Source organism: Hyla sarda, chromosome 4 (assembly GCF_029499605.1).
Source record: "Hyla sarda isolate aHylSar1 chromosome 4, aHylSar1.hap1, whole genome shotgun sequence".
Lineage (NCBI taxonomy): Eukaryota > Metazoa > Chordata > Amphibia > Anura > Hylidae > Hyla > Hyla sarda.
In genome coordinates, this window is record NC_079192.1 from 233,101,149 (window position 1) to 233,560,785 (window position 459,637).

At 43.7% G+C, this 459,637-nt stretch overlaps 4 protein-coding genes and 1 long non-coding RNA gene across 13 annotated transcripts; 2 read left to right on the forward strand and 3 right to left on the reverse strand.

Annotated features, from left to right (window-relative positions):
• The first annotated feature begins 6,821 nt into the window (after positions 1-6,821).
• On the forward strand, positions 6,822-43,263 carry SELENOO (selenoprotein O). Of its 2 annotated transcripts, none has more exons than XM_056573741.1 (9): positions 6,822-7,542; positions 13,932-14,135; positions 14,216-14,396; positions 17,291-17,421; positions 18,857-19,137; positions 31,140-31,284; positions 33,356-33,541; positions 34,559-34,715; positions 42,549-43,263. In XM_056573741.1, exons 1-9 carry the CDS (start codon positions 6,983-6,985, stop codon positions 42,744-42,746), a joined length of 2,043 nt encoding a protein of 680 aa, XP_056429716.1. In that variant the 5' UTR covers positions 6,822-6,982; the 3' UTR covers positions 42,747-43,263. The 2 variants fall into 2 exon arrangements, with proteins under 2 accessions (XP_056429716.1, XP_056429717.1); XM_056573742.1 differs by having other exon boundaries at positions 42,549-42,737.
• Positions 43,264-68,087: 24,824 nt separating this feature from the next.
• On the reverse strand, positions 68,088-121,724 carry TUBGCP6 (tubulin gamma complex associated protein 6). 3 transcript variants are annotated; one of them, XM_056573745.1, is made up of 26 exons: positions 121,595-121,724; positions 119,367-120,188; positions 118,269-118,432; positions 116,895-117,105; positions 114,824-114,997; positions 114,557-114,678; positions 114,020-114,095; positions 107,968-108,077; positions 104,403-104,494; positions 104,172-104,311; positions 103,838-103,987; positions 94,597-94,678; positions 94,397-94,485; positions 91,561-91,676; positions 89,893-90,031; positions 89,714-89,806; positions 79,636-80,755; positions 79,323-79,381; positions 78,674-78,866; positions 75,423-75,591; positions 75,025-75,166; positions 71,978-72,172; positions 71,574-71,706; positions 69,301-69,514; positions 68,451-68,650; positions 68,088-68,268 (listed from the first exon to the last, which is right to left on the reverse strand). In XM_056573745.1, the coding sequence occupies exons 2-26, from the start codon at positions 120,111-120,113 to the stop codon at positions 68,177-68,179; spliced, it is 5,022 nt and encodes a 1,673-aa protein (XP_056429720.1). In that variant the 5' UTR covers positions 120,114-120,188; positions 121,595-121,724; the 3' UTR covers positions 68,088-68,176. The 3 variants fall into 3 exon arrangements, with proteins under 3 accessions (XP_056429720.1, XP_056429718.1, XP_056429719.1); XM_056573743.1 differs by having other exon boundaries at positions 79,323-79,384; XM_056573744.1 differs by having other exon boundaries at positions 79,323-79,384; positions 121,478-121,616.
• A 4,217-nt stretch (positions 121,725-125,941) lies between these two features.
• On the reverse strand, positions 125,942-303,426 carry HDAC10 (histone deacetylase 10). Of its 6 annotated transcripts, none has more exons than XM_056573747.1 (21): positions 302,986-303,426; positions 192,492-192,558; positions 192,198-192,332; positions 189,943-190,039; positions 187,670-187,767; positions 186,047-186,151; positions 174,598-174,666; positions 174,382-174,508; positions 171,924-171,989; positions 170,833-170,892; positions 170,654-170,743; positions 153,107-153,213; positions 148,906-148,973; positions 144,216-144,450; positions 143,713-143,800; positions 136,720-136,805; positions 135,605-135,661; positions 135,077-135,161; positions 130,632-130,820; positions 129,117-129,276; positions 125,942-126,148 (listed from the first exon to the last, which is right to left on the reverse strand). In XM_056573747.1, the coding sequence occupies exons 1-21, from the start codon at positions 302,999-303,001 to the stop codon at positions 126,141-126,143; spliced, it is 2,013 nt and encodes a 670-aa protein (XP_056429722.1). In that variant the 5' UTR covers positions 303,002-303,426; the 3' UTR covers positions 125,942-126,140. The 6 variants fall into 6 exon arrangements, with proteins under 6 accessions (XP_056429722.1, XP_056429727.1, XP_056429724.1 ...); XM_056573752.1 differs by lacking the exon at positions 302,986-303,426 and adding an exon at positions 216,980-217,033; XM_056573749.1 differs by lacking the exon at positions 302,986-303,426 and adding an exon at positions 193,246-193,325.
• A 2,291-nt stretch (positions 303,427-305,717) lies between these two features.
• LOC130369052 (secreted frizzled-related protein 5-like) lies at positions 305,718-308,955 on the reverse strand. Its single transcript, XM_056573753.1, has 4 exons — positions 307,551-308,955; positions 306,802-306,971; positions 306,538-306,630; positions 305,718-306,025 (listed from the first exon to the last, which is right to left on the reverse strand). The coding sequence occupies exons 1-4, from the start codon at positions 307,832-307,834 to the stop codon at positions 305,718-305,720; spliced, it is 855 nt and encodes a 284-aa protein (XP_056429728.1). The 5' UTR covers positions 307,835-308,955.
• A 19,041-nt stretch (positions 308,956-327,996) lies between these two features.
• Positions 327,997-427,208, forward strand: LOC130369053 (uncharacterized). The gene is made up of 3 exons (XR_008892653.1): positions 327,997-328,081; positions 426,800-426,986; positions 427,084-427,208. It is a non-coding gene; the product is annotated as an uncharacterized LOC130369053 (long non-coding RNA).
• The last annotated feature ends 32,429 nt before the right edge of the window (positions 427,209-459,637 follow it).

Consider the following 459,637-nt stretch of genomic DNA (forward strand, 5'->3'; position numbering starts at 1 on the left):
TCTGGGACTTCTGGAAGGACCCAAGGGTCCAACACTGACATGGTCCTTAGGCAGGAGAACCACGCCCTCCAGGGCCAGAAGGGGGCAATCAGAATCACTCACGCCCTGTCCTCACTGATCTTCTTGATGACTCTAGGTATGAGCACAAGTGGGGGAAAAGCATAAGCCAAATCTCATACCCATTTATGGGACAAGGCATCAACTGCTAAAGGCCTATCTAACGGGGAAAGGGAAAGAACATTTTTAACTTGCCTGTTCTGTCTGGTGGCAAATAAGTCCACCTGAGTAGTGCCCCACAGATCTGACATTTTCTGAAAAACTGCTGGGTTTAACTGCCACTCTCCCTGCCGAACTTGATGCCTGCTCAAGAAGTCTGCATTGATGTTTAGCTCTCCCTTCAAATGGACAGCTGAGATGGATTTCACCGGTGAGACTCAGCCAGCGACAAGATCTAAAAAGATAATATCATTAGACTATCACTTCTAGTTGTACCCTGCCTATTAATTATGGATAGAGCAGTAATGTTATCTGAAAGTATCCTAACATCCTGGTTTTTAATAGAGGGCTCTAACGCAAGGCACAACAACTTGTAGTTAGAGGAAGTATGCCTGACTGTCATGTCCCAGGAACCCTGAAGGTCTCTATCCCCCACATGGGCCCCCCCATCCCAGGCGACTAGCATCCGTAGTAACCACCAAGGGCAAAATAATCTTCCAATCTAAACCTCTCTCTAGATTAGAATCCCCCAACCACCACCCTAGAGAAGAAACCACTGACCGGGGTAAAAGGACAACCTTCTCCAACCCCCCCCTGGGACCCGTCCCACTTATCCAAAACCTCCAAATGAAGGGACCTAGAGTGAAAATGGGCCCAGGTTACTGAAAGGATGGCGGAAGTAAACAGCCCTAACAAAGACATCCATTTCCTAATAGTAATTCTTGGAGACTCAGAAACTTCCCTAACCAAGGACTTAAGTTTAACAATTTTCTGGGTAGGTAAAAAAGATTTTTGAAGTGTGGAGTCTAACAGGATCCCCAAAAACACTTTGTTGAGTAGGAGAAGGAGACGACTTTTCCCAGTTCACCAACCAACCAAGTTTGAGAACTTTAAAAAGCGTAGTCTAGAAAACACAGTATTTTCTCCTTTGACTCGGCCACCAGAAGGAAGTCATCCAGATAAGGGACAAACACACACTCCCCCTCTCTGATGTGGGCCACCATTTCTGATATAAATCTTGGTGAAGACTCTCAGGGCCACTGCAATTCCAAAAGGGAGGGCTCGAAATTGAAAGTACATTAGATGAGAGTCTATGTAAACCGCCAGCCTCAGATACTTTTGGTAGTCCTGATGAATGGGGACATGCAGGTAAGTGTCCATCAAATCTAGCGATGCCATGTAACAGTCCTTTGAGAGAAGATTGATTGTTGACTTGTTTATAATTAGCCTGTAGGATCCGTTTGTTTTTTTTTATTAGAAAGAGGGAGGAGATTTGGACCATATGGTAGACTTGAATCTAAATAGTTTTTTTTTTTTTCTCTCTCTCTCTCTCTCTCTCTGTGTGCCAGAAGGTGGGGTGGGGGGGGGGGTATTAATAATGAGTAGGTATACTTCTTGGATGTAGACAAGTACAAGCATGGCTATATGGCCTTTTTTTTTTTTTGATTGGTGTTATGTATATCTGAATCGTATACTGTAGTTTTGTAAATTTTATATTTAAAAGAAATAAAAGATTTTGAAAAAAAAAAAAGAGGGAGGGAGGAGTAAAACCCCTGACCTAACTCTTCCTGAGGTACTGGAACTAGAGCACCCTTTTGAACAAGAGACTTTACTTCTCTTTCTAGAGAGGACTGCCCTGCAAGCCCTGACTGACAATTGGTGATGAGAAATCGAGTGGGTGGCAGGCTGGAGAACTCCAACCGAAGACCGTTCCTTATAGTATGCGGAACCCAAGAATTTCCAGCTATCTTTTCCCACTCTGGAAAAAATTCTAGCAGCTTTTGTTTTGGTACCCCCCCCCCCTAGAATGAAAGGGCCGAGGGTTTTTAGAGGTCTGAGTAAAGGGGAATCCCTTCTTCCTGTCCCCTGCCTTGTCTAGAAGATCGGACAGGACTGAACCAAACAAAAGATCCACCTCACATGGAATTTCCCAGAGCTTTGATTTACAATTACTGTCTCCCGTCCAATTTTTAATCCATAACGTCCTTCTAGCTGAATTTACTAGGGCCCCTGACCTGGCAGTCAATCTCAAAGCGTCCGAGGAGGCATCCCCTAGAAAGGCCGCAGCCTTCCTAATGGCTGGTAAGGAGGCTAATAGATCCTCTTTAGGGACATAATTTTGAATGTTGGCAGATAACTGATCTATCCACAAAATAAGGGAGCGGGCTACTGAGGCATATTAGGTTTTAGGGTAGCCCCCGCTGACTCCCAAGCTCTCTTAAGGAATCCTTCCACCTTTCTGTCCATTGGATCCTTAAGAGAACCTAAGTCCTTAAAGGGTAAGGCCCCTTTTTTGGTCACTTTAGAAATAACCACATGAATCTTGGGTACCTTATCCCAAAATGTTTAATCTGCAGGGTCAAAGGGATACTTTCTTTTAATGGCCCTTGGTATAAATGACTATCTGGGCACTCCCATTCCCTGGAAATCAGTTGAGAGAGTCTTATGAACAGGAAAAACTCTGGACAGATTTTTGTTCCTTTGTCTCTTCCATCCCCACAGATGATCTGACTGCCTTGATTAACCCCTTAATGACAAGGGACATAAATGAACGTCATGGTGCCGTGGTACTTAACGCACCATCATGTACATTTACACTCCGCCATGACCGTGAGCACCGGAGCGCGTGGCAGGTCCCGGCAGCTATCAGCAGCCAGGGACCCGCCGGTAATGGTGGACATCCGTGATCGCCAGGATGTCCGCCATTAACCCCTCAGATGCCATGATCAATACAGATCACAGCATCTGCGGCAGTGCGGTACTTTAAATGGATGATCGGATCGGCCGCAGCACTGCCGCAGGGATCTGATTATACAGCATGGCAGCCGGAGGTCCCCTCACCTGTCTCCCGGGGTCTTCTGCTCTGGTCTGAGATCCAGCAGACCAGAGCAGAAGATCACCGATAATACTGATCAGTGCTATGTCCTATGCATAGCACTGAACAGTATTAGCAATCAAATGATTGCTATAAATAGTCAGCTATGGGGACTATTAAAGTGTAAAATAAATAAAGTAAAAAAAAATAAAAAAAAAGGTGAAAAATCCCCTCCCCAATAAAAAGGTAAAATGTCAGTTTTCCCCATTTTACCCCCAAAAAAGCATAAAAAACTAAATTATACACATATTTGGTATTGCCGCGTGCGTAAAAGTCTGAAATATGAAAATATATTGTTAATCATCCCGTACGATGAACGGCATAAACGTAATTAAATAAAAAAAAAAAAAGTCCAAAATTGCTGCTTTTTTGTCACATCTTATTCCAAAAATTTTTTATAAAAAATGTATAAAAAGTAAAACCTAAGCAAAAGTGGTACTGATAAAAACTACAGATCATGGTGCAAAAAATGAGCCCTCATACCGCCCCATATACGGAAAAATGAGAAAGTTAGAGGTGGTCAAAATAGGGCAATTTCAAACATATTGTTAAATAGTTTGAGATTTTTATAAGCGGTACAATTATAGAAAAGCATATAACATGGGTATCATTTTAATCGTATTGACCTACAGAATAAAGAAAACATGTCTATTGTACCGGAAAGTGTACAGCGTGAAAACAAAATTTTCCAAAATTTGCTAAATTGCGGTTTTCTTTTCAATTTTCCCACATAAATATTATAATATTTGTTTGGTTGCGCCATACATTTTATGGTAAAATAAGTAATGTAATTACAAAGTACAATTGGTGACATAAAAAACAAGCCCTGATATGGGTCTGTGGATGGAAATATAAAAGAGTTCTGATTTTTAGAAGGCGAGGAGGAAAAAACGGAAATGCAAATATAAAATTGGTCTGGTCCTTAAGGACAAAATGGGCCTGGTACTTAAGGGGGTTAAAGGGGATTTTTTTTTTTTTTTTAAATCAACTGGTGCCAGAAAGTTAAACAGATTTGTAAATTACTTCTAAAAATCTTAATCCTGACAGTACTTATTAGCTGCTGAAAACTACAGAGGAAATTATTTTCTTTTTGGAACACAGAGCTCTCTGCTGACATCACGGGCACAGTGATGCTGACATCTCTGTCCATTTTTAGAACTGTCCAGAGTACGAGAAAATCCCCATAGAAAACATATGCTGCTCTGGACAGTTCCTAAAATGGGCAGAGATGTCAGCAGAGAGCACTGTGCTCATTATGTCAGCAGATAGCAATGTGTTCCAAAAAGAAAAGAATTCCGTCTGTAGTATACAGCAGCTAATAAGTACTGGAAGGATTAAGATTTTTTAATAGAAGTAATTTACAAATCTGTTTAATTTTTTGGCACCAGTTAATAAAAATAAAGTTTTCCACTGGAGTACCCCTTTAACTGGTTAGTGTCCTCCACCAAAAATAAGGGTTTTCCTGTGGAATCATCATCTAATGACATAGAACCATCCTCTGTAGGGATGCACAGAAAGGAAAAATCCTATCAGTATAGGGGAGACAAAGGGAAAAAAAATCAATTCAGGAAACCCCCCAAAAAATAGATAGTACCTGAACCAGAGTTCACTTCCACAATCTGACCTTTTTCCTCCTCTACTACAGACGGAGCAGAAGAAAGGACCACCGGCTGAGGGGTTGGGGTGGCCCCTGCAACAAACTCTTTAAAGAGGCTTCAATCTGACTTTTTATTATCTCTTGCATCTGCATAATAATGGATGGAGTCTCAGTAGCTAATATTATGTTAATGCAGGCTACACAGGCTAAAAATGTTGAAAATATAATAGAGACCAGGTTTAAAAAAATTAAATACCCAACATACCCATACTAAAAAGGATTATGATAGAAAAAAAAAGGTACCTGCACATAGCGCATTCCCTGTTCTTAACTTTTTTTTTTAGAAACATCATTCTAAATTAAAAAAGCCAAACTAAAAGGGCATACCACTTTAAAACATAAACAACACTCACCCATCAGCCAGGATAACTACCGTGGATGGAAGTCAGGGAAAATCCATGCGATCCCGCTTGGAATGTTCACCAGAAGAACTCATCTTCAGGGATGTACCCCCTCCTTGAAGTCCACAATACAGCTTGAACGGCTATCCAGCACGAACACAGGAGGCAGAGTGAAGCTAAAGGATTTCCTCTTAAGCTTCGCGCTCTGCAGTCACGTGACCCGGCATCTGACGTCCCCTCCAGCCCAGACTTCCTCCTCCCAGCGGACAGCAAGCCAGGCGACTGTGCCGGACCCGCCCATGCAGCCAGAAACACGGGGGGAAACGGCCAGCAAAAACGGAGCTCGTGACCCCTGCACCAGCTGCTTCCTGAGACCCCAGGTACGATAAAACTGTGCGCTATGGGCGGCCAATAAATACGCCGGCAGCCGTGGCATACTTTTTAGCAAGGACGGAGTGGGCCGGGGGCGGCGCGAGATTTGAAAAAATCTCAGCTAGGGACATGCCAGAGAGCTCCCAACCAGTAGCTTTTGGTCCCTGGGGGAGGAGTCCATCTCTCTGGTGGTGCTGTTGTGACGGGGTGGAAAGGTCCTGAAACCAGAATTTGTCGGGGGGACAGAGAGAAGATACCGGGACTGCACGGAGGAAAAAGGGATCTGACAAGGGCGGGGAAGAAGCCTGGGGTATGTTTTGGTCAGTGGTGGTGGAGGGGTTTGGGATGAAGTGCCTGAAGCAAGACTTAGAGGTCAGGAGGGGGACGGAGGAGTCTGGAGGAGGGGGTCTGAGGGGTCTGAAGAAGGACAGTGCAAGGGTGGGATTCAGCTAAACTGAGAAGAAACAGTGTGTGGCAGCATTATTATTACAGGTACAGTGTGTGACAGGGGGCACAGTTTCTGGTAGGGTTATATTCCGGGGGCATGATGTATGACAGAATTATATTCTGGTGGCACCGTTTACAGCAGGATTTTAATGATTATTGTTTTTATACAGAGGATGAGGATCTGCTAACAAATTAAGGAACCAATGATGTCCGGGTGTCAGACTCTGCAGAGAAGATGGAGCTGGAAGAAGTCCTGGTGCCTGGACCAGATGGAGAAGAGAAGAAAAGGAAAGATAACAGAGAAGACGTCACTCAGGTCACTGATATCATTGTGTACTCTACAGACTGTCCCATCAGAGCTGTAGTCACTTGTTAGTTCTGCAGTTATGAGGTGACACAAACCAAGGTAGAACGAGACACTATATGCCAGGGGTATATAGTGAGGAGTTGCAGATCCTTTCAGCTGACACTGTTCCCCAATCTGTGGCTCCTCAGGCATGATGAGAGTTGTAGCTTTACAACAGCTGGAGAGCAACTTCAACTGATGTGATTGATTGGGGTCCCAGCAGTCAGACTCCCACTGAATTAAAGAGACTGTGGTGCCGGCTGACTATTAAGAGGCTCAGGCCGATTTGGAACAGTGGGCCAGCGGTGGCATTTGTTAAAATAAAATAAAAAAAGGGCAGCAAAGTGCCGCCCCTGAAAAGTGCCGCCTGGGACCAATGGTCCTACCAGGTACCATGGTAGAGCCGGCCCTGAAGTGTATGTAAATTATTTTAGGTTTAGTTGTAGAATAACAGAAAACTATGCACATTTATTTTATAGACCTTCGTTTTGCAAAATGTAGATAAAAATAACATTAGAGTACCCCTTTAAAGACACGCCTTCCCAATGCAGCCAATCAGGACACAGCTGACCTTACAGCTGGACTCCAGGCTGGACTGTTATAGTACTCATGCCTAGGTCTCATTGCTCTCTCAGTAACTGCACCGCCGTGTGACCTCGAGGCGCGGCGGTCTCTAGGACCCTGCATGTGGCGGTGACACATGTGACCTGGGTGTTGTGGTTTCGCGGATGGCCCACAGCCTGCTACGCGGGTGTGTGTATTGGGCACGGACAGGCAGAGGGACAGCCTCCGGGATGGACGCTCTGATCGCGGGTGCAGCAGGCATGATGAAGCGCACGGTGCTCACCTCTTCCGCCGTCACCCGGGCCTCCAGCCTGCGGGCTCTGCGCTTCGATAACCGGGCTCTGCGCTGCCTGCCTGTGGAGCCCGGGGATGGGCAGGACGAGGACGCCGTTCGGTCTCGGCAGGTTCCTGGGGTCTGCTTCTCCCCTGTGCACCCCACTCCGGTACAGAACCCCCGGGTGGTGGTCCTCTCCCGGTCGGCACTAGCTCTGCTCGGCCTGCAGCTGGGGGATGACGACGAGGAAGAAGCGGCCCTGTACTTCAGCGGGAACCGCCTGCTACCAGGCTCCCAGCCCGCCGCCCACTGCTACTGCGGCCACCAGTTCGGAAACTTCGCTGGGCAGCTGGGGGACGGAGCGGCCATGTACCTGGGGGAAGTGGTTAACCCGTCCGGGGAACGATGGGAGATGCAGCTGAAGGGAGCCGGCCTCACCCCGTACTCCAGGTGAGTGGTGGTGGCTCCTGAGAGCTAGGAATGGGGCATCCCACTAATAAGAGGTGAGATTAACCCCTTAAGGACTCAGCCCATTTGGGCCATTTTGGCGGGACCCCTGCGATCAGGCATCTTATCCCCTATCCTTTGAATAGGGGCTAAAATGTTTTTGCCCTGAATACCCCTTTAAAGGGGTACAACGGCGCTAAGACATCTTATCCCCTATCCAAAGGATAGGGGATAAGATGCCTGATCGCAGGGGTCCCGCCGCTGGGGACCCCTGTGATCTTCCACGCCGCACCCCGTTAGAATCAGCCCCCAGAGCGTGCTCGCGCCGGGTCTGATTACTGGCGATCACGTGGACGGAGCATAGTGGGGCAATGCTTGCATTGAGGGGGCGGGGCGTGACGTCACACGGTGGCGGAGCCATGACGTCACTATGCTCCGTCCCTGTGATCGCCATTAATCAGACCCGGAGCAAGCACACTCCGGGGGCTGATTCTAACGGGGTGCGGCGTGGAAGATCATGGGGGTCCCCAGCTGTGGGACCCCCGCGATCAGGCATCTTATCCCCTATCCTTTGGATAAGGGATAAGATGTCTTAGCGCCGGAGTACCCCTTTAAGGACAATTTTTTTTTTTTTTTACGTTTTCGTTTTTTCCTACTCGCCTTCTAAAATTCATAACTCTCTTATATTTTCATCCACAGACTAGTATGAGGGCTTTTTTTTTGTGCGACCAGTTGTCCTTTGCAATGCCATCACTCACTTTACCATAAAATGTATGGAGCAACCCAAAAAATACTATTTATGTGGGGAAATTAATAAGAAAACCACAATTTAGCAAATTTTGGAAGGTTTCGTTTTCATGCTGTACAAGTTATGGTACAATAGACATATTTTCTTTATTCTGTGGGTCAATACGATTAAAATGATACCCATGATTACATACTTTTCTATTATACCCCTTTAAAACCCCTCTATTTTGCTGACCTATAACTTTTTTTCATTTTTCCGTATAAGCGGCAGTATGAGGGCTCACTTTTTGTGCCGTGATCTGCAATTTTTTTTATACCACATTTGCATAAATCAAACTTTTAATACATTTTTTTATCAATTTTATTTGGAATAAAATGTTTTAAAAAAAGCAGCAATTTTTTTTTTCTACGTTCACGCCGTTCACCGTACAGGATAATTAACATTATATTTTAATAGTAACGCACGCGGCAATACCAAATATTACCGTATTTATCGGCGTATAACACGCACTTTTTAGGCTAAAATTTTTTGCCTAAAGTCTATGTGCGTGTTATACGCTGATACACCCCCAGGAAAGGCAGGGGGAGAGAGGCCGTCGCTGCCCGCTTCTCTCCCCCTGCCTTTCCTGGGGTCTAGAGCCCTGCTGCCGGCCCTTCTCGCCCCCTGGCTATCGGTGCCGCTGCCCGGGGGGAGAGCCAGGGGGAGAGAAGGGGCAGCGGCACCCATTGCCAGCGCCGCTGCCCCGTTGCCTCCCCCCATCCCCGGTGGCATAATTACCTGGGTCGGGTCCGCGCTACTGCAGGCCTCCGGCGTGCATCCCCTGCGTCGTTGCTATGCACGGTGCGGCGCATAGCAACGACGAAGGGGACGGAGGCCTGCAGCAGCGCGGACCCAGGTAATTATGCCACCGGGGATGGGGGGAGGCAACGGGGCAGCGGCGCCGGCAATGGGTGCCGCTGCCCTTTCTCTCCCCCTGGCTGTCGGCGCCGCTTCTCTCCCCCTGGCTATCGGCGCCGGCAATGGGGCGCCGGTACCGATAGTCAGGGGGACAGAACGGGCAGCGGCGCCGATAGCCAGGGGGAGAGAAGGTCCGGCAGCACGGCTCTAGACCCCAGGAAAGGCAGGGGGAGAGAAGCGGGCAGCGACGGCCTCTCTCCCCCTGCCTTTCCTGGGGATGTATCGGGGTATACACGCGCACACACGCACCCTCATTTTACCTTGGATATTTGGGTAAAAAACTTTTTTTACCCAAATATCCTTGGTAAAATGAGGGTGCGTGTTATAGGCCGGTGTGTGTTATAGGCCGGTGCGTGGTATACCCCGATAAATACGGTAATTTTATTTTACACTTTTTGGGGGTAAAATGGGAAAAACTGATGATTTACATTATATTTGGGGAGGGAATTTTTCACTTTCTTTTTTCCTTCTTTTTTTTTTTTTGTTAAACATTTTTTTTTTTTTTACACTTTATTAGTCCTCATAGGAGACTAATCATTCGATTGCTAAAACTGTTCAGTGCTATCGGTCATCTTCTGCTCGAGCTCAGACCAGAGCAGGAGGCAGGTGAGGGGATGATCGGATCGCTGCGGGCGATCCAATCATCCATTTTAGTGACCGCACTGTATTGATCACGGCATCTGAGGGTTAATGGCGGACATCCGTGCGATTGCGGATGTCGGCCATTCCCGGCGGGTCCCTGGCTGCTATCAGTGTACATTTTACGTCCTGCTTCGTTAAGGGGTTAATTGGTTTAAAGGAGTATTCTTTCAGCCAATGTAGTTAACTTTTAATATATTGTTCCTTATGTAATTATAAGACATTTTGCTATTTACTTGCTGTTAAAATTCTCAACCATATGTTTTTAATGTGATTGAAAAAACAGCCACTAGGGGGCTCTGTTCTGTTCCCTGCCACAAGTCAAACTGTTAGTTTGGTCTCCTCCCTGCCTGGAAGGAGACCAAACTCAGGAAGTGCATGCGGGGCAAGGTGAGAAACAGCTCTTGCAGACTTCAGTGATGTTGCGCCTGATGGGGAACGCCCACTTTCTCCTGCCGGGAGCTCACACAACGTGAGCAAGGGGAAAGATATGATACACAGCTTTTTGACCTCTTAAGGAAGCAGGACGTACCTGTACGCCCTGTGCCCCGTAGGGATCGACCGATTATCGGTTTGGCCGATATTCGCGATTTTGGACATTATCGGTATCGGCAATTACCTTAATTTTGTTGCACAATCAGTTCTTTTTCCGTTTTGCCGTGGGAATTTTAGGTGAAAAGTTGAAAGCGTTATGATTTTTAGAAGGTGATGAAAAAATGAAGGGGTTAAAGCTCGAAAAAAAGGGAAGGAGGGGTGTTAGGAGTAGATGGGGAATATAATCTGAGTTAGAGTTTAGAAAATATGGTTTGATGACAAATACTCTTTAATCCCTTAAAGGAGTAGTCCAGTGGTGACTCAGTGGTGAACAACTTATCCCTTATCCTTATCTTAAGGACTGCTGGGACCCCCTGCGCTGCCTTCGGCAATCTCCGGCTCTGCCATTGAGATGTATTGAGGGGGCGTGTCGGCCGCCGATTCGTGCGGGGTTGACACCCGCTATCTGGCCGGAGAGCCGGGGCCCCGTACAGAGAGATCGCAGGGGGCCCCAGCGGTCGGACCCCCCGCCATCTCAAACTTATCCCCTATGCTTAGGATAGTGGATACATTTTTCACCACTGGACTACCCCTTTAATGATGCAGGACGTAAATGTACGTCCTGGTGCAGTGGTACTCAACGCATCAGGATGTACATTTACGTCCTGTACATGACCGCGAGCTTCGGACCGATGCTCAGGTCTTGCTATCAGCAGACAGGGACCCGCCGGTAACGGCGAACATCAGCGATCGCGCTAATGTGTGCCATTAACCCCTATGATGCCATGATCAATACAGATCACTGCATCTGCGGCAATGTGGTCACTAAAAATGGATGATCGGATCGCCCACAGTGCTACCACGGGGATCAATCAGGTCATCCAGCATTTTTTAGAAATAAATAAAAATAAAAAAAGCATGCAATTTAAAAGTTGTTTATAATAAGATAATAAACAACATATGAAAAATTGTTAGGTGTAGTTAGGGAACATAGTGGGAGGTAGTTTAGGATAGTTTAATGGCAGGTACTCTTTAATGTTCAGTAAAGCTGTGGTCTGTCATCATCCACAAACTACAAAAAGAAAGAGTCCCTGGCCGTGTTTTATTGATTACTGCTAGGGAGGTCATTGGGCAAGGTTAGGTGCAGGCAGTCATAACCCCATCTGACAACCTTCAATGTTATGGGGCTTGACAGGGCGCGGTTACAAATCAGAGCTGGTGTAAACAGGACAGGTACTCCTCTTGTGACTCAGCACATAGCTGTCTCCTGGTTCAGGCTCTCTGTGGGGCACAGAGCTGGGATAATGCTTTGCTTTTCTATTTGGAAGGAATTAGACATTTCCCCCTTCTCTTTTTTTTGTCATAAGCAATTATTGTCATCTGTTACAATGGCCATAGAGAACTGATGTATGCCCCATAAAATGCCATTGACCGTGCAGTTTAATTAACAATATATTTTTGTAATTTGGACATTTTCACACGCGGCGATGCCACATACAGGGATGTGGAATTTCTATCACCCGACGCCCGGGACTAGCAGTTTTGGGCGCCGGGCAGGTGAATTTGTCCGGCCCTTAGCCCGGCTTCGGGCAAGCAGGGCCGGACCTGACAAGTGCGGAGGCGATCTGCAGTTTGTATGGAGCGGGATCCCGACTCCTGCCCGCTCCATACTCTGCAGCCTGTGTCCTCGGAAGCAGAGCAGGGGAGATGAGAAGCTGTGTATGTCTTCTCTCCCCTGCTCTGCAGATGTGCGGGGGGAGATGAGGGGGCGTGGCTTCTTGCTCCCCGTGCAGACCTGCGTCCTCTGCCTTCACTCCCCCCAGCTGTAGCTTCGGAGAGCTGAGGGGAGGAGGCACGTCTGCACGGGGAGATGCATACGGCGCTCACAGGGGAGTATGGAGCGGGCTCGGGATTCCTGCCCACTCCATACTCTGCAGCCCCCGGCTGTTCACAGTAGCCGGGGGCCGCCGCTAATAGCCAGCATGCGGCGATCGCCGCGGCTGGCTATTAACCCTTTAGATCGCCGCTGTCAAAGCTGCGGCGTCTAAAGGGACAGTTGAATGCTCCCCCCCCCCCCCCCCCCCCCCCGGCAGCGCGATCGCAGGGGGGCGATCCACTATGGAGGTAGCCGGAGGACTTACCTCTGCTTCCTCCTTTCCCGGCTCTGTCATTGATAGATCCTGGCTGGACCAGGCTCTATCAATGGATCACAGAGCACACAGAGTAATAGAGTTCAATAGATCTCTATTAATCTGCCTGAGGAATCTAATGATTCCTCCTATAAGTGTAATAAAGTGTCAAAAATAAATAAATAAAATAAAAAAGTTTTAATAAAAGTTTGAAAGACACACATTAACCTAGTGGTCTTCAAACTGTGCCCCTCCAGATGTTACAAAACTACAATTCCCAGCATGCCAGGACAGCCGTTGGCTGTCCGGGCATGCTGGGAGTTCTAGTTTTGCAACATCTGGAGGGCCACAGTTTGAAGACGGCTGCATTAACCCCTTCCATGTTAAAAGTTCAAATCACCCCCTTTTCCTATATAAAAACATGCAAACATAATAAACATATTTGGTATCGCTTCATGCGTAATTGTACAACCTATGAAAATATAACATTAAGTATCCCGTACGGTAAATGTAAAAAAAAATACCAAACCACAGATTTGCAATTTTTATAATATCCCAGAAAAAAAAGTTAAAAAGCGATTAAAAAGTCAGATCAATACCAAAATGGTACAGATACAAAAAACAGATTATGGCGCAAAAAATGAGCCCTCATACAGCCTGGTATGTGGAAAAAAAATAAAGCTACAGGGGTTAAAAAATGGCAATTAAAAAAATTTGAAAAAGTCCAGTATTAGTAAAACATGACGTAAACGATACAAATCTGGTATTGCTGTAACCAGGTGCCTAAAGTATAAAACTATCATGTTACCTCAACCACAAGGTAAATGGCGCAGAAAAGAAAAATCACCAAATCTGCAAAATTATCTTTTACTATTTCAATTTCACTTCCCTTAATATATATATATATTTTTGGTTCGGAGAATATGTTATTGAAAAATTAAAAGGTATCATTATAGTAGGTAGTTATGGCTATTATAGGGCGAGGAGGAAAAAACGAGAGCGTAAAAGCGAAAATTGGCCGGACAAGTGGATCGTCATGAGGGACAAGTAGATTTTGCTCCATTTTAGTCCCGTGGACAAGTAGTTTTTTATAAAATTTCCACACCCCTGCACATATGTTTATTTTTATTTACACTGGGTTTTTTAAATGGGAAAAGGGGGGTGATTTTTATTAGGGAAGGGGTTAAATCACATTTATGGACACAGTATGATCCTTTCCTGTTTCTTGATATGATTTTATGACAATGTGATGGCAAAATAAAAATATTAAATTATTGTAATATGTTAATACACCCTAAGGGGGCACCTTTCGATACATTGATGATCTTAAAAACACAAATATTTTTGCATTGTATTTATGCCTCTAAAATCTGCAACTGTTGTAGGCAAGCAGATGGCAGAAAAGTGTTGCGTTCCAGTTTGAGAGAGTTCCTGTGCAGTGAAGCCATGTTCCACCTTGGAATCCCAACTACAAGGGCTGCTTCTTGTGTCACCTCAGACTCCACAGTGATCAGGGACATCTTCTACGATGGACATCCCAAAATGGAGAAATGCACAATTGTTTTGCGTGTTGCCCCCACATTTCTAAGGTAGTTTTTAGTGCTATTTTAACCACAACATATAAATTAAATAAATGTTATAGAAAGATGAACCTATTTTTATGTACCAGGTTTGGATCATTTGAGATTTTCAAGCCAATGGATGATCTTACCGAACGCCAGGGTCCTAGCGTTAATAGGAATGATATACGGATCCAGATGCTAGATTATGTGATCACCACCTTTTATCCAGACATACAGGAGAAGTATGCAGAAAACAAAACAGAGAGGAACGCTGCGTTCTTCAGAGAGGTACCAATTGCCATTGTCTTCTTCTTTTGCTCAGTATGTGGATTGTCATAGGAAAACTATCAGCGTTAAAAGATTAAATGTTAGATGGCCACATTTCATACGTTTAGGGAATTAGATAATGATGGAGAATGTTCCCTCTCTCCTGTAATCCTGCTTTAGTATTTATGTCCTGATTAACCCCTTGGTGGCCAGTCTATTTGGGCTCTTAAAGGAGAACTCCAGAATATAAAAATTGTCCCCCATACTGCCAGCAGTTAAATAAAGATGTACATACCTTCCTCCGCTCCCCCGGGGCCTCCGGTAACCGACTCCGGTCTCCGCCGCGATCCTCTTCCTGGTGGTCGGAGAGTCATACTGCACTCAGCCAATCACCAGCCGCAGTGAAGTCCGACTCAGCCGGCGATAGGCTGAGCGGCAGTGTTATGTTTTCGGCCCCGGCAGCAGGTGCCGGTGTAGTGAAGGATTTTGTGTCCTGAAGCGTTCTCACACTGCTGCTCAGCCTATCGCCGGCCAAGTCGGGACTTCACTGCTGGTGATTGGCTGAGCGCAGTATGACTCTCCGACCACCGGCAACCAGGAAGAGGATCACGGCGGAGACTGGAGCCGGTTACCGGAGGCCCCGGGGGAGCAGAGGAAGGTATGTACATCTTTATTTTTTTACTGCCGGCAGTATGGACGACAATTTTTATATTCTGGAGTTCTCCTTTAACCCCTTCTGCTGACACCTCTGTTCATGTCAGGAACTGTCCAGTGTACAAGCAAATCCCCATAGCAAACCTATCCTGCTCTGGACAGTTCCTGACATGGGCAGAGGTGTCAACAGAGAGCACTGTGGTCAGACAGAAAAGAAATTCAAAAAGAAAAGGAATTCCTCTGGAGCATACAGCAGCTGATAAGTACTGGAAGGATTAAGATTTTTAAAAGAAGCAATTTACAAATCTGCTTAACTTTCTGGCACCAGTTGATTTAACCCCTTAAGGACTGAGCCCTTTTTCACCTTAAGGACTGAGCCCTTTCTCGCAATTCTGACCACTGTCGCTTTACTCATTAATAATTCTAAAACGCTTTTACCGAATATTCTGATTCTGAGAGTTTTTTCGTGACATATTCTACTTTATTTTGGTGGTAAATTTTTGTCATTACTTGCATCCTTTTTTGGTGAAAAATCCGCAAATTTCATGAAATTTTTTTAAGTTTTGCATTTGTCTAATTTTGAAGCTCTCTGCTTGTAAGGAAAATGGATATTCCAAATCAATTTAAAATTTTTCTTCGCAAAAACAATATGTCCACTTTATGTTGGCATCATAAAATGGACAGATTTTTCCTTTTTGAAAAAATTAGAGGGCTTCAAAGTAGAGCAGGAATTTTCCAAAACTTCATGAAAATTGCAAATTCTGAAGGGACAGATGTTACAGAACTACAACTCCCAGCATACCTGGGCAGTCTAGGCATGCTGAGAGTTGTAGTTTGGCAACATCTGGAGGGCTACCATTTGGGCACCACTGTAACAGTGGTCTCCAAACTGTGACCCTCCAGATGTTGCAAAACTACAACTCCCAGCATGCCCAGACAGCCTTTGGCTGTCTGGGCATGCTAGGAGTTGCAGTTTGGCACCCACTAGGAAGGGCAGCAGTTGCAGTTTGGCACCCACTAGGAAGGGCAGCAGTAAATATTGCTTACTGCCCCCTTCCTTTCCTCACTGACAGCTCAGATCATCCATATTTTCCGGGTGATCGGGTCACCAGAGACCCGATCAGCCCGGAATAGCAGAAAATCGCATGTCTGAATTGACATGCGATTTTCTGCGATTGCCGACATGGGGGCAGCAGGCAGGCATCCCGGTCCGGTCCCCAACCGGCTACATCCTTAAAGAAGTACTATGGTGGTTGTGTTTTTTTTTTTTTTTTTTTTTTACTATCCCTCTGTGCCTGGGCTGCCAAATCAAACTAAACCAACTTTAACTCACCTTCCTACGTTCCCCCATTGTGCCATTATCTGTGTCCCGTTCTCCGGTCCGTCTTCTTCCACTTCCTGCGGGGCAGTAAGTCACTCTGCGCTCAGCGTATCACTGACCACATCAATTTCCCACTGCGGCTGGTGATACGCTGAGCTCAGTGTGACTCACCGTTCCGCAGAAAGCGGAAGACGGCGGACTGGAGAACGGGACACCGATATTGGCACAATGGGGGAACATAGGAAGGTGAGTTAAAGTTGGTTTAGTTTCATTTGGCAGCCCGAGCACAGAGGGATAGTGGGAAAAAAAAACAAAACACCATAGTACTCTCTTTAAGGGGTTATAGGTGCTCTACATCTCAAGCCTGGCAGGAGAAACAGAAAGTAGATCGGACAGAATAAAGGCAGGTAGGGCCCACTGGCTGTTATGTCAGCCAATCAGGACCCCGCAATCACCCTGCAGTGGTCCCAATAGACCCCCTAACCCACCGGCACCTGTAATTTACCTGCTTTAGGTCTTGCAATTGACTTTTTTGGGGGTAGAAATCGTTAATAGCCCTGCTATGGCAGGCTATTAGCTTAGGCCCCTTAGGCGTGATCGACAGAATCCTGTTTCAAAACAGTTCATGTCCCTTTTTTGTCCTTTAGGGTTTAAATTGATTTGTTGTAGTGCTCCATATCAGGCTATTATTAAGCACTTTTCAGTTCAATACACGTAAATAGGTGGACACGTGTGTTTTATGGATCATTTACCTGTTTTATGTCTTATATATATTGATAAACAAATTGATTTTCTTGATTTTTTTGCTGGGCCTTATATATGTGAACATTCTTTTCTACCATTAACTAGACCAAGATATACTAACAGAAACAGAATCTCATAGTACACAAAGTCCAATACTCCATACAATTAGTCTTCTAATAGCATGTTTTTCTTCCAGTTAACAAACAGGACTGCGAGACTGGTTGCTGAATGGCAGTGTGTTGGATTTTGCCATGGTGTGTTAAATACTGATAATATGAGTATTGTTGGAGTTACCATCGACTATGGACCTTTTGGTTTCTTGGACAGGTTAGTCATTAAGTGGTTAATGTACATGAATGCTGTGGTGGTATGTACAGCGTTATTTACTAGGACTGACTGATACAATATAATTTATTTTAATAGGATAAAAAAATGACCTTACACTTAAATGGGCACTCTCATTAAAACCAATTTTTGCTATTGCACTACTTATGGTGAATAAAAAAAAATCTTTCTAATGTACTTTGTTTAAAAAAACAACAACGTTTTGTGTTTAAAAAAGGTGCCACTAGGTGTCTCCCTACTTGTCCAGAGCACATTTCTCCCCATCTCTTGCACAGACTTTGGACTCCTGCTGGCCTGGCAGAAGTCCAAACACAGGAAATGCAGTCTTGAAGGGGGAGGGGGGTGCAGCCTTATCCAATCATAGCTCATCTCACACACTGAACTGCTCTGGGCTGTGTGTAGCAGAGTGAGGGAGGAAGTTCTCCCTGTATGGCTTCAGATGATGTCACACCTGCTGGGTAACGCCCCTTCCTAGTCTGTGAATCTGACTGAGACTGAGCAGAAAATACAGAGCAATATCAAGGTAGAAAAATAAAAGCAGGGGGTGGTTTATCATGATGGAGGCAGTGAACTGGGAGGATTATAACATTTATCAAGTTACTGAAAGGTACTCTTTAATAATAAAAACACTTTATGACAATGCAAGCAGAATATTACTAGCTGTTGCATATAACTTCCTGTTCTTACATTGGTCTGTATTAGGGCTGTTATTTATAAGAGTGTTTGCCTTTGATAGGAACAGTGAAGCTGGGTATTGTCACTAAGGGTACAATCATACATTAAAGATTTATTGCAGACATTTTTACCTCTAAAAAATAGTTCTGTTTATCTGAATGGGGTTGATTTGGCTGCAAGCACATGGATTTCTGCCGGCTCTCTTCAGATAATTGTCAGTTGTACAAAGTTCTGCAACAAATCTTTATGCGGTGGAATGTTCGCCTGAAAAATTTCATGCGCGCCAGGCACCAACTGAATCAGTCTGTGCTAGAACTTCTTGGAAATGCATAGAAACCATAGACAGCAATGTATTTCTGTCATTGGACATGGTCATTCAGAGGATAATCCTGCCTTGTTCATTGTGCAGCAGAATCTCATTGAAAACAAAGGAAGGCTGCTGCATCGGAATTTCTCTGCTCTGGAATTCCGTAGTGTGAATGCACCCCTAGATCGCTTGGAAATTCTGGTGCAGCAGAGTCCCATTGCTGGCAATGGGACTCTGCTGCACAATGCACACTGCAGACTTCCTGCCTGGAAAATCCCCTCGAAAAATTCTGCTAGAACATTGAACTTGTTCAGTGTTGTGGCGGATTTCCGCTCCACAGACATTGCTGTCTATGGAAATGGCAAAGTTTCCGCGGTCCTCTGTCCATGATTCCTCACTCCTCACCATAATAGTAACTCTGGTATTGTCTTCTAGATATGATCCTGCACACATTTGTAATGGCTCTGATAATGGTGGACGCTATGCGTACGACAAGCAGCCAAGGATCTGTAAGTGGAATTTAGGGAAGCTTGCTGAAGCATTGGTTCCAGAATTGCCTTTTGACATTAGTCAGAAAATAGTTGAAGAGGAATATTACGTGGAATTCCATAGGCATTACCTGCAAAAAATGAGGAAGAAGCTGGGTCTTATTCAGCTAGAACTGGAAGAAGACTCCAAACTAATCTCTGAATTCTTGGACTCCATGAACCATACAGGTGATAGTTATTATTACAGCTATTAACCTTCATACTGTTCAAGGCTTTTAAAGCCTAAAATAAATATGTTGTAAAATTAATAATGATTTATTGAAGGCATAGGCAGTATTTAGTGTGGCTTTTTTTGTATGTATATATGTTAATGATGTAAAGGAAAAAGTGTACATGAAGTATTTTAACCCCTTTAACAGTATATGACATAAATGTACTTCCTGCACCAGGACATACATTTTTGTCCTATACATTAAGTAAGCGCAGGAGCTGCGCACGCTTCATGCTCGGAAGGTCCTGGCTGCTATCAGCAGCCAGGGACTCGACAGTAATGGTGGACATCAGCAATCGCGCTGATGTCCGCCATTAACACCTCCGATACTGGGATTGATACTGATCACAGCATCTGCGGCAATGTGTCCAATCTAATAGATGATCGGATCGCCTACAGCACATTTGCGGTGATCCTATCATCGAAGATGGTGGAGAAGATCTCTGATAACACTGATTGGTGTTATGTATATGCATAGCACTGAACAGTTTTAGCAGTCTAAGGACTGCTATGAATTTTGAAAAAAAAAAAGTTAAAACTCCCCTCTCCTCAATAAAAATTTTAATGGCCCCCTTTTCCCCCAAAAAAAGCATAAAAAAATTTCATAAACTTATTTGGTATTGGTACTTTGCTTTATCTCGAACTATCAAAATATAATGTTAATGATTCCATACTATAAATGGCGTAAATGTAAAAAAAAAAAAAAAATCCAAAATTATTCATTCCAAAAAATTTATAAAAAGCGTTCAAAAGTTGATATATGCAAAAGTTTCTTTTTTTTTTTAACCCCTTAAGGACACAGGATGTAAATGTACGTCCTGGTGCGGTGGTACTTAACGCACCAGGACGTACATTTACGTCCTGTGCATAACCGCGGGCATCGGAGCGATGCCCATGTCATGCGCGGCTGATCCCGGCTGCTGATCGCAGCCAGGGACCCGCTGGCAATGGCCGACGCCCGCCATTAACCCCTCAGGTGCCGGGATCAATACAGATCCCGGCATCTGCGGCAGTGCGCGATTTCAATGAATGATCGGATCGCCCGCAGCGCTGCTGCGGGGATCCGATCATTCAGAACGCCGCACAGAGGTCCCCTCACCTTCCTCCGTCCGGCTCCCGGCGTCTTCTGCACTGGTCTGAGATCGAGCAGACCAGAGCAGGAGATCGCCGATAATACTGATCTGTTCTATGTCCTATACATAGAACAGATCAGTATTAGCAATCATGGTATTGCTATGAATAGTCCCCTATGGGGACTATTCAAGTGTAAAAAAAAATGTAAAAGTAAAAAAAAAGTGAAAAACCCCCTCCCCCAATAAAAAAGTAAAACGTCCGTTTTTTCCTATTTTACCCCCAAAAAGCGTAAAAAATAAATTTAATAGACATTTGGTATCGCCGTGTGCGTAAATGTCCGAACTATTTAAAATAAAATGTTAATGATCCCGTACGGTGAACGGCGTGAACGTAAAAAAAAAAAAGTCCAAAATTGCTACTTTTTTAATACATTTTATATAAAAAAAATGTATTAAAAGTTTTTTATATGCAAATGTGGTATCAGAAAAAAATGAGCCCTCCATACCGCCGCTTATACGGAAAAATAAAAAAGTTATAGGTCATCAAAATAAAGGGATTATAAACATACTAATTTGGTTAAAAATATTGTGATTTTTTTTTTTAAGCGCAACAATATAAAAGTATGTAATAATGGGTATCATTTTAATCGTATTGACCCTCAGAATAAAAAACACATATCATTTTTACCGTAAATTGTACGGCGTGAAAACGAAACCTTCCAAAATTAGCAAAATTGTGTTTTTTTTGTTTTTTTTTTTAATTCCCCCACAAAAATAGTGTTTTTTTGGTTGCGCCATACATTTTATGATCTAATGAGTTATGTCATTACAAAGGACAACTGGTCGCGCAAAAAACAAGCCCTCATACTAGTCTGTGGATGAAAATATAAAAGAGTTATGATTTTTAGAAGGCGAGGAGGAAAAAATTAAAACGTAAAAATTTAATTGTCTGAGTCCTTAAGGCCAAAATGGGTCCTTAAGGGGTTAAAGCAATACCATAGTACAAAAGCATGTAAACATGGGTATCATTTCGGTATTGACCCACATGTATTTTGTACTGTCAACTGTACAGGTTGAAAACAAAACCTTCCAAAATTAGCAAAATTACGTTTATTCTTTTAAATTTCCTAACACTTATAATATTCTTTTGGTTTTGTCATACCCCTTTAACCCCTTAGCAATTGGTCGCACAAAGAACAAGGTCTTTAGATGGAAATTTAAGAGTTATAATTTTTAGAAGGTGAGGAGGAAAAAATGAAAATTCAAAAATAAAATGGGCAGTGTCCGGTTAAACTCTTTAAAGGGGTACTCCGCTGCTCAGCGTTTGGAACAAACTGTTCCGAACACTGACGCCGGGAGCTCGCAACGTCATAGCCCCGCCCCCTCGTGACGTCATGCCCCGTCCCCTCAATGCAAGTCTATGGGAGGGGTCGTTAACGGCTGTCTTGCCCCCTCCCATAGACTTGCATTGAGGGGGCGGGACGTGACCTCATGAGGGGGCGGGCCTCTGACGTCACAAGCTCCCGACTCCAGTGTTAGGAACAGTTTGTTCCAAACGCTGAGCAGCTGAGTACCCCTTTAACCCCTTAACGACAATGGACGTAAATGTATGTCATGGTGCCGTGCGTTAAGTACCACGTCACCATGACATACATTTACGTCCATTGTGGTTAAAGGGGTACTCAACTGCTCAGCATTTGGAACAAACTGTTCCTAACACTGGAGCCGGGAGCTCGTGACATCATAGACCCGCGCCCTCAATGCAAGTCTATGAGAGGGGGCAAGACAGCCGTAACGCCCCCTCCCATAGACTTGCATTGAGGGAACGGGGCATGATACCACGAGGGGGTGGGGCTATGTCACGAGCTCCCGCCTCCAGCGTTAGGAACAGTTTGTACCCCTTTAACCCTTTAACGACAATGGACGTAAATGTACGTCATGGTGCCGTAGTACTTAACGCACCATGACGTACATTTCCGCTCTGCCATGACTGCAAGCACTGGACCGGTGTTCGCGTCATGCACGGTAGGTCCCGGCTGCTATCTGCAGCCAGGGACCCGCTGATAATGGCGGACATCCGTGATCGCGCGGATGTCCGCTATTAACCCCCTCAGATGCCGTGATCAATACAGATCACGGCATCTGCGGCAGTGCGGTACTTTAACCCCTTAAGGACCCAGCCCAAATATACCTTAAGGACCCGGCCATTTTTTGAACATCTGACCACTGTCACTTTAAACATTAATAACTCTGGGATGCTTTTACCTTTCATTCTGATTCCGAGATTGTTTTTTCGTGACATATTCTACTTTATGTTAGTGGTAAAATTTTGTCGATACTTGCATCATTTCTTGGTGAAAAATTCCAAAATTTGATGAAAAAAATGAAAATTTTGCATTTTTTTTAACTTTGAAGCTCTCTGCTTGTAAGGAAAATGGATATTCCAAATAAATTATACATTGATTCACATATACAATATGTCTACTTTATGTTTGCATCATAAAATTGACGTGTTTTTACTTTTGGAAGACATCAGAGGGCTTCAAAGTTCAGCAGCAATTTTCCAATTTTTCACAAAATTTTCAAAATCGGAATTTTTCAGGGACCAGTTCAGTTTTGAAGTGGATTTGAAGGGCCTTCATATTAGAAATACCCCACAAATGACCCCATTATAAAAACTGCACCCCTCAAAGTATTCAAAATGACATTCAGTAAGTGTGTTAACCCTTTAGGTGTTTCACAGGAATAGCAGCAAAGTGAAGGAGAAAATTCAAAATCTTCATTTTTTACACTCGCATGTTCTTGTAGACCCAGTTTTTGAATTTTTACAAGGGGTAATAGATGAAAAATCCCCCCAAAATGTGTAACCCAATTTCTCTCGAGTAAGGAAATACCTCATATGTGTATGTCAAGTGTTCGGCGGGTGCACTAGAGGGCTCAGAAGGGAAGGAGCGACAATAGGATTTTGGAGAGGGAATTTTGCTGAAATGGTTTTTGGGGGGCATGTCACATTTAGGAAGCCCCTATGGTGCCAGAACAGCAGAAAACCCCAACATGGCATACCATTTTGGAAACTAGACCCCTCAAGGCACGTAACAAGGGGTCCAGTGAGCCTTAACACCCCACAGGTGTTTGACGACTTTTCGTTAAAGTCGGATGTGTAAATGAAAAAAAATTTTTTTTCACTAAAGTGCAGTTTTTCCCCCAAATTTACCATTTTTACAAAGGGTAATGGGAGAAAATGCCCCCCCAAATTTGTAACCCCATCTCTTCTGAGTATGGAAATACCCCATGTTAGGATGTAAAATGCTTTGCGGGCAAACTACAATGCTCAGAAGAGAAGGAGTCACATTTGGCTTTTTGAAAGCAACTTTTGCTGAAATGGTTTTTTGGGGGCATGTCGCATTTAGGAAGCCCCTGTGGTGCCAGAACAGCAAAAAATACCCACATGGCATACTATTTTGGAAACTACACCCCTCAAGGAACGTAACAAGGGGTCCGCTGAGCCTTAACACCCCACAGGTTTTTGACGACTTTTCGTTAAAGTTGGATGTGTAAATGAAATTTTTTTTTTTTTTTACTAAAATGCAGTTTTTCCCCAAAATTTTACATTTTTACAAGGGGTAATAGGAGAAAATGACCCCCAAAATGTGTAACCCCATTTCTTCTGAGTATGGAAATACCCCATGTTAGGACGTAAAATGCTCTGCTGGCGAACTACAAGCTCAGAAGAGGAGGAGCGCCATTGAGCTTTTGGAAAGAGAATTAGTTTGGAATGGTAGTCAGGGGCCATGTGCGTTTACAAAGCCCCCCGTGGTGCCAGAACAGTGGAACCCCCCACATGTGACCCCATTTTGGAAACTACACCCCTCACAGAATTTAATAAGGGGTGCAGTGAGTATTTACACCCCACAGAACTTTGGAACAGTGGGCTGTGCAAATGAAAAAGTTTATTTTTCATTTTTACGGACCACTGTTCCAAAAATCTGTCAGACATCTGTGGGGCGTAAATTCTCAATGTACCCCTTATTACATTACGTGAGGGGTGTAGTTTCCAAAATGGGGTCACATGTGTCGGGGGTCCATTGTTCTGGCACTATGGGGGCTTTGTAAACACATGTGGCCTTCAATTCCGGACAAATTTTCTCTACAAAATCCCAATGGCGCTCCTTCTCTTCTGAGCATTGTAGTTCGCCCGCAGAGCACTTTAAATTTACATATGGGGTATGTTCTTACTCAGAAGAGATGGGTTTACAAATTTGGGGGGGCTTTTTTCCTATTTCAGGATGTGAAAATGAAAAATTTAGGGTAACACCAGCATTTTAGTGAAAAAATATAATTTTTTTTCATTTTCCCATCCAACTTTAATGAAAATTCGTCAAACACCTGTGGGGTGTTCAGGCTCACTATACCCCTTGTCACGTTCGGTGAGGGGTGTAGTTTCCAAAATGGGGTCACATGTGGGTATTTATTTTTTTTTGCGTTTGTCAGAACCGCTGTAAAATCAGCCACCCCTGTGCAAATCACCAATTTAGGCCTCAAATGTACATGGTGCACTCTCACTCCTCCTGAGCCTTGTTGTGTGCCCGCAGAGCATTTTACGCCCACATCTGGGGTATTTCTGTACTCAGGAGAAATTGCGTTACAAATTTTGGGGGTCTTTTTTTTCCTTTTACCGCTTGTGGAAATAAAAAGTATGGGGCAACACCAGCATGTTAGTGTAAAAAAATAAAAAAAATTTACACTTACAGGCTGGTGTAGCCCCCAACTTTTCCTTTTCACAAGCGGTAAAAGGAAAAAAAGCCCCCCAAAATTTGTAGTGTAATTTCTCCCGAGTACGGAAATACCCCATATGTGACCCTAAACTGTTGCCTTGAAATACGACAGGGCTCCGAAGTAAGAGAGCACCATGCGCATTTGAGGACTAAATTAGGGATTGCACAGGGGTGGACATAGGGGTATTCTACGCCAGTGATTCCCAAACAGGGTGCCTCCAGCTGTTGCTAAACTCCCAGCATGCCTGGACAGTCAGTGGCTGTCCAGAAATGCTGGGAGTTGTTGTTTTGCAACAGCTGGAGGCTCCGTTTTGGAAACCCTGCCGTACAAGACGTTTTAAATTGTTTATTGGGGGGGGGGGGGGGGCAGTGTAAGGGCTGTATATGTAGTGTTTTACCCTTTATTAGGTGTTAGTGTAGTGTAGTGTTTTTAGGGTACATTCACACTGGCAGGTTACGGTGAATTTCCCGCTAGGAGTTTGCACTGCGGCAAAGAATTTGCCGCAGCCCAAACTTGAAGCAGGAAATTTACTGTAAACCCGCCTATGTGAATGTACCCTGTACGTTCACAAGGGGGGGCAAACCTCCAGCTGTTTCAAAACTACAACTCCCAGCATGTACTGACAGACCGTGCATGCTGGGAGTTGTAGTTTTGCAACAGCTGGAGGCACACTGGTTGGAAAACCTTCAGTTAGGTTCTGTTACCTAACTCAATATTTTCCAACCAGTGTGCCTCCAGCTGTTGCAAAACTAAACTCCCAGCATGTACTAATCACCGAAGGGCATGCTGGGAGATGTAGTTATGCAATAGCTGGAGGTACCCAACTACAACTCCCAGCATGCCGAGACAGCTGTTTGCTTTCTGGGCATGCTGGGAATTGCAGTTTTGCAACATCTGGAGAGCTACAGTTTTTAGACCACAGCACAGTGATCTCCAAACTGTGGACCTCCAGATGTTGCAAAACTACAACTCCCAGCATGTCCAGACAACAAACAGCTATGTGGGCATGCTAGGAGTTGTAGTTTTGCAATATCTGGAGGGATATAGTTTAGAGACCACTGTATAATGGTCTCAAACTGTATCCCTCCAGCTGTTGCAAAACTACATATTCCAGCATGCCCAAACAGCTGTCTGGGCATGCTGGGAGTTGTAGTTTTGCAACATCTGGAGGGCTACAGTTAGAGACCACGGTCTCAGACTGTAGCCCTCCAGATCTACTTACCGGCTTCCGTAGGATCCCGGCAGCCGTCCTCTTCAGACGCACGTGACGTCGCCCGCCGATCAACGTCGCCGCAGCCTCCGGACGGGTAAGTGGACGTCGGCGCCCGGTCCCCTTCGGTTCCCCGTTCTGCCCCGCCTATTGTGGGAGGGCAGGACGGGGAAAACGAAAGTTAACCCCCCCGCCCCCGGTCTGCTATTGGTCTGCTATTGATCGTCAGAGGCGACGACCAATAGCAGGGATAGGAGGGGTGGCAACCCTGCCACCTCACTCCTATGCCTACAGGGGGATCGTGGGTGTCTTAGACAACCGCGATCCCCCTTCTATTCCGGGTCACAATAGACCCGTATGACCCGGAATCGGCGCAAATCGCAAGTGTGAATTCACTTGCGATTTGCGCCGATCGCCGACGGGGGGGGGTCTGATGACCCCCCTGGGCATTTGCACGGGGTGCCTGCTGATTGATATCAGCAGTCACCCCGGCCCGGTCCCCGCCCGGCGCGCGGCGGGGACCGAAATTCCCACGGGCGTATGGATACGCCCTGGGTCCTTAAGTACCAGGACGTCAAGGCGTATCCATACGCCCTAGGTCCTTAAGTGGTTAAATGGATGATTGGATCGCCCGCAGCGCGGCTGCGGGGATCCGATCATCCATAATGACCCCTCACCTGCCTCCGTCCGTCTTCCAGCGTCTTCTGCTCTGGTCTGAGATCGAGCAGACCAGAGCAGAAGATTGCAAATAATACTGATCAGTGCTATGCCCGAGGCATAGCACTGAACAGTATAATCAATCAAATGATAGCACTTATAAAAAAAAAGTTTAAAAATGTGAAAAATCCCCTCCCCCAATAAAAACGTAAATAATCAGTTTATCTCATTCTACTCCAAAAAAGCGTAAAAAAAAAACCCTAAAAAAGTATATACATATTTGGTATCGCCGCATGCGTAAAAATCTGAACTATCAAAATATATTGTTAATTATCCCGTATGGTGAACGGCGTAAACGTAAAAAAAATGAGTCCAAAATTGCCGCATTTTTGTCACATTTTATTCCAAAATAAATTAATAACAGATCACGGGGCAAAAAATTAGCCCTCATACCGCCCCGTATAAGGAAAAATTTGAGTTATAGGTGGTCAAATTAGGGCAATTTCAAACAGACTAATTTTGTTAAAATAGTTTTTTTATTTTTTTATTTTTTTTTAAACGGTACAATTATAGAAAAGCATATAACATGGGTATCATTTTAATTGTATTAACCCACAGAATAAAGAAAACATTGTAACTTTTACCATAAAGTGTACACTGTGAAAACAAAACCTGCTGACACTGATACCTGTATCGGGAACTGTCCAGAGCAGGAGAAAATCCCCATAGCAAACCTATGCTGCTCTGGGCAGTTCCTGACATGAACAGAGGTGTCAGCAGAGAGCACTGTGGACAACACAAAAAAGAAATTCAAAAAGTAAAGAATTTCTTCTGTAGCATACAGCTGCTAAAAAGTACTAAAAGGATTAAGATTTTTTTTAATAGAAGTAATTTACAAATCTGTTTAACTTTCTGGCACCAGTTCATTAAAAAAAATAATAATAAAGTTTTCCACCGGAGTACCCCTTTTAGGGCCAAAATGGGCCTGGTCCTTAAAGGGGTACTCCGCCCCTAGACATCTTATCCCCTATCCAAAGGATCGGGGATAAGATGTCAGATCGCCGGGGTCCCGCTGCTGGGATAGGGGATAAGATGCCAGGGGCGGAGTACCCCTTTAAGGGGTTAAGGCAGAGTGACATAATCAACAATCACTGTTTGCAGTGCCTGGAGGCGGTTGGGAGATTATGTGCTTCCCATAGTCACTACTGTCACTTTGAGGTTCTGTTCCCTTTTGCTACTCATTTTACCTTAAAGGGGTACTTGCCAGCGTTTGGAAGGGGTTGGCCACGCCCACGCCCCCTCAATGCAAGTCTATGGGAGAGAGCGTGACAGCTGCCACACCCCCTCCCATAGGCTTCCATTGAGGGGGCGTGGCCATGATGTCACGAGAGGCATGGCCGACCCTTGAAGCGCGAAAGCAGCATTCAGAACCTTTACTTCCAAACGCTGGCCAGTGGAGGTAAAAGGGGTTATCCAGGAATAGAAAAACATAGTTGTTTTCTTCCATAAACAGCACCACACCTGTCTTCAGGTTGTGTGTGGTATTACATCTCGACTCAGTTCACTTCAGTGGAACTGACCTGTGTAATATAAATGTGCATCCTACAGCTGATTGCAGGGAAGGGCCGTTCAAAGAAAATGCAGTGTGTAGATATAGATGTCTGATCAGAGGTGGAGGTTACATTGGTGGGATAACCTATGTTATAGAGCAGTGATGGCGAACCTGTGGCACGCCGAGCCCCCCTCTGTGGGCACACGGCCATAGTTCGCCGTCAGCCCATTCGGGACATCTCTGTGTCCTGAAAGATCTTTTCGGGACACAAGGATGCCCCGGTTACCTTTCTGCAGCCCCGTGTTAACTTTAAAAACGCAGGGGCCGCCGGGAGGTAGCGCACGCAGGGACGTCGCTGACGTGCGTGTGGCCATAGCAACAGCGGAGCAGCGAGGAGGAGGACGCGCACGCATGGTAAATTACCTGTATGTTGTACGTCATCTTCAGTGTTCCGACCACCACTCCTCCGGTCCGGAAACTACTGCTATGGCCTGTAGTCCATAGCAGTAGATTGTGACCCCGGACTGGAGGAGCAGTGGTCGGAACACTGAAGTGGGGCAGTACACAGGCATACAGCCTCCAGCCATCCATTGTATATGGCTGAAGGCTGTATGTCTGTGGGGGTGCTATACAGCACCTAATGTGGGGGAGCTGTACTGCACACCTAATGTGGGGGGAACTGTACTGCACACCTAATGTGGAGGGAACTGTACTGCACACCTAATGTGGGGGGAACTGTACTGCACACCTAATGTGGGGGGAACTGTACTGCACACCTAATGTGGAGGGAACTGTACTGCACACCTAATGTGGGGGGAACTGTACTGCACACCTAATGTGGAGGGAACTGTACTGCACACCTAATGTGGGGGAGCTGTACTGCACACCTAAAGTGGGGGGAACTGTACTGCACACTTAATGTGGGGGGAACTGTACTGCACACCTAATGTGGAGGGAACTGTACTGCACACCTTATGTGGGGGGAACTGTACTGCACACCTAATGTGGGGGGAACTGTACTGCACACCTAATGTGGAGGGAACTGTACTGCACACCTAATGTGGAGGGAACTGTACTGCACACCTAATGTGGGGGGAACTGTACTGCACACCTAATGTGGGGGGAACTGTACTGCACACCTAATGTGGAGGGAACTGTACTGCACACCTTATGTGGGGGGAACTGTACTGCACACCTAATGTGGAGGGAACTGTACTGCACACCTAATGTGGGGGGAACTGTACTGCACACCTAATGTGGGGGGAACTGTACTGCACACCTAATGTGGAGGGAACTGTACTGCACACCTAATGTGGGGGGAACTGTACTGCACACCTAATGTGGGGGGAACTGTACTGCACACCTAATGTGGGGGGAACTGTACTGCACACCTAATGTGGGGGGAACTGTACTGCACACCTAATGTGGGGGGAACTGTACTGCACACCTAATGTGGGGGGAACTATAAACTATCAATTAAAAAAAAAAGTTTGGATCATTGAACTCTGTTGTTGTGTTCTTCTTTTAAAACAAAATATGTTAATTAGTTATGGCAACTGTATGTTTTTTTTTTTTTGTTTTTTTTTTCTCTTAACTTAAACCTCAGTATTCTGATTTAATTGCTGTGCTGGAACTTTGAGGGAAGTTGGCGTGCATTACGGTTTGGGCACTCGGGCTCAAAAAGGTTCACCATCACTGTTATAGAGTTTTCTCAATTTTTATACACCATAGTTAACATTAGGGATCGACCGATATCGTTTTTTTAGGGCCGATACCGATAATCGGTGCAGGTTAGGGCCGATAGCCGATAACTTATACCGATATTCCGGTATAAGTTATCGGCTATTTAACCCCCTGCGACACCGCTGCAGATCATTGATTTAAAGCGGGCGCTTTAAATCAATGATCTGCAGTGGCTTTTGCGGGGCCATAGGCGCCGCCGCCACCCGCCTCTCTCCCCTACCTGCCAGGGTGCTCCGGGCCATCCATCCATCGTTCCTGTAGTGTCCGGGGGCGTTCCGGGTGGAGGGCGGTCCGGTCCGGGCTGTCCTTCTCCTCCGGCGGTCATCTTCTCCACTCCGAGCAGGCTCCGGCCTAGTACGCTGCATAGACGCCGCTGCGCAGTGACGCCCGTGCGCGGCGACGCACCTGACGTCACGGCGTAGCGACGTCTATGCAGCGTACTAGGCCGGAGCCTGCCCGGAGTGGAGAAGAAGACCGCCGGAGAAGAAGGACAGCCCGGACCGGACCACCCTCCACCCGGAACGCCCCCGGACACTACAGGAACCCCCGGACACTTACCCATTACGGGTAAGTTTAATTTTTTTTATTGACTCGGAGGGTGGGGGAGGGGCCCGACCGGTATAGCGGTATGGGAAAAAATCCATACCGGTATACCGCCTAGCATCACGGTGGGGGGTGCGACGCGGTGCGGTGGGTCGGGGGTGCGGTGCGGCGGGTCGAGGGGGTGGCGGTCGCGGTGCGGTGGGGGCGGTGCGGGGGGCGGGGCATTATCGGCTTATCGGCAAGATAATTGCCGATACCGATAATGCCCAAAATCGTGATTATCGGCCGATAATATCGGCCATACCGATAATCGGTCGATCCCTAGTTAACATGTCTCTTAGTAAACCGATCATTATGTATAATTTTATGCACATATTAAGACAGAATTTTGTTTTATTTTTTAAGGCTCCGATTTTACAAATACATTCCGGATCCTCAGCAAGTTTTCTGGGAAGGATGATGACATAGATGGATTCTTGGACTTAATCATTGAACAATGTGCTAGTATGGAAGAACTGAAAGTTGCTTTCAAACCAAGGATGAATCCAAGGTATAGTAAATATCGGTATTACATGCAGGAAGAGTTCAATATTACGTAATGCCAACATGTTATGCAATAGATTTCAGTATTTTTGCTATTCCCAGAATAGTAAATGTACGTCCTGGTGAGCTGGTATTAACGCACCAGGACATACATTTACGTCCTATTCATAACCGCTAGCGTCGGAGCGATGCTCGGGTCTGCTATCAGCAGCCGGGACCTGCCGGTAATGGCAGACATCCACGATCGCGCGGATGTCCGCCATTAACCCCTCTGATGCCGTGATCAATACAGATAACGGCTGTAAGCGCTGCTACCACTAAAATGGATGAACGGATCACCCACAGCGCTGCTGCAAAGATCCAATCATCCAGAACGGCAGACTGAGGTCCCCTCGCCTGCCTCCGCTGCCTTCCACGGGTCTTCTACCCTAGTCGGAGATCGAGCAGACCAGAGCAGAAGATGACAGATAACACTGATCAGTGCTATGCCCTATGCATAGCACTGAACAATATTAGCAATCAAATGATTGCTGTAAATAGTCCCCTATGGGCACTATTACAATGTAAATTTAAAAGTAAAAAACAAAAAAAGTGAAAAAAAATATGAAAAATCCCCTCCCCCAATAAAAATGTAAAATGTCCCAATTTTTCCCATTTCACCCCCAAAAAGTGTAAAAAAAAATAATAAAAATATATAAAATAAAAAATGTATAAACATAATTCGTATCGCCGCATGCGTAAATATCCAAACTATTAAAATATAATGTTAATGATACCGTACGTTGAACAGCGTAAAAGTAAAAAAAAAATTCAAAATTGCTGCTTTTTTATAACTTTTTACTCCCCCAAAAAATTGATAAAAAATGAATTACCATATATACTCGAGTATAAGCCGAGTTTTTCAGCACGATTTATGTTTGCTGAAAACACCCCCCGGCTTGCTGGGTGTTGTAGTTTAGAAACCTCTGGAGGTCCGCAGGTTGAAGACCACTGCAGCCTTTGTCATCATCCAGCCTCCCCCCCCTTTTTGTTTTGTACTCTCCTCCCCACGGGGGAGGTTAGGGTGAGCTGGTCCGGGCCATCTAATGCTGCAGGGACCGTCCGGTGAGGATGGTTAGTCGTTGAGGGCTGTCCACTTTTACCGGGGGGGCCTCTTCTCCGTGCTTCAGCCCCGGAGTAGTGACGTTGCCTTGATGACGACGCACAGGGACGTTGCGCATGAACTTCTCTGTGCGTCGTCGTCAAGGCAACCTCACTACTCTGGGGCCGAAGCGTAGAGAAGAGACCCCCCCCCCCCCCCGGTGAAAATGGACAGCCCGCAACGACCTGCAGCATACATGGCCCGGACCAGCTCACCCTAACGTCCCGCCGGCAGGTGTTGTGCTTGGCCAGAGCTTCATATTTATTTATAGCACCATATGTTGAATAATCTGACAAAGTCTGTTAAGTAGTGTGGCTTATGTGTGTTTACAAAATTGTTCTAAAATATTGATGTAAAGTAAACAACCAATAGGTGGTATGGAGTTAGACAATCTAAAGATGCAAAAAATTTATGAGCCACTGTGATAAGTTTGTCTTATCATTTAACTGCTGTTCTATAAGTTTATGCTAAGTATTAAGCCTCTTTCACATGTCAGTATTTTATTCATAATTTTGTATTAGTATTTGGAAGCTAAAATAAGAAGTGGGTCTAAAGCTCAGAGCAGCAAGTATTTCCATTATATTATTTCTGTGTTCTACCCCTGATTTTGGTTCACGAATACTGACCCAAATACTGCCATGTGAAATGGCACAGGGACGGGATCAGTAAATGTGCCTTGATATTCAAGTACATTCAAACATTCTGGTTTCCTTATGCAAGAAAAGCATTGCCTGTATACAGTGGCCACACAGGTTTGCTGGTAAAGCCATTACATTTCTTTGGCCATTGGCCACCATATGTGGCATAGCCATACAAATCTAACACGCTCATTATTTAGGTCAAATGCAGGTAAGATGGTAATGCTGTGTGTGTTGGAGGGTAATTAGTTTGTGTGTAGAGCACCCCACGATAGATAGATATATTTGATTTTTTTCAGGCAACTTTCAACAATACTGATGTTAGCACAGAGCAATCCTATGTTGTTTGCGTTGATTGAATCACAAAACAACATAAGTCAAGAGTTGGAACGTATAGAAAAATATGAGAAGCTTATGCAGGCAAGTGCTGAGGACCAAATTAAAGATTACAAGAACACCTGGAAAGAATGGCTTCAAAAATACAGGTATATATATTTGTACTTTGTGCAAACTGATCAGTTATACTATGATCAACCATTTAAAGAGAACATGTCACCCAAGAAGGATGGACCAGTCCATTCCATCCTGGTTCTCCAAGACATAAAGGATGCTTACTTACATATCCCCATTAGCCACTTTGGGTATTTCATGTGCTTTGCCATTTCTAGGTCATAGCCCTCCTCCACTATTATTTACCAAGGTGCTCTCTGTGGGGATGGCACTGCTCTCAAGGAGTCTGTTGCCCATTTATGAATAATATCTTCATCTAGGATCTTTCCTGCCCTCCAATTATGCTGGACACCTTTTGTCTCTCTGGTTGGATAATCTATCTCAAAGGAACTTTTTTCTGGGCATGAATTCTCCTTCCCAAGGAAACTAGAGTTGAGCGAGATTACAGTTAATTGGCTTGTGGCGAACCTCGTAGCGAACCTTGCAGCTTGGCGGTTGATGACTTTAGTCTGCGTTAATTAGTTCAGCTTTCTAAGGGCTCTGGTTGCCTGGAAAAGTCCGGGATGACAGCCTTAGGTCTCCTAGGTCTGTATCCACCTTTTCCAGGCAACTGGAGCCCTTAGAAAGCTGAACTAATTTATGCAGACTAAAGTAATCAACAGCCGAGCTGCGAGGTTCCCTACAAGCCAATTTACTGCAAGTTCGCTCAACTCACGCACATGTTAACACATGAGAAAAGTCACCTGAGACGACAGGCAAGGGTTAACCCTTACTATCATGCATGTATGTCAGATGTTTATTGCCATATTTTGAAACATGCCTCAGGCTTTGCTTAATTGTTGTGGTCGATTTACCATTTTTGCAGAACTATGATTAAGCTGCAGCATTTGAATACAAATTTGGTCTAAAGAATTGGATAAAACTTGTCAAATCTATTTGGATTTTATTGAGCACTTAGTTTGTAAGATGGATTGTATCTGCAGGACCATAAAAATAAACTTTTATATACTCTGTGAGAAGAAATTTTCAATGGGTTTTGTGTTTATTTTCAGTGCCCGCATAAAGAAGGAAGAAGAAAATGCCGGAGATGGTGGCAATTTTCTTGCCAAAAGGCAGAAGATCATGAATTCCAACAATCCAAAACACATTCTGAGAAATTACATTGCTCAAAATGCAATAAATGCGGCTGAAAAGGGAGATTTCACAGAGGTAACATTTACATGTAACATGAGTATGTCCCTGCTGTTAATATTTTTTAACCCAACCTTTTCCATGTGTCCCAAAAGACGTAGGCCTTTTGGGACGGTAATTTGACCATTGTTCTGGTTTAATTTCTAGGGTGTTCACTGTGCAGTAAGAAATTGAACTTTTTTTTTATTTTTCCTTCCACAGTTCAGTGTTTTTGAAATTTTTATTGGTACCATAGAGCTGTACATGGGGCTGATTGGTCGCATTTTATTAGGAGTCCTTTTATTTCACCTTTTTTTAATCTATTTATTTTTTTGGTCCCCAAATTAGGACTAATGGGATAGATTTATTAATGGGAAAACTGTCAGTAAGTTCACCTGGTTGATAGTGTGGGTGAACTGGAGTCCGAAGGGTCACTTACTTTACTGTGTGCCCTGGCCGCTCAGATTGGGTATATACTCTTGCCACTAGGAGGTGCTGACACTAGGAAAAAAAGTCTACTCCTCCCTGGCAGGATATACCCGCCCACCTGCAGTGAGGTAATCGGGTTTAGCTAGTGTCAGCAGGAGGCAAGACACAGGTCTGGGAGCTCCCCAGACCTCGTCTTTTTTTTATTTTCTAGTAAGGGCTGTTTAGTTAGGTTCTTTACTCTTTTGTTTCCTTTTTTTCAGGTGGGGGTTCAGGAGCATGGCGCTACGTGTTCCCCCATATGCGGCTAAGGGGCACAGGGCATAGAGCAAAATGCACCGTTAACCCTTTCCCGCCAACGGAGATATGTGGCTAATGGGCACGGGGCATAGAGCAAAATGCACCGTTAACCCCTTCCCACCAATGGCCAGTGCCTGGGGTCGTACCTAGGGTCCGGGTCCCCCTATTTTCCCTGCTCGTCCTGTCTGTTGCAGCATGACGCGATGCAAGTGACTTAAAAGCTGGCTGAAGACCTCTTCAGGTGAGTATATTCCCTCCCCCCTCCATTTCTTTTACAGTGGGACTCTGTCCTTTATTGGAAAATCAAGTTGGGGCTCCCTCAGGTCCCCTGAGGGAGGGGCTGTGTTTTGTGTATACTAGGTCCTGTGGAGGACAGCCGCTGGCATTTTGCAGCGGCTCCCTCCACATGAGTTCTTGTCGGCTCACCTCTGAACAGCCTCGCTGTTCTTGCTTCCGCCGGTTATGTTTTTCTCCCGGAGGGGTCTGCTCTGCCAGCGGGAGTCCAGGGCTCTGGCGGCACATCGCCACCCTTCTTTTTGCCCTGAATCAGCACTCTGGGAGGCCAGACTGCGCCTCCTCTACCTTTGTAACTGGGGACTATTGCGGCGTAGCTCCGCCCTTCTTCTTTTCCTGGTCAGCGCTGGAGCTGGTAGATCAGATAGCTCCTCCTCCCCGGCTGCCGCGCTGCTGGAGTTTCTAGCACCGCCCTCCTTCCCTATTGCCGGGGCTTGGCGCACGCAAACGCGCCTGGCGGGAGCTCGAGGTCTGGACCCATACCAGTAAGCCAGACAGTGGTCTGCATGGTTTCCTACACCACCTGTCACACATCTCATGGATGGCGTATCTGCGACTGGACTTCCGGTACCTCACTACTGTGCGAGGTGCCTACGGTATGACTCGCTGTCCACTATGGATCCATACCAGTAAGCCAGACAGCGGTCTGCATGGTTTACTACACTGCCTGTCACACATCTCGTGGCTGTTGTGTCTGCAGCTGGGGTTCCGATGCCTCACCGCTGTGCGGAGTGCCCAACGGAGTGACTCGCTGTCCACTGGGGATCCATGCCAGTAAGCCAGACAGTTGTCTGCAGGTTTTCTTCTGCCACCCTGTCACACGTCGCACAACTGATGTTTTTGCGGCTGGAGTTCCGGTACCCCACTTTTGTGCACGGTATACGTAGAACTGTCCCAGTGCGTCCCATGGACGCTATACGGGATGTCAGGGATGCATTCCACGGCTCCTTTGCCTCCCTCCCAGGGGGTGGTGTTTCTCGGCCTACCCACCCTCCCACCTATGACAAAGGGATGCAGTTATTGCCAGTCTAACTGTTATTGCCAGTCTAACAAAATTGGAGACAGGAAATAAAGTGCATGCGTGATTGACTTTCTGGAGATGAAAGAATATATATCTATATCATGAGTGACTAGGAGAAAGAAATGCAAATAATTAAAATATGAGTACAAAAAAGAAGAAATGCGCACCTGGCAAATAAGTTGCATAGGATTCGTGCAGGTTTGATGCAAAGTGCAGAGAGTGTTACTATACTGGAACCTAAAGAGAGAGTACAATAAGATCTATATTATATTTACCCAATAGAAAAAAAACACAAGACTTTACATATGGGCAAATAGACTGTTATATAGCAGCATGTACTCTATAATAACTTACTATCTGATGTATATGAGCTAATAGGAGCGCTACTCTATGTCACTGATTAAAAGGATCCTCAATAGAATTGAATATAACAAGCACAGCGATGCACGCTTGAGTGCTGTCACTGTGAGTATATCACATTCGCCAGTGTACTTGCCGATAGATGATCTGGTTTTCGGATTATAAGTTCGTCCTTTCGTTATTGTGAAATCCTATGATGCTGAAATCTTCACTCCGGTGGAGGAGCAGGATGGGTTCTGCTGGGTTTTTGCCTGAGTATGCCCCGGCTGGTGGCATCTCTACTGCAATTTCTCCAGCTTAGGAGTTTCGCCTGATGTTTCCGGCTTTGCAGTGACGTCACTACAGAGATCACTGAGGACCAAAAAGCACTCAAACGCGTTTCTGAGACAACTGTCTCCTTCGTCGGGGATATGGCACGAATCCTATGCACCTTATATGCCAGGTGCGCATTTCTTATTTTTTGTAGTCATATATTTTAATTATTTGCATTTTTCTCCTAGTCACTCATGATTTCATGATTACATATATATATATATATAATATATTTATATTTATATATATTTATATTTATATATATATATATATATGTATATGTGTATATATATATATATATATATATATTTATATTTTTTTATATATATGTATATGTGTATATATATATATTTATATTTTTTTATATATATGTATATATATGTATATGTGTATATATATATATATATATATATATATATATATATATATATATATATATATATATATTGTTTTAGCTCCAGAAAGTCAATCAGTCACGCATGCACTTTATTTCCTGTCTCCAATTTTGTCATAATCTCCAGGTACGTTTTCATACATCATAAGTCCCACCCAGCGCTTTTTGTTCACTTGTATATATAATGGTTTACAGGGTTACCTACTTGGCCAGGCCCCTCTCTACCGTATGCGGGACCCGGTGTTGCCACGGTCCTTTTGCCACATAGCCAGACTGTGTCTGCATGGTGTTCTAATCCACCTGGTCGCCTCCTCCGTTTCTGCCAATGCTGCAGTTCAGTGTCTCTCTTCCAGGTGTAGTTCCGCAGAGTGTGTACCGGTGGGTTCTTGGGACCCTTTCTACCTGTATGTCACACTGTGTCTGCATTTTTCCTGCACCATATTCATTCTTCATCTCCTGAGTCTGCGTCTGCAGCCTTGGTGTCTGGCACAATTAGGAGATGGGGTGTGGGCTTATTTTCTGCAGGTCCCAGGGACTTTCTCAGCAACAGCAGCATCACTCTGTTCTCCTTTCTTAAGTTGCACTGTTGGTCTGCTAGAGGCATGCCTCCCTTCCTGCTGGTCCCTTGGATGTCTTTCTTTCATGGTACCCCACTGCTGCCGTGGGGTACCCATGTCTGTGTTCCTACATTTGCTAAGACCACTCTGTGGGTGCAGAGCCCACCTTTCCCTTTGTTCGGTGGGGTGAGCCTCGGGGCTTCCGGTGATTTTGTTTCCGCAGTTCTGCGGCGGTTGAGCACTTCTTTTCTGTCATGGGGCCTGCTGGGCGACAGTCAGTTCAGCCCCTCCCTATGCCTCCAGGTGTTTTTTCCAGGGTTTCTGTCCGGGGTGGCTCAGGCACCTACTCGTTACGGTCTAGTATTTTTTGCCCAGCTCCAGTGTACAAAATTCCGATCCCTCCACCATAAGGTGGCTCCTCCAGACAGCGATGGTCGCCGCTGGGGCCTGGGGTCTCCATCCACCCACCCAGTATTTATCCTGTGGCTGTGGGGCAGAATTTCCCTGCTCTTACGCCGCCTGGCGCGTTTTGCCAATCCTCTTTCCACAGGGGGTATGGGGATCAGGGTGCTTGGCATGGGTCTGTACTTGAGTTTTTATCTCGACCGCCCTTGTTTTCCCTCCTCTGGAGGGACTATTTTTTTTTTTTTTTCTGCTGCCAAAATGCTGCCATCTTGCTGTTCCCACTATATAGGTGGAGTATCTGGCGGGGCCCTTGTTTCTTTGCTGAGAGCATTCAACAGAGACTTTTACTGTCTAGGCTTGTGTGCTTACTGTCCACTATTACAGCCTGGCTCTCTTTCTGTTTTTTGGTTCTCTACTTCTTCTCACGCAGACTTGGCTCTCTTTTCTGTTGGAGGAGTTTGTACAATCTCCCTGGAAGGGGGTGTTCTTCCTTCCCTTTTGTCTGTGTCAGTCGTACTGCACTAACACTCTTCTGGAGGTACCCAGACCCTTAGAGTCTCAGATGGGTTCTCATTTGTTTCTCCCTCCGTTCCCATTCTGGTGGGATGTTTCTTCAGAGTGCTCTGGTCCGCTCGGACCACTAGGGTCTATGACTGACTGATTGGTCTCCTTGATAGACATCAGGTGGTTAAGATCCAGAAAAACAGGAGGTTACCAGGCTCTTCTCCTCAAAGGAATGACAGTCCAGACCAAGCTTGATGGATTCAGGAACAGTCAAATTTATTGGGTGCGCTGATTATTATAATATTCCATAATTAAAGTACAGTGACCCCCCGACCTACGATGGCCCCGACATATGATCAAATCGACATACGATGGCCTCTCAGAGGCCATCGCATGTCGATGTCAGCATCGACATACGATGCTTTTTTATGTCGGGGCCATCGCATTAAGTGGTATCCGGCAGCGCAAAATGCTTAAGCTGCCGCCGGATAGCAGCTTAATGTTCCCTGTGTGGTGCGGTAAGTATTACTTACCCCTCCACGATGCTCCGGGTCCAACGCTGGTCTTCCGGTGCCTTCTCGGCCCTCTCCGATGACGTCAATACGCTGATGCGCACGTCATCCAATAGGAATGGCGTACGCAGCGGTGTAATGACGTCGCTACGCAGGCCCAGTAAGGCCTTGCGGAAGACAGCAGAGGACCGGAGAAGACAGCTGAGGCCCGGGGACACCATCGCGAGCGGCGGGGACAGGTGAGTATAGCTTCCTATACTATACATTGCACGAATCCCTCAACATACAATGGATTCGACAAACGATGGCTCGTTTGGAACGAATTACCATCGTATGTTGAGGGACCACTGTAGTTCGTCCTTAACACTGGTGCTGCAACCTTAATGAGCTCAGTTCCGAATGGCGTACAGCCAGAGAAACAACTGTAAATAGAAAAAGAAAACAAAGGTGCGCTCCTAGTGTAGAGGTTTTAGGTAAGCAAGTGCCCCCAATAGGTATGTGGTCTGCTTACCTGAGATTGTTGTGCTGCGGGCACAACACCGTAAACTGCATGTAGAATCGTGGTGGAAGTGGTGGTCAGCTGGCTGCGCCGTCCATCTCAAGTGGCTCTAGGACCCTTCAGTACTTGATAGACATCAGGTGGATAAGATCCAGAAAAACAGGCCATTACCAGGCGCTTCTCCTCAAAGGAATGACAGTCCTTACCAAGCTGGATGGATTCAGGAACAGTCAAATTTATTGGGTGCGCCGACTATTATAATATTCCATAATGAAAGTAGTTGGACTTTAACACTGGTGCCGCAACTTTAATGAGCTCAGCTCTGAATGGCGTACAGCCGGAGAAACAACTGTAAATATAATATATATATGCCCGCAGCACAACAATCTCTGGTAAGCAGACCACATAACCATTGGGGGTACTTGCTTACTTAAAACCTCTACAATAGGAGCGCACCTTTGTTTTCTTTTTCTATTTTTATGGTTGGTCTCCTTGGCTTGGACTCTGTCCTAGGATGCTGTGGGTTGCCTTCCTTTCAAGCGGTTCTTCCGCTTCCTTAGGCTTTGGTGATGGTTAAGGTATTGGGCATTTGTAGTGATCCGGCCAAGACTCCTCTGCGATCCCATTAGTCAGGGCGGTCTTTTCTGTTCTGCACTCCTTCACTTCTTCATAGAAGTTTGTTGCCGGAGAGTTTTTGTGGACGTCAGTTTTCCTTTCTCTTTAGGGGTTCGTTTTCCAGGTGACTCTACGTCTCCAGTTTACTTGTCGGTCTCTCCGGTATCAGATGTCCCCCTTTTTCAGGGTGTTTTTCCTTTTTGGGTCCATGTCCTCCTGGGTGGAGAGCATTCAGGCTATTTGCATTACCCCAGTACAGGCCTTCTTCCTTTGGGTCCATGTCCTCCTGGGTGGAGAGCATTCAGGCTATTTGCATTACCCCAGTACAGCTATTGTCACCTTCTGGGTGCTCATGGCGGGCCCCTGGGACAGGGGTTTTTGGGTCGGCGGCTGTGCAGGTCTTTGCTCTCATGCACAGGACCTCTCCATAGCAGCATTCCATCTTCTTTTTTTTCTTGTGGTTTCTTGTCTTTCTATATGACCCGGGTGTCTTGGGTCTATACAAAGGACGGCCTTTCCTTTGGCGTCCTAGTCCATCTCCTTGGACAGGAGATCTTCCGGGAGCTCAATTTCTGGGACACAATCTCAGGACTGATTCCTTTTCTGTTTTTCCCACCCTAGGGGACTGCTTTGGTACGTCCCATCAGTAAGATGTCCCCCAATGAAGAAAGATTTTTTTTTTGTGCGCACCGTAAAATCCTCTTTCTCGTAGCCTTCATTGGGGGACACCACACCCACCCATTTCTTCATCTTTTTTTCCGGACTATTTTTTTCCCGGACTATTTTTTTCCCGGTTCTTGGGTTGTTTATCTGGGATTCTTTTCTAGGGTCTTTCGGACATATTTCTTTGTGTGCGTCTCCTACTACTTTGTGACAAAGCTGATTACCTCACTGCAGGTGGGCGGGTATATCCTGCCAAGGAGGAGCCAACTTTTTTTTTCCTAGTGTCAGTGCCTCCTAGTGGCAAGAGCATATACCCCATCAGTAAGGTGTCCCCCAGTGAAGGCTACAAGAAAGAGGTTTTACGGTGAGCACAAAAAAATTTTTTTTTTTGTCCTCATAGGGGACTATTACACATGCAGTCTTTCGATTGCAAACACTTGGAAATGCTGTACCAGAACAGCATTGATGAGTGTTACCTGAGTCCCTTAGTACAGGCTGCCTGCAGGACTGGAGCGCCGATCAGACATATGGAAGCCAGGAAAGAGACTTCTATCTGTGCTCTCAGCTGATCGGAAGCTCCCTGAGCTAACTGGCAGAAGTTTTTAGCACTTTTAGATGGCGCTGTCCAGCATTAGCTGTCGGCCGGGCTACTGATAGCAGCTGAGACCTACCGGGTATAAATAATGCTTAGCTCCTGCGCATGCTTCAGATGCCCGAGTGGGCACAGGGCATACATTGAGGAGTTAATGTACAACATCCTACATTTTATGCAAGGGGGTGGGAAGGGTATAGCAGGAGACTGCTGCTTGTGTCTGGGGACAACATTGTATGACATGAAAACATTTCCTACACGATCCTTGTTTGCTCCAACAACAGCTGTTGACCAAGTTCAGGCTCCATGGGGATTATATTGTCATGTTATAGTAATATGCAAGGTTTGTCAATAATTAAATGCTTGTATTTGGCTCACGTTTTGAATTAATGTATTTTTTTAAAAATCTGTTCACTAGGTCAGGAGAGTGTTGACGATGTTGGAAAATCCATATGAGGAGGGAGATTCCTTCTATGAGGTTTCAGAGACTTTACCAGAAGAACCTTTGGAAGCTGCTGCAACTTCTGCCTGTAGATCCACAACAGTTTCCAACATCCCCTATAATAGCAAGCCTCCGCTTTGGGCTTCAGAACTGAGTGTCACCTGATCTTCATAAAGTCCTTGTTGTTCCTTTACTTGATGCCGAAGAACAGAACTCTTCTTTTAAATAAGGACAACAAGGATACACTATCTACTCTTAGGTTTTTAAAATGCATTTGGATGTAGAACATAATGCTCATATGCAGGAAAACCAATAGACGTCATGTTTGTGGCTATATTTTATTATCCAAATGTAATTTGCACATGACGGCAAAAATATCAATTCAGATTTCTGACCTATTTTTGCCTGAAAAAACCTAATAGTATATTCATTATATTGATTTGAAAAAAATGCTTCTTGCATTTCCTGTAGTCACGTTCAGATTGTTAACAGAAAAAGTTTGGTTTTATTGATTTATCTTTTAAGTGATTTGGGCTAAAGCAACACTTTGGACATCACTTGTAATATCTACCTGTTTGGAGGTATTCAGGTAAATATATTTGAGAAAAGTGTATGGGGGAGATTTATCAAAACCTGTCCAGAGGAAAAGTTGCTGAGTTGCCCATAGTAACCAATCAGATCGCTTCTTTAATTTTTTTTTTTTTTTATAAGGCCTTGTAAAAATGAAAGAAGCGATCTGATTGGTTGCTATAAGCAACTTAGTAACTTTTCCTCTGGACAGGTTTTGATAAATCTCCCCCTAAGTGTTGTTACCTCTATGTTTGTTTTTTTTTTTTTTTTTTGCTTGTTTTTTTTAGTTGTCTATAATGTTTGAAAATACCAAAAGGGTAATGGACACTATTGGCTTACAAGCTTGTTCAGGAAAGGAGCTGGAGGCTGCATCTCTGAGGGAGCAAGACATAGCAGCCTGCACTATATGTGAAATCACAAAGGCTGCAGAAGAGAGACAAAGCAAAATGTTAATAAAACATGCATTTTATAAACACACTATAAACAACATGTAGGTTCACACAGAGCGCATCCACAGCATATTTCACACTGCGGATGTGCTGATGGCAGTCCCAAGAGCGAGCTCCCTGCTGCGGCTGGGTATCTCTGTGTATCTGCTTGAAAATCTGCGGAGATCCCGCTGTGCATCTGCTTCGAGCAGGCACTGTGTCTACAGTGGGGAATCTGCCGCTAAGGGCGGACACACAGTGCTACCCAGCCGCAGCAGGGAGCTCACTTTTGTGACTACTATCGGCACATCTGCAGCACAAAATACCCCACCCTTAAAGTATCTGAAAGGTTTGGCTGCCTCAGTCTTGCTAATTACACTCCCATAATATTTTAGCCTGGGCACCTCAGCAAAGGTGACATTTACTGATTTATATTTTTCATTGTGAATAAGTTGAGAATGGAGAAATTGTAATAACACTTAAGTATTTAAATGAACATTTTGTCTAGGTTACAACAATTTGTGGGAATTATATATGTTTATTGTTACATTTTAGTAAATGATTTGGGAAAACCGCTAATGTGTATACGCACAAAATAGGCTACTCTTTGTATGACCTCATGATTACTATGTGCCTTTTGTATAGATCATACAATGCTACATGGAAATAAGAATGCACAGTGGAGACTGTGATAGTGTTTATTATTATTGGGCTACATCTTATTGTGAAAGTGAAGTAAAGGGGAGTGTGTTTAGAAATGTAGCATTTAAACTGGTGTATGTGACTTGCAGGTGTATTACTTGCTTTCCTTTTTGTAGTGTTGTTTTTCTATATAGGTAGCAACACTTACAGTATGTCTTTCTCTCTTTCAGGGGATTTATCAAGCTGTCTTATTATAGAAAGCCGATGGAAACCAATCAAAGCTCTGCTTTCACTTAGAAAGAGCAATATGATAAAGAGAATCTTACTGTAAGGTAGTTTGATAAATCTCTTCCGTGGGTCACATTGACAGAACAAGTTGCTTGCACGCTTACTTATGACAGAGGATTACATGTTTGACATGTCACTATGAATAAAGGGAAACTGACAGGCTGTTAACCCGTACTAAAGCCAATTCACTGGGTAATAGTGTAGCTGAACAGCATTACAACAATGGGTCACTTACACAATTCTGTCTAATGAATTCAAAGTTACCCATTCTGCTATCTTCATTGCAATAGTGCTGTTGTGTGCAATGTTGGCATGGAGTCAGCTTGCTCAGCTCCCTTGCCTCCTCTATACGCAATGCTATGCCTGCCCATCTGATGAATATTCACTCTCCACACTGGAGCAGCACCTGCTTTCTTATGCTTTAACGTCATAAGGATGCCACAAGGATGTGAGAGTGAAGAAACAATAATATTCATCATCAGATGGGTGGGCAGAGCACTGCGTATAGAAGAGGCAGGGGAACTCGTCAAGCCTATTCCCTGCCTCCATTGCGCACAGCAGCGCTATAGCAATGAGGATATCGGGAAGGATAACTTTAAATCCACTTGACAGAATTATGTAAGTGACGCATCGTTGTAATGCTGTTCACCCGCACAGCATTGGGGTTAGTGCTGGTTAACAGCCTGTCAGTTTCCCTTTTAATATTTATTTTTCACTAGAGATGGTGAAAATTTAAAGTGCTCTTATGTGTGTACATTACCTTAGCTACACTCAGGCAAATTTAAAGTAAGCTACCAGAGTATTAACTGTGACCATGACCAAACTTCTCTTACAGTGCTGAGACTAAGGTGGAGATTTATTAAAACCTGTGTAGAGGAAGAGCTGTGCAGTTGCTAACAGCAACCAATCTGATTCCAGCTTTCATTTTTGCAAAGGCCTCTAAAAAATTAAAGAAGCGATCTGATTGGTTGACATGGGCAACTTCTCCTCTTTTCCGCTGCACAGGTTTTGATAAATCTCTCCCTAAGTGCATAGGCTGCTTTAATCACATGACTTTAGCCAGCAACTTCTCCCTACAGATGTATATGCAGCATATATTAAGACATTCCAGTTATAATAACTAGCTTACACTCTGACATATCAACAGGAAGTAATTCAAATTCTTCTACCCTATACGGAAATGAATAGCGTGCAGCATACAAGTGAATGAAGCTAATAAACAGCATAAAGTACTTGTTGTCTAATTCTAGATTATAAACTATAATTTAAACATTGAGCTGCTTGTCCTAACAATTTTTGGCATACTGGAGGTACTCCGTAAACTGTCTACTGAAAGGGAAAGACCTTTTAAACCATTCAGGGTTATCTCCTGCCCCGCATCCCTATAAATTGCTGGGGCTGGTGATTGAGGCTTTAGTAGAAATGTTTAACATTTTTTGGATTACTTGAAAATTATTTAAAATTTTTCTGCAAATTATCTTTGTTATGTAATATAAATGTATAAATATATACTTTAGTTGTAAGCATCTGCTAATTTCACTTTGAAATGGATGGGAAAATGTAATAAATATATCTTGTTTTAAGAAATGTTTCCATCTTTATTCTTGGTATTAGCAATTAGGAATATTATTACTCCTATTATAGCTCATGTGTTTCCATAAATCAGTTGGCCAAGTACGATCATTTGGCCATATCACTGAAAAGGGTATTCCAGGATTTTATTTTTTATTTTTTATTTGACTATGCTACAGGGGCTGCAAAATTAGTGTATTACATAAAATAGTGTCTGTACTTGTGTTTGGTGGCTGGTCTCACAATTCTTATGTGGTCTTTGCCCTGCTGTTCATTTTTTATTACATGCAAAATGAGTGTTTCAGCTTTTCCCAGGTTACAGTGCGGTCCGAAACATTACGTGTGTCAGGTGTTGAAAGGAAGCTTGTCTAAGTTCAGTGGGTGGGAGGAAAATCGTTCTCCACAGGGCGGCAGGGAATTGTCATTTTAATCACAGCACAGCATTCAAGGCAGCTCAGCTGTGCTCCAAAGGGTGGGGTGGCTGATGTGTGGGAGGGAGAAAAGTAGTGACCTTACACGAAACAAGGGATCCTTGGACTTGTAGTAGGAGGAAAGGAAATGGTCATTACACAAAAAGAAAGCAGCAGCGTTCTAGTGGACTCACAACATAGCCATTTAGCCCAAAGATAAGCACTGATCCTTCCTAAGCATGTCCATTACTGTATGTCAAATAACCCCTTTAATTAAATGATTAACATACCCCAGTACTGAATAGGGCTTACTTGGAGACAGTGTCTCTAACAAAGTTATCGCCCAGTGTTTAGCTTAAAATTTTTTTTTTAAATTGTCAACATTATGCAATACAACAATGCTCTAAAACTTCTAAATTATACTTGTAACAGGATTATGCTGGACAAATATCACTATTGTAAATATTTGATATGCTACGTTTAGGGTACGGTCTCATGTAGCGTATATGTAGCGTGTTTTGCTGTGGATTTTCCCACCTATTTAGAACAATGGGTAGCAAAATCAGCTGCAGAAAGTACATAGCAAAATATGTATATGCTTCATGGGGCCTGTACCCTTTGGATTTATTCACATACATCAGATTTGTTGCAGACAGTTCTGTGACTATTTGATTCACCTGAATGGGACTTTCAGAATTCCATGTGCTTGTCATTGCCCAACCCTATATTTGGAACAGAATATCAGACAGAAATTTCTGCATCATAGATTCACACACTTTTCTCATTCGGCTCCATTGGGAAGACACAGGAACCGTGGGTATATCTTGCTGCCACTAGGAGGCTGACACTAGGCATTAAAAAAAAAGAAAAAAAGTTTGCTCCTCCCGGCAGGATATACCCCACCCACTGACTCTGAGCTAATCAGTTTTTAGCTTAGTGTACTAGGAGGCAGACGCAGGTCTGGAGCTCTCCAGACCTGGTCTTTTATTAGTTTTTAGTTTTAGAGTTTAGATTTTCTCTCCTTTTATTTTTTCTAGGTTTGGGTGACAGGAGCATGGCACTGCCCGATCTCTACCCCCCAACTTGCGAAGGAAGGGCATAGTCCATAGAGTATGGACCATTAACCCTTTCTCGACACCGACCAGCGCTTTAAGGATGTACCTTGGGTCCGGATCACCTATTGCCTCTGCTCGTCCCGCTTCTTGCAGCCTGGTATGATGCAGTTGGCACTTGGCCGGTTGAAGACTAAAGGGGTGAGTATATGGGATATCTTCTTAGGTAAGTATATGTCCCTAATTAGGGCTCTCCCTTTATCTATCCTGTGGTCGCTCTGCAGCTGTATGCTGCTCCTGTGGCCGCTCTTTCACCAGGGGCATAGCCTGTTGAGAAGACTTCCTTTTATCTCACAGCAGGGCAAAAGGGCTCTCTAGTCCTGTGCTGTCGTGGCAGCCTTATGGCTGTCGCATATGCGTCCGCTCAGTGCAGACCTTGTGATTAGTCTTGGCTACCGTCTTCTATCAGGAGACTGCTGCCAGGCTCTGTACTCTCCCACAAAGTGAGGCATGGGTAGCAGGAGTCACAGCCGCCCATAAATTTAGCCCGCAGCTTGGGCCTGTTCTCCGTGGGTAGCTCCACCCATTCTCCGCGCGTTACTGCGTTCCCAATCCCCTGCTAGCGTGCGCATGAGAGGTCAGTCTCAGCCTCTCCTGCTCTGGCACGTACTGCAGGGGTCATCAGTCTCCTCCCTCTGTTTCTCTTAGCTTATCGGAGGCCATTGAGATACGGCCAAGGGGGTCATGTGCTCTGCACTGAGCCCGCTGGTGCTGCTACGGTGTCTGGGCAACTCACTTCACCACAGGTCTGACCGCATGCAGTTACAGCTCGCTAGGCTAATGCTGCAAGCTGCTCATGTGAACGCAGACTGCTCATGCTGAGGCTCCTCCTGTTGCTGTCAGCTGCAGGCTGTTCCTGTTACTGCAAGCTGACCCGCTCTGCTTGAGTTCTGCTCCCTGCAAGACTACTGCGACTTCAGGACACAGGAACCTGGGTGAGGTTGTTCCATTTTCTTTTTGTCTCTGGGATAGCTGACTTATCTGTTTTGCAATGTCCGTACCCAGCTCTGAACCCTCTTAACAGACCAGCGGTCTCCGCTTTGGTCACTTTCTATGCTTGCACGGGATGTAAAGTTAAATTGCCAGGTGGTTCGGCTGAGTGCACCTGTCCTCCCTGCTCTGCCTCACGTCCCAATCCCCCCGCCCAGGATAGCTCCCTGGAGTGCGTGGTCTCTGACCATCCTCCGGTTTGGGTGTCTCCACTGTCTCGGACGATCTCTGATCTGGTGCAAGTCTCCAGAGAGGTGGCTACTGCCTTAAAGCATTCCTCCTTGCATCCTCCTTCCTGGGAGGCAAGTTCGGCATCCTCAGGCCGCAGGCAGCCCAGGGTCATTTATTCTGAATCCTCCCCTGAGCATAGGTCTCCTCGCCGCTCTCGCTCCAGGTGCCTATTTTCTAGGCAGCGTGGTCACTCCCCTAGGGGCCGTTCCCGATCCGTGTCACCTAGATCCGGAGCCTCCACTGCTCGTTCCGGGTCTCCTGGGGAACTGGTGGACTCAGACTCGGATCCGCAATCGGAATCTGAAGAGCTGTCATCCATGTCTGACATGGTGGACAGCTTGGCATCGGGTGTCAGGGACACCTTTCACCTACAGGACCCTGGAACTTCAGACCCTGCTCCATAAATTTCCTTTCGCTGCACTCACCGCTCTCCCAAGGTCTTCAATTCTCATAAGGAGTTTGATGACTTGCTGGATACTGCCTGGAAGCAACTGGAGAAGTGCCTCCAAGGGTCTAAACGACTGAAGGCTATGTTTCCATTTACCCAGGACCTGGTCTCCAAATGTACCACCCCGCCTTTAGTGGACCCTCCAGTCTCTCGCTTGTCCAAATCCACCACTCCTCCTCTGGCGGATGCGGTTTCTTTCAAGGACCCCGTGGACAAGCGGATTGAAAATTTGGCAAAATACGCCTTTGAGGCGGTTGGCTCATCCTTACTTCTGGCCTTTGCAGCAACTTGGGTATCCAAAGTCCTGTCTGCCTGGGCCTCTCAACTTTCCCAAGGTGTTTTATCCGGGGCTCCTTCTGATGATCTGGCTGACATAGCACTCCAGATCTCCAATGCTGGCGATTATTTGTTTGGCTTCCTTAGAATCTGCACACTGTGCGGCCTTTGCTTCTGGCAACTTGGTGGCTATTCGCCGCTCTATGTGGTTGAAGGTTTGGAATGCTGACGTGGCCTCCAAGAAATCTCTCACTGAGATGCCCTTTACTGGTGGCCGTCTTTTTGGAAAGAGACTGGATGAAATCATCTCTGAAGCTACGGGCGGTAAGAGCTCTCTGCTTCCCCAGAATAGGGTGCATCGCACAGATTCTCGCCGTAAGGCTTCTTCCTTTTGGTCCTGTTGTTCCCTTGGCTCAGGGCGTTAGGACAAGCCAGAATCCGTGCAGTCCAGGAAGGCTCCTACCTTCAAGCCTCGCCCCTCATGGAAGCAGGACGGCCTTTCTGTATGTTTCTCCGCCAAGTCAGGTACTCACAAGCCTACCTCAGCCTGAAGGGGCACCCCCACACGAGTCTTTCCCTCGGGATGGCCGGTAGCTTGTCCCACTTTCGGGACATTTGGTTGGCGCAGGTCCAGGTTTCCTGGGTTCGGGACGTAGTTTCCGACGGCTACTGAACAGAGTTTGGTTCTTTTCCCCGGAATCGTTTTTTTCCGGTCCTGGCCTCCCCGCTCGCCGGACCTGGCTGCGGCCTTTCAGTCTGCACTTCACACCCTTCTGGCGCAGGGAGTCCGTGCCGGTGCCGGTCCAGGAAAGTTTTTTTGGGCTTCTATTCAAACCTGTTCGTTGTTCCCCAAAAAAGGGGGGGGGGAGGGAACAGTTCATCCGATTCTCGATCTGAAGCTCCTCAATCAACATCTTTGCCTGTGGCACTACTGGATGGAATCTCTCCGTTCGGTTGTTGCATCCATGGATGGGCGAATTTCTGTCTTCGGTGGACATCCGGGATGCATACCTGCACATCCCCATTTTTCCGCCACACCAACATTTTCTGCAGTTTGCCGCTCCGGCAGATCAATATTCAGTTTGTGTCTCTGCCTTTCGGGCTGGCCACTGCCCCCAGGGTCTTTACCAAGGTCCTGGCAGTGGTAATTGCTATCCTCTGCTCCCGAGGGGTGTCAGTGCTTCCTTCTCTGGACGACCTGTTAATAAAACCCCCGTCCTTTGCCCAAAACAGAGAGAGTCTCCACATCACGCTTCAGACTCTGACCAGTTTCGGGTGGTTGATCAACAAGGAGAAATCCATATCTCTTTCCCTCCCAGTCTCTGGTTTTTCTGGGCCTTCGATTTGACACGAGAAGGCTCAGGTTCTTTTTCGACCGGACAAGTGGAGCGCTCTTCTGTCCGGGATCCGCCTCTTGCGCCGCCCACATCCGGTTCCCATCCGTTCGTGCATGGAAGTGTTGGGCAGGATGGTGGTGGCCATGGAAGTCGTTCTCTTTGCTCCGTTACGGTGCTGCCCTCTTCAATGGTCCATCCTGACTCTTTGGGTCAAGTCTCCACTGTCCCTCCACCGCCGGATCGGTCTGTCCACCACGACCCGTCGGTCACTTCTTTGGTGGCTCCGCTCTCCTTTGGGAGGGTCGCTCGTTTCTCCCACTCTTAACGACTGATGCGACTCTCCTTGACTGGGGAGGCGTTTTTCTAGACCAGAAGGTTCAGGGCCACTGGTCCCCTCAGGACGCTTGTCTGCCCATCAATGTCCTGAAGCTTCGGGCCCTCTTCCTTTGTCTCCTTCACTGGGAGACAATTCTCTGGGGCTGTCCGATTCGAATTCAAATGGACAACGCCACAGCTGTGGCTTACATCAATTGGCAAGGGGGCACTCGCAGTCTCAGTGCCATGGCCGAGGTGTCCAAGATTCTGATCTGGGCAGAACGCCACGTTCCCTCCCATATCGGCCATCCACATTCCAGGGGTGGAAAATTGGGAAGTGGACTAAGTCGCTCCTCTCCACCTGGAGGTGTTCGCGACCGTTGGGGATTCTAGACGTGGACCTCTTTGCGTTCCGCCTGAACCGGCAGGTCCAAGCCTTCGTGATGAAGTCCCACGATCCTCTGGCTCTGGCCGTGGACACGTTGGTCATTCCTTGGTCACCGTTCCCCCTTCTGCCCAGGGTGCTGAGGAAGCTCAAGGCGGAAGGCGTCTCAGCAATTCTGGTGGCGCCAGATTGGCCCATGCGCTCGTGGTTCGCCGACGTGGTTCGTCTTGTAGCAGACGTCCACTTTCAGCTTCCGGATCGTCCCGACCTTCTCTCTCAGGGTCCTCTTTGCCACCCCCAATTCACTGCCACTGCGTTTAACGGCGTGGTGGTTGAAACCGTGGTGCTAAAGGCACCATTTGCACCATGCTTAGGACGCGTAAACAGTTCTCTACTAGGATTTATCACAGGACCTGGCAGGCCTATTTTATGTGGTGCGAGGCCCGTTCTGTCTCCTGTTTGTTTTTCCTTACAGAACCTGCTTGCACTTTTAGTCGGGCTGGAAACGCGTTTGTCACTCAGTTCCCTCAAAGGGCAAGTGTCTGCGCTTTCCATTCTTTTTCAGCGCCCCCTGGCTTCTAATTCTCATATTCACACCTTTCTACAAGGGGTGGCACATGAGATTCTTCCCTACAGGTCTCCCACTCCACTTTGGGACCTGAATTTAGTTCTTGCCGCTTTGCAGATCTCTCGGTTTGAATCTCTCCGAGACATCTCTCTGATTCCTTTCTTGGAAGGTGTCCTTTCTCATTGCCGTGACTTCCATCCAGAGGGTGTCAGAACTGGCGGCTCTCTCCTGCCGACCCCCCCTTTCTGGGTCTTCACCAAGACAAGGCTGTGCTCCGGCCAGTGCCTTCCTTTCTACCGAAGGTGGTCTCATCCTTTCATCTGAATGAGGATATTGTCCTTCCCTCCTTTTGCCCAGCTCCATCTCATCCTAAGGCGCACGCTCTCCACAACCTGGACGTGGTCAGAGCTTTTACAGGTTTACCTCTCGGCCACCTCTTCTTTTAGACGTTCTGATTCGCTGTTTGTCATTCCAGAAGGCCGACACAAGGGTTTGCCTGCTTCTAAGGCGACAATCTCCCAGTGGATCAGGTCTGCCATTTCAGAGACCTATGGTTCTAAGGGGAAGACTACCCCCCCCCCCCCCCCCCCTTCCAGGTTAAGGCTCACTCCACTCGCTCTGTTGCGGCCTCTTGGGCGGTCTTCAACAACAACTGCTGACGCCAGTTTGGGGCGTAAGGTGCTGCAGCCGCCGGTGGCATTGCCATCCACCTAAATTCTGTTTAGTTTTGCTTTCCCACCCTGGGGACTGCTTTGGTACATCCCACGGTTCCTGTGTCCCCCCAATGGAGCCGAACGAGAAAAGGAGATTTTTTAGACTTACTGTAAAATCTCTTTCTCGGAGAATCCCACCCTGTTAGTCCTTAGTTTGTTGACCTGAGGGTCGGTTGACTGTCTTTAAGTTGGTCCATTTGTTTTTGGCTGGGCCTTTCTCGGACTCTTGTGGCATTTTCGGTTCCTCCTACTGCTTTGGGACTAAAACGGATTAGCTCAGTCAGTGGGTGGGGTATATCCTGCCGAGAGGATATATATGCATAGTGGCAGCAAGATATACCCACGGTTCCTGTGTCGCCCAATGGAATCGTCTGTGAAAGTGATTTTACATTAAGTATAAAAAATCTTTTTTCAACTTTTTCAAAACTATTAAAATAAAATGCCATGCGTTTTAAGCATAATTTTACATGCTTTTTTCTGCTGATTTTCAAGCCCTATAAAGAACTATGAGAATAATTGCATACTGCATTTGAATAAAAACAGCAGTGAGCCAGAAAACTTTTTTTTTCTCTATCGGCTCCATTGGGGGACGCGGACCTTGGGTATATGCTGCTGTCACTAGGAGGCTTGACTTTATAGCAACAAGAAGTCGGCCCCTCCCAGCAGGATATACCCGCCCACAGGCACCTGAGCTAATCAGTTTTAGCTTAGTGTCTGTAGGAGGCAGACGCTTGGTCTGGAGCTCCCCAGACCTGGTCACTTATTTTATTGTTTTTCAGTTTAGGGACGTTTAGTTAGATTTTTTTCTCCCTTTATTTTTCTCCTTTCAGTTGGGGTCTCAGAAACATAGCATTCACTGTTTCCCCATTTGCGAAGAAGGGGCACAGACATTGAGTCATGTACTGCTAACCCCTTCTCGCCACCGGTCAGCGCCTGGGGTTGTACCTTTGGGTCCGGGTCCCCCTACCTTCCCTGCTTGTCTCGCTGTCTCAGCCCGGCATGATGCAGGTGACTAAATGCAGACTGGAGACATCATGAGAAGTTTTCTTTCAGGTTTCTGGACTCTGAACCTCTGTAGCCCCCTGCTTTGGTGCCCACTCCTTTTTATTCCCCATAGGGATTGCCCTGCTCAGCCATTCTGATATAAGGGACGTTATGTGGTGCAGGAATAATGTTCACTTCACTTTTATTCACATGTACTTCACCAGTGCTTACTTTCTGAGCATGCGCCGGTATATACATTTTAGTTTTGCTTTGGCCGCAACGCTTTGCGATGCAACCGGAGTGACGGGGATTCCTTACCCTGTCGGCAGCGCTGTTCACGCTAGCCCAGCAGATCCCTGTCTCCTCTGTCCTCAACCACATTACGTTGCCGGCATTAGGGGGCGAATTCATTATGGCTGCGGCACACTCTGCTCACGGACCTTAGCCCCGCCCACTCTCTCCCGGTGGGGGTTCAGGCCCTATCACGCGTTAGCGTGCGCATTGTGAGCCTGATGATTACCCTATCAGCGTAGGGCTCACACTTCTGGGGGCAATTCTAACCAATGGGGGCCCACCTTCTACTAGTCCGGCCCCCTCCTTTTCATTGGTCTAGCCCTCCTGCTCCTCTCTCCCTCCTGAGCTAGCTCTCTGAGGACCAGATTTTTTTTCTAGACAGGCGCCCTCACAGGACAAGAAAGTTCCTTCCTTCAAGGCCTGTCCCTCCTGGAAATCAGAGAACCGTTCAGGCCATTTTGCGGCCAAGGCGGGCACCCATACACCTACCTCTGCCTGAAGGGACACCCCCATCCGCAGATTTTTCTCCGGTGGGAGGGCGTCTGTCACTTTTCCGGGACGTCTGGTCTGCCCACGTGCAGGACTCCTGGGTCCGATATGTAGTTTCCAACGGCTATTGGATTGAGTTTGCTTCCTTTCTGAAGGATCGTTTTTTTTCATTCGCGCCCACCTCGTTCTGTGGCAAGGGCCTTTCGGGGCGGGCTTCAGTCCCTTATCGCTCAGTGAGTGATTATACCAGTTCCTCCCAGGGAGCGTTTTTCAGGTTTTTATTCCAACCTATTTGTGGTCCCCAAAAAGGGGGGCTCCGTTTGCCCGATCTTGGACCTGAAGCGCCTCAACCGACATCTACTCCTCAGTCATTTCCGTATGGAGTCTCTTAGTTCGGTAGTGGCGTCCATGGATCAAGGGGAGTTTCTTTACTCAGTGGACATCTGAGATACCTATCTCCACATCCCCATTTTTCCAGCACATCAGCGTTCTTCGCTTCGCAGTTCCAGAGGGCCATTTTCAGCTTGTGGCCCTTCTTTCAGACTAGCCACTGCTTCGAGGGTCTTCACCAAGGTCCTGGTGGCAGGTGATTCGGGTGATTCCTTGGTCGCACTTTGCCCTGCCCTATCTCTTCCCTCCTCTTCCTCTCCTTCCCAGGGTCCTGATGAAGCTGAAGGCGGAAGGCGTCGCCGCCATTCTCGTGGCTCCGGACTGGCCCAGGAGGGTGAGGTACGCAGACGTGGTTCGGTTAGTGGATGACGCTCCACTGTGCCTCCCACTCCATCCAGACCTGCTCTCGCAGGGTCCTCTTTGCCACCCCAATTTACAGTCGCTGAATTTGACGGCGTGGCGGTTGAGACCGCGGTTTTGAGAGCCAGGGGTTTTCTAACCAAGTTGTTTGCACTATGATCAGGGCGCGCAAGCCCTCTTCTGTGAAGATTTACCACCGTACTTGGCGGTCTTTTTTTCGTTGGTGCGATTCTCACGCCGTTTCCCTCGATACTTTCTCTCTCCCACTACTTCTTTCTTTTTTACAGTTGGGGTTGGAACAACAGTTGGCTCTCAGTTCCCTTAAGGGCCAAGTTTCAGCTATTTCCATTCTTTTTCAACGTCCCCTGGTGACCGATCCTCATATCTGGACCTTTCTTCAAGGTGTGGCTCACACGGCCCCGCCTTAAAGATCGCCTAATCCCCCTTGGGATGTGAACTTGGTTCTCGGTGCCCTGCAGAGTGCTCCCTTTGAACCTGTTAGGTACGTTCCTCTAAGTCTACTTTCCTGGAAGGTGGCATTCCTTATTGCGGTCACTTCTATTCGGAGGGTTTCGGAGCTGGCCGCTCTCCCTACCTGGCCATCCACCAGGACAAGGTTGTTTTTCATCTGGTTCCACCCTTTCTACCTAAGGTTGTGTCCGATTTTCATGTCCATGAGGAGATCGTCCTCCCGTCCGACCCCATCTCATCCAAAAAGAACGTTTGCGCCATAAACTTGTGGCTGTTCGGACCTACCTCTCAGTCACTTCTTCTTTTCGTCAGAGTGACTCCTCCTTTGTAACAACTACGGAGGGTCGTCGTAAAGGACTACCTGCTTCCAAGGACACAACTTCTCGGTGGATCTGGTCTGCTATTTCGGAAGCTTATCGCTGTAAGGGGAAGACTCAACCCTTCAGGGTCTCAGCTCATTCAGGGCCTCCTGGGCTCTCCACAACAGGGCTTCGGCCTCGCAAGTTTGTAAAGTGGCTACCAGGTTATCTTTGCACACTTTTACAAAATTCTACCAGGTTCATACCTTTGCATCTGCTGATGCTAGTCTGGGTCGCAAGGTGTTGCATGCGGCTGTGGTCCAGCCTTCCACCTAGCTTGCTCCTTTTACCCACCCTGGGGACTGCTTTGGTACGTCCCAAGGTCTGTGTCCCCAATGGAGCCAATAGAGAAAAGGAGATATTTATGCTTACAGTAAAATCTCTTTCTAAGAGGATCCATTGGGGGACACAGCACCCACCCATTTTTCTGGGGTTCCTGGTTTGGTTACCTGTCCGAGGGTGTTTCAGTTCATTTTTATTCTACGGTTCCTTGGACAGTTTCTGTTTGTTTGTTTTTCTGTCGGTCCTCTCCTACTGCTCTGGGACTAAAACAGATTAGCTCAGGTGCCTGTAGGCGGGTATATCCTGCTGGGAGGGGCATACTTTTCTTGTTGCCATAGTGTCAAGTCTCGTCTCGGGTCTGTGTCCCCCAATGGATCCTCCAAGAGAGATTTAACGGTAAGCATCAAAATCTCCTTTTTATAAAAGCACCAAAAACAAAAGGCTAAAGTCCACAGAAAAAAGAGCGACTCACCCAATCCCAAGGGAGCAAATTCAAACAATGGACATCGCGGCCAAGCGACGGTGTAGCGGGAGGCGGATGATGTTACGGGGGGAATTCAGGCGTCAGGCTACAGCCGTATCGCTCTTGGTGCTTCGTCAGGCTCCTGCGACGTCATGCTCCCGCGACGTCATGCTCCCTCCGGAAGTTTTTATCTGCTGTGCCATGTGATTCAGGTAAGTAGGTGTGTACAAAGATGAACGCTTTCTGTGCTCAAAAAAAGAACAGAAAAGCATTGCGTTAAAAAACTCTGAAGAGAAAACAATATCTTACAATGCCTTTCTCCACTATACGTCATCACATCCGAGAAAAACAAAAGATAGCATCCCATATAGTCAAATGGTTCGGTTGAAACAAATTAATAGTGATCCAGAAGTATACCATCAACAGGTTGAAGATTTATCAGAACGTCTATTAGCTAGGGGTACCCTAGGGAAGTTCTAAATCAGGCAAGGAAACGCATTGATAACACCCCTAGGGAAACACTGATTTACAATGAAACAAAAAATCGAGAACAACCCTCAAGAGCTGCATTCATTTTTCGGAACACTCCGATAAATAATAATTCAATAATGCAATCTATATTCTAACTGGTATATATTACAAACGGATCCAGACATAACAGATCTTGTATCCCAGAAACCCATTATTACATATACACGGAATAAAAAATCTGCAAAGCAAAATAGAAAAAATACTGGACAAGCAAAATCTATATGGTTAACTGATACGAGACCTATAGGTAATCATGCATGTGGTACTTGTTCATATTGTCATCTGAATAATAATTATTTATATAGTGCCTACAGATTCCGCAGCGCTATATATCTGAACATAAAAAGTAAAACCATTAGACTTGGAAATTATACAGTATACGTTAAGCAACCTATTACCTGCAGCTCTGATTATGTTGTATATTCTCTGATCTGTCCATGTGGATTTTTCTACATTGCAAAAACAAAACGACCATTATTTCACAGGATACGGGAACATCTCAGATCACTTGTAACAAAAAAAGGGTCTGCCAAATTTATAGAACATATGACTAAAATCCACAGAAGTGATGGTTCTATATTAAAATTTGGTGTGCTAGAAAGAATTGAATTTTCTTTTTCCAGGTAAAGATAAACATCAAACTCTTCTATTAAAGGAATCCAGATGGATTATGCGATTAAACGCATTAGTACCATTGGGTCTGAATTACAAAAATGAGTTAGGGGCTCTAGTATGATATTACATTTCTCATTACCTGTTCACATGTAAGATATTGTTCTCTCTTCAGAGTTTTTTAACACAATGCTTTTCTGTTCTTTTTTTGAGCACACAAAGAGTTCATCTTTGTACACACCTACTTACCTGAATCACATGGCACAGCAGATAAAAACTTCCGGAGGGAACATGATGACATCACAGGGGGCTGAAGAAGCACCAAGAGGTGCGATACGGCTGTGGCCCGATGCCTGAATTCCCCCGTAACATCCTCCACCTCCCGCTGCACCGTAGCTTGGCCGCTATGTCCATTGTTTGAATTTGCTCCCTTGGGAATGGTTGAGTCGCTCCGCTATCTCTTTTTTCTGTGGACTTTGATTTTTATGTACATTTTCAGCGTAGAGCACCACCCGCAGGAGAACAGACACCTTGTATATTTTATTGCACACATAGAAGGTTCACACCGACAGGTATATAGGGCTGTGCCGGATCTTTCCCCTCTTTTGTGTTTAAAAACAAAAGACTGTTGGTATACAGATTATATACAAACAGTCTTTTAGTTTTTGGTGCTTTTCTCAAAGACGTTGACAAAAGCTTTGTTAAAAAACAAAAAATAAAAATACAGAAAACACTATGAAAAACGCAGCAAATTCTATGAGTGCAGCCATAAAACCTCTTCGTACGAAGCTGATACAAAACATACATTAGTTGTGATGGGTGAATGGCAGTTTGGAAATGTGGTCACCCTATTGGTCACAATGTGTCTTTGCAGTGTGCAGATGACTCATGACAACATTTCTTTATTATATCATAATGGCAATATTGACCTCAATCACAATGACATTTTTCCCAAATCATGCAGCCCTAGTGTACAACGTATTATTTTTCCTGTTTGGGCTTTGCACTTTTGAATTCATACAAAGGTGGGAGTCTCTGCTACTCTACAGTGGCGAGACATAAATCAAGCAGTGTTCCCAGTTACTACCTCCAAGCAGACTCACACATTTGCTGCCCCAACCCACTGAATGTAAACTGAGTAGCGAGGCATATAGGGGAAGATTTATCAAAAAACCTATGCAGAAGAAAATTCAAGCAGTTACCTATAGCAACTTTTTAATTTAATTAAGGCCTCTGAAAAATCAAAGAAGCAATTTGATTGGAAAAACTGGTCAGCTTTTCATTTGCACAGGCTTTACTACATCTTCCCCCAAAGTGTATGCTGTGCCACTTAGTTTACAGGAGCTGAGAGGCCTTTGACAGGAGTCCCTTTCCTTTAAATACATAACTATGTACAAGAGCAGGAACTCCTACCAAAGATGATAGTCCATGCTCCTGTAGGTACTCATCAGAAGCAAGGAATGCAGCTTATTTAACATTTATGGAGCTGGCCCAGCCCAATAGGCCAGACATAGTAATTGAAGTAAATGTAAAGTGTCATCTTTGTTATTGTGACCACAACATAATGGGGGAGATTTATCAAAACCTGTGCAAAGGAAAAATTGCTCAGTTGCCCATAGAAACCAATCAGATCGCTTATTTCATCAGAGGCATCTTTAAAAATGAAAGAAGCAAGCTGCACAGGTTTTGATAAATCTCCCCTAATAAGTTTGTCCCAAGTGCCCATGGCATACAGATACACCCTGCGTCATCTAAGCGAGATGTATATATTTTTTTATTAACATTTTTTCACATATAATACAATGCATAACTAATCTGCACCAACTAACCAATCACTACTCATGGCGTGTAAAATTAAATCACAGCACCCCCTTCACAAAGCAGATTTTGACATGAAAGCCGTGGCCAGGCTGACATAATAGCCTTATAATCCAGCCCTCAGCCACAGCAGAACATGCGCTTTTCCCCGTCTCGCCCCCTCAATGCAAGTCTATGGGAGGGGGCGTGACGGCCGTCGCGCCCCCTTCCCATAGACTTTCATTGAGGGGGCAGGCATGAACACGGAAGCCCGTACACAGCGTTCAGGAACTCAATGTTCCGGACGCTGGGGAGCAGAGTAACCCTTTAAAGGATACAGGCCATCCACTCACACCTGTCATCCCATTGATTGAAAAAATCTGCCTCTAATTTCACCTTCAAATTATCTGCTAATCCTAAAACTGCCTTCACATGTTGCATTACCGCTGTGTTTTTGCCATTAATGACTGAAATTGCTGAATAAATTATGGGGGGAATTTATCATTGTATTATAGTCAATTTTCAGCTGTAAAAGTGCTGACGTGCCTCAAATTTATGAAATGGCACAGCATATGATAAATTTGTCAGAGAAATACACATCTAGGGAAAATTACCTCAGCACCAGTGCTCTGGAGTCGGAGTCGAGGAGTTGGACGAAATTTTGGGTACCTGGAGTTGGAGTCGGCAAACAATGCACCGACTCTGACTAAATTTTGATCGGAATAAAAAAAAAAAAAAAGCAAGTTTAAATGTCCCAATTCACAAAAAGTTATAATTAATGACTTCTCTACTGTAAGAATAAAGGCCAATTCATGCAGTGCATCACGTAACTGCAAAACGAACATGTTAAGTGACCGTGAAGAAGCATGCTTTTCATGTGCTTCACTATATGGCACGCAACGCACAATTAGGAGCGGCAATACTTATACTTTCCATAGTGTTGTGTCCTGCTGTTACAGGGAACCCATGGGTAACCTAGCCTCTCACTGATAAGGGGTTAAGTAAATATGTTTCTCTATCGGCTCCATTGGGGGACACAGACCGTGGGTGTATCTTGCTGTCTCTAGGAGGTGTGACACTATGGTAATAAAAAAAGTCAGCTCCTCCCAGCAGGATACACCTGCCTTCAGGCCCTGAGCTAGTCAGTTTAAGCTTAGTGTCTGAAGGAGGTGGACTGGTCTGGGTTATCCAGACCAGGTCTTTTGTTTTCCTAGTATAGGGATGTGTTAGTTTTTTTATTCCTTTTTCTTTCTGTTTTCAGGTGGGGACTCAGGAACTGCGGTTCACTGTTTCCCCATTGCGAGTGAGGGGGCACAGACATTGCGTATATGCGCTGTTAACCCCCCCTTGCCAACGGTCAGCGCCTGGGTGGTACCTCATGGGTCAGGGTCCCCCTATGTCTCTGCTCGCCTCGCTCGCGCATAGCAGCCAGGCGTGATGCAGGGACCATGAGCTGACTGAAGACTTCACTGAAGACTCCATTAGGTAAGTTCTTCTGACTGAGGTAAGTACTTTTTTCCACAGGTACAGCCTCGCAACCTCTGGAGACCCCCAGTTTTGGCCCACCACTCAGTTTTTGGGGCTTGTTTAACAGGGGCTGCACTATGCTGGGGGGAGCAATTACACTAAGGGGGCATATTTTACAGGCATGTGTATAAAATTCCTTTATTGTGTGTGTGTGGTGTGTATTTTGGCCACTACTCAGCGCCTCATATGCGGCTGTCAGCCGCTGCGTTTCTTCGGCTCGAGCGCTCTCAGCGCCGACTTGTGTCTCATTCTACAGCACCTTATACACGCTGTTATGAGCCGGGCGGTTCAGCGCTTCTGGCCGCCCGCTCCGTTCCCCCGAGCACATTTACAGTTAGGCAGGTGCGTTCGGGACAAGAAGTGGGCGCCATGACACTTCTTCCTCGCCGCCTGTAGCTCCGCCCACTGAACGGGGGGAGCACTCAGAGGCGCGAAGCAGCGCCCAATCAGCGCTGTGGGCGCGATTTTATGTGTATAGGGGTCAGTTACTTCGTGCCTTGCTTCAGGCACGGCCCACGGCCTCTTGAGTCAAGCTGGCTGCACAGAGCAGTTCTCCTCACTGCAGCTGACAGGGGACACAGATCTGGGTGAGAAAGTGCCTGTCTTCTCTTTTTTACCCCATTATGTCCGTACCCAGGGCTGTTCATCCCTCTAAACAGAAACCTGGGAATTTAGTGACTTACTATACCTGTAAGCACTGTAATACCAAGATGCCTGGCTCCGCTGAGCCCGCTTGCACCGCCTGCTCCCCCAGACCCTCTGGTGCCCCCTGATGGCCCTTTGGTCCCAGAGGGTTTAGCCGCTCCTCCTGCCTGGGTTTCTTCCCTGACCCAGTATATGGCTGACTTGACCCAAGTCTCCCTTTTGGTGGCTGAGGCCTCCTGCGAAATGGTGTCCGCTTTGAAGGGGTCATCCCGGCGCAGGACCTCTGAGAGGGCCCGCTCTTTGTCCCCTCATACCTCACGCTCTCACAAGTGTGCTAGGGGTGCCTCATCTGACTCTTCCATTGAGTCTTCGGATAGACGTGGGCGTTCCCCTCGTGAGTTCCGCCCCCTATCATCTGGGCACAAACGTCGCTCCTCCAGAGGACGTTCTCAGAGTCGCCGCTCTGCCACGCCAGAGCCGCGTACCCGGTCTGGATCGCCCCCCCTCCAAGACTGCCTCTACTCATTCACATTCCCCTGGTGAACTAGTGGACGAGGCTTCCGAATCGGCATCTGACCCAGAGGACCGCTCAGACTCAATTGCTATGGTGAACTCATTGGTGACAGCCATAAGAGACACCTTTCACTTGCAGGACCCAGGATCTTCGGATGTCAATCCGGGAGTATCCTTTCATCGTACTAAGCAAGCACCTCAAAGGTTCAGCTCTCACGCTGACTTTGACGACATTCTGGAATCCGCTTGGAAGCATCCAGACAAGAGATTCCCGGGAGTCAAGACAACTCAGGAACGTTATCCATTTGACAAGGACTTTGTCGCTAAGGTGGCTTCCCCTCCCACTATGGACCCACCAATCTTCCGGATCTCAAAGGAGACTACACTGCCTCTGGCAGATGCCGCTGCCTTCAAGGATCCCGCGGACAAAAAGGTAGAATCTTTAGCTAAGTTCGCTACTGAAGCAGCTGGCTCTTCTCTTCTTCCCATCTTCGCCTCGACATGGGTGTCCAAGGCCCTGTCGGAGTGGTGCCAAAAGCTCCATCAGGATATTTTAGCGGGATCCCCCCCCAGAGGATCTATCTGCTCTGGCTCTCCGTTGCGCTAAGGCTGGGGACTTTCTATGCGCAGCTTCCATGCAGGCAGCTCGTTGTTCTGCTTTTGCTGTGGGTCACCTAGCAGCCCTCCGCCGCTCTATGTGGCTTAAAGCTTGGAATGCGGATGCAGCTTCCAAAAGGTCTCTCACTGAGCTTCCCTTTACGGGTGGCCGTCTTTTTGGCAAACGCCTTGATGAGATTATCTCCGAGGCAACGGGAGGTAAGAGTTCCTTGTTACCTCAAAATAAGGCTCGTCCTACTTCCCAAAGGAAGTCTTTTTCCTTTCGGTCCTCGGGCTCCAACAAAGGGTCCGGGAAGGCGCCCTCGATGGACAAGAAGGCTCCCTCGTTTCGGGCACGCCCGTCTTGGAAGTCGGACTCCAACCGCTCTGGCCGTTTTGCGCCCAAATCGGGCAACCGCAAACCCACTTCTGCATGAAGTAAGGCCTCCACCCGCGGTTTCTTTGCGGGTGGGAGGTAGTCTTGTTTTTCCGAGACATCTGGACCTCACACATTCAGGACTCTTGGGTCAGGGACGTGGTGTCCAACGGTTACCGAATTGAATTTGCCTCCCTCCCGAGGGATCGCTTTTTTTCGATCCCGGGCCCCCCGGTCTCCTCCCCTGGCGAAGCAATTTCGTGCGGCTCTCCAGTCCCTGCTTCTCCAGGGAGTGATTGTTCCCGTCCCCCTAGAGGAACGTTTTCGGGGTTTCTATTCAAATCTCTTTGTGGTCCCCAAGAAGGACGGTTCTGTACAACCAATCCTAGTCCTCAAGCGTCTCAACCGCCACTTCCGGATGGAATCTCTCCGCTCGGTGGTGGCGTCCCTGGAACAGGGGGAGTTCCTCTCCTCAGTGGACATCAAAGATGCCTACCTCCATGTGCCAATATTTCCTGGCCATCATCGGTACCTCCGCTTTGCGGTTCCGGAGGGGCACTTTCAATTTGTAGCTCTCCCCTTCGGTCTAGCCACGGCTCCTCGGGTCTTTACCAAGGTCCTTGCGCCAGTGATGGGCTTGTTACGGTCGAGAGGCATCTCGGTGATACCCTATGTGGACGACCTTCTCATCAAGGCTCCAACCAGAGCCCAGACTCTGGAGAATCTGGACGTCACTCTCCACACTCTGACTCGTTTCGGCTGGCTGGTCAATCGAGACAAGTCAGTCCTCCGGCCTACCCAGTCTCTCACCTTTCTGGGGTTTCGATTCGACACTGCCTCTGCCCGAATTTATCTTCTGCCGGACAAGCGTCTGGCGCTCCGGGAGGGGGTCCGCTCCCTGCGGACTCAGGTATCAGTCTCCATCTGCACTTGTATGGAAGTCCTTTGTCGGATGGTGGCAGCCATGGAGGCCGTGCCCTTTGCTCAGTTCTATTACCGCCCTCTCCAACTGGCGATTCTCTCTCGATGGAACAGGTCGCCTCTGTCTCTCGATCGTCAGATTATTCTCCCTCCCAAGGTCCGTCAGTCTCTGCTCTGGTGGTTCTGCTCGCCCCTTCTTCTCCAGGGGCGGTCCTTCCTTCCCCTTCATTGGCAGGTGGTTACGACGGATGCCAGCCTGTCAGGCTGGGGTGGCGTATTCAGGGATTGGATGGTTCAGGGTCTCTGGTCTCCACAGGAGACCCTTCTTCCGATAAACATATTGGAATTACGGGCGATTCCTCTTAGTCTCCTTCATTGGGAGTCCCGTCTTCAGTCCCAACCTGTCCGCGTTCAGTCAGACAATGCCACGGCCGTGGCGTACATAAATCGACAGGGCGGCACCCGCAGCTCAGCAGCCATGGCCGAGGTGACCAATTCTTTTCTGGGCGGAAAGCCAGGTTCCGGCCATCTCGGCGATCCATATTCCAGGAGTGCTCAACTGGGAAGCGGACTTCTTCAGTCGGTCCTCACCCGACCCCGGCGAGTGGTCTCTTCATCCGGAGGTCTTCACGCAGCTCTGTGACCTCTGGGGCGTTCCGGACGTGGACCTCTTCGCGTCCTGGCACGATCGGAAAATTCTTCCGATTGTGTCCAAGTCCGGGACCCTCAGGCCTTGGCCGCCCTAGTGATTCCTTGGACGGGGTTCGCTCTGCCTTATCTGTTCCCTCCTCTTCCGCTCCTTCCCAGGGTGCTGAGGAAGCTCAAGGCAGAGGTCGTTCCCGCCATTCTGGTAGCTCCAGATTGGCCCCGAAGGTCGTGGTACGTCGACGTAGTCAGGCTCCTGGACAACGCTCCTCTGCGCCTTCCGCTCTGCCCAGATCTACTCTCTCAGGGTCCTCTTTGCCACCCCAATTTACAGTCGCTGCATTTGACGGCATGGCGGTTGAGACCGCGGTTTTGAGGGCCCGCAGGGTCTCCCCACAAGTCATTCACACCATGCTCAAGGCTCGTAAGCCCTCCTCCGCAAGAATTTACCACCGTACTTGGCGGTCTTATTTTCGTTTTTGTGAAGCTCAGGACTTCTCCCCAGTGACCTTCTCAGTCCCCCGTCTTCTCTCCTTTTTACAGTCGGGGCTGGAACTGGGATTGTCTCTCAGTTCCCTGAAAGGTCAGGTTTCGGCCTTTGCTGTTCTTTTCCAGCGGCCCCTGGCTTCTAATTCTCATGTCCGGACTTTTCTGCAAGGAGTGGCGCACGCTGTTCCTCCTTATCTGTCTCCTTCTCTCCCTTGGGACTTAAGTTTGGTTCTGAGTGCCCTCCAGGGTGCACCCTTTGAGCCCCTTAGAGAGGTGTCTCTCCGCCTCCTTTCTTGGAAAGTGGTGTTTCTTGTGGCTATCACCTCCATCCAGAGGGTGTCTGAATTGGCAGCTCTTTCCAGCCGTTCTCCGTTTCTGGTGATCCATCAGGACAAGGTCGTTTTCCGGCCAGATCCTTCATTTTTGCCCAAGGTGGTCTTTTTGCCCTTTTGTCCCGCTCCCTCATCCTAAGGAGCGCTTACTACACAAGCTGGATGTAGTCCGGGCTGTTCGGGCTTATCTCTCCATCACTTCTTCGTTTCGTCAGTGTGATTCCTTTTTTGTCTGTACAGAAGGTCGTTGCAAGGGACAACCTGCTTCCAAGGCCACCATTTCTAGGAGGATTTGGTCCGCCATTTCGGAAGCCTATCGCTGCAAGGGGAAGATTCCTCCTTTCAGGGTTGTGGCTTATTCCACTCGTTCTGTCGGGGCATCCTGGGCTCTCCAGAATAGAGCCTCGGCAATTTACAAGGCGGCTACCTGGTCGTCTTTACACACTTTCTCGAGGTTTTACCGAGTTCATACTTTCGCATCGGCTGATGCTAGTCTGGGTCGTAAAGTGTTGCAGGCGGCAGTGGATCGGCCATCTGCCTGATTACTTATCTGCCCACCCAAGGGACGGCTTTGGTACGTCCCACGGTCTGTCTCCCCCAATGGAGCAGATAGAGAAAAGGAGATTTTTTAACACTTACCGTAAAATCTCTTTCTCGAAAGATCCATTGGGGGACACAGCTCCCGCCCTTTGTTTGGGTTTTTCCCGTTGGTTCTCTGTCCGAGGGTGTGTTCAGTTATGTTTTTCCTTCTGGTTCTCGGACAGTTTTTGGTTTTTTTTTCTTGACCTATTGGTCTCCTCCCTCTTGCTCTGGAACTTAAACTGACTAGCTCAGAGCCTGAAGGTGGGTATATCCTGCTGGGAGGAGCTGACTTTTATTACCATAGTGTCACACCTCCTAGAGACAGCAAGATACACCCATGGTTTGTGTCCCCCAATGGATCCTTCGAGAAAGAGATTTTACGGTAAGTGTTAAAAAATCTCCTTTTTTTGCAGGACTAGAGACACTTGTATAAGTGAAGGGAATGGAGGGGTCAATAGTTCAAGACTGAAGCTGTAAACCATTGGAAAAACTGCAGCCATTCAGCTAAGGCTATAAAAACTTGTAAACTCCGATTGCTAGCTTAAACTTTAAACAGGGCTATGGGATTCTTCTAGGGAAATCATGTTTTATAATAAATGCCCCTTCCTGGACACTCCCACTGCCCTATCTTCAGCAGCAGATCAGCACACAAAAAGGAGAAGGCAGCAGCTTCTGCCCAACTACCTCTCTCTGCTAGAAGAGCTTAGAAGAACTTGGTGGAACAGCTTCTTGGATTCAACTGTAAGTGTTTATAAATACATTCACATATTAATACAGAGGAGTCGGAATCGGGGAGTCGGAGTAGTAAGTACAAAAAACTGTGGAGTCGGAACATTTATCTACCGACTCCACAGCCCTGCTCAGCACTGTCAATTTCAAACTAAAAGGAAAAGTGGCTATGTTATGTGCTGTGTGATGCTGTATTGCATTGCTGAGCCAAAGTGCCAAAGTCTGTTTCTAAAAGCTTAACCCCTTAAGAACACAGCCCATTTTGGCCTAAACAGAGAGAGAGGAAAAAAAAACGATACGTGCCCCTGGTGAAGTACATTTGGGTCACAGTGATGTAGTAGATGATATTCCACTTACAGAGTAGGGTTGCACTCCGGGCACAACTTCTAAGACGACATCTAGAATATAGCTGGGGACCTGCAGCCTTGGCTCATCCGGTAGTAGCTTCACTAGTCCGGTGGTTAGACTATTGCAGCAGAGAGAAAAATGTAGCTTTTCTTGACACTGGTCCAACTGGATAGGAACTTGGACACAAGTTTATGTCCAAAAATGGTTTTATGAGCACTTAAAACAATGGATTTCTGGTTCAAAAAGGACTCTTCCTCAGGTAAGATTTTTCTCTCTGCTGCATTTTGGCCTTAAAAAGACCTAAAAAAAAAAATTCTACCGGAGTAACCCTTTAAGTCTACTAGCTCCAAAAAGTTAAACAGAGCTAGTTGACAGATTAGCTAGACCAGCCTGTAAACCACTGGGGTCCTAAGTAAATCTGGACCTATATTCATATAAATTATATGTAAATTATAATATCACTTGTTAATGATGCATCAGTGCCGAATCTCTATTCACAAAGGTAAATGTTAGCTTTTATGAAAATCAATCTTTATTTTACACTCATATATTGCACATATAACAGAAACCGCCCATGTATTGTTCAGTTATCTTTGTAGTAGCTGTTGAAGTTAATCCGCAGTAAGAAATCTTCCAGATGTGGCTGATATCCTCGATTAACAAGCTTGGTCACCACTGTAACACAAAGGGCAAACAATGTACTACATATATGTTTAATCAAACAAAAATGCATCAAACAAAAACAGGAACAAAAAGCTCCACCCACCAAACCCTATATAGAGATACCCTTTATAAACATATGGGTATAGTGTTCTAGCTAGGCAACACAAAAGATAATCACAGAGTAATCAACTTACCTTCAAATAGAAAGTCAGAGTAATACTTGAAGGTGTCATAGGACTGCTGCATCAAGCCATAGTTGGGATGACTAGCCACCTGCTTATCTTTGTCACATGTCCAAGACTGAGAGATTAACTGTGTCCGGAATTTCAGAATTAGGCTGAAGATGCTGTGAATGATGTTCATTAATGGTGCAGCTTTCTCAGTTAGCAATCCTCTGGAAAACAAACAGTGTAATAGAAAAAAAGCCATAATTTAAAAACTGCTGAAAACAAAACGGCCATGTTCATGTGTGATGTATTGGTTACAGACTTCCGTAGTGGACTAAAAAGCAGCAATAAAGAACAATAAAATAGATGGGTTTTAGAAAATTAATCCCATAGAGGGAAAAAAATCTGAGTGGATTTTAAAGCACACTGTACTTTATTTTTTCCTTTCTATCTGAATGTAATGGTGGCATTGATAATGGAAATCTATCAGGATACTAATTCTTTTTTGGAAATTTGGAAATAAAGTTAAACAGTATGATGTCATATCTAAATGGTGGCAATGGGCATCACCCTCTCGTCCCACTATTTCTTTATAACAGTACAATATGGAAACTTGGACAAGATCACCAATAACAGTTTGCCTTTATGTATATGCACATTGACAATATAGTGATTCATAAGTAAAAATGTAAAATTATGAAAAAGTGAGTAGTATAGGTTCTGTGAGAGCTTGGAGCATTGAATTTTGTGTACAGCTTTTTAGTAGTGTTTTGTACTATCCAACTCTGCAAAATGATAATACAGGTTACATAGTATATGAAGATAACAGTATATATGAATAAATGGCATTATTTCAATTGCTCATGTAGGCTTCTACCTAAATAGCGCCTTATTGAGGTATTCTGTGTGAGTCTTGCGAATCTCCTCCAGGTTGCTGACTGTACGAAGTTTACTTCTGAATTCACTCCAGGTGACGTGCAGAATCTGGTTGGCAATGTAACCCTGAATAACCTTCACAAAGTGCTGCATTTCATGACGATAAAGCTGAAGTTGTCGATACTGGACTGAAGAAGCAGCTTGATTTACTAGAGCTATGCAAGAAACAAATAGAAAAAAACATATGAAAGTAAGAGTCTTATTACTGTTTTCTCCCCCTTAATTCACTTTTTAACGTATTTGAACCAAAGCAAACTTCACCTTCTACAGTGAAAGTTTTAGAGAAGGGGAAATCATATTTCAAACCCTGATCTGCACTGTGATTGGCCGCTATAGGCAACAAGGCCAGTTTTTCTGGATACACCATTAATGTCAATCGTGGGTGTCCAAGCAAAGGGCCCTTTACTGATCGGATGAACAAAGCAGCAGCAGAACAGTGAATCAATAGCTAAGATGTGCATGTTTTTTTTTATTTTTGGTGACTGCAACCACCAACCAACCATTATTTCACTGCAGTTTGCAAATACCTTAATATGTGTCATATTATTATGGATAGGATACATCTGCTATCTCACTAAATCTTTACAATTTTGATCTGTATTTTACTATTCCTTAAAGAGTCTTTATTTTGCATAATATAGATACTGTATGGCCAGTAAAGACGCAGATGTTAAAGGGGTACTCCACTGGAAAACATTTTTCTCGACATCAACTGGTGCCAGGAAGTTAAACAGATTTGTAAATTACTTCTATTTAAAAATATTTATCCTTCCAGTACTTATCAGCTGCTATATGCTGACCAGAGTAGGAGCAAATCCCCATAGCAAAACTCTCCTGCTCTGGACAGTTCTTGACAGTTCTTGTCAGCAGACTGTGGTCAGAAAGAAAATAAATTCAAAAAGAAAAGAACTTCCTGTGGAGCATACAGCAACCGATAAGTACTGGAAGGATTTTAAGATTTTTCTAATAGAAGTAATTTACAAATCTGTTTCGCTTTCTGGCACCAGTTGATTTAAAGAAAATTGTTTTCCAGCAGAGTACGCCTTTACCTGAGCCTTAGGTCTCATCCACACTGCTAAAGAATGAACATATTCGTTCTTTGGGCACACATCCGAACCACTGGCGGAATTCTGTTGTGGAAATTATGCAGTGTGCACAGAGCAGCAGAATGGGACTCTGCTGTAGCCTTATTCCGCATCCTTATGAATTTTACAATACAATGCCTATATACCTACACTTATTAAATAGGATATTTTACAATGGAAAGGTTTTATGTTGTAAACTTTTTAAATTTCAAGTTGAACAGTTTTACAAATACTTTGCTGAACTTTTTTTTGCATAGATTTTCAGTTATTGCTTGTGGTTTACTTTTTTAAATTAAGCTGATTACTTAAAACCTAATAAGCCTGACATTTGCATGGAAGGACAGTCAGCATGTTGCATGGAGGCTTTAGGCTAGGCTCACACTTCACAATTTCCAACTGGAATCCCGGTGCAGCAGAATTCTACTGTGCACACAGTGCACACTACAGAATTTCAGCGGCAGACATTCTGGCTATGGGGCGCCAATGTTTGAATGACCCTAACGTCGACTGATTTAGCAGGAGATGGTCGCACTCAGAATCTCCGGCCAAATTTTGTCTGGCCAAAAATTCTGTAGTGTGAACCCAACCTTAAAGGGGTATTCCAGGAAAAAACTTTGTTTATCTTTCTGGAGCCAGTTGATATATGTAATGTGATATAATAAAAATAAAAAAAAGATTTGTAATTGGCTTCTATTAAAAAAATCTTCATCCTTCCAATAATTATCAGCTACTAAAGCTGAGTTGTTCTTTTCTGTCTGGCCACAGTGCTCTCTGCTGACATCTCTGCTCGTCTTGGGAACTGCACAGAGTAGAAGAGGTTTGCTAATGGGACTTGCTTCTACTCTAGACAGTTCCCGAGACAGGTGTCATCAGAGAGCACTTAGACAGAAAAGAACAACTCTACTTGAGCAGCTCATAAGTACTGAAAGGATTAAGATTTTTTTAATAGAAGTAATTTACAAATCTGTTTAACTTTCTGGAGCCAGTTGACCCCTTTAATCTGACACATGAGGATCTTCTGGCAGAAGTACAGGGATGGCTAGATTTGCAGTTCAAGTGCCATGGATCTGTAAAAGGATTAGCCTCACTGTCATTAATTATGCTTTATTGTAATAAGGCAGAGCTTTACCTGTCCGTTTTAAATGAAACCAAACATCTCTTAATGTCCAAACCATGTGCTTCAATTGCAGGAGAAAAGAGAAAACCTTATTGTACTTGTTTATGCAGGTATCTGTTATGACTATGTTTAGTGGCCAATCAACCTGCAGAAGACCAAAAACATTATTTTATAATTTTATACAAATTTCAATAGATTTAATAAAATGTTACGATCTTGCCTAGTATCAACCAGATCTGTGTTAATGATCACACACAGATGAGAAGTTTTCAAAAACAACATCAAAGCCATAAAATGAAAATGTATTTTCTCATGATATACTGAATGGCTAGGACTGGTACCACATTTATTTTTCATTCAAAAAATATTTAAGCTTTTTGCTTTCTTATCATAGAACAAAATGTATATTAGTTTACCTTATATCTTAATTCCAAACAACTTAATGTATCAGGGGCTGTAGGTGTGAAGACTTCTGGGATGTACTTAAGTGCAAAAGAAAGATTGGAAGCAAGATGAGAGTCCCCATGTAGACCGTACTGCAGAGCTTTGTTCAATATAGAATTCAGAACCAAGGGAGTGAACAGCTCACTGAGTGTCTGACCCGATACAAGCTAGAAAACAAAAGAAGCAAGGTAAACAGAAACTACACACAGAGTCTTATTAATGAAAAACACGCCTCAAAGTACATCACAGAGTTCAATTTCTGAAAAATACTAATAACATATGTAAGACAGTGACAGGAGTGGTGGTCTGGGATTATTATATTTCTCCATGGTACCTGTCGTATGAAGATACTAGGTTTCAGGAAGGGCATATTTCATTAAAGGAAAACTGTCAGCCAGTTCACCCACACTAAACCCAATATACTGGATTATAGTGTGGGTGAACAGGAGTCCATACAGGGGTCACTTACATTTTTTCGTCCACTGGCCGCCGAGTTATGTCCCTGTAAATTCCAGCTCTTTGGTCCAAGGATCACGCTTTCAAGGCAGAGCCCCATGCGGCAGTCTGCCTCCCGCACTGAAGTTTCTAAGTCCTTCCCGTTGTTTGCATATTCATTATCTTCAACTCCACATCCCAGTGACGTGGAGTCACATGTCCCCTGAGCATAGCGCTCTGTGTGCTGTCAGAGCGCTGCGCCCAGGGGACATGTGCGAACCTTGGACTAAAGAGCGGAACTTTACAGGGGCATAACTCGCCGGCCAGTGGACGAAAAAATGTAAGTGACCCCTGTATGGACTCCTGTTCACCCACACTATAACCCAGTGGGTTTAGTGTGGGTGAACTGGCTGACAGTTTTCCTTTAACGGAAAGCTGGGTGAGAAATGTTAAATCCAGAAATAGTTAAAATCCGTGGCAAGACTTAGCTTGGTACGGACTTTAGTAAGGCTTGCTTTTGGGAGATGAAAGGCAGGTTCATACCCTTCCTGGGCCACTTCAGGTTTTCAGTGTGGGCCAGAAAAGCACAGAGTCTTAAGAAAGCAAGTTGCTGGGTTTTAAAAATAGGTGTAACTCAGTCTGTAAACTGTGAGGAACCCATACCTCACATGGCAGTTTGAACCTTACTTCTGTGTCCCTGTCTCTGACTGCTATTTGCCTGAATCTATGGAGCTAATCTTCACATACAATACAGTCAAAGTCTGCAGGGTTTTAACCCCCTTAAGGACACATGACGTACTGGAACGTCATGTGTCCGCTCCCGATCTATAACGTCATAGCGGGTCGGGCCCGGCCTCTAACAACGGCCGGGACCCGTGGCTAATAGCGCGCGGCATTGATCACGGTGCCGCACGCTATTAACCCTTTAGACGTGCCGTTCAAAGTTGAACGCCGCGTCTAAAGTGAAAGTATGCCGGTTAGCTCAGTGTGCTGTTCGGGATAGCCGTGGCAAAATCGCGGCATCCCGAACAGCTTACAGGACAGCAGGAGGGTCCCTACCTGCCTCCTCACTATCCGATCACCGAATGACTGCTCAGTGCCTGAGATCCAGGCATGAGCAATCAAGCGGCAGAATCGTCAATCAGTGGTTTCCTATGAGAAACCATTGATCAATGTAAAAGATCAGTGTGTGCAGTGTTATAGGTCCCTTTGGGAGCTATAACACTGCAAAAAAAAGTGAAAAAAAAAGTGAATAAAGATCATTTAACCCCTTCCCTAATAAAAGTTTGAATCACCCCCCTTTTCCCATAAAAAAAAAAAAAAAACAGTGTAAATAAAAATAAACATATGGTATCGCCGCGTGCGGAAATGTCCGAATTATAAAAATACATCGTTAATTAAACCGCACGCTCAATGGCGTACGCGCAAAAAAATTCCAAAGTCCAAAATAGTGCATTTTTGGTCACTTTTTATATCATGAAAAAATGAATAAAAAGCGATCAATAGGTCCTATCAATGCAAAAATGGTACCGCTAAAAACTTCAGATCACGGCGCAGAAAATTAGCCCTCATACCACCCAGTACGCGCAAAAATAAAAAATTTATAGGGGTCAGAAATGACAATTTTAAACGTATTAATTTTCCTGCATGTAGTTATGATTTTTTCCAGAAGTACGACAAAATCAAACCTATATAAGTAGGGTATCATTTTAACTGTATGGACCTACAGAATAAAGATAAGGTGTCATTTTTACCGAAAAATGTACTACGTAGAAACGGAAGTACCCATAAATTACAAAACAGCATTTTTTTTTTTTTCAATTTTGTCTCACAATGATTTTTTTTTCCATTTCGCCGTCGATTTTTGGGCAAAATGACTGATGTTGTTACAAAGTAGAATTGGTGGAGCAAAAAATAAGCCATCATATGGATTTTTAGGTACAAAATTGAAAGAGTTATGATTTTTTAAAGGCAAGGAGGAAAAAACGAAAATGCAAAAACGGAAAATCCCTTAAGGGGTTAAGGGCATGTTGTATTTTATTTCATAACCAGCACATATCCTATCCCACACCGTTTGATCACAGTTTTTAAATGTAGAACAGTTAACAGTTTTCCATAAAATCAGTTCTAAGAAAAATAAAAAAAAACACTCACATGACGTTGATACCCCACACGTGCCATGTGTTTCTGCTCTGCTCTTGACACATAGGAAACGTCTGCTCAGCAGACCACTGACTGTGGCGGGGACTCACCTCAACCAGCCATTGGCTGTGCAGACATTTTCAAGGTATAAAGATCAAAGCAGGAAGTGCTTGGCAATGGGGACAGACACCATCCAAATGGTACTAGCAAGGGATTGGCAGCTGGGGAGTATGCAGTTATTTTTCTTGACTGCACCCCGAGCCCTTTTAAATATAAAATTAACTCTCTGGAGTACCCCTTTAAAATCCTGTTACTATCAGCACCTTAAAATTTGTTTCATACATCATAACATGTGGGACATCACTAACAGTTTCGCTAGGTAAGAGAAAATAAGCCCTATATGTTTGCAAGAGGGTTGAACTGATCAATGACAATAGATCACCTTTTCAAAGAGTAAATCACTGAGTGACTGGGCAAATTCTCCATCTTCCATTAGCAAAAAATGTCTTATTGCTTCAAAATGTTTCTCCATATTCAGTTCCACAAAATAGTAATCCACTACAGCTTTGTTCACTAGAGAAACACTAGAAAAGAAATGCAGATTTAGAGTGGTGATTTTCTATAAAAAAAAAAAAAATTATAATAAATAAATAAAACATTAAAAGCAATACTCCACCCACGACAGCCCCCTTTTATGTGACTGCATGAGGAAAACTTTTACCATGAAAAATGGCTTTTGGCAAGAAAATATTAAAGGGACTCAAAAAAAAAATATTGAGTATGCAAAGCCTATTTACAACTAGAAGATACAAAGGATAAGTGTATTCCTTAAAAACGCACCTGGATACAATTGGAGCAGTAACAGAATATTTCATCAGCACTGGCAGGGACAGGAGCTCAATGAGTTGGACCGCAGTTTCATCAGTGGCTGAATCTATGTCAGGGTCCACAGGAAAGGAGAACTCTCGTGGCATTACATGACTAAGCATGTGGAGAACTGGAGGCTTTGCTGTAGGCCACAAACCAAATGGAAAGGAAACATTTTTATTAACCTTTTCCTTAAAATAAGACAAAAAACCTCAAAACAAAACAGAAAAGAGTGGGAAGATAGAAGGGGGGTAGGGAAAGAAATAATGGGAAAGAAAAGAAAGCATTAATGAAATCTGTAAAAAAAAACATTTTTTTGATTGAACTGGGTCACATGAGTGATAGCCAGGTAAAGTGCATGACAGAGTGCTCTTCACTTCCCAGCTGTCACTGCATCATTCTATGGGCGGCCGGCTATTAGTGACAATACTGTTGATATGTCTGGATGACACTTTTTTCCCCCAAATTACAATAGAGCTTTAAAGGGGTAATCTAGGCCAAAACTTTTTTTTTTTATATATCAACTGGCTCCGGAAAGTTAAACAGATTTGTGAATTACTTCTATTAAAAAAATCTTAATCCTTCCAATAGTTATTAGCTTCTGAAGTTGAGTTGCTGTTTTCTGTCTAACTGCTTTCTGATGACTCACGTCCCAGGAACTGTGCAGCTCCTATGGGGATATTCTCCCATCATGCACAGCTCCCGGGACGTGACATCATCATTGAGCAGTTAGACAGAAAACTTAAGAAGCTAATAACTATTGGAAGGATTAAGATTTTTTTTATATAAGTAATTTACAAATCTATTTAACTTTCCGGAGCCAGTTGATATATAAAAAAAAGTTTTTGCCTGGAATACCCCTTTAAGTAATACTCCATCTTGCTGTACACTTCATTTTATATTCAACATTATTTGGGTGGTTAAAAATATAATTTTGTTGTGTTACAATAATTTTTTTTTAAACACAAATTATTCTTACATTTACCACATAATGTGTTAAATCATTCCAGTAGAACCGGTCAGTTACCATGGTTACAAAGAGTCCCAGAAATTCTTTATGTGCACCCAGCTGCACAGGGAAACTTAGAACTACTGCAGAAGTCTACAATGATCTTCTGATCACTGTTATACTACAGTGTTGACAGCATAGTATAACTGACAGCATTATACTGACATTCAGTCTGTGGCTGGGCATCACAGGCTACTGCAGCTCACACCACGGGGTATCTGTTGTGTGACAGAGGGAGGCCCCTCCTCATCAGCACTGTAGATGCGGTGGTCAACTGGTGTGGCATCCACAGGGTTAACTGTCAGGATCAAAGCTCCGCTCGCTCCCCGACAGTTGCTTGGCTGTGTATAGCTGGCTCCGCCACAATCGCGTGGGCTCAGCTTCCAATGCCACAAACGCTCTGTGACAGGTATAACAGTCATAGAGCATTCAGTACCTGTTTGTGGCACATTAGTAAATGTGAGGGGGGGAACTTTTCAAGATGGGTGGCGACCATGGCGGCCATTTTGAGGTCGGCCATTTTGAATCCAACTTTTGTTTTTCAATAGTAAGAGGGTCATGTGACACATCAAACTTATTGGGAATTTCACAAGAAAAATAATGATGTGCTTGGTTTTAACGTAACTTTAGTATTTCATGAGTTCTATACAGATATACACATATATATATATACACACACACACACACATTAATATATATATATATATATATATATATATATATATATATATACACACACAAACACGTCATTTAGCAGGAAGGGGTTAAGCAATAAATCAAATACTACTACTTTGGAACAATTGTTTCACTGCTCTTTTGATCGACAATAGGAAAGTGGATTAACCAATCAAGCTGGAGAGTTCTTGCTTAACCCCTTAACGACGCAGGACGTAAACGTATGTCCTGGTGCGGTGGTACTTAACGCACCAGGACGTACATTTACGTCCTGTACATGACCTCCGATGCTCGTGGTCATGACCAATAGTTCCCGGTGATGCTGCTGATATGTCATTAACCCGGATCAGATAATCAATACAGATCACGGCATCTGCAAGAGTGCAGTCAGAAAAATGCATGATCGGATCGCCCGCAGCGCTGCCGTGGCGATCCGATCATCTGTAATGTTGGACGGAGGTCCCCTCACTTGCCTCCGTCCGTCTCCCGGCAACTTCTGCTCTGATCTGAGATCGAGCAGACCAGAACAGAAGATTGCCGATAACACTGATCAGTGCTATGCCTTATGCATAGCACAGAACAGTATTAGCAATCAAATAATTGCTATAAATAGTCCCCTAAGTGTAAAAATAAAAGTAAAAAAAAATTAGAAAAATCCCCTCCCCCAATAAAAATGTAAATTGTCCCTTTTTCCATTTTACCTCCAAAAAGTTAAAAAACATTTTTATAAACATATTTGGTATCGCCGCGTGCGTAAATATCAAAACTATTAAAATATAATGTTAATTATCCCGTACAGTGAACAGTGTGAATGTAAAAAAAAAAAAAAAAGCTTCAAATTTGCTGCTTTTTTAAAAATAAAATTTTATTCCCCAAAAAATTGATAAAGAATATATTAAAAGTTTTATATATGGAAATGTGGTATAAAAAAAGTACAGATCACAGCGCAAAAAGTGAACCCTCATACTGCCGCTTATATGGAAAAATGAAAAAGTTATAGGTCAGCAAAATAGAGGGGTTTTAAATGCACTAATTTGGTTAAAAAGTTATCGATTTTTTTTACGTGGTATAATAATAGTAAAGTATGTAATCATGGGAATCATTTTAATTGTATTGACCCACAGAATAAAGAAAACATGTCTGTTTTACCATAAAGTGTACAGCATGAATACGAAACCTTCCAAAATGAGCAAAATTGCGGTTTTCTTATCAATTTCCCAACACAAATAGTATTTTTTTGATTGCGCCATACATTTTATGGTAAAATGAGTGATGTCATTACAAAGGACAACTGGTCGCGCAAAAAACAAGCCCTCATACTAGTCTGTGGATGAAAATCTAAAAGAGTTATGATTTTTAGAAGGCGAGGAGAAAAAAGCAAAAACGTAAAAATAAAATCCAAATGGGCCGAGTCCTTAAGGGATTAAGAAGAGTTTGTACTTTTGGAAACCAATTATAAAATGTGTCAGGTATTAGTAATGTACACTGAAAACAAGTAGTATACAGCGCTATATACCAAATCTATTCTGAAGTAGCTTACACATCATGTCATAGTTGTCTTGATATTTTTCAAGACAATAGTTGTCTGCCAGTGTCTGCAGATAAACCTGCTGTTTCTGCCAGGAATCTTCATTAATTCTGTCTTCTTCGTCTTCCGAGTGATCACCACATGTGTCCCCTGTGTTCTGCATCTTGTCATCTGATTCTTCTTGCATGCACTTGAAATTGTCACTCTGATGAAACCAAAAAATTAAAAATTTGAAGTTTTCTGTAAACACTTTAGGTCCATGGCAGAGGGCTTAAATGCTCTGGGACATAGCTAAAAATGTCACATTAACATGGATGGATAAACCACTTGGCTAGATTAATCTTTTTGGAGTGCTTCGATTTCTTCTCTTCTATTTATATAGTAATTTAGTAGCATAGACAATTTATAATAATAATAATAATAAAAAACTGATTTAAACCAACAGCTTGTTGATGTTCATAATGAATAGGCATGCTGCTATCAATTTCACTAACATTATGGTCATCGGCTTTTCGAAGGCCACAAATGTTCTTTAATGCCTATCTGGTAGCATCATATATTAGTAAATCAGATTAGCTAGATTTTATCTTATTCTGGCTTAGAACTACCATAACATACAAAAAAAAGATACATTATCTTTTCTTAGGGCACAGCCTCTTACCTGTATATCAGCTAGGATTTCTGAAGAAGCCGGTTTACTGTCTTCAAGACTGTTTTCTGCTGCTAGAAAGAAAATAAAACTATTTCTATAGAAAAATAGCGACAACTGTATACAAAAAGGTGCCCATGTTGCTGTATTACTATGTGGAAGCTTAATATGTGTAAGTACTAAATTTGTTATCCTTAGAAACAGAATATATCACTGGTGGCTCTGGTAGATCTTCCACAAGGAGACATTGCACATGTATAAGTAAACTGATTGGTGTATAAGTAGACTGAATATGTATTAACCAATTACAGTATGTAGTACTTACCTACTTTACTGACTTCCTCATTTTCTTTCACACTTGGTGGTGACAATACAGCTACAGTGTCAGGAGAACATGTGAGTTCTAAGGAATGATCTTCTGTTTCTGAGGTTTCGGTAATCATAGAAGAAGCCGATCTTTCCCCATATAGCACATTCTGAACAGTAGAATCAGATGAATGGCCAAAAGGATTCCAGCGTGGTTTTGACTGCTCAGTGTCAGAAACAAGTTCTCCAAGCTGTATATGAGACTGTGAAGCATGTCCATGGATATTCCACCGAGGTCGTGTAGATAAAACATCAGACACATTCTCTCCAATCTTAATATTGGCATCAGATGCATGTCCATGGACACTCCACCGTGGTCTAGAAAGTTTCATGTCAGATACATTTTCACCAGGCTTAATGTTTGCCTGAGATATATGCCCATGCACATTCTGCCTTGGCTTAGAAGCTTCTATATCAGAAGCATACTCACCTATCTTTATATGACCTTCAGAGATATGGCCATGAATATTCCATCGAGGTCGAGTAGGCCTGACTTCGGACATATAGGCACCAAGGTTTATGTGGGAATCAGAAGAATGCCCATGCTGACTAGGTTGTGGTTTAGGCACAACAGTATCAGGAAAATATTCTCCAATTTTAATACTGGCATCTGATGCATGGCCATGCATATTCCAACGTGACCGTCTAGGCTGTTCATTAGACACATACTCCCCAATCTGAATGTGTCCTTGAGAGACTTGTGTAAATGCCACTGGTTTCAAAACTGTGTTAAAGTCATACTCACTTACAGGAATGATACTTGGAGTTTCTGTAGAGTCTTTGCTCTCAACAGTTTTTGAAAGATCAGACCCTATATCTTGTAAAGCATCATCAATATAAGACTGATCAGTTAGTTGTGCATCTTGTTTTTCAGTGGCAGGTACTGGAAGAAAATCTTCAAAGTCCAATGCAGGTGTATCTAAATCTGTGCAATCCTCTGCCTGGTCTGGTGAATGTAAGCTTTTTACGGTTTTCTTCACAGTAGCTGAAGTTACAGTATTTTGCAAAGGCATTAAACACCCATCCTTCTGTTCTGCTTGATCAACACTGTCTGAAGAAACATTTTCCAAAGCAAGTGTCTACAGAAAAGAATATAGGGACAATTAAACATCATTTTATCATATACATCTATATATTGGGCACCAATGCTATCTAGACTGACTTTGTAAAACAGGCAAGCTATTCCGTAAGATGTTGTCCATACACACTTCTTCTATTTAATCTAGGACTGTAAGTTCAGTAAACAATCCTAAACGGAAGTGATACACCTACTGTAATAGATTGTATCCCGGAGTTGTGTTTGTTTAGGGTGTTTGACAAAGAGTCATGAGACAGTGTGCCTTTGTGAAACACTTACTTGGTCGCAAATTGATCGCAATGTGTTGGATAAGGGAGAGGCCTCCTAGGTTGTTTCAACAGAAAAAGAGTTTTTTTTTTTTTTGTAGTCTTCATTGGGGAACACAGGGACCATGGGCATAGGCTGCTGCCACTAGGAGGCCGATAAGGAAAAAAAACAAAAAACATTTTGGCTCCTCCTAAGCAGGCTATACCCGCTCACTGACACGGAGCTATCTAGTTGGTCCAAAAGCAGTAGACGCCCCAAAAAAAGCAAAATAAGGTAAAATCCAAAAGAGACAGGAAGAGTCAGTGAGTCAGGTCTCGGCCGCATTGCAAGATGGGAAAAATCTGAGACAACAGTCATTTTGTATGCTGGTAAAAATAAATATTGGAGAGAAAACCGTCACACACAGGTACAGACACTATATTATGAACTACACTAACTTTACAGCCCCTGTAGCATAGTCAAATAAAAAAAAAATCCTGGAATACCTCTTTAACAATGTGGTTTCTAAAGAAAATATTGTTTTTAACAATTGCGGGTTCTTTCAAAAGTTCCAAAAAGTATGGAAACAATATTGTAACTTTCCACTTACTCAATATTCAGCACTATCACTCTCAGCAACATCTAGTAACTGTCAAAGCTCTACAGCTCTTTAGTTAAGGAATTTGTTTCCAGACTGGTTATTGTTTTCTCTTTCCTACCTCATGCAGTAAGTATTCATCATAGATCCATTTGAAGTGTGAGTTATTACATTATAATAAAATAATTTTATTGTTTGGGTTGTTAATGATGTGGAGATATCAAGTGTGTTTTTCTGTTTTATGTAATAATTATTAATTCTCTATGATAAGCAGTAAAAAATAAATAAAAAACATTTCACAGAAATAGACTTTTATTATATTAAAGCACTCAAAAAACTGTGTGGATGAGCTCCTCAGTAGCTCTTTTGATACATCTGATAGAACATATAAGACAGTCCGTATCCTCCACAACACACAAAGTCTAAATAAAGATAACGTCACAAGATAGGTAAAAATGACCGAATGATAATAATATATAGAAAAAAATACACCGATGTATGTCTATTGCACCCATGCCCCAGGTGGCTCAGGAAGGGATAAGGATGGGACAACTGGAGGGCCGGGACCAAGAGCCTGTCACTCCCTGCAGCCAATACAGCTCTAGGCCCTATTCCTAGGCGGAATTGTCATCCTAAAAAGGATGGTCCCGCTGCGGAACCTTGCTGCCACTCACTGTACTCACCCTACCGTATACTGACTTGCTTACTAAGAGTATTACTGACTACCTAGCCGGGCAAATCCCTACGGCTAGATGTTCTTATAATTAGAAACAATCTGAAATACGGTATACGGTATATCCTACTTAATTTCTGTAGCACACTTGTGGGTAATTACTGCTTGAAAATACCCCAAAGGTTATGATATCTATCACATTTCATGCAGTAATTGTAAACTATATATTAGATACCGCATCCATTTACAATGTATATAGATAAGATCTGGATGGAAAGGAACAGAGATAATATGTTTAGAAAGGTGCAGAGATAATATATACTACATAAATGGATATACTTGCGTATTAAGATATATATATATATATATCCAGATGTTTACAGCACTCAATGGAGAAAGATAAATGGTTTGCTATGTATATAATGCGCCATACACCTCAATCAAATATAGAGGGCAGTGTTAGTGTGGTCTGGGTCAACACATGTACAATAGATACTTTGGTGAAATAAGTTGTCTGCTGGGTTATATCCACACTTACAGCAGACAACATTCATAGAGAGATAAGATAAGTAGATAAGGAGAGAGATAAGATGTGTAGATATCAAGGCTCAAACCCTCAGTGTTCCCCTTTATAGAGATCCCATCTTGAGTGGTGGGGATTTAGTTCAAGATCTGCCGCCCTTTTAACATCACCAGCTACCAGCAAATACCGCCCCCAACTCCATAATGCACAATGATATTGCTATCTGAGATCGGGACCTCCTGCGCACCAAAGATTGATGCGCTCCCTGTGTTAATGAGGTGGTCATATGCCTATTACTGATTGCGTAACCATGCGCTCCAGCGGTGCGTTCCGAACACCAGAACTCGCATTGTGCGAATGCGCATCTAGGCATAACACATCCTCACCTTCTGGTCTATGTGCTTGTGTTCTACCAGTGCGTACCACATAACTTGAACGAGTGTGAACCGCCGCACAGCTAAATTCTCATAGTGTCGGTTAACAGGAAGTGATACGTGTGTTCCACCAGTGCGTACCACATGACCGGAACTTGCGTCATATGCCACACAAAGGTATTCTCATAGTCATAGTTACTAGGAAGTGACACAGGCATCTATATCTGATAGAATACGGACATGGTAGCGTCCCAGTATCCATGGCAACAGGGCGAGAATACTTATTACAGAGCCTCAGGTATATATTATGGATAATAATTTCATTAAATGTAAGTAATACAAGTTAACACTCACCCACATATATAATACATATCAAAACCTGAGACTTTTTTTAGTATCCAATGTATCTCTATCTTATAGTAAGGGAATAACAACAGAATGGGTCATTAGATAAATCTTGGATCATTGAAGTGGTACATATTCCTTTTGACCACTCTTAGATAAGACACAGATAGAAATGCAAGACACTGAAAAGAATTAATACTTAAATGAAATAATAAAAGTTATATTTTAGAAGTCTATATTTCTGTGAAATATTTTGGTCGATAGACAGTATAAAACATCTATGGAAGAATTCTATGGCATGGCAGGGTTTTTGGATCGAGTAGATACGGAAGCTTGGTTGACACAGGCCAGGGAAGTATTTTCTGAACGCGAGACACTGTCAGCGTGTACACTTATGCCTTCTCTTAAAAGTACATTTAGAGAATTAACCAACTTGCAAATCAAATGTGAAATTGTGGTACTTTCATTAGAAAATTATATACAAAACCGGATTGTACCGATTGGACTTAAGATCAATCTATTACCAGCACAACGTTCAAGTACCCCTCAATTATTGGAGAAGTGGGAGCAACTAGCAGCAAATAGCTCCTTGGAGTTTATGAAATTGCTTTTGGACGAGGAATATAGAATATTAGAAACATAAACACAACAATTGAACCGCTTCATATCAGCTCAAACGTTTAAGTCTAACCCGGACTACAGTAAACAAGAAACATCACTTCAAACAGCAATAGAGGGATACAAGTGTTTAAAAAGGAACGGAAACACAAACAGTTCCTCTAGGACCTTTCAAAATGTAAATGAAAAAGAGCATATCATTTTGTCCAGATAACAAAACCTGTGGTTTCAAGTACCGATGTATCATCATCTGATTACGAAACCTTGGATACAGAAAGAGGCAATCAAAGGTATCAAGACACCTATAGAGGCAGAGGAAGATGCAGGAATAGACAGAATAGGTATAGGAGATCGCAGAACATTCCCAATCAACGAAGGATGGGGGGATCCGCTGGAGCCTATATGGGACCCCCTTCTATGGGACCTTCACATCAGGCATCATCTGGAGAAGGTGGAATAAATTTGGGACAAAACCCCGCTCCATCTATTTCTTCTTCCTCTGAACCGTCATATCTTCCTCCTTTTTTTAGAGAAGGGCCCTTTACCTCAACGAGCTCAACCCCATTTGCAATACCAGCTACGGGAGCGTCCAAACAGTGACCAACTACAAATTATGAATTTGTCTTCAAGAACTTTCAATATACAGGAGCTTGAGGTTCTGAGGAAGGGTCTATCATTTGTTCCAGTTACCAAATATAGAGGATCTATATTTGGTCACTGGAACAAATGATAGACCCTTCCTCAGAACCTCAAGCTCCTGTATACTGAAAGTTCTTGAAGACAAATAATTTGTAGTTGGTCACTGTTTAATCATTCTGATTGGATCAAAGATGTTAATTTATTTTGCCGTAAATTGAAGTGGCACAGATTCTTTCGTCTTAATGATAGGCGTCAGTGTATGGAGATGGGATTGAATGTGGAGAATTTATCCGGGGTCAGGATCTTAGAGGAGTTACTATCTGAGAGGGAAAGGACCCAAGGTCTGGAACCCTTCACTGACCTGAAACCTCAAAGCACAGCTATACCTCCCATGTCTGACATTACTAGTGTCGATATATTTTTGGAACTGGTTACAAATGATTTAGAATCCATATCTGAGCATGGCCCTGTGAGGCATAACCTCACACAGGAAGAGATGTCCGCTCTGGATGACCAGATTATAATAAAACCATAAAATAAGGGCGGTAACATGGTCATCATGGATCATGAGCCTTATAGGAAGATGTGTCTTGACCTTCTGTTATGTCCAGAAAACTATGAAGTTCCAACACAAGATCCATCTGAGAGATATTTAACTGAGCTGAGGAGTTTGTTGTCTGCTGCTAAAGAGAATGTACTGATAAGTACTTCAGAATTTAAGTTTCTATGCCCGGAGACCCCTATGATTGCCACTTTCTATTTTCTCCCCAAAGTCCATAAAGGGACTAATCCACTCAAGGGAGACCAACTGTTTCAGGGATTAATTCCCTGACACAGGGGATCAGTCTATAAGTGGACAAAATCCTGCGAGGATTTGTAACATCTTTACCATCGTATTTGAGGGATACGATGGCTTTCCTCAAGAGGATTGAAAATGTCCCTGTAGATCAGGATACATTTTTGGCAAGTATAGACATTGAATCGCTATACAGTTCCATTCCGCACGATAAAGGGATCTTAGCAGCATAATTTTTTCTACGGTCTAGAGGTAGTCAATTTGGCCCCTACAATACCTTTGTCATTTCTTTATTGCAATTTATACTTACCCCCTGTGCCCCCACATACGCGAACCTGCTCCTGAGTTGGTGGGAGGACACGTGTGTTCCTCCCAGAAGAAAAGACTTTGTCATCATGCATCCAATTATGGATGCATTCTATAGATGACATTCATTCTATGGGGTGGGAGTGTCGAGGACTTTGAGAGGTTCATTGACACCCTCAATGACAATCAGATAGGGTTGTTCTTTACGTTTGAGATCAACCCACAGGAATTATCTTTCCTTGACGTCAGGATATACAAGAATCAGGAAGGGGGCCTATCTACAGCCCTATACCGTAAATCTACAGCAACAAACTCTCTTTTACATTGGTCAAGTTACCACCCGAATCCTCTTAAAAGAGGAATTCCAAAAGGGCAGTACCTGCGTATAAGAAGGAATTGTTCCTCAGACTCTGAGTTCAGACAGAAAGCGTCTCAACTTCGTCAACGTTTTCTGGACAGAGGGTATCCTCCGGATACTTTAAGTTTTATTTCGTCGCAAAAGAAGCAGATCAGGAATCTTTACTGTCCCCAAATATGAAAAAATCTCTTATGGGCTAACACTGATGATCGGGACATACGATGACCGTTCATCTTCAGTATACAAGATACTAGCTAAACATTGGAGTGTTTTACAGGCAGATCCACTTTTGGATCGTATCATTTCGGATAGACCCCTGATTTCATACAGAAAAGGCCGTAGCCTGAAAGAAAGACTAGTACATAGCCACTATACCCGGCCAAAACAAAGTAGCACCTGGCTTCATTCTAAACTCAAGGGTACTTTTCCCTGTGGATCGTGTATAGCCTGCCCTCATGTTCCCAAGCGAAATGGATTTACCAGTTCCAGCACAGGTAAAGCCTTTTATTCATGGGAATTTGCTAATTGTAAGTCTAGGGGTCTCATCTATGTCTGTCAGTGTGCCTGTCCGAAGGATTATGTGGCGAAGACTTTGAGGGAACTAAGAAGGAGAGTTGGGGAGCATCTCGGCGACATTAGCGATAATAGGAATACTTATATTGCCAAACACGTACACGATCTCTATGGAGTGGATCCCGCTGACCTAAAATATTTTATCCTGCATTTAGCTGTTTCATTTAAGTATTAATTATTTTCGGTAACTTGCATTTCACCTTTAAAATCACTTTATACCCTATCTAACAGAAGATCCAAATCTGCATTATCAGGACACTTTGGATGTGCGACGACTGTGTCTTATCTAAGAGTGGTCAAAAGGAATATGTACCACTTCAATTATCCAAAATGTATCTAATGACCCATTCTGTTGTTATTCCCTTACTATAAGATAGAGACACATTGGATACACTGGCAAAGTCTAAGGTTTTGATATGTATTATATATGTGGGTGAGTGTTAACTTGTATTACTCCCATATAATGAAAATATTATCCATAATATATACCTGAGGCTCTGTAATAAGTATTCTCACCCTGTTGCCATGGATACAGGGATGCTACCATGTCCGTATTCTATCAGATATAGACGCCTGTGCCACTTCCTAGTAACTAGGACTATGAGAATACCTTTGTGTGGTGTATGAAGCAAGTTCCCGTCAAGTGGTACGCACTGGTGGAACACACGTATCACTTCCTGTTAACCGTCACTATGAGAATTTAGCTGTGCGGCGGTTCACACTCGTTCGAGTTATCTGGTAGGCACTGATGGAATGCAAGCACATAGACCAGAAGGTGAGGATGTGTTATGCCTAGATGCGCATTCGCACGATGCGAGTTCTGGTGTTCAGAACGTACCGCTGGAGCGCATGGTTACGCAATCAGTAATGGGCATAGTGACCACCTCACTAACACAGGGAGAACATCAATCTTTGGTGCGCAGGATGTCACCGATCTCCGATAGCCCTATCAGTGTGCATTATGGAGTTGGGGGCGGTATTTGCTGGTAGCTGGTGATGTTAAAAGGGCGGCAGATCTTGAACACAAATCGCAGCCACTTGAGATGGGAAAGGGGAACACCGAAGGTTTGAGCCTTGATATCTACACATGTTATCTCTCTCCTGATGATCTTTGATGGAAGAAACGCATTGAGAGGCTACATGTTATCATTGAACATCTGAAAGTATAAGTATACGCCTTAAGTCTATATATACCCTATACTGCATTATGGATCTGGATAGGTATAGGTACACTGAGCAGCATATGTATAGTTCTTTGTTTAGTGTTCCCTCTTAAAAAATCTGCTGGTAGTGGTGAACACGTTTTTTGGTTGCATCATGTTTATAAAGATTGCGATATGTAGACTTGCAATATTTGTCCATCTGTATTGTTTGTGCATGCTTACTAAACATCTGTTGCATTTATGTGGCTTGCTTCCATCTGTCTGCAGTGTTGCTACTGCTTTGTATTGTATGGCATGCAATTTTTGTCGGCCTGTGTCCTATGTGTACACCGTTTTGAACACATGCTCTATCTGCAATCTGAACATATGCTGCATATATGTGGTTTGCTATAGTTGGTTTGTAGGTTTTTCCTTACTGCACTATTTTTGGCTATTTGTGGCTTTAAAGTATATTGGTGACGATGAATGTTGTCTGCTGTAAGTGTGGATATAACCCAGCAGACAACTTATTTCACCAATGTATCTATTGTACATGTGTTGACCCAGACCACACTAACACTGCCCTCTATATTTGATTGAGGTGTATGGCGCATTCTATACATAGCAAACCATTTATCTTTCTCCATTGAGTGCTGTAAACATCTGGATATATATATATCTTAATACGCAAGTATATCCATTTATGTAGTATATATTATCTCTGCACCTTTCTAAACATATTATCTCTGTTCCTTTCCATCCAGATCTTATCTATATACATTGTAAATGGATGCGGTATCTAATATATAGTTTACAATTACTGCATGAAATGTGATAGATATCATAACCTTTGGGGTATTTTCAAGCAGTAATTACCCACAAGAGTGCTACAGGAATTAAATAGACTCAGGATATAACGTATTTCAGATTGTTTCTAATTATAAGTACATCTAGCCGTAGGAATATGCCCTGCTAGGTAGTCAGTAATACTCTTAGTAAGCAAGTCAGTATACGGTAGGGTGAGTACAGCGAGTGGCAGAAAGGTTCCGCAGCGGGACCATCCTTTTTAGGATGACAATTCTGCCTAGGAATAGGGCCTAGAGCAGTATTAGCTGCAGGGAGTGACAGGCTCTTGGTCCCGGCCCTCCAGTTGTCCCACCCTTATCCCTTCCTGAGCCACCTGGGGCACGGGTGCAATAGACATACATCGGTGTATTTTTTTCTATATATTATTATCATTCAGTAATTTTTACCCATCTTGTGACGTTATCTTTAGACTTTGTGTTTTGTGGAGGATACGTACTGTGTTATATGTTCTATCAGACATATCAAAAGAGTTACTGAGGAGCTCATCCACACAGTTTTTTGAGTGCTTTATTATAATTTTTTTGTCTCCCTTGTTTTATGGGCATGTAATAATAAAAGTTGTATTTCAGAAGTCTATATTTCTGTGAAATATTTTGGTCGATACAGTATAAACAATCTGTGGGAAAAAAAAAAAACATAAAACAAGCCATGATAGCTTATTTTGTCAATCTGCCTACCAAAAAACGGAAATTAAAAAGCTCAAAAAGTCATATGTATTCCAAAATTGTACCAATAAAAAACAACAATTTTACAGTAAAAGGTATTTCACCCAGCTTACCAGTACTCTAACTCTCAGGATGAGTGGAGGGAATTGGGTTATGGAAAACGTTTAAGTTTTTGTTTTTTTTTTACTGAAAAAAAAAAAACTGTTCAATAAACGTGATCTGATCACATGACAAACCTTATCCATTTGATCCTTTAATGGAACAGGATCATAGGTTTCTAAATGTGGCTGTTGTCTAGATGAACCCACTGGATTCTGTTCAAGCAATTCCTAAACAGAAGCAGACAGAACAATCAGTATGAGGACGTTGCTAAGGCAGATTACTAACCTACAATGCCAGAAGGAATCAGGAATACCTTTAAGTGTTTTTCATCATTCATGAAAAATTGCAAGCGAGCAGTTTCTAATTTATGACGCTGAAGCTTCCACAGAGCTCTCTGTTCTTTCCGAGTGGCCTCCTCAGATAAGCGACTGTAATGCTGAATGAGTTCTTGTCTATTAGCAAAAGGTGAGAAATATCAGAGATTAGGAAAGGTTTCTTACAGTAATGACTTAAATGGGGGGATTCCTTATATGTGGCCCCTGAGATCATGGATTTTGTTATGCATTATGATATACCCAGCATCCTTTTCTTCTGCCCAATCTGCCTGGGAAAAGTGGACATTTTAAATAAAAATTATGCTGTCACAGCAATGTATGTGCATCCCACTGAACCTGTTATAACAAAACCGCGGAGACACAAGAGTAAGACATCAGAACACAATGTTTACAATGTCATATTCACAGATAAAATATCAAGAAGGGACATGACACCTAGATTTAAAATCTGCATACCATACTGGTACTATATTTTGTGATTTCTTGTCTCTTCTGGAGTGGCGATAAAAGCCAGAGGCACAGGCATAGTAAACTACTATGAAATTCCTGCTCTTACTACCAGGAGCAGAGAAAGCTCAGCTCCTGAAAGTTTAACCGCTGTCAAATTACGACCACAGCATGTAAGGAGCATCTTTCACCCCACTGGAACCCCTGCGACATGACAGTCAATTGGCAATGGGTTTCCATGGCAATCCGAGGCCTACCCATAGATTGGGAGGTAATGGAAAAAATCCAAAACGATAAGTCCAGCACTCCAGAGTTCGGCATAAAAACACACTTTTTTATTCAATCCATAAAGATAAAAACACAAAAAAGGCAGTGCAGATCAAATTGCAGTGCAGATTTTATCTACACTGCCTTTTTTGTGATTTTATCTTTATGGATTGAATAAAGAAGTGCGTTTTTTTATACCAAACTCCGGAATGCTGGACTTATCGTTTTGGATTTTTTCCATTACCTCCCTCCTACGCTCTCACTGCATACAGCCAAGTGCCTGCCCGTGCACCAGGAGTCCAAACCGTGTGATACCTGCATTGAAACCCCGGTGAGCTGTATCTATATTTTTCTTTATATCTCTACCCGTAGATTGCCTGTCATGGTTTAGCTGGGAGGCATAATACACTGCACTACAATAGTGATACAATTATCACATGGACAAGCGAAAAAATAAGGTTTAATAAAATATAATAAAAACTCAAAAAGGTGGACCGTTACCCACAAGACAGTTTCTAACACGGATAGAGGTGTCAGCAGAGAGCACTGTGGTCAGACTGGAAAGAACTTCACAACTTCCTCTGGAGCATACAGTAGCTGATAACCCTTCCAGTACTTAAGATTTTTTTAATAGAAGTAATTTACAAATCTGTTTAAGCACATGCAATGTGTGACAGTGGGTGGTCATTAAGGTGTTAATACAAGAGGCAACTGAAATCCCTTTGTTCTAGACATCCACGGAGGTCTAAGTGGTCTGACCCATACTGATCTGATATTCTTGGTATATCTAATCAATATATTATATTCTTAACATTCATAAAACAAAATTAAAAAACAGACAACAGCCAGCATTTCTGGTGGAAAAGAATGAATTGCTAGATGACAGAACTCTGGAAAAGAAAGTACATCAATGGTTCATTGGAATAGTTTACCTTGCTTTTAATTCTAGTTCCTCTTCTAATGCTTTTAACCTTTTCTCACGATCCTGTAGCTCCCGAGCATAGCTAAAGTAATCATCAGCCTCCTCCTGTTTATCTGCAAGTCGTCTCTTTTGTAACAAAAATGAAAAAAGTTACAAAGATCAATTGTATCATTATCCTTACTGTAAGCAGTACTTTTTGAAAAAGAACCACAGCCTCTTTATTTAAAGGAAAGCTATCAGCCTGTTCACCCACACTAAACCCAATACAGTGGATTATAGTGTGGGTAAACAGGACTCAGAGAAGGGGTCACTTACTCAAATATGTCCAGTAGGTCCTGAGATTTGTCTCCCAGAAGATCCTCTGCTAAATTCAGTGAATCGCACACAGGGGGGCGGGGCTCCCCTCACACAATTTACATATTAATTGTCTGTGACTCCACTTTACTAGGATGTGGACTCACAGACAATGTATTAGGGATCGACCGATATCGTTTTTTTAGGGCCGATACCGATAATCGGTGGAGGCTAGGGCCGATAGCCGATAACTTATACCGATATTTCGGTATAAGTTATCGGCTATTTATCCCCCCGCAACACCGCTGCAGATCATTGATTTAAAGCGGGCGCTTTAAATTAATGCACTGTAGTGGCTTTTGCGGTGCCATAGGCCGCTGCCGCCACCCGCTTCTCTCCCCCTGCCTTTCCGGGGGTCCTGAGTCCTATCACCACCCACCACCGCCGCACCGCTCCGCGCCCCCTACCGCCCCACCGCACCGCCCCGGCCCCATTGCCTCCCCCATCCCCGGTTTTATAATTACCTTTTCCCAGGGTCCACTCTAAATCTGGATCCGGTGGCGTCCTCCTGAGCTGTCACTGTGCGCACTGATGGTGACGTCGCGCACGTCACGTCACTCGTCCTTGCGCACAGCGTAACATAAGACGCAGCAGGAGCAAGAAGTAGCGTGGGCCCCGGGAACAGGTAATTACAAAACCGGGGATGGGGGACGCAATGGGGCCGGGGCGGTGCAGTGGGGGGTGCGACGCGGCGGGGGGGGGGGGGGGGGGGAGAGGCGGTGCGGCTGGTCGTGTGGGGGGGGAGGCGGTGCGGCGGGTCGTGGGGGGCGGTCGCGGTGCGTTGGTCACGGTGCGGGGGGGCGGTGCGGGGGGCATTATCGGCAAGGTAATTGCCGATACCGATAATGCCCAAAATCGTGATTATCGGCCGATAATATCTGCCAAACCGATAATCGGTCGATCCCTACAATGTATATGTAAATTGAATGTGCGGAGCCCCTCCCTCCTATATCCTAGTGAAGTCACAGTCAATGAATATGTAAATTGAGCGTGCAGAGCCCCATCCCCCTGTGCGCGATTCACTGAATTTTGCATAGGATCTTCTGGGAGACATATCTCAGGACCTACGGGACATATTTAACCCCTTAAGGACCAAGCGGTTTTCTGTTTTTGCACTTTTGTTTTTTCCTCATTTTTTAAAAATCATAACCCTTTCAATTTTGCACCTAAAAATCCATATTAGTGCTTATTTTTTGTGCCACCAATTCTACTTTTTAATGACATTAGTCATTTTACCCAAAAATCTATGGCGAAACGGAAAAAAAAAAATCATTGCACGACAAAATTGAAGAAAAAACACAATTTTGTAAATTTTGGGGGCTTCTGTTTCTATGCCGTACATTTTTTCGGTAAAAATGACACCTTATCTTTATTCTGTAGGTCCATACGGTTAAAATGATACCCTACTTATATAGGTTTGATTTTGTCATACTTTTGGAAAAAAAATCATAACTGCATGCAGGAAACTTAATACATTTAAAATTGTCCTCTTTTGACCCCTATAACTTTTTATTTTTTTCGCGTACTGGGTGGTATGAGGGCTTATTTTTTTTCGCCGTGATCTGAAGTTTTAAACGGTACTATTTTTGTTTTGATCGGACTTTTTTATTGCATTTTATTCCTCTATTTATGGTATGAAAAGTGACCAAAAATACGCTATTTTGGACTTTGGAATTTTTTTGCGCGTATGCCATTGACCATGTGATTTAATTTACGATATATTTTTATAGTTCGGACATTTACGCACGCAGCGATATCATATAGGTTTATTTTTATTATGTTTATATATTTTTTATATGGAATTTGGGAAAAGGGGGGTGATTTCAACTTTTAATAAGGAAGGGGTTAATGTGTGTGTTTTTAAACTTTTTAAAAACTTTTTCTTTTTACACTTTTAGATTCCTCATACAGATCACTATGGTTGAATAGAACCATAGTGATCTGTGTGCTCTGCGCTCGAATGATAAAGCCTGGTCCTGCCAGGCTGTATCATTCAGAGAGCCGGAGCAGACACAGGAGCATAGGTAAGCCCTCAGGCTACCTCGGCAGTGGATCGCCCCCCCCTCGATCGCGCTGCGGGGGGGGCGATCCCCCCCACTGGACCACCAGGGACTGAATACAGGCACCTTTAGACTAAAGGGTTAATAGCCGCCCGTGGCTATTAACGCCGGCCCCCAGCTGCAGGAATCAGCTGGGGGCCGGCCGGTATGAAGCGGGCTCGAGTCAGGAGCCCGCTTCCTACCCGGTTAAGGGCCATTGGACGTGTATACACGTCCATGGTCCTTAAGAGGTTAAGCAATGTTCACTCACACTATAACCTAGTATATTGGGTTTAGTGTAAATGAACAGGCTGACAGTTTTCCTTAAGTGATCACTGCTGATCAATTATCAGAAACCCAAAACCAATTACACAGAAGGTTCAAGGACTCCTTCAAGCAAACTTTCACTGATACCTAATCCATTCTTCAAGAACCACTTCCATATTATATTACCTCTTGGTCTTTCTCATATTGTTCTTTCAGCTTAAGAAACAGTTCCCTCTTCTTCGCATCTGAAGACATTCTCCCTGCCAGCTGTTGATCTGAAAAAAGCAAAGGAGAAAAAAAAATCTGAAATAAGGTAATAAAACACACACACACAGACATACACACACACACACACAAAAAAAAAACTTATGATCTTAAATACAAACCTTTGAATCTTTCTAGGAGTTTTTCTGAAGTTTCACGAGCCTGAATGATTAAGTCCTGTTTTGCAATTTCCGCTTGTAACTCCTAAAATAATACATCACATGATGATAACACTGTTTATCAACACATCATATTAGACTATGTAAGAAACAATAACGTACTAAGATATCTAACTTGCCTGACATTCATTTTGCCAAGATCTAGTGCTAGAAAACTAAAAAAGAAACGCTACTCTGGCGACTCTTCCCTTTACAATTATTAAGAAATACTTTGTAAAGACGGTGGTGAAATCCGCCACCATTGTGTATCAGAATAAAGAATGTTGCAGATGGCAAAATCAGCAACATGCCCAAAACATCACAGTTTTTTCCTGCTTTGTGCGAATAGGGTTTTTGAATATGTCCTTAAAGCTAATATATCACCAGTTTTGCGGTAGCAAAGCCAGTGACAGCCCTAAATAGATTACTGGAAGTCAGACAAAGCCGTTCTTAGGCAAAACGCGTCGGAGCTGTGGTTGTGGGTCCTGGGTGAGTCCTGTATTTCATTACACTGGCCTATGTCTATTTAACACTGCCATTTATCAGCTACCATTGTTGCTGCTAATCTGCACTAGTCACCTTCCCATTTGCTGCTATTAGTGCCTTCCCCCACCCTTCCCTCCCCCCTTTTTTTATTGTTTCACTTGTGCGTTTTTTCAGTTATTTAACTGGCACATTGCACCTAAACTTGTGTGTTATTGCTTCTTTTTCAGTTATCCTTGCACTTTTTTGCATCTGTTTGCACTGTGTGTACAAGCACTGATTTATTTCTCCTTTATTTATTCAGATGCAATACATCACCTATGCACCAGCACTTCACTAAATAGCAACTTCGGCCATTGATTTTTCTATATTATATATCCTACCCCCTTTTTTTAAATTAAATATACAGGACTCCATATCCCAGCACCCCCTCATTTTTCTTTTATCTTACATACATAACTATTATTTTTCTATATATTTTTAATATGCCCATATGAATTAATTCTGTATGCATTGTTTTATTTATTTTGTGTAATAAGGAGATTTTTGTTTACTTACCGTAAAATCTCTTTCTCGAAGGATCCATTGGGGGACACAGACCGTGGGTGTATGCTGCTGTCTCTAGGAGGTGTGACACTATGGTAATAAAAAAAGTCGGCTCCTCCCAGCAGGATATACCCGCCTTCAGGCTCTGAGCTAATCAGTTTAAGTTCCAGAGCAATAGGAGGAGATCAACAGGTCAAAGAAAAACCCCAAACTGTCCGAGAACCAGAAGAAAAAACATAACTGAACACACCCTCGGACAGAGAACCAAAAGGAAAATCCAAAAAAGGGCGGGAGCCGTGTCCCCCAATGGATCCTTCGAGAAAGAGATTTTACGGTAAGTAAACAAAAATCTCCTTTTCTCTATCGGCTCCATTGGGGGACACAGACCGTGGGACGTACCAAAGCCGTCCCTTGGGTGGGCAGATAAGCAGTCAGGCAGATGGCCGATCCACTGCCGCCTGCAAAACTTTACGACCCAGACTAGCATCAGCCGATGCGAAAGTAGGAAGTCGGTAAAACCTCGAGAAAGTGTGCAAAGACGACCAGGTAGCCGCCTTGGAAATCTGCGAGGCCGAAGCTCTATTCTGGAGAGCCCAGGATGCCCCAACAGAACGGGTAGAATGAGCCACAACCCTGAAAGGAGGAATCTTCCCCTTACAGCGATAGGCTTCCGAAATGGTGGACCGAATCCACCGAGAAATGGTGGCCTTGGAAGCAGGTTGTCCTTTGCGACGACCTTCTGTAAGGACGAAAAAGGAATCACACTGACAAAACAAAGAAGTGATGGAGAGATGAGACCGAACAGCCTGAACTACATCCAGCTTGTGTAGTAAGCGCTCCTTAGGAGGAGCAGGACAAAAGGACGGGAGGACAATGTCCTAATTGAGATGAAAGGATGAAAGGCAGAGACCACCTTAGGCAAAAAGGAAGGATCTGGCCCGAAAACAACCTTGTCCTGGTGGATCACCAGGAACGGAGAACGACAGGAAAGAGCTGCCAATTCAGACACCCTCCGGATGGAGGCGATAGCAACAAGAAATGCCACTTTCCAAGAAAGGAGGTGGAGAGACACCTCTCTAAGGGGCTCAAAGGGTGCACCCTGGAGGGCACTCAGAACCAAATTCAAGTCTCAAGGGGGAGAGGGTGACTGATAAGGAGGAACAGCCTGCGCCACTCCTTGAAGGAAGGTCCGGACATGAGAATTAGAAGCCAGGGGCCGCTGGGAAAGAACAGCAAGGGCCGAAACCTGACCTTTAAGTGAACTGAGAGACAACCCCAGTTCCAATCCCGACTGCAAAAAGGAGAGAAGACGGGGAATCGAGAAGGTTACCGGGGAGAAGTCCTGAGCTTCACACCAACGAAAATAAGATCGCCAAGTACGGTGGTAAATTCTTGCGGAGGAGGGCTTACGAGCCTTGAGCATGGTGTAAATGACATGGGAAGAGAACCCGCGGGCCCTCAAAACCGCGGTCTCAACCGCCACGCCGTCAAATGCAGGGACTGTAAATTGGGGTGGCAAAGAGGACCCTGAGAGAGCAGGTCCGGGTGGAGCGGAAGGCGCAGTGGAGCGTCGTCAAGGAGCCCGACTACGTCGGCGTACCACGACCTTCGGGGCCAATCTGAAGCTACCAGAATGGCGGGGATGTCCTCTGCCTTGAGCTTCCTCAGCACCCTGGGAAGGAGCGGAAGAGGAGAGAACAGATAGGGTAGGGCAAACCACGCCCAAGGAATCACTAGGGCGTCCACGGCCAGAGCCTGAGGGTCCATGTACGGAATGCCCCAGAGGTTGCAGAGCTGCGCGAAGACCTCCCGACGTAGAGACCACTCACCGGGGTCTGGTGAGGACCGACTGAGGAAGTCCGCTTTCAAGTTGAGCACTCCCGGAATGTGAATCGCCGAAATGGCCGGAACCTTGCTCTCCGCCCAGGTGAGAATCTTGGTCACCTCGGCCATGGCTGACGAGCTGCGAGTGCCGCCCTGTCAATTTATGTACGCCACGGCCGTGGCGTTGTCCGATTGGACGCTGACAGGACGGGACTGGAAGACGGGACTCCCAATGAAGGAGACAAAGAAGAATTGCCCGTAATTCCAATAAGTTTATCGGAAGAAAGGTCTCCTGAGGAGACCAGAGTCCCTGAACCGTCCAATCCCGGAACACGCCGCCCCAGCCCGACAGGCTGGCATCCGTTGTAACAACCTGCCAGTGAAGGGGAAGAAACGACCACCGTTGAAGAAGAAGGGGGGAAAGGAGCCACAAGAGCAGAGACTGACGGACCCTGCGGGGAGAACAATCTGACGATCGAGGGACAGAGGAGACCTGTTCCATCGAGAGAGAATCTCCAGTAGTAATGAAACTGGGCAAAGGGTACGGCCTCCATAGTTGCCACCATCCGACCCAGGACTTCCATACAAGTGCGGATGGAGACTGATACCTGGGTCCGAAGAGAGCGGACCCCCGACCGGAGTGTCAGACGTTTGTCCGGCAGAAGACAAATTCGGGCAGAGGCCGTGTGGAATCGAAGTCCCAGGAAGGTTAGAGACTGGGTAGGAGAGAGGACTGACTTGTCCCGGTTGATCATCCACCCGAAGCGAGTCAAAGTGTGGAGAGTGACGTCTAGATTCTCCAGAGTTTGGGCTCTGGTTGGAGCCTTGATGAGAAGGTCGTCCAGATAGGGTATCACAGAGATTCCCCTCGACCGTAACAGGCCCATCACTGGTGCAAGGATCTTTGTAAAGACCCGAGGAAACGTGGCTAGACCGAATTGAAAGTGCCCCTCCGGAACCGCAAAGCGGAGGTCCTGATGATGGCCTGGAAATATTGGCACATGGAGGTAGGCATCCTTGATGTCCACCGATGAAAGGAACTCCCCTTGTTCCAGGGACGCCACCACTGAACGGAGAGATTCCATTCGGAAGTGGCGGATGAGAAGGGGACGGTTGAGACATTTGAGGTCTAGGATTGGTCGCACATAACCATCCATGGGGACCACAAAAAGATTTGAATAGAAACCCCAAAAACGTTCCCCTGGAGGAACGGGAACGATAACCCCCTGGAGAAGCAGAGACTGGAGAGCCACTCGAAATTGCTTCGCCAGAGGAGGAGACCGGAAGGGAGGCAAATTCGATTCGGTAACCGTTGGACACCACGTCCCTGACCCAAGAGTCCTGAATGTGTGAGGTCCAGATGTTTCGAAAAAGCAAGAGACGACCTCCCACCCGGGAAGAAACCGCGGGTGGGGGCCTCACTTCATGCCGAAGTGGATTTGCGGTTGCCTGATTTGGGCACAAAACAGCCGGACCGGTTGGAGTCCGACTTCCAAGACGGGCGTGCCCGGAACGAGGGAGCCTTCTTGTCCCGCGAGGGTGCCTGCCCGGACCCTTTGCTGGAGCCAGAGGTCCGAAAGGAAAAGGACTTCCTTTGGGAAGTAGGGTGAGCCTTATTTTGCGGTAACAAGGAACTCTTACCTTCCGTCGCCTCAGAGATAATCTCATCAAGGTGTGTGCCAAAAAGACGGCCACCCGTAAAAGGAAGCTCAGTGAGAGACCTTTTGGAAGCGGCATCCACGTTCCAAGGTTTAAGCCACATAGAGCAGTGGAGAGCCGCTAGGTGACCCACAGCAAAGGCAGAACAACAGGCTGACTGCATGGAAGCTGTGCACAGAAAATCCCCAGCTTTAGAGCATTGGAGAGCCAGAGCAGATAGATTCTCTGTGGGGGATCCCGCTAAGATATCCTGATGGAGCTTTTGGCACCACTCCGACAGGGCCTTGGACACCCATGTCGAGGCGAAGATGGGAAGAAGAGAAGAGCCAGCTGCTTCAGAAGCAAACTTCGCTAAGGATTCTACATTCTTGTCCGTGGGATCCTTGAAGGCAGCGGCATCTGCCAGGGGCAGTGTAGTCGCCTTAGAGATCCGGGAGATTGGTGGATCCACTGAGGGAGGGGAAACCACCTTAGCGACAAAGTCCTTGTCAAATGGATAACGTTCTTGAATTGTCTTGATTCCGGGGAACCTCTTGTCTGGATGTTTCCATGCAGATTCCAGAATGTCGTCAAAGTCAGCGTGAGAGCTGAACCTTTGAGGTGCTGGCTTAGCACGATGAAAGGATACTCCTGGATTGACATCCGAAGATCCTGGGTCCTCCAAGTGAAAGGTCAGACGAGGCACCCCTAGTACGCTTGTGAGAGCGTGAAGTATGTGGAGACGAGGAGCGGGCCCTCTCAGAGGTCCTGCGCAGGGATGACCCCTTCAAGGCAGACACCACTTCCCGGGAGGCCTCAGCCACCGAACGGGAGACTTGGGTCAAGTCAGCCATATACTGGGTCAGGGAAGAAACCCAGGCTGGTGGAGCGGCTGAACCCACCGGGACCGAAAGGGGCATCAGGGGGTACCAGAGGGTCTGGGGGAGCAGTGGAGCAGGCAGGGCAAGTGGGCTCAGAAGAGCCAGACATCTTGATATTACAGTGCTTACAGACAAAATAAGTCACTGAAGTAGCAGGTTTCTGTGTAGAGGGAGGAACAGCTCTGGGAATGGACATAATGTGGGAAAAAGAGACAGGAACTTTCTCATCCTAGTCTGTGTCCCCTTTCAGCTGCAGTGAGGAGAACTGGCTCCGTGCAGCTAGAGTGAATGAACAGGCCAGCCAATAGGAAGAGAGGGGCGTGCCTGAAGCAAGGCACTAACTAACTGACCCCTTCTCACTGAAAATCGCGCCCACTGCGCTGATTGGAGGCTGCTTCGCGCCTCTGAGAAATCCCAGCCCTGTGAGCGGAGCTACAGACCGGTCATGGCACACGCTCCTTGTCCCGAGCGCACATGTCAGTCGCATATGCGCTTGGGGGAATAGAGCGGGCAGTCTAAGCGCTTGCAGAGACTGACGGCGAAAGTTAAAGTAAGCCGGCACTGAAGCGCCCGGCTCGTAGCAGCGCCGATGCTGACAGCCGCGTTTAAGCGCTGCCGGCAAAGCGAAAGCAAGCCGGCGCTGAGAGCGCCCAGCCCGAAACAGCACCGCGGCTGACAGCCGCATATAAGGCGCTGTGGACGTAGTTGCACCAAACACACACACACATACATAAAGTGAAGTGCCCCATATTTCATGCCCCCTCAGGTGCCACTGCTCCCCCAGAATAAAGTGCAGTCCCTGTATAAGTCAGCCCCATAACCTGAAGGTGGGCCAAAAAACAGGGGGTCTCCAGAGGTTGCGAGTCCGTACCTATGGAGAAAAAGGGGGAGGGAGGTACTTACCTCAGTCAGAAGAACTTACCTAATGGAGTCTTCAGTGAAGTCTTCAGTCAGCTTTAGTTACCTGCATCACGCCTGGCTGCTATGCGTGAGCGAGGCGAGCAGGGAAATAGGGGGACCCGAACCCATGAGGTACCAACCCAGGCACTGACCGTTGGCGAGGGGGGTGAACAGCGCATATACGCAATGTCTGTGCCCACTTACTCGCAATGGGGAAACAGGGAACCGGAGTCCCTGAGTCCCCACCTGAAAACAGAAAAGAAAAAGGAATAAAAAACTAACATGTCCCTATACTAGGAAAACAAAAAAAATCAGAAGACCTGGAGAAATCTGGAGAAATCCAGACCATGTCCACCTCCTTCAGACACTAAGCTTAAACTGATTAGCTCAGAGCCTGAAGGCGGGTATATCCTGCTGGGAGGAGCAGACTTTTTTTTTATTACCATAGTGTCACACCTCCTAGAGACAGCAGCATACACCCACGGTCTGTGTCCCTCAATGGAGCCGATAGAGAAAAAATATTTTTAAGTATTACTCTCAGTGTATTTTACCTGTCACTTTATTTTTTATCTATATACTATATTGGGGGTTCATCTCTCAGTCAGGTGTGTTTGTTTTACACACCTTTTGGTGTCATCAGTTTGCACAAGTAGGATTACATCAGTATTATGATGTTTTCTGCTAATATTATGCTGCTACTATAGCTCAGTTTGCACAGGTAGGACTACATCAGTATTGTGACTTTGTACTATTACCTATTGGGATATTATTGCTGCTAGATATAAATTTTAGCCTTTTTGTACCAATATCACAATCATGTGCCTTATTTTGTAACTTTACCATAGCCCCTGTACACTTATATCACAATCATGTGCTATATCTTGTAATTTAATCACAGCAGCATATATGTGCATGTTATTTATCAGTTAGAGGCACGTGCCACTTATATAATTTTTTTGCACTCCGATTCAGATTTAGAATAATTATGTGATAGTAATAGTGAAAAATTTGTATGGATTTCTGTCTATTGGGAAACTTTGATCTATTTCTCAATATTCAGTTTGTCTTCATAATTTTTGTAGCTTATTTATTTTGGGGAGTATGGTGACAGATTTAGCCTATGTTCACACAATGAAATTTTCATTGATTTCAATGGGATTCTGCTCTGCTGTTCACATGGCAGAATTTCCGTGCCGGAAACCTCTGGCGCGGAAATTTCAATTCTGTTGTCTGCAGAAAGAATAGATTTGTCAATTCTTTCTGTGGACTCAGCACGAAAATACACTGCCATATATAAGAATGCGTAGTGGTCCTAGCACCGGCATGGATTGCAAGATGAAAAACATCATGGGTTTACATCAGAGAGATCATAGACTGATTTTATAGATTTTTTTGAATGGATGACGGAAATAATAGTTGATGAATATACACTAGACATCACTTATCTAGATTTTTGCTGATGACACAAAGATTTGTAACAGGGTTGATGTTCCTGGAGGAATACGCCAAAAGGAAAAGGATTTAGGCAAACTAGAAGAATGGTCAGAACTCTGGACACTGACATTTTATGTGGATAAGTGCAAGATAATGCACCTTGGGCCTAAAAACCCTCAGGCAGAATATAGAATATTTGACACAGTCCTGACCTCAGTATCTGAGGAAAGGGATTTAGGAGTAATTATTTCAGAAGACTTAAAGGTAGGAAGACAATGTAATAGAGCAGCAGGAAACGCTAGCAGAATGTTTGGATGTATAGGGAGAGGTATAAGCAGTAGAAAGAGAGAAGTGCTCATGCCGCTGTACAGAACACTGGTGAGACCTTGGAGTATTGTGCACAGTACTGGAGGCCGTATCTCCAAAAGGATATAGATACTCTAGAGAGAGTTCAGAGAAGAGCTACTAAACTAGTATATGGATTTCAGGGTAAAACAAAGGGAATCAACATGGTAAAGGAGAATATGTTGTTTAAAATAAGAAAAACTACTACAAGAGGACATAGTTTTAAATTAAGGGGCAAAGGTTAATGCAGTAATGTCAGGAAATATTACTTTACTGAGAAAGTAGTGGATGCATGGAATAGCCTTCCTTCAGAAGTGGGCGATTCTAATACAGTGAAGGAGTTTAAGCATGCATAGGATAAGCATAAGGCTATCCTTCATATAAGATAGGACCCGGGACTATTGATAGGATTCAGATTATTGGGATGACTAGAGGGGCCAAAATGTTTTATCTGCTGACACATTCTGGGGGACATTTACTAATCTAGTCTATTCTGGGTATGCTTATAGACCAGCGTATGTGGTAGTCTCCTGTCTATTGTGCTCCTAATTTATCAAACGTCTCACAGCCCTTGATAAATTCTGTGCTCAAACTTCAGGGTCTACAGCTTAAACTGCATTTAGACCTGCTGCAACATGGTCTGACATTTCACCGTATTTTGGGCAGATGCGACTTGTCGCACAAAAGTCGCACTTGATAAATTCAGCACCAATGCATTTTCCAAAGCATTTTCGTCTAAAATAGACTTGCATGCATCATGTTCTAAAAATCCTCTACAGCAAAAGTCGCAGAAAAGTCGCACATATTTAGACTGCGACTTTCTGTGTGACAAATTTAGACAGGAAAAAACTGTCTAAATCCTTTGATAAATCTCCCCCTCTATGTTTATGTTTTCTGGATAGTTTAAATGCTGCAAATGTGCAGGCAATACTGCCAGTGAGGACATGTCCTTGACCAGGCGGCAGAGTAGAGGATGTATAGCAGCAGGTATATGATTTTCACATGTACTTAGGACTTAGTCAGATTTCAAGAGCTAAAAATTTTTTTATTTTCGTCAATCATTTTAAACAGGCTAAGAAATGGGAAATTGTATTATGCAAAACCAACTGTTTTCAGGAAAGCAAAACAGTATTCTGCACTGGAACAGGCATTACCTTCTCCTCTTTGCTGATGCTACTTTGCCGTGCAATTCTATCCATTCTGGCTATAAAGACAGCACAGTCTTTTCTTATTTCCTTTAATTCATCTAAAGAGAATGTAACTGATATTCGAGGTACAGGGATATCCGACCAGCAAATGTAATGCTAAAAAAAAAAAAAAAAAAAATGCATATATTTTTCTTTCTGTTAAATATGTAGTATGTACAAGCATACCATTTTACTACATCAAAAATAAAGGACAATAAAAAATAAATATATAAAAGAATGAAATATCATACATATATACACATACATACATATACACACACACACATGCAAAGAAACACACCTTTGGGCAGCACAATTTCAGTAAATTGATAGTTTTCCCACACATGTATATTTCATTGGCTAAATGCTTCAAAAAGACCGGCACACAATCCTCTACTTCTTTTGAGATCAAAACATATCCATGAGTCCAGTAGCGTTTGTCTAAGAGACACAAGACCAGTAAGGAAGGGTGAAGTGCTAAACAGAAAACTAAATGTCAAAAGAAAATGGCAGTGAATATATCATACTATACCTCTAAACCCAAAGAATTCTTCATTCACCTGGATCATAAATTCCTTACAAGCATCTCTTAAGACACCACTGTAGACCCATTCATAGATAAATCTGAAAGAACCCATACATTTTTATTACTCCAAGTATATATACACAGTATCTTGGGTCACATTGTGTCACAACAAATGCCAATGATCAATGTTACTTGAATAGAAAGGGCATATGCAGAATATTAAGGATAACACAAACTGCAAATACATCTTTATAGTTGACTTATACTATATAAAAAAGTATATTTAACGTAACCCCTTAACGACGCAGGATGTAAATGTACGTCCTGGTGAGGTGGTACTTAACGCACCAGGACGTACATTTACGTCCTGAGCATAACCGCGGGCATCGGAGCGATGCCAGCATCATGCGCGGCAGGTCCCGGCTGTGGATCGCAGCCAGGGACCCGCCGGTAATGGCGGACACCCACGATCCCGCGGATGTCCGCCATTAACCCCTCAGATGCCGTGATCAATACCGATCACGGCATCTGCAGCATCGCGGACACTTAATTGGATGATCGGATCGGATCGCCCGCAGCGCTGCCGCGGCGATTCGATCATCCTGCACGGCAGACGGAGGTCCCCTCACCTGGCTCCGCTGCCTTCCGGGAGTCTTCTGCTCTGATCTGTCTTCCCACAGACCAGAGCAGAAGATCACCGATAACCCTGATCAGTGCTATGTCCTATACATAGCACTGAACAGGATTAGCAATCGAGTGATTGCTTTAAATAGTCCCCTATGGGGACTATTAAAGTGTAAAAATATAAGTAAAAAAAATTGAAAATCCCCCCTCCCCAATAAAAACGTAAATTGTCCCATTTTCCCTATTTTACTCCTAAAAAGTGTAAAAAAATTATTTTATATACCGTATTTATCGGCGTATAACACGCACTTTTTAGGCTAAAATTTTTAGCCTAAAGTCTGTGTGCGTGTTATACGCCGATACACCCCCAGGAAAGGCAGGGGGAGAGAGGCCGTCGCTGCCCGCTTCTCTCCCCCTGCCTTTCCTGGGGTCTAGAGCGCTGCTGTCGGCCCTTTTCACCCCCTGGTTATCGGCGCCGCTGCCCGTTCTGTCCCCCTGACTATCGGTGATATTTGGGTAAAAAACTTTTTTTACCCAAATATCCTTGGTAAAATGAGGGTGCGTGTTATAGGCCGGTGCGTGGTATACCCCGATAAATATGGTACATATTTGGTCTCGCCGCGTGCATAAATATCCGAACTATTAAAATAAAATGTAAATTATCCCGTACGGTGAACGGCGTGATCGTAAAAAAAAAAAAAAAAAAGTCTAAAATAGCTGCTTTTTTATAACATTTTATTCCAAAATAAAAATTTATAAAAAATATAATAAAAGTTTTGTATAAGCAAATATGGTATTTATAAAAAGTACAGATCACTGCGCAAAAAATGAGCCCTCATACCACCACTTATACGGAAAAATGAAAAAGTTATAGGTCTTCAAAATAGAGGGATTTTAAACGTACTAATTTGGTTAAAAAGTTTGCGATTTATTTAAGCGCAACAGTAATAGAAAAGTGTCTAATCATGGGTATCATTTTTATTGTATTGACCCAGAGAATAAAAAACACATGTCATATTTACCGTAAATTGTACGGCGTGAAAACAAAACCTTCCAAAATTTGCTAAATTGCGGTTTTCTTTTTAATTTCCCCACACAAATAGTATTTTTTTGGTTGCGCCATACTTTTATGATATAATGAGTTATGTCATTACAACGGACAACTGGTCGCGCAAAAAACAAGCCCTCATACTAGTCTGTGGATGAAAATATAAAAGTTATGATTTTTTGAAGGGGAGGAGGAAAAAATGAAAACATAAAAAGAGTCCTTAAGGTCCAAATGGGCTGAGTCCTTAAGGGGTTAAAATACAATTTAATAACAGTGGATTACTTATTACATAATACTTATGGACAGGAAAATGAAAACTTAGACTATACTGACTCAGAATCAAATATAAAAAAAAGAATTTTTTTGTTCCTTTACAGGGATTATTTGGAGAAATAGATATTTAAACATTCTCAGGGTGGCAGGGGAAAAAAAAACCACGTGCAGAGAGATTTATCAAACTGAGAGGGCAGTTTCTATGTGTTGGGACAGAGAACAAGTAGTTTTGGTGCCAACGGTGGATTGGATGCTAGTCAGTATATGTTTTTATCCTACCTGCCACCCTGAACATTTAGATATTATATGACAATTCAATATTATAATATTTTTCGGGACAACACCTTAACACTTTGCTTGCATAGAACCAATTTATTATGTACCAAAAGTAAAAGCATTATTACTAATCAATATATGGTCAATATATATGTAACTCAGTTGGTAAAACAAGCATTTCAGTGGTAGAGAATAGTAATGACATTTTAGGTTATACTAATCTGAAGTTAGGAAAACAAATATAATCCTCTATAGGGTAAATCCAAGTAGTAAGTGACTGTACATGGGCATTTTAACTATCCATCAAAATCTACTAAAAAAGTCCCCAGCTCAATTGTCTAACTATAAATGCAATTCTGTGCCTTGTTTCCTTTGTATAAACCATGTAAATATCACAGCTATGGACATCATTAAATGGGCATCCAAACAGGAGTTATGTAAAATAAGACAACACAAGTGCACTCCTAAGGGTGCGTTCCCACAGGGCATATACGCAGCGTATTTGACGCTGCGCAAATTTAACGGCAGCAGCGGGAAATACGCTGCGTATCCCTTGCTCACTATACACACAGGGCTTTCCGGCGGCAGCCCTATGTGTGTAGCGAGTTTTGGAGGTGGGGCCGGGTGCCGGCGTGTCTGTGACGCGTGGCCCTGCCTCCAAAACTCACTGCACACATAGGGCTGCCACCGGAAAGCCCTGTGTGTTTAGTAAGCAAGGGATACGCAGCGTATTTCGCTCTGCTGCCATAAATTTTGCGCAGCGTCAAATACGCTTTATATATGCCCTCTGGGAACGCACCCTAAAGCATACTTTCACAGATTCCTACAGCTTAAATGGAATCTGTCAGCTGTATGTGTTGCTAATAGCTGCAGACACTAAAACTGTACCTTCCCTGGATCAGATTGTGGTTGCCAACTTATAAAATCTCCTTTTTATTTCTGAGCTAAGTGTCTAAGAGGTGGAGCCAATCTGCTCAAATGCCAAAGTTTGGAATGGCTCTTACTTATCCTCACCACCTAGCAGACTGACAAACAGACCTTTGTACGTCAATCAAGGAGGGTCGGGTGGTGAGGAGGCATGCCAGGTAGGGGCACTTGAGCAGCTTGGCTCCACCTTCATGACACTTGGTAGAGAATTAAAAATGAGATTTTATAGGTTTGTCCAGGAAAGGTACAATTTACTTTTATACCCTAATAACTTAGCAGCTCTTAGCAGCAGATACAGCTGACAGGTTCCCTTTAACCTCACATCTATACTGGGTTTATTTATAACCAAACTTTAACTATCAAAAATGTCAAACATTAATAGTCATGCAGAGCCTTCAGCCGCTGACTCCATAAGCTCCTTACCTTGTGTATGGTTCACAACTGGATTTTAAGAGTGATAACAAGACAGGGTAATTTTCATTGCTGCTGTTTTCAAGGGCTTCTTTGTAAAGGTAGGATAGTAACTTAACACCCTGGGGGGGAGAATGAAAAGATATATAAAAAAAACCTAACTGTACAGTAAAATATAAAGCTTTCAAAAATAAAGAAAGTCAAAGAATAATCTATAAGCTATGTTGTGGTTATATTTGACTCAGGTTTTATTCCACTTAGATGATGATCCAGTGTCAGAATATCTGTTCAAATTTCTCTGCAACTTTGTAGCCTGTGGATAAAGCCTTCAGGATACGTTCCATGCAAGTCTGTGGGACTTAAAGCAAATCTGTATCCTGATTGCTTTAGTCACAGGCTAAAAAGTTCCCAGGAGATTTAACCCCTAAAGGACTGAGCGTTTTTCCGTTTTTAGACTTTCATTTTCTCCTCCTTACCTTTAAAAAGTCATTACCCTTTCAATTTTGCACCTAAAAATCCATATGATGGCTTATTTTTTGCGCCACCAATTCTACTTTGTCATTTTACCCAAAAATCTATGTCAAAACAGAAAAAAAAAATCATTGTGTGACAAAATTGAAGAAAAAACGCAATTTTGTAACTTTTGGGGGCTTCCGTTTCTATGCAGTACATTGGCACTTTATCTTTATACTGTAGGTCCATACGATTAAAATGATACCCTACTTACATAGGTTTGATTTTGTCGTACTTCTGGAAAATATAACTACATGCAGGAAAATGTATACGTTTTAAATTGTGATCTTCTGACCCCCTATAATTTTTTTTTATTTTTCCACATACGGGACGGTATGAGGGCTCATTGTTTTGCACCGTGATCTGAAGTTTTTAGTGGTACCATTTTTGTAATGATCGGACTTTTTGATCGCTTTTTATTCATTTTTTCATGATATAAAAAGTGACCAAAAATGCACTATTTTGGACTTTGAAATTTTTTTGCGCATACGCCATTGACCGTGCGGTTTAACTAATGATATATTTTTATTATTCGGACCTTTCCGCACGCGGCAATACCACATATGTTTATTTTTACTGTTTATTTTATTTTTTTAATGGGAAAAGGGGGGTGATTTAAACTTTTATTAGGGAAGGCGTTAACCCCTTGGGGACGGAGCCCATTATGACCCTATGGACGGGTGCATTTTTTGCAAATCTGACCACTGTCACTTTAAGCATTAATAACTCTGGGATGCTTTTACATATTTGATTCCGAGATAGTTTTTTCGTGACATATTCTACTTTATGGTAGTGGTAAATTTTCGTCGATACTTGCATCATTTCTTGGTGAAAAATTCAAAAATGAGAAAATTTTGCATTTTTCTAACTTTGAAGCTCACTGCTTTTAAGGAAAATGGACATTCCAAATAAATTATATCTTGATTCACATATACAATATGTCTACTTTGTTTGCATCATAAAGTTGACATGTTTTTACTTTTGGAAGACACCAGAGGGCTTCAAAATTCAGCAGCAATTTTCCAATTTTTCACAAAATTTTCAAAATCAGAATTTTTCAGGGACCAGTTCAGTTTTGAAGTGGATTTGAAGGGCCTTCAAATTAGAAATACCCCACAAATGACCCCATTATAAAAACTGCACCCCTCAAAGTATCCAAAATTACATTCAGTAAGTCTGTTAACCCTTTAGGTGTTTCACAGGAATAGCAGCAAAGTGAAGGAGAAAATTCAAAATGTTCATTTTTTACACTCGCATGTTCTTGTAGACCCAGTTTTTTTATTTTTTACAAATGGTAATAGGAGAAAAAGCCCCCCAAAATTTGTAACCCAATTTCTCTCGATTAAAGGGTAGCTCCCACCATCCTATATTTTTTTTTTCTGTCCCTGCCTATTGCCCATCTATCCCTAACTCCCTCCCTGCTTACATTTTTTTTTTTACTACATTAACCCCTTCCCGCAGAATGTCATATATAAACGCCGGGTTGTGCAGTGCGTTCGCGCATCCCGGCGTTTATAAATGACATACAGTTAACCCGGCGATGCGCAGCATCGCACGGGTTAACTGGCAGAAGTCCCGCTGTTTCCAGCAGGGGACAACTTCTGCTTCACCCCCAGGACCATCCATTGATGGTCCTGGTCAGCGATCACTGTGATTGGTCCCTGTGGACCAATCACAGTGATCTGGGGTGAAAGTTCAGATCCCCCGCACTGCCCGCCCCTGGAAGTCGGGCAGAACGGGGGACGATGGCTGCGGGGGCTCGCGGGGACCAGCGGCATAGGGGGGGAACACGCGGAGATCGGCGGCCTTACCTGGCGGGACCGAGGAGCAGCGGCAGGACCGGTCACGTGGAGGAGCAGCGACGGGACCGGCAGGTGAGTGTTTGGTCCTCAGAAGCAGCAGTGAAGATCTTCACTGCTGCTTCTAGGAGTCTGAAAACTACAACTCCCAGCATGCCTAGACAGCCTTTGGCTGTCTGGGCATGCTGGGAGTTGTAGTTTTGCAACATCTGGAGGGCCCCAGTTTGGAGACCATTGTATAATGGTCTCCAATCTGTGCTCTTCCAGCTGTTGCAAAACTACAACTCCCAGCATGCACTGACTGTCCAGGCATGCTGGGAGTTTTAGTTCAGCAACATCTGGCTCTTCAGATGTTGCCGAACTACAACTCCCAGCATGCCCTTCAGCTGTCTGGGCATGCTGGGAGTTGTAGTTTTGCAACAACTGGAGACACACTGGTTGGGAAACATTGTTTCTAACTCAGTGTTTCCTAACCTGTGTGCCTCCAGCTGTTGCAAAACTATAACTCCCAGCATGCACTAACAGACCATGCATGCTGGGAGTTGTAGTTTTGCAACATCTGGAGGGCCCCAGTTTGGAGACCATTGTATAATGGTCTCCAATCTGTGCTCTTCCAGCTGTTGCAAAACTACAACTCCCAGTATGCACTGACTGTCCAGGCATGCTGGGAGTTTTAGTTCAGCAACATCTGGCCCTTCAGATGTTGCCGAACTACAACTCCCAGCATGCCTTCAGCTGTCTGGGCATGCTGGGAGTTGTAGTTTTGCAACAACTGGAGACACACTGAGTTAGAAACAGACAATGTTTCCCAACCAGTGTTTCCTAACCTGTGTGCCTCCAGCTGTTGCAAAACTATAACTCCCAGCATGCACTAACAGACCATGCATGCTGGGAGTTGTGGTTTTGCAACAGCTGGTGCACCCCCCCCCCCCCCCTGTGAATGTACAGGGTACATTCACATGGGCGAGGCTTTTACAGTGGGTTTCTCGCATCTTGAGATGCAGCAAATTTTGTGCGGGGAAACTCGCTGTAATCCCCCGCCCATGTGACTGTACCCTAAAATCACTACACTACACTAACACAAAATAAAATAAAAAGTTAAAAACACTACATATACACATACCCCTACACAGCCCCCCTCCCCCAATAAGAACGTCCGTTACACCACTGTTTCCAAAGCAGAGCCTCCAGCTGTTGAAAAACAACAACTCCCAGTATTGCCGGACAGCCGTTGACTGTCCACGCACGCTGGGAGTTTTGCAACAGCTGGAGGCACCCTGTTTGGGAATTACTGGCGTAGAATACCCCTATGTCCACCCCTATTCAAATCCCCAAATACCCCTCAAATGCGCACGGCGCTCTCACTTTGGAGCCCTGTCGTATTTCAAGGCAACAGTTTAGGGCGACATATGGGGTATCGCCGTACTCGGGAGAAATTGCTTTACAAGGTTTGGGGGGCTTTTTCTTCTTTAACCCTTCATGAAAAGGAATTGTTGGGGTCTATACCAGAATGTTAGTGTAAAAAAATTAAATTTTTTACACTAACATGCTGATGTTGCCCTATACTTTACATTTTCATAAGAGGTAAAAGGGAAAAAAGCCCCCCAAAATTTGTAACGCAATTTCTCCCGACTACAGAGATACCCCATATGTGAGCGCAAAGTCCTCTGGGGGCGCACAACAAGGCCCAGAAGGGAGAGCGCACCATGTACATTTGAGGTGATTTGCACAGGGGTGGCTGATTGTTACAGCGGTTTTGACAAACGCAAAAAAAACAAAACCCCACATGTGACCCCATTTCATAAACGACACCCCTCACGGAATGTAATGAGGGGTGCAGTGAGAATTTACCCCCCACAGATGTCTGACGGATCTTTGGAACAGTGGTCCGTGAAAATGAAAACTTGTACAGCCCACTGTTCCAAAGATCTGTCAGACACCAGTGGGGGGCAAATGCTCACTGTATCCCTTGTTACGTTCCTCAAGGGGTCTCGTTTCCAAAATGGTATGCCATATGTTTTTTTTTTGCTGTTCTGGCACCAGAGGGGCTTCCTAAATGCGATATGGCCCCCGAGCAAAATTTGCTCTCAAAAAGCCAAATATGACTCCTTCTCTTCTGAGCATTGTAGTTCGCCCATAGTGCACTTCAGGTCAACTTATGGGGTACCTCCATACTCAGAAGAGAAGGGGTTACAAATATTGGGGGGTATTTCCTGCTATTAACCCTTGCAAAAATGTGAAATTTGGGGGGAAACACACATTTTAGTGGAAATTTTTTTTTTTTTTTTTACATATGCAAAAGTCGTGAAACACCTGTGGGGTAATAAGGCTCACTTTATTCCTTATTACATTCCTCAAGGGGTCTCGTTTCCAAAATGGTATGCCATGTGTTTTTTTTTTTTGCTGTTCTGGCACCATAGGGGCTTCCTAAATGTGACATGCACCCCGAGCAAAATTTGCTCTCAAAAAGCCAAATATGACTCCTTCTCTTCTGAGCATTGTAGTTCGCCCATAGTGCACTTCAGGTCAACTTATGGGATACCTCCATACTCAGAAGAGAAGGGGTTACAAATTTTGGGGGGTATTTCCTGCTATTAACCCTTGGAAATATGTGAAATTTGGGGGGAAACACACATTTTAGTGAAAAAAAAAAATTTTTTTTTTACATATGCAAAAGTCGTGAAACACCTGTGGGGTATTAAGGCTCACTTTATTCCTTGTTATGTTCCTCAAGGGGTCTAGGTTCCAAAATGGTATGCCATGTGAGGGTTTTTTGCTGTTCTGGCACCATAGGGGCTTCCTAAATGCAACATGCCCCCCAAAAACCATTTCAGAAAAACGTACTCTCCAAAATTCCCTTATCGCTCTTTCCCTTCTGAGCCCTCTACTGCGCCCGCCGAACACTTTACATAGACATATGAGGTATGTACTTACTCGAGAGAAATCGGGCTACAAATATAAGTATACATTTTCTCCTTTTACCCCTTGGGGGCTATAACATTGCATGCACTGATTGCCAGCACTGGTCACCTCAAAGCCATAGCTTTGCATTGATCAGTGTTATCAGCGGTCGATTGCTCAAGCCTGAATCTTAGGCGAGTGACCCTCTGCTCGCGTCCTAGCTGATCGGGACACCGCATTTTCACTGCGGTGGTCCCGATCAGCCCCACTGAGCAGCCGCGAAGGTTTTACTTTTGTTTTAGATGCGGCGTTCAACTTTGAACACAGCGTCTAAAGGGTTGATAGTGCGCGGCACCGCTATCGCTGCAACGTGCTATTAGCCCCGGGTCCCGGCTTCAGTTACATGCCGGGACCGACCCGATATGACACACGTCACCGCACGTTATATCGCAGGAGCCGGCCAAGGGCATAAATATACGTCCGAGGTCATTAAGGGGTTAAAATTCAAGTAAAGAAGCAATGTTAACATGAAGCATGACTAAATCAGCATGAACTAGGGTTTTGTACTGTGCTAGCCAGTTGAAAAACATTTTTTTGCTTATGATACCTTTTAATGGCTAACAAAAATAAATCAGATGTTACGAGGAGAGTAGTAACCTGCTTAGGGTTGATCTTCTGGCATGGTATGAAGAAATATCTAAAGACATACACATATATGCATGTACACAGTCTATCAAAGTAGACTTAAAAAAAATAATTAACAAAGAACATACTAAGCTTGGAAAATAAAAAAGTTCTCAGAAAGATATAAGAGTAAGTTTTATAGACTCAATTAATTTTAAGTAACTTACTGTAGGAAAGGAAGAGTTGCTCCCCCTAGTGGATCCTGGGCCCACTGTCCCTAGGCAGCAAAGCTCTGCTAAATACCTGTGAAGATATAAAACATGCACAACTGGTTGGACAAAGCAGTCAGATAACAAGTGAATAATGTATGACAAATTACATGAGCTACCAGAGAATCCCTCTGAGGCACCTGATAAGTGCAGTTCCAGCCTGCATAACAGATCTATGGAACAAATACAAGCCTATATCTGTGGGTATGTGTCTTTAAAGTAAATAACAATGGTTTCAATGGACTGATTATACTATGTTCTCCGTGGGTGTCGTCACTCGTCCTAACTTCCTGTTCACCTTTACACCCACTAGTTCCCCTTTTTCTTGTCTTTTTTCATCTCGACACTTGTAGTTGACCTTGACTGTTTTTGTTATGTTATGATTTGCATCTATTTTTTTTATTTTTTTTTTATGTTCACCTAATCCTCTGTGATGTAAGAACTTTTTTGGTAAGAGTCTTTTGCTTAATCTTGCTTTATGTTTAATTTAATCACCTTAACTGACGCCCTAACTTCCTGAAGAGGAAGCTGATGGTAAGAAGAGATAGTGTACACGGAGTTGATAAAACACACGCCCGGTAATACTGCAGGTATTTTCTAAGGCCACTTTTAAATGCCTGAAAACATATCCAAAAAAATAATAATATTAAATTCCATGTATGTATTTATATAAACCAAAATAAATTGAAAATGATATTGAAACAGAAAAAAAGAGCTTTTTAGTATTCAATGATTAAGCCATTGAAAGTGAATATATGTTACCTGAAATACAAGTCCTTTATTTTGTGAGGAATCAAGACCAGTCTGCAGACAGAAATTGCTTAGTCTGGTGTAGTACGTGCCGTAGTCTCCCACTTGTGCCAACAGGTTGCCTATATTTTCAGGAGATGTGCCAGAGACATAGATGCCCTGCTTAACCATGAATGCCTGACTAGACTGCAAATAAAGATAACATGGTGAGATGGTTGCCTGACTGATACCTATAGCCTAGATTGCTCTTTGTTGAAGTCAAAATCACATGCAAGGAAATAAACAAAATGACACTTTATTCTGAGAAGGCTTCAATGGTATCCTTACATCTTGTAGTATATGGGCAAGTTCCAATAAAGCCTTTTATTTTTATGCTAAATTGTCATGGATTTTTCTTTTGTATATAACTGGGGGTTTTAAAGGCTTCTTCACTACCATTCACTAGCATGTAGTTTGCTCTGGATCCACAACAAATCTACCACATCTGAAAACGATTTAAAGGGAACCTGCCATCAGAAAAAAATTTTATTAAACCAACAGAAACACATAATACTGAACCCAAGCCGATGAAGCAATGTTCAGAAAATGTACTTTTAACTGTCCCAGGCTGTATGCTGATGTCCTGCAACTAGTCATTGGGGCGGGCAGCTAGTCACGGTCTCACATCTGTAGGTCTGAATGACAAGCCAGTGAGCACCCTACATCATCCATTGCCTTGCCCTAGAGCTCAGAGTATGCACAGTGGATGGCATGAGCCCCTCTGGCTTATCAACATCTAAGCCGTAAGACTATGACATTAGTAAATAGCACAGGACATTTTAAAAGTAAATGTTCTGAATATTGGAGGAGCTCTCCAGGACATGGTAAGGTGCAGTTAGTGCTGGGCGATATATACCGAATACCGGTGTGTTTTTTCTGTACGGTATGAAATGTTTCCCTATACCGCAATACCGGTCAGGCCCCTCCCCCCTCAAATGAATGAATTATCAGCCGCAGTGCGCTTGGGAACTAATCATATATGACCCGCAGGTGCTGTCCTGCTTTTCCGCCCCCACCGAATGAATGAACTATCAGCCGGAGCGCTGTCCCCACATCAGGGGTTCTGCAGCGCCCGCGGCCCACTGGCTTTCAGCGCTTGCAGGGGGTAGTGACAGCTTCCGTTCTCCCACCTGCGCCCACGGCTCACAACTCATTCATTTCTAGCGCCGCGGCGCACAGGAGAAGGAGATCAGCGTCTGCGGGAAACATGATTAGTCCCCTGATGTGGGGACAGCGCTGCGGCTGATAGTTCATTCATTCGGTGGGGGAGGAGGAAAAGCAGGACAGCGACCGCGGGTCATATGTGATTAGTTCACAAGCGCACTGCGGCTGATAATTCATTTGAGAGGGGGGGGGTAGAGTATGGTGGTAAGGGGGAAATGAATGGGGGAAAAAAATACCGTCAAATACTGTGGAACCGCCATAAGTTCGAAAAATACCGTGATACACATTTTTGTTCAAACCGCCCAGCACTAGGTGCAGTACTATAAAAGGTATTGTGTGTTCCTGTTGGCTTAATAATGCTTCTGCTCTTGACAGGTTGAAGAGCAGAGTTAGCGCATTCATCAGGCGCCTGATGAATGGGCTAACTCTGTCCGGAAACGTATTACATGTATTTAATATATGTTATAAAATACTATACACTATTTTATCACTTCTGACAGAGCAACAGAATCCCCTTATGCTTCCTGTGAATTTCATTTTAATAATGGGAGTGACTCATTGAATTTGGTGATGGGGGGGGGGGTTATATGGCCAGGGGGTGTAAATATTTGATGTTGAAGGGTGTGTATTAGGCATCCATGACCTGATATTCAATGACCTGATATTCAATCCTACAAATAAAATTAAGTCCCACCCATCTGAATGATTCCATTTATTGTCAGAAATAAACCCACAAATCTTAGGAACAAAAGGACATATCAAGAAACTGGAAGAGAAAAAAAAGTGTGTGATCAAAGACACATCGTTACTTTTCTGTGTTTTTTCATAAGCTTAGATTACCTCTAATGGTAGTTAATACTTCACAGCAACACGGATTTACCTGGTTGAAAGAGAAAGTTGCAGATACAACTCCTATGAGAACATTTAGCACATCCTTCAGCAGCTCTGATTCCTTAACCATCACATGTGCTGGAGACTGCATCACTGTATTACTGAGGATTTGTAGATTCCCCTCATAAATTTTATACATCCTGTCAAAAGCTTCTCGACCTGCCTCGGTAAGGTAGGGATCTTCTCTTTTACCTGGAGGACTACAGAAGAAATAGCATTTCTGGGCATCAATTTAGTGCAACACATAAATTATAATATATAGTTCAGTACAGCATTTGAAGCCAAGATGAATGGCTAGAGCATTAAAAAAAAAAAAAAAAAAAAAAAAAAATGTAATTGCTAATAAAGACCTCACGACATAGTTTTTCCAATTTGTTCATACTAAAAGGAAGTTATTATACCATATTTAAGTAACATATATGGCAATTGCGTAAAATGCAGAGAAGCAGACAATCAGAAATGCTCCCAATTAACACTGAAATATGCAGAGGCTGTACTGTTGACGCAGGCTGATTTATAATGTATCAGTCATCTCAAATCCGTTTATCGACTATAGAGGTAGCAGAGTTTTACAGCCAATTACGTAAAAATACATACTTTATTGTACATGAATCAAAAGAGGACATACGTTTAAAATCACAGCAACGAAAGTTAAAATAAAGGCACTAAAGTGACAGGTACAGAAGAGAAGAGGTGTTACAGGTGGCACCAATACATGGTTTACAGGGCAATAGGATTAGAGTATAAAACAGATGATGTCCCACAAAGAAGAGATCAGAAATGTATATGGTAACCAAGGGTCATACACAATAAAATAAGGGGCCAAACAGATAAGTATGTCAAAGAATCACTTTAAAGAACAATGAACCATAGATCAAAGGTCCTGAAACAAAATGAACATCCTGCCATGTATGCTAACCAATGCCTTACCACCTCAGACCCAAACGTACGTTTTGCTTGTGCTTCATCAGGGGGAGTGTCAGATCTCCTCTTCTTTGTGGGAAATCATCTGTTTTATTATCGGATCCTATTGCCCTGTGCCACCTGTAACACCTCTTCTCTTCTGTACCTGTCACTTTAGTGCCTTTATTTTATTTTAACTTTCCATGCTGTGATTTTAAATGAATGTCATCTTTTGAATCATGTTCAATCAAATAAGTATTTTTATGTAATTTTTTTTATTTTTTTGGGGGCGATTATCTTACATAGTTGACCAATTACAGTAATGTTATATTGACCGTTTTTCTTGTGGTGGTAGAGAGTTTTACAGCTCTTATGTAGCAAAACTTGAGGGATGTTTTCAGTTATTTACAACAAAAAAAGGAACAACTTTAATATGTAAGAAAAAAAAAAAACGACGTACAATCCTATTCTTTCCCAACAGCGACGTTTACTTGGACCATATGTGAGGATGGCCTCCCACAGATCAACATCAGAAGTCACACTAGGCTCTGACTGGGAATCAGGAGTCATATTTGATGCAGATTGGAAACCTTCATCTTCAGACTGATCCATACTTTGGGGAACCTACAGGTGAAAAACACTAACATAAAATTTATATACATGTAACAGTCATGTATTTAAAGGGGTAATCCAGGCCAAAACTTTTTTTTATATATATATATCAACTGGCTCCGGAAAGTTAAACAGATTTGTAAATTACTTCTATTAAAAAATCTTAATTCTTCCAATAGTTATTAGCTTCTGAAGTTGAGTTGTTGTTTTCTGTCTAACTGCTCTCTGATGGCTCACATCCCGGGAGCTGTGCAGTTCCTATGGGGATATTCTCCCATCATGCACAGCTCCCGGGTTGTGACATCATCATTGAGCAGTTAGACAGAAAACTTCAGAAGCTAATAACTATTGGAAGGATTAAGATTTTTTAATAGAAGTAATTTACTAATCTGTTTAACTTTCCAGAGCCAGTTGATATATATAAAAAAAGGTTTGCCTGGAATACCCCTTTAATGCTTTATTGCAGGGGTGAGCAATAACTGACTTTTGGGAGTCACAAATGATGTTAACTAGATGTTTATGGTCCTTGATCAATCATAAAAGAATATGCTGCAACATTTATTTATTTATTTTAAACCCACCCATTACTACCCTGCCCACATCTCCCAAACCAACTCTAGATGTAACCACATAATATGTTGCTTTCTGAGTGCCCAGATTTAGTAACAGAAATAACAGCAATAAACTAATTCATATGGAGGTTCAAACAACAAACTGTCTCCACACCACAGATTCTTATTACAGGTGGGTGTATAAGGCGTATGTTTGAAGGAGAAGGGGTTATGGCATCCAGGCATTACAATGACAAATGGTTTTGCTGCACAAATTAGGATAATCCTAAAATCTTAACAACAAACCCTCTAGATGTTGGATGAAAAATATTTTAAAATATTTGAGAATGTATCTACTGTGCTCTTTGCTTTAAGTTTATAATATATACACGTACCTTTATGGCCAATCCAGACAGGTCAGCACTGTCCGGTACTGGTGGCAAGTCCAATTTAATATCCATATCATTTGTCCGGGTGTGAACAAGGGCGCCAAAAAGGGATACACGAGTTTCCCTCTCAAATTTGTCACTAGTGGAAAAGTTCTGGGAAAAAAGGCTTATGGTTGAAAGACCAGTTCCTGGCGCAGCCTCCATGATCTGAAGAGTACTGTTGATAGTGTTGCTTATGTTACACTCCTGGTAGGCCAAGAATGTGCTGATGTCAGCTTCAAATACACTAACATCATAATAGTCATAGCCTTGATACTTTAACTTTCTGTCCACATATTTGTTGTTTTGAAAGAGGTCCCGTTTTGGAGGAAGGATTTGTGGAGGACCTGTGCCTGCCAGATCTATTAAGAGCTCTAGTACAGCACACATAGTTGTCAGACGTTCACCACTTAACTTTTCCACTTCTTCTAGCAACTCCTCCAGACGGTCTGCTTCAGGATTCATGCCACCAATACGTAGATTAAAGGACAGCATTAACATTTTATTTTTTACTGGCAATTTGGTAGCTTTTGACTGCAGCTTACGAGTGTCTTCTTGGTACAAGTGGATGAAGAGAGCATCATAGGCCAACCTCTTGAGTCGTTTTTTGGTTCTTTTCTTGCTGTGGCTTGTAATACCTAGACCAGCTTTCCATGGGAATCCTCTCAAGTGCGATTCGCACAAGTCACCAAAGAGCTGAGTTATACTACTCATCTTGATAGCTACAGCTATTTCTCAGGACCAGACATCCCTAAGCTTCATGTTTATGGACAGAGCGAATAGATACATCTGAAACAATGAAGAACAATGTCTATATTATCAAACTGGCACAAGTTAAACTACATATATATTGCATGGCTATTCAAGGTAACAAAGTTGTTGTCCGTGTGTGTAGGGACATGTGTAAAACTTCCCCATGCCCCCACAGCTGACGCGCCAATGTTCCTTGTCCCCACTTGTCATCGATGGTCGCCACATTCTGGTAAAGCATTGTCCCTGCAAGACTTGCCCGCTCAACCAATCACTGACAGAGTGGGGCAGTTCTTGTGGCGACAATACATCAATAGAATCAAAAAGGATCAGTGATGAGCAGGAACAAAGTGTTGCCGCAGCTGCTGCGGGGGGCTTGGAATATGGGTGTATTCCTTCTTTACTATCTCTACACTACCCACAGGCATACAAACTAAATGGGTTACTCTCCAACAATAACCTTAACATTTATAGTAGAAAGTACATTATTTCTTATAACAACCAGCTCAGCCGTGGCAAAAGCTTATTAAAGGGAAGCTGTCACCAGATTGCACCATACATAACATAACATGTAGCAACGCGTACATATGGTAAAATAATCTTCCTCACCATCCCCGAAAGAAGTTCCTACTACAGGGATGGTGAGAATTCATAGTTTAAAAGTGTGTCAAAAACTTCCTCCTTTGTTGATTTTCCTCCCCAACAAGGATTAAGAAGGAAAAACCGGGCAACGCCGGGTACTCAGCTAGTTTAAGATAAAAATAATAATCATCTGCCATAAAGAAAGGTTCGTGTTTGGGCTCCTTCACACTGCCGGTGTTCTCCGCTAAAAAGAGCTACATTGCTCAGTCTCTCAGAAGAATTTTAGTGAAGAAAAGAAATTCTGCATGACCTTTTATTTTTTTTCTCTGCTCAGCACCTGGAAAACACTGGATACCCAAAGTACCCCATTTAAGTCATTGGGACCTGGCGGTGCCAGTTGTGCTCTGACCCATTCAGGGTATGCTCGGTGAAAAAACAAAACAATAATAATAAAAAATAATGGAGAGACCCTGAGCAAGTTGGAGCACAAGGACAGTGTGAACACAGCCTTAGGTTCCCACATCAGAAAATGATCTATATACAAATCAGTGGAAAATTCCTGTTGATGCCTTAGTATCAATTTGAGGTTCCTTATCTTTAAAGCAGGTGTTGGCGGGACACAGCTAAGCTTCAACCAAGGTGCAGGTATCCAGCCAATGTTGTATAATAGCATTTCTCCAAGTAGTGTGGAGCCAGCCCCGAAATACATAGAACACAGTGACAATGGCAGCAATAACATGACTTGCATCAGAAATAATCCCGGAATCCAGATGCCGCAGTACGGATAAGGCCGTGACGACGACGTATGACATCCATGACTAGAACAGATCTCTGTACAGAATACTATTCGAGCAGCACCTCACCAATACACTGATCTGCCATCCCCGCGTCTGCTAATTCAGCCGCCGCGCTCCAATTCATTCTACTTCCGGTATCTGTCATCCCGCTGCTGGATACTTCCGGGAGCAGCGGCTGGTTGCTAGGTGACTGAACTAACGCCAGCTCTCAGCCAATGATTGTTCATCTGGGATATTGCTGAATTGTGACCTTGCTTTCTTACCGGGCAAGAACATGGCACACACACACAACGTTCCGGTTCACACTGTTTTCTAAGAAATATGTCGAAAACAAATAGGTATCTTCTAGGATAATGTTTCCTAACTAGTGTGCCTGCAGCTGTTGCAAAACTATGACTCCCAGCATCCCCGGACAGGTGACTGTCCGGGGATGCTGGGAGTTGTAGTTTTGCAACAGCTGCAGGCGCCCTGGTTGGGAAACACTGCCCTAGTTATTAGCCAACCCAACTCCCCTCTGCTACAGTGCTACCATCTTTATAAAACCGTGGATTTGTACCAGCTGGCATGCATACATCAGCGGTCTTCAAACTGTGGCCCTCCAGCTGTTGCAAAACTACAACTCCCAGCATGCCCGGACAGCCAAAGGCTGTCCGGGCATGCTGGGAATTGTAGTTTTGCAACATCTAGAGGGCCACAGTTTGAAGACCACTGTCATAAATTGATGCTATTATTGTTAGCTCTGCCCTCACCTTATGGTCAGCGGGGTAAAACTCATATCTTAAAATTAAATTTAACATAACAGGCCCAGCCTTGGTATGGCAGCCTCCCATTTGTGTGCAAAGATTCTGTTCGGTGACATTTACGTGAATTTGAACGTGACATGGTTGTTAGACCTGCCGGTCTGAGAATTTCAGAAACTGCTGATCTACTGGGATTTTCACTATTTATAAAGAATGGTTGGAAAAGGAGAAAAGATCTAGTGAGCGCCAGTTGTGTGGACGAAAATTCCTCATCAGAGGAGAATGGGACAACTGGTTCGAGATGACAGAAAAGCAACAGTAACTCAAATAACCATTCGTTAAAACAGAGGTATGCAGAATACCATCTCTGAACCCACAAAGCTTAAAGGGCCCCTAGACATTTTATCTCCTATCCAAAGGATAGGGGATAAGACGTCTGATCGCGGGTGACCCCTGCAAACTCTCCGTCACACCCCCTCCCATAGGTATGCATTGAGGGGGCAGGGCGTAATGTCACGAGGGGTCGGAGCCATGACGTTATGATACCCCGGCTCCTGTATTGCCCATCATCAGCCACAGAGCGATCTTTGCTCCGTGCAGATCTTGAACGGGGGTGCTGCACTGGAGATCCCGGGGGTCTATGGGACTTTATAACTTAATATCTTCACCATCCCTGGGGACACAAACGTCCCCTGCGGATTGTAAGGATAATGATTTTAGTATATATAACGCATTGCCAAGTGTTATATATTCTAAAATATGCTGCGTGTTTCCCTTTAACTTTTTTACACATCGGCCCTTATGCAATTTTTTTAAATGCTTGTCATATATTGAGTCAGGCAATTCTACCTGCTTATGGCCAAACTGGTCTCCAAATGCTACAGCCACATCCTCCCCCAGAAGCAGGCTTCTCACTGTTGCCAGGGATGCTGTTTACGGTCAGGCAGGACTGAGGGTACAAGGAGGCAGTGCTGCTGCTCCAAATATAACTACCCCCTCTCTCTCTCTCTCTCTGCTTGTTCAGAAGCTTTCTTAGCTGATCACTGCACAGAATCCCCACTACCATGATTTTAACCTCTATAGCCCTGATCCTCAACCAGTGTCTTTTCAGCAGTTGCAAAATCACAACTCCAAGCATTGCCGGACATTAGTTAATCTGCCCCAGTGTCTATGTCCCATACTGATGGACATAGTCAACAACAGACATGACCTGTCACATTTACATCACTTGAAAACATTACTGGGCGGGTGCATTACTGGGGGGGTGCACATTCCCGCACCTGTACTGCCCAGCGTACCCACAAGATCGTGGCAGGGACTTGGGTGTAACACACAGCCGGGACCCTGCCACACTGCCGGGACTGAAGTAAACTTTGGTCCCAGCGGTCTAACCCTTACAGCCGCGGTCGGAAGCTCCCTCTGTCTCCCCTGCAGCACCCCGCAACACGATAGCGGGGTGCTGTGTGTAATACCAGGCAGGCGGGGGCCTGCCGCACTGCCGGGACCGAAGTAAACTTCGGTTCCGGCAGTTTAAAGGGGTATTCCAGGAATTTTTTTTTATTTGACTATGCTACAAGGGCTGTAAAGTTAGTGTAGTTCATAATATATTGTCTGTACCTGTGTCTGACGGTTTTATTACAATTTTTCTGTGATTTTCACTCCAATTTTTATTTTTACCAGCATACAAAATGACTGTTGTCTCAGATTTTTCCTAGCTTGCAATGATGCGGCCGAGACCTGACTCACTAGTCAGCTGATGACAGGAAGCCTGTCTGCTTCAATGGGTGGAACGATCGCATGGTGGGAGAGGGATGAATCTGCAACTAATGCAACAGCTGTAGGCAACCTGATTGAAAACCACAGGTCTTTTGATGGATGCAGCTCATTTATGTTTCAATGGGTGGGGTGGCTGATGTGTGGGATGGAGGAAGATGGAATTATGGGATTTGTAGTAAAAATAAAGAAAAGTCAAACAGGAAATACTAGATCACAAAAAGCTAGCCACAGTATTATGGTAATCTCACAACATAGCCATTTATCCCCAAGACAAGCGCAGATCCTTCCTAAGTATGTCCATTATGGTCTGCCAGGTACGTACTAAAATCACCTTATGGTGGATAACCCCTTTAATTTCTCTAACTCAGGCTCACTATAGAGCCATTACCTCCTCTAACCTTATGCGTGGCAAGTTACCAACTTGTACACACCTCCTCAGGGCTGGCCGGGACTATACATTGTGCTGCTTTGGTCCAACAGTGTTTTATTAGGAAAATAGGAAAAGGAGATTTAAACTTTTATTAGGAAGGGGAATTGTTTAATATTTTTTTTAAACATTTTTTTAAACTTTTTTTTAATACATTTTTGGCCCCCTTAGGGGCCTATTATAAGCCATCACTATTGATCACAGCATTAAACCATTTAAATGATGGACATCGGAGTCAGCTCCGATGTCTGTCATTACTGGCAGATGGCAGCTGCTGATGATAGCGGGATCTTATTATGATGTGGACCTGACCTGCGGGCCCATGCCATATTCCCTGTACAGGTACGTCATGGGTTGAGAAGGACTTAAAAATCTTTTCTGGGAGCCAATTTGCCGCCCCTGTGAAGGTGTAGCCTGGGTCCAATGAACCCAGCAGGACCTATTGTAGGGCCGGCCCTGCACCTCCTCAACACAACCCAGGAAACAGAAGGAGGCAATGAAGCTGTGTGCATCCTTCTGACTTTATTTTAGGCATCTGAGCACAGGATGGGTTGAGTTACACACAGGCAGCAGCAACATCATGCCTCTAGACTAACAAACTTTGCCTGCACTGCAATGGACTCAACACCAATGGACTACATTTAGAGGAAAGGTTTCTACACCAGTACAGACGGGGTTCTTTACTGTAAGAGCAGTGAGTGTGGAATTCTCTGCCTGAGGAGGTGGTCATGGTGAACTCTGTGAAAGAGTTTAAAAGGGGTCTGGATGCATTTTTGAAGAATAACATCATCACTGGTTATGTATACAAGATTTAAAGGGACAGAACGTTGATCCAAGGATTTATTCTGATGCCATATTTGGAGTTGGGAAGGAATTTTTACCTCTAGCATGAGGTTTTTTTTGCCTTCCTCTTGACTCAGTAGGGACTCATTAGGGTTATAGGTTGAACTTGATGGATTCTGGTCTTTTTTCAACCTTATGAACTATGTTATTATGTTACCATACTAGACGATTGCTCTGATGAGTATGAGTGGGAGGTAGCTGAGGAGCAACAAAAGGAGCAGAGATGAACCTGGAGAGGAACAGTGGAATCATGGAAAATGTAGTTTTCACGCTGAGACTCGTGATTTAAGTAAACAGCAGGACCATGGGGGGCAATCCAAGTAATTATACAAATCTCTCAGAAGTTGACATGGGTGGGCACACGATAGCGTGTTTTAGAATTTCTTTTGTGAATATGGATACACTAACATATTTCTCATTAAAGGAGTACTCCAGGATAAGAAACTTCTACCCTATCCTGAGGTAGGTTTCATATCCCGGAGTGCTCCTTTAAGCTCTGTAACTAATGTCATAATAAAAAATATTGTCCAGATACATTACTCATGCATATTGTTAAATAAGCTGTCAGATCTGCTGTAGTTTTTAAAGTTAAATGTTTAAAAAGCAAGATTATCACATTTGTGGGAGATAATATAAAATTGTATTTATTGCATTTAAAAACTCTGCATATACACACACATTTATTTAATGACACATATGTATGGCTGCCCTTTTTTGGTTTGATAGGTGAACAATATTTTTCTTCCTCAATTTCCACATTATTAAATGTCTTTATACTCCCAGAGCTTAATAGTTGTCTTCCGACCAGATCTTCAATGCGACACTTCTACTTTGCTAATGGTAAATAAGAAAACACAATTAATGACAGTAAAGTATGTATATGCCTGTGTCACCAGCACAACCAGCAGTATCAATTTTTACTTATTACAATAGGTTCATAGAAGTCTGACGTATACAGGATGGAAGACCTGTTCAAAGCCTCCATAGGCAGTCTTCATAGTTTTAGCAGAAAGAAACATTTCTTTTAAACCAAGACATAACTGAAAGTGAGGTCCATTTGAGCACCAGTGCTATCCATCATACAATAGTTTTGGCAGAGCAGTGTGGCTTCTATTTAACTGAAACCATTAAAATGGCAGAATTGCAGTTTTTTCCAGCGAGTCCATTTTGGCCTTTATGACTGAGCAATTTTTTTGTTTCACCTTCCGAGAGCCATAACTTGCACCCTGCCTGCATAGCTGACTTCATCTTTAGATGCTGCTGACACTGCTATGGAGTACATCCAAACAATGTAACTGTATGTCCTACTGCGCTAAATCACCTGCAATTCAGATTTACTATTTTGTCCATTGGCAGAAAGGGGTTTCTAAAAGTTAATCAATGTTTTTAATGCCATCCAAAATGGTGGCACTGAAAATTTCAGCTTAAAAAAAAAACCTTATATAGATACATAAAAAATGTTATTGCTTTGAGAATGTAGAGAAAAACAACCCAAAAAACTATTGAGTTGATAGAGATGTGTTCAACTGACAACATTTATCATCTATTTACAGGATAGATAACAGTGGGAGTCTGATGATGCTCCTCGATTGCCCTTTGTGAATAGAGTGGTAGTGAATTTAAGGGACTACTAGAGGTAGCAATTGGCTACCAGTAATAGAAATCACTTAGTAATACCCAAAAGGAGTATGTACACTCTACAAAGCCATTTATGGTAATTGCATAGTCCGCTCATGAAAGTAAAAAAAAAAAAAAAAAGTTGGACGGTCTGTTGCACAAGGGACACCAACAAATTGCTAAAGATTCCTTTGGCTTTAATGGGGTCCATCAAATGTCCGTTAATTTGCCGGATTTAAGTGGAGAAAAAATTACTGCTTGCAGTGTTTTTTTCTTCACTCTTGTATATGACTGATTCTATGAACAAAGCTTCCCGATGCACATGTAAACTAAGCTTAACATATTAGAGGATCTTCTGACTGGATTTGCACTTAACCCCTTAGGGACTCAGCCTATTTTCACCTTAAGGACTCATCAAAATTTTGTTTTAGCATTTTTGCTTTCTCCTACTTCCTTTCTAAAAATCATAACCCTTTAAATTTTGCACCTACAGACCCATATAAGGGCTTGTTTTTTGCATCACCAATTGTACTTTGCAATGAAATCACTTATTCTAGAATCTAACCGGCGGCGAAACCGAAAATAAATTATTTGTGGGGTAAAATTACAAAAAAACGCCATTTTGTAACTTTTGGGGGCTCCCGTTTCTGCGCAGTGCAATATTTGGTAAAAATTACACCTTATCTTTATTCTGTATGTCCATACGGTTACAAGTATACCCAATTTATGTAGGTTTTATTTTATTTTAATACTTTAAAAAAAATTATAAACTACATGCACCAAAATTAGTATGTTTAAAATTGGAATATTATGACCCCTATAACTTTTTTATTTTTCCGTGTACGGGGTGGTAGGAGGGCTCCTTTTTTTGCGCCATCATCTGAGTCATAGGGGGCTAAAACATGAAATCTTCTGATTGCATACACTGATCAGTGTTTTGCCATTGCAAAGCACTGATCAGTGTAACTGGCGATCTGCTGCTCCTGCCTGCTGCGCAGGCAAGGAGCAGTTGATCGCCGATCGGGCAAAGGAGAAGCAAGTGTGGACCCTGCCGTTGTCCGGTAAGCTGATCGGGACATCACGATTATGTCGCGATAGTCCCGATCAGCTCCGCTGAGCTGCAGGGATTCTTTTACTTTTGTTTTAGACGCCGCGATCAACTTTGATCGCAGCGTCTAAAGGGTTAATGCCGGACATCGGCCCGATTGGCTGTGCCCGGCATTAGCCGTGGGTCCTGGCTGCCCATAGCAACCGGGACCCACTGGGTTTAACCCGTTCTCTGCTGGTGAGAATGGTTTAAACCCGATAAACGGGACCAGGGTGTACAGGTACCCCCCGAGTCCTTAAGGATCGGGGATGCAGGGCGTATGCATACGCCCGAGGTTCCCAAGAGGTTAATATTGTCACGTGAAAAATCACAGCAACTCCATCATCTGACAATAATATACAATAAAAAAAAGCGCTCTATGGTGTATAACTCCCTTAAACACAACCCAGCATAAAACGGTAAGCGCTTACCAAACAGAATTGTGCACATCCAGGCACAACTCTGACAATACATATAATCAAATAACCAGCAGTGCAGCTTTTCCCTCCTTATGTCAAGACGTAAACAAACAAATATTTCCACCACTTTCCTAGGGAATAATTAGTGCAGGTAATGTGTAGAATAAAATGGTTGCTCTGTGTGACATTAAATCTGTTTATTCGTAGCATGCAACGTGTTTCCTGGTCGGACAGACCACTTCGTCAGGCAACTTGATGACGTGGTGTGTTATGATGGCTGGTAAAGTGGTCTGTCTGATGAGGAAACACATTGCATGTTATAAATGGACAGATTTGATGTCATACGGGGCAACTATTTTATCCTATGCTTACCCGATCTGCGCTCATTATTTCCTAGGGAAGAGGAAATAATATTCATCTGACAAACAATCATTCTCTCACTTCCTTGACATGTGTTATTTTTGGGATATTCAGCTCAAAAAGTCAGAATCAGAAAGAATTGTTAATCCCGTCCCTGGACCTCAAAGTTTTGTTCTTACATAAACACATAACATTTAGTTAGCAAACACATTTTCCTCACATGTATTTTGCTCACATCCAAAAAATGATATCCTTTGATCAGTGAAGCATTTTTTTCTATATTTGTACATAAAAATTAAATACTGGTACAGAAACATACCAAGACATTGCAGCATTCTCCATTTTGCCTGCATGACCGCAAGCTCTTGTGTTAAGCTTCGTACACATTCTTTAGAAGGGGGTTTGTAAGGTCCAAAGACCATTGAAGCACAGTTTACCAGGATGTTAGACAAAGCTTCTATGATTTCTTTTTCTTTTTCCTATTGAAATTGAACAAAGGAAAAAAAAAAAAAAAATACATATTAGACTAGTTTCAGACAGGTGTAATACAAGATCTATGATTCGTTCAGTTTGGGTCATTCAACCAACGATCAGGCTACGAATTGCATCCATAATATAGATGCAATAATGCATCTGCATCATGCGCGTGTAAATAATCAGTAAGATTGACAAAAAGCCATACTAACTGATACAGGGGTAGGTTTAAATAAGTCACAATATTCTATAAAGGGAGTTCACAAAGGGAGCAAAATATTCAAGAACATCAGCTCACATGCCTACTATCAACAAAAGGGGTGGATGCTTAAAGGGATGCTGTTTTGTCAAAAAACATGAATGATGAAAGTATGTTACTCTTTTTCTTTACTTCTACCGTTATGTAGATCTGTGATGCTTCGTCCACTGATCTATCTGTTCTGCACTCCATAACATGGTGCCCTATAAAGGAGCATGTGACCATTCAACATCACTCAGCCTCCTCCACTGTACCTGCACTAGCTTCTAGCATGTGGCGTGTTCCTATGGAGGAGGCTTAATGACATAATGGTCACATGCCCCTTTATAGGTAGACATCTTCTGCAGAGGAGCTTTAACCAGATGGCATGTATGGACCAGAAATTGGGTGAATGGTGCTTCACAAATCTACATAACAGGGTGCAAAGAAACAGCAAGAGACTGGCCAATCTCTTTAACCCCTTAATGATCCAGGAACTGTTAAAGATTTGCATTTTACTTTATATCTTCTCCATCACAGACCCATATGTGGGCTTGTTTTTTGCATGACCAATTGTACTTTGTTTTACTACTTAAAACATTTTGTTTACTACTATGTTTTGCTACTATTGAGCCGTTTTGGGATGTTTAAGTAGATGGGACTTTTTGATTGATTTTATTTTATTTTTATCTGAAATGTGATGTAACAAATCTCAAATTCTGGTATTTTGTTTACACCATTTAATGTCCAGGTCAATAAAATTTTTATTACGGAAGGGGTATATGTATCTAAATACATTTGTTCAATGTAGTACATATGTATGGCATGATCCATTGGTAGAGGCTCTATTAAGAGCAGAATTCCAGCAGCAACACAGGCCTAGTAAAGGCTGAACCACCAATGAGGTGAATAAGTGTGGCTCTAAGGTACTGAAGGCAGCTGGGTGCATAATGCTAGCTAACAGAATATTGGTAACAGGTACACAATACTTCTCATATACTGAATCATTAGATATGACCTTTAATCCCTTTTAGTGATTTGTACAGAATGTTTGATCATGTTGAAGTTCGTGTTATCACATGGCACTGCTGTGACACCAAATTACATCATGTATCATCTTACCGTAACAACAGCGAGTACTGCACCCTCAGCTAGACCCTGCAGCAGGCTGGTAAGCAAAGCAATATCCTTTGTATCAACACTTCCATTGCTTCCAATAGCCAATATAATAAGGTCAGGCTGGAAGGAATAAACCAGTGGAAGTAGGAATCGGAACAGAGCATAGAAGAAGCTGCTACCTTCATGTGAATTCTGCAGGGTGACATAAAAATAAACAGCTTTATTGAACACTTACGCCTATATACAGTTGCAAGATACAGTAAGTAAACCCTTTGAAATTAACAGGATTTCTGCCTTACAATGTACCGTATTTATCGGCGTATAACACGCACCCCCATTTTAATAGAGAAATTTAAGTAAAAAAAAAAATACATATAAGATAAATGACAGACTAAATGCCATATCATCCCTCTAACTTTGACTTTGCCTGAACTTCAGTTTGGTCCCACCCCTTCCAGTGCCACATCATTCCTCCCCTTTTATCAGCCCCTGTGCCACATTAACACCCATCCCCCCCCTTACCCTCTCATCATTTCCCCACTGTCTCATTATTCCCCCATTGTCTCATAATGCGCCCACTGTCTCATCATGCCCCCACTGTCTCATCATGCTCTTTCCCCCCCTGTTTTTGATATATATATTAGGGATCGACCGATTATCGGTATGGCCGATATTATCGGCCGATAATCACGATTTTGGGCATTATCGGTATCGGCAATTATCTTGCCGATAAGCCGATAATGCACCGCCCCCACCGCACCGCGACCGCCACCCCCTCGACCCGCCGCACCGCACCTCCGACCCACCGCACTGCGTCGCGTCGCACCCCCACCGTGATGCTAGGCAGTATACCGGTATGGATTTTTTCCCATACCGCTATACCGGTCGGGCCCCTCCCCCACCCTCCGAGTGAATAAAAAAATTAAACTTACCCGTAATGGGGGTGGTCCAGGCCATCCTTCCTTCATGTAGTGTCCGGGGGCGTTCCGGGTGGAGGGTGGTCCGGTCCGGGCTGTCCTTCTCCCACGGTCTTCTTCTCCACTCCGGGCAGGCTCCGGCCTAGTACGCTGCATAGACGCCGCTACGCCGTGACGTCAGGTGCGTCGCTGCGCACGGGCGTCACTGCGCAGCGACGTCTATGGAGCGTACTAGGCCGGAGCCTGCCCGGAGTGGAGAAGAGGCCTGCCGGAGAAGAAGGACAGCCCGGACCGGACCACCCTCCACCCGGAACGCCCCCGGACACTACAGGAACGATGGATGGATGGCCCGGAGCACCCTGGCAGGTAGGGGAGAGAAGCGGGTGGTGGCGGCGGCGGCCTATGCCCCGCAAAAGCCACTGCAGATCATTTATTTAAAGCGCCCGCTTTAAATCAATGATCTGCAGCGGTGTCGCAGGGGGTTAAATAGCCGATAACTTATACCGGAATATCGGTATAAGTTATCGGCTATCGGCCCTAACCTGCACTGATTATCGGTATCGGCCCTAAAAAAACGATATCGGTCGATCCTATATATATATATATATATATATATATATATATATATATATTTCCCCCCCCCATCTTTCTTACCTAGCCGCGCTCGGCAGGCCAGGTCCGGAGTCGGGTCTTGCGGGCTGCGGTCAGTGAAGCAGGATAAGTGGCGTCCTCTGCCGGCTGCACAGCGTCAGGGATGTCACTCATCATTCGCTGCAGCCGCCACTGGTCAGTGTGGCCGCAGCGACCGCAGCCATTAGAATAGTCACAGAGGCAGCAGCATTGAATGAGTGACGTCCCTGATTGTGCAGCAGAGCTAGCAGAGGACGTGACTCATCCTGCTTCGCTGACCGCAGCCGACACTGGACCTGGCCTGCCGAGAGCGGCTAGGTAAGGAAGATAAAAAAACAAAAAAAACACAATACAATAAAAAGCAGGGGGGAAAGGGAGGAAAAAAAACAAAGCAGGAGCCGCGCACTGGTCACTGATTTAAAGTGGCTGCGGCCAGGCTGCTAATCCTTAAGCAGATGCTGCTGCGGCCACTTTAAATCAGTGACAAAAAGATTTATCGGCGTATAAAACGCAGGCAGACTTTTTGCCTTGAATTTAAGTTTTAAAAGTGCGTGTTATACACCGATAAATACGGTAATCAGGTTGTTATTTAAGTCACAAATATAGGCAAACACATTCTAATAAGACTAGAACCCACAAACACTACTGTCTTTTACTGAGCACAATGAATCCACAGTCTAGGTGTGTTAACAACTTCCCCAAGAGACAACTGGTAAAAGGTGTTTCAGGTAAACTTTCCTCTAATCATGTGCTTATTCCTGTTGTGCAGGATTGTCACTTTTCATGATGACATGCATTTTAAATTCAGCGCCTAAATCCCCGGTCTCCCTGCCTTAAATAACTATGCAGTAGGAGATGAAGATTTGTGGTCCGTCTCCACAGCAAGACCTTGTGTAATGTGATTCTATGGCACTGGGTCTCGGGCTGGAGTCGGGTGCTGTGGAGACAGCGGGAAGCTCTCTCTCACAATGCAGAGAAATATTCAGCAGAAAGCGGTGGGGAGAATGGCATCCCCTTTCAGTATTTAGGTTACGAATTTCAAATTAATTTACACAAATTACTATTGTGCACAGTGCTGCAGAGTCATATGTAAAATAATGAAATAAAATTTAGAGGTACCCTTTGAGGAAATTATATTTTAGATTTAAGAGCCATGATAAAAAAAAGTATTTGTAATCAGATATTTAGAGGTTTTCCAGGGCCTAAATGAACATATAAAAAATATGAAGCTGTATAGCAGATTCCTAGATAAATCTCCCCAATTCTCCTACTACTGTACAGTCCAGTTCTGCCCTGTATGTTTACATGCTTCACTTCCTCTTCCTGCCTCCTGAGATCCACCCAGTACATCCCTCTCTCTGACGCAGACTTACATACAGGCTCGCACTGCTGCCTTGCAGAACCATGACAACATCTTCAAGGAGTTTGTATTTTTTCCTATGTAAGGGCATATTTATATTGATCACATTTTTAAATGGTATTTTTGGCTCTTTATTTAAAAAAAATAAAAAATAAAAAATGTGTAAACTGCATGCATGTACTGTAGATAGGACTGGAATATGTTAGGTGGGTATCCCAGGATAAAAGTGTTGTGCCCCCCACCCCTCCTCCAATAATTGTATCCCTGCTGGTATCTGCAACCACTGCAGATTCTTTTAATTACTTTTATTATCAAATTAACTATTTTTTCTGAGTACTGCATCTTTTAGCTGTTGCAGGACTACAACCCCCACCATGCACATGAAAGAAGCTGTAGTCCTGGAATACATACACACTACAGATGGTAGCTATCCAGTAGTTCTCGAGCAAGGTTGAGACTACTGTACAGCCTTCTCAGAAGCATTAGGGACCTCAGACAAAAAGGAATCAAGCAGTAGTTGGTGGGGTGCAGCCTCTAGTGTTGGACGCCTTGCTATGTACCTGCCGACTCTCTCCCCCCCCCCCCCCCCCCCCCCACTGCATGTGTACGTCATCTAGATGCACTGGGTGCAGTGGTATGGTGATAGGTCGTGACAGTGCTGTGCCCATGCGCCACTAAGGTCCACCCTAAAGGTTAGGAGGACTTCAGTTAGCTCAAGAAACAGGTAGACTATACAGCTGCCTTGGGGCAGCTTGAATATATTCCATATAGTGCCAACCAGTGCTCTGTGCAAAGAAAATGGCATGCCATGTATATTGTACTCACTCCTGTATAATACAATGGGAGGCCACCACATACTGTCTGACTCCAGCAGTACTCTGTGCACACACCATGGCATGTATTGTACTGCATAACCTATCTATAATACCCGAGTGCAGATATGGAGCATAGAAAAGCTAGGCAAGAATGTCTGGGTTTCTGAATACAGATCTGCTTAATTGAGAAACCACATGGCCACCATATCTAGCCCAGAATGTCTACAGAAGCGGGCAGGATTAGACATGTTGTGGGAGCAATCAGTTATAGTCAGAAATTTACTGGGAGCAAGCAGGATTAAAAAAAAAAAAAAGTCCTGCGCGGGGCTCTACTCCAGAGCTTCAATACAACAGTGCTAACCACTGAGCCACCAAGCTACCCACAAGGTCGTTATCAGCCCCTGGTCTCCTCATATGTCACCCTTACTACTGCAAATTTCACTCCGATTTGAGCTCTGCCTTTAGGGGCAGGGTAACGTTTATGAGGAATTTCAGCATGCCCTTAACCAAAATTTCACCATGTGACATCACGTTCACTGGAATAAACAGAAAGTCAGAGTGAACATGACATCACAGGAAATAAAAAAAATTGCAGGCAGAGCACATGTTACCTAGCCTGATAACACAAGAAGCACTGGAAATAAAAAAATGCAAGTGTATATATATAACATACAACACCCACAAAAGTCAATGCAATGCTAGTTTATTGGAAAGTATGTTACTTACTTCTTTCCACTTGAAAAAAGTCTGATACTGTGAATGAGACTTCTCAAACATTTTGTCTCCAGAAATTGTAAGGCACACAGTTTTCCTGTAATGGGGGAGTGAAAAAAATTGCAAACTTAAATGTTTATGCCCTTCATTTCTAAGTATTAATTATTGGAGGGGTATTCTGGAGCTTTTAAACAAGAATAATTCTATAATACTGGTCCTGTGGCAAAAAAAAAAAAAAAAAAAAGTAGCTCCCCCCCCAGCTGGAGGCCTGTTCTTCTGCTTCTAGACCCCTGCCTTCATCTCTTAAGTCTGCTATGCATTATTACTATTATTTTTTTAACACACCAGAATAACCTTTTATGGTTATACATTAATTTATAAAGTATACTTTGTGCCTTTTAGTACAGATCATGAAAAAAAGTGAGGATTTGAAAATCAGTGCACACAATAATAATCGCTTATAACTGAAAATCTCTTTCCAAAGGAAAAAATATATAAACAATAAAGGGTGCCAAAATGACTGTTTGACAGATCACTTACCCATCGTCTCCTATGGCAGGTCCAATATCAACATCCCCAATAATAATACAGAGTACTCTGCACACAATAGAAATAAATGATAGAATTAATATAGGACTGATTTTGTACCACCCCCTTCAGTATAACCAAAACCTGGAACTCTTATTTATATTTGATGTTTTACAGTCTAAAAAGTGGTACTTTAACTACCGGAATGTGCGCCAAATGAAGACCGCAGACACAAATTATTAGGTCTTCCACCTTTAGCAGCTCCCAGGCCCTCAACACCATCAACAACTATATCTTCCTGCCTGTTACCTCAGTCACTGTTTTCATATAATGAACTGGGTAGTTTATTTCATTAGTAAAAACTTTTAATGTGCTGCCCACACGTTAAAAGTTTTGATCACACCGGGTTGCACCCGATTCCCACTGCGATCTCTAGTTATTAGCCAGGAAAACGAGCACCAGCACCCTGCTCTCATCCCTTCTGTTCAAGTCTCTACAAGTATTTAGTAATATTAAGTTTACTTAAGTTTAATTAACATAAATAAGTATTTTTTTTTATCGTGCATATGTTACATATTGAATGCAGCAGTTGTACTGCTAAAGACAGTTCAGTACTAAAACAAGTACGTTAAAATACCCCATACTTAAAGGGGTATTCCGGTGTGCCCAAAATTTGTATAATAAAGTCAGGGGCTGGTGAGAATAAGAAAAAAAAGTTATACTTGTCTGCAGCTCCTACCGGTCCGCTGATGCTCATCTCTTTTGCCTGTTTCTGAGACAAGATGTAAAAGCAGGACATTTCTGCTCAGTCAATCACTGGCTGCAGCGATGGCTCGTCTCAGCCAGTGATTGGCTGCGTGGGCAGCTCATCTCAGCGACCACTCTTCTCAGCAGCAGAGAGAAGAGATCAGCATCAAGGTACCTGCAGAAAATTAAAATCTGGAGCTGCAGTGGGACCTGCAGTGGACCAGGGGTGGGTAAGTATCACTTTTTTTTCTTTTTGAATTGATTGGTCTAGGTCAATATAGACCCATCACAGGCACCATATTACTAATAAGTTGTTCTAGTCATAATTTAAAGCTCTTAAAGTAAGCCATAAAGCCGGCATTTGAAAGCTGTAAACATACCTTTCTGAACCCAAATGTAAAACTTGCTGTACTGCAACTGCAGCAGAAAGAGAAGCATTTGGAGACAAAGTAATACAGTTCCTTGTCTATGAAAAGAACACAGATTGTACACAAATATTAACTGATTTGTTTCAAGGAATTGCTCCACAGTTATCTTTTACTAATTTGGTAAGACATTTTTAAAATTGGAATTTTTAATAAAAAAAATTAAAATAACACAACGTATCCAGTGCTGGTAACAACACGTTGCATCAAGTGCATCAATTCCTATTGGAATGGTCTGGAAAACTGCAAGAATCATTGTGCCGCCCCTAGTAATTAGTTCTGAAATTCCCAAAATATGCAAAAAAAATTGAGATAAGCCATTTTCTTGATGCAGACAAAATAGATTTTTGTGCATTTATTGTTTTCCTTTACACCTTTTAAAAGCCATAAGGCTAGGTTGACAGAGTGCAGCTAGTGTCAAATGAATCAGTTGGCTCTAGGACCGTGTAGACAGCAATGTCTGCGGCGCAGATTCAGCCTAAAGAATGAGCAAGCTTATGCTTTATGCAAGACTAATTGTAATTTGTGATGACATCACATTATTGCAACTTTCTGAAGTTTCATTTTAACGCAGTGCAATTTAAGGTAAAAATGACCTGTTATCTTCATTCTGTAGGTAAATACGATTACACTAATTATATAGGTTTTGTTTCATCTTACAAATTTTTTATTTACTAATTTTTTTAAGAAAGTATGCTTAAAAATGTCCTATTCTGCCCCTATAGCTGCATACGGGCTCATTTTCGTGCCAAAATCTGTAGTTTTAATTTAGCAGTACCATTTTTCTTTTAATTGGACTTTTTGATGATAAAAAAAAAAAAATTATAAGTGAAGTGAGCAAAAATCAGAAATTTATTATTTGGTATTTTATTTAGGATACGCCGTTCACTGTGCAGGATCATTACATTATATTTTAATAGTTTGGACATTTCTCCATGAGGAAATCCCAAATAAGTTTGTTGTTTTGTTCACATATTTATACTTTTAAAAATTGGGCATTTACATTTTTATTGGGTAAGGGCCTATTTATAAACCATATTTTATTTTATTTACATTTTGTAAGTTCCCATAGGGGACTATTTAAGTAATCTTTCTACTGCAAACACTGTTCAATGCTATGTCGTGGCATAGCATTTATCATTATTTTTGGTGCTCTGCTTTTAAAGTCTGTCTGAGGCAAACTATATAAGACAGACAGACAATTGGCAGCACAGAGGTAAGGAAGAGACTTCCAGACGCAATCTTCACTCATCTGACCCCCAATGAGTTTGATGGGTTTTTAAAATTTATTTTTAATTCCCACTCTAAATACCTTTTTTGAGGAGCTGTTTTGACAGCAAATGTTATATGTGAACTCTGTGCTGGAGCCATGGGTACCTAGCCTGCAACTTAGAGTTACAATGTAATGGCTCAGGGTTGCCAACACACAATACTATCCTGTTATCGGCTGCACAATTATTAAAAAATAAATAATTATTTGTGATTTACAATTTAACCCCTTAACGACCAGTGACATGTATACACTGTTCTGGCAGCCAGAGGGCTGTCTGGAGAAGGCGCTACCAATAGAGCACAGATCACTGCATTTATCTAGAGGGTGGGCCATTTATATGGATACAACTTAATAAAATGGGAATGGTTGGCAATATTAACTTCCTGTTTGTGGCACATTAGTGTGGTGTCCCGGTACCGTACATTGTACCATACCTTGTGTGCTAAGTCCCCAAAGTCAGAGTTCCTGCGTACCGGTGGGATCCTCCTAATGGGATAACCCCTTGTCACCTCTTCCTTCTTTCATTTTATGTGTTTGATGTATATCATTTATATAATTAATAGATATGTATAGTACTTCCAGGACCTTTGGTCACATGACTACTAAGCCTACTGTTAGGTTAAGCTTAAGGACCTTCCAGGTCACGTGAGTGGGTCACATGATGTACCACAATGCTTTGTGAAAGGACTGACAGTTGGTGGAACCAAAAACTATGAGTCTGCCCCCTTGCCATATAAGGGCACTGTATCCAATGATCACTCTCTTGGGTTCCGGACTAGCAGAGACAGAGAGAAGCTCCGTGCATACCTTCAAGACAAATCTAGGCCTGAAGCCTGCTAACTTCAGCCGAATACAAAACCGTGAGTTCAACTAAACTCAATCCTAATTCTACGTGACTACTGAACCTAAAACCAAACCCTAAATTCAGTGGAACAGCGTAAAGCAAGCCTCAGAGCTTATGTCCCTACAAGGTCCCAACCAACTGTGAGAAACCTAAAGTCCGGTCCTCCGTAAAGACTGTTACTACTGTTAACCTGCATAAAAGTTGCAGTAAAGTTATTTCCAGTTTACTAAACCTCAGGTTGTGGACAATCCTTTATTCCTCTCTATCGTTCCTGGGACGGGTGGCGGTAGTATATATATATCTATATATATGTATATAGAGGAAGAACCCGCACCCTGGCGTCACGACAGTTAAGGGTTAATCCAACCCTACCTACCCTACATCCCCACAAGCTCACAATATTATATGTGAGAGGGGAAACTTTTCAAGATGGATGGTGACCATGGTGGCCATTTTGAAGTCGGACATTTTGAATCCAACTTTTGTTTTTTCAATAGGAAGAGGGTCATGTGACACATCAAATTTATTGGGAAATTCACAAGAAAAACAATGATGTGCTTGGTTTTAATGTAACTTAATTCTTTCATGAGTTATTTACAAGTTTCTGACCACTTATAAAATGTGTTCAATGTGCTGCCCATTGTGTTGGATTGTCAATGCAACCCTCTTCTCCCATTCTTCACACACGGATAGCAACACCGCAGGAGAAATGCTAGCACAGGCTTCCAGTATCCGTAGTTTCAGGTGCTGCAGAATGGGCAAAACAAAAATTGGAACAGGATCCTCAGTTTACGCAGAAGATTTTGTTCAGTGATGAGGCAAACTTTTATGTGAATGGTGAAGTTAACAAACAAAACCACTGCTATTGGTCTGACACTAACCCACATTGGATAGATCCCTCCAAGACTGTTGGAATGCAAAAATTGATGGTATGGTGTGGTATATTGGGTACAAAAGGTAGTGGGCCATTCTTCATCAATGGAAACCTCAAGACCACTGGATATGCGAAATTGTTACATGATGTGTTTCCCTCTTTCCAGCAAGATGGTGCACCACCACATTATGGGTGTCAGGTCAGAGCATTCCTAGATGAACAGTTTCCTGGAAAGTGGATTGGTCATCATGGGCCAGTTAAATGGCCCCCAAGGTCTCCCGATCTGACCCCCTTAGACTTATCTTTGGGGTCATCTGAAGGCAATTGTCTATGCTGTGAAGATACGAGATGTGCAGCACCTGAAACTACTGATAATGGAAGCCTGTGCTAGCATTTCTCCTGCGGTGTTGCAATCCAACACAATGGGCAGCACATTGAACACATTTTATAAGTGGTCAGAAACTTGTAAATAACTCACAAAAGAATAAAGTTACGTTAAAACCAAGCACATCATTGGTTTTCTTGTGAAATTCCCAATAAGTTTGTCTCACATGACCCTCTTCCTATTGAAAAAACTAAAGTTGGGTTCAAAATGGCCGACTTCAAAATTGCCGCCATGGTCACCACCCCACCACTAATGTGCCACAAACAGGAAATTAATATCACCAACCATTCCCATTTTATTAAGATGTATCCATATAAATGGCCCACCCTATATATAAGGAATCTAATTATTCTTCATACACGTCCTCTAAGGGAACTAATAAAGGTGTAAAAAAAAAAAAAAAAAAAAAATTGTAATAAAAGGTTTTACACGTGTACATTAATCCCTTTATACTAAAAGTTTTAATCAATCAACCTCCCTTTTCCATATAAAGACTATACAAGTTGAGTATTAGTTGCAATCTTGCCAACATAAAGAATCAAGATAACATGTCAGTTTGACTGCATGGTGAACATTGTAAAAGAGAAGCCCCCCACCCCCAGTTTGTAAAATTGAATTTTTTTATTTCACCTCACACATTTTTTTTTTCAGTTTCAGAGCACGTGTTATGCAAAAATGAAGGAAGTCATTACAAACTACAATTGGTCCTGCAAAAATCAACCTCATATGAAATTTTTTTGTGGGACAAAATTGTAAAAAAGATGCCATTTAAATTTTGGGGGCTTCAGTTTCTATGCATCACACTTTTTGGTACAAATGATGCATTATGTTTATTCTATAGGTCCATACATTTACTGTGATACACAATTTATATAGGTTTTGTTTTAATTTTACTACTTTAACCCCTTAAGGAGTCGAGCTTGCTTCATATCCATTTGGTCCAGGCTGCTATCATCAGCCAGGATCCACGGCTAATGCCGGACGCTGGCGATTGGGCCGATGCCCGGCATCAACCCTTTAAGACGCCATGATCAAATTTGATTGTGGTGTCTTAAATGTCGAAAATACACTCCCAGCAGCTACAGCGGGAAGGCCCTTACCTCCCTCCACGCTGTCCGATCGGTTCTTCAAGACCCCAGTAGAACTAAAAAAGAATTGCAAAAAAAGTTTTAAAAAAATTAGTTAATAAATGTGATTTAACCCCTTCCCTAATAAAAGTTTAAATCACCCCCCATTTCCCATAAAAGATAAATAAATATGTAAACAAACATAAACAAAGATATGTGGTATCGCCACGTGCCTAAATGTCCGAACCATAAAAACAATGTTAAAGGGGTATTCCGCCCCTAGACATCTTATCCCCATCCAAAGGATAGGGGATAAGATGTCTGATCGCCGCGGTCCCGCTGCTGGGGAGCCCTGGGATCCCCGCTGCGGCACCGCGCTATCATTACAGCACAGAGTTCGCTCTGTGCGTAATGACTGGCGATACGGGGGACGGAGCAGCGTGACGTCATGGCTCCGCCCCTCGTGACATCACGGCCCGTCCCCTTAATGCAAGTCTATGGGAGGGGGCGTGACGACCGCCACGCCCCTTCCCATAGACATGTATTGGAAGGGGAGGGGCCGTGACATAACAATGCTCCGGCCCCTGTACCGCCCATCATTACGTGCAGAGCGAACTCGCTCTGTGCTGTAATGATAGCGCGGTGCCGCAGCGGGGATCCCAGGGCTCCCCAGCAGCAGGACCGCGGCGATCAGACATCTTATCCCCTATCCTTTGGATAGGGGATAAGATGTCTAGGGGCGGAATACCCCTTTAACTAAACCACACGGTCAATGGCTTATATGTAAAAAAAAAATACCAGAAGTCTGAATTGCTTATTTTTGGTCACTTCCTATACCCTAGAAAATTTATAAAAAGCAATCAAAAAGTCCCATTAAAATAAAAACGTTACCAATAAAAACTACAGATCACGGCAAGAAAAAATAGCCCTCACACATCTCCGTATATGGAAAAATAAAAAAATTATAGGGTCAGAAGAGGACATTTTTAAACATGCAAATTTTCATACAAAAAGTTATAAATGTTTTAAAAGAAGTTAAACAAAATCAACCCTATATAATTTGGGTATCGTTATAACCAGAACATAAGGTTTACTTTTTCCGAAAATTGCTCTGCATAGAATAGGAAGCCCTGTAGATTTTGTGGTGATATGATACAAGTCATTAAAGTACAATTGATGGAGCAAAAAACAAGCCCTCACAGGGGTCTGTAGGTGGAAAATTTTAGAGTTATGATTTTTAGAAGGTGAGGTGGAAAAAATGAAAGTGCAAAAATGAAACACCTGTGTCCTTAAAGGGGTACTCTGCCCCTAGACATCTTATCCCCTACTCAAGGATAGGGGATAAAATGTCTGATTGCAGGATCTGCTGTTGGGGACCCACGCAATCTCTCCAGCAGCTTCCCGAGTCATCAGCTCTACAGAGCTAAGTTTGCTCCGTGGCTGATGACTCACGCCCCTCCCATAGACTTGCATTAAGGAGCGGGGCGTGACATCACGAGGGGGCGGATGACTCGGGGGGGGCTTCAGGAGAGATTGTGGAGGTCCACAGCAGCGGGACCCCCGCGATCAGACATCTTATCTCCTATCCTTGGATAGGGGAAAAGATTTCTAGGGGCGGAGTACCCCTTTAAGGGTTAAAAAATGTTTAACTTTTTGGACAAAAATGAGTATGGTTAAAATTGTCCTGTTCTGACCCCTATAACTTTTTTTACTTTTCCATATACGGGGATGTATGAGGTCTCATTTTTTGCACCGTGATCAGTATATTTTCTTTTCAGTACCATTTTTAATTTTGATGGGACTTTTTGATCACTTTTCATTCATTTTGTTCTGGTATATGAAGTGATCAAAAATACACAATTTGCCACGCGGCGATACCAAAAAAAAGATTTTATTTAAAATTATGTTTACATACATTTTATATGGTAAATGGGAAAAGGGGGATGATTTAAACTTTTAATATGAAAGGGGTTAATGTATGCTTTTTAAACCTTTATTGAACTTTTATTTTATACGTTATTAGTCCCCTTAGGGGACTTTTAGGAGGAATCATTAGATTCCTCATACAGATCAATGCAGTTAAAAAAAACTATCGATTTGGGTGTTCTATGCTCGATTGATAGAGCCTGCAGACAGGCGAACCACCCCACTAGACCACCAGGGATGGTTTAAATGTCCTTTTAGATGCTGCTGTCAGCGACGATCTAAAGGGTTAATAGCCAGCTGCAGCTATTGCTGCATGCCGGCTATTAGCTGCGGCCCTCAGCTAACAAAATCAGCTGGGGATCCCCAGGCTTGAGTCAGGAGCCTGCTCCATACAAGTTGAGTGGCACCATGACGGACCATTAAAAAAAAAAAAAAAACAATCAGCTGACATTACACAGGGTGATTTTGGCCTGTTCAGCTGATAATTGCTCCATGGAAAAATTTACTAAAAAATAAATAAACAAATTAGAACACTTTAATATTACAACGTTTCTTTACTAAGCTTTACTAGAAACTCACCTTCCTGTTAACAAGTTTTTCTAGAGCAGGTAGCATTTTAACCACAGAGTTTAATAGATTTTTATTTAATTGTTCTTGATTGAAGACCCTAAAAAGGAGAATCAACATATTAAAATGGTATACAGAAAAATATGCTTTCTTCCAGAAACAGCACCACTCAGTTTGGGTGTGGTGGTGCAGTTCAGTTCTATTGAAGTAAATGGAACAGAGGTGCAACACCACAGGTGTGGCAACATTTTTAGAAAGCAGCCATGCCTTTCTTATCCTGGGTAGTCCATTTAAAGCACATTTCTTAAAGCATTGTAAAAACAGAATATAAAAAAAATGCTATGCTACCACACAAGGCCTAAAAGTGTACCGCCCCCTATAGAAAATAGCTTTCCTGATTTGAAGGAGCAAGCTTTTTTTCTTTAGGATAAGAGCTACTTTGCATACTTTAAAGAAATGTATGTAATTGTTGCCTGATTTATGTATTTAAAGATATTTACATTCAAACAGCTTACCGTATTGTATTAATCGCTTGCTCTGGGCTGGCGGCATCTTCTTCTAACTGCATACCTGCAGGCATGTTCATTGTGTTCTCTACAGGAGCTACCAGAAGGGCTGTCACTGGGGGTGTCGGGTGCAGGATCTTCTTCATGTGATTTTCTAGAAACTCATCCATATCAGATATATCTGCATCTAAAGGCGCAGGCGTTGGCAATCCTTTTGTGCTTATCTCCTCTACTAATCTTGTTTCTTTCCAGAATAAAAATAAACAAACTTTTTAGTGGCTTATTACTATTACAAAAGCATTTATTAAAGCTCTTTACAAATAAAAAGAAAAATAAACATAATTATATCCAAGATCAATACATTTTGAGGGAACTGGTCTACATTTTTGAAATGTTAAAGGTTCACATATGATTATGCAAGTAATAAAACTGCATAAATAAATTGTATTCAAAGTTTTTCCAACTAAAAGGTTTCCTCAGTCTAGGACCATCTGGTAACTATTTCATAGATCAGGTTAAATATAAGCTGCCTTGTCACAACTTATAGTGTCCCTCTAATTATTAACATTATATATTAACATTTATATATAGTACGAGACAGAATTTAACTTTAGTTAAAGCTTCCCATAAAATACTGGTACCAGTTGTTAGCCACTATATGGTATTAAAATTATCTAAAAACTGTCCCAGTCACTTAAAAAACCTTTTGAAATGTCTTAGAGACTGAGCACTCCTCTCTATGCGTGATCAAGACAAACCCATAGACTTGCATTGTAAGGTTATCTCGATCACTGGGGGCATAGCAAACTTTTCCTGGCTCATTTTCCTGATCGTGGGGGGTCTGAACACTTCATCCTCGACCAATTAAAACTTTTGTCTTTAGGACATGTCAACTGTTTTTTTTTTTTTTTTCAATTGACTGTCAGATATAAAAACTTTTGATATGTTGTAAAGCATGCAAAACCAATAGCTTTTGCAATTGCTTTCATTAGAAAATGTTCAGTATTTCTGAAAAAAAAAAACAGTCCAACAACTGCCCCCCTGCCTGCTTGGACACATACTAGTCCTGTTGTGTCCATGCGTCATCACCTATGTCATGGACACACTTCCTTGATTGACAGCTGTGAGCGCAGGGCTAACAGCTGGAGGAAAATTTCTCCCACTGTCAGCTTGTGTCCCACTACTGTCAGTGAGGACAAGCTGGGAGTTGTAGTTTTGCTAATGCTAGGGGAGATGTGAGCAAACAGCATACTGAGGGAGGGGGCGAAGACCTGCACAGTGAGGCCAAGCCCCATCCCTTTGAGAGGAATTCAGACTTGTGAGCTAAATTAAAAGTCTAATAAAAAAATAAAGGTGCTAGACACATAAAAATTAGATGTACATGGCCAGGATTAGGTACTGAGTGATATATTTAAAAAATAAAATAAAATTGTGTGATCCGACGGGTATGCTTTAAGTCAGTGTAGTAATGTGACCTATGACCTGTATGCATAATAATATGCATGCTTTCCTATGTAAAATACCTTTTGATCTATTTTTTACCTTGCTCACTCTGCTTGCGGCCCTACTGAAGGCTGGGTCATGTTTCTTCAGGAGCATGATGTGCTCTTTTCCGCCCCCTCTCCAATGTCATGAGGTCTGCACAAACATTTTTACATTTTCACAGCTTTGTGCCTAATGTGCAGGCTTTATATAGCTCTAATGCAGCCATGTAAACCTTATGGGTTAAAAGTACACAGGAAACACCTCCTTTTATGCCAAAAAATAAACATTTTTACATATGCAAAGATGTGTGCATGCTTTTTAGTACAACCATGCGGAATGGATATGGTGCAATTACACATGAAATACGTTCATAAAATGACCAAAGAGAAATCATTTTGCACACATTTTTTACTATGCATTTTATATTGCTTATTAGTGTGTGCTAGAAACGCTCCTCTTCTGAACAGCAAGTTGTTTGCATCTCATCTGGATCTCACAAGGTTTCAGCTCACGTTGGTGAAAGCTGGATTATACATTGCACTGAGGCACAGCAGGAGGGGTCTTACTGAATCCAATGGGAGAGTATTTTAGGCACGTTCTGTAACTTGTGTAGAGGTCATTGTGCAGGAAGAGGTTGGGTGAGCTCTTTCTATAGACTACTGTAAATGCTGTGATTCTCTATTATCCATATACTGAGGTCACCTTTCGGTATAATCCTGCCTGTGATAAGTCGTAGACTACAGAAAAGTTTTTCTACATAACGTAAAGTTTCAGCTTATTATTGGGCCTAGTGCCCAGAATGGAAACGGCAAGAGCTGAGAATTATTTTATAATATCAATAGTTAAAATGAAAAATTAGAATACAAATGAACACAAATTCTTACAAGATATGTTTAACATAGAAACTTAATTTAAACAAAATGTAATTTACTGATGACACATTACGCACCTTTCACAATATAAAGTTGCTCCGTTAAAAGACCAGTTATAAACTTCCATTAGAAAAGCCTTAAAAACGGATGTTAAATGGCAGTTACAAAATCCCATTAAAGTCTATGGGATTTTTTGATTATCGGTTATGACCCGTTATAGCCCATCATGAATAACGGACGTTATTTGTGACGGAAGAAAAAACGGCACATGCACAAATTTTTCTTCTGTCACAAGAAACGGGTAAATTAATGGCCATTATTTTTAATATTGGAGTCTACGGCAAACGAATGAGCCTTTATGTCATCCGTTTGCACCTGGTTTACAATATCCGTTATTACTTCTGAGCATGCTCAGAAGAGGTGACATCAGCAGACTAATGCAGTGCTGAGGGACTACTACTACTCCCATCATGGAACAGACTTGTTTCCATGATGGGCGTAGTAATTCCCCGGCTACGGGAGTCTGCCGGTGGCTGGGGAGGCTACACATTAGTGTTTGTTCTACAAACCCCATCATGGAACAGACTCTGGTCCATGATGGGGGTTGTAGTACCAGGGCTGAGGGATTGATGGCACCGGGTCTCACTTCTGAGACCCAATGTGATTAGAAGTTATTAAACAGGGGAGCGGGCGGCATGCTCCACTCCCCTGCGATGTACGATTTTATTTTCATTTTTAAATTCCCCGCTGGGAGCCCTGAATGGCCAGTACTGAGGAGCTATTCAGGGCTCTCCGTGGGGTTTTCAAATAGAAGCGCTGCGGTGGGGAAAAATATATAGAATCGCCTGCTGTGCTATATAAGTCTTGCCTCCCGCAGCGCATTTATATAGGTATTGTCCTCCGCAGCGTATGTGTATGTACATTCCCCCCGCAGCGCTATCATATGCTCCCAGAAGCGCTATGAATGAAAAGTATTCTATTAGCAGCGCATCGGGCCGGGAAGCCGGCTGGCCTGATGCGCTGCTGAAAGAATACTTTTCTTTCACAGTACTGCGGCAGCATATATACATAGAAGCGCTGAGGGAGACAGATAACGCTATATGTCTGGCCCCCACAGCGCTTCTACAGCGCTATGAATGAAAAGTATTCTAACAGCAGCGCATCTGGCTGGCCCGATGCGCTGCTAATAGAATACTTTTCATTCATAGGGCTGCCAAGGCATTTGATTATAGAAGTGCTGTGGGAGCCAGACATATGGATACATGTCTGACCCCTGCAGGGCATCTATATACAGCTGTGACAGCGCTAGAAGATGAGAAGATGCCTGGGCAGCAGGCAGGGTGGTGGGGAATCGTACACATGGGGGTAGGACTGGGCAGTATGACCCGAGGGGGAGGGGCCAAACCGGTATTGCGGTATGGGTTAAAATTCATATCGTGCAGCACAAAAATGTCGGTATTCGGTATGAACCGGTATACCGCCCAGCCCTACATGGGGCCAATAAAATTAACATACTTAAGGGGACGCACTGAAGTTTAAAAACCCCGCCGGGGAATTAAAAAATGAAAGCTAAATACATTGTACATCTCAGGGGAGCGCAGCATGCTGCCGGCTCCCGTGTAATAACTTCTAATCACATCGGGTCTCATAAGTGAGATCCTATGCGATCATTCCCTCAGCCCCTGTACTACAGAGTATGTTCCATGATGGGGGTAGTAGCACAAACACAAATGTAGCCTCCCCAGCCAGGGAACAAGTCTGTACCATGATGGGAGTAGTAGTAGTCCTGGCTGTGGGAGTCTGTAGGCAGAGGTGTTAAAATGGTCATACAATAAAGGTACATGACGGTTGTTATAATGGGTCTTAACGCATGAATGTGCCGTTATTTTGACGGACATTATTCAGTCGTTAGCACCTGTTATTATACATCCGTTTTTACACATAAAACGGATGTTTAATAATGGATGAATACTCACTAGTGTGAAAGGAGCTTTAGATGTAACTCTGCCTAACAAAGCAAATGCAGAGGTCTATGCCATGCATAGTGTCTGGAAAACTGGATAACAATCCTTATGGATACAGTAATAACTATCATGACTAGCTGTCAAACAGCACTGGTATTTACATAAAAGATAATTCAGAAACCCCTCAGTATAACATTCAATTATTTCAGACAAGATATGAAGTATTTTTTGCAATATCCATTAAGAGAGAGATGTATATATATATATATATATATATATATATATATATATATATATATATATATATATATATAAAAAAAATAAAAATGAAAAACAAGAGGTAAGCTAAGAACTATAACAAAAAAATTAAATAATTACCATCATGCAAAAAACACTTCCAGTATGGGGAATGTACATGCCTTGCATTCTGTATGGATTCTAAAGCACTATAAAAAAAAAAAAAAAACATTAATGCTCCTTTATATATGTCTAACGTGCATAGCAAGTTATCCCAAACACTGTGGACAGTGTACAATTTACAAAAACACAACTCCCATTACTAAAAGTGTCTATTACTTGGATAGTGTAAACTTAGGCTAGACAGTCTATAAACGTTCCAGATTTATCAAAGAGGCTGTTTCTTGATATGTCCTTCCATTGCTGAGATATGTGGGTTAATATTTTCACAATTCAGGGAGTGAGACAGATGGACATGAACCAAATTTAAATAATGGGAGTGAATAAAGTGGTTAAAACATATAATATTGGTGGCACAAAGAATGTGCAATAGATTTTGGCACAGACTTCTAGTGCATTTTCAGTAGTAAATATGCCTCTCCATTTTTTTCATCCCAAAACAGAACAATACCACAATAAAATAAAAATAAAAACCTAAGAAACTTTCTCCTAAACATCTCATAATGGGACTACTATAAAGTGTCTTCTGACATCCTATGGTGAGAACAGGTCAGTTAAATTACCAAACTATCTGCATGGTGAATCAAACCAGCAGACATGTGTGTCAGCTAACACACTAGAAAAATACCACCTCCAGGCAAATAGACTCAAAAATGCCTATAAAACAATGAAAATTACCCGTACTAAAGTGTATACTAACACCTATTAACATGTAAAAAAAAAATAAATAAATAAAAATAAAAAGTTATGTATCTACTTCTGTTAGTCGAAGTTCTGGCTGAATCCCGGCATTCTGATCTGTTTTCTTCAGAATGCTGGGTTTGTGCGGCCCTGGTCGTGACGAGCGACCACAGACGTCATGCCTCTTCCAATAGACATGAATAGAGGGGGCTTGGTGTGATGCCCTGACCACCACTGCTAGAACCGGGTGCAGGGCATAAGATCGCGAGGGGTCTGTTGGATAGGGAATAAGATGTCTAGGGGTAGTACCCCTTTAATGGGCAGGGTGGGTGATAGCTTTCCTTAATCTAATGCCCTGACTCAATATTCTTAGCAAGTGGTTTTAGCACCCTTAGAGGGGCTGTCCTCACACAACCTCTCTGATGTCTCCCATAATACCCTTTACTTCCTACGCAGTTCTTTTAGCTGTAACATTAAATTCATCAGGGGAGAACAAAGGATACAAAGAGAAATAGATCTTATATATCATAACTGTTCAAACAACTGGAGACAAAAATGTAAATGGCCACTGTCATTAGAAAAAACTGGCTAGTAAAAATTCCTAGCAACATGTCAAAAGTCTGAACACGTAGACTCCTGTCAATCCAAACTTTTGAATGGAAAGAGCAGACTTCAATGAAGAGAACCGTCTCACACAGAGCTGACCGACCAGGACACGATAAGGAGGATAAAAGTGGACTTTAATAACCAAGATGCAATGCGTTTCGCTGCGCATGCCTGTACGGTCAGCGCCGTGTGAGACACTTCTCTTAATTGAAGCCAGTCCTTTCCATTCACCTGTTATTCACCGGAGGGCAGCAGACGACCTGTTGTCTATTGTATTTTCAACATTGCTGTGTATGGTCTTACACAACCTCCCAGGGTGAGCAGTCATCTAATCGTTCTCTCACACCGAGTACTATAAGTATTACCCTATGGAGTTTCATTTCTTCAATCCAAACTTTTGACATGGCGCTAGGACAAGTCACAAGTTTTTCCTAATGACAGAGGCCATTTACAGGTACTATATAATACTGGTCCATCTCTATTCAAGCTGTAAAAGATAGTCAACACCATAGACCATTTACAGTGCTACATCGTGGTAAGTTATATCAGTACTGCAAGCCATACAAATAACATTCATTACAAACCTGCTGAGACAGCAAAACATGGAGAACCTATAGCATAACTAATTTCACGCAGCAATGATGGCTAACTCACAGCACCAAGGAAGGGGCTGGGAGCAACTCAGGACAGCAGTAGCATTGGCCTACTGCAGTGGAGATCACCACATACAGTTAGAGCTAGAGCAGGAGTTTGTATACACTTTGGTATGGGTGATTTTTAAAGCCTTGAATACAAAAAGCAGGGGTGTGGAAATTTTATAAAAAAACTACTGGTCCACGGGACTAAAACGGAGCAAAATCTACTTGTCCTTCATGACGATCCACTTGTCCTGGCCCATTTTCGCTTTACACTCTCGTTTTTTCCTCCTTGCCCTATTATAGCCATAACTAACTGCTATAATGATAATTTTTCCATAACATACTCTCCAAAACAAAAACAAAAATATTAGTGAAGTGAAATTGAAACAGTAAAAGATAATTTTGCAGATTTGGTGGTTTTCTTTTCTATGTCATTTACCTTGTGGTTGAGCTAACATGTTATTTTGATACTTTAGACTGGCCTGATTACAGCAATACCAGTTTTGTATAGTTTGTCATATTTTACAAATAAAAAAATCAGCATTTTTTTGATTTTTTTTTATTGCAATTTTCTCACCCCTGTAGCTTTTTAAAAAAAATTTTTTTTGCATACCATATCGGTACCATTTTGGTATTGATCTGACTTTTTAATAGCTTTTAACTTTTTTTCCTGGGATATTATAAAAATTGCAATTCTGTGGTTTGGTATTTTTATTTACATTTATGTCATTTACTGTACGGGATACATAATGTTATATTTTAATAGTTCGTACAATTACGCACGAGCGATACCAAAAATATGTTTATTTTTATTATGTATATAGGAAAAGGCGTGATTTGAACTTTTAGTATGGAAGGAGTTAATGTGTATCTTTTAAACTTTTATTAAACATTTTTTTCACACTTTATTAGTCCCTTAGGGGACTTTTAGGAGGAATCACTAGATTCCTCATACAGATCAATAGAGTTCTATTGAACTCCATTGATCTGCGTGCCCTGCGATCCATTGATAGAGCCTAGTCAAGCCAGGCTCTATCAATGACATCAGGGAATCAGAGGTAAGCCCTCCGGATACCTCTATAGTGGAACATCCCCACCGTGATCACGCTGCACGCTGATTCACATGTCCCTTTAGGCGCCGCTGTCCGCTTTAACAGCGGCGAACTAAAGGGTTAATAGCCAACCGCGATCGGGATCTCCGCATGCTGGCTATTAGGGGCGGCCCCCCAGCTACTGAAAAAGGCTGCAGAGTATGGAGCGGGCAGGAATCAGAAGCCCGCTCCATACTCCCCTGTGATCGCCACCGTGCTTGTCGAAGTCTTTCAGGTCCGGCTTTGCTTGCCCGAAGCAGGGCTAAGGGCCTGAAAAATTCAACTCCCCGGCGCCCGGAACTGCATGTCCACATCCCTGAAAAGTTTTATTTCTATGGTAGAAAAAGAAAACAATGCCTCTAGATACTTTTGGTTCCCTTCATATCTGGGTAAACAATAGGACTAGACAGGTTAAAATATAAGATTCTGAGATGGCAGAACTCTGCAGTGCACCATATAAGGTCACAAAAATACCAGAGATATGGAATGTTACTACTGCACATCAAGATGCATTAAAGGGGATGCCCTGTCTCAATCTTTTTTTATTGAAGTGACCACAACAACCAGCTGATCTCTGCAGGTCCAGCTAGCTATAGAAACTAAAGCTGTATCCTGCCATATATTTTCTTTGTGGTGGCAGTACTCTTACTTATAGAATATGATTAAAGGGGTCCTCAGGATAGGTATTCAATATCTGATCAATGAGGTCTGACAGCTGTTGGCAATTCCATGGTGAATACACTACAGGGAAGAGAGCGGTAAGCAAATGTCTCCTTATAAAGTGTAGTGGCCATTCTGGGTTACTGCAGCTCAGCATACATTTACTTCATGGGAAACTGAGCTGCAGTAACCCAACAAGGCTACTAAACATTGTATGAAGCTGTCTGCTACTGGTCATCAATCAGATATTTGAGGCCATGAATGAAGAAGTGAACGAACACCTCTATAATCTATTAAGGATTTAGGTATATGGGAGGACAATGCCTTCGATAAATTTGCCATTGCCACACAAGTTTTATATGCTCACTGTAACAAAATGCACCAAGGAAAAAGCAATCCTAGATTCTAAGTATTCATTATCTTAACAAGAATGAAAACTGTCTAAAACAAAGCATGGACAGAATATAGAACAAATACAAAGCATACCTGTAACATGGTATCATTTCTCCAGACAACCTGGGTACTGGATCTCTGAGCAGCGTTCTTACAGTCATAGAAACAGATTCTGACAGAGAGCGTAAGTGGTATCCACCCTGTGAGAAAAATGTACTCTATTATTCGTTTCTGTGCACTAGAAATGTATTTCCACGACCAGATCTAAATAGCCTGACAAAATTGTAGTTAAAGGACACAGACAGACATCATTTTTAATAGATCTCTGTATGTTTATTGATATAAAATGCAGAATATTCATTCATAAAGTTTTGCTTGCTTAAAATGGTATTCCTGTTTCTTTAATGAATTTGTTTGCTTTTACAAAAAAAAAAAGAAAAAATTTTTACACATTTATAATATACAATAATATAATAAATACACAATTTAAAGAGTACCTCCTTGTTAAATTTTATAATCCTCCCAGTTTACTGACCCCCTCACGATAAACTACCCCCTGCCTTTATTTTTATTATGTGTTAGTTTTCTACCTTGATATTGCTATGTATTTTGTGCTCAGTCTCAGTGAGCTCCACAGACTGGGAGGGGGCGTTACCCAGCAGGCATGACATCATCCGAAGCCATACAGGGGAGAACTTCCTCCCTCACTCTGCTATAAACAGCCCATAGCAGTTCAGTGTGAGATTAGCTCCGATTGGATAAGGCTGCACCCCCCCCCCCCCTTAGCATTTTCTGTTACTGGACTACCAGATCAGCAGGAGTCCAAAGTATGTGCAAAATATTGGGGAAAATGTGCTCTGGACAAGCAGGGAGACACCTAGTGGCAGCTTTTTTATCCCCTTAAAGATTCAGGGTTTTTCAGTTTTTTGCACTTTCGTTTTTTCCTTCCTACCTTTTAAAACTCCTAACCCTTTAAATTTTGCACCTAAAATTCCATATTATGGCTTATGTTTTGTGCCACCAATTCTACTTTGCAGTGACATTAGTCATTAGAGATGAGCGAAGTTACAGTGATTCGATTTGTCACTTCTCGGCTCGGCAGTTGCTGACTTTAGCCTGAATAAATTAGTTCAGCTTTGAGGTACTCCGGTGGACTGGAAAAGGTGGATACAGTCCTAGGAGTGAGTCACCGGAGTACCTGAAAGCTGAACTAATTTATGCAGGCTAAAGTCAGCAACTGCCGAGCCACGAGATTCGTGACGAATCGAATCACTGTAACTTCGCTCATCTCTATTAGTAATTTTACCCAAAAGCGGAAAAAAAATTCATTGTGCAGCAAAATTAAAGAAAAAATGCCATTTTGTAACTTTTGGGGGCTTCTGTTTCTACGCAGTGCATTTTTCGGTAAAAATTATACCTTTCCTTTATTCTGTATGTCCATATGATTAAAAGGATACCCTACTTATATAGGTTTGATTTTGTCTTACTTCTGAAAAAAAAAAAACTACCTGCACGAAAATGAATACGTTTTAAATTGTCATTTTTTGACCCCAATAACTTATTTACTTTTCCACATACGGGGCAGTATGCGGGCTAATTTTTTGCGGTACCATTTTTGTATTAATCGGACTTTTGGATCACTTTTTATAAATTTTTTCATGATATAAAAAGTGACCAAAAATACGCTACTTTGGACTTTGGAATTTTTTTGCGTGTATGCCACTGACAGTGTGGCTTAATGAACTTTATATATTTTTATATATCACATGCGGCAATACCACATATGTTTATTTTTATTTACACATTTTTTTTTTAAATGGGAAGTGATTCTTACTTTTATTAGGGAAGGGGTTAAATGATCTTTATTAACTATTTTTCACACTTTTTTTTGCAACGTTAGAGCTCTAGGGGCTATAACACTGCACACACGGATCTTCTACACAGATCACTACCATGCATTAACATGGCTATGATAAGTGTTATCGGCAGTCGATTGCTCAAGCCTGGATTTCAGGCTTGGAGCAATCAATCACCGATTGGACGCGCCGGAGGCAGGTAACAGACCCTCCGCTCGCGTTTTAGGTGATCAGGACAACGCGATTTCACGACGCCGGGAGTGTATTTTTGTTACTTTAGACGCAGAAATCAACTTTGAACGCCGCATCTAAAAGGGTTTAATTGCGCGTGGCACAACGGTCGGTGCCGCACGCTATTAGCCCAGGGTCCTGGCTTTCATTAGCCACTGGGACCGACCCACTATGACGTGGGGCGTGACCCCGCGTTATTGACCGGGACCAGGCGCTGGGCGTACAGGTACGCCCTGCGTCTTTAAGAGGTTAAACACAAATAAAACATAGGGAACTTCATTATTTTTTTTTGTAGTATGTGTTTTTTGCAGTGGTAGTTTTCCTCATTGCATTAAGCTTCTCGGTTAGCATGATCAAATTGACTCTAGCTGTCACCCTGTCTATGGACAGGGAGGATTGCTTCCAGTTGGTGGCAACATGAACTCGGGCAGCTGATAACACAAAATGAACCAGTTTGAAAATCCTTTTGGGCATTTTAGGGGGGCGAGCACTGAGAAGGCAGAATGTAGGTTTAAGAGGACAAGTATGAGGTGTAATCTCCCTCAACATATTCAAGACAGAGATCCAGAAAGCACGAACTATGGGGCAGCTCCACCAAGTGTGATACATGGTGCCTAAGTAGCCACATCCCCTAAAGCAATAGGGGGACATGGAGGGGAAAGCAGCGTGGAGCCGAGTGGGCACATAATATGTCCTGTGTAGGAGACATCTCCATAAAGGAAACTTGCGAGCTGCCCTTACTAAGAGTCTCGCAACACTTGCCACTTTAATGGGAAAAGCATGGGGCTAAAGTCAGATTTGCATTGTAACATGAAGGGTCATTTACAATCAGGTGGCGGGGAATTAATGAAGCATTAGAGAATGGAGAGGAGGCCCTGGCGATCAGGGGAGTAGAGAGCCAAGGATTCATAACGGGACAGGGAAAGGTCAAGGAGGATAAGAATGAAAACACTTGACATGTTCTCAGACATTACGACCCGGAGGAGTGAAATGTTGTGAGGAAGCCTCCACTGTCAATAATCGCTTGTTAGAAACAAAATCATAAAGTCTACTTAATTTATGAGACTGCCACCAAGAAAAAAGGCATTGGTTCAGTCCTGGTAAGAAGATAGGATTACAATACAATGGAGTGAGAGGGGAGGCTCTGGACTGAAGGGAAAATTTGAATCGGATCATTCGCCATAAAAAAAGAGAATAAAGGGTGAGTAGTGCAAAGGAGGGGACCAGTTGAGGAATCGGTGGAAGGGACCAGAAAAGAGCAGAAGGAAAATGAGGGGATAGCAAAGCAGATTCAAGGCAAACCCAAAGAGGGTTGCAAGAAGAAGCATGAAATAAGGTAAGTTGAGAAAGCCGGGCAGCATAATAATATTTAGAGAAGTTGGGGACTGAGAGGCCACCTAGGGGTTTGTGAAAATGCATGATTTTATGGGGAATGCGAGCAGGTCTATGTCTCCAAAAAAATTAGAAGACCTCTTGCTGAAGGTCTGAGGGAGGGGAATGGGATAGGGAGGGTTACGAAAGAGATATAAAAGATGCAGTAATACCACCATCTTGACCGCGTGGACCCGGCCCACCCAGGAAAGATGAGGGAAGACCAATTTGCGGAGATCAGCACAAATAGACCTAAAACGCTTAGGGTAATTGGCGGAGTACAGAGATGTAATAGAGGGTGTAAGAGTAATCCCAAGTAGGAAAGCTTATAGGTAGAAATTGATCAACCATGACTTTGGTTTCCCACCCTCTGAGTATGGGCAGGGACCCCACAATAGAGGTTCTCAGACATAGAGTTGTTCACCCTCAACCCCAACATCTGACAGAATTCGGAAAGTTTGGGAGAGAAACCAATGGTTTCGTCAAGGTTAACAGCAGGTCGACCGGAAAGAGGCCAAGTTTATATTCTGTCTGACTGATGAGTGGACCTGTTTAGGAGGAGGGTCGCTCGCCAGGGGTTCCACTGCCAAAGCAAAAAGTGCTGGGGAAAGTAGACATCCCTGGTGAGTCCCCCGGGATATTCAGATTGGTAGTGGGTTATCAGTAGGGAGCTTCAAGTATGCCGAGGGCTGAGAGTACAACAAGCGAAGCAGATGGACAAAAGGGATGGAAAAACCCATGCCGGATAGGACACCAAAGAGATAAGACCAAGAAACGCTGTCGAAAGCCTTCTCTATATCGAGGGCTAAAACGATAAAGAGGGGTTGAGGAGGTGGTACACCAATGCATAACATCCAGCACTTTCCAGACATTGTCCGGTGCCTGTCGACCAGGGATGAACCCCATCTGGACCCCATCGGACCTCGGGATAGTGCAGCTTAAGCACTACTTCGCGGGTAATGTCCGGATTGCGAGGGCAGGCGAGAGCCCGATGGATTCTGCCCGTACGGAGCAGGTCAGGAGCCACCTAGGGGAGCAGGGCGCTGAATAGCGTCGTGGCTGCGCCTTTCAGCGGTGGTTTCCAGCAGACCGTGGACCCGCAGGTTGGCGCGGTGGGATCGGTCCTCCAGTTTGAGCTCTAGGTTCAATCTCAAGCTTCTCAGCCCGAGAATCAATGTCCCTCCGGTCGGTCTCCGCCACATCAGCTAGTTCGTCCTGCTTACTTTCATTATCAGCCACCCGCTGGCCTAGATCTTGAATTTGCTTAGTAAAATCACTCACCGCCTTTTGCAGCTCCGTGTGGAATAGCTGTTTAATATGCCGGAGCATCGCTGCAGGGGTGAGGTGAGAAGAGCCAGCAGGATCATCTTCATCTGTTCAGAGAGAGAGGGAGACACGGGCGCCATCTTGGAAGCTGGGGAGGTCAGAAAGAACTGCGGGATTGACTGCGACAGAGCCTGGATAAGTTTCGGCTTGGACTTCTTGGAGGAGCGGGACAACTTTAGAAAGCTGTGGGTGCAATTCCCAGGGCGCTGTAAGGAGTTGGATAAATTGCGGCCAGCACAGAGCTCACATCAACTGCGACCGTCCTGGTGAGCTGCGCGAATGCGCCTCCAGAACTTTATTTTTTTTTTAAACAAAGTACATTAGAAAGATTTTTTATTTACCATAAGGAGTGCAATAGCAAAAACATTTTTAAAATACCAGTGCAATAGACCCAAATTATATACATTATGGATATGCCCTGTGTATTGCATTCATGGGCTAACTGGATAAAGGACTGAACGTCGCCTTGGTCACGTGACCCCAGTCACTTACTTAGCCTTAGGGTTATATGACAGAAATAGTATTGCCACATCTGTATAAGTGTATGTGGGCAGTTACGTCATGTATATTAGAGAAGCATATGGTTTCTTACAGCTAATTTAAAAAACAACAGATTACACTTTAAAATATACAATGGAACATAAAGTTAATATGCGGGATAAAACATGATGTACTTTTGAAGACAATTTATATTATAATGCTACTTCATAAGGGCAGGACATCTTTTTTTAGTTCAGCACATGGGAAGTTTTAGTGGACAGATGCCCATATGTGACACTCGGAAATAACACATGGGTTTTATAGAACCCAATTAGTAAACCTGACTCATGTCCAAACAGTAACAAGATACATAACTTGTTCTATTTTAGAAACAGGCACTATTCAATTTGCTCCAACAATTTATATGCCTTACCCATCAGCTCTACAGCTTTCCTAATAACACAGGACTTATGCTCTCTTAAAGGGGTACTCTGGAGGAAAAAATGTTTTCAAATCAACTGGTACCAGAAAGTTAAACAGATTTGTAAATTACATATATTTAAAAAATGTAAGCCTCACAGTAGTTTTCCACTGCTGTATGCAACAGAGAAAGTTATTTCCAGTTTGACCACAGTGCTCTTTGCTGACACCTTTGTCTGTGTCAGGAACTGCCGGGAGCAGAAGAGGTTTGCTATGGGAATTTGGGCATGCTCTGGACAGTTCCTGACACGGACAGAGGTGTCAGCAGACACCTGTGGTCAGGTTGGTAAGAACTACACAACTTCCTCTGTAGTATACAGCAGCTGATAAATACTGGAAGACTGACTATTCTTAAATAGAAGTAAATTACAAAAGTGGTATAACTTTCTGGCACCAGCCGATTTAAAACATTTTTTTCTTCCAAAGTACCCCTTTAATGGTGCTCAAAAACTAGTCTACAGATTGTAAAATGACCTCCTATCCTGTCCTCCCATCCCGACCTCCCATCCAGACCTGTAATACACGTACCAGGTAGTGAAATATTTCCAGCCGTACGGAAGTTATGTGGGAACATACATTTCCCATTGATTTGCATGGGACTTTAAACGAAAACTCCGACCCTCACAAATGGGGGTAGTTAAGGGTTAAATTAACTATTCTATATTTTAAGTGGACATATAAGTAACATGTGACCAAGTTTTATCGAAATATCTCCAGCCGTTTGGAAGTTATGCAGTAACATATTTCCCATAGACTTGTATGGGACTTTTAACAAAAACCCCGACCCTGGCAAATGGGGGTGAGTAAGGGTTAAATCACCTATCCTATGTTTGTTGTTGACATACAAGTAACATGTGTGCCAAGTTTCATGTTAATATCTTTAACTATTTCGATGTGATTGTGGCATTGCCCGGTTTTTCCTTCCTAATCCTTGTTGGGGAGGAAAATAAACAAAGGAGGAAGCTTTTGACTTCATAACCCGTCGTCATATATTGTTGTCGTATCCAACCCCATATCCCGACCTCCTGTCCCGTCCTCCTATCCCGACCTGTAATACGTGTACCAGGTATTGAAATATCTCCAGCCATACTGAAGTTATGTGGGAACATACATTTCCCATTGATTTGCATGGGACCTTAAACGAAAAAACCCCGACCCTCACAAATGGGGGTAGTTAAGGGTTAAATTAACTATCCTATATTTTAAGTGGACATATAAGTAACATGTGACCAAGTTTTATCGAAATATCTCCAGCCGTTTGGAAGTTATGCAGTAACATATATTTCCCATTGACTTGTATGGGACTTTAAACATAAACCCCGCCCCTGGCAAATGAGGGTGAGTAAGGGTTAAATCACCTATCCTATGTTTGTTGTTGACATATATGTAACGTGTGTGCCAAGTTTCATGTTAATATCTTTAGCCGTTTGGACATTTTTGTGGAACATACATACATACATACACACACACACACACACACACACACACACACACACACACACATTGGCCCTCATTTACTAATGTCAACCAGACTCTCTTTGTCGGGTTGTGCGACCAAATGTGTGTCGCATAGCCCATGCGACACAAATTTGGTCGCACAACCCGACAAAATATATCATCACTCCGAGTGTTTTTTAAACCCGTCAAAATGGGCGTGGTTATCACAAAAAGGGGTCGTGTTCCTGACAAAAAAGAAAAAACACTGAGTATGATGAAAAACTCACAGGAAAACCTGTGAATTTTTCTTCACCAAAACCCGACAGCTTTGAGCTGTCAGGAAATGACTCAAAACGGACTAAATCCTACCCCCATCATGGAACAGGGTCTGTTCCATGTTGGGGGTAGTAGTACAGGGGCACAGGAGTTGATCGCATCGGGTCTCACTGCTGAGACCCGATCCGATCAAAAGTTATTAAGCTGGGGTGCGGGCGGCATGGTCCGCTCCCCAGCGATGTACGATGTATTTTACTTTCATTTTCAAATTCCCCGCCAGGATCCCTGAATGGCCGGTACTGAAGAGCCATTCAGGGATCCCGGCAGGGTTCTCAAATAGAAGAGCTGCGGTGGGGAAAGATATATAGAATCGCTGGGGGGAATGTATATGTCCCCACAGCTTCTATATATCTTGTCCCCCGCACAGCGCATGTATATATGTCCCCCAAACAGCGCAATCATATGCCCCACACAGTGCAATCATAAGCTCCAGGTAGCGCTATCATTGACAAGCATTTTATTAGCAGAGCATCTCTCCAGGAAGCCGCTGCCCAATGCTCTGCTAATGCTCCGCTTGTGAGTGATAGCGCTTCAGAAGCATATGTGTATAGAAGCGAAGTGGGGACCAGACATATAGCATTATCTGGTCCCCACTTCGCTTCTATACACAATCCTCCTGAGTACAACCAACACAGCTGCCCCATCGCCGCCCCCATCCCCGTGTTCTAATTAGCTGTTCCCGGGGTCCGCAATCCCTCTGGCTGTGGCTGTGCGCTGCGATGCGCAATGACGAGTGACGTCCCCAACGCGACGTCAACGTCAGTGCGCACAGCGACAGCGCCAGAGCCAGAGGGATCGCGGACCCCGGGAATAGGTAATTAGAACACCGGGGATGGGGGGAGGCGATGGGGCAGCTGAGGTGTTTGTAATCAGGAGGATTGTGGATGGAAGCAAAGTGGGGACCAGATAACACTTATATAACTGGTCCCCACTTCGCTTCTATAGATATATACCTCTGAAGCGCTATCACTCACAAGCGGAGCATTAGCAGAGCATCAGGCAGCGGCTTCCCGGAGAAATGCTCTGCTAATAAAATGCTTGTCAATGATAGCGCTACCGGGAGCTTATGATTGCGCTGTGTGGGGCATATGATTGCGCTGTGTGGGGCATATGATTATGGGAAAATTTAAGATATATATATATATATATATATATATATATATATATATATATATATTCCTCCTCTTCGATTTAGCAAATTTTGGACACTTCCATTTCCACACAGTGCATTCTAAAAATGATATGTTATATCTATTATGTAGGTCCATACAATTATAAAACGACACCCAACTTATATAGCTTTTGTTTTATTTTACTACTTTAAAAAAATTATAACTAAGAAAATTAGTATGTTTAAAATTGTCCTTTCTGACCGCTATAACTTTTTTATTTGTGTGTAGACGAGGACATATGAAGGCAAATTTTTCTTGCCATGGTTTTATTGATACCATTCTTTTTTGATGGGACTTTTTCATCGCTTTTTAAAATGAAAATTCTGGTATAAGAAGCAACCAAAAATACACGATTCTTGACTTTGATATTTTTTTCTACATTTACGCCAGTGACAGTGCGGTTAAATTAACATTATAATTTAATAGTTCGGACATTTACGCACACGGCGATACAACATGTTTATTTATTTTTTGTTTACATCATTTAATTTTAACCCCTTAAAGGGGTACTCCGCTCCTAGACATCTTATCCCCTATCCAAAGGATCGCCGCTGTCACGCTGCTGGGGAGCCCTGGGATCCCCGCTGCGGCACTGCGTTCTCATTACAGCTCAGAGCGAGTTCGCTCTGTGCGTAATGACGGGCAATACGGGGGACGGAGCAGCGTGATGTCATGGCTCCGCCCCTCGTGACATCACGGCCCGTCCCCTTAACCTCTTAAGGACCCAGCCATTTTACACCTTAGGACCCGGCCATTTTTTGAACATCTGACCACTGTCACTTTAAACATTAATAACTCTGGAATGCTTTTAGTTATCATTCTGATTCCGAGATAGTTTTTTCGTGACATATTCTACTTTAACATAGTGGTAAAAAAAAATTGTAACTTCCTTTCTTGGTGAAAAATTTTAAAATTTTATGAAAAATTTGAAAATTTTGCATTTTTCTAACTTTGAAGCTCTCTGTTTGTAAGGAAAATGGATATTCAAAATATTTTAATTTTTTTTTCACATATACAATATGTCTACTTTATGTTTGCATCATAAAATTGACAAGTTTTTACTTTTGGAAGACACCAGAGGGCTTCAAAATTCAGCAGCAATTTTCCAATTTTTCACAAAATTTCCAAACTTACTATTTTTCAGGGATCGGTTCAGGTTTGAAGTGGATTTGAAGGGTCTTCATCTTAGAAATACCCCACAAATGACCCCATTATAAAAACTGCACCCCCCAAAGTATACAAAATGATATTCTGTCAGCCTTTTAACCCTTTATGGGTTTCAAAGGAATAGCATATAAAGTGAAGGAGAAAATTCACAATCTTCATTTTTTACACTCGCATGTTCTTGTAGACCCAATTTTTGAATTTTTACGAGGTGTAAAAGGAGAAAATGTATACTTATATTTGTAGCCCAATTTCTCTCGAGTAAGCACATACCTCATATGTCTATGTAAAGTGTTCGGCGGGCGCAGTAGAGGGCTCAGAAGGGAAGGAGTGACAAGGGGATTTTGGAGAGTAAGTTTTTCTGAAATGGTTTTTGGGGGGCATGTTGCATTTCCCCCCAAATTTCACATTTTTGCAAGGGTTAATAGCAGAAAATACCCCCCAAAATTTGTAATCCCATCTCTTCTGAGTATGGAGGTACCCCATAAGTTGACCTGAATTGCACTACGGGCGAACTACAATGCTCAGAAGAGAAGGAGTCATTTTTGGCTTTTTGAGAGCAAATTTTGCTCGGGGGCATGTCCCATATAGGAAGCCCCTATGGTGCCAGGACAGCAAAAAATACCCACATGGCATACCATTTTGGAAACTAGATCCCTTGAGGAACGTAACAAGGAATTAAGTGAGCCTTAATACCCCACACGGGTTTCACGACTTTTGCATACGTAAAAAAATAATAATAATTTCATTAAAATGGGTGTTTCCCCCCAAATTTCACATTTTTGCAAGGGTTAATAGCAAAGAATACCCCCCATAATTTGAAACACCATCTCTTCTGAGTATGGAGGTACCCCATAAGTTGACCTGAAGTGCACTACGAGCGAACTACAATGCTCAGAAGAGAAGGAGTCATATTTGGCTTTTTGAGAGCAAATTTTGCTGGGGGGGCATGTCGCATTTAGGAAGCCCCTATGGTGCCAGGACAGCAAAATAACCCCAACATGGCATACCATTTTGGAAACTAGACCCCTTGAGGAACGTAACAAGGGGTACACTGAGCATTTACCCCCCACTGGTGTCTGTCAGATCTTTGGAACAGTGGTCTGTACAAAACTTTTAATTTGAACAGCCCACTGTTCCAAAGATCTGTCAGACACCAGTGGGGGGTAAATTCTCACTGCACCCCTCATTACATTCCGTGAGGGGTGTAGTTTCCAAAATGGGGTCACATGTGGGGTTTTGTTTTTTTTGCGTTTGTCAAAACCGCTGAAACAATCAGCCACCCCTGTGCAAATCACCTCAAATGTACATGGTGCACTCTCCCTTCTGGGCCTTGTTGTGCGCCCCCAGAGCACTTTGCGCCCACATATGGGGTATCTCCGTAGTCGGGAGAAATTGCATTACAAATTTTGGGGGGCTTTTTTCCCTTTTACCTCTTGTCAAAATGAAAAGTATAGGGCAACACCATCATGTTAGTGTAAAAAATTTATTTTTTTACACTAACATGCTGGTGTAGACCCCAACTTCACATTTTCATAAGGGGTGAAAGGAGAAAAAGCCCCCCAAAATTTTTTAGGCAATTTCTCCCGAGTACGGCGATACCCCATATGTGACCCTAAACCGTTGCCTTGAAATACGACAGGGCTCCAAAGTGAGAGCGCCATGCGCATTTATTCCCCAAACAGGCCAATATATATGGAGGGGTCAATCAATATTTCCCATAGATTCCTATTCGGAACCCAAAAATCCCTATGTTCCCATATATTATTATAATCAGTGTTCCCACAAGCTTTATTAGAAATTAACTAAATTATAACAAAAAGGAAGAATTTGCACACTAAATTAATTAAAATTACACTCAGCTCGGGCCAGTTACATAGCTTTTATAAGATCTATGATTTTGGGGAGTTATACTCCTCTCTTGCTGATAATTTTTAGGAAAGCATGCCTGCAGTTACATGCAATTCCATTTGCTGGCCTCCGCTAGTGCGATTAAAAGAATCCCTACTCTGCTCCAGTGGCGTACCAGACGTTTTTCATTTTTATTGGGGAGGGGAGGGGGGCTGTGTAGGGGTATGTGTATATGTAGTGTTTTTTACTTTTTATTTTATTTTGTGTTAGTGTAGTGTAGTGTTTTTAGGGTACAGTCACACGGACGGGGGGTTACAGCGAGTTTGAGCTGTCGCGCAAAGTTTGCTGCATCGCAAACTTGCAGCCGGATACTCACTGTAAGCCCCCTGCCCATGTGAATGTACCTTGTACATTCACTGGGGGGCCCTCCTGCTGTTGCAAAACTACAACTCCCAGCATGCACAGTCTATCAGTGCATGCTGGTAGTTATAGTTTTGCAACAGCTGGAGGCACACGGGTTGGGAAACACTGAGTTAGGAAACAGACAATGTTTCCCAACCAGTGTGCCTCCAGTTGTTGCAAAACCACAACTCTCAGCATTCTCAAGCATGCTGGGAGTAGTAGTTGGCAACATCTTTAGAGCCAGATGTTGCCGAACTACAACTCCCAGCATGCTTGGAATTGTAGTTTTGCAACATCTGGAGGACTACAGTTTGCAGACCACTAACACAGTGGTTCCCAATCTGTGCCCTTCCAGATGTTGCAAAACTACAACTCCCAGTATGCCAAAACTGTCCAGGCATGCTGGGAGTTGTAGTTCTGCAACATCTGAAGGGCCAGATGTTACAGAACTACAACTCCCAGCATGCCTGGACAGTAAGGACATGCTGAGGATGTGTAGTTTTGCAACATCTGGAAGGGCACAGTGGTCTCCAAACTGTGGACCTCCAGATGTTGCAAAACTGCAACTCCCAGCATGCCCAGACGCCAAGGGCTGTCTGGGCATGCTGGGAGTTGTAGTTTACAGGGTCCCATTACAGCAATGCATGTCGCTTTACGGCGACGTGCATTGCTGTAAAGGGCCCGACCGCGGCTGAAGATCCACTGATCCACCGTCTCCGCCGCCAGGATCCGGGTCTTCAGGGACGAGGTAAGTACCGGGGCCGGTCCCCAGCACTCCCCCGTCCCCCGCCGCGTCCTCCGGTCTTCCTCCCGTCCTCTCCGGACTTCCAGGGGCCGGGCAGGACGGGAGGAAGTAACCGCCCCCCCCCTCCTGCGATTGGTCGGTTAACTAACCGACAGATCGCATGGTATAGGAGGAGGTGGCAGGCTTGCCACCTCGCTCCTATACGTTAGCATGGTCCTGGCTGTCTGTGACAGCCGGGATCATGCGAAATTACCGGGCGGTCGGGTCCCAGAGACCCGATCAGCCCGGTATCGCCGCAGATCGCAAGGGCGATTTCCCTTGCGATTTGCGGCGATCGCCGACATGGGGGGCCTACATGGCCCCCCTCGGCGTTTGCCCTGGATGCCTGCTGAAGGATTTCAGCAGGCATCCAGTTCCGATCTCGCCCTGGGTCCTTAAGGCCCAGGGTGTGAGGGCGTATCCATACGCCCTGGGTCCTTAAGAGGTTAAAAGTCTATTGGAGGGGGCGTGGCGACTGCCACGCCCCCTCCCATAGACTTGTATTGAAAGGGGCAGGCCATGACGTCACGAGGGGCGGAGCCGTGACGTAACGATGCTCCGGCCCCTGTACTGCCCGTCATTACGCGCAGAGCGAACGCGCTCTGTGCTGTAATGAGAGCGCGGTGCTGCAGCGGGGATCCCAGGGCTCCCCAGCAGTGGGACCGTGGCGATCTGACATCTTATCCCCTATCCTTTGGATAGGGGATAAGATGTCTAGGGGCGGAGTACCCCTTTAAGGACTCAGCCTATTTGGGCCTTAAGGACTCAGACAATTTTATTTTTAAGTTTTCATTTTTTCCTCCTCGCCTTTAAAAAATCAAAACCCTTATATTTTCATCCACAGACTAGTATGAGGGCTTGTTTTTTGCGCAACCAGTTGTCCGTTGTAATGCCATCACTCACTTTACCATAAAATGTATGGCGCAACCAAAAAAATACTATTTGTGTGGGGAAATTAAAAAGAAAACCGCAATTTGGCTAATTTTTAAAGGTTTCGTTTTCACGCCGTACAATTTACGGTAATGACATGTGTTCTTTATTCTTTGGGTCAATACGAGTAAAATGATACCCATGATATACTTTTCTATTACTGTTGCGCTTCGAAAAAAAAAAAATCAAGCAAGCAAACTTTTTAACCAAATTAGTACGTTTAAAATCCCTCTATTTTGAAGACCTATAACTTTTTCATTTTTCTGTATAAGCGGTGGTATGGGGGCTCATTTTTTGCGCCGTGATATGTACTTTTTATTGATACAATATTTGCTTATATAAAACTTATGATACATTTTTTTGGAATATATAATACATTTTTTTTTTATAAAGCAGCAACTTTTGACTTTTTTTTACGTTCACGCCGTTCACCGTACGGTATCACTAACATGTTATTTTAATAGTTCGGATATTTACGCACACGGCGATACCAAATATGTATATTGAATGTTTAGTTTTTTTTACACTTTTTGAGGGTAAAATAGGGAAAATGGGACAATTTTTTTTTTTTACACTTAAATAGTCCCCATAGGGGACTATTTATTGCAATCATTCGATTGCTAATACTGTTCAGTGCTATGCATAGAACATAGCACTGATCAGTGTTATCAGTCATCTTCTGCTCTGGTCTGCTCGATTGCAAACCAGAACAGAAGACCCCTGGAAGGCAGCGGGTGCAGGTGCGGGGACCTCCATCCGCCGTTCTGGATGAGCGGATCACCGCGGCAGCACTGCGGGTGATCCAATCATCCATTTTAGTGTCCGCAATGCTGCATATGCCGTGATCTGTATTGATCATAGCATCTGAGGGGTCAATGGCGGACATCTGTGCGATCACGGATGTTGGCCATTTCCGGCGGGTCCCTGGCTGCTATCAGCAGCCGGGACCTGCCGCGCATGATCCGGGCATCGCTCCGATGCTCAAGGTTATGTATTGGACGGAAATGTTCGTCCTGGTGCGTTAAGTACCACCTCACCAGGACGTACATTTAAGGCTGCTTTCACACTATAAAAATTAATCCGTTACAAACATCCGTTAGAAAAGCCCTGGTAAACGGCCGTTAGACAATACCATTAAAGTCTATGGGATTTTTTGATTATCCCTTATGATCAGTTATAGTTCGTCATGAATAACGGCCGTTAGTTGTGACGAAAGAAATAACGGCACATGCACTCATTTTTTTCCCGTCACAAGAAACGGGTAAATTAACGGCCGTTATTTTTAACATTGAAGTCTATTGCTGACGGATAAGCCTTTATGTCATCCGTTTGTACACAGTTTATTACATCCATTATTACTTCAGAAGAGGTGACATCAGCAGACTCCTGCAGTGCTGAGGGAGGACTACTACTCCCATCATGGAACAGACTTGTTTCCATGATAGGAGTAGTTATTCCCCGGCTGCGGGAGTCTGTAGACAGCTGGGGAGGCTACATTAGTGTTTGTACTACAACCCCCATCATGGAACAGAGTCTGCTCCATGATGGGGGTTGTAGTACAGGGGCTGAGGGATTGATCGCACCGGGTTTCACATCTGAGACCCGATGCGATCAAAAGTTATTAAGCAGGGGAGCGGGCGGCATGGTCCGCAACCCTGTGATGTATCAGTGTGTTTTAACTTTCACTTTTGAATCCCCCGCGAGAAGCCCTGAATGGCCGATCAGGGCTCTCAGCGAGAGATTGAAAAATGAACTTTGAGAGTAGCAGGGGCCAAAGCACTCTGGGGGGCAAGATATATAGCACTGCAGGGGGGGGGGGTTGGGGGCAGACATATAGCCTATATATCTAGCCCCCCAGCAGCGCATTAGATCTGACCCCCGCCTGCGCATTAAATATATACCCCCACAGCGCATGTATATGTGCCCTTGCAGCTCTTCTATATACATATGCCACTACCGCCGCATGAATGAAAAGTATTTCTATTAGCAGCGCATAGTGCCGGCTCCCGGCACTATGCGCTGCTAATAGAAATACCTTTCATTCATATGGCAGCAGGGGTATATGTATGTAGAAGCACTGGGGGTTGGGGTGGGCAGATAAAGCTATATGTCTGCCCCCCACAGCTCTTCTATATACACATGCCCCTACCGCCGTACGAATGAAAAGTATTTCTATTAGCAGCGCATAGAGCCGGTATATAGAAGCACTGAGGGGGCAGATAACGCTATATGTCTGCCCCCCCCCCCCCCCCCAGTGCTTCTATATACATATACACCTGCTGCCATATGAATGAAAGGTATTTCTATTAGCAGCGCATAGTGCCGGGAGCCGGCTCTATGCGCTGCTAATAGAAATACTTTTCATTCATACGGCGGCAGCGGCATGTGTATATAGAAGAGCTGTGGGGGATAGACATATAGCGTTATCTGCCCCCTCAGTGCTTCTATATACATACTCACCTGATGCCATATGAATGAAAAGTATTTCTATTAGCAGCGCATAGTGCCTGGAGCTGGCACTATGCGCTGCTAATAGAAATACTTTTCATTTATACGGCGGCGGGGGTATATGTATATAGAAGAGCTGTGGGGGGGGTGACAAATAGAGTTATCTTCCTCCCACAGCGTTTCTATATACATATGCCACTGCAGCGCTATGTATGAAAAGTATACTATCAGCAGCATCGGGCGGCCGATGCTGCTGCTAGAATGCTTTTCACATATAGCGTTGCAGTGGCATAGGTATATAGAAGCATACACATGCGCTGCGGGGGTATATATTTAATGCACAGGCGGGGGGTATATATTTAATGTGCAGGCGGGGGTCCTATCTAATGCGCTGCTGGGGGGATAGATATATAGGCTATATATCTGCCCCCCACAGAGCTTTTAATATAGATATGGCCCCTGCTAATCCCAAAGTTCATTTTTCAATCTCTCGCTGAGAGCCCTGATTGGCTCCTCAGTACCGGCCATTCAGGGATTCAAAAATGAGAGTTAAAACACACTGATACATCGCAGGGCTGCGGAGCATGTCGCTCGCTCCCCTGCTTAATAACTTCTGATTGCATAGGGTCTGAGAAGTGAAACCCGGTGCGATCAATCCCTCAGCCCCTGTACTACAACCCCCAATCATGGAACAGAGTCTGTTCCATGATGGGGGTTGTAGTACAAGCACTAATGTAGCCTCCCCAGCTGTCTGCAGACTCCCGCAGCCAGGGAATTTCTAGTCCCATCATAGAAACAAGTCTGTTCCATGATGGGAGCAGTAGTAGTCCCAGCTGTGGGAGTCTGTAGGCAGACGTGTTTGGCCATACATGAGGGATAAGGGGTCTTAACGGATGAATATTTATTCAGCCATCAGCACCCTTTATTTCATCCGTTATTAAACTAAAATGGACAGTGATGTCAGCAGACAGTTCTGTGTTTCAAAAAGAAAATAATTTCCTCTGTAGTATTCAGCAGCTAATAAGTACAGGAAGGATTAAGATTTTTTTAATAGAAATAATTTACAAATCTGTTTAACTTTCTGGCACCAGTCTAAGCATTTTTGGTGCCACGAAAGGGCCTATAAACTATAAGGGAGGTGGTTTTATTACTATGGCTTATCATAGCCATAGTAAAAGATTAGCAAATGTAGTGAAGACAGACATTTGGTTTGGTGTTAAACAGTCCTATCCCTTAAATCTGAAAGGTCATTCCCAAGAATGATTCCTTGCCATGCTGTATACTGTCCTTTATTTCAAATCAAGTAACCGACAAAAAACAAGAAAGGACACAAATATGTTTATATTTCACTGAAATGATGAAAAGTACTTACCTCAAGGATCATGCACATTTTACCACCAGCAAGATGCATAAGCATGTGAGTGAGATGGGAAAAACACTCTGGAGTAGCACGCATACATCCCTGAACAAAAAGGGAGAGAATGTGCAGCAAAATAAAAAACTACAATCAACAAATAAAATCTTGAAAACAAACATATTACATATAAGTACCTCAGGGTCTCCAATTCCTGAATCATAACCGGCAGAAACCAAAACTAGTTCGGGATTAAACTGAAAATAAATTAAAAAGTTGTAACAAAAAAAACCCACAAAAACCTAGTAATTTTTCAGTTAAAGGGGTATTTCAACACTTAAAAACATATCCCCTATCAACAGGATGGTTGATAAATGTTTGATCGTGGTATCCACAAAGAGGCCACAACTCGCCCCATCTTAATGGAGGAGGGAGATGTGGCTGGAGTTGGGGAAGTTAGGCTCTGCCCACTAGCTATGGGAGAACTGAAAATTATAGATAAATCCTAATCACCGGTGTGGATTAAAGAGGGAGAACCATAAAATTTAACTTTTATTTGTTTTCAATAAAATGTATACAAAAAAAAAATTAAAAAAATAAAAAAACAATAAAAAGTGTTTTTAAAAAGATATCAAGAAATAACAAATATCTGGTTTTGCCGGATTCACGCACTTGCAATATGAGGATATAGACTGTTGCTCTATACAACAAAAGCAGGGGCTGTGCAACTCATTCTCAAGACAGAGTGCTCGGCCAAGGAACCTCATGTTGTCATTCCTTATATTTGCTTTGGTAGAGATACTTTGTTTACATAACCTAACTCTAGTATATCCCTGTTATGTGGATAATTGTGTTATTCTTATTAGCACTGTAATAAAGTTGCATCAGGGCTGAGCACTCTGTCTTGAGTATGGGTGCACTGCCACTGATTTTGTTGTATGGAGCAACAGTCTATATCCCCATATAGCAAGTGCGTGAATCCTAAAAAAACAGCTATTTGTTATCTCTTGATAGCTTTTTAAAGACACTTCACATTGGGTGTTTTTTTGGTATACATTTTATTGAAAACAAATAAAAGTTACATTATATGGTTCTCCCCGCCGCTTTAATCCACACTGGTGATTAGGCTTTATTTTCTGTTATTATTCCCTGGGAGTTGATTTATAATTTTGGTCTTTTGCTGGACCCATATAAGACAAGCAGAATTTTCCTGAAATTATAGATAAAGCCTGTAGATCTAAAATCTGGTGTAAAATGGCGAATATATACATGCCAATATAAGTGTTACCTCAAAAGCCACAGGCAGGAGCACATGTAAGAAAGCTGCAATATAATCTGCATTACCCATACCAATCTATAATAAAAATAAAGAGAAAACAAAACAATGTAACAATTATGAAATGCATATAGGTACCATATCAGCATATGCTAAAAAGTGATTCCACTGTAATTCCACTGCAGGATGGGGTTAGGGAATGTTTATTGCAATTCCAATGCATGGGGGGGGGGTAAAAATGCACAAGGAATCGGCTTTATTATAGCAAACACATAAACCAGGCACACCGGCTCTCACCCTCTCAGATATTTCTCGTGCACAGATAGCCTGGAGTCCCAGCCACAAGCATAGTTTTTCCAAAAGAAATAATCCAGCATAAGGAAACTTCAGTAAAACTTTGGTTTAGTTAACATCTTGGAATACGTGTACATCCATGGACACAAGAACTATAAGCAAATGCGTTTTGGTCAAGGCATGACCTTAATTATGGACCATGATTAAGGTCATGCATTAAACAAAATGTGTCAGCTTACCGAAGTTTTACTAAAGTTTCCTTTTGGAAAAACCATGCATGTGAATCTGCTTTATCGTATGCAGAAGAATTGAAATTTGTCGCTACATAAATAAAAAGAAAGTCAGCAATCCTACTGTGGGCTGTAGATTCAGAAAGAAGAGAACACATTTATGCTTGATGCTATATCAAAATACACTATTGATTCTGACTGGTGCATATCTAAGCATCTTTATCATTATCCCTATGCATATTTCTGTATAAATAAAGGGATGGTAACTGCACTTTGAAAGCTGTACTTAGCCTTCACCATTAGCCCCACAGACATTGAATAAAGCAGGGCATATGTTAAACTACCACTCCATTCAAACTCCTCCTTAGTGCTATCGTACAGTGAGATGCATCAGTGTTCAGACTCCACCTCTCTTTACATTTGGATGCTGTGCAGAAGATCTGATAAGCAGGGGTGCCAGGTGTCGGCAGCCCAACGATAAGCTATTCATGTCCTGTCCTGTCCTGTGGATAGGCCATTCATAAATTTTCACTGGAAAACCCCTTTAACCCCTTAAGGACTCAGCCCATTTTGGCCTTAAGGACTCAGACAATTTAATTTTTACGTTTTCATTTTTTCCTCCTCGCCTTCTAAAAATCATAACTCTTATATTTTCATCCACAGACTAGTATGAGGGCTTGTTTTTTGCGCGACCAGTTGTCCTTTGTAATGACATCACTCATTATATCATAAAATGTATGGCGCAACCAAAAAACACTATTTTTGTGGGGAAATTAAAACGAAAAACGCAATTTTGCTAATTTTGGAAGGTTTTGTTTTCACGCCGTACAATTTATGGTAAAAATGACATGTGTTCTTTATTCTGAGGGTCAATACGATTAAAATGATACCCATTATTATATACTTTTATATTATTGTTGCGCTTAAAAAAAATCACAAACTTTTTAACCAAATTAGTACGTTTATAATCCCTTTATTTTGATGACCTTTAACTTTTTTATTTTTCCGTATAAGTGGCGGTATGGGGGCTCATTTTTTGTGCCATGATCTGTACTTTTTTTTGATACCACATTTGCATATAAAAAACTTTTAATACATTTTTTATAATTTTTTTTTTAATAAAATGTATTAAAAAAGTAGGAATTTTGGACTTTTTTAATTTTTTTCCGTTCACGCCGTTCACCGTACGGGATCATTAACATTTTATTTTAATAGTTCGGACATTTACGCACGCGGCGATACCAAATATGTCTATAAAAAATGTTTTTTACGCTTTTTGGGGGTAAAATAGGAAAAAACGGACGTTTTACTTTTTTATTGGGGGAGGGGATTTTTCACTTTTTTTTTTACTTTTACTTTTACATTTTTTTAAATTTTTTTTTTTTACACTTGAATAGTCCCCATAGGGGACTATTCATAGCAATACCATGATTGCTAATACTGATCTGTTCTATGTATAGGACATAGAACAGATCAGTATTATCGGTCATCTTCTGCTCTGGTCTGCTCGATCACAGACCAGAGCAGGAGACGCCGGGAGCCGCACGGAGGAAGGTGAGGGGACCTCCGTGCGGCGTCATGAATGATCGGATCCCCGCAGCAGCGCTGCGGGCGATCCGATCGTTCATTTAAATGGCGAACTGCCGCAGATGCCGGGATCTGTATTGATCCCGGCACCTGAGGGGTTAATGGCGGACGCCCGCGAGATCGCGGGCGTCGGCCATTGCCGGCGGGTCCCTGGCTGCGATCAGCAGCCGGGATCAGCCGCGCATGACACGGGCATCGCTCCGATGCCCGCGGTTATGCTTAGGACGTAAATGTACGTCCTGGTGCGTTAAGTACCACCTCACCAGGACGTACATTTACGTCCTGCGTCCTTAAGGGGTTAAGTAACTTGTGCTGTCAAATACCAACTAATAATATTTTTGCAAACATTAACTGTGTACCTGGTTCCATGGTAGATTTATATTGAAGCCAGTTCCGCCGCCTTTTCCAATGAAATCAAAGTTGGATTCGCTTAGACATGGCCAGAATGATCCATGTTCATAGCGGTGCCAGGAGAAATATAGGACACTGAAAAGTGAAGTGTTTTTTTAATGGGCACCTAACATTCTCAGGAGAATAGCCACATTTAAATTTACTGTATGTATGTATATATCTACCTTGGGTCATTTTCAAAGATGTACTGAATTCCTTGTCCATGGTGAATGTCCCAGTCAACTATCAGAATTCTGTATCAAAAGCATAAAAGAGAAAATTTGACCTAAGTAACAAGATAATGAAATTATAAATCAGACAAAAATATTCAGTAATATACTAAATGTTTTTTGCTACTGTAATATGCTGTCTGTACCATTGGCAAGTACATATCTCTCCCTCTCTTAAACATGGTCCAGGGGGGGCAGTATAACATAAAAATACTATGCTCACCTGCCACTAATACCCAATAAGCCAATCGCTGGCTGCAGCATTGAACTATTGCAGCTCTGTCCAGAGCTGCATGAATGGACAGAAAGCTGCTAGGGAGATAAAAAGGAGATTGTTTAACACTTACCGTAAAATCTCTTTCACGAAGGATCCATTGGGGAACATAGAGTGTGTGTGTATGCTGCAGTCTCTAGGAGGTATGACAATATGGCAATAAAGAAGTCGGCTCCTCCCAGCAGGATATACCCGCCTCCAGGCCCTGAGGTAATCAGTTTTAGTACCAGAGCAATAGGAGAGGACCGACAGGTCAAGGAAAAAACACGAACTGTCCGAGAACCAGACGAAAATATATAACTGAACACACCCTTGAACAGAGAACCAAAGAGAAACCCAAAAGGGCGGGAGCTGTGTCCCCCAATGGATCCTTCGAGAAAGAGATTTTACGGTAAGTGTTAAAAAATCTCCTTTTCTCTATCAGCTCCATTGGGGGACACAGACCGTGGAACGTACCAAAGCCGTCCCTTGGGTGGGCAGATAATCAGTCAAGCAGACGGCTGTTCCACTGCTGCCTGCAGCAGTCTACGGCCCAGACTAGCATCAGCCGTTGCGAAGGTATGAACCCGGTAGAACGTCGAGAAAGTGTGCAAAGACGATCAAGTAGCCGCCTTGCAAATCTGTGAGGCCGAGGCTTTGTTCTGGAGAGCCCAGGATGCCCCAACAGAAACGGGTAGAATGAGCCACAACCCTGAAGGGAGGAATCTTCCCCCTACAGCGATAGGCTTCTGAAATGGCAGACCGGATCCACTGAGAAGTGGTAGCCTTGGAAGCAGGTTGTCCCTTACGACGACCTTCGGTAAGGACAAAAAAGGAATCGCACTGACGAAACGAAGAAGAGATAGAGAGGTAATACCTAACAGCCCAAACCACATCCAGTTTGTGGAGTAAATTCTCCCTAGAATGAGAAGGAGCGGGATAAAAGGACAAATGAACAATGTCCTCATTGAGATGAAAGGCCGAAACAACCTTAGGCAAAACGGAAGGATCTAGCCGGAAGACAACCTTGTCCTGGCGAAGCACCAGAAACGGAGAACGGCAGGAGAGAGCTGCCAATTCAGACAGACACTCTCCGAATGGAGGAGATAACAACAAGAAAACGCCACTTTCCAAGAAAGGAGGCGCAGGGACACCTCCCCAAGGGGTTCAAAAGGTTCACCTTGGAGTACCCCCAGAACCAGATTCAAGTCCCAAGGGGGAGAAGGTACCCGATAAGGAGGGGCAGCATGTGCCACTCCTTGAAGGAAGGTCCGGACATGAGAATTAGAAGCCAGAGGACGCTGGAAAAGAAAGGGCCGAAACCTGACCCTTAAGGGAACTGAGAGACAACCCCAGTTCCAATCTCGACTGCAAGAAAGAGAGAAGACGGGAAACCAAAAAGGTAACAGGACACAAGACCTGAGCTTCACACCAACTAAAATAGGACCGCCAGGTACGACGGTAAATTTTTGCCGAGGAGGACTTATGAGCCTTGAGCATGGTGCGAATGACTTAGGAAGAGAAACCACGTCTCTCAAAACCGCGGTCTCGACCGCCACGCTGTCAAAGCAGAGACGGTAATAGGGGTGGCACAGGAGACCTGAGATAGGAGGTCTGGACGATAGGGAAGGCGTAATGTTAAGTCGTTCAGGAGCCTGACCATGACGACGTACCACGCCCGCCGGGCCCAGGCTGGGCCACTAGAATGGCGGAAACGTCCCACAGAGTTTCCTCAAGACCCCGAAAAGAGAAGAAAGGGAGGAAACAAATAAGGTGGGGCAAAACCCGACCACCAAATAGACAAGGTAGGGCAAGGCTCGACCAAGAGAGGAACGCTTCGATTGTGGCGGGACAAGCAGAGGTCCACGCCTGGAGCGCCCCAGGGGTTGCAGATCACAGCAAACTCCCCTGGATGTAGGGACCAGTGCCTTGGACAACTGAGGACCGGCCGAGAAGATCACATCCCAGGGACGGCCAGACTGAAGATAACTGAGATGGCCGGAAACCTGAGTTCCGCCCAGGAGGGAAATTCCCAAGAAGCAAGCGAAGACAATTGCCCTAGGCCCCAAAATGTTGAAGGGGAAAAAGTTTCTCGGGGGCCAAGACTCCAGACCGGGCGGTCCCTTAAAACACCTCCCCAGTCTGACAGACTGGCAGGGATGGACAGGAAGGAACACCCCCGAAAAAAATGAGGGGGAAAACGAAGCCACCATAGAAGGGACCAACAAGACTGACGAGAGAGGACGATCTTGCGGCCGAGAGACAACGATCTTGCGGCCGAGAGACAATGGAGACCTGTCACACCGGAAGAAAATCACCAGTTGAAGAGGTCGGTGATGAAACTGGACAAATGGCACGGCCTCCACCAATCGACCAAGGACATCCATGCAAAAGCGAATGGACTGGAGCAGGGAGCCGAAGGCATCAGAGAGTCGGCAGAGTCGAAAGCGGGCAGAGGCCGCATCGAACTGAAGCCCCAGGAGAGTGGCTGGGCTTGTCCCAAATGACCATCCAACCGAAGTGAGACAAGGTCTGGAGGTTGAGACTAAGACTTTCCAGGATCTGGGTCCTGGCTGGAGCTCAGATCAGGAGGTAGTCCAAATAAGGAATCACGGAAACAACTGTTGTCCGTAAAAAAGGCTATCACAGGCGCCAGGACTTTGGTAAAGGTCAGCGGAGAAGTGGCCAGACCGAAATGGATAGCCACAATAGAAAATAACCGTCTGGAACTGCAGAGCGGAGGAACCGCTGATGACCGGGAAACAATGAGAAGTGGAGGCAGGCATCCTTGATGTCCACCGAGGAACTAAAACTCCCCTTGAACCATGGACGCCAGCACCAAACAGAGAGACTCCATTTGTGATGGGAATGCAAGATGCTGGCTGAGATACTCGAGAACCAAGCCTGGGCGAACAGAAACGCCTTTCTTGGAGACCACAGAGAGGTTGGAATAAACCTTGAAAACGTTCCCCTGAAGTTGCACGTCCAGGCATCCCCGAGGGTAAGAGGCGACCAACCACCCGAGAGAGGTCGGCGGGTGGGGGCGACCCTTCAGGCCGAGGAAGGCCTACGGGTGCCTGATGGGGCCGCCAAACGGCCGGAACGGATAGCCAACCTCCGGGAGGAATGGGATCTCCTTCAGACACTAAGCTTAAAACTGATTACCTCAGGGCCTGGAGGCGGGTATATCCTTTTGGGAGGAGCCGACTTCTTTATTGCCATAATGTCATACCTCCTAGAGACAGCAGCATACAACCACGGTCTGTGTCCCCTAATGGAGCCGATAGAGAAACAAAGTTTACCTGTCTGTCTCTTAGCCAATAGGCGCTTACACATTTTTCTTATAAAGGGGTACTCCGCCCCTATCCAAAAGGATATTGTATAACATGTCTGATCCTGTGGGGGCCGGCTGCTGGAACCACCCGCGATTTCCGAGCCGGCGCTACACCACGCCCCCTCTATTCATGTCTATGGGAGGGGGCGTGACAGCTGGTTTACAGCCAATAGATGGATTCAAAGCCCAGCCTCTTCTTCCCCATGGAATGACCTCTGCAAAGACTACAAAGCATGATTAAAAACCTTTCCCATTCATGTCAATCGGACAGCTCCAGTGTATAGTGTTGCCTATGCGGCTTGTTATAAAGCATCTCTATAAATGCTGTTAAAAACAGTTCCAACAAGATGACTGACCCAAATATGAAACATACGAAGAGGTTTCAGTTTCTGACTCTAATCAGTTGAAGTGTACCTGTCGTCAACAAAACTTTTTATACAGTCATGGCTGTAAATGTTGGCACCCCTGAAATCTTTCTAGAAAATGTAAGTATTTCTCACAGAAAAGGATTGCAGTAACACATGTTTTGCTATACATATGCTTATTCCCTTTTGGTGTATTGGAACTAAACCAAAAAAAAGGGAGGAAAAAGAAGCAAATTGGACATAATGTCATGCCAAACTCAAAAAATGGGCTGGACAAAATTATTGGCACTCTTAACTTAATATATGACTGCACAACCTTTGGAAAAAATAACTGAAATCAGTTGCTTCCTATGACCATCAATAAGCTTCTTACACCTCTCAGCCGGAATGTTGGACCACTCTTCCTTTGCAAACTGCTCCAGGTCTCTCTTATAGGAAGGATGCCTTTTCGCAACAGCAATTTTAAGATCTCTCCACAGGTGTTCAATGGGATTTAGATCTGGACTCATTGCTGACCACTTCAGAACTCTCCAGTACTTTGTTGCCATTGATTTCTGGGTGCTTTTTGATGAATGTTTGGGGTCATGAAAGACCCAAGATCTCATACGCAAACCCAGCTTTCACACTGGGCTGTACAGTGCGACCCAAAATCCATTGGTAATCTTCAGATTTCATGATGCCTTGCACACAATTCAAGGCACCCAGTGCAAGAGGCTGCAAAACAACCCCAAAACATCATTACACCTCCACCATATTTCACTGTAGGCACTAGGGCTGCAACGATTAATCGATGTAATCGATTAAAATCAATAATGGGATTCGTTGTCGACGAATCCAGTTATCAAATAATCGCCCTATTTGTTCTCTGCTGTCAGTGGCGGCAGTGAACGAATGAAGCAGACATATCTCCGCAGCTGCCCTGCTCCTAGTGCAATCAGCGCACCGCCGGGACATTTATATTATCTGCTGCTCATCTCAGTCGGGTACAGAGATGAGCAGCAGAGAATAGACATGTTCCGGCATTGCGCTATGAGCAAAGCAGCAGTGGGGACATGTCTGGCGGCGGCAGCAGGGCCCCCCTTTAGACCGCAGCCCCCACCCTTGTAGACAGCTCACCTACAGCTGTCCTCTGTCACGTTGTCCTATGGAGGACCAGGTGACATATACGTCACTCCACCTCCTCCCCTGCGCCCGGCGTAAAGTTACAGAGGAAGCAGAGTGACATGATGCGGACGGGAGGACTGTGCAGCGGAGCGGCAGCCCCAGACAGAGGACAGCTGCAGGTGAGCTGCCGTCTAAAGGGGGGCGCCCGCCGTCTAAAGGTGGGGGGGGGCCTGCCGTGGACTGTGCAGCGGAGCGGCAGCCCCCGAGGGAGGACAGCTGCAGGTGAGCTGTGGTTTAACCCCTTGGGGACGGAGCCCATTGTGACCCTAAGGACGGGAGCATTTTTTGCAAATCTGACCAGTCACTTTAAGCATTAATAACTCTGGGATGCTTTTACTTATAAATTTGATTCCAAGATTGTTTTTTCGTGACATATTCTTCTCTATGTTAGTGGTAAATTTTCGTCGATACTTGCATCATTTCTTGGTGAAAAATGCAAAAATGTCATGAAAAATTTTGCATTTTTCTAACTTTGAAGCTCTCTGCTTGTAAGGAAAATAGACATTCCAAATAAATGATATATTGATTCACATATACAATATGTCTACTTTATGTTTTCATCATAAAGTTGACATGTTTTTACTTTTGGAAAACATCAGAGGGCTTCAACGTTCAGCAGCAATTTTCCAATTCTTCGCAAAATTTTCAAAATCGGAATTTTTCAGGGACCAGTTCAGGTTTGAAGTGGATTTGAAGGGTCTTCTGGTTAGAAATACCCCATAAATTACACCATTATAAAAACTGCACCCCTTAAAGTATTCAAAATGACATTCAGTAAGTGTGTTAACCCTTTAGGTGTTTCACAGGAATAGCAGCAAAGTGAAGGAGAAAATTCAAAATCTTCATTTTTTACACTCGCATGTTCTTGTAGACCCAGTTTTTGAATTTTTACAAGGGGTAAAAGGAAAAAAATCCTCCCTAAATTTGTAACACAATTTCTCTTGAGTAAGAAAATACCTCATATGTGTATGTCAAGTGTTCGGCGGGTGCACTAGAGGGCTCAGAAGCGAAGGAGCAACAATGGGATTTTGGAGAGTGAGTTTTTCTGAAATGGTTTTGGAGGGGCATGTCCCATTTAGGAAGCCCCTATGGTGCCAGGACAGCAACCCCCCCCCCACATCGCACACTATTATGGAAACTACACCCCTCAAGGAACGTAACAAGGGGTACTGTGAGCCTTAATACCCCAACAGGTGTTTGACAACTTTTTGTTAAAGTTGGATGTGTAAATGAAAAAAAAAATGTTTTCACTAAAATGATGTTTTTCCCCATATTTTACTTTTTTACAAGGGGTAATAGGAGAAAATGCCCCCCAAAATTTGTAACCCCATTTCTTCTGAGTATGGAAATACCCCATGTTTGGACGTCAAGTGCACTGCGAGCGAACTACAATGCTCAGAAGAGAAGGAGCACCATTGAGCTTTTAGAGAGATTTGTTTGGAATGGAAGTCGGGGGCCATGTGCATTTACAAAGCCCCTCGTGGTGCCAGAACAGTGGACCTCCCCACATGTGACCCCATTTTGGAAACTACACCCCTCACTGAATGTAATAAGGGAAACAGTGAGCATTTACACCCTACTGGCATTTGACAGATCTTTGGAACAGTGGGCTGTGCAAACAAAAAAATTACATTTTTCATTTTCACAGACCACTGTTCCAAAAGTCAGACACCTGTGGGGTGTAAATGCTCACTGTACCCCTTGTTACATTCCGTGAGGGGTGTAGTTTCCAAAATGGGGTCACATGTGGGTATTTTTTTTGGGGGTTTATGTCAGAACCGCTGTAAAATCAGCCACCCCTGTGCAAATCACCAATTTAGGCCTCAAATGTACATAGTGCGCTCTCACTCCTGAGCCTTATTGTGCGCTCGCAGAGCATTTTACGCCCACATATGGGGGTATCTCCGTACTCAGGAGAAATTGCGTTACAAATTTTGGGGGTCTTTTTTTCCTTTGACCTCTTTTGAAAATAAAAAGTAAAGGGCAACACCAGCATGTTAGTGTAAAAAAATTTTGGGTGTAGACCCCAACTTTTCCTTTTCATAAGGGGTAAAAGGAGAAAAAGCCCCCCAAAATTTGTAGAGCAATTTCTCTCGAGTTCGGAAATACCCAATGTGTGGCCCCTCAACTGTTTCCTTGAAATACGACAGGGCTCCGAAGTGAGAGAGCACCATGTGCATTTGAGGACTAAATTAGGGATTGCATAGGGGTGGACATAGGGGTATTCTACGCCAGTGATTCCCAAACAGGGTGCCTCCAGCTGTTGCTAAACTCCCAGCATGCCTGGACAGTCAGTGGCTGTCCAGAAATGCTGGGAGTTGTTGTTTTGCAAGAGCTGGAGGCTCCGTTTTGGAACCACTGCCGTACAATACGTTTTTCATTCTTATTGGGGGGGGGGGGGGGGGGGGGAAGGACAGTGTAAGGGGGTGTATATGTAGTGTTTTACTCTTTATTATGTGGTAGTGTAGTGTTTTTAGGGTACATTCGCACTGGCGGGTTACGGTGAGTTTCCCGCTAGGAATTTGCGCAGCGGGGAAAAATTTGCCGCAGTTCATACTTGAAGCAGGAAACTTACTGTAAACCCGCCCGTGTGAATGTACCCTGTACGTTCTAATGGGGGGGGGGGGGGGGGTTGGGGCAAACCTCCAGCTGTTTCAAAACTACAACTCCCAGCATGTACTGACAGACCGTGCATGCTGGGAGTTGTAGTTTTGCAACAGCTGGAGGCACACTGGTTGGAAAACCTTCAGTTAGGTTCTGTTACCTAACTCAGTATTTTCCAACCAGTGTGCCTCCAGCTGTTGCAAAACTACAATTCCCGGCATGTACTGATCACAGAAGGGCATGCTGGGAGATGTAGTTATGCAACAGCTGGAGGTACGCAACTACAACTCCCAGCATGCCGAGACAGCTGTATGGGCATGCTGCGATTTGCAGTTTTGCAACATCTGGAGTGCTACAATTTAGAGACCACTGAACAGTGATCTCCAAACTGTGGACCTCCAGATGTTGCAAAACTACAACTCCCAGCATGCCCAGACAGCAAACAGCTGTGTGGGCATGCTAGGAGTTGTAGTTTTGCAAGATCTAGAGGGCAGTATAGAGATCACTTTGCAGTGGTCTCTAAACTGTAGACCTCCAGCTGTTGCAAAACTACAAATCCCAGCATGTCCACACAGCAAACAGCTGTGAGGCAACTCACCGGCTTCCGTCGCATCCAGGGAGCCGTCCTCTTCTGCCGCACACCGATCTCCATCGCCCGCAGCCTCCGGACGGGTAAGTGATCTTCGGCGCCGCTCCTCTTCGTTTTTCCCGTTCTGGCCCGCCTATTGTGGGTGGGCAGGACGGGGAAACCGAAAGTAAAGACCCCCTCCGCCGATCAGCTATTGGTGGTCGCGTCTAGACCACCAATAGCAGAGATAGGAGGGGTGGCACCTCTGCCACCTCACTCCTATCGCATTAGGGGCATCGTGGGTGTCTTAGACACCCGCGATCCCCCTTATATTCCGGGTCACCGGGTCACCATAGACCCGTAATGCCCCGGATTCGGCGCAAATCGCAAGTGTGAATTCACTTGCGATATGCGCCGATTGCCGACATCGGGGGGGTCTAATGACCTCCCTGGGCATTTGCACGGGGTGCCTGCTGATAGATATCAGCAGTCACCCCGGTCTGGTCCCCGCCCGGCGCGCGGCGGGGACCGAAATTCCCACGAGCGTATGGATACGCCCTTCGCCCCCAATAGGTTAAAAAGGGGGGCCATGCTGTCTAAAAGGGAAGGGGCCCTGCTGTCTAAAGGGGTCTGTAAAAGCAATGGTCTGCAGTCTGCACATACACATGTGCATAGGAGTGCTATATTAAAAAAAAAAAAAAAAATGTAAATTTACTGCTCCCCCAATAAAAATTAGCTCCCCCTTTTCCTATTGCTATACAAAAAAAGTAAAATAATTTTTTCTTTTACATATTTGATACTACCGCGTGGCTAAATGTCTGACCTATTAAAATATTAGTGAATCATTAACCTTTTTTTTTAAATAGTTCAGACAGTTACCCATGCGGCAGTATCAAATTTACACTGGTTTCTGTACAGGATCATTAATAATGACCGCAACTGGCGTAAACGTAAAAAAAAAAGTCAAAATTGCTGCTGTTTGGTCACATCACATGCTAGAAACTTTTAATATGGCCATTGTACATAGCTTTTCAAGTAGAGTCAGCTGAACCCCATTTTTTTGGCCAATCGAGTCAGCTTGGTTTTAACGTAACTTTATTCTTTCATGAGTTATTTACAAGTTTCTGACCACTGATAAAATGTGTTCAATGTGCTGCCCATTGTGTTGGATTGTCAATGCAACCCTCTTCTCCCATTCTTCACACACTGATAGCAACACCGCAGGAGAAATGCTAGCACAGGCTTCCAGTATCCGTAGTTTCAGGTGCTGCACATCTCGTATCTTCACAGCATAGACAATTGCCTTCAGATGACCCCAAAGATAAAAGTCTAAGGGGGTCAGATCGGGAGACCTTGGGGGCCATTCAACTGGCCCACGATGAGCAATCCACTTTCCAGGAAACTGTTCATCTGGAGTGCAAGGCTGAGCCAAAAATCCGCTGACACAGAAGGAATCACACATGTTTGTAACGAGAGCGTCAACTCTGGTACTGAGTGGCATAATACACATCCCCCGTACATCAGCTGACTATCACTTGATCACATGACATTATGATCACATGACAAACATCATGACGACATGACGCACATGGGCGTCAATAGCGTCAGCAGGGGGCGGGCTGCAAAAACAAAACATACAGCAGCCAAGCCCACAAACATCACATGATCGGAGAAAAATCATGTGACATGGGCACAGCCTGATGATGCGCACAGACGCGCAGAGAAAATATACGTCAGCAGGGGGCAGGGATGCCGACAAGAAGATAGACCAGCACAGGCCACTAAACTGTGAGGTCACGTCTCGCAACGCCAGGAAAGATGGGAAAAACGCGAGACTACAGTCATCAAGTAGGCTGATGAGAAAGAACTTCTGCCCGAAAAAAGAAGAATGATTTGAAAAAAAAAAACGGAAAAAAAGGTAGACACACATATTTACAAGTTAGATAATCTGGACATGCACTTTACAGTACTACTAAAAAATGCTTTGCAAATTTTTGCACAAAGCAGGGGTTCCCCCAGTGTTCCTACTATTTACACAGTGAATGCCTTAGGGCCTATTCATACTACGAAATTTCTGATCAGAGAAATGCCACTGTTTTCAGTAGTATTCTGCTTCATCATGCACACTGTGGGATTTCCACCACAGACATTCCTGGTTCTGCTGAAAGAATGAACATGTTCATTCTTCTGGCTGAATTCCACGTGGACTGCACCACCATCAAGGAGGGAGGGTGCAGGTCCGAGTGGTCTAAGCGCCAACTGATAGCGGCAGCAGCTGCTGCATACAGAATATCCCCTCACAAGGAATATTCCGTAGTGTGACTGGAGAAGGTATTTAGATCTGTCTTTCAGCTCCTGGTCATCATTACTTGAATTAGCCGCTTATTGCTTCTTGACAATGCTTTTTTTAAACTTGAATTACTGTAATATGTAATCCTTCCTGTGCAGTGTTCTAAGTTAGTCTACATCACTGACATTAACAGAACACATAGATAAGAGTAACTACCACATCGGTACTGTATGAGGCTCACTGCGCTGAATGCATGACTCCTTCTCCCCTTTTATCAAATAGCATGAATTCTTAAAAGAGGAGGAGGGCTGATTTCAGGTTCTGGGCTGTAATTAGTCATATCTCCCAAGAAGTAGGGGCACAGAAAGTCTAGGGCGAGTCCTGATACATTTCTGAGGGGTGAACATGCACCCTGAAGCAGAGAGGAATGCACAGAGCTTCTGTGCTCAGAAATATTCCGGGCTGAGATCCTAAGAGCGGGCTATCGCTGACTAAATCAGTCAGTGCTAGGACCACACAGACATTGATGATCTCCATAGACTGCAATGTATTCTGTGCGGTATTCTGCCAAAAGATTGAACATGTTCATTCTATCGGCAGATGAGCAGCAGAAAGCTCCGCCAGTGAAATTCTGTAGTGTGAACTGTGCAGCAGAATCCGATTGACAGCAATGGGACTCTGCAGCACTGAAAGTGTGAACCTTAGTAATAGGGTGCTCGGACAAAGAATGACAAGTGTAGGAATAAAAAAAAATTAAAAAATGTTGTCACATCTAGGCTGTTGTAATCTTATAAAATATAATATGAATTGTATTCTGAACACTCACCTTTGAACTTTGTACTTGTTTTTTGCATATTCTGCAGCAACTGCAACATTATTAAAGACACAGAATCCATTGCTTGCACTTCGTTGACTATGATGCCCTGGAGGTCTGAAAGAGATACAGAGATTTAAAGGGGTACGCTGGTTAAGGAAAATGTATCCCTATCCAAATGATAGGGGATAACTGTCTGATCGTGCCAGACCCCAGAAATCTCCTGCACGGTGTGGGGGTCGACGCACCTCCTTTATGCATCTCTATGGGAGATCTGGAGATACACGAGTAGCTATAGTCCAAGAATAACACCAATCATTTAAATGGGCATTGTCATAAAATAAATTTTTTATATGTTCTTCCTTTACTGAAAAAAAAATTCTATATATATTTGTTGTGTACATTTTCACTATTTATGTTATTTTTTAAGGTTTGAAAATGTGGCCACTAGGGGTCTCCCTTCTAGTGCCGCATAAGCAGGAGTAAATGGTCAGCACTATAGCGCATGGTGCGCGAGGATTGAAGAAATCCAGGTGTAGTTAATAGAAATCCCGGCACTCAAAATTTCATCAGAAGCTTTAGGTTTATTTAGACATAAACTGCATACATTTTAAACAGCAAGCGTTCCGGCTTGTAATGGCCTTTGTCCACTGCATGCAGTTGGAGAAAAATTGACAGGTACCATTTAATTATTTTTTGGAATAATATTTACCAAAATGTTACTCAACTTGGAATTCTAATATATGCTTCCATAAATGGGGAGTAGGCACAAAAGAAGCCAGCAAAGCAATAGGAAGATTAACATTAAAATTGTTCAAAACTAGAATCACTTTCATGCAGACAATAGAAACACAAACTAACTTAAAGGAAAACTGTCAGATATTTTCTCCCGCACTATCCACAGTACTGGTGATGAGCCCTACCTTGCCCGGATCCGCCTGGTCGTTCGCCCGCAATTGTGGTTTTATTCTATGTGTATATCTTGCTGTAACTGGCACGGGCGGGGCTTCTGCACTGACGTCAGCGCCGCTTATGAATATTGTTCCCCCTCCCTCCAGTTAGGAGCAGCGAAGAGAGGGAGAGCTGGAGGGAGGGGGGATGAATATTCATAAGCGGTGCTGACGTCAGTGCAGAAGCCCCGCCCGTGCCAGTTACAGCAAGATATACACGTAGAATAAAACCACAATTGCGGGCGAACGGCCGGGCGGATCCGGGTAAGGTAGGGATCGTTTTAATCAGCGTCTCCGGCACTATCCACCAGTACTGTGGATAGTGCGGGAGAAAATATCTAACATTTTTCCTTTAATAAAGTAAGACTTTAAATTTGTTTCATATTACAATACAATGAAGCAGAGGCGGGCGGCACTGACAGCTAGGTAGTATACCACTTGTTTGAAGAAAAAAAAAATCTCATTCTTGCTGACAGCTTGCCAGCCCATGGCTTTTCAGGGTTTGACACCACCTGTCCAAGTCATCAGATGTATTGGATATAGGTGTTTTTGTTGCTTTAACTGCATGGCCATTAGTGACCGAAAGCCTAGATTGTAACATGAGAGTTTTAAAAGTTTTGGCGGGTGACAGATTCTCTTTAATATTCCGATCCCAATCATTCTATAGCTGGTAGCTTTTCATTACCTTATGAGAGCCATTCCATTCTGAGCACCTCCAGACATCACAGCATCAACAACTTGAAGTGTGCCACCAAGTGACAGCTTAGCACAGTGATAAGAGTTCTGCAGAAAATAAAGATATTTTCATGAAGCACAATGGCTTAGATTTAGTACTGAAACTAGAATTCGGCACAATTTGTGCCAAAAAAAAAAAATTGCTTACATGCTGTGTACCACATTTTTTACATTACATGTTTTAGATACTTTTTCAAGTGCATATTAAGCCAACTAATAGTAGGTCAAAACCTAGACTAGACAGTGCAAACATATGCTAGATTTATTAAACTAAGCTATATTGAAAAAAATGATGCATTCTAAGGCTGCTTTCACACTATAAAATTCATCCGTTTGAAAGATCCGTTTGATGTTCTGTTATGAAAACCCTGAAAATCGGCCATTAAACGTCCGTATGAAAATCCCATACGTCCGTTAGAAAATCCCATTATAGTCTATAGGATTTTTACAATATCCGTTTTAATCCGTTCTAGTCCATTATTAATAACGGACGTTATTTTGTGACGGGAGAATGAACGGAAGAAATAGTGCATGCACTATTTCTTCCGTTACTATCTTCCGTCACAAAATAACGTCCGTTATTAATAATGGACTATAACGGATTAAAACGGATAACGTAAAAATCCCATAGACTATTATGGGATTTTCTAACGGACGTATGGGATTTTCCAATGGACGTTTAATGGCCGATTTTCAGGGTTTTCATAACGGAACATCAAACAGATCTTTAAAACCGATGAATTTTATAGTGTGAAAGCAGCCTAAGACTGTCTTATTAAACAGCTATAGGTCATATGGGTAAAAATCACACTGAAATTGGCACCGCATGGAATCCGCAGTTGCTAATTTTGGTGCTAATTTAGATGTAATATTTTCAGCACAGCCAAATCCTACAACAACGAAAGCCTCTCAGTGTGGCAGCCCTGACATCCATTGCACCTAGTGTGGGTGAGAAGCTCAGGTATAAGTAGTTCTTCCGTTCCTCTCCTTTTAAAGCTGTCCCATGCTGAAAGATGTCCACGGCTCCCTTGGAGTCCCAGTATCCCATTCCAGTTCTCTGGTGGTGTCTTCTTTCGTGTTGCCCGGAGTTCCCCACCTCCCACTCCGCTCCCCCGCCTGTAACACCGCTATCCTGTCTGGATAAGAATAAAAAGACCTGACTGGTAAGTGAGGCCTTTGTCCTTTTTCGCTTTTGTGTTGTGCTTTCTGCCTTGGCCACGCTCCAGGCTTTGATTGGATCCCGTCCTGTGTGAAATGCCCGCTTACAGTGCCGCTTAGTTACGCATGTGCCGGCTCCTGCCTCTTGTTGCTTTTTTCTTTCGTGTTGCCCTCCCACCCACCATGGCTCAGACGGGACATCGCTGTGGCCGTCGATTTGCTGAGCCGGGGTGTGATGCGCTGACCATGGGCAATGCAAAAGAAGATACGACTGGAGAACTGGAGCAGAATACCAGGACATTGAGGGAGCAGCAACAGGTAAGCCCGGTTTATTGCTTTATATGCAATATATATATATATATATATATATATATATATATATATATATATACACACATATACACACACACACACAAAGAATTTAAATACATTTTAGCACGAGACACCTCCTGTGTGGAAGGGACATAATCAACAAAACAGGTTTTCTAAGCAATGCCTTCCACTAGTACAGAAGAATAGCTGTATTACTTTCACTAAGTGAATTTCATTCTTTACAATAGCCAATATAATGCAACCAGCAGGTTTCATCCTAGAGCAAGTTATCATAAAAATAGTTTTTAACCAGCCAGTGGTTTATTTCATTCATAGGTGGCCATAAATGGCACATGACTTACCAAAAACAAGAGAGACACACATCTACCAAACTTCAAATCCTGTGCATCAAATATGTGCAGGATACTGTACATGTGAATAAACCCGTAGGGTCTATTCACACTTACAGTATCCTGCACATATTCAATGCTGCAGATTTGAAGCTGTGTCCAGTCATTTAGTTTGCAATTAAATCTGCAGCTTCAAATCCTGTGCATCAAACATGCGCAGGATCCTACTGCTGTACATGTGAATAGACCCCTACAACAAAAAGGTCAACCTACAACTACAAAACACTTAAAATCTTTGCTAAAAATGGCATTGATTGTTGTTTTAGATTTTTATCCCAAGTATGAATTCACCCTGACAATTAATTCAAACAACCCAATAGCAGCGTTATACTATATTTCCCACCTGATGAAAATATGCAGCAATATACTTCTTTGAGGTTTCCTTCAACTCCTCTAAATCCATAGATTGAGTACTTTTAACTACATCAAGGTATTCACGACTGAAAATATATTGAGAAGATACCAGTAGGATCAGGATTAACAAATGAATACAGTATTTATTATTACAGTTTAAACAATAAACCTCAGTTCACAATGAGGAAATTAGGTTGGGAACGCTTCCTTGCTGAATCCTTCTGTGGATTCTCGATCCTCTGCTCAAAGCAGAAATGTTCCAGAGTCAGTGTATATATCGAGGCAATTTGCTGCGGACACAAGCACAGTCCCATTGACAAATGGGACATTTATGTTCAATCTTCTGCCAAAATTCAAATTCTCTTCGGAAGCTCCCTTGCAGAACTTCCGACATATGAACAGAATAGAGCAAAATCCACTGAAACCAACGGTCGTATAGTGCAAGTCAGAATCCTTGTGTGAACAAGGCCTTAATATTAAAATGTGTTCTGACAAAGTAATTCATATGAAAAAAAGCTGGCTACATATTAGACCAAACATTCATATTTCCTTGAGACTGTGATATCATGGAAGAGAAGAGTTGGGCATGTTGGATCAGCCTGATCCTTTTGTTCTCTGTGAAATAAGCTGCCACCTGAGGGGTCTGGAGGGGTCTCATGTGTATGTGGATCAGGAGAGATTTTTGTTGGTCATGGCGCTATACCTTGCAGCAAAACTGACACCATTTTTAAATTACTAGGTTCTATTCAAGTGTACCTGTCGTTAAATTTGTTATATAATGTAGATAATACCATTATATGTATATTTGTAATATACATTGATTAATTGTGTATAGTTTTGGATGACAAAAAAACTGTCCCTGCAGCTATTGTCTGTGTGTCTCTATGATGAGTCCAAAAACAGGAAGTGAGGGCAGGACAAGCAGGTATCTGTGCAGGCTCCTGGCTTGTCAATCATCCTGATGTATGAGCCAGGAGCACGTTATAGAGCAGTGGTCTTCAACCTGCGGACCTCCAGATGTTGCAAAACTACAACTCCCAGCATGCCCGGACAGCCGTTGGCTGTCCGGGCATGCTGGGAGCTGTAGTTTTGCAACATCTGGAGGTCCGCAGGTTGAAGACCACTGTTATAGAGCCTCAGTGCACAGCACTCTCCTGCTTTTTCTTAGTGCACAGCACTCTCCTGCTTGTCCACCATCACTTCCTGTATTTGGACTCCTCCTAGAGAAACACAGGCAATAGCTGCAGAGACAAAAATATACACATTTTATAACCAATGGATATTACAAATATTTATATAATGGTATTATCTACTTTATATAAAAAGTTTTTGTTGACAACAGGTACACTTTAAGTGTTATGGATCCAGTATCAGGGATTCTGTTATAAAGAGAATTAACGAAAAAGAAGTGAACAATGCCTTACTCATAATATACAAGAACTTTACATGTTGTACAATTTCCCATCAGAAAAGCTGACTATTGACTTAACAAAAAAAAAAAAGAAAAGAGAAAGAAAACAGGTAGAAGTAGCCATAAAAGCCATAAAAATAAATAAAAAAAAGGTAGAAGTAGCCATACACTTCTTGAACCTGCCATACACTTCCTAAACCTGTCAACTGATGGTACAGTGGGGTCGGTGGACATTAAAGGGGTAGTCCAGTGGTGAAAAACTTATCCCCTATCCTAAGGATAGGGGATAAGTTTGAGATTGCGGGGGGGGTCCGACCGCTGGGGCCCCTGCGATCTCTCTGTACGGGGCCCCCGGCTCTCCGCCCAGATAGTGGGTGTCGACCCCCGCACGAAGCGGCGGCCGACACGCCCCCTCAATACATTTCAATGGCAGAGCCGGAGATTGCCGGAGGCAGCGCTTCGGCTCTGCCATAGAGTTGTATTGAGGGGGCGTGTCGGCCGCCGCCTTGTGCGGAGGTCGACACGCCCCCTTCCCGCGGGCTGTCGGGGCTCCGTACAGGAGATCGCAGGGGGCCCCAGCGGTCGGACCCCCAGCGATCTGCAACTTATCCCCTATCCTTAAGATAGGGGATAAGTTGTTCACCACTGAGTCACCACTGGACTATTCCTTTAACCTAATCCAGTGTTTCCCAACCAGGGTGCCTCCAGCTTTTGCAAAACTACAACCCCCACCATGCCCGGACAGCCTTTGGCCTTAAGTTTGCAAGAGCTGGAGGCACCCTGGTTGGGAAACACTGACCTAATGTGTCTGGCCAGCCATTTGCTATACAGACCTGTGAACTAGCATTATCTCTTCCTCCGTAGCCTCTCTGACAGGTAACCGGACACATCTGTTTACAAGATCATAGTCCTGAAGCCTCTTGTAGGAAGAAGACAGCCTCTCCGGCACCTCAATAGCACACTCTGGGCTGAAAGAAGAAGACAAACAGCACCTTCAGCTATATTCACACGTGACAAATAACACTTTGGAGACACTTCATGAGAAGAAAAAGCCAGTTGGCCGTTATATTATTTCCTGTTGCGTATATAGCTCCAACATATACCAAAGCAGTGTACAGATTACTTACTCATCCCAAAGCAGACTATAGCTCATCATTTCTTCATCGTATACCAGCGCTGTCCCTGCCATTATTGCTGGAAGACATCAAAAGTTGATTACATGGAAAAAGATGAATTATCAGATAGATTTATAACTAATCATATGCATTTCTAAAAGGAAATGGCTGTTCTGGATAGAAAAAAAATAAAAATAAATGTAAAAGACCAGGCAGAGAGGGTGTAGTTCCGCATCATAATCACTTAGATTGCAATACAGATGTTTGGTATAACTGGTTGACATCCCACTAGGGCAGTGGTCTTCAACCTGCGGACCTCCAGATGTTGCAAAACTACAACTCCCAGCATGCCCGGACAGCCAACGGCTGTCCGGGCATGCTGGGAGTTGTAGTTTTGCAACATCTGGAGGTCCGCAGGTTGAAGACCACTGCGACTAGGGCTAGGGGGTTGTGCTGGACACCACAGAGGAATTAACCTGCAATGTTTGTATTATTGTCCTGTGTCACCTAAGAAAACGTTCTCATGAGTAACTATAGTGTTTAAGTAGGTATTAAACAAGTCCCGGCTGCACTGTACAGCACTGAGCTCAAAGGAGCAAGCACACAGTTCTCTCCTGTCTCCCACAAGTAACAGGAGAAAAACCGCAGCTCCTTGTACACACATACTTGTCTAGCAGCGGCGCCTGTTCCCTCAAAGGCGGCAGACAATGTGGGTTAAGCTGGTATGACTGCTCACTGTCCAAGAGGCGGTATACGTCAGCGCTACCTTGCTTCCCACACTTCAGTCTGAATCTCAATTCGGCGCCCTCCACCGCAGGCTGTGTGAGGCAGGAAATGGGTCCGTCGCCATTTTGTCGAAGACCAACATTAGCTTGTTACAGATGTGTCTAACTGGGTGCAGGGAACAAAATCGTGCAGAAATCTTTGAGCCTATGACTGATGTGTAGTATAGGTAAGGGCAGTCTTCATTCCCGAATATTATGCTGCTTATGGCTATACTGGAAGTCCTTAGAGACCTGAAGTAGAATAAATGGTCTTTGTGGGGATTATTTTCTGGAATAAATAGAATTAATGAAAACATAGTAGAGTAGAAGCAGGAATCTGGTTTACAAAAGTCTTTGGGTTATGTTCACACTGAGGAAATAATGTGAACTTCCTGGCTGCACTTATTTAGTGCAGAATTTTAAATTTCAAAGTCCCATTGCTAATAGGCTTTTCTGTGCAGATTTAACATGTTCATTTTGCAAAAAACTGTCCCTGCAGCTATTGTCTGTGTGTCTCTTGCAAAATTCAATTCCACTACAGAACATCCAATGTCTGAACTAAGCAGCAGAATCCCATTGAAATTAATGGGCGGCTCCAGCAAGTGGCTTCCACTTGGAATTACCTCATGGAAATTACGAGCAGAATCTCTATAGTGGGAATGAGGCCTAGCTGGTAACTCCACCGCAGTTGCTCTGGTGTCTTTTTGCTGACATGATGTGACATAGATTGTTCATATAATGCTGCAGCAGACTAATGGCCCCAAGGGTGGATATATGCGGCAACACGTGACCAGTCTGGCCTTGAACTAGATGTGTTAGAAGCAGGAAACATAGGCAAGCGTAAGGGTCTTAGTGACATTGTCAAAGGCCATATTGTAAGGACTAGGAAAATGGGTCAAAGCAAAGTTGGCTCTACCGTTAGGTGGCTGCCTAAGGCATCGCACTGGCAAGGCCTCGCGACCGTCTAACTCGCCCCCACCCCCATGGAAAGAAAACATGAATGGCAATGCGTACAATGTAAGCATTGCCACTCAGCTCCTGTACTTTACCACCACCGCCGCTGCTTTCCTCCCGGTCATGTGTCTATTGCGGCATGGGGCAGAGCTTTCATATACAGGCCGTTCGCGATGAGATGACGTCACGGCGCACGGCCTGCACTTGAAGCCCTGTGTCACAATAGACACAAGACCGAAGAAGAAGCGGCAGTAGCTACAAAGCTCATACCGAGCGCTGCACCAAAGAGTGCAATACAGGCACTGGACTGCAGGGGAGAGAGCCCACACACCAGGACAGAAAGAAGAGATAGCAAGCATGTAAAAGGGAGCAGAATGAGGCAGGGTTCACACCACGTTTTGTTAAATATGGTTCCCGTATACAGCTGGGAAAGGGGGGGGCGGGGCTTAATCGCGACGCCCGCACTCAGCCGTATTCGGGAACCGTATTTAATGTATGTCTATGAGCCGACCGGAGTGAACCGCAGCCTCCGGTCGGCTTCGTTTTCGGCCGTATGCGGTTTCCCGACCGCAGGCAAAAACGTGTTCGACCGCGTTTTTGCCTACAGTCGGGAAACCGCATACAGCCGAAAATGAAGCCGACCGGAGGCTGCGGTTCACTCCGGTCGGCTCATAGACATACATTAAATACGGTTCCCGAATACGGCAGAGTGCGGGCGCCGCGATTAAGCCCCGCCCCCCTCCTCCCAGCCGTATACGGGAACTGTATTTAACAAAACGTGGTGTGAACCCAGCCTAACAGTGGGGAAAGGGAGAGGTTTGGGGTGGGGGGTATCTAAGCTTATTATGTGTGATATTGTCTGCCTAGATATCTATATATGGAGGGGGTGCCTTGTGTGGGGGTCAACACAGCTCCTTTCATGGTCCTGGTGTGAAGGTATTACTTTGTTTCTGTACCTCAACACTTGGAAAAATCCCATTACATGCATCACTATTCACTTACATTTAGGGGTGCAGCACACAATACTTTGCCTTGCCCCAGGTGCTGCCAATGCACACTAGATCGCAACATCTTGTTAGTGAGGGTCTCATGTTCGGGTTTCGCCTAAGGCCTCTTAACCCCGTAAGGACCAAGCCCATTTTCACCTTAAGGACCTGGCCATTTTTTGCACTTCTTACTACTGTCACTTTAACCCCTTAAGGACTCAGCCCATTTTGGCCTTAAGGACTCAGACAATTAAATTTTTACGTTTTAATTTTTTCCTCCTCGCCTTCTAAAAATCATAACTCTTTTATATTTTCATCCACAGACTAGTATGAGGGCTTGTTTTTTGCGCGACCAGTTGTCCTTTGTAATGACATAACTCATTATATCATAAAATGTATGGCGCAACCAAAAAACACTATTTTTGTGGGGAAATTAAAAAGAAAAACGCAATTTTGCTAATTTTGGAAGGTTTCGTTTTCACGCCGTACAATTTATGGTAAAAATGACGTGTGTTCTTTATTCTGAGGGTCAATACGATTAAAATGATACCCATTATTACATACTTTTATATTATTGGTGTGCTTAAAAAAAATCACAAACTTTTTAACCAAATTAGTACGCTTATAATCCCTTTATTTTGATGACCTCTAACTTTTTTATTTTTCCGTATAAGCGGCGGTATGAGGGATCATTTTTTGCGCCATGATCTGTACTTTTTTTGATACCACATTTGCATATAAAAAACTTTTAATAAAGTTTTTTTAATTTTTTTTTAATAAAATGTATTAAAAAAGTAGCAATTTTGGACTTTTTTTTTACGTTCACGCCGTTCACCGTACGGGATCATTAACATTTTATTTTAATAGTTCGGACATTTACACACACGGCGATACCAAATATGTCTATAAAATTTATTTTTTACGCTTTTTGGGGGTAAAATAGGAAAAAACGGGACGTTTTACTTTTTTATTGGGGGAGGGGATTTTTCACTTTTTTTTTTTACTTTTACTTTTACATTTTTTTACATTTTTTTACATTTTTTTCCACACTTGAATAGTCCTCATAGGGGACTATTCATAGCAATACCATGATTGCTAATACTGATCTGTTCTATGTATAGGACATAGAACAGATCAGTGTTATCGGCTATCTTCTGTTCTGGTCTGCTCGATCTCAGACCAGAGCAGAAGACGCCGGGAGCCGGAAGGAGGAAGGTATGGGGACCTCCGTGCGGCGTTCTGAATGATCGGATCCCCGCAGCAGCGCTGCGGGCGATCCGATCGTTCATTTAAATCGCGCACTGCCGCAGATGCCGGGATCTGTATTGATCCTGGCACCTGAGGGGTTAATGGCGGACGCCCGCGAGATCGCGGGCGTTGGCCATTGCCGGCGGGTCCCTGGCTGCGATCAGCAGCCGGGATCAGCCGCGCATGACACGGGCATCGCTCCAATGCCCGCGGTTATGCACAGGACGTAAATGTACGTCCTGGTGCGTTAAGTACCACCGCACCAGGACGTACATTTATGTCCTGCGTCCTTAAGGGGTTAAGCACTAATGACTCTGGGATGCTTTTACCTTTCATTCTGATTCCGAGAGAGTTTTTTCGTGACATATTCTACTTTATGTTAGTGGTAAAATTTCATCGATACTTGCATCATTTCTTTAGAATTTTGCATTTTTTTTTACTTTGAAGCTCTCTCCTTATGAGGAAAATGAATATTCCAAATGAATTATATATTGATTCACATATACAATATGTCTACTTTATCTTTGCATCATAAAGTTGACATGTTTTTACTTTTGGAAGACATCAGAGGGCTTCAAAGTATAGCAGAAATTTTCCAATTTTTCACAAAATATTCAAAATCGAAATTTTTCAGGGACCAGTTCAGTTTTGAAGTGGATTTGAAGTGCCTTCTTATTAGAAATATCCCATAAATGACCCAATTATAAAAAATGCACCCCCCAAAGTATTCAAAATGACATTTAAAAGGTTTGTTAACCCTTTAGGTGTTTCACAGGAATAGCAGCAAATTGAAGGAGAAATCTTCATTTTTTACACTGGCATGTTCTTGTAGACCTAAGGGGTAAAAGGAGAGAAATCTTCCTAAAATGTGTAACCCAATTTCTCTTGAGTAAGGAAATACCTCATGTGTATGTCAAGTATTCTGTGGGTGCACTACAAGGCTCAGAAGGGAGAGGGAGTTTTTCTGAAATGGTTTTTGGGGGGCATGTCACATTTAAGAAGCCCCTATGGTGCCAGAACAGCAAAATAAAAAAAATAAAAACACATGGCATACTATTTTGGAAACTACACCCCTCAAGGAACGTAACAAGGGGTACAGTGAGCCTTAACACCTCACAGGTGTTTGACTACTTTTCGTTAAGTTTGGATGTATAAATGATTTGTTTTTTTCACTAAAATGCTAGTTTTCCCCCAATTTTTTTTTTTTTACAAGGGGTAATAGGAGAAAATGACCCCCAAAATTTGTAACCCCATCTCTTCTGAGTATGGAAATACTCCATGTGTTGATGTCAAGTGCTCTGCTGGCGCACTTCAATGCTCAGAAGAGAAGGAGTCACATTTGGCTTTTGGAAAGCAAATTTTGCTGAAATGGTTTTGGGGGGCATGTGCCATTTAGGAAGCCCCTATGGTGCCAGGACAGAAAAAAAATCCCACATGGCATACTATTTTGGAAACTACACCGCTCAAGGAATGTAACAAGGGGTACAGTGAGCCTTAACACCACACAGGTGTTTGACGACTTTGGATGAGTAAAAAATTTTTTTTTTGTTCACAAAAATGATGGTTTCCCCCAAATTTTACATTTTTACAAGGGTAATAGGAGAAAATGCCCCCAAAAATTTGTAACCTCATCTCTTCCCATGTGTGGACGTCAAGTGACCTGCGGGCGCACTACAATGCTCAGAAGAGAAGGAGTCACATTTGCAAATTTTGCTGAAATGGGGGTGGGAGGGGCATATCGCATTTTAGGAAGCCCCTATGGTGCAAGAACAGCAAAAAAAAACATGGCATACTATTTTGGAAACTACACCCCTCAAGGAACGTAACCAGGGGTACAGTGAGCCTTAACACCCCACAGGTGTTTGATAAATGTTCATTAAAGATCCAGGAATTTTTATTTATTTATGTGTGTGTGTATATATATATATATATATATATATATATATATATAAAATCAAAGAATAAATTGGCCAGCACTATTGATTCCAAACTATTGTAAAGACCTGGCTTACAGGTGCAGGCTGCTGGGCTAAATTTACAGCAACAGGAGAATACAGCAGCACACTGCTAGCACAAAGATATAGATGAAACATGATCTATATCTTTGTGCTAGCAGTGTGCTGCTGTATTCTTCTGTTGCTGTATATTTAGCCCAGCAGCCTGCACCTGTAAGCCAGGTCTTTACAATAGTTTGGAATCAATAGTGCTGGCCAACTTATTCTTTGGTTGTATTACACATACGGGGGAGTGGCTACCTCCATGTTGGCTCTTGCACCCACCCCACCCACCTCTATTAGGTGTATATAAGGTGCCTTGTATGTTTCAGACCTTGCAATGCCTGCTGTACTGTTCACACAGAGGCATATTCATAGTGTAGGAATGAGAATGAGGTCACCTTACCGTGAATGAGGTCACCTTACCGTGGTGGGACGGTCCACGCTATTTGGCGCCAAATTTGCAAGCTTAGTACCTCATAATTTCATAGTTTCATATTTTCATTTATTGCACTACAGCTGTATAGCTTTTCATGTTCTTTCTATATACTCATGTTTTATCTATATACTCATGTTTCATCTATATCTTTGTGCTAGCAGTGTGCTACTGTATTCTCCTGTTGCTATATATATATATATATATATATATATATATATATCAACTGGCTCCAGAAAGTTAAACAGATTTGTAAATTACTTCTATTAAAAAAATCTTAATCCTTTCAGTACTTATGAGCTTCTGAAGTTAAGGTTGTTCTTTTCTGTCTAAGTGCTCTCTGAAGACACGTGTCTCGGGAAACGCCCAGTTTAGAAGCAAATCCCCATAGCAAACCTCTTCTAAACTGGGCGTTTCCCGAGACACGTGTCATCACAGAGCACTTAGACAGAAAAGAATAACCTCAGAAGCTCATAAGTACTGAAAGTATTAAGATTTTTTAATAGAAGTAATTTACAAATCTGTTTAACTTTCTGGAGACAGTTGATATATAAAAAAAAGTGTTTTTCCTGGAATACCCCTTTAAGTGGGATGTGAAAAGGAAAAATTTTATTTTTTTTACACTAAAATGCTGGGGGTTACCCCAAATTTTTCATTTTCACAAGTGGTATTAGGAGAAAATGTAGATACATTTCTTTGGAGTAAGGACATACCTCATATCTGGGCGTAAACAGCTCTGCGGGTGCACACCGGTCACGGAAGAGCCGGAGAGCAGTCAGGGGCCTTGATCTTCTACATAGCTGCCTATGGAGCCAGAACAGCGGGACCCCCCCCCCCCCTCAAGGAGCATTACATGGGGTAAATTACTAAAATGGGGTACAGTGGGACATTAAATGATATAACAGGTTATGTTCCCAGAATGATGACCCAGTGCATAGCCAAAACGAAAAAATATGCCCACCCCAAACCCTATGCTCTGAATCATCATTCTGGGAATGTGATGTGTGTGGCCGTCCCTAACCTGTTGCCTCAAATGCGCACCCCGCTCAGGTGGAGAGAGAGCGCTGTGCATTTGAGACAACATAAAAAAGTCCCCGATGATAGTGTCTCAGTGACCCATTTTTGGAAAAAAAATACCCCCAGAGGTCTTATCAGGTTTTTTTTTTTCATAAAATAATTTTTTGGGCAGTTTAGTGGTTTTATGGGGTTACAATTTGGAATGTACTCTGGACTTAACACATTGGGGTCAAATTATGGGAAATTAAAATGAAAAGGGAAAATTTTGTACTGCATGGAAGTGTGATACTCCCTGAAGCAGTTTTTAATGCAGAGGCCCGGATGATCGGGGCATGGCACCCTGGACCATGTAGACCGCAACTTTTTTGTACCGTACCAACTCCCCCCATATACTGATTGTAGTCCAGAATACAATCAGGCTTGAGGACCGGTGTTGTGGTACCTCGCACAGGGACAGGTGAGCTTCCGTTACCATGAATTGTGGTCAGCATAAGGACATCCCTCTTATCCTTATACCTGACCAGCAACAGGTTTTCATGGGTAAGGGCACGGGACTCACCCTTGGGCATACGTGTCTGAACAAAATTTAGAGGGAGGCCTCCCAGTTTCTTCCGCACGGTCCCACAAGCGGACGTGGATCTGGCGGCAAGGGATGTGAACAGAGGGATGCTGGTATAAACGTTGTCCATGTAAAGGTGGTAACCCTTATCCAGCAATGGGTGCACAAGGTCCCAAATGATTTTCCTGCTAACACCCAGAGTGGGGGAACATTCTTGGAGTTCAATACGGGAATCTCGTCCCTCATATACTCTAAACTTGTAAGTGCACCCGGAGGTACTCTCACAAAGTTTGTAGAGCTTCACGCCATACCGCACCCGCTTCGAGGGAATATACTGGCGGAAGATGAGTCTCCACTTAAAACTCATAAGAGACTCACCTACTGAGAGCTCCCTGAGCGGTACGTAGGCCTCCAAAAATTTGGCCCCAAAGTGATCTATGACCGGCCTCACTTTGTAAAGCTGGTCATAGGTGGGATCACTTTGGGGGGGGGGGGCGGGACATGCTGCATTATCAGTGTAATGGAGGCATTTCCAAATGGCCTTGAACCGCTTCCGTGTCATGAGCATACTGTAAAGCGGGGTCTGGTATAGGATGTCCCCGCTCCAGTACTGTCTGACACTGGGCTTTTTGTGTGTGTGTGTGGGGGGGGGGAGTATGTAGTGTGTGTGCTTGGTGTAACTTTTACATATAACGGTGTGTGATTATAAGTTCTACACCCCCAATCACCATGTATTTCCGGGTCAGCGGGTCACACGTGACCCATATCACCGGAATCATTGCAAATCGCCGGTGTGAATTCACCAGCGATTTGGGGTGGTGTGATGACCCCCCTGGGCATTTGCGTGGGGTGCCTGTTGATCGATATCAGCAGTCACCCCGCTCCAGTCCCTGCCCGGCACGCGGCTGGGACTGAAATTCCCATGGGCGTACAAGTACGTCATGGGTCCTTAAGTACCAGGGCGCCATGGCGTACCGGTACGTCCTAGGTCCTTAACTGGTTAAAGTCTAGAGCCGCCTATGGGTCAAAGCATCTTCAGAATGGGAACAGTACAGCCTACTATAGGCAGAAATCATAGTACACTGCAATACAATAGTATAAAAAAAAGTGAACATCATTTATACTGCATAGTGAACAAAGAATAAAACGAACACCATTTTACCCTACAGAAAAATATTTTTTTTGCAATACATTATATGGTATAGTGAAAAATGCTGTTAAAATGTGTAACTTGTCTCACAAAAAATCCCTCGTACAACATAATGGGAGTATTAAAGCACTGAGGTGTAGGGAGAGGTAAGTAATACATTTCTTGGGCCGACAAGGAGGTGAGGTGAAATTGTTTACATGGCAGAATTTCCAAGCAGAATACGCCAAAAAAATTCCACCTGGAAATTCCACTGCAGCAGAGTCTCCTTGATTTCAAAGGGATTCTGCTGTACTGTGCACATGGTAGAAATCTCCATTCTATTGGTGTCTATTGAGATGGTGCATTTTTGAGCGGTCCTAGAAGCGGTGGAACATGCAATTGTGCAGAATGTCTGCCTGTGTACATGACATTCTGCACATAGCCTAAATGTCTGTAAAATAATTATCAGTATTCTGAAGCTGTTTCTGAAAGGGTGGATTCACTTCCCATCAGGACAGTATGGTGGAGGTATACATCATGATACCAGCAAGAAGTATGCTTATGTGACGTATGCTCACTTTATTGGACCGAACATATTATACTAGTAGTGTTGAGCAAAACCACAGTAAATGTGTCTGAATCTGACAGGTGTTTATTGCTTTAATCTACATTATAAGATTAAAAAGCCTGTCAACCTGGACTTTTCTGGACAACCGGAGAACTTTGAAAACCGCACTAATTTATGCAGGCAATGGCTTGGGCAACACAATAACACATAGCAGGAGACAGTGAGGCTCTGCAGTTTTTTACCCAAAGCCAGAAATGTATTGAAAGGGAATGGGAAATATAAAGGAAGGACTTGTACTTCTTCTTCCTCATGGATCCACTTCTGGCTTTAGCTCAAAAACTGCATGGCAGTTTTTCCAAAAAGCTGCCAATTGGAAACGCAGCCTTATTCCAGTTTCATAAATTGTGAGATGCATGCATTTTCCCCAGTATTGAATTAACCGAATTTCATTTCTAGTATAAATTATTACTGTACATGTGTAAACGATTTTCATACAGATTTCCAGTATACTTGGCTTTTTGAGATATTGTCTAATCTCATCCTATAAGTTAGTAGCCACTAGGGGGAGGTGTTGCCTATAATTTCTTCATTTACAGCGTACAACTTTGGCCTGTCTAGTAGAACAATTGTGAGACTTAGAAAAGGTCATGCAGTGTAATGCTGAAATCAGAATTATGCAGTTTGTTATTTTTTTTCCCGGTTGAAAAAGCAGAATATTCCCCTAGCAGGTCAAGAAAAATTATTTCTCCCTCTGAAGTTTGTATTGGCAATGGTTTTCTTAAAATTCCTGACTATAATCCAAAAAGTCAAATAATCCGGTACCTTTTTTCAGAATAAAACTACAATTTTGTAAATACTGACCAGATTTAACAAATTACAAAATCCCTCTAAGATCTTAGCGCTCCCACAAACAGCTGTTTGAAGAAAATGGGTGAGCTCTGTGGCTTCTGCATTTACATTGCTCCTTAAATGGGTACTTCCCTGGAAAACTTTCTTTTTTAAATCAACTGGTGCCAGAAAGTTAAACAGATTTGTAAATCGCTTCCAGTACTTTTTAGGGACTGTATACTAAAGAGAAATCCAAAAAAGAAATGCATTTCCTCTGATGTCATGACCACAGTGCTCTCTGCTGACCTCTGCTGTCCATTTTAGGAACTGTCCAGAGCAGGTGAAAATCCACATACAGTGGGGACCCCAGGTAAACATTTGTATTAATGTGCATAAAGAAGCCAAAGAAAGATGGAAAAATCTCCAAAAGGCATCAAATTACAGATTGGATATTCTTATAATATGTCAACAAAAATTAGATTTTATTTCCATCATTTACAAAAGTTTGGGAACCCTGCAGAATTTATAGGGAACCCCCTTTGCAAAGCTGAGACCTGCCAGTGTCATGAATTGTTCTCAATCATCATCTAGGAAGACCAGGTGATGTCAATCTCAAAGGTTTTAAATGCCCAGACTCATCTGTCCTTGCCCCAACAATCAGCACCATGGGTTCTTCTAAGCAGTTGTCTAGAAATCTGAAACTGAAAATAGTTGACGCTCACAAAGCTGGAGAAGGCTATAAGAAGATTTTCAAAACGTTTTCAGATGTCAATATCCTCTGTTCGGAATGTAATTAAGAAATGGCAGTCATCAGGAACAGTGGAAGTTAAAGCAAGATCTGGAAGACCAAGAAAAATATCAGACAGAACAGCTTGCAGGATTGTGAGAAAAACTATTCAAAACCCACGTTTGACTGCACAATCCCTCCAGAAAGATCTGGCAGACACTGGAGTTGTGGTACACTATTCCACTATAAAGAGATACTTGTAACCGATATCGGTTGATCCCTACAAATATGGTCTGCATGGAAAAGTCATCAGAAGAAAACCTCTTCTACGTCCTCACCACAAAAATCAGCATTTGAACTTTGCAAATGAACATATAGACAAGCCTGATGCATTTTGGAAGTTCTGTGGACTGCTGAGGTTAAAATTGAACTTTTTGGCCGGAATGAGCAAAGGTACATTTGGAGAAGGGGAACAGAATTTTATGAAAAGAACCTCTGTCCAGCTGTTAAGCATGGAGGTAGATCAATCATGCTTTGGGGTTATATTGCAGCCAGTGGCACAGGGAACATCTCTCGAGTAGAAGGTAAAATGGATTCAATAAAATTTCAGCAAATTTTGGATGCTAACTTGATGCCATCTGTATAAAAGCTGAAGTTAAAGAGAGGATGGCTTCTACAAATGGATAATGATCCTAAACACACCTCAAAATCCACGGGGGATTACATCAAGAGGCGTAAACTGAAGGTTTTGCCATGGCCTTCACAATCTCCTGACCTCAACATAATTAAAAATCTATGGATAGACCTTAAAAGAGCAGTGCGTGACAGACAGCCCAGAAATCTCAAAGAACTGGAAAACTTTTGTAAGGAAAAATGGGCAAAGATTAGGGATGTCCCGATACCGATACTAGTATTGGTCTCGGGCCGATACTGGCCATTTTCATGGTATCGGGGACTTGTTTAATGTCCCCGATACCATGTCCGATACCTGCTGCCGCTCCGCTGCCCGGTGTAGTGAAGAAAACTGTGTCTTGAAGCGTTCTGTGTCCCGATCTTCACTAACACCGGTTCTCCCATCTGCATCATGGCGATCTATGGAGGAGAATGTGACACACACGTCACTCCTCCTCCCCTATGCCCAGCGTAACGCTACGGAGGAAGCAGAGTGACGTGTATGTCACATGCTCCTCCATAGATCGCCATGATGCGACGGGAGGACAGAGCAGCGGAGCGGCAGCAGGTGAGCTGTCTACAAGGGTGAGGGCTGCGGTCTACAAGGGGGCCCTACTAATGTCTAAAGGGGGGTGCCTGCTAGCTGTCTAAGGGGGTCCCTGCTAGCTGTCTAAAGGGGGTCCCTGCTAGCTGTCTAAAGGGGGGTCCCTGCTAGCTGTCTAAAGGGGGGTCCCTGCTAGCTGTCTAAAGGGGGGGCCCTGCTAATGTCTAAAGGAGGGCCCTGCTAATGTCTATAGGGGGCCCTGCTAATGTCTATAGGGGGCCCTGCTAATGTCTACAGGGGGCCCTGCTAATGTCTACAGGGGGCCCTGCTAATGTCTATAGGGGGCCCTGCTAATGTCTACAGGGGGCCCTGCTAATGTCTACAGGGGGCCCTGCTAATGTCTAAAGGGGGGCCCTGCTAGACATTAGCAGGGCCCCCCTTTAGACATTAGCAGGGCCCCCTTTAGACATTGGCAGGGCCCCCTTTAGACATTAACAGCCACCTCCCCTCTTTAGACATTATCAGGGCCCCCCTTTAGACATTAGCAGCCCCCTCCCCCCTTTAGACATTAGCAGGGCCCCCTTAAGACATTGGCAGGGCCCCCTTTAGACATTAGCAGCCACCTCCCCTCTTTAGACATTATCAGGGCCCCCCTTTAGACATTAGCAGCCCCCTCCCCCCTTTAGACATTAGCAGGGCCCCCCTTTAGACATTAGCAGGGCCCCCTTTAGACATTAGCAGCCCCCTCCCCCTTTAGACATTATCAGGGCCCCCCTTTAGACATAAGCAGGGGGCCCTGCTAAAGTCTAAAGGGGGCCCTGCTGTCTAAAGGGGGGAGGGGGCTGCTAATGTCTAAAGGGGGGCCCCTGCTAATGTCTAAAGGGGGGGCCTGCTAATGTCTAAAGGGGGCCCTGCTGTCTAAAGGGGGGGCCTGTTAATGTCTAAAGGGGGGGCCTGCTAATGTCTAAAGGGGGCCCTGCTTTCTAAAGGGGGGCCCCTGCTAATGTCTAAAGGGGGGGGGCCTGCTAATGTCTAAAGGGGGATCCTGCTGTTTAAAGGGGGGGGCTGCTAATGTCTAAAGGGGGAGGGGGGCTGCGAATGTCTAAAGGGGGCCCTGCTTTTTAAAGGGGGGAGGGGGGCTGCTAATGTCTAAAGCGGGGCCCCTGCTGATGTCTAAAGGGGGGGCCCCTGCTGATGTCTAAAGGGGGCCCCTGCTGATGTCTAAAGGGGGGGCCCTGCTGATGTCTAAAGGGGGAGGGGTGCTTCTAACGTCTAAAGGGGGCCCTGCTAATGTCTAAAGGGGGGGCCCTGCTAATGTCTAAAGGGGGATACTCCCTACTATTAAAGGCAATCTTACAGAAGAGTCACCTGCACTAACTTGAATTTATAGGTAGATAGTGCAGGTGACCTGGTTTCTACCGCTGCTCACCATGTGGTCATCGGTCTCACCGCCAATGCAAATTCCCTGTTCTGTCCAATGGAGAAGAGAGAAATCTTGGCTCATACTACAGCAGCCGCCACCATTGTACACAACAAGGACCAGGGCTGCCATCAGAAATTTCAGGGCCCATTACACAGCTCAAGGCCTGGGCCCCCCTTCCCCCAACCAGGGCCCGGGCATTTTATAGTAAGCAGACCATTTTTTTGGTGGGGGTCCAACTGCTAAGACCCGCACTGATCACTTCGGTTGAAGTGGTTCTCCAGCTGTTGGAAAGCTAAAACTCCCATCATGTCTGGAGAGCCTCAGGCATTATGGGAGTTGCAGTTTTGTAACAGCTGGAGAGACACAGATTGGACACAGTTTTATCCATCATCACTGCAGAATTTACAAGTGACTACAGCTCTGATGGGACAGTCAGGAGAATACACAATGATATCAGTGACCTTAGTGACGTCTTCTGACTTGAGTGATATCTTCTCTGTTATCTTTTCTTCTTCATCTGGCCCAGAGACCAGGTCTTCCTCCAGCTCCATCTTCTTTGCAGAGTCTGACATCCAGACATCATTGGCTCCTCACTTTGTGAGCAGATCCTCATCCTCTGCATGTAGATAGTAATCATTATAACCTTGCCAGAAAGTGTACCCTATGTAAAATACTGCCCCACACTGTACCCTGAATGTAATACTGCTATACACTGTACCCACTAAATATAATCCTGCCCCACACTGTACCCTGAATATAATCCTCCCACACACTATACCCTAAATATAATCCTGCCACACACTGTACCCTGAATATAATACTGCTATACGCTGTACCCACTAAATATAATCCTGCCACACACTGTACCCTGAATATAATACTACCACACACTGTACCCTAAATATAATCCTGCCACACACTGTACCCTGAATATAATACTGCTATACACTGTACCCACTAAATATAATCCTGCCACACACTGTATCCACTGAATATAATACTGCCACACACTGTATCCACTGAATATAATACTGCTATACACTGTACCCACTAAATATAATCCTGCCGCACACTGTACCCTGAATATAATGCTGCCACACACTGTACCCTGAATATAATGCTGCCCAACACATGCATACACATCAAATATACATATACACCCCCTCTTATCCTCTGTGTCCTCATCACTCCCCGCCAAACCTCTCCTCATCACTACTATAACCCCCCCGCACTTCTCCTCATCACTACTATAACCCCCCGCACCTCTCCTCATCACTACTATAACCCCCCGCACCTCTCCTCATCACTACTATAACCCCCCAGCACCTCTCCTCATCACTAATATAACCCCCCTGCACCTCTCCTCATCACTACTGTAACCCCCCCGCACCTCTCCTCATCACTACTATAACCCCCCCACACCTCTCCTCATCACTACTATAACCCCCCGCACCTCTCCTTATCACTACTATAACCCCCCCTCTCATCACCCCCCCCTGCATCTCTCATCACCCCCATAACCCCCCTGCACCTCTCATCACCCCCATAACCCCCCGCACCTCTCATCACCCCCCCCGCACCTCTCATCACCCCCCCCCCCCGCATCTCTCATCTCCCCCCGCATCTCTCACAAGTTCTCCTACCCTGCCGGGATCGATGCAACGGCGTCAGGTGGCGGAGGCTGCAGCTGCTCCTGTCAGTGAGGATCGTCTCTGCTGGAGATCACGCAGGGACGTAGGCAGGGACAGGTAGGGTGATTGGTGTAGACGTGCGTGCGTGCCTGCGCGGGGCACGTCTCTACTCCCATCAGCCCCTGGCCTGTCGGGCCCTGCCATGAATTTTAAGGGACCCGTGCCCTGGATAGAAGTAATAAATGTGAGTAGAGTGTGCGGGCCCCCCGGACTATGAGGCCCGGTCATAGTCCTGGCGGGCACCCAGCGGTCAGTGAGTGACAGTCGCATTCACTCACTGACAAGCTAATAATAATAAAAAAAAGGTCCAGGGACGTCCGGGCCCCCTGAACCTCCGGGCCCCATACAGGTGTATGGGTTGTACCCCCCTGATGGCGGCCCTGACAAGGACCCACATATCATACGGTGATCAGCGCCAGAGACCGGGTCACCCTGGTGTCAGATTCCCTTTAAAGTACTTGGTATCGGCGAGTACTAGAATTAAAGTATCGGTACTCGTACTCGGTCTTAAAAAAATGGTATCGGGACATCCCTAGCAAAGATACCTCAAACAAGAATTGAAAGACTCTTGGCTGGCAACAAAAAGCCCCCTCACCAAAATAGAGAACCATATGAAAACAGGTATATATCAAGAATTATAATCTTTATTGAAAAATACACAATTTAAAAACACATATATAAATACTTAGTAAAAGAAGTGATGCTCCCACAATGTGGACCTATCACCAACAGGACATAAGGAAAGGGTAATAGCTCAGTAATAATGTCTATCAGTACAATAGTGCAGTAGTGCAAATGTAAAGCAAATAGCTGAATGACTCTAGATGCAGCAGACTTAAGGTCCCTGCCATAAGGTGCACAGTAACAAAAAAGCAGTAAAAATGCAACACATAATGGGTAATAATACCAGGCTAAGCCCATGCACCTGACTAGCACCGCTCACCGTCTGCCCCAAACGCATTTTCGCGCAGTTGGCTTCCTCAGGGGACTTTTGTAAGGAAGAATGGGCACAATATCCCCGCTTTTGAGAGAAGGCATTTCTGGGGGGGGGGGGGGGGGGGGGAGGGGAGATAGTTCTTCTGCACTGCCCTCCTGTTCACTAGGAGAATGCTCTGTGGTGTCAGTCCATAAGGGTGCCAAACTCCCTTACTTTGTTGAATTTGACTGTAGTGGCACGACGGCACTCCAGGGGTAGTTCACCCTCTCAGGGGTGCTCTAACTTTCGTCTGTAGAGGGTCTCCAGCTAGGGTACTCACTTCCGACTCCTCCAACAGTATCTCGGCCCAGGATCCCCGGCGATGGGGTGACAACCTCACTGGCAACGGCTCTCGTGATGACTTTGGCGTACCTTCAGCCGAGGTTGTGGGCACTCTCCTCCTGCAAGGGCACCTTCAGGTGGGCGTCTTCGGCCCCCGATGTAGAGCTTATACAGGCGATCCGATAACTCCTGGAACACCTTCACAGCGGCCGCGGCAATCAGACAATCTTTCAGTTCCATCTTGGGACTCTCGGCACACATGGATTCCTGCGACTCCGCCATCTTCTTGCTCCTTGCCAGCGCTTCCGGTGAAATGAAGAGGTCAGGCTCGCTTCTTATACTGGTCTCCGACAAGATGGCCGACAGCTGGAAGGGCGTCCTCAGCGGGGCCTGGGACCGGAAGCGACTCAGTGGTGCATCCTCTTCGTCCGCCCCTGGCAACAAGGGGCGGACCTTTCAAGTTCCACCTCAGATAGGACACGGCAACATGATCTTAACGCCCAGGGGCGGGATGCTGGCTCTGGCGGAAACCTTTCATGCGCTTCTCGACCATCAGTTTAACCCTTGCAGGTACGACAGACATTTTGGTGCGCAACATGGCCTCTGTTCTGATCTTTCACATGGTCAATTTAACTTTCACAGACTTTTCCACAATGAACAACACAGTTTTCTTCACCTCCCCCTCTACTTTAACAGAGCCACGTCAGTAACACATTACAATGACAAAGTCCTGTACAATTTTGTTATGGTGTGATCATTGGATGTGAAGGGTGTAGGTGGATGGGACAGGTGGTATAGCCCAGGGGCAAGGTGTTATTAATCTCTAATATTTGTGACGCCAGAGTGTTTTTTTTCCGGTAACCAACCGAACGGTAGCACCGCTATCCCAAGGTTAGGCAGGGCAATAATAGTCCAAGACCAGCTAAGGGTTAACGGTAGCTTTACTGAGGTTAGACAGTTGGTAAAGTATTTACAGTAACACAGACAGGGCCTTGCAGCTTGCTGGGACTTGCAGTACTTTTGGGTCAGACTTCAATACAGCCACTCTGACTATAATTGACATGACTTGTGACTTGACTCTGGTGTGCAGGCTTTATGGCCTCCAGGTGTACTGGACACAAGATCTGTAATGTCTGTGCTTTGCTGTTCCTCAGAATCTAAGAGAGAGATTGTAATCGCTCCCCCTCTTATAAAGGGGGGGGGGCTGAGCAAGAAGCCCATAGGTCAAGCTGCAGGTCAGGTGGTCAACTGGTGCACTCTTGGTAACATACATAATACATCATGTGAACATAACAGGTGATACCTCCAAAGGCCCTTAAAGGTCCTTTATACTTTATATACCTATACATAACATTATGCACTATATTTACAACACTATACATAACATTAGACTTACTATTATGGGGAAGACACTGCAGGAGAGCCCCTAGGACAATGAGGGACTCAACCTGACAGGGCCTAAGTACTGTACAGGAATATATCCTGTACTTGGACATTACATATTGTTATCCCAACAATATTTGTACAAAGTGAACATGCTCCGTTATTTCGAAGATTATTCGTTAAGAGTTCCTCGATTTGTATTGCAGTCACAATGATATCGTCCTTGATGTATTTATTCCACATTAAAAAGCTTGGCATGTTTTCCTGTTCTTTGAGAGGATCTGGATTGATCATCCACTTAAGTTACTATAGTTACTGTGTAGTGTTACCTTTTCACACTTTTTCACAGGCTGTGTGTCTATTTCTGCTGCTGCTTTTAATTTTCTTCATCCAAGAAATGATCACAATTAACATTTTGTTATTCTTTGGCTTACTGTATAGTCATGTTCTCCCAAAGGATTTGTCTATCACAAAAATATGTTGCAGAACAGCAGTAGACATCTGAAAGCATATTGAATTTCTACAGTAGATGTTAGCTTTTTATATGGCAGATTTGAACATTAAAGGGGTATTCCAGGATCTTTTTATTTGACTATGCTACAGGGGCTGTAAAGTTAGTGTAGTCATAATATAGTGTCTGTACCTGTGTGTGACGGTGGTCTCACAATATGTGATTTTCAACCCAATATTTATTTTTAACAGCATACAAAATTACTCAGGTCTCTGGATTTCCCAGGTTGCAATGCATCGAGACCTGACATCACTAGTCAGGTGATCAGAGGGAGTCTGTCCTGCTTCAATGGGTGGGAGAGAGATCATTTTGCAACAACTGTATGCCCCCTGATTAGAAAACTAATGGTGCATTGCATTGAAGGCATCACAGGTGTGTTTTAATGCGTGGGGTGACTGATGTGTGGGAGGGAGGAAAGGGACCTCATACTTACAAACTCTGGAACTATGGGATGTGTAGTTTAGAGAACTAAATTCAACAGGAAATACAGAGTTCTGGCAGGTATGTACTACTAAAATCACCTTATGGTGGATAACCCTTTTTTAAATGGGGCTGATCTGCATCCTGGCTACCTGAGGCATCATTAATCCCTAGAGGACACAGGGAGTAAATGTACGACCTGACTGCTCAAGTATAAAGGGGTACTCCTCCCCTAGCCCCCCTGCCCAATAAAAAATGTAATAACCCCCCCCCCCCCCCCCGTTTCCATTTTACAAAAAAAGGAATAAAATAAACATATTTGGTATCGTCATTTCCTGAAATGTTCTAACTATTAACTAAGCATAAAAAAAAAAAATCCAAAGTCCAAAATTGCTGATTTTTGGTCATATCGCATTCCCCAAAAATGGAATAAAAAGTGATCAAAAAGTCACATCTACACAATATGGTAGTGATAAAAAGTACATACCACAGTGCATCACATACAGCACTGTATACGAAAAAAGTTATAGGGGGTTAAAATATGGAAATTTTAAGCATTCATAGTTTGTTAAAAGAGGTAGACTGTTTTTAAAAGCAGTACAATAATAGAAAAACATGTAAACATGGGTATCATTAAAATTGTATTGGCCCACATAATAAAGAGAACATCGCCATTTTACTGTAAAGGGGATTGCATAAAAACAAAACTTTCAAAAATTAGAAAAATTGCTGTTTATTCAATTTCCACCACATTTTGTTTCAGTTCACCATACATTTAATAGTAGAATAAAAGGTGTCGCTACAAAATAAAATTGGTTGTGCGAAAAAGCATATGGCTCTGTGGATGGGGAAAAATAAGAGTTATGTCTCTTAAAAGGCAAAGATTAATTTTGGCTGTGTCTTCAAGGTCAGAATGGGCTTAAGGTGTTAAATGGAATGAGGCATCAAAGAAAACCCATTGTTTAATTTAGGTTTTTATGTTAAAGGAGTCTGTTTCCAGTATATGTCACATTAACATCAGAAAGGGATTCTGACCTAAACCGTGGTGTGTGCACAGTGTGCCCATACACTTTAACCCTTTCCCCACCTGGGAGTTTTTATGTTAATGGCATCCTCATTTTTTCCTTTTCGTCTTCTTAGACCCAGAAGTTTCTTATTCTTTGGGCAGAAGACCCCTCCAAGGACAAATGATATTTTCCGGTAAATTGACTTTCTGTATTTATATGGTTTTCCTATAATACCTTGGGGGAACTCGTGTGTGTTTTGTGTGTGTGTATGTGTGTGTATATATATATATATATATATATATATATATATATATATATATATCTATCATTTGTGCACCCGTGGACTATGACATCAGCTAATGTGTCATAGATGGAAGGTGACACATATCATCACCCCGCACTCATCTTTAATGACTTAAGTGATTGAGCTTCCCCCCTAGACTTAATAGACAAAAATATATATGGTTCATTATCATACACACACTGCTCTTCTGTATAATATCACCCTTCATGGATTAATTAAATAAGCTTTTCCTTCATTATTATACAGCCATTTATGCTGGTCATAGTAAGAGTGAAAACAATTGATGTGGCCGAAATGAGTGTCACTTCACAACACTTACACAGTTGCTTTATGGCAGGCACAAGGGCATAGGAATGTTAAGACTGAGAGGGTCTCATAGAAAAGCATTGACTGCTTACTGCACATGTGCAAAGTACAGGCTGATGAAATGAAAGGGGGAGCTAGAGCCTTTTTCTTGATGTCCCTGAGGAACAGTGACCTATCAATGGAGCAGAGAGCATCAGAGAGGGGGATAGGGGCACCACACAGTCATACACATTACACAGTCCTGCCTTGGTCTCCTCTCAGCTCACTCTGCAGACATGGGACAGGAGAGATTATACAAAGTTTAGAGCTGCAGTCCCTCCCGTCCTCCTTCACGCTTGCTCACCTATGTGACCTGCCTGTCAGTCCTGAAGCTCGGCTCCCTGCACATCCCCGACCTCTTCAATTTGTAGACCTCTTCACTGATTTCACACACAGCTTTCCAAAGCTCCTGATCTACTTAGTACTGAAACATTTCTGGCCATTAACCCCTTAAGGACTCAGGGTTTTTCCGTTTTTGCACTTTCGTTTTTTCCTCCTTACCTTTTAAAAATCATAACCCTTTCAATTTTCCACTTAAAAATCCACATTATGGCTTATTTTTTGCGTCGCCAATTCTACTTTGCAGTGACATTAGTCATTTTACCCAAAAATGCACGGCGAAACGGAAAAAAAAATCATTGTGCGACAAAATCGAAAAAAAAATGCCATTTTGTAACTTTTGGGGGCTTCCGTTTCTACGCAGTGCATATTTCGGTAAAGATTACACCTTATCATTATTCTGTAGGTCCATACGGTTAAAATGATACCCTACTTATATAGGTTTGATTTTGTCCCACTTCTGGAAAAAATCATAACTACATGCAGGAAAATTTATACGTTTAAAAATGTCATCTTCTGACCCCTATAACTTTTTTATTTTTCCATGTATGGGGTGGTATGAGGACTCATTTTTTGCGCCGTGATCTGAAGTTTTTATCGGTATGATTTTTGTTTTGATCGGACTTTTTGATCACTTTTTATTAATTTTTTTAATGGTATAAAAAGTGACCAAAATACGCTTTTTTGGACTTTGGAATTTTTTTGCGCATACGCCATTGACCGTGCGGTTTAATTAATGATATATTTTTATAGTTCGTACATTTACGCACGCGGCAATACCACATATGTTTATTTTTTTTTTACACAGTTTTTTTTTTTTTAATGGGAAAATGACCTTTTTAAATTACCTTTATTAACACTTTTTTTTTTTTTTTTTTGCAGTGTTATAGGTCCCATAGGGACCTATAACACTGCACATACTGATCTCCTATGCTGATCACTGGCGTGTATTAACACGCCTGTGATCAGCATTATCGGCGCTTGACTGCTCCTGCCTGGATCTCAGGCACGGAGCAGTCATTCGTCGATCGGACACCGAGGAGGCAGGTAAGGGCCCTCCCGGTGTCCGGTCAGCTGTTCGGGACGCCGCGATTTCACCGCGGCGGTCCCGAACAGCCCGACTGAGCAGCCGGGATACTATCAGTTTCACTTTAGAAGCGGCGGTCAGCTTTGACCGCCGCTTCTAAAGGGTTAATACCGCACATCGCCGCGATCGGCGATGTGTGGTATTAGCCGCGGGTCCCGGCCGTTGATGAGCGCCGGGACCGAAGCGATATGATGCAGGATCGCGGCGCGATCCCGCTTCATATCGCGGGAGCCGGTGCAGGACGTAAATATACGTCCTACGTCGTTAAGGGGTTAAGGGGCCTGGGAAATCTGTGTGTGGCAGTCAGACCCTATAATGACTCATGGCCCTGTAATGATAACAGAGTCTAACTGTCACACATAGCTTTTCCAAGCTCCTGAATGGACAGAAATGTGTCAGTACTAAGCAGATCGCATGCCATTCAGGAGCCTGGGAAAGCTGTGTGAGATAGTCAGGCTCTGTTATCATTACAGGGCCATGAGTCATTACAGGGCATTACTGTAACACACAGCTTTACCATGTTCCTTAATGATTATAAACGTTTCAGTTCGAAACATATCACGTGCCCTTCAGGAGCCTGGAAAAGCCGTGTGTGTTGCACAGACACAAGAGGAAGGGAGGTGTGAGGTGACCAACAGGAAGAGGGGTGGATCAAATTTTCAGCAGCCAAGTTTCAAGTTACTTTCTCTTCACATTCTAATTTTAGCTCCCTCTACTGGTCAAAGTGGGATATAAGAAAACTTTAATAATAATTTTTCATTTTCTGACAAATGAATTTCTTTTTAAAGATTTCCAAAAATATTTAAAACATACACAAATGTATTTAACCTTTAAGAAAAAATTATAATTATTTGGTGACACATTCCCTTTAAGTATATTTACAGCATGAAGCATTAACAGTCTATGAAGGAGTTGAGCTCACTTCATAGACGGTGAGTAATGGTTGCTCTCAACAGCCAGGACTCACCACTAATACTGGACATCGGTGATCATGCATAAAAGTTTATCACAGGATCTAAAAGTTAAAATTACTGGTTCCGGTGGGTCCATGGGGTCTGACTGAGACCTCTGGGGAATAATTGCGGCTTCCTGACGGCCAGAGGCAGGGCTGTGGAGTTGGTAGATAAATGTTCCGACTCCACAGTTTTTTTGTACTTCCGACTCTGACTCCTCTGTATTAATATGCAAATGTATTTTATACATTCCTTGAAGGAAAGAAAGGCGACATACATGTCATTACCACAGGGCTACTGGCTGGGAAGCCAACAGTCTACTGTATTGAACAGTTTAAAGGGGTACACCGTTACCTTGCTGTTGAAGCTCCACTTTCCAGCATCCGGAAGTTATTGTTCCGAACGATGTGTGTGCGGGCTTCCGTGTTCAGGGCTGCCCCTCGTGATGTCACGCCCACCCCCTCAACGAAAGTCTATGGGAAGGGGACGCGACGGCCGTCACACCCCCTTCCCATAGACTTTCCTTGAGGGGGTGGGCATGACATCACTAGGGGCCGGGCGTGACATCATGAGGGGCGGCCCTGAACATGGAAGCCCGCACACACATCGTTCGGAACAATAACTTCTGGACTCTGGGAAGCGGAGCTCCGACAGCAAGGTAACGGAGTACCCCTTTAAGCAAAAGCCAAACACGTTGGTTTCTAACATTTTTTTGTGGCAGAATAGTCTTTTTTAATGCACCTTTTTGGGTTTATTGCATTGATATTTTGGTTATTTGTTTATTATACTTTTTTTTTGGAGCCCTGAGCTGTAGAGACCCAGCCCTACTTCTCCCTACTATATTATCTGTCTCTTTTATTGTTTTCTCCTTCACTTAGGGTCCGGCACCATGGTTGAGGCCACCCTATTAAGGAGGTGGGTCCCTCAAAAGGCAGGGAAAGAGGGACGGGTATCATACTATTAGTGGGCACTTCCCCTCCCCTATTTCAAAAATATCTGCTGGTCATTATTTTACCTAAAAATATCTACAACTATTTAGTATACCCTCCCTCTGTTTTAAGCTAGGGCCTAATTTTCATTATCCCCTAAGCTGTCTGGTGGGCTCTACACCTCCGGGCTCCTCAGCACTATTTTTTTGGTATTTTTTTGGTTGGTGATGCACAAAAATTTTTGTATTGAATTTTGTATTTTATAATCAATCTAAAATAAAGGTTATGTTTTATGATTCATCAAGTAGATCAGGAGGATATATTTAGGTGATTTCTATATTTTTTCCTCGTGACAATTCATCCCATGAATATAGGCTATAGCTATTAGGCGAGTCCTAGATCGGTGAAATCTATGTGCACACACAGGCTGAGTTTACTATTCGAGTTTGGGCAACATCCCTCTTAATCTTTTCTCCTCTTATCAAGTTCTAGTCATCTTCCAGCCATTGTATGCTTGCTCGAGACTAACTGAGCAGATAAGCAGCGTATTTGATGCTGCAAAAAAATGTTTTCTTATACTGGATACTTTATCCTTGAAAAATTGCAGCGGCCAGATGTTAGGTGCACGTCAGTAAGAAACTGCAAAATGCCATATTCACTTGGGGGGAGATTTATCAAAACCTGTGCAAAGGAAAAGCTGCCCAGTTGCCCATAGCAACCAATCAGATCACTACTTTCATTTTGCAAAGGCCTTGTTGAAAATGAAAGAAGCGATCTGATTGGTTGCTATGGGCAACTGGGCAACTTTTCCTCTGGACGGGTTTTGATAAATCTCCCCCTTGGTGTTTTCGAGTTTGGCGTGTTTTTTTTTATCCCTTTGGTGTTTTTCAGCTATTTTGGGCACAGTGGGCGAATTTCAAAAAGGACCTCTTGTTGAGACTATGATGTTTCTTCTTGCAATCTTGCCATTTTTCTCTCATAGAAGTCTATGGGAGTGAAAAAAAATAACGCCAAAAAAGAAGCCATGTGGGTTTTAACAATGGCGTTTTTGGGGACGTTTTTTATTCTTTTTTTTTTCCTTCAGCGATCTAAAAAAGGGATGAAGTTAGTTTTTTTGATTACATTTCGTAGGTTAAAATAGTTTTATTACATTTTTATTGTTTTATTAAATTTTTTAAGCAGGGAACAATTTAAGTAAGCGGGCAGGGACATAAAAATGTATCTGGCAATGTTAAAAATGGATAAAGGGGCCATGTAATTGTAAAAATAATATGTTTTTTTATTATTAATTTTGTAACACTTTATTATTAATGTATTTTAATAATGTGATTTATAAAATGTAATTTCTTTTAAAGGGATTATCCACCATAAGGTGATTTTAGCACTTACCTGTCAGACAGTAATGCTTAGGAAGGATCTATGCTTGTCTTTGGGCTAAATGGCTATGTTGTATGTTGTGAGATTACCATAAAGCTGTGGCTATCTTTTTGTTAACTGTTTTTTTTTTTTTAATTTTTTTTTAATGTTTTCTATTTTATTACAAATCCCACGCATCACCCATTGAACCGTAAACAAGCTGAATTCCATGCAAAATGGCCAGTGCTTTCTAATCAGGGTCCAGCTGTTGCAAATTCCCTGTGATCGCTCCACCCATTGAACCAGAACAGGTTCCCTGTCATCACCTGACTAGTGAGGACGTGTCTTGGCCACACTGCCTCCTGGGAATACCTGAGACAGTAATCATTTTGTATGCTGTTAAAAATGAACATCCAGAGCAAAGAACTCATAAGAAGGTGAAACCAGGTGCAGGTACAGACACTATATTATGTAACTTTACAGTCCCTTTAGCATAGTCAAATAAAAAGAATTCCTGGAATACCCCTTTAACTACTGTGTTACTTTATTAACTATAATTCTGATATTATTTTGGTACTACCACTACTCCCAGCATGGAACAGAGTCTGTTCCATGCTAGGAGCTGTAGAACCTGCACTATAGGACAGATCACACTGGGTCTCACTCTTGAGACCCGTTGCGACCTGGACTTATAATCCAAAGAAGCAGGGAACACTCTGCAGTGCTCCGCAATCCTTGCTATTAACTCCGTCCGGCCAGTGATGTGAATAGAAATTCACATCACTGATTCATATTTGCAGCTGAGAGTTGTGATTGGCCATATGGTACCCTGATTGAAAAAAATATATAAAAATTTGTTATAAAAAATATAAATTTCGTTCCTTATGATTTTTCCCATCCCTACTGCATCATTTATTTATTTTTTGGTACCCAACAAAATTCGTAAAAAAATGTCCACAGGGAAACTGCCAAAGAGGCCAAAAATGTACTGTATTTATCGAGGTATACCACGCACCGGCCTATAACACGCACCCTCATTTTACCAAGGATATTTGGGTAAAAAAAGTTTTTTACCCAAATATCCTTAGTAAAATGAGGGTGCGCCTGTGTGCATGTATATACCCCGATACACTGTTTCTTACCCCGCAGAAGCCCCCAGGAAAGGCAGGGGGAGAGAGGCCGTCGCTGCCCGCTTCTCTCCCCCTGCCTTTCCTGAGGTCTAGAGCCCTGCTGCCGCCACTTCTCTCCCCCTGGCTATCGGCGCCGCTGCCCCATTGCCTCCCTCCATCCCCGGTTTTATAATTACCTGTTCCCTGGGTCGGGTCCATGCTGCTTCTGGCTCTGGTGTGGCGTCTATGCGTCGTTGCTATGCGTTGTGCTACGTAATGACGAGTGACGTCGCATCACTTGTCATTGCGCCTCGAAGCGCATAGCAATGACGCATAGATGCCACACCGGAGCCAGAAGCAGCGCGGACCCGACCCCGGCAACAAGTAATTATAAAACCGGGGATGGGGGGAGGCAATGGGGCAGCGGCGCCGACAGCAAGGGGGAGAGAAGCGGCGGCAGCAGGGCTCAAGACTCCAGGAAAGGCAGGGGGGAGAAGTGGGCAGCGATGGCCTCTCTACCCCTGCCTTTCCTGGGGGCTTCTGCTGGGTCAGAAAAACCGGGGGTGATGGGCAAGGTAATGGGGCAGCGGCGCCGGCAGTCTCTGGACCCCAGGATAGGCATGGGCAGAGAAGCCGGCAGCGACGGCAGGTCTCTGGACCTGCAAAAGCCGCTGCAGTTCTTTGATTTAAAGAGCCCGCTTTAAATCATTGAACTGCAGCGGCTTATCGGCATATAACACCCAGATAGACTTGCGTGTTATACTTGTTAAAATGCGTGTTATACGCTGATAAATACGGTACTTTCCACACAAAGGTAAAAATGCACAAAAAAACTTCTGAAAAAAAAACGCCAAAACAGAGGGAAAATCTGTGGCAGTGTGCATTTTTTTCTGGCATTTTCTACCCTAAAGAAACGTCAGCACAAAACCTCAGTGGAAACCTAGCCTTTAAATGGTATCTAGCTGAGTACCTGGCGCTGCTCTGATTTTCCTACATTATTCTTGTGGGGGAAGAAAAGCAACAAAGGAGGAAGCTTTTGTCCTCATATCCCATCCTTAAATCCTTACCCCATATCCCCTCCTCATATCCCGACCCCAAATCCCCTCCTCATATCTCAACCTCATATCCCGACCTCATATCCCATCCCCATATCCCAACCTCATATCCTGTCCCCATATCCCGACCTCATATCCCGTCCCCATATCTAATCCTAATTTCTAAAACTCATATCCCTTCCTCAGGTGGGGCTGCGTTGTAGTAAAGTTATTGTAAGCTGAAAATAAAAGGGGTTTGGCTTAAAGGGTGGGCTTGTCTTTGCAAGATGAGGTATGGAATGTGAGTAGGGTGTGGTTTGCCAGCCGGACTGACGCATTCACCAGGAGAGTGGAACTTGTGGAGAAAGGCACCAGAAGTCCTATATACTTGTATGGGACTGGATTCAAAACCCAATCCTTCACATATGGGGGTAGATTAGGGGTTAATTTAACTATTACATGTTTTTATTTGACATATAAGTAACATGTGACCAAGTATTATTGAAATATCTCCAGCCATACGGATGTTATGCTGGAACATACATTTCCCATAAATTTGCATTGGACTTGACTCGCAAATGAGGGTAGGTTATGGTTAAATTAACTATCCCATATTTTTAGTGACACGTAACACGTGAACGAGTATTAACGAAATATCTCCAGCTGTTTGAAAGTTATGCAGTAACATATTTCCAGTAGACTTGTATGGGACTTTAAACAAAAACCCCGACCCTCGCAAATGGGGGTGATTAAGGGTTAAATTACCTATCCAAGTTTGTTGTTGACATATAAGTAACATGTGTACCAAGTTTAGTGTTAATATCTTCAGCCGTTTGGAAGTGATACTGGAACATACACAAATACACACATTGACCCTCATTTACTATTGCAAACCCAACATGTTTTGTCGGGTTGTGCGCCAGATTCTGTCGCATTCCGCCAGAAATTCTGTCTGCGCCAGAAATTCTGTCTGCACCAGAATTTGTGCCAGAATTAAAAAAAAAAAACCCGACTAACTCTCCATTTTGCTAAGAAAACATGAAAAGGGCGTCGTCTCCAAAAAGGGGCGTGTTCCAAACATTTTCACAAAAATCCAACATATTTACTAAGGATACCACATAAAATGTGGTTGATTTGAGCTGAGGAAAACCAGACAGTTCAGAACATGTGTAAAAACAAGCAAAGTGTAGGGAAAGTGGAAAATGTAGGGAAACCTTAGTAAATACCGTGGAAAATAGAATTAAAACCCATAAAGAAATCTACACTCCACTCTTAGTAAATGAGGGCCTTTGGGCCTGATTTACTAAGAGTGGAGTGTAGGTTTTGTTGTGTTTTTTTGCTGTTCCAACCTTTTTTTTCATGGTATTTACTAATTTACGCCACTTTCGGAAAGTTTATACATGCTTTAAAGTGTAGGGTTTTCTTCCCAGAAAATTCACATGATTTTCAGAGTGGTTTTCAGAAAAGAGGAGTGATTTTGGATGAAATGTAGGAAACATGGCCCTTTTCCCGAAAACCACGCCCATTTTGTATTTTTTTTTTTCCACTCAAAGTGTTTCAGATTCTGTCAGGTTTTTTCTGTCACACATTCTGTTGCATGGTCTGTGCTACCGAATTTAGGCGCAAAACCCGACAAAAAGAGTAGGAATCCTGTTACTAAATGAGGGCCATTGAGTTTTATATACACTGCTCAACAAAAAATAAAAAATAAAGGGAACACTTAAACAACACAATGTTACTCCAAGTCAATCACACTTCTGTGAAATCACACTGTCCACTCAGGAAGCAACACTGATTGACAATTAATTTTACATGCTGTTGTGCAAATGGAACAGAGAACAGGTGGAAATTATAGGCAATTACAAGACACCCCCAATAAAGGAGTGGTTCTGCAGGTGGTGGCCACAGATCACTTCTCAGTTCCTATGCTTCCTCGCTGATGTTTTGGTCACTTTTGAATGCTGGCGGTGCCTTCACTCTAGTGGTAGAATGAGACGGAATCTACAACCCACACAAGTGGCTCAGGTAGTGCAGCTCATCCAGGATGGCACATCAATGCGAGCTGTGGCAAGAAAGTTTGCTGTGTCTGTCAGCGTAGTGTCCAGAGCATGGAGGCGCTACCAGGAGAAAAGCCAGTACATCAGGAAATGTGGAGGAGGCCGTAGGAGGGCAACAACCCAGCAGCAGGACCTCTGCCTTTGTGCAAGGAGGAGCACTGCCAGAGCCCTGCAAAATTACCTCCAGCAGGCCACAAATGTGCATGTGTCCACTCAAACAGTCAGAAACAGACTCCATGAGGGTGGTATGAGGGCCCGATGTCCACAGGTGGGGGTTGTAATTACAGCCCAACACCATGCAGGATGTTTGGCATTTACCAGAGAACACCAAGATTGGCAAATTCTCCACGGGCGCCCTGTGCTCTTCACAGATGAAAGCAGGTTCACACTGAGCACATTTGACAGACGTGACACCGTGGAGAATGTTCTGCTGCCTTTAACATCCTCCAGCATGGCTTGGCGGTGGCGGTGGGTCAGTAATGGTGTGGGGTGGCATTTCTTTGGGGGGCCGCACAGCCCTCCATGTGCTTGCCAGAGGTAGCCTGACTGCCATTAGGTAGATGAGATCCTCAGACCCCTTGTGAGACCATATGCTGATGCGGTTGGCCCTGGGTTCCTCCTAGTGCAAGACAATGCTAGACCTCATGTGGCTGGAGTGTATCAGCAGTTCCTGCAAGAGGAAGGCATTGATGCTATGGACTGGCCCGCCCGTTCCCCAGACCTGAATCTGATTGAACACATCTGGGACATCATGTCTCGCTCCATCCACCAACGCCACGTTGCACCACAGACTGTCTAGGAGTTGGCGGATGCCTCCCTACAATCCCATGTCCAGGCTTTGTAGGGAGGTCATACGGGCACAAGGAGGCCACACACACTACTGAGCCTCATTTTGACTTGTTTTAAGGACATTACATCAAAGTTGGATCAGCCTGTAGTGTGGTTTTCCACTTTGATTTTGAGTGTGACTCCATATCCAGACCTCCATGGGTTGATAAATTTGATTTCCATTGATAATTTTTGTGTAATTTTGTTGTCAGCACATTCAACTATGTAAAGACAAAAGTATTTCATACAGTTAGTTCATTCATTCAGACCTAGGATGTGTTATCTAAGTGTTCCCTTTATTTTTTTGATTTTTTGAGCATTGTATATAGATAACTTTGACATGCTTTTACTTAGCAACGCGATTTTTAGATTTTTAGTTTTGTCGTGACATATTGTACTTTATATGAGTGGTAAATCTTTGTTGATTCGTACAGCATTTTTTGTGAAAAACTAAAAAATATTGTAAAAAATTTGAAAACTTCTGGCTTTTCTTAAAACATTTTTTAAAACATTCACTATATGGTAAAAATTATACTATTATTTTCATTCTATGAGATGGTACGATAATGGAGATACCCGATTTATATAGCTTTTTTATGTTCTTTTTCCTTTTCTCAACTAAATTCTTTTTTTTCCCTTTTTTTGTGTTGACATGTTCAGACATTGTTCAGTATTGTGTGAGGACTTACTTTTTGCGGGACAAGCTGTACTTTTTATTGGTACAATTTTTGCGATTCATGCTACCTTTTGAACTTTTTTATTCCATGTTTTGGACCGAAATTTGAATTTTTAATTTTTTTTTTCTGCTTTCACAGTGCGAGAAAATACCATTATCGTTTTATTGTACAAGTCATTACAGACATGGCATACAGATTCTGTATAGGTTCGGGCTGGTTTTTTTTTGTTGGGGGGGTGATAATACAGGGTTTTATTAGGAAAGGGCCATGTATTTTTTTTTTTACACTTTATTAATTGATTAAAAAAAATAATTTTTATATTTTACACGTTTTACAGTTTATACTATTCTGCAGTACATCTACTGTATACTGCAGCACAGTATACCTGTCAGTATCACACTGACATGCAGCCTGTGCGATCCAGCTCATGGCAACCAGCGGTATCCCGCAATCGCATAGTGGGATCTCTGTTGGTGAACAGGGGGAGCCCCCTCCCCCTGTAAACCCCATAGATTACGTGATCAGGACTGATCACGGCATCTATGGAGTAATGCTACCTCGGCAGCTGCGGTGCAACCCTGGCTGTGATTGACAGCCAGACCCCGCCAGCGATCTCCTGCAGTGCATCATGCCAGGACCGAAGCATACGTCCAAATGTATTTGATTATATTCACAAGGTCTTTTCTTTCATCTAGTTGGTGAGTCATGCTCCCACACCATCCTGTCTTGAACACTAACAAGACCTTTTTATATTTGTTCTATTTGGAACAAATCTTGCCTCCTCCCCTTGGACAGTAATATTGAGGCGTTATTTGTAAGTCTTAATCAATATGATAATTTCAATACCTTGGGATTAAGATGTGTGCTAAAGATGGAGAGTTTGTATGTTCTTATTTTATTCTAGCAATAGCAAATATCCAGAAGCGTTCATCAACATTGCTTAAATTCCCCTTATCAATGGCCAATCGATTAGCTTTAACTAAAATAATTACCTTAAATTCTTTACATACTAAATGCTGCACTCATCCATCTGCCTTTAAAAATGCTTCAAAAAGCTTGTCAAAACTTTAAATGAAAGGAAGCGTTTATCTTTCTCTGAATGCCCAGGGATATTGGGGGCCTGGCGTTATACACAATTTTCATGATTATTATTTGACATTACAATTATGCTATATGTTGCGCCCTAGAGGAACCTCCTTTAACCCCTTAAAGACCAAGCCCATTTTCACCTTAAGGACCAGAGCATTTTTTGCACATCTGACTACTGTACCTTTAAAGAGTACCTGTCATCATCTAAACTTTCCCTGATCCCCCTCCCCATCTGTCCCTTACTCTAACTATGCCTATCCCTGTGTTTATTGAGGTTTAAAACTCTGTGGAAATACCTTTTTTTATCCCTCTTCTTTAGCTCAGGAGCACTGTCTTTCTGAGGGGTGGAAGGAGGTGGGACCCGGCAGGCATGATGTCACATGAAGCCTGGCTGGGACTCTGCTTCTGCCAGTCTTCCTGTATGCTGCTCTCCCTCTGCAGCAGTGTTTCCCAACCAGGGCACCTCCAGCTGTTGCAAAACTACAACTCCCAGCATGCCCAGACAGCCAACAGCTGTCCGGGCATGCTGGGATTTGTAGTTTTGCAACAGCTGGAGGCACCCTGGTTGGGAAACACTGCTCTGCAGTGTGCATACAGACTAAGTACAGGGAAGGGACGGCAGCCTGCCTCTCTCTCTCCTGTGTCTCTCTGCACTAAAAAGTCAATACTGAGAACCAGGGGCGGTGGGAGCAATTACAGAGGCAGTAATTAAGATGAATGTCAGGGGGGGGCACAGAGCAGGGAGTGCAGTAAGATAATACAATGTATAAGATAACATGTGGTGAGGGGCAGGGAGAACACAGAGCAGGGGGAGGGGAGGTGACTGGCTGTTATATGAGAGGCATGTGCAGACTTGTAGCTCACAGGCTGAGAGTGATTCCTGAGCTGAGAATACTGAACTTCCGGTGGAAGGACCAGAGCCCTTTCAGCATTAGTCCTAAAAGCTGTATACTTACTATGAAAAGCATAGGATGCTGCTTGCAGACTAGGCATAGAAGAGTGACCCCTAGTGGCTAAAAGTATAAAATGAAAAACTGGTATAAATATTAATATTTTTTAATGAAGATATAATACAACATCTCTTCATTAATGATTATGAACAACATATTAAAAGTTTTTGTTGATTACAGGTACTCTTTAAGCATTAATAACTCTGGAATGCTTTTACTTATGCATTTGGTTCCGAGATAGGTTTTTCATGATATATTATACTTTAACATAGTGGTAAAATTTTCACCGATACTTGCAAAATTTCATGAATAATTTGAAAATTTAGCATTTTTCTACCTTTAAAGCTTTCTGCGTGTAAGGAAAATAGACATACCAAATAAATTATATATTGATTCACATATACAATATGTTTACTTTATGTTTGCATCATAAAGTTGACATGTTTTTACTTTTGGAAGACATCAGAGGGCTTCAAAGTTCAGCAGCAATTTTCCAAATTTTCAAAACATTTTCAAAGTTGGAATTTTTCAGGGACCAGTTCAGTTTTGAAGTGGATTTGAAGGACTTCTTATTAGAAATACCCCATAAATGACCCCATTATAAAAACTGCACCCCTCAAAGTATTCAAAATGACATTCAGTAAGTGTGTTAACCCTTTAGGTGTTTCTCAGGAATAGCAGCAAAGTGAAGGAGAAAATTCAAAATCTTAATTTTTTACACTTGCATGTTCTTGTAGACCCAGTTTTTGAATTTTTACAAAGGGTAAAAGGAGAGAAATCCTCCCCAAAATTTGTAGCCCAATTTCTCTTGAGTAAGGAAATACCTCATATGTGGATGTACTGGCAGAGCAGTAGAGGGCTCAGAAGGGAAGGAGCGACAATTTGATTTTGGAGAGTGAGTTTTTCTGAAATGGTTTTTGGGGGACATGTCACATTTAGGAAGCCCCTATGGTGCCAGAACAGCAAAAAAAAAAAAAAATCCCACATGGCATACTATTTTGGAAACTACACCCCTAAAGGAACATAACAAGGGGTGCGTGAGCCTTAACACCCCACAGGTGTTTGACGACTTTTCGTTAAACTTTGATGTGTATATGTATATGTATTTTTCACAAAAATGCTAATTTTTCCCAAAATTTTACAAGGGGTAATAAGAGAAAATGCCTCCCAAAATTTGTAACCCCATCTCTTCTGAGTATGCAAAAACCCCATGTGTGGACATCAAGTGCACTGCGGGCGCACTACAGTGCCCAGAAGAGAAGGAGTCACATCTGGCTATTGGAAAGCAAATTTTGCTGAAATGGTTTTTGGGGGGCATGTCGCATTTAGGAAGCCCCTATGGTGCCAGAACAGTAAAAAATCAAAAACACAAGCATACTATTTTGGAAACTACACCCCTCAAGGCATGTAACAAGGTGTACAGTGAGCCTTAACACCCCACAGGTGTTTGATGATTTTTCATTAAAGTCGGATGTGTAAATGAAAATTTATTTTTTTCACTAAAATGCATTTTTTCCCCAAAATTTTTCATTTTTACAAGGGGTAATAGGAGAAAATTCCCCCCAAAATTTGTAACCCCATTTCTTCTGAGTATGGAAATACCCCATGTGTGGATGTAAAGGGCTCTGCGGGCTAACTACAATGCTCAGAAGAGAAGGAGCGCCATTGGGCTATTGGAGAGAGAATTTGGCTGGAATTCAAGTCGGGGGACATGTGCATTAACAAAGCCCCCGTGGTGGACCCCCCCACATGTGATCCTATTTTGGAAACTACACCCCTCACAGAATGTAACAATGGGTGCAGTGAGCATTTACATCCCACTGGCATTTGACATATCTTTGGAACAGTGGGCTGTGCAAATGAAAAATTAAATTTTTCATTTTCATGGACCACTGTTCCAAAAATCTGTCAGACACCTGTGGGGCACATATGCTCACTGCTCCCTTATTAAATTCTTTGAGGGTGTAGTTTCCAAAATGGGGTCACATGTGGGGGGTTCCACTGTTTTGGCACCATGGGGTCTTTGTAAATGCACATGGCCTTCAATTCCAGCCAAATTCTCTCTCCAAAAGCCCAATGGCACTCCCCTTCTGAGCCCTGTAGTGCACCACAGAGCACTTTACATCCACACATGGGGTATTTATATACTCAGAAGAAATGGTGTTACAAAGTTTGGGGGGCTTTTTTTCCTATTACCCCTTGGGAAAATGAAAACTTTGGGATAACACCAGCATTTTAGTGAAAAAATACAAATTTTTCAATTTCACGTCCAACTTAAGGCTCACTATACCCCTTGTTACATTCCGTGAGGGGTTTAGTTTCCAAAATGGGGTCACATGTGGGCGTTGTTGTTTTTTTCTGTTTATGTGAGAACCGCTGTAACAATCAGCCACCCCTGTGCAAATTACCTCAAATGTAAACAGTTCTATACAAAGAGAGTCCCGTCACTGAGGTTCAGCCTTCCACGGTACACAGGTGTATTATCTGTTTCACATGTGAAAAGTCAATAGCAGTTCTATGTACAAGCTAAGAAAGATGGAGCACTCACCAGGTCTTGCAGGGTGAATCAAGCTTCTTTATTCATATTGAAAGGCTTGACAGCATAATTACACATAGGGGAGAGTAAGAGGGCGTGCGGGGGAGAGAGGAGTGGGCGACGGTCCGTATACGGGACTTAAAAACAATGAACTGTTCCCGGGGTCCACTCTACACCTGGCTCAGGTGGCATCCTCCTGAGCTGTCACTGTGCGCACTAACGATGACGTCGCGTCACGTCACTCGTCATTGCACACAGCGTAATGCAGGACGCAGCAGGAGCCAGAAGTAGCGTGGACCCCGGGCCCCGAGAACAGGTTATTATAAAACCGGGGATGGGGGAGGCAATGGAGCCGGGGCGGTGCGGGGTGCGATGCGGCACGGCGGGTCGGTGGGGGGGTAATTGCCGATACCGATAATGCCCAAAATCATGATTATCGGACGATGATATCGGCCAAAACGATAATCGGCCGATCCCTACTAGAAGGCAGCAGTGAAGATCACTTACCACTGATCTTCACTGCTGCCTCCGCTGCCTCCTTACTGCCGCCAATCCCGCCGCAATCGCCGGTCCTTTGGCATCCTCCTGCACTTCGTTACCCGCCGCCATCTTTCCCCCGCTCTGCCCGGACATCCAGGGGCAGGCAGAGAGGGGATTTCAACTTTAACCCCCAGCCCCAAACTGCCAATGCTCGGTAACTCCTGACTGACCAATGGCAGGGAATAGGAGGAGGTGGCACCCCTGCCACCTTGCTCCTATCCTTCAGGATGGTCGGAGCTGTCTCTGACAGCTCCGATGATCCCTATTTTCCTGCGATCGGGTCACAACAGACCCGATCAGCCCAGAATCGCCGATCTGAATTGAGATTCCCAAGGACCCCCCCAGGGGTTTGCACGGGGAGCCTGCTGAACGATTTCAGCAGGCATTCCGGTCCTCGCCATTCACCGATCCTTAAGTACCAGGACATAAGGCCGTACCTATACGCCCTTAGTCCTTAAGGGGTTAATAAATGCTTGCCACATAAATTTGATTTAAATTCATCTAATATTTTAGAGGTGTTAGGCTAGGTTTCCTCATAGGTTTTTTCTGGCGTTTTTTTTTTTTTTTTTACCTCTTAAGCATGTAGGGCGTACCTGTACACCCTACGCCCAATCCCGGTCGTCCCATCTGCTATTCCTAGCCGGGACCCTGGGCTACAGCGCACGGCACCGATCGTTGTGCCCCGCTATTAACCCTTCAGACGCGGCGATCAAAGTTGACCGCCGCTTCTGAAAGTGAAAGTAAACGCTTCACGGTAGCTCAGTCAGGCTGATCAGGACATCGCAATAAAATCGCGATGTCCCAATCAGCTAGGACGCAAGCGGAGGTCCCCTTACCTGTCTCCGCGGCGTCCGATCGGGGTTTGATTGCTCCAAGCCTGAGCTACAGGCTTGAGCAATCGAGCCCCTATCTCATTGATCCATGCAAAGCTATGGCTTTGCAGGGATAAGCATAAGAGATCAGTGTGTGCAGTGCTATAGCTCCCTATGGGAGCTCAAGCACTGCAAAAAAAAAAGTGAAAAAAAAAAAGTTAACAAAGGTTATTTAACCCCTTCCCTAATCAAAGTTTGAATCACCCCCCTTTTCCCATAAAAAAAAAACTGTGTAAATAAAAATAAACATATGTGGTATCTATTATCTATATTTTTAACATATACATTTTCCTGCAAGTAGTTGTGATTCTTTTCCGAAGTTCAACAAAATCAAACCTATATAAGTAGGGTATCATTTTAACTATATGGACCTACAGAACAAAGATAAGGTGTTATTTTTTTACCAAAAAATGCACTATGTAGAAACGGAAGCCCCCAAAAGTTACAAAATGAAATTTTTTCTTCAATTTTGTCGCACAATGAATTTTTTTTCCGTTTCGCCGTGAATTTTTTGGTAAAATGACTAATGTCACTGCAAAGTAGAATTGGTGGCGCAAAAAACAAGCCATGATATAGAATTTTATGTGCAAAATTGAAAGCGTTATGATTTTTAGAAGGTGATGAGGAAAAAATGAAAATTCAAAAACTGAAAAACCCTGCGTCCTTAAGGGGTTAAACTGCCACTGCAGTTTTTGAGCCAAAGTCAGATGTGAATCCACTAGAAATAATATTATAACTCCTCCCTTTCTATTTCCCTTTCCTTTTGAATACACTACTAGCTTTGGGTCAAAAACTACAGTTTTCCACAAAATGGCAGAAAAAATTGGGGATGGGATAACCTGATGCTCCTGTATCCCAGTAGTAGTATACTATGGATTTGGGTCCGGTCACAAAACCGTATTCGGGGCAAAAATTTGCCGACCGGAGTCACTGTTTGACTCTGGTCGGCTCATTAAAGTGAATGGGTTTTCTGGGCCGGTCCAGCTGGGGTATGGGAGCACCCGGTTTTCCCATACCCCAGCCGTATCGGGCTGCCGTAGGTTGCAAACGTGATGTGAATGCAGTCTGAGAGAGGGAATTTTTACACATGCAGTATTTAAAACGTTTCATATTTGCCCTAGACTTCACAAAGCTTAACCCCTTAAGGACCAAGCCCATTTTTACCTTAAGGACCAGGCCAATTTTATTTTTGCGTTTTTTCCTCCTCGCCTTCTAAAATCCATAACTCCTTTATATTTCCATCTACAGACCCATATAAGGGCTTGTTGTTTGCGTGACCAAGTGTACTTTGTAATGAAACCTCTCATTTTACCATAAAATGGACGGCGAACCCCCCCAAAAAATTTTAGGGAGGAAATTTCAATGAAAACCACAATTTTGCGCATTTTGGAGGGTTTTGTTTTCACACTATACACTTTACGGTAAAAATGACATGTGTTCTTTATTCTGTGTTTCAATACGTTTAAAATTATACCCATGGCTAGATACTTTTATATTTTTGTACCGCTTAAAAAAAAATCTAAAACTTTTTGTACAAAATCAGTGATCTAAAATCGCCCTAGTTTGATCACCTATAACTTTTTCATTTTTCCATATATAGGGTGGTATGAGGGCTAATTATTTGCGCCATCATCTGTACTTTTTATTGATACCACATTTGCATATATAAAACTTTTAGATAATTTTTTATTAATTTTTTATTTATAAAATGTGACAAAAAAGCAGCATTTTTGGACTTTTAAAATTTTTTACGTTTACGCCATTCACCATACGGGATAATTAACATTATATTTTGATAGTACGGACATTTACGCACGCGGCAATACCAAATATGTTTATAAAAAAAATTACGCTTTTTGGGGGTAAAATGGGAAAAACTGACAATTTTTATTTTTATTGGGGGAGGGGATTTTTCACTTTTTTTTACTTTTTATTTTTACATTTTTCCACTTTTATTTTACACTTTTTATGTTCCCATAGGGGACTATCTATAGCAATCCTTTGATTGCTAATACGGTTCAGTGCTATGTATAGGACACAGCACTGATCAGTATTATCGGTCATCTTCTGCTCTGGTCTGCTCGATCTCAGACCAGAGCAGATGACCCCAGGAGACGGCCGGAGCCAGGTGAGGGGACCTTCGGCCGCCATGCAGGATGATCGGATCGCCGCGGCAGCGCTGCGGGTGATCCGATCATCCATTCAAAGTACCGCACTGCCGCAGATGCCGTGATCTGTATTGATCACGGCATCTGAGGGGTAAATGGCGAACATCCGCGCGATCGCGGATGTCGGCAATTATTGGCTGGTCCCCGGCTGCTACTAGCAGCCAGAACCTGCCATGTATGACGCGAGCACTGTTCCGATGCTCGCGGTCAAACACAGGACGTAAATGTACGTCCTGGTGCGGGAAGTCCCGCCAAACCAGGACGTACATTTACGTACGTGGTCATTAAGGGGTTAATATTCTTACTAAAAGGTAGTATTTCTTGCATGTCGATATAGAATAACTTATACATCACTGAATTTTATAAGCTCAAAGAATCTAGGGGGAGATTTATCAAGACCTGTGCAGAGGAAAAGTTGACCAATAGCAGCCAATCAGATAGCTTCTTTTATTGTTAAAAGGGCCTCTCAAAAATGAAAAGAACAATGTGATTGGTTGCTATGGGCAACTGGTTAACTTTCACTCTACACCTGTTTTCATAAATCTCCCCCCTAGTTCTTGGAAGAAGTTCATGATCACTAGGGTGGAACCTGTTTGATAAAGATAAGTTGGAAACATTTATTTTTTTACAATTAAATTATCAGTTATGAGTTTCACAAAGTTTTGGGTACTGTCAGGTTAAAGGGATACTCCGGCGCTAAGACATCTTATGCTTTGGATAGGGGATAAGATGCCTGATCGCGGGGGTCCCGCCGCAGGGGACCCCCGTGATCTTCCACGCCGAACCCCGTTAGAATCAGCCCCCGGAGCGTGCTCGCTCCCTGTCTGATTTAAAAAATTTTTTTTATAATGATATACTTTTTATGTTTTTCATGTTGCATATTACATCGTACAACAATAAATTACTTAAATAACATACATTTTACAACCCATCTCCCCACCCCCTCCCTCCCCTTTTCCCTCCCCCCCATAGTGACGTCACGGCTCCGCCCCGTGTGACATCACGCTCCGCCCCCTCAATGCAAGCCTATGAAGGGGGCGTGCCAGCAGTGGGACCCCTGCAATCAGGCATCTTAGTGCCAGAGTACCCCTTTAACCCCTTAAGGACCGAGGACATACGCGTACGTCTAAGCATCCTGGTAGTTAAGGCTGGATGATCGTCCAATAGCAGCTCAGCCAGCAGGGGAGGGGTTAACAGCATCCTCCTGCAGCTCCCGCGGCTGGCTGGGTTCAGTCAGCGGTCAGAGCTGCCGAAGGAAGCCAGGGACCCCCCCTTCTGCCGAGATCGGAGCCCCCTTAGGAAATAAGAATTCCCCATAGAACAGGGAAAGAATCCAGGGAAAGGTAGGGAAAATAAAGTGAAAGTAAAAAAAAAAAATTCCCCCCCCTGACCCCCTAATAGGTCCCCAAGGGTCCTCTGCAGTTTTTTCAGTGTGACCTGGGCCCTATTAGGGGTTCAGGGCGCTGTGATTCCCCCCCCCTTTTTCTTTGGCCGCAGCAGCTTTTTTTCTACCCCGTTATATAATACTGTCACACCAAACACACACTACATACTCCCCTGCCCCCCCCCCCCCCCCCCACACACACACCCCCTGGCCATGCGGAAAACTTGTGTATGGTACAAAAAAGTTGCGGTCTACTTGGTAGAGGTTGCCATGTACAACTCTTTTGTACTGTACCAGAACGCTGGCAACACAGGGACATACCTTCAGTTTCAAGAAGAAGTCCTAAAGGTCCTGATCTTTGGCGACCGGGAAAGAGCAGGCCGGACTTCCCAGGAAACTGAAGTAATAGATACCAGGATCGTCCCAGGCCAACACTTTCCAGGTGAAGTCCCCCACAATGGAAAGAAGGGACGAACCCAGAAAAGATGCAGAGTGTGTTACAGGAGGGGGATTCGGAAGGACACCACCATTCAATGTGACACTTGCTCTGATCATCCGGGCCTCTGCATTAAAAACTGCTTCAGGGAGTATCACATTTCCATGCAGTACTACATTTTCCCTTTTAATTTACCTTTTTCATAATTTGACCCCAATGTACCAAGTCCAGAGTACATTGCAAATTTCAACCCCATAAAACCACTAAATTGTCCAAAAAAAACTCTTTTATAAAAAAAAAAACCTGATAAGACCTCTGGGGGTATTTTTTCCAAAAATGGGTCATGGGTCACTGAGTTACTATCATTGGGGACTTTTTTATGTTGCCTCAAATGCGCATCGCTCTCTCGCCACCTGAGCGGGGTGCGCATTTGAGGCAACAGGTTAGGGACCGCCACACACATCACATTACCGGAATGATGATTCAGAGCATAGGGTTTGGGGTGGGCATATTTTTTAGTTTTGGCTATGCTCTGGGTCATCATTCTGGGAACATAATCTGTTTTATAATTTTATGTCCGACTGTACCTCATTTTAGTTATTTAGTGTAGCCCAGTTATTTACCCCATGTAATGCCATTGAGGGGGGTCCCGCTGTTCTGGCTCCATAGGCAGCAATACAAAAGCTCAAGGACCCTGACTGCCCTCCTTCTCCTCCAAAACCTGTTGTGCACCCTCAGAGCTGCTTACATCAAGATATGAGGTATGTCCTTACTCCAAATAAATGTATCTACAAATTTACGATGACATTTTCTCCTTTTACCACTTGTGAAAATAAAAAATTTGGGGTAACCCCAGCATTTTAGTGTAAAAAATCAAATTTTTCCTTTTCACATCCCGCTTAATGAACATTTATCAAACACCAGTGGAGTGTTAAGACTCACTGTACCCCTTGTTATGTTCCTTGAGGGGTGTAGTTTCCGAAATAGTATGCCATGTGGGGGGGTTTTGCTGTTCTGGCACCATAGGGGCTTCCTAAATGCGACCCCCCCCCCCCCCCCCCCATTTCAGCAAAATTTGCAAATGTGACTCCGTCTCTTCTGAGCATTGTAGTGCGCCCGCAGTGCACTTGACGTCCAGGCATGGGGTATTTCCATACTCATAAGAGATGGGGTTAGACATTTTGGGGGGCATTTTCTCCTATTACCCCTTGTAAAAAAAAAGTTTAATTTGGGGGAAAAACAGCATTTTAGTGAATAAAAAAAAAATTCATTTACACATCCAACTTTAACGAAAAGTCGTCAAACACCTGTGGGGCGTTAAAGATCACTGTACCCCTTGTTACGTTCCTCAAGGGGTGTAGTTTCCAAAATAGTATGCCATGTAGGGGTTTTTTGCTGTCCTGGCACCATAGGGCTTCCTAAATGTGACATGCCCCCCAAAAACAATTTCACAAAAATTTGCTTTCCAAAATCCAAATGTGACTCCTTCTCTTCTGAGCCCTGTAGTGCGCCCGCAGTGCACTTGACGTCCACACATGGGGTATTTCCATACTCAGAAGAGATGGGGTTACAAATTTTGGGGGGCATTTTCTCCTATTACTCCTTTTAAAAAAGTAAAGTTTGGGGGAAAACCAGCATTTTAGTGGAAAAAAAAAATTAATTTACACATCCAACTTTAACGAAAAGTCGTCAAACACCTGTGGGGCGTTAAAGCTCACTGTACCCCTTGTTACGTTCTTTAAGGCGTGTAGTTTCCAAAATAGTATTCCATGTGGTAAGGTTTTTGCTGTCCTGGCACCATAGGGGCTTCCTAAATGTGACATGCCCCCCAAAAACCATTTCAGAAAAACTCACTCTCCAAAATCCCATTGTTGCTCCTTCCCTTCTGAGCCCTCTAGTGCACCCGCCGAACACTTGACATACACATACTAGAGAAATTGGGTTACAAATTTTGAGACAATTTTTTTCCTTTTACCCCTTGTAAAAATTAAAAAACTGGGTCTGCAAGAACATGCGAGTGTAAAAAATGAAGATTTAGAATTTTCTCCTTCACTTTGCTGCTATTCCTGTGAAACACCTAAAGGGTTAACACACTTACTGAATGTCATTTTGAATACTTTGAGGGGTGCAGTTTTTATAATGGGTCATTTGTGGTGTATTTCTAATAACAAAGCCCTTCAATCCACTTCAAACCTGAACTGGTCCCTGAAAAATTCAGATTTTGAAAAAATTTTTAATTGCTGCTATACTTTGAAGCCCTCTGATGTCTTCCAAAAGTAAAAACATGTCAACTTTATGATGCAAACATAAAGTAGACATATTGTGTTTGTGAATCAAAATATAATTTATTTGGAATATTTATTTTCCTTACAAGCAGAGAGCTTCAAAGTTAGAAAAATGCAAAATTTTCAATTTTTTCATCAAATTTTGGAATTTTTCACCAAGAAATGATGTAAGTATCGACAAAATTTTACCACTAACATAAAGTAGAATATGTCACGAAAAAACAATCTCGGAATCAGAATGAAAGGTAAAAGCATCCCAGAGTTATTAATGCTTAAAGTGAAAGTGGTCAGATGTGCAAAAAACGCTCTGGTCCTACAGTGAAAAATGGCCTGGTCCTTAAGGGGTTAACCATGCATATGAAAATACAGAACATAAAGTGTGTTTTTGGTTAAGTCACACATTATTATTGAGAATATGATATTATGCATCCATAAAATGTTTCTTTCTTCTGCAAAAGCAATTCAAGGGAACATACTCAAGGCATTAATGTTCTTTTCTGTCTAAGTTCTCTCTGATGACACCTGTCTTGGGAAACGCCCAGTTTAGAAGAGGTTTGCTATGGGGATTTGCTTCTAAACTGGGCGTATCCCGAGACAGGTGTCATCAGAGAGCACTTAGACAAAAAAGAACAACCTTAACTTCAAAAGCTCATAAGTACTGAAAGGATTAAGATTTTTTTTTAAATAGAAGTAATTTACAAATCTGTTTAACTTTCTGGAGCCAGTTGATACATATAAATTTTTTTTTTCCTGGAATACCCCTTTAACCTCTATTAGCCACGGGCCCGGCCTCTAACAAAGGTTGGGAACCATGGCTAATAGTGCGCGGCATTGATCGCGGTGCCGCTCGCTATTAACCCTTTAGACGCGCATTCAAAGTTGAACGCCGCGTCTAAAGTGAAAGTGAAAGCATGCCGGTTAGCTCAGGGAGTTGTTCGGGATAGCCGCTGCGAAATCGCGGCATCCCGAACAGCTTACAAGACAGCCGGAGGATCCCTACCTGCCTCCTCGCTGTCCGATCGCCGAATGACTGCTCAGTGCCTGAGATCCAGGCATGAGCAGTCAAGCGGCAGAATCATTGATCAGTGGTTTCTTATGAGAAACCACTGATCAATGTAAAAGATCAGTGTGTGCAGTGTTATAGGTCCCTATGGGAGCTATAACACTGCAAAAAAAAGTGAAAAAAAAAAGTGAATAAAGATCATTTAACCCCTTCCCCTATTAAAACTTTGAATCACTCCCCTTTTCCCATAAAAAAAACAAAACTGTGTAAATAAAAATAAACATATATGGTATTGCCGCGTGCGGAAATGTCTGATTTCTAAAAATATATTGTTAATTAAAACGCACGGTCAATGGCGTACGCGCAAAAAAATTCCAAAGTCCAGAATAGTGCATTTTTGGTCACTTTTTAAATCATGAAAAAATGAATAAAAAGCGATCAAAAAGTCCTTTCAATGCAAAAATGGTACCGCTAAAAACTTCAGATCACGGCGCAAAAAATGAGCCCTCATACTGCCACATACGCGGAAAAATAAAAGTTATAGGGGTCAGAAGATGACAATTTTAAACGTATTAATTTTCCTGCATGTAGTTATGATTTTTTCCAGAAGTACGACAAAATCAAACCTATAGAAGTAGGGTACCATTTTAATCGTATGGACCTACAGAATAAAGATAATTTGTCATTTATACCGAAAAATGTACTACGTAGAAACTGAAGCCTCCAAAAGTTACAAAACTGCGTTTTTTTTCAATTTTGTCTCACAATGATTGTTTTTCCATTTCGCCGTAGATTTTTGGGTAAAATAACTGACGTCATTACAAAGTAGAATTGGTGACGCAAAAAATAAGCCATCATATGGATTTTTAGGTGCAAAATTTAAAGAGTTATGATTTTTTAAAGGCAAGGAGGAAAAAACAAAAATGCAAAAATGGAAAAACCCCGGTGTCAGGAATAGCTCTGCTATGCCTGTTTAGTCTGGACTGGTTTTCCTTTAAGTTTTCCCTTAGTCAAGATTGTGTCTCAGCTGGGTGCCATCTTACTCATGCGGTTTACCCTGCTAACCTTGTGTACCTGCTGACGGATTATCAAGTCTCCTCCTGATACTTCGCGTGGATCTCTGCTTATCTTCCTGCTACTCCTGTGCAAGTCTCCTGCATTTTGGCCTAGTCTCTGCCATTCGTCTCCAGCAGTATCCACCAGTACCGTGACAGGATACTCAAGCCTAAAATGGAGTCCGCTGGGACTGGGAGTTCGGAGGTTCGCATTAAGCAGCTGCAGACTACTCTGGCTAATATGCACACCGAGATGCAGGTGTTAAAAAACAAATATGATGCATTTGAAGGACAGACTTCTCACAACGTCCACATTTATGGACAGACAATTCAAGTGCTACGTGGGACAGTGCAGACATTATCTGACCGCATAGCCCACTTGGAGGCTCAAGCTTCTGTACCATCTATTTCCGTGCCTGTCATGAGTCCTAAGTTGCCCGCCGTCCAGATTTGGCGGAGACCGCAACAAATTCCGGGGATTCCTCAATAAATGTAGGCTATACTTTGATGCAAATTCAACCCAGTTTTCTACTGACCGGTCTAAAGTCTTGTGTATCATTATGCTGCTGACACATAAAGCCATTGCCTGGGCTAGTCCACTAATTGAGACCCAAGACGTTGAACAACCTTGAAGATTTCATCAACGCCATGAGTCAAATGTTTGATGACCCTAATCGAGGTGCTACAGCTGAAGCAGCACTACTAGCATTGCGCCAAGGCAGACGCCCTCTAACCGAGTATGCGATGGAGTTCAAGAGTTGGGCTATCGACCCTGATTGGAATGACGCAGCGAAAATGTATTTTTTTAGAAAAGGACTCTACAGCGCATTAAAAGATGAACTTGCCCGTGCAAAGGCCCCTTTAGGCTTAGACGCCGTTATTAACTATTGTATTAGCATTGACACCCGACTGTCTGAACGACGACAAGAGAAATGGGCTACCTTGAATTTTGATACTAAGCAGTACCCTTCTTTCCCCGTCTTTATCTCTAAGGAACCGCAAGGAAAGATTCAAAGGGATTCGGGAAGTGAGCCGATGCAAGTAGATTCCACACTAAGGCATGAAAGCGTTGACAGAAGAGAGCATAGACTCCGGGAAAGTTTATGCTTCTACTGCGGAAAATCTGATCACTTTCTTTTCAACTGCCCTAGCCGTCCTCGGAGATTGGTGGCAGCCATTACGGATCCTGACTTTGTGGACGGGGAATCATCTGTTTCTGAAACAGAATTATCAGAGAAAGCAGCTATCCATTCCATATCATCGGTGGCCCCTCATATTAAGAAAGAAAATAAAGATTCCTACTTCCTTCTTCCTATTAAGTTTCTGACTAATTCTCAGTGGATTTCTACCTCTGCTATGGTGGACTCTGGGGCTAGTGGCAATTTCATGGACCTTTGTTTTGCCCAAAAGCATGGGGTCAGATTTAATAAAAACTCTCACCCGTGGTAATGGAAACCGTAGATGGATCTACATTGAGCTCTGGGCCTGTGGATCAAAAAACGGAACCACTTGAGATGGTTATAACACCCCAGCACTGTGAAGTCCTCTCATTCCTGTTGATCTCGTCTCCACATTTTCCTGTTATTTTCGGCCTACCATGGTTGCAAGCACAGAATCCTGTCATAAACTGGGAAACTAAAGAAATAAGTTTCCCTGAGGAGAATGGTCTTTCGACAGAGCACTCTGAACAAGATTCTAAAGAACCAGTTGAAGATAATAAAATGGTAGAATTGCCCTTTGTATATAAGGATTATGCGGACGTGTGCGAGAAACAAAATGCAGACAAGCTTCCTCCACATCAATCTTATGACTGCCCCATAGAATTGCTTCCTGGTGCCCCTATACCCTTTGGACAGATTTACCCTTTGGCAGACCCTGAACTAAAAGCCCTCAAGGACTACATGGAAGAAAATCTGGCTAAGGGGTTCATCCGCCCATCCTCCTCACCTGCAGGGGCTCCCATATTCTTTGTCAAAAAGAAGGAGGGTTCTCTAAGACCTTGCATTGATTACAGGGAACTGAACAAAGTTACAATCAAGAACCGCTACCCTCTAACATTGATTCCGGAGCTCTTGGAGAGAGTGCGACATGCAAAAGTGTTCACCAAGTTAGACCTGCGTGGCACTTATAACTTGGTCCGCATAAGATCCGGAGATGAATGGAAGACAGCATTTAGGTCACGTTATGGACATTTTGAATATCTTGTTATGCCATTTGGTCTTTGCAACGCCCCTGCTACCTTCCAACATCTCGTCAATGATATCTTCAGAGACCTTTTGGATCAGTTTGTAGTTATCTATTTGGATGATATCTTAATTTTCTCCAACTCTATGGAAGAACATCAGAGACATGTGAAACTGATTCTGGACATTTTAAGGGAGAACCAACTCTACATTAAAATTGAAAAATGTGAATTTCATCAGACTGAAATCCAATTTCTGGGTTATATAATTTCACCCCGTGGTCTACACATGGATTCTAGCAAGATTAAAGCAATAGTAGACTGGCATACCCCCAAAAACATAAAAGATGTTCAATGTTTCATAGGTTTTGCCAATTTCTATAGACGTTTTATTGGGAATTTCTCGGAGATCATTGCTCCTATTACACAGTTGACTAAGAAAAGAAATGCCTTTGCCTGGTCTTCTCAAGCACAAGAATCCTTTTGTCTCCTAAAGTCTAAGTTCACTACAGCCGCAGTGTTAATTCATCCCGACCCAGAATGTGCCTTCATTGTGGAAGTAGATGCTTCAGACTGTGCTATAGGGGCTATTCTGTCACAGAAAACAGGAGACAAGGGTTTATTGCATCCCTGTGCCTTTTTCTCCCGACGTTTATCACCCGCTGAGAAGAACTATGATGTGGGGAATAAAGAACTGTTGGCCATTATTGCAGCTTTCAAGGAATGGAGGCATCATCTTCAAGGAACCTCACAGCAAATAATTGTTCTAACTGATCACCGTAACTTGGAATTTGTTAGATCTGCCAAGTGTCTATCTCCTCGCCAAGCTCGTTGGAGTCTCTTTCTCAACCAATTCAACTTTGTAATCTCATACCGGCCTTGTTCCCGAAATGGCAAAGCGGATGCTCTATCTAGAATTTTTTTCAATGATTCTACTTCTATTATTCCACCCAAAACTATTGTTTCTGAGTCTAACTTCGTGGGAGTAATCCATAATAAGGACTTGCTGGAAGAGATAAAAGAGGCCTATAACACAGATTCCTTGCTGTCTCAACCACCTGATGATGTGCATTTAACGCTTAAGAACAAGACGTGGATCCACGGGCAGCAGCTATATATACCTGAAACTAGGGCTCAACCGATATCGTTTTTTTAGGGCCGATACCGATAATCGGTGGAGGTTAGAGCCGATAGCCAATAACTTATACTGATATTCCGGTATAAGTTATCAGCTATTTATCCCCCCGCGACACCGCTGCAGATCATTGATTTAAAGCGGGCGCTTTAAATCAATTCACTGCAGTGGCTGTGGCGATACCATAGGCCGCCGCCGCCACCCGCTTCTCTCCCCCTGCCTGTCCGGGGGTCCTGAGACCTATCACCGCCACCGCTCCCCCCCCCCCCCCCCGACCCGCCGTTTGTGCTAGATGCAAGACTCCACGTTCTTCACCCTTGGGTTTGTTACAGCCTTTGCCGATCCCCTCTTGTCCCTGGGGTTCCATTTCCATGGACTTTATCGTAGATCCACCTACCTCTAAAGGAAAAAATACAATTCTGGTAGTAGTTGACCGGCTCACCAAGGCTGCACACTTCATTCCATGTACTGGCCTACCTTCTGCTAAAGACACTGCTGACCTTGTAGTTCAGAATGTATTTTGTTTTCATGGAGTTCCTGATGAAGTTATCGCGGATCGTGGGGTACAGTTTACATCAAAATTTTGGCAGAGTTTTTGTTCCGCCTTTCACCCACAATCTAATGGACAAACTGAGCACACAGATCAGACCCTGGAACAGTACTTGCGATGCTATATCTGTCATTTTCAAGATGATTGGGTCGATCTTAGCCTCCACTAAGCAAACTCCTTTTTTTGCGAATTTGGGATATTACCCAAATATTCTACCCAAATTCCCTGCTGTTTCACCTATGCCTGCAGTTGCAGAAAGGATCTCTAAGTTACAGCAAAATTTGGAACTAATCAAAACAACATTAGAGAAGGCTCAAGAAAATTACAAGAAGGCGGCAGATAAATTTCGTAGGCCAGCACCAATGTTTAAGGTAGGAGATAAAGTATGGCTCTCCACCAGAAATTTGAAACTTAAGGTGCCTTCTCCAAAACTGGGACAGAAGTTTATTGGGCCCTATAAGATTATCCGGATTATTAGTCCAGTAGCTTTTCGGCTCCAACTCCCACGATCCATGAAGATTCATCCTGTTTTTCATGTGTCTCTGTTAAAACCTGTTGTGCTCAACCCTTTTCCGGAACGTATTCCTTCTGATGCAGTGGAGGTAGATGGGCAAGAACAGTTTATTGTAGAAGAAATCTTGGACTCTAGAATTTTCAGGAACCAACTACAGTACCTCGTTAAGTGGCAAGGTTATGGGCCTGAAGAAAATTCTTGCGAACCTGTGAGTAATATTAATGCTTCCCGACTGATCAAACAGTTTCATCAAAGACATCCTGGGAGGCCGTCGCTGGTCACGTCCAGATGCCGCTGTTGAGGTGGGAGTAATGTCAGGAATAGCTCTGCTATGCCTGTTTAGTCTAGACTGGTTTTCCCTTAAATTTTCCCTCAGTCAAGATGGTGGATTTTGTCTCAGCTGGGTGCCATCTTACTTCCTGTCTGATATATAAACCCCTCAGGCCTCTTGCTCAGTGCTTGAGTATTGTGTCTGTGTTCCTGCCTGTACAGTCCTCTAGCCTGGAACTTGCTCTCTGGTCTGTTCCTCCACTTGCGGTTTACCCTGCTAACCTTGTGTACCTGCTGACGGATTATCAAGTCTCCTCCTGATACCTCGCCTGGATCTCTGCTTATCTTCCTGCTACTCCTGTACAAGACCTAGTCTCTGCCATTGGTCTCCAGCAGTATCCACCAGTACCGTGACACCCGGGTCCTTAAGGGGTTAAAGGGGTTGTGCAGCAATAACTAACTTATCCCCTATCCACAGGATAGGGGATAAGTAGCTGATCGTGCACTTTGCTCCAGCTCTTTTCCTGCATGGAGCGGGAGTCAGCATGCGCCCTCCATTCATCTTAATGGGAGGGCCCGAGATTCAAGCGCTTGTGTATCTCTGACTCTCCCATAGAGATGCATGGAGGGCACATTCCAACCAAAGGGGAGCTGGAGGGCTGTGCAGGAGATCACCGGGAGGGGGGGCTGCTTTTATATGTGGGCTCATTTTTTTTTTTTTCCTTTGCTTGTTGGTCTGCGGTTATTGCTCTATGCTATCCTTAATTAATTTTAACAGATTTTGTATTTGAAAGATATGAGATGTATTTTTATATTATGAAAATTAAATAAAAACTAAATTTAAAAAAATGACTTTGTAGAGGCTTTATCATTGGAGCACAGATCACACAGGTCAATGTGGTTCTATGAACCACATTGATCTGTATGAGGAATCTAATGATTCCTCATAAAAGTTCCCTAAGGGGACTAATAAAGCGTAAAAAAAATAGTTTGATAAAAGTTTTTAAAAAACACACATTAACCCCTTCCTTATTAAAAGTTTAAAACACCCCCTTTTCTCAAATTCCATATAAAAAAAATATAAAAACATAATAAAAATAAACATATGTGGTATCGATGTATGCGTAAATGTCCGAAATATAAAAATATATTGTTAATTAAACCGTGCGGTCAATGCCGTATACGTAAAAAAAATTGCCCAAAGTCCAAAATTGTGTATTTTTGATCACTAACCGTATGGACCTACATAATAAATATATGGTGTCATTTTTACAAAAAGTGCACTGTGTAGAATCGTAAGACCCCAAAAGTTACAAAATGGCGTATTTTTTTTTCAGTTTTGCCCCACAAATATATTTTTTTGGGTTTGCTGTAAATTTATGTGGTGAAATGATTGATGTCATTACAAAATACAATTGGTGGCACAAAAAATACCCTCATATGAGTCTGTAGGTGCAAAATTGAAAGCGGTATAATTTTTAGAATGTGATGAGGAAAAAACCGAAAGTGCAAAAACAGAAAACCTGTGGTCCTAAAGGGGTTAATCAAAGTAATAAAAACATATAGGAAATCATCAGGCCATTTCACCTTGCTGGCTGTACATGGCTTTTTCAACCATAATAGAAAAAGCTGTATAAATACATATTTACAGAAAATTTTATTAAGAAGTTCCTTGCTAAAAATAAAATATTCATAGTAAGGAGTGCAAACCATAAAAATGTCTTAGAGGCATCTATTTTACATATCATAGCCCAATTATAGCTATTTATATCATAACAGGAAAATTCGGAAAGCTTTACTGTATTTTGTTTTCTTTGAGTTACTAAATATGACTTGCAAAATAAAAGCATACAAATGTTACATAACGCATATATATATATATATATATATATATATCCATATTAGTACTGCAAGTAAAGGGCAGGCTTTACTTTGTGCAGAACTTCCTCATTAGCGTTGCAGTGCTCTGAGGACAGTCTATTGTCATGTTAAGAGCATCTCTACACCAAAGCTAGCACTTGTATTCTACATCACCTCATTAATCTGTAGACAGGTAAAGCAGACAAGTCAATGTCTTTCCTCACTCCTCCCTGTGTCTGGAGTTGGTGTCCCCATTAGCATTAGGTCAATTGCTGTGCTGGGGTGCCAGGTATTGACATAACTTTGCTCTATTTGTTTAGTTTACTTTGTTACAGACAACAAAGTATCGGTCAAATGTGTCTCTTAAAATCAACTTAGTAGCATACATAATACTTAAAGGTCTATTTTGTGTAAAATGTCACATTGGCATGGAGTGGGGGTAGTGCCGCCACCATTCCTGGAGTTTGTGGCAGAAGTGCCTTAAAGGGGTGATCCAACACTAGAAAAAGAGAGGTGATTTTTTTCAAAGAACAGCACCACATTTGTCTGCAGGCTGGGTATGGTTTTGCAGCTCAGTTCCATTGAAGTGAATTTAGCTAAGTTGTAATACCACATACAAACTGCGGACAGGTGTGGCGCTTTTTCTGAAAGAAATTTATTTTCTGTTGCTGTAAAATCCCTTTAATTATGTCCGCTCAGCATGGGACGCTTCAGCCCCATAGCACCAGTAGTCATTTGCAAGGACATGTGCATGTGACTGCATGGGACCAGTGGCTGCAGTGTTCTGTTCTGAGTGTTGAGGACATCATTTAGACACTCTGCCCTAAGACATATAGTATAAAAACCATCAAGCAATTTAAAAAGTGGTATGCAAAAGCAATGCTGCAATAGGAATAATGATCATCGGGAACTACACTATTACTATCCTCAATACTTTTCAACTTTTTTCAGGATATGTTAAATTGTGTCATTATCTACAACACCATTGTTTATACAAGCTTGTACCTTTTTGGATTGTAGTAAGTTAAGCTATACTAATTTTGGATTGTAAAGGGTTAATGTGAACCACCTGGCTATTGATCGGGTGTCTCACATGACCCTTATTTATTTTTTTTAAACTTGAAGTTACATGACCCTTATTAAAACATGGCCATACTTCATTATATCACCATAACTATCAGTTATGAGTAGGGATGTCCCGATACCGATACTGGTATCAGTATCGGGGCCGATACTACCCATTTACATGGTATCGGGGACTCGTTTAATGTCCCCGATACCATGTCCAATACCTGGTGCCGCTCTGCTGCCCCGTTCTCTGGTCTTTCCGTCTGCTTCATAGTGATCCATGGAGGAGCATGTGACACACATGTCACTCCGCCTCCTCCCCTGCGCCCAGCGTAACGCTACTGAGCAAGCGGAGTGACTTGTATGTCACATGCTCCTCCATAGGACGCCATGATGCGGACCGGGAGGACGGAAGAACGGGGTAGCAGAGCGGTAGCACACGACGGAGGACAGCCGCAGGTGAGCTGTGTGCTGCTACTAATGTCTACAGGGGGGCCCTGCTTCTGTCTAAAGGAGGGCCCTGCTTCTGTCTAATGGGGGGGCCCTGCTTCTGTCTAATGGGGGGGCCCTGCTTCTGTCTAAAGGGGGGCCCTGCTGCTGTCTAAAGGGGGGCCCTGCTGCTGCTGTCTAAAGGGGGGCCCTGCTGCTGTCTAAACGGGGCCCACTGTCTACAAGGGGGGGGGCTGCTGTCTACAAGGGGGAGGGGCTGCTGTCTACAAGGGGGGGGTGCTGCTGTCTACAAGGGGGGGGCTGCTGTCTACAAGGGGGGCTGCTGTCTACAAGGGGGGCTGCTGTCTAAAAGGGGGGCCTGCAGTCTATAGGGGGGGGGCTGCTGTCTACAAGGGTGGCTGCTACTAATGACTGTCAGGATTCGGCAGGCTGGAGGTGGATCCTCGTGTGTCAGAGAGGGATTGGCGTGGACCGTGCCGGCGGACCGGTTCTAAGTTGCTACTGGTATTCACCAGAGCCCGCCGCAAAGCGGGATGGTCTTGCAGCGGTGGTAGCAACCAGGTCGTATCCACCGGCAACGGCTCAACCTCTCTGACTGCTGAGATAGGCGCGGTACAAGGGATTAGGCAAGAGCAAGGTCGGACGTAGCAGAAGGTCAGGGTAGGCAGCAAGGATCGTAGTCAGGGGCAACAGCAAGAGGTCTGGAACACTGGCTTGGAATACACAAGGAACGCTTTCACTGGCACAATGGCAACAAGATCCGGTAAGGAAGTGAAGGGGAAGTGAGGTAATATAGGGAAGTGCACAGGTGAACACACTAATTAAAACCAGGCGCCAATCAGTGGCGCACGGGCCCTTTAAATTGCAGAGAGCCGGCGCGCGCGCCCCCTAGGGAGCAGGGCCGCGCGTGCCGGGACAGCACAGACGGGGAACGAGTCTGGTAAGCGGGCCGGGATGCGCACCGCGAGTGGGCGCGTCCCGCATTGCGAATCGCATCCCGGCTAAGGACATTATCGCAGCGCTCCCGGTCAGCGGGTCTGACCGGGGCGCTGCGAACAGGAGAACGCTGCGAGCGCTCCGGGGAGGAGCGGGGACCCGGAGCACTCGGCGTAACAGTACTTCCCCCCCCTTGGGTCTCCCCCTCTTTTTTGAACCTGAAAATTTGTGAATAAGGTCCTTGTCGAGAATGTTATCCTCGGGTTCCCATGACCTCTCCTCAGGACCGCAATTCTCCCAATCTACAAACATTTTTTTTTACCTCTGACCGTCTGCGACGCGAGAATTTCTTTAACCAAGAAGACATCTGAGGACCCGGAGACAGGAGTAGGAGCAACAACCTTGGGAGAGAAGCGGTTAAGGATAAGCGGTTTAAGGAGAGAGACATGAAAAGCGTTAGGAATACGGAGAGAAGGAGGAAGAAGGAGTTTGTAGGAGACAGGATTGATTTGGCACTTGATTTTAAAGGGTCCAAGATAACGTGGTCCCAGTTTATAACTGGGGACACGGAAGCGGATATATTTGGTGGAGAGCCACACTTTGTCTCCAGGAACAAAGACAGGAGGAGTTCTTCTTTTTTTGTCGGCATGCTTCTTCATCCGGGATGAGGCCTGTATGAGGGATTTTTGAGTCTCTTTCCAGATGGTGAAGTCCCGGGTAACCTCATCAACAGTGGCAAACCAGAAGGCGTTGGAGTGGGGAGGGGGGGAATAGGGTGACGGCCGTACACCACAAAGAACGGGGATTTAGCGGAGGACTCAGAGACTTTGAAATTGTACGAGAATTCGGCCCAGGGTAGAAGATCGGCCCAATCATCCTGGCGGGAGGAAACAAAATGTCGCAAATAGTCACCAAGAACCTGGTTAACTCTCTCCACTTGCCCATTGGATTGGGGATGATAGGAAGACGAGAAATTTAATTTGATTTTAAGCTGATTACAGAGGGCCCTCTAGAATTTCGACACAAATTGAACGCCTCTATCCGAGATGATATGCGTGGGAAGCCTGTGAAGGCGAAAAATGTGCACAAAAAATTGTTTCGCCAACTGTGGCGCAGAAGGAAGACCTGGAAGTGGAATAAAATGTGCCATCTTGGAGAAACGATCAACGACCACCCAAATGACTGTGTTGCCATGGGATAAAGGCAGGTCTGTTATAAAGTCCATAGCAATCTGAGATCATGGTAGCTCAGGAACAGGCAGAGGATGAAGGAGACCGGCAGGCTTCTGATGAGGAGTCTTGTCCCGGGCACAGACTGTACAAGCCCGAACAAAATCAGCAACATCTGCTTCCAGGGTAGGCCACCAATAAAAACGAGAGATGAGCTGGATGGACTTTTTGACACCAGCGTGGCCGGCGAGGTGTGAGGAGTGTCCCCACCTGAGGATCCTGAGGCGCTGGCGTGGAGGGACGAAGGTCTTTCCAGGAGGAGTTTGTCTGATGGAAGTTGGGGAAGTGGAGATCAGACATTCAGGAGGAATAATGTGTTGCAGGGAGGCTTCCATTTCAGAGGCATCCGAGGAACGAGAGAGGGCTTCAGCCCTGATGTTCTTGTCAGCAGGGCGAAAATGAATCTCAAAGTTAAAACGGGCAAAAAACAACGACCACCTAGCCTGGTGTGGGTTCAGCCGTTGGGAAGATTAAATATAAGAGAGATTCTTGTGATCAGTGTATATAATAATTGGGTATTTGGACCCCTCCAGCAGGTGCCTCCATTCCTCGAGGGCTAGTTTTATGGCCAACAGTTCTCAATCACCAATGGAGTAATTTTTCTCCGCCGGAGAGAAGGTCCTAGAAAAGAAACCACAAATAACGTTATGTCCAGAAGTTTTTTTGTAGGAGTACAGCTCCGGCTCCCACCGAGGAGGCGTCTACTTCCAGTGAGAAGGGTTTAGATGGATCAGGTCTGGAGAGTACGGGAGAAGAAGAAAAGGCAGTTTTGAGACGGTTGAACGCCTCGTCCGCTTGAGGAGGCCAGGACTTAGGGTTGGCGTTTTTCTTGGTTAGGGCCACAATTGGGGCCACAATGGTGGAAAAATGTGGAATAAATTGTCTGTAGTAATTGGCAAACCCCATGAAAAGTTGGATAGCTTGGAGTCCGGAGGGGCGTGGCCAATCTAAAATGGCTGACAGTTTGTCTGGGTCCATTTGAAGTCCCTGGCCAGAGACTAAATATCCTAGGAAGGGAAGAGACATGCAGCGGACCAGAGAAGAGAGGAGCCGGGGAGAGAAACCTCCTAGTGCGAACAAAGTCCATATCCTGACGGAGCTCCTGGCGTCTTTCGGAAAAACGCATGTCAATGCGGGTGGCCAAATTAATAAGTTCATGCAGGTTGGCAGGAATTTCTCGTGCGGCCAGCACATCTTTGATGTTACTGAATAGGCCTTTTTTGAAGGTCGCGCAGAGGGCCTCGTTATTCCAAGATAATTCGGAGGCGAGAGTACGAAATTGGATGGCGTACTCGCCTACTGAAGAATTACCCTGGACCAGGTTCAGCAGGGCAGTCTCAGCAGAAGAAGCTCTGGCTGGTTCCTCGAAGACACTTCGAATCTCCGCAAAGAAAGAGTGTACGGAGGCAGTGACAGGATCATTGCGGTCCCAGAGCGGTGTGGCCCATGACAGGGCCTTCCCTGACAGGAGACTAACCACGAAAGCCACCTTTGACCATTCAGTTGGAAATTGGTCCGACATCATCTCCAAATGCAGGGAACATTGCGAGAGAAAACCACGGCAAAGTCTAGAGTCCCCATCAAACTTGTCCGGCAACGATAAACGGAGGCTGGATGCGGCCACTCGCTGCGGAGGAGGTGCAGGAGCTGGCGGAGGAGATGGTTGCTGAAGCTGTGGTAGAAGCTGCTGTAGCATAACAGTCAGTTGAGACAGCTGATGGCCTTGTTGCGCTATCTGTTGCGACTGCTGGGCGACCACCGTGGTAAGGTCAGCGACAACTGGCAGCGGGACCTCAGCGGGATCCATGGCCGGATCTACTGTCAGGATTCAGCAGGCTGGAGGTGGATCCTCTGTGTCAGAGAGGGATTGGCGTGGACCGTGCCCGCGGACCGGTTCTAAGTTGCTACTGGTATTCACCAGAGCCCGCCGCAAAACGGGATGGTCTTGCAGCGGCGGTAGCAACCAGGTCGTATCCACCGGCAACGGCTCAACCTCTCTGACTGCTGAGATAGGCGCGGTACAAGGGATTAGGCAAGAGCAAGGTCGGACATAGCAGAAGGTCAGGGCAGGCAGCAAGGATCGTAGTCAGGGGCAACGGCAAGAGGTCTGGAACACTGGCTTGGGATACACAAGGAACGCTTTCACTGGCACAATGGCAACAATATCCGGCAAGGAAGTGAAGGGGAAGTGAGGTAATATAGGGAAGTGCACAGGTGAACACACTAATTAAAACCAGGCGGCAATCAGTGGCGCACTGGCCCTTTAAATTGCAGAGCCGGCGCGCACGCGCCCTAGGCACAGATGGGGAACGAGTCTGGTAAGCGGGCCGGGATGCGCACCGTGAGCGGGCACGTCCCGTATTGCGAATCGCATCCCGGCTAGGGACATTATCGCAGCGCTCCCGGTCAGCGGGTCTGACCGGGGCGCTGCGAACAGGAGAACGCTGCGAGCGCTCCGGGGAGGAGCGGGGACCCGGAGCGCTCGGCGTAACAATGACTTTCGGGGGGCTGCTGCTAATGTCTGCAAGGTAATACTACCTACTATTAAAGGCAATCTAACAGAAGAGTCACCTGCACTAACTTGAATTTATAGGTAGATAGTGCAGGTCACCCAGTTTCTGCCACTGCTCACCATGTGGTCATCGGTCTCACCACCAATGCAAATTCCCTGTTCTGTCCAATGGAGAAGAGAGAAATCTTGGCTCATACTACAGCAGCTGCCCTCCATTGTACACAACAAGGACCCACATATCATACGGTAAGCAGCGCCAGAAACAGGGTCACCCTGCTGTCAGATTCCCTTTAAAATAAAAGTACTCATACTTTGTATCGGCGAGTACTAGAATTAAAGTATCGGTACTCGTACTCGGTCTTAAAAAAATGGTATCGGGACATCCCTAGCTATGAGAATATGAGCGTACCCTAAGGGTGCTGTGTGCACTTGAAACATGTAGCCTTATATTTGACCACTTTTGGTATTCTGCACGTTTGATGATAAAATACTTTTTGAAGATTTCATCTGCAACGTTTTGCACTGGACCTGTTTCCATACTTGCTCCTACATATGGTGTTGGCCAAACCGTCTGTGTGCATGGGACATACTTGATGAGCTAAAATTTTGTTAGAGATTCCTACCTTTTGAGATTCTCTGTGTGCCATTAGACACATCACCCTAGACTGCAGCATAAAATTCAGTGATCAAGTTTTCTGTGGAACAACTTTAGTGGGAATCCACATTTGAATGGAAAGATTAATTGATGTAAGCAACTTCAGATGAAACATGGTCATTGGTGCTGCCAACATTGTTGATTTGTACCCAATACAATTAACATGTCCAAACGAACAATTTGCTCCTTAGCACAGATGGGGTATAACAGCTCACAAGTTTCATTTCTAAATGAAATAGAAAGGTGCTTGTATGCAAAATCACTGATCAGTGGAATATCACCTGGCCAGAGTAATCCAGTCAGTCTTCTGGTACACAAGGCTGATAGGATGGTCAAAATTTGGAACAAGAAGCAGAAATCTATTAATCCTACCTGTCAGTTTTTTTTTGTTTAAGAGCCGAGGCATGTGCTCTCAATCACCCAAAGTACAAGAAAAAGTGCAAACGTGTCACACTAAAAAAAATGTACACAAAGGATGTGGTCTATCGCAAGCCCTTCTACGACAGAAGATAGCCCCCCCCCCCCCAACAAATCTTCCCCTCCGGGCCAAAAGGCATCTGCGAGGTTCCAGGTTCAATGTCCCTTTTCGCCGAAGCTACTAAGGGACCACAAATGCTCCTAGCATCAACCTAGGCATTAACCAGTGTATTTGCCTGAAGAGCCTTTACACGGTCAGTACCCTGCCCATGCAGGAGTACCCGGGTGTTTTTTCAGGATGGTGAGGAACCTGATGGCCACACACTCCCCTAGACCGGCAGGAGGGACACCCAAAAGGGCTACCGCTCCCTGACCAATCCTGTGAACACACTTTGAACAAACAAAAATAAATAAGTGGATGAGTGCAGATATACTGCCCGGACATCCGGACGGATCTATAAAAATTTCCCTGATCCTAGCAAGAAGGCTGGGATACAAAGGGTGAGTGCCAAAGGGGAAGAGTAATGGATCAGTGCTCCAACTCAGTGGGCCCCATCCTCCCAGTAAGTTTTGGCACCTCATGGTCACCACTCCCCAAAACATAAAAGTACCACGGCTCTAGACCCTCCCAGCCCATGGCCAGACCCGGAGGGAGAAGGTTTCATCAGTGCAGCCATTGAGCCAGCTTTGTGGCTGCACATCTCGTATCTTTACAGCATAGACAATTGCCTTCAGATGACCCCAAAGATAAAAGTCTAAGGGGGTCAGATCTGGAGACCTTGGGGGCCATTCAACTGGCCCACGACGACCAATCCACTTTCCAGGAAATTGTTCATCTAGGAATGCTCGGACCTGACACCCATAATGTGGTGGTGCACCATCTTGCTGGAAAAACTCAGGGAACGTGCCAGCTTCAGTGCATAAAGAGGTAAACACATCAAGGTGGATTGGTCGTCGTGAGCCAGTTGAATGGCCCCCAAGGTCTCCCGATCTGACCCCCTTAGACTTTTGTCTTTGGGGTCATCTGAGGGCAATTGTCTATGCTGTGAAGATACGAGATGTGCAGCACCTGAATCTATGGATACTGGAAGCCTGTGCTAGCATTTCTCCTGCGGTGTTGCTATCAGTGTGTGAAGAGTGAGAAAAGAGGGTTGCATTGACAATCCAACACAATGGGCAGCACATTGAACACATTTTATAAGTGGTCAGAAACTTGTAAATAACTCATGAAAGAATAAAGTTGTGTTAAAACCAAGCACATCATTGTTTTTCTTGTGAAATTCCCAATAAGTTTCATGTGTAACATGACCCTCTTCCTATTGAAAAAAACAAAAGTTGGATTCAAAATGGCAGACTTCAAAATGGCCGCCATGGTCACCACCCATCTTGAAAAGTTTCCCCCCCCTTACATATACTAATGTGCCACAAACAGGAAGTTAATATCACCAAACATTCCCATTTTATTAAGGTGTATCCATATAAATGGCCCACTCTGTACATCTGTTCTAATTACCTGGTTGCAGATTGAACAATCACCACAGGGTACTGATTCCCACTTGGGGCCTGTTGAAGAAAAAATATAAGGTGATTTAGGAGGGATGTAGTGGCTTTTAACCAGAATATCCCTAAGTGATTTGCACCGTCTTGATGTCACTAGGGGCTGTGCTGGTAATAATGTACATAGATCTGAATCCTGCAGTAGTATAGGCCATCATTTCTTCATAGAACACATAATGTCCTGCTACCTACAGTGATAATCCATAATCATCCTGATATCATTAGAATCTCTTTTCTTGTGTCTTGAATGCAGAAGTTGAGAACGTTGTTGTCTTTTGGCCCTGACATATCCTCCAGAAATGTCTCTTGGTGAATATCCTCTCTGTTGGAAGCACTGCTATAAATCAAAAGATTGATTTTCAAATTCTTCTCCATCACATATACGTCTAGCTCTGAGAAATTGTCCGTATGGTATAGCTCTAATAGTATGTTGTGGATGTGAGGATTCGGCATGGAGCAATGAGTTTACACTTGTGTCTTTCCTATGGATAGTAAAATGCAGTCTTAGCTGCTGTTAGCTGTTAGTTGCTGAGATTCTAAGATCTAAGAAGTCCATTTGGTGCTGACTGATTTGGTGCGTAGGTTTAATGTTCAATGTATTTTGATTTAGAATTAAAAAATTCTAGGAGGGAATCTCGTGTACCTTGCCAGATGAACAATACCTCATCTATTTATCGCATCCATGATGTCATTTGTCCATGTTATGATGTCTCATATGTAAAAATATTCTCTTGCTCCCAATATCCAAGGAATAAGTTAGCATACGATGGCCCACATTTGGCCCCCATGGCCACGCCTCTTATTTGTAGATAAAAGCGATCCTTGAAGATAAAAAAACTCCAGTAAGATCATTAATAAATCCAATAATTCCGGCTCTGCAAAAAATACTTGCTGGCTGCCAGCCCCTGACTATGGTCAATACAAGTATATAGAGGATCAACATCACATGACACTATAAAAACATGTCTTCTTCAAGGATCACCCACTCCAATCTTTTCAGGACCTCACCTGAATCCTTGATATAGGAGGGTAGGTCCTGTACACAGGGTTGTAAATAGAAGTCAAGAAAGCGACACACAGGTTCGCATAAACTTCCCCCGCCAGACACAATAGGTCTGCCTGGAGGGGTTGAACCTATCTTTGTGAACTTTGTTAACAAGTACAATGTTGCCACTGTAGGGCAATCAACTTTTAATCCATCATGTATTTTTTTGTGTGCGATGAGGGTGAGAATCCAGGAACATCTTCATGATATCAAAGCCGCAATGAGGGTGGATTTGATGGATGTAGAAAATATACAAAAACTTAAACCCATCCCACGTCATTTCAGAACTGCACACAATGGACAGGACCACCTTTTGAAATTCAGAGGGATAGATCGGTTACATCAGTGATTCCCAACCGCGGTGCCGCGGCACACGTGTGTGCCGTTCAGCACTGCCCGTGGTGCCGCGGGATTTTGCCGTGATTTTTTAATTTTTTTCTATTATTTTTTTTTAAATGTCCCGCCCCGGCCTGACGGCGCAGGGGGGAGGTAAGTCTGCATGCGCACTGCGCGCACAGTGTCCTCCTGCATCTCCTGCGTCTCCTGTGTTCCCCTGCGTCTTCCGCGTGACCCGTGTTCCCCTCCTTCCCCCTCTGTTCCCTGTGTCCCCCTCCTTCACTCTCCGTCTCCTGCGTCCCCCTCCGTCCCCCTCTCCCTTGCGGCGCAGTGAGCCGGAAATGGTGCCCTGGGGCGGAACGAGCTGCACCTGCGCCAGACTCCAGTGCCTCCTGTGGAACTGCAAGCTGCGCGGGCCGGCTTGCTTAAGGTACTGTACCTTTTCCACCCCTCTGTTCACCTTCTCAACCCTGTCTAAACCCCCACCACCACCCAGGTACACCCTCTACCCCCCCCCCCCCCGTCACCCATGTCCACCCCCCGTCACCCATGTCCACCACCCCCCCCGTCACCCATGTCCACACCCCCGTCACCCATGTCCACCCCCCCCGTCACCCATGTCCACCCCCCCGTCACCCATGTCCACCCCCCCATCACCCATGTCCACCCCCCCGTCACCCATGTCCACCCCCTCAGTCACCCATGTCCACCTCCTCAGTCACCCATGTCCACCCCCCTGTCAGCCATGTCCACCCCCCTGTCAGCCATGTCCACCCCCGTCACCCATGTCCACCCCCCCCGTCACCCATGTCCACCCCCCGTCACCCATGTCCACCCCCCCGTCACCCATGTCCACCCCCCCGTCACCCATGTCCACCCCCTCAGTCACCCATGTCCACCTCCTCAGTCACCCATGTCCACCTCCTCAGTCACCCATGTCCACCTCCTCAGTCACCCATGTCCACCCCCTGTCAGCCATGTCCACCCCCCTGTCAGCCATGTCCACTCCCCTGTCACCCATGTCCACCCCCCCCGTCACCCATGTCCACCCTCCCTGTCACCCATGTCCACCCTCCCTGTCACCCATGTCCACCCCCCCGTCACCCATGTACACCCTCCCTGTCACCCATGTCCACCCCCCCGTCACCCATGTCCACCCCCCCTGTCACCCATGTCCACCCCCCCGTCACCCATGTCCACCCCCCATCACCCATGTCCACCCCCCCTCACCCATGTCCACCCCCTCAGTCACCCATGTCCACCTCCTCAGTCACCCATGTCCACCCCCCTGTCAGCCATGTCCACCCCCCTGTCAGCCATGTCCACCCCCCTGTCACCCATGTCCACCCCCCCCGTCACCCATGTCCACCCTCCCTGTCACCCATGTCCACCCCCCCGTCACCCATGTCCACTCCCCCATCACCCATGTCCACCCCCCCGTCACCCATGTCCACCCCCTCAGTCACCCATGTCCACCTCCTCAGTCACCCATGTCCACCCACCTGTCAGCCATGTCCACCCCCCTGTCAGCCATGTCCACCCCCCTGTCACCCATGTCCACCCCCCCCCGTCACCCATGTCCACCCTCCCTGTCACCCATGTCCACCCCCCCCGTCACCCATGTACACCCTCCCTGTCACCCATGTCCACCCCCTCAGTCACCCATGTCCACCCCCCCCCCTGTCAGCCATGTCCGCCTTGTCCACCTCCCTGTCCATCTCTATCACCCATGTAATCCCTCCCTGTCACCCATGTAATCCCTCCCTGTCACCCATGTAATCCCTCCCTGTCACCCATGTCCACCCCCCCTGTCACCCATGTCCACCCCCCCCTGTCACCCATGTCCACCCCCCCCTGTCACCCATGTCCACCCCCCTCAGTCACCCATGTCCACCCCCCTCAGTCACTCATGTCCACCCCCCTCAGTCATTCATGTCCACCACCCTCAGTCACCCATGTCCACCCTTGCCTGTCACCCATGTCCACCCTTGCCTGTCACCCATGTCCACCCTTGCCTGTCACCCATGTCCACCCTTGCCTGTCACCCATGTCCACCCTTGCCTGTCACCCATGTCCACCCTCCCTGTCACCCATGTCCACCCACCCTGTCACCCATGTCCACCCTTGCCTGTCACTCATGTCCACCCTTGCCTGTCACCCATGTTCACCTTCCTGTCACCCATGTCCACCCCCCATCACTCATGTCCACCCGCGCTCACACATGTCCCCCCACCTATCATCCCCGTCACTCATGTCCACCCTCCTGTCATCCATGTCTGCACGTCCATCCCTGTCACTCATGTTTACCCCCCTGTCTACCCCCGTAGTCTACTCTGTCACCCATGTCCACCCTCCTGTTCACCCATCTGTCCCTTTGTTACCCCAGTCCACCCCTCTCTGTCACTCCTGTCCCTCTTTTACCCCCTTGTCCACCCCTCTGACCCCCTGTCTCCCCTGTCCACCCTCCTTTCACCCATGTCCACCCCCTGTCCACCCCTATGCCCCCGTCACCCATGTTCACTCTTCTACACCCATCTATCACCCTTGTACACCTCTCTACACCCCTCTGTACACTCCTCTACACCCCTCTGTCACCCATGTACACTTCTCTACAACCCTCTGTCACCCATGTACACCCCTCTGTCACCCATGTACACTCCTCTATACCCCTCTGTCACCCATGTACACTCCTCTACACCCCTCTGTCACCCATGTACACTCCTCTGTACCCCTCTGTCACCCATGTACACTCCTCTGTACCCCTCTGCCACCCAAGTACACTCCTCTACACCCCTCTGTCACCCATGTACACTCCTCTGTACCCCTCTGTCACCCATGTACACTCCTCTGTACCCCTCTGCCACCCAAGTACACTCCTCTACACCCCTCTGTCACCCATGTACATTCCTCTGTACCCCTCTGTCACCCATGTACACTCCTCTGTACCCCTCTAAACCCCTCTGTCACCCATGTCCACCCCTCTACACCCCTCTGTCACCCATGTCCACTCTTCTACACCCCTCTGTCACCCATGTAAGAAAAAATAAAAAAAAGTTTGGCGCCTAATAGGTTTATTTTGCAGGTTTAAAGGTGAAGAATTGTGTGTGGAAGAAATCGTGATGATGGCCCAGACCAGATGGAGAAGAGAAGGCAACGATGCAAATTAGAGAAGACGTCATTGGTGAGTTGCTGTATAAAGCAGCACTTTAAACTACATACCCACTGATAAATAGATATAGTGCATTGCATTTTTTACCGTTTTTTCCTTTTTTTTTTTTTTTTTTTCTTGTTCGTCAACCTCGGTAGCGGTGCCCCGTGGAAAAAAAAATTTCCGAGGTGTACCCCGACCCGAAAAAGGTTGGGAAACACTGGGTTACATCTTGGTATCCGTGGAGGCAATGTTCAAAAACTACTCGATAGAAAAGAATGTAAGTGGATTTATAGACTTAAAACCGAATCTCCCTTAGGGTTAAACGAGAACACTAGTTTCTCTTGTTTTCTGTAGATTCATACACATTCTCTGTAGTTTATTTCTTTTTTATTTATAGTGGTTTTATAATTTATCTCCTCTAATTGTTTTCCAGCGACATTATTCTAAGGGGACCTATGAGAGCTAAATAATGTGAAGTGTGGTTGTCCTGTACTAATAATCTGTATTATTATTTCTTTCATTGTCAGGTGAGAACTCTAGGAGATCTAAATGTAAAGATTGACCTGTTGTTGCCGATCCGGATATCAAAAGCAGATGCATTATATTATCATATTTTTGTTTACCACATAAAATACATTATTCTTTTTTTTTTTTTTTTTTTTCATTTATTCTTTTGCTAATTTTTTCTATTTTCTGTTATTTATTTATTTATTTATTATTCATTTATTTATTTATTATTTCATACTCCATTAACACACATGAATTATTCATCTAGAACTTACCGTATATACTCGAGTATAGGCCGAGTTTTTCAGCACGATTTTTCGTGCTGAAAACACCCCCCTCGGCTTATACTCGAGTGAACTCCCCCACCCGCAGTGGTCTTCAACCTGCGGACCTCCAGAGGTTTCAAAACTACAACTCCCAGCAAGCCCGGGCAGCCATCGGCTGTCCGGGCTTGCTGGGAGTTGTAGTTTTGAAACCTCCGGAGGTCCGCAGGTTGAAGACCACTGCGGCCTTCAACATCATCCAGCCCCCTCTCACCCCCTTTAGTTCTGAGTACTCACCTCCGCTCGGCGCTGGTCCGGTCCTGCAGGGCTGTCCGGTAAGGAGGTTGTCCGGTAAGGAGGTGGTCCGGTGAGGAGGTGGTCCGGGCTGCTATCTTCACCGGGGAGGCCTCTTCTAAGCGCTTCGGGCCCGGCCTCAGAATAGTCACGTTGCCTTGACAACGACGCAGATACGTCGCTGTCAAGGCAACGGCTCTATTCCGGGCCGGAAGCGCGGAGAAGAGGCGCCCCCGGTGAAGATAGCAGCCCGGACCACCTCCTCACCGGACCACCTCCTTACCGGACAGCCCTGCAGGACCGGACCAGCGCCGAGCGGAGGTGAGTACTCAGAACTAAAGGGGGTGAGAGGGGGCTGGATGATGTTGAAGGCCGCAGTGGTCTTCAACCTGCGGACCTCCGGAGGTTTCAAAACTACAACTCCCAGCAAGCCCGGACAGCCGATGGCTGCCCGGGCTTGCTGGGAGTTGTAGTTTTGAAACCTCTGGAGGTCCGCATGTTGAAGGCCGCAGTGGTCTTCAACCTGCGGACCTCCGGAGGTTTCAAAACTACAACTCCCAGCAAGCCCGGACAGCCGATGGCTGCCCGGGCTTGCTGGGAGTTGTAGTTTTGAAACCTCTGGAGGTCCGCATGTTGAAGGCCGCAGTGGTCTTCAACCTGCGGACCTCCGGAGGTTTCAAAACTACAACTCCCAGCAAGCCCGGACAGCCGATGGCTGCCCGGGCTTGCTGGGAGTTGTAGTTTTGAAACCTCTGGAGGTCCGCAGGTTGAAGACCACTGAGGGCGAATGATGAGAAGAGGATGATGAAGGGGGGGGGGGGTGTGGGGATGATGAAGGGGGGGGGGGGTGGGATGATTACAAGGGGATGATGAAGGGGGGATGTGTGGGATGATAAGGGGATGTGTGGGATGATGACAAGGGGATGATGAAGGGGGGATGTGTGGGATAAGGGGATGTGTGGGATGATGACAAGGGGATGATGAAGGGGGGATGTGTGGGATGATGACAAGGGGATGATGAAGGGGGGATGTGTGGGATGATAAGGGGATGTGTGGGATGATGACAAGGGGATGATGAAGGGGGGATGTGTGGGATGATGACAAGGGGATGATGAGGATGTTAATGACGGGTCTGGATGATGACAGGGGGGGATGAGGTATTTCCCACCCTAGGCTTATACTCGAGTCAATAACTTTTCCTGGGATTTTGGGTTGAAATTAGGGGTCTCGGCTTATACTCGGGTCGGCTTATACTCGAGTATATACGGTACTCATATTCAATATATTTATTTTTCACTTTTTTGTGCTTTAACAAATAAGTACACATTGTTTTTATGAATTTCTTTATTTGTTTACAAGTATGGATATACTGGGTCCAGGTCTGTACCATACAGATTGATTTAAGCTGCATATGATTATACATTTGGTCCCAGTATATATATATATATATATATATATATATATATATATATATATAATATAAAATATATTTTTTGATTCATATATGTGAAATGTATCCTACTCTGTGTTCTCCTACTGCTGCTGTGTTTTTTTAATTATGTCTGAGTGTCTTATATTTTTTATGGGTGGGTCAATGAATTAAAGCGCCCGCTTTAAATCATTGAACTGCAGTGCCTTCTGCGGGGCCAGAAACAATTTATCGAGGTTAAATCATTGAACTGCAGCAGCTTCTGCGGGGCCAGAATAGTTTATCGAGGTATACCCGCATATGCACCCTCATTTTAACAAGGATATTGAGTGTTTAGTGGTTATCAAGTGGGTGTACAATACAGAAATGAGCCCCCTAGGTCTATTGTCTGTTTATTTGTTTTTGTATTTTTCTGTTTAGGTGTGTATTCACACACTAGTTTGTTCATAGCAGTTTGCTATTTTACCTGGATAAGGAATAGTTAATGCTCTGAGTGAATGAGAACTCGGGTGGAGTTATATAGCCAGAGCTCTCCTGCATTCTGGGGCTGGTTATTGAGTGCAATACTACTATGTCTGTTTGTGCTATATTTTGACTATGCATGCTTGAGCATTTACCTTGTATTTATCTTGTCATTTTATCTGTGTTTTTAGCCATGGTTATATAGCGTGCTCCTTGTATTTTAGTCTGTGTTACATAAGTCTGTTTTAGGATTATGTTTGTTCGTTCTGCTCTGTCTGTGTTCACACTCTGTCTGAGTCTAGCTTGTACCCTGTGCTCTGTATGTTATATTCTTGTTAGGTATTCTGGAGTCTATTCAGACTCATCCGGTTCTAGTCTAGTAATTCATGTATTATATTTCCGTTTCCTACTGGGTTAACATTTTGTCCACATGGGGGAGTGTTTCCACTGGCCAGTAGCCTATTTGGCTTTATTATTAATGGCTACTCCTATAGTGGAGTGGGGAGTCCAGTTTATATGTTCTGTGTCCCAGTGGGAACAGTGTCCTATATTTATATCCTGTTTGGTTGATCTAATCTTTGTCCTTTGTACTTGTAGCTGTTTGTGAACAGTGTTCCATTTTACCTGTTCAGTTTAGTGTTTTGGCTCTCAGTTCTTCTGTTTATCCCCTTCATCTTCTGGATTCTGCTGTATACTCATATCATACCTAGTCTTGTTCATTTTATCATGTCTGCCGTATATCTGATATCCGGTTTATGAACTGTTTGTTAATTCACTATATTCTGCTCTGTTTGTGAGTTTATATTCTGCCCTGTTAGTATTTGTATTCTGTCTGGTATATCTGGTTGTCTAGTAGTTTTCCGTTTCTGTTCTGGCCTGTGACAGACTATGTATATTATGTGTTTTTACACCACTGCACTTTAGCGCAGGAAGGGACCGACGCCCAGTTGTTGATCCATCGTTTAGGATGGATGGGCAAGTCTGTAGAGAGAGATGTTTTAGGGTCAGTTTAGGGCTTACTGTTTCTGTCCCCCAGTCAATCCGTGACACTAGGGCCCTGAGACCCCTAGACACCTATCAAAGGATACTCCGAAATAGAGGTACCCGGACTGGGAAACTGGCTTACAAGGGCATGCCGTAGTTGTAAATATTTAAAGAAGGACGTTCTAGGGAGACCAAACTCATCCTGCAGTTGAAAGAAGGACTTAAGCGTATTATTCTTGAGTATATTTTGAGTTCAATCTAGTAATATTCTGATCCTTCCAGAATTGATGGTCTAAATCAGAGGTTAAATGAGGGAAACCCACATTGTCCCATAATGGCAGATCCACCATAACATCAGAAAATGAATGAATCAGTTTTGCTGCTCGCCAGACCCGCAGCGCCAACCTATGGATTGGCAGGAATCGCCGCCCACATTGGACAGAGACTCCAGCCAAACCCACAGTCAGTTGCCCTAACATAATTGGCTAAATAATGTTCGGAATTCGGGAGTACAGCGGGCAAAAACCAGGAGCGCAAAAGGCGTAACTGTCCTGCCAGGTAATAAACATGAAAGTCGGGTAAAGAGTAACCCGCCATATCTTACAGCCTCTGTAAAGTAGACAGTTTCAGTTTAGATCTACAATTACCCCATATAAAAGAAGGCAGCAACGAATGTATGGACTTAAAAAAGGAAGTAGGCACCAGAGTAGCGGAGTGCAATAAAACATATAAGCATTTAGGCAAATTGATCATTTTAACTAGGTTTATCTGACCAAGAATATATAAAGGGAGGGAGCTCCATATTATGAATTTGTCTCTAACCAGGGTCAGGTGAAAGTAGCTCTGCGTTTCTGAAGGTCAGCCGAAAAGTCTGGACACAAGGAGACCTTGGCATTATCATACGAGATGTCACGGAGCTGTCTGGCTAACTGCAGGATCAAGTCCCGATCATTACAATTAAGAATTCGGGCTAATAGGGTTCTCGGAGCAGGAACCCTGTGTGCTCGCTCAACAGTGAACGCCACAGATAATGGCGCATAAGGAAATAAGTTGCAAAACCACTTCTCCACAAATGCAGCTGGTGACTGACCCTCCACCCTCTCCAGCAGTCCAATAATCTGGATGTTATTTCGCCTCAGCCTATTTTCCAAATCATTTTTCTAGTGACATAACTGTGACTTAAGGGCAGATACAGCATTAGGTAGTGGGGATACAGTGTTCTCTAGGGTAGACATCTGGTCCTCTGCCTCCATCCCTCAGAGTCTGCATGTCCTGCCCCAATAGGCCCACATCTATCTTCACCTCCTCCAGCTTACCGGTCAGCATGGTCTGGCAAGAGGTAAAAGGTGGGCTATGACTTTTCAGAGTGAGATCGGGAGCAGGTTCTGGCTTCATTGCCTTCCGCGAGCAGGACTCTGCGGCGACAATCTCAGGCAATCTCAGACGCAAGCCAAGATGGTGCTCTCACAGGGCCTCGGGCACCATCTTGGCGTGCGTCTCTAGCTAATTCCCTGAGCCGTTCGATGGCGGAACAGTCTCCATTACGGGACTGCTCGGTCCTACCGGTTCTACCCATGTTCAGGTAAGGGATGCGGGCAAACAGGGCTTCAGGAGTCTGTGCAGGAGGATGAAATCATGGGCTCAGAGCGGGAGCTACTACGGCATGCGACCGCTCTGCTCGCTTGACAGGCCACGCCCCCCCCGGCAAAATTATTTTAATAAGTAGTAGAATCTATACTACAAAGAATAGTGGTTCTAAGGTCCAATGATTTGCCAGATGGTGGCCATTCAATGTATAGTAACATGTATTAAAGTGTTTAGACTTTAAGCACAGTGGACATTATTAGATAGAGGACTAGAAGAAGAACTAGTAACACTTACTTGCAAAGTACAGATCGGTAACATTTTATGAAACAAAGTCAACAGAAAGTGAGATGTGCTGGAGAAAGACTGATTTGTGACTGTGAACCTGAATGTGGCTTGGGAAAATTCATGTGCTTATTGCAGAGATAAATCTACTTAAATGTGGGGAATGAATTACAACTGCAGCAAATTCTGCAACAAATAAAAATGTGTGGACATGCCCTTACAAAGAAATGAATTTCTGTCAATATATTTCGAGGATGTAGAGTTAATTTAATAGTTTATGAATCATTCTGAATGGAATTATTTTGCTTGATCCAATTATTGACTCTCTTGTATGAACTGAGATGGATGGCAGTTCTGCCTATGCTTCTGCCAAATAATGCAAACACATCGATGTGGTTTCCTGTTTGTCAGTTTTATAACTATTGTTAAAAAACATTTATCATTTACTCACTGCCAAAAACAGTGTCTTCCAGTTATATGAATTAAAAGAACAGAAGAGGGAGAATTAGGCTTACTTTTAGCAAGTAAATTTATTATATGTATTGTACAGTTGGGTGAATAAGCCTTTAACTTTGGCTTTCACTTATAAATCACTAATTTATTTTGACAAGTAATAGGAATATCAGAATTCACCTTTATGTACTTCTTACATGGACAAAAAATTATAGATTCGTTTATTGAACTGAATTGTACAGTTGACTTTAATCCCTTAAGGACAAAGCCCGTTTTGACCTTAAGGACACAAGACTTGCAAATCTGACATGTGTCACTTCATGCATAAAATGCTTTTACTTGAAATTTGAGTCAGAGATTGTTTTTTCGTGACATATTCTACTTTAAGATAGTGGTAAATTTTCGTTGATACTTGCATAATTTCTTGGTGAAAACTTTCAAGATTTAATGAAAATTGTGAAAATTATGCATTTTTCTAACATTGAAACTCTCTGCTTGTATGGAAAATGGACATGCCTAATAAATTATATATTGATTCACATATACAATATGTCTACTTTATGTTTGCATCATAAAGTTGACATGTTATTACTTTTTGAAGACATTAGAGGGCTTCAAAGTATAGTAGCAATTTTCCAAGTTTTCACAAAAAATTCAAAATCTGAATTTTTCAGGGACCAGTTCAGTTTGAAGTGGATTTGAGGGGCCTTTCTGTGAGAAATTCTCTATATATGACCCCATTATAGAAACTGCACCCCTCAAAGTATTCATTCATTCAGAAAGTTTGTTAACCCTTTAGGTGTTTCACAGGAATAGCAGCAAAGTGGAGGAATATGTTCTTGTACACCCATTTTTTCCATGTTTACAAGGGGTAAAAGGAAATAAAGACTCCCAAAATGTGTAACCCAATATCTCTTGAGTAAGGAAATACCTCATATGTGGATGTAAAGTGCTCTGAAAATTTTTGGGGGGCATGTTGCATTAAGAAAGCCCCCATGGTGCTAGAACAGCAAAACACCCCCACATGGCACACTACACCCCTCAAGGAACATAACAAGGGGTACAGTGAGCCTTAACACCTCACCGATGTTTGACGAATTTTCGTTAAAATGAAAAATTAGATTTTTTTACCCCAATTTTTTTCTTTTTCACAAGGGGTAATAGGAAAAAAAGCCCCCCAAATTTTTAACACCATTTATTCTCATTATGGAAATACCCCATATGTGGATGTAAAGTGCTCTGCAGGTGCACAACAGGGCTCAGAAGAGAAGGAGCATCATTGGGCTTTTGGAGAGAGAATATGGCTGGAATTAAAGTCAGGGGCATATGCATTTACAAAGCCCCCATGGTGCCAGAACAGTGGAACCCCCCCCCCCCCCACATGTGACCCCATTTTGGAAATTACACCCCTCAGGTAATGTAACAAGAGGGGATGTGGGCATTTAAACCCCACTGGCGATTGACAGATTTTTGGAATAGTGGGCTGTGCAAATAAGCACTTTACATCCACATATGCAGTATTTCTGTACTCAGGAGAAATTGTGTTAATTATTTTGGGGGCCTTTTTCTAATTTTACCTCTTTTGAAATGGAAAAGCCAGCATGTCAGTGTAAAAAATTTTTTTTTTTTTACACTAACATGTTGGCATAGCCCCAATTTTTTTCATTTTCAGAAGTGGTAAACGCCCCCAAAAATTTGTAACACAATTTCTCCCGAATACAGAAATACCCGATATGTTGCCCGAAACTGTTGCCTTGAAATATGACAGTGCTCTAGAGTGAAAGAGCTCCATGCGCATTTGAGTGATTTGCATAGGGGTGGCTGTGGTTATGTTCCCACTGTGGAATGTCCGCACGGAAAATTGCTGTGTGGACATTCCACCGACAGCGGAGCACTGGCAAAACATGCTGGCGCTATGCTATGAGTGCTGGGAAGTGTGCTGTCTCGGCAATGCATTTCTCTGTGGACTCCGCAGAAAGAATAGCATGTCTATGCTTACTGCGGACTCCGGAATTGGTATTTCTGCCGCAGAAACATCTGCAGCGGAAATTCTGCTGTGTGCACAAGAAAACATCAGGGTGCTGGGCCACAAAAGTTTGTTTGAGCCGCCATCAAATTGACAAAGTCCTCACTGAAAAAAAAAAAACGTAAAGTCCATTTCAGTGAGGACTGTTGGGTCAATTTGGATTTCTGGGCGGCCAACAAACCTAGAGATCAGTGGTTCATATAGGTAACCCTGCCTGGTCTGGGGTCCTTACTGGGCCACCCATATGGGGGGACAGGGTCACTAGTATGGGGGACCTCTACTGTTATTGCCCTGCCGCGCCACCATCTGGGGGTCTCATCATCACTGGATGATGATGGGGGAGGAGAAAGAAATGTGGGGTCTTTCCCTCATTGGCGCTCTCAGTGTCGGAGGCAAGAGCATTGCGTATGCCTCCTCAAAAAGCCTTTGGGGTATTTATATTTTATTAGGGGGGGTGTGTGTGTAAATGTAGTGTTTTCACTTTATTTCAGTGTGTAGTGTAGGGATTTATATGTTTACTGTAGGCTTTTTTTTGCGGTGCAGGTTTTCAGGTTTTTTTGCACTTTTTGGGGGGCATATGCAGTCCGTGCCGCCAGCAACTGTTCTTCGCTGTTTGGCCGGATTGTACCCCGTGTACAGAGTGCGCTGATTGCTGATCAGTGAATTGTTACTGATCAGCACTTTTTTGGGTGCAGTTTTTTTTGGGGGGGGCGTTTGTGGTCCGTGCCACCAGCGACTGTTCTGCCCTGTGTGGCCGGACCACAAACACCCTCAAAAAAGAGCAAAAAAAATACCTGTGCCCCAAAAAAGTAATAAATCACTGATCAGCAATCAGCGCACAAGGGGTACGGTACAGCCACACAGCACAGACAAGTCACTAGTGGCACGGACCGCATATGCCCTCAAAAAAGTGCAAAAGAAAAAAAACTGCACCCCATAAAAAGCTATGGGCAGGCAGCAGACCAGTGGTCACCAAAGTGTGGCTCTCTAGATGTTGAAAAAATACAACTCCCAGCATACCCAGACAGCCGTTGGCTGTCTGGGCATGCTGGGAGTTGTAGTTTTGCACCTGGTGGAGGGAGAGCACATACTCGCTGCATCACCTCCACCGGACTGCCTGACCTCCGCATACCTGCCGCTCAAGCCGAGCACCGCCGCACACCTGAGAACCCGCCGCACCTGCACACCCGATCGCTGACCGAGATTAATCAGATGGGGTCCCGGGGTGTCAGGCAGAACTGTTCTCCTGCCGGACACACTGGGACTTCAGCTGATTAACCCGCGCAATGCCGCGGGAGCGCAGGATTACTGAACGCTGTATATATACGGCGGAATGCGCAAAGGTATTGCGTCATCCGCCATGTATTTACGATGTTCTGCGGGAAGGGGTTAAGGAAGAAGTCCAGGGCTAATAAGTTTATCTGCTAACCACAGTGTAGAGGATAAAATGTCTGATCAGGGGGGGTCTAACTGCTGGGACCCCTGCCATCTCCCGTATGGGGCTCCAGCTCTGACCCAGCTCTGCGCTGCTAGAGCGCATTTCATACCCAGTATGTCAGCTGGTGGAAACACGCCCCATCTATTCATCTCTATGAGAGAGGCGGAGACACAGGAATGCCCCATAGGGATGAATGGAGGGGGCGTACCAGCTGACCTGCTGTGGGAGAAACATCGCACAAACAGCAGCTCAGCTGCGGCCTGTAAGGGGGATCGCGGGGCATTCGATGAGGCATATACATTTATTAGCACTGGACATCTTCTTTAAGATGACCATACACATTTTGATAAATCTCCAAATTTGTTTCAATCATTTTAATATTATTTCACAATACAAACACATCTCATTAAACATGAGCAAGGAAACACCTAAAACTCAGAGTAGAAAAGCAAAAAAAAAGAGAAAAAGGAAAAAAAAAAGAGAGAAGAAAAAAGGAACACAGTAAATATAATAATAAAAAAAAAACACTAATACACATACACAGAATAGGCAATATGTTCAGACATTATACTTTCGGGTATATTAATAAGAGATCAACCAACTGGCCCATGTTGAAAAAAAACTCTGGCATATTACTTTCCGAGTATGCAATTACCAAATTGATTGTTGCTATAATTTTGGCTATTGTTGGAAGGGTGGTTGTTTTCCAATGGTGGGCTATTGTTGTTTTTGTTGTCATAATTTTGCAGCATATTCGTCTTTGTTTCATTGGAATGTTTTGAATGGGCTAACTGAGAGGTTAACTTCAAAGATGCTCCTACCACTTCCCTTAGTATTTTCTCTATTTCCACCCATACCTGTGTGAGTTTTGAGCAAGCCCACAGTACATGAAGCAGCGTGCCCGGTCTCCCACATCCCCTCCAACACTTTGGGGAGGAGTCTGGATACATCATATGTAGCCGAGATAGTGTGAGATACCATCTCAGTCTCGTCTTCCAATTGCGACGTACATCGAAGTGTTTTGTATGACCATTTTATCAATTGTTTCCAATCCTCTGTAGAAATATTACATTCGAGTTCTTTCCCCTATTTTGTATATGCCGATGCCTGTAAGGCAGGCACATGAACATCTAGTAGGTCCTTTTTTTGATGTATGAAATATATGAAAACCTGCCACTGTATATACTTCCCCTCTGTCTTTCTAGATGTCAATATGTGATGTATCTGGAGGAATTTAAAAAAGTCACAATTGGAGATTTTATAAATACAACAAAGTTTTTATTACAACGCCCCGAAATCTCAGTATCCTGATGTGCTGCTTGTGCTAAAGGCTCTATGCAGAAAGTAAACATCAGGGTTGATAGAGGGCACCCCTGATGGGTTCCGTTGCTAATTAAAAACTCCTGCAAGAGGGCCCCATTGGTATTTGCCCTAGCATTTGGATTTGTATATAGTGCTCACCCCTCTATACTTGCCCGTCGGAGGGCCAAGAAGGCAAACGACCCATTAATTTGGTTGAATGCCTTCTCGGCGTCCAGCGACAGAAACAGCCCCGACATCCCTTTTGATTCAGCATAATGTAGTAAATTTAAGATTCTTCTCCTATTATCACATGCCTGTCGCCCCTTAATAAAGCCCTCCTGGTCAGAACTTACCAGGCATGGCAACAGATGAGAAAGGCGATGTGCTAATATCATTGCATATGTCTTTAAATCCACATTTAGCAGTGATATTGGCCTGAAATTACTTGTAACCCTTCTTTCGGAAGGGTTATTATTAGAGCTGCTTGATTTTCTTTTGGAGCTACTCTTGTAAAAATACTAGCAGATGGGGAAGTATAGTATCAATATATGACCTATAGTAATCTGTTGACAGACAGTCTCTCGCTCTGTTGGGTTCAGGGGATCGATCTATCATCTTTTATATTATATAAACTAGAGTAATAGCTCATGAATTTATTTGCTATCTGTTGATAACATATTTTGTCCCCCGAACACTCATCTCTCAATTATTGGCTTCTAGATCTTGCCTGTTTGCCTTTAATCCAGGCCGCCAACAACGTACCCGCCTTATTGTCATATGCATAGTACCTGACTTTCACTCGCTGCATAGATATCGCATATCCTTCTGCTAAGCATCCCCGAATCTTCATGAGAACCATGCATAGTTTATCTGCCAAAATAGGAGAAGGTGGAAGCTTGTTTTGTTCTTCCAGTTCCTTTTGTTTAATAATTAATGCATCTAATTGCGCATTCTTTAGTTTTTTACATGCTTGTCCTAATTTTATAAATGGGTCCTTTTATATATGCTGTATGCACATTCCATAATAATGTAGGTGATATTTCTGGTGACATATTTGACTTAAAGTAAAACTCCAGGGGGGAGATTTATCATTGTTGCTTTGGTAAGCGAGTTCTGTAGGCATTTTATTTTTTTGCTTTAGTTTTGCTTATGTATGGCACATTTATCATTCTATCACATGGGGGGTTGATAAATTTTTTTTAGCACACATAGGCAAAAACCATTAAATGACTTCAGAACACCGATTTGCTGCTTTGAAAAAAATTTGTGATATAAATGTGTGTTTATTTCAAAACAATTTACCACTTTTTTCCCCCTAAATCTACTAACACTTTTTTTTTTTTTTACTTCTCATTTCAGATCCGTGTATCCTGTGGATTATTTTAGATTTGGAGGACTAGAGTGACCAGTGTTTTCTTTTGTTTAATGTTAATAAAATGGTTAACTAGGGTTTTTGGGGGAGTGTATTTTTGGAATAAAAATTCTTAAAACGTGTTGTGTTTTTTATTTATTTACTTTACAGGCTTAGTAGTGGAAGCTGTCTTATAGAGGGAGTCCATTACTAAGCCGGGCTTAGTGTTAGCCACAAAAACAGCTAGCGCTAACCCCCCAATTATTACCCCGCCACAGGGATGCCAGGAAGAGTCGGTACCAACAGTCCTGGTGTGTCAAAAATGGTGCTCCTGGGCCTAGGCGGTAACAGACTGGCATTATTTAGGCTGGGGAGGGCTAGTAACAATGGTTCTCGCCCACCCTGGTAATGTCAGGCTGTTGCTGATTGGTTGGTATTTGGCTGAGAATAAAAATAGGGGGAACCTTTTATGATTTTTTTTTGCATAAATAATTAATTATTTAAAAAAAAACACATAGGGTTTCCCCTATTTTTATTTTCAGCCAAATACCAACCAAGCAGCAACAGCCTGACGTTACCAGGGTGGGCGAGGACCATTGTTACTGGCCCTCCCCAGCCTAAATAACGCCAGGCTGTTTCCGGCTAGGCCCAGGAGCACCATTTTTGACCCTCCGGCCTGTTGGTACGGCTCTTCCAGGCACCCCTGTGGTGGTGGTACCGGGAAATAATTGGGCGTTAGTCCTAGCTGTTCTTGTGGCTAATGCTAAGCCCCGGCTTAGGAATGGACTCAGTCTATAAGACGGCTTCCACTACCAAGCCTGTCAAGTAAGTAAAAAAAAAACACGTTTAAAAAATGTTATTCCAAAAAAACACTCCCCCGCAAGCCCTTGTTAACCATTTTATTAACATTAAACAGAAAGAAAGAAAAAAAATGCTGATCATTGAAGCAGTCCACCGAATCCGAAGTAGTCCACAGGATACATGGATCTGAAATGAGAAAAAAAACAAAACAAGAAAAATCGGTGAATACATTTATTGTCACCCGTCCGCGCAACTCCTGTGCCGCACGACTACAACTCCCAGCATGCCCTTACAGTAAGTACATGCTGGGAGATGTAGTTGTGCGGCGGGGGCGGGTGACAAGCTTGTCACCTGCCCTCTGCTGCACAACTACAACTCCCAGCATACCCTTACTGTAAGGGCATGCTGGGAGTTGTAATAGTGCGGCAGGGGGGAGGTGACAAGCTTGTCACCTGCTCCACAACTACAACTCCCAGCATGTCCTTACTGTAAGGGCATGCTGAGAGTTGTAGTTGTGCAGCAGAGGGCAGGTGACAAGCTTGTCCCCTACCCCCGCCACACAACTACAACTCCCAGCATGTCCTAGTTGTAGTTGTGCAAGCCAGGGAAGCGGGCGGTAATGCGCTCCGCTCCCTGGCCGGCAGTGATCAGAAAATCGTGGCGTGACGTCACACAGGGGCAGAGTTGTGACGTCACGATCTCCTGTCACCGTGGTCGGGAGCCGAAGCCTCCAGCGTTTCCGGAAGCCGCAACAGGTGGGTGCTGCAGCCGAGATCCCGGGGGTCCCCAGCGTCGGGACCCCCGCGATCTGACATCTTATCCCCTATCCTTTGGATAGGGGATAAGATGTCTTGGGGCGGAGTACCCATTTAATCCATTCTTTCAATTAAGAACACATGTTTGCTTATTTAAGCTGAATGTGTATGGTATGGTGAGGAGTAGAAGCTAAAGTCTGACTAAATGGACAACAACTACTGTATATAAAGTGTATGTCCACCTTTATTCTAATTTTGACAACATTTAATCCAATATCATTTGTGCGATAGAGACTGCTAAAACCATTCCAACCTCTATTGCTGTGACACCGTTGTAAGAAATTAGAACAATTTATAGTACTAGCAGCAGTCTTCTAAAAATGCATTTGGAAGACAAATGTCAACAGCATGTATCCATTTTATACAGTCGGTAAACTTAAAGGGGTACTCCAGTGGAAAACAATTTTTTTTTTCAAATCAGCTGGTGCCAGAAAGTTATACAGATTTGTAAATTACTTCTATTGAAAAATCTTAATCATTCCAGTACTTATCAGCTACTGTATGCTCCAGAGGAAGTTGAGTAGTTCTTTTCAGTCTGACCACAGTACTCTCTGCTGACACCTCTGTCCATGTCAGGGACTGTTCGGAGCAGGAGAGGTTTGCTATGGGGAATTGCGCCTACTCTGGACAGTTCCTGACAAAGACAGTGGAGTCAGAAGAGAACACTGTGGTCAGACAGAAAAGAACAACTCAACTTCCTCTGTAGTGTACAGCAGCTGATAAGTGCTGGAAGGATTAAGATTTTTTAACCTCTTCAGGACGCCGGGCGTATGTATATGACCTGCATCCCGAGTCCTCAAGGAAGTGGGGCGTACGCATACGCCCGTGGGATTTCCGTCCCCCGCTGCTAGCCGGTTGGGGACCGGATCGGGATGCCTGCTGAAATCATTCAGCAGGCATCCCGGCACATCGCCGAGGGTTGTCCTGAGCCCCGCCCCCCATGTCGGCGATCGCAGGAAATCGCATGTCAATTCAGACATGCGATTTTCTGCTATTCCGGGCTGATCGGGTCTCTGGTGACCCGATCACCCGGAAAATAGGGAGGATCATCCTGAGCCCCGATCATCCTGAGGGATAGGAGCGAGGTCGCAGTGCTGCGATCTCCTCCTATCCCCTGCCATTGGTCAGAACTGATTCTGACCAATGGCAGCGCAGGACATTGGGTTGCCATGGCAACCCCCCATTATGCTCACCCCTGGATGTCGGGCAGAATGGGGGGAGAAGATGGAGACCGGTACCTTACCTGAAGATGGCGTGGGGACCGAAGATCATCTTGGAGACTGCAGAGATCCCGGCTCAGGTAGGGAACCGATGGTGGGGGGGGGGTTAAATAAAAGTGAAAGTAAAGTGATCTTTACTGTGGCAACCACTAGGAAGGCAGAACTGCAACTCCCAGCATGCCCAGACAGCCAAAGGCTGTCTGGGCATGCTGGGAGTTGTAGTTTTGCAACATCTGGAGGGTCACAGTTTGGAGGCTACTGTTACAGTGGTGCCCAAACGGTAGCCCTCCAGATGTTGCCAAACTACAACTCTCAGCATGCCTAGACTGCCCAGGCATGCTGGGAGTTGTAGTTCTGTAACATCTGTCCTTTCAGATTTTGCAATTTTCATGAAATTTTTAAAAAATTGTTGCTCTACTTTGAAGCCCTCTAATTTTTTCAAAAAGTAAAAATATGTCCATTTTATGATGCCAACATAAAGTGGACATATTGTATTTGGGAATTATTTGGAATATCCGTTTTCCTTACAAGCAGAGAGCTTCAAAGTTAGAAAAATGCTACATTTTCAAAAATTTCATGAAATTTTGGGATTTTTCACCAAAAAAGGATGCAAGTAACGATGAAAATTTACCACCAAAATAAAGTAGAATATGTCACATTATCTCAGAATCAGAATATTCGGTAAAAGTGTTTTAGAGTTATTAATGCGTAAAGCGACGGTGGTCAGAATTGTGAAAAAGGGCTCAGTCCTTAAGGTGAAAAAGGGCTGCGTCCTTAAGGGGTAGCTCCTACCATCCATTTTTTTTCTTTCTGTCCCTTCCTATTGCCCATCTATCCCTAACCCCCTCCCTGCCTTTACATTTTTTTTTTTACTATATTAAAATGGCTTTTTGTCTGCCTGGCAGTGTACCAGGCAGACTTCCCCAGCAGGCGTGACGTCACTGATGCCTGCTGGGGCCGACACTTTCGCCCTTAGTTCACTATACAGGGTGCCTCCAGCTGTTTCACCACTACAACTCCCAGCTTGCCCTGACATCTACTGGTTGTCAGGGCATTCTGGGAGTTGTAGTGGTGAAACAGCTGGAGGCACCCTGTGGTAAAAACAATAACTTTGTTAGCGCAGCAGTGCTACTCCGCTCCCAGAGCAGCGGCGGCGCTCTCCCAAACCCCGCTCCTCCCCACCATGCCTCTAGTGCTGAGCGCTCCTGCTGAGCAGTGGCGGCGGCGCTCCCCAAACCCCGCTTCCCCCACCCCATTCCTCTAGTGCAGATTCACCCATCCGGAGGATCAGCGCAGCAATGAGTGCGAGCGCTGCCTCCGGACAGGGTAATGCGGGCGGGGCCACGCGCGAGGCCAGTGGAGCTGGCCAAGGCGCGCAGCCCCAGCTATCAGCGTGCTCGCTCTCACCTGTTTGATTGACAGGCGGGAGCGAGCACCGCAGTGCCTGAATTTCGACTCATTGCCAGGCTTAAATGAGTCGAAATTCAGTGGTGACGTCACTGCCGAATGCATTCGGCCACTAGGAGGGCGACCCCTAGTGACCGAATTTAAAAGTGATTTTAAACTTGTTTAAAATCACCTTTTTTAATTAAAGTATATTAGAGATATGGTGTAGTACTTAAGTACTACAACATATACATTTTTTTACTTCATGACAGTGCTCATTTAAGGGGTTAATAGAAGTAATTTACAAGTCTGTTTAACTTTCTGGAGCCAGTTGATTTGAAAAAAATCTTTTCAACCCCTTCAACAAATAGTAATGGAATTAAGGTATTTGGACCAGTTGTTGAAATATAACTTTATCCCCTACATGTATGGCGCTGCTAAGTGACACTTCGCGCACAGCGCCCTATATTTGCGGCACTGAGGTCCGTGATCACCGCATCTCCGGAAATGGTGATCGGGCCGAGATGACTGCTGTTATCCAACCGCAGCCATCCCAGCATATCGCCCAGGGGGGGTCCTGTGACCCCTCCTTGTCGGCGATCGCCGTGATTCGCCAGTCAATTCTGACTGGCGAATCACCCATCTTCTGGGCCAGTCGGGTCTCCAGTGACCCATTGACCCGGAAGTTAAAGGTGATTGGTGCCGTTCAAGACAGCGCCAATCCCCTTTGAGGTCTAGGAGGGAGGTGGCATGGGTGCCACCTCCAGATTGGCGTGATTGGCTGTTCCCGACAGACTGGCCAATCATTGCAGCGGCGGGGAATATGAATTCCCTTTCCTCCGCTCTGCCCACTCACTTCAGTTGGGGTCAGTGGGCAGAGCATATCTGCGGCACCCCAACCTGCGGTGGGCCTCCTGGGACTTCTAGTCCATCGTTAGTGAGTGGTGAGGGAGAGGTTGCAGCAGGAGGCAGGAAGAGCTTAGGCAGGGAGTAAAAACAGCTTCACCCCAGTTCTGCCTGGCCCAGACAGTACTTTAGGGTACTGCTGCCTCACCCCAGTTTTTTTGGGGTGTATTTTTTTTGGCAACTGTGGTCCGTGCCACAACAACTGTTTGGTCGCACTGTGATTGCTGATCAGTAATCTTATTTTACTGATCAGCTTTTTTTTGTAGGTGTAGGTTTGTTTTATTTTTATCTATTCTGGGCATCTTGCTGGCGCTGATCAATGAAGCACTTCACTGATCAGCAATCAATGTTTTTTTTTTTTTTTTTTTTTTTTACTGGTACTGTAAAAAAACAAAACACAACACAACTCTACACTACTCAAGCAAAGAACACACACACACCCTTAGACACCTACATTTCACCTCCCCCCCATGTCTCAGAGGGTATATTTGGTGGAGGAGGCTTACGCCTTTGTTGCCTCCGACAGCGAATCCTCGAGTGATGGAGAAGACGAAGACCCCCTCTTTCCTTATTTCTTTCTCTTCCTCCTTATCATCCAGTGATGATGAGCCAACTCGAAGGTAGAGCCGCAGGGCAATGCCACTAGAGGCCCCCCAAACTAGCATCCTTCTTCCCAGTACCAGTTTCCCTGTCCCCCATACTAGTGACCCTGTCCCCCTTACAGATGACCTTGTCTGGACCCCAGTTCTGGACAAATATGAACCACGGATTCCTGGGTTTGTGGGACCCCCAGGAATCCAAACTGACACACTGGCCTCACTGAAATAGACTTTACATTTTTTTTTCAGTGAGGACTTTGTCAATTTGATGGTGGCGCAAACTAATCTCTACACCCAAAATTTTTTGACCCAGAACCCTGACTGTTTTTTGGGTAGGCCCGAGAGATGGACCCCCATCAATGCAGCCGAGAGGAGGACATTTTGGGGCCTTGTTCTGCATATGGGCCTAGTCAAAAAAACAAGCATTTGGCAATACTGGAGTAGGGATGGTCCTCAAACCTGATTGTATCCTGGACTACAATCAGTATATGGGAGGAGTTGATCTCTCTGATCAAGTCCTCAGACTATATAGCTCCATGCGCAAAACCAGAAGACGGTACAAAATAGTACCGGTGTACATGGTCCAGACAGCATTGTGCAACGCTTTTGTACTATTTTGAAGCGCTGGCAACACGGGAACATTCCTTCAGTTCCAGGAGGTAGTGATCAAGGCCCTGATCTTTGGCGACCAGGAAGGAGCGGACCCAAGTACCTGTGGAACTGAAGACGCCCGTATTGTACCAGGACATTTTCCAGAAGAGGTGGAAAGAAGGGACGGTCCCAAAGAAGATGCCGAGTCTGTTCTAAAAAAAGAGATAAGAAAGGACACCATTTTCCAGTGTGACACCTGTCCTGCAAAACCAGGCCTCTGCATCAAAGAATGCTTCAAGGCGTACCATACGTCTATGGAGTACACAATTTACCCCATTTTTACCTTCCCCCAAAGTAACTGTGCATTGTACACGAGCCACGCGGCTTTGTAAAATGCTTTTGTTCTTTTCCAATGTGTTGGTGACGTTGTACATGAGCTTGGGACCACGGCTATGTACATCGCTTTTCCGATGCATTGGCAACACAGGGACATTCCAGTATCCCCCAAAAGTTTCAAGAACGTTGATGCAGGGATTAATTCTGACTGCCATATTTGGAGTCGGGAAGGAATTTTTCCCCCTAGTATGGGGCAAATTGGCATCAGCCTCATTAGGGTTTTTTGCCTTCCTCTGGATCAACACAGTAGGGCAGTGTTTCCCAACCAGGCTGCCTCCAGCTGTTGCAAAATTACAACTCCCAGCATGCTGAGAGTCACAGTTTTGCAACAGCTGAAAGTACCCAGGTTGGGAAACACTGCAATAGGGGGAGATTTACTAACTGCAGTGTTTTGGTAAGCCGCATGTAAGTAAAGTTCTGCAATGATCAGCCGCCTCTGTGCAAATCACTAATTTAGGCCTCAAATGTGCACGGCACTCTCTCACTCCTGAGCCCTGTTGCATTTGCCTGGCAACAGTTTAGGGCCACATATGGGGTATTTTTTATACTTGGGAGAAATTGCTTTACAATTTTGGGGGGCTTTTTTTACTTTTACCTCCTGTGAAAAAAAAATTGGGGGCTACACCAGCATATAAGTGTAAATAAAATTACATTTTCTACACTAACATGTTGGTGTAGCCCCATACTTTTAATTTTCACAAGAGGTAAAAGGAGAAAAAGACCCCCAAAAATTGTAACACATTTTCTCCCGAGTACAGAAATACCCCATATGTGGGCGAAAAGTGTTCTGCGGGTGCATAACATGGCACAGGAGTGAGATAGCACCTGAGGCCTAAATTGGTGATTTGCACAGGGGTGGCCAATAGTTGCAAAAGAAAAACCACCCACATGTGGCCCCATTTTGGAAACTACACCCCTAAAGGAATTTAACAGAGGGAGCAGTGAGCATTTACACCCCACAATTGTCTGAAAGATTTTTAGAACAGTGGTCTGTGAAATGAAAAATAAAAAAATTTCATATGCACAACACACTGTTCTAAAACTCGGTCAAACGCCAGTGGGGTCTAAATGGTCACTGCACCCCTTGTTACATTCCTCGAGAGGTGTAGTTTCCAAAATGGCTCACATGTGGGGGGTCCAATGTTCTGGCACCACATGGGCATTGAAAACGAGCATGCCCCCCAACTTCTCTCTCCAAAAGCCCAATATTGCTCCTTCTCTTATGAGCCCTGTTGTGCGCCCGCAGAACACTTTACGTCCACATATGAGGTGTTTCTATACTCAGAAGAAAAAGGCTTCCAAAATTTGTAACCCAATTTCTTCCATTACCCCTTGTGAAAATAAAAAAAATTGGGGTAACACTAGCATTTTAGTGCAAAAAATAAATGTTTTTATTTTTACCGCCCACTGTTCCAAACATTTGTGAGGTGAGGGGAATTCCGCTGTTCTGGCACTATGGGTGTGTAACCGCACATGGCCCCCAACTTAAATGGGCACTGTCAGATCTAAAAACTTTTGATATGTTATAAAGCATTGCAAAACAATATGTTTTGCAATTGCTTTCATCAGAAAATTTTTAGGATTTCATGTAGAAAAAGTCAGTCAAAAAACTGGCCACTAAGGGGTCCCTCCTGCCTTCTGGGACACATACCAGTCAGAAACGTCCCGCTCATCACCTACGTCAGGGACGTTTTCATTGATTGCCAGCAGGTTCCGCCCTCCTGTGCTCGCTCCCGGCCCTCTCACTGCCTGTGTGAGCGCGTGGCCGGCAGGAGCTGAGCGCGCGAACATACATCAGCAGCATCTAGGAAAGTTGGTTAGTGCATATTTTTTCATATTTGCATTTGTGCAAGAAAGGGGGAGTTGTCCACTAGGTGCCCACAGAGGGAGTGGGCAGCTCCCCCCTGGTGTTACGGTCCCCCCTGGTGTTGCGGTCCCCCACCCCCCCCCCCTGGTGTTTCAGGTCCCCCGGCAGTATTGCGGCTCCCACCTGGTGTCGCGTTCCCCCGGCTTGTGTCAAAGTCCACCGCCGTGTGTCGCGGTCCCGGTCCCCTGGCGTGTGTCGCAGTCCTCCGGCAGTGTTGCGGTCGCCCGGCGGTGTTGCAGGATGAAGATGCAGAGATTCAGAGAGTGACAGGTTATGGAAAACACTGTTTCTCTGACAGGGTGCCTCCAGCTGTTGCAAAACTACAACTCCCAGCATGCTGGGAGTTGCAGTTTTGAAACAGCTGGAGGCATCCTGGCTGGGAAACAGTGCTCACCATAACCTGTCACTCTCTGAAACTACAACTCCCATCATGCCCTGACAGAAATACAGGCTGTAAGGGAATGATAGGAGTTGTAGATTTAGAGAGTTTACTGTACCCAACATGTCTTGACAGCCTGTATATCTGTCAGGGCATGATAGGAGTTGTAGTTTTATAGCGGCTGCAGAGTAACTTTTTTAGGGATAATAAAAAACTACAACTCCCATCATGCCCTGACAGATATACAGGCTTTCAGGACATGATAGGAGTTGTAGTTTTGTAGCAGCTGGAGATTGACTGTTTGTGGATGGATCACATGAAACTACAACTCCTATCATGCCCTGACAGATATACAGGCTGTCAGGACATGTTAGGAGTTATAGTTTTAGAGAATTTACTGTACCCAACATGTCCTGACAGCCTGTATATCTGTCAGGGCACGATAGGAGTTTTAGTTTCAGATACTGACAGGTTATGGTGAGCACTGTTTCCCAGCCAGGGTGCCTCCAGCTGTTTCAAAACTGCAACTCCCAGCATGCTGGGAGTTGTAGTTTTGCAACAGCTGGAGGCGCCCTGTCAGGGAAACAGTGTTCTCGATAACCTGTCACTCTCTGAAACTACAACTCCCATTGTGCCCAGGACATGATAGGAGTTTTAATTTTGATATGATCCCTTCACATACAGTCAATCTGCATTCTCTCTAAAACTACAACTCCTAACATGTCCTGACAGCCTGTATATCTGTCAGGGCATGATAGGAGTGGTAGTTTTAGAGCAGCTGCAGGTTGACTGTGGAGGGATCATATAAAACTACCAATCCCAGAGAGGAAAGGGTTACAGATGAGACCCCTGTACTTGGCTGACTGCCAGGCTCGCTCCGAGAACAGTGATTCAGAGAGGGAGGAGGGGGCGTGGTAAGCACACTGAGGAAAAGAGGGACACTCCCCCCCTGTTTTTCTGGACTTGTTTTATTGTGAGCAGCATATAAAAGGGAATTCTAAGAGAAATAAAGGCCGTATACTCATAAAAATTATATGTACATGATCAGGATGAGGTACTGAGCAACATAGAACATTTTTTTTTTTTTTTTGGGAGATCTGGCAGGTACGCTTTAAATTCCAGCCAAATTCTCTGTCCAACAGCCCAATAGCGGTCCTTCTCTTCTGAGCCCTGTAGTGTGCCCACAGAGCACTTTATGTCCACATATGGGGTATTGCCTTACTTGGGAAAAATTGGACTACAAGTATTGGGGGGGGGGGGGGGGGGGGGGCTTTTTAACTATTAGCCCTTCTGAAAAGGAAAAATTTTAGATAACATTAGCATTTTAGTGAAAAATTTTTTTTTTTCATTTTCATGTCCAACTTTAACAAAAATTAATCAAACACCTGTCTGCTTGTTATGTTCCTTAAGGGGTATAGTTTTCCAAATAGTGTGCCATGTAAGTTTTTGGTGCTGTTCTGGCACCACTGGGGGTTCTTAAGTTCGAGATGCCCCCAAAAAACTTTTCAGCAAAATTTTCTCTCCAAAAGCCCAATGTCGCTCCTTCCCTTCTGAGCCCTCTAGTGCGTTCACAGAGCACTTTACATCCACATATGGGGTATTTCCATACTTGAGAGAAACTGGGTTACAAATTTTGGGGGGCTTTTTCTCCTATTACCACTTGTGAAAATGAAAAATTTGGGATAATATTAGCATTTAAGTGAAAAAAAACAACTATTTTTTCGTTTTCATGTGTAACTTTAACAAGAACTCATCGAACACCTGTGGGGTGTTAAAGGGGTATTCCGGTGAAAACCTTTTTTCTTTTAAATCAACTGGTGGCAGAAAGTTAAACATATTTGTAAATTACTTCTATTAAAAAATCTTAATCCTTCCTGTACTTATTAGCTGCTGAATACTACAGAGGAAATTCTTTTCTTTTTGGAATTCTCTCTGATGACATCACGAGCACAGTTCTCTCTGTTGACATTATTATAATAATAACGCTTTATTTATTGTTGTCCTTAGTGGGATTTGAACCCGCATGGTTGCTAAAATGGACAGAGATGTCAGCAGAGAGCACTGTGCTCGTGATGTCATCAGTGTTCCAAAAAGAAAGGAATTTCCTCTGTAGCATTCAGCAGCAAATAAGTACTGGAAGGATTAAGATTTTTTAATAGAAGCAATTTACAAATATGTTTAACTTTCTGCCACCAGTTGATTTAAAAGAAACAAGGTTTTCACCGGAGTACCCCTTTAAGACTCACTGTACCCCTTGTTATGTTCCTTGAGAGGTGTTGTTTCCCAAAAAGTGTGCCATGTGTGTGTTTTTTGTTTTTGTTTCTGTTTTGGCACATGGGGGCTTCCTAAATGGGACATGCCCCCCAAAAACCTTTTCAGCAAAATTCTCTCTCCAAAAGCCCAATGTGGCTCCTTCCCTTCTGAGCCCTCTAGTGCACCCACAGAGCACTTTACATCCACATATGATGTATTTCCTTACTTGAGAGAGATTGTGATAAAAAAAAAATAATAATAATAATTTGGGGGGGGGGGCTTTTTCTCCTTTTACCCCTTGTAAAAATGGGGAAAAAATGGGGCTACAAGAACATGTTAGTGTAAAAAAAATGGAGATTTAGATTTTTCTCCTCCACTTTGCTGCTATTCCTGTGAAACACCTAAAGGGTTAACAAACTTTCTAAATGTCATTTTGAATACTTTGAGGGGTGCAGTTTTTATAATAGTGTCATTTATTGGGTAATTCTTATATGAAGGCCCCTCAAATCCACTTCAAACTGAACTGGTCCCTGAAAAAATAAAATTTTGAAATTTTCATGAAAAATTTGAAAATTGCTGCTGAACTTTGAAGCCCTAAAATGTCTTCAAAAAGTAAAAATATGTCAACTTTATGATTCAAACATTAAGTAGACATATTGTATATGTGAATCAACATATAATTTATTTGGTATGTCCATTTTCCTTTCAAGCAGAGAGTTTCAAAATCAGAAAAATGCTACATTTTCATGAAATTTTAGAATTTTTCACAAAGTGATTCAAGTATGGACGAACATTTACCACTAACATAAAGGACAATATGTCACGAAAAAACTTTCTCAGAATCAGTATGATAAGTAAAAGCATTGCAGAGCTAATAATGCTTAAAGATACAGTGGTCAGATTTGACCTGACCAGTGGTCAGATTTGAAGAGTCCTTAAGATGAAAATAGGCTTCATCCTTAAAGGGGTACTCCAGTGGAAAACTTGTTTTTTTTAAATCAACTGGTGCCAGAAGGTTTATCAAATTTGTAAATTACTTCTATTAAAAAATCTTAATCCTTCCAGTACTTATAAGCTGCTGAATACTACAAAGGAAATGGTTTTCTTTTTGGAACACAGAGCTCTCTGCTGACATCATGACCACAGTGCTCTCTGCTGACACCTCTGTCCATTTTAAGAACTGTCCAGAGTAGAAGAAAATCCCCATAGCAAACATATGCTGCTCTGGACAGTTCCTAAAATGTACAGAGATGTCAGCAGAGAGCACTGTGGTCAGGATGTCAGCAGAGAGCACTGTGTTCCAAAAAGAAAACAGCAGGAGGCCAGCCTTACCTCCTGCTGCTGCTCTGCCGGATTCTGCCTGCTGCCACCACCGCTGTCTCTGCTCCGGGAGCCCCGATCTCGATGCCAGGGATCGGGGGGCCCCCCACACCAGGTACATACTCCCGACACCTGCTCTTGCCCTCCAGAGTAGGGGTGGAGCGGGTGCCTTTAGGGACACCCCCACAACAGGAGTCATGATTTGTCGGCCGGTAACAGCTGACGAATCAGGACAATCGTGAGGTGGCACCATTGCCACTTCACTCCGGCACCTATCACTTTTTTTTTCCGGGTCACCGGGAACCCGATTGACCCGGAATTGCAGCAAATCGCCGATCTGAATTGATCGGCGATTTGCGGTGATCGCTGACGTGGGGGTTCGGGGAGTTCTCAGGACCCCCCCCCCCAGGGGTTTGCACGAGGTGCCTGCTGAGTGGTGGGAACCAGAATTCTCACGGGCGCACAGATACGCTCTGGGTCCTTAAGTACCAGGACTTCTATTTAAAAATCTTAATCCTTCCACTACTTACCAGCTGCTGTATGTTCCAGAGGAATTTCTTTTCTGTCTGACCACAGTGCTCTCTGCTGACACCTCTCTCTAAAAAGCCCCACATGGAACACTATTTGGGAAACAACACCCCTCAAGGAACGTAACAAGGGGTACAGTGAGCCTTTAAACCCCCCAGGTGTTTGCTGGAATTCTAGTCAGGGGACATGTGCGTTTACAAAGCCCCCCTGTGGTGCCAGAACAGTGGAGTGGACAGTGGGGCCCCCACATGTGACCCTATTTCGGAAACTACAACCCTCACAGAATGTAACAATGGGTGCAGTGAGCATTTACACACCACTGGCGTTTGACAGATCTTTGGAACAGTGGGCTGTGCAAATGAAAAATTAAATTTTTCATTTTCATGGACCACTGTTCCAAAAATCTATCAGACACCAGTGGGGTGTAAATGCTCACGGCACCCCTTGTTACATTACATGGGGGGGGGGGGGGTCTACTGTTCTGGCACCATGGGGGCTTTGTAAACGCACATTCCGACTTCCATTCCAAACAAATTCTCTCTCCAAAAGCCCAATGGTGCTTCTTCTCTTCTGAACATTGTAGTGTGCTGCAGAGCACTTTACGTCCACACATGGGGTATTTATATACTCAGAAGAAATGGTGTTACAAATTTTGGGAGGCTTTTTTCCTATTACCCCTTGGGAAAATATGGGATAACACCAGCATTTTAGTGAAAAAATACTAATTATTCATTTTCACGTCCAACTTTAACAAAAATTCTTTAAACAACTATGGGGTGTTAAGGCTCAATACATTCAGTGAGGGGTCTGGTTTCCAAAATGGGGTCACAAGTGTGCTTGTTTTTTTTTTTTTTTGCGTTTATGTCAGAACCGCTGTAAAGAGCAGCCACCCTTGTGCAAATCACCTCAAATGTACATGGCGCTCTCACTCCTGAGCCTTCTTGTGCACCCGCAGAGAATTTTACGTCCACATATGGGGTATTTCCGTACTCAGCTGTTGCAAAACTACAACTCCTAGCATGCCCTTCGGCTGTCCGTGTATAATGGGGATTGTAGTTATGCAACAGCTGGAGGCACACTGGTTGCAAAACACTGAGTTAGGTAACAAACTCAGTGTTTTGCAACCAGTGTGCCATCAGCTGTTGCAAAAGCTACAACTCTCAGCATGCAGTGACAGCCGAAGGGCATGCTGGGACTTGTAGTTATGCAACCGCTGGAGGCATACTACCAACACTCCCAGCATGTCCTTTGGCTGCCCATTCATGGTGGGGGTTGTAGGTATGCAACAGCTGGAGGCACACTGGTTGCAAAACACTGAGAGTTTGTTACTTAACTCAGTGTTTCGCAACCAGTGTGCCTCCAGCTGTTACAAAGCTACAACTCTCAGCATGCACTTACAGCTGAAGGGCATGTTGGGACTTGTAGTTATGCAACAGCTGTAAGCACACTACTGTAACTCCCATCATGCCCTTTGGTAGTGTGTGCATGTTGTGGGTTGTAGTTATGCAATTGCTGGAGACACACTTTTTCATAGAAAAAATGTGCCTCCAGCTGTTGCATAACCACAGCCCCCAGCATGCACAAACTACCAAAGGGCATGCTGGGAGTTGTAGTAGTGCCTTCTGCTGTTGCATAACAACTCCCTGCATGCCCTTTTGTGCATGCTGGGAGTTGTTGGTAAGCAACAGCAGGAGGCCAGCCTTACCTCCTGCTGCTGCTCTGCCGGATTCTGCCTGCTGCCACCACCGCTGTCTCTACTCCGGGAGCCCAGATCTCGATGCCAGGGATCGGGGGGCCCCCCACACCAGGTACATACTCCCGACACCTGCTCTTGCCCTCCAGAGTAGGGGTGGAGCGGGTGCCTTTAGGGACACCCCCACAACAGGAGTCATGATTTGTCTCGGCCGGTAACAGCTGACGAATCAGGACAATCATGAGGTGGCACCATTGCCACTTCACTCCGGCACCTATCACTTTTTTTTTCCGGGTCACCGGGAACCCGATTGACCCGGAATTGCAGCAAATCGCCGATCTGAATTGATCGGCGATTTGCGGTGATCGCTGACGTGGGGGTTCGGGGAGTTCTCAGGACCCCCCCCCCCCCCCCCCAGGGGTTTGCACGAGGTGCCTGCTGAGTGGTGGGAACCAGAATTCTCACGGGCGCACAGATACTCTCTGGGTCCTTAAGTACCAGGACTTCTATTTAAAAATCTTAATCCTTCCACTACTTACCAGCTGCTGTATGTTCCAGAGGAATTTCTTTTCTGTCTGACCACAGTGCTCTCTGCTGACACCTCTCTCTATGTCCGGAACTGTCCAGAGTAGAAGCAAATCCCCATAGCAAACCTTTCCTGCTCTGGACAGTTCCTGACATGGACAGAGGTGTCAGCAGAGAGCACTGTGGTCAGACTGAAAAGAAATTCAAAAAGAAAAGAACTTCCTTTCGAGCATACAGCAGATGATAAGTACTGGAAGGATACATTTTTTTTTAAATAGAAGTAATTTACAAATCTGTTTAACTTTCTGACACCAGCTGATTTAAAAAAAAAAAAAAAAAAATTTTTTTCCACCGGAGTACCCCTTTAACCCCTTAAGGACGCAGGACGTAAATGTACATCCTGGTGCGGTGGTACTTAATGCACCAGGACGTACATTTACGTCCTGTGCATAAACGCGGGCATCGGAGCGATGCCCGTGTCATGCGCGGCTGATCCCGGCTGCTGATCGCAGCCAGGGACCCGCTGTCAATGGCCGACGCCCGCGATCTCGCGGGCGTCCGCCATTAACCCCTCAGGTGCCGGGATCAATACAGATCCCTGCATCTGCGGCAGTGCGCGATTTAAATGAACGATCGGATCGCCCGCAGTGCTGCTGCGGGGATCCGATCATTCAGAATGCCGCACGGAGGTCCCCTCACCTTCCTGCTTCCAGCTCCCGGCGTCTTCTGCTCTGGTCTGTGATCGAGCAGACCAGAACAGAAGATAGCCGACAACACTGATCTGTTCTATGTCCTATACATAGAACAGATCAGTATTAGAAATAATGGTATTGCTATGAATAGTCCCCTATGGGGACTATTCAAGTGTAAAAAAAATGTAAAAGTAAAAAAAAAGTGAAAAATCCCCTCCCCCAATAAAAAAGTAAAACGTCAATTTTTTCCTATTTCTGGCCTGGTATAGTGTAGTCCGCACACTCTCCTGCCTGGTATAGTGTAGTCCCTGTACTCTCCTGGCCTTGTATAGTGTAGTCCACACACTCTCCTGGCCTGGTATAGTGTAGTCCACACACTCTCCTGGCCTGGTATAGTGTAGTCCACACACTCTCCTGGCCTGGTATAGTATAGTAGTCCCTGTACTCTTCTGGCCTTGTATAGTGTAGTCCCTGTACTCTCCTGGCCTGGTATAGTGTAGTCCCTGTACACTTCTGGCCTGGTATAGTGTAGTCCGCACACTCTCCTGCCTGGTATAGTGTAGTCCCTGTACTCTCCTGGCCTGGTATAGTGTAGTCCACACACTCTCCTGGCCTGGTATAGTGTAGTCCTGTACTCTCCTGGCATAGTGTAGTCCCTGTACTCTCCTGGCCTGGTATAGTGTAGTCCGCACACACTCCTGGCCTGGTATAGTGTAGTCCCTGTACTCTCCTGGCCTGGTATAGTGTAGTCCGCACACTCTCCTGGCCTGGTATAGTGTAGTCCGTACACTCTCCTGGCCTGGTATAGTGTAGTCCGCACACTCTCCTAGCCTGGTATAGTGTAGTCCCTGTACTCTCCTGGCCTAGTATAGTTTAGTCCGCACACTCTCCTGGCCTGGTATAGTGTAGTCCGCACATTCTCCTGGCCTGGAATAGTGTAGTCCCTGTACTCTCCTGGCCTGGTATAGTGTAGTCTGCGTACTCTCCTCTCATGGCCTGATATAGTGTAGTCCGCACACTCTCCTGGCCTGGTATAGTGTAGTCCACACACTCTCCTGGCCTGGTATAGTGTAGTCCCTGTACACTTCTGGCCTGATATAGTGTAGTCTGCACACTCTTCTGCCTGGTATAGTGTAGTCCCTGTACTCTCCTGGCCTGGTATAGTGTAGTCTACACACTCTCCTGGCCTGGTATAGTGTAGTCCGTACACACTCTACTGGCCTGGTATAGTGTAGTAGTCCCTGTACTCTTCTGGCCTTGTATAGTGTAGTCCCTGTACTCTCCTGGCCTGGTATAGTGTAGTCCCTGTACACTTCTGTCCTGGTATAGTGTAGTCCGCACACTCTCCTGCCTGGTATAGTGTAGTCCACACACTCTCCTGGCCTGGTATAGTGTAGTCCTGTACTCTCCTGGCATAATGTAGTCCCTGTACTCTCCTGGCCTGGTATAGTGTAGTCCGCACACTCTCCTGGCCTGGTATAGTGTAGTCCGTACACTCTCCTGGCCTGGTATAGTGTAGTCCCTGTACTCTCCGGGCCTGGTATAGTGTAGTCCGCACACTCTCCTAGCCTGGTATAGTGTAGTCCCTGTACTCTCCTGGCCTGGTATAATGTAGTCCGCACACTCTCCTGGCCTGGTATAGTGTAGGCTGCACACTTTTCTGGCCTGGTATAGTGTAGTCCGCTCACTCTTCTGGTCTGGTATAGTGTAGTCCGCACACTCTCCTGGCTGTTATAGTGTAGTCTCCACCCTCTCTGGCATTGTTGTGTTGCTCTATTGGGCAGCGCAGCAACAGGGAAGGGAACACTGGGAGTATATGTATTCCCTTAAGGACCCAGAGGGGGTTTGTTGGGAGGGGCTTTTGTTTTTTTCTTCCTATGATTAAAATTGTCCTCTTCTGACCCCTATATCTCTTATTTTTCCATATACTGGGCTGTATAAGGCTAATTTTTTCCACTGTGATCTGTAGTTATCTGTTCCATTATTGTTTTTGACTTTTTGGTCACTTTTTAATACATGTAATTTTTTTTCAGGTATATGAAATGACCAAAAATCTACGTTTACGCCACTGACCGTGCGGTTTAATTTAGTTATAATTTTTGTTATATTTTAATAGTTCTGACATTTACGCATGCAACATGGTTATGTTTATTTTTACGCACGCGGTATGGTTGTTTATTTTTGTTTACATTCATTTATTTCAAAAAGGGGGGAGATTCATACTTTTATTAGGGGAGGGGCTTATTAACATTTAGTATCTTTTTGTTTTTACATTTTTTTCCCTCACAATTTTATTAGTCCCCATAGGGCAGTGTTTTCCAAATAGTGTGTCTCCAGTTGTTGCATAACTACAACTCCCAGCATGCCAGAACAGCTAAAGACTGTCCGAGCATGCTGGGAGTTGTAGTTTTGCAACAGCTTGAGGCACACTATTTGGAAAACACTGCCAATGGGACTATTAGATGCAATCTTGTGATTGCAGACACTGAACAATGTTGTGCCATAGGAGCCCATAGCACAGCATTGATCAGTGTTATCGGTGCTCCATTACTACTGGCAGCATTATTAGAGCGCCGATCGGACGAGCCGGAGGCTGCCGGCACTTTGGACATTTCGGATTTTGGATGCCGTGATCAACTTAGATCACGGCGTCTAAAGGGTTAATGCCGGACATCACCCGGATCAGTGATGTGCAGCATTTGCCAGTATGAAGCGAGCTCAGCTCCTGAGCTTGCTTCATTTACCTGCTGCATGGCTGCGCCGTTTATTTATGGCGGCCGGCCGTGGTGGGGTTAACCTCCTCACAGGAGGAGAGCGCAGTCGCTTGGACTGCTGGGCAAATCCTCACCGCCAATGAAGGTAGGGGAGCGCAGTGAGGTGCTTCTGCTGCGCCAATCCTTGCTGCAACCACAGCAGCCCATGCCACTGCCATCACCACTGCTGCCATCACCAGAGCTCCTGCCGTCGGGCCACCGTCACTGGAGCCACAGTGGCCGTGGAGCTGGTAAATAATCACACTTTTTTAGCAACGGTGAAATCGACATATCACAATTGGCAAAAATCGCGATACGATTGCCGTTGCGATATATCGTGCAGGCCTAGTGTGTATTTATATATGATGTGCGTATATGTATGATGTGTATATGTATGATGTATGTGTATATGTATGATGTGTGTGATGTGTATGTATGTAATGTATGATGTGGGGGGGGGGGGGCAGTGGCGGTGTATGTATGATATGTGTATGCATGATGTGTGTGTATGTGATAAGGATGACCATTATGATTTTGATCAATATATATGTTAAGAATAGATATATATGCTAATGTTGATCATGTGCTGCAGAAAAACATTATTTTACTTATGAGATATATCAGCTTGCTATTTGCTTGTAACTAAGAAGAAGACCTTGGGACGACGCACAGAGACGCAAGATAAAGAAGAAGTTGGAGACAAAACATCTGAGAAATATATGCAGAATGTGCAGAATGAAGGATACATCTGAAATTTTCTGTTAGACTAGAGAGGTTTTAGCATGGTGACCTATGATTGAGAAGTGACCGGGTGCTTAGAATGAAAGTTTACGTGTGATACAGATGCACATACTTAACCCCTTAAGGACCCAGCCAATTTTCAGTGTAGGACCCAGCCATTTTTGCACATCTGACCACTGTCACTTTAAGTATTAATAACTCTGGGATGCTTTTACCTTTCATTCTGATTCCGAGATTGTTTTTTCGTGACATATTCTACTTTATATTAGTGGTAAAATTTTGTCGATACTTTCATAATTTCTTTGCACTTTTTTAACTTTGAAGCTCTCTGCTTATAAGGAAAATGGATATTCCAATAAATTATATATTGATTCACATATACAATATGTCTACTTTATGTTTGCATCATAAAGTTGATATGTTTTTACTTTTGGAAGACATCAGAGGACTTCAAAGTATAGCAGCAATTTTCACATTTTTAAAAAAAAATTCAAAATCAAAATTTTTCAGGGAGGGGTGTGGCTTGCAAGCCGGACTGACACGTTCACCAGGAGATGCAGAGCAGAGCTTGTATAAGGTACAGAGCAGATGCAGAGCGGAGCTCGAATAAGGTACTGGAAGTCCCATATACTTGCATGGGACTTGAAATAAAAACCCATCTTTTTTATAAGGGTGTAGGTAAGGGTTAATTTAACTATCATATCTTTTTATTTGACATACCGTATATACTCGAGTATAGGCCGAGTTTTTCAGCACGATTTTTCGTGCTGAAAACACCCCCCTCGGCTTATACTCGAGTGAACTCCCCCACCCGCAGTGGTCTTCAACCTGCGGACCTCCAGAGGTTTCAAAACTACAACTCCCAGCAAGCCCGGGTAGCCATCGGCTGTCCGGGCTTGCTGGGAGTTGTAGTTTTGAAACCTCCGGAGGTCCGCAGGTTGAAGACCACTGCGGCCTTCAACATCATCCAGCCCCCTCTCACCCCCTTTAGTTCTGAGTACTCACCTCCGCTCGGCGCTGGTCCGGTCCTGCAGGACTGTCCGGTGAGGAGGTGGTCCGGTGGGATAGTGTTCCGGGCTGCTATCTTCACCGGGGAGGCCTCTTCTAAGCGCTTCGGGCCCGGCCTCAGAATAGTCACGTTGCCGTGACAACGACGCAGAGGTGCGTTCATTGCCAACGTAATTCTGCGTCATTGTCAAGGCAACGCCTCTATTCCGGGCCGGAAGCGCGGAGAAGAGGCGCCCCCGGTGAAGATAGCAGCCCGGACCACCTCCTCACCGGACCACCTCCTCACCGGACAGCCCTGCAGGACCGGACCAGCGCCGAGCGGAGGTGAGTACTCAGAACTAAAGGGGGTGAGAGGGGGCTGGATGATGTTGAAGGCCGCAGTGGTCTTCAACCTGCGGACCTCCGGAGGTTTCAAAACTACAACTCCCAGCAAGCCCGGACAGCCGATGGCTGCCCGGGCTTGCTGGGAGTTGTAGTTTTGAAACCTCTGGAGGTCCGCAGGTTGAAGACCACTGAGGGCGAATGATGAGAAGAGGATGATGAAGGGGGGGTGTGGGGATGATGAAGGGGGGGTGTGGGGATGATGAAGGGGGGGGGTGTGGGATGATAAGGGGATGATGAAGGGGGGATGTGTGGGATGATGACAAGGGGATGATGAAGGGGGGATGTGTGGGATGATAAGGGGATGATGAAGGGGGGGATGTGTGGGATGATAAGAGGATGATGAAGGGGGGATGTGTGGGATGATGACAAGGGGATGATGATGAGGATGTTAATGACGGGTCTGGATGATGACAAGGGGGGATGAGGTATTTCCCACCCTAGGCTTATACTCGAGTCAATAACTTTTCCTGGGATTTTGGGTTGAAATTAGGGGTCTCGGCTTATACTCGGGTCGGCTTATACTCGAGTATATACGGTATAAGTAATATGTGTACCTGGTATTATTGAAATATCTCCAGCCGTTTGGAAGTTAAGCAGTAACATATATTTCCCATAGACTTGTATGGGACTTTAAAGGGGTTCTCCGGTGTTTAGACATCTTATCCCCTATCCAAAGGATAGGGGATAAGATGCCTGATCGCGGGAGTCCCGCTGCTGGGAACCCCCGTGATCTTGCACGCGGCACCCCGTTTGTAATCAGTCCCCAGAGCGTGTTTGCTCCAGGTCTGATTACCGGCGACCACAGGGCCGACGGCGTGTGACGTCACGCCTCCGCCCCGTGTGACCTCACGCCCCGCCCCTCAATGCAAGTCTCTTATCCTGACCTCCTATCCCGTCCTCCTTTCCCGTTCTCATATCTCGACCTCTTATCCCGACCTCATATCCCATCCTCCTATCTTGACCTCCTATCTCGACCTCCTATCCTGATGTGTACCAGGTATTGAAATATCTCCAGCAGTACGGAAGTTATGTGGGAACATACATTTCCCATTGATTTGCATGGTACTTTTAACAAAAACCCAGACCCCCACAAATGGGGGTAGTTAAGGGTTAAATTAACTATCCTATATTATGCAGTAACATATATTTCCCATAGACTTGTATCGGACTTTAAATAAAAAAAAAACACCCTGGCAAATAGGGGTGAGTAAGAGTTAAATCACCTATCCTATGTTTGTTGTTGACATATAAGTAACATGTGGACCAAGTTTCATGTTAGCATCTTTAGCCGTTTGGACCTCCTATCCCGTCCTCCTCTCTCGACCTCCTATCGCATCCTCTTATCCCGTCCTCCTATCCCGTCCTCCTATCCCGTCCTCCTATTCTGACCTCCTATCTCGACCTCCTATCCCGACCTCCTATCCCGTCCTCCTATCCCGTCCTCCTATCTCGACCTCCTATTCCGACCTCCTATTCCGACCTCCTATTCCGTCCTTCTTTCCCGTCCTCATATCTAGACCTCCTATCTCGACCTCTTATCCCGACTTCTTATCCCGACCTCCTATCCCGTCCTCCTTTCCCGTCCTCATGTCCCGTCCTCCTATCTCAACCTCCTATCTCGACCTCCTATCCCGACCTCCTATCCCGACTCGTAATATGTGTACCAGGTATTGAAATATCTCCAGCCGTACAGAAGTTATGTGGGAACATATATTTCCCATTGATTTGCATTGAACTTTAACCCCTACAGGACCCATGACGTACCGGTACGTCTGTGGGAATTCGGGGACCGGCCCGGGGTGACTGCTGATATCGATCAGCAGGCACCCCACGCAACTGCCTAGGAGGGTCATTAGACAAGCCCCCCCCCCCATGTCGGCGATCGCCGCAAATCGCCGGTGAATTCACACCGGCGATTTAAGGCTATTCTGGGTCTATGGTGACCCGGAAAATAAAGGGTATCGGGGTTGTCCAAGACACCCATGATCACCCTGAAGACATAGGAGTGAGGTGGCAGGGGTGCCACCCCTCCTATCCCTGCTATTGGTCTTCTAGAAGCGATGACCAATAGCAGATCAGGGGCGGGGGGGTTAACTTTCGGTTTCTCCATTCTGCCCACCCACAATAGGCGGGGCAGAATGGGGAAACCGACAGGGACCGGCGCCGGAGGTCCACTTACCCATCGCCGCCGGCGGAGGCAACGGTGATTGGCGGCAGCGGTGGATGGCTATGCGGCTCCCTGGATCCTACGGAAGCCGGTGAGTTGCCTAGCAACATCTGGAGGGCTACAGTTTGAGACCACTTTACAGTGGTCTCTAAACTGTAGCCCTCCAGATGTTGCAAAACTACAACTCCCAGCATGCACAGACAGCTGTTTGGGCATGCTGGAATTTGTAGTTTTGCAACAGCTAGAGGACTACAGTGATCTCTAAACTGTAGCTCTCTAGATCTTGCAAAACTACAACTCCTAGCATGCCCACACAGCAGTTTGCTGTCTGGTCATGCTGGGATTTGTAGTTTTGCAACATCTGGAGGGCCACAGTTTAGAGATCACTGTGCAGTGGTCTCTAAACTGTAGCCCTAGAGATGTTGCAAAACTGCAAATCCCAGCGTACCCAAACAGCTGTCTCGGCATGCTGAGAGTTGTAGTTTCGTACCTCCAGCTGGTGCATAACTACATCTCCCAGCATGCCCTTCGGCAATCAGCACATGCTGGGAGTTGTAGTTTTGCAACAGCTGGAGGCACACTGGTTGGAAAATACTGAGTTAGGTAACAGAACCTAACTGAAGGTTTTCCAACCAGTGTGCCTCCAGCTGTTGCAAAAGTACAACTCCCAGCATGCACGGTCCGTCAGTACATGCTGGGAATTGTAGTTTTGAAATAGCCTGAGGTTTGCCCCCCCCCACATGTGAATGTACAGGGTACATTTACACTGGCGGGTTTACAGTAAGTTTCCTGCTTGAAGTTTGAGCTGTGGCAAATTTTTTGCCGCAGCACAAGAAACTCTTAGCAAGAAACTCACTGTAAACCTCTGTCTGTGTGAATGTACTCTAAAAACACTACACTACACTAACACTTAATAAAGGGTAAAGAGCTACATATACACCCCTTACACAGTCCCCCCCCCCACAATAAAAATGAAAAACGTATTGTATGGCAGTGTTTCCAAAACGGAGCCAAACGGTGCAAAACAACAACTCCCAGCATTTCCGGACAGCCACTGACTGTCCAGGCATGCTGGGAGTTTATCAACAGCTGGAGGCACCCTGTTTGGGAATCACTGGCATAGAATACCCCTATGTCCACCCCTATGCAATCCCTAATTTAGTCCTCAAATGCGCATGGCGCTCTCTCACTTCGGAGCCCTGATGTATTTCAAGAAAACAGTTTAGGGCCACATATGGGGTATTTCCATACTCGGGAGAAATTGCACTACACATTTTGGGGGGCTTTTTCTCCTTTTACCCCTTATGAAAAGGAAGTTACACCAGCCTGTTAGTGTAAAAAAAATTAAAAAAAATTTACACTGACATTCTGGTGTTGTCCCATACTTTTTATTTTCACAAGCGGTAAAAGGAAAAAAAAGACCCCCATAATTTGTAACGCAATTTCTCCTGAATACGGATATACCCCATATGTGGATGTAAAGTGATCTGCAGGCGCACAACAAGGCTCAGGAGTGAGAGAGCACTATGTACATTTGAGGCCTAAAATGGTGATTTGCACAGGGGTGGCTGATTTTACGCAAAGAAATAAATACCCACATGTGACCCCATTTTGGAAGCTACACCCCTCACGGAACATAACAAGGGGTATAGTGAGCCTTAACACCCCACAGGTGTTTAACCCGATAACGACCAAGGACGAGTATAGACGTCCAGGTTGGCGGGCGTTCCCGCACCTGGACGTCTATACTCGTCCATTCTTCTCGTGGGTGCTGCCCAGTGCACCCACAAGATCGCGGCAGGGACTCGGCTGTATCACACAGCCGGGACCCTGCTGCACTGCCAGGACCGAAGTAAACTTCGGTCCCGGCAGTTTTAACCCTTACAGCCGCGGTCGGAAGTGACCGCGGGCTGTAAGAGTTATGACAGAGGGAGGGGGCTCCCTCTGTCACTCCTGCAGCACCCCGCAGCGCGATCGCGGGGTGCTGTGTGTAATACGCGGCTGGCCGGGGCCTGCCGCACTGCCGGGAGTGAAGTTCACTTCACTCCCGGCAGTTTAACCCTTACAGCCGCGGTCAGAAGTGACCGCGCGCTGTAAGGAGTTCTGACAGAGGGAGGGGGCTCCCTCTGTCTCCTCTGCAGCACCCCGCAGCGCGATCGCGGGGTGCTGTGTGTGGCCTCACTGCCGGGAGTGAAGTTCACTTCACTCCCGACAGTTTAATCCCTACAGCCGCGGTCAGAAGTGACCGCGCGCTGTAAGGAGTTCTGACAGAGGGAGGGGGCTCGCTCTGTCTCTCCTGCAGCACCCCGCATCGCGATCGCGGGGTGCTGCTGCATACCTGGGCTGCCGGGGGTCCTACAAAGACCCCCAGGTCTGCCCTGGGTATTGCCTGCCAGTGAAATATACTGCCTGCTAGTGAAAACTGGCAGGCAGCATATAACTGCAATGCTTTGGAATACTAAGTATTCCAAAGCATTAAAAAGTGTAAAAATAAATAAATAAATAAAATAAAAGTGTAAAAATAAATAAAAATGTAATAAAAGTGTAAAAAAAATATATATATTAAAAATACATTTATTAAATGAATCTAATAAAAAAAAAAGCATAATGTGTAGGATCGCATTGGCGGACATCCGCAGCATGTAATATGCTGCGGATGTCCGCCACGTGATCCTACACATTATGCAGCAGTCACGGTAATGAGCTCGCTGCTGCGGCTAGGTAGCTTTGTGCGTCCACTCATAGCGGCGGATTTTCCCCCAGCAGTCATGAGCGGACACACTGAGCTACCCAGCCGCAGCAGTGATGGATATATTCGCCATGAGCGGGTGCTTATTCCCACAACATGGCGGATATATCCATCAGGAGCCTTAACTGTCACACACAGACGCGTTATACTGCCAGCCGACCAGCCAATAACTTGTAGGGGTGCGGTATATAAATGGGGTCACTTGTGGGGGTGGGGGTACTGTTCTGCCCTGAAAGCCAAATGGCACTCCTTTCCTTCTGAGTCCTACCACGCGGCCAAGGAACCATATATGGCCTTAGTGGGGGTATTTCCGAACATGGGACAAGCAGCTAAATAAAATATAGGGTGCATTTCTTTCAATATCAGAAGTGATGTACAAAAAATATGCCCCCCAAATGATGCATTTGTGAAAAATTGCAATTTTCGAATTTTTAACACTGACTTTGTAATAATTCCTGCCAAAAAACTATGGTGTTAAAATACTCACTGTACCCCCTAGCGAATACCTTGAGGGGTCTAGTTTTTAAAATGGGGTCATTTGGGGGGTGTTCCTATGTTCTACTACCTTTTAATTTCTGCAAACCTTGCATAGCACATAAAAAAAATTTACTTTTCAAATTTTCAAAATTTCAAGTTAAATTGTTAGGGTTCTAACTAATTTAAAATGTTAATTAAAAACTAAAAAATAAAGTAGACATCTGAAAGTATAAGTTTCATGAACTATTTGGTCAGTAAGTATAAATATATGCAACCAATTAGTGTTAAAATAGCAAAAAATCGTAATTTTTTGTAAAAATTTCATGATTTTTTGCATTGTAAAAAAAAACTACAAATGATATCGGCTTACTTTTACTATGTACATGAAGGACAACTTGTGACAAAAAAACAATGTCAGAATTATCGTGATTGGCAAAACGTTACCAGAGTTACTCTCTAATAAAGACAGACATCCCCGATTTGAAAAAACAGGCCTGGTCTTTCAGGGGCGTACAGGTTTATTTGCATTGGTCCTTAAGGGGTTAATGAAAATTCTTCTAATTTGGATGGAAAAATGAAAAAAAAAATTTCACTAAAATGCTGGTGTTACCATACATTTTTCATTTTCACAAGGGAAAATAGGAAAAAATCCCCCCAAAATTTGTAACCCCATTTCTAAGAACATACACCATATGTGGATGTAAAGTGCTCTGCTGGCGCACTACAATGCTCAGAAGAGAGGGAGCACCATTGGGCTTTTGGAGAGAAAATTTGTCCGGAATTGAAGGCCGTGAGTGTTCACAAAGCCCCCATAGTGGCAGAACAAAGTGCACTGAAAATTGGCTGGGTACAAATAGGTGTGTGTATGTGCGATGGGTGTCGGGGGGGGGGGGGGGGTGCAAAAGAAGCTAGATATAGCTCTGCATTAGATTAGTAGGATTCATATTATTCTTCTGTTTGCTATGTCATTAAAATGACTAAAGAGGCTTATCTTGTTTGATTGATCTATTTCAGAATGTAACAGCCATGTATTGCTGCTATACAGCTCTAGGTATACATGTTGGGGGAGATTTATCAATACCTGTGCAAAGGAAAAGTTGCCCAGTTACCTATAGTAACCAAGCAGATTGCTTATTTCATTTGTTAAAAATGAATGAAGAAATCTGATTGGTTGCCAAGGCCAACTTGACAACTTTTCTTCTGTACAGGTTTTGATAAATCTCCCCCGTTGGTTTTATTTTCTGCTTTGGTTTATGCTGCACATTGCACTATTTCACTCTTTTGCTTTTCTGTTGTTTTTTCTTGTCAGAGGTATGAACACTTTCTATTTTTTGTTTGTAAAATGAATAATATATATTTAGAAATATAAATGATTATATTGCAAACAATTCTTAAGGAACGTGTGTCTAGCTTGTACATATCGTGCGATGAGATGGTTTCTGTATTTTTAACTTCAGTATGAGTCACCATAGAGATCTGAATAAAATTGTATCCACTCTGAAGGAGCTCAGAGCAACCGCTGATTCACTTCTCCCACACAATATATAAAAGGAATTGAGCCCTCCTAGACTTACGAATGATGCTTTCTGTGTGTGGTTCAGCTTTTCTGCCTAGGCGTTAGGGAAGCTAAAAAGTACTTCAGAAATGCCCATTACTGTTCAATAGCTCTAAAAAAAGACCTCACAGGTGACCCATCTCAGAGGTAAAGAGGATAGTGGTGCTAGCACTTAGCTGTTACTGTTTTATATTAAAGGGGTTATCCACCATAAGGTGATTTTAGTACGTACCTGGCAGGCAGTAATAGACATGCTTGGGAAGGATCTCCACTTGTCTTTGGACTAAATGGCTATGTTGTGAGATTACCATAACACTGTGGCTAGCTTTTTGTGAACTGGTATTTCTTGTTTGACTTTTCTTTTTTTAACTACAAATCCCCCAATTCCATTTTCCTCCCTCCCACACATCAGCCACCCCACCCATTGAAACATAAATGAACTGCATCCATTCAAAGACCTGTGGTTTTCAATCAGGGTGCCTACAGCTGTTGCATTAGGTGCAGATTGATCTCTCTCCCACCAAGCGATCCCTCCACCCATTGAAGCAGACAGGCTCCCTGTCATCAGCTGACTAGTGAGTCAGGTCTTGGCCACATTGCAACTAGGGAAAAATCTGAGACAACAGTATTTTTGTATGCTGGTAAAAAATGAATATTGGGGTGAAAATCACATAAGATTGTGAGAAAACTGTCACACAGGTACAGACACTTTATTATGAACTACACTAACTTTACAGCCCCTGTAGCATGGCCAAATTAAAAAAAAATCCTGGAATACCCCTTTAAGATGCCCAGTAATTCTCCCTTGCCTGCCCGGAGAGTTTGACCAACAGCAATTTGGTATGAACCTGTACACAGTGCTCATGTTTATTGATAGCATTCCCTAAGAGAACAGGCGGTATGCCAAGAGAAGCCCTAGACAGATCCACTTTTACCCCTTAAGGACGCAGGGTTTTTCCATTTTTGCACTTTCGTTTTCTTCATCTCCTTCTAAAAATCATAACGCTTTCAATTTTGCACATACAGACCCATATGAGGGCTTTGTTTTTTTGCGCCACCAATTGTACTTTATAATGACATCAATCATTTCACCACTAAATTTACGGCAAAACTATGGGGCAAAATTGGAAAAAAATAACACCATTTTGTAACTTTTATAAATATAAAAGAAAAACAAGGTGTGCGCCTAGTGCAAGCAGTTTAGGATAATAGCAATGTGCGCCCAAAAATTGAGAGGTTTATCAGATGGTGTTGTGCTCAGGGCACAACACCTCAGAAGGTGTGAAGACTTTCAGTGGTATTGGAGGTCAGCAGCCACGGTGTCCTTTCCAGATTCCTCAAGGTCAGATGGATGCAGTTAAGAGTACGTGAATCAATTCCAAAAAGAAGGACTTTACATTCAGCGCTTTTCCTCACAGGAAAGATGCAAAGGCAGCCGTCCACAGTGTAAAATTAGGAAGTTTATTGCAGCAAAAGTTTTGAGTCCGTACTGGACTCTTCGTCAGGCATACTGTCAGATAATCCAAAACACAACATTTAAAAAGCCCAGGGAGAGAACTTCAACCGGGTAAAAGCTCACCATACAATGAATAGACACAAAATAATTAGATTAAATTAAAACAGTGTACATGCATTGTATAATCCATATGGCAAGCAAAATAAGAGTAGTTACACAAATAATATAAGAATTTATAATGCATGTTGTGATTTTCTGCAGCGCTGGTACTTGCGTTCGCGGCACCCGCTGTCCGCAGCTAGATGAATGTATTTACAAGCCTCGCTTTGACATGCATAGTAGAAAACACACGCGATCCTATGTGCTAGGACGCGCTGACTCTACTCAGAGCACAGGACTGTGTTGTAGATGGAGAATGGGATCTGTCACAGGGTGACTAGTCAGATCGTCACAGGGTAGAGATGCAATCTGTCACAGAGTCAACACTAGCAGCCGCATCTGGTTAGAAGTGAATGGAGCGGTAAGTATCAGAGTAGTATATGTTCATATAGCTGCAATGTTCTTTTCACAACAATGTCAATCCTCAACATCGTGAAAAGAACATTGTAGCTATATGAACATATGCTGCTCTAATGCAGTATACATGTTAATCCTTAAAAGGGTTATCCACCATAAGGTGATTTTAGTGCGTACCTGGCAGACAGTAATGGACATGCTTAGGAAGGATCTGCACTTGTCTTGGGGCTAAATGGCTATGTTGTGAGATTACCATAACACTGTGGCTAGCTTTTTGTGAACTTGTACTTCCTGTTTGACTTATGTTTTTTTTTACTACAAATCCCACAATGCCATTTTCCTCCCTCTCAGCCACCCCACCCATTGAAACAAAAGACCTGTGGTTTTCAATCAGGGTGCCTACAGCTGTTGCATTAGTTGCAGATTGATCCCTCCACCCATTGAAGCAGATGGGCTCCCTGTCATCAGCTGACTAGTGAGTCAGGTCTCGGCCGCATTGCAAGCTAGGAAAAATCCGAGACAACAGTCATTTTGTATGCTGGTAAAAATAAATAGTGGGGTGAAAATCACAGAAGAATTGTGAGAAAACCGTCACACACAGGTACAGACACTATATTATGAACGACACTAACTTTACAACCCCTGTAGCATAGTCAAATAAAAAAAATTCCTAAATGAACATCGCAGCTATATGAACATATACTACTCTGATACTTACCGCTCCATTCACTTCTAACCAGATGCGGCTGCTAGTGTTCACCCTGTGACAGATTGCATCTCTACCCTGTGACGATCTAACTAATCGCCCTGTGACAGATCACATCTCCATCTACAACACAATAATCCTGTGCTCTGAGTAGAGTCAGCGCATCCTAGCACACAAGATCGCGTGTGTTTACTACTATGTATTTACAAGCCTCGCTTTGACATTCATTAATCTAGCTGCGGACAGCAGGTGCCGCGAACCAGCGCTGCAGAAAATCACAACATGCATTATAAATTCTTATATTATTTGTGTAACTACTCTTATTTTGTTTGCCATATGGATTATACAATGCATTGGGTTTTGATGTACACTGTTTTAATTAAATCTAATTAATTTTATGCGTCTATTCATTGTATGGTGACCTTTTACCCAGTTGAAGTTCTCTCTCCGGGCTTTTTAAATGTTGTGTTTTGGATTATCAGAAAGTATGCCTGACAAAGAGTCCAGTACGGACTCAAAACTTTTCTTGCAATAAACTTCCTAATTTTACACTGTGGACGGCTGCCTTTGCATCTTTCCTGGGAGGAGAAGCGATGTATGGAAAGTCCTTCTTTTTGGAATTGATCCATGTACTCTTATGTAACTTTTGGGGGCTTCCGATTCTATGCAGTGCACTTTTCAGTAAAAATGACACCATATCTTTATTCTGTAGGCCCATTCATTTACAAGGATACCTAATTTATATAGCTTTTATTTTATTTTACTATTTAAAAAAAAAATTATAACTACATGCACCAAAATTAGTGTGTGTAAAATTGTCATTTTCTGACCCCTATAACTTTTTTATTTTCCATATACAGGGATGAATGAGGGCTCATTTTTGCACCATGATCGGAAGTTTTAATTAGTACCATTTTTTTGATGGGACTTATTGATCATAGATAGACTTTGGAATTTTTTATGCATACACCATTGACATGCGGTTTTATTAACATTATATTTTTATATTTCGGACATTTACGCATGCGACAAGACCATATATGTTTATTTTTATTATGTTTACATATTTGTTATATGAAATTTGGGGAAAGGGGGTTGATTCAAACTTTTAATAAGGAAGGGGTTAATGGGTGTTTTTTTTAAACTTTTTATTTACACTTTTAGTCCCTTAGGGGACTTTTAGGAGGAATCAGCAGATTCCTCTTACAGATCAATGTGGTTCCATAGGGCCTGGTTCAGCCAGGCTCTATCAATCACAGCAATGTACAGAAAAGGAGAGCGCTCCTAGTGTGATACCGTAATGCAAAGATAATATGAACAAACAAGAAAACTTGCTCACCAAGTATAGTTGTACTACGACCAAGTACAACTATGGTGAAGGCGTGAAGTGACCCTGCAACGGGCAAAGAACGGCAGCTGCTCCTGGACACACAGGCGAAGTAATTAAATGGATCCCTCCAAAGAACAACCCAGGATAGAGGCAGCGCACAGGACTTCAAATGTAAAATGGTTTATTTACCCGGCATGCAACGCATTTCGCTGGATAACCAGCTTCATCAGGCCTGATGCCTGATGAAGCTGGTTATCCAGCGAAACGCGTTGCATGCCGGGTAAATAAACCATTTTACCTTTGAAGTCCTGTGCGCTGCCTCTATCCTGGGTTGTTCCTTGGAGGGATCCGTTTAATTACTATCAATCACAGAGGCAGGACAGCCGCAGCAGGAGAAGTAAGCACTCCAGCTACCTCCACAGTGGATCGACCCCCCCCCACGTGCGTGATAGCACTGCGACAATCCACCCCACTGCACCCCCAGGGATGGTTTAAATGTCCCTTTAGACGCCGTTGTCAGCTTTGACTAAAGGGTAAATAGCCGGTCGCCACAGTCACGGCACGTCTGCTATTAACAGTGGCCCCCAGCTACAGGAATCATCTGGGGGCCGGCCGGTATGGCACGGACTCGAGTCAGGAGCCCCGTGTCATACACCGCTTGCCGTCTCAGGACGAGCTGGCTCGTCCTTAGACAGCAACCGGTTAAGGATATGTTCAAACAAATTTCAACAATGTAAATTCAATAATTCAATGCATTTGGAAAGTTTTCAGGCCCTTTCATTTTTTTTTTTTACATTTTATTATGTTGTGGCTTTGTGCTAAAACAAAAAATAAAAATCCAAACAAAAACAAAGTTTCCCTATCCATATTCACTCAATACCCCATAATATGAATGTGAAAATAAATAATTTTTTTGCTAATTTATAAAAAACTAAAAACTAAAATTTTGCATAGACATGAGTATTCAGACCTTTTTTGACACTTTAAATTTACCTCTGGGGCCTCCCATGTGTCTTGATTGGAGTCAATCAGTTGACTGGACATGATTTAGAAAGACACACCCCTGTCCTTATAAGATCTCATAGCTGACAATGCATACCAGAGAAAAAAACACCATGAAGAAGGAATCAACTTCCTGTAGGACTCAGAAACAGGATTGTGTGGTGAAACATATCCGGAGAAGGCTACTAAAAAATGTTTGCTCCACTGAAAGTTCCCATAAGTACAATTGTCTTAATATTTCTTAAATTGGAAGATGTTTGAAACAATCAGGAATCTTCTTAGCTCTGGGCGTCCCACCAAACTAAGTAATCCAGCGAAAAGTGCCTTGGTAAGAGAGATAATCAAGAGCTCAATGGTCAATCTAGCAGAGCATCAAAGATCGTGATGGAAGAAACTTCCAGAAGGTCAACCATTACTGCAACACTCCACAGTCTGGGCTTTATGTTCAGTAAGAAGCCTCTCCTCAGTAAAAGACACATGTAAGTCCACCTGATGTTTGCAAAAAAGAATCTAAAGCACTCTGAGACTGTGGGGGAGATTTATCAAAACCTGTCCAAAGGAAAAGTTGCTGAGTTGCACATAGCAACCAATCAGATTGCTTCTTTAATTTTAAGAGGTCTTTTCAAAAATGAAAGAAGCTGTCTGATTGGTTGCTATGGGCAACTCAGCAATTTTTCCTCTGGACAGGTTTTGATAAATCTCCCCCTATGAGTAACAAGATGCTGTGGTCTAATGAAACCAGGATTAAAATTTTAAGCGCCATGCCTGGAAGAATGCAGGCACTTCTCATCACTTGGCCAACAGTATCCCACAAAAAACACAGAAAGCCTAAAGTAAGGAAATATATTGGGAAGATTTATCAAAACCTGTCCAGAGAAGTTGCTGAGTTGCCCATAGCAATCAATCAGATCGCTTCTTTAATTTTTCACAGGCCGTTTCAAAAATGAAAGAAGCAATCTGATTGGTTGCTATGGGCAACTCAGCAACTTTTCCTCTGGACAGGTTTTGATGAATCTCCCCCACTGTGTGGAAATATAGCCTTACTGTTGTATTGACGTGCTGGATTGGCATACCTATCTTCAAGCATAGTGCTCTGAACCTCAGACTGGTCCACTTTCAAACAAGACATAGGGGGAGATTTATCAAAACCTGTGTAGAGGGAGAATGGTGCAGTTGCCCATAACAACCAATCAGATTTCTTCTTTCATTTTTTACAGGCCTCTTTAAAAATGAAAGAAGCAAGCTGATTGGTTGCTATGGGAAACAGTTCCACTCTTCCTCTACACAGGTTTTGATAAATCTCCCCCAAGAACCATAAGCACACAGAGTGTCCCAGCCAGATGCCTGACTCAAGCCAATCTCCTGAGATACCTGAAAATGACTGTCCACCGATGGTCCCCATTCAACCTGACAGGGCAGAAAGTCCCCAAATCCAGGTGTGCAAGCCTTGTGGCATCATACCCAAAAAGACAGGAGGCTGTAATCTCTGCCAAAGTACTGAGTAAAGGATCTGAATACTTATAGCAAACATTTGTACCATTATGGGGTATTGAGTGCACAACAAAGGGGAAAACTTCATTTGTTTTTTTTATTTTAGCACAAGGCTGCAGCATAATAAAATGTGAAAAAAGTGAGACTCTAAAAACTGTATACCACAAATCCACAGAAGAAGCTGCATTATACATGTAGATTTTGCTGCACATTTACCACATATTTCAAATATTTAAATATGTTGTCATTACATCATGTATTTGCGATCTATATTCCACTATATGATCATTGATTTGAGTTTTGTGTATAACATTTTAAGAAAAGCAGTAAACTAAACTTGTTTACTCCCAGCTTATGCTCACACATCATTTTTCCCCCATTTGTCACACCAAAAAAAATCTTATTCCAGTTATTGAGTTTAATGGAAAAACAGCTGATAATGAACAGAGTGTCCCAGATTTATCAGTCAGTCACAAACAAAAACTGGAGTAATTTGCCTATAACAACCAAACACAGATCAGCTTTCAGTTTACCAGAGATATGAAAGCTGAGCTGTGATTGGTTGTTATAGACAAAACCAGACAGTTTTGTCCCAAACTGTCAAACTTATGTCTTTGTATGTTTTTTTGTTTCTTGGCTGTTATTCTAGAAAAAAGATGGCTGCACAAAAAGTGTGTAAAAAGATAGAACTAAAAACAATGGCCCAGATTTATCAAACTGTGTGAGAGAAAAAGTGGAGAAATTTTTCCACAGCAACCAATCACAGCTCAGCTAATGAGCTGTGGTAAAGTGAAAGCTGAGCTGTGATTGGTTGCTATGGGAAATTCACTCCACTTTTTCTTTCACACAGTTTGATAAATCTGGGCCCATGTGTGAACATAGCCACAGTCTGATTTAGAACAACCAATGCAAATATGGTGTGTCAGAAATATCCTAACCTATTAACATTACCTTCCCTAACAGAAAATAAGTTAGAACATATTAGTTTACCAAGATAGACAACTTAAAGATTGAAATAAAAGTTTGTCAATATATTTTCAAAATCTACACTTTAGATATTTTTACATTTCCATATGATTCACTTGCAGCTTGGCAAAGGATGCTGAAATACATAACTGCCAACTGCCTAAGTAAGTCTTTAAAATATTTATATATATATATTTTATGTATATAGCTATTTACATCTGATAGAGTGCCTTGGTTAAGTACTGACAAAAGTCTATATTGTTATATTAACATTTATGGTGCCTCCATTTTCTGGTGGCCAAAGTCAGCTGAGAGTCCTTCTTGTGCCAGTGGAATACTCTGTTGACCAGAACTTGTCCATTCTGGATATCTCCAGCTAAAATGTAGACCATGGACCTGGAGTGTCGGACCATCCTGTTAGCACAGTTTTCATTAATTCTTAGCCATTGTTCAATCAGATTGCGTGTGTCAAATGGAAGCAGCAATCCTTGGTTAATAAATTCTACAGGGCCCTCGGTTACATATTCATGATGTCCTGAAGCAAACTTTCTTTTTGCCAACTTTACTTTCACAGCTGTGGGAAAAAAAAACCAAAGAATGACTTGATTAGTCTTAATCTCAAAAGTACCCATCTTATGCCATAAATAAACTACCTTCCATTATCATAGTATAACCTCAGAATAGTGAGTTGTAACAAGGGCATTGTGTCATTTTCTAGTTGTAATTAGTTTTTTTTTTTTTAGCTTTGCATGTTAAAACACAGCAATTGGGATCTTAATGATATACTTTGCCTAACTGTGTCAGTGGGTTGGTAACACAAGCATAGAAAGACATTAACACTATCAGCTAATTAGTGTTATCTCAGCTTCCCACTGTTTTACAACACCTAGGGATTAAGAGTTTATATTTACTTCTGCAATATTGGAATCATTTGGTACAGAATGGTACAAATTGCCCGAAAGAAGACAAGCAGCACCTATGCGGTTACATGTAACAGAATAGAATATAATAATAATAAAAAAAAGTTTAAAAAGGGGTTTTGTGACACTTCAGCTAACATCTCACCATGGATACCAAAGAACTTACCAAAGTCATTGTCGCAAAAAGCTCCCAAGGCACCCCTGTATGAATAAGACTCTTCAATCAATGGACAGCCTTGGCATGTTGGTTTGGGAAATTCTGAAAAAAAAATGTAACCTTTAATTTAGAGTGTTCCTCCAAAAAATTTCAAAAAGTCATTTTAGGTTAATTATGAATAATATTATTATTAATTATGAATAATACTAATAATTACTAATATATATTAATTATAATATATTTATATTCTTTTTGCCAGGAAATCAAAATTACCTTTGTATGAATACTGGTATTCTTTACTTAGGGTGTCCAGGCACATATCATCACCAGCTGGAAATCGATCACAGTTCAGGCTCTCAGGCCAGGATTGGTCATGACACGCTAGCACAGGGGCACAGCTGTCCCTCACAGCCTCACACATACTGCGACAAGGCTGGATGAACCTGCAACATGAAAAAAGAAAAAAATTACAACTTTGTTAACTCCAAAAAGAAAATATTACTGTGACTGGGTTTTGTAGTTAAATCACTCAGCATGCTTTTTAATGTTACGTATGGTAATACAGTGGAAGTCTAGTAGAATTCCAAACAGTATTTATATACCAGCATGTGAAAGTATGTTCCCCTAACAGATTATAAATACATATATTGCAGTGCGGCAGGAGTTAGCAAATTGTGTAGGAAGGGTCAAGACACAAAGTGGGCTTTTTAGTACAGTAAATAGCGAATAATCTATTTTTTTATTTTTTTTTTGCAGAGCTTAACTGCACAATGAAGAATACTAAGCAGTTTATGGCAGCCACTTAGTAGTAGATGTAAATTCACCCAGCAGAAAGCGCTCAATAATGAAAGATTTTGTTCCAGGGGCTCAATTTCTTTAAAAAGATAATATAGATTAAAATGCACACTGTGGAACATGAACAATGGTTAAATGGCATTTCCAAATGATGCAATGGGTAATAAAATCTAGAGATGCGTTACTGTCTGTGCCTAAAAACTAGACATATTGAAAATTGCACTTACGTGTCAAGGCAGACTGGAGCAAACAAGGAACATAGGAACATTCGGGCATATGGGTGGCAGCCAGTTTGCAGAAGCTTATGCCATTCTGCTGTCTTGGACACAACTTCAGGTATGGTGGTATGCCCCATCAGGTTAGGAAGTCTCATCTCTGTGTAGCCGAGGTTATGGCATATACCAAGTTCTTTAGGTATAGAGACACATCTTGTGGATAATCCAATATCAAATGCCTTGCATAGTCCAACAAGGTATCCAGTAAGGAGCAGGAAGACAGTAGAAGAGGTCATTTTGTGGGAGATGTCAAGCCTTGCTCAAGTGCTCAGGTACTGGCATTGCTGTAGTCTCAGTTGCTTATATACCATGTTTGAAGCCCCTACCTATTCATTATCCATGGCTTATCAAAACACACAAGACACAACTTGGACTCATTGCCCACTCAGGTGATTGTTGTGATAACGAAAGAGGTGGAGACACACCGGCATGGCAGACTTCCCTTGAATGTTACATTTGCATAATAGATTTCATTACTTTGAAAGTGCCAAGACTACGCTGCATCATGTAGACTGGGATATTAAAATGAGACAAATTGGGGGTTTTGTTATGTACATGCTAAGTGGAAAAGTAAGAGAGCCTGGACAGACTGGCTGTCTCCTGAGCTTGGCCAGTCTGCATTATACTGTACGAATGCTGACCTGATGTATCCTAAGAACGGACTTACAATATGTTTTGATATTGCTAATTGCTCTATGTCTCTTAAAACATTTTTACAGTCTCAGAGAATGCTTTTTCCCATGTTACCAGGTATTATCAAGACTTTTTTTTTTTCTGGCATAAGCACAATTTTCAGTCTGGAGCCTAACATACATAACAGACTGTTCTAATTATCCGGCGGATTCTGTGATCTGGTAGACATCTGATATCCACATAATTTCTCCCTTTTGAGGGGCAAGGCTCCTGTATACCAACTACACATATGTAATTAACCAGTATATTTATCTGCAAGAGCTACAAGTAATTATTTGACAGTTATATTTTTAAGCGATTATCCAGCAAAGAAAAACGTATCTCTTATCTACAATATATGGGGTAAGCATCTGATCGCTGGGGGTCCAACCGCTGGGACAAAAAAAATAGCCTAAAGCTATAAACAGACACAACTTTTGTTTGGTGTTTTTTATTTATTTATTTTAATTTTTTTTTACCTAAAAAAGGCCAGAAAACTACCTCCTTATTTTGGAGCAGTTTATGTGGCGTTTTCCCTCCAAAAAGTGGGTATTAGTATATGCATTATTATTTGTCATTTTATCCCCTGTGTTTCTCTCAAAAGATGATGATAATAAAAAAAAACACTAGCAGTGGCAATTTATTTGCGCAAAAAAATTTGCTTTGAAACTCAGGTGCAGCAGTCTCCCATTGTTTTTATTGGAATTTTACTGCACATTGTTCATTCTTTAACCCCTTAAGGACACAGGGTTTTTCCGTTTTTGCATTTTCATTTTTCCTCATCACCTTCTAAAAATCATAACGCTTTCAATTTTGCACATAAAATTCCATATGATGGTTTATTTTTTGCGCCAACAATTCTATTTTGCAGTGACATTAGTCATTTTACGAAATGGAAAAAAAATTAATTGTGCGACAAAATTGAAGAAAAATTTTTTCGGTAAAAATGACACCTTATCTTTAATCTGTAGGTCCATATGGTTAAATTGATATCCTACTTATATAGGCTTGATTTTGTCGTACTTCTGAAAAAAATTATAACTACATGCAGAAAAATTTATACGTTAAAAATTCTCATCTTCTAACCCCTATAACTTTTTTAGTTTTCCGTGTACGGGCCGGAATGAGGGCAAATTTTTAGCACCATAATCTGAAGTTTTTAGTGGTACCATTATATTGATCAGACTTTTTGATCGCTTTTTATTCATTTTTTCATGCTATAAAAAGTGACCAAAAATACACTTTTTTGGACTTTGGAATTTTTTTACGCGTACGCCATTGACCGTGCGGTTTAATTAGCTATATTTTTATAATTCGGACATTTCCACATGCGACAATGCCACATATGTTTATTTTTATTTACACTGTTTTCTTTTTTTTTATGGGAAAAGGGAGGTGATTCAAACTTTTTATTAGGGAAGAGGTTAAATGACCTTTATTAACTTTTTTTTTCACTTTTCGTTTGCAGTGTTATAGCTCCCATAGGGGGCTATAACACTGCAGACACTGATCTTTTACACTGATCCCTGCAAAGCAATAGCTTTGCATGGATCAGTGTTATAGACGGTCGCTTGCTCAAGCCAGTATCTCAGGCTTGGAGCAATCAAACGCTGATCGGATGCGACGTAGCAAGGTAAGGGGACCTCCGCTCCTGTGCTAGCTGATCGGGACATCATTATTTTATCGTGATATTCCCGATCAGCCTGACTGAGCTGCCGGGAAGCTTTCACTTTCATTTTAGATGCGGCGATCAAATTTGATCACCGCATCTAAAGGGTTAATAGCACGCGGCACAACGATCTGTGCCGCACGCTATTAGCCCAGGGTCACGGCTATCTTTAGCTACTGGGACCGACCCGGTATGACGCTAGGTCACGGCGTGACCCCGTTTTAAATACCGGGACCGGGCGTAGGGCATACAGGTACGCCCTACATCCTTAAGAGGTTAAGCCAAAGCTGCTTGGACGTGCATTGCCATTGATGAAGATGGCGTGTATCAGAACGGCCTGTTGGCGCACAGAATGGAGCCTTAGTCATTTCTTATTATTTCTTATACACCCTTTATACTTTTACACCGATTACACTTCTGGCTTTGCATAAAATTCTGCCATGTGGAAACCCAGCCTTATAGGTGAATGCTCTGATATGAGAATGTTCATCTGCACATGGCCAAATCTCTATTCCTTAGGTTACCTTTGCTCACCATTGTCTGTAGTTTACTAGCAGATCATAAAGCTTTAGGTTTAAACCTACTGTGTTACCCTAAACATACAATAAGAAGACTGCTTGGTCACAGAAGTAAGATCTTAAACTAAAGGCTGCATCATGCAGTCTTGTCTAAATGCATTTATTTGTGCAAAAATAGCTTTATAAAAAGAAATATATATATATATATATATATATCATTTGCAACTCAGAAAGATTCAAATACACATGTCTCTGAAATGCTTTATATTAATATGCTGTGGAATCCCACCCTATGCAGAGACATGCTCAATTATCATAACACAAGTCACAACTGTTCTTAATCAGGAAGACTGAAATGTCCCCGACTCCCTAGAAATACTTATTACAAGACATGGTATAAATGTACAAGTCTGGCACAAACAAGCTGTTCCTACTGACTATACTGTTACACACATGGCACTATATTAATTAACAGCACATTACATATTGTATGTTGTTTTCTGGAGATGTCACTTGGAACAGAAATTAAAAATAAACCACTTGAGTCTGTAGAACTGAACAAAATGCTGTCCCTGGATCTGTGGAGACACCTGCCCTGACAGCAGACAGAGAGATGCCTGTCTCCCTGGCCTCATTAGGAGGAGACAAGACCAGGGCAATTACCTGGACAGATAAACACTAGCCATTAACACTTCATTGTCAAGTTCATCAAGCAGTAGCTGATCTCACTCTTCCCTCTCTACTGCCTAAAACTGTCATGAATTGTAAAAAGAAATTGGATTATACATCAAAGTCTTCTTAGTAGGAAGACATGACACAGGAAACAGATCCTCTAGAAAAGGCACATTTTGTGCTTGGATCAATATTAGTATTTTGGGAAGTAATTTGCTTCTTGTTATTGCCAGACTGCCAAAGTTAAATATTTGCTTCTCTAGCACCATAAATTGTCAGCCACCATAATTAATTTACAAGCGTACAGCATATCAGAGGCAAGTCTTGCAATGGTAGGAAGTTGGGAAAATGGAGCCAAAACTCAGGTTGGCCTCAGCTACAGGATAAACCTACACTGAGCTCCCATTATGCTCAGACAATTCAATAATAGCAAACAAAGAACCTGGAACCACCCTGAAACATAGAATAGATGTGATCATGTGGATGTGAAGAAAACTTACCCCCCACATCCCTATGTAAATCTCAATAGTGTCTGTCCAGATTTCAGTTTGCAGCTTATTGTATTGCTAAAAACAATTTTTTTCTTCAACCATGCAATGTCCTGGAAGAACAACCTCTTTATCTATGAATTATAAAAAATGACTTAAAATGACCATTGCAGATCCCAGCAAGATAGACACATTCCCATAATATTTTCATAAAATTCACAAAAGGCTGCTTTCACACTATACATTCATCCGTTTTTAATGATCCGTTATATATGTTCCGTTATGAAAACCCTGAAAATCGGCCGTTAAACAGCCGTTACAAAATCCCATTATAGTCTATGGGATTTTTACATTATCCGTTTTAACCCGTCATAGCCCGTTATTAATAACGGACGTTATTTTGTGATGGCAGAAAGAACGGAAAAAATAGTGCATGCACTATAGTGAAAGCAGCCTAACTAATATTGCGTAGGTTCCCTTAAAGCCGCCAAAACAGTTCTGACCCATCGAGTTTAACCAAGGTGGTGAAAGGAAGGGGTATGGTGAATGGGGAGGGGATTCTATATTTCTGCATATGCATTAATGGTAATTTGTTCTAGGATTGTATATAACCCTGTTGTGAAGCGTTAGAATATTCCTGCTGTGACCAGTTCCTAATGTAAACTGTTCCAGAAATTCATAGTTGTTATGATAAAGAAGGCTACTACACCTTTTTTTCTTCAGTGGTATGATGTCCCGGTTCCACGAGTCCATGCCTCTTTTTATACTTGACAATATCATGCTGATTTCATAAGCAGCTGATTTACATTTCATGCTGTTCTGTAGTCTTTTATCTATAAAAACACAAAGATCCTTCATTTGACTCTCACAGTCTAACCCCCCCCCCCCCCAAGACATATGATGCATACAGGTTATTAGTACCCGGATTCATAACTTTACATTTATTAACACGTTGGCTTGTAGTTAGTATTAAAGGGGTACTCCGGTGGAAAACTTTTTTTTTTTTTAAATCAACTGGTACCAGAAAGTTAAACAGATCTTGATCCTTCCAGTACTTATCAGCTAGTGTATACTCCACAGGAAGTTATTTTCTTTTTGAATTTCTTTTCAGTCTGACAACAGTGCTCTCTGCTGACACCTCTGTCCATGTCAGGAACTGTCCAGAGTACAAGCAAATCCCCATAGCAAACCTATCTTGCTCTGGAAAGTTCCTGATATGGACAGAGGTGTCAGCAGAGAGCACTGTGGTCAGACTGAAAAGAACTACAAAAATAAATACAACTTCCTCTGTTGTATACAGCAGCTGATAAGTATTGGAAGGGTTAAGATTTTTAAACAGAAGTCATTTACAAATCTGTTTAACTATGTGGCACCAGTTTATTAAAAAAAAAAAAAAAGTTTTCCACCGGAGTACCCCTTTAACTTTTCAGAAACTTGTCCTATTGCAGCTATTCTAGGGAATTGGACCAGATGGGCTTGCCTTTACTGATACCCTATGAGCATCAGTAAATCTTGAGCACGCAGGATGCAGTAACCTGTTCATTAGTTGTCCTTCCCACTTTTAGGAGATTTTGGCCACTACATACTGGGAACACACCACAAGACCAAGCCATCTACCTCTGACAGAGTCATCCAGCCATCTTGAGATTCATGAGGTTGCCCATTTTGTCTATATCCAATACAATAACTTCAAGAGCTGACTATTCACTTGCTGCCCAGTATATTGCACCATATGACAGGTGCCATTGTAATGAGATAATTATTGTTATTCATTTCACTTGTCTCCGGACTTAATGTAAGTCAGTCAGTCCCGGGGGTTCGGCAGGGGAGGTCGCAACAGGACAGGCAAACCAAGCAATTGCTTGGGGCCCCGAGCAGAGCCGGTGTTTGCCCGTCCTGTAGCGACGGGGCAATTCCCCCATCACTATTAACTCCCTGCGGCCCCGCGTTAAGTTTAAAAACGCAGGGCCGCTGGGACATAGCGCAAGCTGGGACGTCACTGACGTCACGTGCGTGCGCCTATGGAAATGAAGGCGCTGAGGGCTGGAGGATAGAGAGGGAGGAAGACGTACTTTCCAGCTTGGTAAGTGGACCAGCGGCACGTTATCTTCGGTGCTCCGACCACCGGTCCCGAGACCTACTGCTATTGCCGGAGCAGTGGTCGGAGCACTGAAGTGGGCAGTACACAGGCATACAGCCTCCAGCCGTACATTGTATATGGCTGGAGGCTTTATGTCTGTGGGGGAACACTGCCTACATCAGTGGTCTTCAACCTGTGGACCTCTAGATGTTGCAAAACTAAAACTCCCTGCAAACGGCTGTCCGGGCATGCTGAGGGTTGTAGTTTTGTAACATCTGGAGGTCCGCAGGTTGAAGACCACTGGCCTGCCTAATGTGGGGGGGAACACTGGCTACCTAATGTGGGGGGGGGATGCTGCCTGCCTAATGTGGGGGAACACTACCTGCCTAATGTGGGGGGACGACACTGCCTGCCTAATGTGGGGGGAACACTGCCTGCCTAATGTGGGGGGGAACACTGCCTGACTAATGTGGGGGGGGGGAAACACTGCCTGCCAAATGTGTGTGTGTGGGGGGGGGGACACTGCCTGCCTAATGTGGGGGGGGGGGCACTGCCTGCCTAATGTGGGGGGGGGGGGCACTGCCTGCCTAATTTTGGGGGCACTGCCTGCCTAATGTGGGGGGGCACTGCCTGCCTAATGTGGGGGGGGGACACTGCCTGCCTAATATGGGGGAAGGGGGACACTGCCTGCCTAATGTGGGGGGGGGGGAACACTGCCTGCCTAATGTGGGGGGGGGGGACACTGCCTGCCTAATGTGGGGGGAACACTGCCTGCCTAATGTGGGGTAACACTGTCTGCCTAATGTGGGGGGAACACTGCCTGCCTAATGTGGGGGAAACACTGCCTGCCTAATGTAGGGGAACACTGCAATTGTTGTGAAAATGACATGAGAGTGGCACTTGCCAAGGTAAAGCCGCGCATTTCTGAACTGGTCTCTGAAAGACAACAGCAGAAGTCACACTGATTTGCAGTAAATATTCATTATGCTTTTGTGTGAAAAATCGTGTTTTCATGGTTTTGTTCTTTGTTCTTAATGGTTTTGTTAAATTTGTGCACATATGTATAAATATATTCTTAAATATCTACCTCCTATGTTTTGAATTTGAAAAAATCATATTTTATTTTTCCAATTACGAGGGGTTCGGTGAATGCGCATATGAAACTGGTGGGGTTCAGTACCTCCAACAAGGTTAAGAACCACTGATTTAGGTATACATTTTTGGTTGAACAAAAATGAAAGCTTTTTTTTCAAATTTCCTTATTAATATTAAAAATTAGATGTGAATGTGAAATTATTCTCCTAACATATGTTGCTGCTAAAAGAGAACAGAAATCTGGGTGATTGTCTTAATAAAAAGTGCTGTTCTGACTTTCAGGGATATCAGTTTATGAATTAATTTGACAATATGGTGTTGAATGTTCAAAGAACAAATGTAAGTATGATGAACAGATCTTGTGAAACAAGAGTTGATCATAGCTTTTTTATGCAGAATACGGAACAGTTATGTTTTGGCTTCAGCATTGTAAGTTCCCTACATAGGCCAAATTATATTCAGGAACGTGCACATAACATCCATATTAGGGATGCTACTGAAAACAGCAGAGCTTCTTTCCATACAGATTTTATGCCATCTAAATCATACTAGCCAACTATTGAGAGAGGGAAGTTCTAACTTTTTTTTTTTTACCTTATGCCCATCCATTTATATAGCATATGCCCTCAACCTACTGAATTTGAAATAATGAAATCAAAAAGTACATATGACCCTCTTCAGTACACCCCTGGGAGCTCAGGAACAGAGGAAAGTAGAGGAATCAGGAGAATAGAGTATGGTAGGCGGAGGGAAGTGTACGAATAAAGAGTGTAGAGTACGGTGGGTGGAGGGAAGTGCAGTAACAGGTAGAAAACTTCAAGTGAAAACAGCTCACCCAGATCAGGCAAACACCTGTGCAAGGACCCGCCGGTCCGGCCTCTGGCTTCACGTACAGCAAAATCAAGAAAAGGAAATGTCCAGCATCCAGGTGAAGTCCAACAGGGTATATCTTTATTAAGAGGCTTGCAAGTACACGTTAAAACACTCTGATGCGTTTCACACTTTCGCGCTTAGTCATAGAGTAACAAGACATTTGTAAAACACACATATAAATGCTAAAAACGTTAGTCACATGTTCATGACAAAGAAGAACGGAAATCCGGTCTGGATTCGGATAAACTGAATATCAGAAATATCAGAATAACAGCCATATAATCTTTTGGTACCTATTTACACCTGAAAAAATGAGAGGGGGAGATAATATAGCGTGAATCAAATTATAAAAATATATATATCGTTCAAAACACTGTTGATGTTCTAATTTGTCTCTTGGTTTACAAGAAAACGCCCAGTGCAACTAGGAAGAGAAGGTTTTTTTTAGTTTTTAATTTATTATTTATTTATTAATTTGTATTTTTTATTATTTAAAATTTTTTGCTTATTATCTAGTTTTTATTTAAATTGTTCTTCTATTTTCTACTTAGGATAGAATGAAAAATCTCTATATAATCATAAGCCCAAACTAAATAAACTAAAATACATATAAAGATAGTAATCAGTATGTCATGATTAAATCTAGTCTATGGTTTAAACCCTAGGGGTGCCTGGTGTTTAGCACAAACATCCAGAAGGTCCCTCGATTTAATAATTTTCTTTTTATATCTCCCCCTCTGGCATTATTCCTGACCTTCTCGATACCCATAACACTAAGGCTCCTCGTGTCCCCTGCATGTTTGTCTCTAAAGTGTTTGCTCAATGCAGACACATTGAATTTCTCTGTTCGGGCGTCCGAGATATGCAGTCTAATTCTGTTTTTTAATTTGTTACTTGTACAACCCACGTACTGTTGCTGGCATATGTCACATGATGCTAGATAAATAACTGAGTTGGTATTACAGTTGATGTAGGATGTTACGGCATATTTATCCCCAGTTACAAAAGAAATAAATTCTTTACTGATTTGCATGTGTGAGCATGTTATACATTTCCTATGACCACACTTCCAGTTTCCCGTGGTACTAAGCCAATTTCTGTTGTCTATTTGCTGTTAAATACTAATACTAATTTAGTACCTAAAGAAGGGCCTCTCCTTGATACTAAATTTATTCCTGCCTCTACCGTTTCTTTTAATGCTGGATCCATTTCCAAGACAGGTATGTACTTGTTAATGATCCATCTTATGTATACAAACTAGCTACTATAGGCTGTTATAAACGTAGGCTTCCTATTTGTTCTACCTTCCTCTTTGCTGAGCTCATTTATCTTCTTATTAGGACCTTTCCATTTTTTATTATTATTTGTCACTATTGTTACCCTTTCCGCTATAAATGTTTCCCTTTCAATTCTGTCTGCTCTTACCTCCACTACTTTTATATCTTCCATAGAATAACCCCTCTCAAGAAAATGTTCTCTCCATTTAGATTTCTCCCCTATAAACGCATCTGGGTCTGAGCAATTGCATTTTATTCAGCATAATTCCCCAAACGGTATATTTTTTATCACATGACGCGGGTGACAAGAATTGGCAAGCAATATTGAATTGCTTACTGTGTCTTTTCTGTATGGACTAATTTTGACTCCATGAAAGTTTCCAGAAAGTTTACTGACTCTCTACTGTAGTGAGATGTAAATTGTAAATTAAACTCGTTGTTGTTAATGTAACTCATAAACTCTTTGAAGTCACCCTCAGATCCCCTCCACACCAGTAGTAGGTCGTCAATAAAACGACCCACCCACATGATGTGGTGTGAATAGGGGTTATCCGGAGTAAAAATAAAACAAATCTCCCAGTAAATCATATAGATGTTTGCCAATGAAGGTGAATATTTCGACCCCATAGGGGCTCCCCTTGCCTGAAAGAAAAACTGATTATCAAACATGAAAAAATTATGTTGTAACAAAAATTCCAATTCTGTACAAATAAATTCTTGCAAGCCAGGGGAGTAACAACTGTAATGGTGCAGACAATATCTGATAGCAACCATTTCTTTGTCCCACGGTATCGATGGATACAGTACAACATCACATGTGGCCCAGGAAAAACCTGGTTCCCACGTGATGTGGTCCAATGTATTTATGACATGTTTTGTGTCACGAATATAAGTAGGAGTGATTTTACTAATAGGTTGCAAATTGTGGTCCACCCACTCGCCCAATCTTCCACAAGGGGGCCTATGCCTTCCACTATTGGTCTAAAAGGTGGAGGGAAGGACCTTGGGCAGTGAGTGGAACACGAGCATTACCGGGTTTTTGACATACATATATTCTTCTAATTTGTTATCAAACGCACCCAGTGCTACCCCTTCACTCAAAACCTTTTTCAATTTAACTTGACAAATGTTAGTGGGATCACTTTTTACTCTTCTATATACATTTGTGTCCGATAGCATTTCTAGACTGAGTTTTTTTTATATAAATCCCGAGTCTAACACATTTATGCTCCCCCCTTGTCTGCATTACGTATCGTGACATAATCATTTTCGATGAGTTCTTTCAATGCTGTTTTTTCTGCTTTATTTAGATTGCCAACAAAATTCTTATTACATCGTTCATGCAGTTTCACCAGATCTCTCTCAACCAATTCCTGGAATCTATCCAGGGCCTCCGATCGGGATTGGTGGTGCGAAAATTTTCTCCCACCACATAGTCTCAAGTATTCGTAGATTCATTTTCGAATGCACGTAAATTTAACAAATGATTTTGATCTGCAAAGTCCCGACACAATGTTTCAATTCTTACGTTAGGGCTTTTATTCCGTTTCTGATATTCGGTTTATCTGAATCCAGAACGGATTTTCCATTCTTCTTTGTCATGAATGTGGTAGCCCTTGGGGGGATATAATACAGTGAGGGTGTTGCTTCGGTATTTGAGGGGTTAATTTAACCCCTGTCACTCGTGACGCCAGGGTGAGGGTTAATACGCTGAGGTAAATCTTCGGCCTATCGCCACCCTTCCCAGAAACGATAAGTGCGTGCTTAAATGAATGAAGGTCCACAATAGGGATGAACTTGAACTTGCATAAACTTTACTGAAGTACTTGCGGTACATCCACTTAACAGCAACAGTCTTAGTAATACAGTCTCTATACAGCTCAGCAATGATTGACAGATGCTGCGGACCATTGACTTATTCAAGGATTAATAGAGTTAGGATTTGTGCAGAGATCTGTCTGGATTTAAGGGTCTGTTTAAGTCTGGTGATCTTGCGAAGTTAACAGGGATTGATATAACTCAGTTTTTTTTATGAATGGCCGTTGCCGCAAGGCTTGGTCCTAGTCACTGCAGAAGATAGCTGCGCAGATCTGTCCTCATCAGCAGCGAAGGAACAAGAGAGCGATTAATGGCCGCCGCTCCCTTATAGGGGCAGGGCCGTTTTGGATTGCTCCTTGTCAGCTGTCACTCACCACGTCACTGGGACCTCCTAAGGTCCTAAAGCAAAACCATAGAGTTTTCCATCTGATCACATGACCCGCAGGTCCTGTTATGCTACAAACAGGTAGACAATTCAATATATACACTTTTTATACTTATTACTGTATAAATATCAGAAAGAACTAATATACATTTAGTGGCTAAGTGAGAGGTGACAAGGGGAAGACTAGAAAAGAGGGACCCCGACGTCCTAGGGACTCTGACTATGGGGACCTCTACATAGGTAACGTATAAAATATGGTACCGGGACACCACAAACCCCCTCACTTAAAATATGTCGACCTCGACGCCTGTCCCCTAAGACAGAGGAACTAGGACTAAAACAGGATTATATATATATATATATATATATATATATATATATTTTTTTTTTTTTTTCTATACATCCTGACAAAACCTAAGTAAACATTAAACACATTCTCTGGATACTCTTACTAGTATCTTGACTAGACAATAGGAATCTATCTAGACATTTTGATGCTACCTAGACAGTGATGAAGCTATCTAACCTTTAGTTTCTAGCTCCTTAAACATTTATTATAGCTCTCTATAACATTTATAAGGCTAACTAGACATTAGTACAGCTCTCTATACATTTAGCTTCAAGCTGACTATACATTTTGAAATCTCACAATTGTTTTTCTTTTTGCCAACAATAAGTTACCTGTTAGTACACGAGTGGTATACTGGCTAGCCGGAAGCTAGGTCACAGTAAGATGGCTGCTAGGGTCTATCGGCTACACGCTACTTACCCCTAGAGCACTTCCAAATAACCTACCTAGGTTACCTTTAGAAATACGTGTTCAATTCGCAAGAGCACCTACTGGCCAGGTAGAGCATCTCACACACGTAATACAGAGAAAAGACATATGAGTGTGCCTAACAGTGGCAGGAATTGGACATCAATAGGCTACAATTCCTAAGTGTTTCTTCAATGTGAGATATATTTTATTTTTGTGTATGTACTGAAATAGATTAAGGTAGTACATTTAAGTGAGTAGTCTAGAGTACTATGTGTGCAAGTACTATCTTAATGGTAAGTTACCCTACTGTTTTTGTTGAGAAAGGTGCTAGCGATTGGCGACAGCAGCAAAACTACCCTAGGAGGAGCCGGGGCGTCACCTATTAAGTAACTACTAAAACACCTTTTAGCATTTTTATATCTTTGTATGTACATGTGTACAAGTTATTTACATTTTTGTGTTTGGTGTACACGTGCATATAGCGGACAATTTTCTGGGTACAACCTTGACTTACTTTTATGTACACAGACATGAAGCTATTCTTCTTGTGTACAAGAACCATATACATTTTTACTATACATTTATCAATACTCCCACAAGAGTAAGGAGCATACACCTGATAAGTGCAACATTTTGGCGAGAAAGTCCTATAAATATAGGGTTAAGTACATAAAACGGTCATGTAAGGATCTGCAGTCCACCTACACTAGGAGTCTATAGGAAACACGGCTTTACCACAATTAGCCGGGCACAAAACTTACGAATCTCCTACTGGCTAGGAGTCTCTTGACCTGATGGTCAGGCACAAAGCTTGATGGTTACGTTGCTGAACTTAAAACTGGAAAAATCTTAGCACAGTCCTGCTAGGCACATGTCTTGAACTTTGTTACTGTAAAACAAAAGTGGTTAGCACAAAAAAGCAATAAACATTACTTTACAGTCCTTCAAAAGACATTTCTTCTGAATCTTCTTGTGCCTCTTGTAGATCCTCTATATCTGCTAACATCTGGAGCAGGCGAGGAGTTAATGTAACTCTTCCACACCACATTGGTGAGAGTAGAAAAGTTAACAGTAGGATTTAGAGTGGCCAAAGGCTTACTGGCCGGAATGTAAGTGGGGCAATAGGGCTTGAGCACCATCTCCAAATTAGGAATGGGGCAAAACACTTTCGTCGGTACCCTGGAAGCAGGCAAACTCTCCATGTCAGAAGAGGGCCTTGGTACATAGGTTGGTACCTGTGCAGGGGGCAAACTCTCATTGCTCCGAGAGGGCCTAGGTACGTTGGTACCTCTGGAACAGACAAACTCTCATTGCTCCGAGAGGGTCTAGGTACGGTCTTTGGTGCCCGCAATTTAGGCTTACTTTCTTGAACTTGAGCAGGACTTGGCACTTTACTGTACACAGAAGATGATTGATGTTGTAGAGGCTCCTCCTCCTTGAGTACGTTGGTGGAGGCATCAGGAGCAGACCATTTCGGCCTCAGGTTGAAGGGATCTGTAGACGGAAAGTATTTGAAGGGAAGCTGTGTTGGGGCTGTTGGTCTTGTGACCGCTGCAGCCCATTCTCCACGCAGGCTCTGGACTGGGTGTACTCCACAATTTCACCCACCTCCAAGGAGTAGAACTTTTTATGAAGATATGGCCTCAGTACTGCTCGCCGGTTTACGAGGATGGTTTGCCCAGTGTGGCAATCAAGAAGTGTCCCATAACCTCTGACCTTGTCGAACTTGGCCACAGTTGCTCTTCGTCGTTCTAGAGACTCCTCCCCTTCTCGGGGATGGTCCCACTTGCGGATGAATAAAGCTTCCATTTCTTTAGTATTCTCCTGGTAGAGGATTCTTTCTTCAGGAGGCAAATGCACATGCTTAGGGGCATACAGTTCTCTGTGTCGGGTCTTTCCATCAGTTCAGCCAGCTCGGCTTCTTGATTGGCCCTTTCCCTTTGTGCGGCTGGAATTGGTGGGAGTGGCTTCCCAGGTATAGGTTGTAGAACCGCTTGCATATACTCGATGAGTCCCGGCTTGTCCCCAAAGATCCACTGGGGTAAATCTGGTGAACACGGTCGTGTACTTTGCAAATTTGATCGAGGTATAGCTTCAGGGCTAGAGGAGGAAGAAAAGTCCGCCTCTGGCGGGGTACTCACTGCAGACTCCTCCAAAGGGATCTCGGCCCACGAGCCCCAAGTTCTGTGTTGTGGGGACAGTCTCACTGGCGATGCACCTCCAGGTGTCCCTGCACTCTCCGCTGGAGGTGTCTCTGGCCAATGGTCGTCATCCTCAGGCAGTGGGGGAAGATTGCAGGCCCCCTCTTCGTCTAATGACAACCGCTGCAGACGGTCAGCAAGTTCTTGGAAAGGTCGGGCTGCGACTGCCACAACTTTCCGCTGTTCCGGCGCCATTTTGCCATCTTCACCATGTGGAACGCTGCTCTCCGCCATGTCTGTACTCTCCGGCTCCCTGTGCAGACTGAAGAGGTCGCTGTGCGTGGTGTCTTTTATAGTGGGCTTCCCCAAAATGGTGGCCGGCAGGAAGGACGTCATTGGTGCAGCCCCGACTTCCGGTCCTTCCAGAGACGACTCCTGTATTTCCAAGTTCCCTTTTGGCTGTAATACAGCAACTTGGCAGCCACGCCCAGGGGCGGGGCGTGGCGCAGCGCGGGCCTTCTTCGCGTGCTTTTCCGGCAGCAGTTCAGCTCCGCCTGTGCTAACCAGACTAGAGGATCGCAGCATGAATTCATTGCGTAGTTTACACATCCTAGTTGCAGAAAAATTTTCGCCTCTCCCCTTACTTTTCTCGTGGCCCCCTTGTATGGCGCACCACGGACACCACTCCTGTACACAACAACACGGTTCACAGCACATGAATAAAGTTTGTTACTTGGGGGGAGTACACTTTCACTAGTGGCAACTGTAGTAGGCACACACCCGAATCCTGTTCGTGCGACGCCAAAAAGGCTTTGTGGTAGCCTTTGGGGGGATATAATACAGTGGGGGTGTTGCTTCGGTATTTGAGGGGTTAATTTAACCCCTGTCACTCGTGACACCAGGGTGAGGGTTAATACGCTGAGGTAAATCTTCGGCCTATCGCCACCCTTCCCAGAAACGATAGGTGCGTGCTTAAATGAATGAAGGTCCACAATAGGGATGAACTTGAACTTGCATAAACTTTACTGAAGTACTTGTGGTACATCCAATTAACAGCAACAGTCTTAGTAATACAGTCTCTATACAGCTCAGCAATGATTGACAGATGCTGCGGACCATTGACTTATCCAAGGATTAATAGTGTTAGGATTTGTGCTGAGATCCGTCCGGATTTAGGGGTCTGTTTAGGTACGGTGATCTTGCAAAGTTTACAGGGATTGAGATAACTCACAGTTTTGTATGAATGGCCATTGCCGCAAGGCTTGGGAATAGTCACTGCGGAAGATAGCTGCGCAGATCCGTCCTCATCAGCAGCGCAGGAACAAGAGAGCGATTAATGGCCGCCACCCTTCTATGGGCAAGGGCAGGGCCGTTTTGGATTGGTCCGTGTCAGCTGTCACTCACCATTATAAGGCATGGTGGGTGCTCCTAAGGTCTTAAAGCAAAACCATAGAGTTTTCCACCTGATCACATGACCCACAGGTCCTGTTACGCTACAAACAGGTAGACAATTCAATATATACACTTTTTATACTTATTACTGTATAAATATCAGATAGAACTAATATACATTTAGTGGCTAAGTGAGAGGTGACAAGGGGAAGACTAGAAAAGAGGGACCCCAACGTCCTAGGGACTCTGACTATGGGGACCTCTACATAGGTAACGGATAAAATACGGTACCGGGATACCACATGGACATGTGACTAAAGTTTATAGCAAGTTTTACAAATGTCTTGTTACTCTATGACTAAGCGCGAAACGCGTCAGTGTTTTAACGTGTACTTGCAAGCCTCTTAATAAAGATATACCCTGTTGGACTTCACCTGGTGCTGGACATTTCCTTTTCTCAGTAACAGGTAGAGGTACATATTTTCTGGCTCTTCAGGGAGTCCAGGAGATCTCCCCTTTTTTCTGAAAATTATCCATACATTCTGGGATAGTTAAAATCATCTAATAGAAGCAGCAATTTAATCTTTAATTGTTTTCCACAAAGTTGTATTGTGGGCCATTTAGATGCAATGTTATAACAAAACACATGCATATGCATAAATATAAAAAATGGAATTTATTTTTATATACAACCAAGATTAGGCTAGGTTTCCACTTCTGGCAGTTTTTGGAAAACTGCCACTGCAGTTTTTGAGCCAAAGCCAGAAATGTATTCAAAAGGAATAGGACATATAAAGGAAGGACTTATACTTCTCCTCCCTTATGGATCCACTTCTGACTTTGGCTCAAAAACTGCAGTGGCAGTTTACCAAAAACTGCCAGAAAAAAACCAAGTGGAAACCTAGCCTTACTGAAATAAATGCATCATTCATCACCATTTTCCATTATACTTGTTCACTTTTTAACTTAAATAGAATAGGTGATCATATGTCTGGTCACGAGAGGTCCGGCCGCTGGGACCCCCCTGCAATCTCCAGTGCGGCACCCCATAATTTTTAAGTTAAGTTTTTATTTTTTTTTGGTGATATTTTTTTCTAATCTTCCCTTTTGCATTCTGTATTATCGAAATAATCCTGAAATCCAAATCTTGCTATTTTTATGCTCACAACTAAGCCTAAAACTAAGCTGAGACTTCCTGTTCTGTCTGTGATAATAAGGATGAAGCAGCTGGAAAGTGATCTGAACAGTATTACATGGAAAGGTGACCCCAGTAGATAGGTAAATTCAGGTAGAAGAAACAGACATGGTCGCACATCTACAATCTTGTATAATGATCTAATTGTTTCTCAGCATAATATCAAAAACTAACAGGTTGTGACCCCAGTAGATAGGTAAGACAATAGATGAAACACACAGCTCAGCCTCCCCACTTCCTGTGGATTGACCTTTGAAAAGGTCACAGAGCACATCCAGTAATGTTTCCTAATCATGTGAAAATGTGTAAAGCATAAATCTATATGCTATGAAACACAGCTCAGGCAAGATGGCATGCCCCATAATATTGTATACAAAAAGGAAATTACAATCACAAAATAGAAATGGTCTATATAAAAATATGTTCTCAGTATTCCATGCCACACATTCCCTTTTACTCTGTGGCCAAATCCACCGAAAAATCTTCATTTCACACATGCAGATTTTGATAAAGATTTGAAGGCCGTTTATACGAAGGTCATTTCTACTCAGGAATCTTTTTTATTTAGGCTCTGTAGCTTCAACTCTAAGTGAACTATGTTTCCTATTTAGAACATTTTTCATATATGGAGGCATGTTCTACAATGATTAGTTTAGCCTTTATGTATATCATATGTCTTTTGCCTTTTCCCTTCAACTTTTTATAGGTTAAAGGGCTACCCCTTTGCAAGACATTTTATCCCCTATCCAAAGGATAGGGGATAAGATGTCTAATGGTGAGGGTCCGACTGCTGGGACCCCACCACCATCTCCATGCAGACACCCTGCTTTCTAATCAGAATACTGGGTTGGGTAGGCTGCCGCGACCCCTGCGATCATTCATCTTATCCCCTATCCTTTGGATATGAGATAAGATGTCTAGCAACGGAGTGCCCCTTTAAGATGCAAAAACATGCAGGCTGTGCTTATACACTGCATTACCATGTCCAATACAGAGAATATATATATTTATATATATGGCCTTTTATTATTATTACAATGAGCATGTTGCTCATTAACAGCAGTGGCGTTGCGACCCGGGTGCGGGGGGTGCGGCCCGCACCGGGTGACACAAACCTAATGGGGCGACACCAAGACGCTCTGCAGCACCCACCCCCCCTCTCCAGCTACACGGACACCCCCCATCTGTGCCTGACCGGCCTCCCGTCCGTCAGGACCCCCCCCTGCCTTCACCTGCCCTGTGCGGTGCGCCTGTCCGTCTGCACCGCCCCCCCTCCCCCGGCCTTCACCTGCGCTGTGTATGCGGTGCGCCCGTCCGTCAACACCCCCCCGGCCTTCACCTGTGCTGTGCGCCTGTCAGTACCCCTCGACCCCCCCCCGGCCTTCACCTGCACTGTGCGCCCGTGCATCATCACCCCCCCCCCCTCGCCTTCACCAGCACTGACGTCCCACTGCATGGCCGCGCAGGTGGACTTCAGTGACGTCACTCGCAGGGCGCCCGGAGAGAAGGATTGCTGCGCTGGATGGGTGAGTGTGTGTGTCTGTCTCTCTGTCTGTCTCTATCTCTGTCCATGTGTCTGTCTGTGTGTGACTGTCTGTGTGTGACTGTGTGTGTGTGTGTTCGTGTGTGTGACTCTGTGTGTGTGTGACTCTGTGTGTGTGACTGTGTGTGTGACTGTGTGACTCTGTGTGTGTGTTTGTGCGACTCTGTGTGTGTGGGACTCTGTGTGTGTGTCTGTCTGTGAGTGTGTGTGTCTCTGACTGTGTGTGCATTTGTGTATGTGTCTCTCTGTGTTGTATATGGTTTTTTTTTGTGGGGGGGGGGGGGGTTTGTTTGAACCAGCGATCTAATGTGGGGAGACTTTGACCCGTTGTGGGGAACCTCCAAGGGAACCTGCGGCCTAATGTGGGGAAACTACTACCAAATGTGCGGAGTCTATGCTACCTAATGTGGGGAAACTGCTACCTAATGTGGGGAATCTGTGCTACCAAATGTGGGGAGTCTATACAACCCAATGTGGGGAATCTGTGCTACTGAATGTGGGGAATCTATGCTACTTAATGTGGGGAAACTGCTACCTAATGTGAAGAATCTGTGCTACCTAATGTGGGGAAATTGCTACCTAATATGGGGAATCTGTGCTACCTAATGTGGGGAAATTGCTACCTAATGTGGGGTAACTGGTACCTACCTAATGTGGGGGAACTGGTACCAAATGTGGGGAATCTATGCTGCCTAATGTGGGGAAAATATGCTACCTAATGTGGGGAAACTGCTACCTACCTAATGTGGGGGAACTGCTGCCTACCTAAAGTGGGGGAACTGCTGCCTACCTAATGCTCCCCCCGTGGCACTAGCACCCTCATCATCCACCAGCAACACCCCCCACTCCAGCAGTAGCACCTCCATCAGCAGATCCTGATGGTGGATGATGGCGGTGCTCCTGCCAGGAGAACGTTGCCATACAGTGCACCCTCTGAATATAATACCACAACCGCAGTAACACCCCTCAACATCCATTAGCTGATGCTATTACCACGGGAGGGAGGTATTGGTGGTGTTGCTAGTGGATGATGGGGGTGATACTGCCAGGGGGGATGGCCAGTAGCACCCTCATCATCCTCCAGCAACACCCCCCCTGTAGTAGCACCCCCATCATCCACTAGCAACACCACCAATACCTCCCTCCCGTGGTAATAGCATCAGCTAATGGATGTTGAGGGGTGTTACTGCGGTTGTGGTATCATATTCAGAGGGTGCACTGTATGGCAACGTTCTATTCAGAGGGCGCAGTTTGTGGTAGTATTACTAGAGATGAGCGAACTTACAGTAAATTCGATTCGTCACAAACTTCTCGGCTCGGCAGTTGATGACTTATCCTGCGTGAATTTGTTCAGCTTTCAGGTGCCCCGGTGGGCTGGAAAAGGTGGATACATTCCTAGGAAAGAGTCTCCTAGGACTGTATCCACTTTTTCCAGCCCACCGGAGCACCTGAAAGCTGAACTAATTTAGGCAGGAAAAGTCATCAACTGCTGAGCCGAGAAGTTCGTGACGAATCGAATTTACTGTAAGTTCGCTCATCTCTAAGTATTATATTCAGAGGGCGCAGTGGGTGGTAGTATTATATTCAGAGGGTACAGTGTGTAGCGGTATTATATTCAGGGGTACAGTATGTGGCAGATTTATATTCAGAGTGTACAGTATGTGTTGGTATTATATTCAGAATGTACACAGTGTGGTAGTATTATATTCAGTGGGTATGATGTATGGAAGGTTTATAATCAAAGAGTATAGTGTATAGTAGTATTATACTTAGAGGATACAGTGTCTGGCAGGTTTATAATAATACTTGTTTTCATATAGAGGATGAGAATGCGCTGACATAGTGAGGAGACGTCTGGGCGTCACATTCTGCATAGAGAAGTTTTAGCTGGAACAAGTCCTGGCGGTATGTACCATCTGAATTAGATAAGGGAAGACTATAGAAAAGACGTCACCTGTAGTCACTGATATCATTGTACATTCTCCTCTCTATGTCCTATCAGAGCTGTAGTCACTGGCCAGTTCTACAGTTATGGTGAGTGAAACTACAACTCCCAGCATAACCTCACCACTGCTCAAAGGGGTACTCTACTTCAACTGGTGCTACAAAGTTAAACAGATTTGTAAATTACTTCTATTTAAAAATCTTAATCCTTCCAGTATTTATTAGCTGCTGTATAAGCAATTCACAGGAAGTTCTTTTCTTTTTTAATTTCTTTTCTGTCTGACCACAGTGCTCTGTGCTGACACCTCTGTCCATGTCAAGAACTGTCCATAGTAGGAGCAAATCCCCATAGCAAACCTATCCTGCTCTAGACAGTTCCTGACATGGACAGAGGTGTCAGCAAATAGCACTGTGGTCAGACTGGAAAGAACTACACAACTTCCTGTGGAGCATACACCAGCTTATAAGTACTGTAAGGATTAAGATTTTAAATAGAAGTAATTTAAAAATCTGTTTAACTTTCTGGCACCAGTTGATATAAAAGAAAATGTTTTCCAGTGGAGTACCCCTTTAAGTAATTCTGGGAGCTGTATATTTAAATGGTGAAAACTTCTTTAACACTTTCCTATTCTGTGGCAACTGGTATATCTCATTATTATACTGGAATTTCTCACAATGCGCTACAACAGTGGCATCTGTCACAACAGGCTAAAAACTTACTGGGGGGAGGGGGTAGGTATGGGGTTGACACCATTTTCTACCGCACCGGGTGACACCAACCCTAGCAACACCACTGATTAACAGTACCATGCTGGCAGGAATAGGAAAATAGGAACTGGATCCAAAACAGAAGAATAACTAATATTTTGAGGATATACTTAATGTTACGCCGAGCGCTCCGGGTCCCCGCTCCTCCCCGGAGCGCTCGCTTCACTCTCCCCGCGGCAGCGCTCCGGTCACGTCCTCTGACCCGGGGCGCTGCGATTCCGCTGCCAGCCGGGATGCGATTCGCGATGCGGGTAGCGCCCGCTCGCGATGCGCACCCCGGCTCCCCTACCTGACTCGCTCTCCGTCTGTTCTGTCCCGGCGCGCGCGGCCCCGCTCCCTAGGGCGCGCGCGCGCCGGGTCTCTGCGATTTAAAGGGCCACTGCGCCGCTGATTGGCGCAGTGGTTCCAATTAGTGTGTTCACCTGTGCACTTCCCTATATCACCTCACTTCCCCTGCACTCCCTTGCCGGATCTTGTTGCCTTAGTGCCAGTGAAAGCGTTCCTTGTGTGTTCCTTGCCTGTGTTTCCAGACCTTCTGCCGTTGCCCCTGACTACGATCCTTGCTGCCTGCCCCGACCTTCTGCTACGTCCGACCTTGCTTTTGCCTACTCCCTTGTACCGCGCCTATCTTCAGCAGCCAGAGAGGTGAGCCGTTGCTAGTGGATACGACCTGGTCACTACCGCCGCAGCAAGACCATCCCGCTTTGCGGCGGGCTCTGGTGAAAACCAGTAGTGGCTTAGAACCGGTCCACTAGCACGGTCCACGCCAATCCCTCTCTGGCACAGAGGATCCACTACCTGCCAGCCGGCATCGTGACACTTAATACATTTCTGAATTTTTATTTGGGTGCAGATGACTATAGACAAAACACACATTCACTACAGCCAGTGGCGTAGCTATAGAGGTCACAATCGCGACCGGGCCCAATAGCCTGGGGGGCCACAGGGATCCCCTGCCACTTTACTAAACTATATATTACATAGTTACATAGTTACATAGCGGGTCCGCTGCTGCCAGCACTTTTTTAAAACTGCCCGGGCCCTGTTGCTGCAGCAGGGTCAACAGACAGGCAGAGGGCTGGTGGGAGAGCAGCGCAGGCATGCACGTGACCTGTCACAGCCTCTGACCCCGTGAGACCTATCCCAGGCAGCCGGCAGTGACACGAGAAGCAGACTCTCCAGCCTCGCACCGCTCAGCTTCAGGAAGGTGAGTAGAGCCGAGCCGGGATTGGTGGGGGGTGTAATGTTGATGAGAAGGACAGGGTGGGGGTTGGGATGTGGAGTAATGTTGATTAGGAGTAGGAGACCAAGGACAGGGTGTGTGTGTGTGTGTGTGTGTGTGTGTGTGTGTGTAATGATGAGGGGGGGGACCGGTGATAATGAGGAGACTGAGGATGGAGTGTGTGGGGGGCTTTTACACACACACAATACAATGGCTGCTTGGGCATGCTGAGAGTTGTAGTTTTGCAACAGCTGAAGGGCTGTCTGGGCATGGTGGAGGAACACTGGAGCAGTCGCCCATAGCAACTAATCAGATTCCAGCTTTCATTTAAAAAAAAAAAAAAAAAAAAAGGCCTCTGAAAAATTAAAGCTGAAATGTGATTGGTTTCTATGGGCAACTGCTCTATTGTTCCTCTGCACAAGGTTGGATAAATCTCCCCCATTATTCTTGCCATGAAAAAGCAACAGGAATGGAGACAAGCATTGGTGTGATATTAATTACATGGGACTGTATATTGGTGTAGGGGAGTGATGTTATTTACATGGGACTGTATATTGGTGGTATAGGAGTGATGTCATTTATATGGGACTGCATGTTGGTGGTATAGGAGTGATGTTATTTACATGGAACTGTATATTGGTCATATAGGAGTGATGTTATTTACATGGGACTGTATATTGGTGGTATGGGAGTGATGTTATTTACATGGAACTGTATATTGGTAGTATAGGAGTGATGTTATTTACATGGGACTGTATATTGGTGGTATAGGGGAGTGATGTTATTTACATGGAACTGTATATTGGTGGTATAGGAGTGATGTAATTTACATGGGACTGTATGTTGGTGGTAGGGGAGTGATGTTATTTACATGGGGCTGAATGTTGGGGGTATAATAGTGATGTTATTTACATGGGACTGTATGTTGGGGGTATAATAGTGATGTTATTTACATGGGACTGTACGGTGGTGGTAGGGGAGTGATGTTATTTACATGGGAAAGGACTTTGGAATGTAGGGGGGAGTTCAGGGGAGCATGAAGAGGACTTACAAGTCTAGGGGAAAAGAGGGGGAAACAAAGGGATCGGGAGGAAGATTTATATTATATTCAATGTACAGCATATATATAATTTATATTTAGAGGCTACAGTGTGTGGCAGTATTTTACTCAGGTGGTACAATGTGTACCTGTATTATATTCAGGGGGTACAGTGTGTGGCAATAATATATTTAGAGGGTACAGTGTGTGGCAGTATTATATTCAGGGATACAGTATATGGCAGTATTATATTTAGAGGTACAGTGGTTGGCAGGACTATATTCAGGGGGTACAGTGTGGCAGTATTATATTCAGGGGTACAGTATGTGGCAGTATTATATTCAGGCGTACAGTGGATGGTAGTATTATATTCAGGAGGTATGGTGTGTGGCAATAATATATTTAGAGAGTACAACGTGTGGCAGGGTTATATTTAGGGGGTACAGTGGCTGGCAGTATTATATTCAGGGGGTAAAGTGGCTGGCAGTATTATATTCAGGGGGTACAGTGGTTGACAGTATTATATTCAGGGGGTACAGTGTGTGGCAGTATTATATTTAGAGGGTGCAGTGCGTGGCAGGGTTATATTCAGGAGGCAGTGGTTTGTAGTATTATATTCAGGGGGTGCAGTATTATATTCAGGGGGTACAGTATTTGGCAGTATTATATTCAGGGGGTACAGTATTTGGCAGAAATCTACTGATTATTGTCTTCATACAGAGGATAAGGATCTGCTGACAAATTAAGGAACCAGACTCTGCAAAGAAGATGGAGCTGGAAGAAGTCCTGGCGTCTGGACCAGATGTGTTTTCTCCTTACTGGTCCCCAAATATTGTAACAGATGTTTGTTTGCAACACGTTTTGATCCTGGAGAGGGATCTTTGTCAGGCAGAGATGACGAAGATCCCTCTCCGGGATCGAAACGCGTTGCAAACATCTGTTACAATATTTGGGGACCAGCAACTTCTTTGAGAGGAATCCATTTCACAATTTCCTGCAACTTCCCTTCCACTGACGTCACACCGGGAAGTTCCTCGTGGCAGCGGTCTGCCTATTTCTCTCCAGATGCTACTGTAGGTGTTGTGCCCTGAGCGCAACACCTAGGGGTAAGAACCCATCTTTGATTTCACTTTGTCACAACTGGTAAACGGTCTTCACTAGGGGCGCACCTCCTGTTGTTTTTTTCCCTCATATTAATTGGTATGTTTGTGCGGCTTAGGCCGAGTAAGGGGGTCGTCAGGGATTGGGAAAGCAGGTCGTCGGAGGGGGGGGGGGGGCTGTTGGGGGGTATGGGTAGTGGGGCCCAGGACAATTTTTAGCATCAGGGCCCTGTGGTTTCTAGCTACGCCCCTGACTACAGCCAATGTGCATTTACAAATGAACTGCTTTTAGCCAAGATACACATATGCCAAAGAGGTCCATCTTTGATGATTATTATAAAGATAACAATGTTTTTTTTGACTACATACTTATTGTAAGAAGGTGGAAGTGCTCTGGTACCTCCAACGATCTCCTGAACGGGGCCCCAGAAGTCTGCTGGAAGGTAGTGTGCTGACCCCCGCATGGAGCGGCAGCCGACATGCCCCCTCCATGTATCCCATAGAGATATATGGAGGGGGTGTGTTGGCCGCGGCTTCCTGCGGGGCCAGAATGGCCAATCCGGCAGACTGCCGGGGCCCTGTTCAGGAGATCACAGTGGGTCCCAGCAGTAGGACCACCCAAGATCTATAACTTATCCCCCATCCTTTGGATTAAAATTATTTTATCCTCCTTTCCATCTAAAAGCCACAACTCTTTTATTTTCCCCTCTACAGTCCATAGGAAGGCTTGATTTTTTCAGGACCAATTGTACTTTGTAATGACAACTTTCACTTTATTATAAAACATACTCATTGACTGTGCATTAAAATTGACAAGTTTATTTCTCTATCAGGTCAGTACAATTGTAATGATACCCAATTTGTATAGTTGACATTATGTTTTACTTTTTTTTTTTTTTTTTTGATTGAGCTGTGTTACTGCTAATTTTTTCATTGTGATCTGTAGTTTTCTTATTACCATTTTGGAGTACATGGGACTTCTTGGTCACTTAGTTACCCATTTTAACTGGGATATGATGTAACCAAAGAGACGCAAATCTCTATGCCATTCAGTGGGCAGGATACTTTTTTTTCTTTATATTTTTTTAATACCTGGATAGTTTAGTGAATTTGCAGTTGGTTAAAGGGTTGTTGTTAATAGTGTGTAGTCTGAACAAATACTAGTTAAATGTGATGGACCACAAGGGTCTATTCTGTGTTCTATGCTTTAAAAAAATGTTTGTAAGTGACATAGGAGAAGTTATGGTAGATAAAATTTGCTATTTTGCCAATGACACAAAGTGCACAATTTGCTTCATGTTCCTAAAGGTGTCTATAATATGAAACATTATTTTGCTTTACTGTATAAATGATGAAAATAATAAAATCTGCAGTCATATTGGCAGTCCTGTCATAGCAAAGACTTCAGACAAGAAGGATTTAGGGGTAATGTTTTCTAACAGCCTACAAATCAAGTCAATTGAGTCAGTGTAGCTAGGAAGTATGTGAACCAAATTCTGGGCTACAAAGCTTTACATATCATCAGTAGGAAGAAAGGGACAATCACTGCTTATGATGGGCACCGGAGATCTGGATGCTGCCTGGCATTTAACCCTTTAGATGCCGTCATCAAAGCCGATCATGGCGTCTAAAGAGAAAATGGAACTTGCTGGTTGCTCAGTGGAGCTCACAGAACCCCTGCAATGTGAATGTCAGGGTTATGTGAGCTAAAATGGCGAGGAGGGTCCCCTTAGCTGCTTTCTGCCACCAATCGCCGATCAATTATTTAGCCTGGCCTTTGCCAGGCTATATTAGTGGATCGCCAATCTCATTGTGTAAAGCTATGCTATAGGCATAGCATTAGCCAGTGAATGCAATCTAATAATTGCATATAAGTGTCCCCTATGGGAACTTAAAAATTGTAATATAAAAAGTTTAAAAAGAGTTTCCAAAATTATATATACCCCCCCCCCTTTATAAAAAATCAAATCCCCCTTATTTTTCCATTTTCAAAGAAAAAGGAAAAAAACTAAAAAGAAAGAATCTATTTAGAATCACCGCATGCGTAAATGTCCAAACTATTAAAATATAATGTTTATGAGCCTGCATGGTAAACAGCGTAAACGTAAAAAGAAAACAAACACCAAAAATACATCACATGAATTAATACCTTCATATAGCAATAGAAAATAAAAAAGCAATCTAAAAGTCCCATCAAATACAGCCCCATATGCGGAAAAACAAAAAAGTTATAGGGATCAGAAAAAGATAATTTTATGCTTACCAATTTTGTTAGTAGTTAGAAGTAGTACAATAATAGAAAAACTATAGAAATTGGATATAGTTTTGTTCGCATTGACCTACAGAATAAAGATAATGTATCATTTTTACCATAAAGTGCACTGCATAAAAACCAACCGCCTCTCCCCCCCCAAAAAAAAGTTACAAAATTACAGTTTTCTAATAAATTTCCGCCCGCAAATAATAAAACTAGTTTGCGGTACAATGAAAGGTGTATTTACAAAAGTACAATTTTTTTTTACTATGCTACAGGGGCTGTAAGGTTAGTGTAGTTCATAATATAATGTCTGTACCTGTGTTTCACGGTGGTCTCGCAATTCTTCTGTGATTTTTGCCCCAATGTTTATTTTTAAAAGCGCACAAAATTAGTGTCATCTCAGGTTTTCCCAGGTTGCATTGTGGCCCGAGACATTACATCAGTCAGATGATCAGAGGAAGCCTGTCTTAGCTTCAATGGGTGGAGCAACCGCTGAGTGAGATCAATCTGCAAGAATTGTGGTTTTGCAACAGCTGGTCAGAAAACACTGGTCTATTGCATTAAAGAGATCACAGGTGTGTCTCAATGGGTGGGGTAGCTGATGTGTGGGAGGTAGAAAAATGACCTCACATTTAGAAACAAGGAATCATGGTATTTGTAGTTTGAGGGAACGAACTCCAACAGGATATAGCCAGTTCACAAAAAGCATTATGGTAATCTCACAACGTGACCATTTAGCCCCAAGACAAGCATAGATCCTTCCTAAGCATTGTTATTACTGTCTGGTAGGTATTTAAACACAAAAAGGATAAACTGCACCAAACAGGTATATATTGTACTCTGTTTTTCATGATATGTACTAGGTGCAAGGGGTCTATAAGTCGTAAGTCAGTATAGCTCCATAAACTATTTTATACAAAGAAAGAGAAAAAACTCAAACAAAGAGCAATTGCTACTGATAAATATGCAAAATTTTATTATTATATCCAAAATGTTAAAAAGCGTCCCTTGAGAAAGTCGGGTGACGAAACGTACGTTGGGACGGTGGTTACAGGCTTCCATTATGGGTAAGTGAGGTTCTTTTCACTAATTATTATTGTTATACTTTGGGCCCATTCTCTATACCAATCATGTAATATAGCAGTTAGCTTCTCATTACTACTGGGGCCCTTTTTGGACCCCTGGTTACTTCTTTTTGAATAGGAGCCATATTACATAATTTCCTGACCTCACTATATATACATCCATTGTGATTTTTACCTCTACTGTACCTGATCCACCTACGTGTTTTTCCGGTTGTATCTGAGACATCTCATTTCGTATTGCTTTATACATACACACCTGGTATTTTATTCTTATTGAAATTAGTCACATATGTGTGACGCTTTTTAACATTTTGGATATAATAATAAAATTTTGCATATTTATCAGTAGCAATTGCTCTTTGATTGGGTTTTTTCTCTTTCTTTGTATATGTCTGGTAGGTATGTATTAAAATCACCTTATGGTGGATAACCCCTTTAAGGACAGAATGGGATATTTCCTTAAGGGGTAAATGGTTTAAAAAGGTTAATGAGGGAAGTGTTTTAATAAAAGACAAACCACAAGGGGGTACAATCTGAAGTTACAGGGCAATTTTAAACATACTTAGTTTGAAAAAGTTAGTCGTTATCATAAAAAGATATCATAAAAGTTAGTGGGTATCATTTTAACCCCTTAAGGACCAAGCCCATTTTAACCTTAAGGACCAATCCATAACTTCTTTATATTTCCATCTACAGACCCATATAAGGGCTTTTTTTTTTTTGCGTGACCAATTGTACTTTATAATGAAACCTCTCATTTTACCATAAAATTTACGACAAACCCCCAAAAATTTTTTTAGGGAGGAAGTTTTGGTGAAAACAACAATTTTGCACATTTTGGAGGGTTTTGTTTTCACACTATACATTTTATGGTAAAAATGACATGTGTTCTTAATTCTGTGGATAAATACAATTAAAATGATACCTATGGCTAGATACTTTTATATTTTTGTACCGATGCGGGCGATCCGATCATCCATTCAAAGTACCGCACTGCCGCAGATGCCATGATCTGTATTGATCACGGCATCTGAGGGGTTAATGGCGGACATCCGCGCGATCGCGGATGTCCGCCATTACCGGCGGGTCCCCGGCTGCTGCTAGCATTCATGGTCGTTAAGGAGTTAATAAATGTGTAAAGATTACATGTCATTTTTAAAGTAAAGTCTACTCTGTTAAAACAAATACCCTCCAAAATTGTGTCTTTTTGTTTATTTCACCCTCCCCCTTCCCACAAATAATATTTTTGGGGATTGTGCTGTACATTGTATGGTAAAATAAAAGGTGTCATTACAAAGTACAATTGGTCGTGAAAAAACAAGCCCTCATATCGCTCTGTGGATGGAAAAATAATAGATGTATATTAAAAGGTGAGGTGGAAAAGACAAAAACACTAAAAAATTTGGCTCTGTCCTAGGCAAAATGGGGTTAAGAATGTGTGATCCAAAACAACTTTACATACAGACTGAGAAATTCAGCCACTCACTGGGCAGAAGCAGAATGCTCACTACAATTATGCTCTATTCTTTTATTCTTTCCTGTTCTTTACCTGCATATGTCAGCAAGTAAAACCGTCGGCCTGTCAAAAAAAAAAAAGCAAAGTACTCAGCATACACTATTCTCACAACCTATCAGGATCTTGAGGCTCCAACAATTTCTATATGTTGCATACATTTTAAAGGGGTACTCCATTGGAAAACTTTTTTTTTAAATCAACTGGTACCAGAAAGTTAAACAGATTTGTAAATGACTTCTATTAAAAAATCTTAATCCTTTCAGTACTTATCAGCATCAGCTGTTGTTATGATCCACAGGAAGTTATTTTCTTTTTGAATTTTCTTTCTGCCTGACCACAGTGCTCTCTGCTGACACATCTGTCCATTTAGGAACTGTCCAGAGTAGGAGAAAATCCCCATAGAAAACCTATCCTGCTCTGGACAGTTCCTAAATTGGACAGAGGTGTCAGCAGAGAGCACTATGGTCAGGCAGAAAGGAAATTAAAAAAGAAAATAACTTCCTGTGGATCATAACAGCAGCTGATAAGTACTGGAAGGATTAAGATTTTTTTTAATATAAGTAATTTACAAGTTTGTTTAACTTTCTGGCACCATTTTTTACACTAACTTGTTCTTGTAGCCCCATTTTTTTCATTTTTTTAAAAGTGGCATATGGAGAAAAAGCCCCCCAAAATTTGTAGCCCAATTTCTCTCGAGTATGTAAATACCTCATATGTTGACATAAAGTTCTCTGTGGGCTCACAACATGATTCAAGAGGGAAAGAGCATTTTTTTAAACAAATTTTGCTGTAATGGTTTTTGGGGGCCATGTTGCACTTAGGAAGCCATAGGGGTGCCAGAACAGCAAAAAAAAAAAAAAAAAAAAAAAACACAAAAAAAAACACATGGCATACTATTTTGGAAACTGCACCCCTCAAGCAACGTAAAAAGAGGTATAGTGAGCCTTACTCCTCAACAACTTTGCGTTGAAGTTGGACGTGAAAATTAAAAATGAGATTTTTAACACTTAAATGATAGTGTTACCCCAAATTTTTCTTTTTCAGAAGGGGTAATAGGAGAAAATTGACCCAAAAATGTAAAGCCCAATTTCTCCCCATTAAAAAAAATGCCCCATATGTGGACGTTAAGTGCTCTGCTGGCGCACTACAATGCTCAGAAGACAAGGAGCAAAATTTGGCTTTTTGAAAGAGCATTTTGCTGAAATGGTTTTTGGGGAAGCATGTGGCATTTAGTGAGCCTTAACTCCTCAACGACTTTGCTTTTGAGTTGGATGTGAAAATGAAAAATTTGATTTTTAACACTAAAATGATGGTGTTGCCCAATTGGACCCCAAAATTTGAAGCCCAATTTTACCAGATTAAGAAAACGCCCCATATGTGGACGTTATGTGCTCTGCTGGCGCACTATAGCTCTCGGAACAGAAGGAGCGCCATTGGACTTTTGGAATTAGAATTTTGCTGAAAGTGAAGTCGGGGGCCGTGTGCATTTACAAACCTCCCATGGTGCCAGAACATCAGAAACCCCCCACATGTGACACCATTTTGGAAACTAGACCCCTCCAGGAACGTAAAAAGGGTTACAGTGAGTACTTACACCTCAGGTTTTTTGAACAGTAGGCCGTAAAAGTGAAAAATTTGATTTTTCACACTATATTGATAATGTTACCCCAAATGTTTCATTTTCACATGGGGTAATAGGGCAAAAGGCCCCCAAAATCTGTAGTGCAATTTCGCCTGAGAAAGAAAATACCCCATATGTGAATGTAAAGTGCTCTAAGGGCGCACTACAATGCTCAGAATCGCAGGAGTGCCATTGGGCTTTTGGAGTGAAAAATTTGTTGGAATTGAAGTCAGAGGCCATGTGCATTTACAAAGCCCCCATTGTGCAAGAACACCAGTAACCCCACACATGTGACAACATTTTAGAAACTACACCCCTTAAGGAAATTAACAAAGGTTATAGTGAGTACTTACACCTCACATGTTTTTTGAACAGTGGGCCGTAAAGTGAAAGAATTGATTTTTAACACTGAATTGCTGGTATTAAAGGGGTACTCCGGTGGTCAACATGTTTTTCCGTTTTTGACTTACCCTATTTGTTTTGCTTAATTTCTATTCTTGTTGTTTAGGCAACTCTATTTCCGTTCTTTGTTGTCTTTTAAATTTGGAACACAATGTACTCTGGACTGGTACAATGGAGTCGAATTCTGAGAATGAAAATCAGGTGAAAGGATTGAAAATTTAAAACTCCATGAAAGTGTGATACTCCCTGAAGCAATCCTTAATGCAGAGGCCCGGATGATCGGGGCAAGTGTCGCACTGAGTGGTGGTGTCCTTCCGAATCCCCCTCTTGCGACACACTCTGCATTTTTTCTGGGATCATCCCTTCTTTCCAGTGTGGGGGACCTCACCTGGAAAGTGTTGGCCGGGGACGGTCTGGGGCACTGACAGTACAAAAGAGTTATACATGGCAACCTGTACCATGTAGACCGCAACTTTTTTGTACTATACCTGTGTTTTCCGCATTGCATTATATGGCTTGAGGACTTGATCAGTTGATCATTGATCAACTCCCCCCATATACCGATTGTAGTCCAGAATACAATCTGGGTTGAGGACTGGTCCCACGGTACCTCGCACAGGGACAGGAGTGCTGCCGTTCCCATGAATTGTGGTGAGCATAAGGACATCCCTCTTGTCCTTATACCTGACCAGCAACAGGTTTTCATGGGTATGGGCACGGGACTCACCACCAGGGAATGGAATTTGGAGGGGATAGGAAGGAAGGCCTCTTTGATTCTTCCGGACTGTCCCACAAGCGAGCATGGATCTGGCGGCGAGGGATGTGAAGAGAGGGATACTAGTATAAAAGTTATCCATGCAAAGGTGGTAACCTTTATCTAGCAATGGGTGCAAAAGGCCCCAAACGATTTTCCCGCTAACACCCAGAGTGGGGGGACATTCTGGGGGTTCAATACGGGAATCTCGTCCCTCATACACCATAAACTTGCAAGTGTATCCTGAGGTACTCTCGCAAAGTTTATACATCTTCACACCATACCACGCTCGCTTGGTAGGGATGTATTGCCGGAAGCTGAGTCTCCCCTTAAAGATGATGAGATACTCATCAATAGCAATCTCCCTTCCAGGGACATAGGCCTCCCAAAATTTTGCCCCGAAGTGATTGATGACCGGCCTGATTTTATACAGGCGGTCATACGGTATGGGTGTGGGGGGGTCATGCTGCATTATCAGCATAATGCAAACATTTCCGAATGGCCTTGAACCGGGGACGTGCCATGGCCATATTGTAGAGTGGGGTATGGTAAAGGATGTCCCCACTCCAATATTGCCTGACACTGTTTTTTTTTGATCAGGCCCATATACAGCACGAGGCCCCAAAATGTCCTCATTTCTTCTGCATCGACTGGGAACCAGCCATTGGGCCTAGCCAAAAGTGAGCCCGGGTTTGCGACGATGAACTGTTGGGCATGCAGGTTCGTCTGGTTAACCACCAGATTGACAAAGTCGTCACTGAAAAAAAAACTGAAATAGTCCATTTCAGTGAACCCGACGATGTCAATCTTGATTCCTGAGTCGCCAACAAACTCAGGAATCACGGGCTCATGGTCCGCTGGCTCAGTCCAGACAAGTTCTCCGGTACGGGGCACCAGTTAACTTGACTGGGGGCGGTTTGACTAGTATTAGCCAGGGGGACTCATACTAGCATGGGGCACAGGGTCAGGAGAAGAGGAGGTTTGCGGTCCCGCATGACAGCGACTCCTCCACTGTGGTGGCTCATCATCAGAACCTTGTCCTCTGAGGTGCTTTTAGTGTCAGAGGCAGGTATGGCATTTTTTTTTTTAACTCCTAACTGTCCCTACCTAATCTAATGCTTTCTCTGACTGCTTTCTGTGCCAAGGGGCCACAGCAAGGGGGCACTTTTTTTTAATTTTAACTGAGGGGAAGATGGCAGCACTGGGCTCTGTCCTGCACACCAGATCTCACAGAAATGGTGGGCAGAATGGAGCAACATGCTCCTACACCCACCTCCCCCCTCCCATACTGCTGTGATTGGTGTGGTCACTAAGGCCACCCAATCGCAGCTGTACTGGGGGGTGGCAACAGTGCCGCCCCCCCCCCAGTACTGTACTGATGAGGATTGGTGGTGTATGTTACATGTGACCCATGTGACCCGGAAGTGCCGCTGACCGCTGGTATATTTTACCAGTGAACTGCGGTGATCGCCGATATGAGGTGATCGCCAGCAATGATTTCAGAAGGCATCCCAGTTCAGTCCCCGCCCGGTGAGCGGCAGGAACCGGAATCGCTGAAAATATCAGGACCCCCTTGGCGATGTTCCGGGATGCCTTCTGAATGATTTCGGCAGGGACCGGATTTCCCACGGGGGTACCCATACTCCCTACGTCCTTAAGGACTCAGGATGCAGGGCGTATGCATACACCCTGCGTCCTGAAGAGGTTAATAAAAAAAAAATGTGAAAGTGAAAAAATATATATATTGTTATAAAATCTAGTAACTTTGTCAACCATTGACATGTATTTTGATGTAACGAGAACTGTATACAGCATAACATTGCAAAGGCCATATTGTCCTGTTGTGCAGATTAACTGAAGTGAAGTAGTTTAATCATCACAGCAAGATCCTGTGGTAAAGTCACTTAAAATATAATCCTCTATGGCAGTGTCACCAACAGCTTGTATACCAGTCCATTCTGAAACTGTATATCCTAATTTCCTGAGAGAGACTAATAGATATTATACTATTTTATTTCATAAGGTAATCAGGTAATATTACATTGGCAAAGAAATGGATGCATTTAAAGTACATTAGCAGGCCATTTAATTCTATCACTAATGCTTTAAAATGATAAGCTGTAATTTACAGTCCAAATGCTTTTATGTACTTTTTGAAATCCAACTATGAACTATAAGACAAAATAACTTTTTTTCAATCTATGGACAGGATCAGGGGCGTTGTTACGATTTAAAGAGATCAGGGGCACAAGCAACAAGGCATATGTCTTGTCCCACCCCCACAATCAATTTATATGCAAGAATTGTAACACATCTGGCTTAGATATACCACCACAATATTAAGAAGATTTTTCTTATTGTTTGGGTGGATGGGCGGTTACTAAAACTGACATAATTTTTTATGTATGATTTTTCTGAAATGCCCGAGAAACAGTTTTAGAGTAAATCATAGTGTGTTGGCTTTCTGTTGCCAGCACCTGTTTTATGCTACCCGCGGTTTTGGGCAGCTTAAAACTGGTAACAGTTTCCCTTTAGTCAAGCCAAATAAAGGCTCTGTAGGCACCCATAGGCCCATGTAAAAGGGCCCAAAGGCAGGCACCAACCTCTTCAGAGACAAGTAATTTCTGGTAGAAATCTCTATTGCAGTGTGGGCCAGATGGAGGGGAAAAGAAAATGTTTTCAAAGAAGATATCTCCTTTTAGTCACTGGATATAAGTGTACTGTAATTATACTATTTGCAGAATGCCAATGTGGTGCAGGTATCTACCAGTATATGTTCAATGGTTACATTGGTATGTTATATATATATTTAAATTAGCTCTTCACACAACCTTTAGAGGTAGTGTGTCCTGCAAAACAGCTCAGCCTCCATTTAAGAAGTCTCAGAACTGATTGGGATTTATGCCAAGCCAGAACTCTCTCCAGAAGGAAAGAGGACCTATCTGCATACAGCTGTTTTGGGGTGTTTGCCCCTCGTCAGTACAGAGCAGGGTGATCTGGCTTGGCTGTGGTGAGAGGCCTGTTGCTTTAAACGGGGTCAGTACTTTCCTCGGGGAGAGGACACCTCTTCAGGTGTAACGGAGATTAAAGTTAGGCCATTTAGCACTCCGCGGGCTTCTGGGTAAAAAAAATATTTAAATTAGCTCACCACACCACCTTCACAGGTAGTGTGTCCTGCAAAACAGCTCAGGCTCCATTTAAGAAGGCTCAGAACTGATTGGGATTTATGCCAAGCCAGAACTCTCTGCAGACGGGTCCTCTTTCCTTCTGGAGAGAGTTCTGGCTTGGCATAAATCCCAATCAGTTCTGAGACTTCTTAAATGGAGCCTGAGCTGTTTTGCAGGACACACTACCTGTGAAGGTGGTGTGGTGAGCTAATTTAAATATTTTTTTTACCCAGAAACCCGCAGAGTGCTAAATGGCCTAACTTGAATCTCCGTTACACCTGAAGACGTGTCCTCGAGGAAAGTACTGACCCCGTATATATCTATGATTATGATATAGAGATATAGTTTGCCCTTTTATAGCACTATAATTAAGTGCACAAAATATGCTAATATACATACATTAGTGCAATGTTTTCCTACCAGTGTGCTTCCAGATTTTGCCAAACGACATCTCCTAGCATGCCAGGACAGACTTGGTGGCCTCTTAGTGCCCTTTCTCTGTAATCATGCCCCTTAAGCGCCTACTCACTTACAACATGTGAAATAAGTATTCAACATGTTACCATTTTTCTCACTAAATATATTTCCAATTCGTTTGGCCACACTGACTATAAGCTGAGCCTGTTTTCCAACGATTTGCTACTTATTCTAACAAGCCTCTCACCTCTTTGTCAGGGTTTTCTGAGCTCTCAGGGTTAAGAGTCAACAATTCAAAATCTGAGGTCCTCTATAATAACATCCTTCTTTCTACTCAAAAACCTATTGAATTGAATTTAGGATCCAGAGTCTTTGGTCCCCTTATTTAGGAATATCTGTAACTAATTCCATATCTTTGCTGTACTTGGCTACCGTATTTATTGGCGCAAAACATGCATTTTTTAAGCAAAAAATTTTAGCTTAAAGTCTACCTGCGTGTTATATATGCTGACAAACTCTTTTTGGCCCCGCAGAAGCCACTGCAATTCAATGATTTAAAGCGGCCGCTTTAAATCATGTAACTGCAGCGGCTTCTGTGGGGCCAGAATTCCGCTGCTGCTGCCCGATTCCCTCCCTATCCCCAGCTTTCATATTTACCTGTCCGGTATCAGCGGCGTTCTGCGTTGTTGCTGTTCGCTGATGAGTGACGTCCTCAGCGCAAAGTCACTCGTCACTGCACAATGCACAGCGACAGCGCAGGATACTGCCAGAGCCTGCAGAAATGCACCCCAGGACAGGCAAATATGATAGCCGGGGATGGGGAGTGAATCGGGCGGTGGGACTCTGGCCCCGCAGAAGCCTCTGCAGTTACCGAAGCGGCTTTTGTGGGGCCAGAGTTTATTGGGGTATACACGCACCTACACGCACCCTCATACTAGCAAGGATATTTGGGTAAAAAAATGTTTTACACAAATTTCTTGGAAAAATTAGGGTGAGTGTTATAGGCCAGTGCGTGGTATACACCGATAAATATGGTAATTATACTACACTTTACAGGGCCAGTTGGGTTGACCACAGCGAGTGGAACCTGCCATATATCTCATGGAACGGCAAGGTACATACTGTTAAGATGGTGGTGCTGCCATGCCTCTTGTACTTTTTCCATTCCTGTGAATCTCAGTTAATTGAGGTCCCTGCAAAAGGATGTGTTTGGCTTTATTTGGCGGGGGTTATCTACAGTTCAATCCATGTAAGGTTATGCATTACCGTGAAAGGATGGGCAGTCTCTCAGTGACAGATTTCCTGAAATATTACTATGGGGCTCTAACAGGTCACGGCAGGTGGTGGATCCTCTAGGCCTTTGTGGATGATGACGTGAGCTGTGCCAGGGAGAAGAGTCTAAGGTGCCACTAGTTTTCATTGAAATTGCACCTTACAGTTCAGATTTTGTCCATTAACAGAACAGATGTAGGAGGGCTTGGCAAGACAAGAGACTGGAAGACGGTGTTTATGGACCTGGGAGGGACCAATGAAGTTACCAGCGGAACCGGAGTCCAAAAGAGCAGAAGGGATGAAAGATGTCTTGGCAGAGGAAAATACTTTAACAGGGGTGGTCATGCAAGGAGAGGTAATATTAACATATATGGAAGCCACTCCTACTGGACCAAGTTGAGAGCGTTCTCCCGGACGCGGAGGACGTAGAGAACAGTCTTTGAGAAAGTACTCCAGACTGACACAATATAAGCACAAATTCTCATTGCATCAACAGGATTTTTCCTGCTGCGTTAAGTGAAAACGGTCCACTTCCATAGCCTCTTTGGCAAGAGGCAAAGTAGAGAGTAGGGGTGGATGTTCGAACATGGGAGCCAGATGAGGTAAATGCCGTGTTCGGGCAGGTTCTTTTTCCAAAGGAAGTTCTTCCTGCCTCTTGGCAAAATGCACATCAATTCGAGTGGCTAAATGGATAAGTTCGCTCAGGTTAGCCGGAGTATCTCGTACAGCGAGAGCATCCTTGAATCTAGAGGAAAGTCTGTTTTTAAAGGTAGCACACAAGGCCTCGTCGTTCCAAGAAAGTTCAGAGGCAAGAGTGCGAAACTGAACCGTGTAGTCGCCAACAGAGGAGTTCCCTTCGCAGAGGTTCAGAAAAGCCGTCTTGGCAGAGGAGGCTCACGTGGGTTCTTCAAATGCATTGCGGAATTCTGCAAGGAAGGCTGACAAGTTCAAGGAGACCGGATCTCAGAGACGATCCCAGAGAGGAGTAGCCTAGGCCAAAGCTTTTCCAGACAGTAGACTGAACCCAAACGCCACTTCAGCATGCTCCGTCGGGAACAGATCTGCCATGAGTTCAAGATGGATAGAACACTGCATCACAAAGCCTCTACACAGCTTGGGATCTGTCATATTTTGAAGGCGAGGGCAAACGAAGCTTGGTCCCGGAGGAAGCTGTAGACACAGGAGGAGGCTCAGGAACAGGTGGCTGTTGCTGTTGTTGCTGCTGAGCGACAAGAAGCTATTGCACCATGGCTGAGAGTTGATTCAGTTGTTGCGCCTGATGGGCTAACTGCTGCGACTGCTGAGCCACGATGGTGGAAAAATCCGAGACATCTGGCAAAGGCACCCCAGTGGGATCCATGGCCAGATCTTACTGTAAGGGGTCACGGCAAATGGTGGATCCTCTGGGCCTATGTGGATGATGACGTGAGCCATGCCAGGGAGCGGAGCACCAGGGCCCGCTGCAAAGCAGGATGGTCTTGCTACAGCAGGCGGCACCCAGGTCGCTACCCCAGGTATGACTCGTCCACACAGGTAGCTGGGAGGTGGCGTGGCACAGAAAGAGACTGGCAGGATGTGGCAAGATGGCAGTAGGACAGGGCAGGTAACACAGGTGCAGGGTAGGTAAGGTAGCAAGGAACAGGTACACATTAACTGAGACACAGGACTTTCACAATGGCAATAGACAACCAAAGATCCGGCAGGGAACCAAGGGAGCAGCTGATATTTAAGGATCAGGGTGCAGGTGTAGACACTTGACTAAATGAGCACTGGCCCTGTAAGAGTGAGAGCTCCGGCGCATATGTACCCTAGGAGGCGGGGGCACGCCCTCGGGGGGTTCGAGGACAAGGAGGTAAGTGACGGGCTGGGACTTGCATGCGGGCGCGTCCTGCAATGCGAATCCCAGCCCCGCTGGCAGTGGGGACATGACAAGAGAGCACTCACAGCCATTTGGGGTCTCCTTGGGATCTGTCCTGGTTAAACCTTACTTCTTGGCAGTTCTGATGTGGTCTACTTCCCTAATTGTTCACTTGGTTTCTTCCTCCGCACAGTTTGTACTCTATGGGGGAGATTTATCAAGACCTGTGCAGAGGAAAAGTTGCCCAGTTGCCCATAGCAACCAATCAGCTTGCTTCTTTCATTTTTAGCAAGGCCTCTGTAAACTGAAAGAAGCGATCTGATTGGTTGCTATGGGCAACTGAGCAACTTTTCCTTTGCACAGATTTAGATAAATCTCCCCCTATGTCTTTGGCGAAATCTTTTCTTCTGTTTTCTTTCCCTTCAATCTGTCTCCTCTCCTCTGACACCTCTCATTCATAATCCTTCCTTCCTACCCTGTCTTCGTGCTACTGACTTCCAATTGTGGGTTGCCCAAAAACTGACCAGGCTTTCTGATTTCTGTATGTAAGAGGTTTATAACTATTGAGACCTTCACTGACCGATTTCACCCACCTACCTCTGAGTCTTTCCAACTCTGCCAATTTTTTTCATATTTAGGTGTGATATTATCTGGGTCAGTGTCTATTTCCTCAACCATGTTTGAATCTACAGCCTTGTACTAAGCCCTGTCCAAACGTTTACTTTCTATTCTCTATAGCCACCTCAATGTACCTAAAGAACAGAAGATATGCTTCATGTCACAGTGGGAGGAGGACTTTCAGTTCACTCTTACACAGCAACATTCGCAGGCATATTGTGGGGTTCTTCTTAGTAGAGGCAGTTGGCAGGTGTTCTTGATTGAGACCTCTCTAAGGATTTTGCATAGGACTTACTATGTGCCCTCACATCTTCATAACATGCTCCATAGCTTTTCACATTCATGTTTGAGGGGTTGTGTTCAGAAAGGGGATATGCACTGTATGTGGTAGACTTGGTTTTATTGTCTCTTTCATCCCCCTATCCCCCCCTATCCCCTACCTTTTGTTTACTGGGATATCAAACCTCTCCCATATGCCCAATTGGTTGTTCCATCTCTCCAAATATATTCTACTAGAAGTACACATACATGTCGCAACTCAGTGGAAACAGCCAGATCCCTTGATAGGGTCAAAGGTAGGGTAAATTCAATTGTTTTATTAGAAAAATTAAATGCTTTGAGGGGATAGATTCAATGTGACGTGGGAGCCATGGATGTCGTCCTTCCATTGCCCAAACCTACGCTATTGCATGTTACTATAGTGACATCTCTGACTCTCTCTTCCTACTCTTAGCTTATCATTTAACTGGACCTTTTGATTGATTCCCTTGTCATACATGTTCTCTATTTCATGGACTAGGATTCTTGTTCTGTACACCACCTTGTCGTGTTACTTAGTGTTGGGTTGCATCCTGTTGATATGTACTATTTTTTACTGCATACCGTATTTTTCACCAGATAAGACACTCCGGCATATAAGACGCACCCAATTTTAAAGGGTGAAAATCTAGAAAAAAAAGATTCTGAACTTTCAACCTGCGGACCTCCAGATGTTGCAAAACTATAACTCCCAGCAAGCCCGGACAGCCGTTGGCTGTCCGGGCATGCCAGGAGTTGTAGTTTTGACACATCTGGAGGTCCGCAGGTTGAAGACCACTGGTATAGGAGGTAATACTCACATGTCCCCGCCGCTCCAGACCTGTCACTGCTCGTCACCGCTGCCCTGGATGTCGCCTTCCATCGCTGTCGCCGCATCCCCGGGGTGTCCCCGTCGCTCCAGAACGTCTCTGCTGCCGGGGATCCTCGCTCTCCGTCATCACGTCGCTATGCACGCCGCTCCTATTGGATGACGGGACGGCGTGCGCGACGACGTGATGACCACGAAGGAGAGCGCTGGCCATACAGGGGATCCCGGCACGGAGCAGACACCAAGGAGGCAGGTAAGGTCCCTCCCGGCGTCCTGTAAGCTGTTCGGGACGCTGCGGTTTCACCGCGCCGGTCCCGAACAGCCCGACCGAGCAGCCGAGTCAGTGTCGCTTTCGCTTCAGACCCGGCGGTCAGCTTTGATCGCCGCGTCTGAAGGGTTAATACAGGGCATCACCGCGATTGGTGATGTCCTGTATTAGCCGCGGGTCCCGGCCGTTGATGGCCACAGGGACCGCCGCGATAGGACAGGTTTTAATGTGTATTTGCCGTATAAGACGCACCTACTCCCCCCCCCCAGTTTTGGAGAAGAAAAAGTGCGTCTTATACGGCGAAAAATACGGTATATGTTTGCATCTCAATAAACTTGATTTATTTTACACTAAATATATTTTCAAAGGTGCTATTGACATGAAATTTTCACCAGATGTTGGTCACAGCCCAATAATCCATAAATACAAAAAAACTAAAACAAATAAGCTCAGAAATGAAGTTAAGTGTAATAATGTGAAATGACACAGGAAATAAGTATTGAACATGCTGATATTTATTTAATGCTTTGTACAAAAGCCATTGTTGGTAATGACAGCTTCAAGATGACTCTTGTATGGAGAAACTAGTTGGATGCATTGCTCTGATGTGATTTTGGCCCATTCTTTCACACAGTCTTGAAATCTTGAAGGTTCTGTGGGCCTCTTCTATGAATCATGATCTTCAGTACTTCCCATAGATTTTCATAGATTTGCAGTAGAATTTAAATCAGGTGATTGGCCATTCTTGCAGCTTTATTTTCTTACTTTAAAACCATTTGAGAGTTTTCTTTGCTGTGTGTTTGGGATCATTGTCTTGCTGAAATGTCCATCCTTGTTTCATCAGCATCCTGATAGATGGCAGCAGATTTTTGGCAAACATTTCCCCTTTAAATTTGCCCGTTCATCATGTTTATTTTGTCTTCATCTGACCACACTATATTATCCCATTATTCTGCTGGCTTTTTCACATGTTGTGTATCAAACTTTAAATAAGTCTAAATGCTTTTTATTCAGCAGTGGAGTCAAGAGCGTGTATACAGGCCGTGGCGGTGAAGTGCATTACTTCCTGTTTTCTTTGACACAACAGTACTTGCCAATTCCAGGTCTTTTATAAGCTCTCCACAAGTGGTCCTTGCCCATCGGACAACTCTTCTGATTATTTTTTTCCTCTTCTGTCAAAAATCTTATGAGGTGAACATTGTTGAGGCAAATTGTGGGTGAAATGATTGTCTTTCCACTTCCGTATTGTAGACCCAACAGTGCTCACTGGAACATTCAGAAGCTTAGAAATACGTCTGTAACCAATGTCATTATTATGTTTTGCAACAATTAAGTTTAAGGCTAAGTTTACACTTGGTTTTTTTCCTGGCAGTTTTTGGATATCTGCCACTGCCGATTTTGAGCCAAAGTCAGAAGTGGATCCATAAGGGAGGAGAAGTATAAGTCCTTCCTTTATATGCCCTATTCCTTTTGAATACACTTCGGCTTTGGCTCAAAAACTGCCAGAAAAATAACAAGTGGAAACTTAGCCTCAAAGGTCTTGAGACAGCTCTTTGCTTTTAACCATCAAGAGATTTTTGGCAGTGGCGTACTAAGGGGGGGGGGGGGGGGGGTACGGGGGTCTGCCCCGGGTGCCAAATGCTCTAGGTACGCCCCTGTGTCCTGGCTTTCCATACCTTTTTTGGTTCTCCTTTTCTTCATGTTTTTAATACTTTTTCCCTGTGTAATTTCACATTTTTGAGCGTTTTTGTTTTGTTTGTATGTGTGGATTACTTATGCGTGTTTGCGTGTTTTTACTAACATCTGGAGAAAATGTTATGTCAATAGCACCTTTGGAAATATATTTAAAGAGAAAAATCGTAATGTGTTCAATACTTATTTTACCTGCTGTATAATTCTCCTTATTGCCCCACTCAGAAATCATACCCCTATAATGCTCCATGGTGGCCCCACCCAATATTAATGCCCCTTAGTGCCCCCCACTCAGCAGTAATGTTCCTTATTGTCCCCAAATAATTCCCCATAGTGTCCCTATTGACTATTGATGCCCCCTATAATACCTCCCTTAGTGCCTCCACTGAGTATTGATGTCCACCCTTAGTGCCCCACAATTAGTAATCATCCCCCTTAGGGCCCTTAACTTAGTTATTGCCCCTACTGATTATTGATGTTTCTACAGTTTGATTGGAGTCCACCTGTGGTACATTCAGTTGATAACACATGACAGGACCATGCATATCAGGGCGAACCTAAGCCATGAGGAAGAAATTACCACCTCTGAGTCAGGATTGTCAGGATTGTGTAGAGGCAACAATCTGGAGAAGGGTAGAAAAAAAAAGTTACCAAGTCACGGTGGCCTTGTAAATTCTTAATTTTCCTACCTAAGTAGTCAGGGGAGAAGGGCCTTAGTAAGAGAGATGACTAAGAATACAGTGGGCACTCTGACTGACCTCCAGATGGGAGAAATTTTCAGAAGGTCAACCATCTCTACAGCACTCTACCAATCTGTCCGAGTGGAGAAAAATAAGCCTCTTCTCTATAAAAGACAAACAAAAGCCCAAGACACAAAAAAATAAAATAAAAAAAAAGCACTGTGAGAAACAATTCTCTGGTTTTTCACGCTCCCTCCCATAGATATGAATGGAGGGGCGTGGCAAGACGTCCCCAGTCCCGAAAACCCGGAGGATTCCGAAACTGGAGACGCAGCTCCCGCGGTCAGACATCTTATCCTCTATCCTTTGGATAGGGGATGAAATGTCTTTGACCGGAATACCCCTTTAATAGATGTCACAATTTATATTGAACATAATGTAGACTTCGGGCCGTACTTATGTCCACAAAAATAAAAATGTGTACAGAGAAGATTTGAAGAACATGAAGTGGAATTAAAGTGTTTGAAGTGACCACTGAAAGAAAGTGTTACCAGGAGACAAAAACTCTTGTTAAGTAAAAGTACTTGATTCTCAGACCTTCGGATTAATGGACTAATTTGAAAGTAAATGTTAGATACATAACAATTGCTTGGGTAGCATGGCAAACAAGTACCTTGTCTAGTCTACTTACTCTTGTCTCTGTTTTGTAGTCGTCTACTGATTAATGTGATAAGACAAAGCACTTGAGGTCAGGCCCATTATGTCTGGCCTATGGCTGTGACCACTGAGTCTCTGTACTGTCTGCACAGAGCCTCAAGCCATTACCTATCAGTCTTTCTGAAGATTGTACTATCTCAGTAGTGTTTAGTAGAAATTATACCATTAATCTATATCAACAAAAGCTATTCTACCCTATGGCTAATAAATGATCTGTACAAAAAGCGTATGATTTAGGATGAATGTCTGGGCCCATGTCATCATTTAGCAAATTGAGATAACTGGGGCCATGTATAAAGTTAGATATACCTATTAATAGATACCTTTCCATAAGACCACCTCTGCTCTATACTAGATTTTTTTTTTGGTTCCATGATTTTCTGCCTATGTTCCCTTCTTTGAGAAAACTAGTTTGCTGCAAATTTGGGTAGTAAACAAAGTTTCTATAAACAGAGTTACAAAATGGCTCAAACAGCTGAACAAAACAATAAAGTTTGACATTCATTCTGCTTATAAATGATTTTTTTTTACATTTTTTTTTTTTTACACTGAAGATGAGTGTCAAAATACTGCATATGCACATAGTCTTAAGGTTAAAATATATTGTTAAATAAGCTACTAAATTTAAATAAACTTTATGATGTGTAGATCCTTTTATAATCTTCAATAACTAATATGTTGTAATATGTATACAGACAATCTAATAAAAAATATTTTCGATTAAATAAAAGAAAACGTAGAAGTCAGGGCTTTCGGGGAAAAATGTTACTAAAAAAGTGTTGTAAAAGCAATTACAATATATATATTTTTGTTATATTTTTATTTTTTATTTTATTTTTAAATAAAACTAGTAGATTACAGTAAATGCCCATATAGTAAACACTATAATGATGATCAATAATTGTCATCAATAAAAATGGTTCATTTGTTTATTTTCTGCAAATAACCCATAATAAAAGTTTATGTAAGATTAGATGCTTACGTATGTGCATCTCATCTTACAAAAAACAAGCTCTCGTACAAATATTTTTCACAAAATTAAAAATTAAATAAAATGTCTGTCAGTACAATTTCACACCTTGTAGCAGACAGCTGCCTCTCTCCCTATGTTAAAAAATGTTACTTAAAAATGTACCATAATCAGTGTATATATGGTGGGTGAAAGGAACTGAGGCATTAGGTTCTCACTGTAATTTTCACCCAAGGGCCAAATGAGCATGGAGCCAACCCTGCCACTGTCGGCAGACATCAGGAAACAAGCAGGCTGCCCACTTACACATTAGACTGTTAGTAGATTATGAGACCCTAACTCATCTGTGGTTTCTAAATAAGGTGTCACAGGAAGAATATGAGTACTGTAACACAGATCACTAAGGCTGCATTACCAATTGGCAGTGCTAAAGACTCATTCCATCAGGGACAGTCCGGACGTCGAGGAGGAAGAGGAGTAATTCTCCCCCTCTCCCTTGTGTGTCTTTTATCTTTCAATAAAGCTTCAGGCCTGTGATCTCCCCTCCCTGTGCTGTTTTCCCCAACCCACAAAAACTTTAATGCCCAGGGCGGGAAAAGGGGTTAAATAAACCAAGAAAAACCTCCAAACCCCAGTCACCAAGGTGACGGGGTAAATAACCCTTATTGAAAATTCCCTCCCTAACTGTAAATATAAAACTTCACTTTTATTTCACTATAATTAAAAAAGTCCCCTGTAGTGAATAAAATTAGCAGGCTATTCCCTCAACTAGTGTAACTTCTCCTATCTGGAGTTCACAGTAATATGTACTTGACAGTGGCTGCAGACCACTGTCGATTGGGGAAAGTGCTGCAAATAAAATGTAATCAATCTGTCTCCCCTACATGTTTCGTGGTATGACCCACGTCCTCAGGGGTTAAGAGACAAATGGCCATTTGTCTCTTAACCCCTGAGGACGTGGGTCATACCACGAAACATGTAGGGGAGACAGATTGATTACATTTTATTTGCAGCACTTTCCCCAATCGACAGTGGTCTGCAGCCACTGTCAAGTACATATTACTGTGAACTCCAGATAGGAGAAGTTACACTAGTTGAGGGAATAGCCTGCTAATTTTATTCACTACAGGGGACTTTTTTAATTATAGTGAAATAAAAGTGAAGTTTTATATTTACAGTTAGGGAGGGAATTTTCAATAAGGGTTTTTTACCCCGTCACCTTGGTGACTGGGGTTTGGAGGTTTTTCTTGTTTTCCCCAACCCATCTCCCCTATCGTGGTTCCCTATGCTTTGTTGTTGGATGTTGTACATACTGTTTGTTTTAAAAAAGTTTTTAAAATGTATGCAGGAGGGTTTGTGTAACATGTAGTATGATGTTTAGCATAGGGAACCTATGCTATACATTATGCTGTCATGCTATGTATGGTGAATGTATTATTTGTTGTATAAATGATTGACAATTGATTGCAAATAAAGTTATTTTCAATCAAAATAGTTTTTGGGGCAAACAGCCACTGCAGTTTTAAGCCAGAAATGTATTCAAAAGCAATTTAAAATATAAGGTAAGAATTTATACTACTTCTTCCTTATGGATCCACTTCTGGCGTAGGCTCAAAAACTGCACTGGCAGTTTTCCAAAAAACTGCCACATGGAAATCCAGCCTAAGAATAAGTTCACCAATAAAGAATCCACTGCTGAAAATCGGCAATAGATTATGTTGCTCCCCATTATTTTCAATGGGTCGGCAGCAAATTTGCTGCACATTTTCTACTGCAGCAATTTCACAGCGGAAAATCTGCAGCAGAATTTCCATAGAGGATTATATATGTGTGAATGTACCCTTAAATGCTCACTCATGCCTTACTTTGCCACATATACAAAACATTTTGCTCTTTCCTATTGTGCTTTTTAGTATTGCACAGAATCACCTTAGATAGTTAAAAGAACAAGACACTGGAAAGCAAAACATTTTGTCAACATACTGCTTATAACATAAAGAACTAAATAAATTGGACTTAAATGGGTATTCCAGGATAATTTTTTTTTTATTTGTTGGTGGGGGTGGGGTGGGCTGCAAAAAACAAACAAACAAAAACAATACTTACCTACTCCATTTCCCCACAGTTATTGGTTTGCTGACTTCTGGTCCCCCCCACTTGTAGTTTCTTTCGATACGACCTGTTGAAACAAACCTACTGCTTATCCTATCACTGGCCACGCTTAGTCTTTGAAGCAGCTACAACGGGGGACTGGAATTCTTTGAAACACCTACCCCCAGCAAACTATTAAAAATTAAGTCTTGGAATACCCCTTTTTTATTTTTCTATATTTGAATATACTCATAACACTGTGTGTGTATATATATATATATATATATATATATACACACAGAGAGAGAGAGAGAGAGAGAAACCTCTTTGAGACAACCATTCAAAATTGCACAAAAAAGTGGTCTCAAAAAATGCATAATAAAAAGGAACTGAAAATCCATCACAGAAAATCTGGTTTGGGAAAAGGGATGGTCTTCCCAAAGAGGTGGTCTTTTTAAAGATGTTCTACTGTATACACTGCATATTTGCTTTTTCATCTTAGTTGGCAGTATGACACTTGTCTTGTAGAACAGTAGTCACAAGCATGGTGCCTGTGGTCAACATCTCTTGTCTAACATGTTTCTTTTGTAAACATCAAAGACACGGACAATTGATTCCCATTATCATATCTTACTCAGAAGCCAACTGATAGAAATGTCTCCACCCTAATGATTAAGCCCCATTCAGGTAAAAGTAAAGTAATAGGACCCTCATTGCCTGTGGGTATGCAATTGAAAGTAGTGACTCCACTGTCCATTTGTTGGTCTGGACATTAAGAACCTTATTCTTGGCAAATAGCCTATGCACATAAAATCTTCCTAAAGCTATGATAAATAAGTAGATAGATAGATGATAAATAAATGTTGAGCGATTAGATTAGTCTAAAATAAAGTGATTAAAAAAGTTTTAACAAAGTATAAAAAATAGGGCTCATTGTGTCAGTGTCTGCACTAATGGCTGTTTTATTATTGAATTAAATTTATGGTCATTTTCTAAAGAGTAAAAACTGCATTTTTGCCACAAAAATACATTGTGTAAACACTGCCTAAATGTTATGTATCCTGCATGAAGCACATTGTAAACATTAAATGTGCCAGAATTTCTCTTTTTTTATTACCTCACATTCAAGAAAACATGGAATAAAAGGCAATCCAATAGTTCCATCTGTGCCAAAATGCTACCAATAAAAACTACAGAAAAAGTAATGACTCATACAGCTTCATCAACGGAAAAATAAAAACTTATAGGTGGCAGAATATGGCGAATATAGCATTTTAAAGATGTAATAAAAAACATGAAAAACTATTTAAATTGGCTACCTCTGAATACAGCATTTTTAATCCCTTTAGGACATCAGCCATACATGTATGCCCTAGTCCCGCTCCCTTTCTATGAAGTGCGCTCAGGAGCTGAGTGCACTTCATACCCTGCGGGTCCTGGTTGCTGATCAGGCTGATGCCTGGCATTAACCCTTTAGCCACCATGATCAAAGTTGAATGTGGCGTCTAAAACTTCAAGAACCTCATCATGGCTAGCTCAGGGGGCTGATCGAGAGCACCACAACAAAATCGCGGGCTCACGATCATCCGAGAGGATGACAGGAGAGTCCTTACTTGCCTCCTCATCTGAAGCAATGAAGCGCCGATAACACTGATTAATGCTGTGCTATAGCACAGCACTGAACACTGTATGCAATCTGTGTAAATCAAATGTAAAAAAATTAAAAAAAGCTAATAAATGTGAATAAGCCCCTTCCCTAATAAAAGTATTTCCCATTTTTTCAATAAAATGTATGTAAAAAAATAAACATGTGGTATGCGTAAATGTCCAAACTATTAAAATATAATGTTTATTGCTCCCCAAAAATGTATAAAAAATTATCAAAAAGTACCATCAAAACAAAATTGGTACCAATAAAAACTACTAATCACAGAGCAAAATTATTCCTTATACCGTCCAGTACACAGAAAAATAAAAAGATTTCTAGGGATCAGAAGAGGACAATTTTATTTATGTATACTTATTTTCGTACAAAAAGTTATACTTTTTTAAAAGTAGTAAGATAAAATAAAAACTATATAAATGGAGTATCATTTTAATGCATCATTTTTACCCTAAATTGCATTGTGTAGAAACAGAAGCCCCCAAAAGTTACAAAATGTTTGGAGCGATGTTTTTACAAAGTAAAGTTGGTGGTGCAAAAACAATCCCTCATATGAATCCTTAGCTAGGAAACTGAGGGCATAGCTGTAAGGCGAGGAGAAAAAAAATGAAAGTGCAAAAATAAAAACTCTTTAAAGGGGTACTCTAGGAGATAAGATGTCTGATTGCGGGGTCCCACCGCTGGGGACCCCCGCAATCTCTCCTGCAGCACCCACTTGTCATCAGCTGCACGAAGCGAAGATCGCTCCGTGCAAGTCAAGTCATTTTCTAATTCATCCCATGATAGGGAATTTTATATCAAACAATTTCTCAATTGTTGCTCTACCAACGTTCTCTATGTCATTGAGTGCATAGAATGCAAATTCAAATATGTGGGTTGCACCAAACGAAAATTCTAAACTAGAATTTTGGAGCACCTCAATGACATAAACAACACTGCTAGACGCACAAAATCTGCTGCATCTTCCCACTTCAAAAACATACATGCAGGTTCAGATTGTGTGTTTAGAGCCTACGCCATTGAAAAAGTATACCAGCATTCCCGAGGAGGAGATCTGCACAGACGGCTTCTCAACCGAGAGGCCTTCCGGCAATTCACCCTCAACACGGCAGAACCTTTTGGTTTGAATACCCGCAAGGAATTATTTTTAGGATTGTTAGGATTTATTTTGATTTTCCAGTGCTGTGAATACATTTACAATTTCTTTCACAACTTATCTGCATTTATAATGCTTTCAGCGTTGGTGTAATTATTCAGTCTCTTTGATTTACTGTAGTACATTTTTTCTGTTAACATGAAACCCAGTGTGAACGACTGCATATATTTTATGTGAAGCATTAGCTGATGGTATCAGCAGTATCTCGCTGACACCGGGTGTTGAGGTTTTTTTGATATTCAATACTTGTATCACCCACATTATTCACATGGACTTAATTGATTGGTTTTAATTCACCTGTGCATACCCCTTGTTTGCTACTTGCATTGTCTATAAAAGCAGACCTTGTGCTTTTGTATGCTAGCTGTGACAAAGGACGGATTTCCGTCCGAAACGCGTCCAGTATTTCTCCACCACTCACTTGATGTATTGATTTTATATTCAATTAGCCGGAATTGCAAGACTCTGCTGGATCACTTGCAATTTTTTCGTTCACGTTGCCCACCTGGTCCGGGCGGATCCGTGCAGAGATTTGGGGGAGGTGAGCTGACTTTTTTTTTTTTACATGAGAATACTGGCATTTAAACCTTGATAAATGACCCTTATAGTATTACATACATTTGGAAAATATAGGGGAGATTTATCAAAATCCGTGCAGAGGAAAAGTTGACCAGTTGCCCATAGCAATCAATTAGACCGCTTCTTTTATTAATAAAAATGCCTCTGAAACATTTAAAAAAGCTATCTAATTTGGTTGCTATGGGCACCTGGTCAACTTTTCCTCTGCACAGGTTTTTATAAATCTCCCCCTCTGATTATAAGAACATTTCCAAAAATCTTTCCACTGATTGTAACACCTAAGGGCAGGAAGAAAGTAACTTTAGGGTGTTACAACATATTTTTGCCGCTTGCAAACTGGCCATAAACATTAGCTATTTATCAGCGGCTCCAGCTAATTTTGACAGCATCTGCCCCTCAATGTCTCCATTTGGCAATAATGCTCAGACAGACTGGATTTTAGCCTGTTCCATCCTTTGTTTCCCTGTGAGACAAGCAATACCAAAAATGTCCAAGAGCCACTTATCTCACTTCTCAATTTGAAATGACATGCAGATTCTAGGTCTTAGGCACCTTTCACACTATAAAGTTGCTCCTTTAAAAGACCCATTATAAACTTCCTTTAGAAAAGCCTTAAAAACGGATGTTAAATGGCCGTTACAAAATCCCATTAAAGTCTATGGGATTTTTTGATTATCAGTTATGACCCGTTATAGCCCATCATGAATAACGGACGTTATTTGTGACAAAAGAAAAAAACAAACATGCACAAATTTTTCTTCCGTAACAAGAAACGGGTAAATTAATGGCCGTTATAACGGAAGTTATTAAGCAGGGAAGCGGGTGGCATGCTCCACTCCCCTGCAATGTACGCTGTATTTTACTTCCATTTTTAAATTCCCTGTCAAGAGCCCAGCGATTCTATATATCTGAAGGCAGCATCAACAGACGATGCTTTTGTATGTCGGGGCCAACGGCTATCCGACAGCGCAGACTGCTTCAGCTGCCGCCGGTTACGGTGCCCTGTAAGCTCCGGTGATGGTTACTTGCCTGTCCACGGCGCTCCAGGATGTCATCTTCAGGATCCCCTGCATCGCTGTTGCTCTCCATCGTCGTCATCATGTCACCGTGCACTCCGTCCCGTCATCCAATAGGAGCGGCGTGCGTAGTGATGTAATGGCGGCAATGAGGAACGACGATCCCAGGCAACAGAGATGTTCCGGAGCAGCGGGGACACCTCGGGGATGCAGCAACAGCGATGGACGGCAACATCCAGGGCAGCGGTGATGGCGGGGACAGGTGAGTATAACGTCCTATACTTAACATTGCACGGATCCCTCAACATACGATGGTTTCAACAAACGATGGTTAATTTGGAACGAATTACCATTATATGTTGAGGGGCCACTGTATATCCCCCCCCCCTCCCCGCATCATAAGCTCCCGGAAGCGCTATGAATGAAAAGTATTCTATTAGCAGCCTCTCAGCCCGGCCGTCCCGATGCGCTGCTGAAAGAATACTTGTCTTTTATAGCGCTGCGGCAGTATATGTACATATAGCAGTATCTGGCCCCCACAGTGCTTCTATGTCTGGCCCCCACAGCGCTTCTACAGCGCTATAAATGAAAATCATCCGGCCCGATGCGCTGCTGATAGAATACTTTTCATTCATAGCGCTGCGAAGGCATATGATTATAGAAGCGCTGTGGGGGCCAGACATATGGATATATGTCTGACCCCAACCGCACATCTATATACAGGGGGGGGGGAGAATCATACATATACACATGGGGGGAATAAGGGGACGCACTGAAATTTTTAAAACCCCGCCAGGAGCCCTGAATGGCTCCTCCGTACCGGCCATTCAGGGCTCCCGATGGGGAATTAAAAAAATTGAAGTAAAATACACCGTACATCGCAGGGGAGTGGAGCATGCCGCCCGCTCCTCCTGTTTAATAACTTCTAATCGCATCGGGTCTAAGAATAGAGACCTGGTGTGATCATTCCCTCAGCCCCTGTACTACAACCGACATTATGGTACAGAGTCCGTTCCATAATGGGGATAGTAGTACAAACACCAATGTAGCCTCCCCAGCCACCAGCAGACTCCTGCAGCATGTAAACTACTACTCCCATCATGGAAACAAGTCTGTTCCATGATGGGAGTAGTAGTGAAATGAAAAACAAAACTCTGAGGTGGAATAAAAAAAGGAACGAGGAAATTCAAGGAAAGAAATTATATGTATGTCATCAGAATAGCTTTAATGTTGCATTTGTATTTCTGTACAGTAAATACTGATGAACTGTTTTCTAGACAGGAAGTTTAATCACACTTTAAAAAAAGATGCATACTAAATTAAAACAATGGTGAAATATAGATGCGCCCATATTTGAATCCCTTTTCATAGACTTCAATAGGCAGATTCTATGCAAAAACAGATAAGCTTTGTATTTGGGTCCACAAAATGCATGTAATAAAGATGCAAAATGTGCTCTTATGGAATTGGCTTAAAATTGTTGTAAAGTCTTCCTTCATAATTGCCACATACTGAGCAAATAGCACATATCAGTTTAAAAAGTATTGCTATTTGATTTTGAACCTAATCAAGTAGTCTGTACATTTAGAGAAACATTTTATTTACAGACTGTCTCTTATCATTTAAATTGCTGGACAAACAAAAAAAACAAGCTAACACTGTCTGCAGCTACTAACCTGCATGTATCAGTAGCCATCAGAGACAGCGCCCCTCCCATTCTTACCTGGCTAAGACTAATCTAATTGTCTTCATTTGGAAAAACTATGTCATGAAAAATATATGCTGGCCCTAGACACAGAGATTTCTGTGTTTTCAACTAATGATCCAATATCTAATCTGAACAATACTAAAACAAGGGCTTAAAGGGGTACTCCGGTGGAAAACTTTATTTTTTATCAACTGGTACCAGAAAGTTAAACAGATTTGTAAATTACTTATATTAAAAAATCTTAATCCTTCAAGTACTTGCGGAATACTACAGAGGAAATTATTTTCTTTTTCAAACACAGAGCTCTCTGCTGAATCACGAGCACAGTGCTCTCTGCTGACATTTCTTTCCATTTTAAGAACTGTCCAGAGTAGGAGAAAATCCCTATAGCAAACATATGCTGCTCTGGCCAGTTCCTAAAAACAGTTCCTGGACAGAAATGTCAGCATGAGAGCACTGTACTTGTGATGTCAGCAGAGAGCACTGTGTTCCAAAAAGAAAGCTAATATGTACTGGAAGGATAAAGATTTTTTTAATAGAAGTAATTTACAAATCTGTTTAACTTTCTGGCACCAAAAAAATGTCCACGGTAGTACCCCTTTAACCCCTTAACCCCTTAACCCCTTAACGACGCAGGGTTTTTCAGTTTTTGCATTTTCGTTTTTTCCTCCTTACCGTTTAAAAATCATAACCCTTTCAATTTTCCACCTAAAAATCCATATTGTGGCTTATTTTTTGCATCACCAATTCTACTTTGCAGTGACATTAGTCATTTTACCCAAAAATCCACGGCGAAACGGGAAAAAAAAATCATTGTGAGACAAAATCGAAGAAAAAACACAATTTTGTAAATTTTGGGGGCTTCCGTTTCTACGCAGTGCATATTTCGGTAAAAATTACACCTTATCATTATTCTGTAGGTCCATACGGTTAAAATGATACCCTACTTATATAGGTTTGATTTTGTCATACTTCTGGAAAAAATCACAATACATGCAGGAAAATTAATACGTTTAAAATTGTCATCTTCTGACCCCTATAACTTTTTTTATTTTCATGCGTATGGGGCGGTATGAGGACTCATTTTTTGCGCCTTGATCTGAAGTTTTTAACGGTACCATTTTTGCATTGATAGGACTTATTGATCGCTTTTTATTCATTTTTCATGATTTAAAAAATGACCAAAAATGCACTATTTTGGACTTTTGAATTTTTTTGCGCGTATGCCATTGACCGTGCGGTTTAATTAATTATATATTTTAATAATTTGGACATTTCCGCACGCGGCAATACCACATATGTTTATTTTTATTATTATTTACACAGTTTTTTTTAAAACATTTTTTTGCAATGTTATAGCTCCCATAGGGACCTATAACACTGCACACACTGATCTTTTACATTGATCAGTGGTTTCTCATAAGAAACCACTGATCGATGATTCTGCCGCTTGACTGCTCATGCCTGGATATCGGGCACTGAGCAGTCATTCGGCGGTCGGACAGTGAGGAGGCAGGTAGGGATCCTCCTGCTGTCCTGTAAGCTGTTCGGGATGCTGCGATTTTGCCGCGGCTATCCTGAACAGCTTCCTGAGCTAACCGACATGCTTTCACTTTAGACGCGGCGTTCAACATTGAACGCCGCGTCTAAAGGGTTAATAGCGTGCAGCACCACGATCAATGCCGCGCACTATTAGCCCCGGGTCCCGGACGTTGTTAGAGGCCGGGCCCGACCTGCTATGATGGGGTGGCCCCACGTTATAGATTGGGAGCGGACTCATGACATACGCGTACGTCATGGCTCCTTAACAGGTTAAAGGGGTACTCAGGTGGAAAACTTTTTTTTTAAATCTACTGGTGCCAAAAAGTTAAACAGATTTGTAAATTACTTCTATTAAAAAATCTTAATACTTCCAGTACTTATTAATTGCTAAATACTAGAGAGGAAATTTTTTTCTTTTTGGATTTCTTTTCAGTCAGTCCACAGTGCTCTCTGCTGACACCTCTGTCCATTTTTGGGATTGTCCAGAGCAGCATGTTTGCTATGGGGATTTTCTCCTACTCTGGACAGTTCCTGACACAGACAGAGGTGTCAGCAGAGAGCACTGTGGACAGACAGAAAAGAAATCCATAAAGAAAAGAATTTGATCTGTAGTATACAGCTGCTAATAAGTACTGGAAGGATTAAGATTTTTTAATAGAAGTAATTTACAAATCTGTTTATCTTTCTGTCACCAATTGATTTAAAAAAAAAAAGTTTTTCACTGGAGTACCCCTTTAATGCCTGAAATCAGGCAATGTATGCATATTGAAAGAAAGTACTTCTAAGGATTACAAACATGCATCTCATATAAAAATTTTCCATGTTACTGGGAAATTGGAGATTTTCCTAGCCTTGGTAAAGGAAAATATAGATTTTATTGAAGACAAGACGTGAGTATTATGCTTAAAATCTCTTTTACTAAACTCAGCAGCAAAAGAACTTATGAAATAGTATACAGAAAAAATGCTGATAACCAATCAGAGTGTAGTATGCAGGCCCGGCGCTTCCATAAGGCAGACCAAGCGGTCGCTTAAGGGCGCACGGACCAGAGGGCGGAAAAATCAAGGACTTTTTTTTTAAGCCGCTGGGCTGTGTTGTTTGTGCCGTGTGTGTCACTCGCTCATAGAGCGGCGCCCACGGCAGCAGAACAGTTACTCTCCTGGGCATCATGAACAGGCTTCACTGCTACTTCACTTGCTCCTAGTGCAACCTCACACCTCCCCCCCGGGACCGCAGATAAATCAAAGCTACCCTGTGCAGCCGGTGCAGGGGCCCCTCACAAAACACATATGAGCAGCGGCGCTGCACCGCCGCTGCGTGTCTGCTGCGTTGTTATGCGCCGCGGGAACTTTAGACCAATTGAATTTCCCTTCCGGCGGAAGCGTCAGCGTCATGTGCTGAACGCTTTCGCCAGTGAGGGTGGCGGGGCCCGGGCAGCTTTCGCCAGCCCGGGGCAGCAATAACATGAGGGACGCTTCCTGCAGACAGAACGCCGCACAGGTGAGGGTGGGGAGCGGGGATTTTTTATGCTAACGGGAGGGGGGGTTGAATAGAAGGGGTAATTAATAGAAGTGCGGGTGTTAATGGAAGCAAGGGCAGGAGGGGTGAATATAAGAAGGAGCAGGGGGGGTTTAATGGAAGCAGAGGAGACAGTGGAAGCAGAGGGGGGGGTTTATGGAAGCAGGGGGATGGGTAACGGAAGCAGAGCAGGGGGGGATGGATGATGGAAGAAGGAGCAAGGGGGATTCATGGAGACAGGGGGTGGATAATGAAAGCAGGAGGGCATAATGGAAGAAGGGGTGTGGGGGGGGGGTGAATGGAAACAGTGGGGGAGAATGGAAGAAGGAGCAGGGGGGGATGGATAATGGAAGCAGGGGAGGTAATGGAAACGGGGGTGGATAATGGAAACAGGGGGGGTAATGGAAGCGGGGGGATGGATAATGGAAGCGGGGGATGGATAATGGAAGCAGGAGGGCATAATGGAAGAAGGAGTGTGGGGGGGGTGAATGGAAGCAGTGGGGGATAATGGAAGAAGGAGCAGGGGGGATGGATAATGGAAGCAGGGGGGTAATGGAAACGGGGTGGATAATGGAAGCAGGGGGGTAATGGAAGCAGGGGGATGGATAATGGAAGCTGGGGGATGGATAATGGAAGCAGGGGGATGGATAATGGAAGCGGGGGGATGGATAATGGAAGCGGGGGGATGGATAAGTCGACCAGCACACTCCACCACCGGCCACCAGAACTCCCACACGCAAGTACATAAAATGTAGTAGATGTGACCTGCAGTCCTATGTAACACCACAGATAACACAGTGATAACTATCTGAGTACAGATAATGTAGTAGATGTGACTTGCAGTCCTATGTAACACCACAGATAACAGTGATAACCCTCTGAGTACAGATAATGTAGTAGATGTGACCTGCAGTCCTATGTAACATCAGAGATAACACAGTGATAACCCTCTGAGTACAGATAATGTAGTAGATGTGTCCTGCAGTCCTATGTAACACCACAGATAACACAGGTAGCATCTACTACATTATCTGTACTCTGAGGGTTATCACTGTTATCTGTGGTGTTACATAGGACTGCATGTGACATCTACTACATTATCTGTACTCAGAGAGATATCACTGTGTTATCTGTGGTGTTACATAGGACTGCAGGTCACATCTACTACATTATCTGTACTCAGAGAGTTATCACTGTGTTATCTGTGGTGTTACATAGGACTACAGGTCACATCTACTACATTATCTGTACTTGCGTGTGGGAGTTCTGGTGGCCGGTGGTGGAGTGTGGTAGTCGACTTGGGGGGGGGGGGGCGCCAAAATGGAGCTTCGCTTGTGTTGGCAGAAATCCTTGCACCGGCCCTGGTAGTAATCAAATGATAGATGTCTGTTTTGTATGGTAGAAGGACTTCTTCCATAAGGGAGTAGTAACTCTTGAAGAAATCTGAGGTCCATTGGTAGACAATCTTCTTAGATGGCTATGAAGAAATAAAGATAGAAAAAGAAAATTAAAGGGATGGGTTCATAGGGAAGGATAATACTCGCAGCTTGTCTTCAATAAAATCTATACTTTCCTTTACCAAGGCTAGGAAAATCTTCAATTTTATTTAAATACAAGACGCTCCTATTATGCTAGTTTAAAGCTTAACCCCTTAAGGACTGAGGGGTTTTCAGTTTTTTCACTTTCGTTTTTTCCTCCTCACCTTTTAAAAATCATAACCCTTTCAATTTTGCACCTAAAAATCCATATGATGGCCACAAATTCTACTTTGCAGTGACATCAGTCATTTTACCCAAAAATCTACAGCGAAACGGAAAAGAAAATCATTGTGCGACGAAATTGAAGAAAAAACACCATTTTGTAACTTTTGGGGGCTTCCGTTTCTATGCAGTACATTTGCCAGTAAAAATGACACCTTATCATTATTCTGTAGGTCCATACGGTTAAAATGATACCCTACTTATATAGGTTTGACTTTGTCGTATTTCTAGAAAAAATCATAACTACATGCAGGAAAATTTATGCGTTTAAAATTGTCATATTCTGACCCCTATAACTTTTTTATTTTTCTGCGTATGGGTCAGTATGAGGGCTAATTTTTTGCACCGTGATCTGACGTTTTTAGGGGTACAATTTTTGTATTGATTGAACTTTTTGATCGCGTTTTATTCATTTTTTCATGATATAAAAAGCGACCAAAAATACGTTATCTTGGACTTTGGAATTTTTTTCCGCGTACGCCATTGACCATGCGGTTTAATTAATGATATATTTTTATAGTTCGGATATTTACGCATGCGGCGATACCACATATGTTTATTTTTATTTACACAGTTTTTTTTATGGGAAAAGGGGGGTGATTTGAACTTTTATTAGGGAAGGGGTTAAATGACCTTTGTTAACTTTAACTTTTTTTTGCAGTGCTATAGCTCCCATAGGGAGCTATAGCACTGCAAACACTGATCTCTTATGCTGATCCCTGCAGAGCCATAGCTCTGCACGGATCAGCGAGATAGGGGCTCGATTGCTCAAGCCTGTAGTTCAGGCTTGGAGCAATCCAACCCCAATCGGACGCCGCGGACACAGGTAAGGAGACCTCCGCCTGCGTCCCAGCTGACCGGAACATTGCGATTTTATCGCGATGTCCCGATCAGCCCGACTGAGCTGCCGGGAAGTGTTTACTTTCGTTTACAGACGCGGTGGTCAACTTTGATCGCCACGTCTGTAGGGTTAACAGCGCAGCACAAAGATCGATGCCGCGCGCTGTTAGCCCAGGGTCCCGGCTATGATTAGCAGCCGGGACCGACCCGGTGTGATGCGGCGTCACGGCGTGACCCCGTTTTTAACACCAGAAGCGGGTTTAGGACATACAGGTACGTCCTAAGTCCTTAAGGGGTTAAGCAATATAAATACATAAAAATTTAAGATAAACAAATATTTCTAGGCATTACAGTATATTATAAAAGATCAGGTTTGAAATAGAAAGTCTTATAAGTAGAGTCGGAAGACCAATTAGCCGCTTTAATGATGTCAGAAAGGGAAGCACCAGATTGAAACAGCTTTGTAGATACAGCCCCTCTAGTAAAGTGAGCGCCAAATTTAGAAGTATCTATGCCAGCCATATCCATAGTTAATTTAACCCACCTGGCAAGAGTGGTGGAAGAAACCGGTTTGTGGGGTTTCCAGTAGGAAATAAGGAGTTAAGAGGAAGAGTCAGATCTGAAAGAATCAGTTTTTGTTGATAAGGAGAAGTTGGATAAAATACAGAATGTAAATTGGTTTTGTACGACGATAAATCGTAAAAACAACCCCTTCAGGGGAATATTGCCTTCTGAAGACATCCAAGGCTCTGACATCAGAAACACGTTTGACAGATATTAAACAGAGGAGAACTGTAAGTTTAAATGAAAGTAATTTGAGAGATAGAGACTCCTTATCTTCCAAAGAAAAAAAAAGACGTAGAAGGATATTGACGTCCTAAGTTGAATTATATTTAGGTAAGGGGGGACGACGGAAACGTATGCCTTTTAAAAGTTTGCATACAAGAGGATATTTGCCTATAGGAATGGAATCAAGGGAATGATCAGCAGAGATAGCTGAACAGTATAGATTGATAGTTCTATAAGCCCTAACAGTTTCAAAAGAGGCTGAAAGAAAAGATGTTTGAGATAGAAGTTTGAATGGGATCCAGATCCCATTGAGAGCACCAATGAAGCCAAATCTTCCAGGCTGATCTGTAAGCAGATTTGGTACATGGAGCCCAAGCATTGGAGAGTAGTTCTCTAGTTGTGAGAGAAAGTGGAGAGACCGGCCTGGAAGACCCGATATCAGCCAAGCGATAAGAGTCAATTGATCTGATAGGATTAAAGGGTGAAAGTTGCCAAGAGGGTCTTGGAGGAGATCCAGGATAGAAGGAAGAATGCGAGGGTAATCTATTAATAGATGTAGAAGTTGAGGGAACCACGGTTGAGTCGGCCACCAAGGGGTTATAAGAACCATGGTTGACTTCCGAAGAGAGGTTTGAAGAAGAACTCTTGGAATAAGATTGAAAGGTGGAAATGTGTAAAGTATGTCTGGAGGCCAAAATTGAAGGAAGGCATCTACTCCTAATGCTTCTGGATCTGGTCTCCAACTGAAGAACCGAGGGATTTGACAATTCAGATGAAAAGCGAACGTGTCAAACTGGAGTGGGCCCCATAGTTTGTTGAAAGATCATTGGTTTAAGTTTCCAATCGCTGAAATCTGTCTGGGATCGAGTTGGAAATCTCAGGAAGATATTCCCCCTTTAAAGTGATATGTCTTTCTAGACAAAAGTGCCAAAAATCTTTGGCAATCTCGGCAAGTACTTTCGAAGTTGCTCCACCAAGATGATTGATATATTGGACAGCCGATATGTTGTCCATGCATAATAAAACACAGCAATGAGAGGAATCCTTTGCAAAGCTCTTTAGTGCAAAAGATCCAGCTAAAAGCTCCAGGCAATTGATGTGTAGAGAAGATTCGGAAGGAGACCATTTTCCTCCATTAGAGAGGGAGTCCCAATGCGCTCCCCAAACAATCAGACTGGCATCTGATTCTATAATGATATCTGGGTTTGGGTTGAAAATGGCTTTGCGGTTCCATGATTGAATGTGGGACAACCACCAAAGAAGTTCTTCTCTGGCATCTAGTGATAGATGGACTTTGTCTGAGTATCCTAGACCTTCTCTCAGGTGACGAATCTTTAGACGTTGAAGGGCTCCATAATGTAGAGGAGCCGGAAAAATAGCTTGAATGAACGCCGAAAGAAGACCCACAATCCGAGCAATAGTCCTCAGAGAAATAATTTCTTTGTGAAGAACTTGGCGAATTTCTTTTCGGATAGTTTTCAGTCTCCTGGGAGGAAGACTTAAAGGGGTACAACGGTGCTTAGACATCTTATCCCCTATCCAAAGCATAGGGGATAAGATGCCTGATCGCTGAAGTCCCGCCGCTGGGGACCCCCGTGATCTTGCACGCGGCACCCCGTTTGTAATCAGTCCCCGGAGCGTGTTCGCTCAGGGACTGATTACCGGCGACTACAGGGCGGGCGGCGTGTGACGTCACGCCCCTGCCCCCGTGTGATGTCACGCTCCTCCCCTCAATGCAAGCCTACTCCTGTAGGCTTGCATTGAGGGGCAGAGCGTGACATCACACGGGGGCAGGGGCGTGACGTCACACGCCGCCCGCCCTGTAGTCGCCGGTAATCAGTCCCGGAGCGAACACGCTCCGGGGACTGATTACAAACGGGGTGCCGCGTGCAAGATCACGGGGGTCCCTAGCGGCGGGACTCCCGCGATCAGGCATTTTATCCCCTATCCTTTGGATAGGGGATAAGATGTCTAAGCACCGGAGTACCCCTTTAAAGTGGTCAATCTGGTGTTGATCAGAAAACCTAAAAATTCCATCTCTTGAGATGGGAGAAGGACAGATTTTTTGTGATTGATTAGAAAACCTAGATTGGTAAGAAGAGACAGAGTCCAATCTCTGGGAGAGAAGGAGAGATTCGGATTGTGCCATGAGGAGAATATCGTTTAGAGATAAATAATAAGACGTACTCCCCGACTTCTGAGTAAAAGTGGTTTAAAAAGTTTTGTGAAGCACCAAGGGGCTGATGATAGGCCGAATGGAAGGCAAGTGAATTACCATTTCTGATTGTTCAACAGGAATTGTAGATAGTTTTGGGAAGAACAGTTAAATAAGCACCTTTAGATCTATCTTGATCAACCAATCGTTTTTTAACAGTATGTCTCTCAAAAGATGGATACCTTCCATCTTGAAATGTCTGTACACAACAAAATTGTTGAGAAATCTTAGGTTGATAACAGGTCTGTGACCTCCGTCTTTCTTTTTCACAAGAAAGAGATTGCTGACAAAACCTGGAGAATTTAGAGGGACAGGTATAATGGCTTCTTTTGTAATAAGATCTTCCACTTCTGAATTGATCAGATTTTGATCTATTGAGGATAATTAAATAGGATGAGGGGAAGAATGTTGAATGGGTAGATATACAAATTCTATTTGGAAGCCTGATACAGTATTTAGGATCCAAGAGTCGGAAGTGATCATAGTCCAATTTGTCAAAAAGTCTTCCGCCTAATGGAAAGTTTTTGGAAGAAAGAGGAGGACTTACCTGAAGATGATCTTGCTCGTGGTACTTCACGCTGTCCTCTAGTGTGCCAGGGTCTGGCCCTGTATGGGAAGAATGGTGTGGGGGTTTGAGATGGAGCCATGTAGGGTTGTTGGAATGAATGATAGGAGCCTCTGGTAGGTTGTCTAGGTGGTTGAGAGCGTCCAGAAAAGCGGCTCCTTCCCTTTCCGGCCCTACCAAAAATACGATTAGAGAAGACCCCAATAGTCCCCATTTCCCCATATCATGTACAAATTCCTCTCCAAACAATAGGCCTTCTGTGGGACGAGGAGGGTCGTTGAAGGCCAAATTTATAAGCTGGGGATCAGGGGGTCAATCCTCATAAGGATTGAGCATTTGCGCTCAGTAGATAGGGCTTTGTTGGCATTGCCCAAGAAGCATACTGCACGTTGTGTCCAACCTTTTAGGACCTCAGTATCAACGGGTCTATCATTGGTAGAAGAGTCTTCCACCAAGTCCAGGATTGTAGACAGCGGGCCAAGAATGTCAAGGAGTTTATCCTGACAAGCCCTAAAACTTCAGTCAACCCCTTTCTTAGGTTTCTTGCCAGACTTCATCAAAAAATAATTGAGGACAGGATCAATTTCAGGGGTGGTTGAAGAGCAATGAGGAAGAGTAGGTCTGGGACATTCTGCTCTGAGTTTACTACGTGTAGTCTTATCTAAACTCTTTAACCCTTTGAGAAAGAAATTTAGCCACAACAGGTTTAGGGAGCCATTCCCCGGATCTAGGGTGTTTGATCAAGGACGGGTCAAAGTATGAGGTGTCCGAGTCCAAATTTTCATCCTGACTATCAGGGTCTTCAATAATTTCACCGCTTTCATTAGAAATGAATTCATATTCATCCAAGGCATCATCCGGATGAGAATCAGCGGAGTCATCAGAATTAGATTCGTTAAACGAGTTAGGTTTGGACTGATGTACGGTCTTTTTAGCCCATTTGACATTAACTTCCTCCTGGGTAGAGGGTCTTTTATGTGCAGGTACAACATTGTTAGGATGACCTAGTGAAGGTCTATTATCATGAGAATTACCTTTGCGAACCCCTTTGGGATGTTTCTTATGGGGAACATTAACGTCATGGCAAAGATGCCTTTTTGAAGTGGCTTTTTTGTGGGTATTGAATCCTCTAGCCAATTTGGAAACAGAAGTTTCCGGTGACCAATATTGGTCAGAAGGAGTAGAAACAGTGGGATTATTTTGGCCAGAGTGTGCTAAGACTATGGACATAGATTTTGATATACTATCTTGTAAAATGGAAACAGCCGATTGAACTGCATTGTGAACTGAACGGAACATATAAATTTGTTTTCTAAAGAACGGTTTGTTCAACTGTCACTAGATGGCGCTGCAAGCCAGGAAATGAAAAAGCAAAAGTTTTTTTTTTACAAGTTGCTTACGTATTTCACCAATAGGAGACAGTGTGTTAGATAGAATGTTGCTGCGTCACAGAGCTCCGGCGAATGACGGAGTTCTCGCCTCTGCACAGCATGTGAAAACCACTCTGCTGCGCAGATCTCGCAAGATCAAGGCAGGACTCGGAAGATTGCAGCAATGACACAGGAAGAAAAGAACGGGAAGATAAGAAAGATCCGACAGTGAATAAGAGCCAGAGGAGAGAACGGAAGATCGCAAGATAAGGTAAGTATGAATGAATGCACAATGGTTTCACACCACGTTTTGTACTTACGGTTCCCGTATACGGCTGGGAGGAGGGGGCGGGGCTTAATCGCGGTTCCCGCACTCAGCCGTATAGGGGAACCGTATTTAATGCATGTCTATGATCCGACCGAATTGAACCGCAGCCTCCGGTCGGCTGCGTTTTCGGCAGTATGCGGCAGTATCCGGACCGCAGGCAAAAACGTGGTCGACCGCGTTTTTGTCTACGGTTGGGAAACCGCATACGGCCGAAAACGCAGCCGACCGGAGGCTGCGGTTCACTCCGGTCGGCTCATAGACATGCATTAAATACGGGTCCCTTATACGGCTGAGTGCGGGTGCCGTGATTAAGCCCCGCCCCCTCCCCTCCTCCCAGCTGTATACGGGAACCGTAAGTACAAAACGTGGTGTGAAACCACCCTAATATTTATGGAAATGTATGAAAGAGAAAATACAGGATAAGAGATAAATGGAAAAAGGGGAAAAAGGGGGAAGGGGAAAAAGGGGGAAGGGGAAAAAGGGGGGGGGTAGGGGAATACAAGGGGTAATATGTGAATTTGAGGAAAAGGAAATAAAACAATGAAATAAAGTAATATATAAATACATCAATAGATGTATCAATAAATATTATAAAGAAATATACTGTATATATAAATATAGGAAATACTCTTTAATAATGAAAAAACAACGAATAAATATGTATTAAGTTAAAGAAATATACATAAATATCAAGGACATAAATATACTCATCTGTAATGGCTGCTGAGCAGCAAAAGAAGAGGAAAATATATTACTAACTGTCACTTACATATTCCATACTAGACTCTGATTGGTTATCAGCATGACAGCATGTTTGGTTACGTCATGTCATGTTCTATGTCTAAAGTCTTTTCTGTATACTATATTATAAGTTTTTTTGCTGCTGAGTTTAGTAAAAGAGGTTTTGAGTATAATAGGAGCGTCTTGTATTTAAATAAAATCTCTAAGTGATGAATGCCACCCTGTCTAATTAAAAATGTATACAAATATGTACAACACTCAAATAATGATGAAAAAGCCAAATAAATCATGCCCTTTATCATGTGTTGAATTACTGGTCCCCATAATGGTATACCCACTCATTCATAGTTCCCAGCATGGCTCTCCATTTCATTACCCATACTGGAAGCAAGGCTTCCCATCACATTTCTAGTCCACATCATGACTATCCATCTAATTCCTGGTTCACAGCATTGCTTCCCTCTAACTATTAGGTTAAGTTTCCACTTGTTTGTGTGTGCGTTTTTCCCCCCAAAAAAACACCAAAACGGCCCCCATGGCGTTTTTTCATTGAAGAAACGATGTGGCCAGATGTTAGCTGTAACTCAATGAGAAATCGCAAAATTCTTTTTCCACTTTGGGAATTTTTTTTCATCCTTTTTGCGTTTTTCCACTCCTTGGAGGTTTTGCAAAGTCGCAGCATGTTGAGCCTATGGGTTTTTTCCCCCTGAAATCGTGGTGTTTTTCTCCCATGGAAAACAAAACGTCAAGAAAAACGACATGTGGGTTTTAACTTTGGCATTTTTGCAGGCGTTTTTATTCCTTTTTTGGACTTTAGCGATCCAAAAAAGTGATGGAGATACCTTTTTTAATAAAATTTCGTAGGGTAGAATTAAAAAAAGAATAATAAAAAAGATACAGTAGTGCAAAACACAGAGTTTGTTACTCAGTGTTTTGCAACCAGTGTGCCTCCAGCTGTTGCAAAACTACAACTCCCAGCATGTATGGTCTATCAGTGCATTCTGGGAGTTGTAGTTTGCAACTGCTGGAGGGAAACTGGTTGCGAAACACTGATTTAAGTAACAAACTCAGTGTTTTGCAACCAGTGTGCCTTCAGCTGTTGCAAAAAGCTACAACTCTCAGCATGCAGTGACAGCCGAAGGCCATGCTGGGACTTGTAGTTATGCAACAGCCGGAGGCATACTACTAAAACTCCCAGCATGCCCTTTGGTTGCCCGTGCATGCTGGGGGTTGTAGTTATGCAACAAATGGAGGCACACTGGTTGCAAAACACTGGGAGTTATTTACTTAGTGTTTCGCAACCAGTCTGCCTCCAGCTGTTGCAAAACTACAACTCCCAGCATGTACGGTCTATCAGTGCTTGCTGGGAGTTGTAGTTTGCAACAGCTGGAGGCAGACTGGTTGTGAAACACTGAGTTAGGTAACAAACTCTGTGTTTCGCAACCAGTGTGCTTTCAGCTGTTGCAAAAAATACCACTCTCAGCATGCTTTGACAGCTGAAGGACTAACACTCTCAGCATGCCCTTTGGCTGTCCGTGCATGCTGGGGGTTGTAGTTATGCAACAGCTGGAGGCAAACTGGTTGCAAAACACAGAGTTTGTTACTTAACTCAGTGTTTCCCAACCAGTGTGCCTCCAGCTGTTACAAAACTACAACACCCCGCATGCCCAGACAGCCGAAGGACATGTTGGGAGTTGTAGTTATGCAACAACTGGAGGAGAACAGTTTGGAGACAACTGTGTAGTGGTGTCCAAACTGTAGCCCACCAGATGTTGCAAAACTTCAACTGTTCATCTAGAAATGCTCGGACCTGACACCCATCATGTGGTGGTGCACCATCTTGCTGGAAAAACACAGGGAATCTGCCAGGTCCAAGCATTCCTAGATGAACAGTTTCCTGGAAAGTGGATTGGTCGTCGTGGGCCAGTTGAATGGCCCCAAGGTTTCCCGATCTGACCCCCTTAGACTTTTATCTTTGGGGTCATCTGAAGGCAATTATCTATGCTGTGAAGATAAGAGTTGTGCAGCACCTGAAACTACGGATACTGGAAGCCTGTGCTAGCATTTCTCCTGCGGTGTTGCTATCAGTGTGTGAAGAGTGAGAGAAGAGGATTGCATTGACAATCCAACACAACGGGCAGCACATTGAACACATTTTATAAGTGGTCAGAAACTTGTAAATAACTCATGAAAGAATAAAGTTACGTTAAAACCAAGCACATCATTGTTTTTCTTGTGAAATTCCCAATAAGTTTGATGTGTCACATGACCCTCTTCCTATTGAAAAAACAAAAGTTGGATTCAAAATTGCCGACTTCAAAATGGCCACCATGGTCACCACCCATCTTGAAAAGTTTCCCCCCTCACATATAATAATGTGCCACAAACAGGAAGCTAATATCACCAACCATTCCCATTTTATTAAGGTGTATCCATATAAATGGCCCACCTTGACCATACACATACCATAATCCTCAAACAGTACATTCCCATATCCCCCCTCCCTCTACTCCCCCTCCCTGCCAGAAGGGAGAATTTTTTTTTTATTAAAAATTAAAAAACCCTATCTCACTCTTCCCACTCTGCCCAGATCGATCTGAAATTATTCAGTCTTTTCCTAGACCTAACAGCTCTCCATTCCTCATACTTCTGAATTTTTTGAACTAACCTCTCCCATTCAGTTACATTGGGACCACTATTAGGGTGCATTCACACCACGTTTTTGCAATACAGTTCCTGTATCAGGTTTTTGATGAAAAACAGATTCCTGAAAACCTGACTAAACTGTATCAAATGTGTGTACAAATTTCAACCCATATACAGTTAAAAACTGTATACGGTTTGAAAAATGATGTCCGGTTGCATCCGTTTTTAAGAAAAAAACTTATACGTTTTTATCTTTTCACTCCATTTTGAATAAAGTTTCACTTGTTTGATTGAAATTCCAAGAAAATAAAACTGTGCAAAGTCAAAAAACGGATAGTGAAAACCAGAGGGAACCGTACGCACATATGGTTCTGTACGGTTCCCATTGATTCCCATGTTAAAAAAAAACCATATACGGTTTAATACAGTTTTTCACCCGGACCAAAAACCGTGGTAGACTACAGAATGCAAAACAAACACAACCTGATGCATCTTTTGGCATACGGTTTTCAATGGAGAGTCAATACGGTTCCATACGGATTTCACATTGAAAACATATACGGGAACTGTATTGCAAAAACGTGGTGTGAATGCTTTTCTTAACCCAAGAATGACCTCTATCCCTAACCAATCCTTCCCTACATTTAATTTATTTCTATTCGTCTGAAATACCTTAGCCCAGAATTCCTTAACCTTTGGACAAACCCATAACAAACGGATTAGTTCCACATCCATTGTACCACACTTAGGGCAAACTGCACTCTTCCAACTCCCTATCTTTTTTAGCTGTAGCGGTGAATAATACAGATGGTAGATTATTCTTATTTGCATAATTTGATGTCTTTTGCTAATAGAACATTTTATAGCATTCATCAATATGCCTTCCCATATTTCACCAGAAATCGGACCAAATACTTCTTCCCACCTCCTCTTTTGTTTTCCTGAAAATTAACGGGGACAGTTTGGAGAAGTAACCTATATATATATTTTAACTTCCCACCTCCTTTCAAATTCATATATTCTACCACCATATGTGTACATATTTTAAATTTCTCCTTCCTTTCAGTGCATCTGTATGCTTCACTCAATTGAATATACCAAAGTTTATGTTCATTTCACAATCCATACTTACTCTTTAGTGATGTAAACTACTTTAACTCTCCATTTTGGAAACACTGGGGGACATTTACTAATCTAGTCTATTCTGGGTATGCTTATAGACCAGCGTATGTGCTAGTCTCCTGTCTATTGTGCTCCTAATTTATCAAAGGTCTCGCAGCCCTTGATAAATTCTGTGCTCAGACTTCAGGGTCTACAGCTTAAACTGCATTTGTGATCGGGGCTCCATACGTGTACTAGTGACAGGAAAGATTGCCTACATACCTATGCAAGATCTTACCCTAGCATAGCGGTCTGAGTTGTGCCATAACCGCGCAATGAGGGCACGCCTATAGAGGGCATGCACTATAGTGAAGGAATAAGATAAGGGAGGGTTGGGAGGGTTCCACAAACGACACGTGCTCCGCCCCTGTAGGAGAGGGGGAAGTTATATACACACGCCCCCACCTGTTCCCAATGAGCCCCACCTGGAAGTGCAGGGAGCGATAATTACTTCCGCCCCTCGCACAAACACAGCCCATCAGGCTTTATACTTGTGATCGGGGCTCCATACGTGAACTAGTGACAGGAAAGATTGCCTACATACCTATGCAAGATCTTACCCTAGCATAGCGGTCTGAGTTGTGCCATAACCGCGCAATGAGGGCACGCCTATAGAGGGCAAAAAGCAACCATGCTAGGATGAATACAATTCCTGAAATAAAACATCCTACATCCAGCATCAATCTTCACATACCCGAAGTAGACTATACCTAATGTGCTGAAAGAGTAGCCCTGACCAACTAGTGACTACTAGAGGTGGTAACCATACCTTTGAAACCGTGGTAGTAACGTCCATCTGTAAAGAATCAACCTGAGAATAACCTTCCCTGCCAAATACTAACTGAACTATACCTATCACCATCCCTACTTGTGACTTTACTTCAAATGGACACGGAAAGGCTAACTTCATGGCAGGTCTGACAAGCACCAATCCCCTGCTATTTAAGAGGCAAAAACTAAACTGACAGGTAAATGACAAGAAATACCTATCTACCTGATAGATCGTGTGGGTCATGTCGCATGACAAGGTTCACAAAGGCACCTTACCTGATTGAGACTGTAACAGACATACCTAACTAGCCACTGTACTGACCCAACTGGACTTGGAAGTGATGACCCATTGCAGATGACAGCTCCCTGCGAGAGCAACGTATCTGTAGACGTGACCAGTGTTTAGATGAACCATCATGTCTGTAGACCTGACAGGTCTTTGTGACACCGTCGTGCCTGAACCCGTCACAGGTCCCCGCGGAACCATCGAGCCTGTAGACATGACAGGTCTTTGTGAAATAATTGTGCCTGTAAACGTCACAGGTCTTTGTAAACCACTTTTTTTTTTTTTCTCAAATACGTAAGTGTGAAATGCCATATTGAGATTGTATACTATCTGAAACGTGTCAGATTACCTACATAACCATGTCAAATCAATTGCTCTGAAATGAGACAGCAGCAACCATGATTCAATCCCCGATCCTAAAGAAATGAGTCATGAAACTGTATTAAATGCAGAATATATCTGCAACTAAATGCTGGCCCTCCTTAAAAGAGAACGTGCAATTATGCCGGATAGTTGAATCTGTGTACTTTAACGAAATTATAACATCATCGAGAAATACAACAGACGAGGTTGTATCTGACCTGAAAATGTGTCAGGTCATAACAAATATAACACACGACAAAATTGCTCTGAAAACGAGTCAGTAGCAACTGGCATTACCCCTTTTAACCTGAAGAGGAGTCAGGCAACAGGGTAACATCATGAGTATTCATGACAAGATACCTGTATGAAGCTGGCGTGTTGTTCTGAAGGCGTGTCAGTAACAAAAATGACCAATTGTGTCCAATACCCTAAGCAAAGGATCTACCTCCCCTGTGTGCACCACATGAAACATGTTAACCGTATGTGCAGCATAACCTGCTAACAGTATACCCAACTACAAGTCGCTACTCAATATGTTATTGCTCTGAGACATGTCTAACAATAACCTATGTGGTGCATCCCCCCCTGCAGACGTAGGAGGTTTAAGAATATGTGCTCGATATATCTGCAATGAATGTAAGCACCATATGAATACTGTAATCGTGTCTTGTAAATATATGTACAGCCAGAGGTGCAACTGCTATTCAACACTAGGAACGAATGCACATAACCTACCCGCATACAACTATGGTAGTATGCAACAAATGCTGTGTACTGGTGCATGTATCATACACAAGCTGGGAGCGTAAGTACCGTGAAAACGTAAGGAACGTTATGAATTTATGCTCTAACATCATTATGAGTACCTCATACATGCCTAGAAAATAAAGTGTAAACATATATCTAAAAAGATAGACAACGTGCAACTATGCCGGATAGTTGAATATGTCTACTATAAGTAACTGATAACGTGGTCATGAAATACCACGGAGGAGGCTGTATCTGTCCTGAGAACGTCTCAGGTCGTGACAATGAACCACAATGTAATTGCTCTGAAAATTTGTCGGTAGCAACCGACATTAACTCTTTAAGCTGAAGGAGTCAGGCAAATAGGGCAACATCCTAACAAAGCTATATAAGTTTTCCGTATAAACATTATGCATGAATATGCAGTATGAAAGCTATGAGCATGAGTACAGTAAAGCTACGGGAGCATATGTGTAGTGTAGACTCTAAGGATGGAAATGCAGAAAAACTATTACCCATGTGCAGTACAACAAAATAAAGCTATGAACGTAACCAGACTATGAGCGTAACGTGCAACTATGCCAGAGAGTTGAATCTGTGTACTATAACAAAATTATAACGTCATCGAGAAATACAACAGACGAGGTTGTATCTGACCTGAAAACGTGTCAGGTCATAACAAATACACCAACGACAAAATTGCTCTGAATACGAGTCAGTAGCAACCGACATTACCCCTTAACCTGAAGAGGAGTCAGGCAACAGGTTAACATTGTGACTATTCCTGAAATTGGTTGCTCTGAATGTGAGTCAGTAACAACCGCGATTCAACCCCTGAAGGAACGAGTCAGGTGACCGGGTATTGAACAGCCGATTAGTGCCACTAAAATGATGACCACCCTTGAACGAGTACCTGTGCCGGATAGTTTAATATGTGTTCTATAACTAACTGATAACTTAGTCGTGAAATACAACAGAGGAGGTTGTATCTGACCTGAGAACTTGCAGGACATGACAATAAACAACAATGCGATTGCTCTGAACAAGTCAGTAGCAACCGACATTGACCCCTTAACCTGAAGAGGAGTCAGGCAATAGGGCTACATCCTGACAAACCTGAGTGAACTTTCCGTATAAAAGACTATGCACGAATACACAGAATGAATGCTATAAACATACGTACAGTAAAAGCTACGGGAGCATGTGTGTAGTGTAGACGCTATGGATGAACATGCAGAATAAATACCATTACCCATGTACAGTAAACGCTATGGATGTTAGTGCAGATAACATAACAGAATGAATGCTACATGTACGCAGAATAAGTACTACAATGTGTCAGCATAATAATTACTACCATCGTATGTACAGAATGAATGCTACGAATGTCCGTGTAGTGTATTGCTACAATTCTATGTGCAATATACATGACTTGAACATGTCTGTGGTATGAATACAAGGGGCGTGTATGTGGTATAAATGCTATGAGCGTATAGTGATATGATACTATGAGCAGTATAATGCTATGAGTATACCTGCGATATCAATGCTAAGAGCGTATGTGCCTGATGTAGGCCATGTGTATGTGCAGTATAAACGCTACAAGTACATGTGCAGTATAAGCGTCGAGCATATGTGCTACGAATTAATATGTGGTATGACGCTATGAGGTATGAGTACTATGAGCAGTATAATGCTGTGAACATGCTATGAGCGCGTGGCCACAACTGCACGAAACAGCATGTCACTATGTGTGAGAACCATAGGAAACCTGCGTGTATGAATGCGGTGAACATGTGAACAACAAAACCATGACCGTGTAACCAATATAACTGCCATGAGTGTATGAACCCTGCATGTATGAATGCGGTGAACATGTGAACAACAAAACAATGACCGTGTAACCAATATAACTGCCATGAGCGTATGAACTAGGCATGTATGAATGCGATGAACGTGTGAACAACAAAACAATGACCGTGTAACCAATATAACTGCCATGAGCGTATGAGCCCTGCGTGTATGAATACGATGAACGTGTGAACAACTAAACCATAACCGTGTGACCCATGTAACTGCCATGAGCGTATGAAACCTGCGTGTATGAATGCGGTGAACGCGTGAACAACAAAACCATGATCGTGTAACCCATATAACTGCCATGAGCGTATGAAACCTGCGTGTCTGAATGCGGTGAACGCGTGAACAACAAAACCATGACCGTGTAACCCATATAACTGCCATGAGGGTATGAACCCTGCGTGTATGAATGCGATGAACGTGTGAACAACAAAACCATAACCGTGTGACCAATGTAACTGCCATGAGCGTATAAAATCTGCGTGTATGAATGCGGTGAACGCGTGAACAACAAAACCATGACCGTGCAACCAATACAACCGCCATGAGCGTATGAACCGTATGAACCCTGCGGTGAACATGTGAACAACTTAAGAACCGTGAGAGTGTGACCACTATAACTGCCATGAGTGTATGAACCGTATAATTGCTATAGGCAGTATACTGCCGTAACCAGTATGAAATACCATTAACATATGAACCGAATGATACGAATGAGCGTATGAACCAGTGATAATTACGAGGTGTTTGATTGCCATGAACGTAACATGGTAGAAAGAACGTAAGACCGTGAACATGCCAAGAATATTTGAACAGCATTAATGCCAAGTTTGTGGACCGTGTAAAACACCAGTGAGTGAGAGAATAACCATGAGGTGAACAGCATAAACGAGTTTGCCCAGTATAAATGCTGTGAATGTATCGTCAGTGAGTATATGTACCGTATATAATGATATTAGCACATGAAACTGTATACATACTAAGCGCGTACGAGCAGTGTGCCATAAGCGTATGAATTAACCATGAGAGTACGGACAATAAGAAACTCATGGAGTTATCAAACCGTGAAGATGCTCTACTCGTGTACACCTTGTACCAGTAATGCGTGTATGCCCATAATAAACCAAGCGGATGAAAAGTATGGATACCATGATCGTGCAAATAACACTGTATACTATGATTTATTTGGATGTAGCCTATGTTATATCTCTACAGAGCATTGCACCCTACTATATACTATATTGAAACAAGACAGTCTACAGAGCACTGTATCACCACACACAGCATATGCTACCCTGCAACGTGATCCTCTGCAAAGTATTGCACCACACCAAACAGTAAATGCCACCCTGTGTTGCAACGAGACCCTTCGCAGAGCACTGCACCACACTGGACATGCTAACTGTAACGACCCTATGCAGAGCATTGCACTATGCCCTATATAATATGTTGTATTGAAACCATCCCATCTGCAGAGCATTGCACTAACTGTATAAAGTTTGTTTATAATGAGACCATCTGCAGAGTATAGCACTATACTGTATATAGTATATATTATATTGTAACAAGACCATCTGCAGAGCATAGCACCATAGCTGTATATCATGAATACTATATTGTAATGAGACCATCTGCAGAGCATTGCACCTTAACTATATATCATGTATACTATATTGTAATGAGACCATCTGCAGAGCATTGCACCTTAACTGTATATCATGTATACTATATTGTAACGAGACCATCTGCAGATTATTGCACCATAACTGTATATCATGTATACTATATTGTAACGAGACCATCTGCAGAGCACTATACCGTTATACAGTACATGTTATATTGTAACGAGACCCTTTGCAGAGCATTACACTGTACCGTATACTGCAAGGGCACCGTATACCCCGCAGAGCACCGCACCACACAGTAAAAATTAATTTGAAACGACTCTTTGCAGAGCATTGCACCACACTGTATACAGCAAACTTTATATTGAAACAACCCTCCGCAGAGCATTACACTATACTTTAGATTAATGATAGCAGACAAGCTGACAGGACCGCCTAACGAGGACTGGGCAGCTGCCGCAACCTGTCCCAAGGGCATAGACAATTGTAGTTGTGTGGGTGGCGGGCGGTCCACATGTCGCCATGAGGCAGCTAGCGGGCTGCGCGAAATGCTGAGGCCGCATCACCCCCAGCACCGATTTAACTCACCTGCTTGCCGCTCCTGGCCCCCACTACCGCTGCGGGCAGAGCCAGCCAGAACCATACCTGCCCAATATTACCTTATAATCAGAGTGAGACAGCATCCCCAGATAAGACAGCCAGCGGAGCTGCCAGGATGCCGCGCCTGCACCCCCCAGACTCATGATCCGTGAGGCCTCCGCACCGTGAGCAGCAGCTCTGAAGATTTTTGTGGGAGATTCAAACACCAGCCTGCCACAGGAAGCAGAGATTCCACAAACGACACGTGCTCCGCCCCTGTAGGAGAGGGGGAAGTTATATACACACGCCCCCACCTGTTCCCAATGAGCCCCACCTGGAAGTGCAGGGAGCGATAATTACTTCCGCCCCTCGCACAAACACAGCCCATCAGGCTTTATACTTAGATCTGCTCCAACATGGTCTGACATTTAGGCGTATTTTGGGCAGATGCGACTTGTCGCACAAAAGTCGCACTTGATAAATTCAGCACCAATGCATTTTTCTGTCTAAAATAGACTAGCATGCATCTTGGACTAAAAATCCTCTACAGCAAAAGTCGCAGAAAAGTCGCACAAAAATAGACTGCGATTTTCATGTGACAAATTTAGAAGAGAAAAACCAGTCTAAAGAGCTTGATAAATGTCCCCCACTGTGCCACATGCCTACTGTGCCACGTGCCACTGTGCCTACCTCTCCCCCAAATAAGTCTACCCATTAAAGCTTCCAATCCCCGGAACCACTTCCCAGGGATCCAACAAGGGGCTGCACCAATTACATATAATACCTGAGGGAGCACTACCATTTTAATTAGCCCAATCCTATCAGCAATCGAAGAGGCAATTTGACCCAAGCGTCCACTTTTCTCCTAAGCTTACTCAATAACGTATTAAGGTTAAGCTGGTTAAAGAAATCTTTTGACGGTGCCAATTTAATTCCTAAGTAATCCAAACTCTAGTCTTCTTTCAAGACCTTTACCCACATTACTCCATTGACGTTGCCTGGAACCAATGGCATTAAAGACGATTTACCCCAGTTAATTTTTAGGCCAGATACCCTCCCGAATTACTCCACCACCCTAATTGCTTCTGGGACCCCTACTACGCATTTTCTAAGAACAGAAGAATGTCGTCAGCGTACATTAGGAATTTCTCCTCTACTCCTTTATTCCCATATCCCCTCAGATCCCCCGCTTTTTTTTTAACTTTATCACCAATGGCTCCAAAAAAGGACAAATAACATAGGTGAAAGTGGGCAACCCTGCCTGGTACCTAGTCCAATAATCAATTGAGATGAAAGAGATCCATTTACTGCAACCCTAGCCCTGGGATTTTTATATAGCAACTTAACCCCTTAAGGGCTGAGCGATTTCACATTTTAGTTTTTTCCTCCTTGCCTTTAAAAAATCATAACCCTTTCAATTTTGCACCTAAAAATCTGTATTATGGCTTATTTTTTGCGCCACCAATTCTACTTTACAGTGAAATTACTCATTTTACCAAAAAATATACAGCGAAACGGAAAAAATTGTGCGACAAACTTGAAGAAAAAAGGGCATTTTGTAAATTTTGGGGGCTTCCGTTTCTACGCAGTACATTTTTCGGTAAAAATGACACCTTATCTTTATTCTGTAGGTCCATACGGTTAAAATGATACCCTACTTGTATAGGTTTGATTTTGTATTACTTCAGAAAAAATCATAAATACATGCAGGAAAATGTATATGTTTAAAATTGTCATTTTCTATTTTCGCTATTACTTTTTTATTTTTCTGTGTTCAGGGCGCTATGAGGGCTAATTTTTTGCGCCGTGATCTGAATTTTTTAGCGGAACCATTTTTGTTCTGATCAGACTTTTTGATCACTTTTTATTCACTTTTTTGTGGTATAAAAAGTGATAAATGCGCTATTTTGGACTTTGGAATTTTTTTCCGTGTACGCCATTGAACGTGCGGTTTTAAAAGCGGTATATTTTTATAATTCGGACATTTCCGCACGTGTTGATACCACATATGTTTATTTTTGCGTATAGATGAGTAGTTCGGCACTGCTAACTTCTGAACCTGAAAGCGGGTGGACACTAAGTCGCTGTAGCGGAGTGGGGATACGGTGGTGCTCGGACTCACGTAGAATATACCATCAGTGCATGAGAAGACAAAGAAAAGTCGGCACTCACCGGGTTTCCAATTCAGCAGATTTTATTGAACGTTACTCACAGCCGTAGTACAATTCTCGGGGAGACGACGGATGGTACTAGGGGGGTACCACAGAGAGGCGACACCTGTGTTTCGCACTTAGTAGTGCTTCAACGGGCTCTCTGTGGTACCCCCCTTGTACCATCCGTCGTCTCCCCGAGAATTGTACTACGGCTGTGAGTAACGTGCAATAAAATCTGCTGAATTGGAAACCCGGTGAGTGCCGACTTTTCTTTGTCTTCTCATGCACATATGTTTATTTTTATTTACACTGTTTTATTTTGTTACTAGGAAATGGCGGGTGATTTAAACTTTTAATTCAGAAGGGAATACCTGAAAGGGTTAACTTTTTTTTTACACTTTTTTTTTACACTTTTTTTTTGCGAGCTCATAGCTCCTATAGGGACCTATGAGCTTGCAATGGCTGATTGCATACACAGATTGTTGCCTTGCCATTGCATGGCAACAAGCTGTGTAATCGGCGGTTGATTGCTCCAGCCTGTAACTCAGGCTTGGAGCAATCAATCGGAGCCCGGACACCGACGGAAGAAGGTAGGAACCTTCTTCTCTCCGGGTAGCTGATTGGGGCATCGCGATTTCATTGCAATAACCCCGATCAGACCGACTGAGCAGCCGGGAAGCATTTACTTTTACTTTTGATGCGGCCTTCAGCTTTGAGCGCCTCATCGGAAGAGTTAATAGCGCGTGGCCGAACGATCGCGGCCGCGCGCTATTAGCCGCGGGTCCCAGCTGTGAATAGGCTATGACGGCTATGACGCGCCGGGACCCCGCGTTATAGACAGGGACCGGACTTAGGACGTACTCATACATCCTAAGTCCTTAAAGGACAACTGCAGCGCAATATACACTTATCCCCTATCTACAAGATAGGGGATAAGTGTTTGATGGCGGGGGGTCCGACCGCTGGGACCCCCCGAGATCTCCCTAATGGGGCGCCGCCATTAGCGCTCATAGTGAGGTCAACAGTGATGCCCCGTCTCCTCCCCGTCCCCATACAGTTCTATGGGGGAGCCGGGGAGGCACGAACGCTGCCTCCCCGCCTCTCCCATAGAGATGCATGGAGGAGGCGTGACGGCCGCAACGTCATGCTGCAGCAGGCACGCCCCCTGCATGGGAGAGCCGCGGCACAGCCACGGCCCCGTACAGGAGATCGTGGGGGGTCCCAGAGGTCGGACCCCCCGAGATCAAACACTTATCCCCTATCTTATAGATTGGGGATAAGTGTATATTAAGCTGCAGTTGTCCTTTAAGGGGTTAAACCATTCCACCATCTCCCCCCTCTATACTAAATTTTTTGAGGACCTTCCATAAAAATCTCCACTCCACCCTGTCAAATGCCTTTGTAACATTCAGTGACAGGGTGGAGCGGAAGGGAGCATAGCCCAACTCTATATTGACCATTGATCGAACTAGATTGCTATGGATTGAGCGCCCCGGAACAAATCCGGTTTGCTCAATTCCTACAATATCGTAAAGAAGAGGAGACAATCTTCTGGCCAGAAGTTTCACCAGTATCTTCGCATCTGAATTTATCAAGGATATAGGACGATAGGATTCCATCCTCGTACAGTCTTTCTCCTTCTTAAGTATTAAGACTATTTTAGTTTCCAGCATTGAGGGAGGCAGTTCTCCTCCCCTTAAAGCCTCCCCCAAGACTGTACAAAAAATATGTAATAATACCTCCTTATATTCCCTATATATTGAATAGGGTAGGCCATCCAGCCCTGGGGCTGATGAAACCGAACAACCCTCTAGAGCTTTCTCCAATTCCTCTACAGTAATCTGTTTATTAAGACTGTCGAGGCTTGCCTTGTTTACCGCTGGTAGTTCAATCTCCTCTAAATATGCCTCTATCTCGCTATCCCCTGCGAGCTCCTCTGAGCTATATATTTGTTGATAGTACTGTCGGGCGATCTTCTGTAACTCCTCCTGCGTTGTTTGGATGTCTCCATTTTCATCCTGTAATGCTAAGATTTCACTTATTTCCCTTTGAGCTCTGACTAAGTTGGCTAACAATTTCCCGGGGTGTGCTCCTTCTACAAAATCCCTCTGGCCCGAGAAAAAAATCTTATGCTGTGCTTTTTCTAAGTAATAATCTGACAACTTCCTTTTCCCTAATTCTAAGTCCCTGCAATTCTTTTCAGATCGCTTTACCTCATATCTCTCCTCTGCCTCTCTAACCTTCTCCCTCAAATCCTGCTCCACCTTATTAAATTCCTTCTTTTTCCTTTGTATCGCCCTATACAGAATCCCCCTCAGTACTGCTTTAATAGTATCTCACACTACCAAATAAGGGGCTGAGTTCTTATTCAATTCCCAACATTCCCATAGCTCTTTCACAATTTCCTCCTTACCTCCTATCAGATTCAACCAATGTGAATTAAAACTGAAAACTCTCTCCCCCTGATTTCTCTGATTCCAAATTCCAAGTTCCATTACCACTGGATAGTGATCCGATATGGTCTTACCTTCATAACTAATACCTTCAATGAACTGCAACCCTTTATCATTAGAGAGAACAACATCAATACGCGATACTACTTTATGGGAGGCCAAGAATCAAGAAAACACCTATCCTATCAGGATTCATTAAACTCCACAGGTCTTTCCAATCCATCGCTACACACAATTTAAGGAGGGGGGATTCAGATTCTCTTCCTACCCTAGTGGAGGACCTATCCTAGGTAGGACTCAACACACAGTTATAATCTCCTACCAGATATGGAGGGAGATGCTCTTTCCCTTTATGAAAACCAATTCAATCTAACAAAGGCTGAGTGAAAAATGGCGGGGGGAGGTAAAAAAGGCAAGCAATCCTTCCCAATCAAAAAATTTGGCATGCAAGAAAACATACTGTCCTCTTTGATCTACTTTCTTAGAAAAAATCTTAACTGGGATGGCCCTATGTATGTAAACAGAGACCCCAGCTGAAAAGTTGGATGCCGGGGAGTGAAACTCCACTAGGGCCCATCTTCTGGAAATTTTTCTCTCAGATTCCCATGTAACATGAGATTCCACCAGGCAAACAATTGCTGGCAAATAATTCTGAACCCTGTCAAAAATAGCCACTCACTTACATCGCTCTGCTATTCCCCTCACATTCCAGAAAAATATCTTTAATTTATCCCTCATGGAAAAAAATTAGAAGAAGAGAAAAAAACACACCCACTTCCCCCTTCTGGCAATCCCACCCCCTTCCCATCTCATGACCTGCTAAGATTAGCTGGTCTCTCCCTCCCATCTCATGACCTTCCAACATTAGCCGGTCTCTATCCTACGTCACCCAGCTCCCCCTCCTCCCACCTCTCCCCCTTCTCTGTTCAAAAATAGATATATAAATTTCCTTTCCCTGCCCTCTTCTGATTCAGACAGACAAGACAAGGTCAAGCATCTGCCTGCCCCGGAATCAGCCAAACAAGTACCTAAAAAAATAAATAAATAAACAATCATTTTATCCCTTCCTGGTCCATCCACCTCTGGCCTCTACACAATCAGTAAAAAAATATATACTTTATCATTATACATCACTCGTAGCTTGGCAGGGAATATCAATGAAAACTGAACTTTGGCTGCCGCCATCCGTCTCTTAATGTCTCAAAAAGAAGCCCTTTTAATTTGGGTAGCCCTGGCATAATCCGGGTATATGGACACTTTCACCCCATTACAGAGAAGCTAGGCCCCTCTCTCGTGCCTTCCAAATTATAATGTCCAGATCATTGGAGCTAATAAGCTTAACTATAATAGTATCAGAAATATCGAGTAGAAGTGAAAGGCACTAGGCACTGCAAGCTGTTTGTGTAGTCAAGGACGTCTAGGGTGGATCTTGCTAGCTTCTGTGTGGGGTGCCACTTCTTCTAGCAAACAATTGAAAATTGATTTGAGAAATGCACTCACCACACCTAGAGGTTTGCTGTATAACGCTGGTCACTTTATTAAAGTGCCAGCTTGATACGGTATACAACTTCAGCTGCTAGACAAGGATACAGCGGGGAGGACAGGAGTGAGTGCAGGGGAGGGATAGCAGACAACAGAACTGTTTCTTGTCTAGATGACGCTTCTTTCTCATCTAGATGACCGGAAGAAGCATCTCTGCTATCCCTCCCCTGCACTCACTCCCGTCGTCCCCGCTGTATCCTTGTCTAGCAGCTGGAGTTGTATACCGTATCAAGCCGGGACTTCAATAAAGAGACCAGCTTTATACAGCAAACCTCTAGGTGTGGTGAGTGCATTTGTCGAATCTATTTGATACAGTTAACTATAATTGTCCTCGGGGGGATCCAGGCGGGGGCCTCCTGGCAGGGACCCAATGGACACGCTCCAACCCAAACATTACGGACAGGTCTTGCTGGCCAACCAAATCCTTCAGCCAGGTGAAGCAAAAAGATCTAATGTCACCATTTTCCTCTTCCTCTGGGAACCCCATCATTCTGATATTTGCCCTTCTCGATCTGTTCTCAAGATCTGTAACTTTCATCTTCAACTCCCCCACTTCTTTCCTTAGAGCTTTAGACTCTTCTACTAAGACAGAGACTTCTTTTTCCACTACCGGGAGTGCCTTTTTGATTGCTTTAGTATGGTCAGATCCAACCTGAATGTGAAGGTCGGCCAGGGACTGATTACACCTCTGGACATCTTCCACAATTCTCTCTATATTGGATTTTTTTTAGCTCCTCCCGCCTCCTCCTCCCCACCATCAGAGATGTCTTGTAATACGGCAAAACGAGAGCCCGAATTCTCCATTGCAGCTTTAGGGAGTGAATTCTTATTACTTCTCGTTTTAGTCCACCCTGGAGAAGCTTTCACAAACTTATCAATTTTACCTACCCCAGTAGCCCTTTTAGGGGAGACAGATCTTCTTACGTTAGCCTTGGGGGGCATATTTTCACCAGCGTCCCTTCTCCCCTGCTAACTGTATATTGCTGGTAGCCTCCACCGTCTTCGACCGTACTTGAAAGTCCAGGCTGGAGTCTCTATAGGCAATGATCTCCTGAGCTCACCGTCTCTGGATTGCTTCTCCCGCCGTCTAACTCCAAGTCCTGCCAAGTTCTGCTGAGTGCGCCAAGCACACTACAGCCTCTCCACATTGGAAGTTCCAGGCAAGTGAGTGCGGGTCAAATGACCGAGACGCACAGTGCCGGAACTAAAATACCGCTCTTCAGCCAAATGTAAATCGAGAGGGGGGGGGGGGGGGAGGAAGGAGCAGAGGAGGGGTGAGGGGGAAGCGGGGCGGGGGGAGAGCACAACCCCCGACCCCCATTCCAAAGACCCCCGCCCCACTTCACCCCATAGGTCTCACCAGGCGGCAATTCTGCGGTCTGCTTGTAACTGTTGTGCTCCCAGGGCAACATCTTCAAGGAGCCATCCCCATCGGTAGGCTCCAGAACATCCAGAGCCATTCATGGAGACCGGGAAGCACAGCGAGGAGGAGCCGCTTCATGCAGTGCCTGCTATGTCATGACGTCCCCAAAGGAACCCTTCTTACCTCTTCCCTATTCCTTTCTCTTGCCTTAGAAAAAGCATCTTGAATAATCTGCTCGGTATAGCCCCTCTCTCTTAATCTTTGCATAAGTTCAGATGACTGTTGCAGGAATGATGTATAGTCCAAGTTATTATGACGTAGAAGGAGGAAATGACCATAGGGTAGGGATTTAGATACATGGGCGGGATGAAAACTGTTAAAGTGCAATAATGAATTGGTGGCTGTTTTTTTTTGCGGAAGCCTTTTACTGAAACACCAGAGGGGGAGGTGAGTAGTGTAACATCTAGGAATTGTAGTTCTATATCAGACATAATAGATGTGAATTGCATATTCAAATCGTTAGTGTTGATATAAACAACAAATTCATTAACCTCTCCTTGGAGCCGTCCCACAGAATCAGTCAGTATGCTTTATATGTTTTTTGTACCTGTTACATTGTATATATTTTGCATCAGGTGTTGTACTGATTGCCGACAGGGGGTATATGGACGGGGCTCCGTCCACTCTCATCATGCCTTGAGAAAGCGTCATTTGACGCAAAACCAGCGCTCGTCGGCATTCTGGTCTGATACCTGTTACCTGCTATGCCACAATAAAGAAAAACTTTTATTTGCAACATATACCCAGATAATATTAAAAACATACTATGCCGCACCATAAATATCCATACTCTGGAGGCTTTTTTGTTTAATTTTGAGCCGCATTTTGTGAGGCTGGAGAAAGCGTAGCACCAACAGGCACATAAACAATAGTGAAGCCACACCAAAAAAAAAAAAAAAGTCTCGGTACGTTACCCACCCCAAAATGTGTATGAAGCTGTATTACTATGGATGTTTCTTTTTTTAAGGAAAACTTTTAGTGCCACATATGGGTTATTTACGTAGTCTGTAAAAATTCTTACACAATTATTTTGTGCTTTATTCTATTTTAACACAACATTAATTTAAAAATGGAGTGGGTACGCCAGTATGTACGCATCCTAAAATGAACAAGGTGTGCAGTGTATATTTTCAACCTTAAAATTAATAGTTATTAGTTATATAATAATTTTTTTTCTATAATTAACATCAATGTTGTAGCTTTGTTTCATGATGCAGAACAAGAACAGTTGTTAAAGTGGGTGTTAATTTTCCTTATACACTTTCTGTAAGGCTGCATTCACACCTGATTTTCAGCCTACGGTTGCCCACTGGGGGAGGGGAAAACCGGGCTCTCCCGTACTCCAGCCGGATCGGCGCTGAAATCCATTTACTTTAATGAGCTGACCGGAGTCAAACGGTGACTCTGGTCGGCTCATTTTTGACCCGTATCTGGTTTAATGACCGGACCTAAAACTGTAGTATACTATGGTTTTAGGTCCGGTCAGGAAACCGCATTCAGGTCAAAAATGAGCCAACCAGAGTCACCGTTTGACTCCTGTCGGCTCATTAAAGTAAATGGATTTCAGCGCCGGTCTGGCTGGGGTACGGGAGCGCCCAGTTTTCCCCTCCCCCAGCCAGATCCGGCAACCGTATTCTGAAAACGAAGTGTGAATGCAGCCTAAGCCAGGTTGGACCTGGAATACATATGCATTTAAATATGCCTTTAAATGGAGATGCTACTTTTTTTCTTCATAAATTGCGACTATCACATTTGAGAAAAACATGACCACTGCTAAGTAAAAAAAAATTACTACGTGAGCAGATTTAAGAAATGTGTTTTGGAATAAGCAAAAATCAAAAAGTCGCAGCATGTATAGAAAAGTTGCACGTGCGCAAGTACATGCGACTATTTTACGTTAAAAAAAATCTACTACGGAGCTTGATAAATCTTCTATATTATGAACATCACTAATTTTACAGCCCCTGTAGCATAGTAAAAAAAAATTGTGGAATACCCCTTTAATCTTACAAATTGTAATATTTTGGCTAAATAGTATAACCGGAATTTTTAGATCCTATACATTCATATAATTGCATTCTTTCATATTTAGAATACCATTTTAGCATGATTTTTGTAATGGACCATACAATTATTTCTTAAATGTGTCAGTTAATTTTTTCAGAGATTGACCCTCACCAGGTGACATGTACTATACTAGGTAAACATTCCCTAATGTCTCCAATTTCTGGTCAAGGGTATACTACCTTATCAGTGCTGTCATGGGGGTTTCCCTAAATAGTAAACCCTGGGAAGCCTTACTCAATCTGTCCACTAAAGGAGCCTCTCCCACAAAAAGGAATCTTTCTTTCTCCTCGCTACTTAAAGGAGTTATCCAGGAAAAAACTTTTTTTTATATATCAACTGGCTCCAGAAAGTTAAAGGGGTTCTCCGGTGCTTAGACATCTTATCCCCTGCCTGATTGCGGGAGTGCCGCTGCTGGAGACCCCCGGGATCTTGCACGCTGCACCCCGTTTGTAATCAATCCCCGGAGCGTGCTCGCTCCGGGTCTGATTACGGGCGGCCACAGTGCCGACGGTATGTGAAGTCACGCCTCCGCCCCCCGTGTGACGTCATGCTCCGCTTCTCAATGCAAGCCTATGGGAGGGGGCGTGACAGCTATCATGCCCCCTCCCTTGTCTAAGCATCGGAGAACCCCTTTAAACAGATTTGTAAATTACTTCTATTAACCTCTTCAGGACATAGGGCGTATGGATACGCCCTGCATCCCGAGTCCTTAAGGACCGAGGGCGTATCCATACGCCCGTGGGAATTCCGTCCCCCACCGCTAGCCGGTTGGGGACCGGAGCCGGATGCCTGCTGAAATCGTTCAGCAGGCATCCCGGCATATCGCCCAGGGGGGTCATTATGCCCCCCCCATGTCGGCGATCGCCGCAGATCGCTGGACAATTCAGTCCAGCGATCTGCGGCGATTCCGGGTCAATCGGGTCTCCAGTGACCCGGGGACCCGGAATTACTGGCTGTTCGGGGCCGTCTCTGACGGCCCCGAACAGCCAGAGCCTGCAGGGGTGGGGTGGCACTGGTGCCACCTCACGATCGCCCTGAATCGTCGGCCGGATTACCGGCCGACCAATCAGGGCGCCTGCTGCGGGTGTCACTCCCGCACCCGCTCCGCCCCTCTTCCGGAGGACGTGAGCGGGTGCGGGAAGACGACCCCGAGTGCTGGGGACCCCGATCCCCGGCGTCAATGTTGGGATCGGGGCCCCAGGAGCAGCGGCGGCGGCGGTGACGACGACGGACTGACTCTCCGGCGTGGATCGTTGGAGGTGAGTGACAGCCTCCTGCTGTTGCTTAGCAACAGCTCCCAGCATGCAAAAAGGGCATGCTGGGAGCTGTAGTTATGCAACAGCAGGAGGCAGACCACCACAACTCCCAGCATTCCCTTATGGGCATGCTGGGACTTATGGTTTTGCAACAGCTGGAGGCACATTTTTTCTATGGAAAAGTGTACCTTCAGCTGTTGTATAACTACAACTCCCAGCTTGCACAAACAGCTAAAGTGCATGCTGGGAGTTGTAGTGGTGCATCTGCTGGTTGCATAACTACAACTCCCAGCTTGCCCGTTGGCTGTCGGTGACTGCTGAGAGTTGTAGTTTTGCAACAGCTGAAGGCACACTGGTTGTGAAACTCAGAGTTTTTTTTTTTTACCTAACTCAGTGTTTCACGACCGGTGTGCCTCCAGCTGTTGCAAACTACAACTCTCAGCAGTCACCGTACACCATGCACCGTACATGCTGGGAGTTGTAGTTTTGCAACAGCTGGAGGCACACTGGTTGTGAAACACTGAGTTAGGTCTCAAACTCAGTGATACATAACCAGTGTGCCTACAGTTGTTGCAAAACTACAACTCTCAGCAGTCACCGACAGCCAACGGGCATGCTGGGAGTTGTAGTTTTGCAACAGCTGGATGTCCCCCCCCCAATGTGAACGTACAGGGTACACTCACATGGGCGGAGGATTACAGTAAGTATCTGGCTGCAAGTTTGAGCTGCCGCAAACTTTCTGCTGCAGCTCAAACTGCCAGCGAGAAACTACTGTGAACCCCCCCGCCCGTGCGACTGTACCCTAAAAACACTACACTACACTACCACAAAAAATAAAATAAAAAGTAAAAAAACACTACGTATACACATACCCCTATACAGCCCCCCTCCCCTCCCCAATAAAAATGAAAAACGTCTGGTACGCCACTGTTTCCAGAACGGAGCCTCCAGCTGTTGCAAAACAACTCCCAATATTGTCGGACAGCCGTTGACTGTCCAGGCATGCTGGGAGTTTTGCAACAGCTGGAGGCACCCTGTTTGGGAATCACTGGCGTAGAATTCCCCTATGTCCACCCCTATGCAAGTCCCTAATTTAGGCCTCAAATGCGCATGGCGCTCTCACTTTGGAGCCCTGTCGTATTTTAAGGCAACAGTTTAGGGCCACATATGGGGTATCGCCGTACTCGGGAGAAATTGTGTTACAAATTTTGGGGGGTATTTTCTGCTTTTACCCTTTTTAAAAATGTAAAATTTTTGGGAAAACAAGCATTTTAGGTAAAAAAAAATTTTTTTTTTTTACATATGCAAAAGTCGTGAAACACCTGTGGGGTATAAAGGTTCACTTAACCCCTTGTTACTTTCCCCGAGGGGTCTAGTTTCCAAAATGATATGCCATGTGGTTTTTTTTTTTGCTGTCCTGGCACCATAGGGGCTTCCTAAATGCGGCATGCCCCCAGGGAAAAATTTGCTTTCAAAAACCCAAATGTGACTCCTTCTCTTCTGAGACCTGTAGTGCGCCAGCAGAGCACTTTTCACCCCCATATGGGGTGTTTTCTGAATCAGGAGAAATTGGGCTTCAAATTTTTAGGGGTATTTTCTGCTATTACCCTTTTAAAAAAAAAAATTTTTACATTTGCAAAAGTCGTGAAACACCTGTGGGGTATTGAGGTTCACTTTATCCCTTGTTACGTTCCCCGAGGGGTCTAGTTTCCAAAATGGTATGCCATGTGTTTTTTTTTTTTGCTGTTCTGGCACCATAAGGGCTTCCTAAAGGTGACATGCCCCCCAAAAACCATTTCAGAGAAACGTACTCTCCAAAATCCCCTTGTCGCTCCTTCCCTTCTGAGCCCTCTACTGCGCCCGCCGAACACTTTACATAGACATATGAGGTATGTGCTTACTCGAGAGAAATTGGGCTACAAATACAAGTAAAAATGTTGTCCTTTTACCCCTTGTAAAAATTTAAAAATTGGGTCTACAAGAACATGTAAGTGTAAAAAATTAAGATTGTGAATTTTCTCCTTCACTTTGCTGCTATTCGTGTGAAACACCTAAAGGGTTAAAACACTTACTGAATGTCATTTTGAATACTTTGGGGGGTGTAGTTTTTATAATGGGGTCATTTATGGGGTATTTCTAATATGAAGACCCTTCAAATCCACTTCAAACCTGAACTGGTCCCTGAAAAATAGTGAGTTTGAAAATTTTGTGAAAAATTGGAAAATTGCTGCTGAACTTTGAAACCCTCTGGTGTCTTCCAAAAGTAAAAACTCATCAATTTTATGATGCAAACATAAATTAGACATATTGTATATGTGAACCAAAAAAAATGTATTCGTAATATCCATTTTCCTTACAAGCAGAAAGCTTCAAAGTTAGAAAAATGCAAAATTTTAAAATTTTTCATCAAATTTACGGATTTTTCACCAAGAAAGGATGCAAGTATCGACAAAAATTTACCACTATGTTAAAGTAGAATATGTCACGAAAAAACACTCTCGGAATCAGAATGATAACTAAAAGCATTCCAGAGTTATTAATGTTTAAAGTGACAGTGGTCAGATGTGCAAAAAACGCTCCAGTCCTTAAGGCCAAAATGGGCTCCGTCCTGAAGGGGTTAAAAAATCTTAATCCTTTCAGTACTTATGAGCTTCTGAAGTTAAGGTTGTTCGTTTCTGTCTAAGTGCTCTCTAATGACACGTGTCTCAGGAACCGCCCAGTTTAGAAGCAAATCCCCATAGCAAACCTCTTCTAAACTGGGTGGTTCCCAAGACACGTGTCATCAGAGAGAACTTAGACAGAAAAGAACAACCTTAATTCAGAAGCTCATAAGTATTGAAAGGATTAAGATTTTTTAATAGAAGTAATTTACAAATCTGTTTATCTTTCTGGAGCCAGTTGATATATATAAAAAAAGTTTTTTTTCCTGGAAAACCCCTTTAACAATCCAAAGGACAGACTTGAAAGCCAAAAACTCTAGGTTTCTCCAAAATCCCACAAATGAAAATATTAATTAAATAATTATCAAGAAACCTTAAAACCTTTAACCCCTTAAGGACGAACCCATTTTTTACCCTAATGACCAGGTTCTTTTTATTTTTTATTTGACATGTGTCTCTTTAAATAGTAATAACTTTAGAACACTTTCTGAGCGGAGCGATTCTGAGATGGTTTTTTCGTGACATATTATACTTTCTATAAGTGGTGCATTTCTGTTGACACATGCAGCATTTTTTGTGAAAAACTCCAAAATATTGTGATAAACTGGAAAATTTCTGGCTTTTAAAATTTTTTTTTATGGTGTTCACTGCACAGTAAAAGTTATGTTATATTTATTCTGCGGGTCGGTACGATTATGGCGATACCCATTTTATATAGCTTTGTATGTTTTTTCCTTTTCTTTATTTTCCCTTTTTTTGTGTTATCATTTTCAGACAGCCGTAACTTTTTTATTTTTCGTCCGATGCCATTGAGTGAGGGTTTATTTTTGCGGGACAAGCTGTACTCTTTATTGGTATCATTTTTGTGATACATGCTACATTTTGATCTTTTATATTCCGCAATTTGCACCAAAATTGGCAGATTTGGTGCTTTTTTTGTAGTTTTTTTTTACGGCATTCACCGTGTTTTTTTTTTTAATGATAATATAGGGCTTTTATTGGGAAAGGGGCATTTATTACATTTTTGTAAACACTTTATACTTTTATTGAGGGTTTATTTTTTGCGGGACAAGCTGTACTTTTTATTGGTATAATTTTTGCGATACATGCTACATTTTGATCTTTTATATTTCGCTATTTGCACCAAAATTGGCAAATTTTGCGTTTTTTTGTTGTTGTTTTTTTTAACGGCGTTCACCGTGCAGTATTTTTTTTTTTATAATGCAGGGCTTTTATTGGGAAAGGGGCATTTATTACATTTTTTTATACTTTCTACTTTTATTGAAGAGCCTTTTATTATTCTTTTTTCACTTTTTACAGGTTATACTATGCTGCAATACATTTATACTGCAGCGCAGTATTACCTGATGAGCTGCACACACTACAGCTTTTGCGATCCAGCCTCTGGCTGGATCTCACAGGCTTCTGTAGCAGGCATACAGGAGTTTATCTGACCTCCTGTTGCCACAGCAACAAACGCCGCCGCCGTTGGTGAACAGGGTGAGCACCCTCCCCCTGTCAACACCATAGATGCCGTGATCAGGACTGATCACGGCATCTATGGGGTTAATGCTACCGGGACCAGCGCGATCGCGGCCCCAGCAGCTTCGGTGGGACCCCAGCTGTGACCCCAGCTCGCGCATGAGCAGGAGATCGCTAGGATGTATGAATACGTCCAGTTGCGCTAAGGGGTTAAACAGATCTGTAGAACATGGCCGACGTATATCCTTTTACTCCCTTATAAATCTACATAAACAAAAAAATGTAAAAAATTATGTCCCACAGTGATAGAAAACAACCTTATCCCCTATCCATAGGATCCGACCACTGGGACCCCCCTCCATCTCCCGTACAGGGCCTTGGAACTGCCCCGGATATGCGCTGCTAATATCACTAAGAGATCGACAGACATGCGCTCTATAGAGGGGGTGGTCTACATGGCGGGGGGGGGGGTGTCGGCCATGGAGTCATGCTATGCTATGGCCAACACGCCTCCTGCATGGGGAGAGCCGTGGCAGAGGCCCCGTACAGGAGATCGAGGGGGGCCCCAGCATTCAGACCCTCCGCAATCAGACACTTATCCCCTATCCTGCAGATAGGGGATAAGTTGTATAAGGCTGCAGGGCTCCTTTAACCTCTTGGGGACGCAGGGCGTATGCATACGTCCTGCATCCCCGATCCTTAAGGACTGAGGGCATATCTGTATGCCCTGGAACAGGTTAAACCCAGTGGGTCCTGGTTGCTACGGGCAGCCAGGACCCCTGGCTAATGCCGGACACGGCCGATCGGGCCAATGCCCAGCATTAAGCCTTTAGACGCCTCAATCAAAGTCTAAAATGAAAGTAAAAGAATCCCGGCAGCTCAGCAGAGCTGATTGGGACTATCACGACAAAATTGCGATGTTCAGATCAGCTTACCGGATGATGGAAGGGTCCTCACCTGCCTCTCCGTTGTCCTATCGGCGATCTATTGCTCCATGCCTGTATTTTATAAAAGTTCATTAACCCCTTCCCTATTAAAAGTTTTAATCACCGCCCTTTTCCCATTTTTTAAATAAAATTATGTAATAAAGAATAAAAATAATCATATTAGGTACCGCCGCATGCGTAAATGTCCGGACTATTAAAATATTATGTTAGCTAAACATGGCGTACAAGTAAAAAAAATACCAAAATTGTGCATTTTTGGTCACTTCATGCACCATAAAAATATTAATAAAAAGCGATCAACAAGTCCCATCAAAACAAAAATGGTTGATGATGATGGCGCAAAAAATGAGCCCTCATACCGCCCTAGGGGTCATAAGGTGCTAATTTTAAACATACTAATTTTGGTGCATGTAGTTTATAATTTTTTTAAGTATTAAAATAAAACATATATAAATTGGGTATCCTTGTAACTGTATGGACCTACAGAATAAAGATAAGGTGTCATTTTTACCAAATATTGCACTGTATAGAAACGGGAGCAAAATGGCGTTTTTTATTTTTTATTTCACCACACAATTTTATTTGGGTGACGCAAAAAACAAGCCCTTATATGGGTCTGTAGGTGCAAAATTGAAAGTGTTATGATTTTTAGAAAGGAATGAGGAAAAAAGCTAAAATGAAAAAACGAAAATTTACTCTGTCCTTAAGGTGAAAATAGGCTGAGTCCCTAACGGGTTAAACGGCACTGTCAAATATAAAAAGTTTTTATATGTTGTACATATTGGCAAAACAATAATTATTCTAATAAACTTCTTTAAAAAAATTTATTAAAGAAAACTGCCTTTGAAAATCACTCCATTAGGGTTCCCCATACCCCCTGGGACACTGATAAGTCCCACAACAGCATCAGCTTGTCCAAGGATCATGGACAAGAGATGGCTGATGGACAAGGCTGCAGGAGGAACACAGCCTGCAGCAACACTGCAGTTTTACCAAACATGTGCCTCCAGCTCTTGCAAAACTACAACTCCAAGCATGCCTAGACAGTCAAAGGATGTCTGGGCATGCTGGGAGTTGTAGTTTTGCAAAAGCTGTAGGCACACAGATGAAGGCAACAAAAAAATTATCCAAACACTGTACCTCCAACTATTCCAAAACTACAAGTCCCAGCATTACAGGACTGTCAATGACACAGGATGACACACATGAATGACATAGGAACATATAGAACATGTACGCATAAAAAACATTGTACTTTTAGCACTAAACCTTTAGGTTTTTAGGAAGATCTAAGTTTAGATACACTCACCATATTATCTTTGGTGGTAGAGTACAGGCAATCTCCAATAATCATTGTGTGTGTGTATATATATCATAAAACCAGTGAAGAAATGGTTACAGTGCAGGCCTGCCAGGCTTGCTCCAGACCAGTGAGTATGCAGAGTGAGGGAGAAAGCTGAGTCATGCACAGTGCATGCAAGAAAGAGAAGGACCCTCCCCCTCCCTAGGGGAAGATGGAAAAGACAGTGAGCAGTGTTAATATGGAACAAATAACTTTTTTTTTGTGGGATCTGACAGGTTCGCTTTAAACGCTACAATGCAAAGAAAGAAATTGGTATAGTCCACCTGTAGCACATCCTAGATATGTCATAAGGTTTACTTACAATGTCTACCTTTTTTAAGAGAATGTGTCATCAGAATATGACCTATTGTTTAAATTAAGTTTTTATGTTAACCACATTTTTAAGCTGTTAAGGACCAAGGGTGTACCTGTACATCCTGGGTCCTTTCCCTTTCTATAATGCGGGGCCACAGCATCATAGCAGGTCGGGCCCAGCCTCTAAAAACATCCAGGACCTGTGGCTAATAGCGTGCGACATTGATCGCGGTACCACGCGCTATTATCCCTTTTGACGCGGCGTTCAAAGTTGATTGAAGCATCTAAAGTGAAACTAAACTACCCCCGGCTAGCTCAAGGGTCTGTTGGAGACCGCTGCTGTGAAATCGCGGCATCCTGAACAGCTGTAGGACGCGAGGAGGGTTCCCTTACCTGTCTCCTGGTGTCCAATCGCCAAATGACTGGTCAGTGCCTGAGATCCAGGCAGGAGCAGTCAAGCAGCAGAATCACCGATCAATGGTTTCCTATGAGAAACCATTGATCAATGTAAAATATCAATGTGTGCAGCTATAACACTGCAAAAAAAAAAAGTGGAAAAAAAAAGTTAATAAAGATCATTTAACCCCTTCCCTTATAAAAGTTTGAATCACCCCCCCCTTTTCCCATTTAAAAAAAACCCAGTGTAAATTAAAATAAACATGTGGTATCATTGCGTGCAAAAATGTCCGAATTATAAAAATATATTGTTAATAAAACTGCACGGTCAATGGCGTACGCACAAAAAAATTCAAAAGTCCAAAATAGCGTATTTTTGGTCACTTTTTATATAATGAAAAAAAGGAATAAAAAGCGATCAAAAAGTACAATCAATGAGCCCTCATACCGCCCTGTACATGAAAAAATAAAAAAGTTATAGGGGTCAGAAGATGACAATTTTAAACGTATAAAATTGTGTTTTTTCTTCCATTTTGTCGCACAATAATTTTTTTTTCTGATTCGTTGTAGATGTTTGGGTAAAATGACTGATGTCATTACAAAGTAGAATTGGTGGCGCAAAAAATAAGCCATCATGTGGATTTTTAGGTGCAAAATTGAAAGAGTTATGATTTTATGAAGATAAGGAGGAAAAAAATGAAAGTGCAAAAACGGAAAAACCCCTGGTCCTTAAGGGGTTAAGATGTTTTTGCTGATTTTTTATTTATTTTCCAATTTATGATCTGTATTTTATAACAATCCTGAAATCTGCAGTTTCCATTCTGGCCATTTGTTCTAAAATTGTACAGAGACTTTCTTTTCTGTACAGGTCATTTTGCAGTAATGCCTTTCTTCTGAGGAGCTCAGTGTAAGCTGATGCCAGAAAAGATTACACATGATCAACCACCATTCACAGCAGTGCTCAGCATCACCTGTAAAAGTTCAGAAAATGTTCAGTAAGGTCTGCAATTCATCTGAATGGGAAAGGTCCTGTCCAATGTTGTTAAATGTTAATATCCATGGGTCCTGATGTAAACCATAACAAAACCGGTCTGGCAAGATGAAAGCCCCCATAATAATGCACAAAAATTTTAAATTAGAAAATAGAAACAGATTTAAAAAAAAGAACCGATAATCGACATTTCCTTAGGGTGTTTCACTTGGAGCTGTTAATAATTTCAATGTCCAGATAATTTTTATTCTTTTAATTTATGTGCTAAAGCCAGTGGATATCTCCAAGTTGTGATACTTGATGATACTGTCACTAGCTATATGTTTGCTGAAACAGAGCTGTAGCTAGCTCCTTTTGTGCCCGAGGCAAGAACAGAAAATTGCGCCATTACATAGGGAGGTGATGCTGGCACCTGTAGTCATCACCTCCTTGAGTCACTACAGGTCCCAGCATCACCTCCCTATGGAACTACAAGTTCCAGCATCACCTCCCTGTCATTAAAGTCTCAGTATGTGTCAATACAGGTTCCAGAATCACCTCCATGCTGGGACTTGTAATGACACATGAAGGTCATTCTGGGACCTGTACTGAAACTAGGAGTTGATGCTCAGAGTTTTAGTTCCCTAGGGAGGTGATGCTGTGCTCTGTAGTGACACTGGGAGGTGCTGGGACTTAATAGTTGCAGGGATCAGAGCAAGAACCCCACACACCCCAGAAGGCCCACCCTCACCTTGAACTCCAATATGTGCTGCGGTGTGTACGCCAAGGTCCAGGGAGAGCACAGGAGCTTGGCCAGACACTCCCCCAGTCCTGGGTTGCTGGACTGGACAGGGGGCGCCCCAAGGCTTCGCTCTCTTTTCACTGCCTTAGCCCCAGGAAATTGGCACTACAGCATGGCACTCCTGTGGTTCTTGAGGCCGGACAGGCCAGGCAGGTGGTTGGGGCTCACGCAGGACAGCAGGTGCAGGAGCGGGCGGCTGGGGCTGGGCAGGGGAGCTGCTATTCTCCCGGGTAGTGATGGCATCCTTCTCCTGCTTACTGCTCAGGTGGGACAGGTCTTCAGAGTCCTTGGGAAGTGGCTCACTAACCCATGCCACCAGAGAAGCTTCTTCCCCAGGGAGAACTTTTTCACTCCCTGCTCCTGTGCAAGTGAGTGCAGCGGAAAGGGCTAGTTGAGGCCTGGTCCCTGTGCTCCCTTGGAGCAGCGCACCTGAGGCGATCACATCATGGGAGCCCTGTGCTGAAGACCTGTACTAAAAAGGGTCTAACCTTCTCAGCACCTTATCTCTTTATAATGACATAAACCCTTTGTGTTTCCTCATGCAGTATAATTACATTTTTATGGTAAAAGTATCAGTATTTTAAGTTGCAAAGTGGTTAACTTTTCTTCGTAGCTGCCTATAAATGTGCTAAGCTGCAGGTTTATTTTTAGGTGACCTACTTAGTGCTGCAAAGCCTACTTGTTTATTTATTTCTCCCACAAAATGTTAATGTGACAGTTGCCAGTTTTATCCATGCTGAGTATTGGTTCAAATGAATGTCTTCTTAACAAGTTGTGCTAAAGATTCTTTTTTTCATGACTTCTTCAGTAATGACCTCTGTCTTTGCTTACATAGATTGCAGCTATTTGATAAAATGCACTACTGTCATTAGGAGTGTGATAATACATTGAATAAAATTCATTATAATCTGACATAATTATTGGCCGTCTTCCAGTAAAGTAAAAAAAAGTGGAGATAATCAGAAGACTCCTGACAGTAGGGTATTTTGGCTCAGCAGATGTTTTCATGAGGTTTCTTATCTATAATTATCCAATACTGTGCAATGTGTAGAATCTGGCACTTGTCAGACCCAGGAGATGCTCAATTAAAGAAATTCTACCATAAACAGAAACTCAGCTATAGTTTACATATTTGTCCCAGATACTATTCATTTAAACTGAGCAGTTGCAATAATTTTTACTTGTATAACACAAAAAAAAAATCTGATAAACCCACTGGTCAACATTTCATGCGTGATCAACTTCAAGTGAAAAAAAAAAAAAAAAAAAGATTGCACTACATACTTGTCCTTTGCCCAAACATTTGTCATCCGGGGACTGCCTGGGTGTGCCCATATTCATTGCATTGTTGGGCAATCATCAAGTTTGGTCAGGTTTGAAGATATTTAAAGGGGTACGAAAAACAAAGGATAGGGGATAAGATTTCTGATCGTGGGGGTCTCGCTGGGGACCCCCACGATCTCCAGTGTGGCTCTCCAGTCATCCATGCAAGGAGCGAACTCCACCCCTTGACTGGTGACTACCGCCACCACGCCCCCTCCATTCATGACTATGGAAGGGGGCGTGATGGCTACGTACTAATGATCACGCCCCCTCCCATAGGCATGAATGTAGGAGTCGTGGCGTGACGTCACGAACACGGAAGCTTCAAGCTTCTGTGTTCCGGATGCAGCCGCTGCCTGCCCAGAGATCGCAGGGGTCCCCAATGGCAGGATCCCCGCGATCAGACATTTTATCTCCTATCCTTTGGATAGGGTATAAGATATTTTTCGGTGGAGTACCCCTTTAAAGGGTCATTCCAATTTATTTAGAAACCTTAATGTAGCATCCCAGGGCTGTAAAGTAACAAACAAGAGCAGACTCTGCTCTCCCATTCCGTAGGAGCCACACAGTGCTCTCTGTTTACTTACCTTGATGACGTATTCTACCACCTCTGCTGATGATGTTCCGAACATGCCACAGTCCATCACTGAGGCAACAATGGGTTCAGAGCATCATAATTAGAGAGAGAAAACACATCAAGAGAAGAAAACAAAAGGACCAGGGTGGACCAGAGTGCAACACTGGAGTGTACAGGGTTGAGTATGCTCTAGTTTGTTATTCTACAGCCCTGGGACCCTGCATTTAGTTTTTTAAGTAAATCAGAGCCAGTAGAAAAACAGCATATAGCATGTACATGATAGAAGTACATTATTTCTGCAGTATAAAGCACATGGGTTGTGTATGTGTAGACCTGGCTGGTAGTAGCAGCAGCAAAGGTAATGGTGGACTGGTGGTTGTTGTAGCAAGCTGACAGCAGGCAGTGGTCGACTAATGGGTGTTGCAGTAGTCAGAAAAAAAGCAAGCAGTGGTGGACTGGTGGGAGTTGTAGTAGCCAGCAGATAGCGGGCAGTGGTGGACTGGTGGGGGTTGTAGTAGTGAGCAGACTAAGATTAGTGGCATCTGGCACAGGAGGTTTAAATTCACTCGCTGATCCATGACTGATTCATTTTAAACAAATGTGAGTTTTTCCCCATTCCTAGCAGACAATCTTGTTCACTTAGGGTGATCATGACGGCAGCCATGCTGAACACTCTCTCTGAGTCTTTGCATTGTGTGTCTTTGTGTGCCACACTAAGCATGGACAACAGAAAGAGGAGAAGAGAACTGTCTAAAGACTTCAGAACCAAAATTGTGGAAAAATATCAACAATCTCAAGGTTACAAGTCCATCTCCAGAGATCTAGATTTGCCTTTGTCCACAGTGCGCAACATTATCAAGAAGTTTGCAACCCATGGCACTGTAGCTAATCTCCCTGGGTGTGGACAAAAGAGAAAAATAGATGAAAGGTGTCAACGCAAGATAGTCCAGATGGTGGATAAGCAGCCCCAAACAAGTTCCAAAAGATATTCTAGCTGTCCTGCAGGCTCAGGGAGTGTCATTGTCAACGCAAACTATCTGTTGACATTTAAATGAAATGAAATGCTATGGCAGGAGACCCAGGAGGACCTCACTGCTGACACATAGACATAAAAAAGCAAGACTACATTTTGCCAAAATTAACTTGAGTAGGCCAAAATCCTTCTGGGAAAATGTCTTGTGGACAAATGAGACCAAGATAGAGCTTTTTGGTAAAGCACATCATTCTACTGTTTACTGAAAACGGAATGAGGCCTACAAAGAAAAGAACACAGTACCTACAGTGAAATATGGTGGAGGGTCAATTATGTTTTGGGGTTGTTTTGCTGCCTTTGGCACTGAGTGCCTTGAATGTGTGCAAGGCATCATGAAATCTGAGGATTACCAACAGATTTTGGGTCGCACTGTACAGCCCAGTGTCAAAAAACTGGGTTTGCGTCCGAGATCATACGTCAAAAAGCAGCCAGAAATGGATGGCAACAAAGTGCTGGTGGGTTCTGAAGTGGCCAATAATGAGTCCAGATCTAAATCCCATTGAACACCTGTGGAGAGATCTTAAAATTGCTGATAGGAAAAGGTGCCCCTCCAATAAGAGAGACCTGGAGCAGTTTGCAAAGGAAGAGTGGTCAAACATTCCCGCTGAGAGGTGTAAGAAGCTTATTGATGGTTATAGGAAGCGACTGATTTCAGGTACTTTTTCCAAAGGGTGTGCAACCAAATATTAAGTTAAGGGTGTCAATAATTTTGACCAGACCATTTTTGGAGTTTGGTGTGACATTGGCCCATATTTATCAATGAGTCTGAAACCCTATGTCTGGTTTTTCTCATAGCAACCAATCACAGCTCAACTTTCATGTCTCAACAAGCTCTGGTAAAGTGAAAGTTGAGCTGTAATTGGTTGTTGTGGGAAAAACCAGACAATTGGGGTTTCAGGCTGATTGATAAAACAGGGCTATTATGTCCAATTTGCTTTTTTTCCTCCCTTTTTTTGTTTAGTTCCAATACACACAAAGGAAATGAACATGTGTATAGCAAAACATGTGTTTTACTGCAATCCTTTTCTGTGAGAAATACTTCATTTTCTAGAAAAATTTCAGGGGTGCCAACATTTACGGCCATGACTGTAGCTAATGAGGCAGTGTTGAGGAAGACTATTTTGGCAATGTAGGTCAAGGAGGGCATGTTTAAAAGACAGCTAAACTGAACACAAACTTTCTTGCACATAGCCAGTACAGCACTGAGACAGGAACAATTTCTCATGAAACATTTGACAAGATTTAGCATGTGTACCATAGTGGGAAAAGGAGTCATGTCACCTTGATGCAGCACTTTTACAAAATTTGTGCAGTTATCCACCCCTATGCAATATCCTCATTGGCCAGGGAGCTGTAGTGCACAGAATGCAAAGCAATGATTGGATAACCTGGGTTCATGTGATACCTGCAAGGTATGCTGGGCTACCCTGTCATCATCTCATTGTTCCCAGTACTTTTTTTAATTTTTTATTTAGACATCAAAACGCCATGTGTTCCTCATCCCTTCTGCTATAATTACCACTGTTGCCAGACTTGCACGAGCCTAGCAGTGTTCGGAAGTGCTGTCACCTTAAAGTTCCAAGTGAGACTAGGTTTGCAAGGCTCGGCTCACTCATCACTAATTAAGAGTTTATTTTGCTCCATGCAGGAAAACTCCATGCTCTATATAAATCTATTTAAAGGGACAGATGGATCAACCCCAGTAACCTGAATATACAGGTGGTTGGTATGGGTACTCCTGAGTAAAACAATGTATTCCTTACCCCCAATTGTTTTAGCCGTTTCAGAGATATAGCACAATCTTGCAATATGCAAATTAACTCTTAACAGCACTGGGGGTGGGTTTAAAGACTATCTGCACCTCTAAAAAAAAAATTGCAATAACAACACTGCGACTGAAACTGAAGATCTAAAGAGCCACCTTTATAATGAAGATTATAACACGGGACATGTTCATATGAAGTGAGGGGTGTGTCAGGGTTGGGAAGTTACACGTGCACAAAAAGTTAGTGCATTAACCCCTTAAGGACCCAGCCCATTTATACCTTGAGGACCCGACCATTTTTTGCACATCTGACCACTGTCACTTTAAGCATTAATAACTCTGGGATACTTTTACCTTTCATTCTGATTCCGAGATTGTTTTTTCATGACATATTCTACTTTATGTTAGTGGTATATTTTTGCCGATACTTGAATCATTTCTTGGTGAAAAATTCCAAAATTTGATGAAAAAATTGAAAATGTTGCATTTTTCTAACTTTGAAGCTCTCTGCTTGTAAGGAAAACAGACATTCCAAATAAATGATATACTGATTCACAAATACAATGTGTCTACTTTATATTTGCATCATAAAGTTGACATGTTTTTACTTTTGGAAGACATCAGAGGGCTTCAAAGTTCAGCAGCAATTTTCCAATTTTTCACAAAATTTTCAAAATCGGAATTTTTCAGGGACCAGTTCAGTTTTGAAGTAGATTTTAAGGGCTTTCTTGTTAAACATACTCCATAAATGACCCCATTATAAAAACTGCACCCCTCAAAGTATTCAAAATGACATTCATAAAGTTTGTTAACCCTTTAAGTGTTTCACAGGAATAGCTGGAAAGTGAAGGAGAAAATTAAAAATCTTAATTTTTTACACTCGCATATTCTTGTAGACCCAGTTTTTGAATTTTTACAAGGGGTAATAGAAGACAAAGCCCCCCAAAATTTGTAACCCAATTTCTCTCGAGTAAGGAAATACCTCATATGTGTATTTCAAGTGTTCGGCAGGCGCAGTAGAGGGCTCAGAAGGGAAGGAGCTACAATGGGATTTTGGAGAGTGAATTTTGCTGAAATGGTTTTTGGGGGGCATGTCACATTTAGGAAACCCCTATGGTGCCAGAACAGCAGAAAACCCCCACATGGCATACCATTTTGGAAACTACACCCCTCAAGGCACGTAACAAGGGGTCCAGTTAGCCTTAACACCCCACAGGTGTTTGACTACTTTTCGATAAAGTCGGATGTGTAAATGAAAAAAAAAATGTCATTAACCCCTTAAGGACTCAGGGTTTTTCCGTTTTTGCACTTTCGTTTTTTCCTCCTTACCTTTTAAAAATCATAACCCTTTCAATTTTCCACCTAAAAATCCATATTATGGCTTATTTTTTGCGTCGCCAATTCTACTTTGCAGTGACATTAGTCATTTTACCCAAAAATGCACGGCGAAACGGAAAAAAAAATCATTGTGCGACAAAATCGAAAAAAAAACGCCATTTTGTAACTTTTGGGGGCTTTCGTTTCTACGCAGTGCATATTTCGGTAAAAATTACACCTTATCATTATTCTGTAGGTCCATACGGTTAAAATGATACCCTACTTATATAGGTTTGATTTTGTCGCACTTCTGGAAAAAATCATAACTACATGCAGGAAAATTTATACGTTTAAAAATGTCATCTTCTGACCCCTATAACTTTTTTATTTTTCCATGTATGGGGTGGTATGAGGACTAATTTTTTGCGCCGTGATCTGAAGTTTTTATCGGTATGATTTTTGTTTTGATCGGACTTTTTGATCACTTTTTATTCATTTTTTAATGATATAAAAAGTGACCAAAATACGCTTTTTTGGACTTTGGAATTTTTTTGCGCGTACGCCATTGACCGTACGGCTTAATTAATGATATATTTTTATAGTTCGGACATTTACGCACGCGGCGATACCACATATGTTTATTTTTTATTTTTTTACACTGTTTTATTTTTTTTATGGGAAAAGGGGGGTGATTCAAACTTTTATTAGGGAAGGGGTTAAATGACCTTTATTAACACTTTTTTTTAACATTTTTTTTTGCAGTGTTATAGGTCCCATAGGGACCTATAACACTGCACACACTGATCTCTAATGCTGATCACTGGCGTGCATTAACACGCCTGTGATCAGCATTATCGGCGCTTGACTGCTCCTGCCTGGATCTCAGGCACGGAGCAGTCATTCGTCGATCGGACACCGGGGAGGCAGGTAAGAGCCCTCCCGGTGTCCGATCAGCTGTTCGGGACGCCGCGATTTCACCGCGGCGGTCCCGAACAGCCCGACTGAGCAGCCGGGTCACTTTCACTTTCACTTTAGAAGCGGCGGTCAGCTTTGACCGCCGCTTCTAAAGGGTTAATACCGCACATCGCCGCGATCGGCGATGTGTGGTATTAGCCGCGGGTCCCGGCCGTTGATTAGCGCCGGGACCCACGCGATATGATGCGGGATCGCGGCGCGATCCCGCTTCATATCGCGGGAGCCGGCGCAGGACGTAAATATACGTCCTGCGTCGTTAAGGGGTTAAAGGGCAGTTTTTTCCCCCAAATTTATCATTTTTACAAAGGGTAATGGGAGAAAATGCCCCCCAAAATGTGTAACCCCATCTCTTCTGAGTATATAAATACCCCATGTTAGGACATAAAATGCTCTGCGGGCGAACTACAATGCTCAGAAGAGAAGGAGTCACATTTGGCTTTTGGAAAGCAAATTTTGCTGAAATGGTTTTTGGGGGGCATTTCGCATTTAGGAAGCCCCTATGGTGCCAGAACAGAAAAAAACACATGGAAATACCTCATATGTGGTTGTAAAGTATTCTGCATGTGCACTACAAGGCTCAGAAGGGAAGGAGTGACAATGGGATTTTGGAGAGTAAATTTAGCTGAAAGGGTTTTTTGGGGGGCATGTCGCATTTAGGAAGCCCCTATGGTGCCAGAACAGCAAAAGCTAGAAAAAAACTGAAAAAAAACACATGACATACTATTTTGCAAACTAGACCCCTCAAGGAACATAACAAGCGGTACAGTGAGCCTTAACACCCCACAGGTATTTGATGACTGTGTAAATAAATAAATAAAAATTCACTAAAATGCTTGTTTTTCCCCAAATTTTACATTTTTACAAGGGGTAATAGGAGAAAATTCCCCCATGTGTATGTGTGGACATCAAGTGCTCTGTTGGCGAATTACAATGCTCAGAAGAGAAGTCACAATTGGCTTTTGCAAAACAAATTTAGCTGAAATGGTTTTTGGGGGGCATGTTGCATTTAGGAAGCCCTTATGGTGCCAGAACAGCAAAACAAAAAACAAAAAACAAAAAAAACACACACATGGCAGACTACTTTGGAAACTACACCCCTCAAGGAACGTAACAAGAGGTACAGTGAGCCTTAACACCCCACGGGTGTTTGACGAAAATCTCACTAAAATGCAGTTGTTTCCCCAAATTTTACATTTTTACAAGGGGTAATAGGAGAAAATGACCCCCAAAATTTGTAACCCCATTTCTTCTGAGTATGGAAATACCCCATGTGTGGATGTCAAGTGCTCTGCTGGCGCACTACAATGCTCAGAAGAGGAGGAGCGCCATTGAGCTTTTTGAAAGAGAACTTGTTTGGAATGGAAGTCGGGGGCCATGTTCGTTTACAAAGCCCCCCGTGGTGCCAGAACAGTGGACCTCCCACATAGGACCCCATTTTGGAAACTACACCCCTCACAGAATTTAATAAGGGGTGCTGTGAGTAATTACACCCCACTGGCGTTTGACAGATCTGTGGAACAGTGGGCTGTGCAAATGAAAAATTAAATTTTTCATTTTCAAGGATCACTGTTCCAAAAATCTGTCAGACACCTGTGGGGCATAAATGCTCATTGTACCCCTTATTACATTCTGTGAGGGGTGTAGTTTCCAAAATGGGATCACATGTGGGGGGGGTCCATTGTTCTGGCGCTATGGGGGCTTTGTAAACAAACGTGGCCTTCAATTCCGGACAAATTTTCTCTTCAAAATCCCAATGGCGCTCCTTCTCTTCTGAGCATTGTAGTTCACCTGCAGAGCACTTTACATCCACATATGGGGTATTTTCTTACTCAGAAGAAATGGGGCTACAAATTTTGGGGGGCTTTTTTCCTATTTTTACCCTGTGAAAATGAAAAATTTAGGGTAACACCAGCATTTTAGTGAAAACATTTTTCATTTTCACATCCAACTTTAATGAAAATTCTTCAAACACCTTTGGGGTGTTAAGGCTCACTATACCCCTTGTTACGTTCTGTGAGGGGTGTAGTTTCCAAACTGGGGTCACATGTGGGTATTTATTTTTTTACGTTTATGTCAGAAACGCTGTAAAATCAGCCACCCCTGTGCAAATCACCAATTTAGGCCTCAAATGTACATAGTGTACATAGTGTACCTTGTTGTGCGTCCGCAGAACATTTTATGCCCACATATGTGGTATTTCCGTACTCAGGAGAAATTGCATTACAATTTTATTTTTATTTTTTTTGCTTGTGAAAATAAAAAGTATGGGGCAACACCAGCATGTTAGTGTAAAAAATGTAATTTTTTTTACACTAACAGGCTGGTGTAGCCCCCAACTTTTCCTTTTCATGAGGGGTAAAAGGAGAAAAAGCCCCCCAAAATTTGAAGTGAAATTTCTCCCGAGTACGGAAATACCTCATATGTGGCCCTAAACTGTTTCCTTGAAATACGACAGGGCTCTGAAGTGAGAGAGCGCCATGCGCATTTGAGGACTAAATTAAGGTTTGCATAGGGGTGGACATAGGGGTATTCTATGCCAGTGATTCCCAAACAGGGTGCCTCCAGCTGTTGCTAAACTCCCAGCATGCCTGAACAGTCAGTGGCTGTCCGGAAATGCTGGGAGTTGTTGTTTTGCAACAGCTGGAGGCTCCGTTTTGGAAACACTGCCATACAATACGTTTTTCATTTTTATTGGGGGGGGCGGCAGTGTAAGGGGGTGTATATGTACTGTTTTACCCTTTATTATGTGTTAGTGTAGTGTACTGTAGTGTTTTTAGGGTACCTTCACACTGGCGGGCGTTTACGGTGAGTTTCGTGCTAGGAGTTTGCGCTGCGGTGAAAAATTGGCCGCAGCCCAAACTTGAAGCAGAAAACTTACTGTAAACCCATCCGTGTGAATGTACCCTGTACATTCACATGGGGGGGGCAAACCTCCAGCTGTTTCAAAACTACAACTCCCAGCATGCACTGACAGACCGTGCATGCTGGGAGTTGTACTTTTGAAACAGCTGGAGGCACACTGGTTGGAAAACCTTCAGTTATCTAACTCAGTATTTTTCAACCAGTGTGCCTCCAGCTGTTGCAAAATTTCAACCCCCAGCATGTACTGATCGCCGAAGGGCATGCTGGGAGATCTAGTTATATAACAGCTAGAGGTACTCAACTACAACTCCCAGCATGCCGAGACAGCTGTTTGGGCATGCTGGGAGTTGTAGTTTTGCAACATCTGGAGAGCTACAGTTAGAGACCACTGTACAGTGATCTCTAAACTGTGACCCTCCAGCTGTTGTAAAACTACAACTCCCAGCATGCCCAAACAGCTGTCTGGGCATGCTGGGAGTTGTAGTTTTGCAACATCTGGAGGGCTACAGTATAGAGACCACTATATATGGTCTCAGACTGTAGCCCTCCAGATGTTGCTAGGCAACTCACCGGCCTCCGTAGGATCCAGGGAGTCGCATCACCGTCCTCTTCTACCGCCGATCCTCGTCTCGATCGCAGCCCGCAGCCGTCGCCGATGGGTAAGTGGACTTCGGCGCCCGGTCCTCCGTCGTTTCCCCGTCCTGCCCCGCCTATTGTGGGTGGGCAGAACGGGGAAAATGAAAGTAAACCCCCCTGCTCCCGATCTGCTATTGGTGGTCGCATCTAGACCCCCAATAGCAGGGATAGGAGGGGTGGCATCCCTGCCACCTCACTCCTATCCCTTCAGGGGGATCGTAGGTGTCTTGGACAACCGCGATCCCCCTTATATTCCGGGTCACCATAGACTCATAATGACCTGGAAAGTGTGAATTCACTTGCGATTTGCGCCGATCGCCGACATGGGGGGGTCTGATGACCCCCCTGGGCATTTGCGCGGGGTGCCTGCTGATCAATATCAGCAGTCACCCCGGTCCATCACCCCGGGGACCGAAATTCCCACGGGCGTACAGGTATACCCTGGGTCCTTAAGTACCAGGGACCGAAGGCGTACCTGTACGCCCTGTGTCCATATGTAGTTAAACATTAAATTAGAGATGAAGCTTGAGAACTAACAGAAATGACCAAAAGAGTCCCCTCAAGTATGACAGTCTACGCCCAAAACTGCTGATAACAAGGGAAACACAAAGGAAAGGCGTGTAGCGACCAATAAAGGTACAAAAGTGAACTTTATTTAACATATATGCTCAATGAATCACAAACATTTAAAAACAATTACAAATAGACCAATAGATAAGATGCTGGAGGACCGACTAACAGGAAAGCAAAATGCAGCTATATAGCTCAAGTTAATCCAATACAGAGTATTTCACAAAGTGTCAGTTAATGTAAACAACATAAGGTGCAAGTGCACTGCACATAGATGAGTCAATGGTTGCCATCAGTAGCCAAAGCATAAAGTGCCTAAGTGCAAGTGAGGGAAACAGAAATACACTGTAAACACAGACAAGTAAATTACCACAGTGGGACCAGTGTGAGGGTGTGCCTCCGTCACCCAACGTTTCGCTGAGGAGCTTCTTCCGGGGTGACGGAAGAAGCTCCTCAGCGAAACGTCGGGTGACTATTCGCCCTTTGTTCCACAGGTTTCGTGAACATATAGCCTTGATCAGGACAGGAAAAGGCTGCCCCCGCCTTATCTCTCATATTAGAGAAATACATAATGGTAACAGTCTCCAGAGAATAATGCATACAGACGGAGGTCTGGATTGGCACACAAAACTTTTACAGGCAGAAGCAAAATGGATCATACGGACCGGAGCAATGGGTGCTCTTGGTCTGAATGATCGGAATGACCTTTCTTCTTTTCTCTGACTAAGGGAAGTTTATATTGAGGTTGCTTTAGTAACAGTAATGTTTGTTCTATGTATTACTACTGTGTACCACTATGTGCAATAATTTCTACTGTGTATTGTGTTTTATATGTTAATGAATGTATTTTCACTAAGCTATTGTGATTGGCTAAGGGGAGTTTATAGACAGGGCTCAGTCTACTCCCAGCATGCCTTGACAAAGCGTGTTTGCATGTGAAACCAGCGCTCGTCTGCGTTCTGGTCCAGCTTCCACACTGACCTGCTATGCTGCAATAAAGAAGAACTTTTAATTGCAAATTTACCCAGTGCCGTGGCTTCATTTCTTCATTTGGAATTTTTTACTCGGACTCAGTGGAGGAGTTAGAAACAGGAGCTATAAGCAGAAGTTGCAAGTATTACTTTTCTTTCAAAACTTAAAAAGCAAAAAAAAAAAAAGAGTTAAAGATTAGGGGAGTTTAGCTTGCAGTTTAGAGACAGTGCCTCTGACAGCCAGGGGGGTGTCTCATTCAGTAAGGAGGGGAGGAAAAGAGCAAGGCAGACCAGCCAGGTGTTGGTAGTGGTTGACTCAAATATTAGGGGGACAGACAGGGCGATGTGTCACAAAGACCGAGATCCTCGAACAGTGTGTTGTCTTCCTGGCATTAGAGATCAGTGGATCGGGTTGACAGATTACTGGGAGGGGGCTTCCAACAGTTATGGTGCACATTGGCACCAATGACAAAAGTTAGGGGTAGGTAGCGTGTCCTTAAAAATTATTTCAGGGATTTACAGTGGGGTAAAAAAAAGTATTTAGTCAGCCACCAATTGTGCAAGTTCTCCCACTTAAAAAGATGAGAGAGGCCTGTAATTTTCATCATAGGTATACCTCAACTATGAGAGACATAATGAGAAAAAATATCCATAAAATCACATTGTCTGATTTTTAAAGAATTTATTTTCAAATTATGGTGGAAAATAAGTATTTGGTCAATAACAAAAGTTCATCTCAATACTTTGTTATATATCCTTTGTTTGCAATGACAGAGGTCAAACGTTTTCTGTAAGTCTTCACAAGGTTTTCACACACTGTTGCTGGTATTTTGGCTCCTTCCTCCATGCATATCTCTTCTAGAGCAGTGATGTTTTAGGGCTGTTGCTGGGCAACACGGACTTTCAACTCCCTCCAAAGGTTTTCTATGGGGTTGAGAGCTGGAGACTGGCTAGGCTACTCCAGGACCTTGAAATGCTTCTTACAAAGCCACTTCTTCATTGCCTGAGCAGTGTGTTTGGGATCATTGTCATACTGAAAGACCTAGCCATGTTTCAGCTTCAATGCCCTTATAGATGGAAGGAGGTTTTCACTCAAAATCTCACAATACATGGCCCCATTCATTCTTTACTTTACATGGAACAGTCATCCTGGTCCCTTTGAAGAATAACAGCCCCAAAGCATGATGTTTCCACCCCCATGCTTCACAGTAGGTATGGTGTTCTTTGGATGCAACTCAGCATTCTTTCTCCTCCAAACTCGACGCGATGAGTTTTTACCATAAAGTTCTACTTTGGTTTCATCTGACATTCTCCCAATTCTTTTCTGGATCATCCAAATGCTCTCTATCAAACTTCAGACGGGCCTGGACATGTACTGACTTAAGCAGGGGGACACGTATGGAACTGCATGATTTGAGTCCCTGGTGACCTAGTGTGTTACTGATGGTAGCCTTTGTTACTTTGGTCCCAGCTCTTTGCAGGTCATTCACTGGGTCCCCCCGTGTGGTTCTGGGATTTTTGCTCACCATTCTTATGATCATTTTGACACCTCCGGGTGAGATCTTGCGTGGAGCCCGAGATCAAGGGAGATTCTCAGTGGTCTTGTATGTCTTCAATTTTCTAATAATTGCTCCCACAGTTGATTTCTTCACACCAAGCTGCTTTCCTATTGCATATTCCGTCTTCTCAGCCTGGTGCAGGTCTACAATTTTATTTCTGGTGTCCTTCAGCAGCTCTTTGGTCTTGGCCATAGTAGAGTTTGGAGTGTGACTGTTTGAGGTTGTGGACAGGTGTCTTTTATACTCATATCAAGTTCAAACAGGTGCCATTAATACAGGTAACAGTTAGTGTTGCTCGCGAATATTCGCAATTCGAATTTTATTCGCGAATATCGCATATTTGCGAATTCGCGAATATAGCGCTATATATTCGTAATTACGAATATTCGTTTTTTATTTTTTTATTTTTTATTTTTTTTCACAGTATACATCACAGTGATCACCCCTCTCTGCTTCCAGCTTATGTGGTGTAAGAAGGCTCTAATACTACTGTGTGAGACTGTTGTGCGAATTTTCGCATATGCGAAAATTTGCATGTGATAATGTTCGCATATGCGAATTTTCGCCTATGTTAATTTTGTATATGCAAATTTTCGTATATGTGAATTTTCGCTCGCGTGAAAATTCGCATATGCAAAAATAAAACGAGAACATTACGAATATTCGCGAATATTCGCAAATATGACGAATATTCGTCCATATATTCGCGAATATTCGCGAATTCGAATATGGCCTATGCCGCTCAACACTAGTAACAGTGGAGGAAATTCTACCTCCACTGGAGAGCCAGAAATCTTGTTTGTTTATAGGTGACCAAATACTTATTTTCCACCATAATTTGCAAATCAATTCTTTGATAATCAGACAATGTGATTTTATGGATTTTTTTTTCTCATTATCACTCATAGTTGAGGTATACCTATGATGAAAATGACAGACCTCTCTCATCTTTTTAAGTGGGAGAACTTGCACAATTGGTGGCTAACTAAATACTTTTTTGCTCCACTGTAGACAGTAAGCTTAAGGCAAGTACCTCCAAGGTAGTATTTTCTGAAATTCTACCTATACCACGCCTCACCAGAGAGACAGCGGGAGATCAGGGAGATAAACAGTGTAGATGAAGAGCTAGGGAGGGGTTATAAAACTAGGGGGGGGGGGGAGAGGAAGGAGGGGTTAGAACAGGCATAACTGATAAGAGGAAAGGAAATATGAATAACATTAGGTTTATGCACACTAATAAAATTGAGGAACTGGAACGATTGTTGATGGAAGAAAACTATGACCTAGTGGGGATAAGTTTGACAGGGCTGGATATATGCTATGATTGGGAAGTTAATTTGCAGGGTTACAGTCTGTTCAGAAATAATCATTCAAATAAGAAAAGGGTTTGCTTATATGTAAAATCCTGTCTTAGACCCATTCTGTCTGACAATATATGTGAGGAAAATGATCATAAGGAGTATCTATGGTTGTAAATAAGGGGAGGGGTAGGAATAATAAATAACTGATATGGATTTGTTATAAGATGCTGATATAATTAGACAAATAGAAAGGGCAGCAAAGAAGGGTGAAGTTATTATTATTCGGACAACTATCCCAATATAAACTGGGAAGCTAAAACCTGCAGGTCTAGCAAAGGATAGTTAACTTTCCCAACTAGTGCAGGACCAAACAAGAGAGAGGAAGGTCTCTTCTGGACCAGATATAGTATCAAAAGTAGAGGTAGTAGAGGTCATCTTGGTAATGGTGACCACATTATAAGTATTAATTTATCCTAGGATGATGTCTACTAGTGGGGTTACAAAAACATTAAACCTCAAGAAGGCTGGTGGCCTGATAGCAAGCTGAGCGGTCGCACGTTTAGGTGCTCCCGCTGACCTGGGGGGCCCCTGTGGAATTGCGGTTCTTCTTCTGAGTCCTCCGGTGCTGCTTGCGGGAGCCGGAGGTGGCATGGTGCGGAGGGAGAACCCGTGGCTGTGTGGAGCCGGAGGAAGGTGGAGGACAGTCGGAGCTCAGCGCTGGGACAGCGGAGGTGATGGTGCCGAGCTGCGGCTAAGGAGGGTGTCGGCGAGGGGAGCTGTGAGTCACTTGTGTGGAGTCCATAGGAGGTGCCGAGTGGTTCCCCCGGGGGCTGTGGAGGAGAGGAGGCGGCCGCCATTGCTGGACGCTTCGTGGGCGGGGATTCTGGTTGCCTGGGGGACTCCCGCGCCCGGGAAGCACTGGGGCTGCTGAGAAGTGCTGCGGTGGCTGCTGTGAGTCGCTTGTGTGGAGGCCATAGGAGGTGCCGAGTGGTTCCCCTGGGGCTGTCGAGGAGAGGAGCCGGCCGCCATTGCTGGACGCTTCGTGGGCGGGGATTCTGGTTGCCTGGGGGACTCCCGCGCCCGGGAAGCACTGGGGCTGCTGAGAAGTGCTGCGGTGCTGCTCTGAGTCGCTTGTGTGGAGGCCATAGGAGGTGCCGAGTGGTTCCCCTGGGGCTGTGGAGGAGAGGAGCCGGCCGCCATAGCTGGACGCTTCGTGGGTGGGGATTCTGGTTGCCTGGGGGACTCCCGCGCCCGGGAAGCACTGGGGCTGCTGAGAAGTGCTACGGTGCTGCAGTGTGGGTCTGGGGCCTCTACTAACCCTCTGAGCGCTCTGGACTTTTGCTGGGGAGGTGCTGTGGAGTTGCAGTGAAGGACTTGGGCCTCTGTTAACCCTATGAGCGCTGTGAACTTTTGCTGAGGGGGTGCTATGGAGCTGTGGTGAATGACTTGAGCCTCTCTTAACCCCCTGAGTGTTGTGGTGCCGCAGCGAGGGACCTGTGCCTCTATTAACCCTCTGCGCCCTGGACCTTTGCTGGTGCCCTGCTCTCCCCTTCCCCGAGGAATTGTCCATGTCTGTATTCTGCTGGAGACCGAGTGCACTTGGATTGCTGGACTTTATGGTGCTTGCAGCGCTTGTAGCTATGGGAGGTCCGAGGGGACGCAACAAAAAGGCTAAACCCGCGGCTGATGCTGTGCGCCATTCTAAAGAGGATGAGGTTTCCTCGGATGAGGGACCTCCGCAGGAGCAGGACCACCCTGATAGGGCCTCCTGTGCACCTACTCCACTGGTAGCTAAGCTTTCTGCACAGACCGCTAAGGCCCTCAGCCAGTTTGCCCGGCCCTCGGAGGCTGTAGCTGCGATGTCTCCGATGCCTTCCCCCCCCCCCCCCCTATGTTCTCAGGCTCTCCTGGCTCCAAGGGTGGTGCTTCTCCTCATCATTTCTCCTGCCTCGTGGGTCAGAAGTTAACTCAGCTGTTGGCTACATTCACCTCTTGTCAAACCCTGATGGTCTCCAAGGTTGATGAGCTCCGGCAGGACTTTGTGATCCTCAGACATGAGACTCAAAAGCTTTGTGAACGTAATGGGGAAGTGGAACGTAGGGTGTCCACCATTGAAGATACCCTGCAGCCTATTTCTGCGCAGTTATCCTCCATGCAGCGACAAATTAAGACTGTGCTGGATAGGGCCGACGACCTAGAGAACAGACTTAGGCGCAATAATATCTGCGTGGTGGGTCTACCTGAAAGAGTGGAAGGAGCGGATCCTGTGGCCTTCCTGGAAAAATGGCTAAAAGAACAGTTGCCGCCTGACACCTTCTCACCCTACTTTACTGTGGAGAGGGCACATCGGGTGCCAGCCCGGCTGCCTCCTCCGGGGGCTCCGCCTCGACCGTTCTTGGCAAAGCTCCTCCACTATCGAGATAGAGACGCTATCCTCAGAGCTGTCCGCCTTAAAGGTGTAGTACGTTTTATCGACAATCGGGTGGCATTTTACCCGGATTTCTCAGTGGAATTACGTAAACAAAGGATAAAGTTCACCAAAGTTTGCCTCCGCCTGAGAATCAAGGGATATCGTTATGCTATGCTGTTTTCCAGCCCGCCTTCGGGTGGTGGACGGGTCTACTGCCAGGTTCTTCACCTCCCCGTCTGAGGCTCTGGAGTGGGTGGATGCCACTCCTGTGGCTCCTGATGCAGCTCTTCCGGACTGAGTTCCTGTCTACTTGCTGCTGCTTGACTTCATTGGCCTTGATATTCAGCTGGTTAGTGTTAGGGGGTAGTTTCCCACTTAGGTCCTGTCTATAGTTTTTGGCCATGGTCTCCTGCTCTGGACTTTTGCTCTGGACTTCTGCTATTTGCAATTGCAGGGGTTCCCAGGGAATGGGTCCATTTTAGTTAGCGGGGGTTGGGGGTGGGTGTGGATTGGTTAGGTCGCTAGTTCTTGCTACCTCCCGCGAGTTTTGTGTTTCAGGGTCTAGGTCTGCACCAGTTTAGTACTAGACAGGGTTTTGTTGGGGATGCATTTGTTATGCCTTGTCGTTTCTTTTGTTGTGCTGTTCGTTTTCTTGTTGGTCTGTTTGTTTGGCCTTTTGTGTTATTTGTGGTGTGTCAGTTGTTCTGTGGTGTGCGTGGGTGTGTGTGGTCTCGGTGCTTGGCCTCCCCCCTGGCCTGGTCCTCCGTTGGTTTCTCCGGTTAGTCTGTGCCTTACTTTGCCAAGATGGGGACGCTGAAGGTGGTAAGTTGGAATGTTCGGGGACTCAACTCTAAGTTTAAGAGAGCCTTGTGTCTGGACTTTGTGAAGAGTCTGTCTCTTTACATGAGACTCATGTTATGGGTCAAAAAGTCTTGGCCCTTAAACGGGCCTGGATAGCTAGGGGTTACCATGCGGTGTATTCTACATATGCTAGAGGGGTCTTGGTTTTGATTACTAAGGCCCTGCCATTGGCCGTCTCTCAGGCGGTTTGTGATCATTTTGGGAGGTTTGTTATTCTGCATTGCTCTCTGGCATCTTTTTCCTTTGTCCTAGTCTCTGTATATGTTGCCCCTCCCTTTCAGGCTGAGTTGCTAGAACTAATCACTAACAAATTGCTTTCCTTTCCTTCCGACGCTCTCCTCCTAATAGGTGACTTCAACGTAGTTCCTGATCCAGTCCTCGACCGCACCACTGATGCTGACCATGGTTCTGCTTCGTTTAAAGCTTGGCATTTGGCTTTGGGCTTGACAGAGCTCTGGAGGTGGAAGCATCCTACGGAGACGTCCTTCTCCTTTTACTCAGCGGCCCATAGGTAATTTTCTCGCATTGATCTGGCGCTGGCATCCAAGGATTTCCTACCGGCGGTAAGAGACATCTCCTACACCACTAGGCGGATCTCAGACCACTCTGCCATATTAATTGTGTTGCACCTTGGCCCTAGTCCCCCCCTCCCGCATTTGGCGTATGCACCTGGGTTGGTTGCGGACGGGAGCGGTTGGGGAGGCGCTGGGGGTAGCCCATGCTGATTATTGGGATCACAATGCCTCCCATCCTGACCCGTTGGTCCAGTGGGATTCTTACAAAGCTACAATTAGGGGGGCTTTCATAGCGGGTGTGGCAGGTCAGCGGAAGTTGAGGTCGGCTTTGGAGACTAAATTGCTGCAGGAGGTTGGGGTCCTCGAGGCTGCGTATGTCAGGGATCCATCCACTGAAAACGAAAGGGCATGGGCTAAGGGTCAGAGATCTCTTTTGTTTGTTCAAAAGGAGAGGGTTCAGTTGCGCTTGGCAGCTAGGGAGGTGGCCCGGTTTGAATTTGGGAGTAAAAACGGTAAATTGCTGGCTTATCTGGCTAGGGATGCTTGCACTCCGGCCTCTATTCCCTGTATCATGAGTGGCGATGGGGTGGTAGTGGCAGACCCTTAGATGATTAATGCTATCTTCAGGGACTTTTATTCTGACCTGTATAGTGCTCCCTCTGTGCCTTGTCAGGGAGAGATCCTTTACTTTCTACAGGGTTTATCCCTTCCACTGCTTAGAAGAGCTCAGGCAGAGGCTTTGAATGCCCCTCTTACAGTGGAGGAAGTGGCCCAGGCTATAAAAGATCTTCCCCGTGGAAAGACTCAGGCTTAGACGGGATGGTGGGTGATTGGTACAGGATGAGTGAGGAGAAACTGGCCCCTATTCTCAGTAATTTATATCATTCTATAGCTGAGGTTCATGCTCTCCCATACTCTATGCGGGAAGCTCTCATTGTGGTGCTAACTAAACCCGGTAAGGACCCAGTACTCCCGGGCTCCTATAGACCCATCTCCCTTTTGAATGTTGATATTAAGATTCTGGCTAGAGTTCTGGCCTCTCAACTCAACGGGGTTATTGGTTCCTTCATTCATCCTGACCAAACAGGGTTTATGCCAGGCAGGGCCACTGATGTGAATGTGAAGCGCTTGCAGCTAAACATAGCGGCGGTTGGGGAGGGGTTTTCTGTGGGGGTGGTTGTCAGTTTAGATATTTTTAAGGCCTTCGACTTGGTCTTGTGGCCTTATCTCTGGGAGGTGTTGGGCGCTTTTGGGCTCGGTCCCCTGTTCTGTGCTTGGGTTCGTCTCCTGTATGATAGTCCCAGGACCCGTATCCGTACTAATCTTGAGGTGTCTGCTCCCTTTTCCTTGGGGCGTGTCTGCTCCCTTTTCCTTGGGTGTCCGCTCTCTCCCTTCTTGTTTGCGCTGGTAATAGAGCCCTTAGCTGCTGCCATTCGTAGGGATCCAGGTATATGCGGTATTCCTAGGGGTCTATAGTCGAGAAAGTCTCTCTCTATGCTGATGATACTTTGGTATATCTGGCGGATGCGGAGGGCTTGCTACGGTCCCTTATGGACCTGCTTGACAGATTTGGTGCGATCTCGGGCCTGCGGGTTAATTGGGCTAAATGCTCCCTTCTGGTGCTTTCCTCTGGGGTCCTTCTCCCTCCTTCCCTCCCGGCTGGCATGGAGCTGGTTCCCCGTTTCCGATACTTGGGTGTGGAGGTTACTCCGTCGCTATTAGACTATATTCCTCTGAACCTGGAGCCCCTCCTGCGCACCACCGTGGAGAGACTTAGGGTATGGTCCACACTCCCTCTTTCCCTAGCTGGTAGGATTAATATTTTCAAAATGATTTATCTTCCTAAATTCTTGTATCTTTTTCACTTGGCCCCGACCATTCCCCCTAAGAAATATTTTGGTGCATTAAGTGGTGCTCCGGGATCCTTCTATTGGCAGGGACGGCCTCCCAGGCTCGGTCGGGCCCTTCTTCAGGCTCCCAGGCGGAGGGGTGGCCTGGCTGCCCCTGATGCCTATAATTATTTTCTTGCTTCCCAGTTGGTATATGCAGCGTGGTGGATTGACCTGGATCTGTCGAACTCGGCAACCGCCCTGGCTGGTGCGCTCATGGGGTCCTATGAAGCCCTGACTAACACGCTCTACAGGTATCACTCTTGCTCTTCCTATCCTACTCCTCTGTTGACTATAGCCAAGGTTTGGTCTGTGGTGTCATGTAGATTTTCGCAGCCCTTGATATCTCTTAGGACTCCCTTGTGGAGAAATATACATCTACCTCACCTACAGGGGTTACAGGAGGCTGGTTTTTGGGGTTCGCATGGTGTAAAATTTGTGATTCATCTGTTTCGGGAGCATCAGGTTTTCTTATCCTTCGCGTACATGAGAGTACGTTATGGCATCCCTGGAAATGCCTTATTTTGGTATTTTCAGCTCAGGCATACAGTTCGGGCACAATTTGGCTCCCTGTCGTTTACCCCGTTATTTCAGAGGTGGAGCTCCTCCTGGGTACTACGGATCTCTCCAAGCCTCTTACCCAGTCATATGCCCTTCTGCAGTCATTGGGGCCTAGCCCCTTCTCCCTAGCTTTTCCTAAGTGGGTAGCTGATATCCCGGGTCTTACTGAAGGACAGTGGAGGGAGGTTGATAGCTCTTATTACGCAACGGTTGTTAGTAGTAGGGATATGTTGATCCAATCCAGATATGCTCTACGGTTGTATTATACCCCTGCTAGGCTTAAGCGTATGGGACTGTCTCTGTCGGACCTGTGCTTTAGATGCTCCTCGGAGGTTGGCTCTTTCTTGCATGCGGTGTGGGAATGCCCTGTTATTGCTATCTTTCGGAGGGAGGTGATGGGGTTTTTGGATGCCCACTTGGAATTCCCATTTATCCTTGACCCTGTGGTATGCTTGTTGGGGGTTGTCAATGATTTGATCTCTAGTTCCCATAGATGCCTGCTGTTTCGTTTTCTGCTTTTTTGTGCCCGCAAAGTGGTAGTCATGACATGGAAGGATGCGTCCACTCCCCCGCTGTCCAAATATGTCCCGCTGTATCAGGCTTTATAAGGTATGGACCCCTTTGTTGCTGCTAGATGTCTCGGCTGACCCGCCGGATAGACTGCCTCAGTAGGTCACTATGGAGTGCTGTTATAACTCGTGTGTTGGGGGGCTGGGGGGGGGGTGGTGGTACAGGGACGTGTGTGTTTGGTTGTCTCTCTGTCTGGGCCTCCCTCGATGGGTTTCGGGATTGCTCCTCTACTGTTTGAGTGCCTTTCTAGCGGTACTTTCCCTCCCTGTTGTAATGCTGTCGCTGGCTGCTGGGACCTCTTGGGAGTGCTGTTGTCTGTGATTGTATCTATTGCGCCACGTTGGCGAGGTTTGTTATTGAAACTTGCAAAACTTAAATAAATGCTTAAAAAAAAAAAACATCTGGAAGGCTGATTATCACCAACTAAGAGAGGACCTTAGTGACATAGATTAGGACTTTGTCCTCAGGAACAAAAGTACACAAGTTAAATGGGACATTTTTAAGAGCATCCTAAATAGATATAGAAAGTGACACATACTCTATGGGAATAAACGTGTTTCCAGTTTCTTTAGTGTCAGAGTATACCAGGCTTTGCCTTGTCTTCCTACCTCAATATTGTGGGATGGAAAAGCAACAATAACGCTCTTGTCCTCTTTTCCCGGACATCAGGTGGTGCTGAGGTGTGATGAAGAGATTCTGGTTAAAGGACCTGTGATGTGGGTGTATCGGGTGTTAATGTTTTTCGGCCTTGAGCTAAAACAAAAAAAAGGGCTGAAAATAGAAGAGGTGTGGTTTGTGGAGGGGTGTTGTTTGCAAGCTGGACCAACACACTCAGCAGGAGATGCAGAGCAGAGCTTGTGCAGTAAGGTACTGAAAGTCTCTTAAACTTCATGGGAGTTTAGAAAAAAAACCTGACCCTTGCAAACGGGGGTGGGTTAGTTTGAAATTAGGTATCTTAGAATTTTAGTTGACATGAGTAACGTGCACCAAGTTTCATTGAAATATCTCCAGTCATTTGAGAGATACAGTCATGGCTGTAAATGTTGGCACCCCTGAGATTTTTCTAGAAAATTATGTATTTCTCACAGGAAAGGATTGCAGTAACACATGTTTTGCTATGCACATGTTTATTCCATTTGTGTGTATTGGAACTAAACCAAAAAAGGGAGGGAAAAAAAGCAAATTGGACATAATGTTACACCAAACTCCAAAAATGGGCTGGACAAAATTATTGGCACCCTCAAGTTAATATTTGGTTGCACACCCCTTGGAAAAAATAACTGAAATCAGTCACTTCCTATAATCATCAATAAGCTTCTTACACCTCTCAGCCGGAATGTTGGACCACTCTTTCTTTGCAAACTGCTCCAGGTCTCTCTTATTGGAAGGACGCCTTTTCCCAACAGCAATTTTAGGATCTCTCTGCAAGTGTTCAATGAGATTTAGATCTGGACTCATTGCTGGCCACTTCAGAACACTACAGCGCTTTGTTGCCATCCATTTCTGGGTGCTTTTTGATGTATGTTTGGGGTCATTGTCCTGCTGGAAGATCCAAGATCTCGGATGCAAACCCAGCTTTCTGACACTCGGCTGTACAGTGCGACCAAAAATCCGTTGGTAATCCTCAGATTTATGATGCTTTGCACACATTTTGGGCAGCAAAACAGTGTTCTTTTCTTTGCAGGCCTCATTTCGTTTTTGGTAAACAGTAGAATGATGTGCTTTACCAAAAAGCTCAATCTGGGTCTCATCTGTCCAAGACATTCATTTTGGCAAAATGTAGTCTTGCTTTTTTAATGTCTCTGTGTCAGCAGTGGGGTCCTCCTGGGTTGACACCTTTCATCAATTTTTCTCTTCTGTCCATGTCCAGGAGGTTAGCTACAGTGCCATGGCTTGCAAACGTTTTTGATAATGTTGCGCACTGTGGACAAAGACAAATCTAGATCTCTGGAGATGGACTTGTAACCTTGAGATTGTTGATATTTTTCCACAATTTTGGTTCTCAAGTCCTCAGACAGTTTTCTTCTCCTCTTTCTGTTGTCCATGCTTAATGTGGCGCACACACAGACACACATTGCAAAGACTAAGTGAACTTCTCTTCTTTGTATCTGCTTTCAGCTGTGATTTTTATATTGCCCACACCTGTTACTTGCCCCAGGTGAGTTTACAGGAGCATCACATGCTTGAAACTATCTTATTTGGATTTTTGGAGTTGGTGTGACATTATGTCCAATTTGCTTTTTTACCTCCCTTTTTTGGTTTAGTTCCAATACACACAAAGGGAATAAACATGTGTATAGCAAAACGTGTTACTGCAATCCTTTTCTGTGAGAAATACTTCATTTTCTACAAAAGTTTCAGGGGTGCCAACATTTACGGCCATGACTGTATTTCCAACCAATATTTTCTGTAATTCTATTATTTGAGATCAGTCTGTGACATATGAAACCAACCTACTCTTTGTTGTAGATGTTCTAAAGACTGGTAGGTATTAATGTATGGACTTTGTTTCATTTCAGGTCCTTTTAACACTAGCTGCTGCATGTTATCCAGACCCTGAAGCAGCACAATTTTACCACAATATCACATTATATTTTACTGTTAGCTCAATGTTCTTACTGTGGAATGCTGTATTTCTCTCATGTCAAGGCTGAAAGTTTTTTGCAAGTCTAAAAAAAGGCATTAAAGTGTGTTCTCTTGTCTACAAGCATTAGAGAATACTAAGCAGCTTCATGGATATTGGTTATGAATCTTACCAAATTAGCAGGACCTGCCTTTAAGAGAATTTGGCTGACGGCATTTAACTGTTGTGGTCGGTAATTTGCTGACTGGGTATGAAGGCGACACCAGGATGATTAGCAAGAAGCTTGTGAGGGTTGCTATGGCATCGAGGGGGTAAGTATTGCTGATTTTTTTTTATTATTATTAACACAGCCTGACATCTTAAATATTCAAAAATATAAAAGCTACATTAATCCATTTTACATTTTAGAGTCATTCATAAAATGATGGCAGATGTGAAAGAAGGATCTATTTACAAGTATTGTACCTAATCACAAGAACTCAAAGATTTTGAAAAAGACAGAGGTAGATTTATATCTAGAGATGAAGACAAAAGCAAGGAAATATGTCAGAGCTGTCGTGATGCGTGAGGAAAAAAAAAACATAAATAAATGTATTTACTGTCAGAACTTGAGTATCCTGACTCTGTTAAGTGCTTATTTATAGACTGTAAAATAGGTACACCAAGAAGAAACTCTCACCGACCTTGAATTATATATTCTCTTTCTGGATATGCTAATACTTATCCACAAGATAATACAGTATATGTATATGCCAGGCACACAAAGGGCATCCAGGTGATTTACAAAGAAACTGAATAAGAAATACAAGGACAACTGGATCTTATCAGTTTGCTATATGTCCCTACACACTAACACCTCACTTGTTGTAATGTTTGTTACACTTCCAAGAGTGCATACACTTCACTTGTATTTCAACAACAAGTGAGTTTTTGGCTGAATTATCTCTAGACATCTACTATACGGACATCCCATTATTTCTAATACAACAATTTAAATGTACAATATAATGGTTGTAACAGGTACAATGCCTCAATATTCCCACCATTCCCTCCTGGGAGGGATCCATCCTATAGACCAGGAACCACTACCATATTGCAACACCAATCCTTGTGATTTAAATGCCATATCCTCAGTAAGTGCCACTGCATTTTTTCCCTCTATCCTCATACTTGTGCGCAGATACGCAGGTATTTTACAAGTAGTTATATACAATACGTGAGCAGGAGACAATACTCACCTTTGTGTATCTAGGCTGCCGTATTGAGGCACCATTATTTGCGCCAGTATTATCTATATATAGTAGATTTGTAAACTACTTCTATTAAAAAATCTTAATCCTTCCTGTACTTATTAGCTGCTGAATACTACACCGGAAATTCTTTTCTTTTTGAAACACAGAGCTGTCTGCTGACATCATGAGCACAGTGCTCTCTGCTGAAAATCTCTGTCCATTTTAGGAACTGTCCAGAACAGTATATGTTTGCTATGGGGATTTCCTTTTACTCTGGACAGTTCCTAAAATGGACAGAGATGTCAGCAGATAGCTCTGTGTTTCAAACAGAAAAGAATTTCCACTGTAGTATTCAGCAGCTAATAAGTACAGGAAGGATTAAGATTTTTTAATAGAAGTAATTTACTAATCTGTTTAAATTTCTGGCACCAGTTGATTTAAAAAAATAAATAAAAGTTTTTCACCGGAGTACCCCTTAATCCCTTAAGGACTCAGGGTTTTTCCGTTTTTGCACTTTCGTTTTTTCCTCCTTACCTTTTAAAAATCATAACCCTTTCAATTTTCCACCTAAAAATCCATATTATGGCTTATTTTTTGCGTCGCCAATTCTACTTTGCAGTGACATTAGTCATTTTACCCAAAAATGCACGGCGAAGCGGGAAAAAAATCATTGTGCGACAAAATCGAAAAAAACGCCATTTTGTTACTTTTGGGGGCTTCCGTTTCTACGCAGTGCATATTTCGGTAACAAATACACCTTATCATTATTCTGTAGGTCCATACGGTTAAAATGATACCCTACTTATATAGGTTTGATTTTGTCGCACTTCTGGAAAAAATCATAACTACATGCAGGAAAATTTATACGTTTAAAAATGTCATCTTCTGACCCCTATAACTTTTTTATTTTTCCACGTACAGGGCGGTATGAGGACTCATTTTTTGCGCCATGATCTGAAGTTTTTATCGGTATGATTTTTGTTTTGATCGGACTTTTTGATCACTTTTTATTCATTTTTTTAATGATATAAAAAGTGACCAAAATACGCTTTTTTCGACTTTGGAATTTTTTTGCGCGTACGCCATTGACTGTGCGGTTTAATTAATGATATATTTTTATAGTTCGGACATTTACGCACGCGGCGATACCAAATATGTTTATTTTTTTTTTTTTTTACACTGTATTATTTTTTTTTATGGGAAAAGGGGGGTGATTCAAACTTTTATTAGGGAAGGGGTTAAATGACCTTTATTAACACTTTTAAAAAAAACATTTTTTTGCAGTGTTATAGGTCCCATAGGGACCTATAACACTGCACACACTGATCTCCTATGCTGATCACTGGCGTGTATTAACACGCCTGTGATCAGCATTATCGGCGCTTGACTGCTCCTGCCTGGATCTCAGGCACGGAGCAGTCATTCGTCGATCGGACACCGAGGAGGCAGGTAAGGGCCCTCCCGGTGTCCGATCAGCTGTTCGGGATGCCGCGATTTCACCGCGGCGGTCCCGAACAGCCCGACTGAGCAGCCGGGATACTTTCAGTTTTACTTTAGAAGCGGCGGTCAGCTTTGACCGCCGCTTCTAAAGGGTTAATACCGCACATCGCCGCGATCGGCGATGTGTGGTATTAGCCGCGGGTCCCGGCCGTTGATGAGCGCCGGGACCGAAGCGATATGATGCAGGATCGTGGCGCGATCCCGCTTCATATCGCGGGAGCCGGCGCACGACGTAAATATACGTCCTGCGTCGTTAAGGGGTTAAGGACACAGGGCTTATCCATACGTCCCCGTTTGCAAGTCCTTAAGGACACAGGGCGTAGCCAGAGGGGAGCAGTTGCCGGATGCCTGCTGAAATCGTTCAGCAGGCATCCCGGCATATCGCCCAGGGGGGTCATTATGTCCCCCCATGTCGGCGATTGCCGCAGATCGCTGGACAATTCAGTTCAGTGATCTGCGGCGGATTCCGGGTCAATCGGGTCTCCAGTGACCCGGAATTACTGGCTGATCGGGGCCGTCAGAGACGGCTCCGAACAGCCATAGCCAGCAGGGGTGAGGTGGCACTGGTGCCACCTCACGATCGCCCTGATTTGTCGGCCGGTTTCCCGGCCGACCAATGAGGGCGCCTGCTGCGGGTGTCACTCCCGCAACTCGCTCCGCCTCTCTTCCGGAGGACGTGAACGGGTGCGGGAAGAAGACCCCGGGTGCTGGGGACCCCGATCCCCGGCGTCCCTGTTGGGATCGGGGCCCCAGGAGCGACGGCGGCGGTGAGGGACTGACCTGCGCGGCGGCGGCGTGGATCTGCAGTTGGAGGTGAGTGACAGCCTCCTGCTGTTGCTTAGCAACAGCTCCCAGCATGCAAAAAGGGCATGCTGGGAGCTGTAGTTATGCAACAGCAGGAGGCAGACCACCACAACTCCCAGCATTCCCTTATGGGCATGCTGGGACTTATAGTTTTGCAAAAGCTGGAGGCACATTTTTTCTATGGAAAAGTGTACCTTCAGCTGTTGTATAACTACAACTCCCAGATTGCCCGTTGGCTGTCGGTGACTGCTGAGAGTTGTAGTTTTGCAATCAGCTAAAATGCATGCTGGGAGTTGTAGTGGTGCATCTGGTGGTTGCATAACTACAACTCCCAGCATGCCCGTTGGCTGTCTGTGACTGCTGAGAGTTGTAGTTTTGCAACAGCTGAAGGCACACTGAGTTAAGTAGCAAACCAGTGTGTCTCCAGCTGTTGCATAACTACAATCCCCAGCATCCCCAGCCAAAGTAGTATGCTTCCGGCTGTTGCATAACTACAAGACCCAGCATGCCCTTCCGCTGTCCGTACATGCTGGGGGTTGTAGCTTTTGCAACAGCTGAAGGTACACTGGTTGCTAAACACTGAGTTTGTTACCAAACTCGGTGTTTCACAACCAGTGTGCCTCCAGCTGTTGCAAAACTACAACTCCCAGCATGCACTGATAGACCGTACATGCTGGAAGTTGTAGTTTTGCAACAGCTGGATGTTTCTCCCCCCCCCCCCCCCAAATGTGAACGTACAGGGTGCATTCACATGGGCGGAGGTTTACAGTAAGTATCCGGCTGCAAGTTTGAGCTGCGGCAAATTTTCTGCCGCAGCTCAAACTGCCAGCAAGAAACTACTGTGAACCCCCGCCCGTGCGACTGTACCCATAAAACACTACACTAACAAAAAATAAAATAAAAAGTAAAAAACACTACGTATACAAATACCCCTACACAGCCCCCCTCCCCAATAAAAATGAAAAACGTCTGGTACGTCACCGTTTCCAAAACGGAGCCTCCAGCGGTTGCAAAACTACAACTCCCAGCATGCACTAAATAGACCGTACATGCTGGGAGTTGCAGTTTTGCAACAGCTGGATGTTCCCCCCTCCTCAATGTGAACGTACAGGGTACACTCACATGGCCGGAGGTTTACAGTAAGTATTAGGCTGCAAGTTTGTGCTGCGGCAAATTTTCTGCCGCAGCTCAAGCTGCCAGCGAGAAACTACTGTGAACCCCCGCCCGTGTGACTGTACCCTAAAAACACTACACTACACTAACAAAAAATAAAACAAAAAGTAAAAAACACTACATATACACATACCCCTACACAGCCCCCCTCCCCAATAAAAATGAAAAACATCTGGTACGCCACTGTTTCCAAAACGGAGCCTCCAGCTGTTGCAAAACAACTACTCCCAGTATTGCCAGATAGCCACTGACTGTCCAGGCATGCTGGGAGTTTTACAACAGCTGGAGGCACCCTGTTTGGGAATCACTGGCGTAGAATACCCCTATGTCCACCCCTATGCAAGTCCCTAATTTAGGCCTCAAATGCGCATGGCGCTCTCACTTTGGAGCCCTGTCGTATTTCAAGGCAACAGTTTAGGACCACATATGGGGTATCGCCGTACTCGGGAGAAATTGTGTTACAAATTTTGGGGGGTATTTTCTGCTATTACCCTTTTTAAAAATGTAAAAATTTGGGGAAACCAAGCATTTTAGGTAAATTTTTTTCACATATGCAAAAGTCGTGAAACACATGTGACTCCTTCTCCTTCGCCAGCAGAGCACTTTTCACCCCCCATATGGGGTGTTTTCTGAATCGGGAGAAATTGGGCTTAAAATTTGGGGGGGTATTTTCTACTATTACCCTTTTTAAAAATGTAAACATTTTGGGAAACCAAGCATATTAGGTAAAAATTTTTTTTGTTTTTTACATATGCAAAAGTCGTGAAACACCTGTAGGGTATTAAGGTTCACATTACCCCTTGTTACGTTCCCTGAGGGTTCTAGTTTCCAAAATGGTATGCCATGTGTTTTTTTTTTTGCTGTTCTGGCACTATAGGGGCTTCCTAAAAGCGGCATGCCCCCAGAACAAAATTTGCTTTCAAAAAGCCAAATGTGACTTCTTCTCTTCTGAGACCTGTAGTGCGCCAGCAGAGCATTTTTCACCCCCATATGGGGTGTTTTCTGAATCGGGAGAAATTGGGCTTCAAATTTTGGGGGGTATTTTCTACTATTACCCTTTTTAAAAATGTAAACATTTTGAGAAACCAAGCATATTAGGTAAAATTTTTTTTTTGTTTTTTACATATGCAAAAGTCGTGAAACACCTGTAGGGTATTAAGGTTCACATTACCCCTCTTTACGTTCCCCGAGGGGTCTAGTTTCCAAAATGGTATGCCATGTGTTTTTTTTTTTTTTATGTTCTGGCAGCATAGGGGCTTCCTAAATGCGGCATGCCCCCCAAGCCAAATGTGACTCCTTCTCTTCTGAGACCTGTAGTGCGCCAGCAGAGCACTTTTCACCCCCATATGGGGTGTTTTCTGAATCGGGAGAAATTGGGCTTCAAATTTTGGGGGGTATTTTTTGCTATTACCCTTTTTAAAAATGTAAAATTTTGTGGAAACCAAGCATTTTAGGTAAAATTATTATTTTTTTTTACATATGCAAAAGTCGTGAATCACCTGTGGGGTATTAAGGTTCACTTTACCCCTTGTTACGTTCCCCGAGGGGTCTAGTTTCCAAAATGGTATGCCATGTGTTTTTTTTTTGCTGTCCTGGCACCATAGGGGCTTCCTAAAGGTGACATGCCCCCCAAAAACCATTTATCACTCCTTCCCTTCTGAGCCCTCTACTGCGCCCGCTGAAAAATTAACATAGACATATGAGGTATGTGCTTACTCGAGAGAAATTGGGTTTCAAATACAAGTAAAAATTTTCTCCTTTTTATCCCTTGCAAAAATTCAAAAATTGGGTCTACAAGAACATGCGAGTGTAAAAAAATGAAGATTTTGAATTTTCTCCTTCACTTTGCTGCTATTCCTGTGAAACACCTAAAGGGTTGACACACTTACTGAATGTCATTTTGAATACTTTGGGGGGTGTAGTTTTTATAATGGGGTCTTTTATGGGGTATTTCTAATATGAAGACCCTTCAAATCCACTTCAAAACTGAACTGGAATTTTGTGAAAAATTTCAAAATTGCTGCTGAACTTTGAAGCCCTCTGGTGTCTTCCAAAAGTAAAAACTCATAAATTTTATGATGCAAACATAAAGTAGACATATTGTATATGTGAACCCAAAAAAGAATAATTTTGAATATCCATTTTCCTTACAAGCAGAGAGCTTCAAAGTTAGCAAAATGCAAAATTTTCTTTTTTTCCATCAAATTTGGGGATTTTTCACCAAGAAAGGATGCAAGTTACCATAAAATGTTACCACTAAGTTAAAGTCGAATATGTCACAAAAAAACTATCTCGGAATCAGAATGATAACTAAAAGCATTCCAGAGTTATTAATGTTTAAAGTGACAAGGACCAGAGCGTTTTTTGCAAATCTGACCAGTCACTTTAAACATTTAATAACTCTGGAATGCTTTTAGTTATCATTCTGATTCCGAGATTGTTTTTTCGTGACATATTCTACTTTAACATAGTGGTCATTTTTTGTGGTGAAAAATCCCCAAATTTGATGAAAAATTTGAAAATGTTTGCATTTTTCTAACTTTGAAGCTCTCTGCTTGTAAGGAAAATGGATATTCAAAATAATTTTTTGGGGGTTCACATATACAATATGTCTACTTTATGTTTGAATCATAAAATTGACGTGTTTTTACTTTTGGAAGACATCAGAGGACTTCAAAGTTCAGCAGCAATTTTCCAATTTTTCACAAAATTTTCAAACTCACTATTTTTCAGGGACCAGTTCAGGTTTGAAGTGGATTTGAAGGGTCTTCATATTCGAAATACCCCACAAATGACCCCATTATAAAAACTGCACCCCCCAAAGTATTCAAAATGACATTTAGTAAGTGTTTTAACCCTTTAGGTGTTTCACAGGAATAGCAGCAAAGTGAAGGAGAAAATTCACAATCTTCATTTTTTACACTCGCATGTTCTTGTAAACCCAATTTTTGAATTTTTATAAGGGGTAAAAGGAGAAAATGTATACTGATATTTGTAGTCCAATTTCTCTCGAGTAAGGACATACCTCATATGTCTATGTAAAGTGTTCGGCGGGCGCAATAGAGGGCTCAGAAGCGACAAGGGGATTTTGGAGAGTACGTTTTTCAGAAATGGTTTTTGGGGGGGGCATGTTGCATTTAGGAAGCCCCTATGGTGCCAGAACAGCAAAAAAAACCACACATGGCATATCATTTTGGAAACTAGATTCCCTCCATAAACTAACCCCATCTCTTCTGAGTATGTGCACTACGGGCGAACTACAATTCTCAGAAGAGAAGGAGAGATATTTGGCTTTTTGAGAGCAAATTTTGCTCGGGGGGCATGTCGCATTTAGGAAGCCCCTATGGTGCCAGAACAGCAAAAAAAAAAAAAAAAAAAAAAAAAACACATGGCATACCATTTTGGAAACTAGACCCCTTGAGGAACATAACAAGGAATAAAGTGAGCCTTAATACCACACAGGGGTTTCACGACTTTTGCATATGTGAGAAAAAAAAAAAATTCACTAAAATGTGTGTTTCCCCCCAAATTTCAAATTTTTGCAAGGGTTAATAGCAGAAAATACCCCCCAAAATTGGTAACCCCATCTCTTCTGAGTATGGAGGTACCCCATAAGTTGACCGGAAGTGCACTACGGGTGAACTACAATGCTCAGAAGAGGAGGAGCACCATTGAGCTTTTGGAAAGAGAATTCGTTTGGAATGGTAGTCAGGGGCCATGTTCATTTACAAAGCCCCCCGTGGTGCCAGAGCAGTGGACCCCCCCACATGTGATCCTATTTTGGAAACTACACCCCCCACAGAATTTAATAAGTGGTGCAATGAGCATTTACACCCCACTGGCGTTTGACAGATCTTTAGAACAGTGGGCTGTGCAAATGGAAAATTTAATTTTTCATTTTCACGGATCACTGTTCCAAAAATCTGTCAGACACCTGTGGGGCGTAAATGCTCACTGTACACCTTATTACATTACATGAGGGGTGTAGTTTCCAAAATGGGGTCACATGTGGGGGGGGTGGGTCCATTGTTCTGGTACCATGGGGGCTTTGTAAACACAAGTGGCCTTCAATTCCGGACAAATTTTCTCTTCAAAATCCCAATGGCGCTCCTTCTCTTCTGAGCATTGTAGTGCACCCATAGAGCACTTTACATCCACATATTGGGTATGTTCTTACTCAGAAGAAATGGGGTTACAAATTTTGGCGGGCTTTTTTCTTATTTTCCCTTGTGAAAATGAAAAATTTAGGGTGACACCAGCATTTTAGTGAAATTATTATTTTTTTTTTCATTTTCCCATCCAACTTTAATGAAAATTTGTCAAACACCTTTGGGGTGTTCAGGCTCACTATACCCCTTGTTACGTTCCGTGAGGGGTGTAGTTTCCAAAATTGGGTCACATGTGGGTATTTATTTTTTGGGGTTTATGTCAGAACCGCTGCAAAATCAGCCTCCCCTGTGCAAATCACCAATTTAGGCCTCAAATGTACATGGCGCGCTCTCACTCCTGAGCCTTGTTGTGCATCTGCAGAACATTTTACACCCACATATGGGGTATTTCCGTACTCAGGAAAAAAAAGACCACCAAAATGTGTAACGCAATTTCTCCTTTTACCTCTCGTGAAAATAAAAAGTAAAGGACAACACCAGCATGTTAGTGTAAAAAAATTTTTTTTTTTTACACTAACAGGCTGGTGTAGACCCCAACTTTTCTTTTTCATAAGGGGTAAAAGGAAAAAAAAGCCCCCAAAATGAGTGCAATTTCTTCCGAGTACGGAGATACCCCATATGTGGCACTAAACGGTTTCCTTGAAATACGACAGGGCTCTGAAGTGAGAGAGCGCCATGCGCATTTGAGGACTAAATTAGGGATTGCATAGGGGTGGACATAGGGATATTCTATGCCAGTGATTCCCAAACAGGGTGCCTCCAGCTGTTGCTAAACTCCCAGCATGCCTGGACAGTCAGTGGCTGTCCGGAAATGCTGTGAGTTGTTGTTTTGCAACAGCTGGAGGCTCTGTTTTGGAAACACTGCCGTACAATACATTTTATTTATTTATTGGGGGGACAGTGTAAGGGGGTGTATATGTAGTGTTTTACCCTTTATTATGTGTTAGTGTAGTGTAGTGTTTTTAGGGTACGTTCACACTGGCAGAGGTTTACAGTGAATTTACCGCTAGGAGTTTGCACAGCGGCGAAAAATTTGCCGCAGCTCATACTTGAAGTAGTAAACTAACTGTAAACCCGCCAGTGTGAATGTACCCTGTACGTTCACATGGGGGGGGGGGCAAACCTCCAGCTGTTTCAAAACTACAACTCCCAGCATGTACTGATCGCCGAAAGGCATGCTGGGAGATTTAGTTATGCAACAGCTGGAGGTACATAACTACAACTCCCAGCATGCAGAGACAGCTGTTTGCTGTTTAGGCACGCTGGGAGTTGCAGTTTTGCAACATCTGGAGAGCTATAGTTTAGAGACCACTGCACAGTGGTCTCCAAACTGTGGACCTCCAGATGTTTCAAAACTACAACTCCCAGCATGCCCAGACAGCAAACTGCTGTGTGGGCATGCTATCAGTTGTAGTTTTGCAAGATCTGGAGGTGCACAGTATAGAGATCACTGTGCAGTGGTCTCAAACTGTAGACCTCCAGCTATTTCAAAACTGCAACTCCCAGCATGCCCAAACAGCTCTCTGGGCATGCTGGGAGTTGTAGTTTTACAACATCTGGAGGATTACAGTTTAGAGACCGCTATAGTGGTCTCAGACTGTAGCCCTCCAGATGTTGCTAAGTAACTCACCGGCTACCGTCGGATCCAGGGAGCTGCGTTGCCGTCCTCTTCTTCCGCTGATCGTCTCCTGCTTCCGCCGCTGATCGTCGCCCGCTGCAATCGCCGATGGGTAAGTGGATCTTCGGCGCCGGTCCCTGTCGGTTTCCCCGTCCTGCCCCGCCTATTGTGGGTGGGCAGAACGGGGAAACCAAAAGTAAACCCCTCCGCCCCCGATCTGCTATTGGTGGTCGCGTCATTTGTGCAGGGTGCCTGCTGATAGATATCAGCAGTCACCCCGGCCCGGTCCCCGCCCGTACGCCCTTGGTCCTTAAGTACCAGGGAGCAAAGGCGTACCTGTACGCCCTTGGTCCTTAAGGGGTTAATAACTCTGGGATGCTTTTGCTTTTCATTCTGATTCAGAGAATGTTTGTTTTTTCATGACATATTCTACTTTATGTTAGTGGTAAATTTTTGGCGATACTTGCATCATTTCTTGGTAAAAAATTCCTAAATGTTATGAAACATTTGAAAATTTAGCATTTTTTTTTAAACTTCGAAACTCTCTGCTTATAAGGAAAATGGACATCCCAATAAATTATATATTGATTCACATATACAATATGTCTACTTTATGTTGCCATAATAAAGTTGACATGTTTTTACTTTTTGAAGACACCAGAGGGCTTCAAAGTATAGCAGCAATTTTCTAATTTTTAACGAAAATTTCAAAATCGGAATTTTTCAGGGACCAGTTCAGTTTGAAGTGGATTTGTGGGGCTTTCATGTTAGAAATACGCCTTAATAGACCCCATTATGAAAACTGCACCCTCAAAGTATTCAAAATGACATTCAGTAAGTGTGTTAACCCCTTAGGTGTTTCACAGAAATAGCAGCAAAGTGAAGGAGAAAATTCAAAATCTTCATTTTTTACACTCGCATGTTCTTGTAGACCCAATTTTATTTGTTTATTTTAACAAGGGGTAAAATGTGAGAAATCCCTCCAAAATGTGTAACCCAATTTCTCTCGAGTAAGGAAATACCTCATATGTGGTTGTAAAGTACTCTGCATGTGCACTACAAGGCTCAGAAGGGAAGGAGTGACAATGGGATTTTGGAGAGTAAATTTAGCTGAAATGGTTTTTTGGGGGGCATGTCGCATTTAGGAAGCCCCTATGGTGCCAGAACAGCAAAAGGTAAAAAAAAAAAAAAAACACATGACATACTATTTTGCAAACTAGACACCTCAAGGAACGTAAAAAGCGGTACAGTGAGCCTTAACACCCAACAGGTATTTGACGACTGTGTCCATGAATTTTTTTTTTCCACTAAAATGCTGTTTTTTCCCCAAATTTTACATTTTTACAAGGGGTAAAAGGAGAAAATTCCCCCAGGTGTATGTGTGGATATGAAGTGCTCTGTTGGCGAATTACAATGCTCAGAAGAGAAGTCACAATTGGCTTTTGCAAAGCAAATTTAGCTGAAATGGTTTTTGGGGGGCATGTCGCATTTAGGAAGCCCTTATGGTGCCAGAACAGCAAAAAAAATAAAAAATAAAAAAACACACATGGCATACTATTTTGGAAACTACACCCCTCAAAGAATGTAACAAGGGGGACAGTGAGTATCTACACCTCACAGACGTTTGGAACATTGGGCCGTAAAATGACAAAATAGTTTTTTTTCACATAAACGCCGGAGTTACCCCAAATTTTTAATGTGCACAAGGGGTAATAGGATAAAATGCCCACCCAAATTTTGTAACGCCATTGCTTCTGAGTATGGAGATACCCCATATGTGGACGTAACATGCTGTGTGGGCGCACTATAGGGCTCAAGAGTCATAGAGCTATGTTTGCATTTGAGGCCTATGGCATATCAGCAGCTGACTGTTACATATATTCAGCTGAAGATAAAAAGAAACACCCACACTATTGTGACAATATTACAGACCCTGAGGAATGGGTATAGGGCTAAAGTGGACATTTGGAACACACAGGTGTTCCGTAAATTTATTTAAGTGCACTATGGGGGGGGGGGGGGAAATGAAGATTGCAATTTTACTACTGATATGCCAATTATGTTCCCAGAATGATGACCCAAAGCATAGCCAAAAGTAAAAAATATGCCCGCCCCAAACACTATGCTCTGAATCATCATTCTGGGAAGGACCCCGATGCTAGTGACTTAGTGACCCATGACCCATTTTTGGAAAAAATACCCCAGAGGTCTTATCATATTATATATATATATATATATATATATATATATATATATATATATATATATATATATATTATTATTTTTTTTTATGAGTTCTTTGGGGCAGTTTATGTGGTTAAAATTTGGAATGTACCCTGGACTTGGTACGTTGGGGTCAAATTATGGGAAATTAAAGAAAAGGGAACATTTAGTACTCCATGGAAATGTGATACTCCCTGAAGCAATCTTTAAAGCAGAGGCCCAGAAGAGTTGTACATGTAACCTGTACCACGTAGACCGCAACTTTTTTTGTACCATGCCCCCCATCAGAGAGATCAATGCCCCCCATATACTGATTGTAGTCCAGAATACAATCAGGCTTGAGGACCATTGTTGTGGTACCTCGCACAGGGACAGGTGAGCTTCCGTTACCATGAATTGTGGTCAGCATAAGGACATCCCTCTTATCCTTATACCTGACCAGAAACAGGTTTTCATGGGTAAGGGCACAGGACTCACCCTTGGGCATAGGTGTCTTAACAAAATTTAGAGGGAGGCCGCTTTGGTTCTTCCGCACGGTCCCACAAGTGACCGTGGATCTGGCAGCGAGGGATGTGAACAGAGGGATACTGGTATAAAAGTTGTCCACGTAAAGGTGTTAACCCTTATCCAGCAATGGGTGCAAAAGGCCCCAAACAATTTTCCCGCTAACACCCAGAGTGGGGGGACATTCTGGGGGTTCAATACGGGAATCTCGTCCCTCATATACTCTAAACTTATAAGTGTACCCGGAGGTACTCTCACGCCATACTAAACCCACTTTATGGGAATGTACTTGCAGAAGCTGAGTCTCCCCTTAAAACTGATAAGAGACTCATCAACAGAGAGCTCCCTTTTGTGGATGTATGCCTCTAAAAATTTGCCCCCAAAGTGATTTATGACAGGCACTATCTTGTACAACCGGTCACAGGTGGGACCTGTCCCTTTAACTCTGCTGTCCCTGGTCTAAAGACTGTGGCAGGAGGCCACATACCCATGCCAAGGGGGCACAGAAGGCTCTGAGGGGGTTCTTGGCACACTTTCTCTGCTCTGCTCGCCGACTGAGGTGGGCTAGTGAGCACAGCCGAGAAATGGGGACATTAACCCCTCCCCTGCCGCTGCTATTGGTCGGACATTCTTTCCGAACAATAACCGCGCTGCTGGAGTGGTGATGTGGTTGTCACCCCCGCCAGCAACAGGTGGTGATTGGCATGTAGTACACCGCCGATCACCTTCTGATTCAATGTCACTGGGTCACACGTGACTCGTATGACCAGAATCGCCGCGGATCGCCGGTCTGAATTGACCACCAATCTGTGGCGATCGATGCATGCTGAACGATTTCAACCGGTAAAAGGGCAGTGAATAAAAACGCAGAAGGCGTACAGGTGGGCCCTTGGTCCTTAAGTCCCAGGATGCGTGGGCGTACCTGTACACCCTTAGTCCTGGTGGGGTTAATGTGAAGTGCAAGTATTCACTAAAACAGATACATCAGAATAGCTGTCGGCTCTTTTTTTTTTTTTTTTTTTTATAATTCAAAAGCGTTTATTGAGTATATAGAAGCACAACAAAGTAAGAGGATATGAGTGCAGTAACATCACTGGCCTTGCAAGACCAAAACTCGAGCAATATGCAATAGAAACAAATGGTAAAACATTCAGAAGGCATACACCAAATAAATCGTAAGGTAGAACTAGATTGAAACCAGTTTGACAGGCCGCAACTTCTGTGTTGGCTCCTTTTTATGGTATTTTCATGGAGATCAGATTATAGTGCAAGCAATGTGAATGAAATTTGAATACATTTCTTTCACATGCTACAGGAAAAAAAACTAAGAAAACAAAAACAAACTAACGTAAATCAAAATGTTACAGTGACATTAATGAAAGTACATCCAGTCTCTGGTCTGCAAGGATGTTCACTGGAAGGCCATAATCTTTTCAATACCCATAGATAAAGTCATGAAAAGTATTGCAGTAACACATGTTTTTCTATACCCATGTTTATTCCCTTTTTTTGGTTTAGTTCCAATACACCCAAAGGGAGGAAAAAAAAAGCAAATTAGACATAATGTCACACCAAACTCCAAAAATGGGCTGGATAAAATTATTGTCAACCTTTCAAAATTGTGGAAAAATAAGATTGTTTCAAGCATGTGATGCTCATGTAACCCCTACAGGACCCATGACGTACCGCTACATCACGACACCCTGGGTCTTAAGAACCCATGACGTACAGTTATGTCACGGGCAATTCCTGTCCCCGCGACGCACTGGGGGGGGGGGGACCGGACCGAGGTGACTGCTGATATCGATCAGCAGGAACGCCGCACAAATGCCCAGGGGGGTCATCAGACCCCCCCATGTCGGCAATCGTTGCAAATCGCCGATGAATTCACACCGGCGATTTGCGCGATTCCGCGTCATACGGGTCTATGGTGACCCGGAAAATAATGGGGATCGGGGTTGTCCAAGACACCCACGATCCCCCTGAAGGGATAGGAGTGAGGTGGCAAGGGTGCCACCCCTCCTATCCCTGCTATTGGTCAGCTAGAATAGGCGGGGCAGAACGGGGAAGCCGAAGGGGACCGGCGCCGAAGTCCACTTACCCATCGACCGTGGCGGAGGCAACGATCTATGGTGGAGATCGACGGTGGAGATTGGCGAGCGGCGATGACGTGCGGCTGGCTCCCTGGATCCTACGGAAGCCGGTTAGTTGCCTAGCAACATCTGGAGGGCTACAGTTTGAGGCCACTATGCAGTGGTCTCTAAACTGTAGCCCTCCAGATGTTGCAAAACTACAACTCCCAGCATGCCCAGACAGCTGTTTGGGCATGCTGGGATTTGTAGTTTAGCAACAGCTGGAGGGCTACAGTTTGAGACCACTATACAGTGGTCTCTAAACTGTAGCCCTCCAGATCTTGCAAAACTACAACTCCTAGCATGCCCACACAGCGGTTTGCTGTCTGGGCATGCTGGGATTTGTAGTTTTGCAACATCTGGAGGGCCACAGTTTGGAGATCACTGTGCAGTGGTCTCCAAAGTGTAGCTCTCCAGATGTTGCAAAACTGCAAATCCCAACATGCCCAATCAGCTGTCTTGGCATGCTGGGAGTTGTAGTTGCGTATCTCCAGCTGTTGCATAACTACATCTCCCAGCATGCCCTTCGGTGATCAGTACATGCTGGGAGTTGTAGTTTTGCAACAGCTGGAGGCACACTGGTTGGAAAATACTGAGTTAGATAACAGAACCTAACTCCGTATTTTCCAACCAGTGTACCTCCAGTTGTTGCAAAAGTACAACTCCCAGCATGCACGGTCCCAGCATGCACGGGCGAGTTTACCATAAGCTTCCTGCTTGAAGTTTGAGCTTCGGCAAATGTTTCACCACAGCGCAAACTCCTAGCGAGAAACTCACTGTAAACCTGAGCCAGTGCGAATGTACCCTAAAAACACTACACTACCACAAAATAAAGGGTAAAACACAACATATACACCCCTTACACTGTCCCCCCGTCCCCCCAATAAAAATGAAAAACATATTGTATGGCAGTGTTTCCAAAACGGAGTCTCCAGCTGCTGCAAAAAAACAACTCCCAGCATTTCTGGACAGCCACTGACTGTCCAGGCATGCTGATAGTTTAGCAACAGCTGGAGGCACCCTGTTTGGGAATCACTTGCGTAGAATACCCCTATGTCCACCCGTATGCAATCCCTAATTTAGTCCTCAAATGCGCATGGCGCTCTCTCACTTCGGAGCCCTGTCGTATTTAAAGGAAAAAGTTTAGGGCCACACATGGAGTATTTCCGTACTTGGAAGAAATTGCACTACAAATTTTGGGGGGCTTTTTCTCCTTTTACCCCTTATGAAAAGGAAAAGTTGGGGGCTACCCCAGCCTGTTAGTGTAAAAAAAAAATGTAAACATTTCCACTAACATGCTGGTGTTGCCCCATACTTTTTTTTTCCTTTTACCGCTTGTGAAAATAAAAAGACCCCCAAAATTTCTCCTGAGTACAGAAATACCCTATATGTGGGCGTAAAATGCTCTGCGGGTGCACAACAAGGCTCAGGAGTGAGAGCGCACCATGTACATTTGAGGCCTAAATTGGTGCTTTGCACAGAGGTGGCTGATTTTACAGCGGTTCTGACATGAACGCAAAAAAAAAAAAAAAATACCCACATGTGACCCCATTTTGGAAACTACACGCCTCATGGAATGTAACAAGGGGTATAGTGAGCCTTAACACCCCACAGGTGTTTGACGAATTTTCGTTAAACTTGTATGGGAAAATGAAAAAAAAAATATTTCACTAAAATGCTGGTGTTACCGTAAATGTTTCATTTTCACAAGGGAAAATAGGAAAAAAATCCCCCCAAAATTTGTAACCCCATTTTGTCTGAGTAAGAACATATCCCATGTGTGGATGTAAAGTGCTCTGTGGGTGCACTACAATGCTCAGAAGAGAAGGAGCGACATTGGGCTTTTGAAGAGAAAATTTGTCCGGAATTGAAGGCCACATGTGTTTACAAAGCCCCCATAGTGCCAGAACAATGAACCCCCAACATGTGACCCCATTTTGGAAACTACACCCCTCACCTAATGCAATAAAGGGTGCAGTGAGCATTCACGCCCCACAGGTGTCTGACAGATTTTTGGATAAGTGGTCCGTGAAAATGAAAAATTTTATTTTTCATTTGCTCAGCCCACTGTTCCAAAGATCTGTCAAATGCCAGTGGGGTGTAAATACTCACTGCACCCCTTATTACATTCCTTGAGGGGTGTCGCTTCCAAAATGGGGTCACATGTTGAGGTGTTAAGGCTCACTGTACCCCTTGTTACGTTCCTTGAGTGGTGTAGTTTCCAAAGTAGTATGCCATGTGGGTTGTTTTTTTGCTCTTCTGGCACCATAGGAGCTTCCTAAATGCAACATGCCCACCAAAAACCATTTCAGTAAAATTAGCAAATTTGCATTCCAAAAGCCAAATGTGACTACTATTCTGAGCATTGTACTTCGCCCGCAGAGCATTTTATGTCCTAACATGGGGTATTTGCATACTCAGAAGATATGGGGTTACATATTTTGGGGGGCATTTTCTACCATTATCTTTTGTAAAAATGGTAAATTTGGGGAAAAAAACTGCACTTTAGTAAAATATTTTTTTTCATTTACACATCAGACTTTAACAAAAAGTCGTCAAACACCTGTGGGGTGTTAAGGCTCACTGGACCCCTTGTTACATGCCTTGATGGGTGCAATTTCCAAAATGGTATGCCATGTGGGGGGGTTTTCTGCTGTCCGGGCACCATAGGGGCTTCCTAAATGTGACATGCCCCCCAAAAAACTTCACTCTCCAAAATCCCATTGTTGCTCCTTCCCTTCTGAGCCCTCTATTGCGCCCGCCAAACATTTGACATACACATATGAGGCATTTCCTTACTCGAGAGAAATTGGGTTACAAATTTTGGGGGACTTTTTCTCCTATGAACCCTTGTAAAAATTCAAAAACTGGGTCTACAAGAACATGCGGGTGTAAAAAATGAAGATTTTGAATTTTCTCCTTCACTTTGCTGCTATTCCTGTGAAAACGCCTAAAGGGTTTAACACACTTACTGAATGTCATTTTGAATACTTTGAGGGGTGCAGCTTTTATAATGGGGTCATTTGTGGGTTATTTCTAATATGAAGGCCCTTCAAATCCACTTCAAAACTGAACTGGTCCCTGAAAAATTCTGATTTTGAAAATTGTGAAAAATTTGAAAATTGCTGCTGAACTTTGAAGCCCTCTGATGTCTTCCAAAAGTAAAAACATGTCAACTTTATGATGAAAACATGAAGTAAACATATTGTATATGTAAATCAATATATAATTTATTTGGAATGTCTATTTTCCTAACAAGCAGAGAGCTTCAAAGCTAAAAAAAAAAAAGCTAAATTTTCAATTTTTTCATAAAATTTTGGAATTTTTCACCAAGAAATGATGCGAGTATCGACGAAAATGTACCATTAACATAAAGTAGAATATGTCACGAAAAAACATCTTGGAATCAGAATGAAAGGTAAAAGCATCCTAGAGTTATTAATGCTTAAAGTGACAGTGGTCAGATGTGCAAAAAATGGCCGTTTCCTACAGTGAAAATTGGCTGGGTCCTTAAGGGGTTAAACTCACCTGGGGCAAGTAACAGGTGTGGGCAATATAAAAATCATAAAAAGCAGATAAAAAGGAGAGATGTTCACTTAGTCTTTGCATTGTGTGTCTGTGTGTGCCACACTAAGCATGGACAACAGAAAAGAGGAGAAGAAAACTGTCTGAGGACTTGAGAACCAAAATTGTGGAAAAATATCAACAATCTCAAGGTTACAAGTCCATCTCCAGAGATCTAGATTTGTCTTTGTCCACAGTGCGCAACATTATCAAGAAGTTTGCAACCCATTTCACTGTAGCTTATCTCCCTGGGCGTGAACGTAACAGAAAAATTGATGAAAGGTGTCAAAGCAGGAAAGTCCAGATGGTAGATAAGCAGCCCCAAACAAGTTCCAAAGATATTCAAGCTGTCTTGCAGGCTCAGGGAGCATTAGTGTCAGCGCTAACTATCCGTCGACATTTAAATGAAATAAAACGCCATGGCAGGAGACCCAGGAGGACCCCACTGCTGACACAAACATAAAAAAAACAAGACTACATTTTGCCAAAATGAACCTGAGTAAGCCAAAATCCTTCTGGGGAAAACGTCTTGTGGACAGATGAGGCTAAGATAGAGCTTTTTGGTAAAGCACATCATTCTACTGTTTACCGAAAATGGAATGAGGTCTACAAAAGAAAAGACCACAGTACCGATAGTGAAATATGGTGGAGGGTTCAATGATGTTTGGGGTTGTTTTGCTGCCTCTGGCACTGTGTGCCTTGAATGTGTACAAGGCATCATGACATCTGAGGATTACCAACAGATTTTGGGTCACACTGTACAGTCCAGTGTCAAAAAGCTTTGTTTCCGAGATCTTGGGTCTTCCAGCAGGACAATGACCCCAAACATATGTCAAAAAGCACCCAGAAATGGATGGCAACAAAGCACTGGAGAGTTTTGAAGTGGCCAGAAATGAGTCCACATCTAAATCCCATTGAACACCTGTAGAGAGATCTTAAAATAACTGCTGCGAAAAAACTGTCTTCCAATAAGAGAAACCTGGAGCAGTTTGCAAAGGAAGAGTGGTCCAACATTCCGACTGAGAGGTGTAAGAAGCTTATTGATGGTTATAGGAAGGGAATGATTTCAGTTATTTTTTTCCAAGGGGTGTGCAAACATATTAAGTTGAGGGTGCCAATAATTTTGTCCAGCCCATTTTTGGAGTTTGGTGTGACATTATGTCCAATTAGCATTTTTTCCTCTCCTTTTTTGGTTTAGTTCCAAAACACACAAAAGGAATAACCATGTGTATAGCAAAACACGTGTTACTGCAATCCTTTTCTATGAGAAATACTTCATTTTCTTGAAAAATTTCAGGGGTACCAACATTTACGGCCATGACTTTATATAAACATCCTCCACACAAAAGTGAATACTAACCAAGAAAAAGGCAGAAGAATACTAAGGCTGCATTCACGCTGTGTTTGGAGCATATGGCTGCCGGATTCGGCTGGGGGAGGGGAAAACCGTGCGCTCCTGTACCCCAGCTGGACCGGTGCCAAACTCCATTGACTTTAATGAGCCAAACAGTGAGTCCGGATGGCTCATTTTTGCCCCATATCCGGTTTTGTGACCAGACCTGTAGTCCTATCCTGCAACACCATGGAGGAGGGGACATCTGTACACTTCCACTATTGGGAAACCAGACACTTGAGCCCAGTATGAGCCCAGAGTTTTACAGTGCCAGAAAATATGCAGCTGAGTGCCCAGGGCTTGTCCGCATCTTCTACAGAGGGAGAACAACTAGGAAAACGTTCTGTGCAAAACCTCAGGGAGTGTAGTACTAATGGAAGAATATTTTATATTGGTTCTTCTCATAGGACACACAGGAAGAGACTAGATAATCTGCCATAGGGAGAGGGAACCTAGGTATGATTGCCATTTGGTCATATAGGTACTAGACTGTGTAGCATCCCGAGGAGTCGATAGTACAGCATAAGTGGCCGAAATAAGATGTCTAGTTGCAGTGGACTGCCTACAAAGAACCTGAAAGGGAGTGGGCAAAGAAAGGGAGCCCTTCAAGTTCCCAACAAAGGCACCCCCGTAAGATATTGGTAGTAACTCACTGCAGTAGTGGCAGGGTGAAACCGATCAGAAATGATAGAGAAGAAAAGGATGGTAGTCTTGGTCCACTATGTCTGCATAATGAAAGACTAGAGATGGCAGAGGACTCGTAGCTGTGGAAAAAGTAGGAGTGACCATAAAGGTAGCAAGGGGAACAGCAAGATGGCTTTTGCCCAAACAGTCCCAGTTAGTTTCACAGGACCTTATATGGACAAAATTTTCTGACTTTTAAAGTTACATGGGGCTCACTCTGAGGGGAGGAGGCATAGAGTGGGCTGAAAGGGGGCATGTCAGCTCCACTATTCAGTGAGCACGATTTAATAGAGGACAGTCAGCAGCTACTGCTCAGCCAAGAAGTGGTGGAGACATCTGCCGCTTCATCTGCTTGGCAGGCAAGTAGTGATGAGGAGAGTGACGTGGGAGGTGGTGTTGCCAAGGTTCAGGGTCCTGAAGCAGACACTGTTGAGGAACCTGAGGACGATATCAGTGATGTGCAGACACTTGATGATGATGATGAAGCTGACCGCAATTAGGAGCCGGGTGCAGAAGTGGCTTCATCATCATCAGGAGAAGAGAGTTGCAGGTTGCCCGTGAGGCAGCAGCTGAGCCAGCAAGGGGGTAGCATGGTTGGCAGTCAGCGTGGTGGCAGAATTGGAAATTCTGGAGCCAAACGTGGCCGGGGGAGACCACCTGCTTCGCGGCAGCCTATCTACCCGGGAGGTAGTGGAACAGAGATTCCTGGAGACGACGGCAGTAGCAGTCAGTCAATTAGTGCGGACTGTTGGTGGGAAAATCAGCTACTCTGCGGTGTGGCAGTTTTTCATCAAGCATCCAGAGGAGGTTCACATAGCCACATGCAAGATATGTCGGCAGAAGGTGACGCGTGGCCAGGGTCCCAATGTTGCCACCATAAAGCGGCCTGGGAGAACCGCGGCTCCGATGTAGTGGTCCAGCCTGCTGGATCACCCAGTGGCATGCCGCTCCCTCTTTCAGCCAACCAAGGCTCCACCGCCGAAGGGAGCTGTGTGTCATACCCTGTCGCTCCAGATGCTCCTGCTCCTCCTACTTTTAGTCAGCCATTCTGCCAACAATCCATCAGCGAACCCATGTCCAAGAGACAACAGTATGCGCCCACTCTTCCACGGCGCAGAAGCTGAATGTGCTCCTCCTCCATGCTCTCAGGCCGTTGGTCCTGTGACAGTGTGTGACTCCGCCTCGTCCTCTACTGTGTCCTCAGCCTCCACTACCCAGACAAGTCTCAGTGGCCCTTCAGCATACCATGTGTGCAAGGCACGGCGGTGTCACAATGTTCTTCACATGGTTTGCCTTGGCTAATGGAGTCACATAGGGGAGGAACTGCTAAAAGTAATTTGTAAAGAAATTGGAGCATGGCTTACTCCATGAAAACTGGAAATGGGAACCATGGTGACTGACAGGGGGAAGAACATTTTGTCTGTGCTGCGAATCAGAAGGCTGAGCCATGCGCCCTGCATAGCGCACGTGTTCAATCTGGTTGTGAAGCTGTTCCTGAAGTGTTCACCCCATTTGCAAGTCATCCTAACAATGGGAAGGAAACTTTGCATGCACTTCAGCCACTTGTACTCCGCAAAGCACACCCTCCTTGAGCTGCAGCGTCAGAACGGTATCCCCCAACATAGTCTGATTTGTGACATTGCTACACGTTGGAATTACACCCTCCATTTGTTCCTCCCTTTTACACTCCCCTGTGTAACTTCAATGTGAACCAGTGGCAGCTCATACGTGACAACTTCCGTTTGCTTATTAGTAAGTCGCCAGGATTACAGGATGAGCAATGTAATTCCACTGCTTCGTTTCTTACAACACATGTTGGAAATGATGGCTGGTCAGGGCACTGAAGACGCGGCGCATTCATCTCACGGCCACATTAGCCCTGTGGGGGCTGAACTGGTGGAGGAGGGGGAGGGGCACAGTGGAGCACAGTTTAGGTTTCACCAAAAGGGCAGTTTTTCTAGTAATCTGACAGGAGAGGAGAAAGGCGAAACAGAGGACGCAGACACACTGTGACAGTATGCAGTGGAGATGGAGGCAGGGAGTCCCTCCGAGTCATTTTCACAAATGGCACAATGCATGCTCACTTACCTGTGTAGTGACAGCCAAATTGTCACCATTCGGCAGTGGGATGACTTCTGGATCTCCACCTTATTGGACCCTGGCTATGGCCACAAAATAGGGGCTTTTTTTTACACCCACAGAGACCTACTACAGAGACATCCTATGTAGTCAGTTGGCCGATGCCTAATGGCGCCACCGTCCACCCTCTAGCAGGTCTGAATCAGGGTTCCCCTGCACTCACTGAAATTGTTTTTAGGGGGCATGTCGCATTTAGGAAGCCCCTATGGTGCCAAAACAGCAAAAAAAAAAAGAAAAAAAAAAATACATGCCCAACTTTTTTGGAAACTACACCCCTCAAGGAATGTAACAAGGGGTACAGTGAGCCCTAATACCCCACAGATGTTTGCCGACTTTTCGTTAAAGTCAGATGTGTAAATGAAAAATTTTTTCACTAAATGCAGTTTTTTCCCCTCAAATTTCACATTTTTACCGGAGGTAATAGGAGAAAATGCCCCCGAAAATGTGTAATCCCATTTCTTATGAGTATGAAAATAACCCATGTGTTGATGTCTAGTGCTCTGCTGGCACACTAAAACGCTCAGAAGAGAAAGAGCGCCATTGGGCTTTTGGAGAGAGAATTTGTTTGCAATGGAAGTTGGGGGCCATGTGCGTTTCCAACGCACCCATGGTGCCAGAACAGTGGACCCCCACCCCACGTGACCCCATTTTGAAAACTACACCTCTCACAAAATTTAATAAGGGGTGCAGAGAGCATTTACACACCACTGACGTTGGACAGATCTTTGGAACAGTGGGCTGTGCAAATGAAAATTACATTTTTCATTTTCACAGACCACTGTTCCAAAAATCTGTCAGACACCTGTGGGGCATAAATGCTCCCTGCACCCCTTATTAAATTCTGTGAGGCGTGTAGTTTTCAAAATGGGGTCACATGTGGGGGGTTTTATTGTTCTGGCACCATGGGGGGTTTGTAAACACACGTGGCCTTCAATTCCGGACAAATTTTCTCTCCAAAAGCCCAATGACGCTCCTTCTCTTCTTAGCATTGTATTGCGCCAGCAGAGCACTTTACATCCACATGTTCTAACTCAGAAGAAGAAATGGGGTTACAAATTTTTGGGGGGGGGGGGGCTTTTTTTCCCCCCTATTTTCCCTTGTGAAAATAAAATCGCGATGTTCCGATCAGCTGGGACGCAGGCGGAGGTTTCCTTACCTGTGTCCGCGGCGTCCGATCGGGCTTTGATTGCTCCAAGCCTGAACTACAGGCTTGAGCAATCGAGCCCCTATCTCGCTGATCCCTGCAGAGCTATGGCTCTGCAGGGATCAGCATAGGAGATCAGTCCAAAGTCCAAAATAACGTATTTTTGGTCGCTTTTTATATCATGAAAAAATGAATAAAAAGCGATCAAAAAGTCCGATCAATATAAAAATTGTACCGCTATAAACGTCAGATCACGGCGCAAAGAATTAGCCCTCATACTGCCCCATATGCAGAAAAATAAAAAAGTTATAGGGGTCAGAAGATGACAATTTTAAACATATAAATTTCCGTGCATGTAGTTATGATTTTTTTCCAGAAGTACGACAAAATCAAACCGATATAAGTAGGGTATCATTTTAATCGTATGGACCTACAGAATAAAGATCAGGTGTCATTTTTACTGAAAAATGTACTGCATAGAAACGGAAGCCCCCAAAAGTTACAAAATTGCGTTTTTTCTTCAATTTCGTCGCACAGTGATTTTTTTTTCCGTTTTGCTGTAGATTTTTGGGTAAAATGACTGATGTCACTGCAAAGTAGAATTGGTGGCACAAAAAATAAGCCATCATATGGATTTTTAGGTGCAAAATTGAAAGGGTTATGATTTTTGAAAGGTGAGGAGAAAAAAAACGAAAGTGCAAAAACCGAAAACCCCTCAGTCCTTAAGGGGTTAAGGACTCAGGATGCAGGGCAAAATGCATACGCACTGCGTTCTGAAGAGGTTAAATAGCCCACACTGTCTGGGACCACTGGGCTCAGCTGGTCCTTTAGACAGGTTCAGGTTTTTATGCTTCCTGAGCTCTTCTTGGGGAATGGGTTTTTATGTGACACTTATTCATCAAAGGTTGATTTGACAGCAGCATGTCTGGGAAAAAATTTACTTGGACAAGTCATCTATGTAACCCAACCAGATGGAAAGAAAGGCTAATTTACTCTGCAAGAAAACGTACTCAGCGACCACAGCTATTTTACGTATAGCAAGAAGTCTGCATCTGTGGTTAAGCAATCTCTTGCAGGATATTGAGAATGGCATCTCCAGGAATTAACTTCTGAAGAATCTCTATTTAATGAAGTCTGCCTCAGAATTTCTTTGCGCTACAACATTAAATGTGATAACCTTTTTTTTTTCCAGGCAATGACGTTATCCAATGCGACAAGATGATCTGGGCAGGAGATGTTTTGTTCAAAAATAATTTCATCTCACTGCCTTTTCATCCATCCTCTCTTTTTGGACCACATCTGAAGGACATTGTAAGTAAGTCATTACCAGAGGAGAAAGAATTATGTTTTTCTCAACAGAAGAAGAAACCTGTGGGGTTCTTACGTTCAAAATGTAACAGCACCATAACAAGAGGCTACTCATTAGTTTTTCAAAGGTTTTTGATCTGCAGGAACTCCAATTTTCCAGTCTCATCCAACCGTTGTTTTTTATTTTTTTTTAACAGTAATGCATTTTAAGAAGTACACTACAAAGCATGATACAAAGGTCTTTGCTTACCTGTGTCCATAGTCCCAAAGTTGTGAGAGGACTGGAGATTGGTGATCGATCTGTCATTTTTGAATTATTTCTTCATCAAAAAGAAATTCATAATGGACTCAATCTAGACTACTGCTCTTAACATTCAGAGAGGAGACTACATGGTGTCAGTAGACATGCAAGACATGTACCTTCTGAAACTGAAGAATCACAGAAAATGTCTGTGCATGCCAATAATGATTAATCATCAAATGCGTCATTTCCAGGGGGCATGGCATGTGAGCAGAAGCATGGTTCCGGAGTTCCGTGGCATCCTGTGAATCCTGGCCATCTGGCTTCTTACTTTATCCTAGGATCTCCCGTTCCTCTGGTGGACCTGTCTGCGGTGTCAGGGATTGCTATTGCCGGGCGCAGTAATATAAACATACTGCAGAAGGTGCAGGCCTGGCGGTGGGTCCGGGCCACATGAGGAGCTGGCTCCATCTTGCGCTGTGGTGGCTGGCGTGGCGGAGATGCTGCAGTGCTTCGCCCAGGTCACGGAGTCCTCAGAATCAGTCCCAATTGCATCGGATGACTGGAACAATGTCAGCAATGCTGGGGCTGACTGGCTGTCGGAGACACTGACTCCCTCCGTGGTAGTGGGGCCCTCTGCTGCAGTGGACTGGCCTGTGAGTACTGCGAAATGGTGGGGGTTAACCCTGTGAGTGCTGCACTGCTCCCTTTAGTGTATACTTTAGTGTATACGCAGGTCCAGCAATTGAAGGGGTGGGCTCTATATGCTACTATGGGGCAGACGAGACCCCCCACAGACATGGTACCAACGTTCCTAGTTCGTAAGGTGTGGATGAAATTTAAGGCTCTCCTACAGTATACATTTGTTACTCCCTTTTATGGAATAATCCTGTTTGTATTTTTCTTTTTTGTGTGTTTATTACAAAACTTAAAAAAAATTCTAATTTAAATTTTTTTTTAATTAAATAATGTGTGTCATTTCCAATTTTACATCTGTGCCAAGGGTTTTACCAATCATGCAAAGGAGCCTCCAAGGTTCGACGGGATAGCAAGGCACTGACACAGAGGTAAAATGGGAACTGACGTTTTAATCACCCATGATGCAACGCGTTTCACAGTACAACTGCTTCATCAGGCATACAAACACATTTTATACGGTCCTCTGATTAACCCTTTATGGGGAAATCTTAAAGGAACCATAGACCTATTTAAAATTACCATATAACTATAGAAAGATACATGTGTATGTATACATAACATATATGCTTATAGAATATACACAAAAATATATACAAAAATATATAAAAGAAGTTATTAGATATATGTTCCAAATAAAAAAAAAAAAAAAAATTATACACATTACCTGGCATTTTCAATTGTCTCATTAAGACCCCCCAGGGATAATGTTCCCAACAAGAAGATCCAAAATGACTATTAATTAGTCTCTGAAATCTGTTTCTAATATGTGGTGGAACAGTTTCAACAATAGTAAGTTTTCATGCTTTAATATCGTTATTATGTTTTATTGTGATTGTTTCAACGGAAAATTGGTATCTGATTCAAAAGTTGCTAGAATAGCTTCCAACCCAATTTTAGTAGTGATATTGGAGTAAAGTGCACATACGTCTAAAGTGCTAATCTCCCTAATCAATTGAGTGGAATCTTTTAAATAAGAAGGGATTTGGATAACATAATATTGCAAAAAAAAAATCTATATAGTGTGACAAATTACAAGTAAGAGAACCCACACCCGAAATAATAGGACGTCCCGGTGGGCGAGTGTCAGACTTATGTAGTTTAGGAATGGTAATAAAAAGTGGGAAGAACATAGAGGGACATTTATCAATGTTTGCTTATGTATTCTATTTTTTTGTAATTTTTTCCTTACTTTTTTTTGCTTATGTGGGACTTATTCATCAACTGGTTTCAGCCCGTTGATAATTTTCTTTCACGTACCGTATATACTCTAGTATAAGCCGACCCGAATATAAGCCGAGGCCCCTAATTTCACCCCAAAATACCAGGAAAAGTTATTGACTCGAGTATAAGCCTAGGGTGGGAAATACATCATCCCCCCCTGTCATAATCCAGACCCCCGTCATCATCCCCCCTTCATCATCACTGCCTGTCATCATCCCCCCTTCATCATCACCTTGTCATCATCCCACACCCCCCTTCATCATCACCTTGTCATCATCCCACACCCCCCTTCATCATCACCTTGTCATCCCACACCCCCCCCTTCATCATTCCCTTGTCATCCCACCCCCCCCTTCATCATTCCCTTGTTATCATTCCACACCCCCCCCTTCATCATCCCCTTGCCATAATCCCCCCCCTTCCTCATCCCCTTGTCATAATCCCACAACCCCCTTCATCATCCCCTTGTTATCATCACCACATGTCATCATCATGGTCTTCAACCTGCGGACCTTCAGATGTTTCAAAACTACAACTCCCAGCAAGCCCGGGCAGCCATCGGCTGTCCGGGCTTGCTGGGAGTTGTAGTTTTGGAACCTCTGGAGGTCCGCAGGTTGAAGACCACTGCGGCCTTCGACATCATCCAGCCCCCTCTCACCCCCTTTAGTTCTGTACTCACCTCCACTTGGCGCTGGTCCGGTGCTGCAGGACTGTCCGGTGGGGAGGTCGTCCGGTGGGATAGTGGTTCCGGGCTGCCATCTTCACTGGGGAGGCCTCTTCTCCGCGCTTCGGGCCCAGAATAGAGGCGTTGCCTTGACGATGACACAGAGGAACGTTGGTAATGAATGTACCTCTGCGTTGTCGTCAAGGCAACGTGACTATTCCGGGGCCGGGCCCGAAGCGCGGAGAAGAGGCCTCCCCGGTGAAGATGGCAGCCCGGAACCACTATCCCACCAGACGACCTCCTCACCGGACAGTCCTGCAGCACCGGACCAGCGCCGAGCGGAGGTGAGTACAGAACTAAAGGGGGTGAGAGGGGGCTGGATGATGTCGAAGGCCGCAGTGGTCTTCAACCTGCGGACCTCCAGAGGTTTCAAAACTACAACTCCCAGCAAGCCCGGACAGCCGATGGCTGCCCGGGCTTGCTGGGAGTTGTAGTTTTGAAAACTCTGGAGGTCCGCAGGTTGAAGACCACTGAGGGCGGAGAGTTCAATCGAGTATAAGCCGAGGGGGGTGTTTTCAGCACGAAAAATCGTGCTGAAAAACTCGGCTTATACTCGAGTAAATACGGTAAGCAATTTTTCCTTTTTTACTTTGGTAGTAGCTTTTTCTGCTCCATGTTTGAGCTGGAGTAAATTTTGTCAATTTTTAACCCTGTTGCGACTTTTTTTAGCGCAGTTGCGGCTGTCGCAGCTAATAAATACCTGACTACCCGTAGTCCATTTTAAAATTATTACTACGTAGCTAATTTTTGGAAAACTTGCTTTTCTCGCTTTCCAGTCAAAATGTCGCACGAAAAATCACGTAGTCGCAGTTGCGACAATTTTGGGACAATTATAGTAAAGAAAACCTGACTAAACCCGTTGATAAATGTCCATAATAGTGTTTAATATTTAGAACCATTTAGAAATGTTCTTCCCACCTTTTATTATTTTTGTTTTCTCACTCTAGACGTATGTGCACTTTACTCCAATATCACTACTAAAATTGGGTTGGAAGCTATTCTAGCAACTTTTGAATCAGATCTCAATTTTCAGTTTACACAATCACAATTTTTGATTGATGCCATGCTATTTATTTTGGAATACAATGTTTTTGAGTTTGATAATATCATTTACAGACAGAGGAGGGGCTGTGCGATGGGGACTTGTTTCGCCCCCAGCTATGCAAATTTGGTCAAGGGGCGATTCGAGTCCTCAATTATCGCACAGTCCCCTCTCTTTTGTTATGTTTTGTTTTTTAGGCGTTTTATAGACGATTTGTTTTTTATATGGTCTGGTACGGCTAAACAAGCGGAGGATTTTGTGGAGGAAATTAATTCAAACAACTGGGGTTTAAAGTTTACTTTAAATTATTCATCCAATAATATCAAATTTTTAGACATGCACATTAAAAAAGACAATTCAGCTCATATTACTACTGAAACAATTTTTAAGTCAGTAGATGTGAACAGTCTTCTTATGTTTAACAGCTCACACTTTCCCAAATGGATCCGTAACATCCCTTATGGACAGTATCTCCCGGTCAGAAAGAATTGCACCCTCGATAGGGACTTTAAGAAACAAGCAACAGTTCTGCAGCAGCGGTTTATCAAAAGGGGTTATCCGAAAACTATCTTAGTTGACGCCTTCAATAAAGTAAAAAATAAAACACAAGTCTCTTTAGTTCAGCTGGCTCCAAGCAAGTTGAAATCCTTTTGCAATAAAGTTGAAGAAAAAAATGTTAACGATACACTAGGCTGTCATCCTTGTAACCACACGAGATGTTTGTGTTGTGCAATGATTGGCACTGGCACCTCAGTTTTTGTTTCGAACAACAGCAAGAATGAATATAAAATTAAAGGTCATTTTAGTTGTGACAGTTCATACGCGATCTATTTACTCACATGCGTTTGCGGTTTGCAATATATGGGCCGCACGGTGCAGACCGTGCAGTCCCGCATGAATAAACATCGGTTTACTATACAACACAAAGTTTTGTTACATAGTATATCTCGTCACCTAACAATAAATTAAAAGCATTAAAACTTACTATTGTTGAAACTGTTCCACTACATATTAGAAACAGATTTCAGAGACTAATTAATAGAGAGTCATTTTGGATCTTCTCGTTGGGAACATTATCCCCGGGGGGGGTATTAATGAGACAACTAAAAATGCCAGGTAATGTTTTAGATAGATTTTTGTACGATTTATATATAAAAAAAAAAAAAATTTGGAACATATTTCAAATAACTTCTTTTATATATTTTTGTATATATTTTTGTGTATATTCTATAAGCATATATGTTATGTATACATACACATGTATCTTTCTATAGTTATATGGTCATTTTAAATAGGTCTATGGTTCCTTTAAAATTTCCCCATAAAGGGTTAATCAGAGGACCGTATAAAATGTGTGTTTGTACTCACCTGAGTATGCCTGATGAAGCAGTTGTACTGTGAAATGCATTGCATCATGGGTGATTAAAACGTCAGTTCCCATTTTACCTCTGTGTCAGCGCCTTGCTATCCTGTCGAACCTTGGAGGCTTCTTTGCATGATTATACTATTGGACGTGGAAGGGCTGCAGTCATTTATCATCTCATGCTATATACCATGGTTGCACTTGGTGGAGTGTAACCTCCTGGGGTAAGCGTGCATTGTGTCTTATCCTCCCTCGTGCATCCCATGGTTAATACACTACGGAGCGCTGTCTGTCTTTTGTTTCAGTTCAAGGGTTTTACCAAGGACACAAGAACTCACATCAGCAACAAGAATTTTTTAGCTGGGGTTTACCATAGATTCATACCACATGCTTCTGTTTCAGTCTTCAGACTGGGCTCCGAATATTCAACAATCCCTCAGTATGTTCAAATCCCTTAGCTCTCATACCATCAGACAAGCCATGAAAATTCTGTGTTTACTCACATTAGCCATGAAAGTTGTTCCATGGGCAAGGGCCCATATCAGGATCACATTATAAGCATTTGGGACAAATCACAGGAAGACCTGGACTTAGCATTTCATGGGAAGTCAAGAAAGATCTAAATTGGTGGGAAGTACCTGCATTACTTCACATGGGCAAGTCTCCAAACTCCTTGGCCAATAGTCCTCACTACAGATGCCCCAGTCTCTAAGCTGGGGTGCCTATATGGGGGACTCCAGGGTCCAGGGTCTCCAGAAGACAGAAAGCTTTCATCCAACTTCAGGGAACTGAAAGCCATAAGCAAAGCTTTAATTTATTTCAAATCTCTACTGTTACACAAACCAGTCCAGGTCCTGTCAGATAACATCCCATCAGTTTACTATGTAAAAAAGCAGAATGGGACTAGAAGTAGTCTTCTTCAGAAAGAGCATTCCAAACTAATGACATGGGCAGAAAACAATCTTTGTCTGTCAGCAAACAACATTAAGGGCTTGGAGAACACCAAGGCGGATTGGTTGAACAGGAACAAGGTACTCCCAGGAGAGTGTGGTGTAAATTTGTTGTACAGTCAGCCACAGATGCTTTCCCCCTTCTTCTCATTTTTAGCCCCAGGAGAATCTAATTTTGTGTATACCAGAATACCCACCTAAGTTTGAAAACTGACTGGATATTATAGAGAGAAATTCCACTCAATACTATATACCTCAAGTAAGTCTGTCTTGGGGATTGTAACTCTCAGCTCTTAAAAGGAAATTAACATAGTTATTAAGAAAATAAGTTTGCGTTGCATAAGCTGCCTAAACATGAACATCTTACCTCTGGATTTATAAGTGTTTCTAAGAAAGAATCCACTAAAATGTCTGTTATGTGGAAGCCTTCATACCTTTGCTTATTCTGAAACATGTTCTTTTTCACAAGAAGTTTAAAATAGTCTAACAAGTAAAAGGTTTTTTTTTTAATAGAACAATTGAAAAGTCGTGCACATCTTATGGTATCACAGAACCTGTAATTAAGACACAATCAAGCTGTCAAATTGCATGGCTCTTAAGTTGGAAATTGTGTTGCATGCTTTTCATAAAAGAGACTTTCAAACTATTTAACTTTTTGCCAGAAAACACCAGATGGACACAATTCATTGTAAAAGGGCTTGATTATAATTGTTATTTTCATCATCTACAAGACTTTGGAAAAAAATTCTGCATTATAAAAAGAAAGAAAGCCAAAAGCACAAAAAAAAAAAAAAAAAGAAAAAAAGAAAGAAAGATACAATGTACCGTATTTGTCGGCGTATAACACGCACTGGCGTATAAGATGCACCCCCATTTTAATAGGGAAATTTAAGTAAAAAAAAAAATACATATAAGATAAATGAAAGACTAAATGCCATATCATCCCTCTAACTTTGATTTTCCTGAACTTCAGTTTGGTCTCCCCTTCCAGTGCCACATAATTCCTCCCCTTTTATCAGCCCGTGTGCCACATTTACACCCACCCCCCCCTTACCCTCTCATCATTCTCCACTGTCTTATCATTCCCCCACCCCTCTCTTATCATGCCCCCTTCTCACCATGCCCCCCTCTCTTA

Coding starts and splice junctions, on each gene's coding strand:
- HDAC10 (XM_056573747.1), bottom strand. Junction 170,893..171,923: donor TCCTGCCTGTGGCTTTTGAG/GTAACACTTATA, acceptor ATTTATTTTCAG/TTTAATCCCGAACTAGTTTT. Junction 153,214..170,653: donor AAATGTGCATGATCCTTGAG/GTAAGTACTTTT, acceptor TTTTTCTCACAG/GGTGGATACCACTTACGCTC.
- LOC130369052 (XM_056573753.1), bottom strand. CDS start 307,834: ATGACCTCTTCTACTGTCTTCCTGCTCCTTACTGGATACCTTGTTGGA. Junction 306,972..307,550: donor GCTCCAGTCTGCCTTGACAC/GTAAGTGCAATT, acceptor TTCATGTTGCAG/GTTCATCCAGCCTTGTCGCA. Junction 306,631..306,801: donor ATACCAGTATTCATACAAAG/GTAATTTTGATT, acceptor TTTTTTTTTCAG/AATTTCCCAAACCAACATGC.
- SELENOO (XM_056573742.1), top strand. CDS start 6,983: ATGGCCCACAGCCTGCTACGCGGGTGTGTGTATTGGGCACGGACAGGC. Junction 14,136..14,215: donor GTTGCCCCCACATTTCTAAG/GTAGTTTTTAGT, acceptor TTTATGTACCAG/GTTTGGATCATTTGAGATTT. Junction 31,285..33,355: donor AAACCAAGGATGAATCCAAG/GTATAGTAAATA, acceptor GATTTTTTTCAG/GCAACTTTCAACAATACTGA.
- TUBGCP6 (XM_056573743.1), bottom strand. CDS start 120,113: ATGAGTAGTATAACTCAGCTCTTTGGTGACTTGTGCGAATCGCACTTG. Junction 104,495..107,967: donor AGTTGTGAACCATACACAAG/GTAAGGAGCTTA, acceptor GGGTTCTTTCAG/ATTTATCTATGAATGGGTCT. Junction 68,651..69,300: donor CTCAATAAGGCGCTATTTAG/GTAGAAGCCTAC, acceptor TTTGTTTTCCAG/AGGATTGCTAACTGAGAAAG.